The 576,716-nt window shown below is 35.3% G+C and overlaps 4 protein-coding genes and 2 pseudogenes across 7 annotated transcripts in view; 3 read left to right on the top strand and 3 right to left on the bottom strand.

Annotated features, from left to right (window-relative positions):
• The window catches only part of Oseg1 (intraflagellar transport protein Oseg1), a 563,616-nt gene extending 496,471 nt beyond the window's left edge, over positions 1 to 67,145 (bottom strand). Inside the window, exons 1-8 of the mRNA XM_089598273.1 lie at positions 67,021 to 67,145; positions 66,787 to 66,896; positions 66,602 to 66,722; positions 66,311 to 66,521; positions 66,169 to 66,242; positions 65,707 to 65,977; positions 65,460 to 65,621; positions 64,724 to 65,386 (exon numbers count right to left, since the gene is read on the bottom strand). Coding sequence (XP_089454399.1) covers positions 64,724 to 65,386; positions 65,460 to 65,621; positions 65,707 to 65,977; positions 66,169 to 66,242; positions 66,311 to 66,521; positions 66,602 to 66,722; positions 66,787 to 66,896; positions 67,021 to 67,073 — 1,665 coding nt within the window. The 5' untranslated portion in view covers positions 67,074 to 67,145. The remainder of the gene's footprint in view (positions 1 to 64,723; positions 65,387 to 65,459; positions 65,622 to 65,706; positions 65,978 to 66,168; positions 66,243 to 66,310; positions 66,522 to 66,601; positions 66,723 to 66,786; positions 66,897 to 67,020) is intronic.
• A 40,344-nt stretch (positions 67,146 to 107,489) lies between these two features.
• On the top strand, positions 107,490 to 121,113 carry LOC149375510 (uncharacterized). Its single transcript, XM_089598571.1, has 5 exons — positions 107,490 to 107,591; positions 113,834 to 114,391; positions 114,866 to 116,103; positions 116,224 to 117,216; positions 120,987 to 121,113. The coding sequence occupies exons 1-5, from the start codon at positions 107,490 to 107,492 to the stop codon at positions 121,111 to 121,113; spliced, it is 3,018 nt and encodes a 1,005-aa protein (XP_089454697.1).
• A 15,713-nt stretch (positions 121,114 to 136,826) lies between these two features.
• LOC106646143 (arginine-hydroxylase NDUFAF5, mitochondrial) lies at positions 136,827 to 383,836 on the top strand. Of its 4 annotated transcripts, XR_016293683.1 has the most exons (6): positions 136,829 to 137,042; positions 137,128 to 137,692; positions 137,774 to 137,958; positions 238,800 to 238,956; positions 239,090 to 239,233; positions 239,387 to 239,588. XR_016293683.1 is itself a non-coding variant. In XM_089598434.1 (5 exons), the coding sequence occupies exons 1-5, from the start codon at positions 137,000 to 137,002 to the stop codon at positions 383,631 to 383,633; spliced, it is 1,113 nt and encodes a 370-aa protein (XP_089454560.1). In that variant the 5' UTR covers positions 136,827 to 136,999; the 3' UTR covers positions 383,634 to 383,836. The 4 variants fall into 4 exon arrangements, 3 of the variants coding, with proteins under 3 accessions (XP_089454560.1, XP_089454561.1, XP_089454562.1); XM_089598434.1 differs by lacking the exons at positions 238,800 to 238,956; positions 239,090 to 239,233; positions 239,387 to 239,588 and adding exons at positions 304,539 to 304,802; positions 383,578 to 383,836 and having other exon boundaries at positions 136,827 to 137,042; XM_089598435.1 differs by lacking the exons at positions 238,800 to 238,956; positions 239,090 to 239,233; positions 239,387 to 239,588 and adding an exon at positions 164,354 to 164,589 and having other exon boundaries at positions 136,827 to 137,042.
• Positions 230,047 to 231,791, bottom strand: LOC149375509 (uncharacterized; annotated as a pseudogene).
• A 4,333-nt stretch (positions 383,837 to 388,169) lies between the features above and the next one.
• Positions 388,170 to 388,703, bottom strand: LOC149375508 (uncharacterized; annotated as a pseudogene).
• A 37,864-nt stretch (positions 388,704 to 426,567) lies between these two features.
• Positions 426,568 to 560,099, top strand: Ufc1 (Ubiquitin-fold modifier conjugating enzyme 1). The gene is made up of 4 exons (XM_089598518.1): positions 426,568 to 426,809; positions 463,651 to 463,782; positions 463,862 to 464,029; positions 559,944 to 560,099. Exons 1-4 carry the CDS (start codon positions 426,687 to 426,689, stop codon positions 560,025 to 560,027), a joined length of 507 nt encoding a protein of 168 aa, XP_089454644.1. The 5' UTR covers positions 426,568 to 426,686; the 3' UTR covers positions 560,028 to 560,099.
• Positions 560,100 to 576,716: the final 16,617 nt, after the last annotated feature.

Here is a 576,716-nt window from a genome sequence, read left to right as displayed (position 1 = left end):
ACTTACTTGGCCGCACTTTTTTTTATTTATTGGTATGAAAAATCTCAAGCGGCTAATCCCCAACGACCCAGTGCGCTTACTTTGTCGCAATTTTTTTTATTTAATAATAAGAAAAATCTCAAGCGGCTATTCCACAGCGACCTAGTGCACTTACTAAGCTGCACTTATATTTTATTTATTGATAAAAAATATCTTAAGCGGCTAATCCCCAACGACCCAGTGCGCTATTTTTGCCGCACTTTTTTTTATTTATGGGTAAGAAAAATCTCAAGCTGCAAATTCCTAACGACCGAGAGCGCTTACTTGGCGGCACTTTCATTTTATTAATTGATAAGGAAAATCTTAAGCAGCTAATCCCCAACGACCTAGTTCGCTTACTTGGCCACACTTTTTTTCATTTATGGGTACGAAAAATCTTAAGCAGCTAATCCTCAACGACCGAGTGCGCTAACTTGGGCGCACTTTTTTTTATTTATTGGTAAGAAAAATCTTAAGCAGCTAATTCCTTACGACCCAGTGCGCTTACTTGGCCACACTTTTTTACATTTATTGGTAAGAAAAATCTCAAGCAGCTAATCCCTAACGACCGATTGCGCTCTTTTAGCCGCATTTTTATTTTATTTATTAATAAAAAAAATCTCAAGCGGCTCATCTCCAACGACCGAGTGCGCTAACTTGGCCGCACACTTATTTTATTTATTATTTAGAAAAATCTCAAGTGGCTAATCCTCAACGACCCAGTGCGCCTACTTAGCCGCTCTTTTTTTTTTATTGGTAAGAAAACTCTCAAGCGGCTAATCCCTAACGACCGAATGCGCTTACGTGGCGGCACTTTTTTTCATTCATTAGTAAGAAAAATCTTAACCAGCTCATACCCAACGACCGAGTGCGCTAACTTCGCTGCACTTTTATTTTATTTATTATTAAAAAAAATTTCAAGCGGCTAATTCTCAACGACCCAGTGCGCCTACTTGGCTGCACTTTTATTTTATTTATTAATGAAAAAAATCTCGAGTGGCTAATCCTCAACGACCTAGTGCGCTTAATTAGCCGCGCTTTTTTTCATTTATTGGTAAGAAAAATCTTAAGCGGCTAATTCCTAACCTCTTAGTGCGCTTACATTGCCACACTTTTATTTTATTTATTTATAAGAAAAATTTTAAGCGGCTAATCCCCAACGACCCAGTGCGCTTACTTAGCCAAAGTTGTTCTTATTTATTGGTAAGAAAACTATTAAGCAGCTAATCTTCAACGACTCAGTGAGCTTACTAAGCCGCACTTTTATTACATTTATTAATAAGAAAAATCTCAAGCAGCTAATCCCCAACGACACAGTGCACTTACTCGGCCACACTTCTTTTTATTTATTAGTAAGAAAACTCTCAAGCGGCCTATCCCCAACGACCTAGTGCGCTTACTTAGCCGTACTTTTTTTTTATGTATGGGTAAGAAAAATCTTGAGCGGCTAATCTCCAACGATCCAGTGCGCTTACTTGGCCGTACTTTTATTTTATTTATTAATAAGAAAAATCTCAAGCGGCTAATCTCCAACGATCCAGTGCGCTAATTTAGCCGCACTTTTTCTTATTTATTGGTAAGTAAAATCTCAAGCGGCTAATCTCCAACGATCCAGTGCGCTAATTTAGCCGCACTTTTTCTTATTTATTGGTAAGAAAAATCTCAAGCAGCTAATCCTTAACAACCGAAAGAACTCACTTGGCCGCACTTTAAATTTATTCATTATTAAGAAAAATCTCAAGTGGCTTATCCTCAACGACTCAGTGCGCATACTTGGCCACACTTTTTTTATTTATTGGTAAGAAAAATCTCAAGCGGCTAATCCCTAAGGACCTGGTGCGCTTACTTGGCCGCACTTTTTTTTAATTATTGGTAAGAAAAATCTCCAGCAGCTAATCCCTAACGACGCAGTACGCTTACTTGGCCACACTTTTTTTTTATTTATTGGTAAGAAAACTCTCAAGCGGCTAATCCTAAACGAACTAGTGCGCTTACTTGGCCGAACTTATATTTTATTTATTAATAGGAAATATCTCAAGTGGCTAATCCCTAATGACCTAGCGCACTTACTTGGCCGCACCTTTTTTTATTTATGGGTAAGAAAAATCTCAAGCAGCTAGTCCCCACCGACCGAGTGCGCTAACTTGGCGGCACTTTTTTTCATTTATTGGTAAGACAAAGCTCAAGCAGCTAATCCCCAACGACCGAGTGCGCTAACTTGGCGGCACTTATTTTTATTTATTGGTAAGAAAAATTTTAAGCTGCTATTTCCCAACGACCCAGTGCGCTTACTAAGCCGCTCTTTTATTTTATTCATAAATAAAAAAAATCTCGAGCGGCTAATTCCCAACGATCCAGTACGCTTACTTGGCAAACACTTTTTTTTATTTATTGGTAAGAAAACTCTCAAGCGGCTTATCTCCAACGACCGAGTACGCTTTCTTGGCCGCCTTTTTATTTTATTTATTATTAAGAAAAAGCTCAAGCGGCTAATCCCTAACGACCCAGTGCGCTTTCTCGGCCGCACTTTTTTTTTATTCAATAATAAAAAAAATCTCAAACGTCTGATCCTTAACAACACAGTGCGCTTACTTGGCCGCACTTTTTTTTAATTATTAGTAAGAAAAATCTAAAGCAGCTAATCCTTAACGACCTAGTGCGCTTACTTGGCCACATTTTTTTTCAATTATTAGTAATAGAAATCTTAAGCAGCTAGTCCCTAACGACCGATTGCGCTCTTTTAGCCGCATTTTTATTTTATTTATTAATAAAAAAAATCTCAAGCGGCTCATCCCCAACGACCGAGTGCGCTTACTTGGCCGTACTTTTATTTTATTTATTAATAAGAAAAATCTCAAGCGGCTAATCTCCAACGATCCAGTGCGCTAATTTAGCCGCACTTTTTCTTATTTATTGGTAAGTAAAATCTCAAGCGGCTAATCTTCAACGATTCAGTACGCTCATTTAGCCGCACTTTTTTTTATTTATTGGTAAGTAAAATCTCAAGCGGCTAATCTCCAACGATCCAGTGCGCTTACTTGGCCGTACTTTTCTTTATTTATGGGTAAGAAAAATTTTAAGCGGCTAATCCCCAACGACACAGTTGGCTTACTTGGCCGCACTTTTATTTTATTTATTAAAGAGAAAAATCTCAAGCGGCTAATCCCCAACGACACAGTGCACATACTTGGCCGCAGTTTTCTTAATAATTGGTAAAAAAAATCTTAAGCGGCTCATCCTCAACAACCCAGTGATCTTTTTTGGCCGTACTTTCATTTTATTTATTAATAAGAAAATCTAAAGCGGCTAATCCCCAACGACTTAGTTCGCTTACTTAGCAAAACTTTTATTTTATTTATTAAAGAGAAAAATCTCAAGCAGCTAATTCCCAATGACAAAGTGCGCTAAATTGGCCGCGCTTTTATTTTATTTATTGGTAAGTAAAATCTCAAGCGGCTAATCTCCAACGATCCAGTGCGCTTACTTGGCCGTACTTTTCTTTATTTATGGGTAAGAAAAATTTTAAGCGGCTTATCCCCAACGACACAGTTGGCTTACTTGGCCGCACTTTTATTTATTTATTGGTAAGAAAAATCTCAAGCAGCTAATCCCCAATGACAAAGTGCGCTAAATTGGCCGCGCTTTTATTTTATTTTTTAATAAGAAAAATCTTAAGTTACTCATCCCCAACGACCCGGTGCGCCTACTTGGCCGCACTTTCATTTTATTTATTAATAGGAAATATCTCAAGTGGCTAATTCCTGAAGACCTAGTGCACTTACTTGGCCGCACTTTTTTTATTTATTGGTATGAAAAATCTTAAGCGGCTAATCCCCAAGGACCCAGTGCGCTGTTTTTGCCGCACTTTTTTTTATTTATGGGTAAGAAAAATCTCAAGCTGCTAATTCCTAACGACCGAGAGCGCTTTCTTAGCGGCACTTTTATTTTATTAATTAATAAAAAAAATCTTAAGCAGCTTATCCCCAACGACTCAGTGCGCTTACTTGGCCACACTTTTTTTTATTTATTGGTAAGAAAACTCTAAAGCGGCTAATCCTCATCAACTTAGTGCACTTTCTTGGCCGCATTTCTATTTTATTTATTCATAAGAGAAATCTCAAGCGGCTAATCCCCAACGACTCAGTGCGCTTACTTGGCCACACTTTTTTTTTTATTAGTAAGAAAACTCTTAAGCGGCTAATCCCCAACGACCTAGTTCGCTTACTTTGCCACACTTTTTTTTATTTATGGGTACGAAAAATCTCAAGCAGCTAATCCTTAACGACCGAGTGCGCTAACTTGGGCGCACTTTTTTTTATTTATTGGTAAGAAAAATCTTAAGCAGCTAATTCCTAACGACCCAGTGCGCTTACTTGGCAACAATTTTTTACATTTATTGGTAAGAAAAATCTCAAGCAGCTAATCCTTAACAACCGAAAGAACTTACTTGGCCGCACTTTAAATTTATTTATTATTAAGAAAAATCTCAAATGGCTAATCCTCAACGACTCAGTGCGCATACTTGGCCGCACTTTTTTTTAATTATTGGTAAGAAAAATCTCCAGCAGCTAATTCCTAACGACGCAGTACGCTTACTTGGCCACACTTTTTTTTTATTCATTGGTAAGAAAACTCTCAAGCGGCTAATCCTAAACGAACTAGTGCGCTTACTTGGCCGAACTTATATTTTATTTATTAATAGGAAATATCTCAAGTGGCTAATCCCTAATGACCTAGCGCACTTACTTGGCCGCACCTTTTTTTATTTATGGGTAAGAAAAATCTCAAGCAGCTAGTCCCCAACGACCGAGTGCGCTAACTTGGCGGCACTTTTTTTCATTTATTGGTAAGACAAAGCTCAAGCAGCTAATCCCCAACGACCGAGTGCGCTAACTTGGCGGCACTTATTTTTATTTATTGGTAAGAAAAATCTTAAGCAGCTAATCCCCAACGACCCAGTGCGCTTTCTCGGCCGCACGTTTTTTTTATTCAATAATAAAAAAAATCTCAAACAGTTGATCCTTAACAACACAGTGCGCTTACTTGGCCGCACTTTTTTTTAATTATTAGTAAGAAAAATCTAAAGCAGCTAATCCTTAACGACCTAGTGCGCTTACTTGGCCACATTTTTTTTCAATTATTAGTAATAGAAATCTCAAGCAGCTAGTCCCTAACAACCGATTGCGCTCTTTTAGCCGCATTTTTATTTTATTTATTAATAAAAAAAATCTCAAGCGGCTCATCCCCAACAACCGAGTGCGCTAACTTGGCCGCACACTTATTTTATTTATTATTTAGAAAAATCTCAAGTGGCTAATCCTTAACGACCCAGTGCGCCTACTTAGCCGCTCTTTTTTTTTTCATTGGTAAGAAAACTCTCAAGCGGCTAATCCCTAACGACCGAATGCGCTTACGTAACGGCACTTTTTTTTATTCATTGGTAAGAAAAATCTTAACCAGCTCATACCCAACGACCGAGTGCGCTAACTTCGCTGCACTTTTATTCTATTTATTATTAAAAAAAATTTCAAGCGGCTAATCCTCAACGACCCAGTGCGCCTACTTGGCTGCGATTTTATTTTATTTATTAATGAAAAAAATCTTGAGTGGCTAATCCTCAACGACCTAGTGCGCTTAATTAGCCGCACTTTTTTTCATTTATTGGTAAGAAAAATCTTAAGCGGCTAATTCCTAACCTCTTAGTGCGCTTACATTGCCACACTTTTATTTTATTTATTTATAAGAAAAAATTTAAGCGGCTAATCCCCAACGACCCAGTGCGCTTACTTAGCCACAGTTCTTCTTATTTATTGGTAAGAAAAATATTAAGCAGCTAATCTTCAACGACTCAGTGAGCTTACTAAGCCGCACTTTTATTACATTTATTAATAAGAAAAATCTCAAGCTGCTAATCCCTATCGACCCAGTTCGCTTACACGGCCGCAATTTTATTTTATTTATTAATAAGAAAAATCTCAAGCGGCTAAACCCCAATGATCCAGTGCACTTACTAGGCCGCATTTTTTTGTATTTATTGGTTAGAAAAATCTCAAGCAGCTAATATCTAACGACCGATCGCGCTTACTTGGCCGCACTTTTATTTTATTTATTAATAAGAAAAATCTTAAGCGGCTAATCCCTAACAACTAAGTGCGCTTACTTGGCCACACTTTTTCTTATTTATTGGTAAGAAAACTCCCAAGCGGCTAATCTCTAACGACCCAGTGCGCTTACTTGGCCGCACTTTTATTTTATTTATCAATAAGAAAAATCTCAAGCGGCTAAACCCCAATGATCCAGTGCACTTACTAGGCTGCATTTTTTTGTATTTATTGGTTGGAAAAATCTCAAGCAGCTAATCCCTAACGACCGATCGCGCTTACTTGGCCACACTTTTATTTTATTTATTATTAAGAAAAATCTGAAGCGGCTAATCCCTAACGACTGAGTGCACTTACTTGGCCACACTTTTTTTTATTTATTAGTGAGAAAACTCTCAAGCTGCTAATCCCTAACGACCCAGTGCGCTTACACGGCCGCAATTTTATTTTATTTATTAATAAGAAAAATCTCAAGCGGCTAAACCCCAATGATCCAGTGCACTTACTAGGCCGCATTTTTTTGTATTTATTGGTTATAAAAATCTCAAGCAGCTAATATCTAACGACCAATCGCGCTAACTTGGCCGCACTTTTATTTTATTTATTAATAAGAAAAATCTCAAATGGCTGATCCTTAACGACTCAGTGCGCATACTTGATCGCATTTTTTTCATTTATTGGTAAGAAAAATCTCAAGCGGCTAATCCCCAACGACCCAGTGCGCTTACTTGGCAACACTTTCCTCTTATTTATGGGTACGAAAAATCTCAAGCGGCTAATCTCCAACGACCCAGTGCGCTTACTTGGCCGCACTTTTATTTTATTTATCAATAAGAAAAATCTCAAGCGGCTAATCCCCAATGATCCAGTGCACTTACTAGGCTGCATTTTTTTGTATTTATTGGTTGGAAAAATCTCAAGCAGCTAATCCCTAACGACCGATCGCGCTTACTTGGTTGTACTTTTTTTTATTTATTGGTAAGAAAAATCTCAAGCAGCTAATCCCCAACGACCGAGTGCGCTTACTTGGCCGCACTTTTATTTTATTTATTAATAAAAAAAATCTTAAGCAGCTTATTTCTAACGACTGAGTGCGCTTACTTGGCCACACTTTTTTTTATTTATTGGTAAGCAAACTCCCAAGCGGCTGATTTCCAACGACCCAGTGCGCTTACTTGGCCGCACTTTTATTTTATTTATTAATAAAAAAAATCTTAAGCGGCTAATCCCTAACGACTGAGTGCGCTTACTTGGCCACACTTTTTTTCAATTATTAGTAATAGAAATCTCAAGCAGCTAGTCCCTAACGACCGATTGCGCTCTTTTAGCCGCATTTTTATTTTATTTATTAATAAAAAAAATCTCAAGCGGCTCATCCCCAACGACCGAGTGCGCTAACTTGGCCGCACACTTATTTTATTTATTATTTAGAAAAATCTCAAGTGGCTAATCCTTAACGACCCAGTGCGCCTACTTAGCCGCTCTTTTTTTTTTCATTGGTAAGAAAACTCTCAAGCGGCTAATCCCTAACGACCGAATGCGCTTACGTAACGGCACTTTTTTTTATTCATTGGTAAGAAAAATCTTAACCAGCTCATACCCAACGACCGAGTGCGCTAACTTCGCTGCACTTTTATTCTATTTATTATTAAAAAAAATTTCAAGCGGCTAATCCTCAACGACCCAGTGCGCCTACTTGGCTGCGATTTTATTTTATTTATTAATGAAAAAAATCTTGAGTGGCTAATCCTCAACGACCTAGTGCGCTTAATTAGCCGCACTTTTTTTCATTTATTGGTAAGAAAAATCTTAAGCGGCTAATTCCTAACCTCTTAGTGCGCTTACATTGCCACACTTTTATTTTATTTATTTATAAGAAAAATTTTAAGCGGCTAATCCCCAACGACCCAGTGCGCTTACTTAGCCACAGTTCTTCTTATTTATTGGTAAGAAAACTATTAAGCAGCTAATCTTCAACGACTCAGTGAGCTTACTAAGCCGCACTTTTGTTACATTTATTAATAAGAAAAATCTCAAGCTGCTAATCCCTATCGACCCAGTTCGCTTACACGGCCGCAATTTTATTTTATTTATTAATACGAAAAATCTCAAGCGGCTAAACCCCAATGATCCAGTGCACTTACTAGGCCGCATTTTTTTGTATTTATTGGTTAGAAAAATCTCAAGCAGCTAATATCTAACGACCGATCGCGCTTACTTGGCCGCACTTTTATTTTATTTATTAATAAGAAAAATCTTAAGCGGCTAATCCCTAACAACTAAGTGCGCTTACTTGGCCACACTTTTTCTTATTTATTGGTAAGAAAACTCCCAAGCGGCTAATCTCTAACGACCCAGTGCGCTTACTTGGCCGCACTTTTATTTTATTTATCAATAAGAAAAATCTCAAGCGGCTAAACCCCAATGATCCAGTGCACTTACTAGGCTGCATTTTTTTGTATTTATTGGTTGGAAAAATCTCAAGCAGCTAATCCCTAACGACCGATCGCGCTTACTTGGCCACACTTTTATTTTATTTATTATTAAGAAAAATCTGAAGCGGCTAATCCCTAACGACTGAGTGCACTTACTTGGCCACACTTTTTTTTATTTATTAGTGAGAAAACTCTCAAGCTGCTAATCCCTAACGACCCAGTGCGCTTACACGGCCGCAATTTTATTTTATTTATTAATGAGAAAAATCTCAAGCGGCTAAACCCCAATGATCCAGTGCACTTACTAGGCCGCATTTTTTTGTATTTATTGGTTATAAAAATCTCAAGCAGCTAATATCTAACGACCAATCGCGCTAACTTGGCCGCACTTTTATTTTATTTATTAATAAGAAAAATCTCAAATGGCTGATCCTTAACGACTCAGTGCGCATACTTGATCGCATTTTTTTCATTTATTGGTAAGAAAAATCTCAAGCGGCTAATCCCCAACGACCCAGTGCGCTTACTTGGCAACACTTTCCTCTTATTTATGGGTACGAAAAATCTCAAGCGGCTAATCTCCAACGACCCAGTGCGCTTACTTGGCCGCACTTTTATTTTATTTATCAATAAGAAAAATCTCAAGCGGCTAATCCCCAATGATCCAGTGCACTTACTAGGCTGCATTTTTTTGTATTTATTGGTTGGAAAAATCTCAAGCAGCTAATCCCTAACGACCGATCGCGCTTACTTGGTTGTACTTTTTTTTATTTATTGGTAAGAAAAATCTCAAGCAGCTAATCCCCAACGACCGAGTGCGCTTACTTGGCCGCACTTTTATTTTATTTATTAATAAAAAAAATCTTAAGCAGCTTATTTCTAACGACTGAGTGCGCTTACTTGGCCACACTTTTTTTTATTTATTGGTAAGCAAACTCCCAAGCGGCTGATTTCCAACGACCCAGTGCGCTTACTTGGCCGCACTTTTATTTTATTTATTAATAAAAAAAATCTTAAGCGGCTAATCCCTAACGACTGAGTGCGCTTACTTGGCCACACTTTTTTTTATTTATTGGTAAAAAAAATCTTAAACAGCTAATCCCTAACGACCGAGTGCGCTAACTTGGCCGCACTTTTATTTCATTTATTAATAAGAAAAATCTCAAGTGGCTAATCCTCAACGACTCAGTGCGCATACTTGATCGCATTTTTTTCATTTATTGGTAAGAAAAATCTCAAGCGGCTAATCCCCAACGACCTATTGCGCTTTCTTGGCCGCACTTTTATTTTATTTATTGATAGAAAAAATCTCAAGTGGCTAATCCTCAACGACCCAGTGCGCTTACTTAGCTACACTTTTATTTTATTTATTAATAAAAAAAATCTTAAGCGTCTAATCTCCAACGATCCAGTGCGCTAATTTGGCCGCACTTTTTTTTATTTATTGGTAAGAAAAATTACAAGCGGCTAATCTCCAACGATCCAGTGCGTTTACTTGGCCGTACTTTTTTTTCTTTATAGGTAAGAAAAATCTTAAGCGGCTAATCCCCAACGACCCAGTGCGCTTACTTGGCCACACTTTTTTCTTATTTATGGGGACGATAAATCTCAAGCGGCTAATCCCTAACGACCCAGTGCGCTTACTCGGCCGCACTATTATTTTATTTAATAATAAGAAAAATCTTAAGCGGCTAATCCCTAATAATCCAGGGCACTTACTAGGCCGTACTTTTCTTTATTTATGGGTAAGAAAAATCTTAAGCGGCTAATCGCCAACGACCATGTGCGCTTACTTGGCCGCTTTTTTTTTTATTTATTAATAAGAAAAATCCCAAGCGGCGAATCCCCAACAACCCAGTGCGCTTACTTAGCCACACTTTTATTTTATTTATTAATAAAAAAAATCTTAAGCGGCTAAACTCTAACGACCTAGTGCGCTTACTTGGCCGCACTTTTTTTTATTTATTGGTAAGAAAAATCCCAAGCGGCTAATCCCCAACAACCCAGTGCGCTTACTTAGCCACACTTTTATTTCATTTATTAATAAGAAAAATCTTAAGCGTCTAATCTCCAACGGTCCAGTGCGCTAATTTGGCCATACTTTTTTTCATTTATTGGTAAGAAAAATCTCAAGCGGCTAATCTCCAACGATCCAGTGCGCTTACTTGGCCGCACTTTTTTTTATTTATTGGTAAGAAAAATCTTAAGCGGCTAATCCCCAACGACCTAGTGCGCTTACTTGGCCACACTTTTTTCTTATTTATGGGTACGAAAAATCTCAAGCGGCTAATCCCTAACGACCCAGTGCGCTTACTCGGCCGCACTTTTATTTTATTCAATAATAAGAAAAATCTTAAGCGTCTAATCTCCAACAATCCAGTGCGCTAATTTGGCTGCACTTTTTTTTATTTATTGGTAAGAAAAATCCCAAGCGGCTAATCCCTTACGACCCAGAGCGCTTACTCGGCCGCACTTTTATTTTATTTATTAATAAGAAAAATCTCAAGCGGCTAATCCCTAATGATCCAGTGCCCTTACTAGGCCGTACTTTTCTTTATTTATGGGTAAGAAGAATCTCGAGCGGCTAATCCCTAACGACCCAGTGCGCTTACTCGGCCGCACTTATATTTTATTCATTAATAAGAAAAATCTTAAGCGGCTAATCCCTAACAACTGCGTGCGCTTACTTGGCCACACTTTTTCTTATTTATTAGTAAGAAAACTCCCAAGCGGCTAATCTCCAACGACCCAGTGCGCTTACTTGGCCGCACTTTTATTTTATTTATTATTAAGAAAAATCTCAAGCGGCTAATCCCCAATGATCCAGTGCACTTACTAGGCCGCATTTTTTTGTATTTATTGGTTAGAAAAATCTTAAGCAGCTAATCCCTAACGACCCAGTGCGCTTACTTGGCCGCACTTTTATTTTATTTATTAATAAGAAAAATCTTAAGCGGCTAATCCCTAACAACTAAGTGCGCTTACTTGGCCACACTTTTTCTTATTTATTGGTAAGAAAACTCCCAAGCGGCTAATCTCTAACGACCCAGTGCGCTTACTTGGCCGCACTTTTATTTTATTTATCAATAAGAAAAATCTCAAGCGGCTAAACCCCAATGATCCAGTGCACTTACTAGGCTGCATTTTTTTGTATTTATTGGTTGGAAAAATCTCAAGCAGCTAATCTTGAGATTTTTCTTACCAATAAATGAAAAAAATGCGATCAAGTATGCGCACTGAGTCGTTAAGGATCAGCCATTTGAGATTTTTCTTATTAATAAATAAAATAAAATTGCGGCCAAGTTAGCGCGATTGGTCGTTAGATATTAGCTGCTTGAGAATTTTCTTAACCAATAAATACAAAAAAATGCAGCCTAGTAAGTGCACTGGATCATTGGGGTTTAGCCGCTTGAGATTTTTCTTATTGATAAATAAAATAAAAGTGCGGCCAAGTAAGCGCACTGGGTCGTTAGAGATTAGCCGCTTGGGAGTTTTCTTACCAATAAATAAGAAAAAGTGTGGCCAAGTAAGCGCACTTAGTTGTTAGGGATTAGCCGCTTAAGATTTTTCTTATTAATAAATAAAATAAAAGTGCGGCCAAGTAAGCGCGATCGGTCGTTAGATATTAGCTGCTTGAGATTTTTCTAACCAATAAATACAAAAAAATGCGGCCTAGTAAGTGCACTGGATCATTGGGGTTTAGCCGCTTGAGATTTTTCTTATTAATAAATAAAATAAAATTGCGGCCGTGTAAGCGAACTGGGTCGATAGGGATTAGCAGCTTGAGATTTTTCTTATTAATAAATGTAATAAAAGTGCGGCTTAGTAAGCTCACTGAGTCGTTGAAGATTAGCTGCTTAATAGTTTTCTTACCAATAAATAAGAAGAACTGTGGCTAAGTAAGCGCACTGGGTCGTTGGGGATTAGCCGCTTAAAATTTTTCTTATAAATAAATAAAATAAAAGTGTGGCAATGTAAGCGCACTAAGAGGTTAGGAATTAGCCGCTTAAGATTTTTCTTACCAATAAATAAAAAAAAGTACGGCCAAGTAAGCGCACTGGATCGTTGGAGATTAGCTGCTTGAGATTTTTCTTACCAATAAATAAAAAAAAGTGTGGCCAAGTAAGCGCACTTAGTCGTTAGGGATTAGCCGCTTAAGATTTTTTTTATTTATAAATTAAATAAAAGTGCGGCCAAGTAAGCGCACTGGGTCGTTAGGGATTAGCTGCTTAAGATTTTTCTAACCAATAAATACAAAAAAATGCGGCCTAGTAAGTGCACTGGATCATTGGGGATTAGCCGCTTGAGATTTTTCTCATTAATAAATAAAATAAAAGTGCGGCCAAGTAAGCGCACTGGGTCGTTGGAGATTAGCCGCTTGGGAGTTTTCTTACTAATAAATAAGAAAAAGTGTGGCCAAGTAAGCGCACGCAGTTGTTAGGGATTAGCCGCTTAAGATTTTTCTTATTAATAAATAAAATAAAAGTGCGGCCGAGTAAGCGCACTGGGTCGTTAGGGATTAGCCGCTCGAGATTCTTCGTACCCATAAATAAGAAAAAAGTGTGGCCAAGTAAGCGCACTGGGTCGTTGGGGATTAGCCGCTTAAGATTATTCTTACCCATAAATAAAGAAAAGTACGGCCTAGTAAGGGCACTGGATCATTAGGGATTAGCCGCTTGAGATGTTTCTTATTAATAAATAAAATAAAAGTGCGGCCAAGTAAGCGCACTGGGTCGTTGGAGATAAGCCGCTTGAGATTTTTCGTACCCATAAATAAGAGGAAAGTGTGGCCAAGTAAGCGCACTGGGTCGTTGGGGATTAGCCGCTCAAGATTTTTCTTACCCATAAAGAAAGAAAAGTGCGGCCAAGTAAGCGCACTGGATCGTTGGAGATTAGCTGCTTGAGATTTTTCTTACCAATAAATGAAAAAAAGTGTGGCCAAGTAAGCGCACTTAGTCGTTAGGGATTAGCCGCTTAAGATTTTTTTTATTTATAAATTAAACAAAAGTGCGGCCAAGTAAGCGCACTGGGTCGTTAGGGATTAGCTGCTTAAGATTTTTCTAACCAATAAATACAAAAAAATGCGGCCTAGTAAGTGCACTGGATCATTGGGGATTAGCCGCTTGAGATTTTTCTTAATAATAAATAAAATAAAAGTGCGGCCAAGTAAGCGCACTGGGTCGTTGGAGATTAGCCGCTTGGGAGTTTTCTTACTAATAAATAAGAAAAAGTGTGGCCAAGTAAGCGCACGCAGTTGTTAGGGATTAGCCGCTTAAGATTTTTCTTATTAATGAATAAAATATAAGTGCGGCCGAGTAAGCGCACTAGGTCGTTAGGGATTAGCCGCTCGAGATTCTTCGTACCCATAAATAAGAAAAAAGTGTGGCCAAGTAAGCGCACTGGGTCGTTGGGGATTAGCCGCTTAAGATTATTCTTACCCATAAATAAAGAAAAGTACGGCCTAGTAAGGGCACTGGATCATTAGGGATTAGCCGCTTGAGATTTTTCTTATTAATAAATAAAATAAAAGTGCGGCCGAGTAAGCGCACTGGGTCGTTAGGGATTAGCCGCTTGGGATTTTTCTTACCAATAAATAAAAAAAAGTGCAGCCAAATTAGCGCACTGGATTGTTGGAGAATAAACGCTTAAGACTTTTCTTATTAATAAATAAAATAAAAGTGTGGCTAAGTAAGTGCACTGGGTTGTTGGGGATTCGCCGCTTGGGATTTTTCTTACCAATAAATAAAAAAAAGTGCGGCCAAGTAAGCGCACATGGTCGTTGGGGATCAGCCGCTTAAGATTTTTCTTACCCATAAATAAAGAAAAGTACGGCCTAGTAAGTGCACTGGATTATTAGGAATTAGCCGCTTAAGATTTTTCTTATTATTGAATAAAATAAAAGTGCGGCCGAGTAAGCGCACTTAGTTGTTAGGGATTAGCCGCTTAAGATTTTTCTTATTAATAAATAAAATAAAAGTGCGGCCAAGTAAGCGCACTGGGTCGTTAGGGATTAGCTGCTTAAGATTTTTCTAACCAATAAATACAAAAAAATGCGGCCTAGTAAGTGCACTGGATCATTGGGGATTAGCCGCTTGAGATTTTTCTTAATAATAAATAAAATAAAAGTGCGGCCAAGTAAGTGCACTCAGTCGTTAGGGATTAGCCGCTTAAGATTTTTCTTAATAATAAATAAAATAAAAGTGTGGCCAAGTAAGCGCGATCGGTCGTTAGGGATTAGCCGCTCGAGATTCTTCGTACCCATAAATAAGAAAAAAGTGTGGCCAAGTGTTACTTGGCAACACTTTCCTCTTATTTATGGGTACGAAAAATTTCAAGCGGCTAATCTCCAACGACCCAGTGCGCTTACTTGGCCGCACTTTTATTTTATTTATCAATAAGAAAAATCTCAAGCAGCTAATCCCCAACGACCGAGTGCGCTTACTTGGCCGCACTTTTATTTTATTTATTAATAAAAAAAATCTTAAGCAGCTTATTTCTAACGACTGAGTGCGCTTACTTGGCCACACTTTTTTTTATTTATTGGTAAGCAAACTCCCAAGCGGCTGATCTCCAACGACCCAGTGCGCTTACTTGGCCGCACTTTTATTTTATTTATTAATAAAAAAAATCTTAAGCGGCTAATCCCTAACGACTGAGTGCGCTTACTTGGCCACACTTTTTTTTATTTATTGGTAAAAAAAATCCTAAACAGCTAATCCCCAACGACCGAGTGCGCTAACTTGGCCGCACTTTTATTTCATTTATTAATAAGAAAAATCTCAAGTGGCTAATCCTCAACGACTCAGTGCGCATACTTGATCGCATTTTTTTCATTTATTGGTAAGAAAAATCTCAAGCGGCTAATCCCCAACGACCTATTGCGCTTTCTTGGCCGCACTTTTATTTTATTTATTGATAGAAAAAATCTCAAGTGGCTAATCCTCAACGACCCAGTGCGCTTACTTAGCTACACTTTTATTTTATTTATTAATAAAAAAAATCTTAAGCGTCTAATCTCCAACGATCCAGTGCGCTAATTTGGCCGCACTTTTTTTTATTTATTGGTAAGAAAAATTACAAGCGGCTAATCTCCAACGATCCAGTGCGTTTACTTGGCCGTACTTTTTTTTCTTTATGGGTAAGAAAAATCTTAAGCGGCTAATCCCCAACGACCCAGTGCGCTTACTTGGCCACACTTTTTTCTTATTTATGGGGACGATAAATCTCAAGCGGCTAATCCCTAACGACCCAGTGCGCTTACTCGGCCGCACTATTATTTTATTTAATAATAAGAAAAATCTTAAGCGGCTAATCCCTAATAATCCAGGGCACTTACTAGGCCGTACTTTTCTTTATTTATGGGTAAGAAAAATCTTAAGCGGCTAATCGCCAACGACCATGTGCGCTTACTTGGCCGCTTTTTTTTTTATTTATTGGTAAGAAAAATCCCAAGCGGCGAATCCCCAACAACCCAGTGCGCTTACTTAGCCACACTTTTATTTTATTTATTAATAAAAAAAATCTTAAGCGGCTAATCTCTAACGACCTAGTGCGCTTACTTGGCCGCACTTTTTTTTATTTATTGGTAAGAAAAATCCCAAGCGGCTAATCCCCAACAACCCAGTGCGCTTACTTAGCCACACTTTTATTTCATTTATTAATAAGAAAAATCTTAAGCGTCTAATCTCCAACGGTCCAGTGCGCTAATTTGGCAATACTTTTTTTTATTTATTGGTAAGAAAAATCTCAAGCGGCTAATCTCCAACGATCCAGTGCGCTTACTTGGCCGCACTTTTTTTTATTTATTGGTAAGAAAAATCTTAAGCGGCTAATCCCCAACGACCTAGTGCGCTTACTTGGCCACACTTTTTTCTTATTTATGGGTACGAAAAATCTCAAGCGGCTAATCCCTAACGACCCAGTGCGCTTACTCGGCCGCACTTTTATTTTATTCAATAATAAGAAAAATCTTAAGCGTCTAATCTCCAACAATCCAGTGCGCTAATTTGGCTGCACTTTTTTTTATTTATTGGTAAGAAAAATTCCAAGCGGCTAATCCCTTACGACCCAGAGCGCTTACTCGGCCGCTCTTTTATTTTATTTATTAATAAGAAAAATCTCAAGCGGCTAATCCCTAATGATCCAGTGCCCTTACTAGGCCGTACTTTTTTTTATTTATGGGTAAGAAGAATCTCGAGCGGCTAATCCCTAACGACCCAGTGCGCTTACTCGGCCGCACTTATATTTTATTCATTAATAAGAAAAATCTTAAGCGGCTAATCCCTAACAACTGCGTGCGCTTACTTGGCCACACTTTTTCTTATTTATTAGTAAGAAAACTCCCAAGCGGCTAGTCTCCAACGACCCAGTGCGCTTACTTGGCCGCACTTTTATTTTATTTATTATTAAGAAAAATCTCAAGCGGCTAATTCCCAATGATCCAGTGCACTTACTAGGCCGCATTTTTTTGTATTTATTGGTTAGAAAAATCTTAAGCAGCTAATCCCTAACGACCCAGTGCGCTTACTTGGCCGCACTTTTATTTTATTTATTAATAAGAAAAATCTTAAGCGGCTAATCCCTAACAACTAAGTGCGCTTACTTGGCCACACTTTTTCTTATTTATTGGTAAGAAAACTCCCAAGCGGCTAATCTCTAACGACCCAAGGCGCTTACTTGGCCGCACTTTTATTTTATTTATCAATAAGAAAAATCTCAAGCGGCTAAACCCCAATGATCCAGTGCACTTACTAGGCTGCATTTTTTTGTATTTATTGGTTGGAAAAATCTCAAGCAGCTAATCCCTAACGACCGATCGCGCTTACTTGGCAACACTTTTATTTTATTTATTATTAAGAAAAATCTTAAGCGGCTAATCCCTAACGACTGAGTGCACTTACTTGGCCGCACTTTTATTTTATTTATTATTAAGAAAAATCTCAAGCGGCTAATCCCCAATGATCCTGTGCACTTACTAGGCCGCATTTTTTTGTATTTATTGGTTAGAAAAATCTTAAGCAGCTAATCCCTAACGACCCAGTGCGCTTACTTGGCCGCACTTTTATTTTATTTATTAATAAGAAAAATCTTAAGCGGCTAATCCCTAACAACTAAGTGCGCTTACTCGGCCGCACTTTTATTTTATTCAATAATAAGAAAAATCTTAAGCGGCTAATTCCTAATAATCCAGTGCACTTACTAGGCCGTACTTTTCTTTATTTATGGGTAAGAAAAATCTTAAGCGGCTGATCCCCAACGACCATGTGCGCTTACTTGGCCGCACTTTTTTTTATTTATTGGTAAGAAAAATCCCAAGCGGCGAATCCCCAACAACCCAGTGCACTTACTTAGCCACACTTTTATTTTATTTATTAATAAGAAAAGTCTTAAGCGTTTATTCTCCAACAATCCAATGCGCTAATTTGGCTGCACTTTTTTTTATTTATTGGTAAGAAAAATCCCAAGCGGCTAATCCCTAACGACCCAGTGCGCTTACTCGGCCGCACTTTTATTTTATTTATTATTAAGAAAAATCTCAAGCGGCTAATCCCTAATGATCCAGTGCCCTTACTAGGCCGTACTTTTCTTTATTTATGGGTAAGAATAATCTTAAGCGGCTAATCCCCAACGACCCAGTGCGCTCACTTGGCCACACTTTTTTCTTATTTATGGGTACGAAGAATCTCGAGCGGCTAATCCCTAACGACCCAGTGCGCTTACTCGGCCGCACTTATATTTTATTCATTAATAAGAAAAATCTTAAGCGGCTAATCCCTAACAACTGCGTGCGCTTACTTGGCCACACTTTTTCTTATTTATTAGTAAGAAAACTCCCAAGCGGCTAATCTCCAACGACCCAGTGCGCTTACTTGGCCGCACTTTTATTTTATTTATTATTAAGAAAAATCTCAAGCGGCTAATCCCCAATGATCCAGTGCACTTACTAGGCCGCATTTTTTTGTATTTATTGGTTAGAAAAATCTTAAGCAGCGAATCCCTAACGACCCAGTGCGCTTACTTGGCCGCACTTTTATTTAATTTATAAATAAAAAAAATCTTAAGCGGCTAATCCCTAACGACTAAGTGCGCTTACTTGGCCACACTTTTTTTCATTTATTGGTAAGAAAAATCTCAAGCAGCTAATCTCCAACGATCCAGTGCGCTTACTTGGCCGCACTTTTCTTTCTTTATGGGTAAGAAAAATCTTGAGCGGCTAATCCCCAACGACCCAGTGCGCTTACTTGGCCACACTTTCCTCTTATTTATGGGTACGAAAAATCTCAAGCGGCTTATCTCCAACGACCCAGTGCGCTTACTTGGCCGCACTTTTATTTTATTCATTAATAAGAAAAATCTCAAGCGGCTAATCCCTAATGATCCAGTGCCCTTACTAGGCCGTACTTTTCTTTATTTATGGGTAAGAATAATCTTAAGCGGCTAATCCCCAACGACCCAGTGCGCTTACTTGGCCACACTTTTTTCTTATTTATGGGTACGAAGAATCTCGAGCGGCTAATCCCTAACGACCCAGTGCGCTTACTCGGCCGCACTTTTATTTTATTTATTAATAAGAAAAATCTTAAGCGGCTAATCCCTAACAACTGCGTGCGCTTACTTGGCCACACTTTTTCTTATTTATTAGTAAGAAAACTCCCAAGCGGCTAATCTCCAACGACCCAGTGCGCTTACTTGGCCGCACTTTTATTTTATTTATTAATGAGAAAAATCTCAAGCGGCTAATTCCCAATGATCCAGTGCACTTACTAGGCCGCATTTTTTTGTATTTATAAATAAAAAAAATCTTAAGCGGCTAATCCCTAACGACTAAGTGCGCTTACTTGGCCACACTTTTTTTCATTTATTGGTAAGAAAAATCTCAAGCAGCTAATCTCCAACGATCCAGTGCGCTTACTTGGCCGTACTTTTCTTTCTTTATGGGTAAGAAAAATCTTGAGCGGCTAATCCCCAACGACCCAGTGCGCTTACTTGGCCACACTTTTCTCTTATTTATGGGTACGAAAAATCTCAAGCGGCTAATCTCCAACGACCCAGTGCGCTTACTTGGCCGCACTTTTATTTTATTTATCAATAAGAAAAATCTCAAGCGGCTAATCCCCAATGATCCAGTGCACTTACTAGGCTGCATTTTTTTGTATTTATTGGTTGGAAAAATCTCAAGCAGCTAATTCCTAACGACCGATCGCGCTTACTTGGCCACACTTTTATTTTATTGATTAATAAGAAAAATCTGAAATGGCTAATCCTCAACGACTCAGTGCGCATACTTGATCGCATATTTTTCATTTATTGGTAAGAAAAATCTTGAGCGGCTAATCCCTAACGACTGAGTGCGCTTACTTGGCCACACTTTTTTTTATTTATTAGTGAGAAAACTCCCAAGCTGCTAATCCCTAACGACCCAGCGCGCTTACACGGCCGCACTTTTATTTTATTTACTAATAAGAAAAATCTTAAGCGGCTGAACCCCAATGATCCAGTGCACTTACTAGGCCGCATTTTTTTGTATTTATTGGTTAGAAAAATCTCAAACAGCTAATATCTAACGACCGATCGCGCTTACTTGGCCGCACTTTGATTTTATTTATTAATAAGAAAAATCTCAAATGGCTAATCCTCAACGACTCAGTGCGCATACTTGATCGCATTTTTTTCATTTATTGGTAAGAAAAATCTCAAGCGGCTAATCCCCAACGACCCAGTGCGCTTACTTGGCCACACTTTCCTCTTATTTATGGGTACGAAAAATCTCAAGCGGCTAATCTCCAACGACCCAGTGCGCTTACTTGGCCGCACTTTTATTTTATTTACCAATAAGAAAAATCTCAAGCGGCTAATCTCCAATGATCCAGTGCACTTACTAGGCTGCATTTTTTTGTATTTAATGGTTGGAAAAATCTCAAGCAGCTAATCCCTAACGACCGATCGCGCTTACTTGGTTGTACTTTTTTTATTTATTGGTAAGAAAAATCTGAAGCAGCTAATCCCCAACGACCGAGTGCGCTTACTTGGCCGCACGTTTATTTTATTTATTCATAAAAAAAATCTTAATCGGCTAATCCCTAACGACTGAGTGCGAATACTTGGCCACACTTTTTTTTATTTATTGGTAAGCAAACTCCCAAGCGGCTAATCTCCAACGACCCAGTGCGCTTACTTGGCCGCACTTTTATTTTATTTATTAATAAAAAAAATCTTAAGCGGCTAATCCCTAACGACTGAGTGCGCTTACTTGGCCACACTTTTTCTTATTTATTAGTAAGAAAACTCCCAAGCGGCTAATCTCCAACGACCCAGTGCGCTTACTTGGCCGCACTTTTATTTTATTTATTATTAAGAAAAATCTCAAGCGGCTAATCCCCAATGATCCAGTGCACTTACTAGGCCGCATTTTTTTGTATTTATTGGTTAGAAAAATCTTAAGCAGCTAATCCCTAACGACCCAGTGCGCTTACTTAGCCGCACTTTTATTTAATTTATAAATAAAAAAAATCTTAAGCGGCTAATCCCTAACGACTAAGTGCGCTTACTTGGCCACACTTTTTTTCATTTATTGGTAAGAAAAATCTCAAGCAGCTAATCTCCAACGATCCAGTGCGCTTACTTGGCCGCACTTTTCTTTCTTTATGGGTAAGAAAAATCTTGAGCGGCTAATCCCCAACGACCCAGTGCGCTTACTTGGCCACACTTTCCTCTTATTTATGGGTACGAAAAATCTCAAGCGGCTTATCTCCAACGACCCAGTGCGCTTACTTGGCCGCACTTTTATTTTATTTATTAATAAGAAAAATCTTAAGCGGCTAATCCCTAACAACTGCGTGCGCTTACTTGGCCACACTTTTTCTTATTTATTAGTAAGAAAACTCCCAAACGGCTAATCTCCAACGACCCAGTGCGCTTACTTGGCCGCACTTTTATTTTATTTATTAATGAGAAAAATCTCAAGCGGCTAATCCCCAATGATCCAGTGCACTTACTAGGCCGCATTTTTTTGTATTTATTGGTTAGAAAAATCTTAAGCAGCTAATCCCTAACGACCCAGTGCACTTACTTGGCCGCACTTTTATTTAATTTATAAATAAAAAAAATCTTAAGCGGCTAATCCCTAACGACTAAGTGCGCTTACTTGGCCACACTTTTTTTCATTTATTGGTAAGAAAAATCTCAAGCAGCTAATCTCCAACGATCCAGTGCGCTTACTTGGCCGTACTTTTCTTTCTTTATGGGTAAGAAAAATCTTGAGCGGCTAATCCCCAACGACCCAGTGCGCTTACTTGGCCACACTTTTCTCTTATTTATGGGTACGAAAAATCTCAAGCGGCTAATCTCCAACGACCCAGTGCGCTTACTTGGCCGCACTTTTATTTTATTTATCAATAAGAAAAATCTCAAGCGGCTAATCCCCAATGATCCAGTGCACTTACTAGGCTGCATTTTTTTGTATTTATTGGTTGGAAAAATCTCAAGCAGCTAATTCCTAACGACCGATCGCGCTTACTTGGCCACACTTTTATTTTATTGATTAATAAGAAAAATCTGAAATGGCTAATCCTCAACGACTCAGTGCGCATACTTGATCGCATATTTTTCATTTATTGGTAAGAAAAATCTTGAGCGGCTAATCCCTAACGACTGAGTGCGCTTACTTGGCCACACTTTTTTTTATTTATTAGTGAGAAAACTCCCAAGCTGCTAATCCCTAACGACCCAGCGCGCTTACACGGCCGCACTTTTATTTTATTTACTAATAAGAAAAATCTTAAGCGGCTGAACCCCAATGATCCAGTGCACTTACTAGGCCGCATTTTTTTGTATTTATTGGTTAGAAAAATCTCAAACAGCTAATATCTAACGACCGATCGCGCTTACTTGGCCGCACTTTGATTTTATTTATTAATAAGAAAAATCTAAAATGGCTAATCCTCAACGACTCAGTGCGCATACTTGATCGCATTTTTTTCATTTATTGGTAAGAAAAATCTCAAGCGGCTAATCCCCAACGACCCAGTGCGCTTACTTGGCCACACTTTCCTCTTATTTATGGGTACGAAAAATCTCAAGCGGCTAATCTCCAACGACCCAGTGCGCTTACTTGGCCGCACTTTTATTTTATTTACCAATAAGAAAAATCTCAAGCGGCTAATCCCCAATGATCCAGTGCACTTACTAGGCTGCATTTTTTTGTATTTAATGGTTGGAAAAATCTCAAGCAGCTAATCCCTAACGACCGATCGCGCTTACTTAGTTGTACTTTTTTTTATTTATTGGTAAGAAAAATCTGAAGCAGCTAATCCCCAACGACCGAGTGCGCTTACTTGGCCGCACGTTTATTTTATTTATTCATAAAAAAAATCTTAATCGGCTAATCCCTAACGACTGAGTTCGAATACTTGGCCACACTTTTTTTTATTTATTGGTAAGCAAACTCCCAAGCGGCTAATCTCCAACGACCCAGTGCGCTTACTTGGCCACACTTTTATTTTATTTATTAATAAGAAAAATCTCAAGTGGCTAATCCTCAGCGACTCAGTGCGCATACTTGATCGCATTTTTTTCATTTATTGGTAAGAAAAATCTCAAGCGGCTAATCCCCAACGACCTAGTGCGCTTTCTTGGCCGCACTTTTATTTTATTTATTGATAAAAAAAATCTCAAGTGGCTAATCCTCAACGACCCAGTGCGCTTACTTGGCCGCACTTTTATTTTATTTATTAATAAAAAAATTCTTAAGCGGCTAATCCCCAATGATCTAGTGCACTTACTAGGCCGTACTTTTCTTTATTTATGGGTAAGAAAGATCTTAAGCAGCTAATCCCCAACGATCCAGTGCGCTTACTTGGCCGTACTTTTTTTTCTTTATGGGTAAGAAAAATGTTAAGCGGCTAATCCCCAACGACCCAGTGCGCTTACTTGGCCGATCTTTTTTTTTTTTATTGGTAAGAAAAATCCCAAGCGGCTAATCCCTAACGACCCAGTGCGCTTACTCGGCCGCACTTTTATTTTATTTATTAATAAAAAAATTCTTAAGCGGCTAATCCCCAATGATCTAGTGCACTTACTAGGCCGTACTTTTCTTTATTTATGGGTAAGAAAGATCTTAAGCAGCTAATCCCCAACGATCCAGTGCGCTAACTTGGCCGCACTTTTTTTTATTTATTGGTTAGAAAAATCCAAAGCGGCTAATCCCTAACAACCCAGTGCGCTTACTTAGCCACACTTTTATTTCATTTATTAATAAGAAAAATCTTAAGCGTCTAATCTCTAATGTCCAGTGCGCTAATTTGGCCACACTTTTTTTTATTTATTGGTAAGAAAAATTTCAAGCGGCTAATCTCCAACGATCCAGTGCGCTTACTTGGCCGTACTTTTCTTTCTTTATTGGTAAGAAAAATCTTAAGCGGCTAATCCCCAACGACCTAGTGCGCTTACTTGGCCACACTTTTTTCTTATTTATGGGTACGAAAAATCTCAAGTGGCTAATCTCTAACGACCCAGTGTGCTTACTCGGCCGCACTTTTATTTTATTTAACAATAAGAAAGATTTTAAGCGGCTAATCCCTAATGATCCAGGGCACTTACTAGGCCGTACTTTTTTATTTATGGGTAAGAAAAATCTTAAGCGGCTGATCCCCAACGACCATGTGCGCTTACTTGGCCGCACTTTTTTTTATTTATTGGTAAGAAAAATCCCAAGCGGCGAATCCCCAACAACCCAGTGCGCTTACTTAGCCACACTTTAATTTTATTTATTAATAAAAAAAATCTTAAGCGGCTAATCCCTAACGACTGAGTGCGCTAACTTGGCCGCACTTTTATTTTATTTATTAATAAGAAAAATCTTAAGCGTCTAATCTCTAACGATCCAGTGCGCTGATTTGGCCGCACTTTTTTTATTTATTGGTAAGAAAAAACTCAAGCGGCTAATCTCTAACGACCTAGTGCGCTTACTTGGCCGCACTTTTTTTTTTTTATTGGTAAGAAAAATTCCAAGCGGCTAATCCTTAACGACCCAGTGCGATTACTCGGCCGCACTTTCATTTTATTTAATAATAAGAAAAATCTTAAGCGGCTAATCCCTAATAATCCAGTGCACTTACTAGGCCGTACTTTTCTTTATTTATGGGTAAGAAAAATCTCAAGAGGCTGATCCCCAACGACCATGTGCGCTTACTTGGCCGCACTTTTTTTTATTTATTGGTAAGAAAAATCCCAAGCGGCGAATACCCAACAACCCAGTGCGCTTACTTAGCCACACTTTTATTTTATTTATTAATAAGAAAAGTCTTAAGCGTCTAATCTCCAACGATCCAGTGCGCTAATTTGGCTGCACTTTTTTTTATTTATTGGTAAGAAAAATCCCAAGCGGCTTATCCCTAACGACCCAGTGCGCTTACTCGGCCGCACTTTTATTTTATTTATTAATAAAAAAATTCTTAAGCGGCTAATCCCCAACAACCCAATGCACTTACTAGGCCGTACTTTGCTTTATTTATGGGTAAAAAAAATCTTAAGCGGCTAATTCCCAACGATCCAGTGCGCTTACTTGGCCGCACTTTTTTTTTATTTATTAATAAGAAAAATCTCAAGCGGCTAATCCCCAATGATCCAGTGCGCTTTCTTGGCCGCACTTTTATTTTATTTATTAATAAAAAAAATCTTAAGCGGCTAATCCCTAACGACTGAGTGCGCTTACTTGGCCACACTATTTTTTTATTTATTGGTAAGAAAAATCTCAAGCAGCTAATCCTGAACGACCGAGTGCAATAACTTGGCCGCACTTTTATTTTATTTATTAATAAGAAAAATCCCAAGCGGCTAATCCCCAACAACCCAGTGCGCTTACTTAGCCACACTTTTATTTCATTTATAAATAAGAAAAATCTTAAGCGTCTAATCTCCAACGGTCCAGTGCGCTAATTTGGCGACACTTTTTTATATTTATTGGTAAGAAAAATCTCAAGCGGCTAATCTCCAACGATCCAGTGCGCTTACTTGGCCGTACTTTTCTTTCTTTATGGGTAAGAAAAATCTTAAGCGGCTAATCCCCGACGACCTAGTGCGCTTACTTGGCCACACTTTTTTCTTATTTATGGGTACGAAAAATCTCAAGCGGCTAATCCCTAACGACCCAGTGTGCTTACTCGGCCGCACTTTTATTTTATTTAACAATAAGAAAGATTTTAAGCGGCTAATCCCTAATGATCCAGGGCACTTACTAGGCCGTACTTTTTTATTTATGGGTAAGAAAAATCTTAAGCGGCTGATCCCCAACGACCATGTGCGCTTACTTGGCCGCACTTTTTTTTATTTATTGGTAAGAAAAATCCCAAGCGGCGAATCCCCAACAACCCAGTGCGCTTACTTAGCCACACTTTAATTTTATTTATTAATAAAAAAAATCTTAAGCGGCTAATCCCTAACGACTGAGTGCGCTAACTTGGCCGCACTTTTATTTTATTTATTAATAAGAAAAATCTTAAGCGTCTAATCTCTAACGATCCAGTGCGCTGATTTGGCCGCACTTTTTTTATTTATTGGTAAGAAAAAACTCAAGCGGCTAATCTCTAACGACCTAGTGCGCTTACTTGGCCGCACTTTTTTTTTTTTATTGGTAAGAAAAATTCCAAGCGGCTAATCCTTAACGACCCAGTGCGATTACTCGGCCGCACTTTCATTTTATTTAATAATAAGAAAAATCTTAAGCGGCTAATCCCTAATAATCCAGTGCACTTACTAGGCCGTACTTTTCTTTATTTATGGGTAAGAAAAATCTCAAGAGGCTGATCCCCAACGACCATGTGCGCTTACTTGGCCGCACTTTTTTTTATTTATTGGTAAGAAAAATCCCAAGCGGCGAATACCCAACAACCCAGTGCGCTTACTTAGCCACACTTTTATTTTATTTATTAATAAGAAAAGTCTTAAGCGTCTAATCTCCAACGATCCAGTGCGCTAATTTGGCTGCACTTTTTTTTATTTATTGGTAAGAAAAATCCCAAGCGGCTTATCCCTAACGACCCAGTGCGCTTACTCGGCCGCACTTTTATTTTATTTATTAATAAAAAAATTCTTAAGCGGCTAATCCCCAACAACCCAATGCACTTACTAGGCCGTACTTTGCTTTATTTATGGGTAAAAAAAATCTTAAGCGGCTAATTCCCAACGATCCAGTGCGCTTACTTGGCCGCACTTTTTTTTTATTTATTAATAAGAAAAATCTCAAGCGGCTAATCCCCAATGATCCAGTGCGCTTTCTTGGCCGCACTTTTATTTTATTTATTAATAAAAAAAATCTTAAGCGGCTAATCCCTAACGACTGAGTGCGCTTACTTGGCCACACTATTTTTTTATTTATTGGTAAGAAAAATCTCAAGCAGCTAATCCTGAACGACCGAGTGCAATAACTTGGCCGCACTTTTATTTTATTTATTAATAAGAAAAATCCCAAGCGGCTAATCCCCAACAACCCAGTGCGCTTACTTAGCCACACTTTTATTTCATTTATAAATAAGAAAAATCTTAAGCGTCTAATCTCCAACGGTCCAGTGCGCTAATTTGGCGACACTTTTTTATATTTATTGGTAAGAAAAATCTCAAGCGGCTAATCTCCAACGATCCAGTGCGCTTACTTGGCCGTACTTTTCTTTCTTTATGGGTAAGAAAAATCTTAAGCGGCTAATCCCCGACGACCTAGTGCGCTTACTTGGCCACACTTTTTTCTTATTTATGGGTACGAAAAATCTCAAGCGGCTAATCCCTAACGACCCAGTGCGCTTACTCGGCCGCACTTTTATTTTATTTAATAATAAGAAAAATCTTATGCGGCTAATCCCTAATGATCCAGTGCACTTAATAGGCCGTACTTTTCTTTATTTATGGGTAAGAAAAATCTTAAGCGGCTGATCCCCAACGACCATGTGCGCTTACTTGGCCGCACTTTTTTTCATTTATTGGTAAGAAAAATCCCAAGCGGCGAATCCCCAACAATCCAGTGCGCTTACTTAGCCACACTTTTATTTTATTTATTAATAAGAAAAGTCTTAAGCGTCTAATCTCCAACGATCCAGTGCTCTAATTTGGCTGCACTTTTTTTTATTTATTGGTAAGAAAAATCTCAAGCGGCTAATATCCAATGATCCAGTGCGCTTACTTGGCCGTACCTTTCTTTTTTTATGGGTAAGAAAAATCTTAAGCAGCTAATCCCCAACAACCCAATGCGCTTACTTGGCCACACGTTTTTCTTATTAATGGGTACGAAAAATCTCAAGCGGCTAATCCCTAACGACCCAGTGCGCTTACTCGGCCGCACTTTTATTTTATTTATTAATAAGAAAAATCTCAAGTGGCTAATCCCCAATGATCCAGTGCGCTTACTTGGCCGCACTTTTATTTTATTTATTAATAAAAAAATTCTTAAGCGGCTAATCCCTAACGACTGAGTGCGCTTACTTGGCCACACTATTTTTTTATTTATTGGTAAGAAAAATTTCAAGCAGCTGATCCTCAACGACCGAGTGCGCTAAATTGGCCGCACTTTTATTTTATTTATTAATAAGAAAAATCTCAAGTGGCTAATCCTCAACGACTTAGTGCGCATACATTGCCGCATTTTTTTTATTTATTGGGAAGAAAAATCTTAAGCGGCTAATCCCCAACGACCTAGTGCGCTTACTTGGCCGCACTTTTATTTTATTTATTAATAAGAAAAATCTCAAGTGGCTAATCCTCAACAACTCAGTGCGCATACATTGCCGCATTTTTTCTATTTATTGAAAAGAAAAATCTCAAGCGGCTAATCCCGAACGACCCAGTGCGCTTACTTAGCCACACTTTTATTTTATTTATTAATAAGAAAAATCTTAAGCGTCTAATCTCCAACGATCCAGTGCGCTGATTTGGCCGCACTTTTTTTATTTATTGGTAAGAAAAATCTCAAGCGAATAATCTCTAACGACCTAGTGCGAATACTTGGCCGCACTTTTTTTATTTACTGGTAAGAAAAATCTCAAGCGGCTAATCCCCAACGACACAGTTGGCCTAATTGGCCGCACTTTTATATTATTTATTAATAAGAAAAATCTCAAGCAGCTAATTCCCAACGACCCAGTGCACATACTTGGCCGCACTTTTATTTTATTTATTAATAAGAAAAATCTCAAGCAGCTAATCCTCAACGACCGAGTGCGCTAAATTGGCCGCACTTTTATTTTATTTATTAATAAGAAAAATCTCAAGTGGCTAATCCTCAACGACTCAGTGCGCATACATTGCCGCATTTTTTTTATTTATTGGTAAGAAAAATCTCAAGCAGCTAATCCTCAACGACCGAGTGCGCTTACTTGGCCGCACTTTTATTTTATTTATTAATAAGAAAAATCTCAAGTGGCTAATCCTCAACGACTCAGTGCGCATACATTGCCGCATTTTTTTTATTTATTGGTAAGAAAAATCTCAAGCGGCTAATCCCCAACGACCTAGTGCGCTTACTTGGCCGCACTTTCATTTTATTTATTTATAAGAAAAATCTCAAGCGGCTGATCCCCAACGACTTAGTTCGCTTACTTAGCAAAACTTTTATTTTATTTATTAGTGAGAAAAATCTCAAGCAGCTAATCCCCAATGACCAAGTGCGCTAAATTGGCCGCGCTTTTATTATATTTTTCAATAAGAAAAATCTCAAGTGGCTAATCTCCAACGATCCAGTGCGCTTACTTGGCCGTACTTTTCTTTCTTCATAGGTAAGAAAAATCTTAAGCGGCTAATCCCCAACGACCTAGTGCGCTTACTTGGCCACACTTTTTTCTTATTTATGGGTACGAAAAATCTCAAGCGGCTAATCCCTAACGACCCAGTGCGCTTACTCGGCCGCACTTTTATTTTATTTATTAATACGAAAAATCTCAAGCGGCTAATCCCCAACGATCCAGTGCACTTGCAAGGCCGTCCTTTTCTTTTTTTATGGGTAAGAAAAATCTTAAGCGGCTAATCCTTAACGACCCAGTGCGCTTACTTGGCCGAATTTTTTTTATTTGTTAGTAAGAAAAATCTTAAGCGGCTAATTCCTAACGACTGAGTGCGCTTACTTGGCCACTCTTTTTTTTATTTATTGGTAAGAAAAATCTTAAGCGGCTAATCTCCAACAATCCAGTGCGCTTACTTAGCCACACTTTTATTTTATTTATTTATAAGAAAAATCTTAGGCGTCTAATCTTTAACGATCTAGTGCGCTAATTTGGCCGCACTTTTTTTTATTTATTGGTAAGAAAAATCTCAAGCGGCTAATCTCCAACGATCCAGTGCGCTTACTTGGCCGTACTTTTCTTTTTTTATGGGTAAGAAAAATCTTAAGCGGCTAATCCTTAACGACCCAGTGCGCTTACTTGGCCGCACTTTTTTTTATTTGTTAGTAAGAAAAATCTTAAGCGGCTTATCCCTAACGACCCAGTGCGCTTACTCGGCCGCACTTTTATTTTATTTATTAATAAGAAAAATCTCAAGTGGCTAATCCTCAACGACTCAGTGCGCATACTTGGCCGCATTTTTTTTATTTATTGGTAAGAAAAATCTCAAGCGGCTAATCCTCAACGACTCAGTGCGCATACTTGGCCGCATTTTTTTTATTTATTAGTAAGAAAAATCTCAAGCGGCTAATCCCTAACGACCTAGTGCGCTTACTTTGCCGCACATTTATTTTATTTATTAATAAGAAAAATCTCAAGTGGCTAATCCTCAACGACTCAGTGCGCATACTTGGCCGCATTTTTTTTATTTATTGGTAAGAAAAATCTCAAGCGGCTAATCCCTAACGACCTAGTGCGCTTACTTGGCTGCACATTTATTTTATTTATTAATAAGGAAAATCTCAAGCGGCTAATCCCCAACGACTCTGTGCGAATACTTGGCCGCACATTTATTTTATTTATTAATAAGAAAAATCTCAAGCGGCTAATCCCCAACGACGGAGTGCGCTTACTTGGCCACACTTTTTTTTATTTATTAGTAAGAAAACTCTCAAGCGGCTCATATCCAACGACTAAGTGAACTTACTTGGTGGCCCTTTTTTTCTTTTATTGGTAAGAAAAATCTCAAGCAGCTAATCTCCAACGACCGAGTGCGCTTACTTGGCCGTACTTTTATTTTATTTATTAATAAGAAAAATCTCAAGCGGCTAATTCCCTACGACCCAGTGCGCTAACTTGGCCACACGTTTTTTTAATTATTAGTAAGAAAACTCTCAAGCGGCTCATGTCTAACGACAAAGTGCACTTACTTGGCGGCCCTTTTTTTTATTTATTGGTAAGAAAAATCTCAAGCAGCTAATCCCCAACGACCGAGTGCGCTATTTTGGCCGCACTTTTATTTTATTTATTAATAAGAAAAATTTCAAGTGGCTAATCCTCAACGACTCAGTGCGAATACTTGGCCGCACTTTCTTTATTTATGGGTAAAAAAAATCTTAAGCGGCTAATCTCCAACGACTCAGTGAACTTACTCGGCCACACTTCTTTTGATTTATTGGTAAGAAAACTATTAAGCAGCTAATCTTCAATGACTCAGTGCGCATACTAAGCCACACTTTTATTACATTTATTATTAAGAAAAATCTCAAGCAGCTAATCTCCAACGAATCAGTGCGCTTACTTGGCCACAGTTCTTTTTATTTATTGGTAAGAAAACTATTAAGCAGCTAATTTTTAACGAGTAAGTGCGCTTACTAAGCCGCACTTTTATTACATTTATCAATAAGAAAAATCTCAAGCAGCTAATCCCCAACGACCCAGTGCACTCACTCGGCCACACTTCTTTTTATTTATTGGTAAGAGAAATCTCAAGCAGCTAATCCCCAACAACCCAGTGCGCTTACTTGGCCGTACTTTTATTTTATTTATTAATAAAAAAAATCTTAAGCGTCTTATCTCCAACGATCCAGTGCGCTAACTTGGCCGCACTTTTTTTTGTTCGTTAGTAAGAAAAATCTCAAGCGGCTAATCTCCAACGATCCAGTGCGCTTACTTGGCCGTACTTTTTCTTCATTCATAGGTAAGAAAAATCTTAAGCGGCTAATCTCCAACGATTCAGTGCGCTTACTGGGCCGTACTTTTCTTTCTTTATGGGAAAGAAAAATCCCAAGCGGCTAATCCCTAACAATCCAGTGCGCTTACTTAGCCACACTTTTATTTTATTTATTAATAAGAAAAATCTTAAGCGTCTGATCTCCAACGATCCAGAGCGCTAATTTGGCCGCATTTTTTTTTATTTATTGGTAAGAAAAATCTCAAGCGGCTAATCTCCAACGATCCAGTGCACTTACTAGGCCGTACTTTTCTTTCTTTATGGGTAAGAAAAATCTTAAGCTGCTAATCCCTAACGACCCAGTGCGCTTACTTAGCCACACTTTTTTCTTATTCATGGGTATGAAAAATCTCAAGCAGCTTATCCCTAACAACCCAGTGCGCTTACTCGGCCGCATTTTTTTTTATTTATTAATAAAAAAAATCTTAAGCGGCTAATCCCTAACGACTGAGTGCGCTTACTAGGCCACACTTTTTTTTATTTAATGGTGAGAAAAATTTCAAGCAGCTTATCCCTAACGACCCAGTGCGCTTACTTGGCCGCACTTTTATATTATTTATTATTAAGAAAAATCTTAAGCGGCTAATCCCTAACGACGCAGTGCGCTCACTTAGCAGTACTTTTATCCATTTATTGGTAAAAAAAATCTCAAGCAGCTAATCCCCAACGATCGAGTGCGCTAACTTGGCCGCACTTTTATTTTATTTATTAATAAGAAAAATCTCAAGTGGCTAATCCTCAACGACTCAGTGCGCATACTTGGACGCATTTCTTTTATTTATTAATAAGAAAAATCTCAAGCAGCTTATCTCCAACGATCGAGTGCGCTAATTTGGCCGCACTTTTTTTTATTTATTGGTAAAAAAAATTTCAAGCGGCTAATCTCCAACGATCCAGTGCGCTTACTTGGCCGTACTTTTCTTTCTTTATGGGTAAGAAAAATCTTAAGCGGCTCATCCCCAACGACCCAGTGCGCTTACTTAGCCACACTTTTTTCTTATTCATGGGTACAAATAATCTCAAGCGGCTAATCCCTAACGACCCAGTGCGCTTACTCGGCCGCACTTATATTTTATTTATTAATGAGAAAAATCTCAAGTGGCTAATCCTCAACGACTCAGTGCGCATACTTGGCCGCATTTTTTTTATTTATTGGTAAGAAAAATCTCAAGCGGCTAATCCCCAACGACCTAGTGCGCTAACTTGGCCGCACTTTTATTTTATTTATTAATAAGAAAAATCTCAAGCGGCTAATCCCCAACGACCCAGTGCGCTTACTTTGCCACACGTTTTTTTATTTATTAGTAAGAAAACTCTCAAGCGGCTCATATCCAACGACTAAGTGCACTTATTTGGAGGCCCTTTGTTTCATTTATTGGTAAGAAAAATCTCAAGCAGCTAATCTCCAACGACCGAGTGCGCTCACTTGGCTGTACTTTTATTTTATTTATTAATAAGAAAAATCTCAAGCGGCTAATCCCCTACGACCTAGTGCGCTTACTTGGCCACACGTTTTTTTATTTATTAGTAAGAAAACTCTCAAGCGGCTCATATCCAACGACAAAGTGCACTTACTTAGCGGCCCTTTTTTTTATTTATTAGTAAGAAAAATCTCAAGCAGCTAATCCCCAACGACCGAGTGCGCTATTTTGGCCGCACTTTTATTTTATTTATTAATAAGAAAAATTTTAAGTGGCTAATCCTCAACGACTCAGTGCGAATACTTGGCCGCACTTTTTTTATTTACTGGTAAGAAAAATCTCAAGCGGCTAATCCCTAACGACACAGTGGGCTTAATTGGCCGCACTTTTATTTTATTTATTAATAAGAAAAATCTCAAGGGGCTAATCCTCAACGACTCAGTGCGCATACTTGGCCGCATTTTCTTTATTTATTGGTAAGGAAAATCTCAAGCGGCTAATCTCCAACTATCCAGTGCGCTTACTTGGCCGTACTTTTCTTTCTTCATGGGTAAGAGAAATCTTAAGCGGCTAATCCCTAACGACCCAGTGCGCTTACTTAGCCACACTTTTTTCTTATTCATGGGTACGAAAAATCTCAAGCGGCTAATCCCTAACGACCCAGTGCGCTTACTTAGCCACACTTTTTTCTTATTCATGGGTACGAAAAATCTCAAGCAGCTAATCCTCAATGATCCAGTGCACTTACTAGGCCGCATTTTTTCGTATTTATTGGTTAGAAAAATCTCAAGCAGCTAATCCCTAACGACCGATCGCGCTTACTTGGCCGCACTTTTATTTCATTTATTAATAAGAAAAATCTTAAGCGGCTGATCCCTAACGACTGAGTGCGCTTACTTGGCCACACTTTTATTTATTTATTAATAAAAAAAATCTTAAGCGGCTAATCCCTAACGACTGAGTGCGCTTACTAGGCCACACTTTTTTTTATTTAATGGTGAGAAAAATTTCAAGCAGCTTATCCCTAACGACCCAGTGCGCTTACTCGGCCGCACTTTTATTTTATTTATTAATAAGAAAAATCTCAAGTGGCTAATCCTCAACGACTCAGTGCGCATACTTGGCCGCATTTTTTTTATTTATTGGTAAGAAAAATCTCAAGCTGCTAATCCTCAACGACTCAGTGCGCATACTTGGCCGCATTTTTTTTATTTATTAGTAAGAAAAATCTCAAGCGGCTAATCCCTAACGACCTAGTGCGCTTACTTTGCCGCACATTTATTTTATTTATTAATAAGAAAAATCTCAAGTGGCTAATCCTCAACGACTCAGTGCGCATACTTGGCCGCATTTTTTTTATTTATTGGTAAGAAAAATCTCAAGCGGCTAATCCCTAACGACCTAGTGCGCTTACTTGGCTGCACATTTATTTTATTTATTAATAAGGAAAATCTCAAGCGGCTAATCCCCAACGACTCTGTGCGAATACTTGGCCGCACATTTATTTTATTTATTAATAAGAAAAATCTCAAGCGGCTAATCCCCAACGACGGAGTGCGCTTACTTGGCCACACTTTTTTTTATTTATTAGTAAGAAAACTCTCAAGCGGCTCATATCCAACGACTAAGTGAACTTACTTGGTGGCCCTTTTTTTCTTTTATTGGTAAGAAAAATCTCAAGCAGCTAATCTCCAACGACCGAGTGCGCTTACTTGGCCGTACTTTTATTTTATTTATTAATAAGAAAAATCTCAAGCGGCTAATTCCCTACGACCCAGTGCGCTAACTTGGCCACACGTTTTTTTAATTATTAGTAAGAAAACTCTCAAGCGGCTCATGTCTAACGACAAAGTGCACTTACTTGGCGGCCCTTTTTTTTATTTATTGGTAAGAAAAATCTCAAGCAGCTAATCCCCAACGACCGAGTGCGCTATTTTGGCCGCACTTTTATTTTATTTATTAATAAGAAAAATTTCAAGTGGCTAATCCTCAACGACTCAGTGCGAATACTTGGCCGCACTTTCTTTATTTATGGGTAAAAAAAATCTTAAGCGGCTAATCTCCAACGACTCAGTGAACTTACTCGGCCACACTTCTTTTGATTTATTGGTAAGAAAACTATTAAGCAGCTAATCTTCAATGACTCAGTGCGCATACTAAGCCACACTTTTATTACATTTATTATTAAGAAAAATCTCAAGCAGCTAATCTCCAACGAATCAGTGCGCTTACTTGGCCACAGTTCTTTTTATTTATTGGTAAGAAAACTATTAAGCAGCTAATTTTTAACGAGTAAGTGCGCTTACTAAGCCGCACTTTTATTACATTTATCAATAAGAAAAATCTCAAGCAGCTAATCCCCAACGACCCAGTGCACTCACTCGGCCACACTTCTTTTTATTTATTGGTAAGAGAAATCTCAAGCAGCTAATCCCCAACAACCCAGTGCGCTTACTTGGCCGTACTTTTATTTTATTTATTAATAAAAAAAATCTTAAGCGTCTTATCTCTAACGATCCAGTGCGCTAACTTGGCCGCACTTTTTTTTGTTCGTTAGTAAGAAAAATCTCAAGCGGCTAATCTCCAACGATCCAGTGCGCTTACTTGGCCGTACTTTTTCTTCATTCATAGGTAAGAAAAATCTTAAGCGGCTAATCTCCAACGATTCAGTGCGCTTACTGGGCCGTACTTTTCTTTCTTTATGGGAAAGAAAAATCCCAAGCGGCTAATCCCTAACAATCCAGTGCGCTTACTTAGCCACACTTTTATTTTATTTATTAATAAGAAAAATCTTAAGCGTCTGATCTCCAACGATCCAGAGCGCTAATTTGGCCGCATTTTTTTTTATTTATTGGTAAGAAAAATCTCAAGCGGCTAATCTCCAACGATCCAGTGCACTTACTAGGCCGTACTTTTCTTTCTTTATGGGTAAGAAAAATCTTAAGCTGCTAATCCCTAACGACCCAGTGCGCTTACTTAGCCACACTTTTTTCTTATTCATGGGTATGAAAAATCTCAAGCAGCTTATCCCTAACAACCCAGTGCGCTTACTCGGCCGCATTTTTTTTTATTTATTAATAAAAAAAATCTTAAGCGGCTAATCCCTAACGACTGAGTGCGCTTACTAGGCCACACTTTTTTTTATTTAATGGTGAGAAAAATTTCAAGCAGCTTATCCCTAACGACCCAGTGCGCTTACTTGGCCGCACTTTTATATTATTTATTATTAAGAAAAATCTTAAGCGGCTAATCCCTAACGACGCAGTGCGCTCACTTAGCAGTACTTTTATCCATTTATTGGTAAAAAAAATCTCAAGCAGCTAATCCCCAACGATCGAGTGCGCTAACTTGGCCGCACTTTTATTTTATTTATTAATAAGAAAAATCTCAAGTGGCTAATCCTCAACGACTCAGTGCGCATACTTGGACGCATTTCTTTTATTTATTAATAAGAAAAATCTCAAGCAGCTTATCTCCAACGATCGAGTGCGCTAATTTGGCCGCACTTTTTTTTATTTATTGGTAAAAAAAATTTCAAGCGGCTAATCTCCAACGATCCAGTGCGCTTACTTGGCCGTACTTTTCTTTCTTTATGGGTAAGAAAAATCTTAAGCGGCTCATCCCCAACGACCCAGTGCGCTTACTTAGCCACACTTTTTTCTTATTCATGGGTACAAATAATCTCAAGCGGCTAATCCCTAACGACCCAGTGCGCTTACTCGGCCGCACTTATATTTTATTTATTAATGAGAAAAATCTCAAGTGGCTAATCCTCAACGACTCAGTGCGCATACTTGGCCGCATTTTTTTTATTTATTGGTAAGAAAAATCTCAAGCGGCTAATCCCCAACGACCTAGTGCGCTAACTTGGCCGCACTTTTATTTTATTTATTAATAAGAAAAATCTCAAGCGGCTAATCCCCAACGACCCAGTGCGCTTACTTTGCCACACGTTTTTTTATTTATTAGTAAGAAAACTCTCAAGCGGCTCATATCCAACGACTAAGTGCACTTATTTGGAGGCCCTTTGTTTCATTTATTGGTAAGAAAAATCTCAAGCAGCTAATCTCCAACGACCGAGTGCGCTCACTTGGCTGTACTTTTATTTTATTTATTAATAAGAAAAATCTCAAGCGGCTAATCCCCTACGACCTAGTGCGCTTACTTGGCCACACGTTTTTTTATTTATTAGTAAGAAAACTCTCAAGCGGCTCATATCCAACGACAAAGTGCACTTACTTAGCGGCCCTTTTTTTTATTTATTAGTAAGAAAAATCTCAAGCAGCTAATCCCCAACGACCGAGTGCGCTATTTTGGCCGCACTTTTATTTTATTTATTAATAAGAAAAATTTTAAGTGGCTAATCCTCAACGACTCAGTGCGAATACTTGGCCGCACTTTTTTTATTTACTGGTAAGAAAAATCTCAAGCGGCTAATCCCTAACGACACAGTGGGCTTAATTGGCCGCACTTTTATTTTATTTATTAATAAGAAAAATCTCAAGGGGCTAATCCTCAACGACTCAGTGCGCATACTTGGCCGCATTTTCTTTATTTATTGGTAAGGAAAATCTCAAGCGGCTAATCTCCAACTATCCAGTGCGCTTACTTGGCCGTACTTTTCTTTCTTCATGGGTAAGAGAAATCTTAAGCGGCTAATCCCTAACGACCCAGTGCGCTTACTTAGCCACACTTTTTTCTTATTCATGGGTACGAAAAATCTCAAGCGGCTAATCCCTAACGACCCAGTGCGCTTACTTAGCCACACTTTTTTCTTATTCATGGGTACGAAAAATCTCAAGCAGCTAATCCTCAATGATCCAGTGCACTTACTAGGCCGCATTTTTTCGTATTTATTGGTTAGAAAAATCTCAAGCAGCTAATCCCTAACGACCGATCGCGCTTACTTGGCCGCACTTTTATTTCATTTATTAATAAGAAAAATCTTAAGCGGCTGATCCCTAACGACTGAGTGCGCTTACTTGGCCACACTTTTATTTATTTATTAATAAAAAAAATCTTAAGCGGCTAATCCCTAACGACTGAGTGCGCTTACTAGGCCACACTTTTTTTTATTTAATGGTGAGAAAAATTTCAAGCAGCTTATCCCTAACGACCCAGTGCGCTTACTTGGCCGCACTTTTCTTTATTTATTATTAAGAAAAATCTTAAGCGGCTAATCCCTAACGACGCAGTGCGCTCACTTAGCAGCACTTTTTTTCATTTATTGGTAAAAAAAATCTCAAGCAGCTAATCCCCAACGATCGAGTGCGCTAACTTGGCCGCACTTTTATTTTATTTATTAATAAGAAAACTCTCAAGTGGCTAATCCTCAACGACTCAGTGCGCATACTTGCCCGCATTTCTTTTATTTATCAATAAGAAAAATCTTAAGCGTCTTATCTCCATCGATCCAGTGCGCTCACTTGGCCGCACTTTTTTTTATTCGTTAGTAAGAAAAATCTCGAGCGGCTTATCTCCAACGATCCAGTGCGCTTACTTGGCCGTACTTTTTCTTTATTTATGGGTAAGAAAAATCTTAAGCGGCTAATCTCCAAGGATCTAGTGCGCTTACTTGGCCGTACTTTTCTTTCTTTATGGGTAAGAAAAATCTCAAGCGGCTAATCCCCAACAATCCAGTGCGCTTACTTAGCCACACTTTTATTTTATTTATTTAGAAAAAAAATCTTAAGCGCCTAATCTTCAACGATCCAGTGCACTAATTTGGCCGCACTTTTTTTTATTTATTGGTAAGAAAAATCTCAAGCGGCTAATCTCCAACGATCCAGTGCGCTTACTTGGCCGTACTTTTCTTTCTTTATGGGTAAGAAAAATCTTAAGCGGCTAATCCTCAACGACTCAGTGCGCATACTTGGCCGCATTTTTTTTATTTATTGGTAAGAAAAATCTCAAGCGGCTAATCCCCAACGACCTAGTGCGCTTACTTGGCCGCACTTTTATTCTATTTATTAATAAGAAAAATCTCAAGCGGCTAATCCCCAACGACCCAGTGCGCTTACTTAGCCACCCTTTTTTCTTATTCATGGGTACGAAAAATCTCAAGCGGCTAATCCCTAACGACCCAGTGCGCTTACTCGGCCGCACTTTTATTTTATTTATTAATAAGAAAAATCTCAAGTGGCTAATCCTCAACGACTCAGTGCGCATACTTGGCCGCATTTTTTTTATTTATTGGTAAGAAAAATCTCAAGCGGCTAATCCCCAACGACCTAGTGCGCTTACTTGGCCGCACTTTTATTTTATTTATTAATAAGAAAAATCTCAAGTGGCTAATTCCCTACGACCCAGTGCGCTTACTTGGCCACACGTTTTTTTATTTATTAGTAAGAAAACTCTCAAGCGGCTCATATCCAACGACAAAGTGCACTTACTTGGCGGCCCTTTTTTTTATTTATTGGTAAGAAAAATCTCAAGCAGCTAATCCCCAACGACCGAGTGCGCTATTTTGGCCGCACTTTTATTTTATTCATTAATAAGAAAAATTCCAAGTGGCTAATCCTCAACGACTCAGTGCGAATACTTGGCCGCACTTTTTTTATTTATGGGTAAGAAAAATCTCAAGCGAATAATCCCCAACGACACAGTGCGCTTACTTAGCCGAACGTTTTTAAAATTATTGGTAAGAAAAATCTCAAGCTGCTAATTTCTAACGACAGAGTGCGCTTTCTTGGCCGCATTTTTATTTTATTTATTAATAAGAGAAATCTTAAGCGGCTAATCCCCAACGATCCGGTACGCTTACTTGGCCTCACTTTTTTTAATTTATTGGTAAAAAAAATCTCAAGCAGCTAAATTCCAACGACCGAGTGCTCTTACTTGGCGGCACTTTTATATTATTAATTAATAAGAAAAATCTTAAGCAGCTGATCCCTAACGACTCAGTGCACTTTTTGGCCACACTTTTATTCTATTTATTAATAAGAAAAATCTCGAGCAGCTAATTCTCAACGACCCAGTGCGCTTTTTCGGCCGCACTTTTATTTTATTTAATAATAAAAAAAATCTCAAACGGCTGATCCCCAACAACCCAGTTTGCTTACTTGGCCGCACTTTTTTTGATCTATTGGTACGAAAAATCTAAAGCAGCTAATCCTTAACGACCTACTGCGCTTACTTGGCCGCTTTTTTATTTTATTTATTAAGAAAAAAAATCTTAAGCGGCTAATCCCTAACGACTGAGTGCGCTTACTTGGCCACATTTTTTTTTATTTATTGGTAAGAAAATTCTCAAGCAGCTAATCCCTGAAGACCCAGTGCGCTTACTTGGTCGCACTTTTGATTTATTTATTATTAAGAAAAATCTTAAGCGGCTAATCCCTAACGACTGAGTGCGCTTACTTGGCCACATTTTTTTTTATTTATTGGTAAGAAAATTTTCAAGCAGCTAATCCCTGAAGACCCAGTGCGCTTACTTGGTCGCACTTTTGATTTATTTATTATTAAGAAAAATCTTAAGCGGCTAATCCCCAACGACCTGGTGCGCTTACTTGGCCGCACTTTTATTTTATTTATTTATAAGAAAAATCTCAAGCGGCTAATCCTCAACGACTCAATGCGCGTACTTGGCCACATTTCTTTCATTTGTTGGTAAAAAAACTCTCCAGCGGCTAATCCCTAACGACCGAGTGCGCTTACTTGGCTGCACTTTTATTTTATTTATTAATAAAAAAAATCTCGAGTGGCTAAACCTCAACGACCTAGTGCGCTTTATTAGCCGCACTTTTTTTCATTTATTGGTAAAAAAAATCTTAAGCGGCTAATCCCTAACGTCTTAGTGCGCTTACTTGGCCACACTTTTATTTTATTCATTTATAAGAAAAATTTTAAGCGGCTAATCCCCAACGACCCAGTGCGCTTACTTGGCCACAGTTCTTTTTATTTATTGGTAAAAAAACTATTAAGCAGCTAATCTTCAACGACCCAGTGCGCTTACTAAGCCGCACTTTTATTACATTTATTAATAAGAAAAATCTCAAGCAGCTAATCCCCAACGACCCAGTGCACTTACTTGGCCACACTTCTTTTTATTTATTGGTATGAAAAATCTCAAGCAGCTAATCCCTAACGACCCAGTGCGCTTACTCGGCCGCATTTTTTTGTATTTATTGGTAAGAAAAATCTCAAGCAGCTCATCCCTAACGACCGATCGCGCTTACTTGGCCGCACTTTTATTTTATTTATTAATGAGAAAAATCTTAAGCAGCTAATCTCCAATGATCCAGTGCGCTTACTTGGCCGCACTTTTATTTTATTTATTAATAAGAAAAATCATAAACGGCTAATTCCCAACGATCCAGTGGGCTTACTCGGCCGCACTTTTTTTTATTAATTACTAAGAAAAATCTCAAGCAGCTAATCCCTAACGACCCAGTGCGCTTACTTGGCCGCACTTCTTTCATTTATTTATAAGAAAAATTTTAAGCGTCTAATCCCCAACGACTTAGTGCGCCTACTTGGCCGTAGTTTTATTTTATTTATTAATAAGTAAAATCTTAAGTGGCTAATCCCTAACGACTCAGTGCGCTTACTTGGCTGCACTTTTATTTTATTTATTAATAAAAAAAATCTCAAGCGGCTACTTCTAACGACCCTACGCAGGCATAATAATCTCATTCGAGTAACGCAATAACTTTTGTTCGCACATTTTTAAAAATAATTTCTTTTTATCTAAGCTTGAAGGAATTTAATTATCGCTAGCTAACCAATACGTTTATTGCCTGCACTTTTGTTAATTTAATAAATAAACAACGCTTTAAGCAGCTAATACCCAATTACTCAAAGCTACCGCTTGGCCAAACATTCATTTATTTATTTATTAATTATTTAACATTTTAAGAGTCTTAGCCTAAGTAAGTTGAAGCGCTCGCTTGTGTGCGCTTATATATATTTGCGAAGTATGTTACATTTCGAGAGCGTATTTTACTGTCAAGTAATTCGAAGTGGTTTCTTGGCCACAGTATTAGTTATTTATTAAGTATTGATCGTTTCAGGGGCTTATCCCAAGAAATTGGAATTCCTCGATAGTGCTTATCTTTATTTGTTTAATGAATGCACTCAGTATTAATACTTATATGAATAAAACTATTATAAACTAGTTACACAACTACAGTTGAACGATGTATCGGTTTAGCTTGACACGATGTTTTTTGTATACTGAAATGTTGGAATACAAGAATCGCAGCAGAATTTTCTTTTGTTTTTTAGTATTCCACGAAGAAACACAAAAAAAAAATTCATGTTCATCATTTCTTACCGTTAGATTATTAAATTCTTATATAATTTTATAATATTCTATAATTTTTTCCATTGATTTAATGAGCTGTGAGTATTATTGCACTTCTTATTTTTATTATATTAATAGTATGCAGCGTTTTAGTTACTTACTAAACGCAATAATTTTTCAAAATTGTTAAAGATCTCTATTTTTAAAATCTCTACTTTTAAAATCTTCCTGTATAGTTTGAGTTATTGTATTTCGCGCTGAAACAAACAAATCCGCGATGCACGTGCAGAAGCATGCTCGCTTGTGTTAACTGTCAACACACGTCAAAGCGTCGCAAACAGCTATCTATATTTCTCTCTTTGGCCTGGATGTCTTCTTAAAGCAACTGCTTCTTACAACTTCATGCGGATGTATAAGGTATTTTATTAATTATTGTGTAAAAGTGTGTCAAAAACATACACATACGTGCGTGGTGTGAGTAGAAGTTTTACTGTGTCGCGTAAATAATTGTAGCAACGTCTGTAGATTCTGCTTTTACGTGAATTTTTGTAACCTTTGTATTTAAGTTGTGACAGTCTCTGCACTCAACTTTACTTGTTTGTTGTCGTTATCAGAAAGTCTATTATCATGAATATCTTGATAATTCTATTTTTTTCTATTTTCACATCAGCTCTTGTTATCGCGATTTTTTTTAGTTCTTTTGTTTCTAACCTTGATGACATCACTAACAACAACAAGCGACCGAAGAAAAGCGCAACTGAAACACCGAAAAAAAGACGGTCGGCTATTTTGTTCCAGGAAGACTGGTTACGCGATCCGGTATTAAAAGATTGGCTTGTAAAGCACGCGACCGATAAGCAAAAGGCTTACTGTAAAGCTTGTCAAAAAGATTTAAAGTTTTTAAGCAAAAGTGACTTGATTGCTCATAGCACAACTTTTACCCACGTCGATAATTTAAACGCCGCGATCAATTCAGGTACCATCGTAACAGTTGTTAATAAAGGACTATCTTTTCAAGATAGAATTCATGCCTTGGAAATGCGCGTATCGATGTTCATTGCGCAAAACCCCGTCAGTGTTCGAATAGTAAACAATTTAATTCCTTTTATTAAAAATCTTGTCGAGTATTTTCAAGCCGTGAAAAATATTCGTATAAAAGAAGATAAATGTGCAAAAGTCATTAATAACGTTTTGTATAAAAATGAGTTTGAAAATTTAACAAGTATTTTAAATAATTCTTATTACTCGGTTCTTATTGACGAAAGCACCGACATTAGTAATAAAGAATTGCTTTGTGTTTGTGTACAATATTTTTCACCGCAAAAAAATTCGGTTGTCCAACAACTTTTGCAAGTAATTGAAATCGACGCTCAGAAAGGTAGTGCACAAGAGTTGTTTCGCGTGTTTAAAAAATTCCTTGACGATAATTCAATAAACATTAAAAATATAGTTGCTCTTTCGTGCGATAACGCTAGTGTAATGGTCGGCAAACATAACAGTTTTCGAAAATATTTTCGGGATTATGTTTCTAATTTAACTGTCCGGAATTGTATATGTCACTCGGCCGCGATCGTGGCAAAAAATTGTTGTAGTATACTTCCTAAAGAAATAGAAGAACTTGCTCGCTCAGTGTACTCTTATTTATCCCTTAGTCCAAAACGCACCGCGGAATTGTCGGAAAATTTACAATACTTGAATTTGCCTGATAACAGAGCGCTTAAATTTTCGGGAACGCGATGGCTCGAAGCTTTTAAATGTTACGATCGTCTTCTTTCTATGTGGCAAGCTTTAATTGCTTTTTTTTCGATAGAAGTTTTTGAAAAAACATGCCTGTCGCGTGAAAAAAATGGGCCTGAATCGAACGCGGAAAAAATTTTAAATTTACTGCAAAATAATACTGTTAAAGCCTACGTAAGTTTTTTACACTTCAACCTAAATTTCTTTAACTCTTTTAATGCAGCCTTTCAATCGAAGGCTTATAAAACACACCAGATTAATGAATCCAACAAAAAATTATTAATGCAACTTGCAACAAATTTCATAAATGTAAACGTAATAGAAGATATCTTTTTACCAAATTTTAATGTAATGGAAAATCTGATGTCCTTGGAAAAAATCTATACAGGACCCTTATGCTCGGAATTAGAAGAAAAATTAACAAAAGAGGAAGTCGAAAATTTACGGAGTAATTGCAAAAAAATTTTACATTCGCGGTTTTCATGAGATCAAAAAGCGTTTTCTTCAAAACGACGATATTTTCAAACATTTAGATTTTCTTAATCCACAAGTAGTGTTAAATGAAACGGAACGACAACGATATCCAAATTCAAATATTATTTTGAAGTATTTTCCATTTTTAGATGCCGAAACTGTTGCTAATGAGTGGCAAGATATTCATACAAAGTTTAACGAGCAGTAAAAAATTTATTAACGAATTTTGATACGGAAACTTTTTGGAGTAAAATCATAAACTTAAAGAATCAGGCAAACGAATGTCTTTATCCCGCGTTAACATCTTTAGTTAAATTAATTTTCGCTATACCTCACTCAAACGCGGAACCTGAGCGAACTTTTTCTGCTGTAAATGAAATTAAGGATGACAAAGTAATCAAACTAGTATCCCTTTACTTAATGCGCGATGCTTTTTAAAATCGTACGGAAAGGCGTATAATATTAATTGCGAAAACTTAGTATTAACGGAAAACCATTTTAATAAATTCAACAGTGCTAATATGTACTCCAAGTAAATTTTCGACTAACTTAGCTATTTATTTTGTTTCAATAAATTCTGATTTGATACTAGAGACAGTATTCTTGCAGTAAGTTCAAGTGGTTTAGGGCTTAGAGATCTTTTTAATTAGAAAATTATTGCTAGATCTTAAATTTTACTGACTGAGCTAGGATAAGAGTATTAATACCAAATTGAAGTAACATTACCAAAGAATTAGAAATAAGATGGGTAAGTCAAAAAAAGGTCTCTTGGCGAGGGAAGTCCACAGTTGAAACTAATGTGTTAGTAAACTGAACTAAATTTTTTTTCAAACTAAAAATATGACATGTTATGTATTCTAAAAAAATGTTAAAACATTATTATTCTTTAGACACTTTGGCAAAAAACACAATAGTTTCAATAAAAATTCCAACGCGCCATAGACGGTACCTCTTCGGTGGTGTGGAATCCTGTCTAATAAAGAAAAAAATTAAAAAAGTAGCAACCAAAAAGAAACATAAGCAAACATAAGAACAGTTCTAAAATTATGTTGTAATTATATAAGGCTTTTTATATTAAGTTATTATAATTGTTTAGTTCATTTTATAAATAAGTGTATTTACTTAATAAATAAAAGCGCACACAATCGAGGAATTCAAATTTCTGAGGATAAGCCCCTAAAACGATCAATAATTGATAAATAACTAATACTGTGGCCAAGGAAGCACTTCAAATTACTAGACAGTAGAATACGGTCTCGAAATGTAACATACTTCGCAAATAAATAAAAGCGCACACAAGCGAGCGCTTCAACTTACTAAGGCTAAGACTCTTGAAATGTTAAATGATTAATAAATAAATAATTAATGTTTGGCCAAGCGGTAGCTTTGAGTAATTGGGTATTAGCTGCTTAAAGCGTTGTTTATTTATTAAATAAACAAAAGTGCAGGCAATGAACGTATTGGTTAGCTAGCGATGATTAAATTCCTTCAAGTTTAGATAAAAGAAAACTTTTTTAAAAAATGTGCGAACAGAAGTTATTGCGTTATTCGAATTAGATTATTATGCATGCGTGCTTTTATGTAGTCACTAATATATGAAGAAATATCTGAATGTGTTGACAAACACAGTAAAAAGTAAAGAAAAAAAAAAAAATTTTTAAGTCTCGAACTCACAATTTCTGGTTCCAAAATATACTCCGTAACCAATTGAGCTAGTGCACTACACGACATAAGGGATTACAAACTTCCATATGTTGATAGTATCAACCGTAGCTTACCCTTTACTTGTGTTATTTACTATTTATTCTCAATTTAATATAAATGGTACTTACTCAGATGTTTAACTTTTCTTTTCTTTAGGAAGCAAAGTTTTTAAGTGTGCAGAGTCGTTATGATTTGTAAGTCCAGCCTACTTCAGATTATGCTGAGACTTCCTTTTCTTTGTTATTGATTTTTTATATCAACCGAAATCGATTTGATATTCAAATTAATAATAAAGCGTGGTATAAGATCCCATTGGGTAGTTGGGGATTAGATGCTTGGAATTTTAGTAATTAATAATAAAATAAAAGTTCGGCCAAGTAAGCGCACTGGGTCGTTGGGGATTAGCCGCTTGAGATTTTTCTTACCAATAAATAAAAAAAAGTGCGGCAGAGTAAGCGCACTGGGTCGTTGGGGATTAGCCGCTTGAGATTTTTCTTATAAATAAATAAAAAAAAGTGCGGCCAAGTAAGCGCACTGGGTCGTTGGGGATTAGGCATTTGGGTTTTATGTGTTCGGACTTTGAGCGCTGTGTCTTTGAGTTTTGGACGTTCAAACGACGCGCAGTCGCTCGGCCAATCGGAGGCCGGCTGCGCACAAGTGTGCGCGAGTTCTCAGCACGATCTCGGCACACTGCCTGGGGCACTTACTGGCAACTTTAGTTATTAATTAAATAAATATAATAGAGCAAGCGCAAATCATCACACAACCCAAAGCGCTTACTGGCTGCTTTAATTATTAATAAAATAAATATAATAACGCAACTGCTCATCCCCAAATAACCCAGGGCCCTTACTGGTCACTTAACTTATTTATAATTAACAAAATAATAACACGAGCCCCAATCTTCAGATTACCCGGAGCGCTTTCTGATCGAGTTAATTATTAATGAAATAAGTATGATGGTGCAAACACCAATCACCACACAATCCGGTGTGCTCACTGGCTGCTTTAATTCATAATGTAACAAATATAATAACGCAAGCGTCAATCCCCACACACCTTGGGGAACTTACTGGTCACTTCAATTATTAATAAAACCAATATGATAGAGTAAACACAAACTACCACACAACCCTGGGCGCTTACTGGCTGCTTTAATTATTGATGAAACAAACATAATAACCCAAGCGAATATCCCCCCACAACCTATGGCACTTACTATATTTCTTATTTATTAAATATTTTTAAATCATCATAAAATCACATTGATTAATTGTAAGGTATTTCCCATAGACACAAATAAATCTTTGATTTACTATGGATTTTTTATGAAATTACGGGTGCCAACACACATTACAATCTTATAATATTTATTTTTATGGGTTTTTATTGGACTGCAGTACTAGGGATAACACTGATCCACTATGAAATGTAATCGATAAAAGTTCTTGATAAAGACCATACATATTTATTTACTGTATATTTGAGGTATTGATCCCGAAGTTTATGTAAAAATCGCGATATTGCTATATAACATACAAAAATTAACGATATAATAAAAACGTGGAGTAATATTTTTATCTTTAATAATCTCAATAAATACAAATATAAGAGTAAGTTTTCATGTCACTTTTGAGTATTCTGTAATTAATTAAATATTGTTACTATAAACTTTTGTTCTCGCATTTGAATGAAGCACTCCATTTTGTACGTCATTTGCAGAATATTTCAAATGTATTTTACAACAAAGCCGAGTTACGAAAATGACAATTGATCGCGGAAATTTTAAAACCCGAGAAAGAAAAAAGAAAACAAGAAGAAATGGAGACGAATTCGACCTATTTTTTTAAATGCTTGAAGAAAATATCAGTGGAATCGATCGATCCGTCACAGAAGAACAGCTGCATATCTTACAAAATCTTCGTTCAATCCAAATCCTTCAACAAGAAAAAAATGTGGTAGCTAGTTGGATACAGAATATAAAACAAGATGCTGATGACAGCAGGTACAAAATTACAAAAAACGATACAATAATTCATTTCTTGTTCAATGAAGAAGGCGAAGAAAAATTCAAAAAGATAGTAATATTTCTTAAAAGAAAATTTTTACTTGAATGCACACAATTAGTTGTAATAAATAACAAAACTGACAATTCGTAGTATTTTCGCAATGAAGTTAAATATATGTAAACGGTGGTGGTGTTTTATTATTTTATTAATACGCTTTTCGTATATATATGTGTGCGCGTGCATGCAATCGCTGAGATAAAAAATATGGAGCAAACTTCACGTATGTAACCATCTCTACGTACGTGGAGATCAACGCGCTCGTAGGAGATTCCGCGTACGCAACCCACTGTGAACGCAAATATATAAAAACTGCGTGCACGACCCACTGCGTACGCGGAAATGAATATGCATTCAATGATAAAACTTTGCGTACGCGGCTCACAGAGATTCGCATCAGTAGCGCAATATCTTGGCTGTTAATAATGTACCTATTCTCAGTGAGAGAGACGGCTCCAGCCAACTTGAAGGCAAAAAATCACTATTCCAGTTTTAGGTACAATGTTGACGACCCAATTTTGCAGGATTGTTGGTTCTTGTGGGAGTTTAGCGCACTTTATTCTTATATTCATAAGCCTTTGAAAAGTGCAAGAGAGATATATACCCCACGCGGAAATTTTAAAACGTAACAAAATGTTAGAAAAAGTAAACATGTGTAATAATTTGCCGTAACCCGCAAGAAAATGTAAGAAAATGTAAGGAACTAAGATATAGTCTCATGGATTTCGGACGTTTCTTACACTTTATTATGTTGTGTTACGTTTTTTTACATTTTCTTACATTTTAATGTGATTTACCACATGCTGTTACACTTATACTTTTTCATAATAGTTACTCAAGTTTTTTTTATTTAAGGCAAATTTTATTCGAAAATGTAAGGAAGTGTGTCTAAAAGTTATCAATGATAATAAAATATAAAAAAGTGTAATGAACTGCAAAAAACTGTAAGCTGCTATAAAACATTACAGATGACAGCACTTCCTTATACAGTTTCTTAGAGTTTACTACAGTTGCTTTTTCACGAGATTCAAGTGTCTTTTTAGAATTATAATAAAATGTAACGAATCGTAAGACAATGTGTTGAGTTGTAGTTGAATATAATCAAACGTAACAAAACGTAACAAACTGAAAACTGTGGTCCGAAATCCAACCAAACTGTACATTACATCACAGAAAATTACGGTTGGCTACGTTTTTTCACACAAACTTTTTCCGTTGGGGTACCCACGTTCAATGTTGTGTCTCCTTCTACTTGTGCTTCGGCGACGCACATAAGAACGAGTAGTCTATGTTTCTTTTATGTCTATGGCTAAGACTGATGCGCTGTTCCTATAGATGTAGGTTTGACCGTCAGAAATTTTTTTGACTTGTCTGAGTCAGCTCACCATCAGTCAGGGTCCGTACCATATAACTTTTTTTTGCTTTGCAGGCCTATGTTATAACATAGGCCGATGTACTGAAAATTAGTTACATGGTACGACCCCAGAGATTTTCACCTCTTGGTCACGTCAGAGTCATGACCGACAAATTACGCGTCAATTGACCGCTGACCTGACAACTCACATCACTGAATTGTACATGCACAACCGGGGTGATGTGGGCAGGGGCGGCGGAGAATAATTTTTCTGGGTGGGGAAAAAATATATATATATGTATATATAAATATATATATATATATATATCAAAAGAAAAATGAAGTACATAAGCTTTAAAATATCATATCTTATTAATAATTATAAATAATTCAGCAAAATTTAAGTATTTTACAGCGTTTGTTTAATAAAGAATGTACATTTTCTTTCATGACTCCTACATATAAATTCATTTATTATTTCGTTTAAATCTAAGCAATTAGCCTCTTCTTTGTACATATTTAAAATAGCCAAGCTATTTAATCTTGTCTGTGTCATAGTCGACCTCAACCACGTTTTGAGACGTCTTACAAGAGAGAAAGATCTTTCACACGTGCAGGATGAACCGGAAATAACAAGCAGCAGCTTAATCAGTTTTATATATTCTGGTATAAATTGATGAATTTCTGGTGGAATAAGCTTTTTTAGACGATAAAATTCAATTAGTTAATTTATTCACCAGCTATTTGTTGCATAAAATAATTTTGAATTTGGTTATGAAGTTATGAACTTTACAAAGCTTCATATACATTTACAGATTCTTAGTTGCTTTGATTTACAATAGCTAATCAGTTTTGTATAAAACCTCTCCTTATGTACAGCCTTACATCTTACGCTATTTTAGATTTTCCGTAGGCGTACATACGTTTTTCTGCGCTTTTCTGCATGTGGATTTCCCCACCCAAATCGAATATGCGTGGGGAGTTTTCCTTCCATCCCCACCCACTGCGCCGCCCCTGGATGTGGGCTTTTACGGCACTTATATGACAAGTTCTTGTAGCACCGTTTTTTATTAGTTTTACTACGCGAGCTCTCGAGGAGTCATATTTTCAACAAACTGTAATTTTTTTACGCACTTAAAACATGTATGCGAGCTCGTTTTGGCAAAGAGATCAAAGCGATTACATTTAACTTGAATTTAACTATCGATTGAAACTTGTAATTTTTGCTTTATCAACGAGCTCGAGATTATTACTTCGTTTGACATTTGCCTAGTAATCGTGATAAAGTTACACTGTAATTGACCGATTTCAGCAGTAATTTTACTTTCACAGATTATTAGCTCTTTGAAGATCTTACGCACAAGTACACGCACAAACGAGTAGTGCAATTATTTTACAAAAATCATAAAAACTCAGTCAGCGATAATAACGCGCTGTGTGATTATTGTTGTCGTTTCAACTGTAACCGACAGTCGATTCGTTACGTAAATACTAATTGATTCAACTGCCCGACAAAAAGTTGTTGTCTGTGACTGTTGTGTTCTTTTTGTATTCGGCGTGTCAGAAAAAGGTATCTCGTAACGTCATCATGCTGATTTTGATTGACACGTCAATAAATCAAACAAATGAAAAAAAAAAAAAAAAAAAAAAAAACAAATGCTCCAACTCAACATCACAACATAAGAATTTGATCAACAACTCGCGCACTGAACGACTGGATGCAATCGGCAAGAAAAGGCCCCAAAAGAGACACACTGACAAATTGCTGCTGATGTTTCGGTCATGTACATACCTATGTATGTACATCTTCTTCTTCTTCTTGGGGGGGGGTTTGTGGCTCCAGTGAGGCTACTTTTGTGTTAGTAGCATAGAGGTATAAGAATAGAGGAGAAAAGGGGGCGTGAAATGCGACAGCAGAATTCGCTACGTAACGGGGCATCTGTCTTTATCTGGCAGTTATGTTATTGGTCGAGTCATACATGAGATTGAATCAACTGTAGGATTCAGGACGAAGAAGTAGCCAATAACGTGGCTTTGGCAACAAGGACAGATGCCCCGTTACACTTAGTTATGCTGTCGCTGCCGCTAATGGGCTAGTATAGCGCTTTTCCCCTCTATTCTTATACCTCTATGGTTAGTAGCGTAATCCTAACGGCCATTAACAAAACTTATTATAGTCTGCTTGCTCGGTGAAGTGAAGTGCGGCATGGTGAAAGAAATTTTGAAGTATTAGGTTTGTTCGATTAGGGAGTCTAGAGCATCCCGAGCAACCCCGGGCCGCCAGGGCGCACGACCGCACCTACAGCTTTGGCCGCAAGTGCAGATACGCGCATAGAGATATTATAGATAGAGTAGGCAAGCCTGGAAGTGCAAGCGTTGACACGTTAAAAAGAGATGCAACATCGAGCTACCTTTCTATCTCTCTCTGTAGTCGCTACTGATTGCCTATGCCCACATATACGTAAAACATCAGCCAATCAGCAGCGAGCACAGAGAGAGATAGAAAGGTAGCTCAATGTTACATCTCTTTTTATCGTGTTAACGCTGCCACTTACAGAAGAATCGGTGGCTTGCCTACTCTATCTATAATATCTCTATGGATACGCGCCCCAGCGGTATGTATGTACATGACCGAAACAGGTCCTGTTCCGCAGCGCTTCAGTTCTTCAGTCATAGACTATACGCAATATAAACGTTTGATAAAACAACACTGCTCACGGAGAAGAATGCTTATGCCAGTTGCCAGTCCGTAAGTATGCGAGAGAAAAAAACTTACTGCCCTGGTATTCCCTCTCTTTTGCGGAAGCCGCTCACACTCTCTGGCCCAACTGCTAATAAGCGGGTTATTCTTTATGTCTCTATGCTTATAGACTTGTTCGATTCAAGTACTCTGAGAGCTCCGAGTGCCCCAAAAGTCAATAAGGTGTATACTTACATCTATATTTACAGTCTTAGCCATAAATACAGATATACACATATACCTCAATGAATGTTCGGCCGCTCAAAACGCTTGAAACACTTGAATCGAGCAATTCTTATACCTCGTTAATAGTTCTAATTAGCTGTTTCTATTGCTTAACTCCATTCTGTGCCATAGGGCTGGACCGGAGAGTTTAGAAGGGGCTATCATAAAATAATGTATTATACAAGGAATTATTCTTAATCGCTTAGGGACTCTACATAAAAAGGATATTTACAAAACATTTTTTTGCAATATTTAAGTTTTTAAATATTCATATTATTTTATATAAGTACAAACTGCCATTTCAGCCTTTTTTTCGGCCTGTTAATTACTAACATCTTGAAAAGTATCACGTTAAATGAGAGGTTGCAAGCCATTCTTTGTTTTCAAGACTAGAAAATGTAAAAAATATTTGGGGGTATAAGAATATATATACACTTTTAAATTTGTTTCACGAATTTTTTTTAACAATTTTTAAGCAATTTATAGACATGACGATTAAAGGTTAAAAGTCAGGCTAGGCCTTCACTTTTTGCTTTCACTTTCAACAATAATACTGTACCCTTTAGATAGATGAGAATTAGAAAGGGTCATACGTCATTCAGAGCGTTGGGTTAAGAGGATTCCCGAAGTAAAAATTACGGTCCGTAACATAAAAGTTACTGTCACTTACAACCCGATCTATAAAGTGTTCGAAAAGCGAATAAGCAGAAAAGGAAAAAGCATTCCAGAGGTTCTCACTGGTGCTCCCAAATATGACTAGCAAACATGTGAAAAACAACACAAACGACAATCCCCACACAACCCAGAGCACTTACTGGACCACTTACTTATTTATAATAAATGAAATAGCACAAGCGCCAATCCCCACACAACCCGAAGCGCTTACTAATCACTATATTTATTTGATAATAAATAAAAAAAATAAGACAAGCACCAATCCCGCACACAACCCGGAGAGCTTGCTGGTCCCTTTATTTGTTAATAATAAATAAAGTAATAAGACAAGCGCCAATCACAACACAACCCGGAGCACTCACTGGTCCCCTTATTTATATATAATAAAAAAAGTAATAAGAAAAACGCCAATACCCACACAATCCAAAGCACGTACTGGTCCCTTTATTTATTTTATAATAAATAAAGAAATAAGGCAAGAGCCAACCCCCATACAACCTGGAGCGCTTACTGGTACCTTTATTTATTTTATAATAAAAAAAATAATAACGCAAGCACCAATGTCCGCAAAACCCGGAGCACTTACTGGTCCCTTAATTTGATTTATAACAATCTAAATACTATCACAAGCGCCAATCCCCACACAACCCAAAGCGTTAACTGGTTCCTGTAATTATTGACAATAGATAAAATAGCACAAACGCCAATCCCCACACAACCCAGAGCGATTATGGGCCACTTTATTTATTTTATAATAAATTAAATAGTAACGTAAGCGCCCTTCCTCAGACAACTTAAAGCACTCACTGGCCTATTTATTTATTTATAATAAAATAAATAGCACAAGCATAATTCCCCACACAACCCGAAGCGCTTACTAGTCCCATTATTTATTTTATAATAAATGGAATAATAAGAAAAGCGCCAATCCCCACACAACCAAAAGCGCTTGCTGGTCCCTGTGTTTATTTGCAATAAATAAAATGGTAAGACAAGCACCAATCTCCACACAACCCAAAGCGCTTACTGGTCCCTTGATTCATGAATAATAATAAAATAGCTCAAGCGCAAATCCTTACAAGACCCAGAGCACTTACTGGTCCCTTAATTTATTTTATAATAAATAAAGTAATAAAACTAGCCCGAATCCCCACACAACTCGAAGCACTTACTGGACCCCTTATTTAAATAGAATAAAAGAAGTAATAAGACAAGCGCCAATCCCCACACAACCCGTAGCGCTCACTGGTCCCCTTATTTATTTATAATAAAAAAAAAAAATAAGACAAGCCCCCATCCCCACACAACTCGAAGTACTTACTGGACCCCTTATGGGGAGAATCACGTCAACTGTCCCAGCGCCGCGGTGGACGGCCCGCGCGGTCGTCAAACACGACGTTTTTAACTCGTCGTTTCGGTGTCAAAACTTTGATAAAAAAATAATCTAAAAACATATTCTTATGTATTTTTTTCTCAGCTTTCCAGTGGTGGCATCAGTTTTTCGAATATTTGCTCCCATAACCTCGAAAAATGCACTTGTTTGAAAAACACGTTTTATCTTCATGATCTTCAACTTTTGGATTTGTTTTGATAGTCTAGATCGAAAGATGAGACATTTTTACGTAGATATCGACAATAAAAAAAAAAGGAGTTTTTCGTTTTTTTAACGTATTTAAACGACAAACGAGACAATGGGAGCCGTGGCGGCCGGGCCATGCGAGGCAGGAGCGCGCCGTCTGCTACCGTCTCTCTGACTGGATGTAAACAAATACACCTAACCGTGACGGTTTGCACTTCGCAACAAGTTTCGATTGATTAATTAAATATTAGTATTTATTATTTTTATGACTTGAGGTTGTGCTATCGTAAGTCGAAGTTTTCGTAGATTTTACTGCAAAGAAACGAAGGTTTTTTTAGTAGCAAATCTGACTACGAAGAAACTTCCTTGAAATTAAAAGACGAAATTTCCAGTGCGAAACTGATTCCAGGGACACTGAACTATCATGCGTTGATCCCCATTAAGGATGATAAATTAATGTTGAAGAAAACTTCTTTAAGTAACCAGTATGAAATTTTTCCGAAACTGAAAGAACGTAAAACAAGTGTCACTTCGATTACCATGCCTAAAAAGAAAAAAAGAACGAAGTAGAACAAATTTGATTTTATTTTTTGCTTTATTTATGTAAATATCTAATATTTAATCAATATTAATCATTATTCATTTCTTTATTATAAAATTTTTGTATATATGAATAAATTTTATCAGAACATTTATTATTTATCCATTGTAAGCCCCGGTTAACTAATTGTTGTTTACATCGCCACTACTACATTATATATTATATAGCCAAACAGACTCACCGTAGCAGACGACACACGGCGAACGCGCTGATGCCGCGCGTGGCCCGGCCGCTGCGGCTCGCATCGTCTCGTTCGTCGTTTAAATACGTTATAAAAACGAAAAACCCCACTTTTTTATTGTCGATATCTACGTAAAAATGTCTCATCTTTCGATCTAGACTATCAAAAAAATTCCAAAAGTTGAAGATCATGGAGATAAAACGTGTTTTTAAAACAAGTGCATTTTTCGAGGTTGTGGGAGAAAATTTTCGAAAAACTGATGCCACCACTGGAAAGCTGAAATAAAAATACGTAAGAATATGTTTTTAAATTATTTTTTTATCAAAGTTTTGACACCGAAACGACGAGTTAAAAACGTCACGTTTGACGACCGCGCGGGCCGTCCACCGCGGCGCTGGGACAGTTGACGTGATTCTCCCCTTATTTAGTTAAAATAAAAGAAGTAATAAGACAATCGCCAATCCCCACACAACGTAGAGCGCTTACTGGTACCTTTATTTATTTTATGATGAATAAAATAATAACGCAAGCGCCAATATCCGCAAAACCCGGAGCACTTACTGGTCCCTTTATTTATTTTATAATAAACTAAATAGTCACGCAAGCGCCCATACACCAACAACTTAAAGCACTCACTGGCCCATTTATTTATTCATAATGAAATAAATAGCACAAGCACAATTCCCCACACAACCCGAAGTGCCTACTAGTCCCATTATTTATTTTATAATAAATAAAATAATGAGACAAGTGCCAATCCTCACACAACAAAAAGCGCTTGCTGGTCCCTTTATTTATTTGTAATAAACAAAGTAGTAAGACAAGCGCCGATCTCCACACAACCCAAACCGCTTACTGGTCTCTTGATTCATTAATAATAATAAAATAGCTCAAGCGCAAATCCTTACAAGACCCAGAGCACTTACTGGTATCTTAATTTATTTTATGATAAAGAAAGTAATAAAACTAGCCCCAATCCCCACACAACTCGAAGCACTTACTGGACCCCTTATTTAGTTAGAATAAAAGAAGTAATAAGACAAGCGCCAATCCCCACTCAACCCGGAGTGCTTACGGGCCTTTTTATTTATTTTATAATAAATTAAATAGTAATAGAAGCGCCCATCTTCAGACGACTTTAAGCACTTACTGGCTCATTTATTTATTTAATATAAAATAAATAGCTAAAGCACAATTCCCCTCACAACCCAAAGCGCTTACTTGTCCCATTATTTATTTTATGATAAATAAAATAATAAGACAAGCGCCAATCTCCACACGACTCAAAGTGCTTACTGAACCCCTTATCTAGTTGGAATAAAAGAAGTAATAAGACAAGCGTAAGTCCCCACACAAATCGGAGCGCTCACTGGTTCCCTTATTTATTGATAACAAAAAAATTAATAAGACAAGCGCCAATGTACACACAACTTGGAGCGCTTACTGGTTTCTTGATTCATTTATAATAATAAAATAGCTCAAGTGCCAATCCTTACAAGACCCAGAGCACTTACAGGCCTTTTTATTTATTTTATAATAAATTATATCGTCACGGAAGCGCCCATCCTCAGACAACTTAAAGCACTTACTGGCCCATTTATTTATACATAATAAAATTAATAGCACAAGCGCCAATTCCCACACAACTCGGAGCGCTCACTGGTTCCCTTATTTATTTATAATAAAAAAAGTAATAAGAGAAGCGCCAATGTACACACAACCCAGAGCGCTTACTGGTCCCTTGATTTATTTATAATGATAAAATAACTCAAGCGCCAATCCTCACAAGACCCAAAGCACTTACTGGGCCCATTATTAATTTTATAATAAATAAAGTAATAAAACAAGCACCAATCCTTACACAACTCGAAGCACTTACTGGACCCCTCATTTAGTTATAATAAAAAAAGTAAAAAGTAAAGCGCCAATCCCCACACAACCCAGAGCGCTTACGGGTCTTTTTATTTATTTTATAATAAATTAAATAGTAACGGAAGCGCCCACCGTCAGACAACTTAAAGCACTTACTGGCTCATTTATTTATACATAATAAAATTAATAGCAGAAGCACCAATTCCCACACAACCCGAAGCGCTTACGAGTCCCATTATTTATTTTATGATAAATGAAATAATAAGACAAGCGCCAATCTCCACACAACCAGGAGTGCCTGCTGGTCCCTTCATATATTTGTAATAAATAAAGTAGTTAGACAAGCGCCAATCTCCACACAACCCGGAGCGCTTACTGGTCCCTTAATTTATTTATAATGATAAAATAGCTCAAGCGCCAATCCTTACAAGACCCAGAGCATTTACTGGTCCCTTTATTTATTTTATAATAAATAAAGTTATAAAACAAGCACCAATCCCTACACAACTCTAAGCACTTACTGGACTCCTCATTTAGTTATATTAAAAGAAGTAATAAGTCTAGCGCCAATCCCCACACAACCTGGAGCGCTTACTGGTCCCTTGATTCATTTATATTAAATAAAATAATAAGACAAGCGCTAATCCCTGCGCAACAAAAAGTGCTTACTAGTCCCTTTATTAATTTATTTTATGTTAAAATCAATAGTATCTCAGGCCCCAATCCCAAAACCACTCAGTGGGCTTACAGGTCACTTTTGATAGTTATAGTAAATAACGTTATAAGACAAGCGCTAATCCCCACACAACTTAGATCGTTGACGGGCCCCTTTAAACATTTTATAATCAATTAAATACTCACACAAGCGCCAATCTCCACACAACCCGGAGATCTTACTTGTACCTTTACTTATATTATGGTAAATTGAATAATAACGCTGACGCCAATCCTTGCATAACCCGAATTGCTTACTGGTCCCTTTATTTATTTTACAATAAATTAAGTCATTTAACAAACACTAATTCCCATACAATCCAAATCGCTTACTGGTTTCTTTGTTTTTTTTATAATAAATAAAGAAATGAGACAAGCGCTAATAGCCACACCACCTTAAGCGCTTACTAGCCCCTTTATTTATTTTATAATAAATTCAATACTAACGCAAGCGCCAATCCCCACATAACCCAAAGCGTTATTTGGTTCCTTTAATTTTTTACAATAAATAAAATAGCACAAGCGCCAATCCCTACACAACCCGAAGCGCTTACTAGACTCATTATTTATATTATGATAAATAAAATAATAAGACAAGCGCCAATCTCCACACAACCAGGAGCGCTTGCTGGTCCCTTTATTTTTCGTAATAAATAAAGTAGTAAGACAAGCGCCAATCTCCACACAAACAGGAGCGCTTGCTGGTCCCTTTATTTATTTGTAATTAATGAAGTAGTAAGAAAAGCGCCAATCGCCACTCAACCCGGAGCGCTCACTGGTCCCCTTATTTATTTATAATAAAAAAAGGAATAAGACAAGTGCCAATACCCACATAATCCTAAGCACGTACTGGTCTGTTTATTTATTTGATAATAAAAGAAGAAGTGTGACAAGCATCAATCCCGACACAATCTGAAGCGCTTACTAGTACCTTTATTTATTATATGATAAATAAAATAATAACGCAAGCGCCAATATCCGCACAACCTGGAGCACTTTGTGGTCCTTTAATTTATTTTATATTAAATTAAATACTAACACAAGCACCAATCTCCACTCAATTCGAAACGCTTACTAGTGTCATTATTTATTTTATGATAAATAAAATAATAAGACAAGCGCCAATCCCCACACAACCAGGAGCGCTTGCTGGTCCCTTTATTTATTTGAAATAAATAAAGTACTAAGACAAGCGCCAATCTCCACACAACCCGGAGCCCTTACTGGTCCCTTAATTCATTTAAAATGATAAAATAGCTGAAGCGCCAATCCTCGCAAGACCCAGAGCACCTACTGGTCCCTTTATTTATATTATAGTAAATAAAGTATCAAAACAAGCACCAATCTCCACACAACTCGGAGTACTTACTGGACCCCTTATTTAGTTAGAATAAAAGAAGTAATAAGACAAGCGCCAATCCTTACACAACCCGGAGCGCTTACTGCTCCCTTTATTAACTTATGATAAATAAAGTAATAATACAAGCACGAATTCGCACACATCGGGGAGCGTTAACTAGCCCCTTTATTTACTTATTATAAATGAAGTAATAAGAAAAGCACTTATCCCCACACAAGCCGGAGCGTTAACTGGCACCTTTATTTATTGTATAATAAATTAATTAGTAACGCAGGCGCCAATTCCCTCACAATTCAGTGCGCTAACTGCTCCCTTTATTTACTTATAATAAATAAAGTAATCAGTTAAGTGCCCATCCCCACACAACTCGAAGCGTTCACTAGCCCCTTTATTTACTTAAAATAAGTAAAGTACTAAGACAAGCGCTAATTCAACACAACTTGTAGCGCTTACTGGTCCTTTCATTCATTTCAAGTAAAGTGATTATTAGTAGTTGTTATATCTCGGGATAATCCAAATCAGAGTAAGTGAGGTGAATTGATAAATAACAAGATAATTATGAGGTGCGAGAAATATAAGTATTAACTTTATTTAGTATCTTACTACACAGTTGATTGAAATAGTACATGAGCGCGTATACGTGTTGACTGCTCGTACGCTACTGTTCTACTAGTCGCTTATTTAATTACAATGATTAAAATAATAAGGCAAGCACCAATCTCCGTATAGCATGGGGCGCTTACTGCCCACCGCTGGTTGCGCTTAATTCGCGCTTGAATTATTATTTGATGCTGTTTAATAAGAACCGCGCCAGAGTTTGCAGGGATTGGCGCTTGCCTTATTTTTTTATTTCTTACCAATAATTTAAGCGATTAGTAAGCGTCTCAGGTCGTGCGCAGATTGGCACTTGCCTTATTATTTTCTTTTTGTTAATTAAGTGAGCGACCAGTAAGTATCCCGGGTTGTGCGGGGATTGGCGCTTGCCTTTTTTTTATTTATTACTAATAATTGAAGTGACCAGTAAGCACCCTGGATTGTGCGTAGATTGGCGCTTGCCTTTTTTCCTATTTATTACTAATAATTAAAGCAACTCCGAAGCGCTTCGAATAGTGTGAGGATTGGCACTTGCCTTTTTTATTTATTACTAATAATTTAAGCGACCATTAAGCGACCCGAGTTTCACGGGGATCGGTGCTTGCCTTATTATTTTATTTATTGTTAATTAAGTAAGCGACCAGTAAACGTCCCGGGTTGTGTGGGGATTGGCGCTTGCGTTATTTTCCGAAATTTCAATTTTAATTTCTTAAGTTTGCTACTCGATCAGAAAGCTTAAGAGGGCTTTACCAGACTTCACCTACGTTAGTCACCCAGTTACCTATGTAGGTCCAACCAGGTCAAATACATAGAGGTAGATAGCGCAGTATAATGGGGGATTATGAGGGGCCAATATTGGCATCCCAATGAACCTATTAAGGACAGGGTTAGAAAAATAAAGAGCGATTTGAAAATAAAATTTAATAATTAATGTAGGCGATGCATATAAGTCTTATTCGTAATGACATTCATTAGCATAATTTATTTGCAAATCACTCTCATTATTAAATACCTCCATTTCATTGATTATTCCACGCTTCAAAATTTTATGTACTCTCGATCTCTTCTTAAATTTAACAACAATAAACGCTATTCTTTGTCACCCGAAGTAATTAATTAAAATAATGATACTTGAGTAAATCATCGTATTTAATACTTTATATAAGTAAATACTGCTTTACTTTTTAACACACACATGCAATCTGCAATGTACACAGTTATACAGCTGTCCCCAAATATACATATATATATTATATACCTCTCCGCTCTTGAATCTCTCGATGCGTACTAGGAAAAGGTATAGGTAGACGACAACTTTCTTGTCCCCAGTTAGCGCCCACACAGAGCCCCATTACAATCCTAGCTTGGTACGACCTAGGCAACTCACATAGCTAGGCCCCAGCTAACTATCTAGCTTAGGAGCCCTGCTAACTTTCCGATCGGGTAGTCACATTTGGAAGCACCGATGAGAACCTCTGGAATGCCCCCTCCTTCTCTGCCTATTCGCTTCTCCAACTTTCTATGGATTGTTATTTTAGTGACAGTAAATTTCATGTAACTGACTGTAACTTTCACTGTAGGAATGCTCTTCACCCAACGCTGGTCGTTCACTATAATTACTACTGTCAACCCTTACGCCTTCTCCCTCATGGGTACTGTACTTTCGTTGAAAGTAAAAATAAGCCTATTGGGATCCTAAAAGGTCACGTGACTCTCGCGATGTATATAGTCTCTTGGGGGAAAAATATTTATTTTCTTCACACGTTCATTGATTGATTTTTGAGGAGGTGACAATACCTTAGCTATCATTTCCTAACTTTATTAGTTTTTTACAGCCTCAAACTTTCCTTTGAAAATGCAAAAACGCACATTTTACCTGTACTAAATTCTCCCGTTTCTGACTATACATAGGGAAACAAGCACAATTTTGGTAAGGTTAATAGTGCGTTTTCGCACTTTCAAAGGAAAGTTTTAAGCTGCAAAAAACTAATTAAGTTGGGAGAAAATAGCTTAGGTATTGTCATCTCCTCAAAAATATGTTATTAAAAGGCTTTTATCGCATTACAATCGTTGAACGTATTTAAAACATAAAAATATAATTGCATCCATAAGGCCTGTATTGTTTTTCCATTGAGGTAAAAGAATAACACGAGCACGTAAGCGGTATGTCACTGTATGTCAGCCTGTAAGTGGCAGCGAGATCAGCGTAGAGAGAGATAGCTGCGCATAAGAGAAATCGTGTCCTTGTCTAGCCGAGCGCTGTGATTGGTCGACTCTCTTTCCTGCTCTCCCGATCACGCAAGGTAGAGCAGACGGTCAGAGAGAGACAGAATTCCCCTTATGCAGTTTTCTTTCTCTCAGCTAATCACGCGCAAATCGCCCACTTGCGTGCTTATACAGACTTGTGAAGTTGGCGCCCGTAAATATTAAATATTAATATTTTGCACCTATTCAGGGCTTAAACAATTCCTCCTTACTTGCGGATTTATCCTCCACTTGAATTTTTATTTGCGGATCAATAGTTTGCGAGATATTTGCAAAATAAAAAGTCGAAAATGGGCGCGGCGCTGAAGTATAAAAAACTTTGTTTTAAGTGCTAAACTGGGTTAAAATCCAATTCTACCTGTACAATTTGATTCCTTCTCATTTGCGGATTACGGAGGTATATAAATTAATGTAATTAAATGTCACAAAGTTTGTAAATAATGAATTTAATTATTGAGTGAGAGAATCTAGTAACTTTTGTCTAGTGACTTTTGGGCCAGTGCACCGTTCCTGTTGTTCGGTACATGTCGTTTCCTCCGTACTGCGGGTTTTACAAAATATTTATCAGAATAGAAAACTTTAGTAGGTATTAATCTATTAATCATTAGTTATAAGTTATTCAGCTTTTGAGTCAATACACACACACACACACACATACATTACATACTTGAAACTCAAAGAAAATATTATTTGTCAATAGATACAGATTTTTCATCTTGAGAATCTAATATCTGGAATCTATTGTGGCAAACACTGTGGACTAATATTTATTCATTACGCGCGAAATTTTAATATTTGTTGTTATTCAAGAAACAAATAACAACACAACTAAAAAGTAGCAGTACAGCTATCATTACAATACAAGCCACAGCTAAGTAAGCACACAAGTCATAATTTTGTTTGGACAAGTTTTAGAAAACAGCTCAAGCATTCAAATTTCACGCGTAAATGATCAATCAGGCGAATTGAAGATCAAGTTACCGACCAGTGGAAACGGATAAAAGTGACACAGGCTGTGTTCGCCTAAGGCTCTGTTTGTTATTAAGTCTGTTAAGGTCACGTGATCATTTATCATAAGTGCGAGGGAGACAGCATGATGTCACCGTCTCACTCGCACTTATCATAAATGATCACGTGACCTTAACATACTACAAACGGAGCCTATGCAAATACAGCCCCAGTAATAAATTTAAAAGTACTCAATTTTAAAAAATGTTTATTAAATGGGTTTACTCTAGATTGCATAGTCATCGAAAAATGTGTTTGTGTGTGTGTATTTACCCAAAGGCTGAATAACTAATAACTAATAATTAATAGATTAATACCTACTAAAGTTTTCTATTCTAATAAATATTTTGTAGAACCCGCTGTACGGAGGAAACGACATGTACCGAACAACAGGAACGGTGCACTGGACCAAAAGTCACTAGACAAAAGTTACTAGATTCTCTCACTCAATAATTAAATTCATTATTTACAAACTTTGTGACATTTAATTACATTAATTTATATACCTCCGTAATCCGCAAATGAGGAGGAATCGAATCGTACAGGTAGAATTGGATTTTAACCCAATTTAGCACTTAAAACAAAGTTTTTTATACTTCAGCGCCGCGCCCATTTTCGACTTTTTATTTTGCAAATATCTCGCAAACTATTGATCCGCAAATAAAAATTCAAGTGGAAGATAAATCCGCAAGTAAGGAGGAATCGTTTAAGCCTTGAATGGGTGCAAAATATTAATATTTAATATTTACGGGCGCCAACTTCACAAGTCTTGCTTATACCTCTATGTATTTTTTCTCCCAAGCGACTATATATACCGTGAGAGTCACGTGACCTTTTGAAATCCCAATAGTTCCAGCTCGACCTTTTATACATGAAAGATCTGTTTAAGCCCCTTTTGGTGCCTAATAAAATATACCTATATATATAGGGAACCAAATAGAACTGGTTATGTATATATATGTATAATTTGTTAAGAGAACCGAACCGAACCAAAAGGGGCTTGAAAGAACCTTATATATTTTTCGATGACGTTAAATACAGATTTTTGTTTGTGTCAGTTTGTACAAGATCATGCAAAAGAATTAAATTCAAATTTTTTTTCTAACGACTTCGAGGTTACGACCTGGAGTATTCTTTAATAAGTAGGCATTGTCTTTTAAAGTACCTTAAGTCGATGACATATGCACACTTAGTATACCTACATTCTCTTAGTATGCAGCACACTGTAGGACCAGAATTTATTTGACATCATTGATTTACTTACCTCAATTGTTAAAGTTGATGATCCCTGCAGACAGTGTAGTTTCGAGCCATTTAAACCAATGATTGTGCCAGAAAATTGTCGAAACTCCACAAACTTAGCAATTTTAACAGCAAGATAGTTTGGTCCAGAAAAACACATCATTTCTTCAAAAGAACTGTTAAAGACTACACTGTCAACGTCTCTAAACTCAATAAGTTTCTTGTTATTATGAATGTCGAAGACTGAAAGCACTCCTTGATCACTAACCACAGCTAGTTTTTCTTTCATCAGACTCATATCAATGCATTGTACAGCACCGTACACTTGGGCTAGAAATATCGGGAACGGACTGTCCAAGTAAATTTCTACAACCTGGCCATTTTTTAAGCCGGCTAGCAAACGCTCCTGTCCTATTGGACCACCTGTCACCTTGACACAGCAAATCGAGCTATCTAAAATCCACTCTCTTTTAACTGAACCTCCAAAAGATATACTTTGCAGACGCTTTTCAGAGTAGAGAATCAAATTATTCGTCATTACGAGCAGACTGCATTCAAGAAATTGAAGTAATTTTTCCCTGACTCTATAATGCATATCTTCGGAACTTCCAGATGGCTCATAAATCATTACTCGTTCTGGTAACTGCACAGCTAGCCTATCCCGGTAGAAAGCAATTTTTTTAATCTAAACATATAAATAATAATTAACATTTTGAAAAGTGACGAATTTGTTCGTTTTTAACAAAATTAAAACGCACAAGTTCTTTACACTTAATTCGAACTTTTTGATTTGTTTCCAGATTTTGAATTATAACATCTGTCATATTTTCTCGATATGCATATTTGTCCTTGTACAATCCATGAATAACATTCCATTTCAATTCAAAATTTGTAATACTTCCATCTTGACAACCAATAGCCTAAAAAAATTATTTAAATCACCTTATTAATTTACAAGCAACTTCTAATAAATATCTTACTTAAGCAGTTTTTCAATACACTCACAATGTGCATTAATTCGGGGTGGACATCACAACTCCAAGTCCATGATGTACAAGTGTTTCCTATTGTGGCTAACTGAATCCCATCATTAGATAATAAAATGCACCTCTTATTGCTTCCACAGACTGCAATATATAGGCCATTAGGAAAGTATGTGATTTTCAAAGGAATGAAATTAAAATTTCTCTCTTTTCCAATCAATTTTCCACTTAAAGAATAAAATGATAATTTTCCACTCCATTCTCCAATACATATAATATCTGTAGAGTCCATTCTATATAAAAAAACAATGTAGTATGAAGACTTATTTCATGTGAAGTGATATATCTTCCTCAACTAAACATTAAAAATAACAATACATATAGTTTTTCATTGTGAAAATCTGTATACCATCGTTGTTTCTAATGAACATTTGTATAAAGATATCTGTGTATGACAACAAATTGATAATTAAATTTTCAATACCTTATAGGACTCCAAGCCAAGCTCCATATAGGAGACTCTCTTAAGCTTTCAATACGTAATTGTTCTTCTCCGGTCTACAACTTATATTTATCAGTGAGAAGATAATTAACAAAAAAATTCAGTTTAAGATCTTTTAAGTGACCTTGTTTCTGATTGAAACAAAACCAGCTGCCAGGCCCAGGGCCATGAACTGACCATCCCTAGTCCAAGCACAGCAATTAACTCTTCCACCACATTTAAATTTTTGAACAGCTTTTTGTTCAGCTGACCATAATGCAAAATCAGAAATTGAGCAACTAAGAAGTTGATGAGATAATGGATTGAAGTGCATGGTTTGTATAGATTCATTATGGCTAAAATACATATTTAATTAAAGTAATACGTCGTCAAAAAATCAACCTCATAAAATAAAAAATAAAACATGTTTGCATACGAATATCTCAAAAGTCCTATTAATTTAGAAGTCCAAATAATAACTGTCTTATCTGCGCTTCCTGAGGCAAACTTTTTACCATCTTTTGCATAGCATACACAGTAAACAACATCTTTGTGACCTAAAAAAATTAATTTTACAAAATTTCTTTGTCCACATGCAAAAACAAGTTCATATAATTTTACCTTTTAATAACTGAACCAATGCACCATCATTACTTTCATAAATTAAAACATTATGTCCAGCAGCTACAATCAATTGAGTTCCACTTGGATTATAACAAAGATCGTATATGCTAAAAAAATTTTACTGGTTTAATCAGTTAGCCAAAGTAGAAATAGATATTTTAATTAATTTCTTTTCATAATTGAAATTTCTTTATTTTAAAAAAATTTTTTATTTTTCCATCATCTACTTACCATTTTTCAGTTTTTTCCTGAACCCTGTCCACCCACGTTACATCAGCCAGCATAATATCACAAGATAATTTCTAAGAACTGTAGAGGAATGTATTTTAATCCATAAAAATTAAATAATTAAAAATAATTAATAAGTAACTTCAACTTAACATTAACTTGTGTGTATTTATTGATTTTTTAATAATAGTAAACGTGAATTTAAGATTACATTATTTCGTACTGTTTTGATGCTGATGTTACCAGGGAAACCAATAAGTAGACTATGAGAAGACCTTTTGCCTGCTATCAGTTATTTTATTGCCGAATCTAGGAGAGAAGCATTAAAAAGAAAAAATGAAATGTTTCCACACGCTGTAATTTTTCGAAAAAGAAAATGGCAGCCGTCTAAAGATAACGACGATCGATTTTTTTCATTTTATTCTCAAGGGCGTTCATTACAAGCGTTTTGGGTAGAATCTTCCTGAAATTTCAACAGCATATTCGTAATGATGTCAAAAAGTCACATGTAAAATTTGAAACCGTTTCACAACACTGTTTTTTAGATATTAAATGTTGAAAAAACTTCAATTTAACACGTAAGGGTACCTTATGGAAGAGTCACATAAAAATGGAATTTATGAGTAAATGGTTGGTAAAATTCGTCCAATTTTTTTTGCATGGCGCAATACCATAATAATGGTATTATATTCAATTTTCAAAGGGATTGACAAGTTATTTTTGCAATGAAATAAAAAAAACAGTACCAGACGCCTATATGTAGGTGTACAAACACATGGGAAACAGTTACCGGTGCTGCCGCATGCTTGCTCCTCCATTTGGCAAAAAACCGTGCTGTTCCGGAGTCTAAAAATCAAATATGACTGACGGAATGCGTAAAAAACTGAAAGTATTGTATCTTAGCTTCTATTGGTCCTACAGCAACTTTTTTTTTCAATTCATATAAACATAACCGTAATCAATTGCTCTAAGTTGTTTTTGTCTAAGTTGAAAATTACAGAAAATATGGCCTTGTATTTTTGGTTTTTTGTTAATAACTTTTTTATTTGTTTATTTAAAAAATCCAATTTCCATGGTAGTAAAGATAATGTTATTCCTCACTGATTCCAAAAAATTAGATATCGACACATTTCATACACTATCGAAATTTTTAATTAACAATTTTACAGTAGGCCGCCATTTTGAAATTTCGTGATCGAACTTGGCGTTCAATAAAAAACATACTTAGGCTGCGTATACATGGAGTCTTGAACTTCCAGGACCAGCCATAAGCCCGTGTGAGTGCGAGTGAAAAGCAAGAACATATTACTCTCTTTCTCGCACTTACACGGGCATATGGGCTGGTCCTGGAAGTTCAAGACTCCATGTATACGCAGCCTTACTAATTTCTATAAAATGTTCAATTTTCTTTCAATTTTGAATATTGCAACATGCATTTTCATGCTTCTAAAATTTTTTACGTTTTCGGCTTTCTTGCTTGTGTAAACAATACAAAAAATTTTCTAATTTTTTTTAACACGTAATCCTCATGTAAAATGTCAGATAAACAACTTTTGTGTTCAACATTTTGCTCCAAAACCAAAATTTTGCGATATATTTCATAAAAACTGGAAAAAAGCCATTTTTCAAGTTATCTTGCAATAAAAAATAATGACGCGTATCTCTGTCAAAGTCGATGATTTAGAGTGTTACTCTACGTATTTTTTTTTTACATTTTAAGCTAAATATCGTATTGTTATAAAGGATCACCACCCTCTAATGCTCTGTCGACCTGACTATCACTACATTTCTCCTCTAGCTGTGATGAACGTCCTTATAACCAACCGCGTCTACAAATAAATAAAAAAATGTTTCAGTTAACAAATTATAGGTATTAAAAATGTCTTCAAAATGGCAGCTACAGAATTAAAATCTACTCACAATTGTTATTGCAAAATTTAAGAAACCAGGAAAAAGTGCTTTTCTAATCTTGCAACAACTTCAGTTAAAACAATATTAGGCTATAGAATAAGCAAAACCACAAGATAAAATTTATTGCAGTATCACATGGCTTGTTGTATGTACTTGACAATAAGGAATATATCTTCTGAAAACCATCTATTAAAATTACAGAAATCATTTTTTAATTAACGATTTTATGCAAAAAATGTGAAAAAATCGTGTTTTTTAGTGATATCTTTACGCCGATCAGCAAAAGCTATATTAAGTGGTATGCTATTTGTCGATATTTTTAGAAGAAACAGTTTGTGATCTAAATTATTAAACACAATTCGTAATTGCTTAAAATAATCGAGATATAACGTCAAAAAAATTAAAAATTTAATAATTTTGTTACTCCGTTAGAAAATTTTTTGCAGCTCTGAAACTCAGTAAAAATATGGCTGTCATGAGCACAAAACCACCAAAATTTTTCAGTAAAAAAGTATTAACTTTTTAAGAAAATGCATTTATTTATTCAGACCAGTGTGTCGGACGCGGAGATCCCGATAAGAACAAAATTATCGCATGTACCTATGTAGAAATTACAAATGTACACTGTAAAATACAAGATTTGTTAATACCTGTAAGTTCAATGTCTTTTTAATCTAGGGTTACGGTGGTATACATCTTCGTATATGTCTTTCCTGTACATTTATCATGTATGAAAAGCTCGGGAACCCATCAGCCAGAAAGGATTAATTTTTATTTTTTCAACCGAATTATAATTCTAAAGGTTTATTAAAAGTGATGATTATTGAGTATAAAATAGTTCATTTGGTTAATAAAAACGAGAAACGAATAATAAAATACGCAAAAAGTAATTTGTTAAAACTTTTGTAAAAAAATTTGTTTATCGTTTACCAGAATCAGTTCCCATGCTCATTCTTCTATACTTGATCGGACAGTTAGCAGGGCTCCTGAGCTAGTTAGCTGGGGCCTATGTGAGTTGCCTAGGTGGTACCAAGCTAGGATTGTAATAAGGCCAGAGATTAGAAGGGAGACGCCTATGGTAGAGAGTGTGTCGCTTTTTTTCCACTGTTTTGAGCGCCCCGTCGCGGCAAATCAGCCGAACTATACGCACGTTTCAGCAGCGGAGGAGAAGACCAAATTGTGCGTACGATAGGTACCTAGTAGAGGGGGAAGGAATATGTGCGTATACATGGGTATAGCTATATATGTTTTGTATTCTAGCTGCCTCGGCTCTCGGCTCCCGGCTCTAGCAGCTCGCAGCTCTCGCATGCATGCGTATACCTATATCTATTCCTGATGTGATGTTCCCTCAAAAGCGGTTTTGAATGTTGGACAGTTATTATATGTCCGGTCATATATTACTCATTAAATGTGTATTAAATACTTGTACAGCTAAATACTGAGTTTTTCTCGTATAAAATGAAAAATTGAGTAATAATTAATGTAATTTCTTGAAACTTGATCTCTATAAAATAATCATTTTTACTACTTGAATAATTAATGTTTTTATAAATTCATAAAAATTAAGCACTTTAAAAATATCAGAATAAAACACACACGCTTCTCTTTGATTTTTAAGTTTATTCAATAGAAAATGACTTTTTCTGTAATTCAAATGTTATTCTTCAACACATGTAACTTTTCTAATAAGAATAAGTAATTGTGAAGATATTGAGAAAAATAATTCTACTTGTAGGTCAAACTTTAACACAATGATCAATATAAAGAAAAAATAAACTAATACTTAAACTTAAACCCTGGAGCTTCACGATAAACATGTGTCATTTTAAGCGAAAAGGGAAACAGTGCGTTGGTAGTCGAGGTAGCTCAGTACCGCATCGTGTACTTTTGCTTCGAGCATTCTGGGGTTCAAATCTCGCCCGCAGCAGAATTTTTTTTTTTTTACGATTTTTTTTTTTTTTTTTTTTTTTGATGGTAGTACAAAACTTTTTTACGATAATAGTATTTAATTTTTATGTATATGTTGCGTAACGACTACGCTTTGTAAATTTATTCCTTGTAAAGTTGGGTGATTTTGTTAGATATTTGAATTTTTTAATAAAAATATAATATCATTAGTGGAGAAAATGCTAATTACCATTTCATCCTTTTTTAGATGGCTATAAAACTATTATTGATGAAGTTAAAAATCATCCAAAAGTAATTTAATAGTACTTAGTTCTTTTACACTATTCTAACAAAATGGTTATGATCTCACTTCGATGAGGATCACACCTTTTACAACCTAATTAATAATTGTGTAAAACTTATTCAAACAATTAATGAAACTATTAGAAACGAGGAAAATTTTTGAAAACACTTTTTATCAAATGATTTTTCATTGCTTTTCCAAGTTAAACACGAGTTTATTGATAAAACGCTCAATTAACTGGAGAGCAAAGTATGGGATCGCTTAACATAAAAGAAACCATGAAAACATTAGTAAAATAAAAGGCAAGGTATTAAATATTGAGGACTTAAAAATTTTTTTCCTATTTTAGAACTTAATTTTGCCTATTATATAGATATAACTTATGTTGTACAAGTTCTTAGACTAATTTTGATGATTCAGATCAAAAAATTGTTTTTAAATCCATACGGCATTTACCAAAAAAATTAAATTTATAGTACCTTATAATTTTTTCAGAGCCATTATGGTGACCACTTATTAATCGTCTATATTTTGTTTAAAAAATTTTTAATCTAATAAAAGGGTAGTCTGAGTATGTCTTGTGGTGTATACATGTCACAAAATGTATGTAAAAAAACGTATTGCGGGAAAACTGGGTTTTTTTTGTCCATGAGCACTGCACTAAAAATGCTCTCAAAATTTTACGCTTTGATCAAACTTGTCTGATTGTAAACCCTCAGCTGAGACATTCAGCCCAAATCTAACAACAAAATTGCGGCCTATTTAGATCATAACTACTTAAGTTAATCTTAAAACTTGATAACATGTACATGCGTCCGCGTTCACAGACAGAGTCCTATTTCTCGTCAAAATTCAATTTTTTTGTACTGTAATAATACTATTTTTTGATTTAATACTCAATTTACTTTTATCTAACAAAAATGCCTAACAATTGATGCATATAAGAAGCGTATGTGTAAGTGTATGTACACACATCAATATGTTACAAGTTACATTTTAGAACTTTTTGAAACAATGTTAACAAACTTTAAATTTTTTATCTTAAAATTAGTACTACCATCGACAGACGAAATTTTAATTTTACTTATACATTTTTTCAATTTCAATGTAAATATGTTGGTAAGTTTTAATCTCTGAGTACATACCTCTATAATTTTTTGTACCTATAATAAGGATTCTCATGATCGGTTCTAATAAATTTTAGCTTATGATTTTGTTTTGGTATACGTACTAAAGCTAAAAAAACCAATGTGATCGGTCAATTTGTTTTTTATTAAAACATATGAACCTCTAAAAATCAATGTTAAAATAAAAAAAGTTTTGCTTTTTGTTCTTAATTATTTTTTTAGTGTTATATTTTATGATTAAAACTTTACAGCATCATTAACTTCCTGACTAAAAGCATAATTAAAAAAAATTAAATAAATAAAAATAAAAATAAAATTTGATATAGGTAAATTCGGGTGTACGTATGCATCAATACTCACATCTCTACAATCTTTTGAAAATATTTAGTAAGCCTAGTTGTTTTTAATCCCGTGCCTAAAGTCGCTTCAATTTTCATCGATATCTCTATTATTTTCAAATTAAGAATCATATGATATTATGTATATATTTTAAATGACAAATATTAAATATTGTCCAACAAAAATTATAGGACTAAACCAAATTTTTAAAGTGAGTATAATTATACCTGGATTTAATAAATATTAGTATAACTAATTTAGTGCAACATAAAAATTAAGAAATAAAAAGTATTAATAAAAAATTAAGAGCCAAGTAATAGGTAGAGATTTTTTTTTTTTAATACCTACTACGATTTATTCGAGAAATCACTCGTTTCTCAGCAGACTATTAAATGATTTTATAGAAATTCTACTTGAAATATTTCTAATTATTATTGTTATTATTATTATTATTATGAATATTATCATTATTATTTATCCCAGGAATCAGACTAGTACTTTTTACACTAAAGATATCTAAAGTCCACGTTTGTTAAACGCACTATATTTCATTGTTTAGGTGGTAGTCTTATTTAAGTATTGTTTCTAGAAAATAAACACAGAAAAACATCACTGCTTTTTTTTCAATTAAATGGTGTAAAACGATTTTTCAGCCATTTAAAAACGATTATTGGCGATTAAATCGTTCAGAAGATATTAAAAAAAAAAAAAACTACTTTCAAAAGTTTCTTTTTTATAAGCTCTACAAAATTTGTATTCAATACTTTGTTGTAGGATTTAAATTTATTCCTGTAACAGATACAAAATCTTTTTTGACTATTTTTATGTTTATTTTGCATTATAGAGCGTCTACATTAATTGCTATCTGCAGCAAAACATACAGTACAATTAAATTGAATTTTGACGAGAAATAGGACTCTGTCTGTGAACGCGGACGCATGTACATGTTATCAAGTTTTAAGATTAACTTAAGTAGTTATGATCTAAATAGGCCGCAATTTTGTTGTTAGATTTGGGCTGAATGTCTCAGCTGAGGGTTTACAATCAGACAAGTTTGATCAAAGCGTAAAATTTTGAGAGCATTTTTAGTGCAGTGCTCATGGACAAAAAAAACCCAGTTTTCCCGCAATACGTTTTTTTACATACATTTTGTGACATGTATACACCACAAGACATACTCAGACTACCCTTTTATTAGATTAAAAATTTTTTAAACAAAATATAGACGATTAATAAGTGGTCACCATAATGGCTCTGAAAAAATTATAAGGTACTATAAATTTAATTTTTTTGGTAAATGCCGTATGGATTTAAAAACAATTTTTTGATCTGAATCATCAAAATTAGTCTAAGAACTTGTACAACATAAGTTATATCTATATAATAGGCAAAATTAAGTTCTAAAATAGGAAAAAAATTTTTAAGTCCTCAATATTTAATACCTTGCCTTTTATTTTACTAATGTTTTCATGGTTTCTTTTATGTTAAGCGATCCCATACTTTGCTCTCCAGTTAATTGAGCGTTTTATCAATAAACTCGTGTTTAACTTGGAAAAGCAATGAAAAATCATTTGATAAAAAGTGTTTTCAAAAATTTTCCTCGTTTCTAATAGTTTCATTAATTGTTTGAATAAGTTTTACACAATTATTAATTAGGTTGTAAAAGGTGTGATCCTCATCGAAGTGAGATCATAACCATTTTGTTAGAATAGTGTAAAAGAACTAAGTACTATTAAATTACTTTTGGATGATTTTTAACTTCATCAATAATAGTTTTATAGCCATCTAAAAAAGGATGAAATGGTAATTAGCATTTTCTCCACTAATGATATTATATTTTTATTAAAAAATTCAAATATCTAACAAAATCACCCAACTTTACAAGGAATAAATTTACAAAGCGTAGTCGTTACGCAACATATACATAAAAATTAAATACTATTATCGTAAAAAAGTTTTGTACTACCATCAAAAAAAAAAAAAAAAAAAAAAATCGTAAAAAAAAAAAAATTCTGCTGCGGGCGAGATTTGAACCCCAGAATGCTCGAAGCAAAAGTACACGATGCGGTACTGAGCTACCTCGACTACCAACGCACTGTTTCCCTTTTCGCTTAAAATGACACATGTTTATCGTGAAGCTCCAGGGTTTAAGTTTAAGTATTAGTTTATTTTTTCTTTATATTGATCATTGTGTTAAAGTTTGACCTACAAGTAGAATTATTTTTCTCAATATCTTCACAATTACTTATTCTTATTAGAAAAGTTACATGTGTTGAAGAATAACATTTGAATTACAGAAAAAGTCATTTTCTATTGAATAAACTTAAAAATCAAAGAGAAGCGTGTGTGTTTTATTCTGATATTTTTAAAGTGCTTAATTTTTATGAATTTATAAAAACATTAATTATTCAAGTAGTAAAAATGATTATTTTATAGAGATCAAGTTTCAAGAAATTACATTAATTATTACTCAATTTTTCATTTTATACGAGAAAAACTCAGTATTTAGCTGTACAAGTATTTAATACACATTTAATGAGTAATATATGACCGGACATATAATAACTGTCCAACATTCAAAACCGCTTTTGAGGGAACATCACATCAGGAATAGATATAGGTATACGCATGCATGCGAGAGCTGCGAGCTGCTAGAGCCGGGAGCCGAGAGCCGAGGCAGCTAGAATACAAAACATATATAGCTATACCCATGTATACGCACATATTCCTTCCCCCTCTACTAGGTACCTATCGTACGCACAATTTGGTCTTCTCCTCCGCTGCTGAAACGTGCGTATAGTTCGGCTGATTTGCCGCGACGGGGCGCTCAAAACAGTGGAAAAAAAGCGACACACTCTCTACCATAGGCGCTGGCAATCTCCCTTCTAATCTCTGATAAGGCTCTGTGTGGACGCTAACTGGGGATAAGAAAGTTATCGTCTACCTAGCTTTTCCTTGTACGCATCGAAAGATTCGAGAGTGGAGATATATATATATATACACACATACATATATCTCCCTATATTATATAGTTGTATTGACGAAAGTGAGTCTTAGCCCCTCGCTTCTTCCTGCTTCCCCTCAGCTCCCCCATAGCTCCCCCTCGATTCAGATAGTTATTTGCTTGTTTTTACGTCATTTTTGATGAAATGATGTTTGAGTAACCTCCTCCCCGCTCCCCCCGCTCCTCCTTAGCTCCCCCCCCAAAAATACTTATTTATAAAAAATTTTACCTTCTGAAATGTTAAAAAATACATGTATCTTAGTACCTAAGTTATACCTCGTTTTTAGGGTTTTTCAAGTCACTGATCATAGGTCCCACTCTGTCTATTCTCTCCCCCTTACTCACTATATGTCTCTTAAGGACCATTATTTGTTTAACTTGATTGAATTTTTACATTTCAAATCTCTTTCTCGTCCATGTTTACTTTACCCAAATATAAAATTCTTGATGACCTGAGGACTTTATTAACAAAAAGACAGAATGCAGGAGGAGGTATAATTAAATAGACAAACACAATTTAGCTTTTGAAAGAATAATTCATTCTGTAAGCCTAATGTTGTGACATTTTATGTGCCGTTTTAACCCATCTGTTCTTTTAAAACCCTTTCCACATTTTTCACATATTTGTTTTTCCTAGTTTTTATGAATTAACATACGTCTTTTAAAATGTGACGATTTTTAAAGTTACATATTTTTAAATAACTGAAAAATTTTTTGCTAAACTATGCTTTTAATTTCTGATTTATTCTCGGATTCAATTTGAATAAAAACTCTTTTTGGATTCTTACATCTTGATAAAGCAACGTATAGATGTCCGTGGGAGGATAAAGGTTTTTTAATATACAATCCAAAGGAATCATAACTGTGTCCTTGTGATTTGTTGATAAACATAGACAATTCCAATACAAAGAGAAACTGTTTTCTATATAAGACAAAAGGTAATGATGTTGAGGTGCCAGTATTCAATGTTATTCTAGGAATATAAACTTTGCTTCCTTTTTTTTCTCGCGTTATTATTTCTTCTTCTATATTATACTTAGATGATTTTGTTACTTTTAATCTTGTGCCATAATGGAGACCGTCCGATGTACTTAAATTTCTTATTTACATTACTATAGCATTTATTTTAAATTTTAATTCGTGTGGTGAAAGACTTTTTCTGATATTATTTAAGAATTCTATTGGAAAATTCATATACATGTTAGGGGGGGGGGTTGGCGCGCGGAGCGCGCAGGGGGGCGTCAACCCTATTAGTATATATATATATATATATATATATATATATATATATATAATTTCAATGTCTTTTTTATTATATGTGTGTGTGGGTGTGTGTGTGTGTGTGTTTGGGGACAGTTGTATAATTGTGTATATTGCAGATTGTATGTGTGTGTGTTGAGAAGTAAAACAGTAATTACTCATATGAAGTATTAAATACGATGATTTACTCAAGTTTCATAATTTTAATAAATTACTACGGGTGACAAAGATTAGCGTTTATTGTTGTTAAATTTAAGAAGAGTTCGAGAGTGTATAAGATTTAGAGGCGTGGAATAATCAATGAAGTGGAAGTATTTAATAATGAGAGTGATTTGCAAATAAATTATGCTAATAAATGTCATTACAAATTAGACTTACACGCGTCGCCTACATTAATTATTAAATTTTATTTTCAAACCTCTCTTTATTTTTCCAACCCTGTCTTTTATATGTTAATTGGGACGCCATTATTGGCCTCTCATAATCCCCCATTACACTGCGCCATCTACCTCTATGTATTTGCCCTGGTTGGACCTATATAGGTAACTGGATAACCAATGTAGGCCCAACATGATGCCCTTTTATCCTTTTAAGCTTTCTGATCGGTTACCAGAGAGTGTGCAGAAGTTTGTGCGCATTGCGTAATAATGTTCACACTGAAAATGGCGGGTGCCAAGGTGCCAACACACACACACTTATTCAATCTCCTTAAACACCTTTTTGTGAGTTGCTTTATATGCTTGTACACGCGTATTCAATGCTTGCTCTCTCTATTTATTTTTTTTTAAATTTAGAATTCAAATTTTCCACCAATTTCCTACTGGTGCATGGTGTGATTATGGCGCCTGGGCTTAGATGGGTGTGAGAGTCGTGTGTATGCATGTCGACCGAAAAAGTGCTCCTATTTATTTAAATAACATCGGTTGGCAAAAATTCTTTTTGCATTTGGTTGTAATAAAATTTTCTTCAATTTGGTTTTTTTTTTAGCCAGAAAAGAGGAGAGTGCACGCTTTATTCTTACGCTTTCTGACTGACGGGCAGGGTTTCCAGATTGGGCCGTTTCCCACGAATTAGGCGGTTTGAAAAGGTCAAATGCGGGGGAAAATGTCGATGTGCGGTATACCGCTTTTTAGGTGGTTTGGAAAAAAAAATTTCGGGAAAAATTACAATTCTTGGTTTTTGATTTTAAATAAAAAAAAACAATTTAATTCGAATAACTTGCTTATTTCAATGAGTACTTGTCCTTTTAATTATAATACATGGATGCATATAATAAGAAGTGAAAGTATATTTATTATGTAATAAATGTAAATTGAAATAAATCTACTCAAATACAATCAGCACCCATCATTTTCTTCTGAACGTCATCGCAACTGGTAACCTGTTTTGGGAGCTCAAACAAAGGATAATCTGTCATATCAGTGACTTAAAATCTAAATCTGTCAAGCCACTTTTGTTTTAGTTCTGCATTCACAAAAATTTTGGTGGCATCTTTAAGATTCTCTCGTAGAATACTCCCAATCTCAGTGTTCTTTATATTGCCTGAATTCCATGCTAGTCCATCATAGTTACGTTTAAGATATGAATTTTGATCTGAATATTTCTATGATAATTTACGCCAAGCAAAGGGTGCTTTGAAAAGATACATTTGTACTTCAGCATCGTTCGGATGGACCAGTAGAATAGCTAATTCTTTAAGCACGTAATCATTGCCAGGCTTTTTAAAGCCTTGCATGTCTGCGATGTACTCCATTTTATCCTTTTTTCTATATAAAAACCTTAAATTATTGTTTGAATCGTTCATAATTTTAACGTTTAAGAAATGATGATTTATTAGTTGAGAAATTTTCTGTTAAATTTTTCAGCCAAGATTTTTTTATTTCTGTCATCATCATTATTATTTGTTAGATTAAGTTCATTTGAAGTACCAAGCCAACCAGCATTTTTAGTTAATACGTCTTGATCAGGATTGAGCGTTAGCCAGTTTTTAATGAAAGTTGTCGAACCTACATTTTTACACTTATCTATCTCTGTAGCGTTAATCTCATATCTTATTTCTTCAAATAGATAAAGGATAGCATTGTTTACTAATTTAGTATTTGCAGCCGTCGTAGTACCATCTGCTTTGACTACCCTTCCATGAATATGTAAAGAACTGTGGGATGGTAGCAGGCATAGGTCTTGATGTTGAATTGATATACGAATTTCATCACTATTATTATATGTTAATGATGCATATGGTTGATGAGCATGAACTTCATAGTGTGCGATAGACTTATCAAACGCAACGGGGGACTGAACGCTTAAAATGTCATACATCTTTAAGGTAAAAATTTGAACGTTAGTTCACACCTTTTATTTTTAAGCCAAGACTTTTAAGAAACTGCATGTTTTGATTTGTCAATTTTTTATGCTGTCTCTCTCCTTTCTGATGTCTCGACGATTTAAAAGCTTGCCGTTGACTGAGAGCAGAAGTACATGTCAAGCTGTTTATATACTTTTTGTGATTATAATTGATACCCATTACGATAAAGGTTTAATGTATAATCTTATCGTGATGACTTCTCCACAAAAATTGATTAAATTACCATCTTGATTAACTACGCGTAGTTGTAAGTAATCTATGACTCGTCCAATGACAGGTAAGTAGATTATTTGTGATGGAACTTCAATAATTTTATATCCTGGTGGTACCGCAGGAAAAAATTCATGAATTGTATGAACTTTTTTTCCGTTTATATAAGCTCCACTAGTGATGCTGCACTCAACTCGTAATGCGTTAATCTTGAGAATGGATACAGGTAAGTCAGAGTCATGAGTTAAGTTATCTTGTAGTAATCGTTCAGTAAAACCTAGTAGTCGCCCTATAGAATCTTTTGGTCTGAAATCAATAGTATGACTACACCTAACAACACTACGAAGCGTATTATTATTTGGCTTGATACTGATACTTATATCTTTCGATTGTAACACATTGACTAAAAATGACTCAATATCTTCAATTTCATAACTGCCAGTTGGAATAACTACCACTTGATCACCCACTTAAAATTTATTGTTATTTACGTCAATATTAGGAATTGAATTGAATGTTAGGAGTTCTACTAAACCAAGAACATATTTGTTTTTTGGTGATAATTCAATAAGTGGAAAATATGCGCCTCTAGGGTGGAAGAAGTACCAGACGAACTAAGTGTTAATGTTTCTTCCATGACCGTCAATATAAAACTGAGATATTTTTAGAACGAAGTTCTTTATGTCGCGTTACTCGGGGGGCTGGAATTTTAAAACCGACAGATTTTTTTTTTTTGAAACGAAAGTGGTTTCCTTTTCCTCTCAAGTTCCCCCCCTTACCCCGTTCCCCTCACCGACTATTCTCTATACACTTCCCCTCTCCCCACTATATATGTATATCGGCCAACCGTGCCGTGTTACTCTTCTACACACCTTTGCCCACCATTCTCCCTCACACTCCCAATTTTATTTTCTCACAATAATTTTTATTTCACTTTGAATTTCTTTCTTTTACAATTCTAAAAAAAAAAAAAAAAAAAAAAAAAAACATTTTCCAATAAAGAGTTTTGAACCCTCGACCTTCTGCATGTGAGTCCAGTACCTTACCCACTCTGCTACGAGCGCTGCCGTTTATAGAAACTTGATTTCTTGTACTTATGGTGTGGTTCGTAACTGAAATATTCCATTTTTACATGCATTCACTGATAATACATTCGATTTATGATAAATTGTTTTTGTATTTGTTTTCTAAATACTTGGAATAGAGTTAAAGAATGTATCAATGGTTTTTAGAGGCGCTTATTTCGAATTCGATAAACAAATTATGTTACATTATCACATAATTATATAAATAAAGTAATTCAAAGTAAATCAATTATAAATGAATTATGTAAGATCATTATATAAATATAATTCGAGTTTCATATCATTTTAATGGTTTTTAAGGGTACTTATTTTGAATTTGATAAGCAAATAATGGCACAATGTCATTGAGTAATGATATGAAAATAAAATAAAAATTGCATTAATAAGCTATAAAATCGCAAAAAAATAAGTGGAAAAAAAAATTTTTTAAAAATTAATGAAATGAAATATGAAAATAAAATGAAATAAAATTACAAAAGACATAAATAAATACAACGGAATAAAAAAAAATAAAATAAAAAAGGGAATGAAAAAAAAAGATTAAATATGAAAATAAAAAAAGGAATTAAATAAAGGAAATACAAAAAAATAAAAAAAATGTATTAAAATGAAATATCAAAAAAAAATAAAACAAGAAATAAAAAAAAAAAATTAAAACAAGAAACAAAAAAAAAATAATACAAGAAATTAAAAACAAACCAGGGGGTATAAATGGGTCATGGGACCCACGGTAAGAACGAAGTTCTTTAAACATGACATGAGTATAAAAACACAATTTCTCAGGTAACAAGGGGGTCGCCAGACCCGTAGAAAGAACGAAGCTCTATAAACGTTAGTACTGCATTCATGTAGTTCACTAAACAAAAACTTAAAAAACGAATTAAAGAAAAAAATTAAAAAAATAGTTCAGTACTCACGATGGTTAAACTTCGTGAGTACTGTATTTATGCACGCCGTTCTCACGAAGTTCAACCATCGTGAGTACTGAACTATTTTTTTAATTTTTTTCTTTAATTCGTTTTTTAAGTTTTTGTTTAGTGAACTACATGAATGCAGTACTAACGTTTATAGAGCTTCGTTCTTTCTACGGGTCTGGCGACCCCCTTGTTACCTGAGAAATTGTGTTTTTATACTCATGTCATGTTTAAAGAACTTCGTTCTTACCGTGGGTCCCATGACCCATTTATACCCCCTGGTTTGTTTTTAATTTCTTGTATTATTTTTTTTTTGTTTCTTGTTTTAATTTTTTTTTTTTATTTCTTGTTTTATTTTTTTTTGATATTTCATTTTAATACATTTTTTTTATTTTTTTGTATTTCCTTTATTTAATTCCTTTTTTTATTTTCATATTTAATCTTTTTTTTTCATTCCCTTTTTTATTTTTTTACTATTTTAAGTGCTTATATATGTTTTAACAAAAACTTTTAGCACAAATGACCGCAGTTGTAAGAGTTAAATTTTTTATATCGTTTGTGATTATACTGAACTGTATCAACACCCCAATACAACATTAAATCAATAGGTGGCTGCAAATCTCCAAAACTGTCATAATAAACAACATTCTGGCCATATTTTCGATACGCCACCCAGTGACTTCCAGGTCCATTCTTGTCGTCAAGATTTACTATAGCAGTTTCACGATACCATGGCCCATCAATGGGTAAGTCATTTTGCATAAATACTCCACGAAAAAAAGAAATTTTCAAACTCTCATAGAATTTTATAAAATCTACATTTGTTAAAGCTCTTAAAAGTAATTTTATTTTTTTTTTTTTTTTTTTTTTTTTTTTTTTTTTCCAGACCTTTACCAAATGGTTTTAAATATACTCCCAATCCAGTTTTATGGGGCTTAAGATAGAGACCTTTTCCTAACGCAATAGCTTTTATTATGTCTTTGATTTTCTTCTAGTTGTTTTTTTGCAGACTTAGCAGCGTTAACGCTCTTCGTAGTTTCTGCAATATCATTTGTCAAAACGCCAGTTGCACTCAATCCAGCAAATAAAGGAATCAGAGGTAAAGCTCCACCTATTCGAGCAGGAACGCGTAAAATACGAGGAATTTTAATACTTTTTTCACCACTACACTCTCAATTACTTAACTCTTTGCCAAGCTCGCTCAGCTAAAATTTTATATGCTTTGTTTCTAGTCTCAAAATCGCATCGATTTTTCGCATAAGCTATATCATGCTCTTTGCACGCCGCATCCAGAGGATTTACTCCAAGATCACCTCTAGCGAGGTGTTCCGTAAGTTTAGTACCTGTACCACAGTACTGATAACCTGGTAAATGAATTTCTACAGGTAAAAAATGTATGATTTTATTTACAAGACCATATCCTCGCTTACAGTATGTATGATCATTTCACTTTGAAGGTTGGGTTGTGACTGAGTATTGCGAAAAAAATATTTATACTTATACTCATCAGATCAGTTGCAATGTAGCCATAGTATAACATAAAAATGCAAAAGTATAAAGGGCAGTATCATTCTATCTCACAGTTCAGTTGTAACTATTACGTTATACAGCACATACATGAAATTTGAAGAACAGTCTGTAACATTGCAAGTTCCAAATTTTGATGCTATTGTAAAACAAGAAAAGCGTGTAAATCGACATGGTGAGCTCCTTCCAGATAGTGTTCGTGCTGTATTTTGTGGTCCATGTAACTGTGGTAAAACCAATAGCTTATTAGCATTAATAGTACATCCTAACGGATTGAAATTTGAAAATATATACGTACATTTAAAGTCATTAAATCAACCCTAATACAAATTTTTAAAAGAGCTATTAGAACCTATAGATGGTGTGAAGTACTTACCTTTCATTGAACGCGAAGCAGTAGTCTCACCAGATGATGCCTTACCAAATTCTATTATGATTTTCGATGATATAGCTTGTGAAAAACAAGATAATGTAAAAGCCTTTTTCTGCATGGAAAGACATAAAAATGTAGACTGTTTCTATCTTTGTCAGTCATATGCTCAAGTACCAAAACATCTTGTGAGAGACAACGTAAATTTTTTAGTTTTATTTCGTCAGGATGAAGTTAATTTGAGACATGTGTATAATAATTATGTAAATTCAGATATGCCATTTACTAAATTTAAAGAGTTATGCTCTAGCTGTTGGAATAATGATCGGTATGGATTTGTTGTTATAAACAAGGATGTACAGATAAAAAATGGTCGATATAGAAAAGATTTTGACAATTTTGCTTTAAATGCAAAAATTTGTAGTCCAACGAAAGCCATTAAAGCTTTAACATGTATGAAGGAGAAAAAGACGTACTTAATCAATAAGTAAAGGCAAGAGACGCCGTGAAAAAAAAGTACAGACAGTTAAAGTTTGGAAAAGATGAAGTTGAAAAAGTTCTAAGCGAAACTTTTAAACCAATAACAGATCCTTTACAGGAAATTGTTACTACAACCAAGAAAAATGAAAGAAATTCATCTGTAATCTATAACTACTTAAATAACGATAAAAATAAATATGTTACGAAAGCAAAAACTGAAGAACCACCCAACGATGATAATAGCACGGTGTTCGAGTCTGCTGTCAGTGAAAGTAATGATAATATGAATAGAGATACTGATGAAATGAATAAAACTATTCAATATATGACTAATAATGTTAAAATCAATGAAAACTTATCGAGGAACTCATATTTGCAAATGCTTGATAATGATAAAAAAAAGTTATTGGATTTGATGTATGGGGTACGAAAAGAAAATAGAACAAATAAACTTGGGAATTTACCAATATATTTTGATAATAATAAAATTACAATGGACAAACTCGAATTTCCAATGACTAACGGATTAATGGAGCTACTAATAAAAAAACACCCGAATAAAAATCTTACAACGGAAGAGGATATGCAAAAATATTATATGCTTTTAAAAATTTTGAGTGTTCATAGAAGAGGATTTAATAAAAATGAACTTATTTGGCAACATAATAGTCATAAATTTAATAAAATTATTGCTCCTATGTTCGATGGCGTTCCAAGTAAAACCGGAGGATCATTATTACCACAATACAAAATCGCCCGAAAAACGCAGCATGTAGATTACGTGCACTGGGACAATCCCAACGAACTTGTAGATCGTTTACGATTACTCACAGCTGAAAGATCGGCAGGAAATTCAAGTCATGACAAAGAAATAATACCAATTATTGAAGAGCTACGTGAGGCAGGGTATACATATATATTAAGGTGAGCAGTCATTTTGTTTCAGTATCACAATGAGTGTTGATGTATTTGGTCGTAAACTAGGTAGGATTAAAGGCGGTACCCAAGGTCCTCCTGAGGTCGGATACAAACTTACTATAGATGAACAGTATGACTTAGATAATAAAAGATTGTGCAATGTTGCAGCACCGAAATAATCTCGAGATGCTGTAAATCGTGCTTACTTAAGTGAAAAAATTATAAGTATTGAAAAAGAAATAGATAGCATTCGAATTTTCATATACAATTTACCAAAAAAATTCCCATTTATTCAAGCTGATTAAACAAAAATAAATTTAGACATTTAACACAGGAAACGAGTTGTCGAGGAACTTCACAAGGCAGCAAGACGTAATTATCCTCGTCGAAAACTTGACGTGCGTGGCTTAGATGAGACTTGGCAAGTGGACCTTGTCGAGATGCAGCCTTACGTTAATAAAAAAAAAGGTTATAGGTATATACGTACTGTAATAGATGTTTTTTCAAAGTATGCATGGGCTGTACCGATAAAGAGAAAAACAGGTGAAATAGTTTCAACATCAATGCAGTCTACATTAAAGGACGGAAGGGTGCCAGTAAACTTGTAAACTGACCACGGCAAAACTTGTAAACTGACCAGTTCTACAATTTTAAGTTTCAAAATTTAATGCAAAAATACAAAATAAACTTATACTCAACCTACAGCAACCTCAAAGAATATAAATGCGAACAATTCAATCGTACTTTAAAAAGACCTTATGTGGAAACAATTTAGCTTACAAGACAATTACAAATGGTTTCATGTTCTACAAACGTTGATTGAATTATATAATAATAGAAAACATCAAACAATTGGTATGAAACCAAAAGGTGTTACTACTGAAAACGAAATTCAAGTCCTGACAAAATAAAAAAAAAGATGCAAACGTAGCAGCAAACCAAAACCAAAATTTATAGTTGGTGATAAAGTACGCATGAGCAAAATAAAACAAGTATTTGAAAAAAGCTATAGTCCTAATTGGTCACAAAATTATTTACAATCACTCATGTAGCAGGAACAAATCCAACTAAGTATCGTCTCAAAGATTATCGAGATCAACCTATTTTCGGAGGTTTTTATCAGCAGGAACTGCAAAAAACAAAAAATCCCGATATTTACCTGGTGGAAAAGTTCTTCTAATTTTTTTCGATTATTTTCGATTATTTTGAACCGTACCTTCATTATTTTTATGATTTCGCCTGCCCTTATTTTTAACTCCTGCTGCTTTAGCAAGATTTAGACTCTCATATCCAGTTCTTTTTTATCATCTTCTGTCCATTCCTCAATATTCTCTGGCAGCGGTCGAATCGTCAATGGTGACTGCTGCTGCTGCTGCTGCTGCCGCTGATGTGATGATGCTGGTGGTAGTGTTGGTGATGATGGAGGAGTTGGCGGTGGTTGCTTGTACAGCTCCATCCACTCGCTCCATGATGTAGGAGATGGTAGTGGTATATCTCTTATTTCTATTTCTTCTATTGTAGGTTGCATTAGAGGGACATCTTCTTCTTTTATTGCTGGCACTTCTAATTTTTCTTCTGATTGTATTCGATTTTGATGAGGTAATTCGTCGTCTTCCTCTTCATTAAAGAGCCACCATAAAGGACCATCTGATTGAATTGGTGAAACTAATGGTCGCAGCAGGATAAAATTTTTGCATACTTGGTCGAAGACATCTTCAAATACTTAATACTGGCATCTGCTCTGTAAAAAAATTTTTGAGTTTAAAAGTGATGTTACATCATGAGGATGTAAAATTGGAAAAACTAAAAAATATTAAAAGATACCTTTTTCTACCTTTTTTGTTCCTTTTTTTTCTGCTGGTCGATCTTTAGACCTTGATGTTGAATTTTGTCCTGAATGATAAGTCCATGTTGATCGTAATGCTGTAAAAAAAAAAAAAAAAAGTAGAAATACATTAATGAACACTGCATTCTGTATTATTTACAAAAAAAAAATACTTTTCTATTTGAGACATGGTTGAAATTTATAGTAAGAACATCATGACCGCAGTAGAAAGTGAAAACATTCTTTCACAATAAGTCGTAGAAAGAGAAAATAATAGCAATCATTGTAATACAGATATCTTACCTTATCTGCTGCTGGATAGGTCTCGTGGGATACTTTAGTCTTTGTAACTTTATGGCACACTGCTTGCTACTGCTTATTGTCGTAGCTGATGCTGATGCAGATACAAGAGTTGTGTCGAGCTAAAACGAACAAAAATAATTTAAGTTTGCAAAATAAACAAAAAAATTTAAGGGCAGTGTGAATAAAACATGTAGTAGATGTAATGAGTTACGTGAAAGGGAAAGTAATTTTCACTTTTAGAATAAAAATAAATAAACGGTGAATGTGCCAGGAAAAATATTTTCACTCGGAAAATTTTTTTTTAGTAACATAGTTTTAGTTGAGCGCGTGTAAGAAAAAGTAGAAAGTAATTTATGAAAAGCAGTTGGTATCAAACGTATGTAGATTGATATAGTAAACTATGAGAAAAAACATTTTTAGTTTGGAAAAAAATTTTAGTAGCTACAGTAAAATGTGTCAAGAAAAAACATTTTCACTACGAAAAGTTTTAGTCAAGCGAGTACGAAAAAAAAGTAGAAATAATTTTAGAATTACAGATTTGGTTAACTTTGTAAAAGAAAAATATTTTAGGATTTTAAAATCGAAGCACTCTCACCTTTGTTGCGTTAAATCGCGTATGAGAAAAGTAAAAATAATTTATAAAAGGCAGCTTGTTTCAAACGTATGTTGATGGATATAATAAACTGAGAAGAAAAAATATTTTTAGTTTGAAAAAAAAAATTTTAGTAACTTAAGTAAAATGTGTCAGAAAAAAATTATGAAAAATATTTTCTCTACGAAAAATTTTTCAGGGAGATAGTTTTAGTAAAGCGAGTTTGGGAAAAAGTAGAAAGAACTTTAGAAATACAGATTTAGCCAACTATGTAAGGGAAAAAAAGAAAAAGATTTTATGATTTTAAAATCGAGGCACTCTTACTTTTGCTGCGTCAAATTTATAGACCACTTCCTTTACTGCTGCTTCTGTTTTGGCTACCGTTGATATTCCTTTTCCTTCTGGAATTGAGCTCCTTGTTTACTGTTTTCCTCTTTCAGACTTGTTGCTCCCTTGAATGCTGTTGTAGAAGTGGGCAAATTTATTTTGCCACTCGAAGAAAATCAAGTGCATGACTAATTTGCGTACATACACATGTATGCATTAGGTGAGGGGGGGGTGTATTTTGGATGTGCAATTTTCCCTACTCATGAATTTTCGCACAATGATGGTCCAATGGCTGCAAAACGCAGTTTTCCCCTAATCATGAATTTTTCTATGTATAATGCTGTTTACATTTAAAGAAGAGAGATAGTAGCGGACATAATTGTATCCTATTCTAATACTACAATTTTTCGGCGTAGCTGTTCGACTGCCTATTTAAATGAGGTGTCATTCCCTCAGAAATTCATTTATTCATCGACATGGATTCTCGCCAAGTATCTTTTACACCGACGGAGCGTGTGGAAATGGAAATCTTCAAGCAGTTGTTTGAGTCTTCACTAATCACCAACTCTCAGGATGCAGGACGAGTCGTCGCTGACCATCTATTGCTACTGCAACCACATAACTCTTAGGATGCAGGGCCGCTCATCGCTGATCGCCTTTTTCCATCGCTGCAAGTTGAAGAAGAGCTGGGTGAATTAGTTGAATATTTGCAAAGTGATGAACGCAACGATGATGATTTGTTTTGGCAGAGATTTGCCGCTCACCCAATATAACCGTTATTACTCGATGGACCCTTTCCACCGATAACATATATAAGTCCTACTCCTTCATTTACGGAGGAGTTCGATGAACAGCATGAAATCGCTAGACGTCAGACATCACCGCTACCTCCTGAACTGCCGCCCATCATTGACCTCACGTGGTCACCGATGAAAAAATCAGCGGTATCAAAGGCAACGTTGCCGAATGTTGACCCTATACCACCAGTAATACTAAATACACTTTTGCTGTTGATATCACAATCAAGCCCAACTCCTTCATTTACGGAGGAGTTCAAAAAGCAGCATACTAGTCATCGGGCAACATCACCGTCACCACCACCTGCATCACCACCAATAATTGATCTTACATGGTCACCGGTCAAACAATTGGTGATGTCCCAGGCAGCATCGCCAATAGTTGGCCCGAATAGTAAGGTACTGCAGCCTCTGGATTTATCAACTAAAAACCTCAGTCAGCAGGATAATATGCCATCACCATCACCACCACCAGTTGAACTTAAAAACTCGACAACCGTCAACAAAAAAAGGAAGAGGAAGAGTAGCATCGATGGAGGGAAGAAGAAAAAAAAAGTATGTCGAAGTATTATATACAAATTAAATCTTATTAAAATGTTATAAAACAAATATTTTTATTACTTGAAAAATAAATGGTAAAAAAGTTGAATAAAATTTGTTTTTAACGAAACTTATTACCTTATAATTTAAAAATTCCATCCTTGTCCCATTCGTGTTCGTATCTATTCAGATAAACCCTCTCTTAGTAATAAGTATTGGTTGTACTGCACGCGAAAGAGCGTATGGCTGAGACACTTCGGTCATAAGTAAAAAATAGTTCTGGCTGCTGATAAACCCTATACAGGTAAGTGTATCGTTGGATCTATTAGTTATACGTAGAAAGGTAATAGTACAAGATAACTCCTACTGCCGATTTTACTGCTGCTACTGCTGTTTGCAGATTTTATTTCTGCTGTGCGTAAACAGTCCACTAATAAAACAAATTATACATAGGCCGGTAGTCAAATTTAAACCAAGGACCTGTTGATACACAAACAAGATAATTCTTGTGATGTATTGCGTAAGGTGAGGTAATTCAATATACTAGATATATAATCCGTAGGTAAGAATGTATTTATTGCTTATAATAAAAGTACAGCGAGTGCCAAGTAAACATCTTACTTGTAGGCAGGCCTGAATGAGACTGGCTTATCGCTCCGAAATTGCTTACAAAGCTCGTTCAATTTTAACGCCTACTCATACACGCATACTCATCATACACAGATATCAAAACTCTTCCCCTTTTTATTCATGAGTCGCTGGGAACGGCGTAAACCCGGCGTTTTGTCGCGTTTGATTAATTGATCCACATGACGCTTTTGTATGTTGTTTTGATCGGTTTGAATCAAATATGTGGATGGCGCAAGTTGTTTAACTATTTCGCCGTTTATGCGTTTTTCACCTCGCACGCCAAAATTATCTAACAACACATTATCTCCTACTACAAGATCATTCTTACGAGATTCCGGTCTTGCCAGAATTTGCGCTCTCTGTTGATTTTCTACTGTTTGACAGACGCTTGGTTTTAATAAATCAAATCGTGTTCTTAACTCGCGCTTGTACATCAAATACGCCGGGCTTGCTCCTGTAGTACAATGAGAGATACTGCGTTAATCGAATAAAAACTTATTTACAGCTGTTTCCAGCGTTTCTCCCCCTTCACAATTTTTACTACTTTATCTTTAAATGTTTGCACAAAATTCTCCGCTGCTCCATTTGTAGCAGGATGGTAGGGTGGAGAAAACGTATGTTTAACGCCGTTGCATTTCAGAAAATTTTGAAATTCTTCGCATCGAAATTGTGGACCTCCATCCGTAATACAATACAATGGAAGACCATGACGCGAAAATAATTATTTCAAAACACCAATAACTTTGTATGCTTTTGTATTGTTATTGAGATTTATTACTTCAGGCCATTTACTATGAGCATCCAAAATAATTAAGTACATATTACCGAAAAATGGACCTGCAAAGTCACAATTTATGCGACTCCAAGCTTTGGTGGGCCAGGGCCAGGCCGTGCGTGGGGTATGGGCGGGTTTTTTTCGTTCAATTTGACAAATTTTACTGTTTTTAACCATCTCTTCGATCATATTATCTAATCCTAGCCACCAAACATAGGAACGCGCGTACATCTTGACTTTAACTACTCCTAGATGCGAGGCATGAAATTCATTTAGCAACAGATCTCTCATAGTTTCGGGAATGCATGCTCGCACACCCCAAAACAAACAACCCCTCTCAACCGTCAACTCAAATCTTTTTTTAAAATACAATTTTTGTTCATCAGATAGTTGATTTATACTTGGCCAATCAGTAGTGACATACTCAATTATTGAACTAATTATCTTATCTTTTCTGCTCTCAATCTCCAGCATTTTACTATCAAAAGTGGATGTACCTTTTTTAAAGTAATTGACATTTCAAAAATCCGATTCACATAAGTCCGTTTTGTCACTCACTGGAAGTCTGGACAGTGCGTCACAATTCGCATTTGCCTCAGACTTAACGTGCTCAATTTTATATCGAAAACCAGACAAAAAATACGCCCACCTTTGCAATCTGTTGTCTGCTGTGATCGGAATGCCTTTCCTTGGACCTAGAATAAGTTCTAGTGGCTTGTTATCTGTGCGTATAATTATTTCTCTTCCGTAAATAAATTGAAAAAAACGTTTAAATCCAAAAACAATAGCCATAGCCTCTTTGTCAATTATCGATCTTTTCAATTCGTTTTTTTGAATTCTTTTGGATGCGTATGCGATCGGTCGTTCAGAACCATGATTATACCTATGGGATAAAATTGCCGACAAGCCGTAATCCGACGCATCGCAAGCCAGTAAAACTTTTTCTGCGGGGTCGAAATTTGCTAACACGCGTGGTGAGATTAACTTGTTTTTAACCCACTCAAATGCTGCTTCATGCTCACTCTTCCAATCGAAATTTTTTTCATTCATAATATCGTACAGTGGTTTCATTTTTGTAGATCAATTTTCTAAAAATCGCGCATAAAAATTTACTAATCCCAGAAAAGAAACTAGTTCTTTTGCATTGGTCGGTTGCGGTGCATTTACCATGGCATTTACTTTCGTGACTGATTTATGTAGCCCATCTTGATCTATAACTAAACCCAGAACTTCGATACGCATTTGCAAAAATTTACACTTTTCAACTTTTAATCTCAGCCCGCATTCTTGAAGTCGACTGCACACCATTTCTAAATTTTTAAAGTGTTCTTCTACTGTCTTACCCGAAACGTAAATATTGTCTAGATACGCGATGGTCCCGTCTATTCCTCGCAAACACTCATCCATTTTTCTCTGGACATCAGCTGGTGCTGGAGAAACGCCCTCTGGAACCTTCGTGTATCTAAACAACCCTTTGTGCGTGACTACCGTTAAAAACTTCATGCTCTCTTCGTCGACCGGAAATTGCACATAAGCATGTGCTCAATCTAACTCCGGAAAATAAACGCCCCCCTGTAATTTAGTAAAAATTTCATCAATAGTATGTAATGGATACTTATCTATAATGATAAATGGATTTAGCGTCAATTTAAAATCGCCACAAATAAGGATTTTTCCATTATTTTTAAAAATTGGCACGATCGGCGTGGCCCATTCGCTCACATCAACGGGTATTAAATGTCCCAATGCTAATAAGCGATCGATTTCATTTTCTATCAGCGGTTTAATTGCATGAGCAGCATGTCTGCATTTTAACGCTATAGGACGCGCATCGTCCGTCAAATAAATTTTCGTGGTGCTCTTATTTTATAGACCCGGCGTATCGCTGAATAATTGCTCATACTTGCTAGCCAGCTTTTTCAAAATATCATTATGCTCGATCTTATTTACATTTTGATTTGGTGTTGGAAATTTCAATGGCCACAATTCAAAACATGAAAGCCACTTTCGCCCTACCAACGGGGGTCCTATTCCTGGCAAAACAAAACATTCTAATCGTCGTTTCAAATTATTGAACTCTACTTTTAAATTCGTAAGCTTTCCTATCGCTTTTAAAGGCAAATTAGTAGCAAAGGGTTTAATTCAACATTAGTTTCCGAGAGCTTCACATTACCAAAGTGTTTTTCATAAAATTCTCTTGAGAAAACTGTCGCAAAAGTGCCTGTATCAATTTCCAACGCTAACTTTCGATCATTGATAACCATGTTTATAAACATAGGTTCCGCGTCTTTGCTTGCGACCTTAGTTTTCTGGAAAATTGCGCTTATTCGAAAAATAAAGATTACTTTCACTCTCAGAAACTTTGTTTACGATTTTATCGCGGCCCTTTACATCAGCTCGCACGCATTCACTATCACACATACTACTTAACTGAAAATGGAAGAAGTCTTCTCTGTGTGACGACTCGGGAACTTTGATGTCTTCGTCGGAGCTGCTGTCCCCTTCCAAAAGATTTACCGATCGTTTATTTTGTGTACTTGCCTGTCCTTTCCAGCATGCCTTTGCAATATGACCTTTCTTACCACACTTATTACATACATAATCTCGAAAACGGCAGTCTTCTCTCACATGATTTTCCTTACCACAGCAATAACATATGATATTCTTCTTACTTGTCGGTGAAATGGAGCTCGATTCATACTGTTGCGATTCAGGCCTCGCCGAATGTTGTTTAGCCTTGTCTACCTCGGACTTATCCCTACCATCTCGATAGCCTCTACCTTGACGCTCCCAACGCAATTGAAAAATCTCTGTCCCATGCAATTTATTATCCAATGCATTTAACGATGCTGCTGCATTTTTAACGGCTGACTCGTGCGTAGTCGCTATTTGCAAGGCTTTGTCGTAATCTAACTTATCAACTTCGAACAATTTAATCCTTGTTTCTTTATCCCTTACACCACAGACTAACTGATCTCGCAAATTAATACTAATATTTTCAAAATTACAACGGAGAGTGTCTTTTCAGTTTTGCTACAAAATCCGCGATTGATTCATTGGCCTCTTGTCTGGCCTGATGAAAATTACATCGCTCCATCACTTCAGATGGCTTTGGTTTGAAATGAATGGCCATCACCTTAACGATATCATCAAACTTTTTGTCTATTACCTTAACGGGTGACATTAACTGTTTAATTAACTTGAATGTTTCTTGATCCACACGTGTCATTAGTGTCGAAACTTTATTTTTATCTTCCTGAATGTTTTTTTCAACTATATAAAATTCTAGCTGCTCAATAAATGTTTCCCAGTCGTCTCTGCCGAGTGAGAACTGAATTTTCACGTTTTCTCCAGACATACTACTATCTGTGTCCGAATCCTTTTTAGCTTCTTCTATCTCGTTTTCACTGTCTTTGCTGCCCGAATCTTTTCCTGTTCCTTCTTTTGACGCTTCTTCTTTTATTGCTTCTCTAAGTTTTTCTCTGAGATCGTTATAATTTTCCGACTCTTCAAATTTAATATCACGTTCAATTAATTCTTTCACAATTTCTTTCTTATTTAACGATTGTATCCAGCCTGTTTCTTTTTTTATTCTCCATATAAAAACACTTTCCCTCTCGAGAGCACCTTTCTACTCTACGCGATCACTTAATAAGCAGTTCTTTATCTTACACACGTGCCCCTGCCTTACATCCCATCCTCGTCGCCATTTGTGATGTATTGCGTAAGGTGAGGTAATTCAATATACTAGATATATTATCCGTAGGTAGGAATTTATTTAGTGCTTATAATAAAAGTACAGCGAGTGCCAAGTAAACATCTTACTTGTAGGCCAGAACGAGACTAGCTAATCGCTCCGAAATCGCTTACAAAGCTCGTTCAATTTTAACGCCTACTCATACACGCATACTCATCATATACAGATATCACAACTTGTTTGTATACAAATTAAATCTTATTAAAATATTATAAAACAAATATTTCTATTACTTGAAAAATAAATGGTAAAAAAGTTAAATAAAATTTGTTTTTAACGAAACTTATTACCTTATAATTTAAAAATTCCATCCTTGTCCCATTCGTGTTCGTATCTATTCAGATAAACCCTCTCTTAGTAATAAGTATTGGTTGTACTGCACGCAAAAGAGCGTATGGCTGAGACACTTCGGTCATAAATAAAAGATAGTTCTGGCTGCTGATAAACCCTATACAGGTAAGTATATCGCTGGATCTATTAGTTATACGTAGAAAGGTAATAGTACAAGATTACTCCTACTGCTGATTTTACTGCTGCTACTGCTGTTTGCAGATTTTATTTCTGCTGTGCGTAAGCAGTCCACTAATAAAACAAATTATACATAGGCCGGTAGTCAAATTTGAACCAAGGACCTGTTGATACACAAACAAGATAATTTTTACTGCTGTTATTTTGCTGATTCTATTTTTGCTGTGCATAAATAGTCCACCCATAAAAAAATCTGTACATAGTCAAATTGAAACTAAGGACCACTTGATCTAAAGATACAGTGCTACATCTCTATCTCTAGCCTACCCTATCACCTACCCATTATACATTTTAAATTAAAAATCTTTATAAAAATATATTAATACACGTATCGTACGTAAGTATTTATCTATGTATGTAGATGAGCATGTAGATGTATACATGTATTACCTTGGAAAGGTAACAGTTATTTGCCATACCTCACAGATATAAGCGTGTGGTTGGGACTCTCATCCATACATACAAAACAACACTCTCCTACAGGCTAACCAGAGAAAAGGAAGTTGTGCACAACCCCTAGCGCTTCGTATAGAGTCGTGGCTGTCCGCGCCCGATCGCGCACGTGATCAGGGAAGGGGATGTATACTGGATTCGGCGTGTTCTCGTATCGACCTAGTTTATCTACTAAAATTCATTAATTAACAAAATTTTTCAATTTTCTCATAACATCATATTCCGCATACATGTCTTTGAGGACTTCATAGTTTCTTGCTTCATGTGGTAAACACTCTACAACCACTTGTACAGTTACAGGGGCACGTCTTAGATACAAAGTATACAACGTATAAGCATGCGTATAATCCAAGTAATTACTAAAAATTACTCGTAACACATCAATAATTTCTCTTATTGAATATTCAAGCAACGTATCACTAAACCACTTTTCCACTAAACTATCAAAACTTGTAAAACACAGAAGCAGTAACTCGAAGGAGGAAAGAAAATAGTAAATAGCAAAATCAACTAACAAACTTGTAAATTACGGTTGTATCGAACTAGTGAGGGAAATGCACAGAATTTGATTTTGCAAGAGCTGTTTCAGCGGTATGTAACACGTACAGATATTGCAGCGTACTAGAGTTCCGTTGTGCATGCGAGAGAGTGCGAACGTGTCGAGAGAGCGTTCTATAGAAAAAAGTAATAAAAAGTAATTAAAGTAAAAATAAAAGAAATAAAAAGTACGGAGAAGTGTAAAAAGTGAAGAAGCAGCAGAGAAAAAAGTGTAAAGTGAATAATTATAAAAGTTTAAAAGGATGAAGTCAGATTAGTGTGGTAGTGTCAGGGTAAAGAGAACGGAACACGTGTAAGTAAGGAGTGGGTAGTAAGAATAGGGGATAATAAAGAAAGGTATTAGTGAGCGAAAAAACGAGAGACAAGAGGACAGGAAAACAGTGGTAAAGTGGTGACAGTAAAAGGAAAAGTGCAATAAAGTTCGAAAGAAAGTGAGGTTAGAAAAGATATTATAGAAAGAAAGAAGCGGCAATTGGAGAAATAGGTCGATAAAAGAGGTAATCTGAGAGATAGATAAGGAAAGACCCTGAAAAAAAGCAATATTGAGGTCGATAAGGAAGATCACTACTTTGTCGAGTAAGGCAGGTAAATAAAATTTCTGGCCGATAGAAGTGGGAAGTCGGCAAATCAGAAAACTACATTATCGGTAAAATTAAAAAATGGCCGTAAAGCCGCCTGCAGCAAGTATGAATACAAGAAATAATACGAATGCAAAATTGAAGGAACAGACTCTATTGAATTTTACAAAAGAAAATCAGGAAAATAAAGAATTAAACGATAAGATGAGCAGGTTGGAAAGGAAGTTGGACAGCATGATTAGTAAACTAGAAAAAAGAGAAGATGATTGGGAAGAGGAAAAACAGATGTGGATAAAAGAGAAGCAACAGTGGACAGAAGAAAAAAAGGCGTTAGAAGAAAGAATAAGCAAGTTGGAATGGGAAACAGAAAAAGCTGAGAGAGAGAAAAGAAGACCGAACATTGTTATAAAAGGAGCAAATATTGAAGGAGAGAATCTGGAGAAGAAGGTCGAAGAATATATTGAACAAAAGATTTAAGTAAAAGTCAAGATAGAAAAGGCTAAAGAGATAAGTGTAAACGCTGGGCAAAATGTGAGGAAGTTGGTGGTAGTAAGGCTGGCAAGTAAAGAAATGAAAGAAGAAGTAATGAGAAATAAAAAACATCTGGAGAGAGGAGTTTACATAGAAAGTGATCTAACAGAGAGAGAAAGAGAGATCCAAAGATTTATTTTAAACAAGTCAAAAGAGCAGAGGAACAAAGAAAATAATACAAAAGTTGGATACATGAAGATTTTGATCGATGGTAAATGGCTTAGATTTGATGAAAGGAAAGGAGATTTTACAGAGGAAAGAAAAAAGGAGCCAAGAATGAGGAGAACAAGAAGATGTAGAGGAGGAGTGAGTAAAAAGAAGAAATGTTAGTGTTTGTGCGTGGAACATTGCGGGAGTGCTAAATAAGGATAGTGAAGTGTGGAAGTATTTAAGTGAATTTGATGTGATAATGTTAGTAGAGACATGGTTGGAAAAAGACAAGTGGGCTAATGTAGAAAGTGAGTTGTCAAAAAGTTATGAGTCGAAGTGTATAGCAGCGACTAGAGAGCATAAAAAAAGTAGAGCGAAAGGAGGAGTAATATTAGGAATAAGCAAAAATTAGAGAGTAGAAATCATGAAGTATGGAGCGATAATATAGTAATGCAGGAGATTAAACACGGAAATCAGAAGTGGAAGATCATAGGAGTATATAGTCAAATTGTAGCAGAGACGATGGAAATTATAAAGGAAAAAGTAAAAACGAAGGAAAGTGGATGTGTACTTATACTAGGAGATTGGAATGCAAGAACTGGGAGAGAAGGAGGTTCGAATAATGAAAGTAATAGTGAGAGTGATAGTGATGACAAGAACGTAAGGTTAAGAAAGTCGGAAGACGGAAAGATCAATGAGGAAGGTAGAAGAATAATAAAAGAAATAACAGAAGAAGGATGGTGTATAGTAAATGGGCAAAAAAGAGAAGAAGGAGAATTCACATACGTTGGTAGCTGAGGAAAGTCGGTAATAGATTACGCAATAGGATGTCAAGAAGCGTTAGATCAGATTAAGGAAATGAAGATAGGACAAAGAACGGAATCAGATCATATGCCGCTAGAAGTATACCTAAAAAAGGAAGTAGAGCTAGGAATTGTAGAGAAAGAAGAGAGAACAAAGGCAAGGAGGGATTGGACTCAAGAATTAATTGACCAGTATGGAGAAAGGTGTAAGGACTGGGAGCGGAAGGGAAAAGAGGTTGAAGAAAGATAGAGTGAATTGAAAGAAAAAATAGAAAGTGCAGTACCTAAGGTGGAAAAACAGTGTAAAGTGTGAAAAATGGGGGATAAAAAATGGCACGATAAAGAATGGAAGAAGAAGAAGGATTTAAGAAGAATAATGAAAAGGTGGAGAAAAAAGAAAATAGAAAGAAGTTATTACATAGATAAAAAAAGAGAGTATAGGAACTGATGTGAGGCAAAAAGGAAAAGGTTTGAAAGATTAGAAGAAGAAAAGATAAAAAATGCAACATCGAAAGGCGAAGTGTGGAAATATATAAACAAGTACAGGAAAGAACGAAGGAGAGAAATATCTAAAAAGTTCACAGTAGAAGAGTGGAGAAAGTATTTTATGGAAAAGTTAGATGGGAAGAATGAAGAAGGAATTGTGAGAGAAGAGACAAGAAAGGAAGAGGCAAGAATAAATGCAGAGGATCTGGAAGAAATGAGCAAGGAAGAGTTCGAGAGGCAGATAGCCAGATTAAAAGTAGGAAAAGCACCAGGAGAAGACAAGTTGGAAAATGAAGTATGGAAGTACATGCCGGGAGAAGTGGATGCAGCTCTTTGGGAATTGCTGAAAAAAGTATGGGAAAAAGGAGAATTACCGAATCAGTGGAGGCAAGGTACGATTTGTTTGATTCACAAAAAAGGTGATAAAGATATGTTAGAAAATTATGGAGGAGTTACATTGACATGTACAGTATATAAGATTTATGCGAGTATGTTAAATGAGATGTTAAAAAAGGAAATCGAAGGTAAATTATCAGAAAGCCAGTTTGGTTTTAGAGAAAAGAGAGGAGTAATAGAAGCTATATACACATTGAAACACATTGTTGATGAAAAATCAAGCAAAGAAAGAGGAAAATTATTTACATGTTTTATTGATTTAAAGCAAGCATTTGATCGAGTGGATAGGAAAGTTTTAAAGGAAAGATTAATAGAAATGGAAGTGAGTGAAAAGCTTAGAAATAGGATTATGGATATTTATAAAGAAACGAGAAATGTAGTTAAAGTTGGAGAAGAGGAATTCAAGGAATTTTGGACAGAGAAAGGTGTGAGGCAAGGCTGCCCACTGAGCCCGATGCTGTTTAATGTGTACTTAGCGGATCTGGAGCAGGAATTAAAGAAAGGGCAGGTGGGAGGATGCAGAGTTGGTAATGAAAAAGTATGGAGTCTATCTTACGCGGATGATATAGTATTAATAGTTTATAGAGAAGAAGAATTGAAAGAGATGTTAAAAGATTCAAAAAGTACATAAATAAAAAGACGATGATTTTAAGTGAGAAAAAAACAAAAATTTTAGTGTTCGAAAAAAGAAAGAGGAATGATAGTAGGTGGAAGTGGGGGAGTAAGGAATTAGAAGAAGTAAAAGAAATAAGATATTTAGGATATATACTACAGAAAAATGGGAGAAACGATAGGCATATAGAAGGAAAAGGAAAGCAGTGATAGCTATGAAAAATGCATGGAGCATAGGAGAAAGAATATTTAAGAATAGCTATAAAAATAGAAAATTATTTACAGCCCTAGTAGAAAGTACAGCGCTATTTGGTGCGGAAGTGTGGGGCTGGGAAGAAGAAAAAAGACTAGAAAGTGTACAGAGAAGATATATGAAACGGATATTAGGATTAGACAGCAATACACCAAATTATATAGTGGAGGAGGAGTGTAGATTAGAAAGGATAAGTATGAAAGCGTTAAGGAGAGCGTTAAAGTATGAAGAGAAAATTAGGGAGTCAGACATAAAATTAATAAAAGAGTGCATAAGAGAAAAGGACAAGGAAAAAGAGAGAATAGGAAAGGAATTCAAAAAGAGAGCTGAATTACTACCGGAAGAGAAAGTAAAAGAAACAAGATTTATGAAAGGAGTAGAATTTAGAGAGGAAGTAAGAGAAAAAATGTTAATGAACAAGAAAAGAAAAGAAAAAGAGAGAATAATGGAAAAGATAGAGAATTCGCGGTACATCAGAATATATAAAGGTATAAGAACAGAAGCTCAACCAAAATACTTGAAAAAGGATATGCCATTAAAGGATAGAAAGTTAGTAGCAAGGTTTAGATGCGGAAATGAATGTAGAAGTAGAAAATACTTGAAAGGAGAGGAGGATAAGAAGTGTAGATTATGCAAGGAGGAAGAAGAAGATCTTAGACACATACTAAAAATTTGCGGAGATACGAGAAATGAAGAAGAAATGGAAAAAATACTAAGCCATGATGCAAAAGAGATAGAAGTGCTATGAAAAGTAATCAGAAAAAGGAAGGAGTCAGAAAAGATCTAAAAGATAAAAGAAAGTATGCAGAAAGTTAAGGTAGTAAAGAGAGAAGAAGGATTAGTAGGACAAGAAAGAAGAGAGAAAAAGAAATGCAAGAAAGAACGAAGAATACAAGTAAATATATGGACAATTTAAAGAAAAGAGTTGTTAATTTTTGAAATTTTTGATAGTTAAGTAGTATTAGAAAATTTATTTATTGAGTTAAATATGGGAAATTTTGATAATTTTGATAATTAAGTTGGAAATTTTTGAATTTTTGATAGACATGTGTTTAATTTTGAATTTTGAGAATTGAGCTTTGTATATTTGGAATTGTAGTAACATTAAGTTTGTTTTCTTTCAATATTATTTTAACAAAAGACAAAGGTATAATATTAAGAATAGTTAAATTAAAAATGTATCAAATGTACAAAAATGTAACAGAACCCCTCCAAAGCCGTAAGGGACGGAGTATGAAATAAATAAAATAAAAAAATAAAAAAAAAAAATATTACAGCGTACTAGCAAGAAAATGTGATTCCACTGAGAGTATCGGATAAGCACTGATTTTCTTCTACGTTTTCTTCTTTTCCCTATCTACTTCTATACTTCCCCTCTTTTTTGCCAAAATTTTGGCCTATGTATGGTAAATCTGAAAGTATACAGTCAGATCGGTACACTTTAGTCATAGTCTAGAAAATTCCACAGTTACGGTATGGTAGTAAAATATTGCATCCAAGGAACAATTACTCCGCTAACTTCCGCTGTGGTTACTTACTCTTCTTCATATTTTGAAAAAACTTAAAAATTATTGCAGCTAAGGGACAATTACTCATATCCGGTGTCGTCACTTACTTTTCTCCGTTTGCAGATCTTTTTCGTATGACTAAACGAGAGACGTCTTTCAGGTTTGAGCATGTTTGACGAGTTTTTCCACAGTGTTTTATATGATAAAATGGAAGGCATACTATCTCTCCTTATGAATCACATATTACCAAAAAATTTGAGTGGGAGATTGCACCGAATATGAAAATTTTGAGAGGGAGAGTGCAGCAGCTAAGTTTTCAAACGCGTGGGTTTCACTTTTCTATAGACTCGTTAGTCTTCCTTACAGCTTAGATAACGGCTGACATAGGTCATTTTCGCAGTGCGTGCAAAATTTTGTCGGTAAAGTAATTTTTAATTTACATATACTGCATCGTACGAATCTGTAAAAAATGGCTTGTGTTGAATTAAGACAAACGCGTTTTTTATCGCGTGATACCTCTAAACGTCCAGCAGATTATATTAACCTTACGGAAAATCAAAAAGACAATGAAAGTGCTATAACATCTACTGCTAAGGTATTACTGCATTCGTATCCGCTCAACAAGACGGCTACGGAAAAAACCGTCGCGGGACTTCATTATGATGTAAATCGTCAGTGTTTCCAGCCTTTGTTACAGCTTTCCAAATGTCAGTTGACAGGAGGTGTAATTATAAATGCGCATGTATAGAGCGAGTTGAAAGATTATTTTGCTTCTATAAATGATTACTTTACCGATAAAAAAATCAATCAAATGGATCGCATTCAAGTGGGTAATATCAAGTTGATTTTCACATCATCTTACGGGATGAAATCAGTAGTCTTTGATAAAAATAACATTAGTGACGGATAAGATGGAAATAAGAAAAAAAAGAAATCGTATGGTTCAAACATTGTCATGCAACACTGTACCTTTTTGGGACTCCTTCAAGCTGTAATATGTGTGGATGAAAGACTACCCCAATCAAAAACTTCAATGCTGAATCAATGCTGAATCAACGTTGATTTTAACGATAAATCAATTCTGAACCAATGTTGAATCAACGTTGATTCCATGAATGATGGAACACTAAAAACAGTCGTAATTTACATTGTTGATTCAACAATGATTCAACGTTGAATGAACACTGATTCAACTTTGAATCAGCGTTTAATCAGCGTTGATTTAAACGTTAATTTAATAATAGAAAAATATAATGCGTATTCAATACAGTTAACATCAAATAACTGAACCCCCCTGTTTTGGTGTTACCATACGGATAATACCTCCATAAACGTCAATATATTTGCTCCAAATGTTATTATACTACTTTGTTATTTTTAAAAATTTAATTTTAACGTTTTGATCAACGCTGAATCAACGCTGATTCAACGTTGAATCAGTGATGAATCAACAATGTAAATTACGACTGATTTCAGTGTTCCGTCATTCATAAAATCAACGTTGAATCAACGTTGATTCAACGTTGGTTCAGCGTTGATTCAATGCTAACATCAACGTTGATTCAGCATTGATTCAGCATTGAAGTTTTTGATAGGGACGTCATATCGAGTGTGCAGCAACGTTAGTTAATAAGTGCAAGAATTTTTTAGTAATTAAGTTAACTGTTTTATTAGAAAGTATTACTCAAGTAAATAAAATCAGTGTATCTAATTTGGAAAAGCTGATTAAACAACATTACTCAATCCTACGGAAAAATGTTAAAGGAAATCTTTATTCTGCAATTGATGATTTCTTTTTGGAACAAAATTTTGATATCGTATTTTCAGAGTTAACGACGTACTGTTTAGAAATACTTTTGAATGACATGAATTTTTTATTAAATAGAACTAATAATGAGGTACAATATTGAAACATTGTGTTTAACGTTTCATTTAAAAATATTGTTTGTTTTACGATACAGTTAAAGTAAAAATGTTTTGCAAACTATTTTAAAAATTTTAACATCACTAGAACTTATGAATATTGTAGTGTAAGTATTACGTATCCTTAATTTTCAACTGCGATGAAATATATGTGTATCAAGTTTTGTTTGCACGCTCATGCGTAAGCTTAATCCTAAGACATGTGTTTTTTATACACTATATTCCTTAAATATATTTTTACATTTTTTTATTTTAATAACCCTTCCCTTTACTAAGCAATCAAATTTTTGAACTTCCGAATTCATTAATTTTTTACACGTACCCAATGGCGTAATTGGAGGGCCCCTTCATTTTCCCTCCGCTAGAAAAAAGAAAAAAAATTGTTACCGACCAAGCAACGTCGGTAATTATATCTAAATAACGTGGGGCAACGCTTATTTCTGCGCTTATTGGCTCACAAGGTCACGAGACATCTGCGAAAAAAAAACAATATATCGCTAGGATACAGTGGCTCTAATGTTTGCCTGGGTTGCCAACCTTGCTATTTCTCATTCCAAAATTTCATGTAATTTTTTCTTTTTTTTTTTAACTTTTTTCAACTTTTTTCTCACGATTTTTCCAAAAAAAATTTCAAGTTCTAATTTAAAAAAAAAAAGTATAGTTCAAAATTATTGAAAATACGCACAAAACAATTGGAAATAATGAAACATGCATGCAAAATTAAAAATCTAGACAAAATCAGCGCCAAATGGCCACTCAACTGAATAACTCAAGCGCCTATTGGCTAATGACCCGGGGCACTAACTGGCCAAACTATCAAATAATAAAATATTAATAAATAACGTACGCATCCATAACCCAATAACCTAACATGCTTACTGGTCACTCTATCAATTATTAAAAGTTTAACGCAAGCACCGATCACCTAATGACCTCGAGTCTGTACTGTCTCTTGTATTGAATAATAAAATGTTAAATGATTTCGCAAGCGCATAGCACCTAATGACCCGGGGTGCCTATTAGCCACTCAATTAAATGATTACTCGAACGCCTATCGGCTAACGACCCAGGGCGCTAACTAGCCACTCTATGATATTATTTATAAAATTAATTATTCGCCTCCTGGACACTCAATTAAGTAATAGAATGTTGATTAATAATACCATCGCCTATCGGCTGATAAACCAGGACACTTACTGGCCACTATAAAATTATAAAATATTAAATAAGAACGCAAATGCCAATCATCTAATGATTTAAGGCCCTTACTAGCCCTTCTAATAAATAATAAAATGTTAAATGATATCGCGAGCGCACATCACCTCATGACCTGGGGTCCCTGCTAGCCAGGCTTTTTGTCATCGTGCCTATGCGTTTTCAGGAGAGAGGGGATACGGTCTTATAGCAGTCAGTATAGATTTTTTTTTATATTATAGTGCTCTACGTCCGCCTCCTTTGATAAGGGCACTACTATGGGCACTTAGCACTTGGGAAAGGGACAATGAAAGGGATGGGAGGCCTCCCATTAAAGGAGGGGGGTAGGGGGAAATTAGGCAATCTTGCTGCAAGAAGGTCGCCTAAACCCTCCTCGAGGAGCATCGCGTGGTAAAAAAGCACATGTGAAAAACCACAGAGGTACTTGCCCGAAAAGTTGCACTGGCCGTGGGAATCGAACCACGGTCTCCCGTGTGCCAATCCAGGACCTAGCCGACTGAGCCACTACGCGCCTAGTCAGTATAGATACCTATACACTACTATCCTACTACACACTATAACTGACTATAGGACGGTATCGCCTCTATCCCAAAAATGCATAGGCACGATGGAAAAAAGCCAGCGGCCGTTTAGCGTTTTCTTCATGGCTGGCGCTCACTCTTATTGGCTATAGACTCACATGCGTGTAAAGCATAGACGTCATGAGCCGATCGCATAGGGTTGAAAAAGAGGAGGCATTTCCAACGTCGCTATGCGTCTGCTCCATGATTTCTTCCTCCGAGTAAGCGCTGCATTGGGCAGAGAGTAGGAGATGGCGCTGTTTTGGCGCATGTAGCTAGTCCGTGCGCGAGACAAGTTTTTGCTTCCGCCGAGCAGCTTGTTGTAAGCCTCAGATGGTGGATGGCGCCACAGGGACTACCCCCGTAGGGTTCTCTGCGGATTGCAAAGAGAACGATATGATTCTCTTAGCCTTGGGTGAGATCGGGGCTAGTCTAGGCGTGGGCGGTGAGTAGGTTAAAGGCCTTGTTAGTGGGTCCTCTGTTAAGGAGCCGTTTCCGTTTGTAGCCGACGTTGGTGTTGTTGAAGGTTTAGTTCCGTCCATCGATGCGCCGGATGACTCTGTGTGGCCCTGAATATGATGGGTCCAGTGTCTTCCGGATGGCGTCGATGCGGCGGAAAATGTGCGAGTATCTTTGCAGATTGTTGAAGACGAACGGCTTCTGTGGAGGTAGGTGTGTTGATGCTTGGATAGGTTTGATGGCCTGTGTTAGATGTTAGAGACCTTGGACGAAAGAAGGTGGGTTGGCGTCTGGGTGGCTCTAGGTAGTGAAAAAGTCACTGGGCACTCTGAGAGTTGTGCAGTAAAGCATCTTAGCAGAAGACGCTTGGAGATCCTCTTTAAATGATGTTCGGAGGCCCAGGAGCACCGTCCGTAGGTAGTGCATGATGAGGCCATGGGACGTTTGGACAGCACATGAGGCCAACTTTGAAGGAGCGACAAAAACGCTCCACCATCCCCTTTGACTGTGGGTGGTAAGGCATCGTCCTTATATGATTCGAGCCAATCATTTTCAGCTGAACTTCTCAACGAAGTGAAGTGGGCTCGCCCACTGGCTAGATGATAAGCGGACGGTGGCTTGGTCGAAGAGTTGTCCAATCTCCTGCTTGGCTACCTGTAGACGTTGTCCGAGCAGGCGTCGTGGCCGCTAGAAGACAGGAGGTCCTGTGGTGTGGTGCACTGGTAGGTCTGGGAGCGCTGCGGTGGTAGCCTCTGGAGAGTAGAGATCCGCATATTATACGAGGAGATCTGGATGAGGAGGAAGACGATTACCCTTAACTTCAATGAGGTAGCCAAAGTGGTTGAGGAAATCGGTGCCGATGATGGCAACGTGGGTGTCAGCGACGATGAAATGCCACGTCGCTGCCCGCTGGAGACCCAAATGTGGGTGCCGAAGGTAGCTATTGGTGTGGCGTCGGCAGCGCTGAGGGTCAGAGGTCGCTGCTTCAGCTTCTAGTTATTGACGAGGTGCTTGGGTAGCAGTGAGACGATGGAGCCTGAGTCCACCAGGAATTGCACTTGTGATTCTGGATCGTAAAAGTGTAGGCGGTTTTCCGAGAGACCTTGATAACCCGCCTCTGATACTGGATACAAAGGGAGCCTTATTGGTTTTCGGGCCTGGACGCGGTGTAAGTGCAGGGCGCGTGGCAGTTCCTGGCAGCTTCCCCAAACTCCTGGTAAAAATAGCACCAGTCTGGGTTGGCAGCGGATATGAATGATCGGCCACGGGAGCGTGATCTAGATCGGTTATGGCTGCGTGACTGCTGCCTATCTACAAGCAGCTCGTTGAGGAGCTTCCGCATCTCAGTGACCTCTTGTGCCAGGTTGGATCTGGCAGCGGCGACGGGTGGTGCTGGTGGTACAGCCGGTAGGGTCACGGCGTTAACGGTTGGGACCGTGCACGTGAGCTCGTCTGACATGGCACTAAGCTCGTCCAAGGTGGCCGTCTTCATGATCCGGAGGATGGCGTTAACCTGTGGAGGGAGAAGGTCAAGCCACCTGATTTAAGGTTAGGGGCTGGGCGAGTTATGGCTCAGCCACTACGACCGTGACGAGAGAATAAATTAAGTAAAAGTTAATGTACGGCACTGGGTCCGTACCATATAACTATTTTTCGGTATACTGGCCTATGTTATAACATAGGCCCGTGAAGCAAAAAAAAGTAACATGGTATGGCCCCTGATACTTCGCTGCACTCGAGCACGAGCGGCGTAAAGTAGCGCGAGGGACGACCTCTTCTCGTGAATCAATATCAATATGGCCGATCTCGGTGCTCTCGCCTTTGTTGAGTCTCAAAAAAAGAAAAGGCATAGACGGCGGGCTAATGGCGAGCTGTCGAGTCGAGCTTACTTGTCGCCGTGCAGCACTGTAGTCGTGTGTAGTGCTAATACGAAGAGGGAAGCGAAACCGTTGGCTTGTCTCGTTCCACATACTCACTCGCGAGAACGAAGTTTATTGGGCCCGGGTGGCACGAAACGGATCACGGGAGCAATCAAGCAAAGAAAGGAATGTCACTGTAGCGAGAGCGGAATGGCCGTGGAGCCTGGGCTAGGTGAACAGCCGTCGATGGTTACTCACTCTTGTTCTCGAAGTACTTTTCCGTCGTACATCACGTGGTACTGCTCACCTTGGCAAAGTATCCTGGCAGGATCGCCACTTTGATTAGTATCGCGATGGAGCATTTCTCGGTGCACAAGGATACTGGAGGTGCGAACACTGGACCAGCGCACCGTGCGGATGATTCCCAAAAAGCTGGCCAAAAGTGGGAAAAAAAAGTTCCTAGATAGAGTTTTTTTGTCTTTGGATTGGTTACAGTAATCCCTTGAAAAGTGAAAACCGTTCATAGCAACGTCCTATACCTTAAGTATCCTCTGTTTTTTCAGTCGTAACGAGGCCTTCGTTTGATTATGATATTACTGTCGATTAGTCCGGGTCGTAATCTGGAATTCGTGGGAGAAATTATTTGGATAGGATTTTTTTGTATGATCTTACGCAAAATGATCACCTAAAAACGAATTTGCATGTTGCCAGGCTTCAAAGTTGTAGGAAAAATGTTTAAACAAAATTTTTTTAACAAATTAAAAATATTGTTTATTTTGCCCTGAAAAAAATTTTTTAAGCTTTTTTGGACAATTCTAAACAAAAAAGATGTCTTGAAAATTTTCTCTAAAATCAATACTTTTCGAGATATTAATTGTACAAAGTTTAAAAAACCGTGAAAATCGCCACTTTCAAGTATGAAAAACAACAATAAAAATTAAAAATTTTGATGTTGCTAAAGTTCCCAAATATTCTTCAAACATCCTTTGACAAACCCGAAGGCGTTTCCGGATATTATTTTATTGCAAACCCTTCATTTTTAATTTACAATTAAGCGTGTGAAGGCTTAACTTAAAATAATTTTTTTTATTTAAATACATGTATGTTTATACAGCAACAGTTAGGTTAACCTCATTTTTCATCAATATGAAAGATTGTATAATTATTTTTATTCCCACAATTACTGTAGAAGAATAATATACTTACCATTCAAATCAAATATGAGCGCCAGTAAATTCCGTGTACTCCTCGTGAGTGGGAAAGAGACGGAGCATGAGAGCCGCGGCCAGCAGCGGCCGACCGTAACGATGCACACGCTTGATTGTAAATTAAAAATGAAGGGTTTTCAATAAAATAACATCCGGAAACGCCTTAGGATTTTGTCAAGAGATGTTTGAAGAATATTTGAGAACTTTGGCAACATCAAAATTTTTAATTTTTATTGTTGTTTTTCATACTTGAAAGTGGCGATTTTCACGGTTTTTTAAACTTCGTACAATTAATATCTCGAAAAGTATTGATTTTAGAGAAAATTTGCAAGACATCTTTTTTGTTTAGAATTGTCCAAAAAAGCTAAAAAAACTTTTTTCAAGGCAAAATAAACAATATTTTTAATTTGTTTAAAAAATTTTGTTTAAACATTTTTCCTACAACTTTGAAGCCTGGCAACATGCAAATTCGTTTTTAGGTGATCATTTTGCGTAAGATCATGCAAAAAAATCCTATCCAAATAATTTCTCCCACGAATTCCAGATTACGACCCGGACTAGATGAATAGTGAAAGTTGTACACATGTTAAAGATTTTGTAATAAAGTAAATTGGAAAAAACCAAATGGAATCAACTTTGAAAGGTTAGTAAAATACGAGAAATTTTTAGTACATATTAATACCTCGACACAAAATTTGTAGCTGCAGCAATACGTAGATACATTTTTTGCAATTTTTTTTATAAAATTTGAGTTTTCAAACTGTATAGTAATACAACGCCGTCATATGCTGCTTTGAAACCTATTAGAGGTTACTCAAAAAAGTAATAATTACTGAATGAAACAAGGTTCAGCTGCTACCACTTGCTGCCTTGGCTTTTATGCTATTTTTTGTGCACAAGAAATAAATACGAAAAGAGAATGGGAGAAAACAGTGAAAGCCTATATTTAAAAGCGGGGATCTGTTTGCATTAGTAACGTAGGTTTCTATACAAATTCGATGTATACTCGTGTGTGTGCGTGCGTGGGTGTGCGTGTGTGTGTGCGCGTGTGTGCGTGCGTGTGTTCAACTCAGAAGAGCTCACCTCTTACGTTATTTCCCCATGCTCTCAACCGCACACCCAAGACCGGTCACATTACCGTAAACTTAAGTGTACACGAATTATGTCAAACCTTTCATTTTATCAGATTTCTGTTATTACTAAGGAAAAGAATATATACATTTCTTTAAAAAAATTGTCATCGTGAAATAGACTATTTTGCTGATAATTTGTCACAGTGATTAAAAATACTTGTATTGCCTTTTATTGGATCCGCCGTTTTAAATTTCATAATTCTGGTAGAAAGGGGTGGATTTTCAAATTTTTAAGATCAAATTCGTAATCAGCGACCCCGAAAACACATAAATTGACATGCATCTTCATTATGTTATAAAATATACACTATTTCACGTGAAGGGATGGCCAATAGGGGTGGAAGGGGGTGGATTTTCAAATTTTCAAAATCAAATTCGTAATCAGTGACCCAGAAAACCCTTCAATACGAAATTTTGAAACAATTACTTGATTTTTCGAGTTTTGGCCAGCTTTTTGGGAATCGGCCGCACTGTGCAGCGTGGAGTAACTCAGAAGTGCAGGTTACCTGAAGGCCGAGATGGTAATAGATCTTGTAGAAAAATTGTATCACGTTCAAAACATTTTAAACGGTCTGTTTGCCAGAAGGCAACTCAAGCGCCTATCACCCAATGATCCGGGTCGCGTACTGGCCACTTTGTTTATTAATAAAATGTTAAATAAATTACACAAGCGTTTATCATCCAATGACCTGGGGAATTTACTGGCCACTATATTAAATAAATAGTAATCACCTAATAACACAAGTGCCTATCACCCTATGAACTGGGGCGCCTACTGGCCGCTCTGTTAATTGAATGATTATTAACTAATAACACAAGTGCCTATCACCTGATGACCCGGGAAGCTTACTGGCCCTTCTATATTATAAATAATAACTAACTCATAACACAAGCCCCTACAACCCGATGACCCGGGGAGATTACTGACCACTCTATGAAATAAATAATTATTAAGTTATAACACAGGCGCCTATCACAAAGTGACTCGGGGCGCTTACAAGCCACACTATTTAGTCATAAAATGTTACTTGATAACATATATCAGTGATTTAATATTTTAATTAATTGTCCAATACGACAAACATTTTTGGTAAATAGTGCTCTTGTTATTAATTAACACTTTGTTGTCTCGGATCATCTGGCTATTAGGCCAATTAATCTACGAAGGCTCAATGTTAAATTTGACAATAGTATTAACAGAAAACAAAAAATACGTTGATATAGAAGAAAATGATTCAAGAAACATAGCGTTTTGTTTTTACGGTGATTCAGTGGCTGAGTTAACCTAAAAAATTCGTGAAAGTCCGAAAATCACTTTTTTCGCGTTTGGAAAAAAAGTTGACCTCCAATGCCGAAAAGTTAAATGACAAAGTTGTAGATCTTAAGAAAACCTATCGATTGACGCGCGCTGAATATAATTTGAATGCGTAGTTGCTGAGAAAACTTAAAAAACCATCGAAAATCGTCTTTTCTTAATTTGTTAATAACTTTTTTTCTTTTGAGATTTTAAAGTTGGTATTCAGTCAAATTCTGAGTTTTTGGTTTACAAACCTTCAGTTGTTTTTTTAGCCAAAAATGTTAAAAATTTTTCGAAATATCGCATTTTTTCGAAAAAAAACACCTTTCGTAAAAACTTCAATAGACGTCAGGAAATAATGCTGGAGCGATTTTTCAGGGCTTAATCTCTTCGTCTAGACTTATTCTATCATGCAATGTTTGTAGTAAGTAAAATTTTTCAATTTTTGATGCCGAAATCGGACTCCGAAAAAAGTACTTTTTTTTTCTATCGGTTTTTTACATTTTTTTTACGTATTTTGATAATTGCACGTATGTAACTAACTGCAATGCACTGTACTTATTTTTTTACGAATTAAAAAAAAAAAATTTTCATGATACGACCATGTGGAGCCAAGTTAGGTTTTTTTTTTTTTTTAAATCCCTATGCGATGGTGAAAAGCGTAGAACTCTGAAACTTACACACTTTACTAACAAATACCCATTTTGCATTAAAAAAATTATTCGCAATCGTTAACTTTAGTGGAACGATGGGTATGATAACGTTACAGTTGAGTCTTTTTGCGCGTCGCGCATCGACTGCCCGCTGGTATGAGGTGTGTCTGGCTGGTTGCTCTTACTCGGGCGCTCCGATACGGCTCTAAAATGGAGTCGGAGTGGTGAGAGAAAGATGTTCTCCCCTCATGCAGCTGCTCAACTGTAACGTTATCATACCCATCGTTTCACTAAAGTTAACGATTGCGAATAATTTTTTTAATGCAAAATGGGTATTTGTTTGTAAAGTGTGTAAGTTTCAGAGTTCTACGCTTTTCACCGTCGCATAGGGATTTTTTTAAAAAAAAAACCTAACTTGGCTTCACATGGTCGTATCATAAAAATTTTTTTTTAAATTCGTAAAAAAATAAGTACAATGCATTGCAATTAGCGATATACGTGCAACTATCAAAATACGTAAAAAAAATGTAAAAAACCGATAGAAAAAAAAAGTACTTTTTTCGGAGTCCGATTTCGGCATCAAAAATTAAAAAATTTTACTTACCACAAACATTGCATGATAGAATAAGTCTAGACGAAGAGATTAAGCCCTGAAAAATCGCTCCAGCATTATTTCCTGATGTTCCGTCGAGGGACGGAATTGGAGCGGAATCGCATGCTACTCATAGTCGAACACACTCTAATTTCCCCTGGAGCCTTGCGCGCGCCTGCACCCGCCGCTGATTGGCTCGTGTCCCGTCAGTACGGTGGTGGTAGGGGCGGGGCTTCAGGACTTGACAGTTTTACTTTTTCCGTTGCACGCTCTCTCTTGTCTGACACGCCGAATTGGAAGCATCGTTAACATCTCGCTTAGTGCTTGTTTTACCGCTTACAGTTTGTACCGTCTGCAGGAGATTTCGCCGCTGTCATCGAGCCCCAGGACTCAGGACATCGTCATTGAAAATTAAGTCTATCTTATTTTTTCCTTCTATCTTCATCTTCACTCATGGAATCGACATTCGCTTACACCTCTCTTCACCTAATTAGTCCATCACCCACGCTTTACCAGCTTCCACATTCGCCACTAACTGCATTTGCATACTCGTGCTACATCTCAACATCCTCTGCAACAAACCGTCAATTCATTCGCTCATCCGTCAATCTCTTATTCATACTCACATACATCATAACCCTTTCATCTCTTATTCATGCTGTCTCCCTTTTCCTAAAATCAATCCTTCCTTCCTCGAAACCGCTTTTGTCATCATCATACTAGCTCGTCAGTTGTTCCTTCCCTGCATGCCCCCCCCCCTGTCACCTCGACACCGTTCGCTTGCTCTACATTATCTCTCTCTCTACGATCCCTAACGATCGCACGCCGTATAATAATCCAGGCCGTAAATTTCGAGGATTACTTTTCGGACGCGTCAGCCTTCGTGATCTGCATCTACAGCTCTCTGTCTCTCTCTCCTCTGTCTCCTCTGTTTTCGAGGTGCGTAGCAGGTACATCTTCCTCTGGGACCAGGGAAGGCTCTCACCTTGTGCACTGGTGCATCCGGCCTCCTGGACTTGGAGATAAAGCGCTAAAAGTGTTTGTTCGCCTTTAACCTCAAAGTGCTCGTGATCTATCCATCAGTTAAGGGGGACATCGACTGACTCAATACGCGGCTGGTGATCTACGCGGCTGGTGTCATTACCCTGACCAGGTGAGCGACGGAAGGTTGAAGGGCGAGCTTGTAGTGTTGTCATCTACTGGAGAGGTCATCTCCTGGCATTGGTGATCGCCTGCGAATTCATTGGAGCACCATCTATTGCTGCCAGATTGGGTATCGAGGGAAATCCTCATGATAATATTTACTATTCCGCTACACGATCCGACTTATCGGCTGTCGTATTATTATATTTGATGCCGTATGTTTGATTTATCCGCACGATTATAGGTACGCGCACCTACGTAGTCATAGTAGCTATTTATTTACTTATTCGCGGAGCTTATTTGTGTGTTATCAATGTGTGGTGTCATGTTAGTATCGTATTATAGGTGTTTATACGTAAAATTTGTGAATTGCGAAAATTTTTAATTAATATATATGCGCGTTAAATACGGAGTTAATACTACCAGTAATTGATTTGCGTTTGTTGTAACCTGCAATTTATTTTAAGATTTAGATTGATCAAATGAGCGAAAATTTTAAGCTATGTGCTGGATGTTCGCGACAGATAGTCCAAGGCGCTAAATTGTGTACAACCTGTGGGAAAAGTTATCATAAAGCTTGCGCGCTAAATTCCTTAACTAAGAAAAATAGCCAGAGTTGTTGTGCGCGTGCATTGGTGCATGGATCCCAGCGTCCTATTAAATTATCACAGCGCAATAAGCCACAGAGTATACCGACTTCTCGTGTGCAAAATTTCGATTTAGCTCGTGGACTTGGGTCGCAAAAAGAGACAAGTAACGATATCGACATGCCTAAAGGGGCGTCCGAAAATAACCCGATCGGTGATGGCGCTCGATGGCAAGAGGCTGAGGGCGACATAGATTTGGATCGGTCCTCTATTACTAGTGGCCCTTCCGATCGTGATGATGCGGGCGACGCGGACTTGCCTGACGGTTGGGAAGCTTTTTCGTCGGCCCAGCAATTCCTCCATCTATATAAGGCAATCAAGAGCGTGGGGCACTCTACCGACAGGCAAATCAGACAACTTGATGATCGGGTAAACTTGAATACAAATCGTATTACCGAACTTGAAAAGCAGAATGCTGATTTGCGTGCTGAACTTGACCGGGTCAAGGAGGTACAGCGCAATCCCGAGTCCGCCCATGAGCTCAAGATAACGGGACTGCCGTCATCCACAAACAAAAGTGCCCGAGATATCATAAATAGTATTTTTATTTTGCTTAATATCCAAGCGTTCCTACCTGACATCGTAAATACCAGAGAGATTAACGCTAGGCGATCGGACGCTCCAGAAACTGGGGATGGGCGAAGCATGCATACGCTTATAGTCACTTTAAAGTCTAGTGCTGTGCGAGATATTGTGCTCCGAGCAAAAAAGTCGTATGGTGATTTGAAGTTTAATATGCTCTTCACTGAATCGCAGTGCACTAACTTTTTACGAATGTATGAGATGCTTACACCCGCAACTTTTGCGCTGTTGAAAAAAACTAAGGAAAAGGCAAAAATTTTAAATTATACTTATGCCTGGGCGAAGGGTGCCTCTGTTTACGTCCAACGCAGTAAGGACTCCCCACGAATATGCATCGGTACGGAGGAGGACCTAACCACCCTACAATGACTGCCACGTAGGCGAACGCGTGCACCCACCGCGCCCACCAAAGGATCGATTCGCGTTGCCCACTTAAATGTAAATTCGATACGTGAGCACTTAAATGACATACAGGTTTTTATTGAGGATTATTCGATTGATATTCTGTGCATATCTGAAACTTGGCTAACGCCGGCGCAGTGCTCATCGCTTTTTTCCATACCAGGGTACGTACTTCTTAGAAACGATCGTGGGTTGCTATCGGGTGCGGGTCGGCGCTTGTATGTTCAGGGAGGAGGTGTGGCGGTGTATATACGAGCAAATTATGGATTCCGCATTCTTGCTGCCCCGCAAATAAAGAACATAAATTCTGTAGAATATTTGCTCCTGGATGTGCGAGTGGGTGGGGGCGAGCGCCTGCTTTTAGCCTCAATCTATCGACGACCAAAGGGAGAGGTCCTTACTGAAGTATTTCGATGCGTACAAGAGGAGGCCCGTGGGTTTTCGGGAATAATTTTGGCAGGCGACTTAAACTCAGACCTTCTCGCTGATGAGTATTACTCTAGACATTTGAGGGGCTTAATATTGGAGCACGCTCTGCACCTGGTACCCTTTGGCGCCACCCACCATCGCGATTCTTCCAACACTTGGCTGGATGTGATATTAGTTGATTCCGCGGATAGGGTGACATTTTCGGCTTCTTCTGACGCTCCATATATAAACGGGCACGATTTCATTTATATTGACTATTCAATTGGGGTGCAAAAGGAGGTCCCTCGACACAGGGTCCGCGATTTTAGTAAGTTCGATCCGGAGGCTTTCATGGCAAGTCTCGTGCCGTCCACTGGGTTGGAAGGCTCGGGCCCTGTGGACGTGAATGAATTTCTCGCGGCCTCATCCGCCGCCCTCAGAGTGGCCTTAGATCAGCACGCACCCTTAGTAACAAGATTGCAGCGACGTCGACCGGCACCATGGTTTAATGCAGAGTTACGCGCCAAATGCCGCGAGCGTGACCGGCTTTATGGATTGGCGCGGAGAACGGGAAGTGTTGCCCTGTTAAATCGTTACAGGCAGCAGAGGCGTATTGTAAAGAATGATCTCAGACTAGCTAGGGACACGTATCTGCGGGATGCACTGCGTGGCGCGTGCGGTCCGGGAGCATCTTGGGCGATTTTGCGTCGGTATGGGGTGGTGGGTCGTGCTGGATGTGCTTCGATTTCCGACGACAGGCTCGAGGAGTTGGCTCGCCATTTTTCGCGAGTGTCCAGTGCGCATCCGGCTGCTACAACCGAGGTTCTCGAGAACATAATTGCGGAAAGACCTATTTGTGCGAATTACTTTGCCTTGTTGCCGACAACAGAAATCGAGGTTAGGCAAGCCTTCGCTGGGTGCTTGGAAAGTACTCGGGGTTGTAGTCTAGATGGGCTGTCATTGACTTACTTTCGGTCATCATTACGAATTATCGTGCCGTTTCTAACCGATATATTCAACAGGTCCATCGCTAGCAACACTTACCCGTCGGAGTGGCGTCAGTCGATTATCGTTCCTTTGCCCAAGGTGACTGATCCTCAGGTCCCGGGCGATTTTCGGCCGGTGGCGAACTTGCCACATTTTGCGAAGGTTTTCGATAAATTGATCGCAAATAGAGTGGCGGAGTTTTTGGAGGGTAACAATTTGCTTTCACAAATGCAGTCCGGGTTTCGAAAGAATAGAGGGACACAGACGGCCCTGCTGAAGCTGACGGATGATATACGTGCTGGGATGGAAGCGGGTAGGGTCACTATACTCGTCCTGTTTGATTTTCGTCGAGCCTTCGATACAGTTAACCATACAGTGCTTTTGCGAGCTATGAGCCGCCTAGGATTTGATGAGGATACGCTCCGCTGGTTTTTTAGTTACTTATCGGGTCGTACACAGTCAGTGGTTGGATCGGGTGGCGGACGCTCAGAGTTTCTCACGTCAACATCGGGCATACCGCAAGGTTCGTCCACGGGACCGCTGCTTTTTCTAATTTTCATCGACAAAATACTCAGTGTACTCTTTTATGCAACTGGGGTACTTTTTGCTGATGATTTGCAGCTTTATTTATCATGCAAGCCAGCGGAGTTGGTGCAAACCATCCAACAATTTAACGAAGATATAGAAAGGGTTGTACATTGGGCAGATGCGTGTGGGCTCCAATTTAACTATGGAAAGTTATATGCGATCCTGGCAGGTACATGTCAGACCCTTATGCGCGTGGATGCGACGGACCTTCCGCCCCTCATGGCTGGTGGTCGGACGGTGCCATTGGTCAAAAAGGTTAAGACACTTGGCGTTTGGCTAACCGACGATCTTAGCTGGAATGCGCATGTGGGTTCTGTGTGTTCGCGAGTGCACGGGGTGCTGTATCGGTTGCGATATCGGGCGAGACTCCTATCTAGCTCTTTTAAAGCGATGCTCACGTCCACCCTCATCATACCGCATTTTGATTACGCATGCTTGGTGTATGGGGGCTTATCAGGTTATCTCTCTGTGAAATTGGATCGACTTGCAAACACAGTTGTAAGATTTATATTTAACCTCAGACGCGATGCATCGCTGCAAAAATATTATGTGAAGCTGGGGTGGTTGCGACCGAGCGTTAGGCGTGACTATTTTTTGGCTGTAACCACGTACAAGACACTTACCACGCAGGAGCCTAGGTATCTATATGAAGTTTTCCCGCCGGCAGATCAGGAACTGCGAAGATCAGAGCGCCTCCCGCAGTCGGGTTTTAATATTCCACGCGCTTATTTAAATATTTATGCTCTATCTTTTTCCCAGCGAGCAATGAAGTTGTGGGATTCAATCCCACCAACTATCCGACTGCGGGACTCGCTTGGATCATTTAAGTTGGCATATTACAACTATCTGTTTGAGCAAAATAGGAGTACGTAAGCAGTTATCTAGCGCAAAACAGCAAATTATATAGCTCTTCGTTTTCGTTGTCCTTTTGTCCGATACTCATGATTTGTATTGTCACTATCCCTGCGTCGTGAAGTTATAACTTTGTAAACTAAGATGTATATTGTAGCGATACCATACACTTAAGAGTTCATAATGCTTTGTATTGCTGATGTAAATATTGTAAATGCTGTTAATGATGGCGTTCTTGCGATTTCTTGTGATTTAGATTTAAATTTAATGTTTACTATTAATAATTATACGATGTATGCCATGTAAACTTGCTTTTGCCATACGGGTGTCTACCACCCTTGGCATGAATAAATCCTGTTAAATTCAAAAATTCTCTCCCCATCGTCCAACCTTCCATCGACCTCAACTTCACCGACCACCACCCATCGTCACGATCTTTCTCGAGCACGCCACTAACCTCCTTATCAGTCATCCCACCTGTTGTACGAGTAATCATCGTTGGTCTCGCATCTCTGTATGCACGTAGCTTCATCTTAACCTCGTCTTCGCTCCATCCATCCGCATTTAACCTTGTCACTACATGTCGTACATATCATACATCTATTACACCTTATTCAGTGCACCTTGTTATCCCGTCATCATCACTCCGTATCTCGTCCGCTTCATTCCGATTCTCGTTCCGGAATCAGGGTCCCCACCCAAACACACCACTCATAACAACCGTCATCGCAAACTACCGCAAGTGGTAGTCAACTTCGACTTCCGGGCGTCGGCCCGCTTTCACCAGCTTCGCGCTGACTCGTGCGACCGTGCAGGGCCCGCCGGTTCGCAGAGGAGATCACTCCTCACTCACTCGTCTCGCATACGCACACTGGGAGTCGTTACCACCAGGTCCTCCCGCACACACTTAAACATTCACGCATTAACACAACACACGCTTACCACCGTTCCAGTTGTCAGTGTTATTATTAGTTTAATCTGTTCTTCAATTGTATACACTCCAAGTTGTTTTAATAAATCTGGGTTTTGTATGCCACCGGCTTTTTCCCATTAATTAGTTGTTATTAATTGTGTCAATCCCTTCCCCCTTTTATTTGCTCATTTCAGACATTTCATAATAGTAAATTTTAGCATTATAATTTATCAATTTTCTTTATTTAATTAGGCCATTTTTTATTATTTTTTTCTTTATTCATTGGGAATCCTTTGTCGTTAATTTGATTCAATCCCTTCCACTCTATTTAGTGTACTAATTTTCATTGGGTTTATTTTTTTTATTTTTTTATTTTATTTGAACTAACACTCTTTTACAGTAGTAAGCCCCTATATCTATATTGATCGTACTTTGAATTTGGACCAGGCAATCCATGTTGGATCGACTGTGTCTCCACGCAACACCTGACGTCTATTGAAGTTTTTACGAAAGGTGTTTTTTTTCGAAAAAATGCGATATTGCAAAAATTTTTCAATATATTTGACCAAAAAAACAACTGAAGGTTTGTGAACCAAAAAGTCAGAATTTGACCGAATACCAACTTTAAAATCTCAAAAGAAAAAAAGTTATCATCAAATTAAAAAAAGACGATCTTCGATGGTTTTTTAAGTTTTCTCAGCAACTACGCATTCAAATTATATTCAACGCGCGTCAATCGATAGGTTTTTTTAAGATCTACAACTTTGTCATTTAACTTTTCGGCATTGGAGGTCAACTTTTTTTTCAAACGCGAAAAAAGTGATTTTCGGACTTTCACGAATTTTTTAGGTTAACTTAGCCACTGAATCACCGAAAAAACAAAACCCTATGTTTCTTGAATCATTTTCTTGTATATCAACGTATTTTTTGTTTTCTGTTAACACTAATGTCATATTTTTCGTAGATTAATTGGCCTATAAGTATTTCACCCAAGAAGCACCGTCGCTATCCCTAGTATCTTAACTACGTGGTCACTCTCTCTCTCTCTCGGCTCGTGCTCGTTGCGGTTAGTATCGGTGCATGGGAGAGTTCCAGGTCTGGGTGGACAGCGGATCTCCGCGTCCCAGATTCGCTGAAAGAGGACTTTGTTCCTTGCGTGTCAGTGCCTTTTATAGCCGACTTTGAGATAATTCGCCGCCGCAATTTACGTTATCTCTCGGTGCACAATCAATTATCCGTATTTGCTGATGATTCCTGCGCATATTTAATTTAGCTTCCTGCACGCAGTCAACAGCGCGGATTATGTCCTTTGCGCCGATTCTTTAAATTGTTTATTTGGCGGATTTCGTGTATTTTATTAATCGTCAAAAAGAAAAAATATTATAAATAAAGGAATATAAATATAAATGAAATGCGTATATTATAAATTTTTAATTGATAACATTGCCCCCTTGCATCAGCCCCCTCTAATTTGTGAAAATAAAAAAAAATGTTCTTCTTTGAACAAATTAGGTTCGAGTAATAAGTTGTGTTAATTATAATTAACATTATTTCCTTTTATATGTCTCATTTTTTTAACCAGCATGAATTTTTTCTTCAGATTCGAGGTAATGGGCTCCTCTGCGAGACATGTCTGCAAAAGAATTTTCTTTCTATGGTTACATAATTTATACAGGATTGTCCCGTCTAGTTTATAATGATTATATTCCTGTCTATTCTTTATCCCGAGTAGAAATGTGCCGTAGCTTGCCTGACTGCCTGTGCAGGTCCTGCACAGGCAAGATAGGCATTTTATGCATATGTGAGTTCAGGCTGTGCACAGTTCCTGAACAGGTCCGGTGCTCTTGCCTGAACTGACATCAACTGTCTGCTACTACAGTATAGTCTTAACCTTTTTTTCAATTAATCTAAAATGGAGCAAAACCATAATTCTCGACGAAAGACGCAGAATAAAGATAGAATGTAAATTATTCGTAAAAGAAGAATTTCGGAAAAAAGAAAACCATACAGATTTAATGGAAATAATGAACAAAAAAGCTAAACTTACAGATAATATTAGTAAAAACTCAACTGTACAGTTTGATAAGCAAGAAATGTAGAGCGATATTCAGCAAGAAATTTTTAAAGAATCAAACACAACTAATGACAGTGCGTAAGAAAAAAAAAAAAAAAAAAAAAAAAAAAAAATAAACAAACAATTGTCAATATTGATGAAGTTCGTGATTTGTATGTACAACTTCGGAAATGGTAAAAGAGAGTGTTTTATTTCAAATAGCCACATGGATAAAATTTAAAAAATATTGCAATATCACATTTCCAGCTTACCTGTATCCCATAAGACTTTACTGAAATCTACTTCTCTGTTTAAAAACATTTTTTTATGTAACATAACCTTACTATTTAATTGTGTAAAAGTTAGTTCAGGACTAGATTATATTTGTCCAGGTTGCCTGAGCTAAGGCTGCCTGTGCAGGAGCCTGAGCAGGTCCTGTGCACATCGTTGGATAAAATTCCATTAATGCCTGAGCAGGTCCTGCGCAGGCAGCTCAGGCACCTGTCCAGGACCTGTTAAGTGCCTGAACTCAATTTCTGTTCGGGATGTTTTGTTTGGTCATGTGCCATTTTTCATCGTTTGATTGTTCGTTAGATGTCACTTTTGATTGTTCAAGTATATTCTCTTTTGGTTTTCGAGCCAATATTTTTAATGTATTGAAATCCTTGGTACTTTTTTGGTCCTTCTTGTTGATGTATCGGCTTAACGAATTGGCTGCCACGGTTTTACTCCTCTTGATCGATGTTGTTTCAAATTTGTAATCCAATATGGACGAAGGAAATTGGGATAATGCCGAAATGATTGCTAATACTATGGTCTCTGTGGTAGAATAATTTTTCTCTGTTCCCTGTATTGATCTACTCGCAACGTAGACTCCTCTTTCATTCTTGTCGCATGAGCTGGCTTTGAGTACGATTTTAGTGCCAAGCTGTAGCCAAGGTGGGTGGCATGGCAGCCAAGCTCGGGCCTAGTTTTTGCCCACTTTCAATTTTTACTTGGGTTGTTGCTACCACCGAGAAGCTTACTGTAAGCTTCGGCTAGTGGATGGTGCCACATATGCACATATATATGCTGTGTTATCGCAGTCGCAATCCATGTTTCTATTTTTTCTAATCTTGTAGTACAGATAACAACACCAAACAAAATTTATTACTGTACCCAAACATAGTACACGCGCAAATCACGGATTGATTTGGTCAATACGCTTGTAATAAACTTTTTTTAATTTATTAAAAACTTTTCCTATGAAGCTTCATGCATTCTGTCGATCTTAGTAAGGGACCATTTCTCTCACTCGATGGCACCACCTGACATAGGTGCATAGCGGATATTCACTATGTAAAAATGTAAACTATCTCGAGTAGAAATTGAAAGTGGGCGAAAACTGGGCCCAAGTTTTTCGGCCACACAGCCCACCTCGGCCGCAACTTTGCACCTGACTTGGCCTCCAGTGGGTTTATTATATGGCGCTGACTTGGGCGCAGCTTGGCCTGATTTGGCATAACGTTTGCCCAGTAATCGCCCACTTTCGTCTGCAGATCAGTATAACACAGAGACGCCTGTATATAAGTATACAAATGTAGAATGATATGCACGCACGCCGACACACATGAATATATATACAAACTTATATGCTTGTATGTATCCAATATCAGTGCAGACGAAAGTAGGCGATCACTGGGCGAAAGTCATGCCAAGTCAGGCCAAGCTGCACCCAAGTCAGCGCCTTATTACAAACCTACCGGTGGCTAGGCGCCCAGGGGTGTGTTCCAGTAACGCTTTCCGACAACTTAATTATGTCTTACGATATCTTTCGTCATGTTTAAGGAGGTTTGGGCGATTTTGAATTAAATGCTGGCTAGGTCTGAAATTCAGAGATTATATAGATAAAGTTTGCTAGATTTTTTTAGGAAAACAAAATAGGTAGGTCAACACATTTATTTTCGAGAAAATCGCTTGTGAAAATTCGTCATTTTAACACGCAACCTTACGGAACCCGAAATTCAATAGACTACCGTACCGCAATAAAAAGCTGTGGGCCCACACATTAAATTGGTACATGTACTTGAAAGTATAAAGAATCTATTATTTAAAAAAAAGAATAGGATCAACACGTTAAATTTTGAGAAAATAGCGAGGAAAACATCGAACATGAGAATTGTTTTGTTCAGGTACTGTAAGTGCGCATGCGCTGTACATTCATAAACATACAAGCATGAAAATTTAAGTCTAACACAAGTATAGGTATATAATAGCAGATGAGAGCAAGAGAGTACAGTGTTGTCAGCTTTATCGTGGCAAGGCCGTCATCTTTACACAAGGTACCTTGGGAAAACTAATAAATTTTTTAATATCGATTTTCCGAATGACTTTTCCGCGTTTTATTGCTATTTTGTTCACACATGTGTATAATCAAAATGATGATAAAAAAAATATTACAAAGAATCATTTGTATGACAAGTACCCCACAGGGGCCCCTTAATAGATACGACACCAAACGCCCAAGCCTCCTTAAGTTGTCGATAAGTTGTCGGAGAGCGCTACTGAAACACATGGCAGGCTTGGTTGCTTGATTTGGGCCATGCATTTAAGCTGGGCTGCCCACTTTCATTCATACTCGGGATGCTTACATATATACATTCTAGAGGAATCGGACTCGGACCGACCGACCGATTACAAAAAAAAACACGCACCCCATAAACAGGAATGACCTTGTTATTGGGTGTAATCCGCAATCGCCGCCAGCAGTTACATATGTAAGACGTGACAACGTTGCGTGGTTGGAGGCGCTAGTGTCGATTTACTGGTGATGTGATCCGCAATCCCGCCAGCAGTAAAGCAGACAACGTCGGTCTACTTGCTCTTTTTCGTGACATTTTTGCCGTGATCCCGCGCAATCTCGCTAGCAGTAAAGCTGTTATTTCTATTTTTCTTTTTGGCACTTGAAACTATTTTTTTTGGTCTGCGTGTTAGTTTATGTCTAGCACAATATGCTTTGTTTGCAATCAGAAAATGTCACGAAAAAGAGCAAGTAGACCGACGTCGTCTGCTTTACTGGTGGCGGGATTGCAGATCACATCGGGTGTAATCCGCAATCGCCGCCAGCAGTTACATATGTACGACGTGACAACGTTGCGTGGTTGGGGGCGCTACTGTCGATTTACTGGTGATGTGATCCGCAATCTCACCAGCAGTAAAGCAGACGACGTCGGTCTACTATAGCTCTTTTTCGTGACATTTTCTGATTGTAAACAAAGCAAAGCAGACGACAGAATGTCGGAAAATGTCACGAAAAAGAGCAAGTAGACGGACGTCGTCTGCTTTACTGCTGGTGAGTTTGCGGATCACATCACCAGTAAATCGACAGTAGCGCTCCCAACCACGCAACGTTGTCACGTCGTACATATGTAACTGCTGGCGGCTATTCAAGCTATTGCGGATTACAGTTGGTCTTCAGTCCTTAGATTTTGGCCCCGAGCGCTTGCCAGCGCCACCCCCGGGGCCAACTAGAAGTAATCAATCAGACTCATCATGCGTGCCTAGTTTTTTCAGTAGAGTAAGGCCTAGTTTGATCAGACATGCCCAAGCCCGAGGTCGCGGAAAAGTCCCTACCGTTTCAGCAGACGAGTGCATTCAAATAGATTGCAGAGATTGCTATTGACGTAGCAGGTGCGTATTTTGAGTATGTTTCTATTTTAAAGTAATTTAGCTTAGTGATTTAAAGACACTTGCAATATTACATCCAAATGTTTAGAAAAGCTTTGTTAAATTATAATACGAATTGTTGCTTTACGTTGCAGATGCCTCCTTGAAAATCATTTTGAATAATGCATTTACTCTGGTTTGGGTTAATTTTCCAACCCACGTTGATTTGATGCACATGTCAAAAGTGCCCTAGGCATTAGGATGGATGCTGGTTCACTGCCAGAAGGTGTTCATTACACAAGGTAAGAACGTCGATATTGTTAAAACAATTAAAGTTGAAGCAATTGTTGGAAATTGATTATCTTCTTTCATTTACAGTATTCGAGCTTGCGATGAAACAAATGTAGATAAGGGATCTGTTTATCACATACTTATCACTGCAGTACAGCCAGCAACAGTTCCTAATAATTTATCCCTTCCAGATCTCATCTTTAAAAATTCCTAATTCAAACCAAACACTGTCCAGCATCAGCAGTGGTTATTGTGGTAGCAAGTTCGACATGAGAGAAGTTTGAGCGATGGCAGACCTGAGCTGCCTGACGTGTTGACTGTCATAAGAAGGCAGAGAAGTCAACTGGAGAGTGCTGCTACGGACTGTAAGTCTTGAAGACTGTATTTGCCTGACAAAAGTGACACTCCTAGTTATATACCTAGTTTGCAGAGGTTCAGCCAGCATACTATCCAGCCACTTGAGGCATGTGTATTGGCTTCTCCAAGTGAAAAAACCTAAGGTAGCGAGTGAATCTAAGCATTGTGCATCACCGATACCAGCCATCATTCTGGAAGAAGGAGGACACGCCAGTTCAGAAGAAGCTGTCACTGCCACGTTTACCAAGCTCAATATAACTAAAAGTTTAGCATCCGAGATTCCCAGCACGAGTAATCAGCTAACGTTGCCAAAAGACAAGACAAAACATCAGAGGACATTCTCAACATCGCGCGATGGAGATTATAAGTCGTGTTCAGAATATGAAACCAATACGGATCATTTGCGCATCTGTCTTGTTTGTTTTCGCCATCAAGATTTAACAAAATAATTTGGGGAGCTGGCGGAACGAATCCAGCTGGCATTATTGTGAGTTGCTATGATTGTGGAAAAATAATGATTCACTTTGCTGACAAGATGTTTGAGAACGACAGCAACTGTTTGATTAGCAGTCCCGACAAACACAAAGGTCCTTTGAGAGCACTGGACTTTAATCCATTTCAGTCTCATTTTCTAGCTACTGGTGCGACAGATAGTGACATGAATACTTTGTATATTAATTGGACAAATGAGCCTATGTCTCCTAGTCCCAAAAAAATTTACCACCTGAGGATGTACTGGATAAATCATGGAATACACGAGATACGTTACTTGGCAACATTTTTTTAAACATTCATAATTGACATTAGAGCATTTTGTTGTTTACAGTGCAACACATTCTTGCTTCAACATTTTCACAGCGTTGTGTCATTCAAAGAAGAATTAAGCCATGGTAATACTCACCGATGCCAATTCAAGAGCCTTTATAAGCATTATCATCAGAAATTTTAACATAACAATTCTTCATCTTTATTGAAATGTAAGTGAGATGAAAATCAGTACACTGACATCTTGATATATAGTCACACAGCTGTCTCTTGCTTCAGAAGAGGATTAAACTCCAATTATTGAACTGTGGGATTTGAGATTTGCGACCACACCGTAAAAACATTCCAAAACCATCGAAGAAAAGTAATATCAATTGCCTGGAATCCTTATAATTCTGATCTTCTCAGTTATGCAAAAGACAATAGAATTCTCTCTTGGAATCCTAATTTCAATATTCCAGTACGTAGCAGTTAAATTTTTTTCGCAACTCTGTTTTTTATTGTGTGATGCTTATTTTTTATTACAAATCTTATTTTAGGGTGGTGATACTGTTGGCTAATTGGCTCAAACAAATCATGGAAACTTAAATGTGTCTTAGTGTCCTAGATGAGCTTGATTGGTTGTGAGTACTACTTCATATGGCCAGGCAATAGCATACTCTCTGTAAGGTGGAGCTGACCATTGATCTGCTGAAACGTTGAATAAAATGTTGATTCATTTCATGGCATGAACCCATTCCCACAAGTCTCACAGATGATGCAAACAGAAGTATATTATGAAAGTAATGCTGTAGAGTCCCCAGTCTCTGGTTTAATGGTAGCTAACTATGCGAATAATATCATACTTGAAGTTATACTTTTTATTTCACTAACAATGAGAGTTGGAAACAAAAATAAATTAGTACCCGAACCAAATAATATACCAATTAAGTCAGACTATACAGCTGAAATTGATGATCAAACTGCTCAATTCCAATAATTGTAATTAAAACGCTTTTAACTAGTGTTCTCGTAATTTATGTAGCTCCACAAGCTTCCAAAGTAATATTTTGTAGCTTGCTATACATGCCAGTATATTTAAAGTTCAAGCAATCAATACAGTTATTGCGCTAAAATTGTTTAAAGAGCTGCTACTTTTACAAATTTAAGTATTAGTTACATTTCAACATTTTTACAAATTAAAGCTACTTTTTTTTAGAAATAACAAACATTTTATTACACCTGGATCTGTCCTTACTCTTTTCTTCCATTATCCTTTTTCACGATATTCTCTATTGGGATTAAATTTTTCTTTGAGCTCATCAATAAATGAAACATTAATTATACACAACTTTATATATCAAAAGAAAATTGCTAGATCTACACCTATAGAAATGATGTTAAGACAAAGACAAGACTATTTAAAGAGTAAATAAAAAATAGAGAGGTAAACGTAGAGACAAATAAGAGGGTAAGTCGAGTTATTAAATTGTATATTCGTTTATTCACCATAAATCAGTTATTAAAAATTTTTTTTTTTTTTTTTCTATTTAATGATTTTAATTTAGTAAACGATTTTTTTTTCGTCACATTTTTTACAGTAAATCTTTCTCTGTTAAGATTGCACCTGATAATGAATATGCAAAAGTTGGACCCAACAATAGCTTAACAAAAAATCAGGTAACTGTTAAATGAACATTATGTAAACACTGGGTAAGATTTGCTCAAGATTAACATGAATATATTAATCTAAAATTACAAGAACATTCTGAATAATAATTAAACTAATTACTGGGAAATAAAGTGCCAGTCTAAAAAGCCTTGCTGTTTCGGAGATTTTAACAGTAAGTAGAATAATTCTTATGTAAGCAAGCGGTGGTGATAACTAGACCAGTCATTTATTAATTCATTTAATGAATAAATGATTCCTTCGGCGAGCAAGTGACGGCGATAAGTAGCTCTACCATTTATTAATTTACTTAATAAGTATATTATTTCATTGACAAGCAAGCAGTACCAAAAATAAATTTGGCGATTTATTAGTTTATTTGATGGATAATTTTTTTCTTTGACAAGCAAGCGACAACAACAAGTAGCTTAGCTTTTTGATGGATTATTGAGTTAATAAATTTATTCCTTGATGCGCAAGTAGTGGCAATAAGTAAATTAGCTGTTAATTAGTTTATTTTATAAATTTATAACTTCTTTGGCGAGCAAGCGATGGCAGTTCATAGCTCAGCTATTTATCAGTTCAGTTAAGAAATAAATTATTCAGTTGGGGAGCAAGAAATGCTATTTAATAATTTGTTTAATAAATATATAATTTCTTTAGCAAGCAAGTGATGGCAATAAGAAGCTTAGCTATTTATTAGTTTCATAATCTAATTAACTTTTTAGTGAGCAAGCGACAGCAAGGAGTAGTTCAGCTATTTATTAGTTTTTTAAATGAATTAATTCTTTCTTCGGCGAGTAAGCGACGGCGATGAGTAGCTTTACTATTTATCAATTTACTTGATAAATATATTATTTCTTTGGCAAGCAAACAACGGCTGTAAGAAATTCTGCAATTTATTAGTTTATGTGATGGATAAACTATTACTTTGGCGAGCTAGCAATGGCAATCAATAGCTCAGCAATTCATTCGTTAGGAAAAATCCGGTTTCACCTGGTGCGTATTCGACCAGAGAATCACGAGTCAGCCAATAACACTACGCTTATGATGCTTTTACTGCTAGCCTAAGTTACTATTTTATCTATAAATGATATATCAAAACTGTAATGTTGCTTAGCAGCAATGTTTGATTGCCTACTGACACTTTGTTTTTTACAATACTGAGAATGGATTAGATAATGCTTGCTGATACTTGCTTGCCAAAGATATAATTAATTTTTCTTCCTTTTATGTTTTACCAGGTTAAGTACCGTGACAGTCTAAGCATCGGATCCAGGCTAATCTCTACCTGTATCACTCATACTGTTTCGCATTCACCCAGGCTCGAAGACCTGTTCAACAAGGAGAAAACTCAACAAGAAAATTATTTTGACATCTAACTTAACGGAAAAACCTTTTCTGAAACAGACCGAAATTGATAGAATCTTTTTCCAGTAAAAAAAGCTATTTAAAAAATCTGTACTCTTAGGGAATTGAACCCAATAAGACCCCTAGAATAGCATTAAATCCATAACGAGCACGATGACCACTGAGCCAAGGAAAAACAATTAATTTTTTTAAATAGAATGAAAGGTGGGTGATTAAATTAATGCCAACGCATGCTCAAAAACAAATAACTTATTTAATTAATGAACAAATAAAAAAGTGAGGTAATGTTTGCTGTCACTTAGTCACCATAAAAACAACTTCTTTATTAAATAAACTGATTAGTAAGGAACTAAAGAAATGATTCATTTCTCAAATAAACTTATAAATAGCTAGGTTATTCATTGCCATCGCTCGGTCGCCAAAAGAAAAATTTACTTAATAAACAAATAATTAAATAGCTGAGCTACTCCTTGCTGTCATTTGCTCACTAAAGAGTTAATTAGTTTATTAAACAAATAATCAGCTTAGCATATTATTGGCACCTCTTGCGCCCTAAATAAATAATTTATTTATTTATTTACTGAACTGGTTAATAGATAAGCTACATTTTGATGCCACTTGCTCACCAGAGAATCATATTTACTTATTAAACTAATAAATAGCTAATTTACTTATTGCCACCGCTTTTGCTTGCCAAAAAAATTATTTATTTATCAAATAAAATAATAAATAGCTCAGCAACGCGTTGCCACCACTTGCTCGCAGTAGAAATTATTTAAGTATTGAATGAACTGAAAAAAAGCGAAACTGGTCCTTGCTGTCAATTTCTCGCCAAGAAAATATCTTATTCATCGAACAAACTAATAAAGAGCTGAAATACTTATTTCTGTCAGCTGATAACCAAAAAATATTTCGTTTATTAAATGATGTATTAAAAAACTGAGTATCTTTTTGCCGTCTCTTGCTGATCAAATAAATATTCCAACTATTAAATAAACTTATAAATTGCTAAGCTTTTTCTTGCCATCGCTTGCCTGCCAAAGAATCATCTTAGTTTATATATAAACTAATAAATAACTGAACATTTATTGCCACTGCTTGCTTGCCAAAGGAATGGTTTATTTATAAAATAAATTCATATACAGCTTAGTTACTCATTGCCATCACTTTCTTGCCAAAAATAAAGATTATTTATTTAATAAACTTATCAAAAGCTGGGCTTTTTATTAGCGTCACTCGCTCCAAAAATAAGTAATTTATTTACTAACTGAACTGATGAATAGCTTAGCTACTTACTGCCATTGCTTGCTTGCCAAAGAAGGTACATATTTATTAAATGAACTAATAAATAGATAATTGCCTTATGACCACTGCCTGCTCACCAAAGAATAAATTTATTTATTACACTAATGAATAGCTAAGCTTTTTATTTCCATCACTTTCTTGCTAAAAAATTAATTTTTTCTATTAAACTAATAAGTAGCTAAGCCACTTATTGCACACCACTTGTTTGCCCTAAAAATATTTTATTTCTGAATTAAAATATTGAACAGCTAAGCTACTCTTTGCTGTTTCTTGTTTGTTAAAGAATGAATTGATTTATTGAACTACTAAATAGCTAATTTACTTATTGCCAAAAAATAAAATCGTTTTTTCTCGCCAAAAAGTAATTTATTTGTGAAATAAACTAATAAAGAGCTGAGTTACTTTTTGCAACCGCTTGATCGCCCATGTTGAATAAACTTATAAATAGCTAAGCTTCTTATTACCGGCACTTTGTGGCCAAAAAAATATTTTACATATTAAATAAATTAATTATAGGATTCGCTTATTGCCACGGCTTGCCCGCAAAAAACATAATAAGAGCATCAAATAAACTAAAGAAAAATTCAGCTATTCATTGCCACCACTTACTCCCTAAAAAAAAAATCTCACTATTTAACAACCTGAAAATAAAGCTAAGCTATTCCTTGCCATCAGTTTCTCGCCAAAAAAGTATCTTATTAATCAAACATTTTAGTCAAGGGCGAAAATACTTATTTCCGTCGCTTGCTTACCAAAACAATATTTTATTTATTAAGTAAACTTATAATTTGCTAATTTACTTGTTAAATTCGCTTACTGGCTAAAAAAGAAATAAACATAGCAGAAAAGTAACTAACAGCTAATCAAATGATTGCCATTTCATGGTGGCACCAAAGAGTAGTATATTTATTAAATAAATCAATCGATAGCAGATGACCTTACGGCTTCTTTTGCTCTCGCTACTAAAATAGATCATTTATCAAGTAAACTAAGAGATAGTGAAGCTATTTATTAGTGCCACTTGCTCACCATAAAAATAATTTATTTGACAAATAAACTATTATATAAATAATTTCATGTAAGGCCATCGCTCGCTTGTCAAACAAATGTATTACTCGTTAAATAAAATAATAAATAGCTAAACTTCTTATTTCCGGTACTTGCTCGCTGAAGAAATTATGTATCTACTTGATAAATCTGAGATATAGATAAGTTACTTCTTGCCGTCGGTTGGTCACAAAAAAAATTTTTTTATTTATCAATTTAACTAATACAAAAGCTAAGCTACTAAGTTTTACCGCTTGCTCGTTGATCAGATAATTTATCTATCCAATAAACTAATGATTACCTAAACTACAACCTTCTGCCACTTGCTCATTCATAAAAAAATAATTTAATCATCAAATAAACTTAAGAATAGCTAATGTACTTATTGCTGTGACTAACTCGCCAAAAAATGTATTTATTGTCAAATAAACAAACAAATAGCCAAGCTGCTCATTGTCGCCACTTGCTCACAAAAAAAATAATTTATCCATTCAACAAACGAAAACTAAGGTAAGCTACTACTTGCTGACAGTTGCTCATCAAATAAATAATCCATTAAAATCTGAGCTACTTACTGCTACCACTTACTCGCCGAAGAATGAATTTATTTACTGAATAATCTAATAAAAAGCTGATCTACCCGTTGCCGTAACGTGCTCACCAAAAAATTAATTTAATTATGAAATGAACTAATAAATAGATAAGTTACTCATTGCCATCACTTTCTTGCCAAAAATCAAAAATCAAAAAGCTGAGCTACTCGTTGTCGTCGCTTGCTTGTCACAGAAATAGTTTATTTATAGGCTAGCAGTAAAGAAGCATCATAAGCTTATCGTTATTGGCTGACTCGTGATACCCTGATCGAATACGCACCAGGTGAAACCCGATTTTTCCTAACAAATAAATTGCTGAAATTCTCGTTACCGACACTTGCTTGCCATAAAAATAATTCATTTGACGAATAAACTATTATACAGCTAATTTACTTATTGCCACCGCTTTTACCCGCCTAAGAAATAATTTATTTATTGCATGAATTAATAAAAAGCTGGGCTATTTACCACTGACGATTGCTTGCCAAAGGAAAAGTTTAACAATAAAAGGAATTCATAAAAAGCTGAGCTATTTATTGCTACCACTTGCTCGCCAAAAAATATTTCGTTTATTAAATAATGTATTAAAAAGCTGAGTAACTTTTTGCCGTTGCTTCCTTGCAAAAAAATGCTTGATTTAATAAATAAATTTATAAATAGCTAATCAACTAGTTGTCGTCACTCACTCACCGAAGAAAAAATGTGGTTCCCAAATAAAATAATAATAAGCTCAGCTTTTTATTTGCCGCTGCTTGCTTGATAGAAAAATAATTTATTTAATAAATAAATTAATGAATAGCTGAGCTTCTCATTACCGTCAAATTCCCACTATATTAATATATATATTTTTAGATTTTGTTTTCTCTATTTAATAAATTAATAAGTAGCTACGCTACTTTTTGCCGTCTCTTGCTGATCAAATAAATATTTTATCTATTCAATAAACTTTCAAAATGCTAAGCTTTTTCTTGCCATCGCTTGCCTGCCAAAGGATCATCTGAGTTATTGCATTAGCTAATAAATAGCTGAGCTATTAATTGCCATTGCTAGCTCGCCAAAGTAATAGTTTATCCATCACATAAACTAATAAATTGCAGAATTTCTTACAGCCGTTGTTTGCTTGCCAAAGAAATAATATATTTATCAAGTAAATTGATAAATAGTAAAGCTACTCATCGCCGTCGCTTACTCGCCGAAGAAAGAATTAATTCATTTAAAAAACTAATAAATAGCTGAACTACTCCTTGCTGTCGCTTGCTCACTAAAAAGTTAATTAGATTATGAAACTAATAAATAGCTAAGCTTCTTATTGCCATCACTTGCTTGCTAAAGAAATTATATATTTATTAAACAAATTATTAAATAGCATTTCTTGCTCCCCAACTGAATAATTTATTTCTTAACTGAACTGATAAATAGCTGAGCTATGAACTGCCATCGCTTGCTCGCCAAAGAAGTTATAAATTTATAAAATAAACTAATTAACAGCTAATTTACTTATTGCCACTACTTGCGCATCAAGGAATAAATTTATTAACTCAATAATCCATCAAAAAGCTAAGCTACTTGTTGTTGTCGCTTGCTTGTCAAAGAAAAAAATTATCCATCAAATAAACTAATAAATCGCCAAATTTATTTTTGGTACTGCTTGCTTGTCAATGAAATAATATACTTATTAAGTAAATTAATAAATGGTAGAGCTACTTATCGCCGTCACTTGCTCGCCGAAGGAATCATTTATTCATTAAATGAATTAATAAATGACTGGTCTAGTTATCACCACCGCTTGCTTACATAAGAATTATTCTACTTACTGTTAAAATCTCCGAAACAGCAAGGCTTTTTAGACTGGCACTTTATTTCCCAGTAATTAGTTTAATTATTATTCAGAATGTTCTTGTAATTTTAGATTAATATATTCATGTTAATCTTGAGCAAATCTTACCCAGTGTTTACATAATGTTCATTTAACAGTTACCTGATTTTTTGTTAAGCTATTGTTGGGTCCAACTTTTGCATATTCATTATCAGGTGCAATCTTAACAGAGAAAGATTTACTGTAAAAAATGTGACGAAAAAAAAATCGTTTACTAAATTAAAATCATTAAATAGAAAAAAAAAAAAAAAAATTTTTAATAACTGATTTATGGTGAATAAACGAATATACAATTTAATAACTCGACTTACCCTCTTATTTGTCTCTACGTTTACCTCTCTATTTTTTATTTACTCTTTAAATAGTCTTGTCTTTGTCTTAACATCATTTCTATAGGTGTAGATCTAGCAATTTTCTTTTGATATATAAAGTTGTGTATAATTAATGTTTCATTTATTGATGAGCTCAAAGAAAAATTTAATCCCAATAGAGAATATCGTGAAAAAGGATAATGGAAGAAAAGAGTAAGGACAGATCCAGGTGTAATAAAATGTTTGTTATTTCTAAAAAAAAGTAGCTTTAATTTGTAAAAATGTTGAAATGTAACTAATACTTAAATTTGTAAAAGTAGCAGCTCTTTAAACAATTTTAGCGCAATAACTGTATTGATTGCTTGAACTTTAAATATACTGGCATGTATAGCAAGCTACAAAATATTACTTTGGAAGCTTGTGGAGCTACATAAATTACGAGAACACTAGTTAAAAGCGTTTTAATTACAATTATTGGAATTGAGCAGTTTGATCATCAATTTCAGGTGTATAGTCTGACTTAATTGGTATATTATTTGGTTCGGGTACTAATTTATTTTTGTTTCCAACTCTCATTGTTAGTGAAATAAAAAGTATAACTTCAAGTATGATATTATTCGCATAGTTAGCTACCATTAAACCAGAGACTGGGGACTCTACAGCATTACTTTCATAATATACTTCTGTTTGCATCATCTGTGAGACTTGTGGGAATGGGTTCATGCCATGAAATGAATCAACATTTTATTCAACGTTTCAGCAGATCAATGGTCAGCTCCACCTTACAGAGAGTATGCTATTGCCTGGCCATATGAAGTAGTACTCACAACCAATCAAGCTCATCTAGGACACTAAGACACATTTAAGTTTCCATGATTTGTTTGAGCCAATTAGCCAACAGTATCACCACCCTAAAATAAGATTTGTAATAAAAAATAAGCATCACACAATAAAAAACAGAGTTGCGAAAAAAATTTAACTGCTACGTACTGGAATATTGAAATTAGGATTCCAAGAGAGAATTCTATTGTCTTTTGCATAACTGAGAAGATCAGAATTATAAGGATTCCAGGCAATTGATATTACTTTTCTTCGATGGTTTTGGAATGTTTTTACGGTGTGGTCGCAAATCTCAAATCCCACAGTTCAATAATTGGAGTTTAATCCTCTTCTGAAGCAAGAGACAGCTGTGTGACTATATATCAAGATGTCAGTGTACTGATTTTCATCTCACTTACATTTCAATAAAGATGAAGAATTGTTATGTTAAAATTTCTGATGATAATGCTTATAAAGGCTCTTGAATTGGCATCGGTGAGTATTACCATGGCTTAATTCTTCTTTGAATGACACAACGCTGTGAAAATGTTGAAGCAAGAATGTGTTGCACTGTAAACAACAAAATGCTCTAATGTCAATTATGAATGTTTAAAAAAATGTTGCCAAGTAACGTATCTCGTGTATTCCATGATTTATCCAGTACATCCTCAGGTGGTAAATTTTTTTGGGACTAGGAGACATAGGCTCATTTGTCCAATTAATATACAAAGTATTCATGTCACTATCTGTCGCACCAGTAGCTAGAAAATGAGACTGAAATGGATTAAAGTCCAGTGCTCTCAAAGGACCTTTGTGTTTGTCGGGACTGCTAATCAAACAGTTGCTGTCGTTCTCAAACATCTTGTCAGCAAAGTGAATCATTATTTTTCCACAATCATAGCAACTCACAATAATGCCAGCTGGATTCGTTCCGCCAGCTCCCCAAATTATTTTGTTAAATCTTGATGGCGAAAACAAACAAGACAGATGCGCAAATGATCCGTATTGGTTTCATATTCTGAACACGACTTATAATCTCCATCGCGCGATGTTGAGAATGTCCTCTGATGTTTTGTCTTGTCTTTTGGCAACGTTAGCTGATTACTCGTGCTGGGAATCTCGGATGCTAAACTTTTAGTTATATTGAGCTTGGTAAACGTGGCAGTGACAGCTTCTTCTGAACTGGCGTGTCCTCCTTCTTCCAGAATGATGGCTGGTATCGGTGATGCACAATGCTTAGATTCACTCGCTACCTTAGGTTTTTTCACTTGGAGAAGCCAATACACATGCCTCAAGTGGCTGGATAGTATGCTGGCTGAACCTCTGCAAACTAGGTATATAACTAGGAGTGTCACTTTTGTCAGGCAAATACAGTCTTCAAGACTTACAGTCCGTAGCAGCACTCTCCAGTTGACTTCTCTGCCTTCTTATGACAGTCAACACGTCAGGCAGCTCAGGTCTGCCATCGCTCAAACTTCTCTCATGTCGAACTTGCTACCACAATAACCACTGCTGATGCTGGACAGTGTTTGGTTTGAATTAGGAATTTTTAAAGATGAGATCTGGAAGGGATAAATTATTAGGAACTGTTGCTGGCTGTACTGCAGTGATAAGTATGTGATAAACAGATCCCTTATCTACATTTGTTTCATCGCAAGCTCGAATACTGTAAATGAAAGAAGATAATCAATTTCCAACAATTGCTTCAACTTTAATTGTTTTAACAATATCGACGTTCTTACCTTGTGTAATGAACACCTTCTGGCAGTGAACCAGCATCCATCCTAATGCCTAGGGCACTTTTGACATGTGCATCAAATCAACGTGGGTTGGAAAATTAACCCAAACCAGAGTAAATGCATTATTCAAAATGATTTTCAAGGAGGCATCTGCAACGTAAAGCAACAATTCGTATTATAATTTAACAAAGCTTTTCTAAACATTTGGATGTAATATTGCAAGTGTCTTTAAATCACTAAGCTAAATTACTTTAAAATAGAAACATACTCAAAATACGCACCTGCTACGTCAATAGCAATCTCTGCAATCTATTTGAATGCACTCGTCTGCTGAAACGGTAGGGACTTTTCCGCGACCTCGGGCTTGGGCATGTCTGATCAAACTAGGCCTTACTCTACTGAAAAAACTAGGCACGCATGATGAGTCTGATTGATTACTTCTAGTTGGCCCCGGGGGTGGCGCTGGCAAGCGCTCGGGGCCAAAATCTAAGGACTGAAGACCAACACTGGATTACACCCATTTGCTTATTCTTTGATCTTATCACATTTGTATGCAAAGGTGCCTTGTAAAGTGATATAATCAGATACTGAAAATATAAACGGATTGCTAAAAAATTATTTTCGTGTACCAGTTCAAAATGACAGCTGTTCTTATGAAAACTTCCTTACAGCTGCAGCAACGTAAGTTATTTTTTCTGATTCCAAGAGAGTAAAATAAAGATGTCTGGAACATAAGGCGACTTACGAATGTATGTATTAATTTTAGAGCTTTTGGTTGTTGAAGCCTGTAATATTATGGATTTCAGAATTGTAAGGCGACAAATTAAGACGTCTCATTTAGTACTATCTGTACTTCCAAATGTTATGTACATTTTTGACCGAAATGCTAAACTTTTACAAAGAGAACGTGCAGCTCAGGCAAATGATGTACATGTATATGATTATATAAAAGATGAAGTGGGTTCTAGGCTTGCAGACAGAGTTTTCGATATCAAACGAAAATTTGATCGTGTCTTGAATCTGGGGTGTGGACGTGGCCACGTGTCCAAGAATATTACAAATGAAACTACGAATGAACTCATACTTTCTGATTTGAGCCCAAGCTGGCTACAGCAAGCTTCTACTGTAAAAGGCATTAAAGTTAAAAAAATTGTTTCAGATGAAGAAGAACTTGCATTTAAAACGAATAACATAGATTTCATCATAAGCTGTCTGAGCTTACACTGGGTCAATAACTTACCCCACTGTTTCAATAATATAATAAGAATCTTGAAGAACGATGGTGTATTCATGGCTGCAGTTTTTGGTGGTGAAACCCTTTACGAATTGAGGTAAGCTGTAAACAATCCTGTACCATATTTTCAATACTAATATAGTTAATGCCTTTTACCTGTAATTTCTTGAATGTGTAGAGGTGCTTTGCATTTGGCCGAGTTAGAGAGAGATGGAGGGATAGCACCCCATATTTCACCTTTCACTGAAATTAGAGATATTGGCAGTCTATTGACAAAAGCAGGATTTGCAATGTTAACAATAGATACTGATGAAATTGTTGTTGGATATCCAACTATGTTTGAATTAATGTGGGACTTAAAAGGTACGTTACTTATTCAGTATTAACGTCAGCTTGTATGTAACTAGACTGGTATTTTTTTTTTGTCGGAAGGTTGCCGCAAAATAGTCACGTTAGAGTAAGGCCACAAATAAAAAAAACTACACTCTAAGAATGTAGTTGCGAGAGCTCATATACTGTTGAAACTTTAGACTTCTACTCATTTAACCGGACATATCTGTTTTTCGAAACATCAGATTTTTTTACTGTACCGTTATTTATTTTGCAAAAACGTAAATTAAACATGCAACCTTATCAAAAAATAACGTAAAAGTGCATTTGTAAGCAAATTATCAGTAAAAATTTCCTAATTTTCTAACAAAATATAAAAAAAGGGGCAAAGTATGTGTAAACGCTTATAGTTAAGTACACTGTAAAAAATACAATTGTAGAAGTACGAGTCCACTTGTAAAAATATACTAAACTGTACCCAGCGATGTAAAAATATCACGGACTTGTAATCTTACAAATTTCTACGTTAGTATGCTACCATTGTTGTAATTGAACTACGTGCAGCATTGGAGAAAATCCGACCAATGCTGAATGTTGTAGTTTTACTACTCACGTTGAAGACTTTTTGCTACGATCGTAGTAACATTACTAAGTATCTGCTGATGGAAAATGCGTAGAAGCAATAGTAACTCTACTAGTGGTATAGTAGGACCAAAACAGACTTGTCTTTTGTCAGATTTCTCAAAATTTAAACTATTTAACCTGTGCGTGTGTATTTTGGTATTTTTGTGTGCTACTTCGATTGTTAGTCTAGTAATGTAACAAGTATTACATTACTATCATAATGAGTTTTTTATCGTTATAGTCAATAAAATATCAATTATTTCCGTTCATAGCAATACAAGCCAAATAGTAGATTTACAGTTGGAACTGTACTGTTACGAACGTGGTCGTAACTTTACAATATTCAGCATTGGTCGGATTTTTTCCAATGCTGAGCATTGTGAATGTACGATTTTATTTTTTACAGAGAATAATTCGAAATAATTCAAAGTTATACATTAAGTTATTTCGTTCTGTACAAAATGAAATCATATTAGGAATAAAATTGAAATTCGTTCACGAAAAATGTACAATTTTCTTTCATCATATTTGGAGTGCCCATTAGCTCGTAATATTTTTACACGTTAGGTTTTCGTATTAAAAAAATATTTTGTTGGTTTGTTGCCTTTTGTACTCTTGGTACATGCGACGAGTCGTCACTATAGACAATTTCAACAAAGCAAAATAATAAATTTTTTTTTTTTATTAAAAAAATGCTTGTAGTTTTTTTTTTTTTTTATGTACGTTATACATCAAGTGTCATGACACATTTATGTAATTATGTAAGCTCATGTATAACGTTTCAATACTTAGACATAATTTAAAAAAATTATATGTACAAGACAAGGTAAGTAAAATTATAAAACAAAATATTCGTCACTTATTAGGGAAATCAAAACATTAATATTAAGTGAGTTAAGCGTCGAGTAATAATAATCAAAGTATTATTTAGTATTTAAAAATTACTAAACGACACGTCTTGATCATTGTTAATGTAATTCACTATTACATTATTATGGTCGGTAAGCAACACTGTTTAATACATTAATCTGTCCTGAATTGCACAAACTTTTTTTTGATTGGTGTATCATTAATAACTTACTTTGCTACAAGTATTTGTTCTTGGAAATACGTCTCGTCAAAAAATATGGATTGCCATAAAAGCTCATGCTGCAATTTCTCAACATTTTTCTATGTGTACCCTAAAAACACTCGACAAAAAATAGTAAAAAAATTCATGCTGATTTCAGATAGAATAATTAATAAAATCTATGAATTTTTAGTTGGTGTTAAATAAATAAGCAACTTTTTTTTCGCTCAGAGTATGTTTATTACAGTAGTTTCTCCGGGCTTGAGACCGGCACATTTACTGTGGCCACATTACGCGCACGGTAATTTATTTACATTCGCGTTCGAAATTAAAAAAATCCCGGAGAAGCTACAGAGAGAGCGTGCTGTCATAAACATACTCTGAGCGAAAAAAAAGTTGCTTATTTATTTAACACCAACTAGAAATTCATAGATTTTATTAATTATTCTATCTGAAATCAGCATGAATTTTTTTACTATTTTTTGTCGAGTGTTTTTAGGGTACACATAGAAAAATGTTGAGAAATTGCAGCATGAGCTTTTATGGCAATCCATATTTTTTGACGAGACGTATTTCCAAAAACAAATACTTGTAGCAAAGTAAGTTATTAATGATACACCAATCAAAAAAAAGTTTGTGCAATTCAGGACAGATTAATGTATTAAACAGTGTTGCTTACCGACCATAATAATGTAATAGTGAATTACATTAACAATGATCAAGACGTGTCGTTTAGTAATTTTTAAATACTAAATAATACTTTGATTATTATTACTCGACGCTTAACTCACTTAATATTAATGTTTTGATTTCCCTAATAAGTGACGAATATTTTGTTTTATAATTTTACTTACCTTGTCTTGTACATATAATTTTTTAAAATTATGTCTAAGTATTGAAACGTTATACATGAGCTTACATAATTACATAAATGTGTCATGACACTTGATGTATAACGTACATAAAAAAAAAAAAAAAACTTCAAGCATTTTTTTAATAAAAAAAAAAAATTTATTATTTTGCTTTGTTGAAATTGTCTATAGTGACGACTCGTCGCATGTACCAAGAGTACAAAAGGCAACAGACCAACAAAATATTTTTTTAATACGAAAACCTAACGTGTAAAAATTGTGCTGGTGGAAAAAAAAAAAAAAAAATTACCAGTGAGATTCGAAAGCTGGCAAGTTTGTCTGGGGCAAAAGACTTAGCCCGCGCGGCTATCGTCGATTATACTCGTATTAGACAAGATGTCATATTTAAGTTGTAAGAAGTGGGCGGGGCTTAGGTTAAAGGTCTGGGTAGGGGGGCTCTCCCGCTCCAGCTTGCTCTATGGAGAGAGGGTGATTGCGCACTGCGCATGCGGCGAACTCCCGAAAATCTGGGAGCCTTGCCCCTCCCCTGTCCACGATGTATGGAAATAGGAAACCTAAGTTTGTTGACACGTAATATAAAATGTTTTCAGTTATACATTTTGCATCTTTTCTTGACACTTCATGGAATGAAAAACTACTTATAAAAAAAAAATTTTATTTCACAAGCCATTCAGTTTATTTGGTCTAAGAATAAGCTGTAAATAGTAAAAAAAAAAAAAAAATCTGTCTAGGGGCACCTTACCATACGTGACAAATGCGAAGCGGCAAAGGTAGGCAAAGATCACGAAGTAATAGAGAAGGAGATGAAAGTCCTTGCACTAAAAGCGGGCTTTCTTTCCCGACCAAGACCATACATATATATGTATCGGCATTATGTTAGTTCACCTGATTCTGCAGTTCCTCCTAAGACTATGGAAGCACGGAGGGGGTACCGGCGTTGTTTTACCAAGTGTATCACGCACATAGTCTATAACTGAAGAACTGAAGCCCCGCGAAACGGCAGCGTCAGTGTATACATAATAATTATGTAAGTAATTGTTTTAAAAAAATATTCATTTTTTATTATATGAACATAATTATTAAGCGATTTTTATCATAAATTTCTTATGATGTTGTCATAAAAGTAATAACTTATAAAGTTTTTACGCTAAAACTGACGCGCCATCGTGCGGTGCTTCAGTTCTTCAGTCACAAACTATGTGCGTGATACACTTAGTAAAACAACACTGGGGGTACCATGTCTAGTTCCCCCAAAGTACGTAGGCTCGTTCGGTAAATGAGCAGTGCATACATGTATATTTCTAGTATAAACAGCCTATATGCCCAAATCCACAAAACCCAAGTACTTAAACCAAGTAACCCAGTGCGTTCATGGATCTATCCACAGTATCTCAATATGCTTTACTACTAACAATAAATTTATCAACACCCCAAGCGGCTCATCTCCGATAACCCAATGCGCTCTACTATCTGCAATGATGTTTAATAACTAAATCAATTCATACTCTCAGTCAATAAATAAATATTCCAAGCTCTTAATCCCCAATGTCCTATACGCTCTCCTATCTGTACTGATTATTAAATAATTAATTAATTAAATAATCGGCAGTGAGCTAATACTCTCGACCACTTCTTTAAAAAATAAAAAAAAAATAAAATAAATAACCTAAGCGACTATTCCCCAATAACCCTATACACTTTACTGTCTGAGCTATTCAATAATTCATTAACTAACTAATAAATTGTAAGTGAGCCAGTATGAAACAACTTCTATAATAAATAAATAAATGAAATCCCAAGCGCTTAATCCCTAATAACCTAAAACGCTCTACTGTCTGTACTGTTAATTAGTTAATAAATAGACGGCAAACCAGTTCTCTCGACAACTTCTTTAAAAAATAAATAAATGAAATCCCAAGAAAACCCTCTACAACGCCCTACTATTTGAGCCATTTCATAATTCATTTACTAACTAATGAATTCCCTGTGAGCCAGTATGAGACAACTTCTTTAATAAATAAATGAATAAAGTCCCAAGCTGTTAATCTCCAATAACCCTGTACGCTCTACTGTCTATACTGTTTAGTAAGTTATGCTTTAACTAATAAATCGCTGGTGCTCTCAGATGCTTCTTCAATAAATAAGTAAATAATATCCCAAGGGCTTAAATACGCTCTACTGTCTGTGCTACTAAATAAGTTATTAATTAACTAATAAATTGCCGATGCTCTAAGATGCTTCCTTAATCAATAAATAAATAAATAAAATCCCAATCGCTTCATCCCCAGAAACCCTAAGCGCTTTACTGTATGTAGTATTTGATAAATTATTAATTAAATAATAAACTGCTAGTTAACAGATTATTAAATAGCTTGGACAGTAGTGAGTATTAGGTTATTGAGGATTAATCGCTTAAGTTATTTAATTTTTATTTATTAAAAAAGCGGTTGAGAGTATTAGCTCACTGTCGACTAATTAATTATTAAATAAACAGTACAGATAGTAGAGCGTATAGGACGTTAGGGATTCAGAGCTTGGGATATTTATTCATCTATTGATCGAAAGTATGAATTAATTAAGTTATTAAATATCATTGCATATACCAGAGCGCATTGGGTTATCGAGGATCATCTGCTTGGGGTATTGATAAATTTATTGTTAGTAGTAAAGCATATTCAGCTATTGTGGATTGATCCATGAACGCACTGGGTTACTAGGTTGAAGTACTTGGGTTTTTGTTGTTTTGGGTGTATATGCTGTTTGTACTAGAAATTTATATTTTGTATGCACTGCTCATTTATCGAACGTGCCTACTTTGGGAGAACTGGACAGGGTACCAGAGTTGGTTAAATACATTGATTTTCGGATTCATACGGTATAAAACATTTCCAACGTTTCCGACAACCGTTTCAGAGTGAGCTATATATATGTACACATCAAGGTTCGATGAGTCCTATCACCCGAAGACCCGGGGTGCTAACTGGCCAGTATATAAAATAAATAATTATGAATCACACAAGTGCCTATCACCCAATGACCCAGGGCGCTTACTGGCCTCTCCATTAAATAATAAAATATTAATTATTAACACAAACGCCTATCACCTAGTGACCCGGGGCGCTTACTGGCCTCTCTATTAAATTATAAAGTATTAATTATTAACACAAGCGCCTATCATCCGATGACCCGGGGTGCTTACTGGCCACTCTATTAAATAATAAAATATTAATTATTAACACAAACGCCTATCACCTAGTGACCCGAAGCGCTTACTGGCCTCTCTATTAAATAATAAAGTATTAATTATTAACACAAGCGCCTATCACCCGATGACCCGGGGTGCCTACTGGCCACTCTATTAAATAGTAAAGTATTAATTATTAACACAAGCGCCTATCACCCGATGACCTGGGCCACTTACTGGTCGGTTTATTAAACGATATATATTATTAATTAATAGCACAAGTGCCTATCACCCGATGACCCGGGTCGCTCACTGGTCGCTTTATTAAACGATGTATATTATTAATTAGTAGCACAACGGTCATCAGGTGATAGGTGCTTGTGCTGTTAATTAATATTTTATTATTTAATAGCGAGGCCAGTAAGCACCCCGGGTCATCGGGTGATAAGTGCTTGTGTTAATAATTAATACTTTATTATTTAATAGAGAGGGCAGTTAGTGCCGCGGGTCATTGGGTGATAGGTGCTTGTGTTAGTAATTAATACTTTATTATTTAATAGAGAGGCCAGTAAGCGCCCCGGGTCACTAGATGATAGGCGTTTGTGTTAATAATTAATACTTAATTATTTAATAGATAGGACAGTTAGCACCCCGGGTCATTGGGTGATAGGCGCTTGTGTGATTCATAATTATTTATTTAATATAGTGGCCAGTTAGCACCCCGGGTCTTCGGGTGATAGGACTCATCGAACCTTAATGTGTACATATATATAGCTCACTCTGAAACGGTTGTCGGAAACGTTGGAAATGTTTTATACCGTATGAATCCGAAAATCAATGTATTTAACCAACTCTGCAGAGTACCCCCTCCACGCTTCCAGAGTCTTAGGAGGAACTGCAGAATTAGGTGATCTAACATAATGCGTATATATGGGAGATCTCACTTAACTAGCATCAGAGCCATCTAATATAATAAATGGAAGCTTGAATCACTCGGTAAACCGCAAACTATTTAACCTTTCAACCCAATCTACTTTACCGTCCTTACCTTAACTCAAAATTACTTACCATGTACACAACTTAAATATAATTTTTACATTGTGTTCAATTGTAACGTTGCATTTTCGGCCCCGAATCGACGTTTTCACGTCGACGCGAAGCCGTCCCGATACAACGCACTGAAACACATTATATCACGTACGACACCTAAAAAAACAAAACTCTGCGACCCAATACTCTCTCGAACGCCTTGGCTTGGCTCAGCTCTGCTCTCTCGATGTAGACTCCTTACCTAGAGAAGGCCCCGCCGCGGACTGTCCGTCGGGAGGTGGACAGTTCCTGAGGGAAATGATCAGGATGTGAATATTTCACACTCGTACAAATAAACACACTAACATGAATTTCACTTTTAGACTACTCTTTATTTCATTTACAAGAGATGAACACTTCTAGAGAATCGCCGCTACCTCCAGCGCTAACTCGCAATTCGCAGTACACACACACACACACTTTTGCTCTTATACCCCGCATTCAAACACCTACCTACACTTACACGCTCACGCATACCCACAGTTCCCGCACTCGACCTCGAGAATGGCTTGCTTTGAGGTTACGACAACCCGGTTCGATCCCGAGAGCACTTGGTTACAACGACACGCCTTCAATCACGAGCTACCTCACGCATCAACCCGATAACGAGGACATACACCGCGCATCCTCTCTTGGTCTGCAGGGTGTCCTACCGGTGGCTTCACCAGTTGGTTTACCGAGTCTCAGACAACGCTGCAAACACTCACACACACACACACGAACTCTATGACGTCCTACCGCAACGGTCAGCCGGCCTCTCGCCGACTGCCGAGACTCGGACAACGCTTCACTTCGAATACCCACACGCATTACGTCCTACTGCAGCGGATAGTCGACCTCTCGCCGACTTCCGAGACTCAGACAACGCTTCGCTTCGAATACACACGCGTATTACGCCCTACCGCAGCGGACAGTCGACCTCTCGCCGACTCCCGAGACTCGGACAACGCTTCGCTTCGAATACACACGCGTATTACGCCCTACCGCAGCGGACAGTCGACCTCTTGCCGGCTCCCGAGACTCGGACAACGCTTCGCTTTTGATACACACACACACTCTCACAAGCAGTGTTACAGTTTCCCGCCATCTCGAATGCCCTGACTTACCCACGATTCAAGCGATCACGCCCACCAAGCTCTCTCTCCCGACCCGAACGTCTTCCTCTCGAACCACCGAATTTTCGCTCTCTCACTCTTTTCGCAACCTCGACCCCTCATTTACACTTTTTACTCTACTTCACAACCTCCTCAAAGTCCCCAGCACCTTCAACCACACACACTCATCCATACGTCCGCTTTTTACCCTTACCCTCGAAACATCCTACATTCACTCAACGTCACCTCGGCGCCACATACTATGTCCCTCTCCCTCGCTTTTCCACTAGTCTTTAACCTCACCACGCACTACGCGAAATACCTCAAGGCCCCCATCTCCAGGGAGTTATCGGCGTCGTGTCCTCGCGATGTCGCCCACTACCATCCTGCTCTTCGTGATTGCGTAGTCTTTAGCCAGGCTGCAGATGATGCCTCCCGTAGATCGCCAAGAGCTGGTGACGGACGTAGGTTAGACGTCTCGATAGCGCACACGCTCTACATCCTTCCCTCTCGAAGGCCCATCAAGGAGTCCTCTCAGTCTCGCTGCTCGCGTCCTACTGCTTCGAAATCTCTTCTATCTCTTTCTTTCCCCTACTTCTCTCATACGACCTAGCTTGCGCATGTCTCGCTCTTCCCCTTAACTACACGTATATACACAACTTCCTATATTCCCGGCGCATTACAATTTTACAGAAGACCCAGAAAACAAACTACAATCGATAATTATAATAATCGCTACGATTCGTCAACCCATCTATTTTCCCACAAACCTACCGATTCACATTAAAATGTACACGTATATATATCTCTGCGCACACAGTACTAAGATAACATCACTTATAGTTCTTTAAAATGCCCTTGTCTTCTTATTATTGCCGCTTTTTCTGCTCGCGCTTCTCTTTTCTCGTTTCACTGGCTATATGTTTCCGTCGTCCTCTCCTTTTTCCTCGCATGAAACTTAATGAAACACAAACATACGTACACAGGGCATTAAAACAAGCCTAAAACCTTAAATTTTAATAACCGTCATACAATGATAGACGCGAAAGCCGAGTGGTCTAAGGCAACTGCAAGCACGCGGTACGGATCATTCGTTTCCCGGACGTAGAATACTTTTTTTTCCGTTTTTTTTTTTTAAATGAATTATGAGTACACAAATTTATATAACATATGCTGAATAATACATGTTGCGGAAGTAAAAAAGATTACATGTTCAATAGTAAAATATATTTTATATTTTTTTTCACCAATTAGTGATAATGAATACTTCTTATAATAAAAAAAAAAACATCTTTTTTAGATGAATCCGATAAAGCATCGATAAACAACACTGCGTCAGAACATAATAAACCATTAAATGTATTTGTAAAAGATGGTCAGTTTATATAAGTTTGTAAAAAAATGCACGAAAAGAACGAACTCTTACATTTGTCTAAAAGTTTGATTAATCAAGTTATTTTTTGAACAGTTTAAAACGTAACATGTAGACATTGTGGAAAGACAAACACTCTGCGATAGAAAAAAAAATAGTTCTCTTTTACAGACTTGACTGTCAACTTAAGTTTCAAGTAAATTCGATGTGATGCTATTATTATTCTTGAATTTAATCATGATGTTGCACAAATAATGTAAACAATATAAAATTAAATTTCCGTGCTATTGACGATGTGCTTTAATTTACAGATACACATTGAAGAAAAAATAGTTAAAATTGAAGGATTTAAAACTATCGCAAATTCAAAAAACGTTAATAAGTTGTTACAATATTTGAGTACAAATGTAAAAGTGTGTTAACCATTACCAATACAAAGTAAGTAGCAATCGGTATACATCAATGTATTAAATGATTGATAAGACAATTATTACCATGAAATAGCGAAAGCATTGTAATAGTTCATAAAAAAATTAATAAATAATTAAATTACATTCTTAATGAAATTTATTAGTAATAATATTATAAATAATGGTTTTTTTATGATTTCACTTATAATTTCTAATAAACACAGCGAGTTCGAAAATTAACGATGACAATGTTGAGAGAGAAAGTAAAAATGAAAAAAAAATTCTGATTCTTCTTTATTTAATGTGAATAAAAATTTTAAAAGAATTAAAACATTATTCGCTGCAATTAAAAAAAAAAAATATGATTTTTATGTATGTTCACACGATATTTAAATAAAAATGTTACACATCCTGGATTTAATTTCTTTTATTACAGCATAATACCTGACATAAACAGATATACTTTTACTTGTTACTATTATATTTTAGTATTTAACATGTTATCTTTTTTATTTCTGCAACATGTATTAATCAGCATATGTTTGTTTGTTCGTCTATTAAAAATTCATTACTTAAAAAAAAGGAAAAAAAAGTATTATTTGCCCGGGAATTGAATGATCGGTACCGCGTGTTTGCAGTTGCCTTAGACCACTCGACTATCGCATCTATCATTGAACGCAATGTAAAAATTGTTTTTAACTTGTATACATGGTTAGTAAGCTTAAGTTATAGTCAGGACGATAAAGTAGATTGGGTTGAAAGGTAAGATAGTTTGCGGTTTACCGAGTGATTCAAGCTTCCATTTATTATATTAGATGGCTCTGATGTTAGTTAGGTATGGGTTATGTGTAAGCCTTTAGTAGGTACCAGTTGGCAGACCCATGGCTGCCGTGTTCAGAGCTTGAAGAGTAAGATTTCTTGGACGAAAGATCAACGCCTTGTTAACATAACAAGAATTGGCTTTTATTCGCAAGGTTAAGATTACAATGCCTCTTATTGGAAGCTGTACAGATGTGCTCGCAGTTGCGGTCGAGACTTCTCTGGCGTTATGGTGCATCAGGCACGACGGCGCAGCTTGCTGAAGCAAGGGCCGAGAGATGCAGGAGCAGTAAGCGCGGAGAGAAAAGATACCTCTACTCTAATCTGACGGGACAGAGATCCCTCACACTCCTCCTCCCCCCCCCCCAAGAAAACGTAGAAAAAAGAATATATAAAAAAAGAGAGAGAGAAAAAAATTTGACAATTTACAGAGTGTGTGTGATCACGCTGTGGCTGCGCAGGTAAAGGCCATTACAATGTTGTGAAACCTAAATGGTGTTACAAATACAATTACAATTGAAAAATATTGCTACGCATGTGATCAAGAAAAAAAAAATAACGATTACAACATGTATTCAGACAAGTTACTAAAGTATATTGAAAAGGTTACAACTGGTTTTAAAGTTAACATTGATTTGATAATGACAGTAAGATAAAAACTATAAGTATGTAGTCTCCATACTACAAATCAGCCAACGTAAGGCACTTTGGTGTGATTAAACATTAAATGTAAAGTTATATTTACAGTACAGGTACAAATGAATAAATACAAAATCACAGTTGGCGATGACTAAGCTGAGACTTAACGAATTAATTTTTATTATTAACAACCAGGTAACGAAGAGACCAGAAAAAACTACTTATAACTATTATTAGTAGATGTGCTAAAATTAACTTTTTTGTTACATTGCTTCTTGCGCAGATAGGTTTTAAGTATAGGAATGGGCCTTGAAGGCAGAATGGAGGGTGCGGTGAGATTCACAGTGGTCGCCACCAGGTCTTCTGGAACGAAGTAAGCTGGTTTGAGTTGCTTTAAAGACTCGTAAATGATAGTAAGTTCCCTGTTGTAAGCGTTGTAGTTGCGCTGAGCCGCAGAGAATTTTTGCGAGAAGAACGCTAAAGGGTGTCAGGCCCCATCGATCAGCTGCTCGAGAGTTGCTCCTATAGCAAAGTCTGAGGCATCAGTAATAAGATGCGTGGGAGCCGTGGAAGAGAGATGCACGAGGTAGCAAGTCTTAATCAAATCGTTCTTCGTTTTATCAAAAGCTTCAATTGCTTTTTCCGTCCAATCAATGAGCAGTTGATCATTTTTCTTTGAATTATGTATATACAGAGGAGCTTGGACTGAAGCTGCGCCTGGGAGACAACGCTGATAAAAATTTACCAAGCCCAAGAACCTACGAAGCTCAACCACCGTTTTGGGTCTCGGAAAGTCAGTGATTGCCTGGACTTTTTTTAAGCTAGGTTTAGAGCCGTTTTGATCGATGAGATATCCAAGAAAAACGATTTCAAATTTGTTAAACTCACATTTGGCGAGATTGAGACGGAGTCCGAATTGTTTAGGGTGTTCAAAAACTAATCTTAGATGATTTTCATGTTCTCCGGGTGAGGATGAAAACACTTAAATGTCATTAAGATACACAAAGGTGAAATCAAGATCTCCGAGAGCGCGATTGATGTAGCGCTGAAAAGATTGCGAAGCTTTACGAAACCCAAAAGGCATGAAAACATATTCGAACAGCCCGAAAGGGGTCGTGACCGCAGTTTTAATGATGTCGGCCAGGGCTACAGGGATCTGGTAATAGGCTCTGTGGAGGTCAAGTTTGGATAAAACTTTTTTGCCTGATAATAGAACAGAGTAATCATGCAGATACGGTACGGGGACTTTATCTGGAATTGTGCTAGAGTTAAGTCGACGATAATCCCCGTAGATCTTCCAGGAGCCGTCTTTTTTGCGCACCATGTGAATTGGACTGGCCCAAGAGCTTTTGGAGAATCTGCGCGTACCTTTTTTAATGAGTTGCTCGAACTCCTCCTTAGCTATTCGGTATTTCTCTGGGTCTAGACGACGAGTGCGTTCCGTGACAGGAGCACTATTGGTTTTGATATGGTGAAAAACGTCTCGTGCCGTGATGAGTAGAGTGGATTTTTTACTAGGGACTTCAGGGAAGTCAGCGAGAAGTCGAGAAATTTGAGAATCTGCGGAGAAAAGGCTGACCACAGGTGAGTTGGTTACTCTAAGACAACTGATTGTGAAAGCGTCAGAGTGCGGGTCGATAAGTCTGCGACGTGATATGTCAACAATCAATCCATAAAAGTGCAGGATGTCAGCCCCCCAAAATAGGGCTAGAAACGTCTGCGTGAAGAAATTTCCAAGGGAAATGACGTTTTAAGCGCAGGTTAAGCACCAAGTCTTTTCACCGTAAGTGTGTATTATCGAATCGTTAGCCGCGAACAGTTTGAAGTTGGTGGGTTTGACTAGAGGGTCAGACTTGGGAAGCAGTAATTTCTGCTCCCGTGTCGACAAGAAAAAGAAACCCAGACGAGGTGTCATGGATATAGAAGCGTTTGGTCCCGGGGGAGGCCTCCCTTGCAGCTTCCAAGCGAGGAGGAGGGCCTAGTTCTTCGGTGACTTAAGCCGAGAGCAATCGCCCTTACAGTGAAAGGCCTTATCACTGTACTTGCGATGGATGTAATAAAGACCATCGGAGTTAGCCTTGGAGTTGGAATTTGATTGGGCATCACCGTTGCCAAAGCGATGGGAGAGGTTGTTACGATTTTGCGATTTTGAGTGGCTGCGTTTGACCGAGTTTTTGCCCATGAGATAATCAACACTTTTTTTTCTTCAAATTATGGACATTGTTTGATAATTTTTCAAAAAGCTGAAAGGATCGATCATCCATGGACGAAACCTGAGAATTAACTCCGGGGCCAGGAGGTGTGACCGTAGCTTGGGCATGAGTTCTGACAGCGGATATTTCCGAGTTTTCGGAGGCGAGGGAGTCGCAATACCTGTCTGCTGCCTCTGCCAAGGCTGTCTGGAGTGTAACGTTATGAAGTCATGAATTGAAAGGGCTGCACGACAACCGGGAGAGAGTTGCTCAAGGAAGACAATCATGATGATCTCCTCCCCACAACCTGTCCCCAAGGCCCGAATTCTGTTCAAAATCATGGATGGTTTGCCTTCTAGCGAAACCTGATTGCGTAAAAGCTGACGGAGATGCTATTCCGACGACCCACCAAAAGTGGAGATAGTTCTTTTTTTAATTTGCTCGTAAAGATCTGCAAGCCTTGGGTTCAAATTTAATAGATCAAAAATGGACATCATAGCATTTGCATCTAACTTTTTGGCAATGTAATTTGCTTTGGTCTTAGAGACCGTGATACCGCAATTTCTTAGAGTTATTTCGGCTTGAGCAAACCACGCTTGAGGATGGGAGCGCATAAGGTTCACTATTTTAGGTGCCCGCGCGGCAGCCACTTCCTGCGATGTCGGATTTTCGTCATCAGTAGCATTAACGTTTGAATTACTAGCTCTACTCTGCACTTGCAATTCGAGCTCTGCGATTTTGTCCATTGCTTGCTTGAGCGTTGTTTTAAGTTCGTCTGCGGACATGATTAAAAAAAATTTGCAATATGACGAGCAAACCGAGGAAATTGAAAATTAAAGTGCGATACAAAAGCTGAGAGTTACAAAAATTTTGATAAATGATGTTCACGAGCGAAATGAGAGACAATAACAGTAAACGCCTTAAAATACTTGAAGTGATGTATTTAAAAAAAATGTTGAGCGGTACGCGTCGACAAACAGTAAACATTGCCCTGAACAAAGCGCGCGATAATAATTTCGAGAAAATTCCGTGAATTGTGCGAGCGTGAGCATACCGAGGGATAAGTCACGATGCACGCTTAAACAGGTAAGCCTACAGAGACGCCGCAGTTACAAACAACGTGAGTATATATATATATATATATATATATATATATATACACTAGTGGGGCTCCGCCCTCCGCGCGCCAACCCCCCCTTTTATTGTGTTATGAGTGTAATTTTTTCAAAATAAGGTTGGTATTAATATTTTTTAAGGCCTTAAAAAATGATAAAATTAATTGTTAGTATAAAAATAATATGTTGAAGTATATTTTACAGAATTCGGAAGACTATGGCATTTTTCGAAAATACTCGGGAATAAATTTTCTACGCTGGGGTATGATTACTGGTCTGTTGTTAAAGAAATATAGAGAACAAGCTGCTAATTTCAAATAAAAGTGGTAAAGTTTATACAGACAGAGAGATGTGCCCTTGAATTTTTGTTGGTGAGCTTTATTATTTCTTCTAGTGGCTCCCTTTTTTAAATGAGCTGTCTATCCTGTATGTGTCAATAGATATTTCTAAGCTCTTATAACTATATATGCCCCCTGCGCGCTCTGCGCACCAACCCCCGTAATTGCAAATTAGATTTACGAAGTAAGGAAAAATACCCGAATTATATTAATTGTTACTTAAAATTGATATATGTAATAAATGTATATTGATCATAATGAATTACATGAATTTTTAACCATCACTTTTTATTTTTCCTCACTAATATCAGCTATTACTATGGGATTAGTAGAACACGATTTTCAAAACAATATTATTTTGGAAGAAGCATGTAACGTTATGCTGCCTTTTCAACTACGAAAATTTTTCGCATGGTTTATTATGTCTGAACATTTTTTTGGTAATATTATTTGGAACAAATACAAAAAATTTTTTATTGAAAATTGTAAAGATGATCAAAATAAAGCTCTTTTACATTTAAACAAAATTTTTAATTCTGAAAATATGTCTTGCAAAGATTTCAGTTTACCAGAACCAACAGAAACGATGAAAAAAAAAATTGATACTGACAATGATGAAAGAATATTTTGTAAACATAAATTCCATGAAATGTTTTTACAACTCAATTATGATGAATGTCGACTTTTTCAAGAAATAATAAAATTAAAAAAAAATTTTTTTTTCATCGATGGTCCTGGTGGATCTGGAAAAACTTTTCTATACAAAAGATTAATTTATTATTTCATATCAATTGAATAAAAATTCTTACAATGGCTTGGACAGGTATTGCTTCTATTCTGCTTCCAAAGGGAATGATAAATGTATTTCAAAATTTTCAAATCAAGAGTGTCTATCATCGCACGAAAAAATTCACAAAAAAAAATTTTTTGTATGTGATCTGTGTAGCATTATAATATTAAACAAGAAAAACTATTTGCGTCACACAAAGGAATGCCAAAACATTGAAAAAATTTTCAAGAGTATGAAATGCGAAAAAAGTTTGAAAAGAAATCATCACTTACAGAGACATTTGAAAAGTCATGAAAAAAACGTTCAAAAAAATATTTTTCAAAATTGTGGGAAAGGTTGTGTAGGGTTAACTTAATTTTTTATTTTTATTATAAAATTATTTTAACAAGCTCTAACACCTCAAAAAAATTTCGGTGCTCTCTTGAGATCCTAAACAACAATTTAAAATTTACTGAGTCAATATTTAGTATCAAACTGTCTAACAATCATGGTGACAAAATAAAGTGAATTTACGGGTGTACGGTAGATGGTGCGTTTACCCCTAAAAGCAGAGCACCTAAAAAGACATTTTAGAATATGTAATCAAAATAAACATCGTAAGTAAGATAATTGTAACAAAATTTGTTGTTATGGTCAAATAAAATTATATGTGAAAATTAGACCACTTGTAACAGTTAATATACAAGGCTTTACTAATATATTTACATTATATATGGGGAAAATGGAGGGGAGCTGAGGGGGAGCTGGGGGGGAGCGGGGGGGAGCTATCAAAAAAGTAGGATTACTCGAAAAATGCAAGAAAATGAAAGAATAACTACCTTATTTGGGGGGAGCTGGGGGGAGCGGGGGGGAGCAAAACCTCGCTTTAACTCTTACGACTATAAGGTATTTTCACTTGTGACGTCATTCCAAGATGGCGCGATCACTGGGTTTTTTTTTCAAATTTGCACCAAATGTGCAAAACCAGCTGTGAAATTCACGAGGACGTCCCAACTAATGATAATGCGTTTAAAAACTTCAGGTTTTAATAAGCTATCGAATGAACACTATATTTTTCACATCTTCACTTGGTAAGCAATGCAAAAAAATGAATGAAATTATCGCGGGCATAAAGTTGATTAGAAAAACATTTTATTTTTTGTGCTTACCATGATCCAGTTGTAACGAATTTGAAATATAGTCAATAGCGATTCCCGATGCATTAGAGGAAATTTTTCGTTTGTTTGCCAAAAGTGTAGTTTTAATGAAAATCAGTACAGAAAAAAAAGTACTGCAATCGGGCGGATTGTACCCGTCTACTATACATATATATATGGTTGCAAGCCTCCTCGACTCCGCGATCATAACAAAGTCCCATAACCTCTGACGAGCTGTCAAAATTTTTCTAGGTATTATATAAAAAAATGAGTATTAACGAACAAAATCTTGTAAAATATAGGTATCTTGAAAAAGTCAAATTAATTAATTACTGTGATCCCTATAGTCTAATACCATCTCAGTTGTCTGATAATTTAAATCAATTACCTGTTGTGACAATCATGGATATAGTCAATTATTTTGTTTTGTCAAATAGTTTTTATACTGGTAATCAATTAAAATCGTACAAATGTCTTGATGCATTTAAATTTTGTGAAGCTGGTTTTGTTTTTAATGTGCAGTTTTCTAAACAGGGGGAGAACTTCGTTGTTATTGCAGAGGTAGGTCATTGAATCCCCTGTTACAGAATATCAAAGCATTATAAAAGTAAACAATCAATTTATCAGTTTTCCTACTTATAGGTGAAGCATTCTCAAAGAATGAATGAGACGCCTTTGAAGCCATGGATCATACTAACCATTGATGGTTCAATCGCTAGTGCTCATTGTACTTGCAAGGCTGGTCTGGGAGAGGTCTGTAGTCATGCTGCAGCAATTTGTTTTTGGTTGTGCATGAACAATACTGGAAAAGACACATCTTGCACTGATGTACTTTCAGTTTGGACCAAACCCACAGGTACCAAAACTATTCATCCAAAAAAAATTAAGGATATTGATTGGGGAAGACAACTAACGTCATACAATGGTTTGTACTCCATAATTCAAATCTGTTTTATAAAGTTATTAGGCATATTTTATTGTGTTTTGTGAATCATTATGGTCAATGACTTTCTTCAGAGGCTCAATCAAAATCGCTTCCACACCTCCAAAATGAAGAACTTGACGCGTTTCTAAGTAAATTGGCTAAGGCTTGTCCCGAGGCAGTAATTCTCTCAGTGATTCAACCATATGCCAATGAGCGAGTGACAAAAAATTTGCTTGGCTTACCTCAACGTTTAGGCCTTCTGTATAATCCAAAAAAGTACCAATCTTACTCGCTCGATCAGCTACGACGTGAACACATACAAAATATAACACCTGACGAACAATGTGCAGTGAAACGAGCAACAATTAATCAAAGTAAAAGTTCATCTTGGTTTCAGTTCAGGGCTGGTCGGATTACAGCTTCGCAGTTTAAGTCAGCCTGTTGTACGTCCATTGAAAAACCATCTATATCTATTATCAAATGTGTTAGTTATCCACAGAAACTCTGCTTTACATCCAAAGCAACAGATTATGGATTGAACCATGAAAGTACTGCTCGTGAAGAATACATAAATAGTGTCAGCACCGAACACGTAAACCTTGCAGTCTCTGTGAGTGGATTAATTATTTCAACAAGGGAATCTGTGCTTGCAGCAACACCAGATGGTCTTATTTCTTGTGAATGTTGTGGAAAGGGCTGTCTAGAAATAAAGTGTCCCTATTCGATGCATCTCAATAGTATGAATATTGAATCATTTGTAAAATCCAATAAATCTTATCTCTACATGAAAAGTGATGGAAGCTACTCTTTAAAAGAAAATCATTCATACTATTATCAGATACAGTTGCAAATGTATATAACCGATACTAATTATTGTGATTTTGTTGTTTGGTCAAAAAAAGACATGTTAGTTGAAAGAATATGCAGAAACAATGGTTTTTTAAATCCTAATATCACAAAAGCAAAATTATTTCATCAACAAGTAATTGTTCCAGAGCTTCTTGTGAGATGGTATTCTGAATTCAAGTACCTACACTCAATGTCATTTGTTAGATAAAGGGAGATGTAAATTAAATAAAGACGCCAATATTTTATAGATAAGAATTTCGTTTTTATTTTTGTTTAGTTATATTTTAGTTTTACTATTATCACTACATAAAGAAGACTAGCCCCAGGCACCATTGCGTAAGGACACACAAACAAACAAAAGCACTAACGTAGTTGATGTGCACATGAGCGCCAACATATGTGTATAATGGTAAAAAAAAATATTTACAAAAGGATTTGCTGTATGTGAAGGATGCTGTATGGTTATTCTCATTCATTCAGACAAATTGAAGTTATTCTGAAGATATCATGGATGGACAAAGGTTCAATAAGGCACAGCACACAGTAATTATTTCGTCATACACACTGACACCATTACTACTTGGACATAACATGCATATTGGAATCGTACCTATAATGTTAGAGTTATGGAGCCACACGTTCATACAAGAATAGTATTATTTATAAACAGGAGGATGTTATACTTATTACCTGATAAAAAACTAAACTTATTTTTTAAGCTGCCAATAACGCGCTCTACATGAATACGTAGATTTGCTGTCCTTCGTGTATTTTCCAAATCAATAGGACTGAGTTGACTTCTTCCTGAAAATTTAACCAGTAGCACACTATACTAATGTATATGAATATTTACAACGTTTCATCAGAACCTTTGACAAAAGCTGGAATATTAAGTTTTGCTCCATGCAAACGAGCCACATCCTCGATCAGGAAGCCACGATCAGCCATAATAACATCACCTGGTCGAATGTTATCAAAGAATCCACAGTTCTCAGTTATATACTTATCACTGACTCTACCCCCGTAACTATCAGATACGTATACAACTGTTCCTTGAGGAGAAACAGCTAATAAAGTTTTTGCTGTTTTGTGGTGTTTATAGTTGGACCAACATTCAGCACTGGAACGCAGATTTTTTGGGCCTTCTATAAACACTTCGAAGCAGTCAATAATGACAGTTATTGAAGTCCCGAAACTCTCTTGGAAGCACAATGGCATAGTCATATGCAACGTTTCTCTGTCGGGCCAATGAATTAGAGACTTAAATGTGCAATACATAACATGCAAACATCGCCTGAAATAACGTCCAAGTGTATATAATGACACTCCAAACCTTAAAAAAATTATATAAAAGTAAGACATGCCTACTTTGAATTGATAAACTAGAATGAGCAGCACCTGTAAGACAAATATTTCATTGGGAGGTTCAGTCTTAGTCGCATAAGGGTAAGGAGGAGCTGCTGGAATGTGGACAGGGCAGTGTTGCTTCTAACAAATAAGTGAGAAGCAATCGTATCATGTATGAGGAAAAGTGTAGCAGAGTTACTTATTCCTGTGAAATATTTCGTTTTTTTGTTATCTCCCACAAATGATTCATATGTGAGGTCCAATGCAGCTATTCGCTGCTTGAGATTCGTATTTTCAGATAAAGTGAGACTCAATTTATCGAACAGTACACTTAGCTCCTCCATTGAAACCTCAGTTTGAGTGGCTGTTCCATTCTCAATGGTAGTTTGTTGCAATTTAGTCGGCGGTGAGTCCAATTCAGCAAATTGGAGTGATGCATCTGAAGGCGTGCTTTGATGTTGATTCAAATTTTGTACTTTATCACAAACTTCTCCTTCTTTACTCTGAAAAAAAATTATTTCCATATCAGATAGTATATCTGAAAAACACTGTTGTGTTGGTCTTTAATATTCTTCAGAATTACTTTTTTCACATATCGTTCATACCGCTCCAATGATGATTTTCGTTTCACAGCAAATCCAACGCTGTAACCCAAACTTTGGGAAGGAATCCAATCTGGATGTTCAGAACACTGTAGATCAGCTGGACGGCCTGTATGAATATAATGGTATCATCAAATACAAGATGCATGATATTAAAAAACTTAAAGAGGACACTTCTGTTTTTCTTCAGAATAATATATATTCTTTGAAATTGTAGTACCTGAAATGAAGTGTTTATCACAAACACGTGAATTTTGCAATTGATTTGTAGTATAAGTGCCTTGACTGATAGCTCTAATCCATCCTTTTTGTCTTTTCATAGATAAAGATATGATTTCATTTCGTTCCTCTGCACTGATACTTTTGTATTTTTTATTGTCCGGAGAAATTACAGATGGAATACGAAAAAAGATTTCACAGATTTATCGTGGCAACCACTTATACAACAACTTTTATTCATGTTTTTGCCACACACTGCTTCAATTTTGACAGCTCGTCAGAGGTTATGGGACTTTGTTATGATCGCGGAGTCGAGGAGGCTTGCAACCATATATATATGTATAGTAGACGGGTACAATCCGCCCGATTGCAGTACTTTTTTTTCTGTACTGATTTTCATTAAAACTACACTTTTGGCAAACAAACGAAAAATTTCCTCTAATGCATCGGGAATCGCTATTGACTATATTTCAAATTCGTTACAACTGGATCATGGTAAGCACAAAAAATAAAATGTTTTTCTAATCAACTTTATGCCCGCGATAATTTCATTCATTTTTTTGCATTGCTTACCAAGTGAAGATGTGAAAAATATAGTGTTCATTCGATAGCTTATTAAAACCTGAAGTTTTTAAACGCATTATCATTAGTTGGGACGTCCTCGTGAATTTCACAGCTGGTTTTGCACATTTGGTGCAAATTTGAAAAAAAAACCCAGTGATCGCGCCATCTTGGAATGACGTCACAAGTGAAAATACCTTATATAATATAGGATGATATATATATATATATATATATATATATAACGCTTGAAAAAAGCCGACTAACCGGAAGGGTTAGATTTTAATAATAAACGCTCGAAAAAACAGTTCGTCGAATTTGCACACGCATATCTGGTGATACTGTGCCGAGACAATGAGGCTGAGCAAAAATCTGGATGGATGCGGCGGCGAGTTGCTGTTGGTGACCGGGCAAGTTTGCGTTGGTGGTCGACGAGAGAGCCTGTTGCGCTGTGAGGTGAAAAAATGATCTCAGCAGCCCGGATGATGCTGGTGTCAAATGGACGATGTTGCGCTAGATGGGGGGGGGATTTCGATTGTCCGGCGTCACTTTCGTCGCGTACCGGATCAACAGGTGCGCTGAAGAGGCCGAAAGCATCAAACCAAGCGATGGGCGAGAGTGGAGAGAGACTTGCCCGATTTTCGTTGTAAGCACGTGACGAAAAATTCTGCTGCTCGGTGATTCATCACTGGTATCTTCATCCGAAGAAGAAACTACTTCTGTTGTTAGTCGGGGTTAGAAGAGAGGAGAAACCTCTACTCTAATCTGACGGGACAGAGTCCCCACGTAGGTGAGATTCCATATATATATAATGATCTCTGTCGAAAAAATACGCCTAGATTTTACTGGAAGGTTACGTTGGAGTTTCATCTCCTTCTCTCTTACTTCATGGCGAAGATATGCGAAAAGTAGGCCACCTACGTGTTTTTGAGGGCACCTTCGTGCAGCGAAAAGTGCGCGAAAGACGTGCGAAAGTTTACGAAAAAATAAGCGATCACCGCATTCTCGAGGGCATTTTTGCATTGGTGAAAAGTGAGCGAAAGATGTGCAAGCAGCAAAAGCTCACGAGAGAAAAAATGTGATAATTTGAAGGGTTAGAATCTATGCTGCAGTAATCATAAGGTTTGTTCGATTACTCTCGAAAGCAAACTATAGGGTTATTCTCGTGGATTTTCAAACAAACCTTTATACTTAATTCGCTCTGTTCAGAAATCTGAAACAGCGCCAACTACACGGCAAGACAGTGGCGATGCTTGATAACACGATTACATAGCTTGTTATGGGCTGCAAATCTTGTTAACTGTTAATTATAGTTTTAATGCATTTTAGATACTTGGAGTATTGATTTTCAGTGTCATATATTTGTTTTCAATAGATAACAACTATACCCTTAAACTTGAAAAAAATAAATAAGTAAATAATATAACAAAGACTTATTTTCTGTTTAATACAAATTCTGAACACTGAAAATCCATACTTTGAGTATCAAAAATTCATTAAGACTACAAAAAAGAATTGACAGTTTGCAGCCAACAACAGGCTATGTAGTCCGGGAGCTGACCGCAAAATCACTTAGCTCATAGAGTTCCACTTTAAACTTTGCAATATAACAGGATTCACACTTGTCTAGACAATGGGCCCGGGCAACCCCATGGGTCACGTGCACGTAATAAACAACATGGTAATTTGCAATACAAACAACGGCCCCGCACTTGGGTTAATTGAAGCCCGGTTAGTTTTTGCGGAAAATTGTAGGTTTAGTTATGCCTTTCAAGGAAAAAATGGGTTATCCAGCAAGAGGCTTGCAATAAGCATGGTTTCCTGCATCAGAAATATGAAAAATTTAGCGTTTTATCGGCTTTTTTCGAGCAAATATAGCACTCATGTATGGCAAAATGTGACAGAACCGTCTTGCGTCCACTTAAATTATGAGGAGTATAATTGGCTTTTGGGCCTTTTGGCCGATGATAAATCGAGCCACTGTGGTTCCATAGTTCGCCCGTTCCTGCATGCGTAACAGATGTTCTGCCAGACAGAACTAATGACGTCGTTGACGACGATAATACCGAAGACATGGTTTTTGAAAATGAGGTTGACCAGAGCGTGTGCGAATAAAAGATAGATACTTTTACAAATAAGTATGAACAAATTGACAATTCATTACTGCGCTACTGTTTCTTTCGCGATGTATTCAATGCGAAACTGCAACCATTATCAAAATTTACGAACTGTATTTGTATTAAACTATACATTTAAAGTTTGTTTAAAATTGTTATGCAATTAGAGGATTTACATTCTTGTACGTATGTTTGTCCAAACTATTCTGCGTTCTTCATTGCTTCAACATTTGAGTTAATTTTTTTGATAAATAAACGAAATTGGACTTATTTCTCTACATATAATTTTGAATATGAATTATCCAATCTCCTCGCTCGCAAAACGCCGACTAAGCGCTAAACTTTTTCATATTTCTAAAGCAGGAAACCCTGCTTATTGCAAGCCTCTTCCTGGGTAACCCATTTTTCCTTTGAAAGGCATAACTAAACCTATAATTTCTCGCCAAAATTAACCGGGTCTCGACGAGCTAAGTGCGGGGCCATTTTTTGCGTACTTTCCAAGGGGGAAACTCTGCTTACTGCGAGCCTCTCGCTGGGCAACCAATTTTTTTCTTGAAAGGCATAAATACACCTACAGTTTACCGCAAAAATTAACTGGGCATCAATGAACTGAGTATGGGGCCATTTTTTGTATTGCAAATTGCCATGTTGTTTATTACGCGCACGCGACCCATAGGGTTGCCCGAACCCATTGTCTAGACAAGTGTGAATCCTGTTATATTGCTAAGTTTGAAGCTGGCCTCTATGAGCTAAGTGATTTTGCGGTCAGCTCCCCGACTTATGTAATCGTGTTATCCAGCATCATCAATTACCTCCTTTTTGCCGTGCAGGTGGCACTGTTTTAGATTACTGCACACAGCGAATGAGTGAATCATGCAATGAGTGACTAAAATATCATGAATGTGGATTTGTAGAATTTTTTGTTTTATATTAATAGTATAATTAGTACTGTCACGCTGCCTTCGTACCTAGAAATAAAAAGGGGGAGGGGGTACGCAGGAAGTGGACACCTCGTCTCGTTCGTCCTCCGGGTCCCTCGTCCTCTCGGATTCTGCTCCTAAAAAGGGGAGTTGTACGGGATTTTTCCTCTCGTTCTACCGAGAGGAAATAAATACGGGAAATGTTATCACGTCAAGTACGAAAATCGTTTATTGCAACTCTCCACACTGCTCTACAAATAACTCCTCGACGGCGCTACAGCGGTTCCGCCTCGCTGTGCGAACCGCGAGCGCACGTTCGGGGTCCTGTGACCAGGAGGGGCCGCTGCCCTAACGCTCCCGGCCACGTCACGCACGCACTCACGCACACTCGCGCGCGCCCTCACACGCAACCTCTCGTCCCTGTCCCTTCCCTGCCCAACACACAATCTAACTCTCTGCTATCGCTGCCCTTTTCTTCTAGTCCAGTTACAATTTTTTTCGCACTGTCTCTCTCTCTCTCTCACACACTCTCACTGTCTCCCGGTAACCTGATCCTTGTCTCCTTTTGGTCCCTAGTTCCATGTCCTCTCTCTCTCTCTCTTCCTCGTTCTCTCACTCTCTCCCTTGGCTATGTCCTACTATCCTACACACCTGGAGTGGAAACGCGCGATCACCCCAAAATCTCGAGTATGCACCCGTGACTTCTCGTGACCTGATCTTCTCTCTCACTCGCACTCTCTCTCTCTCTCTGTATTTCCTGTCCTCTGTCTTCTCCTGGAGCTCATCCAGGAGGCCTACTGGCGCTCGCGAGCCCTAGCACGACGCACGAAAAACGGAAGGAAAAGAAAACTTGCTACCTCTCGGCTCTCTGACTCGTGACAAAAGCGTATGGCGTCATGCTAGGCCTCGAGCTGCTGGTGAGTCCATGGGGCTGATGGCTGCGTCCTTTCTCTCTCTTCCTCGTTCTGCGGTCGCTCTCCTTTTCGTCCTGGGTCTCCTCTCGGTGATGGTCTCTGACGACGAGGGCACAGCAGCTCTCTCTTCTCTCTCTCTCTCGTTCTCCAAACAGCTTTCTCTCGCTCTTTCTCTCTACTCGCAAACCTCTGGCTTCTATCCGCGCGCGATGGCTCGCAACTCGAGACCAAGTCAGCCCGTCCCGCTGCAACCACAGCGCGTACCTCTCGGCGCCTTTCTCTCTCTCTCTCTCTCTCTCTCTCTCTCTCTCTTTCTCTTAATAGACCTTCTTGTTGCAATTCAACTGCTTTTAAAGAATCGACTCTCTTCTCACATTTTTCTCCTGTGGTCTTACAACCATGTTGTACCACTCTAGCAGCACATTCTTTCATTACTTTCAATCTTTTACCACATTTTTTTGCAGGATTTGGAGTCACTGAATGTTGATATAGTTTAGATGGAATAGGAGACTTGGTAGGAGTACTGTCGCTTAAGGGGATTCGAGTGCAGAGTGTCGGCTCAACGAATAGTGGAACCCTGTACCATACGTATATCTAGGCCTTGGCGTGAAAAATTTCTTCACTATTGATGCGGTACTGCCAACTCACACATAACTGTGTCATATCGGTGAGTCTACATTTTAAACGATTTATCAGCGTGGCAACGCTGCACGTTGCCTGAGGCGAGAGAGAGAGAGAGCTCGACAGTCTAGTTGATAGATACGCATTTCATTTTTTTTCTAAAAGTTTTTAAAATGACGGGCAGACTACGAATGAAAATTGTCAGATTCGCTAAAAAGAAAGTGAAAGATAAAATTGACAAAGCCGTGAAAGCTATGGCTGAAGCGAGGAGGAAAAAAATAGAAGTGAATCCGCCGGAAAACAGTGACCACAGGATAATTAACCTCAAAACGATGCGGGAGAAAATGAGATGCCAGAGTTGTGAAGCCGTTTTGAACTTTGAGGATATAATTGACGAAAATCGAGAAGAAACATTTTCTCAATGGAAAATTGTATGCAAGTCTTGTCGCACAATTAAGATTGTTCTAAGCAGCGAAAAGAGCTGAGTAAATGATGGCAGTTACTCAGATACCAACATGTCAAGTGTCCTTGGTAAATGTGTATTAGTATTTCTTTAGTAACGTGGTTATTTTGTAGCAATATTTCAATTATTTCATACTATATATTAAAGGTGCTATCACTTCTGGACAAGGATACGAAGGGCTCAACAGAATTTTCAGCTGCATGGATCTTCCGAGTATTTCCAACTTATACAAATGGTATGAGAGAGTAGTTGGTCCTGCAATCGAAGAAGCCGCAAAAAAGCAGCTGAAAAAGAAAGACAGTTAGTTATTGATATCTGTAACGAGCTTGTTAAGATGTTCTGAGTAAAAGTTTTTCAGTTCAACTTTGAGTTACTCCGATGATGAAAATATTAAAAAATTGCACACGTAGATATATTTTCTTTTAATTACACTTAATATGTTTATAATGAAGTAATAATTTTTACAGTTATAGTGTTTGTACTAAAAGTGACTTCGATGATAAGTTTTAAAATTATTCACAAAAATTCATTTTACTTAATTTACAACCGATGTATTTGCAAAATAAAATAATGATTCTTACAATTTTATTATTTACATTATGATTTTATATTAGATAATTTTTTTCATATTTATAACTGATTACGTAAGGAATCTTTTATTTACACTTGATGGATTTTCAAGGAAATAATGATTCTTTAAATTTTAGTATTTACAGAGTGATTTTATGATTAAATAATTATCTTTACATTTACAACTGATTATGCATGCAATAAATAAATAAAAATCTAAATATTTTATTCTAATCATTTTTATTTTATGAATTAAGATTTTTGTATTTGTTCTTAGGCCATCCAACATCGTTAAAGATATTCATCCTCACCTTGAACTTCTTGAATCCTCAAATTGTAATCAACAAAGCTTTGATTCCGCTTGTAGAAATATTGTCAACATTGTCTTGTCGTATGATATGGGATGGAGTAAAAGGGGAAATGGACGATCATACGATGGCTTAAATGGTTATGCTGCTATCATTGGTTTTCTCAGTCGTAAAGTATTAGATTTTACAACTCGAAATATACAATGTTACCGATGTGATAAAGGGCATGATCACGATTGTCGGAAAAATTTTGAAGGCAGTGCAAAGGTAATAGAGGCCAGTGCTGGAGCTCAACTAGTAAATGAAAGCTAGTTATTTTTTTAAAATAATTCCGTGTTTCAAATCAGTCCGTACGTTTCGGCTGGCAAAAATTGTGTGATATACGTTAAGTGTAACCTTTCTGTTAACCGTCGTTTGGTTCGGTTAACAAGCAAGAAAAAAATTTTTTTTTATCGCCCCATTTCTCGGTTCTTGATGAATGGGGAGCATTCGTTCAAATGGACGAAAGGTTGGAAATTGCTTCTACTGCAATTTTACTAAGTGTCATCCGGTTATTCCGCTGATGCCATAATTACGCATCATTGCTCTAACTATTAGAGCTTACTGCAATACTAAAAAATATGCGTAAAACTAAGGAAAAGAAAGAAGGGATAACATACGAAAGAAATAGTGGTATAAATTTGAATTCTGATACCGCAATTCAGACTTTCTTACATGAGGTTATTTACTTTGATTTAGAAACGTATGAATTTGCAGTGGCTAATGATATCTTGCCAATTGTAGCGATTTGTAAAAATCACGAATTCAACGTTCACATAAATACCACTCAATCGATTCTCTTCAACGTTACAAAAGTTAATAGTTTGTCTGTGATGACAAAAAAATTACGTTATAAGGGCGTCGAAGTAAATGCAATGAACTTACACGATGCGTTACTATCTTTTTCTGAATTGCTAAAATCTGTTTCGTTGTCGTGCATTTTGTTGGCTCATAACGGTTACAGATTTGATTTTCTGCAATTGATCAATGCTATGATAAATACTAAATAGATAAATGATTATTTGTCAGGTAAACAGGTGGGTGTTAGGACGGTTGGACAAGAAATCATTGAGTCACTCTGCTGTTAGTCAAAATGGTTTATTAAACAAATCTTGAGTCACAATCTTTACTATCTTAAAGCTTGAATGTAATGCCGTTAAGAAAAAGGAATACACAGTAAGATAAACAAAGACGTGTCTTTTAGCAAAAGAAAACGGACGAGAACGAGTGTGTTGAGAGACTGGCTGGGCGGGAAGAGAAAAAGCAATCGGTCTTGGACGCCACAGTGCAGTGTCGCAGCGTCTCGACTCCTTGATATTGCGCATGCGCGGAAATTCGTTACGAGCGCCAAATATATATGTCACATTATTCAATAGTAATAAAATGTTCGGATACCATGCGATTATTTTAAAAAACTTTGCTAGAAAAACAAGGACCAGGAGCTTTGTGTTTACTGAATTTAGCTAGAAGTTACTTGAATTTGACTGAGGAATCTGAATTTCACGAAGCTCTATTATATGAAAAGACTTTATGGGACCTGGTAATTGCAATTTCAAATGAAAATTTATTATTAACACATAGTAAATCATTTAATGACTTAATGCAAAAAGTACATATTAATCAGAAAATGTCGTGCGTGGATTTAACTTTGTTAAAATCAATAATTTCTAGAGATTTAAATAAAAAGATTGCCTCAGCTGGCTTTGACATAAATAGTTGGAAAGAAATTTATAAGAAAGGTAGCGAAAATGAAATTGTTAAACTATTTTCTGAAAAAAATGATATTACAAGTAAGCCTTTAGTTACTAAGGATAAAAAAGCTTAAAAAAAAGTCACAGATTTTTTGAAAAGTTTAATGAAAATTATCACTTGGGTTTAAAAAAATTATTCAATTATTTTTTATTGATGTTTATTTCATGATCATTAATTATACTTAACATTATTAATATTAAGAACAATTAATTGTTTATTTACTGTTTTTTATGTTCATGAAATATATAAATTGCCTAAAAAGCATAACCAAGATAATTTATTCTCAAAATCCAAGTCTCCTTGCATTCAAACCTTCTCGTACTACATTTAATACTACGTGCCACGAATTCCAATGTTACCGGTACGGCGACGTTGCTGTTTTGCAACGACTAGTCTGTCGTCATGACGAGCTTTCGTTGCTTTTGCATGAAAGTTTGCAACTTAAGATTGAAATATCTCTAAAACGGTGAAGCTAGGCTGTCTGAACTTTCGTACACTACTTACTTATATAATTGACTAAAACATATCGTTTTTTTAAACGATTTTTAAAATTATTAACATAGTTAAATACAAAAACGTGGGTTTCACGACGTCTCTGCAACGATCTCGCTATAAGAGTCCATGTATAAGTGACCAACTTCAATAATTTATTTCTTGAAAACGGTGAAACTAGGCTTTCTCAGATTGCGATGTATCATCAATAATCTGGGTACGAATGAATACACATTTTTTAAAGAGCTTCCTAAAATTATAAAATATCGCTCGAACCCCCTTGATGTTAAATTGTCTAAACTAGCTAAAGTTGGTTGATGTTTCTGATTATATTCCTTAGTTCATCTTTTAGGGCACAACAATCCATCGTAGAGATTCAAATTAAAATATTTTCTAACTGCAAATACATGCCTACAGGGTATTCGTTTCTGAAAACTCAATATATTCACAAGCACTTGTGGAGGCAGTCACAACTGTATATCCACACTGAATATAACACATATTATAAGTATGATTAATGTCAACGAAGTTTATGTGAGTATGTCCTTTTAGTTGCATAATAACTGTTTAAAAAGCTTTTGGAGTAAAACATAGCTGATAAAGATTTTCTGTGGTTCCCCTTGCGTATCCTCTGATTCATTTTTTAGTGTGTCATTTGATAACTCAGATTTCATAAGCTCATTTCGTCATCTATGATAGTTAAAAAATCCAAAGAATAACGAACCTATTCATCCCTATTATTATGCCAGTTCTTATTAAAATAATCAATCACCGATCTTGATGCAGTAACACAATTTTTCCTATAACACATCATATTGCTCTGCACAGGTACGTTTTACTATTTTATCAAGTAAATTAAGAACATCGTCGCGTTTTTTAGCTGTTATATTTATTTAGAATAAGAGATCTACCTGCTGTGGACCACATTCTGAAAACTCACAGATACTGCGGAAAAAAAATTTATTCATACACAAGAAACTTGGACTTTTCAATATCCGTCTTCAAAAACAGCTGATTTTTAGTGCAACATTGTTAAAACATTTCGGATAGTAGCGAAAATCACAAATTTGATATCGCGTGAAAACTGTAAATCATACAAAAAAGTGGTTCAGACAAAAAATTTAGCTCTTAAAAAGACCTACAAGAGAAAAAAAAAAAAAAAAAAAAATCGGTTATTTCGTTCGTCCGCAAAGTTAAAAAAACCACTAAAAATAGCGTTTTTTTTCGAAGGTTAATAATAAATACCCCCTTAGAGCAAATGTTCCCGAAATAATTGGAAATTGTGCGCCTTGATAGTGTTAATAAGCCCTGAAAATTTCAAATCGATCGACTCAATAGTTTTTTCAAAAAGTCAATTGTTTATTAAAAAGGTGCTTTCGTAGAATCGCTCTCATTTTTTTTTAAACAACTTACACTACTGATTTTGATTGGATTCTCTTCCTTAAGAGTTACTTTATCAAGTAGAAAGTGGATTTTATTGATTGTTACACATTTTATTGTTGTAAAACGCTAGTGAAAAACAGGTACGTTTTGACAGTATAAATAAATGAACTAACTGTTGCATTAACAGTCGTACAACAACAGGAGTAGGTGCATATTGTAGCTGCTATTTTTCTACAAATTTACACAAAAAAAAGTCGCTCAACGTAACGTAGAAGCTGAGATAATTTTTTATTTTGTTGTTATTCCTTCTTAGATGGGTCAGAAGACTCATTAGAAATTGATGTATATACTGAGAAAGAAGAAGAAGAAGAAGAAGGAGAAGAAAAAGAAATAGTAGATAACTAAGGATGTTTTAAACAAATTTTTTTTTTTTAATTAATGACAGGGATGTATGTATGCATGTCCAAATATGCAGAATGTATCAAATGCAAATATATTGATGTATTTTTTTTTTACGCCCCACCCAACATTTTACAACGATTATTTCAACAATAAAATATAACTGTATGTGCACAATATAATAATAACAATGTATGTGATTTTATACAAAAAAAAGGCTCATTGCTTTTGAAAAGGCCGTTATGCAACAATAGCCGGTTTTATCAATCTGTAATTTTAGTATTAGAAAGATTAGCATTCGATGCATGCACTGTGTAAATTAAAAAAAAAAACTTATTTTTCACTGAGATACAATAAAAACAAAATAAAAAATTATCTCAGCTTTTACGTTACGTAGAGCGACTTTTTTTTGTAAATTTGTAGAAAAATAGCAGCTACAATATGCGCCTACTCCTGTTGTTGTACGACTGAAAATGCAACAGTTAGTTCATTTATTTATATTGTCAAAACGTACCTGTTTTTCAGTAGCGTTTTACAACAATAAAATGTGTAGCAATTAATAAAATCCACTTTCTACTTGATAAAATAACTCTTAAGGAAGAGAATCCAATCAAAATCAATAGTGTAAGTTGTTTAAAAAAAAATGAGAGCGATTCTACAAAAGCACCTTTTTAATAAACAACTAACTTCTTGAAAAAACTATTGAGTCGATCGATTAAAAATTTTCAGGGCTTATTAACACCATCAAGGCACACAATTTCCAATTATTTCGGGAACATTTGCTCTGAGGAAGTATTCATTATTAACCTTCGAAAAAAACGCTATTTTTAGTGGTTTTTTTAGCTTCGCGGACGAACGAAATAACCGATTTTATTTTTATTTTTTTTTTCTTGTAGGTCTTTTTAAGAGCTACATTTTTTGTCTGAACCACTTTTTTGTATGATTTACAGTTTTCACGCGATATCAAATTTGTGATTTTCGCTACTATCCGAATTGTTTTAACAATGTTGCACTAAAAATCAGCTGTTTTTAAAGACGGATATTGAAAAGTCCAAGTTTCTTGTGTATGAATAAATTTTTTTTCTGCAGTATCCTGTAAGTTTTTGTCAAAACCGTAGATCTCTTACTCTAATTTTACAAGTTTTGATTGTGCGAGAAAAGATCTTCAAAACGTGGAATTCACACTAACACAAGTGTGCTTGCGGAAAGACTTTTTTTAGAAACGCTCTTTTATTGAAATCTTTGTCGGTCATAAATGTTTTAATCCGACTAGATGCTTCGAGATTAAAGTTCTTTAAAATTGTCATCAATTTCAGTATCGTAGATGCCTCCTCATTATCTACTAATCCAACTCCAACAATGTAAATAAAACCACTTGAATCTATAATGGTTAATTATACAAGAATTATATTTGTTTTTGATAAATTATAAGTTGTATACAAAAAAACTATGTCTGGTCATGCTGCAAGGGATTTTTTCATGTCAGCAGTATAGAAAAAAAGACCTCTGAATACTTCCTCCTCTTTTTGATTTTAAATATCTTTTGAATTAATAACATGAACTTTTACGTCTGAAAAGTAAAAAAATTATGAATTTTATACAAATAGTTTTGCACATTGATAATAAAAAAATTTCATTTTCTTAACAGTCATTCGAGTCATTCAAGTTATTCTCATTGCGATTAGTCGCAACTACTAACGCCAAAGAGCTCATACGAAATAATATGAAGTGGCTACAGTTAAAACTGAGACCTGTCTCATTTTATGTGTTACAAAAAAGTACTTCAATTAAGCGCCATTTAATACTGTAAAAAAGCATGATGCAACAATAATTTGTATTATCAGGCTTCTCACCTATATCAAACCTATATCAAACCTATTTCACGCGTCTCACCTAGAATAAACAAGAGCTTTAGGGGAATAGAGCGCATTGTGCTGTAACAAGAAGGAGGCTACCATGGAAGCATTCGATTTAAATGAAAGTTCTACAAAAAAATTGTTGTCTTTAGTAACATTTAAAGTCAAAGTGCTCGATTAATTATTTCTTAAATTTCTTTTCAATAGAACTTTCGCAGTGACTTATGCATTATCTCTATAAAATCAAGTACATGTACTTTTTTTTTTTTTTTTTTGGAAGTAAATAAAAACACCTATAAGAATTTATTGATTCACATAAAACGCGTTATCGTAACTTTTTTCAATCGTCTTTTTTGTGGCCTGGTGACATGATTCAGATATAAAAAAAGGTAGTTGAGTGCTTTTTTCATAAACGTTTTTTACTGCAATTTCTTATTTTTTATTATATGCTGCTCTATCCTCTTCAAATAAAGAAATTAACAATTGTTTCTTATGTGAATGTTTATAAAACTTCTATCGTCTAAAGTTACGTATTTCTTTTACTGTGAAGAATACAGTCCTCAACAAACATATCTATATGTATGCACGATGTAAACAGTTGATTATGCATATAACGAGGAAAAAAGCTGTTTCATAAAACATAACTCAGAAAGCTTAACACTCTAACGTATGGCGCGTTTCGTCTTTTTTTGTCTCCCAACCCGATCTATCGCTTAATGCGTCAGTTAGCTCAATTTTTAAATTTACCTCTGCAAATATGCCTAGAGCCAAGCCTAGAGCGACTCGAAGGCTAAGCAGGCTTTGATTGCTCAATCGATTTCAGCCTTCTCAGCTTGTATAAACCCTTAAGCCAAAGGCTTCAAAAAATAACAAACAGACTAGAACACAAATGGCTGGTAACGATACATCGGCCTAGAAAATTTAAACCGTCCGAAAAAGCCGAGTGCACCACCGTTTATGCGAGTGCATGGGTGAGAATCTTTAGAGTGAGCTAAGAAGAGTCTCTTAATCGCGTAGCTTTGATCAAGGGGCTGCAGGCAGGGCAAAGAGGAACCGCTGCGTTATGAGAATAAGTAAGACGATAATAACCATGGCCCGAAGGCCAAGTGTTTGTCTTTTCTCCCGATCCCGCTCTCGAATGCTAATGCCCTTCCACACACGGCCCTCTACCCGCCTATAGGTATACACTCGTGCCTGATGGTTGTTACAGTTACTTGCTGAACTCTTAGCGGCTTGTCACGCTGACGGGCTTCTATGGATAACGCTGGTGTATGCGCGTGTGCGTTGAGGCATTTTAGAATACTATTATATTACGACCCAAGGCCATAAAAGTAAAAAATTTTCAGATCGTCCGGACGTTATCGTCCGAGGCGAAGTGAAAAATAACAAATGGATAATGTAAGGCTTCTTTACGTCTGGCCATAGGTTGTATACATGATTTTATGTACATACCACGTGCAGCGGGCGGAAGAAAGAGAATTTCCCAGACGCGCAGCGGATATATGAAAAATCTTATACGACCCACGGCTAGAAGTAAAAAAGCCTCAGATTGTCCATTTATTCTCAGGCGCCCCAAGCACCCGAATTTCGGAATACGCTCTTTTTTTACTTTTTTGGCCTTGGGTCGTAATACACTATTTCTCAAATTTCGTATTGACTTACCATTTTTGTGTAACAGTTTAACAGTTTTTGATAACTGATCCCCATCGCTGTCTTCAGTCTTCTGAGCAATATTTTAAATATCTTTTGGTAATAAATGAATACTTTTTTGAGAATGTATACTATCAACAATTTTGGACTTGGGACAGTTTAAGCTCAGTAAATTCTGTACATACTGTTCATATTCTTTTGTCAACTTCCGGTTTTCTGGTAATAATAAAAAACTGTCTAAAAAATTAATGATTTTTCTTACGTAAGCAGTGCTTCTCTTAAAAAAAAAATTAAATATTTTTACGACTTTTTGTGTATCACTCTAACCCCCTTAATCTCCTATCCGCGCTGTGATATGTTTGTGAGAAACGCTGGATAAAAACCAAATACAAAATGTCAACAAGAAATCTATCCTCCTCTCGTTACAAAATATGGGACCAAGAGGGAAAACCGAGTCGGTAGGTTCTTGACCTAAACTCGATCGTGAACGCGTGTTTTTTTATGATTTTGGTTTCAGATCCAACTATACGGAACCGAACTAAACCAAAGGAGTGTTTTAACAAACCTTTTGAAACAGCGCCACCACAGGAGGTGCCAGTAATTATTGGACTGGCTGTAATGCATAGTATCTTACGAAAATAGTTTTTAAATCTTGCATAACATTTATTAGCTGTTCGGAATTTGAAATTTTGTGAGGTTTTGTGCTTCAAAGTCAATTGCTTGTGTGGTAGAAGCAAATCTAGCTCTGTTAACCTAATAAATTTTTCGTAACAAATATTACAATTGATATACAAACTAAAAACGAGTTAAAAGTAAAATTTTTAAATGATAATTGATTCGTTTTCATTTATTACATCAAAATCAAACTTAAGAAATTTGCAAAATTCTTAATAATTTTATTAAAGAAAACCACTTCCGTGCATTGTGTTCGGACTCTGGTCCAATATTTCCTCAGTGGTAGCGCTGTTTCAAAGTGTATTACGACGCGAATACCGAGTCGTGCGTAAAGAAGTCCAAGACGAAAAAAAAGAAAAAAACCAGGTGTGGGTCTCGAGACCCCCAACAGATGTGAAACATCAAAGAATACGTGATTGATATCAATAATATTTAATTGTCTATGATGAAAAAGTATTTTTTTTTTTTCCCTAAATAATTTTAATTTAATATTGAAAAGACAGTTTATTTACGAATATGCATTTTTGTCAGTTAATATTATAAGTTAGGAAAAAGCAAATAAAAAATTTTGTTAAAATTTTTTTTTTTTCATGCCTGATACCTGACGTAATTGTGCACTTGCGCGAGCTTCGTAGGCTCTTTACTGAAAACGGGTTAACATGCAGGAATTGAGTGAATGGAGTTGGAAGATCCCGGAAAAACTTTGAATTGTGGTAAAATTTTCATATTTAAAAATAATCATGTTCACCAAGAAGCACTTTTTAAAAAATGATGAAAAAATAATACTGATTTTAAAATTAATTCGTTGTTTTCTACCAGTGCAAAATATTGACAAAAGCAATGAAAAGGGCCTATAGGTATACCTGTATGAGTGCAATAGAGATGATGATTGTTAAATAACGTTTAATGTCATTTAAGTTTGTTTTCAGCTTCAAATCAAAAACTAAAAACTGTGGACTACAGTCTCACGCTCCTTCACAGGCTGCGGGACAGCAGATAGTCCAACTATTTGTTTGTTTAAGAAAAGATTAAAAGGAAGGAAGAAGTAGAGTGTTGAATATAATATCCAGATTAACTTACCTTTCTATCCGCTAATTATCAGTTCTGACGACCTGCACTTTCTCTTTCCGTCGATTTATGATTATTTATTTTTATATTTATTTATTTGTTATTTATTATTTTATAATAATTTAAATTCCTTTTCCAATTAGTTTTATATCACTTTATTTGATATTACTAGTATACATATAAAATAAAACAGAAAAGGAAAAAATAGACTTAACGTCTGGTTAATCTTATAAAATTAATTATTACGTCTGCACTTGATGAGCGGCAGCGGGCTACTAACTAAAACGCCGCGCAAAGAAATGCACCTTGCACGAAGTTTTAGTTAAACTTCTTTGTCTACTTGCTATGGGGCCGGTACTTGCTGACTTCATGTGTTTAGGCTTCATGGCTCGCTTCGGTTGTCACTTGACACTTCCAAGAGCCACGAAGTTCACAGTCAGCTTTGTTAGGCGACGACTCTCGTTGAGTATGACTCTGTAAAGAGTCTTAAAATTTTATCATTGGGAATGAAATATAACAGGATAAAATGGAATAAAAATGAAAATTTATTAATTTACGCAAGTCGTCACCTAACAGCCTCCCCTTCTTAAAACTATCACCGTCCTCGGTGAATATATTATATCATATTATTTTATTGGTTTTTTTTTTTTTTTTTTTTTTTTTTTTTTTTAGTTTATATTTATCTTATAAGTAAACATTTATGAGTTACATAACATAAACATTTTACAATAATCCTTATAGTAATGTAATAAAGTATTAATTTACAGAATTATTATATTTGTTTATTCGGGACTGAGAGAAAGGGAAGGAATGGATTCGTGAATTTTCACATCTTCTACTTCTCCTTGGCCCCTGATTTTGTGTTGTTAATTACTAGTCTATTAAGTGCATCAAGATTTGCTGACACTCCCATCTCAAGGCATAGTTTATAGTGCCAGTCGTATTTTACCAAGTTGATATTTTCCTGGCATGATGGGCAGATCTTTTTTAATTTCATTTGTGTTTTGCACAGAAGACTGTGCACCTCAAGATGGCATTTGGATATTAAATTTCCACACGATGAATGTGTTATTATTTCACGGTTTTTTGGCGAGTCTTTTTGGGAGTAATTCGCCCCATACATTTTGAGTCCTTTAAGGGCCCTTTCCGTCGATTCTTCGTTACAGTATGTAGCGAAGCTTAGGTATAACTGTCTTCCATCGTCGCGTTTGACATCTAATGGGTAGTAGTTTAAATGGCTCAAAGGGCCAAAGGTCATTAACAACCGGGTGTATTCATCCGGATTCATAATGGCCGGTACCTTAGATACTACTTTTCGTGGAAGTGAGTCATTGTCTTTTGAATCGTTATTTATTTTGATCGTGTTTTCTGTTTTCGGGTTTTTTGTGAATACATTTTTTGGCTGCTGAGTTATGCAATACACTACTATTTGGCGCATGTTTTCTGCCCACTCAGCGGATCCATACGTTATATGAACGGGAACAATATCTTCCCGTGTTTGTTTTTTGGTTGAAAAATGAATATCTTCTATTGGATATTTGTTTTCGAAAAATTCAATAATATAATGTATGTTAATAGGTTTTTTTAAAATGACGCTTATTTTAGTCCCGGTACGATTTACTCTTACAAATCGTAATATTGGACTAAGCTCTTCTTCATTAATTTTTTTAAAGGTTTTGACTTCCTTCGTTGATTCTACATTCTTAGCTGGTGCTTCGATGTTTCGTAAAGATGATTTGTCTTCTATTTCTATGGTCGTTGTATCATTTAAGGTTGCTGCAGCAACTGCTGCATCACATAGTTGGTAATATTCGACCTCGTAGCTGGTGTATGGGACCGAACATGGCTGTTCTTCTAATGATAACATCAGACCAAATTTGTTAAGCGATGTTTCCAATTGGCGCTTGTCAATTGGTTCTTCGGTCATTATGTTTAACCAACGTCCATTTTCCGATATATTGTAGACCTTGACTTGTCTTTTATTTGGCAAGGGGACAGGTGCCGTTGACTTTGCCCAATTCCTCTCGTCCGATACATTCGACAATGAGTCGAATAGCTCCTGTAGCGTTGGCGCTGCATTAAGGTTATCAGCCGCTAACGCTGCCTCCCGTGGTGAAAGGAATGTCACTTCGTAACTTGAGTACCCCATAGCACAGGGTTCCCGTTCGATGGACCTCACTATCCCGAAGTTTTCCAGAATTTTTTTTAGCATTAGCCTACTATAATCCCCCTGCAGCAGTATGCTAAGCTGGGATCCATCAGCCGTTGCTTCTATGATATTAGCGTTTTGTTTGTCCATTGTGTGTGTAATTCTGCAAACGTAAATATGATGGATGTTGTGAGGATCATCACTTGATGCTGTACATGTATGAGTGTTCTTGTAGTGTACTTCGTGTTGTTATTGTTCGTAAGTGATGTATGGAATGCAGATATGAGAATAAAATTAGGTTTATGAAACTATTGGATAATGGGTAGGGAATACATGGATAGATACAATTATTACTTATCATGCTATGCCGAAATATTTGCGTATTTGTAATACAATTGAATAAGTAGTTTTAATACATGCTAAAGCTTAATATTACAAAAGAGGAGAAAAAAAAATTTGACAATAGAGTAACATACAGCTAAAATAGAATACAACATGCGCTTTTAAATTTAAAGCCTAATTATTATTATTTTCATAATTATTATATTTATTTATTTATATTTATATTTATATATATATTTTTTTTATTTTATTTATTTTTTTATTTTTTTATTTTTTTTTTTTTATAACTAATAATAAACGTACTTCATATAAATCCTAAAGATAAAATTAAAAAATAAAGTGAAGTTAAGAAGAAGGAATACGTGAAAGAAAAAAATTGATTTTACAAAGCTTAAAGTTAAAATCTTAGAACTAAGTGATGTGTATTCGACGTAGAAGGTGGCTAGTTGAATGGTAGGGTTCAATTATTGGGTTCATTTTCTGCTACTTTTGATCTTCTCTCGTAGATCAACGGTTTTGGTAAGGATTGACTTCGTTTCTGTAGTTTGTGTACAGCGTTGTCTTCTGCATGTAATCACATGTCTGTGGTAGGTCATTAACTCAACTTGTTGTTGACATAATTGGTGAGTCAATTTTCGGTTCATTTTGTATTTTGTACTCCTTTTAATTGGTTCAGCGTACTTTGTGCGATATTCGGGTTCATCGTTCTGCAATGCTAAAATAGCGCTTTTAGGATCCATGTATTTTACATATCCTTGGGATAATCTTCCCCGCCGATCTCTAACGGCATAACAATATTCTAGGGTGCCAAATTAAGAGAAATGATTGAAGAAATCTCTTTCTCTTTTCTTTTCTTCTATATCCCATGGCAGAAGACACATAAGTCTTTTTCATCAATGTCAATGTTTGGTGTATCATTGTCGTTTCTTGATGGTGTTGGTGAAGAGATCTTTTCTGCTTGACAAATAGTGGATTTCATCTTAAAAGGAGAAAGTGTTTGAACTTCTTCTCCTGTATTTAGTGTTTCATCAGTTACTTTAGTAAATGAATCACTATTGTATTTGGCGGTTATAGTTCGATGTTCATAACTATGTAAATCCGTAAGTATGTGCATTTCCTTAATATTTCCTTTATTTTTTAATTGTTCGATAACTTCATGTAAAGGTTGGTTTATGTTGACTCTAGTCTTTATTGTTATTTCATATTCGGGGTTCATTGTTCTACCTGGAAGGAAAATAGTATCAAATTACTATTGATTTATGAGTCCATTTCCAGTTTTTAAGGTGTATGGCGTGGGAGTATCAAATTCCGTGTCTTCATTATAGGTCTAGCTTTAGATGATTTAGGTATTTTTTGTTTTTCTTCTATTTCAACATACAGTTCAGTTGGTTCGTGTTCATTTGATTCTTGTTTTATGGTTACTCGGGGTTCTGCGTTCAGGGGGTTGATGGTACGTTTTATAAATTTTTCCGAGACACTACGTTTCATAATCTTCTTGAAACAGCTTCTTGCTTTGCTGATGAGTATTGCTATTATAATCATAATAATAATAGCTTCAAAGACATTTCGTATTAAAGAAAAAAGAGAAGTTTGTTTTTCCTCCAACTTTCGGGTCCGTATTTTCTCCATTTGATTTATTATATTTTGTACATTTAATTCTTCATCTTTCCATGCTTGTTCATTAAAGTTTAATTCTCGAATCGATTTTATAGCGTCATGGAAGTCATCAGTGTCTTTTAAGGGTTCATGCAGTACTGTTAAGTTTAAGTTCACTTCTACCTGATAGATATATTGTATTTGAGTGATAATCTTATGTTCACTGGTTAAGGTTAATCTGTGAGTTTTTCCCGTACATCCATCATTCATTCGTAGAAGACCTATACCTTTTACTCTTTCTTGTTGATCCATTTTATTAGGACAGATAATGTTCAATTGTTCTTCATTGGGTGTTGAGAATAACCATGAACTATCAGCTGGTAAATAAATCCATTGGCTTTCGGTTTTCGGCGTAAACATAATTTCACAGTATTTAAATACTCCTGGTCCAGGTCGTAATAACATAAGAATTTCACATTCGTTTATAGAATAAGGTTCCTTCAGCGGTTCCATAGCCGAGCACATATAACCATATACCGTCTTATCGCATTGGTTAAATGTAACTTCGTTTAGTCGTAAATACGAATTATGGTCTGCTGCTACTGCTAGGTAAGGGTACGACGGTTTTATGTAGGCAGATCCATTTTGTCCAGATTGGGGTATCATGACTGGATGTAGTCTATAAAGATTGTAAGGGGTTCGATCTACGAGTGGCAAATGTAATATTACCATGGTTCTATTTTCTTGATGTACAATATCTAATTTACTTAGGGTACTTATTTCACCAGCATAAAGGTTTTCTATTGGTGCTACAAATTCTAGATTTCCCGCAAGGTTCTTTACATCCTGGGCTACTGTTCTAAATATATTTGGAGAAAATAGCTTTGGATGTGCTTGACCTCTTTGTAAATAATGCAAGATGTCAATCAGATCTTCATGGGAACGAATAATGTGATCTAGGGTAGCCTCAGTTCTTCTAAGGTATGCTGACAAATGAATCAGATATCTGTCAAGAGTAAAATCCTGTCCTGAAGTCAATATATCAGCAACTTGTTTTAAAATATGCTCATGGCGTTTCGTGGTATTGTATAGTTCTTTAAATGCGGCTGCAAAAATATGGCTATTTTGTTCGTACAATTTAATATATTCTTTTTGATTGGTATCCAAATTGTTGATGTTAGTGTTTATAACGTTAATATCATCTTCTGTGACTAAGCCGTAAAGTCCTTTAGCAATACTCCCAATAATTCCAAAAGGTATCAGTCTTTTTGCTCGTATGCTGGGGGGTGGAATAATGTTATCTCCTGCATGGATTCCCACAGTATTTATTATGTTCAATAGTGTTGCTTTGAGGTTTGTCAATCGCTTTATTTTTAAATTCAAGAGGTCCATTTCCATATACCGAGTGCAATTAGAATAACCAAACTGTACAATACAATATCGAAAAGTTTCGTTTAATCCTTGAGTAGGTGTTTGTTCCAATATGAATTTATTAACATCCAGCCATATCACAATCTTCCAATCGGCTCTCTTAATTTTTGTTATACCGATTCATTCGTAGTATATTCCAGGGTTTGTTTCAAGTGGTTCTATGCTATAGTTGCCATGATTAGCATAGTTTAAATCTGCGTGGCCTTCGAACGCTATTGTCATTAAGATGGCCAATATAATCTGCATCGTTGTGTTTTTTCTCTGGAAGACATGTAGAATATGTTTCTTACAAGATATTATTATCGGGGAACTAGCTTTAATTTATCTGTATGTTTGCGTATGGTTTCACCATTGGTTTTTTCAAGTAACACATTATTTCCCTCTAAAACTGTTCTAACCTTTAGGGGTTCATTATAAAAGCGATCAAATTTATGGAAACGCACTTCTTTCTTTACCCAAACGTAATCTCCTGGTTTAACATTTAGAGGCTTTAATTTTTTATCATATCTTGTTTTTGCTTGTACTTTCATCTTTATTTGTTGATTTCCTGCCGCAATTTGCATTTCTTGAAGTCGCCTTATAAGATCTTGTAAATATAGTGGGTATGTTCGTAATCTTTCATCTTTAGGTATCTTCAAGGGAAACCTCGCTACTCTCCCAAATACTAGTTCATAAGGCGTAAAATTTGTAGCTGCATGTACACTCGTGTTATACGTGAAAGCTGCAAATTTTGCTAAGTTGTCCCAGTCATCATATGTTTCAGAGTAAGTTCGTATAAAGTCAGCTAGGGCAGCATGACTTCGCTCTAGTGATCCGTTTGTTTGAGGGTGGTATGCTGATGTAGTTAGATGATTGGTTTTGATGGTTCTCATGAGTTGTTCCAATAAATTAGACATAAATGTAGCATGTCTATCTGATAGAATTGCTCTAGGCGCACCATAAACTAATATTAGATTTTGTACGAGTGCATCGGCAAGAGTGCTTGATCTTAGGTCTGGTACAGGGACTAATATGATATATTTAGTCAAATTACACTGTATGGTCAGCAAATGGCAATTACCATTTGGTGTTATTCTTTATTTACCAACGGTATCGATGGAAACCTTATCGAAAGCTTCAATAGGTGTATCTGTAAGTACCAAGGGCTCTCTTGTTTTTAGTCGTTCAATTTTTTTCTCTTGACACTTGCTGCATTTACGTACATAATTGAGAATATCATTTCTCATTCCGGGCCAATAAACCCGTTCTCTTATTTTCCGGTAAGTTTGGTTTATTCCCTTATGTCCTCCAACAGGGCTGTCATGTAATGTTTGTATTATTTCATTACGTTCTTGGATTTTCAGAAAATCAACCTTACCGTAACAGACAGTAATTTGTATGGGTGTTTTATCAAAAATTGTTAATAACGTTTCTGTTATCAATCCAGGTTCTAATTTGTCTGTAAGATCTCCCCTTCTTGAAATTCGGAAGATTTTAAGATTTCGTCTCAATAATATTTTTTTGAGCGATTTAAAAGCTTTTGTAAGACTTTCTGAAGATACTAAATCAGTCGACGTTTCATTAATAACGATTGATAGTATATTATGTCCTCCATAAGGTGTTATTAAAATTTGGCCAACTCTTGGTTTCTTCGATTTCAAATAGCTAAAGTCCAGTGCACCTATCGATCTCAACAGCCTTGAGACAGATGTGACTGGTTGACAATCCTTGCTAATAAAATGAACTATATTGTCTCTTTTGTATGTAAGGCAATATCTGGTGGTAATGACATTGTTTACTAGCTTAGCTCCATTTTCATTCTTATAATTATCAGTACTACTGCTACTATCACTAAGACTTACATACACTTTTCCGTGCTGTTGTTTGTATCGATTGATGGGTTGAAAAGAGTATAAGTCCGATAGTAACATGAAATCAGGTGCAATAGTTCGATTCATTGATTTATTTTCATTGCAGTTTATTTGTTTGTTGTTTTCATTTAAGTTATCCGGGGTTTCTTCTGTTATTTGTTGCAAGTCCGGCGCTTCAGATCGTCTGTTTTTTGTAGTAGCAAAAGTACTCGTTTGCGTCGGTGTGCTAGAACTTAAGGGTGTATTTTCCTGAATACGTGGGGTAATTGATAATTTTCCACTTGTCCTATATTTTCTTAAAATTTCTTCTTCATCGAATAGGAGTTCAAGACCTGTTGTACGTCTTGATATATCCGCAATTCTTTCATCTAATACAGAATCATCAAAATTATCAGGATCGTAGGTGTCCATTTCGGTTAATATGTCTTGAATTTCGGGGTCCAGTTTATCTCCATCAGAAAATCTAGTTACTGATAAAAAATCGGCCTGTTCGGGCTCATCATCGTTGTTAGACTTGTCCAAATATTCTTGAAGGCTTTGGTTAAATCTCTTTGTTAACTCTTCTATTTCTTTATAAGTAACTTCATCAGTATTATTTGTCATAGTTTTAGGTTGGTCTTCAAAAACGTCATCACTTGAACTTTCGCTAAGTGAAATTGGTGTAACGGAAATTTCAGTATTTGTCATATCTGAGTCTGAATCAGTATCCGTATTTGAGTCTATTTCTGTTTCAGTCAGTTCTTGCCGTAATCCACTTCGTCTAGGGTCATATACTGGTATTTGAGTATCTTCTCTTGACGATTCTTCAGTATCGCTTGGGTCATTTTCGGAGAACATACTTGTTCTTGACGATGCACCAAGGTCAATTATATCTCTAACTAGTAATTGTGTCATTTCCTCATTTTTGGAACTATTATGTTTTATTTCTGTAGTTTCTAAATTCGTATCGCTAGCGTGTGATGTTGAGGCTACTGATTCTGAAAAATTCACTTTTAATGAGCTAGAGTCTTTTCATGTATTTTTAGTGACATTTCTTAATATATTCGGTTGAGATGTAGATGATTTCTGTGGCTGTGGAAATGTTTTTGTTCGGGTTCTTTGAGCAATCACACTATGATCTAATTTCGGCCGTTCTTTGTTTGTTTTTGAACCAAGGGGTCGCCCAGGACCCTTGATCAACTTAGGTTCATCTGGTTCTGATTTGGTCATGCTTCTTGGTTTTGTTACTCCTATTATTTCCTTCGAGGTTGTTGGCAATGCTTTAGGTTTGATCGTCGTTAATTTGGGTGCTCTTACTGTTTCTTTTTTCTGACTTTGTAATTCTGTTTTCTTCTTTTCCTCTATTTTCTTCCGACCCATCATCATAACTCTGAGTAATGGTAATCCATTGTTTATATTATTTTCTGCATAAAGAAATGGTCCTACTGGGTTTCTAGATAATGCATCAGCGTTGGTATTGAGTCTTCCTGGTTTGTATTTAAAAGTGTATTTATAGTCGGTGAATTTAAACATCCAGCGCATCAAACGCTGACCTGGGTCTTTTCTTGTATGCATCCAATTCAATGGCTCATGATCGGCTACGAGAACGAATTTATTTCCTAATAAATACGAACGAAAGTGGTGCATTGCATATAGTGCGGCTAGACATTCCTTTTCAGTCGTGGAATAATTTATTTCGGCTTTATTTAAAGTTCTTGAAAGGTAAGCGACAGGATGGTCAAACCCATCTTTTTCCTGATTCAATACCGCTCCAATTGCATAGTCAGATGCATCTGTTGTTAACTTGAATGATTTACTAAAGTCGGGGAATTGTAAAATAGGCTCTTGGCATAGGTGATCCTTTAGTATTTGAAAACTCTTTTCCTGCACTTCAGTCCATTTAAATTTTTCTCCCTTTTTTAATAAATCTGATAATGGTTTAGCTATTTTTGAAAAATCTTTAATAAAGCGTCTATAGTATCCTGCTAGTCCTAAAAATTGTCTAATATTTTTCATAGTTTTTGGTTGAGGAAATTCCCTAACGGCTTGTATCTTTTTAGGGTCTGGTTCAATCCCTCGTTGACTCACTATATGCCCAAGAAATATTACTTCTTTTCGCAAAAATTCAACTTTATCTGGTTGGAGTACCATGTTCGCTGATCTTAACCGATCGAAAAGTAACCTAACTTTACGCTCGTGATCTACTAGATCTTTTGCGTAAATAATAATATCATCTAAATACACTAGCATTTCAACATTCAATAAGCCTCTCAATATGAGATCCATTAGTCGTTGGAACGTGGCAGGTGCGTTTTTCAGGCCTTTGGGCATTCGTCTATATTGGTAATGTCCATGGGGTGTCGTAAATGCTGTTTTATACTTATCATGTTCATCCATGGGAATTTGTTGGAATCCACTTGCCAAATCGAAAACTGAAAAATATACGGCTCCTCCCAACTGGTCCATAATATCTGCGATATTAGTCAATGGATATGCATCACCAATGGTCTTTTTATTAAGTTCTCGGAAATCAATTACTACCCTCCATCTTGGGTTTCCCTGGCTATCAGGTTTTTTAGGGACAATCCAAAGAGGTGAATTATACGGTGATGACGAAGGTTCAATTATTCCATCGTTAAGTTTCTTTGCTACGTGTTCCTCTAAAACTTTTCTATGTACTGGTGGGTGACGATATTGTTTAGTGTTGATAGGGATGTTATTTTCCGTCGGGATTTCGTGTGCGACGAGGTTAGTACACGGTTAAATGTCTCCTGGTAACAAGAAGATTTCTGAGAATTCAGAAATCAATTGATATATTTGGTCTCGTTCTTCCAAGTTTAAATGACCGGTGCGCACGAGTCCTTTTAGGTCGTTTATTCTATCTCGTTTATTTTTAACAATTGGTCTTTCATGTTCGCTGCTAGTATCGGGATCAAATTCAGGTGCAATGTATTCGAAAGGTAGGATTTCTCTTGGGTCTATTTCAATCGTAATATCATCCATATTAGTATTTATTGCCATAATATTACATTGACCGTTCTCATTTTTTACTATTCCTTCTCCTAAATATATGTTATCACACCCTACATCTATTCGCGGTAAGTATCCTTCAGTTAAATTAGTATTAATTAAATTAATTCTTACTTTTTGACGTGTTCGAGCCTTAATCGTATATTTAGTTGCTTTACTGGTATTTTTTTGTTCCTCATTAGGGCAATGTTCTACACTAGGAGTATTTTTATTCTAATCAATGGCATGGGGTTGGTCGACTAATTCATTATTTTCACTGTATATCCCACTTTTATCAGTTTTATTATCAGTGGCCTTCATAAGATTTTCACCTCTTTCTGATAAGATCAATTTATCAAACTCATCTCGAAAATGAAAATCAGCTTTTATGTCTCCAAATTTTTCGTACTTAGGTATATTTGACCTTTCGGGTGGGCCTACAATGTATTCGTCATAAAATTTCTGTTGGTTAATTTTATCCTTAAGGCATTCCGTCTCTTTGTTAGTATCAAGGGTTGTAGCTAAAATTTGATTTTCCTGTGCTTGTTTTTTGAGTTTTATGGTTTTTTGTTCTTTTTCATCTCTTTCCAATTGCTCTATTTCCTCAAGAGTTTTTAAATAAGGGATGGGGTTCATTACGTCATCATCTAGTACTATAGCATCATGATAATATGATAATGTGGCTCGTCGTTCCTTACAAAAGTTTCGACCCAATAAACCGCCATCTTTGATCGGAAAATCGTTAGAGATCACATGAAAAATTGTAGGTTTTCCTTGTATGGTCATATACGTTGTTCCTTTAGTTAAAACTGGGTGAGATGTGATTCCAGTAAGGTTAATAATTACACTAGTCTCTACTCGTGAATATGGGTGCAACTGATCTAATTTAATCAGATTTGTGGCAGCGCCATTATCGAGCATGAGTGTTATAAAGTGATTTTTCCCTTCTGGGATTGATAACCTTATACTTGTAGGCTCGTCGTCTACGCCAAGTCCCTGGCAGGTACCAATGTGGACGGTTTCAATTCTGTTGCTATTTTCATTACCTATGCTAAAACATTCGGTGTAGGAGTTGAATTCTGTCTTTGGGGGCTCACCTCCGAACGACGATTGGGGTGAGCCACCTGAGAGTTTAAATGATGCGGCAAACGATCGCCTCCTGGTTGGTATTGATTTTGAAAGTTCTGATTTTGATAGTTAGGATTAAAACTTTGTTGATTATAACTATTATAATTATTATTTCGGGAATACCTATTGTAATTCTGACCTCTGCCTCGGTATCCTTGATTATTACCAGGATTAAAATTAGCATTCCTTTGAGTGTAATTATCATTAGGATTTTCGTTATTATATCGTCCGAAATTATTCTGATAATAATTAGAGTTTCTCGATTGATTTTGAAAATTTCAATTTCTTTCCTGATTCTGATAATTTTTACAGTAATTCTGTCCATTATTTTGTTGTTGATATTGTCTATTATAATTTTGATAATTATTATACTGCCTATCAGCGTGATTATTCTCATTGTCGATCTGTTGTTCATTAACTTGTGCCACTTGATGTGATGAGAATGGCTGATCGGGATACCTATTCTGCTGTTGATATAAGTTGTTTAAATTATTTCTAAAGTCACTACGAGGTAGCCCTTGATATCGCGTATCCGGAATTATACCCGCTCTCATTCGGCTCTCCAATCTCAACGCGTAATCGAAGGCGTCGGCTAGAGAAGCAGGTTCTTTCGCATCTACCTGCTGGCTTATCATAGGTGCTAGTCCTTTTATGAACATGTCTAACGCCATGTCTTTTATAGGGGTCATCATATGTGCGTTGTATGTATTGCCTTTATCTTCCATCAAGGCTTTTTCAGCACCGCTTAGCAGTAGGTTTACATCATCATAATATTCACCAACCGATTGGCCTTGTCGTTGGCGCCCTTTCTGTAGCTGAGTTTGATAGTAAGCAACGGTTTTTCCTGTTGCATATCTTTTTTTTAAATGGGTTATAAATGCTTCAAGATTTTCGAAATCTTGGCCACTTACGCTTATGCGTGTGGCACCTCGTAGATTTTGCAATACTGCTCTTTTATATAAATCTTTTTAATCATCTCTGACCCAGCTTTCTCCATTTCTAACATCTTGTATATAATCCTTCAGTGGAATATTTTTCCCATCGAATATAGGGATGGATTTAATCGCATGCTGAAATGAGAAGTTGGCATTGAGAGACTTCATCAGCGCTTCGGCTACTGTGATATCGGCATCATCGTTTCCATTGACCATTTTTTTAGTTGTATAATACCTTACAAGCAGTTTTTTCTTCTCTTTTTTTTTTTTTTTTTATTGTTTGAACCTTTTTTATTTAAAATTTTTTTTTTTTATTCTTTATGTGTGTAATACTAACAAAAAAAAAAAAAAAAATTATACTACTATTTTGTTTTGTTTCTTTGTTTTGGAAAAATATTCTATCAAATCCTTTACATTTATCGCAGAAGACATAAGAAATAAAGAAAGAATTGTTTATATATATATATATATATATATATATATATATATATATATATATGTAAGTTTGTTGTATTTAACACTTACAAACTTAGCCGCTGGTGCGACTCATGATTCTCATGAGTCATTATGAAAGCACACAGCTAAACCGTCATCACCACCCTCGCCTCTCGTTGTCCACGTACTCTAGTCAGTTAGCTACAAGCGCTCAATGTGTTCACACCAAATATAAAATTGTATTGTATAATTGTTGTGTAATGTAAAGTTGTTAATGTAAGCTTGTAACACCTAAAGCGACATAATTGTTGATTCAGGTAATCAACATCGTAACATTGTTTCAATTTTAATATTGTGTATTGTTATTTACAATTATTATTGTTATTAAAATTACAGTTATGTTTCTTTCTGCATCAACTTGTGTCTGATTTTGTGCCATTCAACACCACTCCTAACCGTCCGAAGTTTCACGTTTAAAACAACTTGAAACTTACATATATCTGTGTATTTATTCGTGTGTGGATGTGTATGTGTTTAATGTGAGCGTTTGCTTAACGCATGCAAGTGCAATAAGTTTGCTTTAATTTTTATAGGTATACGGTAAGTGTACTATGTGTATGCCCAAAAACTAAAGTGAGAGAGTGTAATCAAGCACGCTTATATGATATCATCTGCTTTAAGCCAGGGAGTATACGGCGCAGGGATTTCTAATGTGGCATGTGTAGCTATACATACAAATTGCTACGCGAGCATCAGCTAGTGCGCGGTGTAATATTGAAGGGCTCTTTCTGTACGAGAGTATCTGACTTAACTTAACACTTTTTCCTCTTTAAGCAAGAATGGGCTCGACGGTCACGGTTTAAATACCGTATTAATAATTTTTTTTTTATATATTCGTATGTATATGAGTAATCTCCTGCCTATGCGTTTATATGTTCTTGAGTGCCTTTAAGAAACTCTTTTCCGCGAAAGCAATTAATTCATCAAATTGTGTATTTAATCGAATTTTAAAATTATCGCATTTCCGCTGAACATTAATTTCTGAATTATAAAAATTATTTTTCTGAAACGTACTTACTACTTGTTTTTCGATTTTTTTGTTTTTTGATAAATTACTGTTTAATGTATCACAGTTATAGTAATTTTGTAACTGATTATTAATAAAATCTAATTTTTTTTCTAGAACGTTTTTCTCTCTTACAAGCTCCTGCATAAACAATTTTCTACCACTTCTCTTACCTTTTTTATTACTCGCAAAATTATTCGTTGGCGGTTTCATGAAATATTATTTTATAAACAATCGTAGGTATATAAGTGAAATTATTAATTATATTAAATCTTTACTCCGTTTTTTTAAGAATTATTCTTCTACTAACACTATTACGTGCAAATATGTCTGTGTGTATGTATTTGTTATTTTGATAGACCGCTTTAAGTAGCAGATCTAGGGTAAAGAGTGTCCGCTATTTCAGCAGGACTAATGGGGATGAACCGCTCTGGTTAGCAGATTCAGGGTAGGAAGAGAAAGACCGCTCTGGTTAGCAGATCTTGGGTATAGAATGTCCGCTATTTCAGCAGGACAAGAGGGATGAACCGCTCTGGTTAGCAGATTCAGGGTAGGAACAGTGTATTTGTTCTGTCTTGTAAGCGTGTAGTATAAGAGGTCACTATTTTCTTATTTTTCTATTATCGTTTAAAACACATTATTATACTATTACTTATTTATTTTTTTGTTATTTTAACGACAGTTAACTCTTATTTATTTTTCCGTTTATTTATTAATGTAGTATTACATTTATTATTTTCTTTTTTTTTTTTTTTACTTTATTTATTTATTTATTTTATTTATTTATTTATTTTTTTTTTTAGTTATAACGAAATATCGCATATACCATGCTATCCGCAAAAGCACAGCATGTACGCGTCCGCGCACAGTGTACTATATATGGTATTACGCGTCATTCATTAACATGCTTCATTGAATGGTGTTTGGTGTTTCTTAAGAAAAAATAGTAATAAGAGAATATATAATAAACAAACAAATAATTAGAGACCATAAACCACGCTCTGCTACCAATTTTGTTAAATAACGTTTAATGTCATTTAAGTTTGTTTTCAGCTTCAAATCAAAAACTAAAAACTGTGGACTACAGTCTCACGCTCCTTCACAGGCTGCGGGACAGCAGATAGTCCAACTATTTGTTTGTTTAAGAAAAGATTAAAAGGAAGGAAGAAGTAGAGTGTTGAATATAATATCCAGATTAACTTACCTTTCTATCCGCTAATTATCAGTTCTGACGACCTGCACTTTCTCTTTCCGTCGATTTATGATTATTTATTTTTATATTTATTTATTTGTTATTTATTATTTTATAATAATTTAAATTCCTTTTCCAATTAGTTTTATATCACTTTATTTGATATTACTAGTATACATATAAAATAAAACAGAAAAGGAAAAAATAGACGGAACGTCTGGTTAATCTTATAAAATTAATTATTACGTCTGCACTTGATGAGCGGCAGCGGGCTACTAACTAAAACGCCGCGCAAAGAAATGCACCTTGCACGAAGTTTTAGTTAAACTTCTTTGTCTACTTGCTATGGGGCCGGTACTTGCTGACTTCATGTGTTTAGGCTTCATGGCTCGCTTCGGTTGTCACTTGACACTTCCAAGAGCCACGAAGTTCACAGTCAGCTTTGTTAGGCGACGACTCTCGTTGAGTATGACTCTGTAAAGAGTCTTAAAATTTTATCATTGGGAATGAAATATAACAGGATAAAATAGAATAAAAATAAAAATTTATTAATTTACGCAAGTCGTCACCTAACAATGATGATAGAGAGAGAGAGAGAAAGAGAGAGAGTGCGCGACAGGAGACGATAAATGGCTCTTTTTATCTTATTCTTACAGGTACTGCCAAAATGCATTTTTATTTTTTTTCTCAACATTTTGCGTTTGTCGAAACAAAAAAAAAGTGCTTATTGATAGAAAATTTTTTGCCCGACACGCTGGTATTTAAATTTATTTTGCATCTCAAACCGTCATCAGATATAAGCTAAACGAACTTCTAAATACAATTTTAACTTGATTCGACCACTTAAAAATAATTATAACTATTTTATTTGCTATTAGTGAGCTGAATTACATATTATATTCAAAATGCCGAATTATCAATCAATTTATTGATTCAGAAGTTTCTCGGTTGGTTTCCATAAGTAATAAGAACAGAAATCAGGTCTGCGTGATGCGTAGCATAATGGATAAGGTCCCTGATTACCAATTCAAAGTTTAGAGGTTTGATTCTCGAATTCAGAGAAATTTGAAAATTTTTATGTAATATATGCTCACTCGTATTCTTATATATAAATATATGTATACGCTAAATGCATTAAATATATGATATTTAATTACATATATATATACACTTCTATAAACTATATACATGTAATGTACGGCTAGTGCACAATAGTATACTTTAGTATGAAAAAGGCTATATTTACACGTCAATAGTTATATAGTTACCGTATACGTGTATATATAGACATATACGTTCTACCGCATGTATATATTTAGAGAGAGAGAGAGAGAGGAGTGCTCAGTGGTAGGGTAAACAGCAACGGAGGAGCGGATCAGACTTTTCGTTGCATATTTCCCCTCACATGGCTGTTCACTGCCCACCATAAGATGTTTCACTTCAAAAAAAATAATAATACTAGTAATAATAACGGTGAATAAAAAAATTATGATACCTCAATTCTATCGTGACGATTCCAGGCTAAATTTAGATCTGTGATTTGCAAAACTTGTATTTCTTGTTGGAATTTAATCCTTATGAAACCATTGCAATCCTTCTTCACTGTTCTAAAAAAAATAGTAAATCACTATCCGATGTCGCGTAGAAGAAATTTTTATACATTAATATCAATGTTAGTCCAGGTCGTAATCTAGAATTCGTGGGAGAAATTATTTGGATAGGATTTTTTTGCATGATCTTACGCAAAATGATCACCTAAAAACGAATTTTCATGTTGCCAGGCTTCAAAGTTGTAGGAAAAATGTTTAAACAAAATTTTTAAACAAATTAAAAATATTGTTTATTTTGCCCTGGAAAAATTTTTTTTAGCTTTTTTGGACAATTCTAAACAAAAAAGATGTCTAGCGAATTTTCTCTAAAATCAATACTTTTCGAGATATTAATTGTACAAAGTTTAAAAAACCGTGAAAATCGCCACTTTTAAGTATGAAAAACAACAATAAAAATTAAAAATTTTGATGTTGCCAAAGTTCTTAAATATTCTTCAAACATCCTTTGACAAAATCCTGAAGCGTTTCCGGATGTTATTTTATTGCAAACCCTTTATTTTTAATTTACAATCAAGCGTGTGCATCGTAACGGTCGGCCGCTGCTGGCCGCGGCTCTCATGCTCCGTCTCTTTCCCACTCACGAGGAGTACACGGAATTTACTGGCGCTCATATTTGATTTTAATGGTAAGTATATTATTCTTCTACAGTAATTGTGGGAATAAAAGTAATTATACAATCTTTCGTATTGATGGAAAATGAGGTTAACCTAACTGTTGCTGTACAAACATACATGTATTTAAATAAAAAAAATTATTTTAAGTTAAGCCTGCACACGCTTAATTGTAAATTAAAAATGAAGGGTTTGCAATAAAATAACATCCGGAAACGCCTTAGGATTTTGTCAAAGGATGTTTGAAGAATATATGAGAACTTTAGTAACATCAAAATTTTTAATTTTTATTGTTGTTTTTCATACTTGAAAGTGGCGATTTTCACGGTTTTTTAAACTTTGTACAATTAATATCTCGAAAAGTATTGATTTTAGAGAAAATTCGCTAGACATCTTTTTTGTTTAGAATTGTCCAAAAAAGCTAAAAAAATTTTTCCAGGGCAAAGTAAACAATATTTTTAATTTGTTTAAAAATTTTGTTTAAACATTTTTCCTACAACTTTGAAGCCTGGCAACATGCAAATTCGTTTTTAGGTGATCATTTTGCGTAAGATCATGCAAAAAAATCCTATCCAAATAATTTCTCCCACGAATTCCAGATTACGACCCGGACTATGTAGAGTATTTGTACGTGTGAACTTTAACTGCTACGCAAAGCAGTGAAAGCTATTCTTTACATGGATTCAAAGAATAACAGAATAGCAGATATCAAGTTTTAAGCAGAATAATATGAAAGCTTAAGTTTAGTAAAGGTATTCATAGTTAATGTTTTCATATTAACTGAGACAACGCAAACTTTAGGCGAAAGTATGGTGGAAAAGACTTTATTTTAATAAATCTTCTTACTTAGTTAATGTTTGCTCAGTTCCTTGACTCTTGTGCCTATTCGCTGTAAGAATATCAAGTGGTGCCCTTAGCTCGTGGTCAGTACTTGTACCACGGGGGGACGCCAATGGCATCAAATCTACGTAGTTCACAGATGTTTTTGAATATCTTAAAAGTTAAGCATATTATGGTAACACATAAAGCGTAAAAGTTATAGGAAATCTTATCTTACTAATATATAAAGCAAAGTAGCTAAAACCGTTGTAATCGCTAACCGCGAAAACTACTGAACCGATTTTGCTAAAATTTTACACACTGATTCATGACACTTCCTAGATAGTTTTAGTATGGTTCCTATATTGAAAAATTTAATAACAATAGCAACAAATAAGCTCGAGGTTTTTCAAAAATACGACAGCTTTTCACTTTAGTTCAGTAAGATCCGCTAGGTGGCGTCGGCAAAAAATCGAAGCTACCTGCAACAGAATTGAATAAGAGTGGTTATAACAGGCCTGAGCGTCGCGGAATTCATGCAATCGTCTACTCGCAATTCATCGAGCTGCATCGAGAATGTAGATAATCGTCGTGTAGCTGGGTATCCCGGTTACCGATGACGCTCTTCTCCAATGAGTAAGTAATGTAGGCCTACTATCCTGAACCTCCAGGATTGACGAGTGCCACCCATAAAAAATGTAGTATAACCGATGACGTCTCTGGTGGAATACCCGGACACGTGTCTAGCCAGAGCATATACTGCTCTAACCCTTCAGAGTTATGTGGCCGTACCACACTCTGGCCTGGTGCCGTCAGAGAATTTTATACTACAAATGTAAGCCAGGGAAAATAGCCCTGAGGGGCATGGGCAGCGATAACGGCTTTTTTCTCAGTGGTCGTGTCCCCAACGGCATCTCCACATTTTTCCGACTAACGATGAGCGGTTGGTGATCCGGGGAACAATCCGAAGACGAAATATTTTTTTATCAACGGCGTACGTCCCTCATGTACGGACTCCGTCCGAGGGTAAGAGTCAAGCTAACCGCAGCTGGCTCTCCATCATCAAGAATAATAATAAGGAATGACTGGAAATTTTACCACTAGCCCTTTTCAAGGCCAATGTAAGCATTGACGTTCCCTACTTAACCATAAATCTCATCGGTTCTTTTAAGGGCCACCTAAGTTTAAACTAACTTGCCAACAAATACATTTTTATTACCATTTGCGGAAACTATTCGTCGACTAAAAGACTATGTGTTAACAAAAGACGGCCACTATTAAACCAAGACAGTCATTCACTGGCAGTCGTCACGAGCGGAGTTGTTCGTCGCAAGGCTGTGAACTCCGGTGACCGACGACCCTATGTTACCTTCTCGACTCTAAGCATTCAACCAGGAATCACCGATCCTCTTCAAGGTCTGATTTAGGCAAACTTAGCAGCTATGAAGGGAAGAAAAACTTAAGCAAGCGGGACAGTCTCTAACGGGCAAGTGTCACAAACCAATCTCTCCACCTTGAGTCACCAAAACAACTGAGTCTGCAAAAAAAAGGTGCTTTAGACACCAACGTCTTCGGCGTTATACCAGGAGACGTTAGTAAATATCTCTACAACTAGCTCCAAAGCTTCGAACTTTGTAATTTTTCTCCCGATCGGTCTGGGTCTTCAACAGCAGGCCAGAGGATATCACCCTGAGATATCCAGGCCGTCACAATTGCTGTAAACTTCAGTCAAGAAAGAGTCTACTTAAGAAGCCCACCGGTCTTTTTCAGGGCAATCGGACGTCGAACTACCTTGCTATCGAATATAATAGAACGTAACAAAGTGACAGAAAATAGCCTTTAAGGGTCACAAAAGTCGTAAAAGGGTGAATTGGAAGGAAAACTTCAAATGTATCTAATGAATACAGTTTTAGGCCTCAAGAAACTGACGCAGAAAATTTATCGAGATCGGAACATCAGCCTCAAAATCAGCCTCTTTTCATTTTACCCTCACAGTAATCTCTTAAATCTATTAAATCTTTAAAAATCTAATTTCAGGTTTTTAATTAAGAAGCAAATTTATTTGTACTTTTGTAGCAATGAAAAATGTAGAGATTAGGCTCCAGGACTTTGTTGCTCTGGTAATAAAGTTGTGAGATAAGAGAAAAAATATTTTTTTAATACGTTTCTGGGAGTTTAAAATCCTAACATCTTTAAAAAATGGCCCTTTTCGTAAATTACACAGAAGAAACTGCAAATCAACCACTCCTTATGGCCAACGATTATTTTATGGTATAAGGAACGCACGGTACTTTTCAGCATAATTATATGTTTTTTAATTTTTACCGCCAAATAAACTGTATGGATTGCGAACAAATATGTTTTTAGTAGGAAGATTTTTGTTCTAAAAAGTGCCAGGAATAAACGTAAAATTTCTGACTGAAAACGTGTCTCATTACACGTCAACACACTACGGTGTTCCGTTTAGTAAGTCTCGGGCGAAGCCGAGACGTGGGGCTGCTAGTTTAATTAAAAAGTAAGTTCCTTTTTATTCCTTGTAAATCAAAGCCGACGTTTTCGTTTAACAGTTGTTGAAAGTAGAAAGAGCCTGCGAGAGTATGATGTATATATCGTCTATAGTCTATCCAAACGGTGCGTCTGCTTGGTATTTTGTTCTCAGTGTTGCTACATGTATGGTTAAGCAGACGCAACGCACAGTTCTTGCCTCAGTTAATCGAACTTTTGACGGCTGTAATGACAGAATGCCAGTGCTGTTTGACATGGGAGAAAAAGGCGCTTACTAATAATTCAATTCACTGTATTTTAAGCTGTATGTATCACCATTAAATGCTTACTTTTTTAGATATTTAAAGATATCTAGAAACTACGTGCATTTAATGCCCTATTGGCCCCCTGTGTCCCACTGGGTGCTGGTGCATTTCGTATTATCTCCTCTACCCAGCTAAAAATTTGTCTTAAGTTCTTACACAAGTTCTTATGAAATTTCTTATATAATTTTTTATGTAATTTCTTACATATGTTCTTATATAAGTTCTCATACAAGTTCTTTAAATAAAACTTATGTCAGAACTTGTACACGATCTTACATTTGCTTATCAACCAAAAACTTACATAAGATCTTATGTAATTGTTTATGTAAGTTCCTATAAAAGTTCGTGTATTAGTTGTTTAAATGCATTTAATTACTATCTACTGTTACGGGGTGCTGCCGATGTGGAGTAGCGAGGCGGAACTGGCAACCTCGACCGGGCCTGTGTTGCCCGGGTAACCCCGGCGACACCTCCAAGAAACTTTATACGCGGGTCTCTTTCTTCGAGACACCGCAGGGGCCAAATATCGCGGCGGCCTTGAACGTCGTCGCCTCTCGCGACGATTTTATCACGACACAAAGGGGGATCGGGCACATACAGAAGGATTCACTCACGATCAAGTTTAAAATAAGAAGTATATTCAACTAAATAGTAGAAAATGAAATACAAACTATTACTCGCGGGTGTGTGTGTAATTCTCGCACGTCGAGAGCGCTTGCTCGACGTGCCCGCGGCGCGAAAACGCGAACCGGGCAGACCTACGCGGGCTCATTTAGGGCCGCTGCCCTTTACAACAGACTGCCTGTTGGCAGGTACTTACGCGGGGCGGGGAGATCGCTTCTCGTAGCTGCCTTGGATGGGCCAAGCTAGGCGCAGTTGGCGTGAGCTCGCAGAGGCCAGTAGGCGTCCCTACTGGCTGCGTGTGGAGATCAAGGTCGTCAGACCTGGACTTGGTCTGACCTTGCCGTCGGGTTTCAGAGCCGGATCACGGCACCAACACTTTCCGTGGCGTCGACTTAACACCACAACTTCACACACCAAAAAATAAAAAGAACAACAGGAGACGGCAACAAGGAAAAACTCGCTTCTGCGCGTTCGCTCGCCCAAGCTAATCTGCCGCTCTCTCGGCCTTTTCTTCCGTTCCCCTACTTTCCCTTCTTACTTTCCCACTTCAGCCCTTTAACGCTCTTTTCCCCTTTCCCTGCTTTCCTACCTGCCCTAGCCTACTAATGTGGCCTAACGGTGGGGCACCGTTACACCCCCCAACTAGACGTTGGATACCGGGGTATCCAACTCTACCTCCTAGGCGCCATTTAGGAAGGCTGGGGTTTAAACTAATAGAGGGTGAAGGAAAAAGGCGGATAAAGAAAAGTAAAACGTTGGCTATATATTAGGGCACTCTTTATTGCCGTAAGTAGAAAAAGAAAAATAGAAAAGGAATGAAAAATGAAAAGAAAAAGAAAAAATAAGAAAATGAAAACAAAATCATATTGGGGCTGTCAATCCGTGGCTGGTTGATCATAGGAACGTATCACTTGCGGATCCAGCCCCCATTCACGCGCTCGTAGTGAAAGTGTTCGGAGCGCCTTGGGCACTCCTTGGACCGTTTCACCCCCTGCAGTCCGCACATATAGCAGCAGACGGGGTGGGTGGTGGTCCCTGCCGCCTTTGCCTGGACCGCACGGGCCCTGGTCAGGAGGCGCTCGGCCTCCTGGCGGAGTGGCCGAGCCTCGGCGTCCGCCTTCTTTTTTTCTTCTTAGCGGCGGGCCTCCTCGACGCGGCGACGCTCTTCCTCTGCGAGGAGTTGGCACGCCTCGACCCAGGTGTCATTGAAGGCCGCAAAACATTTGCGGCCGATCAGGGCCGTCCTCTCGGCCTTGACGGTCTTGGTCGTAGAACCGCGCTCCCGAACAAAGGCCTCGACCTCCGTGAAGGCGGCGAGCGCCTTCTCCCGGCTTGCCACGACACATTCCCGGGCCTTATTGAGCCGCTCCAGGATGCCTTCCCAGGCGTCGTCTGGATGGGCCGTGGCTTCGATGGCCAAGAGCTGTGGCGCCTCCGTGGCCTCTGGTGTTAGTTGGACCGCCGACGATAGGTCGGCCTCGTCCTCGCCTCGGGGCTCAATGGCCAGTCGCGGAGTTGTTTCTACTTGGGATCTGAGGCCTCGTTGAAAGGCCTCGACCAGCTCGGTCCTCTCCTGCTCATCAGTAGCGTGCCCGAGGCGTCTGAGACCGCCCAGGCTAAGGTGTATTGCCTCCATCTCTGTAACAATACTGCCCCCAGAAAATAAAAGAAACAAAAAGTGGGGAAAAAGAAGAAAACACAATTAGTTGAGATGGAGGCGCTTACAAAATTAAATTTTTTTCTATTCTACGGGGCCGCAACCATCGCATATCGCTCGGCGATTGACCCGTCGTTGGGTCGCATGTTCGGACGTCGTCGCGTGGTCTGCCTTCAATCGCAGGCGTCTTAGCCGCGGCAGATGGCTTCGTCGCCACGGTCGTTTTTCGCGGGCGGCCTTGCTTTGGCCTGGCTGATCTGGCAGCCTCGCTTACATCGGATGGATTCGCTAAAGGTGGGTCGCGCTTCGCCTGTTCGCCGCTTTCCAACGGTGGTTGAGGAGCGCTAGCCACTTCTTCTTCTTCGGACCCCGAATCTTCAGGAGGATCTTCTCCCGCCGTCACTGAGGGTCTGCTCACTTAGGGCTTCAGCTGCCTCACGTGAATGGGGCCCGATTGCGTGCCTTCCTCGGATTCCAACTCGTACGTGTTGGAACCCAATGCCCTCCGGACGGTAAAGGGGCTGGCGTATCTTGGGGCCAATTTCGCTGCCACGCCTTGCGTTGCCGAGGACAAGACGAGGTTCTCCCGCCATACCTGGTCACCAGGAGCGTAGACCACGTCGCGATGCTTGGCATTGTAATGCCGAGTGGCATTGGCCTGTGCCTTATCGTTTCGCTAATTTGCTTCTTCGTGCAGCATCGGCAGACGCTCCATGCGCTGCTTCCAGCTCTCTATTGCCTCATCCTCTAGGCGTTGCTGGGCCGTCGAATTGACCTGTCGGCGCATCGTACCTGGGGCGTGCGGTTCTCTACCGCTGTTAAGCATCGCGGGGGAGAAGCCTGTGGAAGCGTGCCTCTCTGTGTTGTAAGCGAACACATGTTCGGGCAGCTCCTCGTCCCATGACCTATGATTGGCTTCGACAAAAGCTCGAATCATGGTCTTGATGGTACGGTTCAAACGTTCAACCGGGTTCGCCTGCGGGTGATACGGCGGCGTAAGCATGTGCCGTATGCCTAGACTCTCCAAAAACCCATCGACGTCTTTGTTCCGAAACTCGGTGCCATTGTCCGTCAACAACGCTTCCGGGGTACCATGTCGACAGATGACGCGCTCTCTCAGTGCGCTCACAACAGCCTTCCCATTGGCTCACCGTAGCGGTACGACTTCGGCCCACCTCGTAAATAGATCCTCGATCACGAGGATGTATTCGTGGCCGTGCGTTGTCTTAGGTAGGGGGGCCATCATGTCAGCGGCCACTACTTGCCATGGAGTGGTGATGATCCTACACCCCACAAGTCCTGGGGGTATCCTCTGATCTATCTTGGTTTGTTGGCAAATCAAGCAGCTCCGCACGTAACGGGCAACATCCTGGTAGTATCCCGGCCAGTAGTACAACCGGGAGACACGCGCGAACGTCTTCTCGCGGCCAAGATGGCTGGCAGATAGTGTATCATGACACTCCTGAAGCACTTGGTCGTGCTGGCTTTTAGGTACCACCAGCTTCCAGGCTTTCATGTCACCGAGAGTTTCATCAACCGTGGAATCGGGGCTATATGCATACAGGTATCCCCCGACGATTTTCCATCGCGGTTGATCCCGTGGGTCGTCCCGTACCTTCCGTACCATCTCCTGGTACCAAGGATCTCCAGCCAGGGGTTCCCACATGAGCGCTGCCACAGCGCCACTCTCATCATCCTCATACAGTCGTGACAAGGCATCGGGTACGCAATATTGCGTCCCTTTCCGGTGTTTAACCTCGAAGCCATGGCTTTGAAGTTCCATGGCCCATCTTGACAGTCGTCCAGTCGGGTTGTTAATACTAACCAACCACCAGAGACTGCTGTGATCGGTCACAACCTTAAAGCGTGTCCCTTCGATATAGGGGCGGAACTTTCGCGTCGCCCATAAGACCGCGAGGCATTCTCGCTCTGTCACACTATAATTGCGCTCAGCCGGAGTCATCGAACGGCTTGCAAACTCCAGCACTCTTTCCTGCCCGTTGACTATCTGGGACAATACGGCGCCTAGTCCGGAGTCGCTGGCGTCCGTTTGCACCACGTACGGACTCTTGGGGTCGGGTCGTTGTAACACTACCGAGGACGTCAGCAAAGCCTTTGTCTGTTCGAAGGATCGTTGCTGTTCATCTTTCCAGTCGAATGGCTGATCCTTACGCAACAGCCTGTTGATCAGTTCTACTACCGTCGGATAGTTTAGCAGGAACTTCCGGTACCATGAAACCATGCCTAGGAACCGCCTAAGTTGTTTCTGATTTTTCGGAGCCGGAAACGCCGTAATTGGTTCCAATTTAGCCGGATCTGGTCGTAAACCATCTCGATTTACGAGGACGCCGAAGTATCTCACCTCGGGTTGACAGAACTCACTCTTTCCTCGGTTGAGGGTGAGTCTGGCTTCGCGCACGCGTTTCAGCACATGTTCTAGCCACTTGAGATGCTCCTCGAATGTCTCTGTGACAATTATTATGTTATCGAGGTAGGCATAGGCATAGGGCTCGAGCTCTGGCCCAATGACGCTGTCGATTAGCCGCTGAAACGTCGCCGGCGCATTACTCAGGCCAAACGGTAGCCGTCGGAACTGAAAGAGTCTCTTGCCTGGTACGGTGAATGCTGTCACCGGCTTAGCTTTCTCGGCTAGTGGTATCTGATGGTACGCACTGCTAAGATCAAGAGTTGAGATGAAACGTGCTTTTCTCAGCTTGCGAAGGATGGTATCCATATGTGGCAGTGGGTACGCGTCGGGGGTTGTCACCGCGTTTACCTTCCGGTAATCGACGCAAAAACGATACTTTCGATCCTTCTTGCGTATCATTACCACGGGGCTTGCCCAGCCACTATTGGATGGCTCAATCACGCCACTTTCGAGCATCTCACTCACGTGGGCGTGGATTACCTCCTGGATCTTATCCGATACCGGGTAGCACTTCTGCTTGATGGGTCGCGAGGTCGTGACTTCAATCTCGTGCTCGACCCACGTAGTGCATCCTAAGGGAGCTTCACGTTCCACGTAGCGGTCCAGGAGGGTCTGCAACTCCTCTTGTGGTCTGGACGAGATTTCGTCCAGCGCGACGGAAGCGAGTCGAACCTCACCGGTCGCCGTCACGCCCGCTACCTCTAGAGGGACCTTGGTACCTGTTCCTTTCAGCACCAGGACTCTATTAACAGGGTCATGGACGGTCCCAAAAGCATTGATAAAGTTAGCCCCGACGTAGCAGTCAGCGTCTAACTCGGGCAACACTATGACGTCTACGTCCCGTTTCACCCCTCCCAACTCGAAGGGTAGGGTGACGAAGCCTAAGGTGCGTGACGGTCGTCCGTCGGCCATAGCCGCGCTTTCTAGCGTGGGGCGTAGTTGCCGATGACAGGAATTGGCTATCTGGAGCCCGACTGCTCGCATAACCGTGTGCGTAGCGCCAGGGTTATATAGCGCTCGCAGCTTGTACCCGGCTATTTCAAGCTTTAGCCACCACCGGCGCGCGTCCTCCGATGTAACCGCGGCCTGTGAGGGTTGGATAGAGGGAGGCAGCGTAATATCCTCGTTTACGTCTGCCTCCTCTCGTTTCCCTGCCTTTTATTCGGGCAGTCCCGCGCATAGTGGCCAAGATGGTTACACTGATAGCAGCGTGACTGCGACTCCTGCGAGGGAGACCTGTCTCTCCGGGTGCCAGACTTTTTCGTGCCTGACCCCTCGTTCGGGTTTCGCCTCGGTGAGCGCGAGCCCGAATCTCGGCGTCTATTCGCCTTGGGCGAAGGAGGCGTGGGTGATCGTTGCCCCTGTTGACGGGGCCCGTTTGAAGTGCGAGGACTCTGCTTTAGCTCATTAGCATATTTAGCCAGGCCTGTTCGACGCTTCTCGATGTAGAGAAGGTCAAGCAGCAGCTTCAGCATGTTTTCGTCCATTTCCGGTTTTCTGACCTTTTTCTTGGTCAGCTCATCGACTATTTCTGCCGAGTACTCATCCATCACGTCGAACCCCGCAATTTTTGGAGGATTAGCCAGTTTCTTTGGCAGCTCCTCAATTGCCTTTCGAAGGGCAGCTTGCTTGTTCCGGATAGCCGCTATTTCCTGTACGCTAGCGCTCAAAGGTTGGGCTTCGCTTATACCCGCAACCCTGGGCTGTTTCTTGGCCTCAGTAGCCTTAGCCTTGGGCTTGTATGCCGGTTCTGGCAAGTAGAAATGTTCCGGTGGGGGTGGCTCACGGAACGCACTCCTGAGTTCCAAGAGGCGTTCAGCCTCAGTGGCCCTTCGCAGCAGCTCTGCCATGCTGTGAACCTCGTCTCGTCGGATTTGATCCTGTAACTCAGGACGCATATTTCTGTGGAATAGGTCCAACTGACGTTCTACCGGCCACGGAGGTTGAATTCGCCGCACGATATTCTTAATCTGCGTTAAGAAATTTCGTATGGGCTCACCAGCGTACTGGGTACGCATTTGCGCATCCGAGATTAGGCGGCGTTGCACTTCTTCGCTTGAGCCATACAACTCCTGTCCTGCGGCTACAAAATCAGCCCAGCTGATCCACTGGTCGCATTCGTTGCGAAACCACGTCGCTGCGATGCCAGTCATGAGCTCTGGCAGAGTTTGGAAAAGCTCCGCTTCCGTAAGCCCCGAAGTTGTATGGCACTCCGTAATGCGCGTGAGAAAGGAGTCAAAGTTGTCGTGACTTTCGTTCCCCGTGAACTTTACGTTCCATCGCCGGACAATTTGTCCTAAGTCACGGCATCCGGGGTCGGCGTACGACCTACCTGACCCCGACTGTCTTTCCGCTGAGGGCGGGAGACTCCCCCCCGACCAGGCAGGACGTGTGGGGCCAACTGGTGCAGCCGAACGTGGGGGCAGGTTGAAGTACGACGGGTGTGTTGACGTGCTCACCGCATATGTGTGTGGCCACGTCGTGAACGTTTGCGTTTGCGTTGTGTGCGCCGGTGGCGCAATCGGATACCCACTCCTTTGCGGGTAGCTTACCGATGACGTGTATGCGCTAGTTGCTGCGCATGATGGGCATATCGCTTGTATCCAGCTGACTGTATTTGGTGGCCATACGTGTCCCATTGTCGTGGGTGGCGGTGGCGCTAGGATGTGTGCCGACGCCGGCGCTAAGTCAACGTTGTATCGGCCGCTTCCGAATGGTGTAGCCTGTGGACCTGCGAGATTAGCAAACGCTTGTTCGCCAAAAATAGTTTCGCGCCTTTTCGCTGGCACGTTTTCGCTTGGAGATGTTACATTCCTTCTTTGTGGCTGACTCTGGTTCGATGCCACAGCCGAACTTATTCGTGTTAAGTTCACGATCTTTTTATTGGCTTTTAATAGCCTATCGTGCAGCCATCTATTCTCTCTTTCGAGAGCTTGCTCTGACTGAGTTGCTCCATTTTCGTCCGAGTTCTTGATAGGCGAGGACGTATTGATGAGGAGCTCGTCTTCATTCGTCACCGCTGGCGGGACATCCAGGGTTTCAGCCTGCGCGTCTATCATTGCCGCCGTCGTTGTGATTTTTAGGAGGTTATTCACCTCCTCACTGTCCCGCACTATTTGTAGCGGGTGTATGCTGTCCGATCGCTCGTTTATTTCCTCAAACTCCTCGCAGGCTTTTGCTATCATGAGGTGATGAGCCTCCATCTGTCGCATTATGGCATCGTTGACATCCTCCGCTGGCTCAAAATCTTCGGGGACGTATTTCCCCGTGAGCCACTGGTACAGGCGGTGGGCCCTGACTACATTGCTGCCAGTCGTTAGCAGCTCAAGGTTATTTAAAAAATTTATTCCCAGGTCATTTTTTATTAATGACCTGATAAATTTATTTACCGCATCCGCTTCCTCCTGTGGCATCGATGCCATAATTCTTTTAATTTTAAGTGCGCGCTACACAATAAAAAAATTTTTGCAGTGAGTGTACTGTGCCGCAACGCAGAGATTAGCTTGGGAGAGAGAGCTGACAGGTAGGGGGAATTTGCGCCAAAGCGTTAGTTGGACGCAACTTTCCGCCTAAATTTCTGCCTTAAGGCTTTAAAGAAAATTTATAATTAAATACAGCCTTATATTGAAAGCTGTCAGCTGTAGGGATATCGATGCCCTCAACTCTCTCTTTTTTATTTGTGCATGTGTGTGGTACGATTTTAAATACAGTTATGTATAGTGTACCTTGCACACGTACACTACTGCTCGTCGCTCTACGAGCCACGAGAAGCCAACAGCTATGTATACCTGTATACCAGCGTATACGCGCTGTGTACTCTACTTGCGCCGTAGATCAGCGTTCGCCGCCTGTGAAAAATCCGATTTCACAGGCTAAGCTTGTTGGCCGTCGTCTCGAAATATTATTTCCCTTCTCGCTCGCACTCGTATACAAAAATTTTGAGTGCTGAAAGTCAGCAACGACTCAAAATTGTCACGTAAACAAAGCCGCTGCTTTGTTTACATGCGCGACCTATACGAGTCTGTTGATGTCTCTCGCGTGCATTATACGCGTTCTCCGTGCTATATACGCGATCTGTTGTGTTTTTGTTTTGCTGTAGCTACTGCTACAGCACCTATTCTACTATTGCTATAAATATAGCAATAGTATTCGTCGTCTACCTTGTAGACGACGTCGCGCGATACCTCACCGTAGGTTTTTTATGTCGGGCGCCAATGTTACGGGGTGCTGCCGATGTGGAGTAGCGAGGCTGAACTGGCAACCTCGACCGGGCCTGTGTTGCCCGGGTAACCCCGGCGACACCTCCAATAAACTTTATACGCGGGTCTCTTTCTTCGAGACACCGCAGGGGCCAAATATCGCGGCGGCCTTGGACGTCGTCGCCTCTCACGACGATTTTATCACGACACAAAGGGGGATCGGGCACATACAGAAAGATTCACTCACGATCAAGTTTAAAATAAGAAGTATATTCAACTAAATAGTAGAAAATAAAATACAAAATATTACTCGCGGGTGTGTGTGTAATTCTCGCACGTTGAGCGCGCTTGCTCGACGTGCCCGCGGCGCGAAAACGCGAACCGGGCAGACCTACGCGGGCTCATTTAGGGCCGCTGCCCTTTACAACAGACTGCCTGTTGGCAGGTACTTACGCGGGGCGGGGAGATCGCTTCTCGTAGCTGCCTTGGATGGGCCAAGCTAGGCGCAGTTGGCGTGAGCTCGCAGAGGCCAGTAGGCGTCCCTACTGGCTGCGTGTGGAGATCAAGGTCGTCAGACCTGGACTTGGTCTGACCTTGCCGTCGGGTTCCAGAGCCAGATCACGGCACCAACACTTTCCGTGGCGTCGACTTAACACCACAACTTCACACACCAAAAAACGAAAAGAACAACAGGAGACGGCAACAACGAAAAACTCGCTTCCGCGCGTTCGCTCGCCCAAGCTAATCTGCCGCTCTCTCGGCCTTTTCTCCCGTTTTTCTACTTTCCCTTCCCGCTTTCCCACTTCAGCCCTTTAACGCTCTTTTCCCCTTTTCCTGCTTTCCTACCTGCCCTAGCCTACTAATGTGGCCTAACGGTGGGGCACCGTTACACTACATACATACACAGTGAATTTTAAAATTTTTCTGCATAAAAACTGTTGAAATAGCTAATGTAAATTAGTAAATAATAAAAAAATCATCTCTTACCTCCACTAAGGGGATTTGATCCTGGTCCGGAGAATCTCTCACCCACTTGGCCAGAGTGGATACGATTTATGGGAAAGAATTGACCTTCTCATAAGGTACTTCTAGAACTAATGTTTATTTTTTTTATTTTGTGGATAACATTCACCACCTTGGTTACCTCATTGGTTAATAAACATTTTAAAAATGTAACTGTAACATTGGTTAGAGTTTGATAATGCGTTTCTTGACAATAAATTTAGTAATTGAATTCACAACTACTTTTCGTTCACGGATTTTATTTGAACCTTACTTATAATTTTTATTCTTAGGAAAAAATAATCTTTTTTTAAAAGGGTAATAAATTTATTGTAATTGCTGCAACAAAGTTAAGGATTAACTTTTTCTCTTTAATACTTTAATGATGGTATCGAAAACCAGTAGTAAAAACAATTTCACTCTTATTTATACATTACTCAAAAAATTATATCAATTCTTAAAATACAAGCTTACACATGAAATAAAATTTAAAAAAAAAGTATTTTATTTAAATAAAAAGTGGAAAAACGTTTCTTAACTAGTATCAAAGATTCTAAAAAGCAATAACTTAAGGACTTAATAACATTAATGTTAGTATCAGGTGTACCTTATTAGGGTGTCAATTTTTTCCATACATCGAATCCACTCTGGCCAAGCCGGTAAGACACTTGCCTAGAGATTCCCTGGACCAGGTTCAAATTCCCTTAGTGGAGGTAAGAGATACTTTTTTTTGTATTTACTATATTATATTAGCTATTTTAACAGCTTTCATGCAGAAAAAATTTTGAAATTTACCATGTATGTATCTAGATAGTAATTAAATACGTTTAAACGACTGATACACGATTTTTTATAAGAACTTACATAAGAAATTACATAAAATCTTATGTAAGTTCTTGGTTGATAAGCAAATGCAAATTCGTGTACAAGTTCTGACACAAGTTCTGTTAAAAGAACTTATATGAGTATTTACATAAGAAATTACATAAGAAATTACGCAAGAACTTATGTACGATCTTATGTGGAATTTTCAGCTGGGTAGATATATTTTTGGAGCGAATTGTTTCCGTACTTGCAAGTGGACGAGACAAATTTGTATATAAATTTTTTATTACTACTCTTCTCTTTCTTGAACTTCTCAGATTTACAGATTGTGTACAATTGCTTAGCAACAATTTAATATTATGTAGCTCGTACAAACTCCTCCTAAGTATCAAACTATTCGCTTAATACTATTCTGTGAACCACACTTGCTTGGCTTTTTCCATTTTCAACAAAACGTTAACTAGCCATTGCTTTTTAGCAACAATATAAAATTTATACTTCTACTTGACGCTAAACAAAAACTGAAATCCAAAGAACAATGGGTACGCGCATATAAGCTTATGATACGGTATCTGTATACCAAACCCTAGGTATAAATGTGTACCTACTTGAAATCAGAAAACACTGCGGTGCAAATTCTCCTCCGGTGAAAAGCAAGAGGATTAGAGAGCACTTCCGTAATAAAACAAAAAAAGATGTAGATTTTTGTTCTCTATAAAGTAGTATTTATTGATGAAAATTTATCAAACAAACTTCAAATTTCAAGTATAATGCATGTGAGGCTGCATTGGAACTTTGGAAGTAGCATGGACCAGCTTTGGCTCTCCACTCACGCGTCATGACACTTCTTGTTATGAGGATGGCGAATTTGATATCAGTCACGCACCACGCGTCTCTTGTTGCGCATGGTTTTTAAGTGAATAACACATTTATACTCTATCCACTTAGTTAGTTGCGTGCAAAGAGTTCGAAAATAGAAATCAAAGCAGGCCTAACATTTTCGAGCTTCCAAGAACTTGATAATTTTATCGTAAAGTACCATAAAAGTGTTAAAAAAAAACACTAGTTAAGACGAACATCCGCCTGCTATCCGATAACTCGCGATTCGTATACCATTCAGTGATGCCAGACGGGACGGCATTCCCCTCAAACCAGAGTTCAGTACTCCAGAGACTCACAGGCTATAGGCTGGCGCTACCAGAGATTAGTAGGGAGATTGCTGACTGCCATGCTACGGAGTGTGCCCACTTTTTTCCAGTGGTTCGAGCGCCCCGCCGCGGCCAAGCGGCCGAACCAGGCGCACATTTTTTTTTTTTATTTGAGAAGCACGGTAGGGGTATGAGAAGAGTGGATTCGCGTGGAAATGTCCATATAGGCGCACATTTTGGAGACGCGTGGAAGGGGTATACCGAATGTGCGCCTACGAGGAGAGGAGTGGAAATATCGGCTATATAGCTGTATATATCTGAACGCACAGCCAAAGCAAGCGACGACACGAGTTTTGCTTTTTTGAGAGTCTTTGGACTCTGCAACTGAGTACATGCTATGTATAATATGTATATATTTAACTGACTTGCTCTCGCTCTGGCTTCAATGTTATCCATAAATCTTATTTAATTAAATCGTGGAACTAAATGCTCATTAATTATATACACATAATTTTGATTTCAATACATTATGTTTTGACTCTCCCGTACTCTTAAAATTCCCAAATCCATTTATGTTTTCAAAAAATTAACCACTAATTTATTAATTTCACACATCCTAACTTCTGTAAACTGTAGGACAAGCTCCGGAGGATATCCATGAACATATGTGACTTCGAAAGAATTACATCCTGTCCTTCGGATAGCTAAGATGGATAAGGCTTATGCCCTTACATAGATTGTTTTGCACTTAAGGGTTCAAATCCACTTTATGGTAGATATTTTTTTTTTTTTTTTTATTCAATGTATCATTTTGTCTTCATTTCTTTTATTTATGTTTCGTTAAAATATATGTATGTAGTCACCATTTTTTTCGGATACATCAAAACAAATTAAATTAATATTGATACTTTGATACAAGGCAATTCTATAATTTTATAATACTAAAATAACTTTTAAGGATTTTAATATAATTTGTGTATTTTAAAACTCCTAAGAAATTGTGAACATCCTATTTGCGACAAAAACAAGCCGCCCGTTTACTGCTATTTACTTAATGATGAAATTTTAATTAGTAAATGATTTTGATAAACACAATATAAAATAGTTTTGTAAATATTTTAAAATTGTTTGCAAATCTTTAATAAGGTGTGCTACTTTTATTTATTTTTAGACAGCCAGAAGAAGAATAATGAATGAAACAGTTCGATGAATAAGTAATGAAATTTATTCGGCAAGATTCTGAGACTAAACATTTTTTATAATACCGCAGTATTTTGTTAAAAACAAAAAAAAAAGTGAATTACCTTTAAGGGTGATGATTGTTATAAACATATTTTTAGGCTGTAGATTATAAAGGAACTTTAATCATTTATATTGAATGCAGGAAAAGCATCGTAATATTTTTAACAATGATACAATCGGGTGAGTGCAAGAAAGAGTCTTTTTAGAGTAAAAGTCAAGAAAGAGCCTTTTTAAATTTTCGGGCAGAATAAAGTTCTCTTAAACTAAAAGAAAAAGCCTTTTTATACAGAGGTACACTCGCACTGAGGTGTTGGCGTCGATTGGTATGATTGAGCCCAACGAATCATCGCTCAAGATTATTCTTAGACATTTTTGAATTCTTATTTGCTCCTCACCCAGCTCTCGGTTGGTCTCGTACCCCTGTACGAATCTACACATTTATTCTATACTTGAGAGCAAAACGAGGAGTTTAACAAAAAGATATCAATGCCTTTTTAACTAATTTGTTTACTTCTATTTTAAGGTAGTAATGTATACATTTTTATAGATCAATTATATACATACACACATAAATTTAGTACCAACTTAAAATCGGAGAAATAAAAATTAAAGGCTCTTTCTTATATTCAGTTTGAAAAGGCTCTTTTACGCCTATTACTCTGAGAAGACTCTTTATTATGCTAACGTGATAAATTATTTAGAATCAGGAATTGTGAGAACTAACAAAATTTTTTAACTACGAATTTCTATATTAGTAAAAACTGAGTCTGGGTCTATTTCTGCTAGCAAAAACTTCGATTAAGTTACGGGGATGTTGTGATATTTCATTGTTTAAAGAAATTTCTGAAAAAATTTGTATAGGTATGTTTCAGTATCATAAATTACATGTTAAAATTTCAAAGAGCCTAGTTTCACCGTTTTAGAGAAATAAAATCGCGAAGTTGGCCACTCATACACATGCTTTTAGATGGACTTGTCGGAAAATGCACGTTTTTACTCATAACTTTTGAAATTTTCTTAAGAATCTTTTAAAAAAATCAATATGTTAGGGTTTATTATAGTTGAAATAAGTATACTAAAATTGAGGAAGCCTAGCTTCACTGTTTTTAAAATATAACAGTTTAAAGTTCAGTTACAACGTTACTAGAATACCTATATAGTGGTACAGTCCGAGGCGAAAGTTAGGTTAATTTGTTGTTTTAACGTTTGTGTTTACTTTCCTGGGCATTTTTCTGTTCCATATACCTAATTTTTAAACTATTTACCTGTTTTGTTAAGAATAATCACAACAAAAACATTTCTAACACGAAAATTCAATTTTGAAATTGACTGTACCACGACAACCCCCTCAAAATAGTATCAACATATATGTAAATGTTTGTAGTGCAAAATCTTTCAAAAATCTGCAGTTTACTGAAAAAATCGACCAATTATTTATTCTAGTTTTCCATTTTATTCTTAAAATCGTAAAGTATTCAAACTATTATTGTTTATTGTAGTTAAGTGCATACTTCTTTATGATAAATTAATTCAGCTATGATTATCAATAATTAATGTGTAGAGCTATGTAGAGTTTTAAAATACACAAATTATATTAAAATCCTTAAAAGTTATTTTAGTATTATAAAATTATAGAATTGCCTTGTATCAAAGTATCAATATTAATTTAATTTGTTTTGATGTATCCGAAAAAAATGGTGACTACATACATATATTTTAACGAAACATAAATAAAAGAAATGAAGACAAAATGATACATTGAATAAAAAAAAAAAAAAAAATATCTACCATAAAGTGGATTTGAACCCTTAAGTGCAAAACAATCTATGTAAGGGCATAAGCCTTATCCATCTTAGCTATCCGAAGGACAGGATGTAATTCTTTCGAAGTCACATATGTTCATGGATATCCTCCGGAGCTTGTCCTACAGTTTACAGAAGTTAGGATGTGTGAAATTAATAAATTAGTGGTTAATTTTTTGAAAACATAAATGGATTTGGGAATTTTAAGAGTACGGGAGAGTCAAAACATAATGTATTGAAATCAAAATTATGTGTATATAATTAATGAGCATTTAGTTCCACGATTTAATTAAATAAGATTTATGGATAACATTGAAGCCAGAGCGAGAGCAAGTCAGTTAAATATATACATATTATACATATCATGTACTCAGTTGCAGAGTCCAAAGACTCTCAAAAAAGCAAAACTCGTGTCGTCGCTTGCTTTGGCTGTGCGTTCAGATATATACAGCTATATAGCCGATATTTCCACTCCTCTCCTCGTAGGCGCACATTCGGTATACCCCTTCCACGCGTCTCCAAAATGTGCGCCTATATGGACATTTCCACGCGAATCCACTCTTCTCATACCCCTACCGTGCTTCTCAAATAAAAAAAAAAATGTGCGCCTGGTTCGGCCGCTTGGCCGCGGCGGGGCGCTCGAACCACTGGAAAAAAGTGGGCACACTCCGTAGCATGGCAGTCAGCAATCTCCCTACTAATCTCTGGCGCTACTAGAGTACAGCTCGAAAGAGTCTCTACCCCAGTTCCCCTACTCCTATACTCTCCCTCTCCATGTGATGTGCATGGTTACCTCAAGCCCGCTCAAGCAGCTTAAATATTAAATCTGTACCCCCTCATATACAACACGTCGTAGCCGAGTGGATAGATTCATTTTCGTTTTTGCTCATTTTGCTGGTGGTACCTTTGAATCACATGTATGTATTTTTTTTTTTTTTTTTTTTTTTTTTTTTCACAGTTACTGTTTTAGTACATTTATTAAAATTAATTTATGATTTTAAAAACTGCATCGACAGTTAATTTTTGTTTGAGTTTTATACATGGATGGCTCCAAAAAAAAGATCGTTGTTAATTAACAAGCGCTTATAACATAAATGACCTAGTACGATCTTGTCTTTTTATATTTTTAACAATTGAAGACGTCAATTAATACACAAGCACCTTCAACAGAATTATCTGGTACGCCGGATAGTCTTCCCCATTCTAATTGATTGTGATGTTAGTTAATTCATAAGCGCTTGTATTATAAATGACCAAGTAGATTCTAGTATTCTCATTCGTAATAAATAATATTTTAATTAACAATCAAGCCCATTATAAGAATAATCATGTGTGCTTGAGTCTCTTTTTGTTAATTGTAAATGATGATGCTAGTTATCTGTTAAGGGTTTTTATTTTACTGTGTATTGCTGTTATGTTTATTTATTTATATATGATATTTTTATATTGTATGGATAAATTCTCACATTAATACCGTCATTTATTAACATCCTTATACTCTAAAGAATTTTAGTAAGGTTTATCAACAACCAAATGCCTTTTTTTTAAAAAATGCTGGGCACATTATTTTTGTTAGTAATGATTTCAATAAATTATTATTAAGAAAAATGTAAAATTAGAAAATAATAATAAAGCTTTTTTGTTTTAACAACAAAATGTGCTATTTTTTTTTTTTTTTTTTTGTAAAAAAATAAGTAATTTTACATATTCATATAAAGAGTTTATTTTAAAGTTTATCGTATAGTGCTGTTTATTTGACTTTAGTTATGTTACGAACTTTAAAACTTATTATTTACAAATGAAATTTTAAACAAGTCTTTCAAACTGTTTATTAACCTGCCCATAAGTTTTTAATGTTTGTTAATTAGAACTGTTCTTTAAAAAGTTATCTGGATAACGTAAGGCAGTCCACGAAAATTCTTTTATTATATTTTATTCCGTACAAATTATTTATTGCATTTATAACCAATAATAATAATTTAATACTTAATATCGAACATTAGAAAAAAAAGTTTGGTTACTGATGAATATTACTATTAGTCTTCAAATTATTGAGACGTAAATAAATCACAGTATTTATGTGACAATATATCCATGCAATGTAAAAATATTATACATGATAGTAATGCGTTGTTCAATCGAGATCCCTCTCTCAATAATTAACATTATTTAAAATAAGTTAGGCGACGATAGCGCCTTGGATTATTTCTTTAATGGGCTTGATTGTAATTTGTCTTTTAATTTATTAAAGACTGGAGGACTAAAGCGTACTAGATCATTTGGTTATACGTGGTTCTTTAATTACTTACATAATAATTGTGTGTGTAAAAGATTTAAATCTAATAGATGATTCTGTTTCAGGTGCTTGATTATTAATTGACATTTTCATTTATTTCAAGTATGAAAAGACAAGATCGTACTGGGTCATTTATGTTACAAGCGTTTTTTAATTAGTTAAGATTACAATAAATTAAAATGGGAAAGACTAAAGCATTCTGGATACTTCTGTTAAAGGTGCGCGTTTGTGTATTAATTGACGTTTCATTTGATTTAAGATGGAAAGTCAAGAACCTACTAGGTTAGTTTGTTATAAGCACTTGTTTGTTTATTAACATTATGATAAATAAAAATTCACAAGACCTGGGATTACTCAAACATTCCTGTAAAGGTGCTTGTTTATTAATTGAATTGAATTTAATTTATTTAAAACGAAAATACTAGAGCTACTTGTTTAATTAACGCTATTGTTTATTGAAAACGGAAGAACTTGAGTATGCTACGTGTTTGAGTTAAGGATGCTCGTTTATAATTTAACATTGTAAATTAGTTATAACCAATACACACGCGCTTACTGGATTATTTACTTTAAGGCGTTAGTTTATCAATTGATATCAATACTAAGAAGAAAAGGAAAAATTGCATCACTTGTTTTTACTTATCGGAACTTACAGAATATTATTGATCTCTATTTAGAGGTGTCACAACTGTTAATTAGAATGCAGTTAGTATTGTTACTTTTGCACGGACACAATAGTAAAAACATGCTTTTTTTTGGACCCGTCAATTCATAAAACTCAAATAAAAATTACTTGTCGTCGTAGTTTTTAAAAGCATTAATTAATTTTAATAAATGTAACAAAACAGTTACTGTAAAAAAAAAGAAAAAAAAAAAAAAAAAAAAAAATACGCAGATGCGAGTCAAAGGTACCACCAGCAAAAACGAAAATGAATCTATCCACTCGGCTACGACGTGTTGTATATGAGGGGGTACAGATTTAATATATAAGCTGTTTGAGCGGGCTTGAGATAACCATGCACATTACATGGAGAGGGGGAGTATAGGAGTTGGGGAACTGGGGTAGAGACTCTTTCGAGCTGTACTCTAGTAGGGCCAGCCTATAGCCTGTGAGTCTCTAGAGTACTGAACTCTGATTTAAGGGGAATGCCGTTCCGTCTGGCATCACTGATACCATTCTTTATGGTACGTGTGTCAATGTTCTGGAATATATACTGGGATTAAAAATCCCAAAAATCCTGAAAAAAAGTAAAAACAAAAAGTGTGATTGCAAACTCATAGTAAAAGTTTCTTGAGATTTAGAAGCCAAACTTTTCAAAATAACCAAGGAATCCGTGTTTCATTATAATGAAGAATGTTAAAAAAAATTCCTCGTACAAACCTGTGAATTGTAAAAGAAATGGTAAGGATTTATATTTTTTTACTATTCATACCTCCTTTTCGCTCTCTTTATCTTATTTTCACCATGTTACTTTATCTCTTTTTCTCTTTTTTTTTCTTTGTCATTAGTAACAAGTGATAACTTGTTGAGGCTTGCTGTACCAACATTTAGTCGTGGTTGCACGCTGGGAAAATTAGATGCCAAGTACAAGCATTTCAAGGTTTATGAAAGACTCGTGACTGCGCTCTCATTCTTTGGTTTTAAAGTTAATTGCCGCTCATCTCTTTTTTGCTTTGCGCCCATTACATCAAGTTTGATATCCTTTGTTGGTTTTTTTTCTTGGGGGAAGGGGGTCGATTTACCGTGTAGAGTCTTTGTATTTACTACCGTGCCCTATATATTACTCATAAGTGTGTGCCAGCAGTTCGTTGCCTTGGCGTATATGCAAGGGCTCGTTTTTTTTGTTCGAGTCGCTATGCAGAAATAAAGACTGCTCGTTCTTATGTACGGCGCTGAAGCACAAGTAAAAGGAGACACAACATCGAACGTGGGTTTTTGTCTCTCTAGTACATTTTCATAGGTGGGAATGTGCGAGAGAGACAGATACCCACGTTAGATATTGTGTGTCTCCTACTTGTGCTTCAGCGTTGTACATAAGAACGAGCAATCTTTATTTCTTATATGTCTATAGACTAAAAGTGTATTAGGAATATGCCTGTACCACGTATAATGGCGATATGTATGTATATCTGTATATCACACTGAGAGGAAAAGTAGTACAGGTTTTAGGCGAGACATTAAGTTTTTATTGTTTTTCGTGGTGGAAAAGGTGTTGAATACAAAAAGTTATTGGATTACATATTTTTAACATTATGAGAGTTAGAACGTTATGTATTTCATACGATGAAATAGTTTATTGAGGCCGTAAACAACGCTTTGAAGGTACGAAGTACAGTTAACCCTGCATTGAGCTACTCGTTTCTGCTGCTGCTGCTGTCGCTGTTACGCCTGCTCAGAGGTAAACAAGCACCCTGGTGTTAAATTTAACTGTACTTCGTACCTTTAAAAAGATATTTTTGGCTTTAATAAACGATTTTCTTCCATGAAAACAATATTAACTTACCTTTAATAATGTTAAAAATGTAAATTCGAATAACTTTGTGTTGAACACTGTTTCTACCACAAAAAAAATGAAAACTCAATGTCTTCCATAAAGCCTGTACTACTTTTCCTCTTAATGTGATATATATATATATATATATATATATATATATATATATATATATGTATATATACTAGTGGGGCTCCGCCCCCCTGCGTGCTCCGTGCGCCAACCCCCCCTTTTATTGTGTTATAAGTATAATTTTTTCAAAAAAGGTTTGTATTAATATTTTTTAAAGCCTTAAAAAATGATTAAATTTATTGTTAGTATGAAAATAATATGTTAAAGTATATTTTACAGAATTCGGAAGACTATGGCATTTTTCGAAAATACTCGGGAATAAATTTTTTACGCTGAGGGATGATTACTGGTCTGCTTTTTAGGAAATATGAAGAACAAGCTGCTAATTTCTAATAAAAGTGGTAAAGTTTATATAGACAGAGAGATGTGCCCTTGACTTTTTGTTGGTGAGCTTTATTATTTCTTCTAGTGGCTCCCTTTTTTAAATAAGCTGTCTATCCTGTATAATTTTTTGTATGTGATCTGTGTAGCATTATAATATTAGACAAGAAAATCTATTTACGTCACACAAAAGAATGCCAAAACATTGAAAAAATTGTAAGTGTATTAAATGTGAAAAAAGTTTCAAAAGAAACTATCACTTACAGAGACATTTGAAAAGTCATGAAAAAAACGTTCAAAAAATATTTGTCAAAATTGTGGAAAAGGAGCAAGGGGCAGCTAGCAAAAAAATAGGATTACTCGAAAAATGCAAGAAAATAAAAGAATAACTACCTTATTTAGGGGGGGGTGAGGGGGAGGGGGGCGTGGGGAGCAAAACCTCGCTCTAACTCTTATGATTATATAATATAGGAAGATATATCCCCATGTCACGTGGTACTGGCATATTTTCAATACGTACCTATGAGGATGAATCATTAGCAAGCTCAACCGCCAGAGGGCAGCAGAACAAGATACTCTCAAGAGATGTATGGACATGTGGGTACTCCAACGCCTACTGCAGCAAGGCAAGGGGTCTCACTGTCGTTGAAAGCAGTGCCAACAATCCTGTGCAAACAGGTTTCGTTCCGTTCGTGCCTCACGAAGGTCTTTACGGGGGGACTACCTGGGGGTAGTACCAACGGAATGGGTTGGTACTCCAACAATATAGTATTTAAATACGGTTTATTTACATTGTATCAAAAAAAAATTAATAAAAATTATTTACATTGTTGCTTTTAGCAGTTTCTTAAATTATTTTATATTTAAATTTAAATTTAAACCATAATAGTTATCTTTAGAAATTTGCTCATTCATCTTTTAAATTAAAAATCTCCCGCTCTCTTTCATACAAGTAACAGTGAGAGTGTGTTGGTGAGACGCCATGATAGACCGTGTTTAAATAATATATCTGTATCTAGGTTGCATCTTGTCCTGCTGCCCTCTGGCGGTTGAGCTTGCTCATGAATCATCCTCATACTGACTGCTGCAGGACGGTAACCCCTCTGTCCTGAAAACGCATTGGCAGGATGGAAAAAATTATGGTTTGCTTCGTGGTTAGCGCTTATGCTTGTGGGCTATGCGTTGAAAGCACACACGTCATAAGCCAATCGCATAGGTTCAAAAAAGGAGGGCCATTTCCATCGCTACTATGCGTTTGCTCTATGATTTTTCCTTCTGTGATAGGTAGAGTATAGTATGTGTCTACTGTATGTATGGCATGGTGTAAAAAAATACATAAGATGGGCTCTTTAGTCACCGAACTGATCAGCCAATCAGGAGGCTTAGAACAAGTGACCTTCCATATTGGATTTTCGACCAATCAGGGCAGAAAGCGCTCTGTTTAACTAGTAATCCATGTTGTAACTTGTAACCATTAACGTTTAGGGGAAAAATCGATATAAAATAGTATCAAATACAATAATTAAAATAAAGGCGTTCTGTTTTTCATAAATTAAAATATAATCTCAGAAACATACATCACGCGTAAAATTTATAACGGACACAGTATATTAAAATACATCAATAAATAAATTTTAAAACTTTTTTCCTGCCATAGGAACGTTTAACGTCTGAAATCAGTTTTTTTATTAATTTCTCGCAATCTAATATACGTTCTCGTAGGTACGAGGCTTAATACTGTTTTTCGAGGCACGTTGTAGTCATTTTCAATCTTTTTCATTACCAAATTTGTAACTTTGTAGAATATTTTTGGCTCATTTCTTAATTTTAATGATTTCCCATGGAACAAATAAATTCTTGCTCGATAATTTGTGCTACTTGAATTCGTTCTTGACTTGGATACGTAAGATGACCATTAGATAAATATTGTATCTAATCTAAATCGTTATTTCGCGTTTCAAGCAAGTTCATTGTCTCACATCCAAGAAAAGAATAAGTAAATTTGTATGTATAAGCTTTACATCCAGCAATATACTTCAACCCTTCGTATTCAATTATATTTTCGACGATGTTGTTGACATTAAAATCTAAATAAAATAATAAATTATTTTATATGTGAATTGATTATGAACTATAAAATGTTATGATACATTCAAAGATTCTTTTTTTTTTTTTGTTTATGAAAAGATTCATCATTTACCGTAAGATCCACTAATGATTAAAAAAAAAAAAATAAATAAAAAAAACATTTTTTTATACATTAAATGTAAAAACATCATTTTAATAATGTTTTAATTCCATCTTTTAAAAATAAACAAAAAATGTTCAAATAAATTTTTTAGCGAGTGAAAAAATAGAGATTACGTAAAAACAGTAAAAAATTAATTTTTCATAAAGTACTAAATAGGTTAAAATTGATAGCTTACGTTACATACCATCGCTTTCACTGTCATTGGAAAAATTTTCTCTCATATCATCATCTTCGCTATGTTCAAATTCCATACCACTGCTGTTTCGAAGTGCATCATAATCCTCATAAAAGTCCTTATTAAAAATATCGTTATTACTGCGATTCATTTCTGTATCGTTATCTGAATATGAACTATCCTTGTCGATATAATCGTGTCAGTCAATGAAACTACTCTCTTCGTTATCAACTTCAGTATTAAGAGAGTTTGATAAAACATCAAAAAGATTTTTGCCGAGTATGTACCATCTTAATCTATGTCTTAAGTTAAAAGCTGATGGCTGATCATTTGCCGCTCCCATTGTTCGCAAATATAAAAATAAATTTTCGACGCAGTCTTGATTTAGTTAATTTGTCATGATGTAATTGTTTAGTCAAACGCGACTAAAATCGAGTACTGCCACGTGAGCGGAGGAGGATCGAAGCTCACAGCACTTTCGTCCTCATCAATACATAAAACTGCGCTTAAATTCATTTACTTCACACACACACACGTGTTACGCGCGTTTCTTATTTTGCTCTAGATTCTCGTTCTCTCTCCCCCGTCAAAACCGACTTCTTAGCCTGTCTTGCCCATCTTCGGCATTGTTCGCGTCCAAACGTCCGATCGACACTCGAGATGAATAACACCTCCACAAATTATACCTCTATCAGTGGCTCATAAATAGTGTTTTTTTTTAGTTCAACCCATCCTATCCTTCGTAAATCAACGTAAATGCTTTCACAATCAATTCCTTATCATTTTTAATAAAGTAGTTTTGTATTTTAGCTGTTTACTTATTGCCCTTGAATTTAGAAGTTTGTTCTGTACTTCCGCATCATAGTGTTACCTTTCTCGCGTTTTATATTTTTTATTTTGTATTTGCTTCGCGATTTCCCTATTTAATATCTTAGTATCAAATCAGATAGCTTCGTCGCTTAGACGCAGTCATTAGGGTGGCATAAGATCCATGTGCCACAATTCAGTAATTAATGTTGAAATTTGTTGAAGAATAGGTTTCTTTTAAATGTAATAAAAGTCCTTGGAGAGCTTCGTTGTTAACTATTATACCTTTTTGCAATGGATAATTCTTTGTACCATGGCCAATTTGTAAATTACGTATTAAATTTGTCATTTTACTCAAAGTTTCATTTTGTACAAGCACATCAAGACCGTATGGTTTCTTTTTGTTTTTGTCGGGTTCATCTTTGTATTAGCTGTTAAAAATATCGAACCAATCGCTGATGATCTCGAAAATTTCAGCACGCTCTTCCTATGAGTCTGTTCCTTCTAAAAACCCTTGTTGACCACACCAAGCGATGGCTCGAGCTGTTGTTCTAGAAAATATTTTAGGTGCAGTAGAAACTTTGCCTGGCTGATCCTGTATCCGTTAAATCTGACTCCGACAGCTTAAATATTACTTTAAGTTATTTCTTATTGATTTGCAGCATTCTTTCCAATACATTTGTACCTACATATTTGGAGTTAAAAAAAACCATGATCTAAAAAATTATTTCTTACAAACTTTGATAAATGAGATGGATCTGCAAGTATAAAAACTGGTGTATTGACGATAGGATGTTGGAAGTAACATTTTGTATAATCATCAGTGCCAATATTCAGAGAATCCCAAGTTTCTGTTGTACAAGCTACGACAGTATAGCCTGACTCATACAAGTATGAAATAATATTTTTAATTATTTTTGGATTCAATGATTGGTCGTACTTATAGTACACAATTTGTTTCCACTTGTAAAATAATCTTCGAGCAATTCCAATATGACACGTTTTATGTGGTCCGATTACTTGTTCCTCTTTAACATCGATCTCTGCCCTCTGTGAAATATATATTTTGTCGAAGCATATAACCAGAAGTCGTTCATCACTTTTTAGTGCTTTTGCTTTATGCTTCATTAGTAACATTATATTTTGAAGGACATCTTTATTTATTTGTAAGTTGTAAGCCCATCTTTTAAGATTAGAGAATCCAGAGAGAGGATAGTTTTTTCTTCGGAGACATCTGTAAGCTTTTGCGCTTACGCTCTTTAATAAGATTGCCGATGCAATATCTTCAGTACTCCATTTAGTTTTTTTTATTTACGAGTTTAAAAGTTTACAGATTTGTTTTGGAGTAAACATTTTTTTTTAAATGTTATAAACTTTTTTTTTTACTTGTTTGTTTTGTCGCTGTATTCTTTTTAGATTTTTTGTTAACAAAGAGCTTTTTCTTTTCTCAGCTTTCAATTTTTGCAGCAGTTCCTAATACTTTTTCACAGGTCTAAAATGTTAATAAAATTATTTGTATTAAGAAATACATTGAATATAAATATTGTTGATTGTAACTAAATTAAAAATTTTCAAGTAGTCTAGTATTTTATGATTTTATGATTTTTGTTAAGTGCATGAAGAATGGAATACGTACAGTTATATTGTTGTACTCTCTTCTGTACATGAATGACTTGCACTCCTTGTTGATTCAAGATGTCGCATATTTTCTGCTGTCTCAATTTGACTGTCATAATTTACAGGTATGCAGCAAAATTTTTGTAACTATAAATCGTAAGTTCACTTTTACATGTCAAAAACACAGGACACGTGTTATCTTGACTGAAACAAAAGTATTTAATTACTTACTTCAAATCTGATACTGTTTGATTCGATTCATGAGTTGACTCAGAATGATTACAGATACTATAGCTTAAAGCTTTGTTGTATGAGGCCTGATATTAATTTGATCTTGGCTAAAAAACAGTAAATGTTAATTTTTTTTATCAAATAAATGGTAATAGAATCCCTTTTTGTTATATCATTACTATTGCGGTGTAATAATAAATAATTCAGTATTTCAGTATTGGTTATACCTTAAATTATTGCTAGAATTATCCATGACATTTGTGCTGTAAAGATTGAAAGTACCATTTGAAAGATTGTTTTCATTCACATTTTTTAAGTTAATGTTTTCTGTGGAAACAGCACCTGGTAAAAGTTTCCTACATTTTTTTGGAGAATAATTACCATAATAAGCTGGTTTTGTTGTGTAGCAAGTTGCCAGAAAGTGCACAGAACATATTCTTGCTAAAATTGTAAACATTTCTATAATAAAGCTACATGAAAATTTTTTAATTGATACATTGGCACAATAATTAAAAATTAAGGCACACCATTCTCTGGGACAACCTTCGCAGCACAAACTTTCATCCAATATTTTGCCTTTTCAACATTTTTAAGAAATGAAAAAAAATGTACATCCTTGCCAATAACATTCTCGCTACAATTTTTGCAGTTTTTTACACTACACCCGACCACAATTAATACATCGTTAAAATTCCCTTAGATTATCACACTATACTACCATCAAGTGTGTGTGTTTACGTAAAGGCTGAAATTTTTTTTTTTTATTCATACATATTTTTTTTTTAATTTATTTGTTATAGTGTACTGACCTTAAGAAGTACTTTACTGCTGAAAATAAATGCAACTTGCCTCAAAAAGCAGTATTAAGCCTCGTACGTATGAGAACGTATATTAGATTGCAAAAAATTGATAAAAAACTGAGTTCAGACGTTAAACGTTCCCATGGCAGGAAAAAAGTTTTAAAATTTGTTTATTGATATTTTTTAATAGACTGTGTTCGTTGTACATTTTACGCGTGATGTTTTATGTTTCTGAGATTATATTTTAATTTATGAAAAACATAACGCCTTCATTTCAATTATTGTATTTAATACTGTTTTATACAGATTTTTTCCCCTATACGTTAATGGTTACAAGTTACAACATGGTGTATGATAAAGGTATAGTGCAGTCACAGTCAGTGACAATCAGTCAGAAGTGCTCCGATATCTAACTGAGAACTCGCGCACTCTTCTGCACAGGAGGTTTCGCAACGGCCGAGCACTTGCGCGTCGTTCAAACACCTCAAACTCAAAGACCCAGCGCACAAAGCCCAAAAACATCAACCCAAGTACTTGAAATCCAATGACCCGGCACGATTACTGCCAGCGCGCTTGATTTTTTTATTTAATAAATATCTCGAACAGCTTAACCCAATGACCCGGCGCTCTTACCGCCAGTGCGCTTGCTTTTTTTAGTTAATAAACATCCCGAACAGCTAAACCCAATGACCTGGCCCGCTTACTGTCAGTGCGCTTGGTTTTTTTATGAAATAAATATCCCGAGCAGCTAAATCCAATGACCCGACGAGCTTACTGCCAGCGCGCTTGTATTTCTAATAAATTAATATGTTGAGCAGCTAAACCCTATGACCCGGCGCGCTTACTGCCAGCTTGCTTGTTTTTTTTATAAATTAATATGCTGAGCAGCTATTTAAATAATATTGTCAGCTACTTATTACCTATATTTTGACTCGCTCTTAAATAGATATACATTTACGACACTGTGTCTATTGTCCACGTACATGACTGTATATTCGTAATACAGCATGTACTGCCGTATCCTGTGAGATCGTATTGGTGTGTCACATAACGGGCCATGGATATACAATTTTTACGCATGGATTTGAGGAATAGATACTCTTTTTGTATATTTGAAACATTGCTGTGATTAGACTGTGCTGTTTGTCATTTCTCTTTTTTTATCTATTTGTATAATGCGCACGAAAACAAACAAATGCTTGCGCAAAAACTTAGTGGCATCAACACGAGCACCTAGCAGGCAGCTATGTATATACCTCTTTTTATCAACGAAGTCCTAAGGTAACGTGCTGTCTCTTCATGCATCGTGGATTCTCATGAGTTTAGTAGTTTATTTTTGTCTAAAAAGTGTTTGGCACGTTTGAACTGTGAATTTTTGTTTTCGTTCGTATTTTAGCATTGGTCGATTATTATACTGTTAATACATCGTTTTGGGATCGGTCGTAAGAAGCTTCAGTGGTTTGTTTACATTTTGTTATGAGAATTTTCAAAAATGGTCTTGCCATTAGTTATTTTTGTTGTAATTTATTCTGTTTATCTAGCAATCGCGATTTTTTTTAGTGCATTAATTTTTAACTTTGATAGCCCACCTCAACACAAGAAATAACCGAACAGCAGCGCGCATCCCAGTAAAACAAGAAAGTGGTTGACAATCTCTTTTCAAGAAGATTGGTTGCGCGATCCGATGATCCGGTTACTGATAACCGGAAAGCTTATTAGTCAAGGCACGTTGAATATGGAGAACAAAAAATGTTATCCAGAAACCTACGTTTTTAAATGGTTAAAAGGGTTAAGGTTAACATAAGGAAAATGTGTTATGTGCCCATGAAATTTAGGGGATGATTTTAGGGGTTGAAAAGGGGTGAAAATGGATACATCTCGTGTTTTTTGCAATTTCACGCGAAATTTAATGTCCTACTGAAAAACGTTAAATACCAAAGTTGTAGATCTTGGAAAAATCTACAACTATTGTATGGGTCATTTTTTAATATAACCTCAAAATTTCAGAAAAAAATGCAAAAAATCCAAAAAAAATTTTTTTTGTTTTTTACTTGTCAATTTCTCAAAAATAATTATTTTTTAACCAAACTTGCTGAAAGTACTCCTTTTTGTGTCCCAAACAACAAAAAAAAATTTTAGATTGAAATATTAAAAACTGTTTGAAAGATTCATTTTTTTCGGTCCAACACGTTGTTTTTAAACTTACATTTTACTACTTACAATCATCGTAGAGAGGTCATACAGGGCTCATTTTTTTCATTTCGTTGTCTACTTTTCAATAAAATAATAAAACAATACGGCTTCCATTTAAAAACATGTCTAAAAATTGAAAAATATAAAAAATTTAACTTTTGCAAAAACAAATTTTTTGGTTATTGTTACTAATTTGTTAAAAATGAAAAAAAATTTCAAAAACTAATAAGACCATTGAATTGTACGGAAAAAAACACGAAGAAACATATGTTTTACTATTTTTATTTTTGTGCAATACTGCTATAAACATTGTAATAGCATATTCCGTGTAGTTGAAAGATGTCAAGTAAGTACATACAATGCGATCGACTTTTACTTTAATAAGAACAGTTCCTCATTTCTCGCGATGAAATTAATTAATTCAATTATTTTCTACATATTTTGATAAATAAATCGTCTTATAATTAACTTTTGCATACAAGTATTTAAAACATGCCTGTAAATAATTAAATGAATTTTTTATAATGAATTCTGAATCTAATTTAACTTGCACCGAATTTGTAATTGAAATTTATATCAACAAAATAAATTGTTAGCAATACTACTACTACTTCTAATAATAATAATAATAAAATAATGGAGGTAAATGACAATAATGAAAAACTCAATTTTAATCAAGTTGATTTTTTGATGAAATATGCTCAAGTACTGATAAATATCATACATGTTCGGGTTTTCTTACCGACCAAGCGGGGACCCACACCCTGCCATGCAACGTCGGTCGCTGCGCTCTCTCCCGGCCTCCCACCTCGTGCGTCACCGCGCTCGGCAGGTGGCACTCACTCGTGTACGAGGGCTCAGCGAGGACAGTCGCACGCCACGCTAGAGAAGGAGAGAAGAAGAAGACGACGATTACACGCCGAAGCGACTATCCTTTGTGCCTTTTTTTTATTTAAAGCGTTGAAAGCATTTGTAATCCCCTGCGAAACAAATAAAGCAGTAAAAACATTCATTTGGTCCTTCGAGCCGGATTCCGAGGAGAAGAGCAGCCAACGCCGCAGCTAGGGTGGTCACAGTCTGCGATTCGACTTACACAGCGTAATGTAAGTACAGTTTAAAGAAATGTTGTGTAATGGAGGTCGTCGTGGTCGACACAGTTCCCACGATTCGACACAGGTGTTGGCCGCGACGAAGTCGTGCCGCCATTAACGCTTGCCTTGCAGGCACTCGCGTTATCAACAGCGTGCACACGGCGGCTACCGCGGTCGCCACAGAGCCCGCGGTCCAGCAGCTGTGCTCAGCCACGGCAGAGATAAGGCCGTACGGTTGTCGATGCGACGCTTTGTTCGACGCCATTCGAACGTCGGAAAGCGAGGCTTTCGCGGCCGCCATTGTTAGCCGCGATCAAGCGCTCGCGGTGTCCTCATCGGCCGCGGCCGCCATGTTGGCCTCGTGTCGCGCGCGTCCGCCTCGCGCGGCGGAGCTGTTGCGCTTCGCTGGCGCGGGGGGTCGACGCCGAGGGACAGGCTTCGAAGCTTGTGTAGCTTGCGTGCGCGTTGGCACGCGCGTGGTCTACGCACGTCCCTTCTGGCATTCTCGCCCTTTCGTGTTCTCTCTCACACTCTTTCTCTTTCACTCTCCTTCTATCTGTTTTGTCTGCCGTCGATGCACCGCGCGTCGACAGCTGTGTCGAGTCTAACGATGACATGGCCCCGCCGCTCGTGGCCCGGAGGCAAGACATGCTTCGTGCAAACGTCAAGCTAGTGATCGTTTTTTCAGGTCGAACGACGACTGGACGAGCTTGCTCGGCTCCCAGAGCGCCCTCGCCGGCGTCATCAGCCGGTTCGCACGGGACGTCGAGAAGATCGACCCCCCGAACTGGAGCCTGGGTCTCGTGGAAGTAAGGCTCGAGCTGCTGGACGGCTACTGGAACACTTTCCAGGCCAATCACGTGAGTCTCCTGGAGTCACCGCCGCCCGAGAAGCTGGAGTCTCTTGACCAGATGTACTCGACGGCAGAGTCGGACTATATCGCCTCTCGATCACGCCTCTACAACGCAAGAAACACCCTCACGCCTCTCCCTGGCCCGGGCGGCGCCGACCTGGACCGTCATAACTCGAGACACGGAGCCCGCTTGCCCAAGATCAGCATCCCTTCCTTCTCGGGGAAGCGAGAGGATTGGGAAAGTTTCCGGGACCTCTTCCGCGCGCTCGTCCACGACGATAAACAGCTCACCGACGTGGAGAGGCTGTTTTATTTGAAATCCTTGGTGGACGGAGACGCCAAGGCAGCTCTCGACACCGTTCAGACCATCGGTGCCAATTACCCAACGGCTTGGGCCTTACTCGAAGCACGTTTCGAGCACCGCCGTCTTCTCATTCATGATCATATCACGGCGCTCCGTAACATCAAGTCTCTGAAGGAAGAGTCAGCTCGAGGGCTTCAGGGTCTCCTCGACACCCTGGGAAAACATCGAGATCAGCTGGAAGCTCTGGGTCGTCCTGTGTCTCAGTGGGACGACTGGATTGTCTCCTGCGCGATGACTGGCATGGATCCGACGACCCGGCGCGCGTGGGAGGACGAGATCGAGCGACTGGAGAGCGCTGGCACGGACACCCCGGCGGATGTTGCCACTTTTGCTGCCTTGACGACCTTCCTTCGTCGACAGTGCCGCGCGCTCAGCTCCGTCGAGGCCTCTCGCCCTGCTCGACCAGCCAACATGGCCAGCATGCGCTCTCCGGCCCCCCCGTTTCCTGGACGAAACTTTAGAGCCCTTGCCACCAGTAGCTCGCTGCCGCCATGCCCGTCGTGCAGAGAGTCGCACTACCTGGGTCACTGCGCGCAATTTCAAGGCCTTGACGCGCAGGCCCGGCGACGCATGGTCTATCAAGGGCAGTTATGTTTTAACTGCCTGAGACCAGGTCACGTAGTAAAGTTCTGCCCTTCACGGTCCGTCTGCCAGCAGTGCAGGGAGCCCCACCACAGTCTGCTGCACGAGAGCAACCATCGGCGCAAGCCTGAATCGGATCAGCGTCCCTCTTCGCCCAAGAAGCCAAAAGTCGACCCCGCGGGCCCGTCCGCCACCGACTCACAGCATCAGGGGCCTCCATCGTCCTGACTAGCCGTACTTCCGACCGCTCTTGTCCAGCTAACCGGTCCCACCGGCCGACGTGTCGCTGGTCGAGCTCTCCTTGATGCGTGCTCTGAGGTTACACTCATCTCCATCCGGTTGGCCCAGCAGCTCGGCGCAGCGCTAGAAGTCAACGAGGCGAGCATTCATGGGGTTGGGGGAGGGTTGACCATCCCTTCGAGAACCCGAGCGCATCTACGCCTTGAAACTGGAGAGCATGCACCGCCAATCCACCTGACAGCGCTCTGCTTACCGCGGCTCGGGCTCACCTCTCCGTCTGCCCCCTTGCACCCAGCCGTGATGAGACAGTGGCTCGATCTTGAGCCTCTGGCCGATCCAGCGTTTGGCACACCTCGCCGTGTAGACATTCTGTTCGGAGTCGACGTTTACCACCGCCTCATCGAACCAGGTTACGTTCAGCGTGACGAGCTCGTCGGACAGCGCACGGCTCTTGGCTGGACTCTCGTCGGCCGGGCCCCTGGCCTGGGCTCGAACGCCCTCATCGCAGGCACAACTCTGCACACGAACACTCAGTCGCCCTGGGATCAAGAGCTGGCTGCGCAGCTCCAGCGATTCTGGGAGATCGAGGAGGTGCCACATGTCAGCCGCCGAGCGCCTGAGGATGTGGAATGCGAGCGAATCTTCGCCGATTATCATCGCGCTGACGACGGGCGTTACATTGTGCGACTTCCGCTGAAACATGACGCTGTGCGCCTCCTTGGTGACAGTCTGCAGGGCGCCACCGCGGGTATGCGCTCGTTGCATCGTCGGCTGCAGCGGACTCCTGAGATGGCTTCTGAGTACGCCCGGTTCATGGCAGAGTACATTGCCCTCGGTCATATGAACCCCCTTACTGATGACCAACTCGCTGCATCGCACCGTCCAGTGCACTATATCCAACATCACGGCATTTGGCAGCACGGCGACCAAGGTCGCAAACTGCGCGTTGTTTTCAACGCGTCGAGCCCGACTTCCAGTGGCTATAGCCTAAACGACGTGCTCCATGCTGGTCCTCGGCTCCAGACGGCTCTTCCCAGTGTGCTCCTGCGTTGGCGTCGTCACCGGATTGCGTTCTGTACTGACGTTCGCATGATGTTCCGCCAGATCCTGATTGATGAACGCGATGTCGACCTGTAGCGCATTCTGTGGAGCTCCGACCCAAAGCAGCCACCTACGCACTACCAACTGCTCACCGTTACCTACGGTGCCTCGTGCTCCCCGTACCTGTCACTACGGGTCGTACAGCAGCTGTGTGAGGATGACGGCCGTCGCTGGCCCGAGGCCGTCCCAGTGGTGATGAACGATCGCTATGTTGATGACATCCTCTCCGGCGCTGATGACATCGGCTCGGCCAAGCGTCTGCGCGACCAGCTGATCGGACTTCTTCAAGCGGGCGGTTTCCCTCTGCGAAAGTGGGTTGCCAGCACGCCCGAGCTTCTTGAAGACCTTCCCGAAGACGTCCACCTCCGTCCTACTTGGGATCAGCTCAGTTCTCTACGGTTCTCGTTGGAATTGAGGCCGTGTTGAATAGCCGCCCGTTGACGCCCTTGTCTGGCGATCCCTCTGACCTCGAAGTGCTCACGCCTGGACATTTCCTCATCGGGGCTCCCGTCGATTCCATCATCGAAGCTACCCCCGCTGCAGAGAATTTGGACCCGCTCACGCACTGGGAGCTCGTCAAGGCCGTTCGCGCCCAATTCTGGACGCGCTGGGGCTGTGAGTATCTAAATACTCTCCAACAGAGGCCGAAATGGAGCGCTGTCCGTCGGAACTTCGCGGTGGGGGACCTGGTGGTTCTTCTTGACCCTACGCTGCTACAGTCCAGCGGACGCTGGCCTCTGGGCCGTATCACCCGCATACACCCTGGATCCGATGGACTAGTCCGGGCTGCTGCCGTCAAGACAGCCACCGGCGAATACGTGCGGCCCATTGTCAAGCTTGCGCGTCTCCCTGTGGCATCTGCGGACTCTAGCCTCCCTGCGACGGACGATCGAGGGACTCCCCCCGCTTCGGCGGGCGGTGACTAGGGTTTCGCTCTTGGATCGAGGCGGGCGGGATGTTCGGGTTTTCTTACCAACCAAGCGGGGACCCACACCCTGCCATGCAACGTCGGTCGCTGCGCTCTCTCCCGGCCTCCCACCTCGTGCGTCACCGCGCTCGGCAGGTGGCACTCACTCGTGTACGAGGGCTCAGCGAGGACAGTCGCACGCCTCGCTAGAGAAGGAGAGAAGAAGAAGACGACGATTACACGCCGAAGCGACTATCCTTTGTGCCTTTTTTTTATTTAAAGCGTTGAAAGCATTTGTAATCCCCTGCGAAACACATAAAGCAGTAAAAACATTCAATACATTTACACTTTATAAACATAAATATTATACATTTACTATGCGATTTATTAAATATTTAATAATGAATACATTATGCACACTAAACCAATGTTTGTCTTTCCGCAAATTGTAAGTTTGGCTGATCATCATCGATTAATTGTTCGTCGAAATATGTGACTTCCTTATTATCTCCAATCGTTTCTTCATAAAATTCCTCTGGAAACTTTTCCATAGCAAGATTTTCTGAATTGAAGATAACACTTGGTTGTTCAATTTCATCAGGATTATCAGAAATTTTATCAAAATCACTTAAATCTTTTAAAACTTTTTCAACGTTTGAACAACTTTCAGAACCATGGCATTTTGTGCATAACTCTGTGCATCGCAACCCATGCTTTCTGCAACCACATCTATTGCCCTCACATCCAGCCTCACAACTGCAACAAATTATCTTAAGTAACTCATCTGGAATAAGTGAGTCATCTGTATAATGTGGCATAAGTATTTTTGTATTATTTACAATCACTTGTTTCCAGCCCGATTTCGTTGCATTTAATGCATGTTCAAGCCACATTTGTAGTTAGGAGTATACTCTGTACGAGTGTTAAATTGCTGCTCCAACAGAAGGGGGTAATTTTTCAAATTTAAAAGTCGACTTTGCAGTTAATAATTTAAACTGTGTAAATCTTAAATCATTCAGTGGTATTTTAGATTTTTTTGATTGATAAATCGATGCAATCAGTTTACAACCATTTCGAGCAATGACTTTGGGATCTGCATTACTTTGGTAAAAAGGCAGTGCTAATTCTTTTAACTTAAGAGTATTAATCAACGAATTAAAACTTGTTGTTTTTCCTTTGCCCGCAAAAGCGGATGTTGTATCACATCCAGTAAAACAATTCAGTAGAGCAACAATAGAAGAAAAATCATCATGATTAAAAGTGTTTGACGAATAAATTAAATCGCTAACATTGGCTGTGCCTGGTTTCAAAAAGTAAATGTTAGATTTATTTGAGTTTTTTTTTGATGCAAAAGAACCAAAAGATCGATGTCTTGACCAACAACAACAACCGTTTTTTCATATTCGATGACACCTGCTTCTGCATTTGCGATCTTACTTTTTTCGGCAATTTCTATGGCTGTATTAATGATCAATGTATCTGCATCTTCAGCAGCTTGTTTACATGAAAATCCAGCAAATCTACATGCTTTTGATAACTCTTTAATTAATGCATTCTTATTTGTGTCATTTGACAAAAACTTCTCTTGTGTGTACGTTATTTTTGTCTGGTTCAATATTATCTGGACAACCATCATTGTCTGGATTACTATTAAATACTATGCAACTATTATCTGCGTAATGATTCTGCAGAAAAGTCAAATATTTATCAATAATTACTTCAATCTTGTCATTTTTTTGCCAAATAACTTTATGCAACAACAATCCACCATCGATAACATGCACTATATTTTCGGTACTTGGTAATTCATCAATGCTTGTAAATTCTTTATAAAGTTGCGATTTTACATTTTTTCTAAAGCCATCTTCTGTAAAAAGTGATAGTGGATATGGAGCGAGTTCGTATTTTAAATGCTTCTTCATGTCATCTTTACTATTGATCTTAAGGCATATTCTTTGAAATAATAATAATGGATTTATTGGAACTGTCTCATTATCTACTTTAACTGATGATTGAACACTTTTGAGAGATAAAACTTTGTTACTTCGAGTAAACTTGACACTTTCAAAACTCTGACCAATTATTGATGTAATAAAATTCATGCCTACATCGTATGCTCGATGACAATTAGTAGAGTTGTTACCGACAATTCCAGAAAATATAGACGTGAGATGTTGTATTTCTGGAAAAGGATTGTGCATATTAAAAAAGACCAATAATTTTTCAAGATCTGCAGTATCTCTCGCAATTCTCGACTCTCTGGAATCAACATGCTGTTCAGAAGTTGAATAAGAAACATTGCAGAAATTTTGCATTTTATTACAAACTTCAACTAAAACAATCATAGTTAATATAAACTTTGTTAAAACACTACAAGCTATTCCACTTCCATGTGTTAGTCCACCTTGACTCTTCATACATCACATTAATTCTTGTTCTATAATCATGTCTGTCCAAACTGCAGACCAAAACTTGTCAGTGCGTCTAATTGTAAAAAAGCTTTTTGTTGTAAATAGTTCGTACTGATACTCATCCATTGCATCTTTTAAATGTGACATATCTTGATAATATAAATGAGCAGATTTTGCATAATTTATGTGGCCGCTGGCATGAAAGTATGGAAGCATCCGTTTCGTACATGTCAAATCACCCGAGCGTTCTGCTTTTGTAAAATCTCTTACGATTGATAACATATCCCAGTATTGAACCCAAAGTTCTGCAGTGGGCCCTCTTTTTTGTAACTTTTCAATTTGCTTCATAAACTTATCCCTCACTGCGATAAACTCTTCTTTCTGAATATCTTCAACGAAATCTTCTGAGCCTAAATTCAGCAAGAGTGTATCAAATATTTCTCTTTCTTCGTCTGTTAACTCAAGCGATTCAAAAATGTTGTAAGCCAAAGCAACTTGAATAAGAAACTGTGCTCTGATGGCTCTCGCATACGCAAGTCCTGCAAGTGCTTTTTCCGCTGATTTCAGCATATATTACAGAAAAAGCTTCTTTCAGCCCACTTCCATCCATTATGAAACCTATCGCCTCAAGAAATGACATAAGCATGTGAAAGCCACCAAGTCGTACTCCAACCTTCGATAAACCAAATTCGTCATCTTTTGGATTTACACATGCAAGAATATATGGCGATTTCTGATACAAAGGTTGATCAAATGCAACAAAGCAAATGTCTTCCGGACTGTTCCGCTTATTTTCTTCAGCTGCTTTTACCAAAACAGTAAAAATTGTGTCGCAGTTACTTGGTGGATTGTTAACAATGGGGAGCGGAATAATTTTTAATTGTACATATTCAGAATCTATATGAAAATCTTCCATGAATCCGCCGTAACCCTTTGAACTTTTGTTTGGATACTTTGAATACAGCCAAGTAAAATCTTCTATATTAATTTTTGGTCTTGTGTAATTGGATTCGCCATCAAATATATTCTAAACAAATGTTGTTTTCAATCCATCTCCAGTTTTCTTTTCAAAATGTTTTAATTCATAAAATCCAAATTTGCCACTTACATCTGAAGGTGGAATCTTCTTTAGTCTAGAAATAGTTTCTTTCGTATGTACTGATGATGCCGGAGTTACACCCATAACTCCTCCCATTACATGGATCGTTTTTTGTCCATCGAGATTGCAAGTGTCGTGATCAAAATTATCAAATATAAACTGAATAAAAGATTCAGAAGAAATAGTATGAATATCAGCGTCATCTGCAATTGAAGCTTCAAAAAGTAAAGTTTCCTTGTACGGTGCGTACAATCCTAAATACGATAATCCATGTATCAACTCTTTCGATGCGTAGTTTTTGTGCATCATCGATGATAGACCGAGTAAAATTGACGATGAAAATGAACGAGGCCTTGCTATGAGCAACTGTAGCTATTTTTTTTTTCCACTTCAATGCATTTTTATTACTTTTATCTTTGTGAGTTTTTATAACAGTATCGAGTAAATCTATCAAACTTTCAGGAATACCACCATAGATATTTTTATTATTAAACTTTGGCAAATAGTAATTATTTTAATCAAAAACAGTTTTACGAATGTCCTCTAAAATAATTTTTCCCGCCATTTTAACTATTCTTTTTCGCTCATCCATAGGATCTTTTTGTTGATTTTCGTACCATTTTTTCCAAGTTTGCTTACTAATTTTATGTCGAAAAAGAATAATGATATCTTTTTTTAAATGTATAAATTCAATTTGATCATTAGGATAAGATTTGTTTAGATTTGATTTAATAGTTTGTATATCTGGGAATATACCAGAAAATCCTTCTTTGATCAGGGAAAATTGACATTTACTTTGATTTTTTTGTACATAACTATTTGCGTATTGAATAAAGTCTATTGTACTTTAAGAGGCGGGACGTCCGAGTTCAGTAGAGCGTCTATTTACATAAAATTTGGACATACAATTTGAATGGTAGCGAGCTTGTAACTTGATTAAATCTAAATGCTTACTCAAACGCGCGGACAGATTTTTGTGAAATATATCAGTTCCTTTTCGTTCTTCCAAAGCTTCCACAATTTTTTCTACTGTTTCAGTTTTTGTTATCAGTTTTATTCGATCTTTTTGTTCATCACAAGGTTTGCCACAAAACAAACAAAGAATTTTAAAATCAAAATGAAGAGCATCTTTCGATATCTTTTTACCTTCAACGCATTTCTTAGCTATTTCGTATGCAGCAGCAACGATCGAAGATTCTCGGTTGTAAGCATGCGAACAACTTCTGTGAGCAGTTGCCGATGTCAACTTCTCCCATTGCAAATATTTTTTATCCCTTTTTTTTTACTTGTACCAATCAGATTAGACAAAGCTTGAGTTTTGATAGTGACCAGACCAGATCCTCCAGCTTCTTTACAAATAGCACAAGTAGATTCCTCCATATTGATAATCTGTCAAAGTAATTATATAAATTATATAGTTAAAAAAGTTTGGTTGTAATGCGGTTAATTATAAGCTAACGCAAGAATCGAATAATCAGAACAGTCATTTTTAATATATATTAACAGATACCAACAGCAATAATTTATTAAATAATTAAACTAAACTAATAGTTTCAAATTTATGAATGTATACAAAAATATTACAAAATATATGAACGTTTTTATGTCAAAAATTACTTTCTGTTATACTTTTATTCTATACTTTTCATTAATAATTGTTGTATGTTCTATGGTATGATTAATACTAAAAATTGTAATTACTAATGAAAAATTTCAAGAGACACATTTTGCCCCCTAATTCCCTGTAATTTTTCAAATTACTGTTTTATAGTTACATACAATAAATAACAACTGAAGAAGTGTTTCAAAGAAAATCAAAAAATAATTGTTGTTAAAAGATTCAAAATGTTATAAATATTTATGAAAGTTATATTGAAAAACGTCATAAACAAAATTATTTTCGAATAGAATTTATTTACTTAACGGAAATAAAATACGGACTAAAAATAGCATAATTTTTAAAATAAATATATACTCTTTCAATGAAATAGTGATGTGATCCCGATCCTAGCCGCACGAAGCACCCCACAACACAACCCTCTTATAACAGTACGCCATTCTGGATACAACGTCAGATATAGAAATATTTGAAACTCTTACACGTGGTTCTAAATGTAACCCGATTTCAATCCATCTTACGAAAAGTTGCAATTTTTTGTGTTAATTTAAATGTCAACGTGATAGTCTTCATAAGCAGAGTTAATATAAACAAATAAAACTTTATAAACAATATTGTTAATCCATTTTGACAAATAAAAACATAAAAATGAAAATGTTTGATTAAATAAAGTCCCAAAACTCTCATGAGTTTAGCATTTACCCCTTATTACAAAAAATTGTATTTTATAAAAATAACAATATTTCACTATCCATATTAAAAAAAGTTTTAAATACAACCTAAAAAGTAAAAAAAAAAGTTGACTTACGTTTTTACTTTACACCAAGGTTTAGTTTTCGAGAACAGGAACTTCACCTTAGGTTTATTTTTATCACATATAACTATTCGAAATCAAGCGTAAGGAAAACAAAATTAATCACTTAATTTAAATTTCAATTAACCAAACAAAAACTATGTATTTATTGAATGAAGAACTCAATAAAAAGTACTTTCTTTGCTGGCTATACATAGACTACTGAGCCACGTGCTCCGATCTGAGTACGCGTCCTTCTGCTCCATTTTGCCTGCGCGTCTTTTTCTCTCTCTCTCTTTTTTCTCTTTTTCTCTCTCTCTTTTTCTTTTTCTCCCTCTGTCCGCGTCCTTCTTCTACAGATGTAACACCTGTCCCAGTCCCCAACATACAACAGTGTATATGCTCCAAAACGAATAAGAGGTTCCTTCCAAAAACATATTCAACTATCTTTACTCCGAAACGTTTTATAAAATTTATTTTAAATTTTACCCAACTTTGTGTAATTTTAATATTTAACTTTGATTTGTATTGAAATTTCTATCGATAAAATGAAATGTACAATGAATATAAAATTCGATGCAAGATGAATTCATTTTAAAAAATCATTCAATTATTTACAGGCATGTTTTAAATAATTTTTTACGAAAATTAATTACAAGACGATTTATTTATCAAAATATGTAGAAAATAATTGAATTAATCAATTTCATCTCGAGAAATGAGGAACTTTTCTTATTAAAGTAAAAGTCGATCGCATTGCATGTACTTACCTGACATCTTTCAACTACACGGAATATGCTATTACAATGTTTATAGCAGTATTGCACAAAAATAAAAATAGTAAAACATATGTTTTTTCGTGTTTTTTTTCGTACAATTCAATGGTTTTATAGTTTTTGAAAAATTTTTTCATTTTTAACAAATTATTAACAATAACCAAAAAATTTGTTTTTGCGAAATTAAATTTTTTATATTTTTCAATTTTTAGACATGTTTTTAAATGGAAGCTGTATTGTTTTATTATTTTATTGAATAGAAGACGGCAAAATGAAAAAAATGAGCCCTGTATGACCTCTCTACGATGATTGTAAGTAGTAAAATGTAAGTTTGAAAACAACGTGTTTCGGACCGAAAAAAATAAATCTTTCAAACAGTTTTTAATAATCCAATCTAAAATTTTTTGTTGTTGTTTGGGATACAAAAAGAAGTACTTTCAGCAAGTTTGGTTAAAAAATATTTATTTTTGAGAAATTGACAAGTAAAAAACAAAAAAATTTTTTTTGGATTTTTTGCATTTTTTTCTGAAATTTTGAGGTTATATTAAAAAATGACCAATACAAAAGTTGTAGATTTTTCCAAGATCTACAACTTTGGTATTTAACATTTTTCAGTAGGATATTAAATTTCGCGTGAAATTGCAAAAAACACGAGATGTATCCATTTTCACCCCTTTTCAACCTCTAAAATCATTCCCTAACCTTCTTGGGCTCATAACACATTTTCCTTATGTTAACTTGAACTCTTTTAACCACTTGAAAACGTATGTATCTGGATAATAATTTTCTTTTTTTATCTCTGTAAATGAGTCAATGTGCCTAGACTATATTGTAAAGTGTGCAAAAAAGACTTAGAATTTTTTGGTAAAAGTGATTTAGTATCTCACGGTTCAAGTGCTACTCACAATGATAATTTTAGCAACACAATACAATTAATATGACGAATATGGTATCTCTGTATTGCGATAACGCCAGCGTAATAATCGGGAAAAAAGGGTTTCAAAAATACCTTTGTGATATAGTTCCAAATTTACTTCTTTCAAATTGCGTTTGCCATACTGCCGCAATAGTCGCGAAAAATTGTTATACTTAAATTCCAAAAAAAAACGGAAGATCTTGCTCGCAGTGTTTATTCTTATCTTTCGTGTAGTCCAAAGCAAAGCAAGGAACATTTGGAAAATTTAGAGTATTTAGATTTGCCTGATAATAAGGCCCTAAAGTTGTCCAGAACAAGATGGCTTGATGCTTACGAATGCTTTGATCGGCTTTTGAGCATGTGGCCCGTGCTTATAGATTTCCTTACTGTAAAGTATTGAGAAAACAAGCGCATTACAAAGTGAATAGAAACCAGAATCAAACGCAAGAAAAATATTAAATTTATTGCAAGATCCTACGGTTGAAGCTTACTCATGTTTTCTTAAATTTAATCTTAAATATTTTAATTTATTTAATGCTAAATTTCAAGAAAAAAGAATTTTAAAACCGATCAAATCAAAAAATCGGTGCAGAATTTGTTAAAAAATATTTCTATGAATTTTATTAATTCACAATCAGTTAAAAACATTTTTTTGGCTTTTTCGACGTTCACGAAAATCTATTGCCTTTAAGTAAAATATACTAATGACCCGCGTGTCCCAAAATTTAAAAAGAAATGACGGATAAATAAGTTACAGAAGTTTCAATGAATAGTCAGAAATTTTACATATCCACATTTACGGATATTAGTAAACGTTTACTTTAAACTGATAACTTAAATTTAGAATTTCTTGATCCCTGTATAGCTTTAGATGAATTGAGCAGAAAACAATGTCCAGATTTAAATACTGTCATAAAAAAATACTTTTCATTTTTGAATTCCAATTTAATAGCTTTTGAGTGGCGTATTTTATGCACACGTTTTGACGCAGACGAAAAAAAAAAAACTTAATTAATCATGATACAGAGCAATTTTGAAGCAAAATAATAGACTTGGGAAATGAGGAAAAAGAATGTGTTTTCTCCGTGTCAACATCCTTAATTAAGAGAATCTTTTCTGTACCTTACTCGAATGCGGAACCAGAAAGACTTTTTTCCGTAATAAATGAACTAAAAGATGAAAAGGCTAATAGTACGGGTACTTCGTTAATAAATGCTAGATGTTTTTTAAGATTATACGGTAAAGTAAACGATATAAATTGTAGCAACATGGATATTACCGAAGAACATTTAAAAAGCTTTAATAGTAGCATGTACACAAAATAAATTATTTATTTAGTATTAAAGTAGTTATTAAATTTTTCACCGCTCTATGCCAGTCAAAGTAGTCATTGTATTATTATAAAGTAAGTAGGATCGTGCAAAAAATTTTTTGTACTTTTTATGGCTTCAAGGCTTCTCGGATTAAAAAATTCCTTACATTTTTAATTAATATTTAGCATTACCTTCAGCTTCTCATAAAAAAATTTTTTTTTGTTATTACTATAGATTAAAAAACAAAATTAGCTTCAACACCAAGAAGCCTCGTGGCCATGGGTATCTACTAACAAAACTATTAAAATAAACGTACTATAAGTAGCTTATAAATGAATATAAAATTCTACAAGTAGAATATCACTAAGAAAATAATAAACATTATTTTTTGTAATTAAAATTCAATAGTTTAAAAAAAATCCAACGTGCCATGGGCTGTACCTCAGTGGTGGTGTGTAAATTTGCCTACTATACAATAATAAAAAATTTTCATTATCAATGTTACGAACGCGCTGGCAGCTAATCAGGATTTTAATTTAATAAAAAAATCAAGCGCGCTGGCAGTAAGCGCGCTGGGTCATTGGGTTTAGCTGCTTGGGATATTTATTAAATAAAAAAACTAAGCGCACTGGCAGTAAGCGCGCCGGGTCATTGGATTTAGCTGCTCGTGATATTAATTTATTTAAAAAAACAAGCGCGCTGGCAGTAAGCGCGCTAGGTCATTCTGTTTTAAGTACTTGGGTTGATGTTTTCGGGCTTTGCGCGCTGGGTCTTTAAGTTTAAGGTGTTTGAACGACGCTCAAGTGTTTGGCCAATGAGAGACCTTCTGCACAGAAGTGTGCGCGAGTTCTCAGTTCGAAATCGGAGTACTGTCAGTCAGTCTGCCAAGCAGCTGAGCGGTACGAAGAGCCACGAGTTTTTTGGTCATTGTAGTTGGTTTTATTGTTATTATTATTATTTTTTTTTCTTTGCAAAAATCATACTTCTACCGGCAGTCCCATGACTGTCCAGTTTAAAAAAATTTTTTTCAACATGAGGTTTTAATAACTGCTTTTGTAATTTTATAGTTTTTAATTATATGTACCATCGACTAATTTCTTTACAATTTTTTAAGTCTTTTTTTTTAATTACAGTTGGGTGTGCAGCCGGTGAAATAACCGATAAAAAAAGCTGCAGAGGGTTTTAATGATCAGCCAACTGGTTTATTGAGACTCGCTGGTAGATCCAGCGAAACAACTTGTGATACTTTGCTGCAAACCGAAACACTGGAGGTTAATCAGAATATCGAAGGTGATTCTTTCATTTTATTCTAGTATGCCTTATGTTTTGTTGTAAACAATAATTTTTCTGAATCGCTGAATTAAACAAAAAGAAATAAAGAAAAATGCCTAATTGTACTAATAAATATTATTTCAAATTACAGTTACGCATAAAGTTGGTACAGTCATCGATGCTGGTTCTTCTAATGATCGACCTAACCTACTAAGATTTGCTGGCAGTTCCAGCGAAGAAACTTGCAATGCTTTGTTGATTACCAAAACACTCGAGTCCAAACAGAATGTGGAAGGTGATTCTTTCGTTTTATTCTAATACACCTTATCTTTTTACATCAAACAGTAGATGGACTCGAGTCGAAACTAATTTTTCTGAATTATTGAATCAAACAAAAAAAAATTAAAGAAAAGTGCCTGGTACTGATAAATATTATTTTAAATTACAGTTACGCATAAAGTTGGTACAGACATGGATGCTGGTGCTTCTAATGATCAAACTAACTTTTTATAATTTGCTGACAGTTTCAGCAAAAAAACTGCCGGAATCTTGCTGCAGATCCAAACCCTCGAACCTCACGAAGTCGATGGTGGTAATAAATCTTTTTAAAATATTTATTACTATCTAGAAAATTAACAGTAATGGTACTGCATACAAAAATTACTTACCTGAATGAATAATTAAAGGAAAAAAGATGAAAATATTACAATGTTTTGTTTTCTAAAGATCTTTTTCTATAACTCCAAGTATGAATAAGTCTGATGAAATCTCTGTCCTTGAAGGTTCAAAACAGCATCATGAAAATGGCTCAAAAGATTTGTCGAATAGTAATTCACTAAACGAATTGACTATAGTTGATGCTGGTAAGCTGAGTGCAAGAAATCCCAAACAGTAAGGAAGAACGGCCACGGAACCCCAAATAGTAAGAGAAGATGATGTTCTAGCTAGACGCCTCCTGGTATTACACCGGAGACAGTGGCGTTCAGGAGATCTTTCATTCGTGGCACTCGTTAATCTTGGTAGTTCGGGATAGAATTCGACATAAATCGCTTGTCCATTGAAGAAGAGTATTGTCGGTAGCCGGGATACCCAGCTGCACGACTCAGAACTCTATGTTTGATGCACTGCCGGTGAACTACTGAGGTATTCAGCGATTTACTTAGGGATATTATAACCAGGCCCACTTACTCCTATTGTGGGTAGCTTCGATTTTATGTTTACTCCACCTAGTGAATCATACTAAACTTAAGTGAAAAGTTAGCGTTTTTTTCAAAACTTTAAGCTTATTTATTGCTATTGTTATTTTTTTTAAGATACAAGCTTTGTAACTATCTAAGAAGTGTAGAGAATCAGTATGCAAAATTTCAGAAAAATCGGTTGAGTAGATTTCGTGGTTAGTGATTACAACAGTTTTTGTGACTTTGTTTTATATACTAGTAAGATAAGATGCGCATGCGCGGTCGGCAGCTCTACCATCGGTACTTACAGGAATCAGGTTGTTCTTTTCCGAGCGAGTGGAGCGAACTAGGTGCATGCATACACGTAGATATTACGTATGAATATACATGTTTTGTTATTATTTTTTTTTAATTTTAAAAATCTTTATTTTCACTGTATTAAAAATTGAATTAAAACATGTTAATCAAAGCCGCTATTCGCTTTGAGCCGATGCAGAGATTGCGCTCTCTCTAGCCAAAATGAGGCAAAAATTCTGGATGTAAACAAACGGCTTAGAGCACATGTACATGCGCTGCTTATAATTGGCTTCAGGAGACAGCAGGAGGGGATTGTCGTTTTCTCTCTATCCTGCCAAGTGCCTATTACAAGCAGCTATACGCATATATGCATGCTCTAAGCCGTTTGCTTACATGCAAGAATTTTCGCCTCATTTTTGCTAAAGAAGGAACAACCCTTTGCTTCGGCGTGGGTTGAATAAGGAAAAGAAAACAGTTTCAAACCATGTATCATAGGAATATGTCATCAAAATCTTGCGTCATTGATAACAAAAAAATAAAGTAATGTGTTAAATTATTAAAAATCTGTGAACACATACAAATATATTACAAGCTTTGGTTATTTATGTATTAATAATTGGATGGTTGACCATTTAAATCTTGCCGTTTCGCCTTCGCTGTTCGCTTCGTAGATCAATTAACTGTGTCTCTGTCTCTTCGACAACGTAAGTGTGAGGTGTGCCCTGCCCCGTTGCCTAAGTCTGCAGCTTAGACACCAGGTCAGAAATAAAGTAGATACACCGAGCTGTTGCCGATCAGGTTTTTTTTACGGAATATTTCTTGAGGGTTTTCCTGATCCACATGGCAATTGTCATAAGCTAATGCGGAATAGTTGTTAGGGCTCTTTCCTTTTCCAATCCCATCCCAATTCCTTCCCAACCCCAAGTGCTAAGTGCCGTATGGCGGACCTCTACAAGAGAGCCGAACGTAAAGCACTATAACAACAACAAAAATCACATATATTCATGCAGTCTGCAGACGACATTAATTTGTCCTGAATGAATCCTAACTAAACACTGCGCACAGAACTGCCCAGGCTTGATCTATATCATGGATCTGGCCTGGATTGAATCATACCGAAAGTCTGAGGTTCTTTTCATTTGGGATATTGTGATCCGAATAACGCTAACAGGGCCAACAAGTTATCTAAATTTACATAGAGTGGTGGTTTCTCTAAGCCTTAACACGAAGCTAGCCTTATACTTTGCCTTATCCCCACCCTGACCGTTGTCCGGATCCCAATTATACCTATTGAATCCCTACACTTCCAGCACAGGTGATGCCATCTTTTGAATTTTAACACAAACTATGCGAGAATGAAAACGAATTGGCGGATCCATAACAACAGTGTGAAAAGTGCCTGAATTCAGCTTAATACAATTACTAAGCACATAGATTGAAAATTTTTAAAGAAATTCTCGTCAAGGTCTGAGTAAAGCTAACAGATTATCAATAAATGGTACTTGGTAAATTGCTACAGCGTTGTTGTTCAGTCAGCCAAGACAGCACCATGGTATAGTATATCTTTACGTGTGGAAAGTGGTTCCCCTCAAATACGGTACACTTGTGCCAACGCTTTTTCCAATCCTCGAAGCACTTCTCATAAGCGCTTTTTCATATAGCCTTGAACTCTTCTAGCGATGCAGTCTTTATCTCCTCAATCGTTGCAAATCTCCGTCTTTTCATACGTCTCTTCAGTTTTAGGAACACGAAAAAGTTACATGGGGCCAAATCCGATGAATATGGTGGTGTCGTTTTTGGTAAAAAAACCATCACAAAAAGATGAGTGAGCATAGGAATTATTGTTATGGAAAAGCAATAAATTGTTTTTCCACAATGCACGACGTTTTCTTTGTATTGCTTTTCCTAAGTGGTGCATAACTTCAAGATAATCCTCTTTATTGACCGTACGACCATATGGTAAGAAATTCTTACGCACTACGCCCGTGTTTTTCAAAAAAAACACAGCATTTTTAGGAAATTATGCAGTTTTTATACTCCAGTGATTTTCGTACACAAAATTGGGTTGGCGTAATCCCTACATATTGTTTGTAATGTCATTCCGAAATAATTCTAATACATAATCCGATATATGACATTAAGCCAAAACCTAATAATTTTACGACAAGACAGGGCAATCTGTAGTGTCCTGTATGCTGAACTTGGCAACTCAACAGCCTAACAGCTTATGCGATCGTCAGAAAACTTAGTTGCAGAAAATTTTTAAAATTAATACTTAATTTATACCGTCTTACATCATTTTTACGGTTTTCTTCTATTTTAGATCACGAATGACCGTTATATTGACATTGTGCTGTGCCTACCAGTATTTTCCTCCATAAAAATGCATGTTGAGACAAGGAAGTAAAACTTTTTTTACATCTGGTTAGAATCCACTTTTTCGAGTTTTTTTTAACCCCATCTTCGTCTGACACCGTTATGCAGTTTGGACCGTTACGGCAAGATTGTAAGGATCCACCTATTCCCTCTGATTTTTGCCCCTCCCCCTTCTTATCATTACAGTGTCCATTTTTCTGTGTGTGTGTATGTATAAAAAAAAGTGTGAAAAATTCTTAACATTTTTACAGGAGCTGATTTACCATATGGCAAAAAGTTAGGATTCAATACAAGCGTTAATGTTCTACATCAAAGAATAAAAAATGTATAATCCAAGAAGCTGCTGGACATGCCTAATTACTGGCAAGTCTCTGAACAGCTTCGGGGCGAAATACGTTAAACGGAGTGGCGATTAAATCTTTACCCCATACTGGTTGTTTGCAGCATTAAACTTGCTGTGTGCAAGTATGTTGGTGCCATATGACAAGAGTAAAAAAAGCACATCAAAGTTAGATCAATGTATACTCTATATTGTTTTTTTTCGATTATGAAGGTCTTGTGCACAACGAATATGCGCTCAAATCAATCAACAAAAAAATTTATCTTTCAGTTTTGAAAAAATTGAGCAAGGCAATTTGAAAAAAAAGTTCCGGCTTTGGTTAAGCGATGACTTGCTTTTGCACCACGAGCAACTTTTGGCAAAGCACTAAGTTCTGAAAATTCGTCACTCTCCTTACAGTCCCAACACAAGTGTCCGTAACTTTTAGCTATCTCCAAATTGAAAATTCCACTTAAAAAACTTCGGTTTCACAACGTGCAGGCGTATCGAGCAAATGCGACAAGTGCACGCAACCAAAGCTATTTTAATAAAGTGGTTTTCAGGACAGATTCAGGAAGTGAGAACACTATTTTAAGTGGTCCCCTCCAGCTCCCTTCATACTAGTAGTTAAAAGTTAATTATTAATCATTATTTATATTATGTTATATAATATAAATGTAAGACCAGATTAAGTCATCCATCACTTCTCAACCTCCCCCCCTCTCCTCATATCTCTCAGTCTCTAAAATTCCACCTTATATAATAGAGACAGCAAGTATGAATTTTAACAGAGAGTAAAACTTGCTTAGCATGGAGAAAGTGCGTATGCATGTGTGGGTGAAATATAAGTGCATATACATACACGCGTAAGCGCGTGGTGTCTTGGTCGGCTGGCTTGCGGGTTGGCCCGCGGGAGACTGTAGTTCCCTCGATTCCCGGCCAGTGCGACGCTACCTCTGTGAATTTTTACATGTGCTTTTTCACCGCGCAATGCTCCTCGTGAAGAGATGGGCGATCTTCTCGCAGCAAAATGGTCTACCACTTATATCCTTCGCTCTCGAGGTGGTCTAAGTAACACCATCACCGTACCAACGAATTGAAATTACTGTATCTAAAAATGTATACTGTGTAACCAATACTGTAACATGTATTTAATATGTGACCAATGCTGTAACATGTAACAAATATTAATGGTAATGTGCCTTACTGTACCAAGGCTGTATGTACTCGTTTACAATAAAAGCCTAAAAATAAATAAATAAACACTCTACATAAGTAGATATTTATTAATATATATATATATATATATATATATATATATATATATATATATACACACGTAAGGGGCTGTCCACTTCGACCATCCCGTAAATTCTTTCCCAAGGTTCTCTTTTGAGTTCTCTTTGATACTTTCGCAAGCTCTCACATAAACTCTCATTAGCTCCGCATACCGGAATAAAAATATAGAGCACATTAGAGAGCTTAATGAGTTTTCAGGAGTACTTACAAAACAGACAGAAAGAACTTGGGAGAACATAAGAGAAGTAGAGAGAACCTGAGAGTATCAATAAAATTTAGCGCGATCATCGAGTAAATGCGTTGAGTGGTGGGAGTAAACAGAAGCTATAGTTGCTCTTACTTTACTGCCCCTATGCTTCCGTACTCTTTGATACTCTCCCTTGTTCCCTTGAGTTCTCTTTCCCATGCACTTGCAGGTGCATGTGTAAAAAGTTCGTAATACGCGTATCATTTAATCAATATTCCATAGCATTATTTTAAAGTCATTATTATTAGGTTTTTAAATTTTGGGTACAATAAATGCTTTAAGCACGTTGAGTTTGAGCAATAACCTTGTCCATTGTAACTCGTGTATAAAGAAAAATACTAGACAAAAAAAAACCAACTCTAATTCTCTATAAGTCTACTTAGAAATATACTAAAATACGTTGGAACGCTTTGATTTTGTCGAAATAATGTATTGGTTTACTATTGACGGAGTAGAGTACCCTTTCCCTACTCTGGAAAAATTTTTTGTAAAGATTATATCCAACAAATGTTACCAATCATTGAACATTTGTGTGTTTTAAACGCAATCTCTAAACTCTGTATGCTTGGACGAAGAATATTCGAATTTGCACTTTAAAAGAATGTATTTTGAGATGGCAACTATAAATCTTTTTATAGTGAAACTTGTTTAGGCGCGCCTTATATGGGGAGTTCACCCGTGAAACGTTCGAGCGAGCGAACATAAGTATCTATATATATTGTGAGCGTGCGGTCGCTCGGTCGGCTAGGTCGTGGATTGGCATACGAGAGACCGTGGTTTGATTCCCGACTTTTTGGACAAGTATCTTTGTGATTTTTCACATGTGCTTTTTCACTACGCAATACTCCTCGAGGAGGGTTTAGGCGACCTTCTAGCTGCAAAATTGCCTAATTTCCTCCTACCCCCTTCCCTCCCTCCATCCCTCTTTCTTTCTTCCTTCTTCAAAGTGCTAAGTGCCCATAGTAGTGCCTTTATTGAAGGATCTAGACGTAGAGCACTATAAAAAAATTAAAAAAATCTATATACACTGTCTGTACGTAAACCAGCACTGACTGCACCGCAGGCACGGGATCTGTTTGTCTATCTCTATTCCTCTCTCTCTCTCTCCCTCTTGCATACATACAATAGTGCTTCGCAGTTAGTGTATGTGTGTGTGTGTGTATATATATATATATATATATATATATATATTAGAGTGCTCTACGTCCGGCTCCTTTGATAAGGGCACTACTATGGGCACTAAGCACTTGGGAGAAGGAAAGGAAGAGGTATGGGAGGCCTCCCATTACTGGGTGAGGGTAAGGAGAAATTAGGCAATTTTGCTGCAAGAAGGTTGCCTAAAACCCTCCTCGAGAACCATTGCGTGTTGAAAAAGCACATGAAAAAAATCACTTGCCCGAAAAGTCGCACTGGCCAGGAATCAAACCACGGTCTCCCGCGTACCAATCCACGACCTAGCCGACTGAGCCACTGCGCGCTCACTATCTTTATATATGATATAATTTCTCTCCATCTCTATGTACAGAGTATATATACTTTTTTTTTTTTTAAGTTATACTTCTATTGGCGCGTTCTGCCCTACAGAGTAAATCAACAATTTCAAATTGATGACCTTGAGAAAAAGTGTAATGGAAGTGGATTTTGCTTTCATTCTCCCCCTTCGCCCCGTCCCTCTTGACGTACTTCCGGTCCCCAGTACAATACCACACAACGTCATAGCACCACACCACACAACATTATCCCACCACACTAAACCACACATTTTTAATTTTAATTTTTCTTATTTTTTCTTGTAACTAATTTCTGAAGAAAAAAAAAACGAAAAAAAAAAAAAAAAAAAAAAAAAAAAAAAAAAAAAACAATTTTTAAAGAGATTTGAACCCCCGTCCTCTTGCTCACTGTGCAAGCTCTTTACCCACTCTGCTATGAGCAGGCCTGACAATGGAAAACTAATTACTTGACTTTATTTTACAGTTCGTAACATATTTCTAATATAAATTTCTATTTAATTTTGGTTTAATTATACATTAAATGGATAAATAATTCATTTAATAAAATATACATTTTGGTAACCGTTTTTTTCAAAAATTTTGAAATCAGCATATATTAGCAGAGCAGCTTTTATATGTGTAAATCAACATTTATTTACTTTTCATTAATTTGTTTCTTTTAAAATAATTGTTGATACATTTTTAACATTTTTTCGTCATTTTCATATTTAAAAAAAAAAATTTTTGGTACTGTATAAATACAATGATCGATTTTTATTGCGTTTTCTTCTTTCACAAAATGTCCTTTGTGATTAAGATCAAAATTCAGAAAGGCGGGAGGAGCGCAAATATATGCAATAACGCTGGAAATTATTATTTTTATATGGATCAGCTTAGATACACGCGTTTACGCATACTTGATCCCTTCTTTTTTGTGTTATTAAACAAAAAAAAAAAAAAGTATAGATCTATTTAAAATCAAAACAAGTTTATCTAAAAGTAATCTTTCATACAAAAAAATTATGTGGTTTATACAGATCTTATACTTGTAATTTTAAGTGATTTTTCCATAAGTTTACATGTTAAATTGCAAATTTTTAAAATTAAATATGTGAAAGAAGGTGCAGTTGAATAATCTGCATTTTTGTTTTAGGTGTTTTTGATGGTATTTTTAGTATACTTTTGATGCTTGAATAATATCTGTAAAAAAAACCTCTGTGAGATGAACCTCCTGAAGGAACATTGTTTGTACTGTATTGTGTCCTAATATATTGTTTATAATATTTCAGTTATTACATATTAAAATATTTATTAAAACCACATCCAACTAACGTAGGTATACTTGTTCCAACGATAGTTGCATCACCTTTGTACACAATATGGTTTCATGAAGTGTATATTTATGTTTATAATTGTATTATCTGCCATATAATTTGATAGAACTATAACTTCTTACTTGGGTACCCAATCACTCAGTGTCCACTGGTTTTTTTTATAGTGCACTACGTTCTTCTCTGGGCACTCGGCACTTTGGGACTGGGAATGGATGTGAATGCGAAGGGTGTCAGGGAAATCCGTTAAGCATTCGCCAGGATAACCAGTCCTGTAGGTGGGAAAACCACTCGGGAAAAACCCATCCCGCAACGGCCGGTGTATTGCCTAAGTTCCAAAAAAATGCCTATATAGTCTATACATATTAGGCCTGAACTCCTACGCACCGCCCACTCACGTTGTTGTAACGATAAAGAGACAGTCAATCGATCCGCAAAACCACCAGCGCAAGCGAACGAAATAATAGTCGAGAGGTCTTCCATCCGACTACCAACCGTAGCTGACTCTGCTTTCGTAGAGAAGGGTTAGACTATGCACAAACATAACCTCAATTTTTTGTTTTTCGACTGTATCTTAAAAAGAATAAGTCGAAAAAAATTTTGTTGACAAAATTTTCGAAAAAACTTGTGTCATAACATAACCTCCCAAAATCAGAAAAACAGTCGTATCTCGAAAAAGAAGCCAGATAGACCAAAAATAATTTAAGGTGTGAAAAATAATTATTGAGGTGCAAAAAAATGTTTCACGGATTCATACAAATAATCGTAATAATTTTAAAAATAATAAGTCACAACTCAAATGCAAAGCTACAACTTTCATATCCTACCTGTGAATTGATTTATTTTCTGTTTTTTATAATGTATTATAAGAAAATTTGTCACGTGACAAAAATCTGTATTCTTTTTATTAACTTGGAGATCAATAAAAATTAGTGTAGCACGGGTGAATTTTAATATTAAATTATAAGTTATCATAGAAAACGAATGGAATGAAAAATTACAATTTTACAATGGAAAATAGCTATCCATTGTTTTCCTTAATCTTAATCAGATAGAGTGGATTATTTTACTTTTATGGTAGCCAAAATTTAACTAAATTTATATTTGTTGGATGCAAAGATTTCAACAAGAATTTATATAACTTAGTGTTCAATATTAAGGTCCTAAGATTTAAGTTTACGCGCTTGATTAAATCTACCAATCAGTCCCTAGTACGCCGAGTTTCAAGACAACCAATCGCAATGCGCCGCGTCTCTTTAGTTAGTCAATAGCTGTGTAAAGTAAGCAGCGGCTTGCTCTTTAGATGTAGCTGCGCGATGTAATAGCCAGTTCGTACTCGGTCGTTGAGCAAAGTGCGCGCACCTTTGCACGAGCACACACATACGCCTCTTTTCGAAGTTTTACACGCGCACTCTAATGATCAATTTACTGCCGTTCTTTATAACTCGATAACCCCTATTACTTCTCGTTTCGATTGTTCCGAATCTTTACGTCAGAAAAGTAAAATGTTTGTATCATAAATATTAATTTGGTGCTTCTATTCAATAAACACGTTTAAAAGTGTTAAATATAAAATCAGTCTAATTTACTTAACATAGAAGCACACTCCCGCTCCGATACTCGACACACAGATAATGTCATATCAAATGCACGAATATTAATTTTAAATAAAAGGTATTTTCGTCCCGCGTAATTGGACAAAAGAACACTGAAAGACATTTGGGTGTAGAATATCTCTAACCTTGGAACTGCCTGAACTCGATATACTCCTTACTTCTAAAATTTCAAAATATGGACATCAATCCAAACTTGGTAATATAACAAGTAAGAAATTTTTGAAGTCTCTTGTTACCAAATTGGGAGACTTGCCGTACGTGTTTGGTAAAGTCCGATGTCGACGATACGTTAGACGCAGAAAACACGACGCTGGAAGTGTCACACCTCGGAGTTGATAAGCTGAGCTTCCCAACTTAAAAGAGAAGAACTGGACATTAGTTGAGATTGCTTGATCCCATTATCAAGCCATAATACTTCGGCATTGAGTATAAAAAGTATATATAGAGACTAAAATATCTATGAAAGAGAGGAAACTTATACATATATATGTTTATATAAAGTTACATATACACATACAAATTTTAAAGCTCGTTTTCTATGTAAACACTATACAAAAAAACTCTCAGAAATAAGAAAAAAAAAATATTAAGAATAAAATGTATAAAAAATGGGTTTTACTCTCAGAAAAATAAAATTACTCAATAAACTATTTATATCTATCTCAACTTAATAAGCATGATATTTGAAATTAAGATATATATTTTAGACTTCACTAACTAAAAAGCATAACGTACGTAAATTACTGTAAATTTTTACGATTTGATTAAAAGGACTATTATATTACACGTTTGTAACAATAATATCAACGAGAGTATAATTCTTTCCAAAAATTTCAGTAGATGAATACATTTGACCATTTAATACGGTTGTAAAACTATGTTGTGTATCTAATAACAAATTATTATTCGGTGTTCCTAAAACATCATTTTTTTTTTTAATTTGAAGGTGATCAAAATCTCAACCAGCTGCCACCAGTGTGCCGAGATCGTGCTGAGAACTCGCGCACACTTGTGCGCAGCCGGCCTCCGATTGGCCGAGCGACTGCGCGTCGTTTAAACGTCCAAAACTCAAAGACACAGCGCTCAAAGCCCGAACACATGAAACCCAAATGCCTAATCCCCAACGACCCAGTGCGCTTACTTGGCCGCACTTTTATTTTATTTATTAGTAAGGTAAATCTCAAGCGGCTAATCCCCAACGACCCAGTGCGCTAACTTGGCCGCACTATCATTTTATTTATTCATAAGAACAATCTCAAGCGGCTAATCCCCAACGACCCAGTGCGCTTACTTGGCCGCACTATCATTTTATTTGTTGATAAGAACAATCTCAAGCGGCTAATCCCCAACGACCCAGTGCGCTTACTTGGCCGCACTATCATTTTATTTGTTGATAAGAACAATCTCAAGCGGCTAATCCCCAACGACCCAGTGCGCTTACTTGGCCGCACTATCATTTTATTTATTGATGAGAACAATCTCAAGCGGCTAATCCCCAACGACCCAGTGCGCTTACTTGGCCGCACTTTTATTTTATTTATTAATAAGAACAATCTCAAGCGGCTAATCCCCAACGACCCAGTGCGCTTACTTGGCCGCACTATCATTTTATTTATTCATAAGAACAATCTCAAGCGGCTAATCCCCAACGACCCAGTGCGCTTACTTGGCCGCACTATCATTTTATTTATTGATAAGAACAATCTCAAGCGGCTAATCCCCAACGACCCAGTGCGCTTACTTGGCCGCACTATCATTTTATTTGTTGATAAGAACAATCTCAAGCGGCTAATCCCCAACGACCCAGTGCGCTTACTTGGCCGCACTATCATTTTATTTGTTGATAAGAACAATCTCAAGCGGCTAATCCCCAACGACTCAGTGCGCTTACTTGGCCGCACTATCATTTTATTTATTAATAAGAAAAATCTCATGCGGCTAATCCCCAACGACCCAGTGCGCTTACTTGGCCGCACTTTTATTTTATTTATTGGTAAGGTAAATTTCAAGCGGCTAATCCCCAACGACCCAGTGCGCTAACTTGGCCGCACTATCATTTTATTTATTCATAAGAACAATCTCAAGCGGCTAATCCCCAACGACCCAGTGCGCTTACTTGGCCGCACTATCATTTTATTTATTGATAAGAACAATCTCAAGCGGCTAATCCCCAACGACCCAGTGCGCTTACTTGGCCGCACTATCATTTTATTTATTGATAAGAACAATCTCAAGCGGCTAATCCCCAACGACCCAGTGCGCTTACTTGGCCGCACTATCATTTTATTTATTAATAAGAAAAATCTCATGCGGCTAATCCCCAACGACCCAGTGCGCTTACTTGGCCGCACTTTTATTTTATTAATTAATAAGAAAAATCTCATGCGGCTAATCCCCAACGACCCAGTGCGCTTACTTGGCCGCACTTTTATTTTATTTATTGGTAAGGTAAATTTCAAGCGGCTAATCCCCAACGACCCAGTGCGCTAACTTGGCCGCACTATCATTTTATTTATTCATAAGAACAATCTCAAGCGGCTAATCCCCAACGACCCAGTGCGCTTACTTGGCCGCACTATCATTTTATTTATTGATAAGAACAATCTCAAGCGGCTAATCCCCAACGACCCAGTGCGCTTACTTGGCCGCACTATCATTTTATTTATTGATAAGAACAATCTCAAGCGGCTAATCCCCAACGACCCAGTGCGCTTACTTGGCCGCACTATCATTTTATTTATTAATAAGAAAAATCTCATGCGGCTAATCCCCAACGACCCAGTGCGCTTACTTGGCCGCACTTTTATTTTATTAATTAATAAGAAAAATCTCATGCGGCTAATCCCCAACGACCCAGTGCGCTTACTTGGCCGCAATTTTATTTTATTAATTAATAAGAAAAATCTCAAGCGGCTAATCCCCAACGACCCAATGCGCTTACTTGGCCGCACTTTTATTTTATTTATTGATAAGAACAATCTCAAGCGGCTAATCCCCAACGACCCAGTGCGCTTACTTGGCCGCACTTTTATTTTATTTATTCATAAGAAAAATCTCATGCGGCTAATCCCCAACGACCCAGTGCGCTTACTTGGCCGCACTTTTATTTTATTAATTAATAAGAAAAATCTCATGCGGCTAATCCCCAACGACCCAGTGCGCTTACTTGGCCGCACTTTTATTTTATTTATTCATAAGAAAAATCTCATGCGGCTAATCCCCAACGACCCAGTGCGCTTACTTGGCCGCACTTTTATTTTATTAATAAATAAGAAAAATCTCATGCGGCTAATCCCCAACGACCCAGTGCGCTTACTTGGCCGCACTTTTATTTTATTAATTAATAAGAAAAATCTCAAGCGGCTAATCCCCAACGACCCAGTGCGCTTACTTGGCCGCACTATCATTTTATTTATTGATAAGAACAATCTCAAGCGGCTAATCCCCAACGACCCAGTGCGCTTACTTGGCCGCACTATCATTTTATTTATTGATAAGAACAATCTCAAGCGGCTAATCCCCAACGACCCAGTGCGCTTACTTGGCCGCACTTTTATTTTATTTATTCATAAGAAAAATCTCATGCGGCTAATCCCCAACGACCCAGTGCGCTTACTTGGCCGCACTTTTATTTTATTAATTAATAAGAAAAATCTCATGCGGCTAATCCCCAACGACCCAGTGCGCTTACTTGGCCGCACTTTTATTTTATTTATTAATAAGAAAAATCTCATGCGGCTAATCCCCAACGACCCAGTGCGCTTACTTGGCCGCACTTTTATTTTATTAATTAATAAGAAAAATCTCATGCGGCTAATCCCCAACGACCCAGTGCGCTTACTTGGCCGCACTTTTATTTTATTAATTAATAAGAAAAATCTCAAGCGGCTAATCCCCAACGACCCAGTGCGCTTACTTGGCCGCACTATCATTTTATTTATTCATAAGAAAAATCTCATGCGGCTAATCCCCAACGACCGAGTGCGCTTACTTGGCCGCACTTTTATTTTATTTATTTATAAGAAAAATCTCATGCGGCTAATCCCCAACGACCCAGTGCGCTTACTTGGCCGCACTTTTATTTTATTTATAAATAAGAACAATCTCAAGCGGCTAATCCCCAACGACCCAGTGCGCTTACTTGGCCGCACTTTTATTTTATTTATAAATAAGAACAATCTCAAGCGGCTAATCCCCAACAACCCAGTGCGCGTACTTGGCCGCACTTTTATTTTATTTATAAATAAGAACAATCTCAAGCGGCTAATCCCCAACGACCCAGTGCGCTTACTTGGCCGCACTATCATTTTATTTATTGATAAGAAAAATCTCATGCGGCTAATCCCCAACGACCCAGTGCGCTTACTTGGCCGCACTTTTATTTACTTACTCAGCCTAAGTAAATTGAAGCGCTCGCTTGTGTGCGCTTTCATTTATTTGCGAAGTATGTTACATTTCGAGAGCGTATTCTACTGTTAAGTAATTCGAAGTGCTTTCCTTGCCACAGTTTTAGTTATTTATTAATTATTGATCGTTTCAGGGGTTTATCCTAAGAAATTTGAATTCCTCGATTGTGTTCGCTTTCATTTATTAAGTAAATACACTTATTTATATAATGAACTAAACAATTATAATAACTAAATATAAAAAGCCTTATATAATTATAACATACTTTTAGAACTGTTCTTATGTTTGCTTATGTTTCTTTTTGGTTGCTACTTATTTAATTTTCTTCATTATTAGACAGGTTTCCACACCACCGAAGAGGTACTGTCTATGGCGCGTTGGAATTTTTATTGAAACCATTGTGTTTGTTGCCAAAGTGTCTAAAGAATAATAATGTTTTGACATTTTTTGAGAATTTTTAACATGTCATATTTTTAGTTTGAAAAAAAATTTAATTTAGTTTACTCACACATTAGTTTCAACTGTGGACTTCCTTCGCCAAGAGACCTTTTTTTGACTTATTTATCTTATTTCTAATTCTTTGGTAATGTTACTTTAATTTGGTAATAATACTCTTATCCTTAGTCAGTAAAGTTTAAGATCTAGTAATAATTTTCTAATTAAAAAGATCTCTAAGCCCTAAACCACTTAAACTTACTGCAAGAATACAGTTTCTAGTATCAAATCAGAATTTATTGAAACAAAATATATAGCTAAGTTAGTCGAAAATTTACTTGGAGTACATATTAGCACTGTTGAATTTATTAAAATGGTTTTCCGTTAATACTAAGTTTTCGCAATTAATATTATACGCCTTTCCGTACGATTTTAAAAAGCATCGCGCATTAAGTAAAGGGATACTAGTTTGATTACTTTTGTCATCCTTAATTTCATTTACAGCAGAAAAAGTTCGCTCAGGTTCCGCGTTTGAGTGAGGTATAGCGAAAATTAATTTAACTAAAGATGTTAACGCAGGATAAAGACATTCGTTTGCCTGATTCTTTAAGTTTATGATTTTACTCCAAAAAGTTTCCGTATCAAAATTCATTAATAAATTTTTTTCCTGCTCGTTAAACTTTGTATGAATATCTTGCCACTCATTAGCAACAGTTTCGGCATCTAAAAATGGAAAATACTTTAAAATAATATTTAAATTTGGATATCGTTGTCGTTCCGTTTCATTTAACACTACTTGTGGATTAAGAAAATCTAAATGTTTGAAAATATCGTCGTTTTGAAGAAAACGCTTTTTGATCTCATGAAAACCGCGAATGTAAAATTTTTTGCAATTACTCCGTAAATTTTCGACTTCCTCTTTTGTTAATTTTTCTTCTATTTCCGAGCATAAGGGTCCTGTATAGATTTTTTCCAAGGACATCAGATTTTTCATTACATCAAAATTTGGTAAAAAGATATCTTCTATTACGTTTACATTTATGAAATTTGTTGCAAGTTGCATTAATAATCTTTTGATGGATTCATTAATCTGGTGTGTTTTATAAGCCTTCGATTGAAAGGCTGCATTAAAAGAGTTAAAGAAATTTAGGTTGAAATGTAAAAAACTTACGTAGGCTTTCACAGTATTATTTTGCAGTAAATTTAAAATTTTTTCCGCGTTCGATTCAGGCCCATTTTTTTCACGCGACAGGCATGTTTTTTCAAAAACTTCTATCGAAAAAAAAGCAATTAAAGCTGGCCACATAGAAAGAAGACGATCATAACATTTAAAAGCTTCGAGCCATCGCGTTCCCGAAAATTTGAGCGCTTTGTTATCAGGCAAATTCAAGTATTCTAAATTTTCCGACAATTCCGCGGTGCGTTTTGGACTAGAGGATAAATAAGAGTACACTGAGCGAGCAAGTTCTTCTATTTCTTTAGGAAGCATACTACAACAATTTTTTGCCACGATCGCGGCCGAGTGACATATACAATTCCGGACAATTAAATTAGGAACATAATCCCGAAGATATTTTTGAAAACTGTTATGTTTGCCGACCATAACACTAGCGTTATCGCACGAAAGAGCAACTATATTTTTAATGTTTATTGAATTATCGTCAAGGAATTTTTTAAACACGCGAAACAACTCTTGTGCACTACCTTTCTGAGCGTCGATTTCAATTAATTGCAAAAGTTGTTGGACAACAGAATTTTTTTGCGGTGAAAAATATTGTACACAAACACAAAGCAATTTTTTATTACTAATGTCGGTGCTTTCGTCAATAAGAACCGAGTAATAAGAATTATTTAAAATACTTGTTAAATTTTCAAACTCATTTTTATACAAAACGTTATTAATGACTTTTGCACATTTATCTTCTTTCATACGAATATTTTTCACGGCTTGAAAATCCTCGACAAGATTTTTAATAAAAGGAATTAAATTGTTTACTATTCGAACACTGACGGGGTTTTGCGCAATAAACATCGATACGCGCATTTCCAAGGCATGAATTCTATCTTGAAATGATAGTCCTTCATTAACAACTGTTACAATGGTACCTGAATCGATCGCGGCGTTTAAATTATCGACGTGTGTAAAAGTTGTGCTATGAGCAATCAAGTCACTTTTGCTTAAAAACTTTAAATCTTTTTGACAAGCTTTACAGTAAGCCTTTTGCTTATCGGTCGCGTGCTTTACAAGCCAATCTTTTAATATCGGATCGCGTAACCAGTCTTCCTGGAACAAAATAGCCGACCGTCTTTTTTTCGGTGTTTCAGTTGCGCTTTTCTTCGGTCGCTTGTTGTTGTTAGTGATGTCATCAAGGTTAGAAACAAAAGAACTAAAAAAAATCGCGATAACAAGAGCTAATGTGAAAAAAGAAAAAAATAAAATCATCAACATATTCATGATGATAGACTTTCTGATAACAACAACAAACAAGTAAAGTAAAGTGCAAAGACTGTCACAACTTAAATAAAAAGGTTACAAAAATTCACGTAAAAGCAGAATCTACAGATGTTGCTACAATTATTTACGAAACACAGTACAACTTCTACTCACACCACGCACGTATGTGTATGTTTTTGACACACTTTTACACAAAAATTAATAAAATACCTTATAAATCCGCATGAAGTTGGAAGAAGCAGTTGCTTTACGAAGACATCCAGGCCAAAGAGAGATATATAGATAGCTGTTTGCGACGCTTTGACGTGTGTTGACAGTTGACACGAGCGCGAGCATGCTTTTGCACGTGCATCGCAAATTCGTTTGTTTCGGCGCGAAATACAATAACTCAAAGTATAAAGGATGATTTTAAAAGAAGAGATTTTTAAAATAGAGATCTTTAAAAATTTGTAATAATTATTGTTCTTCTTGAGATTGTTCTTATTAATAAATAAAATGATAGTTCGGCCAAGTAAGCGCACTGGGTCGTTGGGGATTAGCCGCTTGAGATTATTCTTATTAATAAATAAAATAAAAGTGCGGCCAAGTAAGCGCACTGGGTCGTTGGGGATTAGCCGCTTGAGATTGTTCTTATCAATAAATAAAATGATAGTGCGGCCAAGTAAGCGCACTGGGTCGTTGGGGATTAGCCGCTTGAGATTGTTCTTATCAATAAATAAAATGATAGTGCGGCCAAGTAAGCGCACTGGGTCGTTGGGGATTAGCCGCATGAGATTTTTCTTATTAATAAATAAAATGATAGTGCGGCCAAGTAAGCGCACTGGGTCGTTGGGGATTAGCCGCTTGAGATTGTTCTTATTTATAAATAAAATAAAAGTGCGGCCAAGTAAGCGCACTGGGTCGTTGGGGATTAGCCGCATGAGATTTTTCTTATGAATAAATAAAATGATAGTGCGGCCAAGTAAGCGCACTGGGTCGTTGGGGATTAGCCGCTTGAGATTGTTCTTATGAATAAATAAAATGATAGTGCGGCCAAGTTAGCGCACTGGGTCGTTGGGGATTAGCCGCTTGAGATTTACCTTACCAATAAATAAAATAAAAGTGCGGCCAAGTAAGCGCACTGGGTCGTTGGGGATTAACCGCATGAGATTTTTCTTATTAATAAATAAAATGATAGTGTGGCCAAGTAAGCGCACTGGGTCGTTGGGGATTAACCGCATGAGATTTTTCTTATTAATAAATAAAATGATAGTGCGGCCAAGTAAGCGCACTGGGTCGTTGGGGATTAGCCGCTTGAGATTGTTCTTATTAATAAATAAAATAAAAGTGCGGCCAAGTAAGCGCACTGGGTCGTTGGGGATTAGCCGCTTGAGATTGTTCTTATCAATAAATAAAATGATAGTGCGGCCAAGTAAGCGCACTGGGTCGTTGGGGATTAGCCGCTTGAGATTGTTCTTATCAATAAATAAAATGATAGTGCGGCCAAGTAAGCGCACTGGGTCGTTGGGGATTAGCCGCATGAGATTTTTCTTATTAATAAATAAAATGATAGTGCGGCCAAGTAAGCGCACTGGGTCGTTGGGGATTAGCCGCTTGAGATTGTTCTTATTTTTAAATAAAATAAAAGTGCGGCCAAGTAAGCGCACTGGGTCGTTGGGGATTAGCCGCATGAGATTTTTCTTATGAATAAATAAAATGATAGTGCGGCCAAGTAAGCGCACTGGGTCGTTGGGGATTAGCCGCTTGAGATTGTTCTTATGAATAAATAAAATGATAGTGCGGCCAAGTTAGCGCACTGGGTCGTTGGGGATTAGCCGCTTGAGATTTACCTTACCAATAAATAAAATAAAAGTGCGGCCAAGTAAGCGCACTGGGTCGTTGGGGATTAACCGCATGAGATTTTTCTTATTAATAAATAAAATGATAGTGTGGCCAAGTAAGCGCACTGGGTCGTTGGGGATTAACCGCATGAGATTTTTCTTATTAATAAATAAAATGATAGTGCGGCCAAGTAAGCGCACTGGGTCGTTGGGGATTAGCCGCTTGAGATTGTTCTTATTAATAAATAAAATAAAAGTGCGGCCAAGTAAGCGCACTGGGTCGTTGGGGATTAGCCGCTTGAGATTGTTCTTATCAATAAATAAAATGATAGTGCGGCCAAGTAAGCGCACTGGGTCGTTGGGGATTAGCCGCTTGAGATTGTTCTTATCAATAAATAAAATGATAGTGCGGCCAAGTAAGCGCACTGGGTCGTTGGGGATTAGCCGCATGAGATTTTTCTTATTAATAAATAAAATGATAGTGCGGCCAAGTAAGCGCACTGGGTCGTTGGGGATTAGCCGCTTGAGATTGTTCTTATTTTTAAATAAAATAAAAGTGCGGCCAAGTAAGCGCACTGGGTCGTTGGGGATTAGCCGCATGAGATTTTTCTTATGAATAAATAAAATGATAGTGCGGCCAAGTAAGCGCACTGGGTCGTTGGGGATTAGCCGCTTGAGATTGTTCTTATGAATAAATAAAATGATAGTGCGGCCAAGTTAGCGCACTGGGTCGTTGGGGATTAGCCGCTTGAGATTTACCTTACCAATAAATAAAATAAAAGTGCGGCCAAGTAAGCGCACTGTGTCGTTGGGGATTAGGCATTTGGGTTTCATGTGTTCGGGCTTTGAGCGCTGTGTCTTTGAGTTTTGGACGTTCAAACGACGCGCAGTCGCTCGGCCAATCGGAGGCCGGCTGCGCACAAGTGTGCGCGAGTTCTCAGCACGATCTCGGCACACTGGCCGCCACTCTTACCAGAGTTGAGGATCCTAATGATTCCTGGAGATCCGAAATATTTCCGTCATTTTTTCTGTCATTTTGATAAAGAGTTTTGTTGGAGTTTAAGTAGTGCCATATGGTCAATTTTATAAACCAGCCACGTCTTAGATTAATGTATTGAAAATGAGAAGTTGTCAATGGAGGTACCATTTGCGGTAAGATCTAAATGCATCTTCTACCCAAAAATTGAACTTCAAAAATATATTTACATAGAGTTGCTATGGGTGTAGGTAACAGTGTAACATCGGAAAACCTGGATTTATAAGCATGCATACATGTGTATTTGTATATACGATACATCCGAATATTATTCTATACATACCATATGCGCGCGCAGTTCGTAAAAGTGTCTACCAAAAATACATTATACTAGATTTAAATAACAACTTACAATAATTTGCCGTATGAAATGCGATGAAATGAACCTTATTATAACGTGTATCCAAATAAAAGATATAGTTTCAGAAATATTATTTTACAATATTACTTTTGAAAAATTACAATTAATTTGTAAAATATTATGATTAAAAAATTACTATTATGAAAATTATATTATTTATTAATTTTAATTAAATATGCTAGTACGAAATTATCATGATTATTGTTAAATTATTATTTTCATTAAATATATGCCAAGTATACGTACATTACTCCTCTCCCCCATCAGTGTATTTAAATCGGTTTACCTACATACCTTTTATATTCAATGCCGAAGTATTATGGCTCGATAATGGAACCGAGCAACCTGAACGAATGTCGAGCTCTTCTCTCCCAAGTTGAAAGCTCAGCTTACCAACTCCGAGGTGTGACGCTTTCAGCGTCGTGTTCTTTTTGTCCAACGTATCGTCGACATCGGACGTTACCAAACACGTACGGTGACTCTTCCAATTCGGTAACAAAATACTTCGATAATTTCTGATCTAGTATATTTCGAATTTCGTAGTGTCAGCATTCAAGTTTACCGAGGTTTCTCGATACAGAAAAAGTTTATAATATCCTACACCCAAATTTCTTTCAGTGTAACTTCTTTCGGCGCAGTGAAAGTTTTTTTCATTCTGCATTACATGACCAACAATTCATACATGTATTACATATATCATAGCAAACATGGAAGTAGGTACCTAGAGTACCGGAATCATAACATAAAGGTTTATGTATTCTATGCACGCGCGTGCTCGAATACGTAATAATATTAAAATTTTCACTTTTTTAATCTGGAATTCTTAAAGATCTATTGAAATAAGGTGTACTCTAGTTCTCTCAGTTTTTATTATAGCGAGTTAAATAGCATTTGAGTTAGAAGTTTTACTTCTGCCGGGGGTCCCGAGACCCACACCTGGTTTTTTATGATAAAGAAAATTAGGTGTGGGTCTCGGGACCCCCGGCAGAAGTGAAACTTCTAACTTGTATTTTATTAAACTCGGTATAATCGAAACTGAAAAAACTAGAGTACACCTAATTTCAATACGTCTTTAAGAATCAGATATTTAAATAGTGAAAATTTGAATATTGTTACACATTCGAGCATGCGCGTGGATAGAATACGTATACTTTAATATACAATTTATATATAATATATAAATTCTTAATTTCGGCTTTCTGGCCCAGAAATTGCCTACTACAAACATTCTGCTTCGCTACGCTTGCTATATTCAAAGTATAATTCTTAACCTTTTTATACTCAATATTATACCTTCTGAACAACTTTATAATTTCGTTTACCCCTAAATCGCTCGTTATATACTTATTTAATAACTTTTTTTGCTCGCAAGAATTTTCCTTCTATACAGTACATATTTCACACTCATTTACCACATGTTCTAATGTACCTGTGCTTCTCTTACACAATATACACAACCTTTCCTCATTACTTCTTTAATAAAAATTATATCCCTTCATATTATCCTACCTAATTCGCGGAACAGCGCTTATATCACACTATCTGCCCTACACTTATCAAAATACTTAGGTAATTTCACAGTTATTGTGCTTATACTTTGCATTGTACTTAGAATCATTTATTTTATCGACTAGCTCTTGACTATTTATGTCCATTAGCCTACTTTATACGTTTATGACTTTGGCATTCCCGTGCACATTCAAACTTAATTCTAGTGAGCTCCAGCCTATCGCTTCACAAAATTTCTCTCTTTCTATACTATACATATAAATTTCTTTAAGTCTCTTCTTTTCCTTCCAGCACAGCGTTGGCAATCTTTTCTCCTCTATCTTACTGATCTTACACTCGAACCTTGACGCTTTCATACTCCACGCTTCGAACAACCGCTTCACATTCACTTCTTTCTGGACTATGTATCTTGGCGTACAAAAGTTGAACTTTAGAACCCATCTATAATAATCCCTTTGGATTTTTTCTAACTCTTTCCTCACCCCCGCCCCGTAATCCATGACACTCTTGACTAGGTAATCAAATAACCTTCTCCTTCTCTTAAAATCGTTCTTATATCTCCTCTCCCCTAGCCCCCACGTTTTTTTAACTGCTATAATCCCTGTCTTTCTATGATCATTCAAGTAGTTCTCATAGTATTTTTCCTTGTTAAACATAAAACCTAAATATTCAAAGCTACACATCTCGTCAATCTCCTTTTCTTTGTAGATCCATTTTTCTTTTCTACTTTTACTTCCTTTGTTAAACACCAATAACTTCGTTTTTTCAGTACTTAAAATCAAACTCCTGCCTTCTAAAAACCTTGCTAGTACCCCCCACACGAAGAGAAACGTTGGACTGATAGATCGAGATTGTCATGAGAAAGTCCAAACCCTTGGACTTGTTTGGCCCTACGCTTCGAGCTCTTAGAGCTTGGCGCTGTATCAAGCTGTACGAATGCAAACATCGAACTCAGAGAGTCTCATGGTACGCGCTCACAGAGTTTGAGGTAACTTTGAACTCTAACGACACGCACCCATAAGTTCTATCAGTCCAACGTTCCTCTCCGTGCACATGTCTGACATTCCTTCTCCATTCATCGCAAGCAGTACTACATCATCTGCATATGCCAGAGACCAGACTCTTCTCCCCCTCACTACAACTTCTCCTACCCCTCTACTTTCATATGCCTTTTCTAAAGCTGCTATGTAAATGAGGCATTTCACGTCAACTGTCCTAGTGCGATCCGCGAGCACCAAAACATGTACTTTTCAACTCGCGATTGCGGTATTATAAATAACTGAGGAAAAATAATGAAAACATGGGATTGACGTGTTTTTTCCCCAGCTTTTCGGTGATACAATCGGTTTTTTGAAAAAATGACAATTTAACCTAGAAAAAACACTAAATGTCTTATATCTCGAAAACGGTATTTTTAATATTTTTTTTAACCATCGCCAATCGAAAGAGCAAGATTTTTTACGTCGGTATGGCAATTTCCAGAGAGTACTTTTTTCATTTTAGCGAGATATTAAACGACAAAGATGGGTGCAACGACACAGCGGCAGCGGCTGTTCGACTCGCGCGATGGTATGCTATATATATCGCCAAGCGAACGTGGTTAGGTTGCGCTGTTTTGATTCGACGTTTCGATGGACGGTTGGATCGCATACTTTTTTTGTTATGTGTATTTGTAAATAAAGTTGTTTTTATGTAAATAGTTTATTTTATCTCTCAGTCAGTTTTGGATTGATAAATACATTTTCAATACTTTTGTTTTGTTAAATTCGATTTTGGTTTATTTTTTTTTAATGGCAACTCATTAAAATAATATAAGCATTAATTTAATTATTTATTTTGCTGTGTATTGAAAGTCGAATCAAAACAGCGCAACCTAACCATGTTCGCTTGGCGATATATACATAGCATACCATCGCGCGAGTCGAGCAGCCGCTGCCGCTGTATCGTTGCGCCCAACTTTGTCATTCAATATCTCGCTAAAATGAAAAAAGTACTCTCTGAAAATCGCCATACTGACGTAAAAAATTTTGCTCTTTCGATTTGTGATGGTTAAAAAAGTATTAAAAATGCCGTTTTTGAGATATAACACATTTTGTGTTTTTTCTAGGTTAAATCGTCATTTTTTCAAGAAACCGATTGCATCACCGACAAGCTGAGGAAAAAACACGTCGATCCTATGTTTTCATTATTTTTTCTCAGTTATTAATAATACCGCAATCGCGAGTTAAAAAGTACATGTTTTGGTGCTCGCGGATCGCGCTAGGACAGTTGACGTGAAATGCCTCAAATGCATAATAGAATCAGACTCAAGACACATCCCTGCCTAACACCCTTCGTACTCCAAAACTTTTCCGACAGCTCATTTCTAGCCCTCACTGCGACGACTGTTTCCTCATACAACTCCTTAATCCTCTCGATCAAGCCCTGACTCACTCCTCCTTCTTTGAGCACTTCCCACAGTCTTTTTTTATTCACTGTATCGAAAGCTGCCGTTAAGTCCACAAAATTAGCGTACACTTTTCCATCCTTGCCGTTGTCATCTACACAATATAGTTCAGAACATAAATGTTATCCGTTGAAGATCTGCCTTTCCTAAAATCTGCCTGTCCTTCCAGCAGGATACCCTTCTCCTCCACTTCCTTAACTAATCTCCTTCTTAGTACTTTGGCATAGACCTTGTATGCTGTAGGCAACAGGGATATGCTTCTGTAATTCTTGGTTAGCTTGGCATCTTCTTTTTTGAACAGTGGTATTACCATCACCCATATCCAATCTTCTGGCATTTCATTTCCCTTCCAGACCTTCTCCAACAGTGCGAATAACATCGTTACCAGGCCCTGTCCTCTGTAAATCCATACTTCGTTGGTCATGTCTTCTACTCCTGCCGCCTTTCCTTTCTTCAACGACTCCAGAGTCTTCGGCAACTCACTCCAGTGTAGCTCTTCTATATCTTCCTTATCACACAACTGCTGTCTCTTCTCACCCTGTACTTTGTGCTCATTGCCTTTAATTAGCTTCTTGAAGTAAGTCCTCCACTCTTCAACCGATATAAAATTTTCCGTCATCTTCTTCCTTCTGCTGTTGTCGAAAAACTTCCAAAACTCACTTCCTTTTTTAATACTCCTAAGTTGCACTGCCTCCATCTCCTTGAAGTTTGCCTTTTTCTCTTCGCACATCATTCTCTACACCTTCCTTTCCTTCCAATACATTTCCTTACTTGCCTTATTCCTCCTCTTCCAATAAGCCTGATTCGCTTTTCTCTCTTACTGCTTACACATTCTGTCACACTATTTCTGTTCTCCTAGCCTCCATAACCTTACCACAGTTTCTTTCTTTGTTGTCGCCCTATCTAAAATCAATTTTACTTCTTTCCAGAGCTCCTCTACTTGCATTAAGCCTAAAACCTCTCCGCACACGCTATGTTCCTATGTTGAGCCTTGGAAACTGGCTCTGTCATCCTCTGATCAGGAACATATCACTTTTTTCTTCTTTGTCTTTCCTTTTCTTATTTTACTTACTTCTTTGCTCCAGACTGTCAGGCATAACGCCATATGATCCGAGTCCAACATGCCCTGCACCTCAAACTTTTTGACCCAGACTAACCCGTACGAGTTTACTATCCCATGGTCAATTACAGAATTACCCTTTGCACCTACATGAGTACATTCCTCTTCCTCGTCCCCTGAAAACCATCCATTTAATACATACATGCCTCTATTCTCCACTATTTCTATCAACTCTTGCCCTCTTTCCCTATTATCCCATCTTTACTTTTTCTTCCGCTGACCTCACCATCTTCCCCATCCACAAAATTTCCTAGGCTACCTGTCCTTATAATGAAGTCGCCCACCATAATGACTTTTTTCCCTTCATTAAAAAACATAGTTTTCTAAAAAGTTACTTGCCTCACTAAAATCTCCAGTGTTGTACACCGCGCATACATTTACAAATTCCTTTTTCACCATAAACTTGCTCCGCAGCACACCATTTTCATACTTAACGCTCCACTCAACTTTATCGTTTATCCAATTTTTCTTTACGCCTATTATCAATCCACCTTGTTCGCCCTTTCGGATTTTCCCTACATGCACTTTTTTCCCTCCATAAAAAATCGCCCGACATATTTCTCACAAAATCATTCTAGTACTTTAATTCAAGCCCCGTTTCACACAAACACACATAATTAAAACTTTCAACAAAATCCCAAAAATCCCTATCCTTATTTTCCACTCCTGCACAGTTCCAAAGTTTTTTTTTTGTATTTTTGCCTGCTAAACACGATTTTCAATGGTGGGCCACTGTCCGAGCGGTCAATTTTTTGTTATTAACAAATTTTATAAACAAATAAAAAATTTTCTACAATTTCAGTAAACAAAAAATTTGTTCTGATTTCTTAGCAAATTTCGAACAACAAATTAATTAGGATGTATATACCTAAACGCCACAGATTTTTAGTGAAAAATTCCTCAAGTTTAAAAAAACGAGTTTTTTGCGATTTTCGATCACGTGTTCCTCAGCTGTGGGTTCATTATTTTTAACTTCCATGAGCTTGAATTTTACCTTAAAGCATGTACTTTTGAATAAAGAAAGATTTATGAATGACAGTTGCTTAACAACTGTGGTATCGCTGATCTACGAATGGTCGTTGTACATCCTAGTTGTCTACGGATTGGGTCTACATTTTATATGCGCAGATTGTATGTAGATATACAGTAGGCTACAAAAATGACCATTTTCAGATCAGCGATACCGCAGTTGTTAAGCAACTGACATTTATAAAACTTTTTTTATGAAAAGTACATACTTCAAGGTAAAACTAAAGCTCATAAAAGTTTAAAATGATGCACCCACAGATAGAGAACGCGTGGTTGAAAATTGCAAAAAAACTCTTTTTTCAAACATTTTGAGGAATTTTTTACTAAAAATCTGTGGGGTTTAGGTATATACATGCTAATTAATTTGTTGTTCGAAATTTGCTAAGAAATCAGAATAAATTTTTTTTCACTTAAATTGCCAAATTTTTTGTTTACTGAAATTTAAAAATTTTTTTATTTGTTTATAAAATTTGTTAATAACAAAAAATTGACCGCTTAGACAGTCACCCACCATTAAAAATCGTATACAGCAGGCAAAAATACATAAATTAAACTTTGGTGGGTCCATCCTAACTCAAAAGGTCACGGGACCCTACCTGGCCCCCTAACTATATCTTTTCTGGGCCTTACTTGGAAAACTGAGCCGAACTCTCGTTGCTCGTCTGCTCCACGTTGTGATTGTCCCCCCCCCCCTTTCATTTGCCCCGCCAGCATCTCGTTCCTCCTTGTATGCTTGACTCTATCCCTGACTTCCGTTCATCCGTTATTACTACATATCCTCTCTACCGTGTCTTCGCCCACCCATTGATACGACTTGTCGTTTCACCAAAAACCGCCTAAACCGCCTTTTATCAGCCTACCTTGTTCCTTTTTAGCTCTCAACCACCGTTTCATTCCCTACTGTCTTTTCCTATTTTCAAAACTTAAGTCTCTTTCGATTAAAACTCTCGTCCCCCTTAATTTATGCTTGTTTTTCCATATTCTGTCTCTGACTTTCTTTTCAGTTATCTTTATTACAAACACTCCACCACTCTTCCATGCCGCAACTACATTTACTTCAACATCTAGCTACTCCTTAAAAAATTACCACGCTTCCACGCGACAGTCACCCGATGGATTCACGCCTCTGAGAACTATATTTTGCTACCTTGTCCACCATTCTCTTTACCCCATTAACCTCGAATTCTAAGAAGCAGCTTCTTGTGATCGAGTCTTTCTCACTGCCCATGCTTCCCTGATCTCCTCCCTTTCTTGCCCTTATCCCTGCATTCAGCATCGCCTCGACTTCTGCTAACCTTGTATCTGTCACCGTTTTAAAATCCACCCACCCCTGTTCCAACTTAAACAGATTTTCCCGCAACTCTGCCTCGACGGCTTTTACATGAACTACACTTTATTCACACATAACCCTGTTACCCGGTTAACTGTCACTTAGGTCTCAAAAATTACGCTAATTGTTAATTATAAAAAAGTTTGCTAATTGATAAAGATTATTGTAAGCATGGTGGTTAAAAACAATATTTTGGCTAAATACTAATTTTTAAGTTTTTTCTTTTTAACAGATTACCACACCATCCAAGAGATACTGTTATGAAGCGTTGTTTGAAGAAGCGATACGTACTGTATAATTTTCACGTACAAGATCACACAAAAGCTAACAAATACATAAGAACGTTGGTACAAATAATTTTACTTGTCAACATTGTTATTTAATGGTACCTTTTCCTTCTCTAAACAACCTGCTCGGTGCGCTGTGTTTTTTTCTTCCTTTAAACTTATGTAAAAATAACGAATTCTCTCATTCAATACCTTAAAATAGCGTTGGTCAATTGCCAATGATTTTATATTTGGCTGCTATGAAAGTAGTTTTTCCAATTTTTTATATTATATCTTTTTGTATTAAAATAAATCTTGTACGTAATATATATCTTCCTAAACTATATAGTTATCTCAATGGGGCATTCCACACAACCACCCCCGAACCCCCATTCGGCCCCACTGCCCCCCACAAAAGAGGTAAAAACCTGTCATTTTCTCCCTTATTTTGATACATTGTAGTTTTTCCCAAAACTCCCCACAGTCCCCCCACTCATTTTTTCGTGACGCCCCACCACCACCCCCCACACTACTTTTGGAGAACCTGGCAGAGATCATACCGTCTTTCTCAGACCTTGATGTGTATACAGATGTGTACGTGTCGTATACGGATTAATCTATTATTTTTAATCTGCTTCATTATTAAATTACTTAAGACAAAACTGTCTTATCACCATGTATTTATCTCATCGTCAAGAAAAATTTAAAGTCATAAGTGATTTATCGGGGGTCGTTGTGCAAAGAATCATTATTATTATATACTAAATTATAAAGTTAACTGTTATATTATATAGTTAACTGTCTGGGCATTCCAAGTAACGTTCTACCGTATAAAATCATTTATATTGGTAGTTACAAGATTATTCATTCATTTATGTTTTACTCAAAGTCTTTCAATGAAAATATAATTCAATATATCATAAAAATAATATGTCATATATATTTTTAAACTGTAAAAATGTTTATTTGTAAAAAATGTTCAATATTAAAAACATATTTTTTTTCTATCAGTAAGTTTTTTTTCATCTATTTTTCTACACCGCCCAAGAGGCAAAAAGATTAAATTTATACATATAATTAATAACCATTCCATTTATACAACTAAGTACGACTAGAAACCAATTAATATCAATTGTATTTCAATTTATTTGTAAGTATAAATGTAAGTATAAAGTTCGTGGTACGCTAAACTTTTTTGTTACCATTTATGATGAACTATGTGTAAAATTTTCATGTGTATGTATTATATTATTTTGAACATAAGTTATTAATACCGATGTAAACATAAATTTGAATTACATTTAGCTTATCATTAATACAAACCGTGGAAGTTTTGCATTAAGATGACTCATTACATGAGTTAACTTATAAAGCCCTATCAAACTACGAAGACTTAGGTCTATTCCTATTCTGTTTTAAAATTGTTACAATAGATGAACACAATATACATTCACGGGATGTATTAGTAAGTAATAAATTTTGTCTATAAGGGAGAGTGGGGTAGTACGGACACTCTATCTGTAATAAGCTCTTGTTAATAGTATTTATCGTAAATACAAATGATAAAGGGCACTTTTTAAAGAGAAAGATCTAGAGAACAACATATCATACAATTCAAATCGAGTAAAGCACATAATGGCCCTAAAAAATATACTATATTTCACGACTAAAAAAAAGACCAGTCTGCCCCCCTACGGGGCAGGGAAATCTCAGCGTCGGATGCGATGATCACGAAGAGTTGGGTAAAAAATTCTTTCAGAAATCAAGATACACATTTAATTAGAAAACCATAGAATTCAGTGTTGATCAATATTTTTCGTCTTTATTATAAGAAAACAATGACATAGATTCATTTCATTTTACAAAAAATTTGTATTTTATTTAATAACATCACTTCGATCTCATTGCAAGATACAATTGTTTTTTGGTATTGAAATAACCTATAATAATATAAATAATAATAAATAATTTAAATTGTTTGACTTTAAGTTTAAAAAAATTAAAAAAAATTAAAAATTTCACAAGGTTCACCGAGTTTCTCAAGCTCACCAGTTTCTGATTGCACCATAAAAGTACCCCAGGAAAGAGAATCATTAAAAATCGAATGTAAAATATTATTTGGAGTTCTCTCTTCATTGACAGTAGCTAATGGCTGCCTGGGAAATACATTACTAGGCATTTTTAGATATAATTTTTCATGCAACTACACAGGTTTTTTTAATAATACATCAGACCTTATTTTCACTTGGCTTTTCTTCTTTTCCTTGGGCTCTTTTTTTTCTCTAACTTTCTTTACCGTTTTTTTTGGTTTCTTCTTCTAATTTTTTACTTTTATTTATGTTCAACTCTGCAGCTCCTCGCTTTCTAGGCACACGAGTCTTTTCCGGCTGATTTTCGACGCTGTCAAAAAAAATAGATTTTTTATTGGCTATACCACTTACACTTTCATTCTGAGCTGCAGTTGGCTTATCTTGACTTTCATGTTTATCAACAGCTGTTTGCTAAAATAATGTTTATCCGAGTAACCCATCGAACATTAAGTTAAAAAGTTACAACATTACTTACAAGAAATGATACAATATTTTTGACATGAGAGAGAGGAATTTCTATTGTTGGCTCCACTGTCAAACAAGTCTCTAATATAGGCTCAGTAAAGGTTGATGATACATGATGCACATTTCTTGTACTTACATCGAAAGTCGATGATGAATTTGTAAGACAATCATTAGATTTATTGCTGCCAGTTGACTCACTCATAATAGTGTCAATTGTTTCTTTATACAAAGAGACATTACAGAAATCTATGATTAAAAAATACCATCCATTATAAAAAACAAATAAAATTATTTCTTTTTTTATTATTATATCAAAATATTTACCTGAATTATAAGTGGAGTCCGGAGTATCAGAAAAGTACGAATTAAAAGCTGAATCATTGTATGGCCACCTACCTGTTAACTTAAAAGCATTGACGGTCGTGTCTATTTTACATGCTTTTTGACAAGCTTTGCCAAATATTCCAAATACATCTTTCATCTGGACTTGTGAGCGACTTCGCTGAAACTTGTTCACCTCCTCCGCATAATAAGTATTCAATGGCTTCATAAAACCCACGTCAAGTGGTTGCATTCGATGAGTGCAATGTGGTGGGAAGCACAGAACAACGACACCTTTCTCTTTACCTGACTCTGCTACCTCAAGATTTTTCACATGAGAGCAGTTTCCATCCAAAAGCAACAACACTGGGTTCTCTGGAGATGCTTTTGAAAATTCAATGAATTTAATAAACCATTGAGTGAAAACATCTGTTTCCATCCAGCCACTCTTCCGAAAAACAGCCCAAGATCCTTCTGGCTTATCATTAACAAGTCGTTTGGCTTAACTCGAGGAAAAATAAGCATCGGAGGCATGAAGGCACCTGCTGCAGACATGCATAACTCTGCAGTGACAGTCTCACTTCGTTCAGCAGATATTTTTCCTCCAACCTGACGTCTTTCTCTTTTGGCAATGACTCTCGTATCAAACTTTGGCACAATTGAAATACCAGTCTCGTCGACATTCCAAATGTTAGCAGCACTGATATCATACTTTTCAAAAACGTCTTTTAAGAGTAAGAAAAACTCATCAAAACTGCATTTATTGAATCTATTAACCCTAGCTACAGATGTTGGCTGAGCTTTTCTATTGGAAAGCTCATGCCTTTCCATGAAACTGTGCAGCCAATCTTTTCCTGCGAGACCTGAAAAGTCATGTAAAAATGAAAATATACTTAGATTTTCATGACACATTGTGAGTAAAGATAAATTATCGATGTTTCAATTCGTATGTTACCAGTTACTAATTTAAAAGGACGCGTAATACCAAGTTTAATGGCAAAATCGTAGGCTAATTGTCTCAGTTCTATTGATGACAGCCCCATCAATCTTTTTTCCATGTCAAGCACGTATTTGCTTAGAGCTTGTTCCTGCTCATCAAAAAATACTTTTTGGAACCCTGAATAATGTCAAAGCTTATGTTATAAATACGAAAACGTACACAGTTTCTGAAAATATTTTAATTTATTAACAAATTAGAACTTACCAACACTTTTTACACTTGGGTTTTTTAATTGTCATCTAAGAGTCGTTCTAGGTACACCGAACTCAGTAGCAGAACTTTTTATAGATTTACTGCTGTGTACAGAATCAATAGCCAATTGTAAATGACCATCGATTCACCCTCTTCCATTACGTTTTGTTTTGTAATTCCGAACAATCCTACTTATTGAAATACTATCACAAGTTACAAAAAAACACAGCCTTGGAAAACAAAAAGTTGGGTTAGGAAAGCATAAACAGTATGCTTTGACACTAGTCATCGTGCTCATCCTGCTCTTCCCATTGATGTCCGCCCTGCCCCCTTCATGTAACTTTTTATATTCAATAAAAAAAAGTTATCTTTTTTTCTACATGTCGTACAATAATAATCGAGTATCTGATAAAAGCTCTTGAATCACACTTTTTATTGATGCAAACTTTCAAACCATACGTTACGTATTTGTCCTCCAAAACATACTTACAAATTTTCGACGGCGCGTTTATGTCAAGTTAAAATTTTCTAATAATTCTAATTACTTAACTATTAGTTGTCCAGTCAAAAAAGTTTTTGTAGATTACAGCTATACTAGTAGTTGACAAGAAAAAAAAATATCTACGTACTGAAAGTTATTTATTTAATTGTAGTACAGGATGACAAACTTACTCGTTGAAACTACTCTGCCCCACTCTCCCTTACATATAAAAATATTTAAATAATGTTGTTATTATCAGATACATTATTAGTTATAGTCAAAAATTTCTTTCCAAACTATATTTTCAATATCTAAAATGTTTTCTCTATTGATTTGAACATGTGTGTGTGTGTGTGTGTGTTAGTCGACAAAGGATGTGACGTACAAGTAAGTATTTATTACGGATCTTACACATCAAACGTAAATAAATACTATGGTCACAAAATTACATAATTAAATCATGAAAACATGTCAAAAGAAAAAAAAGTTATGCTGTGAGTAGGACTTGAACCCCAAGAATGTAGAGGCAAAATAAATCGTACAGCGTCAAAACAAACTAGGCTCCCGAAACTCTGACCACCCCATGATTAAAAGTAAAATATGTTTATAACGAAGCTTCAGAGCTCAAGTGAAAGTAAAACTTGGCTGACGTTGAAGTAACAAAGAATTAAAAATTAATTTTGAAAAAGCAAAACTTTTTATTATAATTGATAAGTGTTCATGAGTTGGGCAATAAAATTGTAGTTTGCGCAGTTGCAAGAGATTCTGATTATTTTCATAAATATGTATGGGTCATTCTGCCGTAACTTGCCGTAACTTGCCTAAATTGTGTTCGGTACCCGAACTCGCATGCCATCATGAAATCCAAAACTTTAAAAACGTTAAATTTTGTTAAATGTTGTCAACTTTACTTGACATATTGTCTTATACCGATATGTTGATCCCTTCATTGAGATAATCGATCATTTAGAGTCGAATTTTCCATTCCGACCCATGTCCGCAACTCGATTTCACTCATAAAAACTTTCATCGGTAAAAAATAAGGCTTATCTACCACTTGGATTGTATAGTAAGGTAAATTGACCAAGACGAGTAAGTTTTCACTAAATACATTTTGTCCGCATATTTGTACCATAAACGGTTTTAATAAAAATCGGTTTAAACTAGTAACTTTTTGGATTGGAAATGCTAACCAATGGTCACTTTTTCAAGTATAGGACTGAAATCAACAAATCCTCACGACAGTAGTACTAGAAGTTGTTATCTCTCGAATAGCCAAGCTTTTCCATTTGCGTACTTCGTGCGTACAAACCTTTTGTTCCATTCTAACCCCCATGAAACAACCACTAGGTGTACGTGTGTAGGTACACAAACTACAGTTTTTTATTGCATTTGAGGCTAGTAAACTAATTATGGGTCGGTAAGTAATTGTAATACGTCCTTGAGTTATATACTACCATTATAAACTTTGAAAATTCCATTCCGAACTTTTCTATTCCGACTCTACCTCACCTCAAAGTGCCATTTTTTTTCGTTCAAGAGCAATCAATTCCAGCCAAACTTTTTTTTCATCACTGTTGGGCTAAAAGACAAGACACTGTCTCAGGGTTTCGTCCAATTGGCCTCTTTTCGCTACATAAATGCAAAAACGATGGTGCTACTTCAAACGTTGGTAGCCAAGGGGTGCTCTCCATTAGGTGGCTTTATCTGGGTTTAAATGAACACAAAAACATAGTTGTAATGATTAAAACACAAATCTTTAAATTTTGTGCCCCGAATGAAAAGTTATAGTGATTTTATGAAAAATACTTAATTTTAGCCAAAATCACATTATTAGCCATAATTACGCTCTGATTGAAACAGCTGTAACTTTTGAATGGAGGCACAAAATCGAACAAAATTTTTTTAATCGATAGGTCTTGACCCCAGCTTTCATCTAAGCCCATTAAGAAAACACTCTAAATGTTAAAAGAGCTTAGCTACACGTGTTAAAAAGAGGTACAATTATTCAAAAACCAATGAAAACTGACTTTTATAAAATTTCGTATAATTTTTGACTAGTTAATATTGTAGTTGCATCGCTTAAGATATTTGTTACTGATGTTGTGTACAGTCGAAATACCATAAAAAAAAATTTTTTAACAAACTTCTTTTTAAACAATTTTTTAAGTCGATCTGAGCAAGTTACGCCAGAATTACCTACATGTATTTAAGCGGAAAATATTATTGACCAATCATCTATGTCTAATATTTTCAATAATCAATTATTATTTCCATTCGTATACAGTTTCATATATATATATATATATAAATGTATGTATAAATTGTCACTTAGTTTGTCATTATAACGTAAGGGACAAAAAACTGAGTGCCGTTTTACAGATATTTTTTTTTACTTCATCACAAACATGAAAAAATACATAATAAATTCATGTATTTAATATGCAAGCTACGAGAGCAGAGTCAGCCATGGAAATTTTTATAATAAAATTCTGTTAAAAATAACAAAAGGAGTCGCAAGTAATTTTTTTGTTTATATGTTAGTCTTATTTGTGTATTGTTTCTCGAAAAAGGAACCCAGAGAAACACTGCTTTTCATGAGAGCTTGTGCTGCAACACTCGGCTTTATCAATTTATTGATTAAAAAATCATCCAGAAAAAATTTCCAGTAAACATGAAAATAAAATACAATTATTGAAAAATTTGTATGTTATTTGTATATTTGAATGTTTGGGGACATATGTAGATATATATGCTTGCGAAAGCTGCGTGCTACAGTGAGAGCCAAGATCCGAGAGAGCCGAGAGCTCAGGCAGGATGTGGCCAAAACATATATAGCTATACCCATGTATACGCACATATTCCTTTCTCCACTGTGAGGTACCTATCGTACGCACATTTTGGTCTTTCGCTCTGCTGCGTATGGTTTGACTGATCTGCTGCGATGGTGCTCTCAAATCAGTGGAAAAAAAAGCGATACACTCTCTACCATAGGCACTAGAAATCTTTCTACTAATCTCTGGTTCCATTTTACAATCTACCTCCACTTTTGCACATACCTCACCAATTCTCTCTCTCTCTCTTTGCTTAAGCACTCTTCCAATACTCTCACCATCTCTCTCAAGCTCGCACATCCTGCACACTCTAACGGTTCCTCCTTACCATTAAACATTACCTGCTTCTTGAAACTGTCCTTAATGGAAGTTTGCTTGGTCGCATTTGCGCCACTACCCAGCGCCTTAGCCTCCGAAGCCTTTGTGCCTCCCACCTTGGGCCTCGTTGTTATCCCTTTAGTACACGTCTTCTCCTTGATGCCAGTCGTATTCTTCTCGTCTCCGAGTTTTGTGAGCGGCTTTCTCACCTCCAATCTCTTTACCTTTCCCTAACATTTCCGCACGCCTACTCTTGCTGCTACACCTCTACACAGACCACGCGTTCGTCGTGCTCGGCAACCTATCCAGCTTATGCCACTCTCACGCAAAAATTCTTCATGAGCTTTTTTCACACTTACAAACCTCTTTCTTATACTTTCGCACACTATAATTGACGCTATCGGCCGAAAATTATGGAGCCTTTCTTACACACGTCTATTCACTCCCACGGTACCTAACCAAGTCTAATATACTACGTATATTACATGTGATTTGTGCATTTTAAGTACTTCCATGTTTGCTATGATACGTATATGTATGATACGTGTGCAAATTGTTGGTGATGTAATGCAGAACGAAACAAAAATTTTCACCATACTGCGACAAAAGAAGGTACTTTTGTCCCGTTCCGTGAGATAAAAATTCATTCTATCGATGCAGCATTAGTGAAAAATTGTATCCACCCTATAGAAATAAGTGAAGAAGCTTCAGATCTCACGTTAACTGTCACCCTTGGCTATGCCTTGGTTGTCTACATACGTGAAATCTGAGACTTACTTTACTTTTTCTTTCTTCACATATTTTTGCACCTCAATGCTTATTTTCTATACGCGGAATAATTTTTGGCCTATCTGACTTTCCTTTTAAGATACGACTATTTTCTAATTTTTAAAGGTTATTGGTAAGTTGTTAAAATTACTTCCTTATGATCATTATTTGTACTATCTGAACTTTTATACATTTTTTTTACAAATGATATCAATTTTCTATTGTAACATTGGAGACTCACTTCAATATCTATATTAATTTTTTTTCTGTCCTTCAGAACTTTCCCACGGCGATATGCGACAAAGACATTTTTTAAGTTTCTGCGAGATAAACAACCTCCCATTTATCCGGGTGAATAAAAAGATATCGTAAACTACGAATCCGATGAAAGGTGCAAGAGAGTGACAAACGCTGATAATGATAGAACGTACCCTAGGAAAATGGAAAATAGGCGACACACTTTAGTCGTCAACTATTGGTACTTCTTATCTCCCGCACTTAAGCAGGTAGACCTAAAACACTATGTATCTAGCAACCAACTCGAGAGAAAGGAACTCTCCTCCTTCCTTCTTCTTCTTCTTAAACTGGTGGCTATCTACTTACGTCACTACAAATATTTTTTTTTTATTATTATTATTTTTATTATTCTTATTCTCTTATTAATATTATCATTTAATATACATTTAAGTTTGAATGAGAATAGCTATCTCATAACTATTTACTATTATTATTGACATTATAATTATTATTGTTAATGTTCATTATACTCTTAAGTTTGAAGGAGAGTAGTGATCATATTACTAATACTATTTTCATTATCGCCATTATTTTTGTCACAACAATTTATTGGCTACCATGGTCAATATCCTACTTCCTACTAATATTATAAAGGCAGTGTGTAAGTGTGTATGTTTGTTACCTTTTTTCGGCTAAACGCCTGGACCAATTACCATGGAATTTAGAATGCAAATAGCTTATATCCTGGATTAAAGCATAGACTACTTTTTTCCAAAATTCTCACGGGAACACTGACATATGGTGTAAAAATGCGCGCATGTTAAAGAAAATTCGTAGTGATGTACTGTCTCTGTGACCGTACAGCAGACGGCGCGGCGGTGGCAGTGCGGGCAGTGGCAGCTGTGCCACACCTGTTGCGCTTTACTGTGCAGACTAGACCGCTGCCGCCCGTCTCATTACAGACTAAATTCACCCAGACCCGAATGGGCAGGCACGTACGGGGGCAGACGCTGCAGACGGACGTATTCAAAATGATATTGTTTTGAGGAGCTTTATACCATACATACTGATTATATGATACTCAGGCACAGAGAGTAAGTTGGTAACCATATTGTTAGACTAATTTTGAACTAAATTCGGATAAACCACTGGTACTGCTAGTTATATATATATATAACTAGCAGTACATATATATATATTATAAAGTTGTATTGACGAAAGTGAGTCTCAGCCCCCCCCGCTCCCTCCCGTTCCCCCTCAGCTCTCCCCCGATTTACGTAATTATTTGCTTGTTTTAACGTCATTTTTAATCAAATTATATTTGAGTGAGCTCCCCCGCAGTTCCCCCTCCACCCCCCCAAATAAAATACTTATTTATCTAATGTTTTACCATCATAAATGTTTAAAAATATTCGCAATTTAGTACCTAAGTCATACCTCGTTTTTAGGGTTTTTTAAGTCACTGATCATAGGTCTCCCTCTGTCTATTCGCTTCCCCTTACTCACTATGTATCTCTGAAGTACCATTATTTGTTTAACTTGATTGAACTTTTACATTTCAAATCTCTTTCTGGTCCATGCTTACTTTACCCAAATATAAAATTCTTGATTACCTGAGGACTTTATTCACAAAAAGACAGAATGCAGGAGGAGGTATTATTAAATAGACAAACACAATTAAGCTTTTGAAACAATAATTCATTCTGTTAGCTTAATGTTGTGACATTTCATGTGTCATTTTAACCCATCTGTTCTTTTAAAACCCTTTCCACATTTTTCACACATTTGTTTTTCATGGTTTTTATGAATCAACATACGTCTGTTTTAATGTGACGATCTTCAAAGTTACATATTTTTGAATTACTGAAAAATTTCTTGCTAAACAATGTTTTTAATTTCTGATCTATTCTCGGATTCAATTTGAATAAAAATTCTTTTTAGATTCTTACATCTCAATGAGGCAACGTATAATTGTCTGTAAGAGAATAAAGGTTTTTTAATACACAATCCTAAGGTTTCAAAACTCTGTTTTTATAATTTGTTAATAAATATAGAACATGCTAATACAAAGGGAAACTGTTTTCTATAGCAGACAAAAGTTAATGATTATAAGGTGCCAGTATTCAATGTTACTCTAGGAATATAAACTTTGCTTTTTTTTTCTCCCATAATTATTTCTGGTTCTATATTATACTTAAATAATTTTGTTATTTTTAATCTTGTGCCTCTACAGAGACCGTCTGATGTACTTAAAGTTCTTATTAACACTACTATAGCGTTTATTTTTGCTTTTAATTCGTGTAGTGGAAGACCGTCTCTAATTTTATTTTAAAATACTATTGGAAAATTAATATTTATGTTAATTTAATTATGTTAAGTTAATCATATGTTTTATAAACTCCTTTGTGAGTCACGTATTCTGCTGTTGTGAACTAATTTTTAGTCTGCATTGATAAATACTCAAGTAATGTCGTTATTTTGTCTACTCAATCTGTTAGTAGGGGGTAGGCGCGCGGAGCGCGTAGGGGGGCGTTAGGCCCACTAGTATATATATATGACATGATGCTAATACACATACATAAATTGGAATTAAACTTAGTTGTGTAGTAAAACAAACCGTGTAAGTATCGCCATGGATGATTATTATAAGTCAACTTATAAAGCCATTATTATCATTATTCTGTTAGAAACATTAACTTTTATCGAAAAATTTCGTAATTATTTGTATTTTAAGCAGAGTATAATAAAATTGAAACAGTATTTTTGTTAGGTTAAAAAATTAGAAAAAAGGACACCAAGTTTTAAGAAGTTAGTTTATCTCAAATCATTATCTCAATCCTTATCTAGTATAAATTCTATCGAGGGGGAGAAAATTCCTCATATGGGGCACATAATTAATAGTGGAAAAATATTAAATGGCAATGAATTGTTTAATGATATATCATTATATTTATAAGGAAGTACGATTAAAGAATGCTCCTTATACTATCAAGGATAAAATATTAAGATCTTAAAAAGTTAAAAAAATGAAGTGATTATGCCAACAGTTTCTCAGTATTGCACGGCTTCCAAGTCAGAACTTTCTCATACTGTGCAAATATATTTTTTATGTAAATATAGTTTTTATTACCCGAAAAAGCATGATATGACAAACAATTGTAGAAGTTAGCACATGAAACGTAGTATATTATATATTTGCCGTGTGCAAATTGTTGAAAGAGGTAAAATAAAGTGATGGTAGAGCCCATGGTGAGAGAAAGGTACAGATTGGCCGCACAGTGCACTATTGATTTTATATTATTGAGTTTTTGGACCACTTTGGCTTGTTAGATATGTTAATAATGATAACTACCGTGAACGTAAGCGTCAGAGTTTTTTTTATTGAAAAAAAAATTGGAGTTAATGATGCTACATTTATGTCATAGTTATTTAAACAAAGCTAGTAAAGGGTATATTTACGATTACTAACTACGGTGTTGCTGTTAATCTTTGTTTCTATACTTTTAGTGGGATCGAATGAGCTGGAATGTCGGTAATTTTTCATGAAATTCAGACTAGCATGAATAAAATATGTTGTAGAGAATTAAACAATGCCAATTAATTGTAATAAAATAAAAGAAAAATATTTTCCGCTAAGGTTTCTAAAAAAAATGGCAAAAATGGCAAAATACGGTTTTTAGCGTCGAAAATAAACAATAAGCCTTGAAAAAAAATGTATATAAGCATGGGTGGCAAAAAGATGAACAGAATAAGCTCCAGTTGATCCCAATTGGTTCAGTGGTTACCCTGAAAAATGCAAAAAATCTTGTTTATTGAGCCAATATTCAAAAATTATTAACTCTCTTTTGCATAAACATTACGAACTAAAAGTTGGTAGAGTTGAAGCTTCAGTGGTCTTTAACAATCACACTAAATTTCAGCAAGACCGGATCGATAGTTCTTGCAAGCCGCAGATAAATGCAAAACAAGGTACTTTGTCAAAATGGCCTAAAAAAAGTTACAACGTTAGATGCAATTTTTTTGCTGAATTATATTCTTTAATACTTACTCTACATCTTACCAAAGTATCAAATTTTTTTACAGTATATTTTTTTACTGTGGTTATTCGTTCCCAAGACATCGTTGTTTTTAAGAGCACTTGCAGTTTGGACGTACTCGGTCGATAACAACGGAGTTGAGCTTGTTTAGCAAAATACAGCCCTCTGCTGCCCTGTCAACTGCGTCTATGTGACGTCGTCGACTGATTTTTCACTTTTAACGGATATGAGGGAAACCGCGATATAAATGGGCTATTTAATAAAAACTGAGGGGTTACGTTAAGATCAAAAATTAACTTTAACTAGGACTGATACACAAATTTACAAATGAACCATTTAGACACTAAGTAAGACACTAAATTTCACGCGTGTTTTGACTTGATATTTATGCAATTCACTGACTTTATCGTATGACGGAGGAAAGGATGACATCAGGTAAAATAAAAAAGACGCTGTTTATGAGCCACAACGAAGATATATTTGTGACTCACAGGAGGAGTGTTGTAAAGTGTTTGTAAAGTGCCCGTCCGCACTGTTCTTGATTTCGATCACCGTGAACCAGTTCCGCTGACGCGGATTTTTGCCGTGTTTGCTCGCAGCATGTCGATAAGAAAAGAACGGACACTGCGGATACTGAATAAAGGATGTAAACACGTAATAGTAAACACGTGAACCCGGTATGCAAACTACGTAAAGACTCGCTTCGCACGATGAAATAAAGAAATTCGAAAAAACCAGCAAGTACTCGAGATTGCAGTGAAAAAACTGTAAACCGTTCGATACAAACTGTAGCATTGGAATGAACGCGCCCCCGCCGCATCTTCTTAATTTTCACGTCTTGGCCATCGGCGGCGCCAACCCCTCTCCCCTCGATTTGTCTTGCGTGTTTCGAATGACGTCCACCAATTAGCGCGACGATACAGGATAATAGTGTAAAACAATACCGACTGAATACGAATAAACACGAGCATGAAACGAATCCTTTACCGGGCGCTCGGCGTGCTGCGATACATGTCCGTGCTGCAAGGCTTCCTTCTCCGCCGCTCGCGTGGGGGCCTGTACGTTTTAGTCGTTTTTAACTAAATAGAGCTTTAGAAAGTGGACGTGGTTTATGCCTCGGCAGATACGGCGGCTCATTGTCCCTCACACGCTGTATTGCCGTGCGCAAAATATACCCATGCGGTTTATCATTTTTTAAGCAACTTCCACGCTGCAAGAAATTTCATTCTTAAGTTAGTTGTAGAGTAAGTATTAAAGAATATTTTTCAGCAAAAAAATTGCATCCAACGTTGTAAATAACTCTTTATAGGCCACTTTTCCAAAGTACATTTTTTTTGCATTTAACTGCGGTTTGCAAAAACTATCAATTCGATCTTGCTGAAATTCGGTGTGATTGTTGAAGACTACTAAAGCTAAAACTCTGCTAAATTTTAGCTCGTAATGTTTATGCGAAAGACAGTTAATAATTTTTTAATATTGGCTCAAAAAACAAGGTTTTTTGCAGGGTAACCACTGAACCAATCGGGATCAACTGGAGCTTATTCTGTCCATCTTTTTGCCACGCATACTTCTGTATTTTTTTTTAATTTTTAGGTTTATTGCTCATTTCCAACAGTAAAAACCGTGTATTACCATTTTTGCCATTTTTTTTAAGCTTTAGCGGAAAATGACTTTTACTTAATTTTATTACAATCAATTTGCATTGTTTGATTCTCTACAGCAAATTTTTTTTGAGCTAGTCTGAATTTCCATTGCTGAAAACTTAATTCGATCCCACTATATTTACACTATGTGTAACTAGAATAATCTTAGTTATTAAGTTTCTCTTATTTTGTACGCCAACTATTATAGATAGTCAGTAAATTTGTGTCACTTGTGACTGATAATGCAATAAGCCTGAAATCGTCCGGCAAGTCTGCGCTATGCTAACGTCACGTGGCCTCAAAATACTTGCATACAGCGAATATGGGTTATTCCACGTTAATGCCAACACTCAAAAATATATTTTTCTTTTACCTAGTGTTAGTACTATAGTACTACATTTCAGATTTTTTGACCCACCCTACGACCTTAAATGACGGTTATAAAATCGGAATTTTTCTCTGTGCACCAAAAATCATTTTTTTCTGACAAATTAAAAAAAAAATATACTATATAAAAGTGGTTTTTTTAAATGGATTTTTGTGCACAGAAAAATTATTAGGAAAAAAATATTTAAAGAATTCTTAGGATGATTTTCATCCAAAAATCGTAGTTTTTAATTTAACTGGAAATTTTGAAAATTTAGCCGTCAGATTCAGAGCATCTTTTTTTTAGAATTTAAAAATTTTAAAAGTATTAAAAAGCTTTGAAGAAAATTTCACTAAAATTTTAAGATATTTTTAAAATTATCCCTGACGAAACCAAACACTTTGTTCATTACACCGAATTCTGTACACTTTTTATAAAAATCAAAGTAATGTTTTAGTTTAAGCAGTAAAAATTTTGATGGTAAGTATTCAAATTTTTTGTACCCGACTTTTTTTGAAAAATAATGATACTATACATTCATCAAAATGTATTATTGTCATTTTTTACCCAAGAGCTCGTCTGTCTTTCATCAAGTCTATAAGTATATACGTAGTAAAAACAATTAAAATGAATGTTGAAATGTTAAGCCAGTGGACAGTGTGTGCTTGAGTACCCAAGTGTGAAGTTATACTTCTATGAAATTGAATGGCAAACAATATAATTCTGAGTGTAAAAATACTTTATATGAAACAATATTGTGTTCGAAGGTGGTGCAATTATTGTTGGACTAAGTATATATGTACGTTAATTGGGTCTAAAAAAAGTTTAAATTGAAGCCATGGCAACACGTACTGATTACATCGTTTACGTCATGCTCACATCTAACACATACACTCACTTACTCATTCTTGGTCCATATTTAATGCCCAAAATATAATTCAGTCTATAAAAATTAAGAAAAATTATCCTGTAGTTCCGCTTTCTTTAATATCATAGTATTCTAAACCAGTGAATGTCCCTTCGAGACGTTCATCACACATAGGTTTTTTTGACACAGATATTATTCAAACATCAAAAGTATACTTAAAATAGCATACAAAATACTCAAAAAAATTGCAGATCTTTCAAGTGTACCCTTTTTAACATGTTAATTTTTAAAAAATTTTAATTTACAGGTAATTTCATGGAAAAATACTTTAAACTGCATTCATAAGATCTGTATGAATCTCCCAATTTTTTTGGTATTAAAGATTACTTCTAGATGAATCTATCAAATTTTCAAATAGATCCACTAGTTGGTTTTTAAATAAATTTAGAAAGTGAATCGAGTAAGCGTAATGGCATGTATGTGAGGGTATCCACATGAGAAAAATAATTGCCAACGTTGCTGCACATATTTTCGCTCCTCTCACTTCTCTGAACTGTTCGCTCGGTAACTATGTGAAGAACGTCCTTAAGTCAAATAATTACTTCAATCACGAATGGAAAAGTTGTGAAAAAATAAAACACAATAAAAATCAATTATTGTATTGTACAGTACAAAAATTTTTTTCTTTAATTTTTGAAAATGTAAAAATATAAAAGAATTGTATAAACAGTTTTTTATGAATTGTAAAATCAACAAATTAATTATGAGTAAATAAATATTTATTAATACATAGGAAAGCTGCTCTGCTAAAATATACAAGTTTTTAATCAAAACATTCAACTAAAAAAATTAGTGTATCATATGAATTATTCATTAATGTAATTTATAATCGAACCAAATGAATAAATATACAGTAAATAAAAAAACTACATTAAAAATTAGTTTTAAACTACAAGATAACATTTTGTAATCGAACTTTATACATAGAGACCGCTCATAGAGTGGGTAAGGGCCTCGGCTAGTATGCAGGATGTGAGGGGTTTAAATCTGTTTAGGAACTCTTTTTTTCTTTTTCCTTTTTTTTTTTTTTTTTAGAATTAGTTGAAAGAAAAAGAAATAAAATTTATAAAATTCATAACGTGTAGTGTGGTGTGGTGGCGTTGTGTGTTGTAGAGGGGACCGAAAGTACGTCACAAGTGGTGGGGCGAAGGAGAAACAATGTGTAAAGTCCACTTCATCACAATTTTTCTTAAGGTCACCAATCTGAAATCGTTTATTTACCCTCACGCATAACGCGCATATAGAAGTGTAACTTCAAAAACATTTTCAACATTACTAGACCAGTATAATATTTCATAATTTGTTCGTTCAGATAATAGTCAATAAAAATTATTTGATTGTAAACTGAATCCAATATAACTGTTTTAAACACGTACAGTAAACAGTAAACAGTTGAACAGTCATGATTAAAAATACCAAGTTTGTAGTCCTCATTTATTATAAATTCTTTACTACGTATGTACAAAGCTATTATCACATATTAACACTTCATTTTATTTAAAAAATTGAATTAATTATAAATGTTCTGTAATAATTTTAAAGAAACATGAAAAAAATTTTATTTATAATAGAAGAATACATCATGTCGTGTATTATTATTAAATAATAGAATGATGATTAATAGAATAACTCATGAGTAAATGTGAAAAGTAATATCTATAATGGGTATAATACAAAAAATTTTGTGAGTATATCTGTTACGGCTAAAATATATCATACTCCTCCTTTCGAGGTGGGCAATAGACCATATAAATCGATTAAGACTAAGTCTCTTGTATGTTTGAGTATAACCGGTCGGGTTTCGAAATGTGATCTAACTGTGTAGATTTTTGTTTTTTGATATATGTAACATGAGCGTAAGGTTTTCGAAACAAATTTTTTCAAGTATCTTAACGCATTTTATTGGTCCAATAAAGGCATATAATACGTGTACTTCTAAAATTAATGATTTCGCCAGGTCATGGGTAAATACGATCTTTTTTTCTGATTACACAATTAAAATAAAGTTTCGTTTTTATGATGATATCGAATATAGTTACGGATATTTTTAGCACTCTGTTTAATATTTCCCAACTTCTTAGCACTCAGTTTCAATATTGAAATATTTATGAAGTCAGATATTATGTTCTTGTTTCGTTTTTGTGCTAATATCAGAAATATACTTAACTTGTTTTTCTCATCGTTTTTCGCCTTATGTCCTACCGGCTTAACTCATCTACAGTAATGTTTTCGCTACCCTTAATATCAGATATTTCAAAATCATAATCTTGGATTTCTAACATCCATCGGGTTAAGCGTGAACTTAATTTATATGTCATTAAGTATTTTAAGACACAATGATCGCATTTAATATATATTTTAGTACCCAAAATAAGTGAACAAAATTTATTCAATGCCCAGACGATAGCTAGTAAATCAAGTTCTGTTCTAGAATAATTTTTTTCGGCACATTTTAAAGTCTAACGGGCTACATACGACTCTTTCTTTATCATTTTTATTTATTTGGCAAAGAATTGCTCCAAGTGCGGTGTTACAAGCATAAGTATTTAAAATGAATGCTTTACAGAGGTTAGGATGGTTTAAAAAAGAAATCATAGCTGAATGAATTTTGATCGTGGTTCAATGCTTGCACGTGTTTGTCGCCCCATTTCCAATGTTGCTCCTTATGAAATGATTCCATTAGAGGTTCCATTTCGTACATATATGCAAGAATTTTGCGCCAAATATTACTAATCTTTGAAAACTCTTAACTTCCTTTGCATTTTTTGGTATGGGAAGATTTTTTATTTATTTTTTTTTTACTTTCTGAGGGTCAGGTTTAATGCCTTTTAAAAATAAGATATGGTCTAGGAATTTAATTTCGTCGTGGCATAACCTGACTTTTTTTAAATTTGTGGTTACATTTTCTGCCGCAAATTTTTTTAAAAGTATGCTCATATGTAATAAATGTTCCAAAAAGGTTGTAAAAATACAGGTAGTCGTCAACGAAATCAATAATAATATCTCGGATACCATATCGGATTTTGAATTGGAACGACCTTAAACTGATACGTCCGTTTTTTATATGAAAAAGCGGTATACTTTCTTGACTCATGGTCAAGGGATATCTGCCAAAAATTTGCCCTTTAATGTATACTTGATATTATTCCGATATTATTGCATTTTCTACGTATTTCGTCCATGTCTTCCGTCTCGTCATGGTCACTCAAAATTTTTTGATTTATTTTTTGTGCGTCTAGACGTTTTCGTACAGAACCGTCAGCTTTTGATACCTCTGTGATTGGATTAACATACACGCTGTTTACATGTTCAGTGATATCCAACTCTAATATTCGTTCAATTTCAATATCAACTTTTTCTTTTAATTTTGTAGAGATTGTGTATGGATACAGAAAGTAAGGTTCCTTGTTAGTTACGTGCAGTGTATGCATACACTGTGTGTGTATGATTTAAAACAACCCGACTTCTTTCGAAAAATATGTCTATATTTTTGAATAAGTTTGTGCAGTTGTTGCCTCTGATTTTCGTCAACATTCCTCAGCCTTAGTAATTTATCAGAGATGTATGTGTCAGATATATTAGTATCTGTCTCTTCAGCGTGATTATATAAATGCTCTTTTGGCTCTAGTTGACTTTCGTGTTGTTCAATGGATTATATTGTTTTTAATGTCTTGAAGCTGTACAATTTAATTATTTTGTAATTGTGTTCATAAAAAAAAAAATTTTTTTTTAATTAAGATCAATGTTTGCTTTAGAATAATTTACAAAATCTATTCCCAGTATGCATTCTTGTACGAGTTTTGGTATGATGAAAAAATATATCTCTACTTTTGAGTTACCGATTGTTACAGTTGCTATAAGTTGTTGTCTTACCATTTAAGGTAGTTGTCGGAAAAAAGTTATTTTAAAAAGTTATTATTAAAAAAGTCTTGAAAATAGGTAAAAGCTATTCTTTATTTTTATTTTTTTATAACTTTTCAAGTTTTCCGACCTTTTTTTGCACTTTTTTTTCTCATACAACCAGCTTAACCTTATGAGTTTATTCAACTCAGCCGATCAAAATGCGTTAGAAACCACATGAATAACAGTAAATAATTGGAAATTATCGCTGTTACAAGCCGTTATATTTGCTTTTTTTTTTTTTTTTTTTAACACAATTTTTTTCTATGGAATTCATAGAATCTGGCTATTTCATTAAGTTTAGTGGCTTAAAATATACAAAAAAAATGTATTAAAGAAAATTTTCCAATAGTTTTTATACCACTTTTAATTAATAAATGCATTATCGTGTTTTTTACATGTAATTCTTATAGGAAAGTTGTGGTGCTTGGCGCCAGCAGGATAGTGGTTTAAACGTCTCAGCTTTTGTATGCACATGATTTTTTGCACATAAATAAGTGGTTCTTGCCAGGCTTTCATGGAAATAGAAGAATAAATTTATTAAGTCCCACCGTAATGTATACATCTGTGTGTGTGGGTTAATGGGTCCGTGATAGTTATTAGGGTTCCAGTTAGATTACACAAAAATGGTGCAGTGGTCAGTAGGGGCCGGATGGGGTGGAGAAAAATATGGTATGGGAGAGTAGGGGGGGGGTGTGTTAAGCCACTAGGAGGATGTGGGAGGTTGTTGAAGGTGGTGGAGACCTGGACAAAAGTAAACTAAGCCAAAATCAGAAAGAAAATAACAGATCAGACGGACTGGGTAATAGAATACGATTATGAGTTACGAAAGTATGAAAGAATAATATATAAAAAGAAATAATCACTAGAAAAAAATTTTAAATACTGCCTTGTTCTCAGAATAACTCTAACCCCAAGAAATACCTTAATATCACTTTTTAGTTTTTATTGTAGCCAATTTACAATCGTTCTGTCATTTTCTATGACAATAGACAAATCTTCAGGTCAAAGTTTCAGTAATGTAGGTCAATATTAAAAAAATCTCTTATTTTATCATGGTCAGTTGTACGTGGCGTTGTCAAGATGCAAAAATGGAACTAAGTTATTAATTTAAATAGAGAAAGAATAAAATGCAGTAATAGAAAATCCCCATGAAAATACCTTTTAACAAAGCAAAAAGGTTAGGTAAGTTTGGTGTGTTGTTGAGTTAATATTTTGATGTAAAGGATTTCTGAAGCCTTTATACGCTAGCAATGAATAGTATTCTTCGTAACAAATCTGTAGCCTTGAAAAGTTCTGAAATCCAAACATAAAAACGGTAGAGTTTTTTTTGCGCAACATACATCTTGTATGACACTCGTATTATAATACCGTTTAGTACTCGTACTTCTATAAAATCAAACTAAATAATATTGACTAAGGACTGGTATTGTATATAAACCTTATTTTTTTAAAATGGATTAAAATAATGCTCTAACATTTTCATATACTTTCGACATAGCAAGGCATTATTGTATTTAATGTGAGGTTTGCATGAAATACTAGTCAAAAGTCAATATTATTTAGTATGATTTTATTAAAGTACGAGTAGAAAACGGTATTATAATATGAGTGTCATACAAGATGTATGTTGCGCAAAAAAAACTCTACCGTTTTTATGTATGGATTTCAAAACTTTTTAAAGCTACAGATTCATTACGAAGAAGACCATTCTTTGCCAGCGTATGAAGGCTTCAGAAATTCCTTACATCAAATTATTAATTCAACAACACATCAAACTTACCTACCCTTTTTGTTTTGCTAAAAGATATTTTGATGGGGATATCATATTTTTGTAGGAAAATACTATTTTTAAATGTTTGTATTGAAAAACTTACATTAAAATTACGTTAAATATCGCTCATACTAGAAAGTACTGGATATAAACGAAGTCTGTACAACATTGCTACGGTGGTCTACAATGGTCTCACTAGATTTCTACTTAAAGTAGCTCATATAAAGATGTTTTAAATGTATAAATGTGTGCAGAGGGTAATTTGTACAAATAATTCATAAATTTATTTTACAAAAAAAATTTTCTTAAAAATACTGTTTTAGGATTTTTACCTATAATGCTTTTTTTCTTTCTTTTATTGAACTACTTTATCATATAGTTTTTATCAATCTTTTTAAAGTCAATTACATAAATTAAATGACTCTTTTTAGATAAAATACTTTAGTAATAGTGCGCATCAGAAATCCCGAATATGTCATTTATTCAACTAGCTACCATTCTTATATCTTTTTTATGTATTAATGTAATCTAAATTTTCAAAACTACAGTTATTCAATAACTAAGTGATTCTCACAATAAACAATTATGTATTACGAAAATCCGTATGTTAAATAATAATAATTATTATTAAATTAAAATAACATCTAATGGTGGTACTGTCAAATTTTGTATTTATTGAAAAACAAAATGACGTTTCGGCCGTTGGGACAATGTCCCAGCCCTCATCAGGTACAAAAATCTATGAGTAATAAAAAATTCTTTACAATACAAATTATGATAAATACAATAAATGCAAATTAAGTCAAGTGTATAATATACCTCTGTCTCTTACGAAGGGGATGTAAAATCGTAATTTAGTCAGAGTTTCAAGCTTTGTTGCTTTTATACCCTGCACATATACAAATGACACAATACACGCACACAATACAATCAAATAAGAATCGCAAGCAGTTCCTTGTGAGACATACGTAAACAGATCATGTTTTCCTATTACCATAATGAAAGGGGCCCTCAAATCATGTACATAGAGTTAGCCTCCTTTCTTAATTGACTTAACGAGAGACTTGTAAAATTTTTAAAATTTTTCTATATCTCGTTGTCTAATAATATTATTATTGAAATAATGTATATTTAACAATTCGCAAAACAGGCCTTTTTTAAAATTTTGTTCAATGCCTAAATTTTTATTTTATCGAAATTAAAGTTATGTGTAAATTCAATGCTATGTTATAATAGTACAGATGTATCCTTTTTTTCTTTATGTCTCTTCTGTGTTCTGCCATTCTTAATTTTAAAGCTCTCGATGTTTGACCGACATAACAGCAGTTGCAATTTGCACGTGGTATGTGGTAAACAACATTATTTTTATCGAGTGGCTCGGTTACATCTTTTCCAAGTGAAAAGATCGAATTCAATTTTTTGTTTAAACTGTATACAAGACCAATGTGAAGCTTCTTACAAAAATATTTGGTAGGACCGTGCAAGTAGGGAATATACAGTAAATATAAATGATAAGTTATCATTACCCACTTCTTTTTCTGATGGTTTTATACTGATTAATTTTATATTACTTAGACAAAAAAAAGGACAGAGAAAAGACAGAACGTCTAGTCATTCTTGTAAATTAGTGATTAATGTCTGCACTCGATGAACAGCAGTAGGCTACTAGTTAAAACGCCACGTTAGGGCCGGTACTTGCTGACTTTATGTGTTTAGGCTTCGTGGCTCGCTTCGGTTGTCACTTGACACTTCCTGGAGTCACGAAGTACACAGTTAGCTTTGTTAGGTGCCGTTTTTTGTTAAGTATGACTCTTTTAATAGTCTTAAAATTTTATCATTGGGAATAGATTGGGAATAAAATAGAATAAAATAAAAAAATTTATTCATTTTCTCAAGTTCGCACTAAACAACCTCCTATTCTTAAAACTATCGCCGTTCTCAGCGAATGTATTTAGTAAAGTAATCTGAGTTGAAGGTAAGAAGTGGATGGTGAATTGAATATTTAAAAGAGAATTTTCACTTTTCTTTAATTTTTATTTGTTTATTTTTTTTTAAATTACTCTCACCTTATAAGTAAACATTTATGAGTATATTTATAAATATAAAGTGATTTAAAAGCTTCTGTAAGACTTTCTGAAGTTACTTAATCGGTAGATGCTTCATTAAAAACCGTTTCAAATAACTAAAGTCCTGTGCACCTATCGATCTCAACAGTCTGAAGACAAATGTGACTGGTTGACAATTTTTGCCAACAAAATGTAGTATATTGTTTCTTTTGTATGTAAGACAATATCTGGTGGTAATAACATTGTTTATAGGCTTAGCTCTATGTACGTTCTTATAATTGTCAGTACTACTGCTACTATCACTAAGATTTACATAGACCTTTCAGTTCTGTTGTTTGTATCGGTTGATTGGTGAGAAAGGGTGTAAGTACGATAGTAGCATGAAATTAGGTGCAATACTTCGATTTACTCATTTGTTTGCATTGCAGTTTGTTTGTTTTTTGTTTTTATTCAAGTAATTTGGGGTTTTTTTCTGTTATTTCTTCCGAGTCCAGTGCTTGAGATCGTCTGTTTTTTACAATTATAGAAGTACTCGTGTGCATCGATGTGTTATAACTTGAGGGTGTATTTTCTTGAATACGAGAGGTAACGTATAATTTTTCACTCGTCATATTTTCTGAAAATTTCATTTTCATCAAAGAGGGGTCGGAAGTCCATTGTACGTCTTGATAAATCGGGATGTGAAGTATCGGAATCATATATGTCCATTTCGACTAATGTATCCTGAACTTCAGGATCCGGCTTATCTTCATGAGAAAGTCTCGTTACTAATAAAAAATCCGTATCAGCTTGCTCGTGTTCATCATTGTTGTTAGATTTATCTAAATATCCTCGAAAAGTTTGGTTAAATTTTTTTGTTAACTTTTGTATTTCTTGATAAGTAACCTTATCAATATTACTTTTAGTTTCAGGTTAGTCTTCAAAAACGTCGTAGTTTAAATCTTTACAAAGTGAAATGGGTGTAATGGAGATTTCAGTATTTGTTGCGTCTGAGTCTGAGTCAGTATCTGTGTTTGAGTCTACTTCCGTTTCAGTCAAATCTTGTCATAATCCACTTTGTCTAGGGTCATATACTGGTAATTGTTGTTTAACCAAAGGATCATCCTGGGCCACTGGCTTATTTAGGTACATTTGTTTCTGATTTGGTTATGCTTTTAGGTTTATTTACTTCTACTGTGTCCTTCAAGGTTGGTGGAAATTCCTTAGGTTTGATCGTCGTTCAATTAGATGTTCTTACTATTCCTTTTCTCTGACTTTGTAATTCTGGTTTTTTCTTTTCCTCTATCTTCTTTCGACCCATCATCATAACACTTAATAATGGTAATCTATTATTTATATTGTTTTTCGCCTACAGAAATGGTCCTACTGAGTTTCTAGAAAATGCATCAGTATTAGTATTGAGTTTCCCTGGATTGTATTTGAAAGTGTATTCATAATCGGTGAATTTAAACATCCAGCGCATTAAACGCTGCCCTGGGTCTTTCTTGTATGCATCCAATTCAATGGCTCATGATCAGCTTCAAGAACGAATTTATTTACTAATAAATACGAACGAAAATGATGCATTGCATAAAGTGCATCTAAGTATTCCTTTTCAGTCGTAGAACAATTTGTTTCGGCTTTATTTTAAGTTCCTAAAAATAGGTGACAGGATGGTCAAACCCATCTTTTTCTTGACTTAATATCGCTTCAATAGCGTAGTCAGATGCATCTATTTTTAACTTGGATGATTTACTAAAGTCGGGAAATTGTAAAATAGGCTCTTGATATAGATGGTCTTTTAGTATTTGAAAACTCTTTTCTTGTACTTCAGTCTATTCAAATTTTTCTCCCTTTTTTAATAAATCTGATAATGGTTTAGCTAATTTAAAAAAATCTTCGATAACTCGTCTACAGTATCCTGCCAGTCCTAAGAATTGTCTTATATTTTTCATAGTTTTTAGTTGATAAAATTCTTTAAAGGCTTGTATTTTTTTAGGGTCTGGTTCACTTTCTTGTTGACTTACTACATGCCCAAGAAATATAACTTCTTTTTACAAAAATTCAACTTTATCTGGATGAAGTACTATATTCGCTGATCTTAACCGGTCAGAAAGTAACCTAACTTTACGGTCATGATCTACTAAATCTTTTGCTTGAATAATAATATCATCTAAATACACTAATATTTCAACATTTAATAAACTTCTTAATATGAGATCCATTGTTCGTTGGAATGTAGCGAGTGCATTTTTTAAACCTTCGGGCATCCATCTGTACTGGTTATGTTCAGAGCATATCGTAAGTGCTGTTTTATGCTTATCATGTTCAGCCATGGAAATTTGTTGGAATCCACTTGTCAAATCAAAAAATGAAAAATATACGGGTCCTCCCAACTGGTCCATAATATCTACGATATTAGATAATAGATATGCATTACTAATGGTCTTTTTTTAAGTTCTCGGAAATCAATCACTACCCTCTATCTAGGATTCCGATGGATATCAGGTTTCTTCGAAACAACCCAGAGGAGTAAATTATACGGTCATGATGAGGGCTAAATTATTCCGTCGTTAAGTTTTTTTGCTCCATGTTCTTCTAAAACTTTTCTATGTACCAGTAGGTGATGATGTTGCTTAGTGTTAATAAGGATATTATTTTCCGTCGGGATTTCATAGGCAACAAAATTAGTATAGGTTAAAGGGTCTTCCAGCAACAAGATTAGTATAGGCTAAAGGGTCTTCCAGCATCAAATAGGTCTCTGAAAATTTAGAAATCAGTCAACAAATTCGGTCTCGTTTTTCCAGATTTAAGTGACCGGTACGCACAAGTCCTTTTAGGCCCCTTATTCTATCTTATGTAATTTTTATAACTGGTCTTTCATATTCGCTACTAGTATCGGGATTTGATTGAGGTACAATATACTTGAAGAGTACAATTTCTCTTCAATCTATTTCAATTATAACATCATTCTCATTATTATTTATCGCCATAATATTACACTGACCGCTCTCATTTCTTATTATTCCTTCTCCTAAGGATACGTCATCACGTCCTATGTTGACTCGTGGTAAATATCCTTCAGTTAAATTAGTTTTAATTAAATTAATTCTTACTACTTAACGTGTTCGAACCTCGTTCGTATATTTAGTTAGGTTATGATTGTTCTTTTGTTCCTCATTAAGGCAATGTTGTTCCACACTAGAAGTATTTTTACTCTGTTTAATCGTATGGCGCTGGAGTGTATCTTGGTTGTTTAATTCATAATCTTTACTGTATATTTCACTCTCGCCAGTTTCATTATCAGTGGGTTTCATAAACTATCACCTTTTTTTGATAAAATCGATTTGTATTTAGGTGTACGTGATTTCTCGGGCCAGCCTACGATGTATTCATCATAAAATCTTTGTTGGTCAATTTTATCCTCAAGACACTCTGTCTTTTTGTAAGTATTGAGGGTGGTAACTGAAATTTGACTTTCCTGTGCCTGTTTCTTACGTTTTATTGCTTTTTGTTTTTTCTCATCCCTTTTCAATCGCTCTATTTCTTCAAGAGTTTTGAAAAAAAAAATGGGGTTCATTAGGTAATCAGCTAATACTATAGTCTCGTGATCATACGATGATGTGGCTTGTCGTTCTTTACAAAAGTTTCGACCCAATAAACCGCCATCTTTGATCGGAAAATCGTTAGTGATCACATGAAAAATTGTATGTTTTCCTTGTATAGTCATATACGTTGTTTCTTTAGTGAAAACTGGGTGAGGGGTAATTCCGGTAACATTGATAATTTTACTAGTCTCTATTCGTAAATATGGGTGCAACTGATCTAATCTAATTAGGTTTGTGGCGGCGCCATTATCGAGTATGAGTGTGATAAAGTGACTTTTACCTTCTGGGATTGACAACCTTATGCTTGTAGGCTCATCTTCTACGCCAAGTCCCTGGCGCGTACCGATGTGGATGGTTTCAATTCTGTTACTATGTTCATTACTTGCACTGAAACATTCGGTGTAGGGGTTGAACTCTGTTTTTGAGGGTTTACCTCCGAACGACGATCAGAGTGAGCCGCCTGAGAGTTTAAATAATGTGGCAAACGGTCATCTCCTGGTTGGTACTGATTTCGGAAATTCTGAAACTAATAATTAAGATTGAAACTTTGTTGGTTATAATCATTGTAATTATTATTTTTGGGGTATCCATTATAATTCTGACCTCTGTCTCGGTATCTTTGACTATTGCTGGGGTTAAAATTAGCATTTCTTTGAGTATAATAATCGTTAGGATTTTCGTATTTATATCGTCCAAAATTATTCTTATAACAGTTAAAGTTTCTCGACTTATTTCAAATATTACGATTTCTACTCTAATTCTGATATTTTCACGATAATTCTGTTTATTACTACATTGCTGATATTGTCTCTTATTATTCTGACAATTGTTATACTGCCTATAAGCGTGATGATTCTGATTGTCAATCTATTCTTCATTAACTTGTCCTATTTGATGTGATGAGAATGGCTGATGAGGGTAGTTATTCTGTTGATACAAGTTACTTAAATTATTTTGTAAATCACTGTGAGTTAGTCCTTGGTATCGTGTGCCTGGGATTATGACCTCTCTTATTAATTCTCTAATCTCAATGCATAATCAAAGGCGTTGGCTAGGAAAGCAGGTTCTTTCGCATATACCTGCTGGTTTATCATAGGTGCTAGTCCTTTTATGAACATGTGTAGCGCCATGTCTCTTGTTGAGATTATTATGTGCGCATTGTATGCATTTCCCTTGTCTTTCATCAGAGCCTCTTCAGTGCCACTGAGCAGTACGTTTACATTATTGTAATGTTCGCTTATCGATTGGCCTTGTTGTTAACACTTTTTCTGCAGCTGAGTTTGATATTAAGCAACGGTTTTTCCTGTCTTGTATCTTTTTTTCAAATGTATTATAAATGCCACAAGGTTTTCCAAGTTTAGATCGCTTACGCTTATACGTGCGGCACCTCGCCAATTTTGTAATACTGCCCTTTGATACAGATTTTTTTTATTGCCTCTCACTTAACTTTCTCCATTCCCAATATCTTGAATATAGTCCTTGAACAAAATATTTTTCCCATCAAATATAGGAATGAATTTAATTGCATGTTGAAATGAAAATTGGCATTAAGGGACTCCATCAGCGCTTTAGCTACCGTCATATCGGCATCAGCTTAAATATCGTTTTTGTCAACCATTTTCACCGTTTAATTACTATCTTTGTTTTAATTAAGGTTGTGTGCGTGTTTTTTTTTGTTTTGTTTTTTTTTCTTTCTTTAATTAGATTTAATTACGTTTAAAAGAAAAACAAAAAAAATTATCATCGTATTTTATTACGTTAATTTGATTCAGAAAAAAATTTTATTAGGTCCTTGCCATGTATCATAAAAGACACAAGGATTAAAAATATTAATTAAATTATGATTTATAGATAATTATTAATATACATCAACAATTATTCCAAAATTCGTAAACGTCAAGAAAATAGGTAAGAGGTATACGTTTGCTTTAAATTAGGATAATGAATGACGTAATATACACACTTATTTTTATATTACAGCTTCAAAAATATGAAGCAATACTAATTTTATCACATATTTGCAGACAGAAAAATCCATCGCTTATGTTAGATTATCTAGTATTAAAAATATATAAGACATTTCCCGGTACAAAAATTGTATTTCATTATAAACTTTAAAAAAACTGTTTGTTTTTCTAAAAAATTTACAAACAGCTGCATGACATATTTTTTTGTTATAGCCTTATTGAGCCACTTTCCACTACTGCCTTAAAAATTATTTTATCTAAATAATTAGATAAAACATTTCCACACTGCCTTTGAGGTAGTGCTATAGCGCGCTAGTTTGTTTTGGCTTGAATTCTTAATAAGTTCATTAATTGCATTATTTCAGATCAACAACAATTATTTCAATTTTTAAATGAAGTTCACGCGGAGATAAGCCTTCACAAACATTGTTTAGAAATTTAATTGGAAGTTTATATTAATATTACTAGCACATTTATCATCACCTTTATAAGTAGCATGATCTATGGTGTAATTAATGTTCTCATTTTTTCTTTTACATGATAAAGAATTTTATTACATATTTAAATATGTTTGTTATGAAAAGTAAGTATAACGTTATTTATTGAAAAAGTTATTATCTTTACCAAAAATTTCAGAACAATGATCAGTTGTTTTCCATTTATTTCACACTTGCAATAACTTAATTTTTTCTTCTCCAATATCTAATAATAAAATTTTTAAGATGTTTTGTCAATCAAAAGCTTTTTTGACAATTGTTTGAAGTTTTCTTTGAATTTAAAAATTGAATTTAGCTGCAGTAAAGCATTATCTTTTTTTTTTTTTTTTTTTAATCTTTTATAAAAATTGTTTTAGTTTTTTCCATAAATTTTTGCCTCAAATATCTCCAGGCATTAAGTACCACGCAAAAAATTTTCTCAATAAGCTTGGCAGTATAACATTACATGCTCCTTCAAATATATTATAAATTTGGAAATCGTGTTCCACTAAACCTAAAGCAATAGCAGTATCTTTATATGTACTATAAGTATTCCATTAACTGTTCCTAACATTTCAAGAGAGTCGACTCCGTTAATGCGAATTTAACATTAGTTTAAATAAAAAAACGCTCTAAGTTCTTAGGAGTCTTTATGTTAAGTTGACCTATTGTTGAATTATTGTAAACTCTTTCCTGATTTATTAAGTTCTTATTACTGAATTAAAAGAGTAATATTCTAAAATAATGACGTATTAAATTTTGTTGTGCAAAGTTTGTTCAAAGACTTCTGAATGACAAATCTTCAATTGTTGTTAATGTGAAAGAATATTTGTACCTACTTTAAATCTGCATGATACTAAATTAAAGCAACTATGGAAATGATAATCTTAGATATTTTATTTGATGTTACAATTAAAACATTTCTATTTGTTTCTGTTTAATTTATTAATTCATGCGCTGACTCATTTTCTTTTCCGAAATATCATTTTTTTATAATCATCATTCTACAAGCTTCTGTTTTTTGTTAAAAATCATAATGATTATATTATCTTGCAACTTTTTTTCTTTAAAATGATTGTAATTTTTTTTCATTATTTCCTTTAGTTTTTCCTTAATTGTGACATTATTATGTCGTAATAAGTCATAATGCCCGCTATCATTATTACCAGAAAAAAGTGCGAAAGTCAAATTACTTTTACTTTTCGCATTTGGATTAAAAAAATCCAGTCTCAATATTATTTGAATCCAAAGGTAAACGAAAAGTTCTATGACTGGTCATACCTTTTGGTAGTTGTACTGACACAATGCCATTCCATACCATGACAAAATTTTTTTTCTTTGTAATATGAAGTAATAAATTGTTGTTTTACATAAAAGGGTTTTTTCTGATCCTCCAGCACCATGTATAAAATAATCTTAACGTTTTTAGGTACAATTTTAAAAATATTTTTTTGTTCATTGTTTAGCTGAGCATACGTCGAATCGAACATATGTTTACAGGATGCAACTTCCTCTGCGTCATTGTTATTTTGTAGGTTAATTTTAATCGGTGCAGGTAAATTTAATGATCTAAATAATTATTTTCAAGTTCAAAAATTTCGTTGATGTGCAGAAGACCACAATTTTCTTTATTACGAATGAAATCTTCACAAAAGTAGATATTATACTTATTCCAAATTTTATCACCTTGTGAATTCTATGATTTTGATAACCATGCAAAAAATTTTATTGATTGATAAGGAAGCTAAACAGTACTAGCGTCTTGGAAAATATTATCAATCTGTAAATCATACTCGTTAAACTCATGGCAATTATAGTGCCTTTAAATATTTTATATTTTATATCTCTATATGTTTTTAAATCTTCAAATGAAGTTATTCCATTTTTTTTATTTAGAATTAATTTAAAAAAAAATCATTGATTATATTTTGGTAATACTGTACTCAATCTACCTATTTCAGTATTTTTCATTTTTCTTTTTCTTTTTACCCAAATTTTTAGTTGATTATTAAGAATATAGTTTTCTGAGATATTAATATACTTTTAAAATTTTGCAAAATTATCAACTTTATTTAACTCAAACCAAGCTGTTAGATGCGTCTGACATTTCTTTATTATCTTTTTAATTTTATTTTCTTCGAAAGTTAATTTTTGTTTATTTTTGAGGTGCACAGCAAGATTTACTACCTTGTGACTCCTACAATGTTTGAATGTAACAATGTATTAATGAAGCCTCGTTGGTTTTCGATCCAAAGCACATTCTCAGAAGCAGACGGCAAAAAGAAAATTAGTTACGTGAAATAAGACATGATCATTGTGATTTCTGTTATTTAAACGTTTATGAAATATGGGTGTAAGACACATGGAGTAAAGTTATATAAATTTTGACGATGATCCAACTGTAAATAAAGGTAATTTTCATGTGCATTGCAACTTAGACAATTTTCAGAATAATCTGAATAAAACGTACATGCAGGTTAACTTTGTAGGGAGCTGAAGTTACCGAGGTTTGCCTTATTTCGACGGCACTTGTCAAATTGCTAACTCCATCACTTTGAAATTCTGTAACATCGCACACATGACTACTTTCAACCAACTGCTTACCTTTTTTTAAGGCTTCTGAGTTAAAACAAATCAAGTGTGTGTTATTCCTAAAGCCTGTTTTTATGATAAAATCCATTATCAGATGAATAAATATACTAATTTCTTGCTAATTAATTGATTATTACTAAAAGTGTGCATCGGTGTATGCTGTTAACGTATAATGTGGGTACCCGTGGTTGCCTGATTTTAACACCAAGAGTGACGCTGCATGACATGCACCTGGCCAATACGGTATAACCATTGAATTATTAACTGTAATTTTATGTTTATTTTTAGTCTTATATGTATGATTATCCAAAATAGTATTTTTCTGATATATTCGGGATGAAAATTTTCTTAACAATGTTATATTAACAAAGAGTTTAGAAAAATTTTTGATACATTTGTTATTGGATATATTTAACCATGGGCTTTGTTTAGTATAAAGATCGTGAAGCATTTGTTTAATAACGAATTTTGCAAGTTTCTTATTATTAGCTGATATCATTTCATCAATTTGTTCAGGTAAAATTATTTTATTATTAGAATGTAGAGTTACGAGAGGATGTGTATTTGGGAAACCACGTTTTTGAAATTCCATAGTATAAACATAGGCTATTACTTTCCGAAAGAGATTTTGTCGTGTAATGTCATTCAAAATTTAATGCAATTCTGTATAAAATAAGATCATTAAGAGTAGTATTTTTTGAAAATTAGGATGAAAGTAATTTCATTTCTTTCTATTTTGGATTGCATATTATTGTCATAAACAAGTCTGGTCTACCACATTTTCTCATAATGGCCATTGCATCTTAGTAATGATGTTGCATGAACCTGGGTTTGCCAATCGATGTTGATAGTAAGATAAAAAATTTGACAATTTTTTCTTTTTTTTAAAATTTTTTGATATGTTTGAAGTACTATTAACAATTGCATCGAATAATCCTTTATATCATTCAGTTCCTTATTGTTTTTGGTTATTTCTTAAATAATTTATGCGGTTGTGTTCAATCATTATGCAAGAATGTATGAAAAATTGTTGTGTCAATCTTGCGGCCTACAGCAAGGGACTAAAATTTAGTTCTTCAGGTCTATACGATAGTCTATGTGAATAATATTGTAGACGAGTGAGCTTTTCATTTTTGTTTAAGAAATCCTTTGGATGCCTAGTGCTTAGATAATAGTAGCTAATAATTATTTTTCGATTCGCGATTAAATTTATGTGCAAGTCAACAATACTAACCTGTAATATTGAATAATAATTATTTTCATATATATTAGTTGTTTTTATTCTATGCATTTCTTGGTAATGTAAAATTTATTTACATAGAAAGTATAGCGTGAAATACTAGAAAGTTTCATTTCACAAAACCTGCAATAACAAGAAACTTTTTACATGTATTTCCCATTGTTTTAATTTTCCAAAATTCTTATAATTCATCTAAGATAGTATAAAGTGTATTACTCGATGTCTCTTGTTCTCAAATATAATGATGTAATATTAAACAATGCATTGCTATTTGACATTCTAATATACCTAATTATTCACCGTGCTCCAAAAATTATTTTTCCCACAGTAACATTTTTAGTCGATGGTAATTAGATAATAGATTTTTAATAAATTTACTTATTTAGCTTTATGTACATGTTTTTAATTTCTAACGTACAAAAAACAAAATTACTCCAATTTAATAATACTCTGCTTGAAATACAAAAAATTACAAAACTTTCTGATAATCATGTGTACATTTAACAGAAAAAAAAAAATTTATTATTTACTTGCCTGGCTCTGCAAATTGACCCATAATATTACCAATACTTCCATCATTCGTATTATTGCGTAACAAAGTGTAACTTAAATTTATGTGTATTAGTACTATATTATATAAAGGCATACGAACTTTAATTTTTTTTTCATAGTTTATCACTAATATTAACAAAAAAAAGTTTATCGCACCAAAAACTTGAAATTTTTTGAGAAATCAACATAAAATCTAAATAAATTTATTTATGATCTTACTGTTAGAAACGTAAATGTAAAAACTAGTAACTGTTTGCATATATATAGTCCATCTATTTGCTTTTTAGGTAGTGTTGAAAAATAAATGGAAATTAGTATTTAAAAGTAAATATTTAAATATATTCAAGGTCAGTGAGGGACGGTAGGGTGTCTTAATAAAAACGTGATATAAGCCAAAATAACAGAGAAAAGACTGAATATTTCCCTACTTTCCTTAAGTTTCTTGCTGTGTGCACTCACTGTATATTTATTCTTATACATATCATAATTTCTGAATTTGTGAAAATCTTAAATAGTACCCCTGCTTAATACAGCAACTTTGTATAAGCCTCCAGAGAAAAAACATTTTTTCGTTAGTTAAAAGTTGTTTTATATGTACAGTCCTAAAAATAGTGTAAATAATTTCAAGGATGACATCAAATGTGAAAATGTGTTCATGAAGGTTGGTAGAATCTCAGTAAGGTTTCCCAAAAATGGCGTAGGGTTCTATGAACGGTCAAGAAATAATCTGCGGATGGTTTGAGGAGGACAGTGGTGGTTTGTGAAGAGTTGCTAGGACGGGCGGTAGGGGTTTAGATAAAAAATGTGCTTATTTACTAAGACTCAGTTAGAGGCCGTAGGGGTATTGTGAAGAACTCTCCACACAAGTAACTATATATTTACTAGGGGGATTTCTCCCCTGCGGGCTCTGTGCGCCAACTCTCCAATTTCTTAATATCATATGAATATTTTATTATTTCAGTTTGCCTTTTAAAGTTGATAAAATACAAAACTCGTGCACTTTCATATGTAAATAAAATTTAACAATTATAAGATAAATTATGTGAAAATTTCAGTGTACTTACACCAACAAAATTTGATATAAAAGGAAACAGTGTCATAAAAACTAGTTATAGAACACTTCGTTTACCATTAGACTTAAACAATATAAAAAGTTTGTTCTTGGAATTAGAATCTAAAAAAAAAATTAACAAAAATAGATTTGGTTCCATGGGACGAGTCTTCTATGGTCCCAAAAAGAGCCTTAGAAACAGTTGGAAGAACATTATGTAATTTATGCAATACAAATATCTATTTTTGTGATAAATTAATTGTTTTAGGAGAAAATTTAAAAATAATGTCTCTAGTTTTAGAAAATAGTAATGGAAGCATGATATTACGAACAAATTTAAAATTTTGTAGTAATCCCACAAAATTTAAATACTTATCCATCCACATGAGAAAATGTTTTAAAAACTTTCAAGAAAAGTAAAATTTTGATCCATCTACAAATGTTCTATATTTTACCATAGTATCTGTTATTTATAAACTTGAAAATTTTGTAAATTTTATTTTGAAAAATAAAAAATCCAGAAAAATGATGTAATTATCTGTTTTTTATTTTACAAAATTTTTTTTCTGGTTTTTTGCAAATGGAATAAAAATAAATGCAAAAAAATTAGAATGAATCGATATAATCAATTCAAAAATTTAATTTGTTACTTACACTAGCTCACTCCTTTTTACTTTAAACTTACACAATCATTTAAGTACAGCTATGACTTGTAATACAAAATAAGGTTTAAGTTTAAAAGATTTCTTCATCTGCAATGTATGCAAAACAAAATTTTTGAACCCTGAAAAATTAATAGAACATTAAAAGACACATTGAAAATTATTATACGTTTATGATACTTGTAAAGTTGTATTTACTTTAAAACAAAATTTCGTTAGACTACTAAAGAAACATAATATGAAAAAAAAACAGTTACATGCTTACATTGTTATAAAAAACTCAAGAGATCAACACATTTAAAACGACATAAAAGAATTCACAGTAAATGTGAAATTAAATAAATTTGTACAAAATGTGGAAAAAGATTTTCGAGGTTAGAAAATTTAAAAAGACATATACAAGTTATCAATTTATTAATGAATTGGGTACAATTTTTTCGATATAATTTATTATTTTGCTACACGAATAATTTATTTTTCTTTATTATTACACGATGTATTATTTTAAAAAATTTTTCTATCATACAAGTTTAAGACTTCTTAAAAAAATATCGAAGTCTCTTGTAAAACACTCAAATTAATTGGCGCAATCAAATCAACTACCAAACAAAACGCAATCATTTCTCAAACTTTTAAGCCCTCAAAACTGAGGGATGAAGGGGGATTTAATGAAATATAAAAAATAGCGAGAAAACAAAAGAATAACAAGGTATTTTGAGGGGGATGGAGAGGAAAAAAGTGAGGTTAGAGGCTGAGCCTTTGGAAATAAGTATTTAATTTAGAAAGAAATGTATGTATGTATGGATGTTTCTATTTACCACATACAAATAGAGTTTGCTTTAGCCTATGATGCATACGTGCATGTGATGCGTGTTATAGGCATAACACGGTGGTGAAATTTCACAAGCTTACATATTAAATCAGAGTAGTGCTGTCTGTCAGGTGCACCCAGCCTATATCGTTATGCACTCTGTTCATACGTTTTTGTATACGTGCATTATATTGGCTATGGCGCGCATGCATAGCAAAACAAAATCTCATTAAATCTGTTACCTGGATCGTAATGGGTCATCGTTTTTTTTAGGCTGCCGGACTGAGTGGTATTTAAAGTTATTAACTCACATACTTTACCTCACAAAAAAAAATACTTCTAAAATCGACTCTTGGCTTTCATTAGTATCTGATTTACACTTGAATAGTAAAGAATTATTTCTATCTAGCTATGTACTTTATTTTACGTAACTAGTCAGTGGCAACCTTCCGAAAAAGACTACTTATATAGTAAGATCAGTCACTTTTTCTCTTTTTCAGTTTTATTACCTGTGTCATGTATCAAATTTGTCGTAAAAAGCTGCCTTTTAACCGCGTATCACATAGGTAATATACCATCAGCCTATGCACGATTAAAAGGCGGTTTTTTATGAGCTTGGTAGTGGAATATTTGAGACGTTGATCAAGTAATACAGCTGAAATGACGCGCAATACTCCCCCAGCTTGATTTTATTAGGAGTGGCTATAAGCAGCTCTTGTCATTACTAAGTTTAATGAGTGTGTTTTATATATACGTATGTATTAATCATAGACTGAACTACCCAGAGTTATGACCAGAGCTGCCAAGAGCAACGCTCCAAAAATTTGTTTTTATTTTATGTAGTTTTTATTGTTTATTGGCATCTGATAAAAAGGCATGGGAGAAAACAATGCAGCTAGAAATCGCAAATTGCATCTAAAGAGAGACACTTTGTTGGCTGCTTCTGCGATTTATGATCAGCTTTATGGAAAAGTCAAAGATGAAGATGGCCGTAGATTTGTTCCAGCTACATTTCAAATAATCTATATGGTGGGCTGGAAACCTCATGAGTCTCAACCAAAACCTATAGAACGCGGATCAGGAGAAATATCTCTAAAAGACATTTATAGGATTGATGAGATAGCGAAAGAAAAAAAAGGTAAAAATAATCTAAAAAGATAAATGACATCATAGTTCTAACAAAATGTAAATAATTTACAGATAAAATAGTTTATTTTACTCCGGGACTTATAATTACTAAATAACTCTACAATTGACTGACTTCACAGTTTGCACTTTAGAAAAAATCTATGAACACTTAATTTAAGAGCTAACTGACATTCGCGTAATGAAAAAAAACTCTTTCCGTGATCGTGTTATCTTTTTCAATATTGAACCAAATCCAAAGTAAATTTATTCACTGGAATATTCAGTGACTCTTTGTCGGAGTTTTTCTCTTCTGATAAAAAGTCATTCAGTTTAAGAGTTGATTTATTCTGATAGTTAACGGGAATGACTCATGAAATAATTGTTACACAAGGTAAAGTACCCAGTGGTTGGGCAGAAATAAAAATAGCACCAGTAGTTGGACAGTCCAATATAATTAACATTTTCGGATGGGAAACGTTTTCAAATAGAAAAAAAAATTTATTTATAATCCATCAATGAATAGTAATACCTGATGACAAAACTTATGTTTAAAATCCTTTTTCGTTTTTGCGTAAAAAATATGTTTTAAATGCGAAACATGTCAGATTGCTGCTAAAAAATAGATCCCTTTAATAGCATAGGAGTGTTCCTATACTCAGTACTTGGACACGGAAAAAATCGCTAAAAATTATAATTTATAGTTGGACGTAGTACGTTCAAGTTATTTTCTAACTAAAGTTACCTTGCAAAATGTATATTATTATAATTTTTATTAAGTTTATCAGAGTTAAACACATCGAAAAATGTAAATAACTCTGTCCAAAAATAGCTTTCATTTGATAAAATATTATTTTTTCTACACCTGGTACTTGGACAGTAAAAAAAACTTGAAATTATTGATTATTACTAAATATAACACGTTAATGTTACTGTTGAAAACTAAAAAAAAGTTAAATGATGACCAGAAACTATACCATGTGGTGAAAAAGATTATAGTCATTGAGTAGTTAAGAGATGTGAGCATTTTGAAGTTAGGTCTACCCTAACCTCCTTTCCGTTTAATTAATATGGGGTATCCAACTACTGGTCCCAAGTCTCATGTTGATCCTAATACCTGGACACTAGTAACCAGATACTGGGTCTTGATGGTTTTTCTTTGATATCAATTTTTTCTTTGTTTGTTAACCTGATATATTTTTTTTTCTAATAAATAAAAAAAAATTTTAAATAGTTAATGCAACGTTTTTTTGACCATCATTTTTTGTTAGTTTTTTATAAATCAGCAAAGAAAATTTTGACTGTCAAAAGTGTCCAACTACTGGGTACTTTACCTTACTACGTAATTTTAACAAGAATTAACTACGGAATCATCCAGTTGTCATTCAATTACCCAAACTTGTTTCAAGAATAACCAATAACCCATAATTTACGTTTGACAGTTTGACTCAACTCTACAGCTATTGTATTTATTAAATGACATAACGGCTTGAAATGAAATTATTTAATATTTATTTATTCAATAAGGAACTGCATTCTAATAAAAACTAGCATAGTATAAGTCATTATTGATGTGCAATGTATACACACATGCATTTACGAATGCATCATTGCATTATATATGTATAAATACATACTCTATACGTACTAGACTTCGCCCCTTCCCCCTCCCAACGCTTTGCTTGCAAACCCCTCAATACTCTACCTTAATGTAAGAGTTGAAATTATTTCCCAGATGTTATATTAAGTCACATATACTTAGATGAATTATCACAGCATATCGATCCAATGTTTTTTCCTATTTATATCAGTGAATGTAGGATGGAGCACTTGCGATAGGCAAAAAATTGTACAGAAGCACAAAATCTCACGTTGTTAAAATAATATTTATATAGAAGTTATCATAGATAAAACAGTGAAATTTGAAGTCCCATACTTTATGCTGGAAGATTAGTGCAACAATATTTTGGCATGAATATATAATAATAATAATAAAAAGCAATGCAGTAATCTTTTTTTGGTAATAATCAAAAAATATTGAAGACTGAATGCTATTAGGGTCTAATGAATCATATAGTACGTACTGCATCAAATAATTCAAAAAATTTTCAAAATAAAAAATAAGAAAACGTTTTCAGTATACCTTTAACATACATTGCGTGTTCAAGGTATATGCTAAAATATTACCAAGATACGATGGCCATAATGCGAAATTTGGAAAACCTGATTTGTTCATAACTGTTACATGTAATCTAAAATGTAAAAAAATACAGAAAGTTTTGGAAAAAAATTTTAAAAGTACCACTTCTTATGACACACCGAATATCACTGTTAGGTTATTTTATACAAAACGAAAATGCATTATAGATAATGTAAGCAAACAAAATACTTTTGGAAAATTTGTTTTTTACGTTTACATAATTGAATTTAAAATAAGAAGACTACCCCATACTCACATTATTGTCACTTTACATCCTAACGATAAATTTTTCACTACTACAAACGTAAGCAATTATATTTCGGCAAAAATTTCACTTAATTCATCCATGAAAAAATTAGTTATCAAATACATGCTTTATGGACCTCACAATAAATAAAGCCTATGTCTCACCTTGAAATGTTTGTACAAAAAACTTTCCAAAAAAGTTTCAATGTACTATTACTATATTAAAAAAAACAGTTATTAGTTTATTAGCTTATTGACTAATAAAATTATTTGATATTCCTTAGAAATAGAAAATTCATAAAATTTGTAAAGAAATTTATTAAGATCAAAATAGTATGGTAAATAATAACCTTAACAACATGATTTCCCCCCTCCCCCCTTTAAATAATAGGAAAAACAAAATTTCTCCGTTAAATTAATAGTCTGGGTCCACCCGGATGTGTGCGTTTCTAATCGAAGTCCACAGATCCACCCTATTTAATCCTATGCATTTTGACCTTCTGAACACGATAAGCAAGGGTGGATCATTTGAATCTTCACCATTCAACTGTTATCAATAAATTTTAGTAGCTAATTAAAAAATTCGAATTTTTGCTTTGAAAAAAATTTGTTAACATTCTTTGGCACATTTCTAACAAAAAACCAATTGAGATGGATGTACCTAAACCTCATAGGTTTTGGATGAAAATTCCTCAAGATTGAAAAAATGCATTTTTTACGATTTTCAACCACGTATTACTCAGCTGCTATTGTACACCTGGACTCAAATTTTACCTCAAAGCATGTACTTTTCGATGAAAAAACATTCGCAGTCCTATTTATCATAGCAATTGTGATATAACAAAAAAACGGACGTGTGTTCCTGATACTAGCGCACAACACGTCGCTTAGCATTAATTTTGGGACTTGAAGTTTTTTACGTCAAATAAAAATTCAGTATCGCAGTTAATGGACTATTTATAAACTTTTATCATCTGTCAAGTAAGTAACAAAGATATTGGTGTGAGAATTCCGTTTCGAAAGTTTAGAATATTATTTCCCAGAACATGTAAATAATTTAAGTCAATTTTTGGTGCCAAAAGTGGTTTTCTCATTCTTTTAAATAAATACCATCCGATACCATCTACAGCATATCAATTTTTTTACGTTTGTAATAAACTAGGAGTAATAGAAATATAGTAATGTTGACACTTTTGGGACACCATTTTACAAATTATGTTTCTTAATGTAACTTTAATTCATTTGAGTTTTTGAATTAGAAAATTTACACGTTATCAATAGGACTGTCTTATTAGTAACGCTCCTTTTTTGTTTGTTTTCAAAACAAGTAAATGCGTGCAGAAAACAGATGAACTTGTATAAACAGGCATATAAGTGAAAGTGATTAAAGAAAAGTGATTTACGTCAGTCGCTAGTACTTTTAGGTTTATAATGGTTCATATAAAAGTGATATAGTTAAATTTTCGATGTGTGATAGTGCATAACATTTGAATCGTACATTGTGCAGCATTTGTCAAAAGGAAAAAGAAATATTGATGCCGTAAGTGCGTAAAATGGCAGAGATAAATTAAGACATGCAGCTACTCTGATGGAGGGTATAGTTTTTTACTGGTTAAATTTATTGCATTCTAATAGTAAGTTATTTTTATTCTAAACGATTCAAAATTTGCGATGTTGTGATAGCATCCCTCCTTAGTATTTCCAACTTCGCATGAGTAATACATTATAATCCTGGTACGTATCTTGTTTTAGAATCATATTTTACAATTTATAATTATATTTAACGTATTTTACTTATAAAATACATTTTTATATATATTTTATACATCAAAATACATTTGTGTCAGTTGTATTTCGAGGTTTCACTTTTTAAAATTCATAGTATAACTATCTAAAAATAAAACGCGCTTCAAGCGTTTTTATAATTAGTTTTTATTTTCATTTTAATGATGAAAAACGAATTTGGCTTGTACGCAAATATCACGTAGGGACTATGCTATTTTTTTTCTGTTAATTCTGTTATCTGACGATGTTTGTTTTAAGCTTTTCGTAAACCCAAAAGTCTTAAAAATAATTTAATATACAGTGACAATAAATAATTCACTACAAAAACCCCTAAAATATTTTGTCTCTTATCATTCACATAGCATTTTCTAAAGTTAAAGTTAAATATTTCAACATTCCCTTCTACTTAATACCACATTACTAAGCGTAAGCTAATCAAATACTCGAAGAGGAGGCTTCACTTAATCTTGATGAATTTTTTTCTAGAAGGACTACTAAGTCAATTTTATTTTTTTTCTTCTATTGCAAATATATTGTACTATCAGGTTGATAATGATTGTTATGAAGGTTATACTCATAAAAAGAGGCTAGATCAATGCAAGAAGTTATCAGGACGACGGAAAGTAACAGAAATAAATCAGTTGATAATGATCGTCGTTCAAAGAGACTTTCAACCAAAAACACTAATATTGATAATTGTATAATTAGTAGTAAAGTTAAAAAAAATTTGAATCTTTAAAAGCATTGGAAAAAAAAGAAAGAGCTGACAAATTCTTGAAAGCAACTCAATTTTTCAAGACGATGCGTTCAAAAGAACATCACTATTTAATACAGGCAAAAATGTGATAGCATCCAATTTAAAGTAGCACCCAGATTGTGTGCGCACTTACGAACAAAAATATCAGCAATCTCAAAGTGTTAATAATTTATCTACTGAAAGTCCATCTTTAAATGATATCGTTATTCTTAATACTATAAAATTCATCGTATTACGGATCGATTAAGGTGAAGTTTTTTCGTTAACTCAAGTGTCACAAATGATAACTAAAACATATAATCTAGAGCACTCCATCAAAACATCAAAAATTAAATTGCACTTGATCGATTATTTTGAAGAAAAAATAGCTTTCGTTTATCCTAAACGAGTGAAGCAATCAGAACTTTTATATAATAGTGATGTTATTCTAGATGGTTATTATAAACAAAATTTAATCGTAGATTGTGCACAAACATAGAAAAATTGTTTAAAAAAATCAATTTGGAGTTAAACAACGAATTTTGTTATAGTACTGATTTACAATGCTCATGGAACAATTTGAAAATTCCAGAAACACTTATTTTATTTTTTTCGACATTATTTAATGTAGACTATAATGAACTTCAAAAGGAAGAAAGTACTCATTATTCTGAATCAAGTACCGTAAACAAGATCAAGTTACTTCGCATAAAGAGTTTATTGCAAAATACGTATTTTATTGAGAATAACGGTCACAAAAAAACTACAATCCATACACTTGTCGGCTTATTTATACATAATACTACTCAAAGCAAAACTGCAGTAGAAGTATTACATCACTTGGATCTTTCAATTTCTTGTGAAAAAATATTATAAATAAGAACGAGATTAGCTTTGTATATAAGTATGAGCTCAACTGATAATGTACCCGTATATAGTAATTTCGATTCTCAGTCGTATGTCACAGCAGCATTAGATGATTTCGATTTTAACGAATCAAGAATATATGATTTACAATCAACATACAACACAGTTATAGTTTTGTATCAACCAGATAATAATAAAATTTGTAAAAAAAACCCTGTGTGTCAACAGTTCCAATTGATAAAAATGCATGTTCTTTTAGAGTAAAACTTAAAAACCAAGAAATTCAAAAATTTAATAAATTACAGTCGCACATAGACATCCCTTCACATTACATCATTAATAGAGAATGTACATTATATTATTAACAGTAAAAAACTACTGTAATAAGTTACATAAAACGGATTTTGCATGGCTTTTATCGCGTCTCTGTTTTTCTGAATGTGGGAAAAAGATAGATCCGCAGAATTTACAACAACATGTACCCAGCTGGAGTGCCTTTGATTCCATCTATACAGTGGATCAAAGAAAAAAACAAAAAAAAAGTTTTTTCCTTGTCATTTCAGCTCCCATAACAGATCACTCCACTGTATATACTTCATTGTGTAATTTCAAAAATATTCTAAACCAATCAAAACAAAAGTATTTACCAGTTGCTTGTGACAAAGGCGTATACAAAATAGCACGGCAAATAGTTTTGGAAAATCTAGAAGAATTCCAGAATATTAAACTGCTTCTTGGATCATTTCACACAGTAAAGACTTTGATTTGTTGTATCTAAAAGTATATAAAGCATAGTGGTGTTGACACAATATTTTTAGAAACTAGTTTATTTGGACCTTGTGTGACTGATCAAATTTTAAACGGAGCGGATTATTCGTTTTTTAAGGAAGAAAACTTGGACAATTTCTAATAGAAGGTCTATATTTAAAAAAATAGTCAACTCTGATCGAAATTTCTCTACAACTCTAAATAATGACGTACCTGCTGGCTCAAGTAGGCAGATAACTTCCATTTCAAGTAATAATGTACGTGGCTCACCTTTGCAGAATGTCAAAAGCAATACTGAGAAAAAAAAGAGCCAATGTCGAGAATAAAAAAACTAATGACAGTGCAGAGTTGCCACCGTTTAAAAAATTCAAGTCTTGTGCATCCTATGAAAACACTCCGTGTATTATGAATATTAATAACTATAGAAAAATAACTATATACTTCTAAATTACGAAACATACTTTAAAGCACCTTTTTTCCGACAGTTTAAGTAAAAAAACTTGAAAACATGTTGTTTGCATGATAAAAAGGAACCTGAAAAAAGTAAGAGGAGACTCAACTTTCGTCAACAAAAGTGTGTTATAAATTTTCGAAGAACAAACTTTTTTGCACAACATTACAGTTTGAAGTCTTAAGAAAGGCTGGGCCAAGTTTCAGATCATGATTTCCAGTTTAACAAATTATAGAAGCAATTTTGTAAAGACATCTCGCTCCGTGTGAAAAGACTAGCTGACAGTAGACGATACTCAATTCTCTCCCATACACTTAGCATAAGACCTGCTCGCGACTTTATTTACGTTTGCACAGATATTTCTTCCAAATGCCTGATAAGGTGCACATTTTTTGATACGAGAGTCTTCCTTAGAAGTTAAGCTATCCATTTGAACTTTTTTCTCATCATGAATAAATCTCTAGCCTCGAAATTTGTGCAACAAAGGCTGAATAATCGCTCTCACCCATAAGGGCAGTGTTAAATCATGCGATTTCGGAAATTTTTTTTCTTTAAAATTCGGCTAATAAAAAATATTTAAAAAATTCTTATGTACTTCCAGCATGTCAAAGTACAACATTTATTTTTTTCAGCGAGTAAATAAATCTCCTCAAAAACGACCGAACCTCCTTAACCGCTACCCAAGCAAGTCCATACATTTGGGGAGCAACAGAGAAAAAGATACTAATTCAAGTATTTATAAAAGATTTTTTCAATAATCACTTAAGTATGTTTGTTGAGCTAGAATTAATTTTCATCACAGCTAATGATATTCCATGCCCAGCTCTGAATTTACATGATCCGAAAACATTCCTACAAACATTGCAATGCAAGGATATAGAAGAAGCTGACACTAAGATTATTCTTTACGCACATTATGCTGTACTTCAAGGCTATAAAAATGTTTTTATTGTATATTCGGACGTCATTGTTTTACTTATGTATTTTCAAATAACTTTTTACGGAAGTGGTTTTAAAGTATAGGAATTATAAAAATTAGTTCATAAATACACATATTATTGATGGTAACTTTACATTCATCAATTTTACCGTATGCTTTTTCATCAGTTTCAAAAAATTTACAGTTTTTCTTGGTATACACAAATACTTATGTGTAAGTGTATTTTACCTCGAAATATGTCGTAACTTTGAACTTTACGATGAGACTTTATACATAAAATATTTACATACTCACGGAATATTTTTTCCGACTATATGGATCAAGGCGGGTACTGGAAGTACAATGAGAAATATCTCCTTTCATTTATTGTCAAAATAATTATGATAAAAAGTTTTGTGCTGTTTTACCCACACTCTACTATCTTACTGGTGCAGATTACACAAGTAAAGTTAAAACGAAATTAGCAGCACTTCAAGCACGTCCTGAAGAGGATTAACTAGAATTCGCTCGAGGTATTTTATTAAAACGTATCACTATTAGTACATATTTATTTTTTATAAATATTAACAAAAAATAATGTGTTTTGATGGACTCATCTGAATCAAACACTGCAACAAGCTTAGAAAAGGCTGAATTGTATTTAATCCAGGTTGTAAAAAAAAATTTTTTACTGTAAAAATTTTGACGAATTGAGATTCCGAAATTAACTCACGAAGCCAGAATTTGTAGAGAATTCAACTCCCACTGGTAATATTATAATGTTACATATCTTGAGAGCTTTCTATATTGTATATGTACAGACTAAATGTTTAGATACCTTCTTTATTAGATTAGATCCCACAATGTATAGATTTAAAGTAAACGATAATTTACTTGTACCTGACAAATTTAAGAATACACTTACTTCCTCCTGTCAGTGATCTCTTACCAAATTGTAACAGCTGCGTCAATAACTTTTGTCTTTGTGTACCAGCAGAAATACCATGCGTTACATTGTTTTCTTGTAAATGAAATCGTACTTATAAAAATAAGTATAATTGTGATTAATTACTTTAATTTTTATTAGCCATCATTCGCTTATTTTTTATCGTTTACATTTATTCTTAGTAATAGACATATTAAAAAAAATTTTGGCATATAAAATTTACTTCAATTATTTACTTATTCTGGGAAATAATATTTTAAACTTTCGAAACGGAATTCTCACACCAATATCTTTGTTACTTACTTGACAGATGATAAAAGTTTATAAATAGTCCATTAACTGCGATACTGAATTTTTATTTGACGTAAAAAACTTCAAGTCCCAAAATTAATGCTAAGCGACGTGTTGTGCGCTAGTATCAGGAACACACGTCCTTTTTTTTGTTATATCACAATTGCTATGATAAATAGGACTGCAAATGTTTTTTCATCGAAAAGTACATGCTTTGAGGTAAAATTTGAGTCCAGGTGTGCAATAGCAGCTGAGTAATACGTGGTTGAAAATAGTAAAAAATACATTTTTTCAATCTTCAGGAATTTTTATCCAAAATCTATGAGGTTTAGGTACATCCATCTCAATTGGTTTTTTGTTCGAAATGTGCCAAAGAATGTTAACAAATTTTTTTCAAAGCAAAAATTTGAATTTTTCAATTAGCTACTACAATTTATTAATAACAATTGGACGGTGAAGATTCAAATGATCCACCCTTGCTTATCGTGTTCAGGGGGTCAAAATGCATAGGATTAAATAGGGTAGATCCGTGTTTTAAGGGGGATTTGGGGAGAGGGGGAGGTTGATGACTGGATATATATATATATGTGTCTTAAAGCATATGCTACTGGAGGCAGGATTCAGTAAGAAAAAAGTGTAGCCAGGCAGAAGGAATAATGTGACATGCTCTCCCTCTCTAGCAATGCGTTGATTGGTTACAGCGTCTTTGTATACATAGATGTATGTGAACAATAGTGTGAGGTGTTGGGAACACGTACATCGTGCTTTCGTCTACTAATTTGTACATAAACTGAAGCTCAAGTGACGTTTTTTTTTAGTTAACGCTTTTATCTTGTTTCTTCCTTTTAATAAGCCTTCCCTCAAACAAAAATGGAAATCTCGACGAAGCTTCAGCTTATATACAAATTAGCAGACGAAAGCAGGATATACGCGTGCTCCTAACATTTAACACTACTGTTCACATACATCTATGTATACAGAGACGCTTTAACCAATCAACGCATTGCTGGAGAGAGAGAGCATGTCATTCTATTCCTCCTGCCTGGCTACACTTTTTTCTTACTGAATGCTGCCTCCAGTAGTATATGCTCTAAGATATAGATAGAGAGAAAAACATACAACGTAATTAATATTTATAGAACTCATTTTCATTCAACAACTCGATACCCACACTGCTTTACGATGGAAGCAGAAGTGTACCATAATTTACCAATAATTTAAAAAAATATGTATATATATATACACACACATAGGACTTAGTTAATGGCCGCGCGAGTGAGTGGTTGCGTCCGAGAGAAGCTCTGTGGCAATCGATCTGTATCGTGTGTTTTAAGCATTCTTTATTATTGTTAACTGTGTGATTTTGAGTGAGTTATAAGAATAGATCGGATCATGCAGGTAGTTTTTGTGGAAACCGTGCGTCTCGGTTATTTTTAAGCGAAAAGGTGAAGGTGTGTGTTTTATAGGTTAGGGCGTGCGGCGCGGCAAGACGCGGCCTGCTTGTGTGCGTTTTAGACGAAGTATAGGAAAGGTTTTTCTTCTATACGGAAGACAATATGTCAGGGAAGAGCGGTGAGAAAGTTGATAAGAAGACGATGGACATTAAGAAGAAGGGTGAGAAAAGCGAGGACAGTGCGAAAGAGAGAAATGTGGCGGTGGAGGTGTGTGCGGGGGGGAAGGCGGTGGTGAAAGGTATAGGGGAAACGAAGCGAAACAAAGCAAGCGTGACTACGAACAGGCAGCTAGCTATAATGGATAGCTTTGCGAGAACGGTGAAATTCGACAAGAGAGAGAAAGTGTTGGAATGCGGGGGCTGTGAATTGTTGAGGGAGGAGGTGTGTGAATTAAAAGATTGTTTGAATAAAGAACGGGAGGCGTTTAACAAAGTGAGAGATAGTATGATAGAAAGAATGGAGGTAGAGCTGAAAAAGATAAGGCAGGAAAATGTTGTGTGTGAGAAAAACAAAGTTGAAATTAAGGCGATAGAAGTTGATTTGTCTGAAAGAATCGGGAAATTGGAGAATGGGTGGCAGGATTTCAGGGCTAAAGTCAAAGCTACGATGGATAATTTTGAGAAAATGGTCGATAAAGCAGGTAGCATCGAGGAGGCATTGAGGGCGGAGGAGAGGGAAGGCAGTAAAACGAGTAGTAGTGTTGCTTCGGGACAATCGGGAGGGTCGATATCTAACGATGGGAAATCGCTGGCCGGTAGGAGCTGTTTCTCAGATTTTGAAGTAAGCGCGATGAAAAGATTAGTCAAATGGCAGGATGAGATGTCGAGACAAGCAAACTTAGTCTTTAGAGGCTTGTCTCTGCACGGTGAGTGGCGAGTTGGGATGAATGTATTTTTAAAAGAAAAATTGTATGTCGATGTGAATGTAGAGCATGTGAGAAAGAGTGGAAGTGTGTTCGTAGTGAGGTTTAGCAAGAAGGAGGATAGGGATCTAGTTTGGCAAAATAAGCATAAGCTAAGGGGCTCGAAATTTTACATAGAGAATGATTTAAGCTATGAAGAGAGAAAGAGGCAGGAGTTGCTGGGGAAGTGGGTGAAGAGTAAAAAGGAGGTAGGTTATCAAATAAAAAGTAGCATGGGTGGTGTTTGGCTAAATGACAAATGGTTTAAGTGGTTAGGTGAAGAAGCAGCAGAGAAAGTATGCGTGAAAATAGAACGTGCGAGTAACGGCAACGGCGATAAAAGCGGTGAGCAGAAGTCAAGGGGGAATGTGGAAGGGGAAGATGGTGCAGTGCGACAGCAGAAGAAGAAAAGTAACTTGACGCAACCGGAGTTTACCGAGAGTATGGAAGAGATTTTTAGGTAGGGTCCGGAAAAAGTGTGTTGGACGCTGTGCGAAAGAGGAAAGGTAATGCATGTAAGAACGTAATAGGTTATAATAATTGTAAAAGTTCTAGGAATTTCATTTTTTGGAACTGCGCGGGAATTTTAAGTAATGATAGAGATTTTTGGAACTTCGTTGAAAAATTTGATTTTATAAGCTTATACGAAACATGGTTAGAAAATAAAAGTTGGTTAAATTTAGAAAGAAAACTGTCAAAAAACTTCATTTGGAAATCTATAGATGCGGTAAGAGAAAATAAAAAGGGTAGAGCGAAAGGCGGATTTTTGTTAGGTATTAGAAAAAATTGGTTAAAAAATGGAAATGGTTTGAATGTAACAGTTGAAAAAAATATTGTGATAAGTAGTTTTATAAATAATAATAAGGTTGTAAATGTATGGTCGGTGTACAATTCCGGTAATCTAAAGGAGGTGGTCGAATTTTTAGAGGCTTATGAATTTGTTGAGGGGAAGAAGGTAATTATTGGGGGGGATTTTAATATCAGAACGGGAGGGCTAGGTAGTTTTGTGGAAGGGGAGTCGGGTGAACTTAAAGGAAGGAAAAGCAAAGATGCAGGGATTGGAAATGAAGGTAGGCATTTGATAGAGGTAGTGGAAAATAAAGGGTTTTATATTTTAAACGGGTGGCATGAGGGGGATGAGGAAGGTGAGTTTACATACATAGGGCCGAGAGGAAGTACAGTAATTGATTACGTGCTAGTTAATTGTTTTGCTTTGGACTGGGTTAATAAATTTGATATAAAGGGAAGGGTGGATGCGGATCACTTGCCCCTCTGCCTCGAAGTACACGATGCTGAAAGTAGAGCGGAGCGGGAGTGCGGAGCGCAAATGAAAAAAATGTTTTGTTCATGGTCGGAAGAAGATACAGCGAAATTCCAGCAGGTGGCAGAAGATTTGTGCGAAGAATGCATAGTAACAGAGAAGGATTCCGTACAGAAAATTTGGGATGGAATCAAGAGTATAGTAGACAGATCTGTTATAAAAAAGGAGAACAAGTACAAGGTATGGAGGTTAGGCGAAAGAAAGTGGTGGGATAGTGCATGTAGGAAGAGGAAAAGAAAAGTGAAGAAGGCGTATTATAAATGGAGAAAAAATCTGGTAGGAAAATTAGTATATTTGAAAGAGAGAAGGGAATGGAGGAAGATGTGTGAAGATAAGGCAGCCAACCTTAAGGAGATGGAAGCAGCACAGCTTAGGAGCATCAAGCACGAAAAAGATGTGTGGAAGTTCTTAGGCGCTGGTAAAAAGAAAAATTTTGTTGAGAATGACATTTCAATGGATGCATGGAAGGAATAGTTTAGAGTTCTCATTGAGGGAAGCTGTGAGAGAATGGTGGGAGCAAGAAGGAAATTAGAGGCAGAGGATACTGAAAGTCTAATGGAGGAGGAGGTAATAATGGCGATTAATTCGTTAAAAAAAAGGAAGGCAGCTGGTTGCGATGACATTTCGAATGAAGTCTGGAAACACGGTGGACCAAAATTATCCAAAAGATTGATGTTTATGTTAAAGAAGATATGGGCGGGAGAAGGTTTGCCCGAAGACTGGAAGTTGGCGGTAGTGGTCCCGCTTTACAAGAAAGGTGACGTCAACGAGGAAAAAAATTATAGGGGGATCTCCTTGCTGCCGACCTCATATAAGGTGTACACAGAAGTATTGAGGTGTAGACTGGTGAGGGAGGTGGAGGCGAAAGGAATTCTCCCGGAAGGGCAGGCCGGATTTCGTAAGGGGAGGTCTACTATGGATAACATTTATATCTTGAATCATGTGGTTCAAACGGCAAGGTCTAAGAAAGAAAAAGTTTTTGCAAGCTTCGTGGATCTAACTGCGGCTTTTGATACGGTTAATAGAGAGAGGCCATGGGAGGTGATGAAGGAGGAAGGCATAAGCAAAGGTTTAATTGAAAGAGTGAAAGAACTATATGAAGAAACGATGGTTACGGTAAAAGTGAACAATACGTACTCCGACAAATTTTGGAGTTCGAAAGGTGTGAGGCAGGGGTGCGTGCTGAGCCCGATCCTGTTTTGCATTTATATAGCTGCTTTAGAAAAAGAATATAAAAATAGGAATGTAGGTGGGGTAGTTATTGGAGGAATAAGGGTTTGGTCGTTAGCTTATGCGGACGATCTAGTCCTACTAGCATTAAACAGGGAGGCAATGTTAGATATGTTGGGGGTATTAAAGAGGTTTTTGGAAGGCAGAGATCTGATTCTAAGCGTAGTAAAGACAAAAATTCTAGTGTTTAATAAGGGCAGGAACAGTGGGAAAGAAAAATGGCTGTACAAGGGAGAGGAGATGGAGGAGGTTAAATCCGTTAAATATTTAGGTTTTATCTTTAATAGGGAAGCAAATTTTAAAGATCATATAGAGGAGCTTAAAAAAAAGGGGATTATTGCGGCGAAAAGAGTGTGGGGGCTGGGGGAAAGAAGGTGTAAAAATGATTTCAGGAGAAGGAAGATGTTGTTTAATTATCTGGTTAGAAGTGTTATGTCATATGGGGCGGAGATCTGGGGTTTTGAGGAAAAAAAGGAATTGGAAAAAATACAGCTGGACTATTTTAGATGGGTATTGAGGCTGGATTTTTGTACACCGAGATACATAGTCTATAGGGAAACCGGCATAGATAAACTATGTGTTGCGTGGCGGGTGAGAGCGTTAAAATTTGAACGGAAAATACAAAGTCTAGAGGAGAATAGGTTATTGAAGGTGTGTAGAAGTGAGAAAGAGGAATGGAATGAGTGTGATTTATATAGTGCGGAAAGAAAAAAATTTTGTAACTACGTAGGTCTAAGCACAATGATTGTTAACCAAGGATTAAACTCTGATAGGGATATTATTGCGGAAATCAGTCAAAGGATGAAAGATATAGAAAGGCAGGTATTGGATAGTAAAATTAGGGAATCTAGATATAATACTAGATACGCGAGTATCATACCCAAAGAAGTACCGAAGTACCTGACTGGATGTAGAAAAGAAAGTGAGATTAGTATAATTGCGAAAATAAGATGTGGTAATTTTGATGCGAGGAATAAATATTGGTTAAAAGCGGAAGACAGGTTATGTATGCTATGCAAAAGAGACTCAGGTACATTGTATCATATTATAAATAGGTGTGAGGTGTGTACGAATTGGTATGAAAACAGAGCGGAAATAAAAAGAATGATTAATAAATATGTTACTAGTGAGCTCGGATTAAATGAGGTAATTAAACTGTTCATAAGGTATGAGAAGGAATGTAAAAAAGGAGAGCGGATGGTATGATTTTGTTAGCGAGGATTGCGAGGAAAATTAGCCACAGAGCTGGGTATGTGAGGTATGTTTGTATGATTTTATCTGGGACATGTGAGTATTTAATTGTAAGATGTGGATGGATTGTGTGGGATCGGATAAGTTTTTTATTTTCTTTGTAAACCAAGTCCTTTTTCTGGGTTCATGTGGATTATTTTCGATCAAGCTATAGTTGCCAGGGTGGCAACAATCTAAGAAGGGGGGTGTTACACTCCGAGTTGATACAGACGAATCATATTATAAATAAAATTTTAATTTATCCGTCAAATTCATACAAGACGTATTGTATATGTATACATAAGCTCATGTGACAAGTTAAGCTCATACGTAACTTATATGCATATATGTATGTATTAGCTTTGAGATGAATATTTCATAATATACTGACATATATTACGACCAGCCTCATTGTAAGAATGCATGTATGTATTGAAATTGTACGTCACATATAGGAATGCATTAATTTGTATTGTACGTAGGGGTAAAGAGTACAGTTGTTGACCCCCCGATAGTGATTGACCGCCACATGCATTTTTAAATGGAGCCTTTATATATAGATATACAAATTATACAGGGGTCAATCACTACCTTAAGGTGTCAATAACTGTACCGTTTACCCCTATGGATGAATAATTTACTTGCGCATTGATTGTCCATTTCTAATACTATATACCAATTTAAAAATTGTAATTAACAAATTATTTCACTGTTTTTAATATTGATTGTAAAATCCCCAAAAGGATTATTTACGAAATTTGTAAACTTATTAGTCACACTTCAACTTGTATTTGGCGTTTCTTTTATTGCTAATGCGAGCTTTCATCATCACTGATCCAAAAAAGTCAATCGCACTTGTCAGAAAAATATGATTAATACTGTTGAATTGTTACTTCCAAATATACGAAATCATAACATGAGAATATCATCGTGTAAGCCTACTGTTTTTCTGTCAACGCAGTCTGCAAGAACATCGCTTATTGGTTGGTCTAATTCAACGAAAGGCCTCTTTTGCCCACTCTGACGCTATAAAAACGTACCATTAAGAGATAAAATCGCTCTTTTTATGTCTGTCACCTATCCTCTAAAGTTTGAGTCTACTCTTGAATCCCGCAACTCACGAGTACCTTATACACGTAAGGCATAACCATAGAGGTATAAGAATAGAGCACGCAAGTGGGTGATTTGCGTGTGATCAGCTAAAAGAAAGAAAACTACATAAGCGGAGTTTTATCTCTCTCTGACCGTCTGCTCTACCTTGCGTGATCGGGAAAGCAGGAGAGAGAGTCGACCAATCATAGCGCTTGGCTAGACAAGGACACGATTCCTCTTAAGTGCAGCTATCTCTCTCTACGCTGATCTCACTGCCACTTACAGGCTGACATAACGCTTGCATGCTCTATTCTTATACCTCTATGGGCCTAACGGGTTGGCTGAGGCAATTCGGGTGCATTTAGAGAACATCAATAGTATTAGACTACGCTAAGGAGCGAGGTACAACAAAAAAGACCCGCCAAAAGTGGTTCTAGCGACAACAAAGAAAGCAAAAACCACAACAACTTACAGGCCACGAATCCATTCGTGTAGTTTAAGGAATTACTGAAAATTACTGCACGAGGTATTCGGAAACTCCGAAGCAGCAGTAATAAAAACTTGTTTCTCTCATCTCACAACTTTATTACCAGAGCAACAAAGTCCTAGATCTCTATCTCTACATTTTTTTTCACCACAATAATACAAATACGTAATGTACCTATTTTAAAATCTGAATATTTAAGTTATTGCTGTCAGTGTTAAAATGGAAATCTGATCTCTCGCGTACTAGATATTTTGTTTATCGATTTTGATGCTGCTGTTTCAATCTCGATGAATGTTCTGCGTCAGATTCTTGATGCAAAAAATTTTAAACATTTGAAGCATTTGAAGCTTTCTTTTCAGTTTGCTCTCTTGTGACTATATGCATGATTCAACCTTTTTTGAGCCCTAAAGGCTATTTTTTGTCAACTTTGTGAAGTTCTAATGTATTTTTTGACAAAGTAGTACGACGTTTAATGGTCCTATAGGACCGGTAAGCTTCTTAAGTAAACTCTTTCTTGACAAAAGTTTCCAGCAAACAAGACTGCCTCTATACCTCAAGGTGATCTTCTCTGGCCTGCTGTTGTAGCACCAGACTGATCGGGAGAAAAACTTTAACATCTGAAGTGTTAGAGCTAGTTGTAGATCTCTTTCCTAACGTCTCCTGGTATTACACCGAAGACGTTGGTGACGTAAAGCACCTTCTTTTGTCGGAGACTTAGTTCTTTGGTAATATAAGATGCAGAGATTGGTTCGTGATGCTTGCCTGTTAGAAACTGTCCAATTTGTTGAAGATTATTTTTCATTCATAGCTGTTAGGTTTACCAAGAGCACACCTCAGAGAAGATCAGTGATTCGTGGTTGAATGTTTCGAGTCGAGAAGATAATATAGGATCGTTGGTCACTGGGGTTCCTAGCCTTTACAACGAACAGCTCTACTCGTGACGTCTTCCAGTGAATGAATGACTTGATTTAATAGTAGCTGGCTTTATATAGTCCTTAAGTCGACGAATCGTTGGCGGAAATGGTAGTAAAAATGTATTTTTTGGCAAGGTAATTAAACGTTAGATAGCCCTAAAACGAACCGAAAAAATTGGTGATTGTTCAGAATATATAACTCTTCTGCTTGATTAAATTCAAATTATCCCGCGTATGGTTAATTACGACTGGTTATGAGCCAATCCCAAAGCGACACATTGTATTTCGACTTCCAATCAGGCTTTATAATGTAAAGTGAGCAGCGGCTCACTGCGAGAAAGCGTTACGTCAGTAGTCAGACCGCCTCCGATCGTCGAGCTCTCAGCACTGGTATTAGACGTAGTGATAGATACAAGGATTGTAAGTGTCTAACTCTACTGATTAAACCACTTTACCTACCTAGTTTGCACACTCGTAACGTGCATTGATTATTGTTATAATTTTAAGTTTATTGCAACTGATTTGCGATTAGGAAAAAGTTTAAAAGGTGTTGTGTATTGTTTAGTTTAGATAAGTGACTGATTAGCAATAAAGTGCTGATTTGTATTAAAGTATTTCTTCCTCAATTCAATACTACTCCGCCAATTCTATTCCTCACGAATCTATCAGAATCGTACTTGTATCAAATAATGATTAAATAGGAAACCTTAATACTTATAATGGCCCTGAAAAGGGCCAGTGGTGATACCTCAAGCTATTTCGTATTATTCTTTATAATAGAGCTGGCTACAGGTAGCTTGACTCTTACCCTTGAAGTCCTTGCATACGGAGACCGTGCTGACGGAAGGTACGCCGCTGACCAAATAATATCTCGTACTCTGGTCGTTCCCCGGTAACCAACCGCTCATCGTTAGTCGGAAGTGGGCCTGGAGAATACCTTCTATGTGGGTATGCCGTTGGGACGAAACACTGAGGAGGACGCCGTTGTGGCTGCCCGAACTGCTTAAAGGTTCTTTTTCCTGCCTCGCTGTTGAAGCAAAATCTGCTTTGATAGCCCCAGGACGGCCATGGAAATGGCCATGAAACCCAAAGCTATGCTAGAAGAGATTAAGCTCTGGCTGGACACGTCTCCTGGTATTTTGCCAGAGATGTTAGCATTTAGAACACCTTTTTATTGGTGGCACTCGTCAATCTTGATGGTTTGGGATGGAGTTTGAAGTCAGTCACTTGTCCATTCGAGAACAGTGTTGTTAGTAGCCAGGATACTCAGTTGCACGACTCCTAGATCTATGTTTCATGCACTGCCAATGATCGACTATGGTGTTTGGTACTCAGCTCAGAAATATAATAACCATACTTACTTAATTCTATTGCAGGTAGCTTCGATGTCACTTCTACACCACCTAGTGAGTTCTACTGAACTGAAGTGAAAAGCTAGTGTATTTTTACAAAACCTTGAGCTTATTTATTGCTGTCGTTATCAATTTTTTCAAGATAAAAACTATACTTAAACCATCTAGGAAGTGTCAAGAATCAGTATGCCAAATTTCAGCTAGATCGATTGAATAGTTTTCGCGGTTAGCGATTACAACGGTTTCAGCAACTTTTCTTTATATATCTGTAAGAAGAGATAAATCTTGTACGTTTCCCAAATTAAAATACCGTGAGTGTACTTACATGCTTGAAGGATTATTTCCACACAATATTTGTATTCTAGTAGTATTTTGTGCGTAGTATAACCATTGTTCGGTGGTTTCAGTTTTATTCAATAAATTCTGTTGACTTATATGATGCAATTTGACAAGTTTTTAATGCTTCTGCAGATTAGTTTATAAATAAAGAGATTCTGCAAGGAATATTTATATTGTCTTTAAAAATAGGCATAATATCTGGTCGGCAATATAAAATCTTCCTATCTTTAATGCAATTATTTATTAAATTTTTGTCAGTAAGGACATAATTTTGAAGATCATTGCTTACGACCAGTATACTATGTTGGAGCTCAATGCTGACATATCCTTTCAAATCTGAGTGTAAATTTGGCATAATTAGTGAATTGTTCTTAATCTACCAGCGGAAAATTAAGTTTAACTGCTAATCTACCTTCTATTACTACTGCGTTTATTTTGGACGTGCTTACAGGCGTTCAAGTGTTACAGTTGGATTGTTCCAAGGTAGCGTATGCTCCATTTTGTATGAGTTAATTTCATTACAAATTTTCGATAGTTGTTCGTTTTGTATCATTAGCGAATATGGGTGTCCTTGTATCGGGCTTTCCACTGCACTGATCAGCGTTTTGTAAGAATTTAGTATGAAAAAAAGAAATTTTTCGAAAGAGTTAAACCGTTTTAATACTTCTATTTTATCAGTAGGTATATAATTCTAATGCTTGTCAGTAAACTAAAAATGTAATACGACCAATAGGTATACAAGCGAATGTTGATACATCTTAATCATTGTATCAAGAGGTGCATATGTATAGATGGCGGCAATTTTTATACAAGCATTCTATATCCTCCCTCAGGCCCTTTTCTCAGTATCCAATATACTTACGATTCACAATAATAAACCACATAAATTCTTTTTCAAGAAATTTTTTTTGAAGAAATGAATAAGAATGAAAAAAACATCCTCCCCAGGTGTGGATCGAACACACAACCTCCTGTTTACTAGACAGTTGCTCTACCATTCGAGCTATCGAGGAGCTGTACATTCATTCACACCGTAAGTTTAGATAAGTTTATCATTCTTAATTTTTAGAGCTGTCTTCCACCTAAACTATAAAAAGTGCAACTATAAGATGTATCAACATTCGCTTGTATACCTGTTGGTCGTATTAAATTTCTAGTTCACCGACAAGCATTAGAATCATATACCTACTATATCGAGCTTAGGTGAAAGACAGCTCTAAAAATAAAGAATGATAAACTCATTGAAACTTACGGTGTGAGTGAATGTACAGCTTTTCGGTAGCTCAAATGGTAGAGCAACTGTCTAGTAAACAGGAGGTTGTGTGTTCAATCTGCACCCGCGGAGGATATTTTTCTCATTCTTATTTATTTCTTAAAAGAAAATTTCTTGAAAAAAAAATTATGTGGTTTAGTGTTATGAATCTTAAGTATATTTGATATTGAGAAAAGGGCATGTATGAGGGATATACAGTGCTTGTATAAAAAAGTGCCGCTGTCTATACATATGCACCTCTTGACACAATGATTAAGATGTATTAACATTCGCTTGTATACCTATTGGTCGTATTAAATTTCTGCTTTTGTTTTGTATATTTAATTTTTCTATTATCATTATCTAATCGATATGCTTCTTCAGTTAAAATTTCTAATTTTTTATTACTTTTTCATTACCTGTGTCTTTCCTTTTTTTTAAATTCTTTATGTATTTTTTCGAGATTTGAGCTACAATATGAGTCTGTTTTGCTTCTAAATATGATATTGTTTGTATAGAGTTGTAACAGAATATTATGTACGAGTTTGCAAAGGCTTCAGTTTACATACCAATAGGTTTTAAGGCACGAGCTGAAGGCGAGGGCTATAACGGGGTTAGTAAAGAAGCCTTTTCGAATGAGTTTCGTATACTATTTTTCCGCCTAAGAATCCAAAATCAAGCGGCGAAGGTGCTATTTTGAGGTTAAAAGGTGGAAAATACTGTTTATATCTGTATTTATTTAATCTTGATCATCTGCATCCATAGATCGGAATAATTTTTTTGATATCCACCCCAAGAATTCTAGTGGTGCTCGTCTCATTATCATGTGGCTAGGAATAACTTTTACTACATTGTTAAAGTTTGTTTCTTTACTATGTATTTATATTTTAGGTGCAAAAAATAGTTTTATATCTTTGTATGTTGATTTTGTTAAATAAATTATATAAGGCTGATATAAGGTACAGCCTTACAAGAGGTGTAATAATGAATTTCTCCAATTAAGTACAGCTGTTGATGCTTGATAGAACTGTAAGTTTATTCATAAATAATTACATAAGTATTGAAATAATAATAACTAACGATTAACTACAAGTATATCTGAATCAACAACAAGTACATCTTATCTATCTTATTTAAATGTTGACGGCAATAGCCACAAGATATGAGCTATGTACGTGTAGGTACATGTTTCTGCCACGACTACGCAGCTATGACTGGCCAGCGTTCGTTAAGCTCAACCGAAAGGCGATCGGCCGGGCTGGTGACGTTACTCTACAGTTTGGACGAGGTTAAAACTTACATCCCCCCTCCCCCGATGGCGTAATGGAAAATTCAGGAGTGGGAAAGTACGGAACCAGTTCACTTGCATGATAAATGTTTGATTCGGATTTTTTAAAATTTGAATGAACAATATATAATAAGTTTGAAAGTTTCTCCTTTATCTTGAATGGACCCACCCGGATTGGATCCAATTTGTTTTTATTTAAACGATTACTGTTTTTAATATAAACAAGGTCTCCTACTTTGTAAGTTATAGCTTTTCTATTCTTATCGTAATATAAATTATTTAGATCATTAATCTTTTTTGCGTTTAAAAAGGCTTTTTTTCTGTGGAGCTCTAAATTTTCTAAATTGTTTTCATTAAGTTCTACAGGGAAAAAGGAATTTTCGATGCCATTCAGAAGATAATTTGGAGTATATTGTGTTGTACTGTGTATAGTGTTATTGTAATTTTCTATGCATTTTTGGGCAATGACCGACCATGGTTTGTCTCTATTTTCAAAAATTTTGCATCTTATTGAATTTACTAAAGTTTGATTGGTTCGTTCATTTTGTCCGTTTGAAAAAGGGCTATCCACTGCGGTGAAAATATATTTGATATTCTCTGATTTGAAGAATCTTTTAAAATCTTTTGAATTAATACCAGAGTATTGATCTGTTAAAAGTAGTTTTAGCTTTCCCTTTTTTTTTACGTTTTTTATTAACTTAATAAAGTCTTTCGCAAAAGGCTCTGACGCTGGACCTAATTGGGACAACGGTTGAATAAAATTACCGAACCTCGATTCATTTCTCACACAGGTGTCGCAAGCTCGACATATAATTTTTATACGTTTGTGCATATTTTTAAAATAATATCTAGGTGTCAAGGTCAGTGTCAGATGTTTTACTCCAATACGGCTTTCGTTGTATATTCTTTTAATAGCATCAATACCTAGAATCTCCGAAATCCATATTTATTTCTTGTTATTAATAATTTTACAATAGATATTATCTTCTATTTCAAGATTTTTATTGTTTTCTATTTTTAACCTTTTTTGATCGTTTATCAATTTTTCCATCGATAGAAAATTCACTATTTTGATTGCGGAAGTATTTTCGTTATTTTCATCTAAGACTGGATTCCGAGACAAACTGTCTGCTTCTATATTATGTACACCGGGGTTGTATTTTATTTGAAATTCAAAATTTGATATGTAGTTCAACAACTCTACCAGTTTGGGATCTTTGCTCTTTTTGACATTAAAGTTTTCAAGTGGTTTGTGGTCAGTAAAAATAATGCATTTAGTTCCTATTAATTTATACTGCCAAAATAACAATGCTTTTTTTATTGCCAGGACTTCCAGAAAAATAGCACGTTTATTTTCTTGGCTTTTACTTAGTTTTTTGAATAATAAAAAACTGGTTTTATTGAATTATCTTTCTGAGGTTGTTTTAAAAAAGCCCCTACCCCTTTTTTTGACGCATCCGTAAAAATGTATATAGATAGTTTTGGGTCAAAAATTGCCAGAATCAGCTCGGAACTAAGATATTGTTTAATGTTATTAAAACTTTCTTCGCATTCTTGCGTCCATTGAAATTTAATGTTTTTCCTAAGTAAATTATGTAGTGGTTCTAAAATCACTGATGCTTTTGGTATGAACTTTAAATAAAATTTTTTTTTACCTAATAGTTGTCTAACATTATGCTGATTTTTTGGGGCAGGGAAATTTCTAATCGCGATTAAATTATCGTTCAATGCTCTTACTATATTGCCATCTATTAAATGTCCTAAGTAAATTACTGATTTTTTTGAAAATACACATTTCTTTTTGTTTAACTTGAAACCAGCCTTACTTATGGCAGTCAGGACTCTTTCTATATGACGTACATGCTCCGGATATGTTTTTGAGAAAATCAAGATATCGTCTACATAGTTTATTGTGAACGCATCAAGATTACTTTCCGCGATTGTATAACTTAAAATTCTCTGGAAAATTGCGGGCGACGATTTTAGGCCAAAAGGTAAGCATTTCCACTGCCAGTGTCCACTTTTGTTATAAACACTAATTTATACCTATCTTTTTCTCTAACTGGGATTGACCAAAAAGCCAAATTTATGTCGAGTTTCGAAAAGTAAGTGCAATTACGCACTCGGAGTAATAAATCATCTATAACAGGAAATGGGTGGCATTCTGAAACTATTATTTTGTTCAGTTCGCTGAAGTCTATACATAACCGCGATTTTTTTCCTTCCTCCTTCTTAAAAACAAGAGTAACCGGAGAAGCAAAGGGACTGGTAGAGCGTTCTATAAGGCCTACTTTTAAAAGCGACTTTATTTGTGAGTTTATTTCCTCGTCTTCCTTCAATGAGCAGTTGTATGGTTTTCGAGCAATGTATCTTCTTTCGATAAGTTTCACTGTTGCCTCGTAACCTTTCGCCATGCCTACATCAAACTTATCTTCTGTAAACACATGTTTGTACTTTTCCACAACGCGTTGTAAAGAGCCTTCTCTGTTTTCAGTTAAATGTACTGTCGAAGAATTTATTATTATCTCGTCATTCGATTTCTTATCTGTGTTGTATCTTTGAGAAATTCTCAGGTTTTCATCCTGACAAAGTTTAAATTCTTTGATAGCGTCTAATCCTAACAAAACGTCATCTTGAAAAGAGTTACTTTTAACAAAACGCATTGTTTTTTAAATATTAAAAATCTTAGTATGTAAATTAATTGAGCCTAATGTCTTGGTCTGACCTGCAAAGGTATTGAGCTTATTTACCCCTCTCATTTTCTTATTTAGTTGTAATCTTTCAACCGCGTCATGATTTGTTATTGATAGATTCGCACCTGAATCATATATAGCGACTGCGGTTTTATCATGAACACGTATTTTTAGTTTAATGAGTGGCGTAATTGCTCGTTTTTTGACTCATCTGATGATGAGATACTTTCTTGAATATTACTGTTATTTATCACTTTAATGTTATCATTTTTTTTATCTTTTTTATCAGAAAATTTCAATCTACAAACTTCGTTGGCATGAAATCTGTTAGGGAACCCCTTTTTGTTACAATAAGAACAGGGTTTTTAAATGACTTATTTTTTTGTTCCTCTTCAATCTTTGCCTTTATTTTATTTTTATTTGGCATAAAACCCTCTAATGAGTGAATACATGCCATCAAATCATCCATCGAGGAAAGGTCTTTCCTTTTTATATGCGATCGTATTTGTGATGGTAAACCTAACACAATGAAATTTATTTGCGTGCTTTCAGTCAATTCGGAATCTGCGTTTGAAAGTAAATTCCTCTTTTTAAGTGCGTAATCTAAAAGCGGACCTTCTATGTGTCGAAAATAATGCGCGTATTTTATTTCGGACCACCCAATCACGGCAAAGGTATCAATAAAAGAATTTTTCTAGAATTCCCATGGTTGTCCTATTTAATACGTTTTCAAAAAGTTTATTCATAAATAATTACATAAGTATTGAAATGATAATAACTAACGATTAACTACAAGTATACCTGAATCAACAACAAGTACAGCTTATCTGTCTTATTTAAATGTTGACGGCAATAGCCATAAGATATGAGCTATGTACGCGTAGGTACATGTTTCTGCTTTGACTACGCAGCTATGACTGGTCAGCGTTCGTCGAGCTCAACCGAAAGGCGATCGGCTGGGCTGGTGACGTTACTCTACAGTTTGGACGAGGTTCAAACTTACAATTATATTATTTAACGTGTATCTAGGTATTACATTCTTGTACTCTTGATTTTCAAGTACTCTATTACATTGTTTGAACATAGTATGTAGTTGTTCATGGTACAGTTTAGTTTATAACCTTATAGTAACGTGCTATTCGGTACGAATTAATCTGACTTCATTACTTTACTCATATTATATTACTGGATTATTTGTTAAAAGCATGTTGTCGTAAGGTTTTGCAGGTATCTCTTGTTTGCTTTGTATAATACTAGGTCTTAGCGTTAGCAGAAGCAGAAGGGCAAAGTTTTTAGTCAACATATTAATCGAATCAATTTGCAACGACAAAATGATAATTCATAAATTTTTTTTCTTCACAGGCAGCAGGGTTCTACTTTGACAATATGTTTGTCAATTGTTCTTGCATTTCCTGGTTCTAATATGACGTTATTATTATTACGTATTTCTTTAATTTTGAAAATTCCCTTATAAAATCTATCTAATTTACGTTTTCGGGATTCCTTGAGCACATAGACTGTCATTCCAATTTCCAAGTTTTGTCGCTTTGACTTATTGTCATAACATGATTTTGTATTTTGTTTTGATATTTTAAGTCTATCACGAGCTATTTTTGGATTCCACGTAAACAGCGGGCAAGGTCACTAGCATATGAGCTGTATGTTTCTAGTTGAAATTTGTCTAGAGTGGATTTGGAGATCGTACTTGCCTTCCAAAGACAAGCTCGAAAGGTGTAAAGCCTGTTGCTGAATGAACTGAAGTGTTATACTCATGCATTGAAAAGGGAACCATTTTATTCCAGTCATTTTTGAATTGATTAATGAAACTTTTTGATCTGTCACTGAAGATATAATTAATCATGATTGTAATATCGTCATTATTTAGTAATACACATGAGTTTGTACGTTGATTATTAAAGTTCAAAGAATATGGAGGGTAGGATACTTTATTTATGTCATTCTTCAATATTTCTTCGTTTATTTTGAAAAAAGTATCCATATGACATACCAAATACATAAGAAAATCGTAGGATAAGGCTTCGTTCACGTTTTAAAAATTACAATTAAGAATAAGGACATCATTTGGTATCGCCTTAATATAGTTACAGTGATTAAAACTCATTAAAACACATATTCTATTTATTTTTAAAGTTTCCATCACACATGAGACATCTTCTATAGTTTCAATTTGTTATATATATGTACAATAGTAAAACGGGCTACTAGTGGTTATGATTTTTTTACACAATACAAATTCCTTATTGTCATGGTCATTTACTAAAAACTGTATGATTTCTATAAAATTGTTATTTGTTGTTAAAGCATAAGAATTATTCGATCGAAGTAATGTTTTCTTACTACTTTTAAAAACACATTTATTTTTTATAAGTTTGTTGAACGCTTTGTACTTGTTTGTTAGTACATTAAGTTCATTAAATAATCTCAAATCAATCACCGTCTTTGATTTTATAAAATAACGATTATTTTCCAATTGAAATAATTTTTCTGTGCATCATAGTTGAAGATTCAAACAATAATCTAATAATACGCCATTTGCAGCATGCACTGTTCTTAACAGCCTTCCATTTCCTGACTCGAAACAGAAACCAGTATGTGCCCACAAAGGAGCCCAATCGGCAACGCATTGCGAGATGTAAATCAATTGGTGAATATTGTACGTCATAAAATTTTTTGAGTAATAATGCTGGATCTTAGCAACAAATTCGTTCAAACACTTATTAGCACGGATAAGTTAAAGAGAGAATATACAATCTTCCATTAATACAAAAATTGCTTCTACTAAGCAAGCCCAGTATTTAGTGTATGTTTCAAACCTTGGAATTAATTTCAATAATGGTAGGCTGTACAAAAGCATCCAATTCTTCCATTTTCTTGCCTTCCAGTCATTTCTATCATGAAGAGACTGAAAAAAACGTGACATTTCAATAGGCACTTTTAAAGCTTTTATGTAACCATACATAAGTTGCACGTTAGCTTTTGATAGTGAGTATGGTTCATTCGATGTATTGAACCAGTAATTTGCAAGTTATTTTGCAACTTCCAGAGCTATGCAGTGCATCGCATCTGGGACAAACCCATCAATTATGTTAAAATAATTGAGATTAAAAAGTGGCGTTGATCTTTTGACCCCACAAAACAACTGTATTACTATCCGTTCCATTCTGAATCTGTTTATTCTTCCGTTCTTTTGAAAGGAATGTCATTTAATAATGGGTATTTCACAGTTGCGCTGTTATTCTCATGCACTAATACTCCTGGATGCAAACACGAAAAGCACCCGAAATACCCATTAAACTGTGTAAATCCTTGTATCATTGGCCGTACAATGATATCCACACAACAACACAAGGCAAAGACCTTAATAATAATCATTTCACCAATTGCACGTTATACCCTCGACAGATGATTTGTTAATATCGCTAAAAAAAATTGCAGAAATATATTCATATCAGGCTTATCACGACCAAACCATAATAAATGAATTGGTGATTTTTTGTTTCTTGCTGAGACTGGTACTTCATTTGGATTGATTTGGATAGGCCAAACCGAAAACTTAAAACTTTTGAAAATAGATGATACATCGCTGTTAAATGTTAAAGTAATGTACAAATATTTATGCTCATGGGGTAATGAATCGTAGAATTCTCTGTATTTTCTACCATATTGGATATCGTTAAAGTCTTTAACAAATTTCCGGTTGTTCGTTACATTTTCATAATATTCATGATTCAATTCAATGACATGTTTTAACTCATTTCTTACATCCAAAACTAGAAAGAAATTACGATAGGTGGGATCTTTTAACAGATTTGGCACATAAAGAACCTATCATTTTTAGTAAACTCGCAAAAATATGCCTTACAATCGGGACACACAGCGTGATACACTACCCCGTCCCCCGGAAAAAACAGTTGATCGATTTTGTATGTTTTATCTGGCAGTTACTTTTTGTCCATGCATATGTGAGGTCACAAGTATATTTTAATTAATATCTCATTTAAAATATTCGAATGTACCATTAAACCAAAATTATCGAGAATTTGAATATTTGCGCCATTAAGAAATGTAAAAGCGCCTTAATAATCAAACGTACGACATGGAGATACACCTTATACTAGAGCACGCAACTATTATATTCGAGCCGCCTAATCAAAGCCGCCGACGCCGCTTCTCAGGAGCGTATAAAAGGCCCATGCCAGCCCATGTTAATCACGTTTGCTATCAGCAACGAGTCTGGTGCTTTGACTAGGGAGTTCTGCTCTTCATAGTGCTGTTGTAATTTCATATGTCGCAATAATGAGCGAAATCATATTTATACGTTTGATTATTATCTTTTATAATACCTATTTGATTTATACACAACTCTGGCTAAACCGGCGATGAAGAGGTTAATACAGTCTCCTAGTTTTCCCCATCCACCAGAGACGCCTCTTTTGTGTTCCTCGGGTAAAGAGCAAATCTTCGGGGCAGTTCGAACTGGAGCTATTATCTAGATAAGGAAGCTAGTGAACCAGAGCATCTCCAGGGCAGTATGTACCGGAGCGATCCTGGGGCATCGGCGACTTACAGCTCCCAACGGGAGCACAAGAGAGTTAATGAATATATACTTATTAATATCATAATACATCGGGACGTTGTGTATCACGAGTCAGGGGCATTGAGAATCTGACTACGTTCTTACACACTCCCACTGAAGCCTCTTGTGATACGTGTTGGAGGCAATACGAACTCAACTTCGTACCTATGAGTCCCCATTATCTCCTATCTCTATAAAACGTGAATCCATAAATGCTAACTATCCATGAATATATGATGTCACGTAAAAGAGCTCTATTGTAATAGTGTATCTTATTATATAATAAATGTGTGTGTGTGCATATATATATATATATATATATATATATATATATATATGTGTATATCACCACCCTCACAACGCATTTGTTAAATAATGCACATAAATCTGCAATAGAAGAATTAGGAAGCGAGTATATTATTGAGAACTAGAAAATTCCCAACATAATCTCTGTTTGGTTTACAACGAATCTGGCACGAATGTTTTCACTAGCATTTTTATCGGTGAGAATACCGTTTAATTTCATAAAATGCTGATAAACATCATCATTATCATCTTGTATTTCATCGTAATCTGAATCCTTATCAGTACTATCATAGATGATGTCATCATAGGTAACATCGTACAATAGTTCTGTAAAGAAAATATCATTTAGTATATCTTCAAATAAATTTTATACACTTACAAACTACTTGTTTTGCATATTCGCTATGCGCCTACGTCAGATGGATCCATTGAGTGACAGAAATTATCCCTCGCTAAGAAAATGCATGGAGCCTTATAGGAAAATTTTCGAATAAATTAAAAAAAAGGTTATTAAGAGTGAATTAACTAAATAAATCAGTGGTTTAAGTGTGTATTATGATAGTGTATAGTAATAAATTTTATTTGGCGTTGTCATGTGTACTAGAAGATTCGAAAAAATAAAAACATGGATTGCAACTACGATAACACAACATATATAAGTGCACATGCTTGCATTTGTGTAGAGCTAGAGAAACACAAGCACTGCTTATATTTATCTATTTCTCACAACACAGCGTTTAATAAAAGTAAATACTAATGGCAGGTTAGGTTAACTTTTACACATTTATATTACGTTTCCGTGGATTACTTGTGTCCTCTGAGCTTTACACAAGTGCAAGAATGTATCTGCATTCATGTATGCTGTGTTATTACAGTCGCAATCTATGTTATTATTGTTTACAATCTTGCAGTACACATGACAACGCCAGAATAAACTTTTTTTCATTTATTAAAAAATTTTCCTATAAGGCTCCCTGCATTATGGCGATCTTAGCGAGGGACAATTTTTTTTTACTCGACAGCGCCACCTGCATAGCGAACAGAAGATGATATTAAATTAATACTTAGTATAGTACATAGATATCAGATAACAAAGGCAATATAAATGTAAACGCATACTGCTAAAGTGAATTACGTTTTGTGCACACAAACGCTCGTCCGCACAAATTGTACTTTAGAGTAGTAGAAATAGGATTTGGCCGAAATGTATTCGATACCCCAATACAAAAAAATTGTTTGCTGTATAGGAAACCGAAACTATAAGATATGGTTTTTGAGGATGCTCTGATCAACTTCGTGTGACCGTGTGAGTAACACAATTACTTTGCATATTTCTTATAATAAAGTACAATGCTGATATTATCTAGCAACAATAATAGCATGGTACAGCCCCACAGTAACAAATTTTTATAAATATTTTTCTTGAGTTTCAACTGGTGCGTATCGATGAAAAATGCTACACTCACGTCATCTTTTTGTGTACCTCGTTTGGCAACGCTGTGTCAAAATATTGTTTGAGGCTGATAGCACACTTATCTAGTGGGAAACCTATCCTGCTTATACAGCAATATGTAGATCTGTGTAGTATTTTAAGACTGCCACGAATTGACCGTTGTCAGCAACCTCCGTACTTCTGGATTAGATTCAAGCCTAAGGTAATTAAGAACAATGGTAAAACTCACAATTCCAGTTCACTTAGCTTTTGACGTAACGTTGCAATCCATGGACAATTCACATACACGGTACATATGTTAAAGAGAAATCAACGCCGACTGAATTCAAATGGAATGCAATCCACGACGTCTTTGAAACGTATGCATGGTACTTATTTTGACTATTCCAGAGCCATCAAGAATTGCGTCACTTCTGACGTCTTTTCTGAAGACACTGCTGCTTACTTTAGATTCCTCGCTAATTAAGCACATAAAAATAGAACAAGGTTATCTATTGGTTAAACTCTATTTTTTTTGTTTTATATTAAAAGTTGATACTTTTTCATAATAATGTTTATGTACAAATTAATAATTTTTACAATAAATAGTGATTTGAACTATTGTAGGCAAGATCAAAAAGCACGCAATAAATAGTATCATCAATTTCAGTCAATGAATCATTTTTTAAGTAACATTTAGATCGGTTTATTTTTAAGGTGATTGTCGAATTTTACATTTGCCAGACTGACCATCACACTGACAACGATATATTTAATTGCATTTATTTACTATGTATAGTTATGATACTATCATGTAACATCAATATAATTTTTTTTCGTAACTTTGTCAGTAATGTTCTTAATTTTACTTATCACATTAAAAAATGAAGGTAAAACACAAAAATGTGTCCAACAACAAGGTGTAAGAGCAGTGTACCCAACCTAACTCATCTGTGTCTGTAAAACCGTATCAATATGTACATATCGCTCTAATAAATGTAAGGTTGAAACGTGTTAAATGACGTAAAATAAATTGGGTACAACGTTTCTGCCCAAATTTGATTTTAGAAATAATTTTTTAATTTGGTGTTCAACGGTCTTACGTATCATTTAGGATATGACATACATAAGGTACATCGAAAAACTTACTTATTAAACGTTATTGTACAATAAACAAAATTTTTATTCGTTTTTTGAATGACATGTCAGAAGATGTACTGACTCGTACATCAGCAAAAATGTATATTTATCATTGATGTTTTTTTGAAGTTAGACTTCTATAGTACATTCTGTGCTAGAGTAAATCAAAGATTTTATAATTGAGACCTCGAGAAAATATCTGCCAAAAGTTAATTTTTCATTTTACTTTTCTCCTCACCCTACCCCGCTCCGCTATGCCACACCATTGTTACATACGATAGCATATAGCTATGCGTGCTTGCACCTCCGCTGGCTTGGGCCCGAAAGGTAGGGGAATAGAGAGGAGAAGTGATAGGAAAAGGAAAGCGAAGAGACAGAGAAAAAGGGGAGATCAGCGAGAGACACGAGAGCGGGAGGACCGGGCCCGTGAGATTAGGACACGTGCAACTTCCCTCGAACATAAGTAATTGCAATACAGCAAAAGTTAACCACAAGTTGGCCTATTATTTATTCCCGCGCCGTAAATCCCATGTAACAGCTGTTGTCAGAACTGGGATACAGACAAAATTTTTTACAGTCTGTCGTGTGCACGAAAATCACTTAGTCTTGCGAAACAAAAAAAAAATTTTTTTAATTATCTTTTTTGATTAATCAACGTAATAAAATAAAAAAAAGACAAAAAATATATCGTTCATCATACAGTGAAAAAAAAGGGGAAAATAATCAAAAAATTTATCAACGCTGCTACCAGACCAGTACAGAGATAAGAGAAGAAACTGCATATTAAGCCAGCGGACCAATATACCAAAATACTAGGGCAACTACCAATTACTACAGCCCGGAAAATACGGACAAAAGGAGAACACAATACGCTGGACCCAGACAGCAGCCCCAGGTGGGATACGGGATACATCACTCAAAAGTAGGAAACAACGGGGTAAGCGAAGGTAGGTCAACTCACAGAAGGATCAAAGGCCAACTCATGGAGACTCACAGGATCACCACTATACTGACCATCGCACAGTGGGGCCAAATCCCAAAAAGCTGGCCAAAAGTCGAAAAAAAAATTTTCTAGTTGGGCTTTTTTTCTGTGAGGTTGGCTCAAGTGATACCAACAGAGGCCGAAACCATGTATAGTTGCATCCTTTTCCCCTAATCTCGTTCGAAATCTCAGTCAGAACGTGATCTTTGTCCGCGTAGTGTGCTACAGTAACGTGTTTAGAAATCACATGCTTGTCTTACAAACCACGTGTAAACATTAAGAAAAAAAAAATGGAGATGAAATGAAGTGGAATCAACTTGTAAGGGTAAGTCGATTAGTATAAAAATTCTGGATTACTGATTGTTGATATTTAAAAATTGTTATACAAGCACTTCTACCTCTATTTTATTACATCGTAAAAACAAAAAAAAAAGTATTTAAGAGACATGTTACCTTTTCCCATCGATTCCTGCAATCTAACAAATAAGAAGTTGTAGATAAATGTATCAGCTATCAAATGACTCCTAATTTATCTGCTACAAGCTGCTACTTGATGATTTATGTATTTTTTTGTTTAAATAGTTTTTTTTGTGTATTTGAGCGGAAACTTCGTATGATTTTGGTTGCTAATGATTTTGGATTAAAGTACGAAATAGGTAGAAAAAAAAGAATCAAATAGATAAATTAACCCCATTTGAAGATGTTGTAGATGGAAATCGATGTGTTGTTAGCTACAAACTATGTTTAACAATGATTGACAACAAGGTATGCAATGCATTGACAGAGACAACATCTGCAATGCGTTGTTACCTATGTCGCAGCACATCAAAAGATTTCAACGACATAGGCAAAATTTTGAAGCAGCCGATTATTGAAGATCATTTGAAATTCGGTCTATCTACTTTGCACTGTTGGATTCTGTGCTTTGAATTTTTGTTACACTTATTGTATAAATTGGGTATTTGTAAATGGCAGGCTCGTACAGAAAAGGAAAAAAAATCTGTCAATGGAAGAAAAGAGCACATTCAAATTGGATTTAAACAATCATTGGGGTTAAACGTGGATAAACCGAAAGCCGGAAGTGGAACCACAAATGACGGGAACACCGCTCGACGTTTTTTTGAGGAATATCAGAAGTCTTCTGCCATAACTGGAGTCGATGCAGATATAATACATCATTTTTATAACATACTGCAAACAATATCATGTGGTTATGCTATTTGTACACAAAATTTTCGACAGTATGCATTACAATTAGCAAAACAAATCGTTTGCAAGTATCCCTGGTACAACATGCCCACGTTGATTCACAAACTTTTGATCCATGGCCCAGAAATAATAGATAGTTCTTTACTTCCCATTGGTCAAATGTCGGAAGATGCGCAAGAGTCGTGTAATAAGTTCATAAAAATTTATCGAAGAGATTTTTCAAGACAAAATTTTTGAAAGAAAACAATGGAAGACGTATTCCTCAGATTTTTTATTGCATCTGACCCGTGTGTTTCTAGTTGCCGAAAACTGCCCGCTAAACCACTGAAATCGTTATCTCCAGAAGTTCTCTCATTATTATCATCTCCAAAAGAATCAAGAAATAAAGATGAAGAAATTGAGAGTAGTAGCGCTTCTGAGCTAAGCACAGATGCTACAGAATCTGATGATGAAGATGATAATTTTTTATTTTAATATAACTGTATTTTTTTAAATTATTATAATTATTCACATATAAATAAAACAAGATTTTTTTGTATTTCTTACCGATATTACTGAAGGGTGGTTATTAAGGGATAAAACGGTAATCTAGTTCGAAACTTGAAATGGAATTTATTATTATACACCTACAAAACTATAAAAATGATTTTAATCATGATCATTTCATGATGCGAATGATATTTCACATAAAGAGGTGGTGAATTGGGGGTAAAGGGAGTGAAATTTCGTAAGTCTGACATTAAATTCGTAATCAGTGACCCCAATAACCTTGAAAATGATGCGTGACTCAGGTACGATATGAAATATGGGGAATTTCGTGCAAGGGGGGGTGAATTAGGGGCGAAGGGGTGAAATTTCATAAGTCTAATATTAAATTCGTAATCAGCGACCCCAACAACCTTGAAAATGATGCGTGACTCAGGTACGATGTGAAATATGGGGAATTCCGTGCAAGAAGGTGGTGAATTAGGGGTGAAGGGGGTGAAATTAAGTAAGTCTGACATTAAATTTGTAATCAGCGACCTCAAAAACCCCCGAGTAAGGAATTTCAGATCAATTACTTGATTTTTCGACTTTTGGCCAGCTTTTTGGGATTTGGCCCCACTGTGCATCGTGACAGGAATCTGGTAAGTAAAATTTCACTGTTCTTATTTACTATACTCATAACCCCCGAGAGAAAACGCACTCAAAGAAAAAATTTGTTCTTATTGATATTATTACTAAACTACAAAATCTAAGGACCTTGATTGTAACAAATAATTGCATGCACAAGCATATACCCGACATAAGCGACAAGCACTCGAAACAAAATTTTCTAAACTAATTAATAAATACAAGGTGTAGTTAACAGTAAATGAGAAAAAAAAGACAATTGACAAACAATAATTAAAGCGCGTATATCTATCGGTCTCACACAAAATACACAACAACGGCAGTGCCTTAAGATTAAACAGAATGCCAGCAAAAAACAGAAGCTTTTTATGATGAAAATGTTAAGGAAACTAACGCCAAACATAAGATGCGGGCGGCTATCTCATAGGCAAGACATAAGCGATACCGAAGCCGATGCGCCATCCCATACCAAAACACATAAACCCCGCTTATTAGAAAAATTAACTTCCCACGCCGAGCGTGAAAATGCGACAACTAATAGGAACCAACCCTTCACTAATCAACTTAGTGATAAAGCGTAAATCGGACACAACAAAAATATACACGATATAATAAAAAAGCAGTTGCACAGGCGGTACAACAATATACAAAGCAAATATTTACGCAACCAAAACATCCATTCTTACAACGAACCCATGAAAGAATCACACAGCGTCAAACACAAATGCGAATCCCAGTAGTTCAAGAAGAGCAAGTAATTGGGAGCGAGGGGGTTGCTCACGATATGATCTACAACAATAATAACTGTAGACAAAATACAACGACACAACCCCATCCTGCAGAGGGATTTGAATCAAATTGTGTGAATACAAATTACTTAAATACCCAAAATCAATTTACCCTACCTCCGCATTATACAGAAAATTTTAATTTCGAACGCCAAATTCAGAACACGATGTCGTCATTAAGCCACTTAGCAACAAACATGCCAACATTTGACGGTGATCCCGTTAACTAACCTCTATTCAAGCAAATGGTAAAAATGGTATCGTGGACTGTAGGCCCTGTATACGAAAAGTTTTTTATTGGCTCACTAGCAAATAAATTTAAGGACAAAGCAGTCGAATTTATACCACGGCTAGCACAGTTCTATTCTGTAGACCAATTTTTAGTAGAACTGAAAAACAGATACAGCAGCATCGGGAGCGTCGATACGTTACTGGCAAAATTAAAATTCATAAAGCAATATAGAAGCGAACTCGAAGAAAACTACAGCAGCCGCGTACAGAAAACATACGGTAGAATAATAACACTCTACGACTCGGACACGACACTACTCCCTAGTCAACGACAGGCATTGAAAGAGAGCGCTGAAAAAGAAGCCATAAAGCAATACACGTACGGGATACAATCGCCTTATAACTACAGGGTAACATGCCTTAGTCCAAAAACATTGGGCGAAGCTATAGTAACCGCGCTGAAAATGGAAAGCGACCTCAGCTTACGTGAGATAATGCCAGCACGAATCGAGGCTCAAATATGCCTAGCGAGAACAAAAAAAGAGATACGGACGATTGTGCGCGTAACCAAGAGCAAGAAGAAGCATGCGAAACGACAGAAAAAAGTAAATTAACCGGGGATCATCAATATTGCTCGTATTGCAATGAATACGGGAAGCGTACTACAAAATAATGTATGAAACTGGTAGCAGACGCGACAAATAAGAAAATTCAAAACCCGGATATAAAAGCAAATGACCCCCCAGCGCAGACAGCGCAAGATAAACAAAATAAAAGAGTTAAAAATTTCGCTTACTGCAAAAGCAAGGGGTAAGATACAAGCGAATGTTACACACTAGTGAAAGACGCAGAGAATGGGAGAATAAATCGGAGCGACGGATAAGAACAATTCAACAACGATAACAGGGAAAATACGGAAGGAAATTTCAATTACCGAAATAATTATAATTACCCCTTTAATACGTATAACCAAAACTATAACAACGATTATATTAGGAACCCCTATAATAATGCGGGTTACAACAGGTATAACAACTACAACAGGAACATTGATTAACCAAGAAATAACAACAACAATTACAATAACCAGTACGGTAACTACCGTTTTAACCGTGGTAAAAATTCACGAGGATGCTCATAAAACTGCGTTCTCAGGACCAAACGGACATTACCAATATAAACGAATGCTGATGGGATGCATAGACTCCCCAAGTACATTCATGCGAGTGATAACACTAGCACTAGTGGGCCTACAAATATGTGAGATAGAGGTATACATGGACGTCATTATGGTATTCGCAGAAAACTTGGAACAACACGGGATAAGATTCAGAAGGCTCTTAAAACGGTTAGCTGAAGCAAACCTCACAATAGAAACCGAGAAAATGCCAATTTCTTAGGAAAGTAGCAAAAGTGCTCGGTCATATTGTTGGCAATGGCCAGATCAAAACAAATCCAGAAAAAATCGAAGCAGTAAGAAGTTTTCCTATACCTACAAATGCGAGAAAAATGAAACAATTTCTCGGGCTAGCAGGGTACTATCAACGCTTTATCAAGGGTTACGCAAAAATAGCCTAACCTCTCCCAAAGCTTACAAGAAAAACAGCCGAATTTTAATGGGACAAAGAACAAGAACATGCGTTTATAGAACTTAAAAACACTCGATGCTGTAAGCTAGTACTGATAGCCCCAGATATAAACGAATCCTTCATCGTAGCAACCAACGCACCCGTCTACGTCATCGGAGCAATTTTTAGCCAGAGAGAGGTGGGTAAAGATCCCTCTTGTGAATATGCGTCCAGATGCTTGAAAGGCAGTGAATTATGATACCCGAACTACGACAAGGAATTGTTGGCGATAGTGTACGCCAAAGAGCAGTTTAGACTACATTTGTTTAGTCATAAATTTACAGTCGTAACAAACCACGAACCGCTCAAGCATTTTCACACATCAAAGAAGCTGGACCTAAGATGTACGAGGTTAAAGGCAGAATTTCGAGGATACGAGTTTGATGTTGTTTACAGACCTGGACTAATAAACAAGGTACCGGATGCCCTGTCTCGTAACCAAATAATAAAAGAAGGGGAGGACAACCCAGAACTACTACGCTGGGAGCTGTATGAGCTCACGGAAAAACAGGAAAGGGTCAATCACGAAGACGTAAACGTGCCACCGGCACGTCTATATAAAATGCGTACAAGGAGGAATCCAATACGAAAGAATAAGAAAGTCAAAATAGAAACATCTGACTCAGAGGAGTCAGACAAGAAAGAAATTTAAAAAAAGCCTAGTAAATTAAGAGAAAGCTAGCACATATCAAGCACCAGCAGTCACAGTGATACAGATACAGTATTAGAACACAAAATGACAAAAAAACCGAAAAATAAGACAAAAAAAGACAACCTTACAACGATAAGCGACAAAGAGGAAATTTTGTCGCAAGGACCAGCAGACAACAAACTAGCGTATATACGCAAAGAAAAAAACATGGAAAAAGAGGTGAAAATAACGAGCACACCATTTATAAACGAAGGTACCGCAGGAAAATACAACATAGAACTCGTAAACGTTAATTGGATACACTTTATAGGAAAATCCCGGACTTTTATAATACTATCGAGCATTCGCACAACTTGGAAGAGATTATTATTGCCCATTGCGATTCACCGGCAGCAACACAGAGGAAACCAAAGCTGGCAGAACATAAGGGATTCCAACTAGTGCGGAATAGCGAGGCTGCAGAGAAAACAGAATAGCAGAAATCGGCAATGACAGCAACACCTGACGGAAAGAAAGAAGGTTCAGAGAGACCGGAATATAAAAGAGGGGTACAGGACCAGCAAAGGAAGAGTAGAGCCAAAGATAGACAGCAGGTAGACGAGCAAGGGACGGAAATGACTGAACCAAGCCGAATAGCACCGAACGAACATGCGAGCCAACGACGGTCAGATGCACAAAAATCCGATGGCGAAAACAAAAATTATAATATTTCATATACAACAGAGGTCCAATTACCAATTTAAAATCAGTACTTAACGAATCAACAAATCGATTTCGAGCAAAGGTCTCAATCGATGTTGAACAGAAATACATTAGGGGAAAGGACGGCATAAGAATCGACGAATGGGAAAGCGATAACATATCAATCTTGATGAACAATGAAGAAGATGCGAAGACTCAAATATCAGGGGCCTAATGCGCAGAACCCTACAAATGGCTGAGAACGATCGACGTCCCTAGAGATGGGAGCTGTCTGTTCCATTGCCTAATACTCCTGTACGGGTTGACAGAATCAACAGACGAACTTAGAAAAGCGCTACGTGAGTCAAAATAGATAAATAGATGTAAAGATCCAAAAGAAGCAAAAACAATACTCAATAACAATTATGAATTCGGCGACGGGGAGTGCGCTTTTATATTCTTACAACAGTATGAAGCAAACATATGCATACACCTACAAATGGCACCCGGTAAGACAGTATACCAACACTTTATGGGGGGGGGGGCGCAGACTTCAAACACATACATCCTGAAAGTCAATACTACTAAGCCCTTGTAAAACAAAACAATAGCGACGCTTCACCTAAAAATAATGATGGAAATCAAGAGGACGACTCCGATAACCAGGAATCTCAAGATAACACAGAGAGAAATCTTGAAGGAAACAGCAACGAACAATATGTAAACAAAAGAGACGGAGAGAATGGTGAACAGGGTGCATCGGATACGGAGAGCGACGAAGAAAGAGAGAAGGCTGATAAAGAGCGCATCATACCCCCGCCTAAACTTCCACCACCTCTGAACACCAAACGAGACTCTCTCCCACTGGATAGCAACCGGGGCCTAAACAAATCTTTAATAGAAGAAAGCGACGATAGTCCCGGCGAAGAGAGAAACATTTTCGACAAAGCGGGCACAATGGAAAAGTATAAAGTATGTGAGATACGATTGCCACGCGAAATACCTCCATTGACCCCGCAAGGCAACGGACCCCACCCCATTTCAAAAAATGAGAAAAGTCGAAGATCACCCGTTCAGGTATCTAGATAACCTAGCATTTTTCACAATAACAGACGATATTCCGAGCACAGAAAATATCAACGCGCTATACGAGTGAGGCTATATAAACCCGGTAGTCATGAATAACGAGACGAAGGCAGTCAGCGACGTCGAGCTATCCAAAATAGAATAGAATAGAATAGAATAATCAGTTTATTTAAGCTATGTGGTAGAACCACGTACAGCTGTCACGTATGCACAAAATTTAATATACAATATTGTAAAAATAAGACTTAAAGTTATGAACTCTGTTGAGTTAACTAATAAAGATCAATTAAGGAAAGTGTGTGTTATTCGAATGTACGCAAAAACTCACTTCGAGGATTCAGCGCTGAAATCCGACATAAAGAAATGCGTGATAGCCCTTAGATCACTGGTAATGGTAAAGAAATTAAAAACGATAGGACTGGTAAAAGACTTAGCAATACTAAATCTTAACCAATGGACGTACGGAGTCGTACAGTTTGAGGAAATCCTCAAAGGCATAAAAATAAACGCTTCGTTATACACAAAAACATTGATAGTGCCACCAGTAGATCAGAGATGTAAGTTAATAAAAGAATATCACAAATCAGCAGTAGGAGGACGCCGTGGTATTAATAAATCGTATAGCAAAATAGCGAAAGATTTTTATTGGCCAAATATGAGGCGAGACGTAAGGCAATACGTACTCGGCTGCTCGTCATGCCAAACGAAAAAGCTAGTGCGAGTAAAAACAAAACAAGCCATGGTGATCACTGACACTCTGAGCAGACCATTCGAAAAGATATTGATAGAATTCTATGGACCAATAAACCAACCATCAGCTCGCAACAATACACACATTTTATCAATACAAGATTGGCTAACCAAATATATAGTGCTGGCCCCCGTTCAGAAAGCAACGGCAGAGGAAACATTAAGAGCCCTAACGGACAGATTCATTGCATACTTCGAAGCCCCAAAGGAATTATTATCGGATAGGGGGACACACTTCATGAACAGAACTATGGAAGAATTCGCGAAACTATTTAAAGTTGACAAAATTGGGAGCACAGCTTACCACCCGCAAAGCAACGGTGCGATCGAGCGTATGCACCACGTCCTGACAGAATATTTCAAGGCATACGTTAGCCAAACTAAAAAATGGGACGAGGTACTACCACTATGCGCACTGACATATGATACATCAGAGCACCAGAGCACAGGCTACTCCCCACACGAGCTCGTATTCGGCCAGCGTGCAAAACTTCCGACAAGCTTTAAGCAGCTGGAAAAAGGACGTACATACACAGACTTACTAGAACAAATAACAGGGAACCTCACACAATTACGAACTCTAGCAGTAATGACACAGACGCAAAATAAGTACAGATCAAAATACTATTACGACAAGAAACTGAATACACAATTCTTCATATAAGGGTAAATGATATACATATTAAAAGAACCGTCTAAAGGGAAGTACGACGACCATTTTGAGGGGCCATATAAAATAATGGGCATAGATTACAAAAATCACAACGTAAAATTACAAAGAGACAACGAAATATGCGTAGTACATGTAGACAAAATCAAAAAGGCGTGTATATTAAAATCTCCACACCCAGCGGAAAACGAGAAGGAAAAGGAGCAAGACACTACAGAATAAACACGTGTTTTTTTTCTTTTTTTCGGCCCTTGAAAAGACAAAAACGAAAGTGCAGAAATATAGAGAATAAATAATTAAATATGTAGACAGATACAGAAAACTGCACACATAAACGTAACGTACAGACGTTTTAGAAATCGGGAACTTCTCCTTGCGAAATCAACGCCAATAAGTACGTATAGAACTCATTAGAAAGGAACCTCTTTTTATTTCGGGACCCTCGGACGAGCCGCGAGAGAACAACGAATTATGAGGTAAGAAAATATAAATTAACAAATAACCGCGTAACGAATAGACATTTAATCAATCAACACCCCCCTTTCTAAAGAAATAATATTAATAAAATATGTACAAAAAAAAAATTTTCCTCATCGCGGCCCTTGGACGCACGTGCAAAGTAAGAGCAGAAAAAAAAAGGAAGAGAAGAGTACACGTATATCAAATTTTTCTGGCTGCACAACACCTAATGTACGGGAAAATAAATAATAAGATAAATGATAAGGTATTACATTTTGCAACCCTTAACAGGAAAGGCATTGTCAAAAAAAAAAAAAAATAAATAAATAATGAGAGATATTGTTTATAATAAGAAAATTATATGTTTACACTTAGAACTATAGAAAAAATATAATAATAGTAATGATAATCAATAGATAAATAATAATAATTAGTATTGTATTTCTGTAAAAACGAAAAAAAACATGGAAAAAGAACAATCAAAAGAAAAACATTATTAACAATACAAAAAAAAAAGGATTTAATAACAAAACATTTTCCATTTTCAAGTACACTTTTAATTATATGTGATACACTTTAGAATAGTGTTATTAGTAGATTTTAAAGAAGGTAAGATATGCAAAGTTCAGCTAGAATCCGTCAATTACTCTATTCATGGTCACTCCCGATATTCCTTACCTACTATTAAAATGTCAGAATAGATAGACCCTAGTTCAACTTTAAGAATCGTCTATTAGAGATCACAGAGAAAAAAAACTATGATTGCATAATTGATCATAAGATTCAGATTTAACAGTTATCAGAGGATAACAACAACTACTGGAAATTCTGGAGTTTCGTTTTACACAACGAGACTGAAATAAAACTGAACAAGACAAATACTCACACACATTCGGTTTGGAAGACATTAAAGATAAGGCATCTTCCACTATGAAAGGGATTAAAATCAGAATGAAATCTAAGGCAGCATTTCACAATGCCAATTACAACAGCATATACATGCATAATAACACAACATTGTAGAGCCCATAGGACACAGTTCTTAGAAGAAAATACAATGTCTGTAAAATATATGTCAAAGAAAAAAAATTTGTGTATATGTACACACATGTGTATTTATACGGGAAAAACCATGCTGAAGAGAGTGATACAAGTCATCAGTCTCATAAACGAAGTCAGAACATCCTAAGCAGATACCTGTGATGTAATTCTTAAGAATCCGCAGTGAGAATAAAGCATAGATTGCCAAAATGATTGAGCAACCCTGCTACTGAAACACCACACGGTATCATAAATAAATATCAACACTACAATGGAAGAAAACATACGCACCAGAAAAAAAAAAACAAAAAAAAAAAAAAAAACAAAAAACAAAACAAAAAAAGGAGCTTGATAAATGACGACGTAAAGAGAAGCCAAAAATCCTAGTATTGGCTAACAAGAGTAGGTGTCCAGTAGAAAAAAAGCCTAGTATTTGCGTGTTACACAGAAATGAGAAAAAAAACCAACAAACTTTTGCGTAAAAATATCTACGAATTGCTTATAAATTGGCCCTTCCAACAATGTACACAGTCCCAAATCAAAAAAGAACCAAACATCTATTATAGCTGAGAAACATTTTTAACTGACATTGGGTGAAAAAAAAAAGAAAAAATATACATTTTGTATATTTTCAAATCGCGTACGCAATCAACACATCCTTCAGAGTCCACTAATAAAAGTAATTAAACAAAAAAAAAACGATGCTATACTTTATAAGAAAATTAGTATAACCATTTTGTACACAAAAAAAAAAAAAAAAAAAAAAAACAGTTAGTTATAGAAAAGTAAGAATTTAATGTAAGGCAAGAAAATAGACGTGTAAAAGGGGTACAAGATAAAACTACTGAATGGAAAAAGTCTATTCACATAATAAGTTATTAACAGATCAATTTTACCGTAGTACGTTGGGTGCACAGATTCAGTATATTTACTCAACACACCTTCTCTTTCTTCATTACAATGGTTGCATCCAAGTGCCGTTTCCCATGAGGGGGGGGGCCCTTTTACTAATACGTGTTATAGATTGTTTACAGATAACGACCAACACAACAGAAAGCGAACATTAGATGAGACAACATTGGAGAGCAACACCACTCGGTGACCTATGGATCAACTTGAGAGATTAATAGCAATAATGGAAAAGGAGGATAGCTCTAATAATAAAATAATTCTTAGAGAAGAATAAATAGGTACAAACAGTAACAAAAAAAAAAAAAATTTCAACGACCAGCGCATACTCGACAACAATCATAAAAAATTTGCGGGTAAAAATTGCTAATATTAGTATGTAATACGAATAGGCAGAAAATAAGCGAAATTATGGATTTTTCGTGTAATTTAAATATGATAATAAATGTACTCTATCACAGACATTTTTGAAGCGAATACATCGTAAAATATAATATGAAATTTAAGTAGTGATAAAAAAAAATTAAAAATATAAATAAAAATTTTAACAATAATAATAATACTAATAACATTAAAAATAATTATAACGTCGATAAAAATTTTTAGTGGGATTAGCAAAAATAGTAACAGCATTAGAAATATGTTAAAAAGTAAGTTCTTGACCCTCGACATCCTTAACCACAATTATTATCAATCAACTAGAAATAAGTTGAACAGTAAGTCCTTGACCCTAGACATACTTGACAACGAATCGAAAAAAGGCATGAAATTGACAATTCTAGTAATTACTGTTTGATGCAAAAACAAGTTGTTATCATAAACCATTGTATAGTGCATATGTACATAAATAAGAGCAAGAAAAGTATAGTTCAGCGATTATGTAACATAAGTAATTAAGAGAATCTTAAGACAAATTTTCTGTACGAGGGAAACGTGCAATCAATAAACAAAAATGTATACATATAAAATACAGCAAAGTAAACCACTAGAGGAAATAGGAACGGGGCGCTTCAAACCACCTTCTTTCCTCTAACCGAAAATACTATACAACACAAACAGTGTAACACAGAGACTACTCTACCACAAACATACAGATAGAGAAGAAAATCGCCGCCGAGGACGTCGGCGTCGCGGCCTCGCACGTGTTACGTATGATAGCATATAGCTATGCGTGCGTGCACCTCCGCTGGCTTGGGCCCGAAAGGTAGGGGAATAGAGAGGAGAAGTGATAGGAAAAGGAAAGCGAAGGGACAGAGAAAAAGGGGAGATAAGCGAGAGACAAGAGAGCAGGAGGACCGAGCCCACGAGATCAGGACACGCGTAACTTCCCTCGAATACAAGTGATTGCAATAAAGCATGCACAAGTTAACCACAAGTCGGCCTGTTATTTATTTCCGCGCCGTAAACCCTACGTAAGACCATGCTACCAAAACACATATGTGAAGAAACTAAATTTCAAATTAAAATTCTTATTCTTCAAGTGTTTCTCATCCCAAAACAAAACACTTTCTATGAGAAACAAACCATCGACCTTCCACGCCATATTGCGCCCCATCACTCCACACTAAAGGACGCTACACCACCAAAACACACAAATGAAAAAAGTAAATTTTGAATTTTATTTCTTATTCCTTAACTCATTTTCGTACAAGAAATAAAACAGCGTCCTCGAGATTTGAACCGGCAACCACCTTCATACGAGCCGAGTACCTTATCAACTCTGCTATGAGTGGTTTCAATATGAACAAATCGATTACTTTTACTCATAGTGTGGTTCGTAACTTATTTCAAAAATTTTGGTTTCATTTTTGATTATATTATTTAATAAGTTATCTATTTAATTAACTAAGTTTTTTTTAACTTTAAAAACCTTTTTTGTGATAACATCTTATTAATAAATGCTTAGTTGATTTTCATTTTAAATTGATATATTTAAATAAATAACTTGCAACGGTCCACTTTTGTTGAGGGTGGTTCGAGGCTAAATAATGGCGGACAGAAGAGTTTAGGGTAGAGGCAACTTAATAAAGTCAAAACTCAATGGGAATTTTAATTAGCTTCTCAATATTTATTCAAAATTAAACGATGAACTGCTTTTATCTTTTTCTGATCATCTTAACAAAATTGTATTCCATCTTTTTCAATTTGAACATAAACTAAAATCAACTAACCACTGTTGATGCAACCTGCGAACCTCGCTCATAGCAGAGTGGGTAAGGGACTCACCCAGTGTGCAAGAGGTTGGGGGGTTTGAATCTCGTTAAAAACTGTTTTTTTTTTTTTTTTTAGAAATTGGTTAAAAGGAAAATAAGTAAAGTTCAATTCAAAATGTGTGGTGTGTGATGATGTAGTGTGGTGCAATTACGCTGGGTGGTGTAAGGGGATCGAAAGTAGGTCAAGAGGGGCGGGATGAAGGAGGAGAATCAACCTAAATCCACTTCCGTTACACTTTTACTCAAGGTCACCAAATCTAAAATCGTTGATTTACTCCGTAGGTCAGAACGCGCCTATAGAAGTATAACTTCAAAAATCAAATATAAAAACATAACCAAAAACTTAGTACGTAATAACGCGTCATGAGATTGTAGCTGAAAAATTCATGATAGCGTCCTCAACGTCCGACCAATAGTCACACTTAGGCGGGTTATAAACAATAAAGCAGAGAAACTTAGGTCGCAGGACAGATAATTCGAGCAGCAAAAACTTAGGTTGGAAAGAGTAGGTATCACTACGAGCCGAACGAGCAATATCGCGAAATACGATAGAATCGTGTATATAAGCTGCAACATTAACACCACCACCAACCCCTACAGAGCCTATCATGACGAACAAGGGTATAACCTGGAATATCAAACGGGCCAGAATGCTTCATCGGCTTCAGCCGGGATTCACTGACAGCAAGATTATGCAAACCATTGTCAAGAATGGTCGATCTGATTTCCTGAAAATACGGTTCAATAGATTGCGCGTTACAATGTACAACTTTTTGTAAATTGAAGTTACGTGACATAGTTTATCGAATAAATTTTGCGATCTATCAATCTCAACAACAGCGGGCAGTCCGCGTTATCCAAAGCAACATGAACGACAGCTTTCATTTTCTGACAGAGAGAGAGAAAGAGATAGGAAAAAGAGACAAGCGTCTTGATGTGGGTATTAGCGGGAGACGCTCTTGGCGATTAGATCATAAGAGATTAGGTACAGATAGGGTACACACGTGCGTCTCTTGCCCGCAAAGCATACCAAGTCATCAAAGGACAGCCTCGCCATTATCTTGTCAGCTCCTGCCACCTTACGCCTGCGAACAAGCGACTTGCCAGCAAGATACCAGGCCAAGAATTCTTGTCAAGAGATCATCTGCTTGGCCAATAAGCGTAAACACAAGGCTACGAAAAGCCAGGTAAGCGCAGTGCGTTCATGAAAAAGCGTAAAGTAGCGTAAAATCTCTCTGTGCCCGGTAGAACTGTTGTGTGCCATCGGCTCTGAGAGGAAAGCCTTTTCCTGGCCGTGCGTGCCTTGCAGTTAGCGCGATCGAGCGAAATACACACACACACACGCATGCTTTTGTACCAGTGCAATTAATAGAAATTCAGTGCTTAAGATTATCCGATGTTTATGTTCTGCTTTGCGCAAGCCTTTTCCTGCATGAAGCCCTTTTGACTATTCTTTATTTACAGGTTTTATTTAGAGATCGCGACGTACAAAGGGGCGCGCGAGCATCCTGAGTTGGACCAGAGTAGAGCTGGACCCTCAACAAGCAGACGATAACAAGGAAAAGTGGACTTGCTGTCTGCGTTGTAACGTGAGTGTGTCTTCGTGGGTACCCGAAAAGCACAGTCCCAATTAGAGTATTCCTGGCGATAATTAGCGGCTATTGGAGTCGTAAGCATGTACTGACACTCCGTTACAACTGGCGCCCGATTTTGTGGTTTGCCTTAGGTGCTTGGCAGAGGCCTTACACTCTCTAGGTGATATTTACGTAAGTCAGCGTTTTATTTTAATCGTGCTACTTGATTCAATATAGTTAAGTATAGTGTGTGCGCTCTTAAGATTTTTCAAGGTTGCACGTGTTTACATTTGTGCTTGGCGAAAGAGAGACGATAGGTCGCTAAGGGCACGAGCGCGTGCCCCATTGTTGTCAGTCAACGAGGGCTTACATGTATTGTGAACGTACATAGTCCGTGTCTGATTTCTCGGCTTGGTAATAGATTATTTTGATTTTCTTATAGATCACATTTCTTGAAGTTGTGTTTCATTACGTATGTTCTTTCAATAAATACTTAAAATTTTTAAATTATAGTACATCTGATTTGTTGACAAAGCCCAAGTCAAGGCGTACAAGCTCGCTTTTCGGCTTTAAGCAACATTACTCTTCGCCGAACGCCTTGTTGACCGTGTGCGTAAAAGCGGAGACGAGTAGCTGTGTGTAGGCAAGTACATAAAAACACGATTGTATTTACCTCTGAAATTCTGGAATTATGTAAATGAAGTATGCCAAATTCACTTGTGATAAAAAAAATACTGGGGTCAATGACTTTATTTTTTCGCAAACCGCTACTAAAAATTCACCAATTTAACATGCAGTCTTATGGGAATTGTCACTAAAACGGCTGTTACTCTAGAAGTACTTGATTAACCTCAAAAATTTAAAATAGTTCTCTTGTATTTTTTTACAAAGAATCTATTAAATTCTTGAAAATGTAGGATCAACCATTTAACTTAAGAGAAAATCAGAAGAAAAGTATGAAATATTCATCTGGCTTGCCTCGCAACATTTCCCAATTTTTACAGTTATAATTTCACGGTACTTTTTTAGCAATAACTTGATCTTATACTTTAGTTTTATTAAAATAACTATATTTGTTAAAAAATTCACAGTCGAAAAGTGTTGATTTTTTGGGGGCCCCTATGGCACCCTACTCTAGGTACGGTACTAACTGCCCAAGCCACCTTAAAGAATTAATTTCTATCAATTTTTTTTTTTAGATCTTTTCTTTTTTTACGACAAGCTTTGCAGTTAAAAGAGCTCTCTATTACGTTTAACTAACGTTTAAGCGTAGAGTCAGCTCTAATTGTTACTCCCCAATCCTTTTCTTTTCTCAGCGTAAGTTATACTCAGCTACACGTCCAATTTTTTTCATATATATATTTGTCGCGCCGCCGTTCTACAGGGAGATGAGTGACGACGGGCCACATGCTGAAGAGATCATAGAAAATTATTGCCTAAATGTCGCAAGTCGACCAACCTGCGAAAGGATAATGAATAATTTAGAACTGCACTCGGACGGCTCGAGGATCGATAACGCCGCCAAACTGGCATGCTGGTTATCCGGAGAGTATATTCCCCAGAATTTTACAAGGGAAATCGATGCGGTCGAAGATAGGGCTAGCCGCTATGCCACTCGCTCCTCGTTCATTGAAACTACATTGAACGAAGAGCTAAAAATACCTCAGGAAAGTGAGGGGGAAAATGGCGGAGAATCCCACCCGCTACATTTTTTAGATGCAAAAGCATTACAGGAAAATTCACACCGCACCTGCCTAGTAGAATCAGGGCGAAGGCCTTCACGGTTTACAAGGATTCTGAGGTAGCGAACCTCCTTGCAACATAAATCACTCTTCTCTTTATTGATCGTAAGTTCCGATGCTTTTATCCTTGTAAGACGTGTTCGAACCACTTCAAGTACTCTCCGAAAGTCTCAGTGACAATAATGATGTCGTCAAGGTAAGCGTAGGTGAAGAGCTCGAGTTCGGGGCCAATTATCTTGTCGATCAACCGCTGAAACGTAGCCAGGGCTGAACTAAGACCGTAGGGCACTTGGCAAAAATGAAATAGGCCCTTTCCTGAAACTGTAAAAGCAGTGATCTTACAGGCGCGTTTGGACAACGGTATTTGATGATACGTGCTACTTAAATCCAGTGTGGGGATGAATCGAGCTTTGCAAAGCTTGTGAAGAATGGTCTCCGTATACGGCAAGGGGTATACGCTCGATTCTGATACAGCATTCACCTTCCTATAATCGACACAACCGATAATTGCCGTTTGACTTTTATATCATCACGACGGTGCTTGACCAGCTACTGTCTGACGACTTCGTTTTTAAGCATTTCGTTCACCTGTTCGTGCATTTTCTTTTGTAATCTCTCTGACACCGGGTAATAACCCTGTTTAATCGGCTTTTTCGTGGTCAGCCCAATATCGTGCTCGATCCACGAAGTACATTTTCCTGCTTGGCCTGGATGAGTTGCTGGAGCAATTTTTCATTGGTGCGTCTGCTGGCTTCTTGTTCGATGAAGAATTTCTGGAGGAAGCTCATTACCGTCAGGCTGTCGGCTATTGCCTTCGCATCCATGGCGCCGATTTTCTGGGGTGGCTTGGGTTTCTTTGCCACTGGTACTATTTTCGGACAAGCCAGCTCTGGTAGCGCGAAATACTCTGGTGGTGAAGGTTCTTGAAAGGTTTCTTTGACCTGTAATAGCTGTTTGGCCTCCACGGCTTGAGTTTGCTGGTGCCGTAAGTCACATTTTTCATGCCATTTAATACAGAACTGCAGTTCTAGCTTCGAATTGGCAATAAGCAGATCAATTTCTTCTTCTGCGTCCATCGCCAGATTTAGTCAATGTCGAACCACTTTCTTGCTGCGGTCACGAACTCTGCCCAAGTTTACTACCTCCATTTCTCGTTGCGAAACCAGAAAAGCGCATTGTCGCTTAGGAGTGCGAGCACGGCTCGTAGCATGTCATCGTCCGAATGGTTGACAAACTCTCGGAATTCCTGCACTTTTGTGTAAAACCCATCAAAGCTCTCTTTTCCTTCCCCTGTGAACTTGAGATCCCATTTACGCACTACTTGGCACAGATCGCAAATTTGTTCTTTGATGTTGAAGCTGCTGGTCGCTTGAGCATTACTTTTAGTAGTCTCCCCCCCTCCAGGCTGGACATAGGTACGAAGCCAATGGACTGGAGTGACCAGAAGGCTTCCGCTTTTCGATATCCGCTGTCTTATGACCAAAACCCTCGCTATTAAAATAGTGCAGCGTGAAGGTATCTTGGAACTGTACTTTATTGCTTTCGCCATCTGTGAAGCGCGCTTGATTTTCTGCTAATATCGCCTAATTTTGGGGGGGCCTATTGCTACTTATCAACTCTTTGTACCATCTTATTTCTCTTTCTTAGTGGTCCTGGACGAGATGCAGATCGTCGATTTGCAGTTTTATCTGTAGAACTTCGTTAGCAAATTCTGTGGGCACATCAAACAATTTGCCGCTGCTGGTCGCGAGCCTGAAGACTTATCCATCTTCATCTGGATTAGTGCAGGGCCCAATTCTTTGGAGATATCTTGGAGTTCATGAGAATTGTGTTTTTGTGGATCCGGTATGTTTCGGCATCTCCCCTTTATTTGCAGTTTTGTCGTCGATAACTGTTTTATAAGCGCTGGCTGCTTCTTCGTCATGTTCACTTCCTGATTCAAGGAAGATTGAGCCGATCGTATCCTATCCAGAGCCCCGGAATCTAAAGTTGTTACATCGCTTTTTAGGCATGGCCTCTTGGTATTGGAAGTTTCTGCCAGATTATGCCTCCATCACTGATCCCATGACTCAACTACAGCGGAAAGAATGTATGTTCGAGTGGACTGAGAAACAACAAAATGCTTTTGAACACGCAAAGGCTCTTATAGACTTGGCACCGACGCTACAGAGGCCCTTCGTCGACGTACCCATCACTATCCAAACAAATGCCAGTGACATCGAACTTGGCACCGTGATCATGCAAGAGGTTGACAAGCAGAAACGAGTGCTCGAGTATGCTAGCCGCAACTTGACATCAGCTGAGAAAAATTGCAGCGTGACTGAAAAGGAATTGCTCACTATACTCTGGACTATACACAAATTTCGTCCGTATGTAAAAAGGAGTCACTTTAAGGTCATCAGGGACCACAGTAGTCTTCGTTGGCTGCGCAATATGCACAATCCGACCGGACGACTTTCGCGCTGAGCACTAGAGCTGCAGAACCATGATTTCGAAATAGAACATCGAAAAGGAGCATTAAATTACATGTCAGGTGCGCTTTCGCGCTTGTACGAAGAAGAGAAAGAGCTCCCTATTGAAGCGGTGACGCCTACGTATACCACGCAAGAAGTCTGGTACAGCGCCTGGTTAGAGAATGTTAGTCGCTCCCCTACCGATTTTCCGCGCTGGAAAATCATCGGTGGACAACTCTGCGTGTACCGCCCTGACCCCAAGATCGATGATCCGGTGGGCGACTCGGATGCGTGGAAGCTTGTCGTACCCGAGGAGGGGAGAGAGGAAGTTATAAAAGAATACTATGACGAGCCGTCAGCAGGCCATCTTGGTCGTGAGAAGATCTTCGCGCGCCTGGCCCGACACTACTACTGGCCTAAGTATTACCATATTACCAAAGCATAGATAAGCATATCAGAAAGCGCCGGATCTGCCAACAGCTTAAAGTGGAACAAAAGCTGCTAGCTGGGCTGATGGGCAGACGCATAATTCTCAGCCCGTGGAAAATCGTCGCATCTGACATCATGGGTCCATTGCTACGCAGCCTACACGGATACAAGTATATTTTGATTTTTAAAGATCTGTATAACAGGTGGATCGAGTGCGAACCCCTGCGAAAAGCTAACGCAAAGGCTTTTTAAGTGCCTTTAAAGAAAAGATTATTCGGCGATGTGGCGCGCCTCTGGAACTCCTCACCGATAATGGGACAGAGTTTAAAAACCGCCTGACCGACAACTACTTGCAGGAAGGATATATTGCACACTGCTATACGCCCGCATACCACCCCCAGGCAAACCCAGTGGAACGAGTCGACAGGGTCTTCAAAACAATGATTAAGTCTCTCATAGAAAAAGACCACTGTACCTGGAACAAAAAGCTTGCAGAGCTCGTGGTTGGCTACAATACAAGCAAACACCAATTCACAGGATCGAGCTCTGCACTCCAAACGCTTTGAAGCGGCAATCCGACAACACGGCGATACACTGCCGTAGTCAGCAAGCCATCGATGAGTGGAAAGATCGAATGACACGTCTGCCACTCCTGCACGAAAAAGCCTACGAGGTTGCAAGACGAGCCCAAGAGCAACAAGCTGAGTATTAAATGCGCGCCAGCGTGACGTACAGTTTCAGACCGGTGATAAAGTCTGGAAGGAAGCTTAAGTTCTGTCCTCGGCCCTAAGAATTTTGCGGAAAAACTGGCACCAAAATTCGTTGGACCTTATACTATTCTTATAAATACGGGCTCCAATTCATACGAGTTAATGAACGCTAAAGGTGTAAAAGAAAGCCCTGTCCACGAGCAATAGCTGAAGGCCTACTCAACGGACGAGTATATCTCGGAAAGCGAATAAGACAACAAAGCTGCAGTACTACCCTTACCACCGTTAGAGAGCGAAATATCGGCGAAGCGCGACCCGCTGGAAGCGAGCGTAACTGTGGAAAATATTTGCGATGACGAGTCTGTAAAGGAAGGTCGGGGTCATCTGCGAAAGAGGTCTCCAGCATGCCAGAAGGCTGATATCCCGTCGCCGGAAGACATTGTAAAGCCTAGCGAGGCTACGGGACCGGTCAAACAGATGTGCGGACACCCGCCTAAACACCCAAGTATATAGGCCAACAATCCGTCAATTCCCGAGAAAAAAATAGATCACCAACGCCACCCCAGCCAGCAAAAAATGAAAAGTTGAATAAACAAATGTATCTAATCGACGTATTTAGAACTGCTCTTTTTGAAAATGCAAGTAACAAAAACTGCTCCCTCTTATTTATTTAGTTGACGCAAATTAAAGTGCCCTGCGAAAGACGACACTTTGCAAGTCAATATCTCAGCTACTAAACAATATTTCGTAAGTATTCTTGTTGCAAAAAACTGCTCTCTTAATCAACAAAATTGCTCTATTATCCAATTGTCATCATGATCTATTTATTATTGATAAAAATCAATTTGATGATATTGCTATGAATCATATAGTTTCTAGGGGATTTTTGTGTTTTATCAGTTGGCTGCATCTACTGGCATGTATTTGTGTATACTCTGCGCGCGCGCGCGTGTGCTGCTGTAGTAGACGACATTAAAATAAAAAAATCCAATTTGTTTATATCTTAAAGTATATAGTATAATTTATCAAGTATCGGTTTTGTTGGCAGTATGGGTTTGGGCAGGTGACTTGGCGAATAAAAATACAACACTCGAAATGTAGAATTGAACTCGGACACGTTTATTTACACTATCTTTAGGTTTAACTATCTTAACACTTTAGTATCTTAAGTACGGTAGCTAAAAACAGAAAAGGTAGGATAAACTGTAAGTGAAATGCGAAGACAGAGTATGCGTGTGTTAACAGACTGGCTGACTGCGCGGGAGTGAACAAAACCGTAGTTACTTGACGCTGAAGTGCAGCGTCACTGCGTCTCGTCTTGTTGCTGTTGCGCATGCGTAATAATTCAGTTACGAGCGCCAACAATACATCTAACAGGTTTAATTTTGTTGTTTTAATTTACTTTCATATCTGTAAGAACTCATTTACATTGAATACTTGATGTGTACTTATGAAGCAAGTAATAATTGTTTAATTAGAACAAGTTTGAAAGTACTACACATACTTTAAAAAATGAGGTTTAAGTATAAGAGAGGGCGTATACAGCGTTGTTTGTTTTTTCTGCTCTGCTCTTACAAGCTAGGTTTAGTGAACCCGAGTCAGTCCCAGACTCATCAACTAGACAATGGTGTCCAGTTCTTGGCAGCTAAGGTCCACGCGCATTAGGTGTAAAAAGCTGACTCGTCGTTCCTGTTTCTGCGTATAATACCACCAGCAGTCATTTCCAAGACCAAAATTAAAACTAAAAGTTGTGACTGGACTTAAAGTAGATGTAGTGATCCAACCCATTAAATTTTCTATGCAAGTTCGTGCCATCAGATAAGTAAAATGTTTAATAATTATCTAGTTAAAAATACATTTCTCATTTTTGAGATAGTTTAACTTTGTGAAAAATTCATTTTCTAGGTGCAGACGGTTGATGCCTTCTTTAAAAATAAAGTATCCTATTATTCAAATCTATAGCTCATACTATCATGATAGTAGCTTATCTGGTATGTACAAAATTTTAAAATAGCTTAAATTTTGCATCGTTAGTTGATGATGTATTTTGAAGTACGAAAAAAAATTTCAAGACTCTTAGAGCCACAAGTCAGTTCAAAGCTAGGAATAGAATTTAACTTATGATGCAAAAGATGGGTTACAAGGCTGGCAAAGATTTAGGTAAATCATTACAAGGGATGGTGCAACCGGTGAAAGCATCATCTCAGGAAGGTTATCAAGGTCTTGGGCTTGAATTAAAAGAATTGCAGAGAGCCAAAATTGAATAAAACCAAAAAAAGAAGTTGTTGAAAAGATCACATGGTTAAAAAACACCCATGAAGATTGCCATTAAACGAGGAAGTAACTGAATGGGAAGTGAAAAATTAGTTGGAAAGTGTAAAGATACTAACGATAAATAATGAAATCATGTTTTTTGATGAATTCATTGTACGAAAAGTGATCAACTTAAAAACGTGTTTAATAGACGAGATAATAGGAAAATGCAAGAACCTAGATCTTGATCCAATCCATTTGAAATAATGCATGGAGCTATGTTTCAAAACAAAGCAGCATGTTGGATTCTGGTAGATGTTTCTCTATTGAATTGGACAATGTCTTTATACGAAGCCATTTAAATGACGTGATGTAGGATACTGTTGAGTGGTGAAATACTATTCTGTGTAAATAGAGTTTTGTGTGAATTTTATTCCTAGCTTCAGACTGACTTGAGGCTCCAGTGGTCTTTACACTTGTTTTCGTATTTTCGGCGTCAGTATGAGACATTTTGAGATTTTTAAAACTTATCCGTTTCAATTCTGTAAGAGAAAAATTAAGAATCAATAACCATCAGTTTTCATTCAACACATGCAACTGTTAAAATACATCATCAACTAACGATCAAAAATTTAAGCTATTTTAAAATTTTGTACATACCAGATAAGCTACTATCATGATAGTATGAGCTATAGATTTAAATAATAGGATACTTTATTTTTAAAGAAGGCATTAACCGTCTGCACCTAGAAAATGAATTTTTCACAAAGTTAAACTATCTCAAAAATGAGAAATGTATTTTTAACTAGATAATTATTAAACATTTTACTTATCTGATGGCACGAACTTGCATAGAAAATTTAATGGGTTGGATCACTACATCTACTTTAAGTCCAGTTACAACTTTTAGTTTTAATTTTGGTCTTGGAAATGACTGCTGGTGGTATTATACGTAGAAACAGGAACGACGAGTCAGCTTTTTACACCTAATGCGCGTGGACCTTAGCTGCCAAGAACTGGACACCATTGTCTAGTTGATGAGTCTGGGACTGACTCGGGTTCACTAAACCTAGCTTGTAAGAGCAGAGCAGAAAAAACAAACAGCGCTGTATACGCCCTCTCTTATACTTAAACCTCATTTTTTAAAGTATGTGTAGTACTTTCAAACTTATTCTAATTAAACAATTATTACTTGCTTCATAAGTACACATCAAGTATTCAATGTAAATGAGTTCTTACATTGAACATCGGTGGCATCGGTGTAAGAATTGCTTGGCCAGGCTCTGGTCCTAGCGGTTGGATCACATTCTTGTCGGGTATCAGCCCGACAAGAAATTATCGCTAAACGGCCGTAGCTTGACACCAGGCCCTGGTCAGGCAGCATAAGCAGGCCCTGGGCAGTATTGTAATGCGTTTATCGAAAGAATATAGCCAGGCTCTGATGTTGGAATATATGTATGGATATATAACCTTCGAGAGTCGAGACGTGACATGTATGCACATTCACATACACACGTAGATGTATAAATTATTAAACAGGAATACTTAGTTATTTATATGAATGATAAAATAAAGTGTACAAAAACCAATAAAATTAATGAAAACAATTGAGAAAAAAGTCCTGAAATCCATCTTTTTAGCTAATGGAGCTCTTGAGGTGCTCCCAAAATCTATATTTATATCTACGTGATGTGTATAATACATTTACAACAGATTTTTAAAGCACTTCAAGCTATACAAGTCAACAGGTCTATTAACTTTCTTCTTAAAGAGAAATCAGATGTCAGTAGTTGCAGTAGTTTGACTCTCTTTTACTTGCAATCCACAATTTATTTTTAAGTACTGTGCTAAATATAGATACTAAGGCAGATATTACTAACAACACTATAAAAGACTAAATGAAATGTAAAGACCACTACAAAAATTTTTAAACAGTATTATAATATTAGTGTTTTATACCAAAAACATTTTTCTATATTTTAGATTTAAAAGTACCGCCTTTCGTTAGTCACTACCAATCAGATCACGACGTTTTCTGTTGACAATCACGTGCGACTGGTTCTTTTAGAAGAGGATAACAGTATTATAATATTAATATTTCATACCAAAATATTTTTCTATACTTTACGTTTAAATGTACCGCCTTTTGTTACTCACGACCAATCAGATCACGGCGTATTCTGTCGACAATCTCGTGCAACTGGTTTTTTTAGGAGAGGAATTTTATTACAAATCACGTAACCATTACAAAAAACCATAATTTAAACTGTCAAGAAATTTTTTAAAAACCACCTCAAATTTAAATCATACAAAAAATTCAAAACATTGTTAGATAAATCTTTGTGTAGATAATTTTATTAATTATGAAGAGTATGCTTAGACCGGTCTTTATTACCATATTACACATTCATACTAAAATTTTAGTGTTAAAAAAATTTGCTGTAAGTATTCCATGTATTTTGTATTGTTCTGAATAATTAATAAGAATTCTCTGGCTGGATGAAATAGTAGAGTAACCAAGCTGAAATATTTAAAAGGGACGACTAACCTAATGTATCTTTAAAGAATAAAGTGATAAATACATGGATGAGAAGTATTTGTATCAAAAAAATCGCAGTTATTTTTTTCAGTTTCTATTGATAATCGTACTTATTTATTTTTTGATAAAAAATAGATTTTTCTGCTTGTTAATAAGTATTTTGTATGTTAATAAGATTTTTTTACCCTGTACGTAAACATTTTCTCTCGATCAAATGGTGACGATTAATAAAATGATATATATGATAAAGTACAAAATAACACTCATCGAGAAATATCGTACTTTCTTACCATGATGCGTAGTATAATACATACAGCAAAAATTTATAGACGTAAATATAGCTATTACCAACAGCTGTTTTGACAGCTTTTCATACAGCTATAACTACCTATATTATAGCTATAATCAGGCGTATGAATTAGGTGTATGAAAAAAAATCTTGAACAATATTTTGAGTTTCTTAAAAACTGTTCAACAAAACTTCAGACCCCCTGTTTTTATGTCATCATACGGATGAAAGCACTAGTATTGTCCGATAAACCTTAAAAAAATCCGATTTTAAACTAACTTTTATGCAAAATCTGAGCAAAATTCATAGCTATAATTTATACCTCTAGTTTTACCTGTAAATGAACGTTTACGTACACCTTATTCATACACCTGATTATAGCTATAATGTAGGTAGTTATAGCTGTATGTACAGCTGTCAAAACAGCTGTTTGTAATAGCTATATTTACAGCTATATATTTTTGTCCAGGATATATATAATATTTCCAAATAAGTGAATTAAAATAAATTTTTTTTAAATTCTTATGTTAGAAAAACTTTACTTATTTGCAGACGATTTGAGAGATATTTAAACATTTGTTTTCCACTTGGTAGGATAAGTAGGATATGTAACTGGCTTGCATCCGACTAGAATAAACATGTAGGAGTCATGAAGCCTTATGATTATCACGGTAGGGATTTCAGACTAATGATTTTTAAGCTAATATTATTTCGTTGATTTTTTAACACCACATTGAAATAATAATCATGTACATTATTTATGTGATCACGTCCTTTGATATTGTAGATATTGATATTGCACAGGAAAAGCTAAGAATGATAAAAAGGCATATAGCTATGGCATGGATTATACTATAAATGATTAGTGGAAATTAAGTGAGAAATCTCACACTTGCGAATACGATGGAAAACAGGAACAAATCCATTAATTTAACGATAAACTGAAACAACTTGTAGATTGTGGCTTAGGAACTGCCAAACAAATTTATACAAAAGCCAAGAATGAGTGATATTTTGCCTTAAATATTTTAGAAGATAGAAAAATAATCAATGGTGTGCAACTAATCATTTATTTCATTAGTTACATATATAAAGAGTATTATTTATTTTATCATAATTATTAATATTGTTATCATTATGATTATTATTATCATTATTATAACTATTATTATTGTTACTATTATTATTATTATTGCTATAATTATTATTACTATTATCATTATTACTATTATTATTATTATTGCTATAATTATTATTATTACTATTATTATTATTATCACCATTATTATTATTATTATTATTATTATTATTATTATTATTATTATTATTATTATTTATTTTATGATATGCTCTTGTTATTTCTGTCAAAGATTTTATCATCTTATTTTGTTACGAAAACTTTTTTTTCCAACAATTTTTTGTCTTGAGAACGAAGAAAGTAAATCAATTAAGTATAAAAAATATGCATTTTATTGAAATTGTAATTGACTAAATTAAAGATCTACTTATACATCTAGAATTAGCCATACATCTATGTATACGTATATGGGTCATTCTACGAAAATCAGCATATTTTAAAGGCTGGAATAGAAAAACACTTACAATGTTTTAATTGTTAAAATATTTTTTTCGTCTTGCACATGACCAAAATAAAATTTCTAATCCCTGCGGGATGTGCACGAGACAAATTTTTACGACGACTTTCTTATTTTATTTAAGAAAAATAGAGGCGTTGAGGACTCTCTTAATATCTTATTGTAACTGAGATAAAGACACTCTTAATCAAACTTTGACTTTATTTTAACATTTACATTATGTACTTATCATAAACATTTTGAAGTCACTGTCTGAGTAAAAAATCCAACATCAAACGAAGAGACACAGCGTCAAGGATAGCATTACGTGCTTTTAGAAAAATATGAGCTGTTCAATCTCTTATAAATTCGTTGAAAAATCCATGTTATGACGCACTAAATGAAAATCAAACTTTGCCCTTGCTCTTACATTATGTACAAAACAACTATATTTGAACCCACCACCTTCCGAGTAGATAACCGAACGCTTCGCAAAGATATACTAGACTCTTTAGCGTTACAGGCTTTTTTTAAAAAAAGGATGATTATGGGCTTTTACAACTGCATTGAAAAATTGAGATCGTAGCACACCAAATGAAAATTCAACTTTGACACTGCACTTATATCATAAACAAAATAGCTAGATTTTTACTTGTCAGCTATGTTCTAGCCTGTATTAGCATTGGTTTATTCAGATGGAAAAGTTGGAAAAAAACTCCGCAACATCCTCAACCTTCGCAGAATATAAAACGTCCAAATTAGAATGCCTGAATTTAATCGCATGCATTTGTGAGTACATTTTCAGTAGAAATTTTCAATTTGGCAGATTTTGGTCCCGTAATTTAAATACACCATTTGAGGAGGTTCCCTCGTGACAGTTCCTAAACCAAGACCAGATGAATTTAGTAGTTAAAAATCTACTGAATCCAATGAAATAATTATTTATATCGCTTACCCTGAAAAATGTCGAGATATTAATTTAATGTAGCGCTTTCTAACAAGTGTTCTTATGGTAGAGGTCGCGCACGTGATAAAAATAACTCAAAAACTTGAATAAATCAACAGTTCCCGTAATAAAAGTGCACAAGTTTTGTAGAAAAAAACCTCCTCTTTCAAATGACGTCCAGCAAAGTGTTACCCTGGAAAATTTCGATTCATTCTATTAAAAATTGATGAAGTTATTGTATTTCCACAAGTTAGTCTGTGTTCCCTTGCGTCAGTAATGCCAACTATACCTGAGTTTACCAGCAAATTCGAGACCTATGACGAGGGTTGGTATTTCAGCCCGAGGAAGCCTCCTTAAGTCTTGAATACAGTTTTTTTAGTTCTCTAGAATGCGTGAAAATGTTGTTTATGTTAATAACTTTGAGATCCCATGCCACGAAAAAGAACGTTTATGGTAGAATGATCTATACGTTCTACTATTGTTACATGAATTACTATTTCTCAATTTTAGGTATCCAAACGCTGGTTCTCATAAATCTTATAACGATTCAATGGACAAACACGAAAAATGATTAAAAAATCAAATTATAATTATAAGTACATGAAAATGACTGTCAATGACTTGAGGTCATGCTTTGAATTTTTGAATAACAATGAACATTTGATGACTTATGAACAAGAAATAAATGGACGTGTGAAACAAAGAGCATTTAAACATTATATAATCCATTGTTGAGCATATGCACACATGATATTGTGTGACCAGGATTTTATTGAAGCCGTAAAAGATAGTACAAAATGGTTTATGGATAGTACTTATAAAATTGTCCCAAAAATGAAAAAAAAAAGAAAAAAGAAAAAAAAAGCTTACCAAATGTTAACGATTATGATCGAGAAGTATGAAAAAATAAGAATCATTTTATTAGTACGTATTATATAAAAAAAGGAAAATAACTGTGAATTGCTAATTATATATTTATCTCAGATTCTTAGTTTTTAATTTCTTACAATTCTTAACATTAATTCTATAATTATATAACCTTAGTGAATTTGATTTAAGTAAGCTTAGCTACAGAATTTTTGTTTTCACAAGTAATATCATAGCATACACTAATAATGGTTTTTTTAAATTATCTTCTGTTTCCATCTACAAAAAATAACATAAACTAACTGGTTAATTTAAAACAACAAGAAGTTTTCATATTTAATTTGGCAGAAAAATCGTATGAGTAAAAAAAATTCGCTTAAACATTAAAATTTAGGAAAGTTTTAAATAACAATAATGATTTGAGTCACATCTAGAAAAAACTGAAATCAGACAGTTAGAATAACGCTGTTTTTAATTAAATCTCAAAAGTTGGAGGTTGCTTAGGGAAAAAATAAGATAAAAAAATGTTGAAAGTCTATTTCTAACTGACGAAATTCTTGAAAGATGATGTTTCTAGTATCTCAATAAACTTAAAATATACTAGTAAATATAGTTTAGTATAAAATTATTTTATTATATAGTAAATACAACTATTACGTCGCAACACGTAGTTCAATCGCGGGGACTTGAGATACTAACGGTTTAGACTGAGTTCATCGGCTCGCATTCGGTTCTAAAAAGGAGGTTTGTTTGTAAGCAGACGGGGATCTGCGTTGGAGATTCCGTCCACCCGATCTTAACCATGTGCAATTGCTTGACAGCGCGCCCTTCTGACTCTAAGTTCGCGTCAGAGGCTTACAAGGCTATGGAGTTTTTCTTAGTCCCGATGGCCACGATTTCTATTTGTCTAGAAGAGACGCTGGAGATTCGGTTCGCGCCAGCTAACGTTAATGTTAGCAATATTTCCCGGACCGATGGCGATTTGTACAGTTGCGCGCGAGTACGAGGATCACACGCTGGATACTTGCGCTCAACGACTTTTCAGCAAGAAAAATAAAAAAAAGGCAAGTTAAAAACTTACTTATATTAAGTTGAATAGGTACAATTAGGAGCAAGGCTCTGATTCTTCAGGATATTCACTAGAGGTAGAAACCCGATGGGAAACTGACTGCTCTTGCCCGTACGAACAGCTTTTATACGAAAATTTATCCGCTGTTACTGTCGTTAAGGAGTGTTTGGCAGGAGGAGTTTGTAGCCTCCCAATTGCAGCCAATTGTAAAGCACAAACACAGGCCACTTCTCCCGCGTCCAGCTCTTATCGCGTCAGAAAGAAGAAAAGAAGTTTTTGGTGTTACTTATCTCTTTCCGTCTTTCTTTACATGGGTAAAAATTATCATGTTCACAAATTACTCTAGTTTGCTCAATCGGTTGGTTCCGATATCATTGCGCTTATAATTATCTTGGCGAATGAAGCCAGTACCAATTTGAACGGTAAAAATAGGCCTATCTCGTAAAAGATCGCCGGAGGGCATTGATGGTTCTGACTTATTTATTTCTTGATTTTATTGCTACTCTTTACTGCTTATATATAAGACACACCATCTCCAGGGTACAAAGTGTCATTGAGTAGCGTGCACCGTTTTTGCATAAAATAACTGAATTGCGCAATATGCTGCTGCTTTGTTCGGTTATTTGTGGCCGTACTTGAACGGTGCAGTGCGCGTGTACTATGAATATTTAATGATGTTTGCGCGTGTCAACTTCTTTAAACATTTAATGAGTTAGTTATTTTGAAAATAGATATGGTGCACTGCTACTCGACGTTACACAACATGTACTTGGAATTGAAGTATTCAGAGATGGAAATTTTATTATAAAGGCTTTTTTGTGATAGAAAAATGTAAATATGTGTATAAGAATATAAGTTAAAGTTTTGATTAATCAAGAATCTGTCCTATTCTTTGATTTTGTACAATTAATTTTTTACCAAACTTCAAGATTTTCAAGATAAAAGTCAAAGTTATAATTTACATGAATAATTTTTTAGTGTGAGCATTTCTATTTTTTTTTAATGGAAGAATTTGAAAATGCAGTGTCGTGATGAATAAGTAACTTTTTTTGTGTTTTCACTTGTTAAAAGTGTAATTTTTAAGATGCATTTTATGTACTTAAAAACTAAATTTCTTAGAGAAAAACAAATTTTAAAGAATAAACTTTGACGAAAAAATAATCAATTTGTTAACAATCAAAAATTTCTTGCCATACAATGTTTTCAGTGTTTGCAGGATTCTCCGAATCGTTTTGTATAAATATGTTTTAAGGATTCTTACATCTTAATACCAATTTGAACAGTTGACCATGAGAAAACTAAAGTCTTTTGTCGTAAAATCCGAATTTATCGAAACTTTAACCGTGCGATTTATTGATTGTCATGGAAAAAGCTAGAATTGATAGAAACTGTTTTCCGTGTATAATAAACGGTAAAGATAAATTTTCTGCTCCTACATATATATTTAAATAATTTTGTGATACGCAATCTTTTGCCATTGCACAAGCCATCGAATATACTCAAGTTTCTCAACATAACAACAGCATCTACTTTTTAATTGAAATCATAGGGCGGTAATCCTTCATGTATATTATTTAAAGTTTCTATTGGAAAATTTATGTTTATATTTTTATCAGTGGGATCACTACGTTTATATATTGCATAATCTATGCTGTAATAAGTATGTTCTGTCCCTTTAATAAAATTCAAAATTTTGTTTATTTAAAATATACGAAAGTTCCTTATGAGTTCTTAAAATTACTTTGTTTAGGCAGCTATTTATACCATCCTCATAAATTTTGTTACAAACGTTATCAGTTTTCCATCCCTAGGAAATTTTAAAAGACTGTGATTCCGTGTCCAATGTCCATTAACAGTAATAAAAATTGTAAACTTGTACGCATATCATTTTTCAATTTTAAAATTTTAAAGTGTTTCCATGGAAATAAATACTTTATAGTTTCACCAATTATAGAACTTTAAGGACGATCTCCGAGACCAGTGCTTCTCAATCAAAATTAATGTAAGTTGAAAATCTCTCTTTCGTTACATGAGCAGACGATGCGCAGACACATAAGAAACTTGGCGACACTGCAACATATTGCCACCGATCTTACTATATATATGTACTCTGGCCATTAGGGTTAGGTGCCGCGAGGCGAGTGTAGAGACTTTCTGCTTGTATTTACATTTACAATCAGGTTATGTATACGACAATAGAAATGCGTATTAAAGAAAGAAATTTAAAAAACGGTAGATTTGTGAAGAAATAAGTAGTAATTAAAAACGCAAAAGCTTATCAAACTATGACAGTTTACTTGGACAAATTTGAGTTGGACTTTTCTTCGTAACCGTCGTCTGACTGTTCTGTTCTCAGTAAGTAACAGGATGTTGCAGTGTTTTCAAGTTACTTGGGGCGTCTGCTTCTCTCTCGGTGGAGGCCAGATGAGGTGTTATTAAAATTATTGTTACTCAATAATTTATATGGAAAGGCCTATAATACTTGTATTCATTTTTTTCCTTAGGAATTTGTTTATTACATAAAATTTTTTGGGAAAAATACTGCGAAAATTCGTTAAGTTATGTTCGAAAGTGTGCGTTTTTTTCGCCAAGATTATAGCTATAGACATACTGCACTGTTAAGGTGGTTCTTCACCTAACCCATTTACTTAAACTTACAGAGAAACTTGGAGGGATTGTTATTCAAGTTATAGGGCATCTTCTCTTAAAATTTCAAGTCCCTTTATCAGGCAAATTTTTGAAAACAACTCAGTCAAAAAATGCACTTTTAACATGTATTCTTACGTAGGTTACTTTTCCATACTACGATATCATGTAATATCTCGTAAAGTAGACTTAAGATCGTAATAGAAAAAGTTTGTAGTGAAAGAAGAACTTTTCAGCTTTGTAATAATATAACAAAAGTATGGGCTAATCAGGGAAATAGTATACGATATTTAATCGTAAACGTAATCAGTTATCGATCATGCAGAAATCGGTGGCAACGTCTGCTTGAGTAGGAGCGTACATGCCATTTTCAGAACCTTGCGTCAAAAAAAAATTTTTTCATAACTCTTACTCTGACTTTATTAGCACGTTTATTTGTATGTAAATGCAATGATATTATAGTCAAGTGCCAGTACAACATATTTTATGTTGCAAATAATACGCTAATCGAAAATTAGAAAACCACAGGGTCCCGTGTCGCTTTGATACGGCACCATCGTGAAGAACCACCTTAAATCGATAATCTTTAAAACTGAATAGTTCGCAATTTAGTAAGGAAACACCTGTTGAAATTTTGCACACGTGTAAATAACACTTTCATTTCACATATATTTCGATTTCAGCAAATTCTTACGAAAACTACTATACCCGGAGATCGTCCTTAACACCCATGATTTATTATTGAAAGTATCTATCTAAAATCGCCTCCTAAAATGAATAATTTTCCAGTGAATGGGAAATTGTTATCACATAAATCTTCCGAAGTCTTATTCACTATTTCCAAAGCTTTTTCAAGAATCATTGAAGCTTCATCTCAAATAATTACATTTACTTCTCGCAATTTTTTTTATCAGTTTCGTATTTAAAAAACGAACTTTCAATGTTGTTTAAATATAATGGTAACGAAATGTTTTATGAATTGTCATGCCTGTTAGTAATAAAACTGAAGCAATTCCCGTCTAAGTCATAGATATAACATTTTTCTTTTTTACAAAAAATAAAAAATTAGTAAGCACGCTTGTTACTGATACAACGCTGTTCTAGGGGTTGTGGGTTTGATTCCCGGTGAATGTAGATTTTTTCGAAAACTGTTTTCATTGGGGAAAGTTCCTATGTAACCCCGGCTGTTTTGAGGCAGGTTTTTCCGTGGAATTTTTCTTCAGAGAAATTCCATAGCTTTTTCCTTGCCCCACAGTTTTTTGGGCCTAAGTGAATGCGAAATAGTGTTTAGGAGGTAGGGATCAGCGGATCCGATGCAACAGGCAGGGATCGCTGGCCTTACCGGCGAAGAGTGGTCCCTGAAACATGGGGCTTCTCAGGGGATGCTAATTAGTCTAGATCCGATGCTTCGGCAGAAAGCGTTGGCTTAACCGGCGAGGAGTGAAATAAGGAGTCCTGAAATATGGAGTCCTCTCCGGGATATAGCTACACAGTGGCGAGTAGACCCGATGCACCATCGGTGCAGAGAGTGTCATCTTAGCTGGCAAGGTGTTTCATCGAAGAAACTCACACTATAACCATGGATTCAGGTATGATATTAGTAAAAAGGGTTGGAAATGGGTGCGGCATTACACCCCCACACAGGTGATGAGGGGGTGGCCCTGGTAGATAGGCTGGTAGGCTGTCGTGGTAACCCGGTAAAAAAATAGATTTTATTTTATTATTTGGTTACAGTAATCTATAATCCTTACATTATTTTTCTAAGAGCTTCAACAGCTCAGTAGTGAGCGTCCTAGCCTTATAGCTGGAGATATTTGAGGGGTCATGGGTTCGAAACCCAAGGGGAGACCAGATGAGGGACCTCAAAGATTTAAGGGGGGGGGGGAGTGAGACAGTTGGATACTGAATTTGATCTCAACTTGTGATACGGTAGCCGGGGATTACGACTAGCGTGTCTGTGTGGTTTTTCCCTTAATCTTTTTTAGTTATTTATAGCAACACTCAGTATAATATTATGTTTAGATTCTACTAGGGAAAGGGACCGGGATTCAGCTGGCAGTGTACAGTGCTGACTGCAGCAGCATGTAGCGCAATATAGCAAGTATCGTGGACTAGCTTTTTATGACCTATGCGACGGCACTAGTCTACTGCCACTACAATCAGCACGGCGCACTTCCAATTAAAAAAAGCACTTTGCGTCTTATTGTGAACTGAGTATTTATTAAAATCCACCTAATTACTGAAATATAAGATTCTAGTGGCACACCACGAGGACGCTCCCTCTGATGTGGCTTACTAATCTATGTGTTGCTATACGTTACTAACTTCCGTAGGGGTGCTTCGGGTTGACTCTATTTAAACATTTAGGGATGGGTAGTTATGGGAGGACCACTTTCACTCACTGTATGCACAACGCTAAGATAACCTGGCGTCACCTACCAGTTCAATATTTCGGCCGGACTAATCGTCTTGTTCCCGGCGATGCTGCGTCCGTCACGGGCAGCGGAGAGCTTGGGCGACCTGGTTAACGTCGTCGAGGTTGTGTGTTGGCACTAGCTTGCCGTGTTGCGGCTACTTAGTGGTTCGGCAGGCGAGAGTCTAACGATGCCACATCGTGCAGCATCAGTACCAGCCTCGCAGCGAGCCCAAGTGTCTATCCTCGTCTCGCCGCGCAGGCGCAACGTACTCTCTACGGTCTGCCACACACACCACCCAACACTGCCTCACCGGTCGACCACCGCTACCAAGCTATCTCCCAATACACTGACAGCTATCGCTCACGGACCTACAGCCTACTTTCATGATATTTCTCATGTACACATTACTAAGGTGCCTTTGTAGGACCACGGGAGGGAGAGTCAAGCCGAGCTCTTAGATTGTTTGTATTATTACGGCCTCCGGGCCTTGTATCGAAATTCCGCGTGTTATACTTAGTAAGCCACATACACGAGGAAAAGAGAGAGCTATCTTTGAGACTCTCGCCGTTTATTCGCGATGATAAGGGCTCTGTGACGTGCTTATACACACCTTCGCTTCGCCACGTCACAAATCCCCCCTCACAAACCCTACTTCCACCTTGCGCAGTTCAAGTTAATCTGCAGGTGTAGGTCCTATCATAAAAACTATCAAAAACTTGACGAAAGTGTGCATTGATGTGAGTGTGTAAAGCGTAGTTGTTCGTGTAGTATCATGTACCGTCTTCTTCTTCCGGATCTTTTCAGGATATACTGGTCGGCATTATGTTGCCTTGTTCTATTTATTTGTAGTTATGTCGCGCTGTTGTTATGTCATTTACTCAGTGTATTATTATTGCTATTGTCCCTACTAGTTTGTGGTGTGCCAATACATTTAAAAAAAAATCATTACAAAAAATAATTTAAAAAAATCGTTACAAAAGAAACAAAGACAAAAAAAATAGACGGTTGTACATCATTCGTTGCTGAGAAATGTACAGGCGTTTACAGAATTATTTTTACTGAATGGTTAGAACTATAAAGTATATATTAATAATAATGGAAGTTATATAAAAATAATTATATTAGTGAGGTGAAAGCAAAGGGTTACGTTATTTGTTTACTATTGAAAATTTATCTAAAATGAAAAAATTTATTCCATAAATCTTGTGACCACGTTGCTTTTTTCTTCAGGTACTAGTGCCATAGTGTATTACATGTGTATTGCTTACCTGATCGCCCAGCTTCCCCGTGCCCAAATTTCGCCAATACCTTGGCGTGTAATTGTACACGAATTTCGTCGTATTTTGTACGACCAGGTTACCAGCGCTATACATGTTGGCCACTGTAGTATAGTATATCGTTATGTATGTGGTTTTGATAGTTGTTAAATAAATTATTCCAATTAGATAAAAAAAATACTCATTTATTTTCTCTATAATCACTGAGTCCCTTCAGGGGAATTTAAAAAAGTTAAAAAAAACGAAAATTTACTAACAAAAAATAAAGTTATTTAAGCAATTTATTTTAAATTGGGCAAAGAAAAGAAAGAGAAATGTAAAGGAAAGAGAATAAAAAAAAAATAAAAAAGTGTGAAAAGAAAACAACAAAAAAAATATTAGGGGGCGGTAGGGGGTCGATAGGGGTGGCCATTTGCCAGCTCGGCCAAGTATTGTCGCCTTTCTTCCAGCCAGCCCTCGCGGCAATACGGACAATGTGCTACTGTTACGTTCCGGAGTCCATACCGGTAACAAAATTTCCACGTTCGGGTGTAGCGACATCGTACGAACCGGTGCCCAGCTTGTCCGCAACCCCAGCAAGCAGTTTCCGGAGCTGGTTCCGGAGGTAATACCTCCTCTTCTGGGAGTGGGGGTGGGTTCTGTGTGCTGCCCGGGCTTGGATGCGCGGTGTCGCTTGGCCATGTAACTTTTAAGGCCATTAGTGCCGGGATCGGGGCTGGATGGATAGGCTCTTCGGCCAGTCTGCCCACCACGTCTTTAGTGTCAATTAACCCCGGGGCTGCCTCCTCCACTCCTCCCACTTGTATCTGTTCTGGCTCTGCCTGCTCCTTGATGGTGTTGCGAGGAGTACAGGGCGCTTGATCAGGCTGGGTTGGATTCACGGCCCATTCTCCGGGATCGTAATCGTCGATTCCAATCGGCTGGGTTAGCGATATTGGGTTGGATATTGCTTGGCGTCGCCGCTTCTCCCACCTCAGTCGCTGCCTGTCTCGGACTTCGTCCAGGTCAGGGAGCGGTGTTGTCTCCCAGGGCTCTGGAATCCAGCCTCTGCTGGGCGCAAAGGGATGAGGCTCGGCCTCCTCGTCGTCTCCTGGCTCTTCGTATAGGGTTTGGACCCTGGGATCCTGGCGCTGGTGGATCAGCCACGACCATTCTGACCTTGTGTTCCTCGGATGCATTCTCTGTAGGGGTTGAGGTAGTCGTTAGGGGTGGGGTATACTTTTTTAGATCTGACACTTATGCTTTGACTGTTTTCCCGGTGTTTATGTCTCTAACCTCCATAACCACTTCCGACAATGCCTTAACGATCGCGCATGGACCTATAAATTTGGGGGCTAATTTCGCTGAAAATTTTTGGCCTGCCGCAGACAGAACATGATTCCTTCGCAACACCAATTCTCCTATCTGGTATTGTGCGGGCCTACGGTGTTTATTGTAATATTTCTCTTGGCGAGCCCTAGCTTCGTCGACATGCTTCTTAGTTAAATCTCTTATAAGAGTCAACCCCTGCATTCGATCTTCCTAGTTTTTCGTGTCCCTCATGTCTTATTTGTCTGCGTTCCCTGGCTTGTTGGAATTTTTTATTGGCAATGGATTTCTACCAAAATTCAAAAAGGCTGGAGTCATTTTTGTGGACGCGTTTTTCATGGTATTCATAGCAAAAGCAAACTCTTGTAGGTGAACGTCCCACAGCTGGTGGTCTTCTTCTAAGAATGAACTGATCATTGTGTTTAACGTTCGCATCACTCTTTCGGCGGGATTAGCTTGCGCGTGATATGGTGGAATTGTTGTATGTTTGATATTTGCGTCAGTGCACATTTCCTTTATATCTTTGTTAATAAATTCCGTCCCGTTGTCTGTAAGTATGTATTTAGGAGTTCCCCACCAATTCAAGATCAGTTCCTAAAATGCTTTCCTTACATTCTTTCCGTCTGCTTTGCGAAGAGGTCGCAATTCCACGTATTTTGTGAAGAGGTCCTGGAACACTATGACGTATTGGTTCCCAGTCTTCGATGGTGGTTTTGGCCCTAATGTATCCGCGGCCACCACCATCCACTGATGTTCGATATTCCGTTCCCCCATCAGTCCTGCCGGGGCTTGCTGCAAGACCTTATTTTTCTGACATTCCTGACACGCCCTAACATATTCCGCGACATCATGGTAGCATCCTGGCCAGTAATGGTAAATGATCAACCGTGCGTAGGTATTATTAACCCCCAAATGTGGCGCTTGAGGCTCTGCATGGACTTCCTGTAGGACTTTACATCTTACTTCTTTCGGGAGCACTATCTTCCATGCATTGAGGTCGGGCATTACCGGGTCTATAAGAGCATTCGGTTTATGGTACCATAGTTTACCCTCGGAGATCTTCCAATTGGGGAATTTATGGGGAGTTCGCTTTACAGATTTTATCCGCCTTTTATACCAGTCATCGACTGTAAGGGTCGCTGAGGTTATCTCCTCTATTGCAGCTACCTGACCTTCATATGCTCGCAACAACGCGTCAACAAAATTTTACATCATATGCCTGCAGTGCAGTATTCCATCGAGCTAACCTACCCACTGGATCCTTGAGCTTGTTTAATCATAATAGGCTACTGTGGTCCGTGATTACCGTAAAACTTTCTCCTTGCAGATACCCTCTAAGACGATCTACCGACCAAAGTACTGCTAGACATTCTTTCTCCGTCACCGTATAATTCTGCTCGGCTTTACTCAAAGTCCTGCTTACATAGCAAATAGGGTGCTCCTCTCCATCGACTTCCTGAGTCAATACACCAGCAATGGCGTAGTCGCTGGCGTTTGTAACACAAACGGCTTAGAGAAGTCCGGTCTAGCCAATACTGGCGCTTCGGTTAGTGCTTTCTTTAGGTTTTCGAATGCCTTCTCTTGTTCGCTGGACCATTCCCATTTAATATTCTTAGCCATTAGCTTCGTTACTGGCGCTGGGTAATCAACAATTGGTTTGAGTTTGTCTGGGTCTACCCTCAGTCCATATTTATCCACTTTGTATCCCAAGTATTTAACTTCGGCACAGCCAAATTCTGATTTTTCAAGATTTATTACTAAGTTGGCATCTTTTAAAGCGTTCAAGACAATTTTTAGCCATTTCTTATGATCCTGAAAGTTTTCCGTCACGACTATGATATCGTCCATGTTTGTATAAACGTAGGGCTCCCATTCTGGCTTGATGATTTTGTCCATGATCGCTTGAAAAGTGGCAGGTGCATTCGTGAGGCCATAAGGCATCCGTACGTACTAGTAGAGACCTCGACCCGGTACTGCAAAGGCTGTCAGCTCTTTGCTGCCCTCTTCCAATAATATTTGATGGTACGCTTCGCTAATGTCTATTTTTGAGATAAATCTTGCTTTGCGGAGCTTATCTAGAATGTCGTCTATCAAACGCATCGGGTATGCATTCTTTTTTGTGACCTCATTTAGCTTTCTGTAGTCGATGCAAAATCGGAATTTTCCGTTAGCTTTGGGGGCCAATAGTGGACAGCTGCACCAAGCACTTTCAGACTCCTCTATTATGTTCTCTTGTTTGAGTCTTTCGATCTCGTCATATGCTATTTGCAATACTTGAGGTGCATATCTCCGTGGTCGTTGTTTAATTGGTGCTTGTCCTTGTACATCTATCCGATGTTTTGCAACAGTCGTAACGCCTAGTTTTTTGGGACGTGGTGGTATCAGTTTATCCAAAATTTGGGTAAACTCATCTAATTCTGTAGAGGACAGGGAATGTAATCCTTCAACCGTTGCTGTGGCTGAACAACAAGCAGAGTCCTCTGCTATTGGATAGAACTTTTCCCATGTCAATTTATCTTGACTCCATGAGTCAGTATTGTAATCTATCAGAAATTTAAATTGGCGTAGGAAGTCAATACCTAGAATTGCTTCGTACTTCAGTCCATCTGCCAGTCCAAGCTCGATTGATTCCTTTATACGACCTATTTCAAGGTCTACCTTAATCGTACCTTGTAACAAGATGGGCATACCATTTGCTACTGTTATTGTGGACTGACATGGATTAAATTTCTCCAATTTTTTTGAAAAATTGTTACCCAAGTAACAATGGGCCGCCCCACTATCAATTAACGCGGATACCCGTGTCCCGTTAATATATACAGTGAGAAAATGCCTTGGCTCGCTGTTTAATGACAATACTTCTAATATCCCATTAGCACCTGTAAGTGTCCACGGACTTATTTTGTTACCGTTTAACCTACCCGTATCCTTTGGCGTTGTGCCGCTATTTCCTAATAGCTGCCGCCCCAAACGCCTGCTTCGCAATATGGGGGATATTCCGCCACCACATATTCCTAAGCCTGTTGAATGCATCCTTTTTATCTGTGTGCTAATACTTTTACCTAAATTAACAAGACTCGCGCAGGTTTTGTCAATTTCCATTATTCGTTTGGGGATGACACTACATGCTCTCCCTACGAATCCTTTTATCGTTATGTTGCCTAACGTATACCCCCAGAGGATTTGTATGATGAGCCACCATAACTTTCCAATTATGGGTGTATATCTAGCGCATACTAACGAAAACTTATTAACTAAACTATTTACATTATACTTAACATCGATTGGTAACTTAGCCTTATATAGTATTTGAGCCTTTTGTCGGTTCGGAGAGGTAGCACCGACTCCTAACGCATCCCCTCCTACAGGTTTTCCGGCCTAGGAGCATCACAATTCCTACATTTGACTCTCTTGCTGCCAATCTTACCACACTTCCAGCAGTAGATGGCTTCCGGGCAATCCCTGCGCCAGTGTCCACCTTTCTTGCAAATAAAGCATGCGCTTGACTTCGTGCTCCTTTGCCCATCGCTGCTGGAGGTGTTTCCGTTGAGACCCTGGTCTGCCGTAGGGTTTGTTCGTGTGCATGCCTGATTTGATTGATTGTTAGTGCTAATTTTGGTCATTGATTCTACGTTTTTGATAGCACTTAGTGCATTATTATTATTTATTATGGAATCTACTGCTGCGACTTTCCTGGTTGTTACTTGTCGGCGGGGCTGATATGCAGTAAAGGGAAAGAGAGATTCTTCAGGTCCAGGAGGGGGTCTATAGTCTTTATCTTGGCTTTTGATCAACTCCACTTCTTTACCTAAAATTAAGAAATCTGTAAAATTTCTTATATAGGCCCTGATGATTCTGCCTCGATAGCTAGGATGTAGATTCCGATACGCTCTGTTTACTTGCTGCTCTAGGGTAAAGGGGGGGTTGACTTGATTCAAGAGAGTTCAAATTTTTGACAGGTAGGCTGCTACTTCTTCGTTTGGCCCTTGTGTGCGCCTATCGATCTCTCTCAATAATCTCTCCTGTAGCTCCCCAACCCCGAATTGTAATCGAAAGACATCCGCCAGTTCCCAAATCGACCGCCACAAAAATTTCTCTCTACGGAACCAGTGGTTTGCCTCAGCATCCAATACTGCAGGTAAAGCACGTACCACGTCCTCTAATGTTAGCCTATAGGTTAGCGTACATTTGCATAATTTTGCTTTAAACCCCTCTGGATCGTCCCTACTAATATAACGGAATTCTATTCCCCATTTATGAAAAATATCCACTGTTTGTAATTCACGTCTGAAATTTGGACAGCACCGTTGCCTGCTTGTTTCATTATGCAAGTTATCCACTTGGTACAGACTTGGCTGTCTGTACATTTGCTGATTTTGTCCGTGATCTGTTGTGTAATTCCTGGACGTTTCTAACTCATGCGCGGGAGAACGTTGTCGTATTCTATCTAAAGTGTAGTCTATATTCACGTACTGCCTAGATTCATCGGTATTCTCGAGGTTTATTGACGGTAATAACATACTTGGATTCCGTCCGTACGCTCTTCTAGAAGCCTCGTGTAACTCTTGGTGTGTATCTGGGCGAAGCGACTGTTGTTGTGTCCTTCTTAGTTGATGTATCGTCGATTGGGCTTGTGGGCCCAACTCGCTTCTCAATCGATTTCCTCTTTCTATATCTTCCATATACACATCCTCTCTACGTCCATCTAAGTCGTCATTTCCCCTCCATACCTGCATCCCCTATGATGGCAGTTTGTCTTCTTCTCCCCTCTTCCAACAACTGACTTAATCCTACCTGATCACGTCGTTCCACGTGTGCTCTTCTAGTCTGGATGTCATTGGTAAGCAAATCCTGTTGGTTTCTGTTGCACGAACTATTAGAGTTATTCATTCCATTTGACGCTGCTTGCTCATCTTGTGGGTTCTCAGACAATCTCATTAGTGACATCCGGTTATGTCAATTTCTTTCAACTTGTTTTCCGACTACATCTTCAAAAGTATTCCTGTCCCTATTTAAAGTGTTTATCTCTTCACGTTCATTATTCGTATTTAATTGGACAATCGCTCTACTTCTATTTCTGCTAGTTATTTGCGGTAGGGGTGGGCGAGGTAATTCAAGCCTACCTGTAGGGTACAGTTGATCCTCTAAGTGAGACCATCTAGTCATCGGACTGTTGTAATAACGTTTCTCGAAATATCTTACCAGTCTATCCCTGACATCTAAGGACGGTCCTAGATACACTAGGTTAGGATTTTTTAGATACTCTCTAACGTTTTCTCCCGATAATGCATTTACTGTACGTTTAATTACTTGCCCCCCTGTTGTTGGGTCTAGTGACGCTAATTCGTCTCCTAATTCAAAACTATTATTAAAACTAAAATCCAAATCGCTGTTGTTGAATTCCATTGTTCTGTGCTTGTAGGGTATTTTATTCTGCAAGGTATAGCAAAAAAAAAAGAACGAGATAGAGTAGGAGAGAGAAAAGAGAAAGAGAAGAGAGAGTAGGCTATTACTATTTAACGGAAATATCACCCGTTGTAGCGAAGAGAACGAGAGAAGGAGACAACACAAAAAAAATTTTTTTTTTTTTTTTATTATTATTTAATTACGGGTGACGGTAAGGGTTTGCCGGTAGTGATAATAGATAACGATTATGTATATTTATATATATATATATATATATCTGTACTCAAAATATATTTATGGTACAATTAATCTGTTTTTGAATGAATATTATAATTATTCACAAAAAAAAATTGTTATTGTTACGTGAAATTGAACGTGTATATTCATAAATTATACATTTATTGTATCCTGTGTGTATGTAAAAATGTGTGAATGAAAACACACGTGCTACAGTAGCAGCGTTTTGTACCAACAATGGCCGTCTACGTGCAGTGAAAGTAGTCTTCCCGCTTCTTTCTGCTAAATCCCTTTACGCGGAGAGAACAGTGTCGAGCGCCATTTTGTGATACGGTAGCCGGGGATTACGACTAGCGTGTCTGTGTGGTTTTTACCTTAATCTTTTTTAGTTATTTATAGCAACACTCAGTATAATATTATGTTTAGCTTCTACTAGGGAAAGGGACCGGGATTCAGCTGGCAGTGTACAGTGCTGACTGCAGCAGCATGTAGCGCAATATAGCAAGTAACGTGGACTAGCTTTTTATGACCTATGCGACGGCACTAGTCTACTGCCACTACAATCAGCACGGCGCACTTCCAATTAAAAATAGCACTTTGCGTCTAATTGTGAACTGAGTATTTATTAAAATCCACCTAATTACTGAAATATAAGATTCTAGTGGCACACCACAAGGACGCTCCCTCTGATGTGGCTTACTAATCTATGTGTTGCTATACTTTACTAACTTCCGTAGGGGTGCTTCGGGTTGACTCTATTTAAACATTTAGGGATGGGTAGTTATGGGAGGACCACTTTCACTCACTGTATGCACAACGCTAAGATAACCTGGCGTCACCTACCAGTTCAACATTTCGGCCGGACTAATCGTCTTGTTCCCGGCGATGCTGCGTCCGTCACGGGCAGCGGAGAGCTTGGGCGACCTGGTTAACGTCGTCGAGGTTGTGTGTTGGCACTAGCTTGCCGTGTTGCGGCTACTTAGTGGTTCGGCAGGCGAGAGTCTAACGATGCCACGTCGTGCAGCACCAGTACCAGCCTCGCAGCGAGCCCAAGTGTCTATCCTCGTCTCGCCGCGCAGGCGCAACGTACTCTCTACGGTCTGCCACACACACCACCCAACACTGCCTCACCGGTCGACCACCGCTACCAAGCTATCTCCCAATACACTGACAGCTATCGCTCACGGACCTACAGCCTACTTTCATGATATTTCTTATGTACACATTACTAAGGTGCCTTTGTAGGACCACGGGAGGGAGAGTCAAGCCGAGCTCTTAGATTGTTTGTATTATTACGGCCTCCGGGCCTTGTATCGAAATTCCGCGTGTTATACTTAGTAAGCCACATACACGAGGGAAAGAGAGAGCTATCTTTGAGACTCTTGCCGTTTATTCGCGATGATAAGGGCTCTGTGACGTGCTTATACACACCTTCGCTTCGCCACGTCACAAACTATATAATACATAAGAAGAATTAGAAGATTTGGTACATATAATGAATATATACAATTGAATTATAATAGGTAGCTGGATGGGGGACCAGAAGGGCGGCTTTAAAATTTTGTGGGGTGTCGAGGGGGGGGGGTGATAAGTGGCAAGGCGTTCTGGAAAAAATAGGATATTTTTCATTGGGTTTAAATAACAAGGGAGACACATTAAGGTTTTTACTTTACTTTGAGGGGGTGCTTGAAAAATATTCCAAAATTTTGAGGGGCTCAATGGGGGCTAGATACTAAATTTGGTCTTACAACTATGTTATATAATATATACGTGTGTGTATACGTTAATTTTGTACCGTTAAAAATTGTTATTTTTTTCACCAAAATATTCTTTATGGGCGTTATCTTGCTTTTTTATTTTTTTGTCAAGAAGAACGAAAGATTATATAGCAGTAACTAGGAAAAATTTGATTACTTAACATTAAAAATTGTTATCTTGGATTTTGAAAAGGCCTTGAGAAAAGCTATAAAAACTGTGTATGATGAAATTTTGATTAGCGGATGTTGTTTTTATATAACACAAGTTAGTATATAAGCGTAAAAACCATTCTATCGAAAATAAGACGCATATTGTCAACGAAGAATTAATGAAGCTCTAATATAGTGAGATTTATTGAGAATTTTATCAGAGGAAGATAATAAATTAGATATATGAATCAAGTGCAACTGAGCTTTTCGTCTTTTATTTGTAAATTATGATCCCTTCTACCAAATTTCGGCTTCACTCGTATTGTAGAAAGAGTAAAAAAAGAACATCTTTGAATGTCTAAAATTTGCACTACAAAAGCTTTCTCATTCAAGTAAAATTGATTAAAATGTGTATATATATATATATATAACTTTTGTATGACTGAGTTGTAGCCTACGCCTACAATAATTAATATTTCCAATTTCAATTATTTAGGTATTCCGAAATGCGAAGAAAAAAGGAGCTGTGATCGTGAAAAACAAACAAAATAATATAATGAAAAACATGATTATTTAAAGGGATTAATAGCATAAGCATTTTTACCCAGCCACTTGATTAAAGATGCTTACAAAGAATTGAAACAGGATTGCAAGAAAGAATTTGGCAACTACTTTGATGTCTTCGTTGAATATTTTGAAGCAGAATGGATGTGTTAAATGAAGTGTATTTTTATTGAATTGTATAGAAATAAAAAATGAACAATAATGAAACACTGTACAGAGAGCTTTTTTTTCCTTGACACCAGATCAGAGAGCACCTTCTTTTTTTTCTTAACCGCTGGCAGCACACTCTCTTCACAGTGTGCATGCTGCTGCCGCTACTGTGTGACAGAAAAACGATAATGCTCTGGCCGTGAGGTGCAAGATTTAAATTGAACAATCCGTCCACCTTGTTCCAGGAGCGAATCAGAACTTCAGACACTGCCCATCGAATGCGGCTCGTTCACATCGTTGGTATTATGTTGGACTATCGGCTAGGATAAGGGTGGGATGGATCTCAGAAACAAAAATATATTTTGAGCTGATTATTTTTTAATACGCATTTATAGCATTTATACTTTCATCCTCTTTACAAATGTATGAGAGAAATAGCCCTTCTTTTTAATAATAAATTTTTGAATTCTACGTCGAAAAATCCCCAACGGATCAAATTTTCAAGTTCTTGGCAAATTGACTTAGATTTGATTAACCCGATTTTTTATGAAATCATTTGAAAGCTGGATCGTTAAGCTTTAATTTCCACTTTTTTGCATTCTCTACGATAAATATTAAGAAAGATATTATTAATTCAAAAGCCTGTTTTTAAAGGGCACGCGTGGACACCCATGTGGGGTACGGATGAGCCCGGGTTGTTTGAGTGACGGTAGCGACGACTGCGCCACATTTATATATAGATATATCAGTTCCCTGCTGTCAGCTGTCGATTGTGAAAATTGTAGGTTAAGGTTCGATGTTTTTGTTGCTGTTGCGTGAATTAGAGTAATTTGTAGGTAGCTTACAGTTAGTAAATATAAGTAATTAGGTATTATAGTGTGCAATTACCGTGATAAACCCAAAAAGCGTTCTTGAACTGATGGGGGTGCGTTTTTAAGAGTCTTTTGTGCTCTCGGTAGAAATAATAGTGTAAGTCACAGTAGTGCCATACATATGGGGCCATTTTGCAGCCCGAGGGTCCTGCGAAGCAGGGGAACCGTAAGTTAGCCCAGGAAGCGATGGCATTTTTATGACCAAAACTACTACTTCAGCCAATAATACATAATACTTATGTATTTTATAATTTTATAAGAGATCATGCTATTTAGAAAATTTCTTATAAAACCTCGTTAAATAATATTCACGTCCAGTATTACTTGAACACATTTTCCATTCTATTTTCTTAATTATATACGCACTATGTATTTTTTCTATTTTTCGTACACACATAAGCCCGCGCCCAGCGGTGCCTAACCCCCTGCTCACTCGTACCTCCTAATGAGGAACGAGTGAGCCCTTTTGATAGCCTTCGTTGTCAAATTATTAAAACCTAAATATGTTGAGAATCCGATTTAAAAAGTATGGCAAACTAGAGTTAAGGTGATCATCTTCAAATTTACATATTTGTCAATAGTAAAACACTAAAACTCTTCATCACAATCAGTTAATCACAAGAAGAGTTACCCAACCCCATGTTTTCTTACTGGTCTTGATGGTAGCCGCTCGAACCCGCTCGAACCAAGCTATCGTGACCAGTGTGAACGGTGATGATACGCCAATGCGTCAATCGGTCGATGCAGTCAGTAGAGGTCTTGGAACCGATGATAGAATGAAGAGGGCCTCCGACAAGAAGGTGACCAGGGGTGAGGACCTCGAGATCGTTTCAGCGGTGCCAGATAAAGGAGTAAGTGGCCGATTATTGAGTACCATCTTGATGCTGGCAAGGACAGTGGAAAGTTCTTCAAACGTCAAGTTCCTATAGCCATGGTACGTTGGAGATGACCTTTGACCGGTTTTATTCCAGCCTCCTAGAATCCTCAAAAATGTGGAGCATGGGGGGGGAATAAAGTTCCACGTGATTTCTTGTTTGGCAAAATGGCTGGTCTCAAGGTCCCAGCGCTTTTAAAGCGCTTCGCGCAATTTGCGGTCTGCACCACAAAAACAAGTACCAGAGATAAGTAGGAAGATTGCCAGTGCCTATGCTAAAGAGTGTGCCGATGTTTCGGCGCTGATTTAAGCGCTAATCCATGGTGGCCAGCAGAGCAACTATGCATACGTTTTCTATTGGCTGGCGGCTCAAAGGCTCAGCTCGCGGGGAGCTGATGGGAGATGGGTGAGTGAGTCTAAATTAGCTTATGACTAGAAACTAAATATTTACATATATAAACGATATGTTATTGATGTTTAACGATTCGTAATTTCTTATTTTTAGTGATAAACTTACTATCTAAATCGTGCCTTTCTTTTCTAACGCGAACAATCTGTAATTGTAACATTTATTGCTTTTATCTAACCATTCAGGAAATCTCTGATTCGTGTATTTTTCGATTATTTCTTTCAAAGTTATAAACAATTTTCTTTGATGCCGAATACTCGCGTGATGTTCATTAAAAGCATGCAATTAGAAACTAATTATTTTAACAAAGTAGTCACTTGCTCTGGTTAAATAACTGACGCTGGACAAATTCTGATCTGAATGAAGATACTCCTTTTTTTCTAAATATTTTTCGTTTTCACTTAGTGTTCTGTCAAAGGCTTACATATAATTCTTACACACAATCAGAACACCTATTTTTCATTAGCAACGCTTTTTATACATAGCCACTGAGAAATGTAAAGGAATTTTGTTCAAATAAGAGTTTTTCTTTGGAATCTGGCACTGTGAAAGAATTGATGGGTACAAATAATTGCATTATTTCAGTAACGTTTAAAAGCTCATTGATTTCATCAGCTTTAGCAGAGTTATATTCAGGCAAGATTGCACTTTCTTCTTCGCGTGGATTGAGATTTTGATCATAATTTCGTTGTTTACTGTTATCAGTTGTACCTATTCATGTTGTTTCATTTATATTCAGAGTTTTGGCACTTAATGAAACCGATGAGTGAGTTTCATTTAAAATAACGTTACCTCGCTTACTGGTACCAATATCATCAGTTGATAAGACGTGTCTAAAACTTAAAAGATACATGGTGCAGGTAGGATTAAAATTAAAACCGCATCTTCCTAGAGCATGTTCAACGTTATCTTGGTTGCAGAGACCTGTCACGAGCGCAAAATTAGGAAAATCTGTATTTAAATCTTTATAAAGTAAAGTTAGAGCTCTTACTATTTGCGGTAAACCAGTAAAAGAAGGCGGCCTCGAGCGTCTAATATAAGTTTAACCTGCAGAAATTTTAGTTATAACCACAGTATACCATTTTTCAGACCAATTAATAAATGAATTTAAGCGTTCCAGGAGATCTGGATTGTCATTAGAAAAAGGGCGTTTATGTTTGTCAACTCTGCGCAAAGAGTAACTGTTGCATGCATCTATTATACACAGCATCTAAACGTCTCGATAAATTTTACAGATTTTGCCGCGGTATCAGATGCCTACCCACAAGGATCCTGAGAAGCAGTATGAACAGCAGCACCATCTAATAAATCTCATCTGAGATCTCAGGTGACCATCTCATGCCAAATACTCACCTGAGATCTCAGCTAAGATTTATTAAAAAATATTTATACTAAAAAAAGTTGTCCCGTTGGTTTTACAATTAGGATGGTATATCAAAAAACATATCTGTAAAGGTATTTTGTGTCTATTTAAAAAAAATGAAATCAATTTCATCAATTCAATACCGAAAAATTAATTTTTAATTTTTTTCCTTTTAGTATAAATGTATTTTAATAAATCTCAGCTGAGATCTCAAGTGAGTATTTGGCATAAGATGGTCACCTGTGATTTCAGGTGAGATTTATCAGGTGGGCAGCCATTCGACGGCTCAACAGTTGCATAGCTGATTTAACATTTGTTGGGGGAAGGCTGGGTTATCAGATGAATAAACGGTTCCAACACGCACGATACAGATATAAGGCTGTAAGTTTATTACAAATCAAGATACAGAGGAAGCCGCGCTGTGTGTTACTTCGAAGAGAGTCAATACAAATTTGTCCTTCGACGGACGCAACCGTCAGCTATGAGCGCTCCATTACAAACATGTAGAAAACAGGTGTGCACACGGGCACAACTAAGAGTCGAACAAATATAATGTGTATAAACGCGCAAAGTAAATACGATGAAACTGTGTTGGAATAAAATATATTTGTTCACTCTCCCTACTTCAGCGTTTTCTAGACGCACTTAATATCAAGATTCTTATATAGTGAATTAAATTTCTTACCACTAAGCACTTTAGTTAATACATTTTCGTACTGATCGTCAGTACCAACGTAAACGGTATCGATAACATTGTCGCGTAACTTTTCGCAAATAAGTTGGTATCGAACATCGATGTGCTTAGATCTTCGATGAAACTTAGAATTTCTTGTCAGCTTCAATGCACTCTGATTATCTATTTTGAGAGTCGTAGTCCAGCACATCCATGTCCGACACCCAACTGTAGCTTTTTAAGCCATAACAGTTCCTTGCACGCATCACTCGCTGCTATAAATTCTGCTTCGGTCGTGCTTAAGCTAACGCACATCCGACGCCTGGATGACCACGCAACGCTTCCGCTGCTCAACATAAAGACATAACCCGACGTGGACTGCCGCGTATCGAGATCTCCCGCATAGTCTGCGTCAGAGTATCCGACTAAGCTGCCCGCATTCTGAGAAACAAACATAATTCCGACACTCGGCGCACCCTTGAAGTATCGCATTAGATGCTTTACCGCGGTCCAGTGCAACTCGTCGTAGTTGTCTAAATATCTAAACCAGCTCACAATGCCAACAAAGAACGTGATATCAGGTCTAGAGACCATCGCTAGAAATAACAACGAGTCCACGGCTTCTTGGTATGTCACGTCAAGGCGATACTTATTGACGGGATTCATAAGCCTAATATTCGAATCGGACGGCGTTTTTACAGGATTCGCGTCATACATGTTAAACTTTTGCAAAATATTGTTTACATATTTTTCTTGGCTGATAAAAATGTAGTCTTCTCTATGTAAAATTTCCATTCAGAAAAAACTGCTTAAATTACTTACTATTATACTAAAAATAGATTTTAAAACATCAACAAAATCTCAATATATTCGGATCCTGAGCAAGCAGCAATCCGTCGTTAACGTAGAAAGCTAAATATATCTTACATTTCTTAAACATACCTGTGTATACACATTAATCAGCATTACTTTGGGTGAAACCCAACTGTTTTAGATTGTCATCAAATTTTTCATTCCAACAACGACTGGATTGCTTAAGTCCGTAGATCGCCTTGTTAAGTTTAAGAACAAGATTTTTTTCGTTAACATTTAAGCCATGGGAGACTTTCATGTACATAGTCTCTTTTAATTCGCTGTTCAAGTAGGCCGTACTCACGTTGAACTGCAAAGACTTTAAGCATTCAGAGGCCGCTATCGCCAGAAGAATCCGTACTGACTCGAACCGTACGACGGGAGAAAAAGTTTTCCCACAGTCTGTTCCAGGTATCTGAGAGCACCCTTGAGCGCACAAATGGCCTTATAGCGCACGCCTTGATTACTGAGACTTTTAAGTTTAAAAACCCATGTAAACCCTGTTGGTCGCCGTGTTTCGGGTAACTCAACCACGTCCCATGTTTTGTTTTTAATGTGAGCTTGAAGCTCTTCCTCGATAGCTTTTATCCACACACTCGAATCGGGTCGATCCACTGCCTCTTAAAATGTGCGCGGCGCATCACAGTAGGCGACGTTTGCATCATACCGAATAGGAGGTCGCAGTTTTTCTCTATTACGCAATGAGTATTCCTGAGCCTCCTCCACTGCTCTCTCGACCTGCAGGAAATTTGGCTCCTCTCCGTTAACGTCATCAGAGTCAACAGGAGAACCATCGGCGATGGGCACATTTTTAACCCGATCGAGTGGTAATGGGAGCTCATCGTCGCCCGCCTGATCAAGAGTAGACGAATTTTTATTTTCGCTCATTCTTAATATCAAAAAATCATTCTCAGTCGCAGACGCATCTGTACTCTCGTTAAAAATAACGTTTCTCGAGACGATTACATGGCCTGTCATAGGATTAAAAAGGCAGTAGTTCTTTGAATCTCTATCATAGCCTACAAAAACCAACTTCTCGGATTTAGGATCCCATTTTTTTCTTAACACGTCAGGAATATGTACATACGCGTCGCAGCCAAATGTGCGCAAATAAGGAACGTCAGGCTTCCTACCGGTCCACATCTCGAATGGCGTAACACTATCAGACCGAGAATTTACCGTTCGATTAAAAATATATACGGCCGCGTTGACCGACTCAGCCCACAGGCGCATAGGCAACCTCTTCGCAAGCAACATTGTGCGCGCAGGTTCAACGATGGTGCGCATCTTGCGCTCAACCCGGCCGTTCTGCTCTGATGTATAAGGAACGAACGTAAGCAGCCTTTTACCTTTGGCATCAAGAAATTCTCTCAGTTGTTGATTAACATACTCCGTTTCGTTGTCTGATCGAATTATTTTAATGCTTGCACCGAACTGATTTTCTACAAGGGATGCGAATTTTACCATAACTTCGAATGTATCGGCCTAATTAAAAAAAAAAAAAAAATGCGGTACGAAAACCCGACGATTCGTCCTAAAAAAGCAAAAAGAATATCGCACCTCCTGCTGACACCGTCTGCATGGGGCCACAAAGATCAGTATGAATTGTCTTACCCGGGATCAGATCATGATACCTCTCATTTTTTGCGAAAGGCAGCCGGAATTGCTTCCCCATAGGGCAATCTGCACAAAAGAACTCTCCCCCACGACAATGCCGGTGACACCGCCATTCTTAAGCATTTTTTCGATTGAGCCGCGGTTTATATGTCCTAGGCGCTCGTGCCATAACTTTAAAGGAGCAGTTGATGCAAGGTTAAGTTCGTACTTTACTTCTGTCTTTATAAGTAGGTTTATACTATTATTTCTCGACCTTACACCTTGTGCCATTAGACGTTTATCTCTTGAATAAATGCTTGCACCGTCGCTCTCATACACAATGGAAAAACCGTTAGTCATGCACACGCCTGAGGAAAACAGATTTCTCTTAAACGAAGGAACATATAAAAGATCACTAATGACTCTGTCGAGCCAGTCCTTGTTTATTAATTGCTTGACACGAATACTTCCACAGCCCTCGACTGGCAACTCTCTGCCATCGCCTAAGTAAACACAATTGCCCCAGCTTTGCGTGAATTTATCAAACCAATCACGCTGACTAGACATGTGTCACGACGCACCTCTATCAAGCACCCATGAGGATCAACAAACGAAAGAGAAAAATTAACGTCACCGGACCTGACCTACGAGTTACCGAGGAAGCACAAACGTTCGCGGACCCAGCGGTATTCGAGGAATTGTCATCAGCATTACCGTCACCCTGATGCGCATGCTTTCAAGCAAAACAAAACCTCGCAATATGTCATTCTTCTTACAAAAATGGCAAATTACCTCTCCTTTCCGCTGACTTGACTCGCCGTTGCCATTTTGCCTCGTTAATATGTTGATAGTAGATAAAGCGCTGGTTAAATCATCCATCAGGGTCATCCTGGCTTCCTCTTTCTCTCAGACTGTTCATCATTTGGCTTTCCTTGGCTACGCTATCCCTATTATTAGCATTTTTCTTTACCCATGCTTTCATTTCGCTTGCGTTTTCTGCAGTCTCTGAGTGTAGTTTCGACTCTTTTCCTTCTAATAGGTCCAGTAGTTCGTGAGCAACAAAAACGGTCCTTATCTGGAACTTCCAGAGTTGAAAATTTTGTCCATTGAACTTTAGATTTGTTCTTCAAGTCCTTTACTTCAGTCATTCTGACGAAAAAAGGCTCACAACACAGGCAAAAAAAATCAAAAGCTTCAACTGCACTTATAACGTGGAAGCGTTTACACTCACAGGAGCATAGAACAAATTCCTGGGCCCATAACCTGTTGGGGGAAGGCTGGGTTATCAGATGAATAAACGGCTCCAACACGTACGATATGGACATAAGACTGTAAGTTTATTACAAATCAAGATACAAAGAAAGTCGCGCTGTGTGTTACTTCGAAGAGAGTCAATACAAATCTGTCCATCGACGGACGCAACCGTCAGCTATAAGCACTCCATTACAAACATGTAGAAAACATAGGTGTGCACACGCGCACAACTAAGAGTCGAACATATATAATGTGTATAAATTTGCAAAGTAAATACGATGAAATTGTGTTGGAACAAAATATATTTGTACAACATTAATAACTTTAAAGTTGTTTGGTGAGGTGAAATGGCTTTTATTTAAATATCCTAATACGTTTGATGTACAATTATTTGAGTCAAGCTTCGACGTCTCAAGTATATCTCCGAAGTTCATGACAATTTCATCATTTGCACATATATCTATCCGTTAAAAAACCTTTTCTTTATCTTGATGATCATAAAATTTATGTAATTTCTTATTGGCCTCACCTTATATACATGTATACCTATGAGATCTCAATTGAACAAGCAAACTTTTAATGAGGTGAAGCCAATAAAAAATTACATAAATTTTATGATCGTCAAGATGAAAAAAGGTTCTTTTACGGATAAATTCAACAATTTTCCAAGCAAGTTTTTAATTGTATCTCTGGTTGTGAACAATGATCTTAACATTCGCTCCTATCTTGAATAAAGCCCTTAATGGTTATAACACAATATGGTACAGTTCTTCGAATGATGCACCATGTTCATTAAAACTATAAGACAAGAATTGGCACAAAGAATTTTTCGCATTTAGACTATCTTAATTGAATTGTAACGCGTTATTAGCTAATTTCGATCCCCTTCGATTCTCACCCATATTTACAAACCCTTCACTTAAATCTTGAGCTTTCGAATACTCTTCACTGGATTTTATAGACATTTCATCAAATGTCATAGCACACACTCGTTTTTCAGCAGATAACGACGTAATCATATTTTTAAGCATTTGCAATACTACACTTTTTAATCCTGGTAAAACATCGTATTCAGCACCCCACCTTCTAACCGTTGATTTTCCGGCCAACCACACTTTAAGGAGGTTGAATATATATAATCGACAATAGTTGGGGCCTTAATTTAGTTTTTGACTCATTCTATATATTATACAAAATAAAAGTACTTTTTTTGAGCGATCTCAGCCACGTTATTATTAAGATATTTTAAAATAATATACATGAACAATTTAACATGGGCTGTTACGGCAACAATATAATGTTGTGCCCTAAAAGTAACATACCTTCGTAATAGTTAAAAAAATGACAGAAAATATATTTCGATACTTCCAATACTGCGAATTCATCAGGTCCTCTAATTTTTATCAGTATCCATACCAATTAGAGAGAAAATATCACGATTTTTAAAAATAAAAATAAAAACTTTGGTTAGGTTGATAAAATGAATGTATGTATTCCATAGGAATAAGCTGTATTACGTGCTGTCGGTAATGCTGTCAGCTTACCATACCGTAGACTCCGCTTCTTATATTATTATTATTATTATTAATATATTAAATAAATTTATTAATATTAATTAAATAATTAAAATATAAAAAATAATAATATATAAAATTTAAGATTTTTATACATCATAAATTTTTTATATTAACATATTCTTTTTTTTTAAGCAAATAGATATTTAATTATTATAATTTTAAATATTTAAATAATTTATTTTTAATTATATATGTGTTCTCAATAAATAAATATTTTATAATTAGTGAATTTATATATATATATACTACTTAACGTAAAAATACGAATTTAGATTTTAAAGAAAAAAAATAAATAGTAATTTAACTAAATTAATTAAAATTTATAAAATTTCATTTTTAAAATTTAATTAATAATATTTAATGAATTTATAAAAATAATTATATTATTTGAATTAAATTTATTATTTATATAATTTTATTAAAAAAATATTTATTATTTAATTAAATAAATATTTTTAAATTTATAAATAAATTTATTTAATGAATAAATAATGAATTATAAATATTTTTAACATTATATATTTATTAATATAATTTTATAAAATATTTCTAGGGTAGGTACCGTTGGGGTAGGGTTCTATCTAAAAAATATTATTATACTAAGAAATTTTAAAGAGTATACTGCAAAATATTGATAATTCCTCTTACAAGGTATGTAATCAATGTATCCGTATAAAGTATTCTAGGGTAGGTACCGTTGGGGTAGGGTTCTATCTAAAAAATATTATTACACTAAGAAATTTTGAAGAGTATACTGCAAAATATTGATAATTCCTCTTACAAGGTATGTAATCAATGTATCCGTATAAAGTATTCTAGGGTAGGTACCGTTGGGGTAGGGTTCTATCTAAAAAATATTATTATACTAAGAAATTTTGAAGAGTATACTGCAAAATATTGATAATTCCTCTTACAAGGTATGTAATCAATGTATCCGTATAAAGTATTCTAGAATAGGTACCGTTGGGGTAGGGTTCTATCTAAAAAATATTATTACATTAAGAAATTTTGAAGAGTATACTGCAAAATATTGATAATTCCTCTTACAAGGTATGTAATTAATGTATCCGTATAAAGTATTCTAGGGTAGGTACCGTTGGGGTAGGGTTCTATCTAAAAAATATTATTACACTAAAAAATTTTGAAGAGTATACTGCAAAATATTGATAATTCCTCTTACAAGGTATGTAATCAATGTATCCGTATAAAGTATTCTAGGGTAGGTACCGTTGGGGTAGGGTTCTATCTAAAAAATATTATTACACTAAAAAATTTTGAAGAGTATACTGCAAAATATTGATAATTCCTCTTACAAGGTATGTAATCAATGTATCCGTATGAAGTATTCTAGGGTAGGTACCGTTGGGATAGGGTTCTATCTAAAAAATATTATTACATTAAGAAATTTTAAAGAGTATACTGCAAAATATTGATAATTCCTCTTACAAGGTATGTAATCAATGTATCCGTATAAAGTATTCTAGGGTAGGTACCGTTGGGGTAGGGTTCTATCTAAAAAATATTATTACATTAAGAAATTTTGGAGAGTATACTGCACAATATTGATAATTCCTCTTACAAGGTATGTAATCAATGTATCCGTATAAAGTATTCTAGGGTAGGTACCGTTGGGGTAGGGTTCTATCTAAAAAATATTATTACACTAAAAAATTTTGAAGAGTATAATGCAAAATATTGATAATTCCTCTTACAAGGTATGTAATCAATGTATCCGTATAAAGTATTCTAGGGTAGGTACCGTTGGGGTAGGGTTCTATCTAAAAAATATTATTACACTAAAAAATTTTGAAGAGTATACTGCAAAATACTGATAATTCCTCTTACAAGGTATGTAATCAATGTATCCGTATAAAGTATTCTAGGGTAGGTACCGTTGGGGTAGAGTTCTATCTAAAAAATATTATTATACTAAGAAATTTTGAAGAGTATACTGCAAAATATTGATAATTCCTCTTACAAGGTATGTAATCAATGTATCCGTATAAAGTATTCTAGAATAGGTACCGTTGGGGTAGGGTTCTATCTAAAAAATATTATTACATTAAGAAATTTTGAAGAGTATACTGCAAAATATTGATAATTCCTCTTACAAGGTATGTAATCAATGTATCCGTATAGAGTATTCTAGGGTAGGTACCGTTGGGGTAGGGTTCTATTTAAAAAATATTATTACACTAAAAAATTTTGAAGAGTATTCTGCAAAATATTGATAATTCCTCTTACAAGGTATGTAATCAATGTATCCGTATAAAGTATTCTAGGGTAGGTACCGTTGGGGTAGGGTTCTATCTAAAATATATTATTACACTTAAAAATTTTGAAGAGTATACTGCAAAATATTGATAATTCCTCTTACAAGGTATGTAATCAATGTATCCGTATAAAGTATTCTAGGGTAGGTACCATTGGGGTAGGGTTCTATCTAAAAAATATTATTACACTAAAAAATTTTGAAGAGTATACTGCAAAATATTGATAATTCCTCTTACAAGGTATGTAATCAATGTATCCGTATAAAGTATTCTAGGGTAGGTACCGTTGGGGTAGGGTTCTATCTAAAAAATATTATTACACTAAGAAATTTTGAAGAGTATACTGCAAAATATTGATAATTCCTCTTACAAGGTATGTAATCAATGTATCCGTATAAAGTATTCTAGGGTAGGTACCGTTGGGGTAGGGTTCTATCTAAAAAATATTATTACACTAAAAAATTTTAAAGAGTATACTGCAAAATATTGATAATTCCTGTTACAAGGTATGTAATCAATGTATCCGTATGAAGTATTCTAGGGTAGGTACCGTTGGGGTAGGGTTCTATCTAAAAAATATTATTACATTAAGAAATTTTGAAGAGTATACTGCAAAATATTGATAATTCCTCTTACAAGGTATGTAATCAATGTATCCGTATAAAGTATTCTAGGGTAGGTACCGTTGGGGTAGGGTTCTATCTAAAAAATATTATTACATTAAGAAATTTTGGAGAGTATACTGCACAATATTGATAATTCCTCTTACAAGGTATGTAATCAATGTATCCGTATAAAGTATTCTAGGGTAGGTACCGTTGGGGTAGGGTTCTATCTAAAAAATATTATTATACTAAGAAATTTTGAAGAGAATACTGCAAAATATTGATAATTCCTCTTACAAGGTATGTAATCAATGTATCCGTATAAAGTATTCTAGGGTAGGTACCGTTAGGGTAGGGTTCTATCTAAAAAATAACATTACACTAAAAAATTTTGAAGAGTATACTGCAAAATATTGATAATTCCTCTTACAAGGTATGTAATCAATGTATCTGTATAAAGTATTCTAGGGTAGGTACCGTTGGGGTAGGGTTCTATCTAAAAAATATTATTACACTAAAAAATTTTGAAGAGTATAATGCAAAATATTGATAATTCCTCTTACAAGGTATGTAATCAATGTATCCGTATAAAGTATTCTAGGGTAGGTACCGTTGGGGTAGGGTTCTATCTAAAAAATATTATTACACTAAAAAATTTTGAAGAGTATACTGCAAAATATTAATAATTTCTCTTACAAGGTATGTAATCAATGTATCCGTATAAAGTATTCTAGGGTAGGTACCGTTAGGGTAGGGTTCTATCTAAAAAATATTATTATACTAAGAAATTTTGAAGAGTATACTGCAAAATATTGATAATTCCTCTTACAAGGTATGTAATCAATGTATCCGTATAAAGTATTCTAGAATAGGTACCGTTGGGGTAGGGTTCTATCTAAAAAATATTATTACATTAAGAAATTTTGAAGAGTATACTGCAAAATATTGATAATTCCTCTTACAAAGTATGTAATCAATGTATCCGTATAAAGTATTCTAGGGTAGGTAACGTTGGGGTAGGGTTCTATTTAAAAAATATTATTACACTAAAAAATTTTGAAGAGTATACTGCAAAATATTGATAATTCCTCTTACAAGGTATGTAATCAATGTATCCGTATAAAGTATTCTAGGGTAGGTACCGTTGGGGTAGGGTTCTATCTAAAAAATATTATTACACTAAAAAATTTTGAAGAGTATACTGCAAAATATTGATAATTTCTCTTACAAGGTATGTAATCAATGTATTTGTATGAAGTATTTTAGGGTAGGAACCGTTGGGGTAGGGTTCTATCTAAAAAATATTATTACATTAAAAAATTTTGAAGAGTATACTGCAAAATATTGATAATTCCTCTTACAAGGTATGTAATCAATGTATCCGTATAAAGTATTCTAGGGTAGGTACCGTTGGGGTAGGGTTCTATCTAAAAAATATTATTACATTAAGAAATTTTGAAGAGTATACTGCACAATATTAATAATTCCTCTTACAAGGTATGTAATCAATGTATCCGTATAAAGTATTCTAGGGTAGGTACCGTTGGGGTAGGGTTCTATCTAAAAAATATTATAATACTAAGAAATTTTAAAGAGAATACTGCAAAATATTGATAATTCCTCTTACAAGGTATGTAATCAATGTATCCGTATAAAGTATTCTAGGGTAGGTACCGTTGGGGTAGGGTTCTATATAAAAAATATCATTATACTAAGAAATTTTGAAGAGTATACTGCAAAATATTGATAATTCCTCTTACAAGGTATGTAATCAATGTATCCGTATAAAGTATTCTAGGGTAGGTACCGTTAAGGTAGGGTTCTATCTAAAATATATTATTACATTAAGAAATTTTGGAGAGTATACTGCAAAATATTGATAATTCCTCTTACAAGGTATGTAATCAATGTATCTGTATAAAGTATTCTAGGGTAGGTACCATTGGGGTAGGGTTCTATCTAAAAAATATTATTACACTATAAAATTTTGAAGAGTATACTGCAAAATATTGATAATTCCTCTTACAAGGTATGTAATCAATGTATCCGTATAAAGTATTCTAGGGTAGGTACCGTTGGGGTAGGGTTCTATCTAAAAAATATTATTACACTAAGAAATTTTGAAGAGTATACTGCAAAATATTGATAATTCCTCTTACAAGGTATGTAATCAATGTATCCGCATAAAGTATTCTAGGGTAGGTACCGTTGGGGTAGGGTTCTATCTAAAAAATATTATTACACTAAAAAATTTTGAAGAGTATATTGCAAAATATTGATAATTCCTCTTACAAGGTATGTAATCAATGTATCCGTATAAAGTATTCTAGGGTAGGTACCGTTGGGGTAGGGATCTATCTAAAAAGTATTATTATACTAAGAAATTTTGAAGAGTATACTGCAAAATATTGATAATACTTTTTTCAAGGTATGTAATCAATGTATCCGTATAAAGTATTCTAGGGTAGGTACCGTTGGAGTAGGGTTCTATCTAAAAAATATTATTATACTAAGAAATTTTGAAGAGTATACTGCAAAATATTGATAATTTCTCTTACACGTATGTAATCAATGTATCCGTATAAAGTATCCTAGGGTAGGTACCGTTGGGGTAGGGTTCTATCTAAAAAATATTATTATACTAAGAAATTTTGAAGAGTATACTGCAGAATATTGATAATTCCTCTTACAAGGTATGTAATCAATGTATTTGTATAAAGTATTCTAGGGTAGGTACCGTTGGGGTAGGGTTCTATCTAAAAAATATTATTACACTAAAAAATTTTGAAGACTATACTGCAAAATATTGATAATTCCTCTTACAAGGTATGTAATCAATGTATCCGTATAAAGTATTCTAGGGTAGGTACCGTTGGGGTAGGGTTCTATCTAAAAAATATTATTATACTAAGAAATTTTGAAGAGTATACTGCAAAATATTGATAATTCCTCTTACAAGGTATGTAATCAATGTATCCGTATAAAGTATTCTAGGGTAGGTACCGTTGGGGTAGGGTTCTATCTAAAAAATATTATTACACTAAAAAATTTTGAAGAGTATATTGCAAAATTTTAATAATTCCTCTTATAAGGTATGTAATCAATGTATCCGTATAAAGTATTCTAGGGTAGGTACCGTTGGGGTATGGTTCTATCTAAAAAATATTATTATACTAAGAAATTTTGAAGAGTATACTGCAAAATATTGATAATTCCTCTTACAAGGTATGTAATCAATGTATCCGTATAAAGTATTCTAGGGTAGGTACCGTTGGGGTAGGGTTCTATCTAAAAAATATTATTACACTTAGAAATTTTGAAGAGTATACTGCAAAATATTGATAATTCCTTTTTCAAGATATGAAGTTAATGTATTTAAATTTAATTTTAAATATTAAAGAAAAATGAGTTTAATTTAATTTTTAAAAAAAAAAAAATAATTATTTAAATTTATTGATTAATTTATAAAATTTATATTTAGTAAATATATTAAAAACTTTGAAGGTTTAAAGTTTGATTTAACTTAAAATTTTATATAATTTGATAAATAAAAATAAATATTGATATAAATAAGAATATTAAATTTAAATTATTGATATTAAATAATTCAAAATTAATAAATTTAAAATTTAAATTTATTAAGTAAGAATATATTATAGAAAAATAATAAATGATTCGACTATAAAAAAATAAATTAAGTAAAGAAATAATTATTATAAATATTGATAAATAAATTGATCTTATATTAAAATAATTTTTTATAAATATTCATTTATTAATAAATCCAGTAAAAGGAGGAATTATTGCTAATGATAAAATTATTAATAATAAAAAATAAAATATAGAATTAGAAAATTTTATATTTTTTATTTCAAAAGTAAAATTTAAATTAAAAATATAAAAATATATATATATATATTTAAAGTAAGAAAGTTATAGAATAGAAAGAAAATTATTCAAATTTTTTCATTGAGAAATATTAACATTAAAATTCAAAATACTTTAATTATCGACGAAAAAGATATAATAATTTTTAAAGAATATCTATCAATTCTTATTAAAGGAATTCAAATTAAATTAATTTTAATTATTAAAAAGTAAATTTTTTTAATATAAATAAATAAAATTATTAAAGGAATAAATTTTTGTACTGAAGAATTTAAGTAAAAAAAAATTCAATTCAAACACTTATTTATTTTGATATATCATATATGAAAAGGAGGAAGACCTATTTTAATTATTATTCTTATTATTAAAAATAATAATATTTCTTTATTAAAAAAATTTAAATTAATTATAAATATTGATGAAAATAAGAATAAATAAGAATTAAATGATTGAATTAAAAAATAATTTATTAAAATTTCTATATTTATTTGATTAAATATATAAATAGAAAGAATAAAACATAATAAATTTAATTCTATCACTATTCATATAAAAAAAGATGACTTAGAAAAAAAAATTAAAAAATTAGAAAAAAAAATTATAGGAATAGAAAAGTAATAGTAATATCTAAAAATTCAATGAAAAGCCTGATTAGAGGATTATTTTGATAGAATAAAATATTTAATTATTAATTAATTAATTTCATTATTAATTGAAACCAAAATAGATGTAAATTATTGTTAATAATTTTATTGAAATTTAATTTCCAATTAATAATGTAGCTAATTAAAGCAAATAAATTGTAAATTTATTAATAAATTTTATTTCATTATTATATTATATAAAATTGTTTAATACATTTAAATTTTTGAAATTTAAGATAATAATTTATTTTATTTTATATATCAATTAAGATATTGAAATATTTGAATTTCTAATTCATTATATAAATATTAAATTATTTATATCTTTAAATCTAAATTATTATAAAAATAATTTATTCAAATTTGCTATTTAATATTTTAAAATAAATTATTAGATTTTTTTTTTAAAAACAATAAATGGATAATATTTATTAAAATTTTAAGTCGAAATTAAAATCTAATTTTTTAGATTCATTTATTTATTTAAATCAAAGTAAAGCTCCTTCAAATCATTTTATATATAACTCTAAAATTAAAATAAAAAAAAAAAATTAACTAATAAAATTAAATAATAATAATTTAAAAAATTTATAAATAAAAATGAAAGAACAATTGCAATTTCAATATCAAAAATTAAAAAAATAATTGAAATTAAATAAAATTGTAAAGAAAAAGGTAAACGATTATTTGAAATTGAGTCAAACCCACATTCAAATCTTGATATTTTTTCTCGTTCTTTAAATATTTTTTTTGATAAAATAAAATTTAATCTTAATATTATTATGATAATTAAAATGATAACAAATGAAAATAAAATTATTTTTATTATTATTTACATTAAATTTTAAACTTTTTAATTGGAAATTAAATATACTTATTTATATTATGTAAATTAAATTAATAAGATCAAAAGTAAACTAAAATATATAAAAATAATCAGACTACATCAACAAAATGTCAATATCAAGCAGCAGCTTCAAATCCAAAATGATGAATTCTTGAAAAATTTTTAATATTTAATCGTAAAAAATTAATTAATAAAAAAATTGTTCCAATTAATACATGAAAGCCATGAAACCCTGTAGATATAAAAAAAATTGATCCGAATACTGAATCTCTAAAAGTAAAATAAGCAGATAAATATTCTTTTAATTGGAATAGAGAAAAAATTATTCCTAAAAAAATAGTAATAATTAATCTTAATTTTCTTTGTTTAGAATTTATATTAATTAAAGAATGATGACATCATGTAATAGAGATTCCTGAAGATAAAAGAATAACTGTATTTAATAAAGGAATTCTATAAGGATTAAATATTATAATATTTTGAGGAGGTCAATTTTCTCCAATTTCAATTCTTGGAGATAAAAATATATGAAAATAACATCAAAAAATTCTAATAAAGAAAAAAATTTCAGAAATAATAATAAAATTATCCCTAATTTCAATCCTATTAATACTTTAAATGTATGATAACCTTGATATATTCTTTCTCAAACTACGTCACGTCATCATTGATAAGAAATAATAATAGATAAAATTAAACTTAAAAAAATTAATTTATAATTCATAAAATTAAATCAATAAACATATCTAATTAATAAATTAAAAATTGAAAATGATATTAAAATTGGTCAAGGCCTTAAAGTTACTAAGTGGAAAGGTTGGAATATTTTTTTCATAGTTTGATTCTCTTCTATATAAAACTCTTAATACTGAAAATACATAAGCTTGGATTATTGAAACACTTAATTCTAAAATAATTAATAATCTTTGTCTTATTAATATAATAATTAATAATATTATTCTTAATGAAGATCCAGTTGAAGAAATTAAAGTTATTAATAAATGTCCAGCAATCATATTAGCTGATAGACGAATTCTTAATGTTCCAAATCGAATAATATTTCTTAAAGATTCTACAATTACTATAAAAGGTATTAACATATTTGGAGTTCCTTGAGGAACCAAATGAATAAATATATGATTAGTATTTTTAATTCATCCAAATAATATAAAAGATAAGCATAATCTTAATGATAATGATATTCTTATTACTAAATGTCTTGATCTAGTAAAAATATAAGGAAATATTCCTATAAAATTATTTAATAAAATTATTATAAATAATCTAATTAAAATTAATAAATTTATAAAATTTAATTTTTTATTTAATAATATTTTAAATTCAAAATTTAAAATATTAATTATATTGTTTAATATTCAATTTATTCGAGAAGGGACAAATCAATAAATCATAGGAATAAATAAAAAAATATAAATTCTTCTTATTCAATTTAATGAGTAATTTATAGATGAAGAAGGGTCAAAGATTGAAAATAAATTATTTATCATTTATTAAAAAAAATAACTTTAAAATATTTTTTTTTATTATTGTTATTATTAATGATATTAAAATTATTAATATAGAAAATAATAATTATTATTAAAATAAATAAAATTGAAAAGTATAAGTTTAGTGATAATCATATTATTGGTTTTATTTGAGGAATTAAAAATTATTAAATTAATTAATTATTTAAATTTGACAAATTTATGTTACAAAATTAACTAAATTTTTATTTCATTTGGTATCTTAAATTTAAAGAATTGATTTTTTAAATCATAAATAGTAAGTTTTACTTCAAATGAAAATATTAATTATTATTAATTCAACTTATAAAATTTTTAAATGTATTTGATTCTAATACAATTGGTATAAATCTATGATTAACCCCACAAATCTCTGAACATAGACCGTAAAATAATCCTGGACGATTTAAATTTATTCTAATTTGATTTAATCGTCCTGGGATTGCATCTACTTTTATTCCTAATCTCGGAACAGTAAATGAATGGATTACATCTATTGATCTAATTATAAATCGTAAATTTAAATTTATTGGAACAATTAATAAATTATCAACATCTAATAATCGAAAATTAAAGTTTTCAATATCAGAAATTATAAAAGAATCAAATATTAAATCTTTGAAGTCTGAATACTTGTATGATCAATATCATTGACGACCTAAAATTTTAATTGATAAATATGGATTGAAAATTTCATCTCTTAAATATAAAATTTTTAAAGATGGAATAGCTAAAAAAATTAAAAAAAAAATTGGAATGATAGTTCAAATAATTTCAATTAAATGACCTTCAAATATAAATTTATTTAAAAATATATTTAATAATATAAAAAATTAATATATATATAATTAAAATTATAATTATTACAATAATAATTATTGCATGATCATGAAATATAATTAAATTTTCTATAATAAAAGAATTAGAATCTTGAAATATAATGTTTGCTCATGAAGAAATCAATTAAAAATTTATTAAAAATTTTATAACTTCTAAAAATAAAATAATTTATATAAATAAATCCTAAATTTATTGCACTAATCTGCCATATTAGAAATTTAATTTAATTAGATAGAAATTTTTGGGATTTCATAAAAAGAATGAGATCTTGGAGGATAAGAAAATAATCAATCAATTGAATTATTAGAAATTTTTATGAATAAAATTAAACGTATTCTTATAAATCTTTCTAAAATGATGTAAAAAAATATTAATGTTCTTATTAATGAAATTAATGATCCAATTGAAGAAATTATATTTCAACATACATAAGAATCAGGGTAATCTCTATATCGTCGTGGTATTCCACTCAAACCTAAAAAATGTTGGGGAAAAAAAGTTAAATTTACTCCTAAGAATATATTAAAAAATTGAATTTTTAATATTATTTTATTTAATAAAACTCCAAAAATTATTGGATATCAATAAATAAATCTTCCAAAAATTGCAAATACTGCTCCTATTGATAAAACATAATGAAAATGTGCAACTACATAATAAGTATCATGTAGAACAATATCAATAGAAGAATTAGAAAGTATAATTCCTGTTAATCCTCCTAAAGTAAATAAAAAAATAAATCCTAATAGTCATAAATTTGTAATATTTAATTTAAGTTTTATTCCATTTAATGATGCTAATCATCTAAAAATTTTAATTCCAGTAGGAATAGCAATAATTATTGTTGCAGAAGTAAAATATGCTCGTGTATCTACATCTATTCCAATAGTAAATATATGGTGAGCTCAAACAATAAACCCTAATAATCCAATAGAAATTATAGCATAAATTATTCCTATAATACCAAATACTTCTTTTTTTATTCTTTCATTACAAATTATATGAGAAATTAAACCAAATCCTGGTAAAATTAAAATATAAACTTCTGGATGACCAAAAAATCAAAATAAATGTTGGTATAATACTGGATCTCCTCCTCCAATTGGATCAAAAAAAGAAGTATAAAGATTTCGATCAAATAATAATATAGTAATTGCTCCTGCTAAAACAGGAAAAGATAGTAATAATAAAATTGCTGTTAATAATATTGCTCAAGCAAATAAAGGTAATATTTCTAATTTAAAAATTTTTATATTTAAAATTGTTGAAATAAAATTAATAGAACCTATAATAGATGAAGCTCCTGCAATATGTAAAGAAAAAATTGATAAATCTACGGATGGACCTATATGTGATAAGTTAGAAGATAAAGGAGGATAAACAGTTCAACCTGTCCCTGTTCCAGACCCAATAAATATTCTAAAAATTAATAATATAATTCTTGGGGAAGTAATCAAAATCTTATATTATTTATTCGAGGAAATGCTATATCAGGAATTCCTATAATTATAGGAATTAAATAATTTCCAAATCCTCCTATTATAACAGGTATAACAAAAAAAAAAATTATAATAAATGCATGAGCTGTAACTAAAGAATTATAAATTTGATCATTTCCAATTAAAGATCCAGGGTTTCCTAATTCTAATCGAACGAAAATTCTTAATCTTAAACCTACAATTCCAGATCATATTCCAAAAATAAAATATAGCATTCCAATATTTTTATGATTAGTAGAAAATATTCATGTTTTCATTTATTTATATAGTTTAAATTTTTAAAACATTATATTTTAAATATAAAAATAAAATTAATTTTTATATATAATTTAAAAATATAAATATTTTCTTAAAATTTTCATTATTAAATTTTAAAATAAACTATTTAAATTTAAATTATTATTATTAATAAAATAAATAATCTAATTAATATTATTAAATTTATTATTAAACTATTAGAATAAATTTTAAAATTTATAAATTTTAAAATTTTAATAATTAAATTTTCAAAAATGAAATTAATTATTCCTTTATCAATTAAAAAATAATATTTTTTTATTATTTTTAACAAAAAAAATTCAAATAAAAATTTAAATAATATAAAAAATATATTTTTCAAAAAAAAAATATTATAAAATTATTTTTAAGATGTTTAAATTTAAATAAATAAAATCTTAAAATAATTGAAATTAAACATAAAAATAAAATTTTAATTTTTTCAAATTTTAATAAATAAATTTCTTCAATATTTATAAAAATTATTATAAAAAAGTATTTTCCAAATATAATTGAATTAATTATTAAAATTATCATAGAAAAATTTATAATTTTATTATCATTACAATTAAAATAATTTATAAAATTTATTTTTTTATTTATTAAATAATAAATTAATCGAATAGAATATATAACTGTTAATATTGTTCTAATAATTAATATAAAATATAAAATTAAAAAAAAATAATTTATAAAAATTTTTTCTAAAATTAAATCTTTAGAATAAAATCCAGAAAAAAATGGCATGCCACATAAGGAAAAATTAGAAATTATTATTATTATTATAGTTATTGGTATTAAATTTATTAAATTTCCTATAAAACGAATATCTTGATAATTATTTATTGAATGAATAATAATTCCTGAACATATAAATATTATTGATTTAAATATAGCATAAAGAATTAAATGAAAATAAGCTAAAAGATAAAATTTTATCCCATAAATTACTAATATTAATCCTAATTGAGATAAAGTAGAATATGCAATAATTTTTTTTAAATCATATTCAAAATTTGCTGATAGTCCAGCTATTAATATAGTAATTATTCCAGTAATAGTAATGTAAAATAACAATATTCTATTTTTATATATTAAATTATAAAATCGAATTAAAATATAAATTCCTGCTGTCACTAAAGTAGATGAATGAACTAATGATGATACTGGAGTTGGGGCAGATATAGCTGCTGGAAGTCAAGAAGAAAAAGGAAATTGAGCTCTTTTAGTAAAAGCTCTAATAATAATTAAAATTAATAATATTTTATTATTGAAATTTAAATTTATAAAATTTCAAGAACCATAAATTATTATTATTCTAATAGATAATATAATTATAATATCTTCAATGCGATTTATTAAAATTGTTAGTATTCCAGAATTATAAGAATAAAAATTTTGATAATAAATTACTAAACAATAAGAAACTAATCCTAAACCATCTCATCCTAAAATTAAAGAAATTATATTTGGCCTAATAATTATTAACAATATAGAAATAATAAAAAAAAATACTAAATAAAAAAATCGAATACTATACAAATCATGATTTATATATTCACAACAATAAAATATAATTATTGAAGAAATTAAAAATACAGTAAATAAAAAAAATATAGTAATTCAATCTATATAAATCAACATGTTCATTGATAAAAAATTTATAATTATTAAATTTCATTCAATAAATAAATTTAATTTTATAAATATAAATATGTGGCCAAAAATGAATATTATTAATCTTATTAATAAAAAATAAATTTCTCTTAAATAATATAAAATAATGTATTTAAAACAAATTTTGTAAGTTTGATTCCACAAATCAATATTTTTAATTAAATTATTTAAATTAGTAAAAAAAATTAGTTTTTAAAATTAATAAATTTAAAGGTAAAAAATGAAAAATTAATATTAAATACTCAGTTATATTATTAGAATTAAATTTTATTAATTTATTATTTCATATTCCATGATAACAATATGAAAATAAATAAATATTAAAACATGCTCTAAAAAATATTCTTGAAATCAAAATTAGTACGATTATTTTTCTTCATCTTAAAATAATTATAACGATTATAATCTCTCTTAATAAATTTAAAGAAATTGGTGAAGCTATATTATTTATACATAATAAAAATTAAAATATTATTAATGATGGTATAAAATATACTATTCCCTTATTTATTATTATGTTTCGACTTTTAGATCGTAAATAAAAATAATTAACTAAAACAAATATTCTTGAGGAACATAAACCATGAGCAATTATTACTATGATTCCACCATAATACCCTCAAATTTTTATTGAAAATAATCCAATTAATATTATTCTTATATGGACAACAGATGAATAAGCAACAATAATTTTTATATCATAATGTCGAAGACATAAAAATCTTAAAAATATTATTCCAAAAAATCTTAAAATTATAATTAAATCATTAAAAATTAAAAAATTAATATTTATTATTACAATTATTCGATATAATCCGTAACCTCCTAATTTTAATATAATTCCTGCTAAAATTATTGAACCAATAACAGGGGCTTCTACATGAGCTTTAGGTAATCAATTATGAAATAAAAATATTGGTAATTTTACTAAAAATGCTCTAAACATTAAAATATAAAAAATAACTATTCAAAATTTATTTCATAAAATAATTTCTGAAAATATAAAAAATCTTATTGAATTAAATATTTTTTAAAAAATAAATAATAAAATTAACAAAGGAAGAGAGAAAAATAATGTATAAAATAATATATATAAAGATGCTTTAAGTCGTTCAGGTTGATATCCTCAACCTATAATTAATAAAAAAGTAGGGATAAGACTAAATTCAAATATAAAATAAAATATAAATAAATTAATAAATATAAATCTTATTAATAAAATTAATATTAAAATAATTAATAAAAAAAAATAAATTGATATATTGAAATTTTTTTTTCTTACTATAATTACTAATCTAAATAATAATAATGTTAATATAATTATTATAAATCTAATTTTATCAATTATAAAATTAGAATAAATTACTATAAAATAATTATTATAATTACATAATAAAATATTAATAAATAAAAATATAAAAATTGAAATTCTTAAAAATAAATATATATCGATATAAAAAAAATTATAAGTTAAAATGAATATAATTAAATAAATTAAAAATTTTATCATAAATTTATTAATAGAAATTTAAATCTATCTCTTCCTTTATTTCGAATTAATAATAATAATAAAGTCAAACCTAAAACTCTCTCACAAACAACAAAAATTAAATAAAATAATATAAAATTTAAAAGATTTATTGTATTTACTACTAATATTAAAAAAATTAATAATCTTAATATTAAAAATTCTAATCTTATTAAATTTAATATTAAATTTTTATAAAGACAAGAATATAGAAACAATGAAATAATAAATATAAAAATATATAAGTAATAATTTAAAAAAATAATTCAAAAGAAAATAATTTATCATTAATCTCCAAAATTAATATTTTAAGATTAAACTATTTTTGAAATAATTAATAATTTAAATAAAATATTAATTCTGTAAATTAAATCTATAAATTTCAATTTTATATAATTAAATAACAATAAAATTTTTAATCAATACATTTATAATAAATTTATTTTTATTACCTTTAATCTTATTAATTATTAATTCTTTACCTTCTTACTATAAAATATTTCATCCTATAATTTTAGGATCAATTCTTTTATTATACAATATAATATGTTCAATAAATTTATCAATTTTTAATAGAAATAATTGATGATCATATATTAGATTTTTAATTATTGTAGGAGGAATAATAATTTTATTTTTATATTTTATTAGATTTATTAATAATATAATTACTTCAAAAAAAAAAATGTTTTTTAAAAATTTTATTATTAAATCAATAATAATATTTTTATTTTTTATTATTATAATTTTAAATGTTAATAAATTTTTAGTTTGGTATAATAATTTTAATGAAATTTTTAGAATATTTATATTAAATAAATTAAATTTAATTGATATAAATTCAATATTATTATATATATATATAATATAAATTTAAATTTATTAATTTCTATTATTTACATTTTAATTGTTTTAAGATTAATTGTAAAATTAATTATTTTAAATAAATTTACTTTACGAAAAATAAATTAAATGAAAAAATCAATTTTAAAATCAAATGAATTATTAAGAATTATTAATTCAATAATTGTAATTTTACCTACTCCTTTAAATATTTCTATAATATGAAATTTTGGTTCATTATTAGGAATTTGCTTAATCATTCAATTAATTACAGGGTTACTATTATCTTTACATTATTGTCCTAATATTAATTTAGCATTTAATAGAATTATTCATATTATACAAGATGTAAACTATGGGTGATTTTTTCGATTATGCCATATAAATGGAGCTTCTATATTTTTTGTTTGTTTATTTATTCATATTGGTCGTGGAATTTATTATAATTCATTTTCTTTCTATAAAACTTGAAATTCAGGAATTTTCATTTTTTTAATTACTATAATAACAGCTTTTTTAGGTTATGTATTACCATGAGGACAAATATCTTTTTGAGGTGCAACAGTAATTACAAATTTACTTTCAGCTATTCCTTATATTGGAAATTCTTTAGTATTATGATTATGAGGGGGATTTTCTATTAATAATGCTACATTAAATCGATTTTATTCGTTTTATTTTATTATACCATTTGTAGTATTAGCCTTAGTAATTCTTCATTTAATGTTCCTTCATGAAACTGGTTCTTCAAATCCTTTAGGATTAAATAGAAATTTTTATAAAATTCCTTTTAATCCTTATTTTTTAATTAAAGACATTTTAGGATTTATTTTATTTTTTATTATTTTTTTATTTATTTGTTTATCTATACCTTATAGATTGTCAGATCCTGAAAACTACAATAAAGCTAATCCTATAATTACTCCTATTCATATTCAACCTGAATGATATTTTTTATTTGCTTATGCAATTCTTCGTTCTATCCCTAATAAATTAGGAGGAGTTATTGCTTTATTATTATCAATTTTAATTTTATTAATTATACCATTTAATTTTAAATATAAAATGAAATCATTTAAATTTTATTTTTTAAATCAAATTTTATTTTGAAATTTTATTGGATTATTTATTATTTTAACTTGAATTGGAGCCCGACCAGTTGAAGATCCATACATTTTTATTGGACAAATTTCATCAATTTTTTATTCTTTATATTTTTTTATATATTTTTATATTTCTAAAAAATCTGATTTATATTTAAATAAATAATTATTTAGTTTTTTAAACTATATGTTTTGAATACATATGAAAGAAATTAATTTTTCTAATAATTTAAAATTTTAATTAATGAAATAAATATTAAATAATTTAATCTTACAGGTAAATAACTTATTCAAGTTGAATATATTAAATTATCATATCGAAATCGAGGTAATGTTCCTCGAATTCAAATTATTAAAAATAAAATTATTGAATAAATTAAATAAAATTTTATTTTAAATAAATTTCCTCCTATAAATATAAACATAAATAATATTATTATAAATATAATTATTCCATATTCTGCAATGAAAATTAATGCAAACCTTCCTCTTATATATTCAATATTAAATCCTGACACTAATTCTGATTCTCCTTCAGAAAAATCAAAAGGTGTTCGATTTATTTCTGCTAATAATCTAACAAAAAAAATTAATATTAATGGAAAATTAAAAAAAAAAATCAAGAATATTTTTGTAAATTTATTAAATTAATTAATTGAATTATCTCCCTTAATAATAAAATTGATAAAATTATTAAAATTATCCTTACTTCATAAGAAATAGTTTGAGCAATTCTTCGTAATCCTCCTAACAATGAATAAATTCTATTGGATGATCAACCTCCAATTATTAAAGGATAAACTCTTAAACATATAAAACATAAAATTAATATTAAATTTATTTCACTTAAAATTATTATATTTAAATAAGGAATTAAATTTCATAAAATTAATATTAAAAATATACTTAATAAAGGACTAATTAAATAAAATAAATAGTTAGATTTAAAAATCAATGAAATTTCTTTATTAAATAATTTAATTGCATTACTAAATGGTTGAAGTAATCCTATTTTTCCAACTTTATTAGGACCCTTTCGAATTTGAATATATCCTAAAACTTTACGTTCTAATAATGTAATAAAAGCTACTCTAATTAAAACTATTAAAATTATATTTAATCTTCTAATAAAAAAATTTAAATATATATATATATATATATATATAATTATTATTTAAAAAAAATTTTATTAATAAATTCTAAATTTATCACACTTATCTGTCAAAATAATTATTTAATTTTTAAATAAATTAATTATTAAAAAAATAAAGTCCTTTCGTACAAATATTTTTTAAAATTATAAAGATAGAATCCAATCTGGCTCACACCGATTTAAACTCAAATCATGTAAGATTTTAAAAGTCGAACAGACTTAATTTATTAATTTCTTCATTAATAATTTATCTTAATTCAACATCAAGGTCGCAATCTTTTTTACCAATATGAACTTATATAAAAAATAACGCTGTTATCCCCAAGGTAATTTATTTTAATTATTATAATTAAATTTTTAAATATAATTTATTTATAATAAATTGATAAAAAATTTATTTAAATTTTTTTATATCCCCAATATAATATTTTTAATTTATAAAAATTTTTATTTATTGATTATAAATTAATAATATAAAATTCTATGGGGTCTTCTCGTCTTTTATAAATATTTAAGATTTTTTACTTAAATATAAAATTTAATTATTTAATTTTATAAAGTTTTTATTTCATTTATTCTTTCATTCTAGACTTTATTAAGAAGCCAAATGATTATGCTACCTTAGTACAAAAATGCAGCTATTTAAAAAAAATTCGTAGAGCAGAAATTATTTATTATTAATAATTCAATAAACTATGTTTTTATTAAACAGATGAATAATAGTTATTGCCGAATTCATTAAATTAATTTTTAAATTTTAAAATTTTACAATTTAATTTTTACTAATTTAATCATTATTAATTTAATTTTTTTTATTAAATTAAATAATTTTATAGATTTTAAAATATAATTTAAATAATTTTAATATAATAAATTTATTATTATAAATTATAAAAAAATAAAAATTTTTAATTCTATTTTTAAAATTAATTTATTTTTATAATTATTAAAATAATTTTTAAGCTTATCCTTAAAAATTTTTTTTAAAAAATATATTTAAATTTTTTAATTAATTTATATATTAATTTTAAACTAAATTAAATTTAATTATAAAATAATTAGATATCAATAATTATGAATAACATATGATTTCAATAAAAATATTTAAAATATTAATTTTCAATAATTTTTATATTAATTTAATTCAATTATTTTCGAAAAAATAAAATTAATTATTTAATTTTAATTAACCCTGATACAAAAGGTAAAAAATAATAAATTTATAATTTATTTAACTAAATTCATTTTCTTTATCAATACTTAAAATATTAAATTATTTAATTTTTAAAAAATAAATTATGTTCATATTATTAATAATTTAAAAAAAATTAAAATTAAAAATCTTTAAAATTTATTTAATTTATTATTTTAAAATAATATATTAAAAGTATTTTTATTAGCAAAATAAATGTTATAAATTTAACTATATTTCTATTTCTAAATACACTTTCCAGTATATTTACTTTGTTCCGACTTATTCTAAATAATTTTTAAAAGTGACGGGCAATTTGTACATATTTTAAATTAAATTCGAAAAAAATAATTTTTTTTTTTACTTTTAAATCTAATTTCAAAATAATAATCTTAATAATTTGAATAAATTTAATTTATTGTATTTCATTTATATTCTTATATATAATTACATTTTGATTTATAATTTTATTTTATAAATATTTTAATTATTAAATTTTAAAAAAATAATTTTATTACAAACATACATAAATTTTATAATATAAGTTTATTTTATCGTGGAATATCAAATTAAATAACAAAATCCCGTAATAAATTAAAATACCGTCATAATTTTTAATTTTTATTTTTTAAAAATTAATAATTTATATAATTATTTTTAAATAAAATAGTAGGGTATCTAATCCTAGTTTTTTTTATATTTTTATAATTATCTTTATTTAATTTAACAAAAATAATTTTTAATAAAAATTTAAAATTTTATCTTAAAATTTTTATTTAAACTATTTATATTAATTAATACTCATAAATTTATTTACATGTATTTATTTACTTATATACATGTATATTTTGCAGTATACTCTTCAAAATTTCTTAATGTAATAATATTTTTTAGATAGAACCCTACCCCAACGGTACCTACCCTAGAATACTTTATACGGATACATTGATTACATACCTTGTAAGAGGAATTATCAATATTTTGCAGTATACTCTTCAAAATTTCTTAATGTAATAATATTTTTTAGATAGAACCCTACCCCAACGGTACCTACCCTAGAATACTTTATACGGATACATTGATTACATACCTTGTAAGAGGAATTATCAATATTTTGCAGTATACTCTTCAAAATTTCTTAATGTAATAATATTTTTTAGATAGAACCCTACCCCAACGGTACCTACCCTAGAATACTTTATACGGATACATTGATTACATACCTTGTAAGAGGAATTATCAATATTTTGCAGTATACTCTTTAAAATTTCTTAGTATAATAATATTTTTTAGATAGAACCCTACCCCAACGGTACCTACCCTAGAATACTTTATACGGATACATTGATTACATACCTTGTAAGAGGAATTATCAATATTTTGCAGTATAAAACCTCGCAATATGTCATTCTTCTTACAAAAATGGCAAATTACCTCTCCTTTCCGCTGACTTGACTCGCCGTTGCCATTTTGCCTCGTTGATATGTTGATAGTAGATAAAGCGCTGGTTAAATCATCCATCAGGGTCATCCTGGCTTCCTCTTTCTCTCAGACTGTTCATCATTTGGCTTTCCTTGGCTACGCTATCCCTATTATTAGCATTTTTCTTTACCCATGCTTTCATTTCGCTTGCGTTTTCTGCAGTCTCTGAGTGTAGTTTCGACTCTTTTCCTTCTAATAGGTCCAGTAGTTCGTGAGCAACAAAAACGGTCCTTATCTGGAACTTCCAGAGTTGAAAATTTTGTCCATTGAACTTTAGATTTGTTCTTCAAGTCCTTTACTTCAGTCATTCTGACGAAAAAAGGCTCACAACACAGGCAAAAAAAATCAAAAGCTTCAACTGCACTTATAACGTGGGAGCGTTTACACTTACAGGAGCATAGAACAAATTCCTGGGCCCATAACCTGTTGGGGGAGGGCTGGGTTATCAGATGAATAAACGGCTCCAACACGTACGATATAGACATAAGACTGTAAGTTTATTACAAATCAAGATACAAAGAAAGTCGCGCTGTGTGTTACTTCGAAGAGAGTCAATACAAATCTGTCCATCGACGGACGCAACCGTCAGCTATAAGCACTCCATTACAAACATGTAGAAAACATAGGTGTGCACACGCGCACAACTAAGAGTCGAACATATATAATGTGTATAAATTTGCAAAGTAAATACGATGAAATTGTGTTGGAACAAAATATATTTGTACAACATTAATAACTTTAAAGTTGTTTGGTGAGGTGAAATGGCTTTTATTTAAATATCCTAATACGTTTGATGTACAATTATTTGAGTCAAGCTTCGACGTCTCAAGTATATCTCCGAAGTTCATGACAATTTCATCATTTGCACATATATCTATCCGTTAAAAAACCTTTTCTTTATCTTGATGATCATAAAATTTATGTAATTTCTTATTGGCCTCACCTTATATACATGTATACCTATGAGATCTCAATTGAACAAGCAAACTTTTAATGAGGTGAAGCCAATAAAAAATTACATAAATTTTATGATCGTCAAGATGAAAAAAGGTTCTTTTACGGATAAATTCAACAATTTTCCAAGCAAGTTTTTAATTGTATCTCTGGTTGTGAACAATGATCTTAACATTCGCTCCTATCTTGAATAAAGCCCTTAATGGTTATAACACAATATGGTACAGTTCTTCGAATGATGCACCATGTTCATTAAAACTATAAGACAAGAATTGGCACAAAGAATTTTTCGCATTTAGACTATCTTAATTGAATTGTAACGCGTTATTAGCTAATTTCGATCCCCTTCGATTCTCACCCATATTTACAAACCCTTCACTTAAATCTTGAGCTTTCGAATACTCTTCACTGGATTTTATAGACATTTCATCAAATGTCATAGCACACACTCGTTTTTCAGCAGATAACGACGTAATCATATTTTTAAGCATTTGCAATACTACACTTTTTAATCCTGGTAAAACATCGTATTCAGCACCCCACCTTCTAACCGTTGATTTTCCGGCCAACCACACTTTAAGGAGGTTGAATATATATAATCGACAATAGTTGGGGCCTTAATTTAGTTTTTGACTCATTCTATATATTATACAAAATAAAAGTACTTTTTTTGAGCGATCTCAGCCACGTTATTATTAAGATATTTTAAAATAATATACATGAACAATTTAACATGGGCTGTTACGGCAACAATATAATGTTGTGCCCTAAAAGTAACATACCTTCGTAATAGTTAAAAAATTGACAGAAAATATATTTCGATACTTCCAATACTGCGAATTCATCAGGTCCTCTAATTTTTATCAGTATCCATACTAATTAGAGAGAAAATATCACGATTTTTAAAAATAAAAATAAAAACTTTGGTTAGGTTGATAAAATGAATGTATGTATTCCATAGGAATAAGCTGTATTACGTGCTGTCGGTAATGCTGTCAGCTTACCATACCGTAGACTCCGCTTCGCCTCCCATAAAAGATTCCCAGCCGGCATCCACAATTATTAAAGAGTTCCTTATAAATTCAGTGATGAACTTGTTTTGGTATTCGCAAAGTGTTCTTGAAGTACTCTCAAAGTGTTCATATAGTATCCCACTTATGTCTCCTTTTTTGAATTCTCTGAGAGTTCGCCAAGAGTTCTTTTTTCTACAATTTCAGTTCATGAAGAGTTCTAAAAGTATCCATTTTGATCGTACGAAACTTAAAAATAAAATTCAAATAAAAAACGATTTCGTTGAAAAGTAGGTTTTTCCCTTCTGTAATTACTAACTTAAACTTCCGATACCCACGTATATCAGAAAAAACGTCTGCAGCTAAGTGGAATCGAACCCAGGCTAGCTAGGACCCGCGTGTGACATCAACATGCTTCACCACTTGACTATCGAGGATTCGGAAGTTCATAAACATTTAACGCCTACATTAACTGTGTACGAACACTATAATGTTAATTTTTCAATTAGCTTATCGTTATTGTATGAATTTTTGTTACATGCGCACTTACTTGTACATACTTTAGTAACGTCGTACGATCTGGATGATGCATAATTGTGAGTACATGATCAAACTACGCAAATTACAAAATAAAGTCTTGAAACATGTAATAAAAATTATTATCAACACAAATAAATACCAAATTAAGATTGCTAAACAAATGTAATCATTATAGCGACCCTTGATATTTAGGGCAATTAGCTTCAGGGATTCACCATAAATATAATTAAATTTTGACAAATAGATACACAGAGAACTTTCGTAGCACAGATGACTCGCACGCATATTAAACATTTCGTTTTTGCATTCTCGGGTTCGAATCTCAGTATTGACGATTACTTTTTTTTGTTTCGGTGGTCTTACTGGTTATTCTTTAATTTTTTTCTTGACACTCTTCTATTATTAGTACTTCTGCAAACATTTAAATTTAAAATAAATATTAAATACCTTAAATAATTTTATTGTCATTGTCTAATAAGCTCCAAGCTTGTATTTTTGTATCTTATGAAAATTACTTTATAATAAGTTTTTTCGATACAAAAATAATTTTTTTTTGCTGTTTCGAGAAAAGGTTATTGTTTCCCCAAGAGGAGGTTTTGTGTGAATTTTCTTCATAACTTAATAATAAATCTTCAGTTCTCATTTTAAATTATACCAAAAACTTATTTATGTCGTTTAAGGTGTAAAAAAGTGAAGCATTGTGTAAAAACAATAAAAAATTCATGCACAAACGTAAAAACCTCAAAATTATTGATTTAAAAAATTTAGTTATTTTTAGTTTCTGTAGCAACGTGCAAAAAACAATCATGTTTTGCACCATAGTTAACATTCGCTACCGTATTTAATATTTAATTTTAACTTAGATGTCTACCTAATTAATAGTAATGGAAGACTTTAAGGACAATAAAGTTCATAAATAACTAATCAAACCGTCAAAATGGTAAAAAAAATCAAATCACATCGACGAAAATTCGAGCCCAAGAATGCAAAAACGAAACGACGAACTTGCATGCGAGCCATCTGCGCCAAGGGAGATCTGTGTAAACTACAGTCAAAAGTTACTTATGTTTATGATAAAGCTCCAAAACTTGTCTCAAACATCGGGGCTCGCTGGAATTATTATATTTATTTTGCAATCTCAACTTGGTATGTGTTCGTATTGATAATAATTTCAATTACGCGTGCAAAAACTTTATTTAGTAATTTGCATCGTCACAAGAAAACTATGTGAAATAACATCACCGTATCCGCAACCTTCAACCAGTACACATCTTAAATTTTTTTTCATCTTAACAAAAATTCAATGAAATTATATTAAATTACATACGTACTTGACGATCACAAATGAGTACATTGACAAAAATTTGGTACTTGGAAATGAACAACTTACTGATATCTTACAGCTCAATGAATTGAGCTCTTATATTTCTAAATTTAAGTTATGTTAACTCTCATTTAAATGTACGTCAATTCAAAAATGTTCTAGTTATACTGTTTCCAAATTAGGAGTCCCGCAACACCAACTTCGAAGTAGCACTGACTACTGCAGCTCGTAGCTACTAGCGCTACAGCTCCGATTTGAGCGTCTGAGATGCCTAACGTCAGTGCTATGTCAGTTCAATGGTTCTCGAAATGTCTCGGCTTTTATTTCGAGTAGCTTCGTTATAGCAATCCATAAAAGAATGGAATTACCAGTTCATAAATTGTTTTATATTCATACCCAAGCGAAAATAATTTTGTTTGATAAGTCGGTAATAATTTTTTTTAAAAATTATTAGGAAATATAAAAAAATAATAACAGTTGTTAATGTCTAGATTTGAGACAAGTAATAAGACTTATTATTCACAATTGTCTGTCACAAGTTGTTATTGAAAATTTTAAATACTTATAATAGTTTTTTTTTTTTTGTTCTCCAGATCGAATCGTACAACCATGCCCATAAAGATTATTATTTTTAATTATTTTTTTCTATCTGATATGAAATATAAAATAATAAATATAATCTATTATTAACAAGTATTGATAGCTATTAGTTTTTTTCAAAATCTTAAAAGTCAAGTATTTAATAGTGATCATTAATCATAAAAGTTGTTTCTAGTTGCTACTTTTTTCGATGTTTCCATAATGACATTCATGACGAAAAAAAAAGTAAAAAATGATAAAAAATAATAACTAATAATAATACTTATTAAACTTTATTATAGTCTCAAATCTGGACTTTATAAAATATTATTATTAGTTTTTTTTCTCGTTACTTAATCACACTTAATCACAAAACAAATTTCCGCGTGGGTAGAAAATATTTTTTACATATAACTTCATTGTAATATGTTATGTGGTAAAGAAAATAGTAACATGTGCCCAACAGCATAAATTACGTAAAGATGCTCTCAACAGTCCTTTTAGGCCTGTGTACTGCGGTCCGAAGTGACAGACTGGAGCTTCATCAGCCGAGTTCTCATCCGCTATGTGTAACCGCTTGTGCTGCTGCCCTCACGGCCACCTGCGGAAATGACTCAATGTATTTCAACAAAGCCAAATCGTATTGCAGAGGTAGGAGCAAAATCATTTAAATCAAATGGATTATTATTTATCAATATTTGAACAATTAAATTGATATTTCTATAACGGGAAACGTATCCCTGTTGTTGCGGTCCAATAAAAACCAATAAAAAATTCATTGATTTTACAATGGGATTTTTCTATTAGTTTCTTATCGGTATTTGCACCCGTAAATCCAAATAAAATCCGAAATAGTCAAAAATAGATTTTCTATATCATTTATTATAACCAGGACATGATTGAACAAAAATAAATTGACAAATTTATGTCCTACCACCCGGATGGCAACACCAAAACGGGGGGACTAAAGTATTTTTTACAAAATTCTAATAAAAATTAATAACTAACTTTTCTTTCAATTTACATATAAAATACTCTAATCCCCCCGTTTTGATGTTACCATCCGGATGGTATGACATAAATTTGTCAATTTATTTTTGTTCAATCATGTACTAGTTATGATAAATGATATAGAAAATCTATTTTTGACCATTTCGGATTTTATTTGGATTTACGGGTGCAAATACCGATAAGAAACTAATAGAAAAATCCCATTGTAAAATTTTATTGGTTTTTATTGGACCGCAACAACAGGGATGTTAGATGAAACAGAAATATAATTTTGCTCCATCGTGCTTTATCATTAAGATAAAAATAAGATTTTCTCTCTTTTCTTGAGGTTGTATGCTTTCAGAGCTAAGCCGAATGAGATATAGATTACCTTAATGTAGATTACCTTAATGATGTAAAAAAGGTATGCATGCATATGCAGGGAGTCATCTCTAGACATTTCTTACATCATTAAGTTAATCTATATCTCATTCGGCTTAGCTCTGAAAGCATACAACCTCAAAAAAAAAGAGAAAATTTTATTTTAATTTCAACTATAAGACACGATTGAGGAAAATTATACTTCTATTTCATTCAACATACGTTTCCCGTTATAGAAATCAATTTCATCGTTCTAATATTGATAAATAACAATTAATTTGATTTAAATGATTTTGCTCCTACCTCTGCAATACGATTTGGCTTTATTTACACACATTAGGTCTTTTCCACAGGTGGTCGCGAGGGCGGCAGCACAGGCAATTACACACAGCGGATACGGAACCATTTAGACCATTCTTCACATTCCTGGTGAGTTTTTCATCCCAGATGACTTCCGCGCAAAACCTCAAATATTTATAGAGGACTGACGCGAACACTTGCAAGAATTAAAACCTGTTCCAGTGGCACACTAACGTAAACCTTGACGTCTTTTTTAAATATCTACATACACACGGAGAAGGGTTAGAACCATTTTAACCAGTGACACCTCCCGTATATTATTTTCACTCACTGCAGTATAAGATTTACCGCTGCCTAGCACGGGTTTTTTCGGTACCAGCACCGAAAAACACACTTCTAACATTGGTATGGAATAATTCGGTAGCACAAGGAAAGGTTAAAACAGATGAAACCAGTTCTACCTTGGTACCCCATTTTTAGTCACTGTAGCATGACCTTTACCCATACCTGATTAAGATTTTTCCCGTAAGATCACCAAAACCAGCAATTTTAATATTAGTATAAAAAATATTTCATAACCCGCCCCAATGATGTTTTTCAGATGTCTGTATAGCCTTGCATATGTCATGACAAATCCATTATGAAACCGATTTTACTAATCTCTGGGACCATACAGAAATTAATTTCATTTCTTCGAAAAATGTAATAAAAATAGTATAAGGCACATCAGCATACTGATAGTTTATGAAAATTACAAATAAATTTTCAAACATTTTTATACTAATTTTTTGACAGCAGTTATAGTTAGTAAGATTCTTAAATAAATATATTATAAAACTAAATAAAGAGACAAATAAATTTTTTTTGTTCGTTGTAAAAAATTACAAGAAGATATATTAAATAGCGGATTCAATCTCTCAAGATTCGATTCAATCAACTTGTTGGCGACAAATTCGTCCATTGTAAATAAAACTTTTATATTGTTGTAAAAAAAATCCGTTTGGAGGCAATCCAAACCAGTCAAAGACTGTACTCGAGTGGCTGAAAATTCGGTACTCACGGTGGCACCGCAAAAACCCGTGCTAACGCAGGGGAAATATAGATGTCAGCACGAGAATTTTACGTGTTTACATTATAGTATTGCTATACTGGTTCTCAACTGAGTGCTGTAAAATACAGTGACAATCAGTTATAAAACTCGTACCAGCACCTTAGAAAGAAATGCTCACCATTTTAAGTATTGGTTATATCAGTGGAAATCCCTCTCCGTGCATGCTCTCATGTCTTTTGCCTTACTCCAGTAGCCAAATAGCTCGAGCGACCGTACTCAGGCCCTAACCAGAGATTGGCCCTTACAAGGTGATCAAACGTATATCTGATTAAAATCGATGTTAAGGAGGTTCGGGAGTATCATTCAGAGAGGCGAGGAACGGGGAGTCCCCCTGCCCGTGCAGCTGGGCCCTCTTTACCGCGCACCTCCTCTTGCACTCTACAAACTTGAAAGTGTACGACTGTAATTGATTATATTTTTGAAAAATGCCTGGCAAGGCTCGATTTTTTTTGTCGAGCATCTTTCTTTTGTACCAAGGTATTTATGAAATCATTTTTTTTTTTCCAACATATTAAGAATATAGCTTAATTTCAATTAAAATGCAAACCTAACCTTGCTCTCTCATAAGAAAACCGTGTTAAACTGTCAATATTTCATAATTTTTTTCTCAAAAATTTCTCCTGGTGAAAAATCTGAAAAAATTCATGTGCACTCCTAATATGCTTAAATAAAACATACATTTTTTTGGCACGTTTCTCCATTCTTAACTTTTCTCCTAAACCTCCTTAAAGAATGTCCTAAAGTCGTTTCTACCGAGCAGCTCAAACCCGCTTATTTTGTCCCAGTAGATCTTGAGGCCCCTTCTCGATTTGACAATTACTCCTTGCATTCAGCCTCCAAGGCCCATACCGATTTTAAGGACGTATCAATGCAAAAAGAAATGTGATTTTAAAATTTTAGATAAGCTAAAGTAAATCGTTCGATCTCTTAGCGTAACCTGATATATTTATTGTAAAGAAAACTTTAGTTCCGAAGAATCTGGGACTGTGAGTAGTATTTACTTACGTAGTAAACTACCGGAATGTATCCGTCTTGTCAAAAATTAAAAGTTTTATTATGCATAACTGGACGGATAGACTAGTATGTATATATACATAGTATAAGTTATTTTTGGTTGTTTAGCTTGAATTTTTGTTTCATTGTAACGGAATTAGCATAAGTTAGTCGACTGCATGTGCAATTTAATAACTGCTTTTATTTATGCAACATTTTGTACCTTTACAAAATCTTATGCTATAATAATTCTTGACAATCAAAATTTTTTACTGCGCTCTTATTTCGTTAATTTTTCATGTCAGTTCAATTTACCCAGACAAAAATATATAGCTATTACAAACAGCTGTACATACAGCTATAACTACCTATATTATAGCTATTATCAGGTGTATAAATGTGTACGTAAACGTGTTAATTTGCAGGTAAAACTATAGGTATGTATAAATTATAGCTACAGTGGTCGTGGTGGCGCAACAGTAGAGTTGCAGTTCCGTCGATCTCCGAGGTTAAGCCGCATTTGGCGCGGCTGGTACTTGGATGGGTAATCGTCTGGTCACCATTCAAGTCTCTTTCGCCTGTGCTCTTGATTCTCGAAGGTCGTCTCATAAAAGTTAGACCGTTTTTAAGAAACTCAAAATATTGTTTAAGATTTTGTTTTTTTTCTATTGATGCAAAAATGCTTCAGGCCCTCAGTTTTCAAGTTATGATACGGATGATAGCACTAACACTGTCTGATAAACCTTAAAAAAATCCAATTTTAAACCAACTTTTATGCAAAATCTGAGCAAAATTCCTCACTATAATTTATACCTCTAGTTATACCTGTAAATAAACGTTTACGTTCACCTTATTGATACACCTGATTATAGCAATAATATAGGTAGTTATAGTTGTATGTACAGCTGTCAAAACAGCTGTTATATTCACAGCTATCGGCTCCCGTAAAAAAAACTACTTATGTCAGTGCTCTTACAGTCTTACCTAACTGTTTGTATGTTTGTATATATATGTATATGAATATATATATTTTGTATCAAAACCCCCGCAAATGTAAACCTTATCTTCCGTAAAAACGTTCGTTTTTGGCGTTTTCTAGAAGGGAAATATATGGAGTGTGGGGCCCATAGAGAAAGAATAGAGCATGCAAGTGGGCGATTTGCGCGTGATCAGCTAAGAGAAGGAAAACTGCATAAGGGGAGTTTTATCTTTTATCTCTCTCTGACCGTCTGCTTTGCCTTGCGTGATCGGGAAAGCAGGAGAGAGGAGAGAGTCGACCAATCACAGCGCTTGGCTATGCACTCAAGAGAAATCGTGTTCTTGTCTATAGCTATCTCTCTCTACGCTGATCTCGCTGCCACTTACAGGCTGACACACGGTGTAAGATAAGACAGGTGGTCCGAAGGACCACCTCTATGCATAGAGAGGCCTATGACCTGTGACTATTGTGTCTTAATATCAGAGATGACCGCTAGATGGATCACTGTTGAAAAGGCCGTAGCAGACTAGCAGTGGTCTCCGAGTCACTATAATTTCAACTTTAGATATGATTAATTATCTTCACAATTTGTCGGTTAAAGGAATAAAAGTATTTAAATACGTTTTGACTGCTAAATTTAATCAAGATTGTATAGAGGTGTGTTGGGGTTAAACTTTTTAATTTAAAGGTACTAAAGTCGTTTAAAATAAGTTGTTTTTTTGTACTGTATCCAGCAATTTTTTGGTATAATACGTCAGGCTGCTGCTCAAAATGACCATATAACTTTGCCAACTTTTCTGCAATTATATAAATTATTATCTCTGTATAAAGTTCTGAAACCTCCAAAGTTTGGTAATTGTACAGTACAAAAAGAAACAGAAAAGTCATTAACGTCAATAAGTATGCAAGAACTTGAGACTATTTTTCAGAAAAATGATGAAAGTTACAGTAATATTCATTTGGAACGATTGAAAAAAAAACTAGATGGATTAATTACTAATGAAGAGGTTGAATGCGATGATGTCTTTGCCGACCACGACTACTACAATTCTACAACAAAAAGTTGTATAATTTACTATATTACTGGTTTCGTTTGTCGTAAACTAAGGAAAAAATTGGATGCCTGTATTAATTGTGAAGTCATTTTAAGTAGTAAACATTCAAATTCTGTCAAACCAGAAGCTTTACTAGTGAATATACGAAATAGGGGAGGACTTATTCATGCAAATACTCTTTTGTACAACCTGTTTCAAGAAATTGAAAAATATTTTACTGAAGCTACCGACAATAAGCTTGTAGATGTTTATGACTATGTTGTTGAAAATCTTCTAAGAAATTATAAATTTAATTATCCATGTAAGCAACACAAAGAAGATGTAATATCCAAATCAATTTATTATTATATTTATATGAGAATGCGTCAATACGTTAATATACAAAATAGAGATGTTTTGAAGAAAAGTAGAGAAAAAAAAAAAAAATGCGAAACTTGTTTCAACTTAATTATTGGAGAAAAAAATTTATTATTTCAATGTTACAGCCTTATTTTTTTATTTATTTCAATATTTGTAAATGAAAACAGGTGAGAGTGGATAATTATAAAATGATGTCATACATTTGTGTGCCTTTCTTACTCATGCGCCACCTGGTGGCTGCCCATGGTATCACGACACAATTGCTTTTCGGTTGAGAGCGACTTCGAACCACCTGTCTTATCTTACACCGAAGGCTGACATAACGTTTGCGTGCTCCATTCTTATACCTCTATGGTGGGACCTCGTCACAGCCATAGACATATAAGAGATATACACTGCTCGTCTGCTCGTTCTTGTGTACGGCGCTGAAGCACGATTCGAAAGAGACGTTTGAGAGGACTCTTCCACCTTTGGCAATGTGCGAGAAAGACAGATACCCACGATCGATGTTGTGTCTCCTTCTACTTGTGCTTCAGGCTTCAGTGTCGCACACAAAAACGAGCAGTCTATATCTCTTATTTGTCTATGCTAGCAGTTAGCACAATGGGTCCACCTCAACCGACGAAGAGCTGAGAACGAAGGGTGGTCAAAATTTTAACCAGCCGCCACATTCGTCAGAATTGAGAACCCTCATGATTCGTGGAGATCCAAAATATTTTTGTCATATTTTATTGTGGTGAAGAGTTATGTGGTAATTGTAGTTGTACCATATAATCTTTTTTATTAACCAGCCGCAAGTTACACCAATGGATAGAAAATAAAAATTTGTCAGCTGAAAATGCCATTTGCAGCAAGATTAGAATGCATCTTGTACCTGAGAATCGACCTTCAAAAAAATAGACCCCCTACCCGATCTTATCTATAATACTCATGTAAGATAACAGATAAGGCGTTATAGATAAAATTGTAGATAAGAATACAATATCTTTATTTTTGGAGGTCAGTTTTTGAGTATAAAATGCATTCTAATCTTGTCGCAAATGGCATATCAGATGACAACTTTTTATCTTCGATTTATTGGTGTAAGTTGCGGCAGGTTAATGAAAAAGATTACATGACGCAACTATCATTACCACATTACTCTTTACTACAAAGAAAAATGACCGAAATATTTTGGATTTCTACGAATCATAAAGTTCCTTAATTCTGGTGAAAGTGGCGGCTGGTTAAAATTTTGACCACCCTTCGGCCTCAGCTCTTGGTCTAACCTGTATATCTTACTATTACCGTGGTCCTGGGTCCAGGTGCTCGACTGCTCGGTGTTCGTTTTCTTTGTGACACCTAGTGTGAGAAAGCGGAAATGATACGAAATGTTCACAAAAATTACTGTAGTTAAAAAATAGGTACTGGGACTTGATTAATGTTATATCTTACACTGTGCATAAGGTTAAGTCAACAAGTGTTAAAATATGGTGGATGAAACGACCAAAAGAACTCTGAGCAATATACCATTGCTCAAGACAAAAGCAGGCCCTAGAGACACGGATCTTTGGAGTCTAAGACTCAAGGAAGAGTACATTTCACTGATCAAAGTATTATGCAGCAAGAGTTCTTTGCTTTTTTGTTTTTAATCATGCACATCATCGAATTTATAATCCTCATACATAGCATGCCAAATTTTTCAACCTCGTTCCCTTACAACTTTACTTTCCAGTAATTAGACTTCATAGCTTAGTACATACATGTAATCTTATTTAGAGAGCTCTTTATCTTGTTGTGGAGTTTATGACTTATTGTGGAGTTTTAAGAAGATTATTCAACTTAGTTTCATACTATTTATGGGACTAAAAGAAATGTACACCTAAAATCCCGCTCTTGTACTATGAAAAAGCAAAGATATGAGTTGGGGACAGGCAGTGGCTGATCTTGCAGTGAAAAGTAGGCTAGTGGTAGCTATTCTCTTGGTTAAAGAGTTTACCTTATGGTCGTGATGTTAATTATTACGTCTATTGTCATTATTGCTGTTACCATTTTTATTATTATTATTATTATTATTATTATTATTGTTATTATTTTTTTTTATGTCATTGAATTATGGCCATGTACCAGTCTCAGTGCAGTAAGCTACATTTAAACCCAAAATTAAACAAGTTGATTTAAAAAAATTCAAAACACATGTTATATTTTTATTAAGCATAAACATTGCGTTTTGTCTTTTAATAAGTAGTGAGATTAACCATTATACTGCTAAACGGGTAAATCACTGTATTTGGTATTCTGTAGTAACTGAATCTTTTCCTATCTTAATAAATTAAAAAATCCATTCATGCTTCTACATGTTAAGTTACACAGTTTTATGGAGGTCATAAAGTAAATCACTTTGTCGTTAATCTAGGTACATAGTTACTTAAATTATTTAACTTTACTAAAGTTCATAATTAGAGGACACAAAGCCCACCTGTTAAATCTCACCTGAGATCTTAGGTGACTATCTCATGCTAAATACTTACCTGAGATCTCAGCTGAGATTTATTAAAAAAAATATTTATGCTAAAAAAGAAAAATTAAAAATTGATTTTACGGTATTCAAAGTTACCTCGTTGGTGTTATCATTAGGATGGTAGATACAAAAACACATTTATGTAGGTGTTTTATGTCTATTTTTTAAAAATGAAATAAATTTCTTCAAGTCTCAGGTGAGATCTCATCTGATATCTTATCTGAGAAAGCATCTGAGAATTGAAGAAATTTATTTCATTTCTAAAAAATAGACATAAAACATGTGGATGGTAAGGGTGTAGGGGATTCCATTTTGCATTCGCCAGGATAATCGGTCCTTTCGGTGGAGAAACCACTCAGGAAAAACCCATCTCGGAACGACCGGTGTATTGCCTAAGTTCCGAACAAATGTCTATATAATCTATAGACATTAGGCCTGAACTTCTACACACCTCCCCCGCTCACGTTGTAGTAACGATAAAGAGATAGTCAATCGATCTGAAAAATCACCAGCGCAAGCGAGCGGAATTATGGTCGAGCGGTCACCCATCCGACTATCAACTGCGGCGAACTCTGCTTAACCTTCCAGATCGATGAGACTGCAACTTTATCGCTACGCCACCCCTATCGGTCACTACAATACATTTAAATGAAGCGCAGACCCTGCTGCCATTTTTCTTCACCTCCTACAACGGCTTGCAAACATTATTTACATCAACCAAACTCGTGAAAAAAGGCAAATTAGACCAAACTCCGAGACATGTATCTCATGTTTTAGCTCAACAATACTACGATAAAAGTTTTGTTAAACTCCGATGCACGAAAGCTAGAAAAAGAGACAATTGTACCATTAAGGGGTACGGAAGTAACATTCCGAGCTTTTAAGTAAGTGCGGATCATAGACTTGATATAAACGATTTTCCGCTCACGAAATATGTGTCGACAATGAGTAGTACTAGAAAAAAAAAATTCTACACATACGTGTGAGTAACAGAGTGCTGGTTGGTGGAAGCGATCAGAATTTTTGTACACACTAAAATTGAAAATTAAAATATGTGTCAATTAAAAGAGATTGGAATTATTGACTGTTTTGGCTTGTGCGTTTGTCTTATTATAATGAGAGATTAGATAACTTACGACTAAAAAGTATTGCGAAGTACAACAGTACGGTTTTTAAAGTGATTTCCGCTATCACTGACATTAAAGTTCAAATTGTGAGTCATTGCTACTTGATGAATACTCTTGCTTATAGATTAAAAATTAATGTTATTATGGCATAAATATAATATACGACACATAAACTTGAAAATGTGTGCGCAAGGATATGGCAGAAAAGCTTTTTTTTTTTTCCTAGTAGGAGTTTTTAAGTGCGAAATTGATATAGGGATAGGGTACCGAAGTACCGTTTTGACTATGTTTTCTTAATTATTTTATTAAGGAGACAAGATATCAGCTTTAAAGTTTTTTTAACGAAAGTTTAACACTTTTAAGTTAAGTTTATGTAATTAAAATATTCAGTTAATTTCCATGTAGTAGCATGAGCCCTGGGCACGAAATGAGCCACTTACGACAGAATCACCCATGTCAATTATTTTACGTGCCGACTAACGCCCAATATACTCAATACGATCGCTGTACCCTTTACATGGTAACCAGTAAGATGAATGATCAAGTCGTCTGAATAGAACTTTTTAATAACGGCTCGTACAAAAGACTTGCATACTTGAGAAAAGAGAAGAATTAAGGAAAAAAAAGAAAAAGTGGTAGAGGTACAGATAGGGTACACAAAATTCTAGCAATTAGTAGGCACTCATAATATCCAATACAATACAATACAGTAGGTTTACTTTATGCTACGATATCATCTGTTAACTAAATAATAAGTTGACCAAAGATTTCCTTTGATGATTTCTGTTGATACTTGCTTACCTTACAATATGTATTCATTTATCCTAATAAGAGGAAAATAAGAATACTAAATCACCTGTTCATGTATCTTTACCTTACATTATTGATTTTAACATAGAACTGAAGCGCAAGAAAGCACACTAAGTTAGTTATCTAGCTCTGCACGCCTTAAAATATATATTTATTCAATCAAAAAATGGCATGAAGTCTTATCAAGGCACATAATAATAATAATAATTGCTTGCCCAAAATGATTTCTAAATTACATTGAATAATAGGTGGCTAAACTTCGTAGGTGATTTTGTGATATTTGTAAGCTGTTAATTGGGTGAACATTTAACAAAATAAAAGCAAGCCATTTCACTCAGTCGGTACACCTATAGTGATTATATAACTAACTCCATAAAACTCAAGCAATCTGTCTACGTTATTTGGTGGTGCTTACTCACATTTAAATATATTTTATAAATATGTCTTTAAAAAACATCCTATGTAAAAATTACTTTTGAAAAACGCCCTATTTTGAAATAGTACTGAAAAACGTAATATCTCGAAATATTATCGAAGAATATCTCATCTCGTAATAATATATAACTTTATGATTCATTAGTAAGGATTGTTAACCGTTAGTATCCATAAAAATTAAATTTATATTTATAGCATAAACTTTTATACATAAATCTTGATTTTTTTAAATGTATAAAACCATTACTATTGAAATCACGTAACTCATTAACTCCTCTTTCTAAACTTCTAAATACATTTTTGGGTGAGCAAGCATTTACGGTTAGCGACTTAACTGTTTTTTAGTATAGCTAGTTGAAATTTTTTTTTTTTTGTTTTTTTTGTTTGAAGGAGCGAGGAGAGAAAAATCTTCTTAGACATCCAAGCTAATCCGGTGGTAAAGCCCAAATCGTTGAAGGCAATACGGAATCACTTGCTACGTAATTTTCTAATATACAGTCGCAAAATTTAGTCACTCTACCATCATTGGGCATTATAGTCATTAAATCTTCAGTAAAACATTCATCCACCATGTCAGGGTTTAAAAAAGACAAGCCAAAAAAGCTTTATGAAAAATTGCCTATTTCAGAATTTTTATATTTATAGTCTCTGCTCAATCCAAGTTTCTGAATTTTTTTACACCAACTCTGACCCAATGAAACCTGCATCCTCTAATATGCGTTTTAGGTCGTCCCGTCTGCAAAAATAGTCATAAGAAAAGACAACAGCGATAAATTTGTAACTGCGGAAAACAAAACAATATGGTCAATATTATTATTTACAAGAAGAAATAGTTTGTCAGTGTTTGTACGAGGTTTAAGTTTGTCCAAAGCTAGGTGTAAATCTGATGAGGACTTCGGGGGAGGTGCTAGTATACTACGACGAGCTGTTCTCATGTTCCGACTAATTGTCTTTACACCGTCTACAGTTATTGTGTCACTCTTTAAAGTTTTTAATTTATTTCAAAGTATTTTTAAGGATTAAACATAAATATCTTTAACAGCTTTACGTTTAAGAATGCCACACAGTTTCCGCCGATCTTTGACGGCCTCGTCAACTAGTTTGTGCTCATGTTGGTGACTTGATTTTTCCACTATGTTGTTCGATGAATTAACTTTAATGTAACATTTGTACGATCGAACCGTGCACGTCCAACGTTGAAGATTATTTTTTAGATTTTTTTGTAATCCAAAAGTATAGTTATCAACGTACAGCAGAGTTTTACCGCTTTCACTCGACAAACACTCCATTGTCAAACACTAGAACGAGTATAAAAAAATACGATGATATAAACACGACTGATACATATAGTATGTTACACCATGTATGCTTCGCTTGCCATTAAGTCTCCAAATAATAGGGAGAAAATATGTTGTACTAGTATTTTTTCATAAAAAGTACACATATTAGACACTAAAAACTCTGAAAATTTTAGCCTTTAGTATGCAAAGATGAGGGTACTAGATTTTTTCCAAAAAAAAAACGAAATTATCTCAGTTCCAAAGGGCAGTGCATGAAAGTTTTTTTTTCTAAATTTATGAACAAATATCAGCTATTCAATACTGTTGTCAAAAAAAAAAAAAAAAATTTCTCAAAAAAAAATTTTTTTTAGATTTTCTCAAAAATATCCGATTTTCAACCGATTTTTTGCCAATTACCGATTAATCAAAAAGCGCACAATAATAAACACCATAAAAACATTTTTTTTTAATTTAAGCTCAAAAAGGAGTATAAAAATGCAAGAGGCTAAAAGATATAGAGCTCTTAAAAAAAAACATGATTTTTTCGAAAAATTAATGTTTTTCAACAAGTTAAAAATTTAAAAAAATTTTTCGAACACGTGGTTTTTGAGCCAGGTAAGAGCTGCTCTTTTCATAAGTTTCGTGAAAAAAAAATTTATCTTGACAAAAATATGGGCTTTTTACAAAAACGCTTCTTTCAGTTTTTTTTGCAAATTACAAATTTATTTTTGAATTTATTAACATCGGATTTGCACAGATCGATCCGCAATCGATGGTTCTACAACTTTTGTTGAAGACTTTTTTTTATTTGACGAGCCTTAAGAGAGTAAAGTGGGAAAAACCGTATTTGGCACACTTTGGGCCCTATTTAATATGGGTTCTCAGTGCGTCCGTTATTTGTGTTTTAGTTTTTCGAATTTTACGGGAACTGTCCGATTTTTGACGTTTTTTTGTTTACTGTATCTCTGAAGTGAAAATTTAACGTGGGGCTGAAAATAGACAGACTGCACTATTTGGTGGGCCTCCTTCGTTGTATTTCGCTTCTTAGCGCAGTCTGATACTATTGATGTTCTTGAAATGCACCCGAGTTGCCTCAGCCAACACGTCATGTCCTACGTTTATAAGGTACTCGCGAGTCACAGGAGTCAAGAGTAGACTAAAACTTTAGAGGACAGGTGACAGACATAAAAAGAGCCGTTTTTCTTTTCTCTTTTCATTTTTGTTTGCATTTTTGTTGTCATCGGAAAAAGTTCCTATGCAACCCTAGCTGTTTTGGGGCGGGTTTTTCTGTGAAATTTTTCTTCGGATTAATTCCAGTGTTTTTTCCTTGTCCCACAAGTCTTCGAGCCTGGGTAAATACGAAACAGTGTTAGGACTACAAGTAGAAATTAGCGGATCCGATGCCAGGTGCCGGACAGGCATCGCCGGCCTGACCGGCGTGGAGTGGTCCCTGAAACATTGGGCTTCTCTAGGGATGCTAATTAGCCTGAATCCAATGCTTCGAAGGGAGCGCCAGCTTAACCGGTGAGGAGTGGACGTACTGAAATTCGGAGTCTTCTCCGACGAAAGGCTACACAGTGGCGAGTGGACCTGATGCACCGTTAGTGCAAAGATTGTCAGCTTAACTGGCAAGGTGTTTCACTGGAGATACTCTCACTGTGCCAATGGTATCACAAGTTATGGTATCTGTTATAGGATTGATGAATGTGTGCGGCAATACACTCTCATGCATCCGTGGTGAGTAGATGGCCCCAGTGACTAGATCAATAGGCTGTCGTGGTGACCAGGTAAAAAAAAAATACTAAATGTTATAACAATTTGGCAACTAATTGCTGATACTGTCTTTCCCATACATTAAATTAATTGTTACAGAAATGCAAAAAACAGTCAGGCTATGCATTGCCGTCACTAATGCACCTGAAACTAATTTCGAAATTCGAAGTGATCAGTGATCCGTTGGGGGCGAAATGTAAGAAACAGTCGACAGCACGACAGGTGACGAGTAAGTCAACCAAACTTACGAATTCTCGCGTACCTGCGCCTGATGAGGCTGACGCATATTGTCAGCGAAACGTTGCGCATCAATAAATCAACGCAAGAAAATTTAAATACACTTTACTTGTATTTATTTATTTTCTTACATTTCGCCCCCAACGGATCACTGATCACTTCGAATTTCCAAATTCGCCGGAGGGCACTGATATATACTAACAAATCATGAAACTAATTTCATTAGTATAAAAAACTAGGAAACAGTTGGGCTAATCATCGCCTGCGCTTACTTGGCTGAAATTTACTGAGTTAATATACAAATAAAAAAACAGTTAATCTACGCGTTTCCAAAGTTATCTTGCCGAATACTTTATTAACTTATCATACAAAATGGAAAAACAGTTGAGTAATATATCGGTGTTGCTAACTTGTCTGAGAATTCTTTGTATTATCGTACAATACAAAAAAATAGTTAAGTGAACCACCACCAGCACTTTCTCGCCTAAAAATTTATTCAAATATTACGCAAAATGGGGAACCAGTGGCGCTACGTATTTCCAGTGTTAACTTAGAAATAAAGTTATACAGTACTAATATAATACAGTCTAGCTCATGATCGCCAGCACTTACTTGCTCAATAATTAATTTAATTACTATACAAATTGAAAAAACAGCTGGTCTAAGTATTACTACTGCTTGCTTGCTTACATGTACGATAAAAATTTTTTTGTTCTTTTTACGATCGAACGTAAAAAATTTCTTCAGAAATGACAGTTTTTAAACTAACATGATAACGAAGTGAATGAAAAATAATTGTTTTTAATCTACAAATTATAAAGTACTAAAACTTTTTATGTATTAACGGTTTTCCATACGATGTCATGCTTGAAAAATCAGAAAGTTAATTTATTTTTAATACAGAATTTAAGTAATTGCATGTAGCTTAATCGAGTTATTTACAAAGTGTAGAAAATAATTTTTTTGTTTCGGTCACTTTTTTAAATTAACAATAAATAACTTTAGTTGAGTATTTACTTGTTAATTATTTAAATTTACAGCATTTTGAATTATTTTACAAAATTTAAGAGTAATTCGTCAACTACGTGAAAGAACAACCTGTCACAAAAATGTATTTGAAAATTTTCTATCGCAAAATAATAAAAGAATGTTTGATTTCAAATATACATTTCAAAAACGTCCTATTTTTAAAAATTATTAAAGAACATCCTATCTCGAAATAATATTAGAGAATTGCTTATCTCACAATAATTAAAAACTTTATGATTTATTAGTAAAAGTTGCCAACCGCTAGTACATATAAAAATTAAATTTATATTTCTGCAACTAATATTATTACATAACTTTTGATTTTCTTTGATATTATTAAATTTTAATTGCTGTAAATATGTTACTCAGTAAATAAATAGTTTTAACTTATAAAAGAATTATAATAATTAATATTATGATGATATGTTAACAATTAAATAATAATAAATATTACATTTCGTACAAAATTTTCGACAAAATGTACCTTTGGGCAAGCAAAGATTAGTGATTAGAACGAAAGAGACGAAAGAAACGAAGAAGCATTGGCAATTAGAAACCGAACTGTTTTAATTCCATTTGTTGGTAATTTTTTTTTTTGGTCAGCAAACTTTGTTGATTAGAAACGTAATTGTTTATTAGAAAAATTTGTACAAGAATGTGTCCTAAGGTGAGTAACATTAGCTATAAGAAAATGAAATGCTCCTTAGCAATAATTATTGATAAAATGTTTTCTTAAAGAAAAAAGCATTTGTAACAAGAAATCCAAATAAATTTAAGTATGAAACATTGATTAAAATTTTCCTTAGGCGAGCGCCTTATTCATTTCGCCGAATCGATCGTTGACTGTTTGAAATCACTGTAGCTCTAATACTAATAGGGTTTTCCTTTTTATCAAAACTAGTATGTTCATTTTTTTAGGTATCTTAACTGTACCTGTAAAAATTCAGCAAAAAAACACCGCTTTCAGAAAAGTTATAAACAAATTAGCTCTTTTTCATTAAAACTGGTTTGATGATTATTAATGAAACATTCTTATGCAAATGCAAGTCCAAGCGTTAATCAAATGTACAAAAACTACTGTTGTAAAAGGGATTATGCCTGTTTGTACCATAAATAATTCAAAAGAAGATGTGATTTAAGTAATCGTATAAATAGAATATCTACTATCCAGTAAGCTACAGTGTGAGCAAATAATTTGTATTTAATACTTGGTTATTATTTTATAGTTCCTTAGAGTTAACTCACGAATCATACGTTCATATTCTTAACTTGATATCGGTTGTGAATTATCTTGAGGTTATATTTTTGTAACTACTCGCTATCAACAATCCCGTGATAAAAAATTTTCATGAAGAAATTAAATATAATTCGTTTACAACGAAGCATGACATTTGTTTAATTATGGTACAATGTGTATTCTTATATGTACATATCTATATTTATCAATTGAAACATGGTTATGTTACGTAGGCACACTGAAAGAAATTTGGGTGTAGGATATCTCTAACCTTGGAACTGCCTGAGCTCGATAAACTTCTTACTTCTAAAATTTCATAATACGACGGACATCAATCCAAACTTGGTAATATAACAAGTAAGAAATTTTTGAAGTCTTTTGATACCAAATTGGAAGACTCGCCTTACGTGTTTGGTAACGTCCGATGTCGATTATACGTTGGACGCAGAGAACACGACGCTGGAAGCGTCACACCTCGGAGTTGGTAAGCTGAGCTTTCAACTTGGGAGAGAAGAGCTCGACATTAGTTCAGGTTGCTCGGTTCATTATCGAGCCACAATACTTTGGCATTGAGGATAAAAAGTGTATATAGATACTAAAATATCTATAAAAGAGAGTAAACTTATGTATATATGTATATAAAAACTTATTTATACATATCAAAATTTTGAAGCTTATTCTCTATAAACACACTATGCAAAAAAACTCTCAGAAATAAGAAAAAAAACATGTTAAGAATGTTAAGGTTTTACTCTCAAAAAAATAAAGTTACTTAATAAACAAAACTAAATTATGTCTTTATCAAAAAATTTAGTTTTTTCTTCTCCACAAATGATATTTAACATAACAAACACTAAATGTCGTATTTTTGTTAACAAACATGGCCCTATTTCGTGTATAGCTTCAGCGAAAACTTAACGAGTGCTATTTATATCTATCTCAACTTTATAAGCGTGATATTTGAAATTAAAATGTATATTTTAATTTTCACTAACTAAAAAGTATGTCGTACGTAAATTACTGTAAATTTTTACAATTTGATTAAAAACAGGACCATTATCTTCCACGTTTGTAACAATAATATCACCGAGAGTACAATTCTTTCCGAAAATTTCAGAAGATGAATACATTTGACCATTTGATACGGTTATAAAACTATGTTGCCTATCTAATAACAAATTATTATTTGATGTTCCTAAAACATCAGTTTTTTTTTCACATTTGAAGGTGATCAAAATCCTAACCAGCTGCCACTCTCACCAGAGTTGAGGATCCTAATGATTCGTGGAGATCCGAAATATTTCGGTCATATTTTCTGTCATTTTAATAAAGAGTTTTGTTGGACTTTAAGTAGTGCCAAATGGTCAATTTTATAAACCAGCCACGACTTGGATTAATGTACTAAAAATGAGAAGTTGTCAATGGAGGTACCATTTGCGGTAAGATCTAAATGCATCTTCTACCCAAAAATTGAACTTCAAAAATATATTTACATAGAGTTGCTATGGGTGTAGGTAACAGTGTAACATCGGAAAACCTGGATTTATAAGCATGCATACATGTGTATTTGTATATACGATACATCCGAATATTATTCTATACATACCATATGCGCGTGCAGTTCGTAAAAGCGTCTACCAAAAATACATTATACTAGATTTAAATAAAAACTTACAATAATTTGCCGTATGAAATGCGATAAAATGAACCTTGTTATAACGTGTATCCAAATAAAAGATACAGTTTCAGAAATTTCATTTCACTACAGTGCTTTTGAAAAATTACAAATAATTTGTAAAATATTATGATTAAAAAATTACTATTATGAAAACTATATTATTTAATAATTTTAATTCAATATGCTAGTACAAAATTATCATGATTATTCTCAAATTATTATTTGCATTAAATATATATATATATACATGTATATACATTTATATATATATATGTATATATATATATACACATTACTCCTCTCCCCCATCAATGTATTTGAATCGGTTTATATACATACTTTTTATATTCAATGCTGAAGTTTTATGGCTCAATAATGGATCCGAGCAACCTGAACTAATGTCAAGCTCTTCTCTCCTAAGTTGAAAGCTCAGCTCACCAACTCCGAGGTGTGACGCTGCCAGCGTCGTGCTCTCTGCGTATCGATGACATCGGTCGTTACCAAAAACGTACGGCAAGTCTTCCAATTTGGTAACAAAAGAATTCAAAAATTTCTTACTTGTTATATTACCAAGTTTGGACTGATGTCCGTCGTATTTTGAAATTTTAGAAGTAAGAAGTTTATCGAGCACAGGTGGTTCCAAGAATAGAGATATCCTACACCCAAATTTCTTTCATGTGCCTCCGTTGACGTAACATAACCACCTTTTAATTGATAAATAAAAATATGTACAAATAAGAATACACATTGTACTATAATTAAACAAATGTCATGCTTCGTTGTAAACGAATTATATTTAATTTCTTCATGAAAATTTTTTATCATGGGATTGTTGATCGCGAGTAGTTACAAAAATATAACCTTAAGATAATTCACAACCGATATCAAGTTAACAATGTGAACGTATTATTCGTGAGTTAACTCTAAGGAACTATAAAATAATAACCAAGTATTAAATACAAATTAAGTGCTCACACTGTAGCTTACTATTTTTTCATACAAAAACATTTTCTGACCTAGTATATTTCGAACTTCGTAGTTTAAGCATTCAATGTTATCGAGGTCTCTTGATATAGAAAAAGTTGGTAATATCCTACACCCAATTTTCTTTTAGTGTAACAAATACTTCCTGACGCTGCCAACATAGGACCTTAGTAGGCTAGAGAGGCAGCCTAAGTAGGCCCTACTGATGGCCTACTTATAATTTTTGTTCGGTATAGTAGTAGGTGGTTGTCGCGGGAAGTCACACGGGGGTAAAGCCCCATGAATATATTTTTTTATGTATAAAAGAAATCCTAGGAAACAATAAAAAACTAGTTTTATTAATAAATGTTTATTGAATAAAATAAAATGCACATGTTATTCATAAAATATTTTGTAACAGTAATGATAATACATGCATAGAAAAGGATTAAAATGATAAAATGAGGATATATCACTACCGTTTCTGGTGATACTGTATGGCCTTTGACGTCTTTAGCAGAATAATTTTGCTTACATGTAACAAATGACAGTGAGTTGCTTTGAAAGCATATATTGCCAACAGTAGTAGTTCCAACAACCTCTCTAGAATTTCTCACTTAAATGTGTATTTTTGCGGCACATATAATAGTCTTATATCGGCGCGACGTATTATTTGAGTCCAAGCTTGTGCTTAATAACTCGGGACTCGCACTGGGCGCGTACGTGAGACGTGGGGCTAAAAGATAGTTACGTTACGCGACGGGGTATTTGAAAAGGAGGAGCACAACTGTTTTGAAAAATTCAAAGTTGTTGTCGTGCAGTATCCCGATGCACTCGTTCGCAACGCTCCACAGTGGGCGATTTTGATTTTTTTTCCTCAAAACCTAATATCTTGCAAACATCGATAGTTATAAAAGAAATTATTTTTTTATTCTCTTTCTTTAATGATAAAGAATAAAGAAAAACTATAAAGAGGTCAGTAAAATTTAAATCTAACCTACAAATTGGAATGAATTTTCGCTGATTTATGACTAACTTTGATGATTTTATTTTCTATTTAATATACTTTATACTGACGTTAAAATTTATTCATTTCGCCCAAAATCGCCCACTGTGGCGCCCCTTTGGTTTATCAATATCAATATTACCTAAAGCGTCGTATCGAATGGTGTCCTGTTCGCGATCTAGAGTTTACCAGTAGTGTAAGGAGTAAAGGTAGTTGCTGTAGAGATTACGCAAGGGGTAAATTATAGTTCAAATTCGCGCTTGGTCTCGGAGCCACCGATACCATCACAAGTAGAGGTGATTGCGCTAGATTTTACGTAGGAAGCAACTCGATTATTTATTCCCGTAGTTTAGAATCTATCAATACCGTAATAGGTAATCATGCGAACTCTAAGACTACGTCCACGACGATAAAGAGAGAAAAGACAAAGTTAACCACTTTAATACTTTGGAACAACTTACTTTTATTTTAAGTATTAGGATCGTACACGCGAAGAACCAGTGCGAGGTGTCTGATGCTGAATTTTAAACCGCACTCGTGGAGGACCGTATAATAGCAGAGGCGGACTCTAACTACCCAGTCAACCCTTCGAGGGTAAAAATTAACTGTGTCCTCACCTCATGGTAGACTGGGAGGTAGCAGAGACGGACTCTAACTGTTGACTGTACCGTTCAAGGGGTTAAAATTGAGTGTGTTTCTGAACCTCCAGGTCCTTTTTATAAGGAGTAGCGAACCTCGTCCACGCGCTGTCTCAAAAATGACGCGAGAAAGCTTGTCGGGCAAAAGACAATAGCCAAAGATCCAATTAGGTAGAGCTGCTCCAGTTTAGCCACTCAAAAATTGGCACTTCCCTCATCCGGCTTGCCCTTCTACATGCGTCAAGAGAGAGGAAGGTGATTCACCTCTCTTGTGCTCTTCCTTTCTTTTTTACATCTAAATTTTACAGATTTTCCATGTAACTTAATATTAAAATTAAGATAAAATATTACTAAAATTTACTAATGCTAAGCACAGTTCATTTATTCAATCAAATTTTTTGCAACAAGAGCGGTGGAAATAATTGTTTACTACGTTGTGGTATTAACAATAGGTTTAGTAGTAGTAATTTTTAGTCAGTAATAACTACAATAGTTGCTAGGTTTGCAGTATCCATTATTCAAACAGATTGATAATCGTGAAAGATAAATTACCAACAGCGGTGGTTGTGGTTCAAAACACTTATACCTCAAGTAACTGTAATCAGGTGTTTGTCGCGACCCATTGATTGTTAACTTAACTAAGCTTGTCGGTCATTTCAATTTATTGTTAGCTACGAGTGTATTTCGAAATATTAGTACCATGATCAATTCATACATTTCTCTTTGCCTACCAGAGATTAGTAGAGAGATTGCTGACTGCAATGCTACGGCGCGAGTTCACTTTTGGCCACTGTTTCGAGCGCCCCGTCGCGGCCAAGCGGTCGAACCAGGCACACATATTTTTTTTTTTATTTGAGAAGCGTGGAGGGGGTATACCGAGTGTGTGCCTACGGATTCGCGTGGATATGGGCATGTAGGCACATACTTTGGAGACGCGTGGAAGGGGTATACTGAATATGTGCCTACGGAGAGATGAGTGGTGTGTGGTGCATGGAAATGCCGACTACAGCTATATAACTATATATACCCGCGTAAATCATAGCGAAAGAAAGCGACGAGTCTTTCTCGCTATATACTTACTAACTTCTTAAAGAAGGTCTTAGAAATTAAGGGGAAATAGAGAAGAAAAAAAGATTTCACATCTAATATTTGTAAAATAAAAAAACCTGTTTTAATTTACAATTCTCTATAACATATGAAAGTATAAGAGAGGCTAGCCATATTATTTTTCGAAAATTAAATCATACAAATAAATGTTTACGCAATTGGAAGCTCAGACTTTCAAGGCATTTATTTTTTAGTTCTTCTTATATACTTTGGATTTTCGTTTAGTACTGCGTATCAAAGTACGTTGAAAAAATATTTAGCTTGAAATATTTTTTGAGGTTGATAGTATGGCTATAAGCACCTTAAATATAAATTATTATTTTTACTTATTATAATCGCTATGAACTGTAGGCCAAGCTCCGGAGGGTATCAATGAACATATGTAACTTTAGGTTATATAGGGTCCGAAGTTTGAATAGCTGAGATGGCTAGGGCTTATGCCTTCGACGGCATATTTTGGCGATTTGGGGTTCAATTCTGATTGCCTTTGGATTTTTTTTTTTTAATATAATTCAGTATTCTATTTAAATTTCTTATTGCAACTTTCATTTTAATTTATGAATATTGTCAACACTTTTTTTTCGGACACGTTAAAAAAATTTTATTTTTAATACTGTGTCACGTACATAGAATCCTACGCAACAACTGACTATTAAATAATTTATTACGTTAATAGTTATAGCTGGCAAGGCTAATTCATAATTTTAAAGGTAATAATTTGAATGATAGTTACATTGATAACTAACTAAATACTTGGTAGATTATATAAATCTTTATGTGCGTATTCGTATGCTTGCATGTGTTTGATCTCAGACTTTTTGACCGATGTCAATGATTCAGGACTCAGAAGGATTACTTTTTATATTGTTACGATGGCTTGGGAAAAACAATCGTCATAGCTTTTTAAGGTTGTCATACCTCTTGACGATTTCTTGATTTTTTTAAGCAGATTGTTGTATTATTCAGGTGAAAAAAATATTCTTATACATACTTTAGTTTTACTTAGGGAAAATTCAAACAATTACATTTTTTTTAATCTCTCCATACGTTATACAGTTTCATTTTGAACAATAAAACAATTTTTTTTCTTTCGATTCATGCATTCAAGATTAGTATTTCAATAAGATTGATAGAACAATTCCCTAATTTGTAATTTTAATTACATTCTTAACAAGATCTTATTTCATACAGTACGAAAAAACCACATTCTCTATTTTCGCACACTCCATAAGAGTTTTTTTTATAGGATAATTTTACTTTAATGTGATAAATATTATGATTTCATTGACAGGTTTTACACATCTGAGCTTGTAATTTATATATGTACATTTTAATACTTACTGTAGCTAAAAAAAATAAATGTAGTTTGGTTTGTTCTTAAATATTTTGTACGATTGTTTCATTACAAAAAACTTTAGATTGCAATAAATGACTAAAACTTTTAATTTGCTACTCAACATAATTTAATATTGTTAAATAAATTTCTACCTGCAGAGAAAATACTGAAACATTTAACGATAGCTTTTTAGAGTGTCAGAAAACTGAGTGGATTTTTGAAGATTTTGCACTTAAAATTTGTTTATTTAAAGTAAGGCCCGATTTTTATTCATAATTTAGGATGTGGTTCAATTTTTTTTTTTAGTTTTACAATTTCTTGAATCGCTGAATAATGTCGGTGGGTCAGCGCAAGAAATAGTCTTTTCAGAGTAGAAGACATGAAAGAGCTTTTTTAAATCAAGAGGAAAAAAAGGGTTTCTTTGAGTAAATTTTTTTTCCTTTACATTCAAGTTGGCAATAGAAGTAAGTATGTTTATATGAAAATAATAATTAAGCATTACTTAATAACACTGTGGTCAATCTTTATGTAACATAGGTCACTTACTGGCCACGTTGTTGAATAATTAATACAACATTTATTAATAATAGAAAAGCGTATTACCACATCATACGGAGTATGTACGATCTACTATATCAATACAAATTATTGCTTTATTTATGTGATTATACGCCAGAAAGCACTCCGCTTTTACTCTGTATTTCTCAATAGCTTCCAATGACTTGTTAATCGAAAATTTTAATTTTTTTATAGAAATTTCTATATTAAAAAAAAAATCTAAGCTTATTGTTTCACATTATGTCTTTTATTAGAGGGTATAATGTTACCAATAAACAAATTTTCAGTGCAAAATTTGGGAAGAATTCACACAATTATCTAACACTTTAAATCGCTACCGAGAAACATATTACTGCTTTCTCAGCAATAAAAAAAATCGAAAAAATATTCAAATAAGCGTTTAAAAGTACAAATAAATTAAAACATTAGACTAGTTAAATTTTTTGAGGAAAGCATAGTATTTATTTTATTAAAATAAAATTATTATTTGATGAAAAAAAAAATAAAAGATCTAAACACTTTATGGAAAGAAAAAAAATAAAAATTAAGCAATTCGAGCTCTATAAAATAAAATTATTTCGAAAATTAAATTGATATTACAAATAAGGAAATTGTTGTATCAATTTTAATAATATGTAAAGTTTGCATGAATTTATCAAAGCCACTGGTGCAATTGAGATTGTAGGATTTGATATAATTTTAATATCTATGTGCTCACAGCATAAAAATATTAAGCACCAAATTTTTTGATTGAAAAAATTTTATTGTAGAAATTTACTGGTAATAATTGTTGAGGAAATTATAAAAACGAAAGTAAATTTTTTGGGCCTTTGGCTATTTCCTCTTGTAAACTGGATGTTTATAATTTTTGGGAAGTTTGAAACCATTTAAATTTTATTCATAACCTTAAAAATCATTTGTTTGGTATCATACAATTATTGCTATCGTTAAATGTTTCAGTATTTTCTCTGCAGGTAGAAATTTATTTAACAATATTAAATTATGTTGAGTAGCAAATTAAAAGTTTTAGTCATTTATTGCAATCTAAAGTTTTTTGTAATGAAACAATCGTACAAAATATTTAAGAACAAACCAAACTACATTTATTTTTTTTAGCTACAGTAAGTATTAAAATGTACATATATAAATTACAAGCTCAGAAGTGTAAAACCTGTCAATGAAATCATAATATTTATCACATTAAAGTAAAATTATCCTATAAAAAAAACTCTTATGGAGTGTGCGAAAATAGAAAATGTGGTTTTTTCGTACTGTATGAAATAAGATCTTGTTAAGAATGTAATTAAAATTACAAATTAGGGAATTGTTCTATCAATCTTATTGAAATACTAATCTTTAATGCATGAATCGAAAGAAAAAAAATTGTTTTATTGTTCAAAATGAAACTGTATAACGTATGGAGAGATTAAAAAAAATGTAATTGTTTGAATTTTCCCTAAGTAAAACTAAATAATGTATAAGAATATTTTTTTCACCTGAATAATACAACAATCTGCTTAAAAAAATCAAGAAATCGTCAAGAGGTATGACAACCTTAAAAAGCTATGACGATTGTTTTTCCCAAGCCATCGTAACAATATAAAAAGTAATCCTTCTGAGTCCTGAATCATTGACATCGGTCAAAAAGTCTGAGATCAAACACATGCAAGCATACGAATACGCACATAAAGATTTATATAATCTACCAAGTATTTAGTTAGTTATCAATGTAACTATCATTCAAATTATTACCTTTAAAATTATGAATTAGCCTTGCCAGCTATAACTATTAACGTAATAAATTATTTAATAGTCAGTTGTTGCGTAGGATTCTATGTACGTGACACAGTATTAAAAATAAAATTTTTTTAACGTGTCCGAAAAAAAAGTGTTGACAATATTCATAAATTAAAATGAAAGTTGCAATAAGAAATTTAAATAGAATACTGAATTATATTAAAAAAAAAAAATCCAAAGGCAATCAGAATTGAACCCCAAATCGCCAAAATATGCCGTCGAAGGCATAAGCCCTAGCCATCTCAGCTATTCAAACTTCGGACCCTATATAACCTAAAGTTACATATGTTCATTGATACCCTCCGGAGCTTGGCCTACAGTTCATAGCGATTATAATAAGTAAAAATAATAATTTATATTTAAGGTGCTTATAGCCATACTATCAACCTCAAAAAATATTTCAAGCTAAATATTTTTTCAACGTACTTTGATACGCAGTACTAAACGAAAATCCAAAGTATATAAGAAGAACTAAAAAATAAATGCCTTGAAAGTCTGAGCTTCCAATTGCGTAAACATTTATTTGTATGATTTAATTTTCGAAAAATAATATGGCTAGCCTCTCTTATACTTTCATATGTTATAGAGAATTGTAAATTAAAACAGGTTTTTTTATTTTACAAATATTAGATGTGAAATCTTTTTTTCTTCTCTATTTCCCCTTAATTTCTAAGACCTTCTTTAAGAAGTTAGTAAGTATATAGCGAGAAAGACTCGTCGCTTTCTTTCGCTATGATTTACGCGGGTATATATAGTTATATAGCTGTAGTCGGCATTTCCATGCACCACACACCACTCATCTCTCCGTAGGCACATATTCAGTATACCCCTTCCACGCGTCTCCAAAGTATGTGCCTACATGCCCATATCCACGCGAATCCGTAGGCACACACTCGGTATACCCCCTCCACGCTTCTCAAATAAAAAAAAAAATATGTGTGCCTGGTTCGACCGCTTGGCCGCGACGGGGCGCTCGAAACAGTGGCCAAAAGTGAACTCGCGCCGTAGCATTGCAGTCAGCAATCTCTCTACTAATCTCTGTGCCTACTCGTTGGAAAGGACGTCAGCTCGTGGTGTCCAGGGGATATGAAAATTCCGTTACTTATATTGGAGCGGCCGTACAAACTCTTTCTCGACATCTCTGAGTCAGGAAGAGGAGAAAGAGCTATTGTTGATTATTAGCTTGACTTTCCCGTTTTCCTTTATATATTAAACAAGTAGCAACATTTGTCAGGATTACAAAAATTAGGCTATAGTGGATGGTACAAAAATTCGATAGTGTAAAGAGGTAGCTCGGCAAATCGTGCATCTGCAAAAACGAACGAAAAGTTAATAATGTTGCTCTGCTAGGTTTACTGTAGTTAACACCTTTACTCATATTGCTGTTGCCTATTGTAAGTCTCGTGAATTCAGTCCGGCCGTTTCTGTTTTATTACGTACATGAACTATTTATTAATTTTTTTATAGTCTACTTGTTTTAATTCTAAATTATTATTATCTACCGGCACAGCTAAATTTTGCATCTATTAGTTCTTTCAGGGGGCTCATCACACGTGTACTATCTGATTGCGAGTTATCAGACCATCAGACCTACAAACCAGTGATGCCAGACGGTACTGCGAAGTCACACATGCGCAGAAGAGCTTAATGCTCATTCGCCAGTACAGCAGCGCGCTGCTTAAAGTAGGCCCCACCTGAGCTCTCTCTTTAGCTTCCCCACTCCAGCCTCCCCCCAGATGGTTAACCCAAGCCTTCCCTAACAACTTATATACTGCTTCAGTATCACGTAGGAGGAAGTTGTCGGTAGCTGAGTGGGCTAGCGCACATGGTGATTTTGCTCACTTAATCTTCGAATCTCAGCAGCGCAATTTTTTTTTTTTTCTTTTTTTTTAAACTACGCATTAAATTTAAATACGTACATGATAAATAATAATTTTAAAAAATATAACTCTCCTGATTTATATGATAAAGTGATTATTAATTAGGTGAAATTTATATTTTCAGTTTATTCTACGGACTGAAAGCATTAATTTTTTTTTTTTTCATTAATTAAGTACGAAATTAAGAAATAGTTATTTTTCATGTTTTATACGCAAGATTTACTTTTATATATTTATTTTAGAAAATACTAACAGCCCCCCGTCTCGGCTTCCCCGAGACTTACTAAATGAAACACCGTAGTGTGTTGACATAAAATGTGAAACGTTTTTCAGTTAAAAAATTTTACATTTATTCCTGACACTTCTCAGAACAAAAATCTTCTTATTAAAAAATATTTGTTTGCAATCCATACAGTTTATTTGGTCAAATAATAAGCTGTAAAAATTAAAAAATTATAATTATGCTGAAAAGTACCATGCGTTCCTTATGCCATAAAATAATCGTTGGCCATAAGAAACGGTTGATTTGCAGTTTCTCCCGTATTATTTACAAAAAGGGCTATTTTTTAAAGCTGTTAAGATTTTAAACTCCTAAAAAATATGTATTGAAAAAATTTTTTTTCTCTTATCTCACAACTTTATTACCAGAGCAACAAAGTCCTGAAGCTTAATCTCTACATTTTTTACTGCCACAAAAATACAAATATGTTTTCTACTTATTTAAAAATTTTAATTTAGATCTTTAAAGATTTAAGAGATTACTGTGAGGGTAAAATGAAAAGCTGATCCCTCACGTAATGGATTCTTTGTTTGGCGATTTTGGCTGTTTTAATCTTGATAAATTTTCTGCGTCAGTTTCTTGACGCCTCAAATTGTATTCATTAGATACATTTGAAGTTTTCTTTACAATATACCCTGTTGCGACTATTAGCATACTCACGACTTTTGTGACCCCTAAAGGCTGTTTTCTGTCAACTCTGTTAAGTTCTAATATATTTGTTGGCAAGGTAGTTTAGCGTCCGGTAGCCCTAAAAAAGAACGGTGAACTTCTTAAGTAAACTCTTTCTTGACTGAAGTTAACAACAATTGTGACTGCCTGGATACCTCAGGGTGATCTTCTCTGGCCTGATGTTGAAGCCCCAGACTGATTATGAGAAAAATTACTAAGTCCGAAACTTTGGGGCTAGTCGTAGTGCTCTTTTTTAACAGCTCCTAATATAACGTCGAAAACGTTGGTGTCTAAAGCACCTTTTTTTTGCAGACTCAGTTGTTTTGATGATCTAAAATGGAGAGATTAGTAGAAATTGGTTCGTAATGCTTGCCCGTTAGAGACTCCCGTTGGCTCAAGTCTTTTTTCCTTCATAGCTGTGAGGTTCACCCAGCGCAGACCTTGGAGTGGATCGGTGATTCCTGGTTGAATGCTTAGAGTCGTGAGGGTAATATAGGTGCTAATAGTCGCAACAGGGTATATTGTAAAGAAAACTTCAAATGTATCTAATGAATACAATTTGAGGCGTCAAGAAACTGACGCAGAAAATTTATCAAGATTAAAACAGCCAAAATCGCCAAACAAAGAATCCATTACGTGAGGGATCAGCTTTTCATTTTACCCTCACAGTAATCTCTTAAATCTTTAAAGATCTAAATTAAAATTTTTAAATAAGTAGAAAACATATTTGTATTTTTGTGGCAGTAAAAAATGTAGAGATTAAGCTTCAGGACTTTGTTGCTCTGGTAATAAAGTTGTGAGATAAGAGAAAAAAAATTTTTTCAATACATATTTTTTAGGAGTTTAAAATCTTAACAGCTTTAAAAAATAGCCCTTTTTGTAAATAATACGGGAGAAACTGCAAATCAACCGTTTCTTATGGCCAACGATTATTTTATGGCATAAGGAACGCATGGTACTTTTCAGCATAATTATAATTTTTTAATTTTTACAGCTTATTATTTGACCAAATAAACTGTATGGATTGCAAACAAATATTTTTTAATAAGAAGATTTTTGTTCTGAGAAGTGTCAGGAATAAATGTAAAATTTTTTAACTGAAAAACGTTTCACATTTTATGTCAACACACTACGGTGTTTCATTTAGTAAGTCTCGGGGAAGCCGAGACGGGGGGCTGTTAGTATTTTCTAAAATAAATATATAAAAGTAAATCTTGCGTATAAAACATGAAAAATAACTATTTCTTAATTTCGTACTTAATTAATGAAAAAAAAAAAAATTAATGCTTTCAGTCCGTAGAATAAACTGAAAATATAAATTTCACCTGATTAATAATCACTTTATCATATAAATCCGGAGAGTTATATTTTTTAAAATTATTATTTATCATGTACGTATTTAAATTTAATGCGTAGTTTAAAAAAAAAGAAAAAAAAAAAAAATTGCGCTGCTGAGATTCGAAGATTAAGTGAGCAAAATCACCATGTGCGCTAGCCCACTCAGCTACCGACAACTTCCTCCTACGTGATACTGAAGCAGTATATAAGTTGTTAGGGAAGGCTTGGGTTAACCATCTGGGGGGAGGCTGGAGTGGGGAAGCTAAAGAGAGAGCTCAGGTGGGGCCTACTTTAAGCAGCGCGCTGCTGTACTGGCGAATGAGCATTAAGCTCTTCTGCGCATGTGTGACTTCGCAGTACCGTCTGGCATCACTGCTACAAACCTCTAGTCATGACGCTGCCATAGCACAAGTAACCTGTGTTTTTTCATACATAATTACTTTTTCGATAACTAATACCAAAATATTACCTGGCACACCCAAATGTTTTTGATATCATTGAGAAACTTACGACTTCTACTTTTATACAAAAAGTTAAGGTCTATTTTGGAAAATATCGTAACATTTTCAATCAATACTGTATGGTCTTCCGTAAGAGCCTTAGTTAAACATGAATTTTTAAGTGATTTGTTTTAAAAAAAATTGCCTGGCAACACAGTTTCAAATTTTTAGAGGTGATTCAATTCATATTTAAGTATAATTCCTCAAGTTTTGTTGATACTTCAGGTATTTCGATTTCGTAATGAGCCACCTTAAAGTTATTTTATTTTTCTGCTTTGAAAAATATTTCACTTGATTTTCGTTTCTGGTCAGCATAGGTCAGCGTGCATGTACCTAAGTCATGTTCGGTCATAGTACCTCAGCTACAAGCAGCCTCGAAGGTGATTTACGTCTTTTCAGATGCACATTGGTCTCTGCATTTAAAATTTTTTAAAACCGGCATGGAAAACTTAATGTGGATACACCGATGTTACAATAGAAATATTTGTTTTGTTTTGGTAAGTAAAAGTATAAGACGTAATGGACATCAAATTACTTATTTATAAAATCTCGTACAAATGAACAAACAGTGAAAAAGTATGAAAATAACATAATACTTTGATTAAAAATTTTTTTTGTGAATGAAAAAATTAAATTAACAATTTTTTATTTAGTAGAAAGTTGACAAACTAATAAACGTTAAATAAGTATATATTAACATGAATTCTACTCGAAACTATTGTTTTAAAGTTTCATTTCATGGTATTATTGACTTTTTAGTGTATGTAATGAATCGAATTAAAAAAAAAATTTTTTACTTAATAGTCTATTAATATTTCAATTAAAAAGAAGTTACAAACCACAATGTAAAAGATTAAGTGTAAACATTTCAAAGACCACTGGTGGCTAAGTAGATACAGTGCTTGGCTCGTATGCACGAAAGCGTAAGTTATTGGGGTTAGTGAGATCGAACCCTGTAAAGAGTGTTTTTTTTGAAGAAATAAAAATACCTTTTTCTTTTTTTTTGTTTTTTTTTTTTTTCTTGTTCAAGAAAAAAGTTATCGATATAGTATATATTTATCTGATCGAGCTTAAACGAATATTGATTTGATATAATATACTAACAGTTGAAAAATTCATAATTTTGGAGTATTTATGCGCAACTACCTACCTACGCACTACTGGCTCTTGATATCATGAAACCACAATCGTAAATTTCGGTGATAAGAATGAATATGGAACGCACTGGGCGGCCTATAGTAAATGCGGCAATTATGTTAACTTTCACAGTTTTTATGACTTATGACTACCTACTGATTAAATATAATATTTGGAGGTTGACAAGGTTAAGAGCCACGTGACAGATACCAAGATTTTGATTCTTACAACCGTGGACAATTGTTATAGCCATTCCTGTTACGAAAGAAATAAAAAAAGTATGTAAGGTCATACAGGAATAATAAATCATGGAAGAAACATTCAAGTAAATCTGTCTCTTTCTCTTCACTGCAAGCGCAGTATTTTTTTTTTAATAGAGTTGTCATCAAAATGTATCTAAGTTCTTGGTATAGTAGAAATTGTGACATGTAATTTCATCCCAAATATCGATGATAATAATACGATTCGGAGTGTTATTATATGTAGTCATACTATTAGTTTTAGACCAAAAGATTCAGTAAGACGAGTTTTAGGTCTTACTAAACGAGTTCTGCAAAATAACTTAACCCATACATCAGATTTACTTGTTGCTATACTTAAGATAATTAGAGAAGTATGGATGTAAAATTTTTGAAGTCTCTTTGAAAGTATTTAATTACCTCTTGTTCTTCAGATCATTGACTACATACAATCACGCACTATTTATCAGGATAGTGATTTAGTTTTAGAAACAAACTAAGAGAAAAGGTTCAAGTGAAAACTAATTTGCATATAATTATGTTGCATCAAAGACGGAAGAGGTTCTAAGCATTCAGTTTCCTATCATGATTGAATCCATTGCACATTTTAAAAGTTACGCTTATCAGCCATATTTGTCGTCACTTTACAAGAATAGTGATAAAATCTGCGAATCTACTCCACATCAAGCCTTATATTTTCAACGATCTGACAGTTACTTATGGTAAAGTAGTTCGATTGAATGGTAATATAGAAGTGACACATAATTCATTGGTAAACAACGTCATTTGTCACCTGTTTAAAGAAACAAAATGACATGAATGCTGTAGATATCGATAAGAGAAAAAACGTTGGCCTGATAACTCTTACTCAAAATTGCCTACCACTTAGTCTCGATCATGACTTAATGAAAAAGAACTGGAAGTGAACTACCAGTCATCACATTTTTCTAACTGATAAAGGCTGCTTTGATGTATTGATTCTTCTAAGTATTATTTTAGGATTTGCTGGAGATTATCGTAATATAGTTGTGAATGTGGAACATGAACTCATACTTACAACATCAAAAAACTATTTAAATGATGCTCTTAAAAGCCAACTCCTGCTATGAAAGTTGACGCTGCACCAACTTAGGAAATGCTTAGAATAGTAATATTGAGCTTGAATGACTTATGTCATATGACGTAATGTCAGATTGACATAAAGTTCAGTTGCTCGATTATCTACAAAAATATCTAATCAATTTGCTCTATTATACGATATGTATATAAATTTTAAGAACTCGTATTATAATTAAGATTGTGCATCTTTTTTAAGCAAGTTTTTTTTTCTAATTACCGCTTCTCTGATTGTTACTAACTGGTATAAACAAAATTAGTTGTTGGAAATTGCAGTGGATGTGCCTCGAAAATTTGAATCCATGATAATTTTCTTGTCAATACATCAGTTTTCTGTATAATTCTACGTGAATATATAGTTCGGTACAGTCCTATGAGTGGGGATGTGAGTAAACTAGCGTAGTAAACTATATAAGATCCTTTAAAAAGGTTCTTGGCTCTTTCGTGCATCAACTATCATGGGATAAGGTCAGAGTACTAAGAAAAAATGAGTATAATAGAAAATACCAAGATGGTGGAAAGTTCATTGACATTCATGTAAAGTGAACTTCATAAAAGAAAAAAGAATCGAACAAAAGCAATAAAAATAGTGATCTATTATGTCAAAAAACAGCAAGTATCACAAATAGAATAGTGAGAAAGAATCAAGTATAAAACAAGATACGGAGCATTCTTAAGTTAAAATCGTTATGAAGAAGTATTCATTGTATACTAGATTTTCTCCCACGTGTAATAATCGTGAAAAAATTAAAAATAATAACTCATTGTTCAACGTTCATACTTTATAAAGGAGTTTGACTGCTACATGGAATTAGATGATGCTTGGGAAACAACTGTAGAAGCTTTCAGGTTATGTTTCAGTTAGAGAGGGTTAAAAATTATTGGTTACACCTGACAGGTAAGGGCGTATGGTTAGGGCTCTTATCAGGAAGTCGATATCATGTACAGAGCGTTCTGATTTTGAGCCCGGAAAACTATATCACGAGATAAAGCTCATCAAAAGCTCTCGAAAAGCTCTTTAAGAAATTTGGATTCGATGGATAATCAACGAGATATTGTTGATTTAATAATCGATCAATTCCTCCAATCACAGAGCACTTAGCCTCAGGAGGCGGGGCCTAAGCATTGTGGATGGGCGACTACGCATAGCTAAACTCTTTTACGGAGAAGGTGGAAATAGGTATGCCAGGAGACAAGGTTACCGACTGCAGAGATTTGATCAGTTACCGTACCAGCGCAAAATTCAAATAGCAAGGCCGAAGTATTTTAACCGGAGATCTGATTTTTAAGAAATGATTACGCACGTCCACTACGCTTATTCAGTGCATATTTTTTCCTCAGTAAATTTCATAGAGAAACAATTCAATTCAAATTTTTTTTAACATACATCGCCTGATAAAAAAAACCAGAATGTAAGAGGGTCTTATGCGTTGAGTTCGAATACTCAGTAAAACTCTTGATCTTTTAACGTTGAACTACTTGGAAATAAAATTTTAATTTTTTGTATACTGTAGAAGAAGCTCATTTCACGCATTTACTTGGTCAAATTTTTATATTTCATTAAACTTTTTAGTCTGATTTACGAAAATAAAAAAAATAAAAAATAATAAGTAAAATTACGATTGAACGCGTCAAGTGCGTTTATGCGGCACACCTCTCTAACGTGTAAGATTTTACTTAAAAAGAAACAGTATTTAATCCATACAAAGCTCAATCGTCTCAAAGCTAAAATTCATACAAAGCTCTATCGTCTAAAAAGCTCTATCGGCTCAGCGCGAATGATTATGCTTGTTTTTCAATCTGCGTGTCGATAGATCTTAAACCTCTTGGTACTGGAGTACAACATGACGAATAAATGAAAAAAAGCTTAAAAATACCGTGCATCAAGGTAGTTCATTAATAAAAAATCTTCTAAATCTAGAGCTTTGATTATCTAATTTTAATACATAACTATTCTTATGCTCTCCAACGTTATAAGCACTAATAGTTCAAGTAGGTATAAAGGCCCAACATGGTGAGAGTAATTGACTAGCAGAAGCCCCAATTCTTATTTTTGTTTACTTTTTTTTTTTTTTTATCTATGGAAAAAAATTTACAAAATTTTGAAACTACTTTAAAATAAAAAAAAAAGTGTAAAAAAGAAAGAAGCCAATTTCACGCTATTAGTTGGTCAAATTTTATGCATTTTGTCAAACTTTATCGTCTAAAAAAGGATCAGTATTTAACCCGTACGAAGCTCTATCGTCTGAAAAATTACACGTTACTTTAGAAACGCAAGAAAATCTCACGCGTTAAGCGCGATGGCTCAGCGCAAATATATATGCTTGTTTTTCAACCTGCGTGTCGATAGGTCGTGAACCTCTTGGTCACTATAGTACCACATGACGAATAAATGAAAAAAAGCTTAAAAATACCGTGCATCGAGGTAGTTCATTCATCGCAAAGCTCTTACGTTGATCCCATTATTATCTAAGATAACAACGTAATTATTCTTAATCTCTAACGTCCTCAGCATTAAAAGTTGAAGTAGGCGGTAAGGTTCAGCATGGAAAGCGTGTTTGATCAGCAAAAACCTCTTTACTTTGAAAAAAAAAGATCTTTTATTGTGTACATTCACTAAGAATGGCATGCTCAATCAACATAACTATCATTTCTGGGCTCATGAAAATCCTCATCTCACGCGGGCGACGAGTTTCCAGTATCGATGGAGCATAAATGTTTTGGGTGGAATCATAGGAAATATCGTCGTAAGTACTTAAATATTTTTTTTGCAGTGTTTTCCGTCAAAAATTTGTTTGTAGAGTGTAAAAAAAAGTTTAATTCCGCGAATTGGTGTTTTTTTAATTGCAACTTAAAATATGTTAATAATAATTTTTCATGATTTCATGGTATTGTTATATCAACAAATAAAAAATACCGTTAAAACCGATCTACTTCTTTATTTTTTTAGAAATAAAAAAATCTGATTAGGATTAATTTAAGTTTTAATATCGACTCTCCAATTCACTTGATTTGTAGATTGGTCCTGTATTTTTGCCTCCTTAGCTGAACGGTGCAGCGTATCCCGAGTTTTTACAAAATTAGTTGCCTGGGCTTTTGGAGGACGTCCCACTTGCGACACGACTGTGACTCATCTACCAGCATAATGGATCCCCCGCCCATTTTACACGTAATGTCACAAGGTACCTGAACGACACCATCCCGAAGAGGTGGGTAGGTCGAGGAGGTCCAATAGCGTGGCCAGCCCGTTCCCCCGACCTGAACCCGCTGGACTATTTTCTGTGGGGCTGCATCAAGGAATCAGTGTACAAAACTGAACCTGTAAATGCTAAGGATTGCAGACAGAGAACAGTCCAGGCATTCGATGAGGTGCGAGAGAGAGGAATGGCCCAAAAATCCGTCAACAATATTGTTCGAAGAGCTAATTTAGTTGTCGAAAACAACGGAGGACACATCGAACAGTTGTTGTAAAGGTATAACAAAATTCGAAATGTTATTGTAACTATTTTGCAGTCCATTAAAATGATTTTTTACAACCTGTTGCAGCTTTTAGAGTAGAAAAAAATGAGGCAGTCAAAGAGTCTTGTTAGACCAGCAATGGAATTAATTTTTTTTTTTTAAAACGCCAGATATATTTAATAATATACTGCCAGTCCGAAGACTATAAAAAGTGTGACGGCAGAATGGTACATTTCCGCCCTCGGGTGGTTTTGGGAGGCTGGTACTTCCACGGGCAAAAAAGCAGTTTTCCGGAACTCGTTCGAAAAGTCTCCTTTACGAACCTCGTTACGTCCCTCGCCTTCGGCTCGGGCCGCAAATCTCTTGGTTCGCAAACAGAGACTTTTTAAACTCGTAGGAAAACTATCATTACGTCACTAGGGCACAAAGTACAAACATGAGCGCCCGAAGGGCGCGCTTGTTGTAGGTTGGTGCCCGAGTGGCGTATGTTTTTCTTACCGAGGGCGCAAAGTGCAATTTTGCGCCCATGGGCACACTTTGCGCCCAGTAAATCACTTTGGGCCCTAAGGCAGAAAAGTACTTTAGGCCCGGAGGGCGCAAAAAACTTTTCTGCCCGTGGGCCCAAAGTGATTACAAGGGCGCCAAGTGTGACCCGAGGGCGCAAAGCGGCAGATGCACTTAGGGCCCATGGTAAGAAAAAATCTTATAAAAATAACAGTTACCAAGAGGTTCAAGACCTATCGACACGCTGATTGAAAAACAAGCATTATCATTCGCGCTGAGACATCGCGCTTAACGCGTGAGATTTTCTTGCGTTTCTAAATTTACGTGTAATTTTTCCGACGATGGAGCTTCGTATGCTTTTTTTTTATTTATTCGTCATCTTGTGCTCCAGTGACCAAGAGGTTCAAGACCTATCGATTCGCGATTGAAAAAAAAGCATAATCATTTGCGTTGATTATTAAATCAACAATATCTTGTTAATTACCCATTGAGTCCAAATTTTGTCAAGAGCTTTTCGAGAGCGTTTGATGAGCTTTATTTCGTGATATAGTTTTACGGGCTCAAAATCAGAACGCCCTGTATTTCAAGATACTAGTAGATTAGGATATATTAAAATGTAACTGATTCTACAACAACATATGAACGTAGACTAGTTTTAAAATATTTTTTACTGAATTGAATATTTTGAACTATGAATATTTCAACTAATTCTTTTTACTTATCATACCTCCGTTTTTATTTTTTTCTGTCAGCATGCTGGAATTAAACATTTATTTTATAAATAGTAACAAACATCTAAATATTTTATTTAATCAAGTCTATTTTTGTTACGAACCGCTCAGTGGCATCTTTTATTCACAAGCAAATATTCACAGTTGGAGTGCTAGTATAACCTGCTAACGCAAGCAATGCAAGCATGCCTATTGGTCTACCTAGAGTTCTCGAAGTGTACAGACATGCTCACAGCTAATCTGTGCATATTAATTCTGCACAAGCGAAGTAAGACACAAAACGGGCAAGGCCAGTATTCCTTATTAACTAATCTGAACAAACCAGAAACGACGCAGGGTCTGAAGAATTTGCATTCCATTATCCTTACTTAGGTTCTGCTGACTCAAAAGCAGCCCTGAAGACTCCTAACATTAATGGCTCGAAAAACGGAGAATATTAAACTGGCATTGAAAACCTGGCAAGAGCTAAACATAAACAAAAACACCACATAAAAATCCTGATGGCGTCTATAATTAAATAAATCTTCTACTTACTTATAGGAAAGGAACTTTTCTCTATTCTCTGGCGCATTTAACCGTTTACCTACAAATCTTTAAGATCTTGAGGCTGTCACAGCTTCAGACCACAATCGTGAGCCTTCATAGGCAACAGCTATAATCAAACGCTATCATATCTGAATCACAGACTATTTTCGCTCAAAATGCTATTCTTACCAAACTTGCTGGTATAAACGTTGTAGCAATACTTGTTTCTAGTTGATCTACTTCTTAAAATTAATACTAAGTTAAACGATGACTTCTGTCTTACAACAGCAGAGCTTGAAAAAAGCAAAGTCGAATGTACAACCTACCAGTTAAAGCAAGGCTGAGAATTTACTGTCATTATTCTACAGCACCTTACGAACACAAAAGTTCTTGAAAACTTAAATCAAAAGTAACAACAGTGAAAAATGCGTACCGTATTTATAAAGGTAATAAAGTCTGGCCTCTGGTAGTGGTACAGCTGAACTTTTTTTTCTTAAGTCTGAAACAGCTATTTTTAGAATTTACTACATCAGTGGCCTGACCATAAGAGTGGAACCCAAAAAATCAACTCATATCTGTCACTGTAGATGCTGCCAGAAGTTTAATCACACCGTCTTCTGCTCAGAAAATCACGCCACCCCTTCCAGCCATAATAATCTTCATGTGCTAACTATTGAAGAGACCACTGGTCATTTTATCGGGACTGCCCCAAAGTACTCATCAAAGACAGCACAGAGACATCAAGTTTGCACTTACCTTCTAAAGCAGCCATCGAAGTTGATCACTCTTTGAACATCTCTAACGTACAGAAGTGATACAAAAAAGGGCTAAGTTATGCCCAAGAAACTAAGATGACAAACCCTCAGTCATCTTTTCTCGGTACAGTTCCAAACACAATTCCAACAGCTAGTCAGTTGGCCGTTTCTTAGTTTATCGCTAACCTCACAATGGTTCTTCTTCTCTCATCATGAGCCGTCAAGCTCAGCTAACTGAGTATTGAAGCAAGAAACTTGACCTTTTTATTAAGGAGGCTGAGTCTTGTCCGAATAGAGCCTGAAAGGTGATAAAAAAAGCTCCGAAATATGAAAATAGCAATTTCTGTTACTAAAACCAGAGATACAAGTCTAACGCTTGACTCCGAGAAGGCAAAGACCTTTGTTGAATCTCTCAAAAAACATTGATCTCCATTTCCTAGTCTAGAAGAACTGATAGAGACGCACCTAGACATATCCAACGAGGGCAGTATAGCTTCACTCCTACTTCAGCAGAATTTTGTTACTGCACCCTGGAAAAAATCAGCTCGGTCATTTGTAACACCAAGAACCAAAAAAACGCTGGCATAGATAGCATTTAAAACAAAAGTTACTAGGAAGCAATTGACGAACATCATTAACGGCATCATGTGTCTTAACCATTTCCCACAAGCTTGGAAAGAAGCTGTAGTCATACGTAGTCATATTATTTCCGAAACAAGGTAACGCATTGAAATCAAAAGAAAGCTACTGGCTAATTAGCCTTCTTTCACTCCTCTAAAAAGTTTCCGAAGCAATCCTATTAATGAGACTCGAGAACCTCACGTACTTAAATATCATTCCCAACACCCAGTTCGGCTTCGGAAAAACCATGGAACAGGCCATGAATTACTAAGAGTTGCAGAGTTTGTCGCTGACAAACTAAACAAATGACATCACACTACCATGGCCTTTCTGGACATTCGCCAAGCCTTCGGTGGAGTCTGGCACGATGCCTTAATCTATAAGCTCATCCAGCTTAAATGCCCACACTATCTAAAATTATACATGGACTATGAATTTGCCATTTTTTGCATTTCTTCAAATAGCTTGATGCTAGTTTTAGGCTATTTAAAGAAATGCAAAAAACTGCAAATTTCTGTGGAAATCAAAAAACTGTTACTAAATAGTGGCGTGCTGTCATCACAGACGTAAGTCATTCGCTCTTATGAGGCTAGAATCGGCAACTTTCTCTTGGATTTATGAGTTATATTAGTTGCAGTATGTGGCTATCAATAGTCTCTAAATCTACTATTATTCATTTTGTTGCAGCAGTAAGTTTTCATCGTTTTGGAAAAGAAAAAAAATATTTCAATTTGTACCAGTACCCCTTCCCTGCTACACATTTTTCTATTTTCCGAGAGATTCTGCTGCTTGCTTCTTTCCACTGTAATAGCAACTATAAAATTGTTTAAAATTAAAATCTTACTTGTCAGTCTGTTATGCAGTTTTCAAAGCTCAAACTTATTAAAAAATAAAATCATTGTATATGAACAAATAATAGTTACACAAAATTTTAAGTAATTAAATTAGTTTAAGAAACATAAAAAAATACACTGTGAAAATTTGCCGCACCATTTCCTGGATTTTCAAAAAATTCGGAACAATTCAACACTTAAGAAGTCCTCGTGCAGTGCTGGGTCATTATTCTACATAATGACTTGTATAAAATCCAATTATTACATTTAATTCAAATCAAATAAAACTTGAAGTCTAGTGAAGTTAGCATAAAAACTAATTTTGAAATTTTTTAGTTCGTGGTTTTTGTCTCGTCAAAATAAAAAATGGCCTTATGTCAAAAAATAATTCGTTGACCCCTTAACTCATTTTCTTCATCGACAGTGATTAATTCACGGCTAATAACAAGTCTCAATCAAGTTGTTGCGATCTTTTCTAACCGGTTTAACAGTTTTCAAATGCCAACTTCGATGGAAGAAGTTTTCATGCTACATTTGTCATGCTTTAGATAGGTATATTGAAATTATTCAATAATTTAATATACTTGATACCAAAATCTCATTAAAATGCTGTTAAACATTTAAAATCATTGTTCACATTTTTTAGAACTTTCTTTAATGTACTATCAATGATACTGTCTTTGATAACGTTATTTGCTAAAAATAGCATAATCTTTTTTTCTCCATACCACATAGCAAAACATATTTTTAAGTCTTATAACGTTCTGAAATAAGCCTATACTTACATTTTCTTCCATTCATGGCAATTGTACGCGTGATACCAGAGTTGTGCCACACATGCGCAAAAGCTCAATTTGCGTCAAACTTTGGGACGTTGAAGTTTCAAACTTTTAGCTGTAACTTCAGTTGAAAAACACAAACAATACCATCTACGAGAATTCCCTTTTGCACACTCCTGCTTATTTTTTATTAGTTTTCTAATGGCGATGTCTATTTTACCGTATCTCCTATGGAATTTACTGTAAAGTGCATTTTTTTAAATGTATGATGTAAAGGCATGTCGTGCGTTTTTGCTATAAATTACCTTGATTTTTCATGCAAATAATGAATTGTAACGTAAACATAATGTTTAGGTAGCAGAAACATGCACATCACTGCATATACGTATTATATACTAAAAAAAATCCATTTTACGTTGAGTTGCAGAAATGCGGCAAAATAGATAACACTAATGAAAAGTTAAAGAAAAATTACGTAGGATGGGGAAAAGTATATTCTCAAAGATGGTCTTGTATTTGCATGATTAATTGTACAGCTAAAATTCCGGTTAAAAATCTGAAACTGCCACGGCTGTAGTTAGACTTAAATTGAGCTTCCGTGCATGCACGGCGTGCTACTGGCATCAAGCGTTTAATTGCTATGAAATGCGCACAATGTCTTGCTACTTCATCATTCGATTGTGCTGCAACTATTGATCTGATGGAAATGGGAAAAATTGTGCATGTACTATTATGGGATGTTGTACGAGGCCGTTTAACGAAGTGAAAATCTACTTTAATCGGGCTTGTGTGGCCTGGATCCTCTAGGTGACACTAAGATGCTATAACCGCAGTTCTCGTCCATCGAGACGCTTCAACAGCATCGCGCCTTTTAGCCGTCGTCGCTTCTCGCGATAATTATTAACACTAGTGGGGAGAAAAACAGAATACACCCCAATATACATTTGCAAGTAATATTAATAAAAAAAGATAAATATTTAAAATACAAAATATACTCGTGGGTATACGGGTGTACCTCGAGCATGAAGGCTCAATGGAATCGCGGTGCGAGGTCACGATACGAGTAGACACACACGAGTTAAATTGAATGCTGCTATTCTTTACAAATATCAGCCGTGCTCAAGATTTGATATCGTTGCTATCCTTTTGAAGCGAACGAGCTAGTGATTACACATGGTCAAGCCTGTAGGCGTTTCTACTGGTGTCACTCGTGATCGGTCGTAACCGGGTACTCTTGGTATCTCGCAGACACTTGTTGCTGATTTAGTGCTGGCCCTGGCTCGGCTTCCTTGCAGTTGTTCCCGTTGTTCCCTGACGAGGCTCGCACTTATGTCAAAGCAGAGAAACACAAACCAAAACTAAAACAAGATGCCGGAAGAATATATGGTCGTAGTAGACTGTGAAGAATTTGCTTCTCCCGCGCAGAATAGCCCATGCTAATCTGCCTGTTAATCGACATTCCTGGCATTTTCTTCTTTTCCCTCCTGTCCTTTCTGTGTTTTGTCACGTAACTCTTTAATTTATTTGTTTAAAAATCTGAACTTTAAGAAGCCAGGATTTTATTAGTACTCACCGATTGAAGAAAAGCAGATCTTGATATTCATAGCGGTTTTGCAATTGTACGAAGAATCAATGTTTTATGTTAATAATCTTGCAATGGCTTGTCATTTTGAAATTTCGCGATCGAACTTGGTGTTCAATGTTAACTACATTTATAAATATAACAAATCTCATTTTCAGCCAGTTTCAAATAATTTAACATGTATTTTGACTCACTTTAAATTTTTCAGTCGTATAGACGTAGACATTGCTAGTCCACTACACACTATAGCTGGCTACAGTATGGTATCTTCTCCCTTCTGAAAAAGCATAGGCACGATAAAAAAAGTTATACTAGATTAATGCGTTTCTTTGTGACTAGTGCTTATGCGAGGTGTTACACGATTACTAGCACCAATCTGATGGTTGAATTCAGAACTATATGTTTCCTTGAAGTATAAGCTCAAATTATTGTGGCAATGTATTCTGAGTCGTTCATTTTTTCCTTAATTGCCAGCTCAATTGGATTGCACTGGCCACATCCAAGCACATATTCAGCGTAGAAGTTTTCATGCTTCTGAGAATAATTACTGTATCTGACAATTTCAAGGTACTTTGGATTTTGGTGATAGTAGCAAATAGGATGTAATGACTTTGTTTTAAAATAAATTTTTGATAAAATCATCCTACCTTCTTGATTCTGCAAGAACGTGCCATAAAGTAACGGGTATTGATATCTGCACAATATTTTGGAAAAATTTTTGATGTTTTTATATTTAACTACCTTACCGAGTTTTGAATTTTCTGCAAAAAAAAAAAATTTTTTTAACCAAGGTCATATTCGTCAAAGTACCATACCATCTAACATTATTTGTCTTTCAATTTCAAAGAGTCTAAACGAGGTGATTCAAAATTTTTGTATTGCTATAACTTTTTACATTGCTTTTGCAATGTTTTTTGAACTTTGGCCCCATTTGTGCTAATTTCATTTCTAATGATGTATACAATATAATTGATTTAATTTTCAGAAATGCCCTTTATGCTTATGGAATATCTTGTTGACATAACTTGCTTAAAAAAATAAGTGCACCAATGTATTTAAACTTTTCTTTAGATCCAGCAGGACAAGTGTAGTAACAATTAAAATTTTTTTTTTACTCATGGTTTATTATTTTGGACTTTCAATTTATGGTGCTTTCCCAACAAGTCAATGAACTTCAAACTAAAGTAGACTTATGTTATCTTCAAAGACTCTTCATTCAAAGACTGTGCCTTAATTAAACAGTAAAAAATGTAGATAGCGTTGGTCACATTTTAACCTTCTACGTATTTGCGCGAACCTTTACCTACAAAATCAATTAAATCGGTTAAAGATAAAAAAAACTAATTTCTTTTGATATTGCAGTGATAATCTAAGCGCATACTTTAAGAAAATATATAGTTCTGAATCCAATCATCAGGTCGGTGTTAGTAGTTAGTTCTTAGTCGTTTAACACCTTGAATAGACTTTCATGTGTTAAAAATAAGCATATAATCAGCCAATCGCATAGGGTTAAAAAAGGGGAAGGCATTTCTATCACCACTATGTATTTGCTCCATGATTTTTCTCTCGACGCGGGCACGATTCTAAGTTTATTAGTAGTAGTTTAGCCTATGATGATAAGAGCATCTAAAGCAACATAAAAGACCATTTTTTAAGATAAAAACACCCTGTTTCGTTATGTCACACAATTCTTCGCATTTAGATTTAGCCTCTTCAATAGAATGACAGCCAAAGAGACAGTAATAGATGTCTATAAAAAAGTTGAAAAAAATTGCTTTTTAATTTGTTAAATTTAATTTTTCTGTAGTAGACAGATTTAAAAAACACAGGAAAATTTTTTTTACAAGCCCGGAAAATATGAATATGTAAATTTTTGTTTAATAATAAGCAACATTGATTTTTATAGAAAAAATTGCATTTTTTTTTAATTTATTTAAAAATGAAAATAACTTTAATTTTTCTTGTTTCTTATAGTATGTAGAAAACAACAAAAAAGCTGACAACGACTGGTTTCGCTTACAATCTAACGAACAAGGAACGAAATGGTTTGGGAAGTGTTGGTACATTCACAATCTTCTGAAATATGAATTTGAAATAGAATTTGATGTAAGTAAATATTGTAACACATTATGTATTATGTAAATCTCATTGGATAGGTTAATAACTCATAAAAAAAATATTTAAGATACCAGTAACATATCCAACTACTGCTCCTGAAATAGCATTACCAGAACTTGATGGAAAAACTGCCAAGATGTACAGAGGAGGAAAAATCTGTTTAACAGACCACTTCAAACCTTTATGGGCAAGAAATGTACCTAAATTTGGCATCGGTCATGCAATAGCCTTAGGGGTGAGTAATTAAAAAGTATACATCCATCGGAATCAAAGGTTTTCAGAAAGTACAAAACAAAAATATGATACATTTAATCATGAGCATAATAATTTAATTACTTTGGAAAATTCGTATCAGTTGCAAGTAATGGAAAAAAATGGTATAATTATTAACATGAGTTACACCAATAACAGTAGACAGTATGAAAATAAAATCAAAATAATAGTGTAGTGAATAATAAGCCTAAAACTTTTTTTTACTCTTTGATCATATTAATTTCTTAATATACGCAATATGCTAACTAGTTTCAACTAGAACACCCTTAATATTAACACTTGTAATGGTGAAAATTTACAGTTTTGTTAGAGACAAACATTTGAAACGTTTTGGCCGTTTGGAAAATGATTCCCCCCCCCTCAGTAAAATACAAAAAAAAATTAATATTTATGTATACAAAGCAAACTAAAATAAACCGTAATGAGTGTTGTAACTTGGATAATATTCAGGGCGCCAGACGCCAAAAAGTGAAAGTCTCTTCCATAGTTACGATTTTGGTCTTAAAGATTGTAAACAAATACATAGAATTTTATCCTAATGTCTTAACATTGAACGAGGTCGGGACCATTGTTTTTTAATGCCAAAAATTTTTTTCCGTTTTTTTTTCCAGTTTTTATTGAGTATCTAGAAAATCACACCTGAAAAATAATGTTTGGAATAAAAGGCTTTCAGGCGATAATTTTACATAATACAAGGGTGAAGATTCTAAAAAAGTTAAGAAATTTTTTTTCATTGGTTAACTAAACGATGAAGGCAAAAAAAGCAAAAAAAATGATGGATCGCAAAAAGTTGGTAAAAGTACATAAAAGTTAACAAAAATTGAGTAAGTTGTAGTCTTAACTATGCATGAAAATATGCCGTAAGGGCTACCAAAAAACTTGATAATGGTGATCTATTGCAAATTGCCCATAACATCGAGATCAAACTTGCTGGAGTTGACAGGTATGGACAATATCTTTGATCTGTAGAAAATTCAGGTTTTTAAATTAATAAATAAAATAGTTATTAAAAAAAACCATACCTAAAAACTCTATTTTCGTCAATATTTAGTTTAGTGGTCTGAAAGTGATTGCATTTGATTTTGCTGATTTTTGACGAACAATAAAAAAAAAAATTTTATTCTATTTTTTACGATTACCGTAAGCTATAAGATACGCTACATTCACTTTTTTGCTCGTAGTGGCTGCGATTGTTGTCTTTACTTTTTCGACTTTAGACCGCGCCAAGAGTTTTCTCCAATGTTTAATGCATATTAGAAATTTTTTCCAAAACAATTGAAGCAATTATTTTGTCACAAATCAATAATAAAATAAGTGTATTTTACTCCATAATTGCCCATGAAATTCGCAAGTTGGGCATTTTTGAAAAAAAACCTAATTTCGTGATTGTCCATCATAAAAGCGTAATCTTACTTAGGCTCTGAAACTTGAGGGATAAGCTTCTTTTACCATGAGCTACTTGTATGTAAAGTTTCAATTTTTTTACCCCAGTTGACGCAAAATGTCTCATCTATTGTATTATAAATAGTAGTATTGACGCCTAGTTGTACACCCAAGTATAAATGATTCTTTCCAGGTACATGCCCTGAATGGCAACATCGCACATTACTTTTTCTTGGGTGACCAGAGATGGCGTTAGCTCTAAATGGCAGCCAGACTTCTGCCATGAAAGAGTAAAAGAAAGAGAGAGAGAGAGCAGAGCCATGAAACGCGCGAGAGTGTTTACATTTTTAAACTAGTCTTCTGCTAGCACTATCAATACAGCATAGTGACAGTTCATCAGTCACAAGCGTGATTTCAACAATATTGGAGAATTGCTTTGTTTTGGAGTAGGTAACAGCTGTTTAACTTGGTTCTTACGTCTCAGCTTTCAAGCAAAAAGTATTGGTACCTGATAACCTCATAAAGAAAATGTATTCCACACCTTTCTGTAAAATCGTCCTGGTGATTGTGTAATGCAAAAGCCTCTTTAGTCATAATTCTCTAGACATCTCTCAACGTTGGCTTTTCAGATAAGTAGCTGTCAATAATTGATTTACCTTAATAAAGTGCGTGAAAAGTAAGTAAGTGATTAGATGCTTTGTGTGTATATATTTGATGTGTTACAGGGTGACATGTCTTAGGTGAATCACGAGCCTGCATTGGTATTCAAAGATGAGTCTGATGCAAGATGAAAGATGCTGTCAAATAGTTGTTTGTCGGAGATAAGCTGAGATTTCGTTAAAAATTGATCTCTTCTTATTACTGGCTGCACCGTTTCAAACCAACAGATTATTTTTCCATAAGTAGACCACCTTTTTTCATAATATAGTTGTCAAATCGCTTTATACTTAACCTTTTACAGCCATTGTTTGAATATGATGTTACACAAATGCAAACTGGTAATGCTTTTTCTTTATGGTGATTAGATTACTTGCTTGGGGCTTTGTCGACAACAAGATAAGGACAGAAGCTTCGTAGGGGACTTTGATTCTGTGCGTCCAACAAAGAACTTGATGAAGAAGCTATTGCCAATAACAAGCTAGCTATTAAACATAAAATACAAATACAGCTGGTGAAATCAGCTCGTATTAACATGTGATTTTCTTGCCTGGATACAGTGTACAAATGCTTATGAACGGCATGAAGGGACTTTTTTCCAACACTTGAGAAGGCTTTGGAAACTTTGGTCAGCCTTATCACAACCAGTTGTATTGTAATGGAGACTTAAGTGCCTGGGGAACGCCAAGAAAAGCCAGCTACGAGGACCACTACCAGCACCGTAGCAGAGATAGTTATATTTCTCGTATTGGAGGTTATCCATTAGTAAAAAATAATGTGTTATGATGATTTGCTGCAGTAATTAGAAAAATTTGCTTATAAAAAAATATAAATAACCGCGTACGACAAAATATTGTATAACTCCACTACTATGTAGGTGCAGAGACAGGAGCAGCCTCAGCCTGATACATATAATCCTGTACATTATTAATATTTTATTGTTCCTTAATATATTGTTTATAATTTTTTAGTCAAAAAATATTAAAATTTTTATTTAAACTACACCAAACTAACGTAGCTATACTCATTCCAACGATAGTTGCACCACCTTTGTACACAATCTTGTTTCATAGAAGGAATTTTTATGCTCATAATTACATTATTTTCCATATAATTTATAGAAGTATAACTTCATACTTGCGTACCCAAGCACCTACTGTCCACTAGTTTTCCAGCACCTATCAGAGTAAATCAAAATTCGACCGGCGGGATAGTTGTAAACTCAACTAGTGAAGAGGGAACCTTCTCACCGTTTATAGCATGGTTGACTTCTTAGACTCAGTCTGATTTTGAGGGCTTTGAGAAGGTAAACATAGCATTGTCCCTCTTTCAAAAATTATAAAGAAAGCAGTCACAAAATTTTTTTTTTATATTTTGTATTTAATAAAGTGACCATAACTTTTTTTTGCATCTCACGAAACTTTTAAGTCATTTACAGATTCCATTTGACGTTTATTGTTTTTTTGACAAATGTTTTTTAACGAATATTATAACCTGAAAATTGATACAAGTATATTGAGATTTTATTGAACAATGTTGTACGAAAAAAATGTTAACTTCGAAAATTCATAACAGACTTTCTTTGAGTAAATGTGTGAGTTGCATGTTTTTAGGTTATAATTATTTGTGCATGAAAGATAATATTTTAAATTGTCGGATCAATACTGTTGTTTACATAGGTACGTGTGTAATTTTTTTCAAATCATTTTATGTTTTCATCTCCAAGTACGGACAAGTTGAACATATGATGCCACATTGCAATAATCTATCTATAAATGGGAGCAGTGGGGGGAAATTTTATTAGGCGCCGATTTTCACTGGGTATCACGGTAAAAATTGACTAAGTTAAGTCAAAAAGTTCTATGAAGTCGTTGTGTCTCACGATTACCGTCTGCACGGTAATTTTTATAGGGCCAATCACGGTAAAATTTATTTATTTTTTCTCTCAGTGTATACTAACAATTTGCACACATGTATACACAAATCATATTGCATTATATTTTTAAGTCTACCACATACTCAAATTTAATTTTCCAAATTACTTCGAAATAATGAAGTTTAGAGAAGCACCACATGTTGTAACATTAGACTCTGTACTATGAGCACGATGGTGCAGCTTGCTTTTTGAAGTTCCCTTTGAATAAGCTTCTGAAGTTCAATATTACGCTGTACTCTATAGCCACAAATTATAGATTACATGTGGTACGAAATACAGAGTGCAGCATGCGTGACACGAACTTTGAATTAAAGGAGCCTAGATCGCTGCCGCTTAATCAGACCTGCTACTCCAGCAAGAAAAGCTCCGGCAGCACTAGGATGGTGACGACGCTTTGAGCCATTGAAGCTGATTATGCTCTCGCTCGACGTCTCCTGGTATATCGCTGGAGACGTTGGCATTTAGAACGACTTTTTTTAGTAGCACTTGGTTATTTTGATAGTCTAGGGTGGAAATCAGCGTAGGTTGTTTGCCCATTGAAGACTGCCAAAGTGTCGTCGGTAGCCGGATGATAGTCTAGGGTGGAAATCAGCGTAGGTCGTTTGCTCATTGAAGGCTGCCAAAGTGCCATCGGTAGCCGGTATGCTCAGCTGCACGGTGAAGAGCTCTGTAATGACGTACTGTCACTGAACGACTATGGTAACTAATATTTTGCTCGGGAACATTATCACCGGACTTACTGATTTTGATTGCAGGAGTCTTCTATTTTACTTAGACGCCACGTAGCGGATCACACTGACCTGAAGTGCAAATCTAGCATTTTTTTCGAAACTTAGAGCTTATTTATTGCTATTGTTATTAATTTTTTCGAGAAAAAAACTATTAAAAAACCATCTGGTAGTGTCAAGAACCAGTATGCAAAGTTGGAGCAAAATCGGTAGAGCAGTTTTAGTGGTTAGTGATAACAACGTCCTTTGGGATTTTGCTTCATCTATTTTATATGTTAGTGAGATGCCACTTTGTACTAAAAAAAAAAAGAACATAGTGGTCAAACGCAAAAATTAATAAAATCCAAGTCTACTAACATTTTTGAATTAAGTTTTTTGTTTTATTTTATTCCGTAATAATTTTTGTAAGTTATTGTTTGAAACACATTTTGATTTACTGCTTTTCTCTTCACATCTCAGTGATTTGCGCTTTCCCCATGGGGGATAAAAAGTGTTGCATTATGCATAAAAAGTGTTGAAACTGTATTAAGTGTGCTCTAGTTCCAGCTTCTTGAGCTTCGAGACCCTTGAAGACTCAGTCGGATCCAGTGGCAGATCTTCGCCATCGACCTAATTTTAGCTCTACAATAATAAGCAAACTACATGCTGACTGTACGCCATTAAGGCTCAAGTTCAGCACTGCCAATTGAAGAGAGACCCACTAGCTGTTTCAGGACTACCTTTTTTGTGCCAAAGAAAGCATGGCATCATCCATTCTCTATACTAGGAAAAAGAGAATATGGGTAACCTCTTGACTTTTCATCGTCACAGCATACCATCACCGACGCTCTGTGTAACGTTTCTAGCATGATAAGAGCCAAAATTGAGTATATACTTGTACTATAGAAACTGATCGTGTTTTCAACTCTAAGAGCATGTACATTTGAAAGTTTGTAATGTGTACATTCATAACTTGATATGTAGCTTGATATCACCGGTTATGCTTATCTTCGTAGAATTACTACCGTACCCGGAGTGTATACGCGAGTCGGTAGTAGATTGCAAAGAAGGTCACTGTTATACAATAGCTATAAACACAAAAGATGAGCCGATAAAAATAGAAATACCTGTGCAAGAACTTGAGCCTTTTGATGTCATGGAATCTGAAGACTTTTTCGACACTGACTTTGAAGAAAACGATTTAAACGATATAAAAGATCGCATTGAATTTATAATGGATAAGCTAAAAAAATCTCATCACTCAAAAGCTAGTTTATCAGAAATAAGAAAAATTGTAGAAAAATACGCTCACTTATTTTACATTCCAGGCGACCCGGCTCCTCGTACTTCTATTATGATACATTAAATACCTACGACAGACGACCGCTCTGTGTATGTCAAACAATACTGCTACCCCTTATCATTACACCAAGAAATTAAAACTCAAATAGAAAATTTACTAGCAGACGGTACAATCATAAAATCAAACAGCCCTTACAGTAGTCCTCTCTGGATAGTACCCAAGAAACAAGGACCTGATGGAACAAAAAGATACAGATTAGTAATAGATTACCGTAAACTAAACGAAAAAACCATCTCTGATGTTTATCCACTACCAAACATTACTGAAATAATAGAGCAAATCGGAGGCGGAAATGATTTTTCCGTTTTTAATCTAGCCAGTGAATTCCATCAAATAGAAGTTGACCCTACAGATAGACATAAAACTGCTTTTAGCACACCTAACGGTCATTATAAATATGTAGGAACGCTATTTGGACTATGCAATGCACCTGCAACATTTCAACGACTAATAGACGTAATTTTATCAGGACTGCAAGGCATTGAGTTATTGATATTTCTAGAAGACATAATTGTTTGTTCAAAAACTTAAAAAGATCATGTGACAAAATTTACTCATTTATTTGAAAAACTTTCTAAATCAAAATTAAAATTACAACTTGAGAAATGTGAATTATTAATGCCCGAAGTAACTTATTTAGGACATAAAATAGGAAAGTACGGAGTAAAACCAGGTTCAAAAAAATTAGAAGCTGTTGAAAAATTTCTGAAACCAAAAAATCAAACAAATGTTAGACAATTTTTAGGATTAGCGAGCTATTCCCGTCGTTATGTCAAAAATTTTTCAGAAATTGCAGAGCCTTTAACGTCCTTGCTAAGCAAAAGAAAGAAATTTGAGGGGACAGATACTCAGCAAAAAAGCTTTGAAAAGTCAAGGAGAATATTATGCAAAGCATCTGTGTTAGCTTGCGTCGATTTAAATAAGCCATTCATATTAACAACAGATGCATCTAATATAGCTATTGGGGCAGTATTAAGCCAAAGAGAACCAGGAAAAGACTACCCAATCGCGTATATGTCAAAAACTCTAAATAAGGCTGAAAGAAATTATTCTACAACGGAAAAAGAATGTTTAGCAGTAGTTGTAGCAGTCCAATATTTTCGACATTACTTATACGGCAGAAAATTTACGGTTTACAGAGATCATGAACCATTATCCTGGATTGAGTCTATCAAAGGTCCTATGAGTAGGCTAAATAGATGGAGAGCAAGACTTCGAGGTTATAGCTATACACTGAGAGATTAGTGAAACGCCCTCTATCCTTCAGGTGGCGTGGCTGAGCTACCACGTACGTTCGGATGAGAGACGACCCAGAGTGGGACGCCAGGCGCTCCACTCTTGCAGCACAAGCAATGTGCCACAAGTATGGTGCTATTAACGTGCTATTGATGAGTACATTAGATGTACCCACAGTAGCTCGCCTGCCGAGCGTTGAGTATAATATATTATAATGTACTCGACGCGCATATGTGTATGTAACGCGCATGTGTGCATACGTAAATAAATGTATATATGTATATTATTGAATGCGTTTGTATGTGTGCACGTTGATGAATCGTGTCGCTTTAAAATATATTAAAAATAATACGGTATGTTTTAAGATTGATCAATTTATTTAAGGTGTGACATATTCTGTATTATTAATAAGAGGACTCCAAGAACAGTGAAAATGATACGAAGAATTAATAAACTCCAAGGGCTTACTATTCAGTCTTTTATTAAGTTGACAACGTTACGACTGCACGTAAGGCGGTCCTTTTTAAGTCCAAATTATGTAGAGCAACGTCCACTTAATATTAAATAATATCTATATCTGCTCTAATATAACCGACTGACTTTTAAGCTGTCTGATTATATTCAGAGAGCGTTCCACTAATCTCTCAGTGTACTTACAAGTACAAACCTGGGAGACTAAATACAAACGCGGACGCCTTATCAAGAAATCCAATAGAATAGAATGAAGACGAAAGTGATAAAGATAATTCTTTGGACGAAGAAATATCATTAAAAGCTCGTTTGCTACCTTTAAAACCTAAACAAACTAAAACTTCGACAGCTCGCCAAAACATGTCAAAAACCAATCAATCTCATTCCGATAACATTTAAAGCATACAATCAGCACCTAAAGTAAAAAAAAATAAACCTCGAGACACACTATTAAAAGTACTTCAGAGTATGGAAGGTGGACAGGGTGAATTAAATGCACCTACAATATCGGAAAGATTGAAAGCGAGACGAAGAAAAGAAACACCAAGAGCTCAAATACAAGACTCGTCATCCGAACTCGACACCGCGTCTACTTCACAGTTTAGTGACCCACAATCTGACGCGCCAATACCATTACAAGAACGGTCATTTATGCCAAGCTAAATAAATGCACTTAAAGAAGAGACCCCTCAGAATATAATGGAAAACTCAAGTGATGAAAATTCGGAAATCAGTGAAATTAAAGAAACAATCGAAAAAAATTCTGGTTAATAACCAAGACGAAATAATATTCCAATCAAACCCAGTACATCCCGAGCCGATGACGTTAATCAAAAATCTGTAACATTTCAACAAGATGAAGACTCTACTTCTTCTGATAAAGAAACTTTAAATTTAACTACAATAAAACCAAAATTTTAATCTATTTTTCGACGCTCCGTACAAGACCAAGTAAACAATAAAAATAAAAATAAAGAGCAGTTATCCGATTCAAGAAATAACACTTACATTAATAAAGATTGTGATAAAGAAAAATTTGTTGAAGAACGGAATCAAAACTCATTATGGTGGGATAGTTACGATAAGAAAAATGAAATACCAAGTAACAGCATTCTTGGAAAAATACAATCTTAACCCACATCCCCTACTGAACGTCATGACGGCAGTTACTTAAATCAAGAACAAATGAATTCACTTTTATCATCACCTCAAAATTCAATCTCTCTTACTATAGTAAATGAATGAAAAATAAATTAAAAAACTCTAAAGATGAACTATACAGAAGTTCATCACCTATAGAACAAGATAGTAATGAAGAAAGAGACGACAACCCTTCATAATCGGAAAACAAAAAATAAAACTGATTACGATACCAAAAAATCTTCCAAGCAAAATATTTTAATGCAAACAAACCATACAGCAGCGTTAGAACCCATACAACAAAGATAACTACAGATTTGATGTATCGCTTATAAAAGTTTAGAAAATTACAGTAACAATTACTTGCTCTTTACAGCTGGATTAATATTGGACTTGCAAGCTTTATTACGGAGGACTTGTCATCTAGTAACTTAAAGTTCAAAATTGCTTCTACAGTTGCATCAAATATGAAGCCAATCGTAAAAATAATTTATAAAGTTGATTATTAACTTGAAAATAAAGGATTTGTTAAAAAAACTCGTTTAACATTTATTTTTAATTGACTTTTTGTTGTAGAAACCAAACGTCATAAAAACACTCTTTTTTTACCTTTTATTTTTTAATAGCCTGTATCATGCAGGCTATTTCAATAAACTCTATCCCACCCACTACTATAAACATGTAATCGTAGGCTAAATATAAAGTTTTTAAAGCTTTATTGCGAACTATAAGCTTTTTGATTCAGAATTATGCAAAGACAAAACGCTTTAGCTATATCTACCGTTTAAGTAAAAATGGTAAAATTATCGTATTTTTTAAGTAACATGCGAATCAGTTGATTATTTAGTGTGGTTGAGGTATTTTTTTAATTTTTTAGATAAGAACATATAGAAATTTAAATCCTTTGGTCCTTTAGTATCACATTGATTAATCATGATAACACCAAAATTATTGTAAATCTTTGTGAATTCAATATTGAATAATACGATAGAATAAAAAAAGTTTGCATCGTATGGGTACAGTCAAGAATCGATATGCAATGAAACTTAAAACTCGTAGACAACAAGTGAGGTAAAAAATTTTTTTTAATCAATTTTTCTTCTGTTTTCTATGACTACATCACTTAGATCATTGAAAATTTAATTTAATTTGTAGGTAATACTGAATCCAAAAAAAAAGCTGGCGGATAATAGTGTTTCTATGTATCTGAAACTTGCCAAAACTTACGGCATCATAAGCAATGAAAAAGAATTTGTTCATGATACAAAATGTAAATTGAATTTTACCATGTTATGTAGCTATTGTGATTTATGAAATGTAATATGTGATTTATGAAATGAAATGTAACATGATCAGTTACATCTAATTAACACACTGACATAAAATAAATGACTTTTCTCTACGAACAAAAAACTTTTAATAACTTTTATATTAAATGTGTTACAAAATAAAATATATTAAAATTCTTATTTTTATAAAATTTTTACTAAGTCTGCAATTATTTCTCCTACTATAAATTAAATAACAATTTTAGTTGAAAGGATTACTGATACACGAAATTATTCATAATGAGAAGACATTCGAAAACACATCTAAAATCATAAATTTCAATAACAAAGAGTATTTTAAGTGCACACTGTTAACAAATGCTTAAATATACCATTTCTAGATTTTAATTTAAAAGCTCTCTTATTTAAGACTTTAATATTGATGACCATGGGCTGAAAACTGTACTCATGTAAAACTGCAATTAAAAATGGAAATTCTAAAATATAATCGATAAAAATACTAAATCAATCTGAGTATTACACAAAAGTTGTCAACGATTATTAATACTCTTTCCACGATCCCCTAATATTGTTAACAGTACTATCAACTATTTCTGATTTACAATTAATTATTTCCAAAATAATCCATGACTACAGACCTCAGAAATGTTGTATTTTTTTTGTAATTCATTCTACATTAAATTGAAAGAGTAGAGTCGAGTTTTTGAAACCGTACTATGTACGTCTCTCGAACAATAGATTGTACATCATTTAAATCTATATTTAAACATTAAAAAGAAACTTATAAAATAATAAATATTCTTTTTAAGTAATTAAAAAATTCTCAGTCATAAATTTCAAACAAGTTTAATGTTCATAAAATTTTTGAACAAACTTCAGAAGTATATAGTTTTATATTTATGAATACTCGCAAATTTACGTATTTTTATATAAACTCTTCATTATGTTTTTTCGAAAATATTGTTTTTCATAAACGGTAATATTTTTTTTTTTGTTTTGTAGGAAAATATTATGGACCATCTAAAATGTGCTATAACAATTTTTTACGAGACATTTTTGAGCAAGAATATTTTTCATGTACCCCGGAAAATTTTTTTCTTTCGAAACATTGTCTTATCAAAAGAAAATTTATACATTTAGATTTTTGTAATAATGTTTTTCCGAAATAAATTCAGTAAACCAATGAAAAAATATGTCTTTTGTAACTGCAGTAAAAAAAATTTGTTTATAATCATGGTGGTTATTAAGACGTGGAACTCCTGTGGGTTGTATTGGATTTTTTATCAATCCTGCGCCAGGATCGAGGCTGAACTTTCTTCCAGCGAAAAGAGAAAAAAGTTTCTCCTTTTGGCAAAGTATGATACAAATATCCTTTTACTCTCTAAAATCAGGTACACGCATGAAATTCAGTGACAGAAAAAACTTATCTTTCTGCAAAATGCTTCATCAATGTATACAAGTATTAAAAATCATCTTTCGCGTAATAAACATTTTTGAATTCTTGTTGACTAAATCTTTTTTCCAGGCTATTCAGATTCTATTGATGTAAGTCCTCTCCCCTACGATTGTATCAATCATTAGTTTTTTCAAAATGTTTTTAGTCACTTTAAAAAAATAATAGGTTAGATTATTTATAAGAAATTAAAATGGTCGCTGGTAGAAAGCCTGCTGTAACACCAAATAAAATTGAAGCAGGTTTAATTAATTTTTAATTATATGACACTATCACTGCTTGAAAACAAAAAACAAAAAAACAAAAATTACCGTGTTCATTCAGTTTTAAAAGCCATGGTGTTAACAATTGTGATTCTTACATCAAAGCTGTAGGATCTTGCATTCGGCGTGATGTAACTGTAAGTCTTATCTGTCAAAGCTTGCCTAAAAATAATTCAGTCACATTTCATGTTGCCACACAAGATACAAAAGGAATTCCACATATGAAAAAAATTAAGCTACAGAAGTTAATAAAACAAAAAGTTGATACAGAACTTTTGCACAAGAAGCCAGTTCAATGTAGACGAGAAAAGGCAAATCAATCAAGAGCTGTCAGATATGTATAATTTACACCAACTTCAAGATGATAAACGAAAAGCTACAAAAAGAAATTTGGGACTCGAACCAGGAGAAAGTTTCATAGAATCTGTCATTCGTTAAAAAAATAGTCTAAAATTCAGTAAGTTTATACAGAACACAGCAATAGATAAATTCAATATAATGTATTGGGCTCCAGAACAAATTAACTTGCATAACAACATTTTGCAACAATTAGGTAGTACAGTATCAATAGATAGTATAGGTTCATTGGTGAGAAAAATCATAAAAGACACAAGGGATTTCAGCCCGTATTTTTATCCGTTATTTGCATTTACATTAATAATTAATTAGTTCCCGTCTCTCAATTTTTATCTGAAAAAAATGATACATGTACATATACTTTCTGGCTACAAAGTTGGATACAGTCTGGAGCTAAAGTCCCATTTAGAATTGTAACTGGTATGGGAAAACCGTTACAATATGCTGCATGCTTAGCATTCACTGTTGTGAATTTCAGCATGTACAACGACATTTTCTTACAATATTTATTAGGTGCTTGTATTTGTGTTAATCTTTTCACTTAAATGAGAACTGATATTGCTTATCTGATACATGCTGTTAGCAAATGGAAATGCTTGAAAAATTCTGATTGGAAAATGAAAAATATGTACTGCAAATACGTAGGATTTTTAAGTACTACAAGCAAATCGAAGTCATTTCAAATATTTTTTGAAAATGTTTTAATAATATTGTTGAGTAAGAACCTCAATGAAAATTTTTAAAATGCATTGAATTACGTAATTAATACAATAAAAAGCTTTAGTTTGCCCGAGGACGTAGTACAAAACTCTACCGACAATGAATCTGAGAGTTAACATGAAGAGATGGATGGTAAAAATGTAAAGAAATATAAAACTAGATTGACAACAAAGTATATTACTAATTTAAAAGAAAAAGTCGTCCTTCGGATAAATACCATTGATGATTCTTTCGTTGGATCACAAAAGAATGATCATTTCTCGCCTGAGGTAGCAGAAAGATTATGCACTTTTTCAAAAGATTTTCCATGCTGGACTAATGTAATGTCACATTATTTTAATAATCATAATATTGTAGCTACGTCTTGAAGGTTGGAAACGTATTTTGGTCAACTTAAGGGTCTGTCAAAAAACCAAATGAAAAGAGATGATACATTCTTTGCTCAGCATTGTAGAGAAATTGATTCGGACATGAAAATAGTGAGATATCTATTGGATAATGTAGAAGAAAAGTATGAACCTAAACAACGACTATTGTGAAATCTGGACTATCTATTCGAAGTCGCAAAATGGAAAAATAATCATACTCAAATAGAAAAACTAAGTGATGAATCAGATGAGGTCATGACACAGTAATAAAAGGAAATAAAGAGTACAGACTTACACTACAGACTGACATTTATAAACTCATGTGCTTTTGATACATTAACAGAGCTACTTAGTCACAGTTGCTGTTTGATACAAAATTTTAAAACATTTGTTGAAAGTAGCAAAAATTATACCATATAAAAATCCTATTTATGCTATGAATCAATGTTAATTGAACATGCTGTTAATGATGTTAATAATGTCGTATATACTTACCGAGCACATATATATATATATATATATTATATGTTGATATAAATTGAATAAAGTATGCTTTATTCAATTTTCACAGAAGTAAATTCTGTTGTAGATGGTCTTGCAAATATAGGTTCATTATTCTCCACGATTTTCAAATCTTTTGAGTCCACCGCCATGACTAAAATTTGTTGTGAATGCAAGGATACAAGCCAATGTAAAGTATTGACGGTGCCACTACCTGAATTAAAAATTAGAAATTGCATGGTTACATAATTATAAAAATTTTCAAGAAAAGCTGAATGCTTATTTTGAAAAAAAAAAATTTAGCATGTAATATTTGCAACGACTAGACAACTACATGTAAATACATAGTTGGCTCATATGTTTGGATTCATATAGATGATGCTTACACATTTTCAAAGTATGCACAAAAACAAGGGGTGGATGCAAAATTTTTTAGATCTAATGTTGATGATGTACCGAGTAAATTAATAATCCAAAATAATACCTTTATTTTGTGTGGTATTTCGAGATATGATCCTCCAGTTCCACCAGCTTGTTAAGGTCATAACGTTGCACTTTGTAGAAAATTTGATGGTTCATGGATTATTAGAAATGACCTAAAAAAAAATAGAGACTTTGTACTAAAGACTTTGGATACGGAACCAATTGTAACCCAACTATACAGAAAAAGCTGCAAAGGAGCAAAGGACAAGCAGTTTGACAACGACGACCACAGGAACACGATTACTTAGACGAAGAAAAAGATAGGTACAGACTACACAAGCAGACTGGAATATTTTTTTACAGTGCCTGAGTGTCATTTCGTAGATACATCACTAGTTTTACTATAGTATATAGTTGTTTTATGTGGGGCAGCCGCAATTCTCCCCCACGGCCCCCCACAAAAAAAACTTTGTTATAAATAGCTACGCACAAAATAAAGTAAAATTCGATCGTTTTATACGTAATTTTGACACAGTTAAAAATATGCTAGCCCAACATTCAGCTCCCCTACGCTCCCCACAGGTTTTTTCGGACCCCCCACAGCTCCCCCACATCCCCCACACTATTTTAACGTGACAAGTAATGGCCCCCCACAAAATAAGGTTCAATTTGTTCGTTTTATACGTGATTTCGACGTAGCGGAAAAATTTGGTAGTCCCACATTTAGTTCTCCCATACCCCTTAACATGGCATTCAGCCGCAACCAGAGCACGGCGTGGTTGGCGGAACGGGCAGTGGGAAAAATTGGACGTAGGTCCAGAAAAGAAGAAAGAAAAAGAAACCAGTGAAGGAGAAGGCTAGGGAGGATAAGATCCCAAAATCAGTAGCCCAGCCATCGAAGTAAACCTTGATAGTACCGTGCTTGCGCATGATCTGCTGGACCAGTTCTCCCACGCCCGAGCCGTAGACTTGCTCTTCATAAATGAGCCGTCCCGCACTTTACCGGATCGGGGCTGGTACTGCGACAGGACTGGATGCACGGCCATCCTGATTCGCAGCGACAAGTTCCCCGTATCCGATTCCAGAGGCGGGGACGGTTTCGTGTGGATTAGGACTGGAAGTGTATTCTATGTGAGCTGCTACATTTCCCCTAACATATCGATCGCCGTCTTTAGAGGGCGGCTTGCCGAGCTCGAGGATGCTTTCCGTGTGTGCGGGGAAAATGGTGATATAGTCCTGGCCGGCGACTTCAACTCCAAGGCCATCACTTGGGGTGAGCCGAGAACCGACTCCAGAGGGTGGTGCTAGAGATGGCTGCAAGGCTAGATCTCATCATCATGAGCTCTGGTAGTTCAGCAACGTTCAGGCGAACCGGAAACCGGGGCACGATCATTGACCTTACACTAGCGTCGTCACAAATGGCGGCGCGGGTGTCTGACAGGCAGGTTCTGGACGACTATACGGCTAGTTATCACCAATATGTCAGCTTCATGATTAATGAGGAACACGGTGCAAACTTGCGAAGAGTGCCTTGAGGGCGCGCAGCCGGGTGGAACGTGGCGAAGCTCAATCGAGATTTGTTACGGGAAGCCATGACCAGCGCGCCCACTCCCACCGATTTATCCAAGATCACTAATTCGGCGGAAGTCGAGGCTCTTGTAGGAGGTACCATGAGACGTGTCGAGGAGTGGTGTGACACGTGTATGCCCAAAAGAACCGCCAGTCAGGGCCGGCGCTCGTGCTACTGGTGGACCAACCTGCGCGGGGAGGCACAGCACCTATGCCGTCTTGGAAGCAAACAGTATCCTGGTGCGGGAGATCAAGGTGAGCAAGAACTGATGCTTGCGCGAACTCATCGCTGATGTAGATAAAGATACGTAGGGCCTGAGCTACCGAATAACGCTAAAAAGACTGCGGGGCTCGGACCTGGTGGCGCCGATGGAGCCTTCCTTCTTGGAGAGGGTGGTCTCTTGTCTCTTTCTAGAGCATCCCGAGAAAAGGCGGGAGGACATAAGTGTGCGCAAGGTGCCTCTCTTGACCCTCGATGAATTAAGGTCGGTGGTGTCGGAGACGCCGGGCCACAGGGCCCCGGGTCCGGACGGGGTGCCGTCCGAAGTCCTCAAGGTCATAGCCGCGGAAAAACCACACGTGTTGCTGGACATGTTTAATGCGTCTTTGCGCAATGGACTGTTCAGCGAGCGGTGGAAGATCCAAAGGCTTGTCCTTCTGGACAAGGGTAAACCGCCCCCCTTGGTCGCGTCGTCGCTCCGACCTTTGTGCATGCTAGATAATGCCGGAAAAATGCTCGAGAGGCTGATACGAACTCGTCTAAGAGGGGAAATCAGTCTCTTGGACAATCAGTATGGGTTTCGAGGGGGACGATCGACTCATGGCTGTGGCTGAGGTCCTTGAGTCGGTGAGGGAGGCATGGAAACCCTCACATAAGACGAGAAGTGCCTGTGTCTTGGTGACTCTTGACGTTAGAAACGCCTTCAACTCGGCCAAATGGTCCGATGTAATGAGAGCTTTAAGGCGCCAGAATGTACCGGACTACCTTAAAAAGATACTAGATAGCCATCTCCAGGATCGTGTACTCCGGTACGACACAAAGGATGGACCAAGAGAGAGGCGCCTGACGTCGGGATCCGCACAGGGCTCCGCCCTCGGCCCTGACTTATGGAACCTAGTCTATGATGAACTTTTGCACCTTGAAATGCCTCCCGGGGTCAAGCTGACGTATTTTGCTGATGACATAGCACTGCACGTCATAGCGAGATCCCGAGAGGAGGCCGAGTGCAAAATTTGATGAGCGGTTGCGATAGTGTCGGAGTGGCTGCGGGATTACGGTTTTGAACTTGCGATCGACAAGACACAGATGGTCGTCCTTACCAGGCAACGGTGATTCGGGGGGAGGGGGGGGACTTTCGCCTGAACATTGCGGGTGAGGCAATCTGCACAAGCCCGGTTGTGCTCTACTTGGGGGTGTGGGTTGACTCACGGCTCACCTTCTGGGAACACATCAAGAGAGCAGCCGACAAAGCCTCCAAGGTTGCGGGAGCGCTTACACGGTTAATGCCGAACGTTGGGGGCCCGCGGAAAGCCAAAAGGCGTCTCCTGGCGTCGGTCTCTAACTCGATACTCCTGTACGGCGTGGAGGTGTGGGCGGATGCGGTTGCGAGACGGGACGTCCAAGAGCGTCTCATTTCGGTGCAGTGCATCGGATCTCTAAGGATCGCTTGCGCCTACCGCACGGTTTCCGCTGCTGCTGTTATAGTGATAGCACGAACGATTCCCGTCGTGTTGCTTGCACTGGAGCGGCGAAGGAAATTCCTGGGCTCCGGTGACGGAAGCGATGGCGACAGACGGGAAGGAATGTTGACGACGTGGCAACAGGATTGGGATCGGGCAAGTGTTGGTAGATGAACGCACCGGCTGATCCCGAACCTGCGACCATGGGTGAGGAGACGGCACGGAGAGGTAAATTATTACATCACCCAGTTCCTCTCTGGGCATGGTCAGTTCGATGCCTATCTCCATCGCGTGGTGGTGAAAGTATCCCCCAGATGTGCCTACTACCCCATGATGGATGATACCGTCGAACACACGTTTTTCGTGTACGAGAGATGGCACCGTGAGCGCCAGCAACTGGTGGACAGGCTTGGCGTGACACCCACTCCCGACAACATCGTATCTGAGATGCTTCGCACCGAAGAGGGATGGAGGGTGGTGGTCGATTACGTCGGGTCAGTAGTCCGTCGCAAGGAGGAAGAGGAAAAAGCCGCCGCGCGGGATGCTGAGGCTGCCCTTTAGGCAGCAGCATAGGAAAGCATCAAATGTTGTAGAGCTAAAGAACGGGTGCCAATCTTCAGGGATCCCGAGTCCTTTTCAGGACTCGAGAAGATTGGTACCTCTAGCAAATGGTGGCGAGTTAGCTCGTTAATGCTGTGAGACGCTATGGTCTCCCTGGTGACTCTACCCTGAAGTAATGCTAACGCGATTCTAGGGTGGAACTCAAGCCACGTGGCATGGGGAGGGTTTTAGTAGGTATGGGTGGTCTAATAAAAAAAATCCACCAAGTCCCACACTACCGCTGTCCCTGTGGTGTGCCTCAATGCATTTCCTTCCCCTCCACAAAAAAAAAAAAAAATACCCCCTAACATCGTTACTACGTACCACGCATCGTTATCAGTCTATTTTTCCAGGCCACCCATGAGGCAAATAGACACACTTAATACTTAAAAAATATTTGTGCAGAAAATTTAATCAGTTATTAATTAAACGTATAAGTTATCTTAACTTATTAAATTAAGTTCGTATACGCAGAATACATACAAATATATTCATATTTACGAACTGCAAGCATTATTATTTAAAAACGGGGGATTGGCGCGTCTAGCGCGCAGGGGGGTGAAGCCTCGCTAGTATATATATATATATATATATATATATATATATACCTATGCAGTTATGCACATTGCACATGCAGCAAAACCTATGATTGAAAAAGTCCCTAGCAATAGTGTAACAATGTAAACAACGAAAAGTTTCTACGCATGTGCAGTGCGTATTATTAATGGTGGGTTCGCAAAAACCAAGATTTTGTTAGTTAAGTGCTGATGCATTGACTATTGACATTTTTTACAGCAGCACAAATTTAATTACAAATGACGCAAATTAATAGTGCACCTAAAACTGCGAAAAGAACTTTTTTCATGAGATACACACGAATTCATACGTGTATTTTTTATTAATTTTTTTTGCAAACTTCTAATAAGTATCAAATTAGTTTATTCTTACAGATGAATGGAGCAAATTAATATGTATCGACTGGTATTTATTTTTTTTTTTTATCGTTATGTACGTGCGCCGGGACGGGTCTGGTCAAGCATATACTCTCGCTCACAGATAATTCACCGATCGAACTTTTCATATTAGGATATACTGACGAATATATTGATCTTGCTTGCACGATAATCAGTCTACGAGTTGACTGTTAATGAAGATGAAGAACTGAATGATAATGTAATATCTAAAGTCACTAAGGTGGGGCCGATGAATAATTAAATACTTTTGTTGTTCGATTAAGTCAAAATATTCTTCAATCTAAAACTTGTATTACCTCTGAAGAATGCAAGCACTTATAGAGCACAGCTGGAAACTTGATTAAATTACGGACCTGTGGCAAATACATCTTAATACACGAGTGCATTATGGAGCAACTGTCTGGCAACAAAGATAAACGATATGTTGGATGCCAACGCGGGGTTCGTTAAACGACTTATGTTACTATCAGCAAAGAAATCAATTGATCTGATTGGTCATCTTCATTGTAAACGTATACAATTAGGAAAAATGACTGATTAATAGCGTTGAAGTGGGAATGAGATAGGTAACATGTTGCGATGCATTTTGCCCAAGATATTTCCAATTTGGTTCCATTCGCATAGAAGAAGCAAATCTTTTAGTGACACGCATTAAAATAAATCCATTTGTTTTGCTAGCCTATACCCAAGCTGTGTCAAAGAGCATGAAAAAATATTCATTCACGCATGTCAAAGTAAAAGCTGTGACAGTCAACAGTGAACTCTATGACAGAGCTTTAGATAATATTATTTTGGGCTAGTTACTCAAGTAAATAATTTTGGGATTCGTTAAAATCGAGCTTAAAATTCCGATTGCACTGTGATCCCGTTTAATTTCCATTATCACATCTCCTCCTTTCTTGATATTATACTTGTCTTTATTGGACAAAATAACAAGACATTGAAAAATCAAATATTCATAAGACACTTATCAATCTAAATGCCTTGTAATATTTTTTTCAATTTAAATAAGTTTAAGATTTAAAAAACTATTTCCGACGATAATTTGTCCACCAAAACTCTATATCAAGCCAGCCATTATTAAATCAAGTCAATCATTTACTGGCAGACGTCATGAGCGGAGTTCCTCGTTGCGAGACTGGGGAAAAGATCTTCTCTGAGGTCTGCGCTGGGCGAATCTAACAGTGAAGCTATAAAGGAGAAATAAACTTGAGCAAACGAGACAGTTTCCAACAGGTAAGCATCACGAACCAATCGCCCTACCTTAGCTCACCAAAACGGCTGAACTCTGCATAAAAAGGTGCTTTAGACATCAACGTCTCCAGCATAACACCAGGAGACGTTAAGAAAAAGCTCTACAACGAGCTCCAACGCTTCAGACGTTGTAGTTTTTCTCCCGACCAGTCTGATGCTACACTCACAGGCCAGAGTGCCTCCATTACGGACCACCCAAACCCTACCATCGCCGCATTCGCGAACCTCCAACCCGGACGCTTTGACCTTATACGACATCCATGCGCTGTAGCACAGAACACCGAGGACCCTCAATATACTCTAGGGTCTTCAATACCCCTGCTTCCATCGGATGTATCATCTCCATGATCTTGCCGAAACAAACACGACTTCGATTCGTACGCTCCCTTCAGGAGCACCCTTCTATCCGCCGTATCCTTTACGGCCTCAACCCTATACAACACTTACACTAATCACAAGAACGCTTCCAAATACACAATACCTAGTGGACTAACACCTCTACACACACACATACAATAACACCAAATTTAAGCTTCTCTAACTCTATTCCGGTGCAAGCCAAGTTTCGAGCTTCGCCCAGATGCGTAAGTGCCCCTCCTCTTATTCCTTTGAAAGCGAGATGGCCTCCGAAATTCTCCGTTATTTTCCTTCTTCTTTCTCCTCTTATGCCCTTTTATCTTTCTTGCAGTATTCTTTATCTTTCCTAGTGGTCCTAATGGACCTATCCCAGGTAGGCACACCGGGAGAATTCGACACCACCACCGGATTAGCTAGGGTGTCTTTGAAGATCCCTCCCTGCTCAATCAAACGAACAAAAAAAAAAAAAAAAACACATAGGTATCGGTTGGTACAACATTAATGGGATTAATTACGAACGATAAAATAAATGTTCCTATTTTAGCAAAATTAGAAATTTCTTACCATGATTTTTTACGGGTTAGAACATAATTTATAATAACCTGTTCTGATCTTTTACAGGCGTGTCTTTTTTTTTTTTTTTTTTTTTTTTTTCAATACAAATAAAATACTCCTTATACTCTAGGAAAATAAAATTCTTAATTTTAATCAACGTAGAAATAAATGGAAAAAAATCTAAACAGACATCTTGTTAGAGTAAGAGCATCTACGCACCATTGGGTTGCTACAATAGATCGATGAAGGAGACCGGGATCAGTTAGCAAGTTCATACTCATTATAATTACATTTTTCCTATTTGAATTCGATATGATTTTTCCATTAATGAAGAGGTAAACGTATTGGTCACTGTTCTGTTGCTGAGACGATTCGACTACCAAGAGATAAAATTTGTTTGAATTTTGAATTGCCTTGAGGCATTTCGATACGTTATATATCGATTCCTTTGTGACATTCCATGTCATATAGTAATATTTGTTACTTTGAAACACATAGCTCCGTTATAAAATTACGAAACGATAATGTTGATTGTGAGTCGGTCACTTCATTATTTGTACCTCGAGATTGTACTTATACTTTAAGAAATGTAAGACCTTTGGTCAAAACCAATATAGTGCGAATTATATACACAGCCTAAAAAGAGTATGGAACTCTCTTCCTGCTGAGATTAGAAATGTGAGTAATATTATTGTCTATGAGAGGTGTCTGATGCAGTATGTGTAGTGGTGGTAGATGTGATCGTTATTTATAAGCGTAGATGGTAGATTGTAACCTTGCGTTACCACTAAATTTTGTTATACTTTGTAAAGGGCTCTTGCCCGTTGATTTTTTAATGAAACAAATAAATAAACGAGACTGCTCGACGATTTTTAAACATTGAGCTGCATAACTGCTTCTGCGATGACATATAACTTACTTCTTTTGAAAAAAGCTACTGTCATAAAACTACGCTTACAATCTCCAGCAATCCTACAAAATGCTCATCGTACAACATCAATTCGCACTGATACATACAAGAACATGAACAATCAATGACTTCAGTATTCTTTACTACGTATGATCCACAACGTACATCATACTAAATTTTGATATTATGTATACCCAAATGTATCATTTGAGAAATCAGCGTTTTCAACCATCAACCTCTGTTTAAGTATCCTACCACGATTATGCTTGTTTCAATTGAAAGCAATGATGAGTAGACTGGATGAAACTGCCGATTTATACATACGTGTATACTACAAGTATAAAACATGTAATATACATTTCAAGCATGATTTGAAATTAAACGGTTATAGAAAAAATTAACAAACTACCTTGAAATAGCTTTCAGCACAAATACTTGCTGCATATTTACTAAATCGTCATATTCTGATTTTCTATTATTATTACTATCGTCAGTATTGCAATCAATACTTGAGCTTATGCTGCTAGATGTATCCAATTTACAAGTAATTACAAGTATGTATGTACGTCATTAAGTTTCATCAAAATGAAAACTTTTGACAGCGTTTTCAGTGCATCGTTCCGAGACAGCAAAACCACCTTTCCAGCAATAACTTTTTTTACATACCATGTACACGTTCACGTTCGAAGACAGAGTTGTAAATTTTGTTGAAATACAATTTTTTTGTATCATGAACTTTGCTCTAGTTTGCAGTGTAGACCGTCTTAAAAGCAAAATATATGCAAAAACAGCCAAAAAACGTTTTTTACCCGTTACAGAAATAAATTCCAATTCTACAATAAAGTTTTATGTAGAATAGTTGTGAAGCTCATTAAAATAAAAATTTTTTGTACTGTTAGTTTTTCTCAAAAGTGCTGTCTTAACGATTTAATCGACAAAAGTTGTTTCCAACAAATCTTTTTACACTGTCTAGTTTTTAAACAGCACATTTCAAGACAAAATGTTCAATACGAACATTGTAAATTATTTTAAAAGACACTTTTTTGTATTGACAGATTTCACCTATAGTGCAGTTTGTTACGGGGTGCGTGGGGGGGAATATGTTACCAGGAACAAGACGTGACCTCACGCCCTGCCAAGTTATATTTCGATCAGGCGGTTAGGCCCGAAAACCCTCGTCGACACTCCTCGTTAAATTCGCAAATCCATTTACCTGCTTTCTCGCTTCCGTCCCTGTATCATTACACTCAAGCGTCTTGGGATCGCGTCGTTACATAAACACTGGCAATTTAAATAGAAAATAGAAAATATATTATAAAAAAGAAATTACAAGAAGTTGTCTAAATCTACATGGGTGTGTAGTTATTGTAACGGAAACTCGCTTGAGCAATAACAACAAGTTGAGACCGCTGTCTCTCTCGCACAAGTTACTCCCTATACGATGGGCAGACCTCGCGAGTCGATGGGACAGAACGCGCGCAAAAACACTCACCTCGACTTACTTGCTTTTCGCAGCGATCTCCGGCGTAATTGGCCAATGGATTTCTCGATCCCCAATAAAAGTGATCGGGATTAATTTCAGGTATTCACCAGGCGAACGCTTAGATACTGTGTTACTCGCTTTCGTGGCCTTCCAGGACCTCTTCGCGGGTGGTCGGTTGTGTCGTTAGGTCTGACCCGTGGTTCTAATACGGTGGATGTTTTTGGCGGTCGTCCTCTCTTGCGCTTACTAGGCCCGCTGGCCTTCATTGCTATACGCTCTCTAGCACCTGCGGGATCGTCTGTCATCTGATCAACTTTATCCCTCTGCGTAGGTGGTATATCAGCTTCCTCCTTGACCGGAATTGCCGATTGTTCATCCTCAGATCTTTTATAATAGGATTTGAGTTGGGTTATTGACACTGGTCCCCATTTCGAACCCCCTTCGTCCTCGAGCTCATAAGTATTATAAGCTACCGCTCGGGCAATCGTGTACGGGCCTTGAAACCGTAGTGCGAGCTTGGTCGAGATACCCTGTGTCACGGACGATAGGGGGTGTGCTCGTTGCCACACTCGGTCGCCAACAGCATAGTTTCCCTCCCGATGCTTGGAATTATAGTAGTAGGCTGAACGTTCTTGTGCCCGTCTCATATTGCCCGAGGCTTTCTGGTGAACTTGGGGTAGACGACGTATACGATGGTGCCATTCCTCCGTAGCCTCTATTTCCAGCTGATGTTGAGCGTTACGGTCGACCTGTAGTTTTAGAGTATTCAGTGTGGGAAACTCTCGCCCATAATTCAGTAAGGAGGGGGTATAGCCAGTATAGGCGTGTTTTTCGGTATTGTACGCGAAGGCACGTTCCGTCAACTTTTCATCCCAACTTTTATGGTATGACTCTACGTACGCCCTGATTATTGATTTAATGGTGCTATTCGGGCGCTCGACCGGGTTGGCTTGGGGATGGTACGTTAGGGTGTCGATGTGACTTATACCCATACCCTCAAGGAACCTGTCCAGCTCCTGGTTTCGAAATTCAGTACCATTATCCGTCAGTATGGTTGACGGAGTGCCATGGCGGTAAATGACGTTTTTACGAATCGCACCTACCATCGATTTGGCGTTGGCTCGACGTAGTGGTATGACTTCTGCCCACCTCATAAATAGGTCTTCTATAACGAGCATGTATTCAAATCCGCGTCGGCTTTTGGGTAGTAACCCCATGATATCAGCCGCCACTGTTTGCCACGGGGCTGAAACTGTTCTCATCCCCATTAACCTGGTCAGGGGTTCCTGTTCCACCTTGGTTTTCTGACAGATTGGACATTGGTGGACGTATTGAGCCACTTTCTGGTAGTATCCGGGCCAAAAGTACAGTCGGGAGATTTGCGCGAAAGTCTTATCTCGACCCAGATGACTTGCCTTGGCATCATCGTGACACTCGCGAAGGACTTGTTCCCGATGTCCCTGAGGAATGACCAGTTTCCAGGCTTTCTGATCGCCTAATGTATCATCGACCTTGAGGTCTGGACGATACGTATATAAAAAACTTCCAGTGATCTTCCAATGCGGGTAGTCATTAGGGGATTCCTCCACCTTACGGCACTGTTCCAAATACCAGAAGTCGTTTTCCTTCGACCCCCACTGCCAGGCCGCGACAGTTACCGGTTCTTTAGTCTCGAACAATCAAGAGAGGGCGTCCGGCACATAGTTTAGTGCCCCTTTCCGATATTTCACCTCGAAATCGTAACTCTGTAGTTCCATGGCCCATCGAGATAGCCTGCCTGTTGGGTTATTCATATTATATAGCCAGCGAAGGCTACTATGGTCTGTGATTATCTTAAAACTTGACCCCTCGATATATAGGCGAAACTTCCGGGTTGCCCATAAGATGGCCAGACATTCGCGTTCTGTGACGCTATAGTTACGTTCCGCGGGTATCATGAAGCGGCTAGCAAACTCCAGTACTTTCTCTTCGCCATTCACAATCTGCAGCAATATGACTCCCAGTCCGGTGTCGCTCGCATCGGTTTGAATTACGAACGGGATATCAGGTTCGGGGCGTTAGAGTACTACCGAGGATGTCAACAGTGCCTTGATCCGATTTAAGGTGGTCTGTTGCTCCTCTAACCACTCAAACGGTTGATCTTTCCGTAATAACCTAACGACCAGCTCCACAACGGTGGCGTAATTCGGTAGGAACTTCCTGTACCAGGAAGCCATTCCTAGAAATCGCTGGAATTGCTTAATGTTCCTTGGAGCGGGATAATCCAGAATTGGTTTGATCTTTTCGGAATCGGGGCGGAGACCTTCTCTATTGACTAGGATTCCTAAATATCTCACCTCTGTCCGACCAAACTTACTTTTCCAGTGGTTAAGTGTGAGCCCCGCATCTCGTATCCTGTGGAGTACATGTTCCAACCATTCCAGGTGTTTCCCAGAGGTTTCGGTAGCGATGATAATATCATCGAGGTACGCATAAGCATACGGTTCGAGCTCTGGACCAATCACCTGGTCTGTGAGTCGCTGAGAGATGGCTGGTGCATTACTCAGCCCGATTGGTAGCCGACAGAATTGGAAGAGCCCCTTCCCAGGTACTGTGACGGCCGTAATAGGCTTAGCTTTGTCCATCAGTGGAATTTGGTGATAAGCACTACTCAGATCCAGAGTGGAGATGTACCTGGCCCTTCTCAACTTGCGCAGTATCGCGTCCATGAAGGAAAGAGGGTAAGCATCAGGTACGGTGACAGCGTTTACCTCCCGGTAATCTACACAGAATTGGAAACTTCCATCCTTTTTCCAGATCATTACCACCGTACTTGCCCATCCACTGGATAAAGGTTCCACAACCTCGGACTTCAACATTTCGTCGACCTGAGCATGTATCTCTCCTTGAATCTTTTCCGACACAGAATAATACCGCTGTTTGATGGGTTTGGCTGTCGTGACCTCTATGTCGTGTTCTATCCACGACGTGCAACCAAGGAGAGCATCATCTTTCACATATCGATCCACCAGGTCCTGCAACTGTTTCTTTTGGGAAGGTGTGACCTCAAGCAGGCCGATGGCAGAAAGTTGTATTCCCTCGTCTACCATAAGCCCCGCTACTTCTATTGGTACTTTTCCCCAGCTCTTTCGGAGGATTATTGTCCGCTCCACCGGGTCATGTACCGTTTGGAAAGCGTTAATGAAGTTGGCTCCTATATAACAGTCGGCATCTTAATCAGGAAGGATGGCTACCTCCAATTCCTTACGTGTGGATCCCAATGTGAAGAGTAGCGTGAGAAATCGCAGGATATTGGAGAAACGCCCATCAGCCATGGTAGCGTTACCGGTTGATGGACGTAGACGTTGACCACAGGTGCTGGTGATCTGTAGTCCTATAAATCGCATTACCGTGTGTGTGAAACCGGGGTCATACAACGCTCGGAGTTTAAAGCCTTGAACTTCGAGTTGTACCCACCACCGGCGACCATCCTTCCTCTTTTCATTCACTGGGGATTTATTCCTCGGTAACATAGGGTCCTGTAAGGGTTTGGTTAGAGAAGGGGGCGTAACACCCTCGTTTACACCCGCCTTGCTTCGTTTCCCTTCTTGTGGGGACATCTGTTGGCCAGATAACCAACCTAATTGCAGGCGTAGCATCGACCGTGGCAAGGTTGTGGGGATTTTCCTCTGTTCTCGAATTTTTCGGACTTGTTCCTTTTAGGTGATCCGGATCGGGAAGAGTCCGATGATGAAGAGGATTGGCGCCTTTCCCCCTTTTTCGAGGCATGGGATGGACCGTTGTTACTCTTCTTTGGGCGGGCATTCTGCCTGCGCGTTGAGGTTTTGTTGGGTGGTGAGGCCCACTTGGTTAGGAGTCTCTCCCCGTATATCATGTCAGTTAGCAATTTGCATACCTCTTTGGTCACGCGTGGCTTCTTCCTTTCTCGTTTTATCAATTCTTCCCAAATCTTTATCTCCGTATTATTCATGAACGCGAGGCCGGCCAGTCGTGATTGGTTGACTTCCGTCTCCGGTTTTACTTTGGGAGTTTCAGTTACCTTTTTGAGAACTTTCTCTTGGGTCTTGATAAGCTGTGAAAGCATGAGCATCACCTAATCATCCGGCTTTGGATCGCTAATCCCGGCGATCTTGGGCTGTCTTTTGGTTTCCTTGTGTGTTTTTGTTGGTTTGATGGCCGTTTCCGGGAAGAGAAAGCTTTCCGGTGGGGGAGTTTCTCGGAATGTGGTTTGTAGGTGCATTACCCGTTTGGCCTCCATTTCCTTGTGTAGGAGGTCGTTCAGTTCTTAGATTTCCCCTCGTTTAACCATTACCTGTAGTTCTGGCCTCATATTTTGGTAATATAGGCCTAGCTGCTTCTGTTCTGGCTTTGGAGGTTAAATCCTCCTTACAATGGATTTTATTTGCGCTAGGTAATCTCGCACTAGTTCGCCCTAATATTGAGTCCGTAGTTGAGCGTCCAGTGCAATCCGGTGATGTAGCTCGTCGCCAGCTCCGAACCATGACCTACCGTCCCTTATGAAGTCTTCGTAACATTCCGGTAATGCTAGAAGGAGTTCTTTCTGTGTCAAGGTTGCTGACATTTTGCACTCTTCTATGCGTGTGATAAATGCCTCAAAACTTTCATGATTGGCTCCTGATAATTTAATTTGCCATCTTCTAACAATTTGGCCAAGGTCTCGGGAGTTCCCTTCCCTCAACAGTCTTGCAGGAGTATGGTCTTCCTGATGTTCTGGAGGAACATCATCCCCCCTTCCCAGACTGGAGCATCGGGAACAGACGATAAATACGACTGCCATGATAATCTCTGTCGAGATGTATTATCTCTCGACCATTCTGGGCGTGATGCTTGTTTTGAGTTTGTGTGAGTGTGTATGCAGTCAATCTTTGGCCTGATATCTTCGGCCTGTCCTGTTTGTCTGCTGCTGTTGGCATGAGAACTTTGTAGGTTGCCGTTAGTGTCTGTTCTTGAATTTGTAAATTTGAGACTTGATTTTTTAACCACTTGCTTTCTTCTGCAAGTGATTTTACCAGGTCATTTATGAGTATATTGTCGTTCTCCTTTATGAACGGGTTTGGTCTATTTAACGCTTCCTCGGTTTGTATTTCTCCAAGACAGGTTACTTTGAGCCTTTCCTGGATTGCTGTACTGTTCTTTACAAAACTCAACGGGTGAGGGTCTTGTTCTTTTGTCTCATCCTCGATATCTCCTATAAGTTGTGTGCAAGATCCCTCGATAAAATTAGCTCTTGTTTTAACCCGTTGAATAATTATTTCATGTGGATGCCTTTCCGCTTGAATAAAATTTGTTGGATCGTAGCTCCCTAGCATCCACATAAATAAACATTCCGTGTTTATTTTCTTGTCGCTAGTCCAACTCAGCTAAAACATTCCGAATATATCCTTGCATTCGTTTTGCTTGGATAAATTGTTACAAAATTTCTCAACCAAGACTTCTTGTTCTTGTGATAATAAGTCCATTTCGCTCGCAGTGTCTAGTTAAATTTTTGTTTACAGCAAAACGTTAGTGACTGTGCTTGTTTACGCTGGAGACTAGCTTGGGGTAGACGCTGCTGTGAAGGTGAGCCTTGCGTCCAGACGTTAGTTGGGTGCAATGGAACACCTGCTTTATTGCGCTAAAGTGCCACACAAGAGGAAATAAATATAAACTACAACCTTTAGTGTTATTAAAAATAACAAAAAATTTTCGCAAATGTAACTCGTATCTAGAAAGAGGAAAGAAAGCAAAAGAAAACACAGCAACGCCCACTAATTGTATTAGTGTTTGTGTAGTACAATTTTTAATTATACACTTGTATTTGTGTACCTACACAAACACAGTCACTCAACTTATAGTGCTCGTAGCACTTACGAGCCGAGAGTGAAGATTTTACATTCGGTATTTGAAAGCACTGTTCTTGTCTCTCTCGTACTCGTGTACAAAATTTTCGGGCTTTAAAACTTGACCGAGAGCCCAAAATGTAACACGTAAACACGCGTGACTTGCTTACGTGCTAGACCTTTCCGTTTTTGCCCGCGTACCTATACGCCTGAATGTCTGTACGTATCGTTCTTGCTATTGACGTTATTAACGTACAGCTACCGTGGATTTTTTGTCGAGCGCCATGTTACGGGGTTAGCAGGGGGGAATATGTTACCAGGAACAGGACGTGACCTCATGCCCTGCCAAGTTATATTTCGATCAGGCGGTTAGGCCCGAAAACCCTCGTCGACACTCCTCGTTAAATTCGCAGATCCATTTACCTGCTTCCTCGCCTCCGTCCCTGTATTATTACACTCAAACGTCTCGGGATCGCGTCATTGATCCCGTAGAGCCGGTACACCTAGAACGGGAGGCCACACTGGAAATCTAACAGTATACACCGGTACGGGACACGGGATTCTCGGGTTGGACATAATACACACATATACGAGCTAAATAATTTAGTACATGAACAATGGGAATTTAAAGAGAAAATAAAAAATATATTATAAAAAATAAATTACAAGAAGTTGTCTAAATCTACGCGGGTGTATAGTTATCGTAACGGAAACTCGCTTGAGCAATAGCAACAAGTTGAGACCGCTGTCTCTCTCGCACAAGTTACTCCCTATACGATGGGCAGACCTCGCGAGTCGATGGGACCGAACGCGCGCAAAAACACTCGCCTCGACTTACTTGCTTTTCGCAGCGATCTCCGGCGTAATTGGCCAATGGATTCCTTGATCCTACGAGAGGAACTGGTGTGCATTCCCACCAGCCAAGCTCCTTGGACTCGACCTGGTATTTGCCGCCTGAATATAACGGTTACTCGGGTGACGTCGACCTTGAATCTCTCTCTCTCTCTCTCTCTCTCGTTCGGCTACCCTTCTCGTACACTTAACCTCTCTTGTTCACGCGCACACACCGCGTTTAGCTCCGCCTCGCAACGGTTCCCAAGCTAGTCTGACTCCTTTCTCTCTTCTCCATCACTTCGCTCCCCTTCTTCCGTCTCCCCTCCCCGCTCCTGCGAACCCCTCGTGGCTGCGCCGTGACAACTTATAAAAACATTTAATATCCATATCATATATAGTTTAAATTCAATGTTAGCATATTAATACTAATACTTAGTTAAATATGATAATGAAATAATTCAAAAATTGAATTCTGTTGTTCAAATAACACTTGTGGCTCTGGCACTTTGTAGATTGATCGTGGTTTTATACAAGATATAGTGTTTTGCAGGAGTTCAGCCGCTCGTTTGTGTACATTAACTTTATGTCTTTTCAATTTATCATTTCGCGAAAATTTACTTACACATTCTGAACATAATTTTAAATTTTCCGAATAAATTGTTATAACCACACAATATGCATCATTTCCACACCGCCCATGACGCAGATAGATCAGTTTTATAGTTCAAAATAATGTTGAAAAAGCTTCTTTAACTAAGCATAGAGTTAATTGAGTACGTAAATTGTTTTGGAACTTAGTTTTTATGCTATTTGTAATAATAAAGTTTATAGTGCGTTGACTTTTTAAAAATTATTTTTATCATTTAAATATGTCAAAATTGATAAAAACACATCTTATGTAGGGGAAGACTGGGTTCGGTTGTGCCAAAGGACGGTTGTGATAGTGGTCATATTGGCGAACCTGTAAGAGAGAACCGCCAAATACAAGAGGAGGAGGAGTGGAGTGCAGGGGCGCTTGTGCTTCACAGTATAGCATTAGCTGTCGTGTGATATCAACGACACCAGAGGCCTACATTACTTTTGGGGAGTGAAATGTAAGTATTTTCATTAAATTTTTTTTTGCGATTGTCGCTGTACATGTACAGATCAAGCAATGAGTATTTCTCCTTATTATAAGATACACATTAGTGCATAAAAATCAGTGGTTACTTTTCACGTAAGCTATGTTGTATTTACATGGTAATTTTTTTTTTTTTTTTTTCAAATAAGTGCGGTGGGTACGGTTGTGAAATACTGCCTAGGTATGGTTGTGACACAAGTAAAATTAGTTTTTTTTTTTTTTCAGATGCTTCGTGAACTTTCCAGGAGAATGGAAAGAGGTGCGTGTAATGTTGAAAGGCATAAAATGATACAAAGCAGAGGATTTCTATACGGAAAGCTACAGAAATGCAAGTAAATCACATGACATTATTGCGATACGTTCGTAAACGTGATGCAGCCAACGTAAACGGTAATAACAGAGGCACCGTCAGTATAGGTTGCGTTGCTCACAACAAAGTATTTTCTAAGGAGCAGGACAGCTGTTGTCAAAATATCTACAACGTTGCGTGGATGTATACTTAGGGTATATAATATCTATAATAATAAATTATACTGTTTAAAAGTAGATATAAGACATAAAATGTTCCAAATTTGATGTCTTTCATTAAAAATTCATGTTAAATTTTTCAAAAGAAGATGCTGTTACATTATGTTAAACATAAGACACAATAAAAGTGATTTAAAACGGTTTTAATGAACTTTTTTAACCTATCACAACTGTCCCCAGGCATTGTCACAACCGACCCTGGGGTGTGGTCGGTTATGACATTTTTTTTTTTCTAACAGCTCGTACGTGTAAACGGCTGTACCTGCAGTCATAATTGTTATACACGTGTGTAGAGGAGTCTTTAATTTATCATGCTCAGCAATTTTCATCCCACTGAGTATCATACTTTCTAAGTAACGGGGTCTCAAGTAAACATTGGCACAACCGTACCCAGTCTCCCCTAATATAAGTTAAAACTTTATTTAATAAGAAAGTGTTTACATTCTCATAAAATATGTTATGTGAAATGCCCCACTCATTTAACTATATAATATAGGAAGGTATTCTACAACTCTATGCATAATTTATCTTGTTTTATGGATCCTGTAGTGCTTCCATTATTTTTTCCATTAGGATTTTAGGATAGAGTTCTAGTTTTTAAAAAAATTACTTAATTAAGAGCAAAAAACTATGTTACAACATTATTTATACAGACTGTCTTACAGACCAATTAAAATAAATTGTAATCGATTATTATATGGAGGATGGTTGACACAACAATTTTTTTATTCATTCTGATATGATGATGAAACTTAATCGTTTTAATTATTTAAGATATAAACTAAAATAATTAAGAATTAGATGTTTCTGAAAATTTTGAAATAGAGAAGAAAATTTGAAAACTTTTTATACTTCTACTACATACATCGGGAGTCCAAGACATATGCAGAAATATTTTCAAGATGCAATGCCTATAAAGTCAAGATGTGGTAGACCGGAATTATTAATAACAGTGTTATGTTAATGTAATGTTATATAATATAATTTTACCCTGAAAGAAAAGAATTCAAATTAATTTTATCAAAATTTCTTGAAAATACAGGACCAAATAATTTTCTTAACAAAACTATTAAACTATTTCACTTAAAATTAATGTCAGCTTTGGGTGACATCATTAAAAGTTATGTATTCGATAATGCATATGTCTATACTATCGAATTCCAAAAACGTAGTCTACTTCATGAACACATTTTGATAACTTTCCATCTTAATTAAAAAATTAATACACCTAAACAAATAAATGCATTTATTTTAGCTGAAATTTCTTCTCGTACTACAAAATTTACAAAACTAGTAATCAAGCACATGCTTCACTGACTTCATACAGACCAAAGTCCTTGTATAATAAAATATAAGAAGAATTTCCCAAAACCTTGTACAAACCTAACTTTGTTTTAAGCAAACAATTACCCTAAATATAAAAAAAAAAAACAATTTTTCTGAACAACATATTTATAAACTTTGAAGGAAAGATAAAACTTTAGTTGAGAATTTTATTTATACATAAGATAAAAACCTATAAGCACTATGTTAGGTGATGACTTGCGTAAATTAATAAATTTTTATTTTTATTCTATTTTATCCTGTTATATTTCATTCCCGATAAAATTTTAAAACTCTTTACAGAGTCGTCATACTCAACGAGAGTCGTCGCCTAACAAAGCTGACTGTGTACTTCGTGGCTCTTGAAAGTGTCAAGTGACAACCGAAGCGAGCCATGAAGCCTAAACACATCAAGTCAGCAAGTACCGGCCCCATAGCAAGTAAGACGATGAAGTTTTAACTAAAACTTCGTGCAAGGTGCATTTCTTTGCGCGGCGTTTTAGTTAGTAGCCCGCTGCCGCTCATCAAGTGCAGACGTAATAACTAATTTTATAAGATTAACCAGACGTTCCGTCTATTTTTTTTCTTTTCTGTTTTCTTTTATATGTATACTAGCAACATAAAATAAAGTGACATAAAACTAATTGGAAAAGAAATTTAAATTATTATAAAATAAAAAATAACAAATAGATAAATATTAAAATAAATAATTATAAATCGACGGAAAGAGAAAGTGCAGGTCATCCGAATTAATAATTAGCGGAAAGAAAGGTAAGTTAATCTGGATATTATGTTCAACACTCTACTTCTTCCTTCCTTTTAATTTTTCATAAACAAACAAATCGTTGGACTATCTGCTGTCCCGCAGCCTGTGAAGGAGCGTGAGACTGTAGTCCACAGTTTTTAGTTTTTGATTTGAAGCTGAAAACAAACTTAAATGACATTAAACTTTATTTAACAAAATTGGTAGCAGAGCGTAGTTGATGGTCACTAGCTATTTGTTTATTTATTATATATTCTCTTATTACTATCTTTCTCTTAAGAAACACCAAACACCATTCAATGAAGCATGTTAATGAATGACGCGTAATACCCTATATAGTACACTGTGCGCGGACGCGTATATGCTGTGCTTTTGCGGATAGCATAATATATGCGATATTTCGTTGTAACTAAAAAAAAAATAAATAAATAAAGAAAGAAAGAAAGTTAATAAAGAAATTAATAAATATAATACTACATTAAAAAATAAACGGAAAAATAAATAAGAGTTAACTGTCGTTAAAATAACAAAAAAATAAAAAAGTAATAAGATAATAATGTGTTTTAAATGATAATAAAAAAATAAGAAAATAATGACCTCTTATACTACACGCTTACAAGACAGAACAAATACACTGTTCCTACCCTGAATCTGCTAACCAGAGCGGTTCATCCCTCTTGTCCTGCTGAAATAGCGGACATTCTATATCCAAGATCTGCTAACCAGAGCGGTCTTTCTTTTCCTACCCTGAATCTGCTAACCAGAGCGGTTCATCCCCATTCGTCCTGCTGAAATAGCGGACACTCTTTACCCTAGATCTGCTACTTAAAGCGGTCTATCAAAATAACAAATACATACACACAGACATATTTGCACGTAATAGTAATAGTAGAAAAAGAATTCTTAAAAAAACGGAGTAAAGATTTAATATAATTAATGATTTCACTTATATACCCACGATTGTTTATAAAATAATATTTCATGAAACTGCCAACGAATAATTTTGCGAGTAATAAAAAAGGTAAGAGAAGTGGTAGAAAATTGTTTATGCAGGAGCTTATAAGAGAGAAAAACGTTCTAGAAAAAAAGTTAGATTTTATTAATAATCAGTTACAAAATTACTATAACTGTGATACATTAAACAGTAATTTATCAAAAAACAAAAAAATCGAAAAACAAGTAGTAAGTACGTTTCAGAAAAATAATTTTTCTAATTCAGGAATTAATGTTCAGCGGAAATGCGATAATTTTAAAATTCGATTAAATACACAATTTGATGAATTAATTGCTTTCGCGAAAAAAAAAGTTTCTTAAAGGCACTCAAGAACATATAAACGCACTGTAGGCACATCTTCAGTATTAAACATAGAAACAGGAACTGACGTAGAAACAGGAACAGGTGTAAAAACTTCATCTTGAACAACAAAAGCTGGTTTAACACGGTCGGTTGAAACTTTTATCGAATTGCCACGAATTCTCAAATTAACCGTTTTTTGATCTCGTTCAACTATTTCATAAGGCTTAGTATACGGTGGCTGTAAAACTTTGAGAATTGGCCCTTCTTTCAAAAATGCATGGCTGCAATCTGATAATTCTTTGAATACAAACACCCCAGGTTGACAATGCCTTGATGCTGGAGCTGGTCGTAAGCGTGACATGAACTCTCGTAAGCTCGAAAAGAAACTTTTTGGATCATCAAAACTCTTGTTCTCAGGACTTGAAACAAAAAGCTCATGAGGCAGGCGAACAGTTTCTCCGTATACCATCTCAGCTGAAGTAGCCTTGATGTCTTCTTTAAAAGCTGAGCGAATACCGAGAAGTACAAAAGGTAATGCACGAACCCAATCGATATCGGAGTGAGCCATGATTGCAGCTTTCAATTGGCGATGTAAACGTTCAACTAAACCATTTGAAGCAGGATGCCAGCTTGTAGTTAGCTTATGCTGTATTCCGAAAAGTTTCACAAAATCTTTAAAAAGATGCAAAGTAAATTGAGCTCCTCGATCCGAAGTTATCGTTTGAGGAAAACCAAAACGTGAAATCCAACAGTCCAACAATGCATGAATCACTGAATCTGCAGTAATATCTTGCAAAGGGTAAACCTCTGACCATTGAGTAAAACGATCGATAACGGTCAAACAATATCTAAAAGAACGTGTAGGTGGAAGCGGACCAATCAAATCCATGTGAATGTGCGAAAACCTTTGTGTCGGAGTTTCGAACGATCCAATAGGAGCACGAACATGACGAGAAATTTTTGATCGCTGACATTCATTGCAAGCACGAGCCCAATTCTTGTAATCCTTATTCATAGAAAGCCAAACGAAACGGTCGCTAATTAACTTGAGTGAAGCGTTGGCACATGGATGGCTCAAGTTATGAAGTTGGTCGAAAACACCACGACGAAATTTAGGCGTGATAAAGGGCCGAGGTTTTCCTGTTGATGTATCACAGAACACAGTTAGTGAAGATCTAGGAATTGCGACTCGTTCGATGTGCAAAGAAAAATTTTCATCGATTATTTTCTTAAGCTCTTTATCTTCTTTTTGAGACTCGACCAACAACCTGTAATCAAATGGTGCAGAAACAGCTTCAATTCGTGAAAGAGTATCAGCTACGACATTGTCAATACCTTTTATGTATTGAACGTCAGTTGAAAATTCCGATATAAAAGACAGTTGGTTTAACTGCACTGGTGGAAACATTATCAACAACCTGTTGTAAACAAGCTCCAACAGAATGGTTTGAAGCATCTGTAAACAATCCAAGTGGTGCACCAACCCGAGGATGAACAAGAAGTGAAGCAGTAGTAATGCAGTTTTTGCAGGTTTGAAATGCTTCTTTTAAGTCAGGTGTCCAAGTGATTGGTTGAGAACCTTTTAAAATCGGTTTGCTGATTGCATCATGTGAAGGAGCTTCGTATTCAGAGGCCACGAGGTACAAATCTGCAGTAAAAATTTAGCATACCTAGAAAACGGCGGAGGCCTTAAGCTGTTTCCAGCAAAGGGTAGTTCTTAATTATTTGGACACGTTTCTCAGGCGTTTGGATACCAGCAGCAGATATAGTGTAACCTACAAAGTCAACCTCAGAAACTCCCAAATTACATTTCTTCAAATTTATTACCATCTCGTATTTTGCAAGTCGTTCGAAAATGGTTTTAAGATGTCGTTCATGTTCTGTATTTGAACGAGAGAAAACGAGAATATCATCCATATATACAAAACAAAAATCCAATCCATGTAAAACCTCGTCCATGAACCTTTGAAAGGTTTGACCAGCATTTCGAAGACCGGACGTCATGAACGGAAATTCAAAAAGGCCAAATGGAGTTATTATAGCAGTTTTACAAATATCTTCTTTAGCGACTGGAATTTGTTAATAAGCTTTTACAAGGTCAATTTTTGAAAATTCCGTACAACCATCGATGAAGTAAGTAACATCATGAATGTGGCGAACAGGGTAACGATCCGGAATAGTTCGACCATTTAACGCGCGAAAATCTCCACAAGGACGCCAAGTCGAATCACTCTTCGGTGCTAGATGCAAAGGCGATGACTAAGAGCTTTCGGATGGTCGAGTTGTACCAGCTTGCAACATGTCGTCGAATTCTTTACGAGCAATTTTCAACTTTTCAGGACCTAAGCGGCGCACTTTGCTTGTAACCGGTAGTCCAGGAGTAGTTCAAATATGATGAACCGTTTGATGCTTGATTTCTCGTGGTAAACCAGGTGGACGAGTAATTTCAGGAAACTCAGAAACAAGAGCCAAAAAAGTAGAATAATCCTGCACAGCTTTAACGCTGCAAAGTTCGCATGATACCAGCACAAACGATTTGTTCTTTGCTGCGAGTCTGCTTTTGTACGTGACTGACTCCTCTGCCTAAAATTCCTGTTAGGACTGCGAGAACGCGAACGAGAAGTTGATAACTCAGCGACTTGCTTTTGTAAATCAACAATCGCATTTAACAAGTTGTTTTCGGTACCTTTGTCTCTAAGTGCAGCGTTGACAGCAAAAGTTGGTGTGCTCGGTGAAACTTCAACAACTTTATCAGCGAGCTCTGCAAGCTTATCAAGCGCCAATTCGGACTGTGTCGCAAGTATAGCTCGAACATTGGACGGTAGCCGATGAAGCCAAAGTTGTCGCAAAAGGTTGTCTTGCACGACAGTTGAGCCAGCAAGAGAACGAAGGTGATGGAGAAACTGCGATGGTTTGCGATCGCCAAGCTCTTCCTCGCTGATTAGTTGACGAACACGTTTTTCCTCAGACGCACATAAACGTTCAATTAATTTTGTGCGCAAAAATGTGTATGGATTTATTTGAGGAGGATTGGTTATGACATCCTCGATTTCCAGTGCGACACGTGCGTCTAATTGCGAGACAACGTAGTGGAATTTTGTTACCTCGTTTGTGATTTCAGAAAGTACAAACTGAGAATCAGCTTGTGCGAACCATAAGCTTGGTTCGTCTGTCCAAAAAGGCGGCAATTTTACAGCGACTCGGTGAACTGAAGGTCGAAGATCAGCGACGTGAGCGGCGAGGCTTTGATTCTGCGGTGGTTGTTGTTGTTGCTGTTGTTGTTGTTGTTGTTGTTGTTGTTGTTGTTCTTGTTGTTGTTGTTGTTGTTGTTGTTGTTCTTGTTCCGCATTCTGGCGAAGTTCTTCAATCTGTCGAAGAAGCTGCTCGTTTTCTTCGCGTAAAACGACAAGTTGATCCGCGTCACGTAACATTTTGCGATTATTTTGCGATGCGTTGTTTGTCGGGGTCACCAATATAGGAAATAGATGATAGTAAATCAATACAAATAACTTATGCTTCCTATTTTAAAGTATCAATATTTATTATCAGAATATTCATACGTTTGATACAAGAGCAGTTGACAGACTGTGTACAAATTCATTAAAATATTATTCATCACACATTCGGGTTGCTAGGCAATTTACACATTCTACCGCAATGTTCGAATATATGAATTGCCACAAACGCATAGGCAGAAGATTACTCACATACATACGAATATATAAAAAAATTATTAATACGGTATTTAAACCGTGACCGTCGAGCCCATTCTTGCTCAAAGAGGAAAAAGTGTTAAGTTAAGTCGGATACTCTCGTACAGAAAGAGCCCTTCAATATTACACCGCGCACTAGCTGATGCTCGCGTAGCAATTTGTATAAATAGCTACACAGGCCACATTAGAAATCCCTGCGCCGTATACTCCCTTGCTTAAAGCAGATGATATCACATAAGTGCGCTCGATTACACTCTCTCACTTTAGTTTTTGGACATACACATAGTACACTTATCGTATACCTATAAAAATTAAAGCAAACTTATTGCACTTGCATGCGTTAAGCAAACGCTCACATTAAAGACATACACATCCACACACGAATAAATACACAGATATATATATATATATATATATACAGATCGACAATGAGAATAATCACGCTGATAGGCAGTATAATAATTATCAAAATTATAATAGACAATATCAACAACAAAATAATGGGCAGAATTACTGTAAAATATATCAGAATCAGGAAAGAAATTGGAATTTTCAAAATCAATCGAGAAACTCTAATTATTATCAGAATAATTTCGGACGATATAATAACGAAAATCCTAATGATTATTACACTCAACGTGCTAATTTTAATCCTGGTAATAATCAAGGATACCGAGGCAGAGGTCAGAATTACAATAGGTATTCCCGAAATAATAATTATAATAGTTATCATCAACAAAGTTTTAATCCTAACTATCAGAATCAGAACTTTCAAAATCAATACCAACCGGGAGGCGACCGTTTGCCGCATCATTTAAACTCTCAGGCGGCTCACCCCAATCGTCGTTTGGAGGTGAGCCCCCAAAGACAGAATTCAACCCCTACACCGAATGTTTCAGCGCAGGTAATGAAAATAGCAACAGAATTGAAACCGTCCACATTGGTACCTGCCAGGGACTTGGCGTAGACGACGAGCCTACAAGCATGAGGTTATCAATCCCAGAAGGGAAAAATCACTTTATAGCACTCATGCTCGATAATGACGCTGCCACAAATCTGATTAAATTAGATCAGTTGCACCCATATTCACGAGTAGAGACTAGTGTAATTATTAACCTTACTGGAATCACATCTCACCCAGTTTTAACTAAAGGAACAACGTATATGACCATACAAGGAAAACCTACAATTTTTCATGTGATCTCTAACGATTTTCCGATCAAAGATGGCGGTTTATTGGGTCGAAACTTTTGTAAGGAACGACGAGCCACATTATCATATTATCATGATGCTATAGTACTAGATAATGACGTAATGAACCCAATCCCTTTTTTAAAAACTCTTGAGGAAATAGAGCAATTGGAAAGAGATGAAAAAAACAAAAAACCATAAAACTCAAAAAACAAGCACGGGAACATCAAATTTTAGCTACAACCCTTGATACTAACAAAGAGACGGAATGCCTGAAGAATAAAATTAACCAACAGAAATTTTATGACGAAAACATCGTAGGCCCACCCGAAAGGTCAAATATACCTAAATACGAAAAATTTGGAGACATAAAAGCTGATTTTCATTTTCGAGATGAGTTTGATAAATTGATCTTATCAGAAAGAGGTGAAAATCTTATGAAGGCCACTGATAATAAAACTGATAAAAGTGGGATATACAGTGAAAATAATGAATTAGTCGACCAACCCCATACCATTGAACAGAATAAAAATACTCCTAGTGTAGAACATTGCCCTAATGAGGAACAAAAAAATACCAGTAAAGCAACTAAATATACGATTAAGGCTGAAACACGTCAAATAGTAAAAATTAATTTAATTAATACTAATTTAACTGAAGGATACTTACCACGAATAGATGTAGGGTGTGATAACATATATTTAGGAGAAGGAATAGTAAAAAATGAGAACGGTCAATGTAATATTATGGCAATTAATACTAATAAGGATGATATAACGATTGAAATAGACCCAAGAGAAATCCTACCTTTCGAATACATTGCTCCGGAATTTGATCCCGATACTAGCAGCGAACATAAGAGACCAATTGTTAAAAATAAACGAGATAGAATAAACGATCTAAAAGAACTCGTGCGCACCGGTCATTTAAACTTGGAAGAACGAGACCAAATATATCAATTGATTTCTGAATTCTCAGAAATCTTCTTGTTACCAAGAGACACTTTACCTTGTACTAACCTCGTCGCACATGAAATCCCGACGGAAAATAACATCCCTATCAACACTAAACAATATCGTCACCCACCAGTACATAGAAAAGTTTTAGAGGAACACGTAGCAAAAAAACTTAACGATGAAATAATTATACCTTCGTCATCACCGTATAATTCACCTCTTTGGATTGTCCCTAAAAAACCTGATAGCCAGGCAAACCCAAGATGGAGGGTAGTAATCGATTTCCGAGAACTTGATAAAAAGACGATGGTGATGCATATTCATTGCCTAATATCGCAGATATTATGGACCATTTGGGAGGAGCCGTATATTTTTCAGTTTTCAATTTGGCAAGTGGATTCCAACAAATTCCCATGGATGAACATGATAAGTATAAAACAGCATTTACGACACCTCATGGACATTACCAATATAGACGAATGCCTGAAGGCCTGAAAAACGCACCTGCCACGGTTCAACGACTAATGGATCTCATATTGAGAGGCTTATTGAATGTTGAAATGCTAGTGTATTTAGATGATATTAATATTTACGCAAAAGATCTAGTAGATCACGAGCGTAAAGTTAGGTTTCTTTTCGATCGGTTAAGATCAGCGAATATGGTACTCCAACCAGATAAAGTTGAATTTTTGCGAAAAGAAGTAATATTTCTTGGTCATATAGTGAGTCAACGAGGGATTGAACCAGACCCTAAAAAGATACAAGCCGTTAGAGAATTTCCCCAACCAAAAACTATGAAAAATATTAGACAATTTTTAGGACTAGCAAGATACTATAGACGCTTTATTAAAGATTTTTAAAAAATAGCTAAACCATTGTCAGATTCATCAAAAAAGGGAGAAAAATTTGAATGGACTAAAGTGCAGGAAAAGAGTTTTCAAATACTAAAGGATCACCTATGCCAAGAGCCTATTTTACAATTCCCCGACTTAAGTAAATCATTCAAGTTAACAACAGATGCATCTGACTATGCAATGGAAGCGGTATTGAGTCAAGAAACAGATGGGTTTGACCATCCTGTCGCTTACCTTTCAAGAACTTTAAATAAAGCCGAAATAAATTATTCCACGACTGAAAAGAAATGTCTAGCCGCACTATATGCAATGCATCACTTTCGTTCGTATTTATTAGGAAATAAATTCGTTCTCGTAGCCGATCATGAGCCATTGAATTGGATGCATACAAGAAAAGACCCAGGTCAGCGTTTGATGCGCTGGATGTTTAAATTCACCGATTATGAATACACTTTTAAATACAAACCAGGAAGACTCAATACCAACGCTGATGCATTATCTAGAAACCCAGTAGGACCATTTCTCTACGCAGAAAATAATATAAACAATGGATTACCATTACTAAGAGTTATGATGATGGGTCGAAAGAAAATAGAGGAAAAGAAGAAAACAGAATTACAAAGTCAGAGGAAAGGAATAGTAAGAGCACCCAAATTAACGACGATCAAACCTAAAGCATTGCCAACAACCTTGAAGGAAATAATAGGAGTAACAAAACCAAGAAGCATGACCAAATCAGAACCAGATGTACCTAAGTTGATCAAGGGCCCTGGACGACCCCTTGGTTCAAAAACAAACAAAGAACGGCCAAAATTAGATCATAGTGTGATTGCTCAAAGAACCCAAACAAAAACATTTCTACAGCCACAGAAATCATCTACATCTCAACCGAATATATTAAGAAATGTCACTAAAAATACATGAAAAGATTCTAGCTCATTAAAAGTGAATTTTTCAGAATCAGTAGCCTCAACATCACACGCTAGCGATACGAATTTAGAAACTACAGAAATAAAACATAATATTTCCAAAAATGAGGAAATGACACAATTACCAGTCAGAGATATAATTAACCTTGGTGCATCGTCAAGAACAAGTATGTTCTCCGAAAATGACCCAAGCGATACTGAAGAATCGTCAAGAGAAGATACTCAAATACCAGTATATGACCCTAGACGAAGTGGATTACGGCAAGAACTGACTGAAACAGAAATAGACTCAAATACGGATACTGATTTAGACTCAGACATGACAAATACTGAATTTTCCGTTACACCAATTTCACTTAGCGAAAGTTCAAATGATGACGTTTTTGAAGACCAACCTAAAACTACGACAAATAATACTGATGAAAATACTTATAAAGAAATAGAAGAGTTAACAAAGAGATTTAACCAAAGCCTTCAAGAATATTGAGACAAGTCTATCAACGATGATGAGCCCGAACAGGCCGATTTTTTATCAGTAACTAGATTTTCTGATGGAGATAAACTGGACCCCGAAATTTAAGACATATTAACCGAAATGGACACCTACGATCCTAATAATTTTGATGATTCTGTATTAGATGAAAGAATTGCGGATATATCAAGACGTACAAGAGGTCTTGAACCCCTATTCGATGAAGAAGAAATTTTAAGAAAATATAGGACAAGTGGAAAATTATCAGTTACCCCACGTATTCAGGAAAATACACCCTTAAGTTTTAGCACACCGACGCAAACGAGTACTTTTGCTACTACAAAAAACAGACGATCTAAAGCGCCGGACTTGCAACAAATAACAGAAGGAACCTCGGATAACTTAAACGAAAACAACAAACAAATAAACTGCAATGAAAATAAATCAATGAATCGAACTATTGCACCTGATTTCATGTTACTATCGGACTTATACTCTTTTCAACCCATCAATCGATACAAACAACAGCACGGAAAAGTGTATGTAAGTCTTAGTGATAGTAGCAGTAGTACTAATAATTATAAGAACGGAAATAGAGTTAAGCTAGTAAACAATGTCATTACCACCAGGTATTGCCTTGCATACAAAGGAGACAATATAGTTCATTTTATTAGCAAGGATTGTCAACCAGTCACATCTGTCTCAAGGCTGTTGAGATCGATAGGTGCACTAGACTTTAGCTATTTGAAATCGAAGAAACCAAGAGTTGGCCAAATTTTAATAACACCTTATGAAGGACATAATATACTGTCAATCGTTATTAATGAAACGTCGACTGATTTAGTATCTTCAGAAAGTCTTACAAAAGCTTTTAAATCGCTTAAAAAAATATTATTAAGACGAAATCTTAAAACCTTCCGAATTTCAAGAAGGGGAGATCTTACAGACAAATTAGAACCTGGATTGATAACAGAAATGTTATTAACAATTTTTGATAAAACACCCATACAAATTACTGTCTGTTACGGTAAGGTTGGTCTTCCGAAAATCCAAGAACGTAATGAAATAATACAAACATTACAATACAGCCCTGTTGGAGGACATAAGGGAATAAACCAAACTTACCGGAAAATAAGAAAACGGTTTTATTGGCCCGGAATGAAAAATGATATTCTCAATTATCTACGTAAATGCAGCAAGTGTCAAGAGAAAAAAATTGAACGACTAAAAACAAGAGAACCCTTGGTACTTACAGATACACCTATTGAAGCTTTCGATAAGGTTTCCATCGATACCGTTGGTAAATTAAGAATAACACCAAATGGTAATTGCCATTTGCTGACCATACAGTGTAATTTGACTAAATATATCATATTAGTCCCTGTACCAGACCTAAGATCAAGCACTCTTGCCGATGTACTCGTACAAAATCTAATATTAGTTTATCGTGCGCCTAGAGCAATTCTATCAGATAGACATGCTACATTTATGTCTAATTTAATGGAACAACTCATGAGAACCCTCAAAACAAATCATCTAACTACATCAGCATACCACCCTTAAACAAACGGATCACTAGAGCGAAGTCATGCTGCCCTAGCTGACTTTATACGAACTTACTCTGAAACATATGATGACTGAGACAACTTAGCAATATTTGCAGCTTTCACGTATAACACGAGTGTACATGCAGCAACAAATTTTACGCCTTATGAACTAGTATTTTGGAGAGTAGCGAGGTTGCCCTTAAAGATACCTAAAGATGAAAGATTACGAACATACCCACTATATTTACAAGATCTTATAAGGCGACTTTAAGAAATGCAAATTGCGGCAGGAAATCAACAAATAAAGATTAAAGAACAAGCAAAAACAAGATACGATAAAAAATTGAAGCCTTCAAATGTTAAACCAGGAGATTAAGTTTGGGTAAAGAAAGAAGTGCGTTCCCATAAATTTGATCGCTTTTATAATGAACCCCTAAAGGTTAGAACAGTTTTAGAGGGAAATAATGTGTTACTTGAAAAAACCAATAGTGAAACCATACGCAAACATACAGATAAATTAAAACTAGTTCCCCGATAATAATATCTTGTAAAAAACATATTCTACATGTCTTCCAGAGAAATAAACACAACGATGCAGATTATATTGGCCATCTTAATGACAATAGCGTTCGAAGGCCGCGCAGATTTAAACTATGCTAATCATGGCAACTATAGCATAGAACCACTTAAAACAAACCCTGGAATATACTACGAACGAATCGGTATAACAAAAATTGAGAGAGCCGATTGGAAGATTGTGATATGGCTGGATGTTAATAAATTCATATTGGAACAAACACCTACTCAAGGATTAAACGAAACTTTTCGATATTGTATTGTACAGTTTGGTTATTCTAATTGCACTCGCTATATGGAAATGGACCTTTTGAATTTAAAAATAAAGCGATTGACAAACCTCAAAGCAACACTATTGAACATAATAAATAATGTGGGAATCCATGCAGGAGATAACATTATTCCACTCCCAGCATACGAGCAAAAAGACTGACACCTTTTGGAATTATTGGGAGCATTGCTAAAGGACTTTACGGCTTAGTCACAGAAGATGATATTAACGTTATAAACACTAACATCAACAATTTGGATACCAATTAAAAAGAATATGTTAAATTGTACGAACAAAATAGCCATATTTTTGCAGCCGCATTTAAAGAACTATACAATACCACGAAACCCCATGAGCATATTTTAAAACTAGTTGCTGATATATTGACTTCAGGATAGGATTTTACTCTTGACAGATATATGATTCATTTGTCAGCATACCTTAGAAGAACTGAGGCTACCCTAGATCACATTATTCGTTCCCATGAAGATCTGATTGACATCTTGCATGATTTACAAAGAGGTCAATCACATCCAAAGCTGTTTTCTCCAAATACATTTTGAACAGTAGCCCGGGATGTAAAGAACCTTGCGGGAAATCTAAAATTTGTAGCACCAATAGAAAACCTTTATGCTGGCGAAATAAGTACCCTAAGCAAATTAGATGTTGTACATCAAGAAAATAGAACCATGGTAATATTACATTTGCCACTCGTAGATCGAACCCCTTACAATCTTAATAGACTACATCCAGTCATGATACCCCAATCTGGATAAAATGGATCTGCCTACATAAAACCGTCGTACCCTTACCTAGCAGTAGCAGCAGACCATAATTCGTATTTACGACTAAACGAAGTTACATTTAACCAATGCGATAAGACGGTATATTGTTATATATGCTCGGCTATGGAACCGCTGAAGGAACCCTATTCTATGAATGAATGTGAAATTCTTATGTTATTACGACCTGGACCAGAAGTATTTAAATACTGTGAGATTATTTTTATGCTAAAAACCGAAAGCCAATGGATTTATTTACCAGCTGATAGTTCATGGTTATTCTCAACACCCAACGAAGAACAATTGAACATTATCTGTCCTAATGAAATGGATCAACAAGAAAGAGTAAAAAGTATAGGTCTTCTACGAATGAATGATGGATGTACGGGAAAAACTCACAGATTAACCTTAACCAGTGAACATAAGATTATCACTTAAATACAATATATCTATTAGGTAGAAGTGAACTTAAACTCAACAGTACTACATGAACCTTTAAAAGACACTGATGACTTCCATGACGCTATAAAATTGATTCGAGAATTAAACTTTAATGAACAAGCAGATGAAGAATTAAATGTACAAAATATAATAAATCAAATGGAGAAAATACGGACCCGAAAGTTGGAGGAAAAACAAACTTCTCTTTTTTCTTTAATACGAAATGTCATTAAAGCTATTATTATTATGATTATAATAGCAATACTCATCAGCAAAGCAAGAGGCTGTTTCAAGAAGATTATGAAACGTAGTGTCTCGGAAAATTTTATGAAACGTACCATCAACCCACTAAACGCAGAACCCCGAGTAACCATGAAACAAGAACCAAATACACACGAACCAACTGAACTGTATGTTAAAATTGAAGAAAAACAAAAAATACCTAAATCATCTAAAGCTAGACCTATAATGAAGACACGGAGTTTGATACTTCCACGCCATACACCCCAAAAACTGGAAATGGACTCATAAATCAATAGTAATTTGATACTATTTTCCTTACAGTAGAACAATGAACCCCGAATATGAAATAACAATAAAGACTAGAGTCAACACAAACCAACCTTTACATAAAGTTATCGAACAAAATAGTTAAAGAATAAGAGCTTAGTCCAATATTACGATTTGTAAGAGTAAATCGTACCGGGACTAAAATAAGCGTCATTTAAAAAAAACCTATTAACACAAACTATATTATTGAATTTTTCGAAAACAAATATCCAATAGAAGATATTCATTTTTCAACCAAAAAACAAACACGGGAAGATATTATTCCCGTTCGTATAACGTATGGATTCGCTGAGTGGGCAGAAAACATGCGCCAGATAGTAGTGTGTTGCATAACTCAGCAGCCAAAAAAATGTAATCACAAAAAAACCAAAAACAGAAAACACGATCAAAATAAATAACGATCCAAAAGACAATGAATCACTTCCGCGAAAAGTAGTATCTAAGGTACCGGCCATTATGAATCCGGATGAATACACCCGGTTGTTAATGACCTTTGGCCCTTTGAGCCATTTAAACTACTACCCATTAGATGTCAAACGCAACGATGGAAGACAGTTATATCTAAGCTTCGCTACATACTGTAACGAAGAATCGACGGAAAGGGCCCTCAAAGGACTCAAAATGTATGGGGCGAATTACTCCCAAAAAGACTCGCAAAAAAGCCGTGAAATAATAACACATTCATCGTGTGGAAATTTAATATCCAAATGACACCTTGGTGAACAGTCTTCTGTGCAAAACACAAATGAAATTAAAAAAGATCTGCCCATCATGCCAGGAAAATATCAACTTGGTAAAATACGACTGGCACTATAAACTATGCCATGAGATGAGAGTGTCAGCAAATCTTGATGCACTTAATAGACTAGTAATTAACAACACAAAATTCAGGGGCCAAAAAGAAGAAGAAGACGTAATATTCACGAGTCCATTCCTTCATTTACTCCCAGTCCCGAATAAACAAATGTAATAATTCTGTAAATTAATACTTTATTACATTACTGTGAGGATTATTGTAAAATTTTCATGTTATGTAACTCATAACTGTTTACTTATAAGATGAAAATATAGCAAAAAAAAAAAAAAAAAAAAAAAAAAAAACCAATAAAATAACATAATATAATATATTAACCGAGGACGGTAATAGTTTTAAAAAGGGAAGGCTGTTAGGTGACAACTTGCGTAGATTATTAAATTTTTATTTTTATTCTATTTTATCCTGTTATATTTCATTTCTGATAAAATTTTAAGACTCTTTACAGAGTCGTCATACTCAACGAGAGTCGTCGCCTAACAAAGCTGACTGTGTACTTTGTGGCTCTTGGAAGTGTCAAGTGACAACCGAAGCGAGCCATGAAGCCTAAACACATCAAGTCAGCAAGTACTGGCCCCATAGCAAGTAAGACGATATAGTTTTAACTAAAACTTCGTGCAAGGTGCATGTCTTTGCGCGGCGTTTTAGTTAGTAGCCCGCTGCCGCTCATCAAGTGCAGACGTAGTAACTAATTTTATAAGATTAACCAGACGTTCCGTCTATTTTTTTTCTTTTCTGTTTTCTTTTATATGTATACTAGCAACATAAAATAAAGTGACATAAAACTAATTGGAAAAGGAATTTAAATTATTATAAAATAAAAAATCACAAATTAATAAATATCAAAATAAATAATTATAAATCGACGGAAAGAGAAAGTGCAGGTCATCCGAATTAATAATTAGCGGAAAGAAAGGTAAGTTAATCTGGATATTATGTTCAACACTCTACTTCTTCCTTCCTTTTAATTTTTCATAAACAAACAAATCGTTGGACTATCTGCTGTCCCGCAGCCTGTGAAGGAGCGTGAGACTGTAGTCCACAGTTTTTAGTTTTTGATTTGAAGCTAAAAACAAACTTAAATGACATTAAACATTATTTAACGAAATTGGTAGCAGAGCGTAGTTGATGGTCACTAGCTATTTGTTTATTTATTATATATTCTCTTATTACTATCTTTCTCTTAAGAAACACCAAACACCATTCAATGAAGCATGTTAATGAATGACGCGTAATACCCTATATAGTACACTGTGCGCGGACGCGTATATGCTGTGCTTTTGCGGATAGCATAATATATGCGATATTTCGTTGTAAATAAAAAAAAAAAATAAATAAATAAATAAATAAAGTTAATAAAGAAAATAATAAATATAATACTACATTAAAAAATAAACGGAAAAATAAATAAGAGTTAACTGTCGTTAAAATAACAAAAAAATAAAAAAGTAATAAGATAATAATGTGTTTTAAATGATAATAAAAAAATAAGAAAATAATGACCTCTTATACTACACGCTTACAAGACAGAACAAATACACTGTTCCTACCCTGAATCTGCTAACCAGAGCGGTTCATCCCTCTTGTCCTGCTGAAATAGCGGACATTCTATATCCAAGATCTGCTAACCAGAGCGGTCTTTCTCTTCCTACCCTGAATCTGCTAACCAGAGCGGTTCATCCCCATTCGTCCTGCTGAAATAGCGGACACTCTTTACCCTAGATCTGCTACTTAAAGCGGTCTATCAAAATAACAAATACATACACACAGACATATTTGCACGTAATAGTAATAGTAGAAGAAGAATTCTTAAAAAAACGGAGTAAAGATTTAATATAATTAATGATTTCACTTATATACCCACGATTGTTTATAAAATAATATTTCATGAAACTGCCAACGAATAATTTTGCGAGTAATAAAAAAGGTAAGAGAAGTGGTAGAAAATTGTTTATGCAGGAGCTTATAAGAGAGAAAAACGTTCTAGAAAAAAAGTTAGATTTTATTAATAATCAGTTACAAAATTACTATAACTGTGATACATTAAACAGTAATTTATCAAAAAACAAAAAAATCGAAAAACAAGTAGTAAGTACGTTTCAGAAAAATAATTTTTCTAATTCAGGAATTAATGTTCAGCGGAAATGCGATAATTTTAAAATTCGATTAAATACACAATTTGATGAATTAATTGCTTTCGCGAAAAAAAAAGTTTCTTAAAGGCACTCAAGAACATATAAACGCACTGTAGGCACATCTTCAGTATTAAAAATAGAAACAGGAACTGACGTAGAAACAGGAACAGGTGTAAAAACTTCATCTTGAACAACAAAAGCTGGTTTAACACGGTCGGTTGAAACTTTTATCGAATTGCCACGAATTCTCAAATTAACCGTTTTTTGATCTCATTCAATTATTTCATAAGGCCCAGTATACGGTGGCTGTAAAACTTTGAGAATCGGCCCTTCTTTTAAAAATGCATGGCTGCAATCTGATAATTCTTTGAATACGAACACCCCAGGTTGACAATGCCTTGATGCTGGAGCTGGTCGTAAGCGTGACATGAACTCTCGTAAGCTCGAAAAGAAACAAATAGTTGGACTATCTGCTGTCCCGCAGCCTGTGAAGGAGCGTGAGACTGTAGTCCACAGTTTTTAGTTTTGGATTTGAAGCTAAAAACAAATTTAAATGACATTAAACGTTATTTAACACATTAAATGAGAATCTATTTATTATGAACAGTTAATTCATAAACCGCGAGAGAGAAGTGTCTTAAATCGTCAAAGTGCCGAAACTCATTGTTTTAATTAATTACAGTAAACATAAATGACCAAATAATTGTGCATTAAGTTTTTGACTGTGTGTTCTGTATTTTTTTCGATGTACATTCAAGTGGTTTACTTTAACCTTCAAGTAAAGTATCGATATTTGTTTCTTATACTATCCTGAATAGAAACAATTACTAGTATACGATCTATTACTAGAATTAGTGATAGTATTGCATCTAAGATGGATCAAGTATACGGATCAGCACATAGATATTTAAACAATATTATCTTATCTTTCTCAATAAATATGATGCTTTGATAGTAAACTGTAATCCAAAATATTTCTATGCAATAAAAGTTATTCTTTACAGTACAAAATCATATAACTCATAATTCAAAGCTTAAAATGAAGTAGTTATGACAAATCACACAACTCTTGTTTTCAGATAGAGTTTTATATGGTTGGTACGCAAAGCGCGCAAGGGGCGAATCCCTAATAATGTATATATGGGACAATATGTGTCAACCGGATCACTGGTGCCCTTAAAAATTTATTTTACTGTTAAACACTTTTATGGCCTTAAATTTAAGGTTAACAAGTATACTTCGTTTTACCGTACGCGTTTTTTAAAAAATCCAAAATGGTGGGACAGTATAGCGGCAACAACGTACATAAGTCACCATGACTCATCGGTTTAATGCTTATTTAAGTGCTCTAGTTAGTGTAAGATTTAGAAAAAGCTATTTTTTAAACGTTTGCCACATTTCTAGATACGAATATAAGCTACATTATCTCTATATTAGGAAGATCGTTTATAACCTCAAGAAATTTCAGAAAAATCAATTTGTTTCAAATCATAGTAGCTGAAAATGTTTAAAAATCATAAAGTTCAACTTATTACACATTATTGTTTTTTATTTGAGGCAAATATGTCTTGCTCTGTATCTTAGTGCACACTAGCATGACCCTTACCTTAAGATAATTTTAAAAGTCAGTTTTTTGTAGTTTATGGTTATTGAAAGATTCTTAGAAGTATAGAGTAAATTTATTTGAACGTTTTACTGATCTCCGAATAAAAGTATCACCTAACCCTATCTAAGAACACAGTTTTTTGTCTTGTATATCAAGAAAATTTATATTTTTGTACTTTAATACTACTGGTATATTATACAATGTAACACTAGTTTTCTTTACTTTTTTATATTCCCTTTAATGTACGAAAACTTTTCATTCTGAATCCCTATTATTTCATCAGTTCCTGCGTTTCTAATGTTTGTGCGTAATATGAATAGGTGATTTTTGGAGAAGTGGAATCAGTTTTGTATAATAGCCTAAAAAGAATGCATGTGATGTATAATAACCAGCATAATTTTTTTTTTTAATTTTAAAAGTAGACCTAAGACATATTTTATCAAGATAACTATTGGCTAGTCAATTTTTTTTAAGACTCAAGATATTCTGGGTTAATCTTTTTCATTTGTTTATTAAACATACTTAGCAAGAATAAAATTCATAAATCGTAACTTTTTCATGTACATTAGGACTATTACGTTGTTGAAACTATTACGCTGTGGGTGCGCAGGTTTTTTTGGAACTTTTACAACCATGTACTAGAACTGACACCTCGCTGATGGATAATTTTATTTTTAACTTTTACTACTTGATATTTGAGCTGACATAACGCTAATTTGTGCATAGTATTTTCATGTTAGTTCTCTAAAAAATTTAATACGAATAAGCCGATAACACAACTCTTAAGAGTTAAACTTAACTAGCAAAATATAAAATACTGTATAGTTTATTGTGTTTAATGTACACAATGTTAGTAAAATTCACTTATTCAAAAAGCTTTAACTTTAATAAAATGTTAATAACTATTATAGTGTATGATAATGTATTTACTGTGTTCCAAATGTTATTATAAATTTATCTGCTTCACAAATAGTATTAGCCCGTTTTAAACAAAAATGTAGGTTAATTTATTAAAAATAGTGTAAGAAGTCAGTTTTTTATGAGGTAAGCACATGTTATTACATCATAAAAACTTTCAATTTCGTAATAGTATCTTTGCCATATGAGTATTAACAAAAAAGTTGTATTACAAAATCTATTTTGGATAGAGAAAATAGATTCTTGTGGATAACAGATTTGATTAATTTTTTTGCAGTAAAATAATGTTATCTCCAGTTAAAAATTACCACACCCACAGATGTGAAAATCCATTTTAACAAGCAGGTCACGTAGAAAAAAATCAACGTATGTCGACTAAAAATATGAACAATCATTTTGTTAATTTATTAGGATCGTCTGTTATTTGTAAATCATCCAAAAGAGATATTCGCACTAAAATTAAATCACAGCATGACAGACTGAATAATGAGTCCCAAGAATCTGACAGTGAAATGCCTTTTACTCAACGCATAGCTACAAATTGACAAGTTGATTTTGAAAATATTCTAACGGGACTTAAAGAAAATTCAGTTCTTTGCCAGAAAATGATCCGCTACGCATAAGTATATTAACAGTGGCTTCCGAGTACTAGAGCATCCGTCAAGTTACAACTGAATTCGAGACATAATTTAGAAGAGCTCCTAAAGCTAAGCAGCTTCGACAATAAGTTGGAGTGTTAGCTAATCTAGTCGCATCGTCAAGAAAACTTTATCTTAAGCCATTGTTCGCAAGATAAAAGATTTTTAAGAATATGATCTTAATATTAGAATTATATCCAACGAAAAGGATAGCGTAGTTATTGATGGCGTGAAACTAAAAAAAAACAGAAAAGATTATCACCAGATAATGTCGACATCCTCTGGTACTCACAGTGCCTGCATATGTACAACGTACCAAAATTTTAAATCTATGATTGACGCTACTAATCTGGAAATATTCTGAAATCGTACTCTTAATGATTATGAAGATTGATTGAATCTTGTTTTCTGCAAAAATTCCTATCCCAATTGTTATTTTAATGAATGTAATGTATGTCCAGAAATTGAAAAACTTTCAGAATATGTTACGAATATTTTAGATAATCACAATATTAGTCAAGTCATCTTTAGCGTATGGCAATCAACAGTATATTTTAAAGAAAGAATACCTATCTCCAGAGGATTACATTGTAAAGTTAACTCGTAGATTGACTGAATTATTATTATATACATAACCTCATCGATTTATCTTTCAAAATTAATCGACTGACATTATATTTTTATCTCATACCAAAATTTACAAAAAATTATTTTCAAAGAAATTTTTTGATATAAAAGACAAAAAACTGTATGGTAGGGTTAGGTGATACTTTAATCTACAGATCAGTAAAATGTTTAAATAAGTTTGCTCTATACTTCTAAGAATCTTTAAATAACCATAAACTACAAAAAACTGACTTTAAAAATTATCTGAAGGTTAGGGTCATGTTAGTGTGCACTAAGATACAGAGCAGGACATATTTGCCTCAAACAAAAAACAATAATGTGTAATAAGTTGTACATTATGATTTTTGAATATTTTCAGCTACTATGAATTAAAACCAATTGATTTTTCTGAAATTTCTTGGGGTTATAGACGATCTTCCTAATATAGAGAGAATGTAGCTTATTTTCGTATCTAGAAATGAAGCAAACGTTTAAAAAATAGCTTTTTCTAAATCTTACACTAACTAAAGCACTTAAATAAGCATGAAACCGATTAGTTATGGTGACTTATATACGTTTTTGCCACTATACTGTTCCGCCATTCTGGATTTTTCAAAAAACGCGTACGGTAGAACGAAGTATACTTGTTAACCTCTAATTTAAGGCTATAAACGTATTTAATAGTAAAATAAAATTTTAAGGGCACCAGTGATCCGGTTGATACATTTTGTTCCATATATACATTAGTGGAGATTCACTCTTTGCACGCATCGCGTGCCAACTTTATGACTGAAATTTAAGCACAATTAATTAATGCTTCGAGCTTATAATCTTTACTTATTTAATTAAATAAAATAATAATGCAAATAACCAGATAAATTTTGAATAGCATTTTGAATTGATAGGATACACACACATGAAAAAGAAAAAATTATTGATTAAAAGCAATCATGTAAATTGTAACAACTTTATTGAATATTAGTGTATGACATGATATCTCAATATTTTCTTCTGGTATAATTTGGTTGGAAATCAATGAAGTTAATATATTGATTCAGCATATCTATTTATACTATTTTTAAAAATTGACTGATTTTTTCAATATTTCAGCAAAATTAGTTTACTTTTGTGATAATTTTGTACAAATAACGAAAAACAACAATTTACAAAAGTAAATTTTTAGATTCTGTACTGAAAATCTTATCTAATTATACGTGTACATACTTAAGGGTTACCTTTACATAGTAGTAAAGACAGACAAGGTTAAAAAAAAAAAAAAAAAAAAAAAACATGAAAAGCAAATACATGACAATTTAAACAAAATACTGTAACTGAACAAATGTATGACAAGTAAACAAATTTCTATATTAATTTATAGATGTTGGCTTCCTGTTTAAAATAAGGTACCAAAGTGTTTAGTCTCTTCGTGGTTTTGTAGGGCTACTAGTGATGACAACCATGCTTTGTAATTTTTTTTTTGACTTGAGTTTTAATAAGTACGTATGATTATATTACGTTCAAGAATTACACGTTACTATTTGAAATCTAACTAATAAAAGAAATAATGGTAACAAAAAAATTTACGCACCTTGGATTTAATACTTACCAAAGTTCATGTAACGCTTGTACGTCTAAACTTTTCAGTGAAGATGAGAACTCGTAAATTTGTTCGACATACAAAAAAACTTAATTTTTGTTTGTCAGGAATTAGCCGTCGGGCCAAAGTCCTTATTTGCTTTTAATTATGGCATACTTTGCATTTAAATCGTTAACTTGGTGTTGTGGTGTTAGGTTTTAATGAGAGATATGTGTAGAGTGGTGTTAGTGTGTCATACGCCAAACTAACGTTGACCTACTGTGTAAATCTTATCGAATATGATGCAGTAGTAGCGTATTTTAATCGCCTTGTTATCTTACGTCCTTGTCAACATTTTTAAGGTTCATTTGACATTTTTATTATTATTTTCTTGAAACCCTGTACGACCCCCTCTTACGTCCAAACGTGTATAAGTGAAGGATGGAACTCGTAGATTGGTTCTACAAACAAATGTATTTAATTTTTGTTCGTCAGGAACGAGCAGACAGCCCAAAGGCCTAATTCGCTCTTACTTACCATATACTTTTCTTTTAAGTCATTGACTCGGCGCTGTGGTGTTAGGTTTCACCGAATGGTATAAGTGCAGTAGTATGAGTGTGTCATACGCGAGCTGGCGTCGACCTACTGTTAGATTTTATATCTCATAAAATGCAATAGTAGCGTATCTTATTCGTCTTTTTATCTTACATCCTTGTATAAGTCTTTGCATACGTTGTCTATTAGAATTTTCCTTGATATTCAATTTATTTATCAAAGTAAGAATTATGTGTCTATAAATTAGAATTTTAAATCTTGGAATATTTCATATAATTTACTAATTGGGATGTTTTTGAATTAGGAAAGTTAATTCAAACTACTACCAAGTTTTGTCTTATCTGATGATTGAATGAATTTAGAAAAGCCAGAAATAGTTGATTTTACAAACAATATAAATTATAGAGTTTCACATTCGCATTTACAATGTTTATACAATTTATAGTTTTTCTTAACTTAACTTACTTTTATCATCGTTGGTTGGCCGCTGCTTGGGCGCACGTAGTTAGAAGATCTTACAAGGTTAACCGCAACGATGATTTTAATCTTACACGACAGTACTCGTGGTGATGACAATAATTAGGCTGCTGCTTTTAACGTCGGAATCTCAGTCGATGGTCCTTTCTTATTTGTTCCTCTTTAATTCTCTTTTTAGGCGAGTTTACAGTGGCCTGGCTTGCTCGAGCTTTTCTCACACAGCTTAGTTACCAAACTAAGTCTTACATTTGCTTGAAATACACGCTTCTACACGTAGCTTAATCACCAAACTAAGTCTTACATCCGCTTAAAAAACGCAACAGAACTCACTCCCCAACCTTTATAGTTACTTTGGAGTACTTGATAAAAGAAAAAAGGCAAAAATTGGTATTTGCAAGGAGTTTTTATACTCTTGCATTCAAGGAGGACACGTCAGATTGGGGATCTGAACGACCAATCAGGGCTTAACCTAATTACTGTTGATTGACACGAGCACAGACGTGGTGCAATAATTATACAGTAATTGATGGTTAAAACTGCTGATCCCTCGGATTTTACATTAAGTACAAGTTGCTGTAGAAACTGTGTATGATATTTCTTGTGGACATACGCAGTAAAGAATGGTGACATTGTTGATTATTCATATTTTTGGATGTACGACTGCGAATTGATATTGTAAGATAAGCGCTTTATAAGATTGTTAGAGGTTGCACGCATAGTTAGAGTTTTATGACGGTAGTTTGTTTCAAAAGAAGTAATTTATAAGTCACGCGATTGCAGAAGCAGGTGTACTGCTCGATGTTTGGAGATGGTTGAGCTTTTGCTTTTTATAATTTAAAAATGAAACTCTGTGTTTTGGAAGTAATAAATATTAGGTATATGGTATGGAATGTCACTTTCACATTATTGTTCTTGTCATTCCACAACCCCCTGCAATCCCCTTATATACTAAGTGTCAATAATTTATACTTAATTTAAAAGATAATAATTTTTATCTGTTTTTCTACACTGCTGAAGAGACAAATAGGTGGATTTTATATATATATTTACTGAAATATAAAATTAATGTTTATTTACTTATAACATAAATAAATAACACTGAAAAGCGTGAGCTAACAATGGTAAAATTGTTTTAAGTCATAAATATTAGCTAATAATTGAGTAACGTTTTTTTCGTACATGTATTTGTATCATGCCATATAAATACATGCGATAAATAATAAATGTTACATTATACTATAATAATAGTAACACCAAAAATGTACGTAAACAAAGTCAAATTGTATTGCGGAGGTAGTAGCAAAATCATTTAAATCAAATTGATTATTAATTATCAATATTTGAACGATGAAATTGATATCTCTATAAAGAGAAACATATGTTAAATGAAACAGAAGTATAATTTTGCTCAATTGTGTCTTATCATTAAGATAAAAATAAAATTTTCTCTCTTTTTTTGAGGATGTATGCTTTCAGAGCTAAGCCGAATGAGATATAGATTACCTTAATGATGTAAGAAATGTCAAGAGGTGACTCTCTGCATGTGCATGCATACCTTTTTCACATCATTAAGGTAATCTATATCTCATTCGGCTTAGCTCTGAAAGCATACATCCTCAAAAAAAGAGAGAAAATTTTATTTTTATCTTAATGATAAGACATGATTGAGCAAAATTACACTTCTGTTTCATTTAACATACGTTTCTCTTTATAGAGATATCAATTTCATCCTTCAAATATTGATAAATAATAATCAATTTAATTGAAATGATTTTGCTCCTACCTCCGCAATACAATTTGGCTTTGTTTACGTACATTTTTGGTGTTACTATTATTATAGAATAATGTAACATTTATTATTTATCACATGTATTTATATGGCATGATACAAATACATTTACGAAAAAAACGTTACTTAATTATTAGCTAATATTTATGACTTAGAACAATTTTACCATTGTTAGCTCACGCTTTTCAGTGTTATTTATTTATGTTATAAGTAAATAAACATTAATTTTATATTTCAGTAAATATATAAATAAAATCCACCTATTTGTCTCTTCAGCAGTGTAGAAAAACAGATAAAAATTATTATCTTTTAAATTAAGTATAAATTATTGACACTTAGTATGTAAGGGGATTGCAGGGGGTTGTGGAAAGACAACAACAATAATGTGGAGTTCAAATATTGATAAATAATAATCAATTTAATTGAAATGATTTTGCTCCTACCTTCGCAATACAATTTGGCTTTGTTTACGTACATTTTTGGTGTTACTATTATTATAGAATAATGTAACATTTATTATTTATCACATGTATTTATATGGCATGATACAAATACATTTACGAAAAAAACGTTACTTAATTATTAGCTAATATTTATGACTTAGAACAATTTTACCATTGTTAGCTCACGCTTTTCAGTGTTATTTATTTATGTTATAAGTAAATAAACATTAATTTTATATTTCAGTAAATATATAAATAAAATCCACCTATTTGTCTCTTCAGCAGTGTAGAAAAACAGATAAAAATTATTATCTTTTAAATTAAGTATAAATTATTGACACTTAGTATGTAAGGGGATTGCAGGGGGTTGTGGAAAGACAACAACAATAATGTGGAGTTCAAATATTGATAAATAATAATCAATTTAATTGAAATGATTTTTCTTCTACCTTGGAAATACGATTTGGCTTTGTTGACACACATTAGGTCATTTCCGCAGGTGGCCGGGAGGTCGGCAGCACAGGCGGTTATACGTAGTGGATATGTGATATTAAATAATCATTGATGTATATTAATTTCATAAATTAATACATTAAAATTGATTTCTACAACTGCAATTTAAAATATTAGTGATACAAGTAATTAAATGTTTGAAAAACAGTACTGTGATAATTTTCTAATAACACATATATCAAACTATTATATTCTATTATAATAATACTTTAATTAAAAAATAAAACATATGTAGTTAAAAAAAATTCGAGATTGATTTTTTTCTCCAAAAGTATTATAATAGAAAAAAGTATATTATGTTATGCAATATTATAAAAGGACTTAATATAAATAAAGATATTCACTTTAAATTTTTTGCAATAAATTTTATTGGTTCATTTTTGAAAATTATTGAATAAATTCAATTAATCATGTAAAAATTATTTTCCAAACAACCTTTTCTACTTTTGGAACTGTTTTTTTTTTTTTTACTTAAATAAATAAATAATGTGTATTTTCGCATCTTGATAAAGCCAAGTACTATTTACCATAAAAAGATGAAAGTTTTCTTAAATATGAACTTACACCATCAAAACTTTGACATTAACATTAGTCTAGTGTCATAGCACCAACATCAATAAAAGATAGTATTCAGATGTTTCCTGTGCCTTAAGTTAGTTTTGGGATGAAAACTCTATTTCCAATTTTATCTGTAGTTATTATTTCTGCTTTTTTTCAAATAACAATAAATACACTACGTTAGTAGGTAGGCTATTGATGTGAGCTAGTACGTATAGCCTTGTTTCAGTAAGGCACATTGTTACATTATTGGTTGCATGTAAACGTTGTTGGTTGTACACATTTTACATTACTGGATACAGTTTGTTAATTTATTGGTTCGGTGATGATGCCACAAAGACTACATCAGCGAAGAATCTATGTGATAGGCAGTTTTGCTGCAAGAAGGTCGCACATCCCTTCACTATTTGCTTGAAAGAGTCGCACTAATCGGAAATCGAACCGCGGTCTCACACGTGCCTATCCGCAAACCAATCGACCGATCCGCCGCGCGCTTCCTTTCTGTTTCTATATTATTCCGGACCATCTATTAAGAAAATAATTTTTCGTTCGCAAAAAATATTAAATTTTTTTTTTGGGCATTAACCAGAATTATATACATTAAGTTAAATATTTTCTTACTAAAACGTATTTCTTTATCTAGATTTTTTAATCTATTTTTTGTTGTAGGTATAACTAAGCGTTTACACGATTTATCGTCTGATTCTAAAATTTGGTCAATATTGTTACGTAGAAAAGATATTGGTAAGGAGGTGCTTCGTGAGAATGATCAACAATTGATCACATCAAGAGCTTTATTCAATCACCGAAATTAAAGGCAAAGTAGCGCGTGTGCTTGGTCTCTAAGGCTCGTCGTGTAACCCTAATTCCCAAATCCGTATTTGCCCGACTGCTCGACTCCTTGACTCTCTGACTGACTCTGGTTGACTGCCCGAGTGCCGCCTGAGTGCCCGAATGTCGCCTGAGTGCCGCAATTTAAGGCTCGCTGGGCCTTATATTAGCTTGTTCCCCACCTGTCAATGCCTTCTTGATAAAGAAGCCTCGCTGTTACTAGGGAGAGTCAGTAAGATATGCCTTGCATATCGTACGTTACACGTCGAAGGCCGCGATGTCGTCGCCCTCGACGACGCTGACCTTTCAATTTATTCAGACTTGAGCCTGTAAACTTGCTTACGATTGTTTGTGTGTGTGTGCTGTGCTGTATTCTGTTGTCTGTGTTGTTTATGTCATTTAGTATGGACGATGGACGTTGGCTGCGGTGCCGACAAGTTTACTGCCATGGTCCCATCTCCTTCAAAGTTGCTTTCACGCTGACTACCTGCGAACATTCTATAACATATTAGTAGTAGGGCCCCCCGATAGAGAAGGCACTTCTACATAAGAAAAAGAAACTCCATTGCTGAATTTATCAACCCTGTAATACATAAAACTGTTATCTATTAGTTGCTAATTCTGGTTCCTGCCAACGAGGATCCGTTTTAGTACGTGTACTAAATATTTTCCCAGACACTATGTATACTCTATCGATAGCTATCTCTTGAAGTGTAGTACCATATAAATTTTCTTATTTTTTTCCTTTTTTATCAGCGTTGAGCTTCGAGTGTGGCTCTCCCCTTACATTTAAAGTATATAATAATGAACGTATATCTTTTAATTCTCTTTCTTTACTTTTTTGTATAATTATTGTAATTTATTTAAGTGTTTTTGTCAATGTGGGTATTTTTTCCTTAGTTAAAAAATTCTCAATCGTAAATATATTTCATTACGTTATCCCTTATTTCGCATCGGCTCTACAAGCGCATATGAGTCACTTATTGAGTTTGTGAATAGTTAATTATGATATTGCGCACCCCATTTTGCCTGTGGGGTCATATAACATAGATAGTTTGACGATTGGTTGCCTTATATTTCACTTGTATTTTTTTTGGTCGAGACAAGCTTGGAGGTATGAATAAAAAAAAAATCATTTTATAGCGGTGTATTCCGCATTTAAGTTTTGACCTGTATCGTACTTTTTTTTTTAGTATTTTTCATCCATACATTTTCTCGTAGAAAGTTTACCTCATACTCTTCCTCTCTCTTTTCTTATGGGGTCAGTTTTAGGGAATGAATTATGAGGATATTTTTTTCGTCGACTTCCACTCTCAACGCCATAGACGTATTTGCTAATTTCGTTCGCTGCTTTTTCGCTATTTTTCTTACGAAAACAAAGCTTCTATTTTTCTTCTATAATGTCTAGAGATAGTGTACTTTCTAAGATGATTGCGCGGCTGACTGAGTTCTCGAAGCTGAGCTTCAACTCTACTCGTGTCACAAAATGATTTTTTTCTGTTTGCGCGTCCTTATGGATGCAATTTTATTTTTTCCCTTCCTGCAAAAGCAGAAGGAGTTCGCGTACATTGTTGCGCAACGTCGTTATTTAAGTAACAGCTTATGTGATTGCAAGCGTCTTTTATTTTTTCAGTTAAGCATGCGGGTTGTAGATTCGTATACCTTCTCTTTAGTATCGACCACCCTGTTTGAATGAAGGTGGCCTGGTAACGTTGTCCTTCGATGGCCAAGTTCTCAGAAACACTGCCGCACACTGGGTGTGGTCGATTATTCCTCTCGATAGTCGAGCGGTGATCTGGATGCATTATTTTTAGTCTCCCTTACATGAACGATTAAGTACTGGTCCATGTAGTTTATACAAAATCATGCTGACTTTGAGGTGGACGGTTTGACGAACAATCTGTTCGTTGCCTTGGACGTGGCAGTCGATTCGATACTTCATGACGACTGTGTGTACCGTTTCAGGCGTTCTAATTGTCAGCGGATCATGACGAAAGGAGTAGGATTGTTACTGATGGAGGATGACGGAAGGGAGGAAGAAAAGAAGGTTCAACCTCTCGTACTTGACGTGAGCTTGTGGGCCTGTTAAAGAATACATTTTTACCTGCGATTGCTTAATTTATTTTACTTTTATTCCTCCATGCTCCTCTCTACCTAACAATAATTGCTAAAATAAGTTTTTCTTATACAACAATGATGTCAATAGGCTACAAAAAAATTTGTTATTTGTTCATACTTTTTCGTTTGCTAATTTAACATTAATTTTTTTTGTACTTCTCGCATATATTCATTTGAATTTACATGTTTATCTCAGCCTATACATATACATAACTTTTTCTGTTGTACCATCTATAATATGTACATTCGTTCTATGAATTAATTCAACGCTTATTGGAGTATGTCTCCTCATTAGAGAGTGCCACACGCGCCTCTCATTCGCTTTGTTTTGTTTTCAATTCATGTAATGCAAATTCTACTATTGATGGATGTTATTAATGCTTCGTTCATGCGTACCTTCCCATTATATTTTTTTTCTGTGAGCTTGCGTATCTGAGTCTAATATATGTATATATCTAGTTCGCGGCGCGTCCTGGGGCCGTGAAACATTTTATCGTAAACCTAATTGATCCCTCTTTTTTGTTATATTTTCGCGCTGTGTCTGGGGTCCACGAAAATTTTAAGCAATGTCAAATGTTCAAGTCTGTCTCTTCGTGTCCCTTACTCTGTTCGCGTTTTCTGGCGCTGCCTTTACCATACATGCTTTTTGGATTTCGTCTACGTGAGATACTCTTATTTCGTCACCTCTCTGTAGTTTTACATTTTTGTTGAAATAATCAATTCCTGTTATTTCATATGGGCCCTCGTATTGCGAATCATATTTGCCCTTTGATGGCTCTTTCAGCACATAAACCATTTCTCCCTCTAAGAAATATCTTGTATTCAGTTGGTGGTTATAGTAATACTTTGATCGGTATTAAGCCTGAACTTGGTTCATTGCTGCGATGGTTCTCATTTCTGTCAGGGTCTTAACTGACTCTTTCAAATATTCATCCGACGTTTGGCCCTTAGGTGGCAGTTTGATACTATATGGTGTTTTAGCTCTTTTTCCAAAAACTAGTTCGTGCGGTGAGTATCCCGTACTCTGATGGTCCGTGGTATTGTATGAGTGTATGCGCATAGGTAAATGTTCGTCCCAGTGATCATTTTGTTCTACGTAGGCCTTAATGTACTCCGTGAGAGTATAATGCATACGTACGATAGCGCCATTCGTTTGTTGGTGGAATGCTGTGCTGCCCATTTTTTCTATTTTAAACAGCCTTGCAAGTTCATCCATACTTTTGTTCATAAAATGATTGCCTCGGTCCGATGATAAATGTTCCGGCGGCCCGAAGTACGCTATAAAGTTATCTGTTATCGCTCTTACCGTTTCTTCGGCTGTTGCTCTCTTCACAGGTTCGAGAACTGTAAATTTTGTTAGCCAGTCTTGTATAAATAAAATATGTGTATACTGATTTGCTGAGGGTTTACTGATGGGCCCGTAGAAGTCTATAGAAATTTTTTCGAACGGTCTACTTGGTGTGTCAGTGATAAGCAGGGCTTGTTTCGTTTTAATTTAGACGAGTTTTTTCGTTTGGAATGATGTGCATCCCAAGATGACTTGTCTCACATCCGGGCGCATGTGTCTCCAATAGTAGTCTTTGGCGATCCTGTTATATGTCTTATTCATTCCCCTATGTCCACCTATTGCCGCTTCGTGGTATTCTCTAATGATTTTAAATCTTTGATCTGCTGGTGAGATTACTAGAGTGTTTGTGTAGAGTACTGCTGCTAGTCTAATATCTTTGAATATTTCCTCAAAAATATCGACAAAGTATCCCCACTGGGTTAGATTGAGAATCGCTAGATCCCTAACAATTCCAATCGTTTTTATTTCGTTTGCTACTACTACCTCATTAAGGGCCTAAATACACTTTTTAATGTTTGATTTAATGTTAAGCGCCGTTTCTTCAAGGGGCTCCTTTACATACATATGCATAATTTTTATTCTTCTTGCATTTGTCATTTTGGTTTCTCCTACGCCTCTTTCTTCGTTATTCATACGTGTCGGATTAATATATCCTCTTTCGTGCAGCGCATCTATGACCTCTGTGTTGGGTACTGCTTCTGTTATCGTCATAAACGCTAGATTGTCTAAGTACTTAAATGGGTGGCCCTCGATCCTGTTTAATTTTTGTAGTAGGAGTGGGTTTTCACCCTCTTTTGGTGCCCATGGTGGCCTTACCATTAGTAGGCGTGTTCTGCATACTCGATATTTTTCCATCGATGGTGAGTGTATTACTGTGTTGGCTGCGTTCTCGCTCTCTGTTTCGCATAGCGCGTCATTCAACTCGTTGGCTTGCTCTCCTTCTTTCTCTGCTATGCTTTCATTTCTGTCATCGTCACTGCTTGTTTGCTGTCTGTTCTCTCCTCGTTTTTCCGTATGCTTACTCGTATCCGCTGCACTTTCGGAAGTGTCTTGCTCCTTTTCTGAATGGCTTTTATCCTCCTTCCCTCGCTTGCCTCTGTCCACTCTCTTGTCTAGTTTGGACCTATGCTTGCGCTTCTCACTTTCTTTGGTACTACTACTGTCTTTTTGTGAGGTCTCTACCCCTGACTCGAGTTTTGTATTTATCGCGCTAGAAACTTGTATAAGAGGCGTATAATGTGCATTTTCACCTACGCCTTCTAGATGTAAATGGCCAAATTCACCGTCTGTCGTAGCAATATAATGAGTATAAATATAATTTCGATTGGTTAATGCAAAATGTACACAAACATTTTTTCTTAAACTCTTAAGAGAACAGATAAGTACAATCGCTGTTCCCGTACATTGTTTGTGATTTCAAAATTTCCTTTGTTCCTTCCGGCTCTCTGCATTTTTGTAATAAATTAGAATTGCGCAGAATCGTTCGTAACTCAGTAGTTGAAATATCGAGTTCGTACAACCATATAAGGCAGTGGAACAAACAGTTTCCGGGTGGGTCAGATGGTATTTCCGATATTTTTGTCAAAGTACTATCAGGTTGTGTGCATTTACAAGTTTCCCTTTGCGTTTCGTCTTTTAAATGTTCGAGCCATTTATCTGGGGATGCAACTTTTTCTGGCTGCTCATCGCGTTCGTTTCGTACTGTGTTCTCATTTTTCTCTGATTGAGTCATACTCCCCCCCATTATCTGTGTTTTCGTTCACTTCATCTCTTGTGCGTAGCGCTGCTTTGTCGTCTGCCCCCCTGTTGTGTAGGAGTGTCTCCGCACTCTGCAGTATTGCATTCTATACTTCCCTGCACTGCGTAAGTAGTCGTGCGATTCTGCCTCCACTATTTTTTGCTCCGCCTCTTGCGGCCTCTCTCTCTCTCGCACCTTCACTCTCGCCGGACACGCTTCTCTCCGTTTCTTTCTCTAATTTATGTTTGACGTTTGAGGAACACGCCGAACATCTTGCGAGTTTAAAGCTGCGGGTGCGTCTCTCCTATTGTCAGGACCGTATGCGCCGTTTTCTTGCTGCTGTGGGCCCCCATTCTGTGGTGGCCCGTTCCTAACTGGGTCCCTGTTGTAGCCGTTCCTGCTGTCTTGATTCTTATTGTTGTTTCCATAACGGTTGAATGTTTCCCCGTTATTGTTATTGTAAGGGTCACCGTAGCCGCGGTTGGAGTAATAATTACTGACTGTGGAATTGTATTTATTGTGCCTGTTATTGTAATCATTTCTATCATTATAATTGGTATTTCTATTGTTGTAATTGCTGTTTCCGTTATTTCCAGTATTATAATTGTTGTTTCTATTGTTGTAGTTGTTGTTCCTGTTGTAGTAGTTATTATTCCTGTTATAAGGCTCCGTTGGGCCATTGTTATAGTTCCTGTTATAATTATTATCATTATAATTGTAAGCATTATCATTTCCATTCCCGTAATTATACGCGTTTCTGTTGGTATTGGTATTATCTACGGGTTGGTTATACCCCTCGTTTCGCTGTCTCTCCTCCTCCTCCCTGTCCTGCTTACGTGAACGGCAGTCTCTCGCATAGTGTCCAGGTTTCTGACAATAATTGCAGTTTCCCTTTGGTTCCCTCCCATTATCTCTTGGCGTTTTTCTGTCATTTATCACCGCTAGCAGTTTTCAGCATTCCTTGACTGAATTCTCGGTTTGGCCGTCGCAGTATATACAGCGTTTTACGTTTGCTGCTGCTGCTTCTTGTGCCCCATTGGTGGTTTCTGTTGTTCTTTCTCCTGAATTTGCCAGATTTACTATTGGCCCCCATTCGGTTATTGCTTTATTGTGTGCGGGCAGTGTACGTACTGGTATCGCATGCCGTAAGCTTAGATCGCTCTCTATTTTCAGCGCCTCTATAATTGCTTCGCAGAGGGTCCTTGGGTTTAAACATGTAATTTTTTATCTATATGTTGGGTGCAAGCCATTTGTAAATTGCTTTACCGCCTCTGCCTCTGCGCTTTCTTTCAGAACCTGCTTCTGAATAGGGAGTAGGCTTGGGTTAGAATCATGCAGCATCGTCAGCCTATTATACAGTCCTTGTACTCTTCCGCCGTAATCCTCTATCGATTCCCGGTTTTGCTGTCTAATTATCTTTAGCTGTGCCATCAGTATGTCCAAATTATTTATGCTACCATATCTCTTCGAAAGCTCCCGAAGAAATTCCTGAACTGTTGAGAATTAAGCCAGTCTGGGCGCGAAATGTTCAGCCGCTTTCCCCTTTAGTCTGCTCGCAAGTGTGCCGAGAAAAAGTAATTCATTTTCTGAGCCCACCTTTTCCACAGTCATCTTTACCATCCTTTCGAATAGTGGCAGGTTGATTGGGTCCCCATCAAAGAACGGAATGTTGCTTGCCATGTGACTGAGCGTGGGCAGAATGTTTAGTTGCGCGTTCTGCAGTCTGCGTAGGTGATTATGATTGTGTGTAGCGTACGTATCTTCTGTACATTGGGGCGCGGTAGGTGCTGTATCACTCCGTAGTCTATCCCTATTCGTATCCGAGTTGGCTCAATTTATGCAGTTATCAGTTAGTGGCGGTACCGTTACCCTAAACGCGGCTTCTTTTATGTTTTCAAGTTCCTCTCTCATATCTTTTATTCTGTCCCATAGCTGTAGATTATTTACGTCTCCTACCCTGAGGTTTCTTGAACCTTTATATTCGTAACAGGATGCAACGGAAGTTGGCCACTCCGGTTTCCCGGGCATATCCCATTGCGTTAGTAGTAAGTTTGTTTTGTCTGTTTGAGCTCCGCATATCTCTTCAGCCCTCCTTGCATTTCGCTTGCTGACTCCTTCGCCAGAAAGAAGACCCGCTTCTTTGTTCATGCGTCCTATGTTTATGTCTGTGTCACCAGATATATCCTTGTGATCCCTACCTGTCGGTAGTGAATTTCGAATGGTCTCTGTGTTCACCTTATGAGGGACATTCACCTCCTCTGCTTTCTTTAGCTTCACTCTGATTTTTCAAAATAAGCCCATCACTATTGCTTTAGTCTTTTTGTCTAGGGCATCTAGTTTTTCACACCCCTTTGGTTCGAGCTCTAATTCTAACTTTTGTTCTGCCATACTTTCTCTTTGTTGCTCTTTACTAGGTCCTGGCCTGCTCATTTCGGTTATCATATTATCACCCAAGCCCTCGTTACCGCTTTCCAACTCATGGGTCATATCTCATGGAATTTATACTATATCAACAAAAATTTAATATACGGTACAATCATTCAATATAATCATACATCCACGAAGTGGCACGACCTCGCCAAAGATACTCCTGAATGTCATGGAATAAATATACTTTCACGTAATTAGCATTATTTATTAAACTTTTTCATTTTATTTTATTTTATTTAAAAAAAATGACGGTTTTTAAATCAAATGTACAATAAAAATTAAATCATTTTATCTAAAAAGTTACTTGGAAAATTTTTACATGCCTTATCCAGAATGGTTTCATCCATTATGCTTCATGCAGAGATATTCACCCTTAGATGGCGCCACCTATGCGGGAGTTCAGTACTAAATTTGCCAGCATGAAAGCAGCCTGAATAGAAGTAAAAGTGGGCTGCCGATCTAAATCGCATACAAAAACATTACTAAGATGCAATGGCAATACGGCGAAAATTCGGAGATCCTGATTTATCTATTACTGTTACATGTAACCCGAAATAAAAAAAAACAAAGCAAGTCTTGAAACATTTTCCTGAAGGTACTACTCCTAATGACACACCGAATACTACTGTACTTTTGAAGTTTACACTTTCAAAAAAAGGACTGCTCCGTGCTCACACTATTGTTACACTGCATCCTAACAAAAAAATTATTCACCACTACAGAAATTGACAACTATATTTCGGCAGAAATTCCACTTGATTTTTACATAAAAAAATTAGTTCTCAAATATATGCTTCATGGACCTTGTAACACGTTAGCCTGGGATTATAACTATCGTGTGTGTTTTACTTTTATTTTTCTAAAACTTTACTGTTACTGAATTCAGTAAGGGATCGGGATATTAACAGCTGTGTATAATGCCAACTGCAGCAACCTCGAGTGAGTGTAGATGGTAATTTGGAATGGTTTTTAAACACTTGTACACACTGTATTACTCTGCATCCCCTTCACTGGTAGCTACACTTGTCATCATCCACGCCAATCAAACGTTACAACACCACCTTTTTAATTCAATCGAGTATATTTATTTATAACTATAAATTTCAGTGATTCAATGAATAGTTCATAAATTTCATGAACAGCCACTTGAATTATAACGGTAACGCCGCATTTAAAAAAATTGACAGCCCAGCGTCGTAGCTTGCTGTAATATTTAAACTATGTAATATGAAATAATTGGCGTTTTATGTGTATTTACATTCACGATAGGGGACCTGGGTAGACTGAAGTAATGATTAGGGCTGGGAAATAAAGGACCACTGTTTTCGCACTCCACAACACACAGCACCAACACTACGTACAGTCACCTATCAGAATATCACCGGTGATAATCTTCTCGATCCTCTCGATGAAACTATCCGTGTCAGTGGGTACCGGGGAACCTGAGTGACCGTGCAAGAGCTCGCTGGTGTGTGTGTGTGGCACTGGGACTAAGCGCTATTTCCGCACTATGGCTCGGCAGGCAAGAGTCTGCTAAAGCCGCGCTGCGCTGCTCCGGTGCTAGCCTCGCAACGAGCTCAAGCATCTCCGTTGTCTCACCGCGCAGACGCACCGTAGGCCATGCGGCCCACCACACACTATCAGCCAACCTGCACAGTGGCCACCAATACTATGATTGCTCCTGGGACACAGACACACCAACAGCTGTCGTTCACGGATCCACTCTCTCAACATCGCGCGCGCGTGCGCGCACACACACACACACACACATACACATCCAGAATATAGGTAGGAAGAACGGGAGGGGAGTCAGACCGAGCTCTATAGCTATTCTTAACGCTGTAGCCTCCGGGCTTCACACCGGGATTTCGTACATTACAGCAAGCCACATACAGGAAAGAGAGAGAGCTACGAGACACAACTACGAGACTCTCGCCATTTATTGTTGTTGACAAGGGTTCTGTGACGTGTTTGGATGTATATCCAATTCGCCACGTAACAACCTCATAATAAATATAGTAGTTGTCTTACAAGCCATCAAAATGTTTGTACAAAAAACTTTTTAAAACAGTTAACTGCATGTTCTAGATAAAAAAAAAATAGTTATCCTAAGTACAGAAGCAATAATAATAGATGTCATATATAATATTACATATACTATATAAAAAATCATAACGAAAAAATTCCAGTTGACAATTCTACGGTAGTACCCTATTATATAATTTTGTTGTACGAATATAACTGTCGTATTAACGTTGACAACTGCGCATATATTTAAAGCATAAAGTATTTTTAATTAAATTCATAAAGGAGACGATAGAGCATTTTGTAAAATAACAAAAACAAATATAAACGCTAATGAAAATGATATGGTAATATTTAACAAAATATCAGAGTATTTAGTTGGTCGTCACTCAAGCCCTTTAGAAGCAGCATGGCGGTCGCAGGAAAAACCTCTTTTAGGACAAAGTCATTCAGTATTTAACTTACAAGTACATAATGTCCAGACCCTTTTTTAGAATGGGAATCTGATTAAAAAAAATTACGTGAAGTAGATGTAGTCATTTGGAATGAAACTTCAATAATCTCTTAAAAAACTTTGGAAATTTTCGACAAAACATCAAAAGACTTGAGTAATAATGACTTGTCGTGTAGTGGTAAATTATTTATTTTAAGAGGTGATTTCAGGCAAATTCTTCCAGTGGTCAAGCATGGGTGTAAAATCTCAATAAAATACAATACTAAATAGAATACTTATTCTAATAGAAAAATTTTAAAATAAAAAAACTAAAAAATAACATGTTGAATATACAAAAAAATTTCTCCGTTGTTATTAAAAGTTGGAAATAAAACAATAAAATCTTACTAATATATAAAGCAAAGTCGCTAAAACCGTTGTAATCGCTAACCGCGAAAACTACTGAACCGATATTGCTGAAATTTTGCACACTGATTCATGATACTTCCTAGATGGTTTTAGTATAGTTTTTATCTTAAAAAATTTAATAACAATAGCAATAAATGAGCTCAAAGTTTTGCAAAAATACGCCAGCTTTTCACTTTAGTTCAGTAAAATCCGCTAGGTGGCGTCGACATACAAACGAAGCTACCTGCAACATAATTAAATAAGTGTGGTTATAATAGGCCGGAGCGTATCGATAGTGATATAGTCGAGCTTCGGCAGCTCAACAAGCTGTACAGAAGATGCTGGTGATAGACCTGCAACTGGGTATCCCGGTTACGGACGACACTCTTCTCTAAAGGGGAAGGGATCTAAGTGTCCCTTCACCCTGAATCTCGACGAGTGCGATCAAAAAAAAAAAAATTAATTCCAACCGATGCCATCTCTGCCAGAATACCAGAAGACATATCTAGCCAGAGCACAATCTGCACCAACTCTTTAGAGTTGTGTGGCAGTCCCACCATCCCACCTGGTGTAGATAGAGAATTTGTGGCTACAAATGTAAGCAAGGGAAAACAGCTCTGAGGGGCACAGAAAGCCACAACGGCTACCTTCTTGGTCGTCGCGTCCCCAACGCGCTTACCCACATGTTCCCGTCTAAAGATGAGCAGTTGGTTATCCGGGGAACGACCCGATACGAGATATCCTTTGGTCAGCGGCGTACCTCCCTCCATCACAGTCTCCGTACATCGAGACTCCCAGGGTAAGAATCAAGCAACCCGTAGCCAGCTCTTCATCATCAGGAATTATAATAAAGAATAGCCTGGAAGTTTCACCACTGGCGCTTTTTAGGGCCATTATAAGTATTTACGTTCCCTACTTAACCATCAATTTCATCGGTTCTTTTTAGGGGCCACCTAAGTGTAAACTACCTTGCCAACAAATACATTTTTACTACCATTTCCGGAAGCGCTTCGTCGACTAAAAGACTATATTAACTAAAGACGGGCACTATTAAACCAAGTCAGCTATTCACTGGCAGACGTCACCTGCGAAGTTGTTCTTCGCAAGGCTGGAAAACCCGGTGACCGACGACTCTATATTACCCTCTCGACTCTAAGCATTCAACCAGGAATCACTGATCCTCTCCAAGGTTTGCGCTGGGCAAACCTATAACAGCTATAAAGGAAAAAAAACTTGAGCCAACGGGACAGCCTCCACTGGGCAAGTATCACTAACCAATCTCCCCATCTAAGATCACCAAAACAACTGAATCTGCAAATAAAAAAGGTGCTTTAGACACCAACGTCTTCGACGTTATACCAGGAGACGTTGGGAAAGAGCACTACAACTAGCCCCAAAGCTTCGGACTTAGTAATTTTTCTCCCAATCAGTCTGGGGCTTCAACATCAGGCCAAAGAAGATCACCTTGAGGTATCCAGGCAGTCACAATTGTTGTTAACTTCAGTCAAGAAAGGGTATACTTAAGAAATTCACCGGTCTTTTTTAGGGCCATCGGACGTTGAACTACCTTGCCAACAATTGTATTAGAACTTAACAAAGTTGACATAAAACAGCCTTTAGGGGTCACAAAAATTTAAAGCATGCCAAAAGTCGCAAGAGGGTGAATTGGAAGAAAAACTTCAAATGTATCTAATAAATACAATTTTACTTTGACGTCAAGAAACTGACGCAGAAAATTTATCGAGATTGAAACAGCAGCGTCAAAATCGACAACTTGATAGTCCATTACGTGAGAGATCAGCTTTTCATTGTACCCTCACAGCAATCTCTGAAATCTTTAAAGATCCTACTTCAGATTTTTAATTAAGTAGAAAATGTATTTCTGTTTTTGTGGCAATAAAAATGTTGGGTTTAAGGTCCAGGACTTTGTTGCTCTGGTTATAAAATTGTAAGATATGAGAAAAAAAATTTTTTTTTTAATATAAATCTTTTGGGGGTTTAAAATCTTAACAGCTTTAAAAAATAGCCCTATTCGTGAATTACACAGAAGAAACTGTAAATCAACAACTTCTTATAGCCATCGATTATTTTATGGCATAAAGAACGCACGGTACTTTTCAGCATAATTATATTTTTGAATTCTTACACCTTATTATTTGACCAAATAAACTATATGGATTCCGAAAAAATATGTTTTTAATAAGATTTTTGTTCTAAGATGTATCGGGAATATGTGTGAAATTTTCTAACTAAAAATGTTTGACATTACATGTCAACACACTACGGTGTTTTATTTAGTAAGTCTCGGGCGAAGCCGAGACGGGGGGCTGCTAGTCTCTCAATATTTCTGAAAAATAGAAATTGATGACAATTGAAAAAAAATTTATGAAGATCAAGATGGTATAAATAATGGCCTTAGCAAGGTAGTTTTAACAACTTATGTTTAATTAGTTTACATCTTAAACAACGAATTTCTAAGTTTAATTGAATTGAAGGAATCGAACTAACGTATAACAGTATAGGTTATAAAAAATATGAAGGTAGTGATCGCACAGATGATAATATAGATATAAATTTTGCAATCGAAACTCTTAGTAATATACATAACGGCTTACCATTTTTCAAATTTAAAAGTAGATGCGATGGTTATCTTAATTAGTTCTATTCTCAGTATTTTTCACACCAAGTGTATACATTACAAATCTTACTTTTGTATAAAATATGTAATTATTTTCAAAAATAGTGAAAAATTATCAACATCAACATAAATTTCTAGAGTTAACACAAATATATCATGTTAATAAAGTGATCTCTTAAATAATAATTTTACTGTGTATTGTTTGGTACTTTTATTATGTAGTAATAAATAATGATGAATCTTTCAATTTTAACAACTACCATAAAGGGTATCAGAGAGAGGCTGGAGGAAGGCTCCTTAAAATGTGATAATGACGTGAGGAGCGGTGAGGGGGGTTTTCATTTTCGTAAAATATTTTCATTGGATTAATTTAACGGAGAAATTTTGAGTTTTTCCCTTATTTTTAAGTGAGACAAGACGGGGTGGTGATGGTTGGTGACTGAATTTGGTCTTACTACTATATTATGTACGATATATATATTACATAGTTATTTAAATGTATCTGTTAACGCATCTCCCCACACTCTCCATGGTCCCCCACTACCATTTCATAGACCCCTCGAGAATTTAGTGGTCCCCACAACTACCCACTACCTCCGACATAAACTTGGAATATTTCCAGAAAAAGTTATAATTATCCTATTTTCTGACGCCCCCATGATGTGTAAAACCTAACCACCAACTTTTGAGGTTATAAATTTTTTCAGCATGTTTTCACTTTTTCCGGTATAAAGTGTAAAGAAATTTTGTTTACATTTTGGTCCAAACAAAATAATTATTCTCTCGTTTCCTTCATCGTAGTATCACTATATACTAATCTCCCTTTTTCTCTAATTAAAAGATGTACTTCCAAAAAAACTCAACAATTTTATCAACCTATTGAGTGTTGATAGAACTCAGTTTTTAGATGGAATTGATCTTTTTATCAATTCTAATTATTTCTCTTTCAATGGCAACGTATATAATCAATCTTGTTGAACTTCAATGGGACGTTGTTGTTCACCATGGTTCGCGAAAATCATATTGGAATCCTTGGAGAATTCAGTGCTAAATCGTTGCCATGATTCTGTCTTGCTTTATATAAGAAATGTGGATGATTGCCTATTAGTCATAAAAACTGATAACATTAAGTATGTCATAAACCCATTGCAATAAAATTGTGAAAGCTATTGCATCATTCACATAGTATAGGATTAATACTAGTATAAATATCGAGCAGTTATGTGTAGTATAATGGAAATAACATCAATTAAAATAACTAATATTTTTATAACGTTACTCTAAGAACCACTAAACAAAAAGTTTCTTTGTTGACTAATAATTTTTTTTTATATTTTTCTATAATTGTAACGATTTCAATGGTAGTCTCATCTACCCCTGGCCTCTGCTGTATCTTTTAATTAAAAAAAAAAGCAGTTAAAACTTTTAAAAGCTAAATATAATTTTATGTAAAGAATTATCGATCAAATTTTTTTTTCCAAACAATATTTTCAATCTGTAATTTACTGTTTGCCCCATTTTGTATGTATATTTTTTTTTAATTTTCACTTCTTGAAAGAACAACGTACAGTTATTATGGGTTGTTAGAATAATATTATTAAATGAAGTATGATTTGTAACATATACATCTAATAGCATCGATGAAAGCCCTATCAATAAAACCTAAATTTTTTTTCAAATTTTTTATAGTACATTCTTTTAATAGATAAGAACATTTTATTGTTTCTTCTATAATAATTGATCCACAACTGTTGATTGAAACAAAATCACCCCCAATACTATTAGTTTTCCTCTAAACGGCTTATCACGATTTTACAAATCTCTTGACGTGTTATTAACTATTTCTAAAGCTTTTACAAGAATTGTACTAATTTCATCCTAAATTATCACTTCTGTGTCTTGTAATACTTTTTTATCAGAAGCTTTGTCTAAAAATGTGCTTTTTATAATTTAAAAAAAAATTACAGCTGAAAAATGAGATGACTAGTTATGCCCTTAGGTCGTAAAATAATGCGTTACCTGCATACATAATTTTTCTTCCTTATAATATAGGACCATATTAAATACAGTAGTCCGGTGTTGGCGAGCAGAGCGAGAAGGTGAGCAGAGCTCCACTATTTTATACACCCAGGCTCTGAGCGCCAACCCCCATTTTCACATTTTGAAGTTCTCATTTTTTCCCACAATCTTTAACAATAAGTAAATTTATCAATAATTTTACTAGACATATATTGTAAGAAAAACAAGACCATTTACTAAAAATAACAATAATAAGCAAATATAAACTAATATCTACATATTTATATGTATGGTAAATATATTGGTACATTGAACAGGACGTAAATTCCATTAGTTTTAGTATTTTTCTTCAAACAGCTTGTTTAAGAATTGTGCACAAGATTAGTCATGACTGCAACAGTTGTTATTATTACATCATTATTTGAATTTTGTATCATTAAACATATGTGTATATCATGTCGCATACTTATATGTATTAAATGGAAAAATTTATATACTTATATATAAATAATCACAACAAAAAAAGTCAGTGCACCTGTCTATTTGCCTCATAGGCAATGTGAAAAAAATATATAAAAAAATTTTTTTTTCACTTTTTTAAAGTTTAATATGAATTATGTTCTAAATAATAATATATATGAGACCATACGATTTCAAAAGACGTCAGGTGACAACAAAAATGAAGGTATAGCTATGGTGAAATAAAGTAGAGTGTACTTTATCACATAAAAGAATCAACTTAACAAAAAATTTTATACATAACTGTATACTCCTTTCACTTGCCTCTTATTCATTATAATTAATATTAAGAAATAAACGTGGTATTATCGAGCATGATTATTTACTGACTTTTCATTTACATTAGATCAATATTTCGCTGTCCTGCTAATAGCTTGTTTTTGGGATTTATACATTAAACGATGAGTATAATTGACAATAACCAAATAACCTTATATTTAAAAACTAATTTTATGTGTAGAAAAGCACGGTTTCTTTCATAGTTATCAAAATCTTCTGTGGAATAACTTTCATATTTTTTACTTATATCATCGCCTTAAGTGTTTTAGGAATTTAAAATTTGCAAAAAATATTGTGTTTCTTAATATATTTCTGGCATAATATATATATATATATATATATACATATCAACATTACTACGACAAATTATCTTTATCCAAATTTCTTTTAATACAGCTTCTGTTTATGACATAAATTGATTTTAAATACTTTTATCAATTTAAAACGTATTTGACCGTTATAAACTACTATACATGTATTGTGCTTCTGTAAGAATGATTTAAAAATATAAACCTCAAATTTTTTTATGCTACACTTGTGTTAAATCAAAAAGAAGGTTAATTACAGTAAACAATGTAGTATGGGAACACAATTTATTTTCAAAAATTTTTTCTACTTGCGCAACGTTTTGTAAACCTTATTATTTACTACAATAATTATTCAAATATTTTTCTTACATGTAGAGCACACCCTTCTATCTAAATCCAATGCTCGTGATTCTCGATCTTTTTTATACCGCCACTTGTATGTACAACTTTTTCATATGGCCTGATGTCTACATGTGTCGAACATTGCGTCAACTAGCTCTTCACAGCAAAAAATACAGTTGTCTAAAAAATTAAAAGACTGTTAGTGCTTACGATAACTCAAATATTTTTGTCAAAATTGGGCATGTCTCTGATTTTATTGCCACATAAAAAAGTACCACTAAATCATACATCGAGTTCTTTCATTACATAGCATGAATAAAAAATTTGTTGCTTTCTTGTAGCCACATAATGGTATTTTAAAGAAAAGTTTACAAAAAACAAACTATTTTTATAATTGTTTTTACCATAGAATAATTATCGTACACATTTTTGTTTTATGTGATGTTTTTAATTATCAAAAACATAAAAACATACATCATGACTTATTATCACTCGTTAATTTCGTATGCTCATTATGATTAAATAACTCTTTTAAAATTGTATTTGGCTACATTTTATTGAGATGTGTGTTGTTACCGTTGCAAGTTTATATTCAAATATATATATATTACATTATTTTGCACTGTATCCAGTTGCCTTTTGAAAATTATATAATTTATTATATTTTAATACTCCACCATTATACATTATAAGTTTCATTACTCATACTTTTAAGCATACTATTCAATGTTTTTTTAAATGTTTATAGCGTTGCTTTATTATCTTACTAATATATAAAGCAAAGTCGCTAAAACCGTTGTAATCGCTAACCGCAAAAACTACTCAACCAATCTTGCTGAAATTTTGCATGTTGATTCTTGACACTTCCTAGATAATTTTAGTATAGTTTTTATCTTGTAAAAGTTAATAACAATAGCAATAAATAAGCTTAAAATTTTTCAAAAATGTGATTATGATATGCCGGAGCGTCACAGAAACTTTCGCAGTTGACCACTGGCAGTACATCCAAATGCATCAAGAAGGTTGATGTTAGTTGTGCAGCTGGATATCCCGGTTACCGACAACACGCTTCTCTAATGGGCAAGTGGCATACATCTACTTCCATGCTGAACCTATAGGATTGGTGAGTGCCACCAATAAAAAAACATTTTAACCGATACCGTCCCCGGTGGAATACCAGGAGATGTATCTAGCCAGAGTACAACCTGCTCCAACACTTCAGAATTATGTAGCCGTTCCACCATCCGGCCTGGTGCCGTCAGAGAATTTTATACTACCTATGCTAGCCAGGGAATACAGCCCTGAGGAGCACGGACAGCCACAACGGCTTCCTTCTCAGTAGTCGTCTCAATGGCATACCCACAGAGAAGGTATTCTCTAGGCCCACTTTCCCGACTAACGATGAGCGGTTGGTTATCCAGGGAACGTCCTGAAGACGAGATATTCTTTAGTCAGCGGCGTTCCTCCCTCCATCACGGTCTCTATACACAGAGACTTCGAGGGTAAGAGTCAAGCTACCTACAGCCAGCTCTTCATCATCAAAATTAACAATAAGGAATAGCTGGAAGTTTCACCACTGGCCCTTTTCAGGGCCATTATAAGTACTTACGTTCCCTACTTAACCATCAATCTCATTGGTTTTTTTAAGAGCCACCTAAGTGTAAATTACCTTGCCAACAAATACAATTTTACTACTATTTCCGGAAGCGATTCGTCGACTAAAAGACTATGTTAACTAAAGACGGCCACTTTTAAACCAATTCAGTTATTCACTGGCAGTCGTCACGAGCAGAGTTGTTCTTCGCAAGGATGGGAACCCCGGTGACCGACTACCCTATATTACCCTCTCAACTCTAAGCATTTAACCAGGAATCACCGATCCTCTCCAAGGTCTGCGCTGGGAGAACCTAACAGCTATGAAGGAAAAAAAACTTGAGCCAACGGGACAGTCTCTAACGAGCAAGCATCACGAACCAATCTCCCCACCTCAGTCACCAAAACAACTAAGTCTGCAAAAAAAAGGTGTTTTAGACACCAACATCTTCGACGTTATACCAGGAGCCATTGGGAAAGATCTCTAAAAGTAACTCTAAATCTTTGGACTTTGTAATTTTTTTTCCGATCAGTCTGGGGCTTCAACAGCAGACCAGAGAAGATCACCCTGAGGTATCCAGGCGGTCTCGTTTGCTGGAAACTTTAGTCAAAAAAGAGTTTACTTAAGAAACTCACCGGTCCTTTTTAGGCCTCATCGGACGTCGGAATACCTTGCCAACAAATATATTAGAACTTAACAGAGTTGACAGAAAACAGCCTTTAGGGATTACAAAAATCTGAAGCATGCTGCAAGTTGCAAGAAGATGAATTAAAAGAAAAACTTTTAATGTATCTGATGAATACAATTATAGGTGTCAAGAAACTGATGCAGAACATTTGTCGAGATTGAAACAGCAGCGTTAAAATTGACTTATACAGAATCCATTGCGTGAGAGATCAGCTTTTTAATCAGTACCCTCACAGTAATCTCTTAAATCTTCCAGATTTTTAAATAGGTAGAATATGTATTTGTATTTTTGTGGCGATCAAAAATGTATAAACGAAGCTCCAGGACTTTGTTGCTCTTATAATAAAGTTGTGAGATAAGAGAAAAAAAATTTTTTTGTATACATTTTTTTTGGGAGTTATAAATCTTTAACAGCTTTACAAAATAGCCTTTTTCATATATTATACGTGAAAAACTGCAAATCAACAACCCTTTAGGGCCAACGATTATTTTATGGCGTAAGGAATGCACAGTACTTTTCAGCATAATTATATTTTTTTTATTTTTTACAGCTTATTATTTGACCAAATAAGCTGCATGCAATAGATGAAAAATTTATGTTATTTAATTTGAATTATTTGACTTGCAGTATAGAAAAAACTCAAGGGGTGCGTGGACAGTATCTGTGGCAGACAGTAGGGGTAGATTCGCTTCGCTCTATCTCGCCCGTAAGGCCGTGGTCATATGGAAAATTGCGTAAGTATTTGATTCTATGGGAGTGAAAGAGAGGCCTGATACGCAAATCTCTCTCCCACTCTCGCAGGCTTAAATGGTAACGTGGTACGCGTTACGCTCTCCATGTATCGTGGACTTAGTGTCGATTTTTCATGTATTTTTCAAATAGTAACACGGACTGTTTTGTACATGCGTAATCTATAATTCTTCACTTTTATAAATTAAAATATACTGAACTATAAGCTTATTAGTATTGATCTCATCAAATTCATCATGTTTATATTCATTAGATGAAGGAATAGAGGAATATGATGACGGCTGGTTTGATTCAAGTAGCGAAATCAGATGAAATCAGATGAAATGCAAAAAAAATCGACGATAGAGCCAAGTGATCATGAAAAAAAATTATACCATGAGTCTCCAATGACTGTCGTTGACTTCGTTCTTTGCTTGGCAGCTGTTAAGTCACATCATAAAATGAGTGATGCTTGCATAGCTGGCATTTGAAATTAATTTCAAAAATTTGTATCACTCCTAACAATTGCCCAACTAGTAATTATAGATTTAAAAATTTTTTTATAAACTCTAAAATTAATATCACGAAACATTTTTACTGTCCAGACTGTATAACACTTATCAATAATGATGTTGATAACATAAATGATGATGAATGTTCGGATGCAGAACAAATTCCAAGCAGTAATTACTTATGTGCATGTACAGTAGAATATTAAAGTAATTATTTTATTGAAATTCCTATCATCACTTGAGTACAATCATTTTTAAAAAGAAAAAGTTTTTACAATTTGTACTGATTTACAAAAATGGCCTGATAATGTATACAGTGATATTAACGATGAAAATATTCACAAAGAATTGTTAAAAAAAATGGAATTTTGTCATTAAAATGTAATTTGCCATTCATGTGGTACACTTGTGGCCACCGTCCAAAGACACGGGGAACAAACAAAATCAACGCAAGCAACAGCTAGTCCCACGTCAAGTCTTCGCAGCAGCACCACCGTGCAGTGCTGCCACCACCGGTCACTCCGACTACTACGATTTTCTCAGCCACCTAAGTGTGGCGTACTAGCGTGTACTCGACAGTAACACACAATCCTCTGCACGAGACACATGCGCTCCTAGTCAGCAACACAATAGCTGCTTGTACATTGAGACTAATAAAGGTTCCTATTCTTGTAATTACACAGGCGAGTCATCATTTCTCGCCCTGCATACTCCTCCGTCCTCCTCAGCTAAGGATAGCTCCCCAGCTAATTCCTACATTGGTGACCCCGACAAAGAATAAAGCAAAACGCAACCTTCTGATACTCTCACGCATCTCCGCATCCTCCACGCCAGGTACACGCAAATCGCAGCTAATCCCCACACACTTCGCTCATCGCACATCTCGCTCACACATGGCAACGCGCCTCGCATCGTGGCTAGAGCATCATCTGCTCGCCTCTCTCTTGGATTCTCGCAACAGAGGGTGGAAGACGCGGAGGTCCAACGCTCAACATCTTTCTCCCTCTCAGGCCTTTACACCCTCGTCATTCATATCGTCACTTCCTCCTGTTACACCATCATCGTGACTGGGTGGAGAGTAATGTGGCGTCTCACATCTCTCGCGCTTCAGGCTCTGCTCACCAGATGGCCAAGCCCCTAATAGTTAACTCACGTCAAGCGGCAAAATTCCCGCACAATTACTATATAACCGCGATCGAGTCAATCTGAGCCCACACCTCTCTTGTGTCTAAGGCAAGGAGCACGTCATCAGCCTCACTGATGAGTCCTGGCGTGCTCTCGGGACGAAACACTTTTTCTCTTTCAAGTAGTTGACAACGATTCCTACATTGGAGTCTCACATCTCTCGCGCTTCAGGTTCTGCTCACCAGATGGCCAAGCCCCTAATAGTCAACTCCCGTAAAGCGGCGAAATTCCCGCACAATTACTATATAACCGCGATCGAGTCAATCTGAGCCCACACCTCTCTTGTGTCTAAGGCAGGGAGCACGTCATCAGCCTTACTGATGAGTCCTGGCGTGCTCTTGGGACGAAACACTTTTTCTCTTTCAAGTAGTTGACAACGATTCCTACATTGGTGACCCCGACATGATCTTCTTGAACAAGGAGACGCCGTGAGGTAAGCTAGTGCGCGCGTTAAAAGAGGCTCAGCAACAGCCTTCTGTGACATTGGTACCAGTGTGAGTGTGCATAGACATTTTTACTCTTTATCTGTCGCTGTTCTCCCCACCGACGCTACTCATCCGCACCCCCGGCATTTTCTTTAAGGCAGCTGCTGTTTCCTTCTCGGAGGAGCCGTCGCTGCCCCGCGAGTGCCGTCCATACGCACTCGCGACATAACATTGCATCAGCCCGACGCGGCATTTTCTTCTCTTCCGAGAATCGACCACGTGCTAGACAGCGCATACTTCGAGCGTTTTCTTTTTCTCTCTGTCTCTCTTGCACGCTACCTTCGCTTAGCCATTATCTATCAAACGGTCTTTCCTTTTGGTCCGCGCCCCACTAACTCGAAGAAGCGAACAGTGCGATGCCACACATTATCTCTGTCTCACTGTCGCAACAGTTAAGTGCAAGTGATACAGCAAGTGCCAGTGACAATTCTGCTTGTCTCGAGTTTTTTCTTGTTCTGCGCTTCACGATGACAGGTGCAGGCAGCGGAGAGCCAAACGGCGCCTCGGGCTCAAGCCTCAACAACAACAATGGCCTTAGTGCTAGCGGAAATAATCCCGGCAAACAAATTCCACAAGTCACAGATGATGAATCGGAATACGAAGACGCCGCAAACCCCCCGTAACAGGAGAAAAACGCCGTCTCTACATCTGCCACCCTTCTGGAAAATGAACCCCAAGGTGTGGTTTGTGCGCGTTGAATCGGCCTTCAACAATAACGGCATCCGGGCAGACACAGCTAAGTTCGACTACGTCGTCACGGCTTTAGATGACACGACAGTCCAAGAGATCTCGGATGTTTTGCTCAACCCCCTGAATACAGGCAAGCACGTTTATCTAAAAGAGGAGATATTAAAGCTTCTGACAGATACACAGGATCAGCAGCTAGATAAGCTGTTCACACAACTCGAGCTTGGCGACAAAAAGCCATCGCAGTTGCTCCGTCACATGAAAATCCTGGGGGGAGCGGCAGTCTGTGACGAGGCTATTCGAGTCAAGTGGCTCGACTTGTTGCCAGCCTCCGTTGCCCGTCACATCAGGGTCCTGAAGACCTCGCCTCTCAACGAGCTGGCCACTTTGGCGGACGAGCTCATCCTAGACTACCCCACTACAGCAGCCATCCACCACCAACTTCCACTGGCCCAGCAGATGACCCAGCACCAGGCACCACCTGCAGTGACAGCAGTTTAAGCGCCAACGGTGGAATCGCTATCCGCGGAGATGGCAGCTATGCGTCTCTCCATGGCCCAGCTCCTTTCGCTCACTCGGTCCCAGGGGAAAAATCGACGACGCTCCAGGTCGAGGAGCAGGTCACGCAGCAGAGATCCGGACACCAGCGACTGGTGTTTATACCACGCTAACTTCGGTGAAGATGCGAGCAGATGTAAGAAGCCCTGCTCGTACCCAGCCCAGTCCTCGGGAAACCAGTAAGGCCGCCTCCTGTCCAGACGGTGGAGGGTAGCACGACACTGCCCGCGGAAAACCGTCTACACATATTTGACAGATCATCAAAACTCAAGTTCCTGGTCGACACAGGTTCGGTCATCTTCCTGCTTCCCAGGTCGCAGGTCAAGACCAACCTGCAACGCCGATCCCTCACACTTTCTGCAGCCAATGCTTCGGCCATCGTCACCTATGGCTCGCACAACCTGCAGCTCGATCTACATCTCCGTCGGGCCTTTGAGTGGTCCTTCACCGTGGCGGATGTCGAGACTCCAATCCTCGGCACAGACTTCCTGGCCCACTACGACCTTATGGTGGACCTGCGCAACAAGCTGCTGGTCGATGCAGCCACTCGACTGACGTCCAGAGCTTTCACATTGTCGACATCACTTCACAGTGTGTCAGTCGTCACGACTTCCAACGTACCAGCTGGCAAACTTAGTCGCCGCTACCAACAGCTGTTGGACGAATTCCTGGATATCACCAAGGCAGATGGCTCGGCAGCGGAGCTGCCGGATCTGCCGGTGTACCACCAGATTCACACAACTGGCCCTCCAGTCTTCGACCGAACACGCCGACCCACCGGTCCACGTCTCGAAGCAGCCAAAAGGGAGTTCCAACGGCTCCTTAACCTGGATATCATCAGGCCATCGTCGAGCCAGTGGGCGAGCCCATTACATCTAGTGATAAAGGAAGACGGAAGCTGGCGTGTGACAGGCAATTATAGGCTCCTTAACGCTTGCACCGTACCTAACCGTTATCCGCTGCCCACCGTCGAGGACCTGCTCCAGGAAGCCAAGGGCAACGTTTTTTCTGTTGTAGATCTCAGGAAGGCATTCTACCAGATCCGTATAGCAGACAACAACATCCTGAAGACAGCTGTCACTACGCCTTTTGGGTTGTACGAATTCACCCGATCTTCGATGGGTCAACGTAATGTGGCACAATCTCTCCAACGCACTGTAGATCATCTTCTCCGAGGCTTGCCTTTCGCAAGAGGTTACCTGGATGACATCCTTATCACTTCCGACAACCACGAACAACACTTCATACATCTGCGACAGCTGTTCGAGGTCCTGCGGGCGGCTAAGTTGCGCATAAACCTGGACAAATGCGTGCTAGGTCATCAATAAGTAATCTACCTGGGGTTCTTAGTTTCGGCAGACGGTTCCAAGCCCCCGCCGCACAAAATCCAAGCCATCACCGATTTTCCTCGCCCGGAAAACTGGACGGAGCTTCGCCGCTTCCTTGGACTCTTCAACTACTACCGACGCTGCGTGCCTATGGCAGCCAGGATCCTAGCGCCTTTGAGCGATCTCTTAAAAGAGCTACCGCTCAAGCAGAAGAAGGCCGACCTCACGTGAACTCCTTCGTGCTGGCGCTCCCTTGGCTCTACGCACCGACGCATCGGACTCCGCTATCGGAGCAGCCCTAGAACAGCAGGATGATGATGGCAACTGGAAGCCCCTAGCCTTCTTTTTGAGGAAGCTCACCAGTACTGAGAGACGTTACAGCGTCTACGACCGTGAGCTCCTCGCCATCTACTCAGCCATTAAGGACTTCAAGCGTATCCTGGAGGGTAGGGACTTAACGGTCTACACAGACCACAAGCCCCTCATTTACGCAGCCCAAACAGCCTTCTGACAAGGCCTCACCTAGACAGGCGCGCCACATGGACTTCATCCTTCAACACAACGCCAACCTCGTTTACGTGAAGGGAGAAGACAACCCAGTCGCCGATGCGCTTTCCCGAATTTTTACTATCTCTATGCCCACGGAATTGGATGCAGAGACCATTGCCATAGCCCAAGCCACAGACAAAGAGCTGCAGCACCTGGAGGAAAACACCAGCCTGGTCCTGCAGAGTTTGCCCGTCGACGGCCACAATGTCTTCTGCGACACTTCCACAGGAGCAGTAAGGCCTTATCTGCCTGCGTCGCAAGGCATTCGATATTCTTCACAATCTCTCTCACCCAAGTGTCAAGGCCACGACTCGTCTCGTCGCTTCCAAGTTTGTCTGGCCTGGGATGCGAAAGGAGATCACTCGTTGGGCGCAAACCTGTGAAGCCTGTCAACGTGCTAAGATGCATCGACATATCGGTCAGCATTGGGGAACTTCGAGGAGCCAGAAGTGCGCTTCGAACACATCCATATCGACCTCATCAAATTACCCATCTGTCAGGGGTTCCAGTACTGCCTGACCATCATAGATCGTTTCATTAGATGGCCAGAAGCAATTCCTATCCCTGACCAGCAAGCAACAACAGCCAGAGCCCTCATTGACAGGTGGATTTCCCTGTACGGAACCCCACTCACCATTACTTCCGACCAAGGTGCTCAATTTGAGTCAGCATTGTTCACCGAGCTCGCAAAACTCCTGGGTATCTCCAGGATCTGAACGACTCTGTACCATCCTCAATCGAACGGGATGATTGAACGAAACCACCGTACAATTAAAGCAGCCCTTATGTGCCGACCAGATCAGCCATGGCCTCAGACACTGCCACATTTCCTGCTTGGCTTACGCACTTCTTACAAAAAAGACCTGCAAGCATCTCCAGCCGAGATGCTGTATGGCACTACGCTTCGGGTACCAGGAGAGTTTTTAACAACTCAAAGTCATCCAGACGCACGCCCAACGACCTTCATTGAGAAACTATGGAGCCTGGCTCAGTCGATAAAGGCAACACCAGCTTCCAGACACGCAGCGGAAAACGCACCGTTTTTCCACAAAAATCTCAGGACGTGCTCTCACGTCTTCAAACGCGTGGACTCCATCCGGAAACCTTTGCAGGCACCATACACGGGTCCTCACCAGGTCATCAGGCGAGTAGACGACTGAACATATGTAGTCAATGTTAACGGCAGACATCTCACCGTCTCCACCGACGCTCTAAAACCGGCCTACAGGGAAATAGCTGACTCACCATCCGACGCAGCCGGCTCCGAAGTGACGCCTAATCAGACCATCGTATAAAAAAAATATTCGATCTAAATAATTAAGTTTTTACGTACGACACACGTTTACCTTTTTTTTTTTTTTTTCTTCAAAGGTGTTAGTCTTTTCTATAAAGAACATATAATTCTTGTTTTTTCAAAAAAATCTGTTGTTTACAATTCATGCGATTCATATAAAATAAAATAAATGGTAGAAAAAAGAATTATTCTGATAATTATAGCCGAATATTTAAGCCATGCAATTCGGTATATTTTTCATAACGAATCGTTTCAAAACATTTGTAACGTAGACTGCTGTAAAAGGCTATCAAATTTTAGAGAAAGGAAAATATTTTTATTAGCCTTTTTCATTGTTTGGTCCAACTTTTTTACGTGCATAATAACTATAATAAGCGTTGTATATGTACATATATATATACCTTCCTATATTATACAGTTATCTCGATGGGACATTCCACATGCCCCCCACGAAATAAGGTAAAAACCCGTTATTTTCTCCCTTATTTTGAGACATCACAGTTTTTTCCAAAACCCTCTGCAGCCCCTTACAGACCGCTCCCCCTACCACCCCCACACTACTTTTGGGGAACCTGACAGGAATCATACAGTCTTCTTGGACCTTGAAGTGTATACAGACGTGTACGTGTCAAATATGAATTAATCTATTATTTTTAATCTACTTCATTATTAAATTACTTTAAAACAAAACTGTCTTATCGACATGATTCATCTCATTGTCAAGAAGAAATTTAAAATCATAATTGATTTATAGAGGGTCGTTGCGCAAAATGTCATTATAATTACATATTAAATTATAAAAGTTTCCTGTTATATCATATCTGTTAGAGCAACTTTTCACCAGATAAAACTATTTATATTGGTAGTAAAAAGATTACTTATTCATTCATGTTTTAGTCAAAGTCTTTCAATGAAAATGTAGTTTAATACATCATAAAAATAATATGTCATGTATATTTTTGTACTGTAAAAATGTTTATTTGTGAAGAATGTTAACTAATAAGAACATGTTTTTTTTCACAATAAACTTTTTTTCATCTATTTTTCCACACCGCTCAAATGGCAAATAGATGAACTTTACAAATACGAATAATTATTAATTATTCCATTTACACAACTAAGAGTGCGATTAAAAACAAATTCATATCGATTGTATTTCAATTTATTTGTAAGTATAAAGTTCTTGGTACGCCAAGTTTTCGTTTCGTTAGCATTTATGATAAACTATTTGTAAAATGTTAATTTTTATGTGTATGTATTGTATTATTTCGTATACGTGTTATTAAAACTAATACATACATAAATTTAAATTACATTTATTTTATCATTAAAACAAACCGTGAATGTTTCGCATTAAGATGACTTATTTTATGAGTCAACTTATAAAGCCCTATTAAATCACGAAGACTTAGGTCTGTTCCTATTCTGTTTTAAACTAATGCTGAAATTGGTACAATAGATGAACAAAATATACATTCAAGAAATGTATTATTAGGTAGTAAATTTTGTCTATACATATAGGAATATTTCAGAAGTTTAAAAACAGTTGATAACATACGTAACAGTACGTTTGAGATACTGCTATTGCTTTGGGTTAAGTTGAACACGACTCTCAAAATATATAAAATATTTAAAGAAGCTTGTAACATTATGCTGCCATATCAACTGAAAAAATTTTTTGCATGATTTTTAACATCTGAAGATATTTGTGGTAAGTCTATTTGGGAATCACTTAAACAAATTTTTTATTGAAGATTTAAAAGACGATAAACAAAATAATGCCTTATTTTATTCAAATAAAATCTTCAAATTTAAAGGAAAATCATGTAAAGATCATGGACTACCAGAACTTAATAAAACAGTAAAATCTAAAAATATTGAAGACAGTAAAATTGTAACTGATTTACAAACAAATTTTTAGAATTTATTTGTTTACCTAAAAAGTGATCAAAAAATAATGTTAAATGAAATTATTAACAGTGATACAAAATTATATTTTATTGATGGTCCAGAAGGTTCTGTGAAAACATTTTTATACAAAACATTTATTTTTTATTTTTTGTTTAAAAAGAAAAACTTTATATCTGTGGCTTGGACAGGAATTGCTTCAATTTTATTTCCTAAACAAATGTCATAGAACACTTTGATAACCATTAGATTAAAATAACATTGAAAGTTTTTTGTTAGAATACGAAGCTGATAAAAAAAATTATGAGAAGTAAATGTAATTATTTGGGACGAAGCTTCAATGATCTCTAAAAAAGCTTTGGAAATAGTAGATAAGACTTTAAAAGATTTATTTGATGTATAAATAATATTTCATTTGGTGGAAAATTATTGATTTTAGGGGGCGATTTAAGACAAATACTTTCAGTGATAAAGCATAAGTGTAAAAGTTCTATAATTAGTGAAACTGTAAAGTATTTATTCCTATGGAAACACTTTAAAATTATGAAATCGAAAAGTAATTTGCGGTGTACAGATTAAAAATTTTTATTATTGTTGATGGACATTGAAAACTGAACAATAAAGTCTTTCAAAATTCCACAGTGATGGAAAACTGATGATATTTGTAAACAAATTACTGGAGATGGTATAAATAGCTGCCTAAACAAAGTAATTCTACTAACTTATAACGAACTTTCGTACATTTTAAATAATAATATTTTGAATTATATAAAAGGAAAAGAACATACTTTTTACATCATAAATTATACAAAATATAAATGTAGTGATCGCACTGATGAAAATATAAACATAAATTTTTCTTTAAAAACTCTAAGAAATATACATGAAGGATTACCGCCACATGTTATAAATTTAAAAGTAGATGCCATTGTTACGTTAATAAAAAGTTTATTCAATGGATTGTGTAATGACACTAGACAACGTATAACAAGAAATAATGTCTGGCAAAAAATCTGGAAAACACTTTCCAATAGTTCTAGCTTTATTCATGACAATCAATAAATTGCAAGGTTAAAGTTTTGATAAATTAGGATTTTACTACAAAAGACCTTTGTTTTCTCACGGTCAACTATACGTATTGATGTCAAGATGTACAAATCCTGAGAATATATTTATATGAAATGGTTCAGAGAACCAAGCAAAAATTAAAAACATTGTATGGCAAGAAATTTTTGATTGTTAACAATTTTATTATATGTTTGTCAAAGTTTATTTCTTATAATTTTTTATTTTTCTCTAAGAAATTTAGTTTTTCAAACATATAGAATGCATCTTGAAAATTTGACTTTTAACAAGTAAAAACATGTTAAAATTTTATATATTAGGACACTCTTTTCCAAAATTTCTACATTAAAAAAAAATATAAATGATCGCATTACAAAATTTTTCATGCATATTATAACTTTGACATTAATCTTGAAAATCTGTAATTTTGGTAAAAATTTAATTTCACAAAGTTAAAGAGCAGGTCAGCCTTTAATTTCGTACTAGAAATTTTATAATTATAAGAATCGTCGTATATTTTCAAATGCCGATTTCATAATCATAAAAACTTCATACTCTCATTTTTTGCTCCAAATACCATATCGCTGCTATGTAATAATAATATTAAATATTAATGACTGAATATTTCAATTCATACGATTATATAAAAATGTACATTTTTCTCTTACAAAAAAGCCTTAATAATAAAATTTCCATCTCTGAGTACTTTAATTTCAAATATGAGTTGTATTTATCATATAATAAAATATTGTGATGTGAAACTATATGTTGTATGTATGTTTAAAGTATATTGGAATATTAGAAACAGCATTAAGAAAAGTAAACAAACTGAGTAACAATTGATCATTTATCTAACAAGTCCATTATTTTGTAGATGTTAAATTTAAATCATATGAAGTTATTTAATTTTTAAGTTTTAAATATTTTGTGGGGTTAATGCGCGAAGCGCGCAGGGAGACAAAGCCTCATAAGTGTATATGTATATATATATACATATATATGTATATATATATATTTTATACATACATACATGTTTATGCAGAGGGTACTTATGCGGACAATCACATGTATGTAAAGGGAATGATGAGGACAAAAGTGGAATCATGTGGACGTCCGCATAATTCTGTGTTATTGATATATTTATATTTTAGAAGCATGTAAAATTCGCATAAGTCACTTTCTATAAATATATATGCGCGCGTGTGGGTGTGTGTGCATGCTCGTGCGCAGGAAATTAAAATAAAACTGACACCACCCTGTGGACCACATCCTAGTATACCGTTATGAGAAGCTACTTCAGAGTAAGATAATGACATAAAATTTTCTTCTCTACCAGTGATATCGCTGCTACTCATAATCATGGTGATGAATTATGAAATACCTGCTCTATCTGTAGCACTTGCAGCTTGACGATTTCTTGTGTCATTGACTGAATATGATGTAACTTCTGATGTCTCTGTAGCACTTGCAGTTTGACGATTGCTTGTGCCATTGACTGGATGTGATGAAACTTCAGCGGATGTACTGGATTTTACAGGATAATTGTTCGTGTTATTACCTCGACTTGAATAAACTTCGATAGATGTATTTGGTACTGACTCATGTGAGTTGTCATTATTATTCAAGAGAAGATTAAAATGATTCAAGGGAATAGAAATATCATCAATGATGTCAACGTCATCATCATCATAATTGTTGTGTCTTTCAGAGGATGTATCATGTAATGATAGATTATCATTACCATTATCGGCATTTGATGACTCTAAGTCTTTACTACTTAAACTTATATTGGAGTTGTGATGATAATCATTATCCCTTGATCTTTCTCTATTTTACATACTTTTAAAGTTATAAATGTGACATTGTAAGCTAGGCAATATGTCATAGTATTTTGTAAAATAAAGATTTCTAGTAGCTTGATGTTAAGAATTTATTTCAGTGCTTTCTAATGACTACTACTACTAAGTGCAGTACCTAGATATATCACAGTTATTATAATATTATTATCATTACTTTTTTATTACCGTTGAAACTGCGCAAGCTAGGAATTGTGCACGCAAAAATCTGTGAATTTGTTGTATGAATTAACATTATATAACAAGTGTGTGTAAATCGAATTTAAAAAAAAATAAATAAATAAAAAAACCATGCGTTTTTATGAACAGTAACATCAAGAATTAAATAAGTTCCATTATTCTCGTTATTATTTATTTACACTTAATAATTGTATTGTATTACCAATCATTATTATTGTTCTCATATGTATTAAAAAAAAATGATTAAAAATACTAATTAAGTATGCCACCACTCGATTTGCACAGCTTATAAAATAACTATGTAACAATATAAAGAAATTGACGTACCGCCTACAGTAGATATTGTATTTCTTGAAATAACAGACTATTGATCTTCATCGTTGTGTTCATTGCACTTTGTCAGTGTAGAAGCATTAGCTCTACCAGTAATTTCTTGTTTGCGTTCGTCTTATACATTTCTTATCTTATCTTGTTCTACATCAGATACATCGGAAGCATCGCTTTCTTCTTGCTCTTCTTTTAAGGCAATTTTTTGACATAAATTACCTTTCAAACTTGAAGTTATTGTTATTACTTTAATATTAGAAATTTTATTCTTATTGTATTTTTGCCAAGCTACAAAAAATTATCAAATACTGTAAAAATTATGAAAATTTCAAATTTTAAAATTTTTGTCAAATATGATGTAAAAAAAGATTCTGGAACATGCAAAACTTTTAAATTTTGTGGATGATTTCAAACATTAGCTAACTCTATCTTTTGTACAAAGGCATGTATAACATGTAAAATTAACGAAAAATGTATGAAGGTTGAACACACTATGTGTATCAAACAATTGTAATAAAAAAAAAAACCTTAACGTGATACATTTAGAAATACTCGTATGAAAGCGTTTTAGCTCTTGCAAACAAATGAATAAAAACTTTGCCATAAATTAGCTGACAACTTAAATGGGTATTTTGAATTTAAAAAGGAATATTTGCAGATACAGACGGTTTTTAAAATCAATGCATTTCTTATAACAATGCAGCTACACTCGAAAAGTCATGATTTGTAAAAGATCTCAAAGTATTTTAGTTTATTAAAATGTGAAAAGTTAATTTTTAAAAAGCTGTGCATAATTCATGATTTTTGCTATTTGTGAGACTCGCCTGACCATTTCCCTGTAACCAGGGGTTGTTTTATGCCTTTCTAAATTTTGTACATTAAAATCGCTAATTAATTGTTTGTATAATAGGTATTATTTCGTTGGTGCAAAAAAATCTGTTTGACGTCCATACGAATTTTTAAAGGTATTTCTTAACATATTTTACAGTGTCATAACAATAATATAAATTTTTATAATAAAATAAACCAATGCAAACTTGAGAAAATGGCGATTAAATCAGCTTAATGGTGAATTCGTAAATCTTGAAATGTAAGACCTGCACACTAGTAAAAATTATTTTTCGTTCACCAATTAGTAATTACTTACACACAAACTTTCATGGTCTTGGCTTCTTGTAATTGACTATGAGATAATTCTACATAGTTTGTATTTCTAGTTGTGATCTCAAAGACAAAAAATATTGATAGAGTGATCGATTCAATCCAAAAAATTTTGTAGTAATTCAGATATGACTGCACTTTAGTGATAATTGCTGGATTGTTATTTTCTTCATTAGTGCACACTTCTTGAAATATTTTTTTAATTTCTTTGTCAGGAAGAAACGCAAGTGCGTTGATTTTTTAAATAAAAGTTTTAGTAACTTAGTTTTCGTTTAAATAGGATTTGAAGCTAAGAGTCTGCAATACAGAAGGAAGCTATACCAGGGATAAATTTGTACACCTCAATATTATTTGTATAAAAAAAAAATCTCTTTGGACTAGACAATATCTGTTTGATTACAAGAATTCTGTTATTTTAGACCATCAGCCTGTGTATAGTAAGAAAATAAGTTTTTTACTTATAAATAACAAAATTTGTAGCATAAAACATATGCATAATTATAAGGATACTCTTACCAATGCTTACCGTAATTATGTTAATCGTTAATTAACCCTTAAGAATCGCATTCAAAACCTTTATGTTTTGTACGTTTTAAATAACGATTTCGCTTTTATAGAAAAACTAAATAAAAAAAGATAAATAGTGACGGATAGTCTCGTAGAGCTTTACGTTTAGGAAATACGGTAAAAATTACTGCAATCTACGAAAGGTTTTCTGATAAATCATCTGTTGGCGTGATTTAAAAAATTACGTTAGCGCAAGAACGTATCATCTTGATTCAAATTTAAAAAAAAAGCTTCATGTTGATACTGTTAATGAGAAGAAGAATAGTAGTTTTCCTACGAGTTTGAAAATTCTCTGTTTGCGAACCGAGAGGTTTGCGGACCGAGCCGAGGGCGAGGGACGTAACGAAGTTCGTAAAGGAGACTTTTCGAACGAGTTCCGGAAAACTGCTTTTTCGCCCGAGGAAGTACCAGCCTCTCAAAACCACCCGAGGGCGGAAAAATTATTTTCTTTTGTTATTTATTTTAGAAACGCTATACGTTCATTTTTATTTCAAAAAGCATATTTTATTATTTTAATTTTATTAGAAATCATATATATTAAGTTACAGAAGGTGTATAATCACTGTGAAGTTTCAAAACATGCAGTTTTTTTGTTTAGAAAACGTTTCATTCTTACTTTGATTATTATGATAGCTTCTTCAGGACTTGAAATAATTCAGACGTCTGTAAAAAATTTGTAATAATGTGCGGAGCTCAAACAAAGACTAAAAAAATCCCAGCTTCTATATTATATAAGTATAGTTTGTAAAGCTTCCGCGAAAACAAACGTGATTTAATAATAGCTTTTAATTACTACAGCTTCTTTATAAACTAGACGGTGAGGTGTAAAATGTGTTAAAAAATAAATTTGCTCACATAGACAAGATTATTGATGAAATTGCTTTGTTTTAAGATGTAGTCAAATATTTTTGGAGTACGTAAAAATCATGTGTTACGCTACATATTGTAATTAACAATAAGTTAAAAAATTGTCACGTATAGTGTATTTTGGTACTTTTGGAATAATTGACGTTTTGTCAAACCACGTCGACCTCTTCAGAAACTTTTACAGAAAGCGCCTTCTCGACCAATTCATGACGATAACACAATGATAACTATACATTGCTTACAAATAAAATTTCCCACTTAGGGACATAGTATAGTATAATAATTTAAAAGTCGTCAGAAATTCCATTGCAAAGTGTAGTGACAATAAACGATCTTGAACTACTAAAGACTACATTTCCTTTAGAGTAAAAAATTGCTTTTACTACTTATAGGTGTAGTAAACCACACATGGTAAAATCAAAAATCACCCAGATAACATATACGTCGTCTTTTGTATAATGTTTTGTGATTTAACATTGCTTTTCTTCTAATTAAGATAACACTGTTTTAGATTACTGCTAGCAAATGAACTACCAAAAATGTATATACACACTTTATGAGACATAACTTCATGTGTTAATGGTATAAAGTAGTAATGTTTTTGGTCCATTTTCAGCTTGGACCATGGATTGCAGTAGAAATTCCAGCACTTGTTGAAAGAGGAATCGTAAAATACAAAGAGGATGCTGAGCACAAATAGTGTTTGTATTGTAGTTATAAAAGAGAATTTTTTCCATAATTTTGTCAAAAATATACAGAATCTTTTTTTAAACTTTTTTTTTTATTTTTTCACTTTCTTACCCATATACCATGATATTTTCGAATATCTTCTACCATATTTGTATTAGTGATGTTGATTGTAATCCTATCTACCAGTAACGCACAATAATCAACCCCTGTCTTAGATTTCCCAACTAATTCCTTAGGTCCCATTAAAAACAGACTCTTCACACTACCGAGCCCAAATCATTTCCGCGTGTACCTATACTCTAAACCCAAAGACTGAATGTTGACGTAGATCAATGAAAGTGTCACTTACTAAAAATTAAAGTACGGTATTTATATATTAAATAAAAAAATCGAATGTTCAGTTAAGAATTATTGTATCATACGGTACGCGCAGAAAATTCCATTCACCGTCATAGCTCTTTATGATTGAAAAAAGTGACGGTTATAATACACATTTGTATTGGACTATGTTGGAACACGCACGTGGCTTTTGAGAATCCACAAGGAGAGAGAAAGAGAGCGCAGAAATTAGCTCGTCGATAATTGGTGGACATTAACACACATACGGAAAACGGGAGGAAGGGCGTGGCCAAGCGCTGTCAGCGAAAAGCAAAGCATTTTGAATTTTTATTTAATATACTCCTGAATCCTTTGGTATACAGACGGGTCAGTCTAAGTGCTTTTATTGAGCTTCATTAGCTTTCACGCGTACTAATTCGAGTTGTTTCGTGTTTTGCTTATTTATCTCACTCTCTTAATTTCGTGCTAGCTTAAATTCATGCCTACTAAGAGAGGCGCGTGCTCGCGACCCAGGACTCACGAACATTCTCGTGGACCGCACCAAAGCGCTACCATGTAGTTTGTTTATAGGGCTCATCGCCAACGATCAGTGGCTCCAAGTCACAATTCACCATCGTGACAACGCGATCTTCTTGACACCATCATCATTGACTACGTGCTACCAACCAAAAGCTCTGAGTCGTGGTAATACACAAGATCACGCACACAACACATCGTTCGCTCAATTGTAACAAATTGTTTAATTTCTGTTCATTTTTTAATAAACTGGGTTTTTTTTTATGCCAAGGCTTTTTCCCATAATTTACGGTTTTATTCAAAGGACCTATCCTTCATAAATTTCATAACTATGGGACTTTGACACATTGACAAGGCTTCGATCGTACATCAAAATTTTACGTTTATATTTATTAAAGTAAAAATAATATACTTTATAATTTTATACACAACAAAATTCAAAGTTTAAATACACTAAAAAAGTCATTTTAGATATTATATAAAGTGAATTAATAATTTTACTATTTTTTACTAAGAAATTAAATTTTTCTCGTCTTCCAACAAGAAACATCACTTTTACTTTTTCGTAAAGCAAGCTGAGAGGGACTTCTCCACCACAATTTAATTAGCAACGAAATGCTCCACCTGCGCTATATAGGTACGAAGCCATGCTCACACAGCCTGTGAGTCTGCTCAGTCTTACTAATATATAAAGCAAAGTCGTTAAATCCGTTGTAATCGCTAACCGCAAAAACTACAGAACCGATTTTGCTGAAATTTTTCATACCCACTCTTGACACTTCCTAGATAGTTTTAGTAGAGTTTTTATCTTGAAAAATTCAATAACAATAACAATAAAAAAGCTCGAAGTTTTGCAAAAATACGCCAGCTTTTCACGTTAGTTCAGTAGGATCCACTAGGTGGTGCCGACATCAAATCGAAGCTACCTGCAACAGAATTAAATAATACGCCAGAGTGGTTATAATACGCCAGAGCGTCTCAAAATTTCTGCCGTCGTTAACTAGCAACTCACCGAGCTGCATCGAGAATGTAGGTGATAGTCGTGCAGCTGGGTGCAGTTACTGACGACGCTCTTCTCCAATTGGCAAGTGACCTAGGTCTACTTTTACCCCTAAACCTCTAGGATTGGTGAGTGCCACCAATAAAAAAAACATTTTAACCGATACCGTCCCCGGTGAAATACCAGGAGACGTATCTAGCCAGAGCACAACCTGCTCCAACACTTCAGAGTTATGTGACCGTACCACAATCTGGCCTGGTACCGTCAGAGAATTTTTTACTACAAATGTAAGCCAGGGAAGACAGCCCTGAAGAGTACGAGCAGCCACAACGATCAACTTCTTAGTGGTCATTCCAACGGTATACATACAGAGAAGGTATTATGCAGGTACACTTTCCCGACTAACGATGAGCGGTTGCTTATCTGGAGAACGACCTGAAGACGAGATATTCTTTGATCAGTGGCATACCTCCCTCTAGTATGGTCTCCGTACAGAGATACTTCAAGGATAAGAGTCAAGCTACCCGCAGATGGCTCTCCATCATCAAGAATAATAATAAGAAACAACTGAAAATTTTATCACTAACCCTTTTCAGGGCCATTGTAAGTATTTACGTTCCCTACATAACTATCAATTTCATCGGTCCTTTTAAGGGCCACCTAAGTTTGAACTACCTTGATAACAAATATATTTTTACCACCATTTCTGAAAACGTTATTCGTCAATTAAAAGACTATGTAAAGCCGGCTACTATTAAACAAAGTCATTCATTCACTGGCAGACGTCACGAGCGGAGTTGTTCGTCGTAAGGCTCGGAACCCCAGTGACGACCTTATATTACCCTCTCGACTCTAAGCATTCAACCAGGGATCACCGATCCTCTCCAAGGTCTGCGCTGGGTGAACCTAACAGCTATAAAGGAAAAAAAAACTTGAGCCAACGAGAGTCTCCAACGGGCAATCATCACGAACCGATATCTCCATCTTAAATCATCAAAACAACTGAGTCTGCAAAAAAAAGGTGCTTTAGACACCAACGTCTTCGATGTTATACCAGAAGACGTTGGGAAAGAGTACTACAACTAGCTCCAAAGCTTCGGACTTTGTAATTTTTCTCTCGATAAACCTGGGTCTTCAACAGCAGGCCAGAGAGGATCACCCTGAGGTATCCAGGCAGTCACAATTGCTGTAAACTTTAGTCAAGAAAGAGTTTACTTAAGAAGCTGACCGGTCTTTTTTAGGGCAATCGGACGTCGAACTACCTTGCCAACAAATATATTAGAACTTAATTAAGTTGACAGAAAATAGCCTTTAGGGGTCACAAAAGTCTTAAGCATGCCAAAAGTCGCAAGAGGGTGAATTGGAAGAAAAACTTCGAATGTATTTAATAAATACAATTTTAGGCGTCAAGAAACTGACGCGGAAAATTTATGGATATTGGAACAGCAGCATCAAAATCGACAAATAAAGAATCCATTATGTGAGAGATCAGTGTTTCATTGTACCCTCACAGTAATCTCTTAAATCTTTAAAGATCTAAATTCAGATTTTTAAATAAGTAGAAAATATATTTGTATTTTTGTGGCAATAAAAAATGTAAAGATTAATCTCCAGGGCTTTGTTGCTCTGGTAATAAAGTTGTGAGATAAGGGAAAAAAAAGTTTTTTTTTTAATGTATATATTTTTTAGGAGTTTAAAATCTTAACGGTTTTAAAAATAGTCCTTTTCGTAAATAATACGAGAAAAACTGCAACGGTTCCTTACAGCCAACGATTATTTCATGGCATAAGGAACTCATGGTACATTTCAGAATAATTATATTTTTTTTTTAATTTTTACACCTTGTAATTTAACCAAATAAACAGTATGGATTGCGAACAAAGATGTTTTTAATAAGAAGATTTTTGTTTTGAAAAGTGTCAGAAATAGATGTAAAATTTCTAACTGAAACTGTTTCACATTAGATGTCAACACACTACGGTGTTCCATTTAGTCAGTCTCGGGCGAAGCCGAGCCGAGGGGTCGCTAGCACTATATATGTCCACAAAATTGATGCAGCTAACACCAGATGTTTTATATTAATCGAGAAAAAAATGTTACTTTTTATAGTTACAGTTTTAGCACAATAAGTAGGTTAAACTATATTTCTTGGAAATAGAGTGGTCAAGTAAGTACCATGCTGACTGTATCCTTTTATTTTTAAATGGTACTATTTTCAAGTTCTCAAGAACCTCGCGTGCATCCATAAACGTAATATGTTAAAGTGAGATTAAATTATAAATGATATATATGTATTTGTTCAAGAATTGAATATCAACATTAGGGAAGAGTGCTGTAGGAAAGTAAGATCAATAATATATTATCTTATATCACAAAATACATTTAATGAAAATAAATCAATCGTTCTGAAAATAAGATTACTTGTTTATTTATTACAATTCGTGAGGGGATGGTGACATAGTGGACGCTTGAACGCACATACACGCACACACATCAAACTCTAAACGCCTCTCACATTGACTTTAAGTTAAAGATACTATATATAGTAGTGACCATTTAGAATTTACCCCCCCCCTCTTATTTTTTATCTACTGGTCCTATGTAGTTGAAACTGGTACCTCTACAGAAAAATTTGATGCGCTTTCTCGTGGTGTTACTCAAATTATCGTAGGTTATCTATGTTGGTTATTTTACTCAAATTATCAAGTAAAACGATCTGCTCGTAAAACGATCCGATGATAAAACGATCTGCTCAGAAAACTATCTGCCAGTAAAGCCATTCACCTGTGTAACAATCTGCTCGTAAAATTATTTGCGTGTCGAAATATTCGCTAGTAAAAGCATCTTCTTGTTGATTGATCCAGCTGTAAACGATCGCCAGTAAAAATATACGCTAGTTTAACGATCAATCTATAAATCAATACGGAAAGTATTTTCAGCTCGTGGTCTAGAGTCAAAGTTTCCCACGTGGGGATCTTCGATATCGTCTTTTTTAGCGAGAAACATGGTAAAACGATCCTAGTTTTTGCAGAATTTTAGTCGCGATCCAGCTTATAACTGTTCAAAGCTCGACTTTTGGATCAACGTCAAAGTTTCCCGAGCGGGGATCTTCGATAATATCTTTCTTAGCAAGAAACACGGCCACAAAACTTCATTGCGGGCCGACTTTTAGCAGTACAAAATTATTCTTTACTGTAGGTTTAACTTTCGGCCAAACGTCAAAAGTTATCGAACCGGGACCGTTCGCTTACCTTTTTGTTGGGAAATAAGTGTCAAGAATAATTTTGAGCAGTACCTAGCTGATATCTCTGATATGATCAGCTCGTGGTCTAAAGTCGAAGATTCCCGCGCGGGGATCTTTGATAACGTCTGTCTTTGCGAGAAACATGGTAAAACAATCCTAGTTTGTGCATAATTTTAGTCACGATCCAGCTAATAACTTTTTAAAGCTCGACTTTTGAATCAACGTCAAAGTTTCCAGCGCGGGGATCTTCGATAATGTCTTTCTTAGTGAGAAACACGGCCATAAAACTTAATTGCGGGCCGACTTTTAGCCGTGCGAAGCTATTTTTTACAATAGGTTTAACTTTCGGTCAAACGTCAAAGTTTATCGAACCGGGACCATTCGCTGAACTTTTTCGTTGGGAGAAAACTGTCATATAACATTTTGAAAAATAGTAGAGTTCTATTAATACTCGTGGGTGCTCTATCGCACGCGAGTAGCTATAAGATTCAAGCTCTTTGCACTAAATATTAATTAAAGTTTTGCAAATAAATATATAGTATGTAGGTGAATAACGAAAGCTGCATTTATTAACTTATCCGTGGTCTTTTTTTTCTTTATAAGCAGATTAAAATAAAATTAGCTTACTACCTATGGATCCAGGGTGCTTTTCATAGTTGCAAAATGTGTACATACACGAGTGCACCGATTTTGGAATCGAGCTAAAATATCGCAGTCTGGCACTAAAAGAAAAAAAGAATCAGTATAATATCATAAAAATTAATTTTTTAATCTAATTATTTTTTGTGTAAAACTGATTTGAAGTAATGAAATTGAATTTAAAAAAGAATTAATCTGCATACAAACTAATGAAGTATATTATATACTGCATCGTATTATTAATTTTATTAAGATTGTTTGATACTCAAGTAACTTCAAGCAACAGTGTTTGTCAATATTAATGTTTCACACTTTTAGTGCGTATACTTATAATTAACAGCTGGTAATTATTATTCGTAATGGATAATCAGCGAGAACTTGATAAAGATCGAAGACGTTTGCGTATCTTGGAATGTGTTTTTGAGACACGCGTGAATGGGATTACTAATTTCAGAGCGGCTATGAGATTGTACCGACAAAGATTCCCAGGAATCTACTGCCCTACAAGAGCTACATTTCGCAAGTTATTTAAAGAAATTCTTTGTATTCAATATGAAACAGAATGTCAAAGTTAATTATTAGGTTGAACATTTAACAGTACATTTTCTGCAACATACATATATTTACTCTTCAAACGTTTTTTATTGTTATTGATAAATAAGCAGTTACAATTTAATATAAGAATTTAACATATTATTCTCATTGAGAAAATTGTTATGTTGCTAGTTTTTCTTTGGGCCTTGTCAACAATTAACAGTATAAAAATTATTGGGTATTTCTCTTCAACCTAACCCTTCATAATGTTTTAAAAAAAGTGTGCCATTTCCAGCATAAGGGTTATCACAAATTTGGAAATTATTACTATTATTTAATTTTCACTAAAAAGACAAATTAAAATGAATAACATAATTTTATCAGATATATACATACATATATATATATATATATATATATATATATATATATACCTGTATTATATAGTTATTTGTGTGGGGCATTCCGCATATCCCCCACAGTCCCCCCCCACAAAAAAACTTTTCGACCGTTTTCACCGTTAAATTGATATTTCTCACTTTGTCCTCAAACCCCGACAGCCCTTCAACACCATTTTTCTTGTCCTTCCACAGACTCTCCACAGCATTTTTCTTGTCCCCCTACAGCTTTTCCACACCATTTTTCTTGTCCCCTTACACCCCTTACTATTAAGTATAAATCACCCCTATTTACAGTATATTTAATTATACTTAGTTTCAAAATAATTACTTTCATTTTATTTTTCACACCGCCAAAAAGGCAAAAAAATGGACTTTATACATATTGATAAGATATAGAATTGATGTTTAATTATCTAATAATTTAAAATCGTAATATAAGGATCATCAAATTGTTTTAATTCACTCATAAGTATAAAGTACTCGGTGCATTTAACTATTTTTGTGTTACTATTATTTTGAAACAATATAACATTCATTGTTCCTTGCATGTATATAAATGACATGATACAACTACTTACACAAATTCAAACGTTACATAATTATTAAATAATAACAACCCTAAAAGTATCGCCTAGTTGTAAAAGGTTGAGTAAATAACCTAGTAACTTCAGCTATATAATAACCACCGAAAGACAGAACTCCCCGTCCCTAATTTTAAATCAAGATAATATTTATAACAATATATCTTACTAATATATAAAGCAACGTCGCTTAAACCGTTGTAATCGCTAACCACGAAAACTACTGAGCAAATTTTGCTAAAATTTTGTACACTGATTCTTGATGATTCCGAGATGGTTTTCCCATAGTTTTTTTCTTGAAAAAGTTAATAACAATAGCAATAAATAAGCTCAAAGTTTTGCCAAAATAAGCTAGCTTTACGCTTTAATTTAGTAGGATCAGCTAGGTGGCGTCGAGGTAAAATTGAAGCCACCTGCAATCAAAGATAATAAAGAGTGATTATAAGATGCCCCATCGAGTTGATGATTATCGTAGTCGTTCATCGGCAGTACACCAAAAACAGAGTTGTTAATCATGCAGCTGGGCATCCCGGCTACCGATGACACTCTTCTTCTATAGGCAAGCAAAATAAATCGGTTTTTAACCTGGATGGCCGAGATAACTGAGTACCTACCACCCCAGGCCCACTTTCCCGACTAACGATGAGCGGTTGCTTATCTGGAGAACGACCTGAAGACGAGATATTCTTTGATCAGTGGCATACCTCCCTCTAGTATGGTCTCCGTACAGAGATACTTCAAGGATAAGAGTCAAGCTACCCGCAGATGGCTCTCCATCATCAAGAATAATAATAAGAAACAACTGAAAATTTTATCACTAACCCTTTTCAGGGCCATTGTAAGTATTTACGTTCCCTACTTAACCATCAATCTCATCAGTTCTTTTAAGGGCCACTTAAGTTTAAACTACCTTGCCAACAAATATATTTTTCCTACCATTTCCGTAAACGATTCGTCGACTAGAAGACTATGTTAACTAAAGACGGCCACTATTAAACCAATTCAGTTATCCACTGGCAGTCGTCACGAGCAGAGTTGTTCTTCGCAAGGCTGGGAATCATGGTGACCGACGACCCTATATTACCCTTTTGACTCTAAGAATTCAACCAGGAATCACCGATCCTCTCCAAGGTCTGCGCTGGGAGAACCTGACAGTTATTAAGAAAAAATAAACTTGAGCCAACGGGACAGTCTCCAACGGGCAAGCATCACGAACCAATCTCCCTACCTTAGATCACCAAAACGACTGAGTCTGCAAAAAAAAGGTGCTTTAGATACTAACGTTTTCGACGTTATATCAGGTGACGGTAGGAAAGAGCTCTACAACTAGCTCCAAAGCTTCAAACGTTGGAGTTTTCCTCCCAGTCAGTGTAGTGCTACAATAAAAGGCCAGAGAAGATCGTCCTGAGGTATAGAGGCAGTCACGTTAGCTGGTAACTTCAGTTCAGAAAGAGTTTACTAAAAAAGCTCACCGATCCGTTTTGGAGACATCGGATGTCAAACTACCTTGCCAACAAATATATCAAAACTTAACAAAGATGTCTTTAAAGCTTACAAAAGTCTTGACCATGCCAAAAGCCGCAAGAGGGCAAATTGGAAGGAAAACTTCAAATGCATTTAATGAATACAATTTTAGGCACCAAAAAAATGACGATGAACATTTATCTAAATTAAAGCAGCATCAAAATCAATAAATAAAGAATTTATTAAGTGAGAGATCAGCTTTTAACTATGATCTTCATAGTAATCACTTGAACCTTCCAGATTTTTAAATAGGTAGAATATGTATTTGTGTTTTTGTGGCGATAAAAGATGTAAAGATTATGCTCCAGGACATTGTTGCTGTGGTAATAAAATTGTGAGATAAGAGAAAAAAATTTTAATTAATTATATATTTTGTGAGTTTTAAATCTTTACAGCTTTACAAAATAACCCTGTTTATAAATTGTACGGGAAAAATTGCAAATCAACGGCCTTTTAGGGCCAACGATTATCTTATGGCATAAGGAATGCACGGATACTTTTCAGCATAATTATATTTTTTCAATCTTTACAGCTTTTTACTTGACTAAATAAACTGTATGGATTTCAAACAACTATGTTTCTAATAAGAAGATTTTTGGTCTGAGAAGTGTCAGAAAAATATGTAAAATTTTTTACTGAAAACATTTCACATTGCATGTCAACACACTACGGTGTTCCATTTAGTGAGTCTCGGGTGAAGCCGAGACGGGGGGCCGCTAGTATATATATATTTGCTTTATGTATATTATTAATTTATACGTTTTCTGAATGGATTAATAATTAATGCGTATATTTTTATATATTAAGAGTGCGCGGTGGCTCAGTCGGCTAGGTCGTGGATTGGCACGCGGGAGACCGCGGTTCGATTCACGGTCAGTGCGACTTTTCGGGCAAGTACTTTCGTGATTTTCCACATGTGCTTTTTCACCACGCAATGCTCCTCGAGGAGGGTTTTAGGCGATTTTCTCGCAGCAAAAATTGCCTAATTTCCCCCTACCCCCTCCAAGTAATGGAAGGCCTTCCATCCCTTTCCTTGTCCCTTTCTCGAATGCTAAGTGCCCATAGTAATGCCCTTATTAGAAGGAGCCGGACGTAGAGCACTCTGATATAAAAAAAAAATTTATACACACTATCTCAATTCAACGTATCCGTCTATCTCTTACCTATCCCTTCGACGTATACATGTTGTATATAAATAATAATTGTTGTATTTTAATTTTTACATCAATAATTCAAAATTTAGTCTTACAACTGCAGTTTAAAATAAAAATGATAGTAAAATTAACCAAATCGTTTAAAAACAACTATAATAATTTTTTTATAACACGTATACTAAGCTATTATATTATGATAAATTAACAAAAAAGTATTATTATAAAAAAAAAAGAATACATCATGTCATGGATACTCGTTAAATGATGAAATATTTATGAATATAATAACTTTTAATTTGTTGCCATGAATATCGCCGATTTATTTATAAAAATTATTAAGTGAAGCCAATTATTCATGTACATATTTTTTCCCAAACAATATTTCTTAGTTCTGCATTTTTTCCTCTTTCTACTTGAATAAATAAAATATTTTGATTTTTACTTCTTGATAAAGTCACATATAATTGACCATGAGAAAATAAGGGTTTCCTCGAATACAAACTTGCATAATCGAAACTTTAACCTTGAGACTTGAGATTTGTTTATTGTCATAGCAAATGCGACAACGATTGAAAATTGTTTACGATACAAAGTAAAAGGTAATGTTGAGGTGCTTCCTGTGTCTAAAATTATTCTTGGAATAAATACTCTATTTCCAACTTTTTTTCCAGTTATTATTTCTCCTTCTATATTATAGTATAATAATTTGATGATTCGTAAGCGTGTTTTATTACACATTTTGTCTGATACTTAAATTTCTGAGTAACATCACTATTGTACTAATTTTTAGATTTAGTTGTACAACATTTTTACCAGAAAATTTAAGTAAATATTATCGTCCAATTTATCAACTCCTTTATAAGTTGCGTTATCTATACAATAGTGAGTTTTAATTTCTCCAGTTAATTTTGAAAGAATTTTATTATTTAAAAAATGGGTGTACTCGATATGTCATGTTAGTATAACACTATTCACCGAACAATTACAGATATTAGGAAATATTTGAAAACATACATTATTTGATATCCAGTTTTTAGGAATGTCAAAAGTTTTTATTTCCCCTTCCGCAATTTCCAATAATAATTTTTAAAATTCTTTATCGTTAGAACGAATATTGATTTCTAATTTTTGAATTTAGAATGGCTTCCATAAAAATGAAGATTTAATAGTTTGTTCAATTATAATTTTTCTATTACCGTTTTTTATCACTTGGAGAATCTGACAAGAATCACCTTCTAAAATAATTGATTTATTTCCAAAATATTTTTTAGTATTACATGAATTTGAACGTTCTGTCAACTATTTCCAATGCTTTTTTTGAAATCATTGAAGCCTCATCCCATATAATTAAATCAACTACTCTTAACTTTTTTTTATCTGACAGAAATTTTAAAAAGGCACTCTCTATATTATTAATTAAAAGAAGTCTAAAAGTTCTATGACTTCTCACCCCCTTTAGAAGCAAAATTGATGCGGTGCCAGTCTATGCCATTGACATACTTTTTTTATGCCAATACATGTAAAAATTAATTAACGTTTTATATAAATAAGGTTTCCTCAATCCTCCCGGATCATCTATAAAGAAAATATTATTTTTTTGTTCGCAAATACTATGAAATATTTTTTTCTAGTCATTATTTAAACTTTTATACATCAAGTTAAAAATTTTTTTACTGAAACATATTACCTTCTCTATATCTTCTTTTTTATTTTCTAATTTTTTTCGGCGTAGGTAAAATAAAGCATTTACATAATTTATCTTCTGATTTTAAAATTCGTTAAAAATGTCAAAAAAGCTAAATTATCTTGATTATCACGCAAATCTTTCGTAAAAAAATTGTTTGTTTTTATTCCATATTTTATCACCTTGAACGTTTTCTGAAATTAAAAATCGAGCAGAAAATTGTCTTAATTAATATAGATACATAACAGCAATAGTTTCTTTAAAAATGTCATCTACATTTTCATAATTGTCCATGAAACCCATTGCAATTGCAGTATCTTTTGAAGTTTTATGTTATTCCTTTATATTTCCTATTATCATTGAACGATGTTGAACCAGTTACTTTATTCAATACAAGTTGCAAAAAAAATCTTTCTTAATATTTTGAAGATATAATGTTTAATCTACCTATTGCAATGTTTTTTATAACATTTTTTTTTCTTTGCCAAAGTTTTAGATTATTATTAAAAATTTTTTATTCTGGAATGTTTACATTCTTTGTGAATTTTGCAAAGTCATCATGTTAATTTAATTTGAACCAAGCTGTTAACTGTGTTTTGTAGTTTTCTATAACGGTTTCAATATTATTTTCGAATACAAGTTTTTCGTTTGTTTTCAAGGTGAACAGCTAAATTTATAATTGTATGACTTCTACCACAAATTGGAAATTCTTGCAATCTTCAAGCTGCTTCCATTGGACCTACATATCTAACATCAACGTAATTATGAATTTCATAAAATGTTTCTTCGTTGTAGTCTTTTAATTTTTGCATTTTGATGTAGGCTATGAAACTACCTTTATATATGTATAGTCATAAATATATTTCATGCTTTAAATAGATGCACAGAATTCAACGTTGATATGACATTTATATTTAATCAACAAAAATTTATTATACGGTACAACGATTGAATGATCTACTAAAATTTCATCTTTTCTCCAAAGTTTATAAACATATATGTTGTTCGGAAGTATTATTTTTTTTTTTTTATATTCAGGGTAACCATTCGTTAAAAATAAAGTTACGTTTGTAAAAGATTTCGGAAAATTTTTTGTACATTTTTTATCAATTATACAAGAACTTAGTTCTGTATGAGGTCTATAAAGCATGTGTTTCATCACTAATTTTGTAAGTTTTCTATAATCAGAAGGAAATTCAGCTGAAATAATTGCATTAATTTGTTCAGATATAATAATATTTTTTTCAGAGTGCAAAAATATTAAAATATGTGGACGAGGTACACCAAATTTTTAGAATTCGATGGTATAAACGTATGCTAATACTTTACTGAATATATTGTTTTTAATGATTTCATCTAAAACTGACATTAATTTTAAGTTAAATAGTCTTACAGAAATGTTTGGAATATCATTTGGTGTCGGATTTTCAGAGCATTTAGATAAAATTACTTCCAATTCTTTTCGTTCAGGATTACATGTTACTGTCTTAAATAAATCTGGTTTGCCACATTTTCTTTTCAGAGACATTGATTCTTGATAAATTTTGTGCATATATCTTGGACTTCCAATATATGCAGATGATAGTACAAAAAATCACCAATTTTTTCATTTGTCTCGAAATGTTTAGAAATGTTGGATGCACTATTAACAATTGCGTCTAATAAACCGTGATAACATTCAATTCTTACATTTTTTAATTGTATTTCAAGTAATTTGCACGATTACATTCAATCACGATGTAAGAATGAATAAAAAATTGTTGTGTCGGCCGTCCCCCATATAATAATGGTTTTAAATGTATTTCGTTTGGTCTGTAAGACAGTTTCTAGGAATAATATAATGGTTATTCTTTAACTCTTATTTAAATAATTTTTAAAATAAACAGTACTCCATGCTAAATTTTCTAAAGGAAAAAATAATAGAAATACCATGGGATCGATACAATGAGATCAAAAAATGTTTCTTACGTACAATTATCGGGTAATTTTTTTAGGTAAACACAAAGATCGAAGCTTTTTGGAAGTCCAGAGTTTAAAACTATAGTAGCATTGCATCCTGCAGTCTATGGTTTATTGTATGTTTGTTTTTGCTGGCTGGTTTTTCTTAAAAAAATCATTTTATCAATTCGTAGTTTTTTTTACATTTGCGGCTTGATGTTACTGCTTGTGCTCTTTTTCTATTTGGATTTTCCTTCATAATTTTTATCAATGTTTCGATATGTTTTTCATGAATCTTACTATCAATCATAGATTTCAACCTTAGATCAATAGCAATTTCATTATCACCAAACGTACATGTATATACAGTTGACTATTTATCGGTTTTTCATTAGGGTCAGAATTAAATATGTTTTGCGTAACATGAAAAACTTGTCCTTGAATTTTAATATTTTATAAACCTTTTCTTTATTGTTCTATTTCCCTACTTATCAAAGATGCAAAACTGAACACATTATTATAGTACCTGATAAGTATTCTTAAACTTTCATCATAAAGTAAAAGTTCTTTTAATTTTAAATTATATTTACTCAACGGACTAAGACGAACTTTTTCCTTATGACAACGTGTTGAGTTTTTTATTTCTTCTGGCCAAAGTACTGCTGAATAATACACACACTTATAACTCATTTCAATATTAAACGCAGGATTTACTAATAAATCGTTATTTTTATTTAGAATACCATTCAAAATTTGATCAAAACTTTGATTATTGAATGTATTATTCATTCATTTATACTCAGATTTTTTATTTATTTTAGATTATATATATATATATATATATATATATATATATATATATATATATAAGATTTCGTAGTTCTCTTTTAATACCACTATTTTAATAATACAATAACTTCAATATACCTGAATCCACAGTTCCTAAGAATTGAATATTCAATTTAAAATCATTCAAATATAACATTACAGAACAATCACTAAAATATAACATGTTTATAGAATTTTTAACAACAAGTGTGATGTGTAAATTTATTATATTTACAACACTTTGTATTTCCATTGAGGTACCATAAGTTCCTAAGTTAATCTTTATTCTAAAATAATTTTCAGAATTTTTGCATTTCAAAATTATTAATTCTCAACAATAAAATCGACATAAAAGTTTCATTTTTTCACGACATTTTTAACTATTATCAATCTTGTTCTGGAATGAAAACAGTCTTTATCATACAAAAAAAGAGAAAAAATTTTAAATAATCCATTCCCATCTTTTCAATATAAACTATTATCTAATGACTTTTTGAATTATTCAGGTTTTGTATGAATAACTATGAAGTTATTATCAGATTTTTTTTGTGTTATGTTTAACGTATTTCTTATTAAATGGTCAACTACTGTTCGAATATTATTTTTATTTTCTGAGGATTTGAATTTTTTTATTTTTAGAAGTATTTTTTCTAAATAATAATTGTTTATCATTTTACATGATTTATCAGAAGTTTTTTTTTTTAAATTCGTGTCTTGGAGATATAGTATTGCTGAGGAATTGGTTCAAATTTTTTTTTTACTAAAACTTTCATTATTACGACAGATTTCTTTTTAATTTCCAAATGATTTTCGTAAGCTATCATCAATTAAATTTTTTTTTAGATTTTCAAGATCTTATATATCATAATAACTAGAATCAATGTTAGTATAAACAAATAGATTTAGTTTAAAATTACTCTTTAAATTTTCAAATGTTTGATTATCGTTATTCGAGAAATTAATTATAACGTGAACATCAAATAAACCTGAGAAGCTTTTAATTTCAATACTTGTTCCATAACTTCCTTTTTTCGACATTATGTTAATATAATTTGCTTTAGAATATTGATTCAAGTGTATTTTGAAGAAAATTAATACCATGAGCAGATTTGATGATTTTTTATTACATATGTCAATAAAAATATAGTATATACATAAAAATTTTAAATATTCATTTTTATACTTAGTAAGGAATACTGAAATAAATTAAGATTTACATTGACGGTTTTTCAATACTTTAAATGAATGCAATAAAAGTAATCTAAATGAATTTCAAGTAATTCAAGATTTACGAAAATAAACTTTTAACTTTTCACGCCGGGGTTGGCAGCAACAGCAGGGGCAGAGAGCTGAGATTATGGGTGATAATTTTTAAATATATTGAGCACGTCGTTGGCTTGGTTGTTATAATATTAGCCACAAACTCTATGCAGATCCTAAAGGGAGGTTAGTTCAATACTTCATTTTCTAGTCGGGATGTCTGTTAGGTCACGGGATACTTGGGAGAAGTAAGATTTCATAATAATGCTTTAACGTAATATTTATGTGAAACCTTTGTTATTGTAACTCTTTATACATACAAATTTTTTTATATATTACAGTGATATACCGTCTGGCTCCGTATGAGGTTACTACTCTGGGCACTGATCTCTTTAGAGAAGGAATAAGGGAAAAGGAATGGCAGGCCTCCTTTTACAGGAAGGGGGGTAGGGGAAAATAGGAAATTTTTGCTGCAAAAAGGTCGTTCATCTCCTTTACAAGAAACATTTTCTCATTGAAGGTTAGACACTCGCACAGCTTATCGAGTGCGTTCACTCAGATCTTTGAGTGAATGAAATTTGTTCCTCTGAAAGCTGAGTGAGCGCTTGGTACTCACTCAGCTAGTTAGGCAATGACGCGCCACCACGAGGCTGAACCATAAACGTACACTGTGCACGTAAATGAACAGTATCTGTGAGTGTACACATGTTTCGGTCAGTAAAGTAAAAAATTCATAAACTCCTAGAGCGCACCACCTGGACATAGATACATCTACACATCGTATTCGGTGACTATGTACGCGTAGACTATATTTAGTACAAAAAAAATCGTAAGTTCCTGGAGTACACTACACTACCTAGACATTGCCATATGCGTTTATGTACGCCAGTGGACATTAATCCGAATGTATTAATATGAGTGACGAGACAAAATAGAAGCCTATTCCGAAAGTAGAGCTGTTAGATTACGGAGATATTTATCAGAAGCACTCAGAAGACGTTGAAGGAAACAATGTCAAAAGCTTGGGGAAAGCAGTGATAAGGTGATTTAATGAAAA

The sequence above is a fragment of the Copidosoma floridanum genome, unplaced genomic scaffold (genome assembly GCF_036245765.1).
Source record: "Copidosoma floridanum isolate Cflo_tuat_1 unplaced genomic scaffold, Cflo_Japanese_pri ptg000006l, whole genome shotgun sequence".
In the NCBI taxonomy this organism is placed as follows: Eukaryota; Metazoa; Arthropoda; class Insecta; order Hymenoptera; family Encyrtidae; genus Copidosoma; species Copidosoma floridanum.
The sequence above is the reverse complement of the archived record's forward strand: the minus strand, read 5'-3'. Positions and strand labels throughout refer to the sequence as shown.

Bases quoted from the DNA above. Each gene is read 5' to 3' on its own strand.
- LOC149375510 (XM_089598571.1), top strand. From the start codon at position 107,490: ATGGAGCATTTCTCGGTGCACAAGGATACTGGAGGTGCGAACACTGGA. The intron at 114,392-114,865 runs GTAAATACCAGA...AATGACATACAG, and splicing joins AAGCGTTCCTACCTGACATC to GTTTTTATTGAGGATTATTC. The intron at 116,104-116,223 runs GCAAGCCTTCGC...TATATTCAACAG, and splicing joins ACAACAGAAATCGAGGTTAG to GTCCATCGCTAGCAACACTT.
- LOC106646143 (XM_089598434.1), top strand. From the start codon at position 137,000: ATGACAGCTGTTCTTATGAAAACTTCCTTACAGCTGCAGCAAC. The intron at 137,693-137,773 runs GTAAGCTGTAAA...TTGAATGTGTAG, and splicing joins GAAACCCTTTACGAATTGAG to AGGTGCTTTGCATTTGGCCG. The intron at 304,803-383,577 runs GTAAAAATAATC...TCAATTATTTAG, and splicing joins GATAGCGAAAGAAAAAAAAG to GTATTCCGAAATGCGAAGAA.
- Ufc1 (XM_089598518.1), top strand. From the start codon at position 426,687: ATGGTGGATGAAACGACCAAAAGAACTCTGAGCAATATACCATTGCTC. The intron at 463,783-463,861 runs GTAAGTAAATAT...AAAATATTTAAG, and splicing joins AATTTGAAATAGAATTTGAT to ATACCAGTAACATATCCAAC. The intron at 464,030-559,943 runs GTGAGTAATTAA...GTCCATTTTCAG, and splicing joins GTCATGCAATAGCCTTAGGG to CTTGGACCATGGATTGCAGT.